The sequence below is a fragment of the Stegodyphus dumicola genome, chromosome 3 (genome assembly GCF_044657685.1).
Source record: "Stegodyphus dumicola isolate Sdum_Otavi_A_Nest chromosome 3, ASM4465768v1".
Classification (NCBI taxonomy): domain Eukaryota; kingdom Metazoa; phylum Arthropoda; class Arachnida; order Araneae; family Eresidae; genus Stegodyphus; species Stegodyphus dumicola.
Window position 1 is genome coordinate 269,965,924 of NC_140770.1, and position 541,844 is coordinate 270,507,767.

Genomic DNA, 541,844 nt, shown 5'->3' on the forward strand with positions numbered 1-541,844 from the left:
TATATTTTATAAAAACTCAGTTGACATTGAGTTTGTTAAATATAGATTTTGAAAGAATTGTTTAATTGAATAAAAAGTTATTTGATGTGCAAATGAAGAATAGTTTGTTGTAGATTTTGAAAGAATTATTAAATTGAATATAAAGTTATTTGATGTAAGCAAATGAAGAATCGTTATTGTTAGTGTCATTATATGGTTTCAGAGCATTTAAAAAAAAAAAATATGCAGCAAAATTAAATATTTGTTACATTTGTTTTGCTTTCACATTTTTATTCTAATTCAACTTATTCTCGTTGATTGCATTAGGAGACTTATGCACAGTTTTATTATTATAAACTCATGTAATAATTCTTAACTCAGATGAAAACACTAGCTTTTTTTTCTGTTGCATTTTTTATTTCTTTTTATTTTATGTGAAAATGTATGTATATTGTATTTAATAGCTATTCTAAGTTATACTAATTTTTTTCTTTTCTTTTCTCTTTCATGAAGAATGTGGCTCTTGGATGGGTATGTATATTTTTCTTAATGCTCGGATCTTTAAACAATGTGCTTGTTAATAAACTGTATTTTGTTGAAAATATTTATATTTGCAGATTTAAGAAATACCAAATCTATCAACTTTTTTGTTATTTATTGCAAAAATGTAACCATTTTTTATACATTTTATAAGTTAATATTTAGGTAAAGTTTTTCTTCCTTCGGTTTCTGTAATCTTGATTATTTCCTTCGGTCGGTAACAGCCTGCTATTGCCTGAATGATAAGATCACTGAATACTGGTAATTTAGAAGATCCTAAGAAAATCCTTTATGGAGCCATCTGTTAAAATGAATGAGTCCTCATGAGTTCGTTTTTGTCTTATTGGAGTCACACTATTTGTAGTTTTTTTATTATAATAAAAACTTTTCTAAATATAAATATGTATTAAATATGAATTATATATTAAATCTAAATATAAATTATGGGTGTAACATGTAAAATGTTACATTTCATAATTTTTACAAAATTGATTTCTTTAAATTAAAAAAAATGGCAAAGAATCAATCTTTGCATGATTTAAAACCTTTTTGGACCTGAACTTTGAGTACATTGAAGACTGATGGTTTCAAACATAAGGCCGGGTAACTTTTTTTTTTTTTTTTTTGTGGACACAGATCTACAAATTTCTGAAGATTCATTTGCAACACTTATCATCTTCAAACACCATAAGAAGAAAAGGTGGTTATTTATGCTTTAGTTTCTCAGTAGGGAACTTGTGGTTATTTTAATAATATAATGGCTAACATATGAAAAACAAGGTATTAAATGAAGAATTGCCGTCTGTCACATGTGTTTTGAAAATTATTTGATAAATAATCTGTTTAAATAAATGATAAAATTTAATTTAAAGTTTATTAAGACTTTAAAACGTATTCAAAATGTTGTATTTAAATGTAATAAAAACTTAAAGTCTTCTCTGTGGTATTTTCTCTCATTCTTAAATAATAATTTAAAAGTATGCTAATGAGGGTTTTAAGAAAGTTTATACAGAGTGTTCATAAAAGGTCATTGTAGAATGAATTTTTTAAATATTAATCTTAAATATGTATTGTTATAAACAAAGATTCTAGAAAATTTTATAAAAGCAGTTGCAACTATGAGAAATGAGAGTGTTCTGCAAGTGCAAAATCTTTTTAGTTTTGATTAAGTAAGATCCAGTTAATAGTATACTAATCAATATTCATATGTATTTAATAAGTTAAATACAAAAAGTTCCATATCATTATGTGCAAAGTTCTTAGAAATATTGAGTAAAATCTGTGTCTTTGATCAAATTTAAAATGAAACTGTAAAAGAAACATTGCTTGCTGTATAAATTAATGGTATCTCTTTAAATTACTATTAATTCTGTAGCTGGCCGCTTGAAGTTGTTAATTATTGACATTTATGAATTTTGTATTTAGGATAGGGAATTTTTAACTAATTCAAGCTTAATAGAGCATTTTACTGTTTGGATGTTTTCCTTTACAGAGGTCGTATGAAAAATTTTTATTGAATCCTCATGGATGCAATTTTGAAATTGTTTTTATCTTACATATTTTGAGAATCTGGAATTGAAAGTACAAATATGGGATCAGTATTAAAGGAAATAAATCTAAAGCTGTTGTTTCAGTTATCCTGCGTAATAAATTAACTTTTAGTATACTGCATTAGACATAAAATGATGTAAAAATGACAAAAAATTAAATAATTTCCTGACAAAGTTCTGTATTTAGTGAGAAGTTCTTTAATGATATTTGCAATACATGATAGCATTATAATTCAATGAAATCCTTGCTTTGCAGATTTTTTTTTAAAATTTAAGTGCTGTTTTTATTGATTTGATTCATATTTCCAGATCATCAATGTTAGAAGGTACTGGCTCATTAGAAGCACAATTAGAAGCTACTAAGGTTTGTGCTTTTATACATATAATTTTATTATTTTTTTAGGATTAATGCATTCTTATGTTGTGAATTGTTGATGTTTTATATATTTACAAATTTAATATAATTTTGATGGTGTGGGTGAATAAATAGTTACATAATATGAGGGAAGTTATTCTGATAAGATGCATAATGAACAAATAGTAGCAGTAAATTGGTTTTTAGCATTTTATGACTCCTTTGTTGTAATAATTTTTTAATAAGAGTTTTTATAAGAGAAAAATGCATAATGGACACAAATTTACATGAAGTCACAGTAGCGTTGTTCCATATTTCTTTAATATTTGAGGTAATATGGCCCAGTACTTACGTGACTGAAAGCTTGAATTTTGGTTTAAAAAATATGGGCATTAAAAATTCATATGTCATTTAGTACCAGTTTCAAGGCCATAAAACACCATGGGGGTGGGTGAGTTAGACCAACATTTCCATGAATTGGCATTTGGTTTGTTGCTATAATATTCACATAAAGTAGTGTTTTATATGTATAGAGTTGTTTCAGAAATTTGAAAACTTTCAAAGGCATGTTTCATAAGACATGTAGCTATTAAAGATGACCAGGGGGTAATTAATAGTTCAGAACTTGGTTATACCTCCTTCATCATTCTTTTGTGCAGTTGACATTCACTTCAAAACAACTTATGAGGAAGAAGTGTTTTTTCAAACCTTTTGCATAATATATGCTATCTGATAGCTAATTTATTGTAGTTTTCACCTCGTCATTTTTTCCCTCGACTTTTTTGTCATGTGAAAGTTAACCTAACAGCAAGCTTTTGTTGGAGAAATAGCAGTCATCACATTATTTTACCGCAAAATTTAAGTACCTATGCCATAAGATGTATTTAATTAATTAAGTACCGTAATTTCCGGAAGAAACGCCGCGGCGTTTACATGTTTAAAACTTAAATTTTCAGCGGGTGCGGCATTTCTACCCATGCGGCGTTTAGGTGCCCTAAAAATAAAATATTTCCTATGATGGTCATTATACATTGTTTGGATGGCCTTGTCATTGTGCATAGACTGGTGCTGTTCCCACACAAAAGACCACTCAGTTGCTTTTTGCGAACGTTATTTTGTTTACATTCTTTCCCTTGAACGGACCTACATGCCTTATTCACCCTAAACGAGATCTTAGAACAATAACATTCTTCCCCCTTTCAAATCAACATTCTCATCAGTTTAAATAGTCTCTCTCTCCTCTGCCATTCCATGAATCTTCCAGGACCCATCCTCTCCCCACCCCTGCCTTTTCTGCAATTTTTTTCAAAGGCGGACACGACTCCACCTGCCTCGCAATAATGTACTCTGACGTATTTCCCCTTCAGCATGAATGGATTTTTCTTGGCATTCTGCCAAATACAGATCCCATCAGTTTGGGTACAAGTACTTGTTGGATAGTTTTTAATTAGGGAGCGGAAAATTTTTGAAAATGTCTCTAAACGGCACAGAAGCTATACATTTCTTACCTTTAATTTATTTTTGAGTTATGATTTCATTTCATGCATTTTTCTTAACTGGTATGTCATATATCAGGACTTAGGTTGAGTTTTTGCATCTATACGGCCCACGATGATGTCACGCGCAATTTAATCTATTGCGGCGCTTACGCTGATGCAGCGTTTCTGTGTAATTTTAAGTTTTTTCCCGCCATTTTTCTCGAGTGTGGCGTTTACGCGGCCTTTCTTCCGGAAATTACGGTACCTATGCCTGTGTATATGAAGTATAGATAGTGAACATGCTGTTCACAGATTTGGCTGTCAGAATGTTAAAGAAGATAATAAAATAGAATATTCCTGAATGAAATAGTTGCCCAAAAGGCCACTTTTAGCTCTGCATGTGTGATTTATGCACTGTCAGTCACTTTTTATTTTCCATCAGCTATTTCTTCCTCTTAATAGGATTTTTATTGTGTTTTTAGTTAAGCAAACTTAATAATAAAAGAAAATATGGATTTATAATTTTTATTTGTTATAGAGGAAAGCTGCAGAAGTTAGAGCGAAAAGAACAGAACTTAAGCAAATTGAAGACCTTGGGGCTTTATTAGAGGAACATCTTATCCTTGATAATCGATATACAGAACACAGCACTGTTGGCTTAGCGCAACAGTGGGATCAGCTGGACCAACTGGGTATGAGAATGCAGCATAATCTAGAGCAACAAATACAAGCAAGGTAAGTTAAATGGTCTAAGCACAATCTTAACTTCTTGTGTAGGTTTTTGCCTGAATTTTAATTATATTTTTGTTTAGAGATATAATATTAATCATAATTTTATCCTCGAAATCTTGATGCAACATGGTGCTCTATGCATCCTTTAATGTGATCACGTTTGTCCATGGCTATTTTGATAATATTAACCGATGAGGGAAAAAAATTTTTTCAGAATAGCAATGGAATTTAACTAATTTAATTTAAACATGAACTATTCATAATATCTTTAATGCAGAAGTTCTTTTGTGAATTATTTATAATGCTTCTGCAAGTTATTTTAATAATGCTGTACCCCTGAACTTCATAGTTGGAGGGTGTCTGTTATTCATCAGAAAAGAACATGCTAATGTTAAATTTAAAATTAGGCAAAAAAAGCAACCTTAGTTTGTGTAGATATTTTCAGGAAAGTCCCCTGCCCCCAAGGAGCATGGGAGAAAGAAAAATTCTGCAGAATTGTTTTTGATGTAATCTATGCCAATCTAAGATTGCTCTTTTTGCCTAATTTCAAAGGTTTACTAGAATCGAAATTTTAACCTCATTTGGTGATTTATTCTATAATTTTATAATAATATGTAATAAATAATATAATTTTATAATATTAACTAATCATGATAAGCAATGTCTTTCTATGTTTTCATCACCAAAATGGGGAGGATTTCGGCAATTTGGTAGCAATATCCAAAAAATAACATTCACCATTGATCATGTTAAGCAGCATCTACTCTAACTATAAATGAATATTTTATGTTTATATTTATTTGGGGAGGGGGAAGGAAATTGCTGCTTAAATAAAAATATCTTCCAGAATATCACTAGTATGTGGAATTTGATAAGCTATTTTAATAAAAAGTATCTCCTGACATGGGTCAAGAAGACATGAAAATTCCTGATATTAGAATTTATGATGTATGTGTGTGCGAATGAAAAAAAAAATCCTTTATTGATCTCGAATAAATATTCCTTATAATACTGAGTATTGTGTAATTTAATGAAAATATGGGAAAACGTATTCATTTTAGAAATTTGATGCTGTCTTATTGTCGTAATTTTATTGCTTATTGATAGAAATTTGAAAATGTAGCAGTATAATTATGCACTTATTCCTTGCACCAATAGTTTGAAAAATGGATAGTAATGAAAATTTTGCAAATAACCATATTTAGAGGCTTGTGTTATATGCCATTGGTGAATGGAAAAAAAAAAAAAAAACATTTTTAGATGGTTTAAAAATGGGGGGAGGCAAATAAAAGAAAGAGAAAATTCAACTTATGTTTGAAAATATGTGGTGAAAGTAAAATTGATGCAAAAGATCAATTGAAATTATGAGAAGATTGGAAAGGATTCAGAATTAAATTTTCGAAGTACAAAATATTATTGTATACCTATCTCAAGGTATTTGGCATTGTGTGTAACAAAAATATGCAGCTATGTTTATAATTATAGAGTTAATTTTGTAAAAAGGGTAGAAATTGCTTATTTGTACAGAAAACTAGATTTTTCGTAAAAAATTATAAAGCTAATACTGTATAAGCTAAGCTAAAATTATCTAATGTCAACAGTGTGTTACAGTGTGTTATCAGTGTCAACAGTCTGTTACACAGGGTAGATAATTGTTTCCAACAAACAGCACTTTCATATTAAAATTTTTCATAAACTTAAAAATGTAACTTAATTTCTAATGTGTTCTTTTTTTTTTTCCCCCTTTTTAGAAACCAGAGTGGTGTTTCTGAAGATGCCTTGAAAGAGTTTAGCATGATGTTTAAGTATGTGGTTTTCCCCTTCTGCTTATATGTAATAATTCAGAACTGCTTCTCCTTTGAAAAAATAAGAAAATTGCATTCATGCATAAATGCATCCATGTATAATTTTTTTTTTATGAAAGTTTTATATGATTCTTGTGTATAGTTTCATTTTGAAGTGATACTACCTTGCAAACAACTCTGCACCGCTTATGGCTGTCCTGTCTAAAATGCTTATGTTGTACTTTTAAAATCAGTGTACATGAAAATTATCATATTTAAATATGATTGAATAAATTCCTTGTGTACAAAAATGATCTGATGTGACTTATAATAGAATAAAATTATATTATGAAATTGCTACATCTCTAAGTTTGTGGTTTACGTATCCATCTAACTATGTAGACTTCAAGCTGCAGCGCATCAGAATATCCGTTCTTGGCCCTGAAGTATTAAAAGTACTGGATTCCTCCTATGCAATTAAAATATTACATATATATGTAAATTCTAGATGCATTTAAGATTTGACCTTTCAGTTTTAAGTGAATTTTAATGTCTTAAGTGCATATTTAATTGAAGGTCTCAAATGAATCAGATGAATAAAACATCTATTCAAAACATATTAATCGACTTTTATAAAACTTTAACTCATTTTCCCCTGATGAGTTCTGAATTAGGGTTTCAGGAAAAGGATATTGAGCTATATATATATATATATATATATATATATATATATATATTAATTATATTATATATATATGTATGTATTTTTTTTCTTTTCACATTTTTATTTTTTGGGTTTATTCTACTGATGAATTTTTATTTTACTTTTGATTTGCTGAGATACAATGTTAAACCTCTTATCCACGGTTGCAATTATTAATATTGTTGGGGAATTGCATTGTTTTGATTTCAGTTTAATTTTAACTTTAGATGCTTTAAGTTTATATATATATATATGCCTCTATGTGTTTGAAACTGATGATATGTGTGCAATTCTAGACACTTTGATAAGGAGAAGTCTGGACGCCTCAATCACTTCCAATTCAAAAGTTGTCTACGAGCTTTGGGTTATGATTTGCCTATGGTAGAAGAAGGTCAGCCTGATCCCGAATTCGAAGCAATCCTAAATGTAGTCGATCCAAATCGTGACGGATACGTATCTCTGCAAGAGTACATGGCTTTTATGATATCACGAGAAACAGAAAATGTTCGTTCCAGCGAAGAGGTTGAAAATGCTTTCAGAGCAATAACATCCGGTGAAAGACCTTATGTTACGGCCGAAGAGCTTTATGCTGTAAGTCCCTTCAGAGTTACTATATTAATTATTTTAATTGTTAATTTTAATTTATTATTTTATTATTTAATACTAAATTTTAGAAATATTAAATTATAAATTTATGTAAATTCTTTGTTAAACTTTTTAAAAGTTAGTGAAAATATATAATTTTTTAAAATTTTGATATTTATCTTCAGTTAATATAGTATTGCTGAAATTCAACTTAAAAACTATCTTATTATTTTAAGAAAATTTAAATGATTTCGGCTATGAATTTTGAAGAAAAGTGATTATAAGAGTGAAATAAGAAAAATTAATGTTTAATTTCCTTTTTCAGAATCTTACGAAAGAAATGGCAGATTATTGCTTATCTAGGATGAAACCTTACGAAGATAAAAGTGGCCGAACGATTCCTGGCGCTTATGACTACATAGACTTTACTCGTACACTATTTCAGAATTAGCCTTCTTGTCAGATCTGCTTTATTTCTGGCTTATTTTACTATTACTTTAGAGGAGAAATTCCAAGTTTTTTACATCCATCTATGGTTTCATCTTTTGAATATTGTCTTTGCCACCTAGAAGTTTTAAATATTTTTTCTTAGATTCAGTATTCAAACATTAGATTTTATTGGTCTCATATTAATTTATATTCATATATAATGCACAAAAAACTTCTATGCTTCATGAAGGGAATGAAGAAAACATTGTCCTGAAATATTTTGTAAATGCTAAAAATTAAAATCTTAAACAAATCTTGGCTTTTTGAAGTAGTTATTTTATAATTCTGACAGGTTTAATTGATTATAAGATGCTCTAGTAACTTTGAAATAGATTTTGTAAAAGTGATGTATTTTAAGAATTATTTTATATATGTATAAAACATGAAATTAATTAAGAAAAAACTATATTAAATGTTATAAACTGTATGATATTAAGTATGTTTGGTGTCGAGTACATTTTCTGTTCACATCGGTTGGAATATTTTATGTTAAAAAGAATAACTATATTGTTCAGATGTCCTAAATTGCAAATATGCTATTAATGGGATGCATTTGTTGCTACATGACAGTTATAAGCAGTTATTTAAATACATTCAAATTCATACTTGCAAGAATTTAATGAATATATAATGCAATTCAGTATTTTATTATATTCTTTTTAATAGGTTTCACCCTGTATCCGCAATTTTTTTTGTTGAACATTTCCGTAAATATAATTTGTTTTGCCATCTTCTAAACCCATTATTGAATATTTTAATTTTGAAGAATCTTGCAGAGCCTTTACTTTTTTTTTAAAAAAAAGCCCAGAAGCATTATTTATTTCGTTTTGGCATTTTGCGTTATTTTGCTATAGCCCAGAAGGACTATTAATTTCATTTTGGCATTTTGCGTTATTTCTCTAATAGATGTCGCTTTTCAAATTGTTGCCACCAAATATTAGAGCCCTTTATTATATTTAAAGAAATTAAATGAAACCCAAATTTGGAATGGGATTTGTTTTATTATCTATTTCATGTTTTGTAAAACTTAACGAATTTTTTATTAACAGACTCAGCAATTTCAAAAGAAGCAATGGCGATACTGTACAGAGAAAAACATTTTTATCTCTAGCATGCGAGACTTTGTATCGGAAATTCTAAAGCTGTGCTCATTTAAAAATTATTTTGCGATATTGCTGTTGAATTGAATTTTATGGTTTAAGTTATTTATGGAACACAATATTTATTAAATAAAGGTAACACATAAAATTGTGCGTAATGTAAAATTTGAAGGCTTTCTTCCCCCCCCCCAAAAAAAATTTGTTCTGAAGGAATATATATACAGTCAAAAGTCGTTAATCCGGACCTCAAAGCTACAAACTTTCTGCACATGCATCAATGCATAATGCGTTCATGCATGCACGTTAAATGTATAACGGACTGTATAAGCTAAGCTAAAATTATCTAATTATCTATTTCACTTATTGTTGCAGATTGTGATGTTCCTTAATCTTCGAATTCAATCCGGCTTATTATTTTTTGCAGACTGTTAGAGCAATTTCATAAAAGTTAGCTTGAACTTTTGATTATGTTAAGTAGAATTTCCGATGCTGGATACTGCCTAAGGATCTACAAAGCGAAAGCATGTTTCGATGTCCATCAAACAAAAAGTGAAATTGCTGCAAAAAATGGATAAAGGCATATCCTTTGTTTCTCTAACCATTCCAAAATCTGTTTATTAATTTCACGCTGCTCTGCGGGGGAGGGAAACGTCGCAGCGCGCAATGAACTGGAAGTTGATCTGTCAGCACTATCCTTATCTTCAGGGCAGATGTTTTCTTTTATTCGGCTTATAGTTCATTACTAAATGTAGTATTTCATCTTGATGTACTCTGTCTTTGATGTGATTTAAATCAAATTCGTTATAAATATCACGAATACACATCAAATAGTTTTCTGGTTGCAATTTTCTAATTTCGACTATGTGAAATGTATGCTTTTTGCATGTGCGCGTTAAAAGAAATGTTTAATAAAGGAAACAAATAAATATTAAGTTCTTTTTTTTTGTAAATTTTGATACCCTTTAGATCATAATTGTTCTATATTTCATAAATTACAGTTCATATTTTTAATTTTATAATTTCTGCATGCCATCTTACCAGATTTAAACTGATAATCTATAATCCAGAATCACCGAAGTCCCGACGAGTCCGGATTAAAGACTTTTGACTGTATATGCAGTTGATAATTCTTTTCACACTCTTAGTTTTGGGTTTTCTACTATTTGGCATATGGAATCAGTGGCAGACGTACTAGACTGAAAAAATTTTAAACTGTTGATGGAAAATTTATCTAAAATAATGTATTAAGTCTGTAATATGTGAAAAAATAATTTAAAATAAATCTATAATATCTTACACTGTGTAATTTTGCAGATCAAACAATGCCCTGTTTTTATACGTAAGGCATTAAAAAGTTAAAAAGCGATTCTTGATTTGTATTTAATTTGTATAACTGTTCTCCGTATATATTAAGCCTTTGGAAGAAAGTGTCCGAGCTCTTTTCAGAAAAAAGTAAAAAGTGCAAATGCTTTTCTTCACTTATTGCTGTTTCTGAAATTTCTTTGATAATAGGATAATTCATATAAGGGGTTAGTGTGGGCATTCTCCCTAAATACCTACTTCTCCGTTATTGTAAAAGACTGTTTTTCATATATCCTACAACAAAAAGGAGTTCTGACTATTAGTCAGAAGGTTAATAATAGAGGAAATCATCATATGACATAGCTAATGCAATAAGTGATGGAACTGTAGTTGGTCTTGTAAAATACTTTAATTTGGGATAGTGTCCTATGCAAAGTAAACATTAAGCATTATTTTAAGTTTCCTGTTTGAATTGGAACTGGCATGCATTGGGGGAAAAACACGTCTGTCACACTGTCTTAATAATAAAAAAATAAAATTAATTCTCAAAGGTTTCAGATTTTTTTCCCATTGACAAACACATACACATTTCGAGAGCATTTGGTCTAAAAACATTTAAAAGTAGTCTATCTTTAGAATTTTCCATAGACAGTCTCGTACACTGAAGATAAAAATGTTTTGTTCTGTTCCCTACAGTGTTGCCACTGCTTGTTTTGAAATCGTTAAGTTTTAAAATAAAAAATTCATTAGCCACTGCTCGTTTTGAAATCGTTAAGTTTTAAAATAAAAAATTCATTAGAGTTTTACAATATATAAAGTGGACAATAAAAAAAATTCCATATTTGGGCTTCTAGGTGCCTATGTTCGGGTGGAGGACTGCGGTATTCAAAACTTGATGGCTCAAGGTATTGTAGGTTTTTCACTGTGCTAGAAACATACTTGCCTTCATGCAGATTCTTCATTATTTAGTTTCAATAAATATAACACAGGGCAATAATATTTGGTGGCAACAATTTGAAAAGTTATACATCACATTTAACTGATTCAGCACAAAATGCTGTTTTGAGACTTACAGCCCTTCTAAGCTAATGCCTGTTTGGGCTAATAAAATAATCTTAATAATAAAAAAATAAAATTAATTCTCAAAGGTTTCAGATTTTTTTCCCATTGACAAACACATACACATTTCGAGAGCATTTGGTCTAAAAACATTTAAAAGTAGTCTATCTTTAGAATTTTCCATAGACAGTCTCGTACACTGAAGATAAAAATGTTTTGTTCTGTTCCCTACAGTGTTGCCACTGCTTGTTTTGAAATCGTTAAGTTTTAAAATAAAAAATTCATTAGCCACTGCTCGTTTTGAAATCGTTAAGTTTTAAAATAAAAAATTCATTAGAGTTTTACAATATATAAAGTGGACAATAAAAAAAATTCCATATTTGGGCTTCTAGGTGCCTATGTTCGGGTGGAGGACTGCGGTATTCAAAACTTGATGGCTCAAGGTATTGTAGGTTTTTCACTGTGCTAGAAACATACTTGCCTTCATGCAGATTCTTCATTATTTAGTTTCAATAAATATAACACAGGGCAATAATATTTGGTGGCAACAATTTGAAAAGTTATACATCACATTTAACTGATTCAGCACAAAATGCTGTTTTGAGACTTACAGCCCTTCTAAGCTAATGCCTGTTTGGGCTAAAAATAAAAAAGATTCCATATTAATTATGTAACATAAATCATTACACATTTTTAACTATCTGCAAATGGTCATAAAACTTACCTGTTGAATGTATTAATAAAATGCATTGCAATTTATATCAGCTACAAGAATGAAGTAAGAGATTTAAATTAGAAGTGCATTTAATTTTAAATATGTCAATTTTTATTAATTAGTACTTTATTAAATCTGAAAAATAAAGATTCATGTTTGCTGAATGCGAATACACCAACTACATACAAGTATATATGGCTATAGTTCTCGGTTTTACACAATGGTAATGCTTGCCCAAGCATGTGGATATTCCCTTGATTTAAAAAAATGTTTTTTAGTGCATCAGTTTCTGAGGCATGATTGTATCTGTGGATTTTATTTTATCAGGATGTAATTTTGCGTATTAACTTTGCACCTCCTTTGCAAGTTGGAGTTTTGTTAATATTAGTAAATTTGAAGCTCTTGGACTTTGTACAACAGCAATGTGGACAGTGATGGTTTACAGTTAGCTACTAAAATGGTTTAAAAGTTGATGAAACAAGTTGGAGTTTTGTTAATATTAGTAAATTTGAAGCTCTTGGACTTTGTACTTTTCTCCTGACTTTGTACAACAGCAGTCTTCTCTCATTGATTCATATTTGATCTCCCTAAGCTTTAGTTAACACATTAGGATTTCCTAAATTATTTAATCATTTTGTCATGGCAAACTGAATGATGAATAGCTGAAGATATCATCTCTCACAGAAGATGACTATAAAAAATTTAGTGCTCTATTTCAAGAGAAACGTGTTGAACATTGCATAATCAATGCTAAGTACAGATGGCTTATCAAAACTGTTATTTAAGTTCTAACTAACAAGAACAATACAGTATAAGCTCTTTTTGTGAAAGAATTTTCTGTTCAAAAAATTTAACTTACCAGATGAAAAAAACCTACGCTTCTATGTTATCATTTTTAGTGCAGCTCATGCAATTGAAAATGTGAAGCAAATTGTAATGTGCATAGTTATTTACAGGCTCTAAAACCACATACCTCAAGTCTCAGCTTGCATGGAAAGCAAGGTAGAACTAGCGAAATCATATCTCCTGATAATTCCCTAGAATAAAAAAAACTTCAGTTGAATATTCTACCTACTAGCTGTAAGAGTAAATCCTAATTTCAGATAATAATCAGAATTTCTGGTGTTCTTTTAAATACATAGAACCTATAATGCAAAGATTTGCTGGATAAAATGCCTTTTTCAAAATTGTAAATGAAATTAGTAGTAATTAATGAGCAGTGCTGTTTAACATGTTATCTTTAGCTGAAAACATTCAGTCTAAAATTATCACATCTCTAACTTTTCTTTTTGATTATTGTTTTTTACATTTACATTTTATTTAAACTGTAGGCCCAGTCATCTTTCCCAAATTCATTCAGATATTCGTTCAAAATTAAAATGGCTTTGGAAATCTTTCTCTGTATCCCTTTGTTACATTGTCCGCTTAACTACAGATTCATGTATATTACTATACAGCAAGGATGTCAAACTCGCGGCCCACAACAAATATTTTTGCGGCCCAGCCAATATATCGGCAAATAATAATATGTAATAATAAAATAACATATCGACGAAGAAAAAAATGAAATGTTTACTGCTAAGTAATTAACGATAATTTATTCAGTGTTGTTAGATTACTCACAGCGAGCTGACACACACTACTTAAATTACAAATGCGTGTAAGTAGCTTGCGTTCAGCTACCTTCGGCTTTTGGGGGACACGTGCACTCAGAACTTGTACGCATCCCCCGATAGCCGAACTCATGGTCTCAGTTTTCCAATCATAGTTTTGTACGATATATTAGTGCATGCATGTGCATGCACTTTGCTTTATTATTAATTATTACTTTATTCATATTGTTACGGATTTCATAGTTTTTTATTTATTTAGTTTTTTTTATTTAGAATTGTAATTAGATTTGCTTCATGTTGCCTTAGCAACGCAGACGATTTTTGAAAAGACAGCTGCGTTGGAAGGTTAAAAATAGAACAGTGCGTGCATTTAATACCTAATAAATAAATATCTCATAATTGCTGTTGCCATCCACAAAAATCCAGATATTTATAGATGTTTCCAGTATATTCGAGAAATTAATTATAAAGCTTATAAAAGCCAGGAACAAACAACTCATCTCAGCAGTAGCTGTAGTTCTAGCGAACTGTTTGTTTTCTTAATGCTGTGATTGATTTGTAGTGATTTCGCTGTGAGATAGAATTAGTTTCTCTGTTTTGAATTGATTTTTGCTAAACGTTTGACATTTTGTGATATTGTTAGAATATTTTTGAAGAAATATTTCAGCATTTTGATTTATCTCTTGTGAAAAGAATAAATTTTTGTTAACTTTTTAATGTTAACCGTGTTTATTCCAGCCCTTTGTATTCAGTATGTCTATATCAAAACCAAGTGGTAGTAAAATTAAACGAAAAATTGTATTTTTTGCGGCCCGCCTAAAGTTAAACCTTGTTTGTTTGGCCCAAGTGTACCTATGAGTTTGACATCCCTGCTGTACAGTGAATCTCCTTTCTCGTATTCGATTGCCTGATAATGTTGACTTCACTTTCACTGTAGCAGTGCAGTTTGTAGCACATCAGCTACTTTCTGTTATAGTCTAAAATAGTGGTAAAGTTGTATGGCTTCTTACAGCTATTTTTCACAATGATTAAGCCTCTGCTTTTACCCACTTAACATAATCAGCTTTCTGGTTGGTAGCTATACGAATGAAATACCGAATTTTAAGCTGTTCCACATGAAATCAAACTTCTGTATCACCAGTATTTATGATACAAGTCATCAAGCCAGTTTAAGCCAAAATAAGTAAAACAACAAAAAACACTGAGACATCAAATGTAGTTGATGCTTTCTAAAACCGTGTTCAATACAAAGTAATCTAAAGTAGGAGTAAATTGACTGCAGTATTTTTTGATTAACTTTGCCCCAAGTGTACATATTCAAGTATCAAAAGCATACCGAATTGTGCATGAATCATCATTTTAGTTAATAGTACAATATAAAAGTAGCATCACGGAAAATAACTTATGTTTTAATGAGTTTATTAAGAAAAGTTTTTCACATAAATACATAAAATTTTACAGAACAATGTACAACATATTTTAAGACTAGCACATATTTCACACAAATGCTTGTACTTGAATATTTCTGTAGAAAAATACTTTAATAAACTGCATAGACAAAATATATGTATTAAGTCAATGTCACAAGTATAATTTCATTGTTTAGTATCAAAAATATTTTCTCATTTTGTACTTATAATTTAAAGAAAATTAGTTTAAAATTTTATTTTTATATGATGGTGGAGCATTCTAAAGACAACTAATTACAGTATTTTATATTATAAGTAATGTGAAAATAAGTTATGCAGTGAATACTAAATATTAACATAGTAATGAAGGCTTATTGCGGCTTCAGAAACATTTCAGCTGTGATGTTTGTGCACAGTATATAATGGATGATGGAGTTCCCACTGAAATTCAGCTTTTAATTTTCATGACCAAAATAGATAAATTTCCCTAACCAAAATAGACTTAGTTATTAAATTAAATAACTGAATGCGTTTACTGCAAGATACAGTGCAACAAATAAGAGCATAATAAAAATTTAATCTGACTTATTATCGTAAAGCAAATGAAAGAAATCTATACAGAAAAATATGTATCTAAATCATTATAAAAGGTGGTAATATTTTAAAAAAAATATCAATGACTCTGTAAATGTTCTGGAAAATAAGAAAAATGTTCATTCTGCAAAAGAAATTTACAACAATATATTATTCATAATAAATGACTAGTATGATATATGAAACTAAAGAATTAAAAATTACATTGAACTGAAAAAATATTTGATTAGTATAATGTATTAAGTACATTATTTATTTTTGGAGAGCAATAGCATTTCTAAATAAAGGGATAGCTCACTTTACATGGAGAAGAAACCACAGCTTTCTTTTAAAACTGATTGCTCATTGAAATAGATAAATCTTCTTTCAAAAAACTTCCTTGACTTTTTGAAAAAAGTGTATATTTGTTGAGTGGGAACCCTTTGTGAGCAATTAAATATACAGTAGAATTATTTTCTTTGATAACTTGAGCTTTATACACAATAAAAAAAATTCATTAATACAAGTTCTATTAAAACATTGTAGTATGTCTCAGTGAGGAAATGCTCTTTGACTGCTAATTATTTTGTTTCTGATGAGTTAGCATATTTGTGCATGATAAGAGCATTATAGGAATAAAACTATGAGGTGAGCTTGAAGAAATGATGTTTTTTTTTTATGAATGAAGCAATCACTGTGCAGGTATATTTTGTAACTGTCCAGCTTTCAGACACGAGGCACAGCAGTATTGTCCATAAATCTTGTTGTTGCAATACTTGCTTTTCACAATTAATTCACAGTTGTTAAATTGTGGACTATCTATGCAAGTTGGTGCAGCTGGAACTTCTGTTTTAAAAGAGAAGAGAAAAGAAAAGTTTAAGAAATAAATTTGCTTTAAAATAAAAATACTTTTGATTCAAACGACTAGTATCATATTTAAGAATAAACTTATTTGCATTAGATATAACATATATTTAGAATATTATGAAAAGTATTTGAATATCTGAAGATTCTAATACTTAAATAATTTATGAGCAGTAAAATAAACATATATCAAGTTATCATTGCAGAAACAATTTTGGAATGCTTTAAAATAAAAATACTTTTGATTCAAACGATTAGTATCATATTTAAGAATAAACTTATTTGCATTAGATATAACATATATTTAGAATATTATGAAAAGTATTTGAATATCTGAAGATTCTAATACTTAAATAATTTATGAGCAGTAAAATAAACATATATCAAGTTATCATTGCAGAAACAATTTTGGAAATAATCATTATAATCTTATCAATGAAAACTGTCAGATAAACCCACTGCAAAATAACTTGCTTCATCTTGAAACCACTAGTGTTTATAAAAAAAAGTAGTGGGAGCATATGGGTGAATTATATTATATTGTTAATTTGAATGAATTTTTTTTTAATCAATTAGAGTGTCTGAGCAGTCTGTCAATGTTTCTTTGGCCCATGTTTTACCAGATAAAACCCAATACAGACATTTTAACAATATGTCTAAAATATGAGTCAAATGCTGAAAAGACAAGATTAGATTATCTGGATATAGCAAAGTACATGAGGACTACGTACCTAAGAGAGGGATGCCTTCATGGAGGACAAGACAAGCATAACTCCTATTCCCATTACACATAGTGAAAAACTTTTAAACAAATTATACAACTAGACCACTTGCTTAGGATTGAAACCAGGCCAAACTCTCAGTAGTCTGTTATTTTAACCACTCGATCACTGGTAAAGACATGGAGTAAAGAAGCAGTTCCATTAAATTATATGGATATATTTCAATCTTCTTAATTATCTTTAATCCTCCTTTATTTTAATCCTGGCATAAAACTATGTTATAAATTGATGATATAAGTGTTGATGAACCTTAATTGAAAGTGTTAAGCTCTTGAAATTGAATTTGCCAATTTTTAGCACAAATTTATTACAGCTTTGAAAGATAATTTTCAGTGCTTAGGTAATAAAAGATAGGTATTATAAATAATAAATAGGTACTCATTTCAATACATTTCAAAGTGCAATAATCCAAATTTATGCGACAACCAAAAATTGCAGTATTTAAAATGTCCATTAAAATATATGCATCACATTTATTGTATAGTGATTAGCAAATATCTGATGGTAATTATACTGCAGCATAAAATTTGTTAAAGGATTGTTATTTACTATTTGCACACATTAAAGAATATTGTCATTAAACTCAATTAAAAATTAATTGGCTTCTGCAGTTTTTAATTAAATGGATATGGTGAATAAAATTATTCATGGTTTTGGAGGATTTGCAATAAACAATAGACAATTTTGGCGATACATTATTGGTTAATGTAATGTTGGAAATATTATATTAATCAATTAAATTCTGGTGAAAAATTTTAATTTTAATGAAATTTTAAAGTTATGCAACTTAAATAAGTTTCTAAAGAATTATGTGAGGACATAGCTGCCAATCTTGAAATCTGAAAAACTGGGAGGTTTTCATGCTATGTGGTGATGCCATTCCAAAGGAGCTCCTGACTGACTTAAATTAACTTTATAATGCATGATTCAAGTTATTAAACTATATAATTCTGATGTAAAATATATTAGTATTTGATTAGATATTATGAATTTTATGCTCTTTAGCTAATTTTATTTTGTAATTTTCTTATGCTTTTACACTGAGAAAATCCTGAATGCAGAAGAAAAGTTTTTATTTATTGCAGTACTTTTAAATATGATAAAAATAATAATTAATGTATATAATATTTATCTGGATACATATTAAATTTATGCATGTTTGGAAAAGCAGTTAAAAGTTGTATTCTAACTAAGATAAATTATAAACAAAATTCTAATTACTTTCTGAACATGTGTCATAAGAATATACACTAGTTTATAACTAAGGTAAGCATTATGGAAAGGTTGATTTAGCTCCCAGCAAATTTATGTTTTCATATAGGCTTTTGTTACATGGTTTGGCAGTTCATAAACTTTGGTGGACTGGTTAATGCAAAGTTATATTCCATCTTTTTAAAATGTTTTAATCATAAGGAAGCATTTATTGTATCAATATGGATAAGAATTGGATTAGATTATATAAGACCAACACAAACATATGCAAGTTGCTGGCCAAAACTCATCCAGTTTTGTTCAAGAATGACCAGAAAATGCAATTTTGTGAGGTTCAGTTGTTCCACATTTTTATGAATATAGTGATGCTGTAGGCCATTGGTACCTGACTGGTGATTTGTAAATCCCCAGTGGTTCATGAAAATAATACTGTAATGATGGAATGCAGAGTTAGATGTTTGTTCACAACTAGGAGAGTAGAGTCTCATTAAGAGACACTTGTAAACCTTGTGGTATTTAGTTTGCAATTAGTAGTATGTTATGGTAGCTATGTTTAATGAAGTTCTTCTCATGTAAATAGCTTTTAATAATTATTATGCCTAATTTTACTAAGGATTGATGGTTAAAAATGAGTTGTTTAATTGAGTTCGACAAAATGCTGGATAAGCAATCAATCGTTCATTCTATAATTTCAGCACTTGATTTCGGAACAACACGAGTAATGATACTAAAAGCTGCAGTGAGCTACCATATCGCCTGACTGAAAAAAAATTAGTGAACATAGTGAGAAAAAATTAAAATATGGCAGCAGCGAATGGGTTTTTATTTTACTGGGGAAGCGTCAAAATTTAAATGTTTAATCTGCAAGAGTTCTTGCCGAGGCCTTGAAACAAAACATCAGACACACCAGGATAAACCTGTTGAGTATTTTAAAAGAAAATTAGCAGGTAATAGAAAGTATAGTGTCTCTTCTTTCCTGTCAGCTTTCAAATGATTTCGAGTAAGTTATAGAATTGCAAGGTGTGGGCAAGCACATACAATAGCAGAACACTTAACTGGACCATATGTAAAAGATATTGCTAAGTACAAGCTTGAAAATAAGGCAGCAAAGCAAATTCACCTTGTTTATTTGTAAAACAATACAGTGTCGCATATAATTCATGATTTAGCAAATGATTGAATGTTTGAAGAAAATAAAGTTGAATTGTTTTGCATTTCATCTAGATGAGTCAAGCAGTATAGCAAATGCTGCAGTATTGCTTGCCTGCCGTAGATATATTTTTAAGAACTCCATTCAAGAAGATGCACTATTTGGAACATATACCAGGTGTACAAGAATGAAATGCAGATTTTTTCCCCCTAGAAAACATGTTAAATTCAGATGATAAAAAATGTGTTATTCAAAGTATGCTCCATCGCTTGTTATACATTTTTTCCATCTTTCAGAGAATTTGTGAATATACCATGCCAGTCCCTTTATGCTGCGAACCGTTCATCAAGCCATTTTTTTATATCTTCATATGAACCAAAGTACTACTCAGCAAGTGCATGCCCCATTGATGCAAACAAATGGTAATAGTTAGGTGTGCAGTCTGGTGAGTAGGATACATGGGGTAGAAATTGCCAGCTGAGTGCTTCTAACCTGGTGTGAACCATTTTTACCATATATGGTAGACCGTAGTAGAGCATTGTCATGAAGAGAAATTACTTTTGTATTGCCTCTTTCGGTATTTTGGGCTTTTTTCAAGCAGTGAATGGTTCAAATCGGTCAGTTGTTGGTAACATTTAGTATTAATCATTTCTGCAGGTTTTAACAGCTCATAGTAGACTACGTCCTGATCCCACTGAACATAGAACATCATCCTTTCTAGCAAAGTGATTCGGTCTTGCGATCGTGTGGATGGTGTGCCTGGGTCTACCTATGATTTTTTGCACTTGGGTTTCTCAAAATAAATCAACTTTTCATTCCTTGTGACTACATGCTGCAAAAACGACTTTCTTTTGTACTGAGCAAGCAAAATGTCACGCGTGTTTTTGTGCTTTTCTACTTGCCTGTCGATCAACTGATGTAGTAGATTTTCTGAATCCTTCCAATCTCTTAGCCAATTGGAAACAGCTTGTTGACTAATGCCCAATTGCTCGTAGAGTTGTTTTTGTGTTTGTGAATTAATCTTCATCCAACAATGTTTGCAATTCCACATCTTCATATTTTTTTTGTGTTTTTCTACATTCCTTGTCTGCACTATCGAAGTCATCACTTTTGAAAACACCAAAACCATTGTTCACACATGCCTTGCAATGGAGCATGTTCATCACAAGTTTCTCAAAGTAACCGCAGCAGTTTTCTTCAAATGAAATCAAATTAATACTGTCCGAGAATGCTCTTTGTTCGGAATAAATTTTTGACATATTGAACACAACAACACTATACCCACACTTTTCCAATTTATCACTCTGTGTATCTGACACAACAAAATGGCACAGTGTCAAATCTTTGTAGTGCAAATGGCAATATTGTGCCATTTGTTCTCTGAAATTCACTTACTTGTACACCTGGTACAACTGGAATAGCACTTTTCAATGTGGTAAATGGTTATTATGGACTAAACTCGTCTTATTGTGTGGATGTGTGCACAGTTGGTGCAAAATCGATGAAGGAAAATTTTCCAGTCTTGTCATGCAGGCAAAGAAAATCAAGAAAACTGAATAGAAGCATTGGCTTGTAAGCATATTCCTGCAGAGTTATCTGTTACTTTTAGCGATACTGCAAAAATTATGAATTTTATAAAATCATGTACTACAAACTGCTGTCTGTGCCATGTATTTGGAAGCTTTCACCTTTCTTTGCTATTTCATACAGGAGTTTGATTGCTTTCCCGTGACAAAGATTTAACAAGCTTGTTTGAATTACAGTATGAAGTATTTTTTATTCATCATCCATTCCCATTATCCTCTTGTATATTTGATATTCTTGGGCTGCAAAAGCCTGCATACTTAGCTGACATTTTTTGTAAATTAAATGAAATAAATCTGCCATTACAAGGTGCATGTGCCACTTCCTTAAATTTGGAAAGGTTTCATTAGGGAGAGAAGGAAAAAAGGGGTATATAAGCTCTCTAGCATTTTGAAAAATATGCAAATTACAATTCAATGCCTTACACTATTTACTTAATATATTACATTGAGCTTTTCATAAAATAAAATACCTTTTATTGTAAGGAAAAGTGATGAAGAAGAAGCAGCACCATTACTATGTGTGGCACTACATCGATATTCTCCAGTATCAGATATTTCTGCTTTACTTAAGAATAACGTATTATTGGGCAAAATCCTTTTATTGTCATCTTCCAGTATTGGTATTCCATTATGATACCATGTGACAGAAACACCCAGTGCTGGACCTTGTATTTCACAGTCTATTTGGATAGGTGATCCAACTGTGGGTGCATCAGTGGCAAGGCTCATATGGACAGCAAGAGGTGCTGTAAATGAAAATCGCATTTTCAGAAGATGTTTTGTAGCCAAATATGAATAATAATAGAATGAATAATAATTTTGCAGTAGTTATTTTTTTACATACATATTAAAATATATTACAAAAAGTTTATAATTACAAAAAAATTTTTTTTTGAAAAAAAATTGCTTATTTGAAAAGTTTTGGTTTTAACATTTTTAAAATTCTTTGTTGCATTTATTGGATTATTTGAAATTTATTAATTATGGATTTCAGTTTTAGATCTTTGTGAAAAAACAGTTCTAAATTCTTACTTTAAGTCTTTACAAAAAGCTTATATATATTTAGTTATTCATTAAATTGTTGTGCGAGATGGGAGTTCTGTACTGCAAATGTGAATCTGATGACAGAAAGACTTTTAGATAAGAGCTCATTGTACTATGGTCTTCAGCCCCTAGTATTTTGTCAGAATTTCATAGTAAACCTTCTGGCAGTCATTTTGGTGTAAAAAAGATACTCCATAAATTTTATGATTGTTTCTTCTGTGATAAAGCAGATGTAGAAAAGTGCAAATCCTGTGATGTATGTGGTATTTGAAAAGGTCCACAGTTTATGTACATGAAGACTACAGCATTGATTTGGAAGGATTACTCTGTATATTCTTGGGTCTTTACTTCATACAACTGTAGGCATCAAGTACATCCTAGCTGTCATGGATTTTTTAACTAAAAGGCCAGAAACTTAATGCCATCCCTGATCAAGAAGCTTCAACCATAGCAGAAGAACCATTCTTGATTAATTAATTATACATAAACAAGTGACTAAGAATATGTAATCAGAATCATTTTAGAAAAGTAACTTAAATCTGTTCCAATTTAGAAGATAGTCATTTCAATAAATAATTTCAATATCATCTATTACCTTTTACTTGTATTTATTTTCTCTGCATAGAAAACAAATAGATCAAGGATGAAAACTGATCGAAATGTAAAATAAGTAATATAACAGATATAATGGCTATGCTATGATAATAAAAAGTCTTAATTTTGAAATCAAATGTATGCTAATCTACATTTTTTTTTTAGATGGTGAATGCATGTGTGCATTTCAAGAAAATCACAATAGAAATTTTATCGGCAAACAAAACATAAATTATCAAAATTGTTATTACTGTAATTCTAAAATGCAGCTTTCTGTAAAAATTAATTATAGTCTAATTTTAATTGAATAATTATAAAACCTTGACATTGAAATTAAAAAATGTTCAAAATGATAATTTTTGTTTGTATGTGCTTCCAGAAGAAAAAACGAAATGCAAAACTTAAGAATTTTCTGTAAAGAAAAGTTACAATATGCTGCAAAAAATATAAGTAATACAGAAAAGAACTGTATTGTCACTTGATTTTAAATATCAATACAGAATCAAAGCTACATTTTATTTTGTTCTAAATTTTAATAAATAAATGTTTTAAAAAGATTTAATATTTTTGGTCGCATGTTGAGTTATCTTTTAAAATAATTTTCAGTTTAATTTTTGAATACAGTGAAGGGAAGAACAGGTAAAACATATCGAACTAAATAAGCATGATGAAGTAAATAAATAAATAAATAAATAAATAAAAATAGAAAATTTAAATGATATAATGATATTACCATGATCTGGATACTTTGGTCCATCATATGTAGCTAATGGCTCAGAATCTCTGGCACTGTATTCACTATCTTCATTATGGGGTGCATGTGGAATTGGTTGCAATTCAATAATTAATGTCACTTTATATAAGGCACCAGAACCAATGCCATTGTGTGCATGGCATGAATACTCTCCTCTATCTTCATAAACAACTGATCTTATTATCAAAGAGTAGTTTGCTAATTGTTCATACTGCGAACTAGACAAAGGCAACATTGTTGTCTCACGCCACCATGTAACTGTAGGCTTTGGCCATCCAACAGCATTGCATGGCAATTCTGCTGATTCTCCAATTCGAGCTTCAGTGATATTTTTACCAGGCAGGATGGAAGCAGGTTCTGTACAAGAATAATAATCAAACATGCACAGAATTTGGAACAGAATGCTCATGCAAGAAGAAAGAGGTAAAGTAATAAAAAATTATTCATATTAGAATAAGGCAGTGGTTCCCAAACCCTTTTAGTTCATGACACCTTTGATGAATCACAATTTTGTAACACCCGTAAGTGAAAAAGTGCCTAACAATAACATTTTGCTTCTTGAGTTAGGTAAAAATAAATAAAATGTATATTTAACATAATAAAAATTCACTACGATACAAAGACAGCTATAAATGGATTCAATAAATTATGCGTGTGTGTGAGTATGGCAAAGCCTCGAGGGCTATCTGCCTAAGAGGAGGGATGCCTTCGTGGAGGACTTTCTAAGGGAAACTGGCTCGTATACACGTTACACATGGGGAAAACCACGAAAACGCCCATGCAGCCAGCCCGTTCGCGGGATTCGAACCTCGGACCGAACTATCAGTGTTCAGCGACTAAGTTCAGTGACACCGCTCGGCCACTGGTGGGCCCTCAATAAATTATGATTAATGAGATTGTTCAGTCTGCTGATCACCACACATCTTTTTACTTTTGAAACAGACTGCTCAAATATCCTTTTTAAAACTAATTTTCACTTGATGATTTCTCTTTCTGACAGGCAATGCCCCAAACTCATATTTAAAGACTTTATTTCTTGATCCATTGGTTAAATTAAGGAAATGGCAACAGAAGACAAAACCTCTGCATTTGGATGTAATGTTGTGAAAGCTTCAGCACTATGTCCTAGAGCCATTATAACTTTTAAAGTTTAGGTTTTACTGTTCTAAGTAATGTTTGATTTCTTAAATGAATGGATTTTCAAACCAGTCATTAAAGAGGACTATCGCAATGTATCCGATGCTCTACAGCGTATCATATATAATTAAAATTCTCTTTGTTGGATAAATTATATGGACACAATGAAAATAATGCAAATATGCAAAATTGCATTTTGCAGGTCCACACCACATTCAGCAAAAGTTTAATGTTCTCTGCTACTAGAACTTTCATACATCGTGCACATTATGATTTCTAGTATTATAAAAACCTTAAAGTCCAAACTATTGTCATCGTATTTATGGTTTTATGCAGTTTGACCAATGGTGGACAGTGCATATTCATTATTTTCAGACTAATTAATTGTGCCTAGTGAAAACCAATTTTTTTTAAATACAAAAAGGAACACTTTTTTCTTTAATTCCTTCCTAAAAATATCAGCAACATACTCAAAACATAACACCATTCAATTATATTACAGTCAATGAAAACTAGTTTCATACCACAACCTGTTTAAATACTGAGATTTATTGAGCAGAGAATACTAAGACAATTCAGCAAGGTGCTGAAATAATCTTGACACACAAACAATTAATATAGAATGTCATCTGTTTCAGCAATTAATTACTATTAATTGATAAAATTTTGATATGTAATAATAGTTGAATTATTGGTTAACACCATCTCAGTTAGAAGTCCCATGACTAAATATGGAAATAAAATTACAAAAAATTTATGATGGCTCATGGACCCCTGTGAAGAAAGCTGGAATGCATACTATGGGAACCACTGAAATAAGAAATTTTATCAGGAAAAAAAAAAAGTTAGTTAAAATTATATATATATAAGAATATACATCCATGCTGTTATATGTCTGAAATAGTTAATTTAAAGATCTTTATGATGGTAATTGTTTTAGGTTAACAACATGCACTTGCTGGCAGGCACACAAAAATATTAATTCCATTCTCAAGCTAAAGCACCTTCATCATTGAGCAAAAATATATATTCATTCTGTAATTTATTGGTCCTGAACACCTATATCTATACTGTTTGCATTGACTTTAATAAATTTTTGTTGCACTCATATTCCTCTTAATGTCCTCTCCTTTATAGCCTTGCCCCCTTCATAAAATGAAAGTAAATTTATAAGCTGTGTGCTATATACAGCTATATTGGAAAAGAATAAGAAATAAATTTGGAATACTAAATATAATTTTTGTTATTGCCTATAAAACTGATAAAACTCTGAGTATTGGTTTTATAAAAATTCTATACCTAATAAGTAAGCAAATTAAATAGTTGTATTCACTGGTAATATTGTAAACATAAGATTATGATAACATTTAATTTTTTTGCTGTTTTTCGGCTGTTTTCCTTTATTGGCACTCTTCTGTTATTGGGGGACTGGATTCAGAAATACATGTATGTATGTTAAATGAAATAAGTTCATGTATGCATGTATGTGTATACACATATACATGCATACATTAACACATACATACATATCTGAATCTGGTCTCTAATAACAGAAGTGTAACCTTTTATGTTTAATTTTAATATAGTTCTGGAAGCAAAACTATGTTATTAAGTAAATATTATGCTATAACTTTCATCAAAATGGATCTATTTATCATACAGATGTGCCCAACATTATGGACCTAAAATAGACATAAAATAGTTCTTATTCATTACACATGAAAATTTCTGTCAGCTTTTAATGTATCAGATTTCTGGGTTAGATGTATATTAGAATAAAAGGAATCAAGGTACAAAATAAGAGAGTCACTTTTAAATTATAGTCAACAAAATACTATTTTTTTTCATGACATTTTGAGGAACTTTAAAATTTCAGAGCTAAACCCATAACACTCGGAGGGTTGAAAGAACATTCATGTATAAATCTTTAGAATCCATGCATAATTCCTACAAAGAATTGCTATTTGTTATCAAAATGTGCCATTTCTAAATTTTGACTTGCTGAATGATTACTGATATCAGAATTAAACATGGCAAAATATCATTTTGAGAGATTCCTTTGAAATAATAAAATATTGCAAAAATTGAAGATAAACAATTACAGACAAACTATGTGAATTTGGTTGGGTATAAAATGCAATCCCACTTTTGACAGAGGTTAGAAAGCAATATGTATTTAAGGAAAAAAAAACATACCTGGTTGAGTTGCAGGAACCAAATATTCATCTAAAAGCAAAATGTTACACTTACTACTGATACATAATGAAGATAAGGTTTTAACAAACATTTAAGAAATATGCAAATTTAAAAATTAGATAAGTGAAAATTTCTTACCAAAAATACAAAAAAAAAAAAAAAAAAAGAGGTTTTACAAAAGAGGAAGTGGCCTTTATCACACTTTTATTAATGATATGAACTTTTATTAATGTTACTGGTATTGTTATTTGTTTCCTTATGAATGCAGTTATTTTGACTGTAATCCTACCATGTTATATATTGTTGCTACTTAAAGTTATAAAAAATTACTAAAAATGAAGTGTATATGAAAAACAATTTATATAATCTAAGTTAAAAAGAGGAAAATATTGAGCTAAACATTTTTATTGGCTGATGTGTTGTTTGACTTTCAGATACAATATAAAAAACTATTTAATTTTTAAAAATTATTTTGCACTGTAAATCATGGAAACAAAATTTTGCAAAGCATAAATTTGCTTAGCAAAATAGAAACTAGATATGGAAATCTGAGCTTTTCAGCAGAAGAAAATTCTTCATAAATCAAAATTTCCAACTGACTTCCATAAAACAGCTTGGGAGAGGGGAAAAAATTCAAAGCATTGCTTTTTTCACCAAAATATGAGATTATATTTATAAAAAAGTGGACTCAGAATGAAAAGTATTACATGTTCTATGTAACCATGAATGTTACTCAAGTACCTATTAAGTATGTCATAAATACATCTTTGATGTTATATTAGATTAGAATTTTTTTACTTTACCTTAAAGTAATTAAAAAACAATTCTACTATCAGCCACATGTATATAAGTTCACAAAATTGTGTTGTTTTGGTTACATGTACTTAGATATAAAAATAAACTTTTTTTTTAATTAATGCTTTTCTCTCAAAATTTATACTATTTGTCTTGATCATACTTTGAACATAACTCAAAAATATTTGTAAACATTTATTGGAAATAAAATTCCTTGTTTTCAAAATTAAAAAAAAAAAAAAAAAAAAAAAAAAAAAAAAAGTATTTCTGAAAGCCTCTAGCAAAAATAAGAAACTTTCAAAGAATGGCACTTTTAATTTTATAGGAGCTTGATTTAACAGATTATCTTATTATCAAATTATTTGATAATACAAATTATAAAATGTATAATGAAAAAATTCTTTACTGTTTTGCCAGCACTTTCTTCAGAATTGGTAAAAAAACAACAAGGTTATCTTTACAATTTTTATCTGAAAAACTATTATAACAATAAAATTTTTAAGCTGCATTCAGATTGAATGCGAAAAGTGGAGGGGGGGGAAACCCCCCCCCCATTTTCATATGTCAGTTTGTACCAGGACAGAAACTTTCACTTTAAAAGTTGTCACATGTGCACACTAAATGGCTCTTCATATCTGAAACTTAAGGAAAAATGTGAATTTTTGTGTGGTTATTTTGGCTTTTTATGGTTATATTTTTTAATTAAAATGGACCCAATTTATGGTAGATTAAACCTTAATTTACTTCTTACTTTACATAGGAGAAGCAGAAAGCAGTGGTTTATATTAACACACAAGAGAGGACTGCAAAAGGAAATGCAAATAATGTAATTGAAGAAATGCACTCTAATGACATTGAAATTTCTTTTAATTACTTTTGCATGACATCTCATCAATTCAATGAATTTCTAACTCTCAATGAACCATTTATACAAAAGCAGAACTAATTTTTGCTGGAATATTGCAGAAAAGTATCATTGTATGTATCTAATTTACTTTATGAATTTTGTTGAATGAGAATTAAAAATTCTTAATTGTGGATTTTGTTGTATATATCTAATTGACTTTATGTATGAATTTTATTGAATGATAATTAAAAATTCTTAATTGTGGATTTCGATTTTAGAGAATGAATTTTTCATGGGGTAGAACAGCATAAAATATTTTGCATGATATATCAACTTCCCTTAATATAACTTGGTTTAATTGAAATAATGAAAAATAATAATTTTTTTAAATGTGCATAAGATTTATAAGATAACTAAGCTTAATATCACCCTTGGAAAAAGGAAGCAGCTAACTGTAGTCCAATGAAAACAAAATCATTTCTCCAAACATGTGTATGAGGCACACCAGTGGCTGAGTAGTAAAAGCCACTAAACATTGCTAGTTTGTTTCAGGGCTTGAACCCTGGCAAATGGACAGGCGGCATGGCTATTTTCATGGTTTTCCCCATGTGTAACAAACCAAACAATTTCCTTTAAAAAGCTGTCAATGGGGCATCCCTTCCTCTCTGTGTAGTGCCTAATGGTAGAGCACTTAATAAATAAAAAAATTATATGCATGGCTGCAATGCAAAGATTCAACTTTACAAAATCTATCCTATGTCTTGCAAAAGGAATACCTATACATTCAGAGGAGAGAACTTCAAGAGCATTTACATTCAAACAAAACAAACTAATAAGAATAAAAACTTTTCATTTCCTAAAAAAAGAACCAACTGTAAAGCAAGCTGATCAGATTCATAACTTCCTCTTCCCCTAATTGTAAAATTTTCAAAATTTGCATCATAGCAAAATAGGTGGAGCTGTGTGGTAGTTCTGTCAAAGAATTTGAATAGAATTAGAGAACCCATGTACACTTTTTTTCACGGTCCTGTATTTCGTATGGTACCCTTAGGTATCCTTATTGTACCCTCATTCTCCAAGAGTTCGTTGTCACACCTGTCTCACATAGATTTTGTTTAGAATACAAAGAAAAGTGAAGTTGAGGATAAAAGAAAAATAACGTAAGGGTATTTCACTTTATGGATGGAATGTGTATCCTAATATCCTAAATATGGATAATTTTAATAACAAGTAATTTTTTTGTTAAATCCTGCACAAGTTCTGGGAATAAAAAAGCTTCAACTGAAGGTATCCGATTTTCATACTCTCAGAGATTCTCTATAATAGTATAAAATACTATTAAGTGTATAGGAAACTTGATGGGGCCAAAATGTACATATTTTTATGTGGGGATTCATTTTATGTGATATAAGTAGGGTTCCACTGTATTTGGAAGACTGCAAACAGGTTTACAGATGGTTCACAGAATCAACAGAAATTCTATAATGAAAGGTACAAAGGGCTAGGAACTAGGAAAATGAAGGCAAATATAATTTATTAAATGGATGGTTATTTTATCTATCTTAATACTGTGTCTGCAAATTTTTATGTCTGTATACTATAGTTTCTAAAAGCAACGTATGCTATCTGCTGTAGCTTATGTATAAGGCTTGAAATATGATAATATGCCTGACTACTTAAACTTTTTCCATTGCATTTATTAGGCAATCATAAATTCCTGCAAAATTGTCCTCGATCAGCATATTTTTATACCATTATATTCTTAAGTCATTAAACAGAACAAGAAATAAATGCTACTTTTTATTTCTGCCTCCTTTTGTTAAAAGAGAAAAATTCAATTTGGATTTCTTTTAGATACAGTAAAAAGTGCTAATGTAGGGCTTTCAATAAAATAAAATAAAGTGAAGAGAGGGATATATGTAGCATTAAAATATCAGCCTCAAAGGCAGAGTTTTCAATCCTTTAGATGAAAATTCTGAGGGGAAAAAATGAAGTGCAATATTTCTTTTGCCCAAATATATTCATTTTATAAACAGAATAAAATTCAGGAATTCTTAAATTTTTGTTAATGATAAACTGAATGCTGATGGTGATGTTAGCCATACAGGAGTTTGCCAGCAGCTTAGCAGAAGCAATTCTGCCATCATTATTGCCTTATCAAATATAACGGAAGCATATTAACTTTCAAAATTACAATTACAAGGAATTAAAAGGAAAAATTCAAAATTAATTGGCATTAATACTAAAAAAAAGCTTTAGTGTTCTAGCTGCTCTATATACAGCACTCCTTTAAAAGTAGTATCAATTTGAATTTTACTTAATTTTAAACTAGGCTTTCATCATAAATGAAAAGTAATAAATTGCTTTCAAAAATATGTTTTAAATGTATATTTTTCAATACATATTTATGCTATACCAAAGAAATGAATTGTTTCACAATTATGGTTTTATATCATGTATGTTTTTCAAAATTTCTTAGAAATGTTAAAATGCCCTACTGAGTGAAAGTTAGCTCAATCTTGAAATTTTTCAGATCCTGAATATTTAATATTTTTAATGTTGAAAAATTAAAATAATTGCCTTTATTGAAAATTTTACATAAGAGAAACTATCTGAGATTTCAATGATGTAAAGTGTCTATTTTATATCATGCTAATCTCAGATGATTGGGATTTAGAAGATCCAAAATGAATGCTGAGTACACCATTCATTTTCTGAAATTATTACTAAAAACAGGCCATAAAATACAAACTAATTTTCTACCAAAAATGTATGAAAAGTTAATATATTTTACATATGTTTAGTCAATGGCTGACTGGTTTATGATTAATAGTGGAAGTTATCATGGCAATAAACCAGATCAGAATCCCCAGTAATGCATGAATGTTTATGACAGGTGTGATTACATGAAGTAAGATATATTCAATATAAAAATAAATACTCATATAAAAATATTTTTGAGAGACTGGTAGTAAGATATATCATCCAAAGGTACGAGAACCTTTAGATGCCATATCCTGGGATACCTTGATTAATACTGTGTTGGTGTCCGATAAAGATGTACTGTTACCAACAGTGTCCAAGTTTTTATGATCAATTAAATCACCCATTCTTATGATTTTTAATGAGCTTTTAGAATAAAACAAGCAACAATAATTTGTCAGTTAACAAAGATGTGAAAAAATTACTGAAACATATAACTTATTAATATGGTGGTATAAAATACATGTTGATAAATGTTATAAAAGAAATTAATAACAATCCTAAAACATGCAGTACCATGATGTCTAGTTTTATGAGAAGAAAGGACAGTACAATACGAGATTTTTTACATTACCTGCAGGTGCCATGCATTGAAAAGCACATCCATTATTGCAACATTTATGCTCTCCACGGCAATCTGCATCATCTCTACAACGTGTTTGGCAATCTCTTGGGCCAGAACTCAAACGGCCACCTGATGGACATACTCCAGGTTTCTGCACTGAAATGTTTTAATGATAAATCTTAAAGAGAAGCAGAAAAAGCTTTTATACATACTCTGTCCAATCATTTCTTCAATGAACTCAGAAAACATTTTCACACACACACAAATTTCCTTTTACTTTCATAAAAGCATAGCATTGTTAAGTTTTCTAATCAATAATAATAATAAATTTTTTTATACTTTTAATTGCTGAAATACAACCTAATTTTATATTGGTACTTTTCAGTCAATAGGATATCAGTAGTCATTCTGTTTCACATGTGATAAACTGTTTATTTTACAACATGAATAACCAAACAATGAGTTATTGGGAGTAAAATGGAAAAAATGAAAATAGATCTAATAATTTTCCTTCCGAGATTTTCAGTCTTTTTTTTTTTTTTTTTTATTTCTTTTTTCAGTTGTTTTTTCTTGATGTGCTGATGTTTTTCAAAGAAGAAATCTATACCAGTTATATGATTTAACAACTACCAAATATCTCAAAAAATAATTAAACTCTACCAAGGCAATGTATCACCCATATTGAAAGACTTGGGAAAATTATAAAATGGTACTGTATTTTACTATTACCAAAATACTAAAATAGCAGGGTGATGAAATATCATGCTATGAGAAGAAAGGTCTCTAGACTGGACATGATTTAAAGTCTCTGGATTAATTTTCTAACCATTTGGCTTATTTACTTCAGGCAGGTACATTGATAGAATTCTGTGAACTTCAATTAAGATTCATTCTTTCATCTTTATTTTGGATTTATTAAAATAGCTCTTCTCTTTACAAAGCTGTATATATTGTTATAATTTCTTGTTAGATTTAGAGCCAATATTTATATCTGGTACCAAACAGTGTCTTATGAATGAAAAATATTTTTATGTCATATAATACAGATGTGAACCAGGAAACACAGAAGTGAGAAAAGATGTGTTAATTGTAGATATTTACAAGAATTGTTCAAATGAATGAACACCAACTACAATATATACATCATATCGATGATGAAATGATTGTCGTACACTTTGGAAGATAGATGCCCAGCATATCATGTACTTCTGCAGCAGTGACACTAATTCTGGCTACAAGGTCTTCAGTAGAGTCGAACTGCATCTCACAAATGAGACTTGTCATTGTTATGATGCACATATTGCAGTTGCTGGTCATTCATTTGAATAATTCTTCGAACTATCAAACACTTTTCATGTAAATTGCCATGACTAAAATGACTCTTCACTCTTCTTGTTCTTTATACTCATGTTTTTATGTTCACATTTTGTATTCCATCTCATATTACATTCCTTAGAGTTATAACCATCAATTTTGTTATAAGCTGTAATTGCTTGTAATTGTAATTGTTAAGTCAGTAGGACACTATTAACTATATCTCTACAACGTGTTTCGCAATCTCTTGGGCCAGAACTCAAACGGCCACCTGATGGACATACTCCAGGTTTCTGCACTGAAATGTTTTAATGATAAATCTTAAAGAGAAGCAGAAAAAGCTTTTATACATACTCTACAATTACAAGCAGTGTTATTAAGTGTCCTATTGACACTTAATAACACAAGCAGTGTTATTAAGTGTCAATAGGACACTTAATAACACTGCTTGTAATTGTTTAATAGGATTTTTGCATAAAAAATATTATCATACTTCTCCTGCACACTGGTTCTGTCCTTATTCCTTCTTGTGAAGTACGGGCAATATCAATCGCACAACGGCTTCCTTCCGGGCAGGTTACCACCTGGAGAGATGACAAGGAATTATTAAACATATCTCCTAACTTTTTCAAATCTACTACTACAGCTAATGCCATAAGATGCAGTTGAAAATTTCTTAAAAATACATGTATAGTTATTCATTGTTTTAATTTAGAAGGAAAGACAACTTTATTAATAAATATCTAAATTTTTCTTAAGTTAAAGGAAATTTTTTTGCTTTTCTTCATTTATTTCCTAGTTTTTGTTGTTAAAATGTACTTTGATAAAATTTGAAAAAGATTCATATGGTTCACTTATGGTTGGATTTCCTATCAGATATATTATATCATAAATAATGTCTTGTACCCCCATTAATTAGAAAAAAGTAGTTCTACAACAAATCTAAGCCAAGAATTTCAAATTAATATCACAAAGTTTACTCACACAGGGCATACATTTATTTAATTACACAAACAACCATTTCTCATAATTCATGATATAAGAAGCAATTTCTTTTTGTTAGAATTAACCATGATATGTTCTGTACTAAAGTTGAATACAGCAGTATATAAGAATTTACCTTTCACATTGAGATATTTTATAGCATTTTATGTTACAATTCCCGTTCTGATCTTTCCCACAGCTCAGAAGGCATTAAGAGAAATAATCCACCTCTAACAGCAAATAGCTAGTAAGGATTATTAATTATTTGATCATGGGAACCAGCATCACTCTTATCCCAAACAACAATAATTAACTCAATAATTTGAACACAATAACACTGAAGAAACTTTAAAATACTACAGCTATATTGCAACTGGAAGTAAAATATTAATAATATTCAATTTTACAGCATAGTTCTCCCATCTATGATCTGTTGATGAAATTTTGGAAATCTTTCAGCATAATACTTCTCAATGAAAATTGAAACCTTTTTAAAAGAGAAATACAGTACAAAGTGTGTAATCCGGACTCGTCGGTACTTTGGCAATTCCGGATCAGGTGTTTTTCCGGATTATAGATCAATTTAAATCTGGTAAAATGGCATGCAGAAATTACACAATTAAAAATATGAAACCATAATTCATGAAATAAAGAGCAATTATGATCTAATGGGTATCAAATTTTACACACACACACACACACACAAAAAAAAAAAAAAAAAAAAAAAAAAAAGCTTAATATTTATTTGTTTATTTTATTAAACATTTCTTTCAATTCGCGCATGTGTAAAGCATACATTACACGCATGCATAATGTATGTGCATGCGTAAACTTTGTAGCTTTGAGGTCTCTAGATTATTATAGATCATTTTGGATAATGGACATCCGGATTACAGACTTTGTACTGTAGTATCAAATACAGTAAAAATCAATTAATAGCCCATTTAAATAAAACTCAGCATACTTAAGCAAAGTGATTCAGAACAATAAACTTTTAGTAAAAATAAAAGCTCTTTATAAATGATATATTTCAGTTTCTTTTTTATTTTAATATGACTTGCAATTTGAAAATTCTACAACCTGAAACAGAAAAGCTATTAAAGCTGTTGACATGTCTAAGCATCAGCATTACTGCAGAATAATTTAAAATCAATGCACTGACATGTGCATAAATTTATAAGACTGATATTCATTGTGAATGTATTTAATTAAGTTATATGTGACAGAATTGAATATATAGGGTGTCCTAGAATTGTTTCCCGGATTACAAATATTCATAAGGCATAAAATATGACATATACTTTTAGCTTGAATTGCATGTAATATGTTCAAATTTTTCATGTACAATTTTTCTACAAAAATTTCTATATGTGATTCTTTCGTTGCCCGAAGGATATCCAGGCAATATGCCAATTCCATCCATGTGTTGGTCAACATTACATGAGGGATGGGACTTCAGTAATGCTGCGATGTCATTTACTGGTATTTAGTAAACCTGGCCCTTGACATAACCCTAAAGGAAGAAATCCAGCTGTTTTTATGTCCGGTGATCATCACACCTGATCCATCTTCCTGGAAATGTTGTATCCAAATAGGCATGGACATCTAACCCCCAATGAGGTAATGATCTTGTTGGAAAATTAAGTCTGGAATGTCTTGAATTTGTGGTACAACAAATAACTGCAACATATCAAAATAATTATTGACTGTGATCATCTTTTCACTGAAGAAAAAAAGGTCCTATGATTTTTATTGTGCATAAGACCACACTACATGTTATGCTTAGGGCTGCCTCTGATGGTCCCGTGGGGATTCTCACATCTCCAGATTCTAGCATTGTGTCAGTTGACACCACCATCCAAATGAAATGTGGCCTCATCTGAGAAAAGGACACGTTTCAGATAGTTAACATTTTTCTCAATCTCAGACAGCATGGCAACAGCAAACTCATAATGGATTACAATCCAACAAACAAAGTAACAGTAAATATGTATACCAAAACTTGAATATGTGACATGCAATTCAAGATAAAAAGTATTTGTCTATGTATTATATTTTGTGCCTTATGAATATCTGTAATCAGGGAAAGAATTATGAGACAATGTGTAGAATTACTGACAGAATTGTTAATGCCTTGTATACAGAGTTAATTATATATGACTTATATAGAACATTTTAATAATCTTACAGCATTAAAAACTATTAGCAAGCCTATAGTCATACCTAAGCATTGTTTCTGAATTACAGATTCAAGTAGAAATTCGTTTTGATTTTAGCAGGTTTTCATACTACCTGAGATCAAATCAATGCAAAAAGTTCTATAAACATGAAAAATATTGAATAGATTTTCAGCAGTACCTCACATGGATTAGAACATCTACATGAAGAACATCCATTTACATCAAATGATTCTTCGATACCATATGGGCACTGAATGGAAGCACAATTAGACGGGGCACACTGAACTGTTTCCGTAGTAGCAGGAGTTAGAGGAACAATGTATGGTGTCTGGGCAACTCCAGGTACAGCTAGAACAAGAAATAAATAATCATAGATATGCTTTTAATTTGCATTTCTTGATACTAATGTAACAAACTTCTTATTGTTTCTAAAAAAATTCTACAGCATGCATCATAATTAATTTCTGCTGGCATGGAACTACATGTATCACTTTCAGTGAACTTCTGGAGATGGATTGCAATTGGGGTCATTAACTAGAACAGAAATGTTTTTTTGGATGTACAACTTTTCTTCACCCTTTATTTGCACTTAGGAGCTGAAGAAGGTAGTTCAAAAACTATTGAAACTAATACTGAAAAAAATTTTTAAAAATTTAAGCTGAATGTTGGACTTTGTTTTTTATTGTTATTCAGCGTGATATTTAAACTAAATTAATAAATTATATTTTTTATTCCTTTCATCAAAGGTTTATTATAATTATTTCATCAAAATATTATCATCCTGACAGTAAAAGCTACCTTAAAAAACTACTGACTACATTAAAAGATAAATTAATATATAATATATCAATTAAGTATAATAGAAATATATCAGAAATTAAGTTTGCAAATACCTTTAATTCCACTACAAAACTTCAGACAAATTTCTGAGGTCTTAAACCTATTTTTGTTTCCACTGCAGCCACCATAAACAAATGGAAGGCAATTTTGGCTTACTGCATCATAGAACCATCTTGGAAGGGCTTCATTGCATGGCCCAGGCTCCACAGGTAAACGACACACATCTGCACAAAATACAGACATAATAATTAAGTTTTCATAATTTTCTGAAGAAAGAAATGACAAGTACATTTTTTCTTTTATTGCTATTGAATAAAACTGATTATGGCATGGAATGCATGCTTCAAAACAAACTAAATTTCAAACTATATACTGTAAACTGGTCATATGATGGACATGCCTAATTAATTCATTGGGAATGAAACAAAATTAAGTTCCATTCATAAACTTTCTGACAGCTTTAAAAAAAACTTTAGCATTAGCATTCATTCTTTATTAAACAAATTAAAAAATATGCTTATATAAATTGCATTTACAAGGACATAACACAATAAATAACTGAATTTAGAACTGAAAAATAACATTTAAAATTCAAATAGCTGAATGTATTATCAAATATTTTCAAGTCAGATAAAAATGCGTTCTTAATTATTTTAGTACGAAAGGAAATCAGCAGTTTGTAAGACAATACAGCAGTAACACTTTATTTTGTAAGTCATAAAAATAATAGTCTCAAAATTTAAAACTTTTTCACAGTTATGTTTTAAAAAAATTACATAACGTAAAATGAAGAAACAGCTAAAAATTTAATGCTTATCTCATTATCTAAATCTAAAAGCAGCTCTTCCATTAGATGATAATAAAAAAGAGTAAAAAGAATAAAGCAAAAAATAAATATTTAAATATGAGATAGTTTTAAAAAAAAGTAGAAAATTTTTTGCATAAAAACTGTTCTTTCACTGCATATGAATAACTGAAATGTGAATGTGAGGATATACCTTCATTGGTATTCCTGGGTCGGTCAGGTAACACAATTAGGGGTTCTGAAAGAATTAAAAATTTGAATTAATTGGCAACACCCAGACTATAAAAAATAATCATTAGAAAACATCATTTTATGATAACAATTGAATAGTTTAAATAGTTATTTTCATGTTTATAATCTGTTGACATTATCAGAGAGAGTTACTGAAATGTATCAAAAAGTTACAGCAAATTTTTCTGTATTTCAGGAATACATTCCAAAACTCGTATATAAATAATAGGATGACACATTCTAATGAAACATTATTACAGTTGCTGTACTGTGATTGTGGATGTCATCCATAATCACAATACAGCAAGCATATAGAGCATGATGGTACCATTTGGTGTCTGCATGGAAAAGTAGCAGTTATTGGGATTTGGTAGTCAGATATATAATCCATAAAACTTTATGAAATTCAGAGAAAAATATTGCACCAATATGGTAATAAATTGTATAAGTAGGTCAAGACACTTAATAAGAGGGCTAATACAGATGCCAGATGAACACTTCTTAAATCATTCCTGCACCAAAAATTACCAAGAACGTGATTTTCACAGATATCATTAGTGGAAAATACTAACTATTTTTGGAAGTTCTAGTCAAGGAACTAGATGTTATCACTGGATCCACCCATATCATTAAATAGATGTCCTAATGTGAACAAGATATGCATGCAATAAATGACTAAGATGCTGAGAGCTGAGTACAAAATAATGTATAACAGATTTCAAAGCACTTTAGTTGAAAAAGATTTCTTGGCATTTATCCCTACAGAGGATGAATGTGCACTTTCCTGCTTGACTGCATTGAAGTACAGTAGAAGTCCAGAAATCCGCAAAGGGTTCTGCGGATTTTAGAATAGAAAAGATAAATCATAATATTCAGGCTAAAAGTGCAAAATAAGAAAGGCATATTAGATACATTTAATTAAATTATTATATACATTATTACAATAATTTATTATATGCATTAAATTATTATTACATATATAAATTGATTATATTATATTATTCATTTACATTAGGCTCCTCTATTTTCAAATCAGCTTGAATCTGCTTTCCCTTTTCTCTCATGAGCAGTCCTGAGATTGGTACCCCATCACTCGTACCGCTGCTACGAGATGGCATCGAGGTTTGCTGATTTGGCCTCGTGTAATAATTTCCAGTTTCAGATTCCGGTGTTAGAATCACTGTTGCTGTAAAATTTTAACAGCTTTTCTTTATTTTTCCATATATCATACACGGTCCGTGCCGAAATTCCATATGATTCTGCTATAAACCGAGGAGTAGCATCTGCCTTTCATCTTTTGCAGAATTTCCACTTTTTGTATTACTGTGAATGCAATGTGTTTACGTTTTTTAGCATTGCAAGCAGTAAAATCATGAGTGTGTTTCTTATCTGTCATTGTATTAAAAGTGCTAAAATTTAAAATATTCTTAATTTATCCACAAAATATCCAGATAATAATAATAATAATAATAATAATAATAATAATAATAATAATAATAATAATAATAAAAAACTCGGCAACACTAAACAATCTTGTGAAATAACAAAGCTTAGAAAAAGTACAACAACATGAATGTACTTGAAAGAAGAGTTAAGTGAATCATCTGCTTTTTTACCTCTATGCAGACTGGAGGGGAAAAAACTTTGGTATTCCCGTTATGACTCATTTTATTCAGTAATTATGACGTCATTATCCGGTAAATATTTTTTCTTCGATATTTCGGACTCCATGTTGCGGTTTCCAAAACCTATAAGCTGAATGTTTATATTTTGAGAGGCAAAGCGGATTTCAGGTCGGCGGATTTTCGGTATTTGACTGTAATACATTGCTACTTACTTCTGTCTATACTCCATTGCATGCCTTAAAAATGAAGTTTCCAAAAATTCTGGGATACATATTGCACCCACAATGATTAATCAGATTATGCATCTAAAGAACTGTGTTATCCAGTAATAAAATTATGTTAATTCTATGGTTATATCTATCTGCAAGTGTCATCATTCTAGCTATACAATAAACCTTTTCCAATTTATTACATATATATATGCACATACACACATCACCTGCATTCATTGTTTTTCCAGATTCTTAGGTATGACATTCTATGTTCATCTTATACATTCAAATAAAGAATGAGAGTATTTTATTTGATTATTCCAGCACCAAATCACCAGTTTTTTCCCTATGCGAGTATATGATATTTGATAGATATTAAAAATAAAGATTTTCTTTAATGTTACAATGAGGCTTTTGACGCATATATCATTAAAAAAAATTTCAGCCTGAATCATTTACTTACGGATTGTTAAAAAGATATTCACAAATGTATGATTTTTAAAAAATTTTTTATAAATTAATCAAAATGAAATACTTAGATGTAGTTACAAGATTTGTAAATTACCCTATTCAATAAAAGTGATCGTGTATTATTTTATGAATGAATTAAGTATAATTTATCAAGTACCATATTAATGAATCAGGTATAATTAGAAAGCACTCTTTTCCCATAGTTTGAAGAACAATGTTTGATAATAAACTTTTCTCCCATGTTTAATTAGAAGGTAAAATAAGTTTGTTTTTAGTCTGAGTCAGAAGCATGAATATCATGAATAAGTACTAATTTACAATGCCTATGGTTAAGAAACGACATATATAGAATAAAATGGACAATTTATGCTTCTCTAAGATAAAATTCTTGAAAATAAAAGTTAACATCTAAAATTAAGTGTAATTTACATAAAATCAATAAAGTACCTTTGGAAGTTTTTTTGACGCATAGCTGTTCACATTCAGTTCTTTTTTCAAACCTGTTTTCATTACCATCACATCCTCCATAAACAAATGATTTGCATATATTGTCATTATTATCATAATACCACATTCTATAGTATCCTAAACAAGGACCAGGTTCTTGAGGCAGTGTACATACATCTGAAATTGATGGAACATGTTTATGATACATGACACTTTTTCTCAAAGCAAAAATAAAGAACACAAAGTAAAAAGTTAAGAATTAATAAATGTGTTCAAGGAAATAGCACACAGAATCAGGAGAGAGTAGATAAGTAAAAAATGCGTAATGCTATGCTTTTTTTAATCCCTAGACAAAACCAATTGTATTTTTAGGGGTATTTTTTAAAACAATTTTAGAAATGGTTATTTTAGAATTAGTAAATTTTAAGAGAATTTAACATGATTTAAACTTTTATGTAAAATGTTAAATTTATGCATTTTATTCATTTTTATTCTGAAATAGTACAACCAGATAGAAAACTTATTACAAAATAATGTATAAACAGATTTCAAAGCACTTTTGTTGAGAAAGATTTCTTGGCATTTATCACTACAAAGGATGAATGTGCACTTTCCTGCTTGACTGCATTGAAGTACAGTAGAAGTCCAGAAATCCGCAAAGCGTGGAACCAGAGGTTCTGCGGATTTTAGGATAGAAAAGATAAATCATAATATTCAGGCTAAAAGTGCAAAATAAAGAATATATAATAATATGCCAGAACATATTTCCAGACATGGATATATTTTTTAAAAGAATGTTGCACTTTTTTAGCAATGAACTGGTATAAAAATAACATGTGTTCCTACTTTTTTGATTATAACTTTTGCAGAATCAAAAGTTATAATCAAAAAAGAAGTAGTATCAATTTTATGCATAGTACCAATTTTATGTATAGTATCAGTAGTATCAATTTTATGCAAAAGAAGTAAATCAATTTTATGCATTCAAGTTAAGAAAAAAATACAGATGTACATAATCAGACATCTTGAAAATGTGCTAAATATTTACTTTAAAAACAAAGTTGAAGAATATTTTCAATATTCAGTATACATTACTTATGAAATTTATTTCCTATATGTACAAGAAATATTCTGAAGATATGGGGAGTGGCAATCCCAGATTATGTAAGAATAGCAAAACATGAAGTTCAGCAAATGATTGCTTCACTATATTAGTGAACTTTTTTTTAGCTTTATATGTTTTATACATATCTGACTTTTTTTAACCCATCTGCAATAAGTTATATTGAAAACATTTTCATTCAAAGCACTAATAATAAATAATCAATGTAAAGATTAGAACCTATAAAATATAAAATTTAATATAAAGTACAGTTTTTGCTGGAGTTCAGATCAACTTTAGTAAAGCAAGGTTGTAGTTATTTCTAACACTTGTTATTAAATTATAAGATTATGCATGAAATACTTGATCAGGAGCGGAAAAAAGCTAAGCCCAGAGCAGAATTTAATGCTTCTAACAAAAATTCTATACCATTCACTAGATCGTTAGTGAGGAAAATTTAGGAACATATAACTAATCAAGCCTGAATTTCTGTGAACAATATCTCTTAACTTTCAAAATTTCCAAAACAGAATACGTTAAAAAAATTCTGTTTAATGTATTTGGAACATTCATATATTTTGTCTTCGTCCAGACGGTATAGTGGTTAGGGAAGCCTACTATGGTACCGAGGGACACGGGTTCGAATTTTGGATAAGATATGGATGTTTGTAAATGTATAGAGTTGGTGTGGCATTCAAATTAATGCTACACTACATTTAATTACCTAATTTACTGAAGAGTAACCAATAAATGTTGACTAGATCATTCAAATATAATTAGTATCTTGAAGAATAAATATTGTTACAAAATGTACCGGCATGGTGAGATAGCTTCAAAGCAGTTTTAGGGTTGTCATAAAATGGCAAGGGAATGCAGGGTTGCCACATTTGGCAAGAAATCGCCCATTTGGAGCCAAAATTGGCGATATGCCATGGACGGATGGAGAACCTTATAGAACGAATTCTTACCGGTTTAGCCCAGAATGTTCTTGAACACAAGCCGGAAGTTATAGAAACCCTGCTGGTCTGCAGTCAGTTAGAGAGTCTGTTGAGAGTGCAAGTCAGAGTGCCTCGTCTGGACTGCGAGATAGTTAGTATCGAGTTGGTGTCTCGTCTAGCGAGTCAATCCGAGTCAACAGCCGGGAAGCAAATGCCGAGTGGGTCATTGAGTGCACCAAAAGAGTCTCGTAATGTATCGCAGTTAGTGCATTGTCGAGAGAGTGTGCTGAGCTCTGGGAATCATCGAATGCATCACAAGTTGTAGCCTGGAGAGTCTCGAGAGTACGTGGAGTTCCGAGAACGACCAAGCAGAGTTGGGAGCTGTACTCTGGTGCTTTGCAGTGAAGCTGTCTCCACCATGATAGCCTGATAACCTGAAGGCTATGTCGCTGATCATGTCAACATATTTATAGTAGTTCATCGATGACTGTAAAACGTGTTTTGGAGCTGTCCAGACAATACTGGCCAATAAAGTGTGTTTCGATACTTCATCAAGTAGTATTGTCATTATTCACTCCAAAAAGGATTAAGATAGAAAGGGGGGAAGTTAGCATAAATTTCAAATGAATAATATAATATATTTTTACCTTCAGAAATACGAGGTGCAAGAGTTGTCAGTTTCTCATTTTTGCAGGCTAGGTAACAAGCTTCCTTTGAATTAAAACGATTTGCATTCCCTTGGCAACCACTGAACAGAAATTCAAAGCACTCATCTTGGTCCTTATCAAAGTACCATTGAGTGAAAGAACCGCTACAAGGACCTTTTACCATTGCTAAACTACACACATCTAAGGATATATACATAAATCATATTATACATATAATTCACCAAAATTTTCATATGGGATAATATTTTGTTAAAGAAATATTACTTTTACAGCAAGGGGGAATATTTTTGATAAATTTAGAATAAAAAATGTCACAAATCAACATCAGAATTATAAATCTAAATAATAAACAAGTGGATCATGTCCTGTATGAAACTCACATAATGAGAACCACAACAAATAAAATAAAAGCTTGCCATTTTAATTTTACTTTATCCTACAATCTGCAGATTGCCTGGATTGTAAAACATGGGCACATTAAAATAGTAACAGGTTTAACAGGTTTTGGGACTGAACTATAATTTTTGCAATTTTTTGGTACTACAGAATCTATTTTACATTGCCTGCTTTTAAAAAGCAGTCATGTTTATTTATTTAAATTCATACACTTTGCTTCTGTTTTATCAATTTTATTATCTCTGATATAGTTTGTATTTCAAATCAATTGGCTAAAATACTGATTCTGCTCCCACCACTATCAGCTCAGTTTCTTAGGCAAATTCAAAGCATAAACACTTACAAAAGCTTGTGTTTCTGATACCTGTGATGAGTTGTTCTTAGATATTAGCCACTACAGCTTTAATGCTATAATGCAATTACTACTTGAAAATCTTCTAAAGATATCTACTTTTACGTTTCCAGCTTCTTTTGGATAGGTAATATTATTGCACATAACATATTGCAAGCAAATGCATTTCAACCCTCTGCAGAAAGAAATGAATTTTAGTTAAGTAACTATGGGTATGGTGTGCCACATAAATACAAGAGGCTGTCTACTGGAGGTTGAATAATAAATTCAATCATGTGTTGCCATTTTTAAGGTCAGCAAAATGGAAATATTTTTGGGCTACTATTGAATTTCATTTTGCACACTGTTTTCATTTCAAAAGCATTTTGTAACCTATGTATTTAATGTACAGTAATGGCTACTGGAATGATCAGTGCAACTACTTGAATAAACAGTTATTTAAATTAAATTAATTTCAAGGTCTAAATATGTATGTAGTATCTGGAAGTGCGACACAACCACCAGAGGGCCTCACCGATGCGCCAGCAGTGAGGTGAAAGAGGAGTATGACAGAGACTCTTCTGCTATCCCACGTGAAGGTGGTGAGATGTCTGTCTGCACGTGAAGGTGTAGAATAAGGAACTGTAGTTTTCCACGCGAAGGTGGTAAATTGGACTGTTTAATACATCAGCAAATGCGAGTAGGCACTAATCGGTTATGTGATAAGACTGGTAAAAGCTATACAGAATCCTCTTTGTATCAAATGGCACTTGTATTTAATCTAATTTGTACCTTTTCTGATTATCTTTATTAAATGCTCTGTGGTGTGGAAAACAAAGTTGGGATTGTTATTTAGCATCTTCAACTCCCCTACTACAGAAAATCTGGGGGCCCTGTCCGCGATATTTGGATACTTCAGAGAAGGTACTGTGAAAACTTTGCTTTATTTCTTTCTTGAAGATAGTGATACTTTTGTTTCGATTTTAAAATGAGTTTCCTAAATAATTTAAAGAAAAGTGATTTAATAGTAATTGCGGAACAAATTGGACAGACTGTTCCAGAAAATGCTAAAAAAGCTGACATTAAAAAAATTATTGAAAATTCTGATGTTTTCAAAACGAACGTTGAATTTGTTCGTGGCGTCGTCAAGTCGATCGCAGAGGATCGGACGCCTAAAACAAGTAATGAACACTATCTGTTAGAGATCGAACGTCTTAAATTAGCTCAAATTGAGAAGCAGATTGAATTAGAAAGTTTAAAATCACAATCATTATCAAGTGATGGAAGAAACGTGCAGACTAGCGTTGAAGATATTATTAAAAGCGTCAAAACACTAACTATAGCTGTACCTCAGAAATCGGAAGCTATGCATTTGTTTTTTCAGTCACTTGAGAAAGCTTTTACTACTAAAAGTGTACCAGTGGAGTTAAAATCAGAAGTGTTGATTAATATATTAGGTGATAAATGTAATAATGTTCTAACGTATGTTTCTGAACAAGAAATCGCGGATTATGATAAATTAAAAACTCTAATCTTGAAAGAATTTCAGCCAACACCGCGTGAGTGTTTGAACAATTTTAAAAATGCGCAGAGACATTCATCTGAATCGCATGTTCAGTTCGCGTCTCAACTCAGTGCAACTTTCAATTATTATTGCAAGTTAAGAGAGGTAGATGACTTTAAGAAATTGTGTGATCTTATTGTATCTGATAAGTTGTATGAAACTCTTGATTCTAAAACAAAGGAACATATTAGTGTTCAGGAGGGTCAAAGTTGGTACCCACCTAATCAATTGGGAAGAGGATGTGATTTATTTTATTCATCCAGGGGTAAATCTTTAATTGATACCAGTAACATGTGAATCAAAACTCCAGAAAATAAAACGCTTAATTTTTCCAAAAACAATCTTAGAAAAGCTCAGAGCAATTTCAAGGATTCAGGGAAGTTTGTAAATCAGGGTAGTAGTAAACCAGAACGTATTTGCTATGTTTGTGGGAGTAAAGGGGAATTATTTCATTTTGCTAGAAATAGTCCCAAACGGTTAGGAAAGGAGGAAAGTTTGTCTCCAAAAAAGGTATCTGGGTTAGAGATTGACTCGGATAATGCAGTTAGAAATAAGTTAGAATTTATTGAACTGTTGATTGATGGTAAGAAAGTAAAATGTTTAATAGATTCTGGAAGTGAATTGATAGTTGTAAAGAAATCCCTTTTTCCGAATAAATTATCAAGTGGATGTATAGAACTCAAAAGTTCGTTTGGTCACGTGGTTAATGCGGAAACGGCTAAGTTTATTTTCTCTTTATGCGAAAGCAAAAAACAAAAAGAGATAGAAGCAGCGATGGTTGATGAATTGATAACGGAAAGTATTTTCCCCCCTTTCTGTCTAAAAATGATCTGTTGTGACCAGGTGATGATTACGCAATATGAAAATGATTCCGTCTCTTCGGAAAGGAATTTTTTGTCTTTTATTTCTGCAGCCATTGAGGGAGACAGCGAAACAGATTTATGGCATATTAAAGATGAAGGATTACGCAATACTGTTTCCACTCTTATTAATGAGTATAAACCGTTAGAAAAGCCGCGCTGTACAGACTTAAAAATGAAAGTAATATTAAAAGATGATATTCCAGTTTCTCAGCGTTCAAGGAGAATTCCTTTTGCTGACCAAAAAATTGTTGATAATCAAATAGATGAATGGTTAAAGGATGGGATTATAAAGCCGTCGTGTTCAGAACATGCTTCGCCAATTGTTTTGTGTAGAAAAAAATCGGGCAAGACACGGATTTGTGTTGACTTCAGGCAGTTAAATAAAAAAATAGTTAAGGATTCTTTTCCTATGGCACAAGTAGAAGAGGTTTTAGATCGTTTGGGTGAAGCAAAGGTTTTTTCGACATTAGACTTAAAGAATGGTTTTTTTCATGTTCCAGTTGAGGAAAACTGCACTAAATATTTGGCATTTATTACTCATGCAGGCTTGTACGAATTTCTAAAAGCACCTTTTGGTTTGTGCACGTCCCCTAGTGTATTTCAAAGATTTATTTATAATGTGTTTAGAGATTTAATTCGGGATGACACTGTTGTTACTTACATGGACTATTTTATTATTCCAGCACGAAATGAGAAAGAAGGCTTAGAAAAGTTGAAACGCGTTTTAGAAGTAGCCAAAGAATATGGTTTGGAGATTAATTTTAAGAAATGCCAATTTTTGAAAAGAAAAATAGAATTTCTCGGGTATGTTATTAAGGATGGTACAATTCGCCCCTCTACTGAAAAAAACCAGGGCTGTTCAAAATTTCCCGGAACCCAAAAACCTTAAGCAGATTCAAAGTTTCTTGGGCCTTACTGGGTATTTTAGGAAATTTATTGCCAATTATTCAAAAATAGCGAAACCATTAAGTGATCTTCTTCGTAATGGAGCAGAATTCAAATTTAGGCCTGAACAAAAAGATGCATTTAATAAATTGAAAGAACTTTTATCCACGAGTCCGGTTCTTCATATTTTTAAACAAGGAGCACCATTAGAATTGCATACAGATGCAAGCAGTCATGGTTTCGGCGCTGTATTGCTACAAAAGTCAGATGATGGACAGTTACACCCCATTTACTTCATGAGTAAAAAAACGAGTCTCCAACAAGAGAAGCTATCTAGTTATGAGCTTGAAGTTTTAGCTATAGTAGAAGCTCTAAAGAAAATCAGGAATTACCTTTTAGGATCTAAGGTCAGGATAGTTACGGATTGCGATGCTTTCCAGAAGACTATGTTCAAGAAGGATTTAACTCCTAAAGTGGCGAGATGGGCGTTACTTCTAGAAGAATTTGACTATGAAATTGTTCACAGATCTGGGCAACAAATGAAGCATGTGGATTCCTTAAGTAGAAACGCGGTCATGATGGTTACTTGTTCTCAGGGAGAAATTACAGCCAAAATTGCAGCTGCGCAAAGAAGTGATGAGCGTCTCCAGTTGCTAAAATCCTTAGTCGAGCAAGGACTAAAGAAAGATTTTCTAGTGAAAAATGGAGTATTATACAAGTTTGACAGAGGTCATGAGTTACTTGTGGTACCCGAAGTATTAGAGCTAGAAATCATATGTAGTATCCACAACAAGGGACATTTCGCAGTGTCTAAAACAGAAGATCTGTTAAAAAACGACTTTTATATTCCTAATCTTAGAAAACGAATTGAGCAAGTTATTTCAAATTGTGTAGAATGTATTTTGTGCGACAGAAAACGAGGTAAGAGCGAAGGATTGCTGAATCCCATACCAAAAGGTAGTATCCCTTTGAGCACTTTTCATATCGATTTTATAGGACCATTACCGTCGACAAATAAGAACTATAATCACATCTTAACCGTGGTTGATGCATTCACAAAGTTTGTATGGCTCTATCCAGTAAAGTCTATATCAGCTCAAGAGGCATTGCAGAAGCTGAAACTGCAACAATCAACTTTCGGTAGTCCTTTGAGAATTATAAGTGACAAAGGTACGGCGTTTACCTCTAAAGACTTTGAAGATTACTGTAGTCAAGAGAAGATCCAGCACATATTTACAACTACAGGCGTTCCTAGAGGAAATGGACAAGTTGAAAGGATTCATCTCACTTTGATTCCAGTCCTATCTAAATTATCCATAGATGATCCAACCAAGTGGTACAAATATGTTGGAGATGTACAACGGATCTTAAACAGTACTAAGAGCAGAAGCACAAAGAGTTCTCCATTTGAGCTTCTCACTGGTGTTAAAATGAGAAATCGAGAAGACTTAAAGATTATGGAAATTCTTGAAGAAGAAGAAAGAAATATTTTGATGAAAGATGGAGAAGATACGAGAGAGGAAGCAAGAAAAAACATTCTAAAAATTCAGGAAGAGAATAGAAAAACATACAACAAAAAGAGGAAAGAGGCACAAGTATACAATCTGAACGACTTAGTTGCCATACAAAGAACGCAGTATGGAGGTGGTCTAAAGTTAAGGCCAAAGTTCTTCGGTCCATATCGTGTAACAGCGAGGAAAGGCAAAGATCGTTACCAGGTGGAAAAAGTGGGACACCATGAAGGTCCTGGATGTACCACTACAGCAGCTGATTTCATGAAGCCGTGGACTTCTACTATATAAAACTATGTGTGGTTCTTCCACACTTCTTTCTTTTTGTTTTTTTTTCCCTTTTTTATTTTGTTTTTTTAACATTTATTTTCAGGTGCTGTCTTGATGTTCCAGTGTTGCTGATCCGTGTTTTCGAGGATGAAAAAGCGTCAGGAAGGCCGAACTGTAGTATCTGGAAGTGCGACACAACCACCAGAGGGCCTCACCGATGCGCCAGCAGCGAGGTGAAAGAGGAGTATGACAGAGACTCTTCTGCTATCCCACGTGAAGGTGGTGAGATGTCTGTCTGCACGTGAAGGTGTAGAATAAGGAACTGTAGTTTTCCACGCGAAGGTGGTAAATTGGACTGTTTAATACATCAGCAAATGCGAGTAGGCACTAATCGGTTATGTGATAAGACTGGTAAAAGCTATACAGAATCCTCTTTGTATCAAACGGCACTTGTATTTAATCTAATTTGTACCTTTTCTGATTATCTTTATTAAATGTTCTGTGGTGTGGAAAACAAAGTTGGGATTGTTATTTAGCATCTTCAACTCCCCTACTACATGTATCATAACAATATTTTTCATACCAGTTTAGATTAATTAATTATAAACACATAAGTAGAGTATTTGCCTTGAAAGCAAAACCTTTTCAGAAAGATTTTACAGAGAATACTATCTCGCACTAAGATCCATCGGGAGAGCTATAAATGTTGCAGAACTAACCCATTATACTGAAAAACACTGCCTATAGAGTCTAAAAAATTGCCCCAATAATTCTATAAAATATAATGTGGATACGAGGCAGTTCTTGAAAGGTGCTTCTCATAAGTTTCAAGTGCTTCCCTTTCCTTACCAGGTAGCCCTAATATGCTTTGCAATAATCCAATAAATCCAAATCCCCTACTGAAATATTATATAGCTTCCTCCTGACATGTTTCGTCATAACTAACAAATCAACACCCAAAAGACTCTGTACATAAAAACATTAATAACACTTTTAAGATGATGAATAAACTGAAACAAAACAAGACCTAATTTTTACTAAAAAAATATCAGATTAACATAGGTAAAAGAAAATAAAACAATTTTTAAACAGGTAATCTCATGCAATTACTCATCTTCCCTTTTAAAATTTTTTTAGGCTATATTTTTCACAAAAAACTACCAATACAACTTTATAAAAGAGATTAATTAAAAAAGTCTTTTAATAGTTAAGTACATAAATTTAAAATTCCGTTAACTACATAACATAATTACATATTTGTACTTAGCATTAATTTTTTACTCATTTTTAGCTTTCAAATGCTAAAGTTTCCTTCTTGCTTTTTTATTAAAAAGTTATAAATTAATTTAAAAATACAAAATACAGAGGTAAAAATATTCCTCATCCTTACTTGCAGTTACAAATCATTATGTGGATATGCATTTGCAACTTTTAAAGTCTGAAAAACACATGCCTGCAGTGTTATCGTCATGCGATCATTTGTAGGTGCTTTACTTTTTACCATGATATCTTTTACGATAATGTTTTAAAACTGTGATGTTTTTGTATCGCTTTATTTTCATCAATGATGTTTCAGAACTGTGACATTTTTCCCTTGCTTTCTTTTCTCCCATAATGTTTTGTATGCTGATGTTTGCCTTGCATTATTTTCTCTGAGACATTTTTGTCCGTGATGTTTTCAATTGTGACCTGCTATCTTGAAGCAGTTCTTGTTCCACAAGAAGCTTCTGAGAAGATTCAATGAAATCTGTGATATATTTGGCGTCTTTTACTTTGAGTTTTGTCAAGTGAGTTCACCATTCATTGTACACTTCTAGTCTTGAGGATGTTGCAGCAGGCAGGGTAGAAATAAGGGGACTGTATTGGCTATGGATGACACTGACTTGGTTTGTGATTTCACAATTGCCATCTATACTGAACAGTTGCAATTGGCTAGACTAATTTGGGGGTGTAAAGAGTTTTATCATTTAATAAAATTTAAATATTTTAAATTTAATTTGGGGGTATAAAGAGTTTTTTAGAGAAATCAGATGATACTGAGGGATGGATGAAAGTTGTAGATGTATTATAGGACTTGGACTAAGATTCTGCTGTTGTGATTTTTACTCTTGTTTGTCAAAATGATGTCAGAAATTATGGAAAAGCAAGCAAAACTAGCAGTCACCAGTTACAATAGGTAGCTAAACTCACAATAATTCAGAATGCTAAAAATAGATTTACTATGCAAAGCAAGACCAGAGTTATTACTTTTTTTGTATATCTTATTCTACATACTTTGTGTTTTTGTTATTTGTTTGTACTTTTTGTTTAATATCTTATTCTACATTATGATTATAATTAGTGTAATTATTTAGCAATACTTTAATAAGTCATTATAAGCAGTTTATAATGCTAATTAATGTTGTAACAATATTTAGATTAATGAGTTACATGACTCAATGATATTTTCAGTGTTTATTATTATTAGAAATTAAAATCATTGCAAAATAATTAGAGCATGTGCTGTTTAGTGAAAATTATTTTATGAACAGTGAGATCATGGTACAATAAAATTTGATTATATGAAATTTGAAAATAAATATAATTCTAGAGATATGGGATCCTTATATTGCTACAAGGTGAAATAAACAAATTTTTCTCTTCTGATGCCCTACTGAACAATAAAATTGCCTTTATGCAAATAAATGGTAAAAAATTTTACCTTATTGATATTGTGGATGTTATCTTAAACCTTTTAAATTTTATATCTCCAAATATTTCCACTGTAGATCCAAGATTTTTGCAATAAAACGAAGCAGTCAGTGATTTTTTCCTTGCCTTGAATATCTTTTTAATCAAAAAATTTCATACTCTGTAGTCCCACCATGCACAAAGCATTACTTTTTTGGGATGAACCTCCCTTCTTTATGTTACTAAAGGAAGTTCTCATTTGACTCAACCCATCATCTTTTTCTAGTAACATTACTGTATAGTATCCACTCCTGATCTCCAATAATGAGCCGTTAAAAAAAGCATGCATATTCTGCTGTGTTAAAGTATAGAGTATCCATACACTGTAGCTGCTTACATATCTATTCTTCAAATGATCATATTACTCTACTTTTTGGAATAAGTAGACTGCCTGATAGTCCCTGAACTGTATAACATGGGTTTTCAGAGACAGCTTCTTTTAATAGATCCTCGTTTAGAGGATGGTTGTCCAGAGTGGGCCCTATTTTCAAGGCTTTCCACACTTCTCAAATAACCTTAAAACTCTACCATCAGAAATAATACTTTTTCCATATAGAGCACAAATTTTATGAGTAGTCTGTCATTTTTCCCTTTTTTTCAAAAGTAAAACAGATTAGTAGGATGAAAATGAATTTTTGGCTTCTCCTTTATTAGCACTGCAATGGAAAAAAATATACCACAATGCATGATAGAACTATGCAATGCGAGCAAATAATACACATTAGTTTCAATCAAGGTCCCTCCTTATCGGCAGTAACAAAGTAATTACAAGACTATATTTCAATTCAAAAAAACTACAGAACTTTCCAATAAATAAACTAATAAATACTTAAATGTTTAAATTTACTCTTCTTTTCATAATTCATATATCCCTGAAGTAACCAAATTAAAACTATTGTAATAAACACAGTAAGAAGTACTAGAATATAAAGAGATTATATTACTCAATAATTTGAAAAGAAATTTGTCTGCCTCAACTCAAAAATGCTTTACGTAGATTTCTTCCCCCCCCTTTTTTTTAGGTACAAGACAAATATTATAATTTGACTGTATAATAAATATATAATGACTGTATTATAAAGTAATAAATTAAAATGGATTTTCTTCTTTAAAATGATATTATATCATGTTCAGAAGGCAATGACCACTCAGCATGTTTTATTTTGATGTTACAAAATATTTCATACAAGTAGTAAAAGTAAAGTAGCAAGGTCTATGTTTTGAAGACTAAAATTATTGAAGAAACATATATTTTCCCCTTCTTTAATATACCAAATAATTTCTTTTAAAAATGGCAACAAATTTTTTTAAGAGTAATCAGTTAACCAGTTTTAGAATACTTTCATGAGATAAAATATAACATATATATCATCATTTAATCCTAATACAAATATAAATATATCCCACTTATTTACACAAATTATATTTATATGAAATAAAATGTAATTTATTACTTTATTTATAGTGAACTAAATGTAAGTTTTTTAGCCAAGAAAGTTTACCTTGAGCATGAAAGCAAGATATTTCACATTCTTTACGTGTCTTAAATCTATTTCTGTTGCCTTTGCAGCCTCCATAATAGAACTCTCTACAAACTCCATCATTAGAGTCATAATACCAGTTAACCTCAGTATTAGGACAAGGACCAGGATCTTGACTTAAGAAGCAAAATTCTGTAAAATAACATATAATGTAGAACTGCATTTTAAAACAAAACTTTTAAATAAACATACGTACTTTCAAAACCATAAGTGTGCATGAATTCTGTTGAAGATAAAAAGTAAAAAATATTACTGATTTTCCATATAAATATCTTTCAGATTACTTAGCTAACTGCTCACCATATATTTAGAATAATGCAAATTAAAAAGATGCAAATTAGCTATATACAGCTAATTTGCATTATTTTAATTCCCCGTTAATTTCAAAAGAATGAGCACATTATATTAATTGTCAAACTACATACTAAAATCTTAAATTTATTATGGTATTAAACATTAAAAAGCAATTTATTTTATCAATGATGGCATATGACGATTAGCAGGAAATTACCTCTAGCAATTCATTCCACCATTAATTCTAATGAACTTAAGCTGGAAAAAATTAGTTAATTTCCTTTTTGCAATTTTCATATTTTGTTTTAAAATAAATTATTAGAATTTTCAGTAGTCTAAAACAAACCTTATAGATATATATACACAGTGACAAAGGTTAGCGACTCTGATTACTGCATCAAACGACCCAAGTTCAAATCCCACAGAAGGCACAGATGTTGTAAATGTATAGTGTATTTGTGGTAGGTGACACTCTAAATATATGGTGAGCAGTTATCTCAAGAGCTTGAAGGTATGAAAAGAGAGGTGGGAGAGCCTTGGACTGCTACCCGGGATGCATTTTCTCAAAATTGGGGTGGAACTGGGCAAAATCATGCTATCATCCATATGGTGCTCAGGGTTCTTGACATCGACAGACACAATCTTGTACTCTTTGCCACGATAAAATTCATGGACTTATTCTGATTAGGTCAGACATGTGAGATTAGTCACAATAATCCTATATATTAAAAGTTAGCTTTCAAATTCTCAACTTTCTTAAAAAATGTTTAACTTGAAGAAATAATAATAGTAGACTTCTAGTCAACTTGAAGCAATAATATTACAGTTCATAAAAAATATGCAATAATATACACTTTTGACAATTCAATTTGCTGCACACACAATAAAAAGAGATATAATGCAGAAATGGCAAAAAATAAAATTAACAGTTTGGACAGTTCAAGCTGATAAACAGCATGTAGAATAATATCAAGTATTGACTGCATATATACTGATAAATGCACTCTGCTGCATAATATTTTGCCATCTGAAATGCAAGCTGGAATCTGTGAAATTCTGTTCTTCCAGAATGTCACAGATTCCAGCTTCAACAAAAACTACTCTAGGTGACTTTTAAATTGGTTCATGAAGAAAAGCTAAATAGCACTAAAGAAATTTCAAAGAGATTTACATAGGTGATGGTCAGAGATACAGCTAATAGAACAGCCAAAGAAACAGGTGAGGTTGTTCCAACTAAGCTTTATTGCCAACTACAAGAAGACATTTAGCTTCACACTATATTGCTGGAAAGCAAAGCAGTACAATTTCGCAGAAAACCCTTTTATTTCTCGATTATTTTCCCCACAAAATATCTAGCTGTGAGCAATAACAGTTAGTATTTAGGGTTTTATTAGGTTTTAAAAGGTCAAAACACAGTACACTTATTTATGGTCTTACTAAACACTAAGTAAAATCATCTTTGAATGTAGTCCCATTTAGGGATAGCTAAATGCATATCATCAATACAGCAAGCCTGACATTTTCCTCACTACATTATTGCAAATAATCTATTTTTCATTAATAGACATTCTTCTAAAAAAACAGTTAATTTTTGCTGCATTTTAGAAGCATATCATGGATAGAAACACAATCAAACAAAGATAAACAAGGATGGCAACACAAACCAAACAAGGATTTCATATGCTGTTATATCATTTGTTATGGTTATATGGGATATTGTAAGACTTGTATGACATAAAATATACCGTACAAAGTCCAAAATCGGGACTCATCGGGACTTCGGTGATTCCAGATTTGGGATTTTTCCGGATATTAGATCATCAGTTTAAATATAGCAAAATGGCATGTAGAAATTATAAAATTAAAAATATGAAATCATGATTTATGAAATAAAGAAGTATTTATGATCTAAAGGGTATCAAAATTTACAAAAAAAGCTTAATATTTATTTGTTTACCTTATTAAACATTTCTTTCAATGTAAGTTGTTTAAGTTGCTTTTTTTGTGCTAATACTTTCTCTTTAATTCTGTAGACAGACATAATCTCTTGTTTAGTTACATTGTTGAAGACTTGTAACTGCTGTTTTGAGAATTCCGACTAACTTGTCAATTGAAATTTTCTTGTTTTCAGCTCGTTCACTTTCTTCACTATCGGTAGCTGTATTTTCTGGATCTAGAACCATACTACACATTTTGACATTTATTAATTGACTGATGATTAAGAAGCATTGTCATCACAATGGAAAACTTCTTTTATATCATCTTCATTTATTATTGCTTCTCCAAATTTCTTTACAAAATCCGTTAATTGGAAAATTTTACCTTTGGTATATCCGAAAACCTTTAAAATTAGTGGCTATCATCATCAAATTTAGCTATCCTTCACTATACATAGTTGGCTATGCATCATGAGCTTGCAGACTAATGACAAGTTGGTCCGTTAAATTTTATCTTGCTTCTATTGTGCATCAAGACAATTAAGCCTCAATTGTATTAGTTTAGTTATTTACAGGGTTCGCACACATTTCTGCACATGGAAATTAAGTACTTTTAAGGACCACTAATCGAAAAAATTAAGGACCTGAGCAAATGGGAACTAAAATATTATCTATGCCTGAACTTCACTTTGTAATACCATCCTAAAAATAAAATAGATCCGTAAGTAGGATGCATTATTATTAATCATAACTTAATTAACATAATTATTAATAAGTTTGAGAATGAAATAATGTTGATTTTTTTTAATGTCTTATTTTGTTACATACTTGATCAGTCTAGAGGTTTGGTAAATAGTTAAGTAAATTTTATGTCAATCGGCATAGGTTAAAATGAAAAGTAAAATCATAATCAGATTGATTCAAAACAAAAGACTGGCTGTTGTCACTGCTCCTGCTTGCCTAGAGAAAGACCTGCTGATCAGAACAAACCTGAAAGGCCTGATGTAGACATGGTTGGCAAGTTTTGAAAGTGAGTTTGGCTCTGTCTGATGCAGTTAGTGTCATAGCTTCGTGTAGAGTTCCAGAGGTTGTAACCCAGTTAATATACTTTAAGATTCCAATCAACCACTAAAGCAACAGAGGTGATATGCTGTTTTGTATTATTTTAAGTGTCACTAGATTTTTTTTTAATGTTAAGAATAAGTTTTACTTGATTTTTTACATTTTTGTTGTTTATCTTGTGACCATGTTAAGGGTTAATAAAAAGCAATAATTTGCTTTAATATGCATAGATAATTTTTAAAGGTAAGCAGTTAGTTATAAGTAATTAAATTAGGTATTAGATAACGTTAATCATTATGGATTTACATGGGCACTATTAAATTTTATTTATTTTTTAACAATATTTGGTAAATCTGGTAAAAGTTAAATATTTCAAAATCCCCCATAAAGCAAATTATTGCTATGTCTGAAAGTAACTACGAAGTCAGACAAAGGTTTAAATAAGAATTTATTTAAACTCTTTTTTAAAAAGAATTTAGAACATAAAAGCTTGTTCTTACAGCTTGTGGTGATGTAATTAAACAAAAAGAATCAAATTCAAACTAAAAATATGTATCAAAGACTATACAATTTAATTTCATTTTATTATGGCTCGTATCAGATAAATCATTTAAATTCTCAGTTTTCAATTTCTTTATTAATAAAAAAATTCTTTTCTATAATTGCCTGTCCATATGATAAGATTAGAAGCATTTTTGATATTTTCCATGCTTGTCTCAAGTAGGGAGAAGTCAAGTAGAGAAAATAAAGATAAAAATGTTAAAAAAAAGATTCTAGAAGTAAAACATTCAACTATTATGTTTTCATTGTTCTTCCAGACGTTCTGCAAAAAGTAAGAAATTACGTATTAATACCATAGAGACATTTTTCATTTTGTCACATTTTTCTGGAATCTTCCAGAATCGTGAGTCTATAAATCTTGCCTTTAAATCTTTCTAAACTTTCCAAGCTGCAATGTCCATAGTGCTAACAGAAAAATTACCACTGCCAATTTGGTAACAGCAAAAAGCCAGAAATATTTTGAAAAAAAAAAAAAAAAAAAAAAAAAAAAAAACTAAAGATAAAAGGTGTAAAATTAATTTTATACAGAAAAGTGATGCATATTCTGAGAATTCTGAATATTCTGAGACAATTACATGGGAAAATTCTTACCATGAAAAAATTAAAATAACATTTTTAATTAATTACATAGCTATTTTGCTTTTGCTAAGAACTGTTTCGTAAATTGTGCTTTATGCCTTGCTTATTTTTCAGATTCAAAATATTTTATAAGTGACCAAAATGGAACTTCATAATACAACAGCAAAAAATAAAAATGCTTTATTTTAATCTTATTTCTTAAATATAATTACAATATACAGTACAAAGTTTCTAATCCGGACGTCCATTATACGGAATGGTCTATAATCCGAACCTCAAAGCCACAAACTTACGCATGCATATAATGCATTTATGCATGCGCATTTGATGCGCACTCCCGCTACGCATGCGTGTAAAGCCCGTAAAACGTTTACCCATGTGCACTTTCGAATAGATTTCGAATAGTGAAGAAAGTAACAGAGAACGTTATTGAAAACGAAAAATTTCGATTGACAATTTCGTCGGTATTCTTGACACAGCAATTTCAGGACTTGAACAGTGGAACTTTGTAACTGAACAACAAATTATGTCCGTTTATAGAATTAAAGAGAAAGTATTAGCACAAAAAATGAAGCAACTTAAACAACTCACATTAATAGAAATGTTTACTAAAGTAAACAAATAAATATTAAGCTTTTTTTTTCTGTAAATTTCGATACCCTTTAGATCATAATTGCCCTTTATTTCATAAATTACGGTTTCATATTTTTAAATGTATAATTTCTGCATGCCATTTTACCAGATTTAAATTGATGATCTATAATCCGGAATCGCCAAAGTCCCGACGAGTCCGGATTACGTACTTTGTACCGTATTACCATTATTTTAATGAAATTTATTAATGTTACAATGTTCTAAAAAAATTGTCAAAAAATTCCCAGATCTCAGAATAAAAAATTCTTTATAGAAAATGATCTAAAAATCGCCAAAATGTTGATAAGTCACCAAGTTTAGAGCCATTTAATAAAAGAATTCACATCCCCAAAAGCAAAAAGTTGTTCACGAGCTTTTCATTAGAAAAAATTAAATAATTTCGAAATGCTTATGTGTCACTTCTTGCTCAGGAACTCTATATCAACATTTATATTAGAAATAGTAACAAATTATAACCCACGAAAGCATTCACCCATTCAAAAGATAACCTTGTTTGGCAGCGAACCACCAAGAACATTCCTTCAAATTGCTAATTCACACTCAAAATGGCAGTCGTAAAAACAGACAGAAATTTCAGATGATTAAAATTAAGGACCTTCTGCAGATTTTAGCCAAAATTAAGGACTTTTAAGGACAAAAATCGATTCCAAAAAACTTAGGGACTTCTAAGGACTGTACGAACCCTGTATTCATATTACTTATGTCTATTTCTTGCACATGCTTAACGCTTATCAGAGTTCTGAATAAATAAATTCCCATATATACTTAAACCTTACTGACGGCCGGGGCTAGATATCTTACTGTCTGATGCAGTCTCTGTGGGTTATAAATTTTGCGATTCGATGTGGCCATACGAGCGCTGGTGCTGGTTCTGGGTTTATGTGAATAACAAATCAGTTATTCTTAATTCAAATAGTCCTAAATGTAATCTTTGAGTCTATGAGTATCATCAAAAACTCTATTTTTAGCATATGGAAAGAAATTTTTGGTAAATTTTTCCTCGTCAACATTTTTAGCACATCTGTAATCATCGCCAAGTGTAATGTCAACATAAAAAGTTACCAAACTCCTTTATTATTCAATTACTAGCATAAAAAGTTGTTCCATTACTCAAGTTTATCCACTGACTACATGTTTCATTACTCAAGTTGTCATGTGTTGATAAACATGAGGTGATGAAAGGAAAGTGTAATAAATAATGATTTGTCAGGTTGGCGTCAGATCAACAGCGTATCTGTTACCGGCAAAGTATGAAATCCGGCATTCTATAGAATGCCTAAAACTAGCCGGCAATTTATGAAACTTCATATTTCACACATTTCCTATTTCATTGAAAAACTTGCAAAGTATAAAATACATTTTCGATTCATTTTGAAGAACTGAAATTACTTACCAAAAGTTAACAAATGATGCTAAAAGGCCAAAATGACTACTAAGAAGGAACTACGGGACTACTGGCCCCCGAATTGGTAGGTTGTGATGTTTGTGGAAAACAAAAGCATCAGTACCATGCAGTATTGCATCATGGATGCTGAATTATTTTCCGTATTTCATGAAAACTCATTTGAGTACTGCGCAGGAATGATGTGACAGAATGTCGATAGAGCTTTCAACCAATTAAAAAAATGTTACACATAATGATATTGAACTTTAACAACCACCTTTGTGAGCCTTCTCAGAAAAAAACAAAAAGCTATTAAAAGGGGCACTGATGTGAAACTTATGATTCTTTTTAATTTAACTTCTGTTGTCAGGTAGATCTTACCGATTCCCAGTCTCAGCCAGATAGAAAATACAAATTTATTATGCTGTATCAAGATCACCTCACTAGCTTTTTTTTTTTACATATTTTGAAGAACAGTTTTTTAATAGCACTCTTTCATTAATTTTTCAAAATACCATTTGTGCTTTAGAGGAATGAATGTCTTTTAAATAATAGCCTTATCATAACCTTTTTTTTCATACTTTGCCTAAAGAGCATTTGTCATTCTATATAATGCCTAGGTAAAGTATGTAATAATTCTCTTATTTCATACTTTGCCTAAAATCGTCGCAGGCCGCCATTTCATATTTATGTGGAATGTTTCGGTAACATATATACGTGGAATGTTTCGGTTTAAGATGCCTACCAAAACAGATACGCAGCAACAAAGCCAAATTACTCATTGTACAAATTTATGCTAAAATTATTGTTTCTTCATCAACAAGGTATTTTATTTAGTGTCAAAGTGAAATTAAGAATCGGAACTCTCCAGATGTTTTATTATGCACGGAGGAGGAAATCAAATGCGCAAGCGTAAAGCCTATGAGTAAAACATTGTTGGTGGTTTTGAGGTCTGGATTTTAGACCATTCCGGATAATGGACGTCCAGATTTTGGACTTTGTACTGCAGTTTGGTTTGGTTTATTTAATTATGGCAAACGTAAAGGCTATCTGCCTAAGGGGGATGCCTTTGTGGAGGATTTCTAAGGGAAACTGGCTCATATACATGTTACATATGGGGAAAACCGCAAAAATGTCCATGCGAACAGCCCATTGACCTGGAATTGAACTTAGGTCCCAACTACCAGTGTTTAGCGATTTTACCACTCAGCCACTGGTGGGCTGTTGAAATATTGTGAGGAACATTTTGCTTGCACCTACCATCGAAAACCCGGTGATTACTTTCTCTTACAAATGAAAATTAATCATTATGCTGCAAAATACATAACTAAATAAAAAGATTTAAATGCAATCTAAAATACTGAGATTGCACTTTTTTCCCCAAAATGTTTGTTTCAGATTTCCTGCACTTAGTGATGATGAATGGATTGGTCTGTTATTTGATGTTCTGGAAATGATGTTATTCAGTTTTGTTTCGCAGAAAAACTGTTATGAGATTGGTTTAGAAAATGGTGTAAAAAGTGTTAATGAAAGCTGAAACTCAGTATTTCATGGAAATACAAATTAAAAATGAATGTCATACCATTACTTATGAATGGTTATACTGCTTGTTTACTAGCAATAATGTAAAAAATTCGAAGAAAATGACTGTAAAGACAAATTATTGTCCATTACGGCAATGTTCCAAGGAATTATAGTGAGTAGACAGGGGAGTGTTTTTCCATGTTTCCAACATCAAAGAAATAACTATTTGTCTTACAGCACAGACTTTGCTCCTAGTGACTGTATTTTATTGCCTAATATTAGTGGTGAGCTTTAACAGGCCTACATAAGCCCTTTGCTAACTCTGAGAGACCTTTTTCATTTTGCTTGAAGCTAGAAAGTACTACCACTGAATGTACACATACTTGTAAAATTATTCCTTTAAATTTGTATAAATTTTTAAAGAACTGTTTGAAAAGTCATTTAATTACATTTTGTTTTGGTAGAGCTAGTGTAATAGAATAAAACTGCAAGCTGCAATCAAACTTCTACGAAAATTTCCTAACATTTTAATTTGGCATTGTATAGTTCATCAATTAGCATTAAAAGATTTGAAAAACAGAAATGAATCATTCTGAAACACTTCTTGATAAATAATATGCTTTTTATTACCAATTTCCTAAGAATTAAGAATCAGTGAGACTTAAATGAGATTGGTAAACATCCAGGTGTCAAAATATTAAAAATTAGCCATGTAAGTGTTTGAACCACGATGTCAGTTTATGAATGCTATGAAAAGGAAGTACGCAACTTTGAGTAACAAATATGAGTTTTCGGCAAGTGATGTAGTATGTGATCTGCCCTTAAAGAAAAATTCTTATAGAGGCTGATAGAGCTGTATTAGAAATTTCCATAACTTATAAATAAATAAATAACTAAAAGCAGTTTCTTACAAAAAGTTGTTATAGAAGTTGATGGAATATAAAAATTTCCATACAGTTCTGAAAGAATTTCTATAGTGCTCTATCAGCCTCTATAAAATTTTTTTTGTAATGAACTGCTTTTAGTTATTGATTTTTTAGATGATGCCAATAAAATTGGTTTTATTTCTTTTTTCTGCCATTTTATAACACTTTCAAATATGAAAGTTATTGAATATTTTATTTTATGCAGCTGATGTCAGCGTGAAGAGATGCTGCAATGTTATCATCTGTAATACAAAGGGAATTAATACTTGGCTTAGTTATCATTAGTGAATGGCCTTCTTATAAATGGCTGGACTGATTAGGATATGATCATTAAACCAAAAGAAATTTGTAAATCCTGCAGATGGTCCTAATGCTCACAAATGAACTATGCTGAGAAATTTTGAAGCTAAAGATTCTATGCAATGTGCAGAGTACCATATTGCAGATGCTTCCTCGTTATCTCACAGAAGCACGGTTGAGATTCATTAATAAAAATGATGACTATTATTTTATCATACTGCATGACATTCATAATATATATGGCTGAATGACTCATAAAAACAGTCATTTTAAGGGCCTGTCCTGCTTTTGTTTTGTAAAATTGTAAAGAACTGATTTTTAATGGAGTTAAAAATTCAATAGGTTATTTAATTAATTAACGGAATCCTTGTTATTTATTTTCATATATAAAAATAACATTTTAGTACCACTACCTAAAAAAATACGTCACTAACTAAAATCAATAGATCCAATACTATTTTAATACAAATTTTTTAAGCAGACTCCTAAATATGGAATTTTAAAAGACCTAGCACTGATGATTGATATCCTACAAGTACTATCTTATCTGTTATTTTGTCATTTTTAATGATTTTGAAATTTCTTTTTGTTTAACTTTTAGTGTTTGGAAAAAATAAAACATTTCATTAAAATTTTAGAATTTGAGTATATAGAATAAAATGCAAACCTTTTGTTAAAATTTTCATAGCTCACCACTGCTCACAATCAAAGAACAGCTATATGGAACATTATTTCCTACTCCCACTACTCCAGATGCTGCTATTGTCCTGTGCACTGTAAATCTATCTTTGAACAGGACTACTGCTTTCAGTGATGATTTGAGTGTAAAATGCATCAACTGTAAAAAGGTATATTTAGAGAGTGGGGAGAAAAAGAGAAATGCGCTTATTTTGGGTCTGCTATGCTTTATTTTCACATGTCTAAAAATGTTTTGTACTGCTTATGAATCTTCATAATTAAAGTTTCTACCAAATAATTTGGCAAATCACTTGAGAAGCATTCTGTCTACTACTTCATCATACTTATAAAATAGTTTTCTGCACACATTACATTGCATTCAGTCCTTTAAGGTCTTAAGATAAAACATGTTATAGCAGGTATACAGAGAGATTTTTTCATGATTCTATGACTACAGCTAAAACAGTCAACAACTATTCAACTACAACAGACGATTAATGAGGGTAATACCAGGAAGGATAGCTACAGTTAACCCAAAATTAAACATGATTAAAAAAATAAATAAAGGAAAGAAAGAGGAATAAGCCATATTGTAATCAACAGAAAATACTATTACCAATTTACCTGCATTTAATCAACAGAAAATACTATTAATAATTTACCTGCATTTTTAAGCAGCTTAATTTGGAGAATAAACTCATTTGGCTATGTAAATTAAATCAGCATTAGAAACAAAAATACATAAAAAAATTTTAAGAAAAATGAACTTTTCTTTTAGTGTTATGCTTGTATTTTTTTTTTTTTTTTTTTTTTTTTTTGGAGTCTATGGGAAATGGGAGAGGTACGCTTAATTTATTTTTGCAATTCAATCATTATTTTTAATAAATGATTTAACAATATTTATATATCCCAGTTTATGTACGATTAGATTACATGCTTTTGAACTTAAAACAATGCCTAACTATTATAACACCATCTGATAACACTGCTTCTCACATATTTTCTTGCCCTTTTTACATTTCCTGTAGAAATTTTGCTTCATTTTGATAGTTTGCAAATGCATATTGATACAATGATACAACTACCTTATATTGGAGTACAAAGAAGAGCACATTCTAGTGAACAAATTAATTTCATAAAGAAAACCTGATATTAAAAACGTTCTGCATTTCAATATACCATATAGCAAAGGGCGTGGGGAAAAAAAAAAGAGAGGCACATGACTTGAAACAAAACAGTCACCCAGGGCAGAAAAACCAACTAGAAAATTTGTAGTCTTAGTACGTCAATCAGAAAACACCACCAATGCAGTGATCTTAGATGATACCCTCCGGAGTATTGATCATACTTGTAGCCGCTTGACTTACGAATTAAGTAAAAGTGAGAAAGCACTGAACTGAACCATGAACTTCTAACGCATTCTTTTATATGGTTGCTCTCTCTGCATATACTGTAGGTGGCATATGGATATAAACAGAAAAAAGTTATGTAAATGTAGAAGGCACTTTCCAGAAAGCCTAAAATGTTTTTCCCCAAAACACAAAATGTCGAAAAGGCTTTTTTTTTTTCAAATGCATTTTACAAAAAAGTTAAAAGTAGATAACTAAGATAAGTACAAATTAAATTAGATGTTTACCAGGCATCAGATGTTAAGTAATTATTAATTGTAAACTGAGAAGGGTTATAAGAAATGATATAAACTGCTTTAAATAGCTGCAGAACTCTAAAGCCCCATTCACACACAATGCTCTTTCATGCAGATGGGGATATGAAGCAGTTTCGCCTTCAGGACCGGTTCAGATGCACATCATCTTCCATCCCTCAATTCGTAAGCCATTGCAAGCAATGAATGATGTCACAAACATGAATCAGATTGGCAATAAAATGTTTTATGGTTGTTAAAATTTCAAACTTTGCTTTTTGAAAAAATGAATAAAATGACAAATTAGTATTATTTACATTAATTAAAAATGTTCCAATATTGATTATAAACCTTTTAGAAAATATATTATAATTAATTCATGCATTAAAATTGCTTTGAACCTGTTTTACGAAGATTTTTAAATAAAAGCTTGTAATTTATGCTTATATTAACCAATTGAACAGCACTAAGATTTATTATACATATATATATGTGTGTATTGAAATTGAGTAATAATATTTTAAAGAAATTTGAAATGATTTAATGATGATCTAGGCCATTTATATTCTTTAAAGTGCATTTTCTCAGTTTGCATGTTTTCGATAAATCCTTTTATTTAATGTCCTAAAACTTATATAGATGTGGCCTAAATTATTTAATATTTTTACCGATTTAAAATTATATACTTTATAGAAACAAGGATGGGTTTTGCAAAATACTGAAAAGAAAATTTGTTTGAAGTGAAAATGTGAATAAGATATTTGTTTCAAAGTTTTTACATAAAAATATGTTTTTATTTTTCTTAGAAACTAATTCATTAATTTCAAAATTGATCATTAAAGTTATTAAGAACTCTCTAATAAATACAATAAGAAAATTTGGGAAAAAACATTGAAAAATGTGAGAAGAATGAAATTTTATTTGTTAAACTGTCCTAATTAAAGGAAAATTTTAAATAATTTAAAATAATTTAAAATTTAAATTTGAATTTAATTTGAAAGGTTTTTCAGATTTTAAATTATGTCCAAAGGGGCATTTTTTTTAACGTTACGTGTGTTACCTTTATTTAATAAATACCATGTTCTATGTACTCAAACCATAAAATTAAGTTCAACAGATAAATATAATTTTAAAATGAGCATATCTTTAGAATTTTCGATACAGAGCCTCACGTGCAGGAGATAAAGAAGGTTTTTTGTTCCTTTCCATGAAGTTTAGCCATTGCTTGCTTTGAAACCGTTGAGTTTGTTAATAAAAAAATTCCTGAAAGTTTTACAAAATATGAAATAGTTAATAAAACAAATTCCAAATTTGGGCTTCCAGATGCCTGTACTGGGATGGAAACTCAAGCTATTCAAAATTGGATGCCTCTAGGTACCATTGTTTTATTACAATGCTAGAAACATACATACATTTATGCAGATTCTTCATTATTTATTTAAATATAATACAGGGCAATAATATTTGGTGGCAACATATTGGAAAGTGATTCACCATTTAGTTTTCAACGCAAAATGCCAAAACAAAATAAATAGTCCTTCAAGGCAAATTGTCCCTTGGGCTAAAAATTTTCTTTCAGCTTAAAATTATCTTGTCTTACAAAACTATTTAATAATATTAAAAAAACTAGATGAAAGTTCTTAAATTTAAAAAAAAATCATCCAAAAAGTACTGAGTCCCCTTGTCTTGTTGAAGACGATATGCGTGTCTTTAGTTTTAATTTGAATGGTATTTCTGGAATACCCAGCATCGGATAACCTTGTCTATACTAGTTTACAAATTTCTGTACTTTGTACAGTTCCATCTAATTTTTTTGCACGATATTGCATCCCCAGATATCTATCAGCGCGATTGTTTCGCTGACAGTCCAGCAAGCAGTCAGTTGCACGTCAGCCATGTTGTTTGTTAAAATTAGTGAATGGTGCAATCATGCAGTGCAGTATGGGAAACCTTCCCATTTGCCCTGCTCCAGAGTAAGGTAGGAACATTCAACTAAGTTCTACCTCCAATGAGGTGAGGCAGTTAATGCTTGTTTGCCATGTGAATGGGACACGTTGGAAGAACCGGTTTTCACTACCGGTCAAATCTGCTCTTGTGAATGGGGCTTAAATGTTCATTATTTTTAAGATATCTACAGAATCAAATTTTAATTGTTTATTCTGTGTATTTTATTTGAAGACAAATTTTTATTTTACTTTCTTATGGTATTTGATATATAGATGATTAGCTGACATTGGATTATTAGTACTTTATGCTTGTGATTCAAAATGCAGTTTGCTACACATTGATTCAAAGAAATCTCATAGTGATATTTCTGTACGTTGCTAAAGAGGAAAAATCATTATCTTTAAAATCTTCAAAAGCCATATTTATGTCCACATTATGTAAGTTAAAACTCATAAATATAGAAAAGTTTTGATACAAATATAAAAAATATATATAAATAATTTAGTTACCTACCTGTTCTAAATTCTAATTCAGCTGGTGCATCTGTAGAGGTATCTTTACCACACTGCTTTTGACAGTCATAAAAAGATGCAAAATTATTTTCATTACCATTGCAGCCACCATATATGAATCGATGACATTGGCCACTTTCATAATCAAAATACCATCTCTCTCGGAATTCAAAACAAGGCCCAATCTCTTGTGGAAGTTTGCAAATATCCTTTTCTGATTAAAGAAGCAAAATTACTTTTATGTTTTAATTCAGTTGCTGTTGATTATTAAACTTGAAGCACAAATGAGAAAAATTGGTATATATACAATGAAACTTTATAAAGTAGTACTTACACACATCAATGCAGTTTGCTACATATTGATTCTTTTTTAGGATTCTTTTCTAAGAAAAAGCATGAAGTAAAATCATTCATTAAAACAATTTTAATAATGGGTTTTAGTGAAAGTTCCCCCACTGCAAACAGTTTGCGTTGACGTGTTTAATCATATTTTGAAAAACGATTTTTGGCATTTGAAAGAAAGAGACTTGCTTTAGAACATTGTGTAGTGAAATGTGTAAAAAAATATCGTTATTGTTTAGTACGAGGCATCTGAAATAGAAATATCATGCTACCAGATTAGAACAATCATTTATTTCTAGTTCTGTTGCAAAATGTCAGCTACAGAATGTTACTAAATCATGTGCATGGCTTTAGATACTAATTTTGCATCATATGACCATGTGAAAGTTTGGTACTGAAAGTTCAAAAACAAGGACTATGACATTCATGAAGCAGAGCATTCTGGCCAGCCTACTGATGTTCACAAGGCCCGCCAGCCAGAACATCCAAAGAAGATCAGTATGCAAACACTCAAAAGCTTGCTAAGGAGTTAGATGTTAGTGCCATGCCCATTAGTTGCGCTATGCATCACATAAACTTGACGTAAAAGTTCAATTGTTGGGCGCCACATGGGCCGAGTTAAGGAAATAAGAACAGACGTGTTCGATCCTGCAATAATCTGCTTGAATATCAATGTGAGGAAAAATTTTTGGACCAGATCATCACATGTGATGAAAAGTGGATTTACTTCAACAACACAGGCCAAAAAGGGGGTTGGTTAATGCCTGGTGAGCCCATCGGCAATGTCATAAAGTGCAATTTGGCCAACAAGATCATGCTTTTTATCTCGTGGGATTGCCACAGTATTATCCACAAAGTGCATCTGGGGAAAAGTAAAGCCCTTAACAGTAAGGCGTACAGCGAGATGCTGACCCGTGTTGATGCTGCTATCGAGGAAAAAAGTCAAACTCAGCTCTGGCACAAAAAGGTAATGCTCCATCAGTATAATGCAAGACCACATGTGTCCACATTCACTGGCTGGACTCTGTATGGCCTCGAATGGGATCCTTTGCCACATCCACCATATAGCCCATATAGTCCTTCAGAATACTACCATTTTTCACACTTGCAGCTACATCTTGCTGGTGCTATCCTGCATTCTGCACAGGATGTCCAAAATGAGGCTAATCTGTGTTTGGACTCGCAGCCACCAAGTTTCTGAGCCGAAGGCTTTGAAAAGCTACCAAAATTTTGGCAAAAAATCATAGATTTGGGTGGCGATTATTACCCACACTAAAAGTACTGCTTTCATGTTTTTTTTTAACTTTAATAAGAATGGTTTTGGTGGAAAACTTTCATTACAACCAGACATATTCCAATGCATCATAATCTTCTGCTTTATTCTGCATATGTTGCAAACATTTTGATTGATTTCTTGCACTTTTCTGTGGATTGTTGGTTTTGTGCATCTGACATACATTAGTGAAATGAAGTGTGCAGTCATGCAACAGATCATATACCTTTTTTATTGTATTGTGAATACGGCAAAGCACACTAGGGCTATCTGCCTAAGAGGAGGGATGCCTTTGTGGAGGACTTTCTTAGGGGAACTGGCTTGTATACACGTTACACATGGGGAAAACCACGAAAACGCCCATGCAGCCAACCCGTTCGCAGGATACAACACCTGGTGATGATTATTAATTGATCAGTTATTTAATAGAAAAAATTAAATTCCATTCAATAATGTTTCACCACTTAATTTTACACTAAAAAAAATTAGTACTACTGGAATATGTTTAATGAATGAAACAAATTTTTTCAATCCCAAATTGCCCTTGTTTTTTTTATCTTCAATCACAAAGCACCAAATTGTAGAAAATTATACTCTAAAAATTAAAATTTGGCATGCTATTTGTATCTCAGTACAAATCTCTTTATCACATATATTTAGTTTCTAGTTATGGTTGGTTAGTACAATTACTAGTGCAAAACCAAAAATGATTATTATTGTGCTGAACATAAGTGTTTCTTGTTACGGTGACATAATGATGATATTTACATTATCATTACCTTTTAACTTAAAGTTCTCCAATAAGAACTTTATGATTATTCACTTGCAGTATTAGATACACAATGAAACCTTGCTAAGTTGGCATGTCATGGGTCAAGAAACTTAATGCAAAGAAAACTTTAAAAAAATTGTCTTTTAAAAATTTAAATTTCTAATAAATAAAATTTTAATGTTTTCATATTATTCCTTACATCAACAAATAACCTTTTAAAGATTTTTTAATGCACATATTGAATCAGAACTTATTGCAGTAAGTAAATACATTTTAATTTGTCTCTAGTAAAGACTATTTTTAAATACCTATTAAAAAACCTGGCATAAGAATTTCTATTTTATTGGAAATAGCTCCAGCAGTATTTACGCATTTCAAAGTTATTTCATCTTCAAATTAAGAAAATCAAGAATTGTATTGGACTATTTATTTATAAGTTAGAATGCATAAAGTTTATCATCCGAGCTTCTTTCCTCATTAGAAATATTGCCAAAAGATAATATTATGCTTAAATTTATACTTATTCAGATTTACTGAATGAAGAAAATCACTTGTTATTTATCAGTTACCAACTATTGCTTAGATTGTACATCTTTTTCTAAATTAAAATCAGCCATGTTCTGTTCTTCAAAAATGTAGGATTGAAAAAATTGTATTGACAGGACAATAAACTTATGTTGACTAAGTAGAAAACCACTTTGCAATGTTGAGTTGGAAAGGCATTTTTCCTCCTCAATATCGAAATACATTAATTAGACCACACGTAGTCTTAAGAACAGTCAAGGTTCCAGGTATGATAAGTTATTTTATTGTCAAGATACTGAACTTTTGTGGTATACACTTTTACAACGGATGTTTTTAATTTGTTTCACTAAATGCTTCTAGGGCAACCTTTTTACATCTCACAATAATTTTTAACTTGTGACTTGGTTTTTCAGTTTCAATCTGCTTATTTTAATAGTTATGTTATAAATACAGATAACTTTTGATGTACACTGCACACACACACACACAAAAAAAAAAAAAGGGACAGTTCTATATCTCCTGTTCTATTGGGCCGATTGACGATTCAAATTGTGTTTTTCATGTCTCAAAAGCGCGACTTAGGGTATATAACATAGGTATTTTGATGCAAAATCGGACTTTTTCTGAAATAACATACCATTTTTCTTCTTATTTTGATTTAACAACTCAAATTATGCTTAGATGTTAAATTTTGTAAAATTTGGTGTGAAATTTACGGAGAAATAAAAAAATTTATCTTGGCACAATTTTTTCAGTTTTCACCAAGCATAATTCACTTGGAACTTCTTAATATATGGCAACAAATTTTCCTTTCTTCCCCTTCCATTATGCCGGAGGATAAAAAGGCACCTCGTTCCTACCTTTTTACATTGTGCATGAGCAGAAAAAAGTCACATCATTTCCACTTCCAAATAATTTTAGCGAAGTGTCTAAATCACATTTGATGTTTTATTGCTTTCAACAAACATGCCATATTTCAAAACGCACCAATACATAAATTCACATATATCTTTGGAAATTTTGAGTAAAATACTGTAATTTTTTGCAGGTGTGCTTAGAAATTAGTCTACTTTAAGATGATGGTGAAAATTTTATAGATTATAATCCAAAAAATTTTTGAAAAATTTATAAAAGTCATTTAAAAATACAAATTTTAAAAATAAATCATAAAAAATAGCTGAATTTTGTTTGGAATGAACCTAAATTTTGAAATGTGAATCAAATAAGTTTAATAAAAAAACTGAGATTAATATATATCTACCAAACTCAATTAACACTGAGGAGCTAAAATTCTGAGAGCTAATTTTTTAAAAACTACTTGTGCGATTTTGACAAAACTTGGCAGTTTGGTGTAATTTGAGTCGTAGAATCGAAATATGAAACAAAATTGGTATGTTATTTCAGAAAATGTCCGATTTTATGTCAAAATACCTATATTAGAATGATGCTATATATAAATCAAATAGATATCTAAAGTCATGCTTTTGAGACATAAAAAAACGCAAGTTTTGTCAATCGGCCCAGTAGAATGGGAGATATAGAACTGTCATTTTCTTTTACGCAGTGAACATAAATGAAAATAAGGAGCTTATTTCCTTTAAAAACAAAATCAATGAGTAAATTAAAATGATTTAAAAACATTTTTTTTTTTTTTTTTTTAGCTAGTTGTTTACCTTGAACAACAGAAGCTAAACATGACTTTTCACACTCTCGTCTTGATTCGAACCTGTTTGCATTTCCTTTACATCCGCCATAGTAGAACTGTTCACATCTGGAGCTTTCTTTATTATAGAACCAGTGAATAACAGCACCATCACAAGAACCTTCATCCTTTGGCAAAGAACAGATATCTACTGGTGCTATGAGAAAAAACAAAAGTCTTATGAAAACTCGGTGCTTTCTTTCCACTTTAAGAAATTAATTTCATAAATATGCTTTAAACACATTTTTTATATTAACACAAAATTAAAATATATCACATTACTTCAGATTTAAGCTACACTTTTTATTCAAATTTTTAAAATATAAATCAGGGTGCCACTTAAATTTAAAGGGAATTTTTTTAACAACTTATTTCTAACATTCTCCAACCATCCAATGAATGGATTATGAACAGTTAAGATCTAAAAAAAAATCACAATTATATTATAAGATGTATTTTTCAACCCATGTTATATATTTTTTTAAAACTTTTTATTACTTTTTCAGTTTTAAAATCTTACTGGACTTACATTCAGGTGTGGCTATTTTTAATATTTTCTTTTTTCACTTTTAAAATTATATTACAGCTTAAATTCAAAGTAATACAGTAATTAAAATTTTAATTAATTAAACACCGGCAACTTGGTATTTTGAATTTCAACAAAGAGAAAAAATTCAAATTTCATGGACTGTAATTTTAATATACAGACTTATACTTAATGCTTTATAAATTATATAACAAATTAAATGCTTTTAAAACTCACTGACAGGTTGAAGATTAATGCACTTCTGTTCACAAAGTAATTTGCTGACAAATCTATTGTTATTTCCAAGGCAACCGCCATAGTTAAAAGTTTCACAACTTTTTGAACCAGGATCATAGTACCATGATGGAATTCTTGCTTCACAAGGTCCAACGATTTTGGGCAACAGGCATGCTTCTGTAAATAGAAAAATAAATATTATTAATATAATTATAAATATTTATCAATAATAAATGAGAGTACAGGACTACTGTAAATGATTCATCTGTCAACTGAAGTCTTTTAAATTGTATCTTATTGATCATACATATTCTTGATATTCACACAACAAAAGAGAATATTTAAAATTTTCTAAGCTTCATGTGCAATCTCTCTTACGACATGTCATGCAACAGATATGGGTTTCATTCCACAAATGGCATATTGTGCAATGTGCTTTTCGAAGGCAGTACAATACAGATTCGGTCATCAAAGCATTCTGCAATGGCAGGTTTCGTAGACACTACTGCACATCAAAATTAAACATTTTAAGGACTTTTAAGGACTATTAATGAAAAAAATTAAGGACTTGTCAGCAAATGGGAGCTGAATAAATTCAATTAAACTCAATCAACTTATGTCTGAACTTCACTTTTTTGATAACACTCTAAGAATAAAATAGATCTGTAAGCAGGATGCATTCTTATTAAACATAGTTTAATAAACATAACTATAAAACAAATTCGAGAATAAAATCCCTATAAAATTTATCTAGTAGCATTAAATATTTTACACGTATAATAGTTGGACATATTTGAAAGAAGATTCGGGACATTTTATTTATGTTTTATTAATAGTTAGCTTTATGTTGATTCTTTCTTTTATGTCTCATTTTGCCACGTACTTAGTCTAGAGGTAGCAGGCAAATAGTAGGTAGATTTTACATCAAATGGCATAGGTTAAAATTAGAAACAAAATCATAATCAGCATGATTCTTAACAAAAAATTGCCTGTTGCCAGTAACGCTGCTTACCCAGAGAGAGATCTGTTGATCAGAACAAATCCGAAAGCCTGATGTAGGCATGGTTGGCAAGTTTTGTTAGTTGTGCTCTGTCTGTCTGACACAGTTAGTGTTGTAGCTTCATGTCGAGTTTCTTTGGATTGTAATCCAGTTAATATATTTTAAGGTTCCAATAAGCCACTAATGCATTAGAGGTTGTTATAAAACTAACATGCAGAGCGATGGCTAATTGAATTTTGTACTTTATTAACAAAAAAGGTAAAGAGAACTTGCTTACGTCTTACTGGTTACATGATAAATTTTAGAATGATAAAAATAACAGTGATGTCAGATGCATAAAGCATAATAAAACAATAAAACAATGATGCCACTGGGAAACTGCACATAATATTAATTAAATGCTCAATTCTCAACGGCCTCCTTCAAGCATGAAAATAGTCATTGTACATACAGATTAACCTTTACTTATTTAACTGTTTTTACACCAATCAACTTCTTCTGGAAATGAAACTGAGGTGCTGGAAGTGCCTTCGTCAGAATGTCTGCTCGTTGTTCATTACTTCTGACATAGCCTAATTGAAAACGTCCCTTCGAGAACTCATCTTGCACAAACTTGTACCTTTGGTCAATGTGCTTTGTGCATGCGTGGAACATTGGATTTTTGATGCACTTGATAGTACTCTGATTATCAATTTGTAGGATAGGCAATGAGACATTATTAGCTATCTCAGTGAACAAGCTCTTCAACCATATCAGGTCTTTTGTAGCATCAGCTGCTGCCATGAACTCTGCCTCTGTCGTCGAATTGGATACGACCTTCTGTAGCTTGCTTCGCCACGTAATTGCACCTCCACCATAGAAAGAAATAACACCTGTTCGAGACCTGCGTGTTTCTGCACAGCTGTTGTTATCTGCATCACTAAATAACATCAAACGTCTATCATCTTCATTATTGTACACAATGCCGTGTCCTATGGTATTGCGAAGGTACCTTAATGTTGTCTGTACGATTTCCCAGTCAATCTCTGTAGGATTGTTCAGCTTTCGAAACATCAAACTCACTGCGTAAGCAATATCTGGTCGGGTCCCCATCGCCAAGTACAGCAAACTGCCAACTACTGATCGATATGGAATTTGACTGCTGAGAGGCTTCGCCTCCTTGATCTTGATCATGCCATCATAATTCGGTTGACCATAGTTGACCTGAGACTCGACTTCTTTACTGGGATGTGTGATGTCTTAGCATCTCCATATCATTCTAATTTCTTTCTTGTAAATGCTTCTTGGTGCAGGAAGAGTGAGCCATCTTTCAAACGTTCAACTTGTAAACCAAGGAAACAATTTAACATCGTTACTCGAATGTTAAAATGTTGCTTGAGCTCATCCATAAATGTGAAGAATGCTGCTTTGTCCTGAACAGCAACAATGAACATCAACATAAATCGCCATCAGCATCTTATGTCCATAATCATTTCGTTATGAACAGGCAGTTGTTGGATTTACTTTGTATCATACCATGTTTCTTCAGCACGTCAATAAACTTGGCATTCCAACATCGTCCAGCTTGTTTCAAGCCGTATAAAGGTCGAAGCATCTTGCATACACGCTTACTTCCATCGTTATAGCCTTTGGGTTGATACATGTAGATCTCCTCAGTTAGGTCACCGTAAAGGAATGCCGTCTCCACATCAATTTGATATAATTTGAGATTCTCCTTGGCTGCCATTGCAATTAGAGCTCGAATAGTGTCATAGTGACACACTGGCTAAATGTGTCTTCATAGTCGATATTCACCGTTTGGGTGTACCCTTTTGCTACTAAACGAACCTTGAATCTCTCGATTGAGCCATCGGGGTTTGTTTTCACTCTGTAAACGCAGCGATTGTCGAGGATTTTTACGTCCGTTAGGTGGCTCAACAAGTTGCCATGTTCCATGTTTGGCATGCGAAGCCATTTCTTCGTCCATGGCTCGTTTCCAGTCGGCATATTCAGGAGACTTCATTGCTTTATCATATGTTTTAGGCTCTTTCAACTTTAGAATGCTGTTATACAGTCGTAGTCATTAAATTTGACAGGCCGTTGGATAGTTGAACGGTCTCACAACGTACGTGCGGTCATCTGTGTTGGTTCATCTTCATCAGTGCACAGATCACCAGTCTCCTGTGTATCTGCACCATTGTGTGCATCTTCCAAAATATACTTCATACCGCTTGATAGACCGGTGTTAGAAGCTAATTTTGAAGGTTGGGAAGTAGGGCCGATTTGCTGTTCATTGAACACTACATTGGCACTTTTTATCGTATCATTCCTTGATGGTATGAAAATGCGATACCCATCGTCATCACAATAACCAACTAAATAGCCCTTTATAGCCTTGTCATCTAATTTAGTTCTGTTGACATTTGGTACATGTACAAATGCAGCTGATCCAAAAACTCGAATTCTGTTGATTGCTGGCTTGCATCCGAACCATTCCTCAAACGGAGATTTTCCTGTAGTCTTACTTGGCCCAGTTCGATTGAGAACGTCTATACCATTTTGGCGCAAGTACTGTTTCACGTACTGTATTCCTTGATGACCAAATCGTCGATGCCAAAGTGAAAATGGCAATTTTGTCGTTGTCTTCATTGCGTCTCAGGAAAAGGAGTTGTCATTTCGTTGTCAACTAAGTAGGCTGCAGTAGCAGAACCCCCTTGTGGCTTGAATGGTTTTGCACATAGTTCAAAGAGTCCATTTGATGAACATGGGGCTTTTAAAAGTATATTATGTGGGGTCTCCTAGCGAAAGAAACGAAAAATCATATCGTCTGAATAACCAAAGTTTGAGATTCTTCGCTTCATTGCCTTTAAGGCTGATAACAAATTTTTGCCAATTTCTGGTGCATACAGTACATCAGTCAGCTCAATAGATTTTTGTACGTTTCCAACCACCACACACATGTTAATGTCCCCACAACCATATGCTGGTATTATCTGTTTGTTACCGACTGTGATTTTTGCTTGTTTGCCAAAGTGATGGTACGTCTTGAAATACTTGGCTGAATTTGTAATGTGTGCTGTAGCTCCACCGTCTTTAAGCCACACATTTCGGCCACAATCATCTTCTTGACAAGTAAAAACGCACTGCATTGAGTATTTGCAAAGAAGGTCTCTGTTTTGCTATTCGTCATGGTTGGCATGTCATGGAAAAATGGGCAAAATTTACCAATGTGTATGGGTGTATTACAACGAAAACAGATGCCATTGAAACCTTTCACGCCATCACTGGTCTTACTAAGTCTGTTCATCGTTTTGGTATTATTTGTTGTCAAGGGTTGGGATTGGCTGACCATCTGAGGTTTCTTACCACCCTTCTTCCATTTCTTTCCACTGTGTTTTGAGCTATAATTAGCATTTGCCATAAATGTTATCATGCTTTCATTTCTAAGTTCTTGATTTCTTCTCTGCAGCCGCATGTTGATCTATTCGATCAGTTTTTCAGGTGACTTTTCCGTCTTTGGCATTGAGTCCCAACTGTGATTTGAACTCTATATATTCATCATTGAACTCTATATATTCGTCATCAGGAAGAACAGATAAGATTCACGGTACTAGCAGGTTCTGTGGAAACTTTCCTTCACTGCTCAACTCTTGCTCAAGTTGAAGATCCACCCACAGTGTACATAAACGTGCGAGTGATTGCATTACACTTTCGTCTTTCTCGATCCGAAAAGTGAAAAACTGTTGCAGAAGAGTGTCCAATTTTACGCTTGACACCTTTTCAAAGTTACTTAATAACTCATTCCATATCGCTAGTGCAGAATTACCATGCATATGGATCAAATTTAACACATTCGGTGATACATTTGTGCGAATGACCACAGCAGCTTTCGCATTCGCCTTTGCATACGCTTTTGCGGCTTCGTTGTACTCACATATTGTTTTTTCATTCGTGCTTTCTGCCGGAGCTTTTGGCTCGATAAGGAAATTATCAAAGATGCCCACACAATCGTTGAGCACAAGTAAAGAGCTTATTTCAAATTTCCAATCAGTCCAGTTGGATAAACCTTCCAATTTGGTACACTGAACAAAATTTTTAGCTTCCATATTACGTCGTTATTAACCAGGAAATATGCAGCAAAAATAAAAGGCTATCAGTACACTGTAGCGTCTACCTACGCACTGTTCAGATGGTAGTGTTGAAATCGAAAGCGAAAATCAAAAGAAAATCTGTGATTCAAATACGTCAACATAGCCATCGTTAATTTATTTACGCAGTTAAACGTCGCTAAAACCCATAACCTGTTATAAAATTAACATGCAGAGTGATGGCTAATTGAATTTTGTACTGTATTAACAAAAAAGTAAAGAGAACTTACGTACATAACTTACTGTTTACATGACAAATTTTAAAATGATAAAAATAACAGTGATGCCAGATGCATAAAACATAATAAAACAATAAAACAATGATGCCACTGGGAAACTGCACATACTATTAATTAAATGCTCGATTCTCAACAGATGTGATAAGTTGTTTTGTATTATTTTAAATCTCACTAGATGCAAAAAATAAGTTTTAGATTAATTTTGTGTTGCATCTTGTGACCACAAAAAGGATTAATGAAAGGCAATAACATGTTTTAATAAGCAGAGATAACTTTTAAACATGAGCAGTTAGTTACAAATAATTAAATTAGGAAGTTAAATACTCTTAGTCATAATAGATTTGCATGACCACTATTAAATTTTATTTATTTTTTTAAAAACATTTGTTAAGAAAGCACTATTAAAATCACAATCTAGTAACATTTCACAGTTTAAAATGCGTTAATTTATGACATTGATTCTTAAACAGTTTTAGGCTAATTCCACATTAAAAGCTACAAAACATAACAACACACAACAAAATATTTAAGCATCTTTTTTCCAGACATTTTGGCTTAATTTATATCAATTTTCTTCCCTTTAAACATCTTTTTTAACAATTAGAAATGTGTTTTAATATAGAAGCCAATGTTCCCACTAGCTTCTGCGTGCTTTACCTCCTAACTTGTCAATCTCTTAACAGTGTACCTAACAAGGTTTTATTTGATATGGTCCAAAAATAAATAGTCCAAAACCTCTGATAGACATGAAGCAAATTATCGCTGTATCTGAAAGTAACTACAAAGTCACATAAAGGTTTAAATAAACCTTTTATTTAAAAAAAAAAAAAAAAAAAAAAAAAAGAACATATAGGCACGTTCTTATGCTGACAAAATCAACTACAGCTTTAAATTAAAAATGTGGGCTAGTAGTCAAATACCACACAATTTAATTTTAATCTAAGCTAGCTCAGTAACTCTCTGTCATAAAAAATTCAAATGTTAGCAGCAATAACGCAAAGATAAATAATTACAAATTATCAGTTGGCAGGAACTAAGGCAACATCCAAATGGAGAGCAAAAACACTCTGTCTTACAATCCAAAAACCTCAGTTTAAAAACTATCTGATTTGCATTATGGTGAGGCAAGGGAAAGAGGAACTTATAGTAAAGGCTAAAATTATAAACAACTGGTTAATTTGTATAATAATAACTGTACATATCTTTGCAGAATAATTTTCTTCCTCTTTAAGTACTCAGTTTCTTTCTTCAATACGTTTCCTCTCCCCTTTAGAATTTTTGGAATTAATTAAAGATTTATATTATTCTAAAAAACCAAATGCATTTGGAATGTAAAGAAAAAGCTGAACACTCAGAATAAATATGAAATGCTACATGGTAAGGGCTGGTTTCAGAGGCAATGAGGCAGAATTTTTAGAATTTAGAGACACAAAGAACAACAAAATCTAGAAATGACAAAACTTTTAGAATTTAAGACAAGCATTGGGAGCATAATTTAGGAAAGCACTAGGCAGCATAATTTATGAAAGCACTAGGTGGCAGAATTTGGGATATACAGAGATTGCATCAGGTGGAAAAATGCCTACGTATATGATCCATTGAGACATAAGGCTATACTATTTTAAATTATCAGTTTTCATTTTCTTTATTAATAGAAAATTCTTTTTTATAAATGCCTGCCCATGCAAAAAGATTAGAAACATTTTTGATATTTTCCATACTTGTGTCTAGTGAAAAGTTGAGAAAATAAAGGGAAGGTAAACAAGTTAAGAAAAAGACTTCTAATATCAGAAGTACAACATTCAAACAGTATGTTTCATTGTCTTTCCAAAAATTCTCCAAAACGTAAATCACAAACTTTCTGTAAAATACATCCATTATGTGTTAATACCATGAAGACATTTTTCTGGAATCTAGTGAGTCTATAAATTTGCCTTCAAATCCTTCTAGACTTTCCAAGTTGCAATGTTAAATTAGCCCTACCAATTCTGCAACAGAAAAAAGTCCAGAAATATTTTTAAAAACAAAATCAGTGAAAAAGTGTAAAATTAATTTTATAGAGAAAACTGATGCATATTCTGAAAGTTCTGAATATTCTGAGATAATTACATGGGAAAAATTCTTACCATGTAAAAATTAAAAGGAAGTAATTTTTAATTAATTACATAGCTATTTTGCTTTTGCTATGAACTGTTTTGTAAACTGCGCTTTATAGCATTTATTACCTTGTTTATTTTTCAGATTCAAATTACTGTATAATAAGTCGCCAAAATGCAAGTTATGCCACTTAATAATATGATAGCAAAAAAATAAAAATGGTTTATTTTAATGTTATTCCTTAAGTATAATTTCAGATATTATCATTATTTTAGTTAATTTTATCTGTGTTATAATGTTTAAAAAAAGTCGTCGAAAAATTACCAGATCTCCCAATTAAAAATTTTCTATAGAAAAGGATCTTAAAATTGCCAAAATGTTGATAAGTCACCAAATTTAGAGCCGTTTACTAAAAGAATTAACATTCCCAAAAGCGAAAAGTTGTTTAAGAGCTCTTCATTAGAAAATAATGAAATTATTTTGAAATGCTTATGTTAGACTCTTCGCTCAGAAACTTCAGCGTCCACCCGTTATACTAGAAATAGGAAAAAATTATAATTCATGAACCCATTCAAAAAATAATCATATTTGTCAGTGAATCATCAAAAATATTCCTTCAAAATGACAATTCACATTCAAAATAACAGTCATAAAGACATAATAGAAATTTTAGTTGATTAAGGACCTTCTGCCAATTTTGGCCGAAATTAAGGACTTTTAAAAAACAAATATTGATTCCAAAAAACCTAAGGACTTTTAAGGACTCTTAAGGATCATACAAACCCTAAGTGGTATCAACAGTACAAGAACACTTGTTGCCTGTTAAGAGCAAGAGCTCCAAATACTCAGGCATTTCTAACCAAACAGAGGAGAAATTTAGAGACAGTTTCACACGTAGCCTACAAATTACATTCACTGCAAATACTGTATTTCCCAGCCAATCAAATGCAAAATTTTCAAATAGCAGCTTCATTTGAAACCATACTGTTCGCAGGTATTGCAAATGTTTAGTGACAGGTCATTACATTGTACAGTCATTCAGAATTTTTTTTGAAGGCAAAATTAACGATGTCATTACGGGATTCAAACTTCAGACTGCCTGATTGCTGTATGGATGTGCCTCTAGTAATACCATAAAGACACACAGTAAGGAGGGAGAAAATACCTTACCTTCTTCCTCCTTTAAGGGCTATCTGGAAAGGTGGAGACCCAATTTCTAAATACTGGTGATGAAGAATTATTGTCCAGCATAATTTTTAGTTCCGATGCCACTGTTAAGTCATTAAGAATTTTTTTTAAGCCAGAAATTAATGATGCCTCTGATGGATTTTGCACTCCAGATCACCCAATTGCTAGCCAGATGTGCTTTTAGTTACAATGACATGCAGTAATAATGAAGTAACATGTAATAATATAACATAACATAACATAAATATGTTACAACATTATATGAAATGAATTTTGTAATCACATGCAAAACCCGGCTTCAAACCGGAACTGAACCAGGAAAGAATAAAGAAAAAAAAAAAAAAAAAAAAAACGTTATTTTGGTTGAAACAAAACAAAAAAATATACTTAAACATAAATAAATAAATATATATATTGGTTAATTTTGGTTCGATATATCTTCAGTCATTTTGTTACTGTAACTAACTTATGAATATTTTCTAATTTAACATCAACCGTATAATTATCATCATTACATGTACGTTGCCTCTCGATTTCCTGTTTTGATGTTCACTAGTACTTTTCTATTTCAGTTTCATATGAAACTACTTGTAGAAGACAGATTTAATTCAGTTGAATAAACTAGAAGTACAGATGATTTTTTAAGAAAAATATCAGTCTAAGTTATATTTTTTGCATCTCAGCATGCGATCATCCACGGATGTTTGCATAGACTGTTTAGATAGACAAACCAGCTGCTGAGCAGGAAGTATCCTAGTGAACTAGGAACTAGGAAGTGACTAGGAATGCTTGAGGAACGTATGTTGTGGAGTTCTTATGTGAGTGAAACCATCTGTTAAAACTTTGAATATACTAGTGAATGGAAATTAATTAATTTCTGGCTAATTGTTGTGACAGTCAAAAGTCTTTAATCCAGACTCGTCGGGACTTCGGCAATTCCGGATTATCGGCTTTTCCTGATTATAGATCATCAGTTTAAATCTGGTAAGACTGCATGCAGAAATTATAAAATTAAAAATATGAAACCATAATTTATGAAATAAAGAGCAATTATGATCTAAAGGGTATAAAAATTTACAAAAAAAAAGCTTAATATTTATTTCTTTATTTTATTAAACATTTCTTTCAACACGCGCATGCGTAAAGCATACATTATGCCTAGTCGAAATAAGAAAATTGCAACCAGAAAACTATTCAATGTGCATTCGTGATATTTATAATGACGAGGAATTTGGTTTAAATCATATCAAAGGCGGAGTACATCGAGATGAAATACTACATTTAGTATGGAATTATAAGCTGAATAAAATAAAAACATCTGCCCTGAAAATAAGGATAGTGCTGACAGATCAACTTCCAGTTCATTGCGTGCTGCGCCCCCCCCCAGAGCAGTGTGAAATTGATAAACATATTTATGAATGGTTAGAGAATCAAAGGATATGCCTTTATCCATTTTTTTGCAGCAATTTCACTTTTTGCTTGATGGACATAGAAACATACTTTCGCTTTGAAGATCCTTTGGTAGCTCCAGATTCGGAAATTCTTTTTGACATAATCGAAAGTTCAAGCTTACTTTCATAAAATTGCTCTAACAGTATGCAAAAAATAATAAGCCGGATTCAATTAGAAGATTAAGGAACAACACAATCTGCAACATTAACTGAAATAGATAATTAGATAATTTTAGCTTAGCTTATACCGTCCGTTATACATTAAACGCGCATGCGTAAACGTATTATGTGCATGCGTAGATGCATATGCGCATGCATAAAGGTATTATAACACATAATGCGTGCACTGAAAGTTTGTAGCTTTGAGGTCCGTATTATAGATCATTTCGGATTATGGACGTCCAGATTAAAGACTTTTGACTGTACTAAAAACCGTAATTATTTTGAGTATAGTGGAAATGAGGTATAATACATTAAGACTTAAACTGTCATTTAATTGTTGCAATTAAGTTAACTTAAAAGCAGATTAATAAATTAGATCTTCAACAAACAATTGGCTTAAAATTAGGAGGCAAAAAACAGCCTTAGGTTATGAATAAACATTTATTGATTGTGAGGGCAGTCAGAAACAGGTCCCTGAAAACTAGCTTTATAACAATAGCAGATATTAGTTGGGTTACAAGTAGCTAATATTAGCAGATATTAATGTTATAAGACTTCTAATAATTTTGTAAGCATTGCAAAGATGTCATAATAAAGTTTATGCAACATACATTGCTTTAACTTATACGCAGTTTGAAATTTGAAACATTTAATCGAATGTTTTACATCAGCCCAAAATCTGAATCCTATGCTATGAATATTTTTTACTACTTACTCTTATTTTAAATATTAAGAATAAACAGAAGTTCCTCAAACTGAAAATACACAATTAAGTAATTAAAGTAGCAACTGTATTAAAAATTATGCAGCACTCTGGAATACATTTTGCATTATGATGTTCTCACCTGGACCATCAGGATTTACACAAGCGCTTTCACATTCATCCTGTGATGCAAAAACGTTACCATTGCCATCACATCCTCCATACCAGAATCTTGAACAGCTACCATAAGCTACGTCGAAAAACCATTTAACTGTGAAATTTCTGCAAGGACCAGCTTCTTTGGGGAAACTGCACACTTCTGAAAATATATATAATATTGATTTTTACAGAAAAATAACAAACTGAAAACTTCATTATAAAATTTTAAAAAATCTAAAAAAAAAAAAAAAGTAAGGAAAAAGAGTAGGTAGAAAATTAGTAATAAATAGTTATCTATGTTGAATACTTCTAGACTTCAAGTTAACTTTGACAATTTTTTTAATTCTGCTAATATTTCCAAAAATCCTGTTAATTGTTTACACACTATTAATGCAGGCAAGAATTTTTTTTTTTCAAATTAAATATGCAGAATACAATATTATTAAGGATCTGGAGCTGGATTTTGTAAAATTAAACCTTCAAGACGAAGAAAAAACTTCAGCAAATATTACTGCAAAATAGAAGAAAGTTCCATTTTCAGTGTGACAAAATCAGTTCCAGTAATTTCTTCAAAAGTAGTCAACATCACTTCCCTGCAGTTAGCACTCAAAGTCTACTTCCATTAAAATATAAAAAAAAACTTCAAGCAATTAACTGGCTCACCAGCCACCATGACCTAGAAATTGGTGAAAGCAAGAATCCGAATTTCTTCAATTTGACAATGATCCCCATCATCACACAGTCACAGGAAATTTGAACATGAACACAGTCACAGGAAATTGTCCATGATTTATAATTAAGAAAACTGATGAGCCCTGAAACTAAATTCAGGCCAGTTAACTGAATTAGCAAAAGCTTTTGCCTCAACAGTGCTAAAATAACTTCAATTAATTTATTATTAAAATAGGATATAAACTCAGTCTTCCAAATAATACCTTCTTAAAATGGAAAGAAGTTTTTAACAAAATTAAGCATGGATTTTCAAACTTGAAATTTATAGGCAATTTAAATTAAAATACAATTAATAATAAAATAAAAGAATTTACACAGAAATTTAATATTTTCAATCTTATATGAAAGCAGTTTTTTACAGTCAATTAAAGCAGAACTTGATAAGCCAATTCACCCCCCCCAAAAAAAATAATTACTGAAAAAGAAGTGTCTATTATTAACAAACTTAAATAAATTAATTAAAAACTTAAATTAAAGGCCTTTCTCCGCAAACTTAAAATTTCTATTTTACCTGACCACAACAAATTTGAAAACCTATATGCTCTGCCTAAATTCTACAAGACACTACTAAAATTTAGATTTATTTTAATGGTCCTAAAAATTCTAAGAAGAATGTTGATTATTTATTTGCTGTTAAGTTTAAGAAGATTAGTTCTATTACGCTAATTCAGCTAACAAAGATCACAATTTTTATTGGATCATAAATAAAGTTACTTCCAGTTATTACTGCTCTTAGAAATCTAGAAATGAAAGAAATTAACTGCTGTGATTTTGAAAACTTGTGTACTATTCTTCCATTGAAAGAAATTTACAATAGTCTACTACATATTTGTTTTCTGAAATGTTTATAATTTTAGCAGAAGAAAAGAATGGAAAGATCTCCTTAATTATACACTTTTTCATAACTTTATTAAATTTAATCAGGCTATCTTTCAACAAATAAACAGAATCCCTATGAGCATTTACCATTCTTACTTCTTTCTTAATAGGATCAATATGAGTCAACAAGAAATTGATTATCTAGATCTGCAAGTCATTGACTACAATAAAATTAAACTTTTTGATTAAAGAAAAGATTTTTAAGTTCAGAACTATTAAATTAATTAACTTACCAAGAACTTACTGAGAAAAGTTATTGGTAGCACAGTACTTAATCAAATTACTAGAATAAAAACTTTTGGTACTGAAATAGATTACCTAAAAGGTGAAATAATTTTACTAATGCAAATTCTGTTGGAATATAAAACTCCTAACCAATTGATTAATATTTTTCTTAAAAAAAAAAAAAAAAAAAAAAAAAAAAAAAAAAAGCTGGCATTAACTTTCAAATCTAATCTTAATATACTGACTACCAATAAGTATTTGGACACCTATGCAAATGACGATATCTGCGGTCCTAAGGTACTTCACGGACTCCGCCGGTATATATCGTGTAGGAAACAGCATCGGCTTTAGTCGCATGCAAGATGCCTCGCAGTTCGGAGCTCTCTGATTTCGAGAAAGGTATAATTATCGCATATCACAAATGTGTCCGATCCTTCAGGGACACATCTAGCTATCTGAAGTACCCAAAATCGACAGTGGCCTATGTGATTAAGAAGTGGAAGGTGAGTGGTAATTGTTGGAATGTGCCCCGAGTCGGCAGACCAACAAAACTGGGAGATAGAGACCGACGAGTGCTGTCCAGAGAAATTCGGAAGAACCGCGAGGAGTTTCAACAGGTATCTGGGAGTATTATTTCAATGAATACCATCCATAAGGAAGCACATCTGCTTGGTTTTCATGGTCGTGCTGCTGCCCATAGGCCTTTGATCACAAAGTCCAACCGCACTGCTCGGTTAACGTGGTGCAAAGCACATCGAAATTGAGCCGTAGATCAGTGGAAACGGGTTCTTTGGAGTGACGAATCAAGGTTCACCCTTTACCGTTCGGATGGCAGGGTCTGGGTCTGGCGTCTACCTGGAGGACGTCTCCTGCCAGAATGCATTGTGCCAACAGTCAAGTTCAGCGGAGGTGGAATTATGGTCTGGGGATGTTTCTCCTAGTATGGGCTGAGACCCTTGGTCCCCAGTCATGGTAAGCTCAACTCCGATGCCTACTGCACTATTTTGGATGACAATGTGCTTCCTACGTTGTGGCAGTTTTACAGGTTGGACCCCTGTTACTTTCAGGACAACAATGCCAGTTGTCATGTTTTGACATTAACCAAGGCTTGGTATGGTGCCAATGGAGTTCATCGAATGGACTGGCCTGCCCAGAGTCCAGACCTGAATCCTATCGAGAACCTCTGGGACGAGTTGCATCGCCGAATTCAGGGGTGCACTACCTATGCAAAATCGGTGTAGGAACTTCTATGTTTTCTCCAAGCCGAGTGGAAGAAAATACCACTAGCTGTCATACAAAGACTTGTGGAAAGTATGCCCCGTAGGGCCCACGCTGTAATTACCTCTCGTGGAGGCTCTACCAACTATTGATTTTGAATAAAGTTAGTTTTTCTTTTCTATCACAGGTGTCCAAATACATATTGGTAGTCAGTGTATATTATAATATACTGTAATATGTTATGATAGCATTATCTGAAACAAAGAGGAGGGTAAGGCAGAATGTGTTATTAGACTTGAAAATTTGTATGGTTTTATTTAACATATTATTTTACTGTATATACTTCTGGCAACTATCCTGTTAATAATAAAGCTAATTTCATTTCAGTCTCAAAAGCAGCTACTTTGATTGAAGAATTTGATTGTAATTCTTTCTATTTTCTGTTTCCTTGACTTAAAGCCAGCCAAAGCACTTACACCATTTTGAAATTGCCTGCCTCTTGAGAAACTGAGAACAACGTTTTCATGAATTCCACATTCTCCCATAGAATTATAATTTTCTTGGTCAGCAGCAAATCAGAAGAGCAGAATCTTTACCAAAATTTTTCATCAATTCAGTATCTACCAACAGCATGCCTAGAATTTGCTGCCAAATGAAACCTTCCTTACATCTAGTGTTACAATCCTCAGAATGTTGTTGCAACTATACCTCCTTTTTTAATAGAAAAATAGTTGATTTAACAGACCACTGCAGGAGTAAAATAAATGTAAGTAAAATTTAATTCATGGCCCTTGTAATTTTTTAATGTTATATCAGATATTACAAAACTGTGATATAATTTGTAAATAATTAGATACCTTTTGTTGGTCTGCAGTAAACCATATTTATACACTTTTTTGTTTCAAATGTTTTAACAACTTAGTTTTTATCAGTATTTATTAATATTTTGTCTGGCAGTCCAATTTTGCTCAATTTTCTTTATGTCAGATCGTGTTTGAAAATATATTGATTTAAATCAAACCTAAATATTTTCAGCATGTTTTAATAAGATTTTATTCAAATATATGAAAGAAACAAAATGCAATCACATATCCTAATTATTGATGATTTAATCAAAAAGGATTAATTCCCTTGAAAAGTCAACAGTCTTCAATGGAATCAGCAATAATTAATTTTATTTTACTTTATTTTGTCTTATACTTTTATTATTCAAATAACTTTTTACTTCTTTACTCAGTTTAATTTCCATAGTTTAAACTCATCTTCCTAGGAAATTAACCTTTAATAAATTTAAAAAATAATAGTTTTTACTCTTCATTTCCAAGGGGATAAATCGACATTAAAAATTATACATATGTGTGTGTGTGTGTGAGTGCATATGGACATGTAAATTTCAGGGCCAAATTAAACTTTTTAATAGATGATTCACAAAATCTAATTTACTTACATTATTAATAATGCAGAAAATGAATTATTATTTAAGTACTTAATTATCAACTAACAACTATCCTTTTTTAAAATGGTTAACTAAAATTCAGTGGTTTTAAAAACTGCAGATTTCTATTAAAAAAATAATAATGCTTAATCACTTCACTGCACTGTTTCATCCCATACAAAAGAGTTCTTTGCCATATAATTTTAAATAATTTTTTAAAGGAAATTTTGAATATAAATTGATTTAGCATTCATACCTGTGTTTACTACAGGTTTTGGTAGTGATACTTCTGGGCAGCCTTCATATTTTGGGCCTGTTGCAGGAGTATAGCCATCAGCACAGCATCCATAACGAGTTGTTTCACAGGAACATCCTTGCAAATTGGGACCAGGCGCAGTTGTCTTTCCATCCAAGCAACAGCCAAATCTTGTTGATTCACAAGGACAACCTTCATAATTAGGACCTTTTGCAAAAGTTCTTCCATCTAAACAACAACCATATCGTTGAGCTTCACATGGACAGTCTCTCAGGTCTGATGTTCGAGCTGGTGTATATCCATCTGGACAACATCCATATGGCAGTGTTTCACATGGACATCCAGATAAATCTGCACTAGTAGCTGCTGTCTTACCATCAGGACAACAGCCATATCGTGTTGAATCACACCCACAACCTTCACCCTTGCTATTTATTACAGGAGTTATACCATCTGGACAACATCCATAATACATCAACTGGCAAACGCAGCCTTCAAGATGTGGCCCTGTGGCAGGAGTTACTTTGTCTTGACAGCATCCATAACGGAAATGTTCACATTTACAACCCTGGTAACTGAAAAGTTATATATAGTGGTAAATAACTAAAATATAAATGAAATTTATATATATGTTCCTTATCACTTTAAGGAATTCTGTTACTAGCAATTCTTTAGTATTAAATCCATGTTTAACTTTATGCGTTGCATAGCTTTTAATATCTGCTTATGAAGAACAGTATTTAAACACTATTTTTTGGGGGGGGGAAGTAAGCTCGTATAATTAATTACTTTAGTCCATGTTTTCATAAATGTTCCTTCATTAAAATAATATTTAGATCATTAAAGAAAATAACAAAACAAAATATTTTAACACGTTCACACTGGGGCCAATTTTTATGTTCTTCGGCGTTAGACGGCGCTTGAATTTTTGCTGCGTTTCAACTGGCGGCGCGTGATTATTACCTGTTCAGACCTGTATACGAGTTGTATGTTTGCTAATAGTTATTAATTATATTTGTTATTAAAAAGTTTTTATAATAAATAAATGTTAATTTTTCATTATTTTAATTTTCAGCATCTAACACAATCGAATGCATACCATCGGTGGCACGCGCTACCCGATAAAACAGACTAGTGTGGGCCACTGAATGCCCACGCCGGCGTGAACATGTTAAAGAATAAAGTAATATACAAGAAATGACAAAAAAATCTCGTAAATGGTGAAAAGTGGTCATGGTTTATAAGAGGTTAATTAACATCAAATGAGATAATATTTCAAGCTTCTTTTTCTAGTTAATTGTCAAAATAGTTACAAAAAAAAAATTATTTTATGTTACAATATTAATATCAAAATAATAAAAATAATGTGTAATATGAAGCAACATTTAAATTCATAATTTTTCTTAAATTGCCCATAAGTAATTTTATGATTTACAAACATGAATGGAAAAGCAATGATTTTATAATTGAAGTCAGAAATTTTCTAATGATTTAAATACTTTCCCTTTCATTAAGAATACAAAAAAGAAATACTATAACCTTAAAGTTCTTAAATTAGTCGTGGACAACTAATCTGGAGAGAAAAAAAAAAAAAAAAAAAAAAGTCACTTTAGACATATTTTGAAATTTTCAATAATTTTGAAAGAGTGTAGTATTTAAACAACTAAAGATTTAGCATTTTTAGAAGACTGAAATTTTTTTCAGATGCTGGGCCAATAACAGAAATCAGTAGTAAATTTCTCTCTTTCACTGGAAAGACTTGCGTTTTGAATTAAAAGTTATAACAAGAACAATGCCACTGTGCATACTAAAAGTATTTTAAAATATTATTTACATACACAATTCATATTGCATCAATAAAAATATTTAGATTTTTGCTTTAAAAACAAGTAAAATTCAGGTTTAAATTAGTCTCATTTAAGAGAAGTTTTGTGCATTTTCAGAGATGATCTGAAGTGGACCATTCATTTTTGCAGTGTTCTTTATGTGGTTGCTATCAATAATAATAATTTCAAAAAAGTGAAATCACATATATTCTCAATCATTTCTGCGTTTTTTCATAAAAATCTGGATGCTATATTTGTGAGTATGGTTTAATATGCATAATATATTCCTTACATTTAATAAAAAACCCATTTTATTGACGCGATATAAGAAGGTTTAATACAAATAAATAATATGTCACAAGAATGGGATGTTTAATGTGCATTAAACTGCTATATGTTCATAAAATTGAAAGTGCTTTTATACAAAAGGAAATTTTTACAGTTTCACAGAAATGTTTCTAATATAAATCTAAATATTAACATAGTCCAAACATTAACATATATGAATGTTATTTTAATAGTAATTAAACTATACAATACTTGTAGCATAAAGTATTTAAAATAGAGCAAAATATTTTAAGGAAGCTATTTGATAAATTTTTACACAGGAAAACATGCTTTCTACACTACAAGCTATTAAAATTGATGCACTTACTTGAAACCTTGAGCTGGAGTAATTTCATCTGGACAACATCCATAAGGATATGTCTGACATCCACATCCAAGGAAATTAGGCCCTAAAGCAGCTGTTTTATTATCTGGACAACATCCAAATCTTAACCCAAAACAACATCCTTCAAGATTTGGGCCAAGAGCAACAGTAATCTCATCAGGACAACATCCAAACGTAGTGTTTACACAATCAGGTACAGCAGTAGTAGTTAAAATTTGTGAAGGCTCAGTACTAACAGCAGTGATATTGCAGCCAGCAAAATCTGGACCAATGGCAAATGTCTCATTATCTGGACAACATCCATATTCACTGAAATTACAGCTTGAAATGTTATCACAACCCTCAAAATCAAATCCAGTGGCAACAGTAACATTATCTGGACAGCAACCATATGTTGTATTAATGCATTCAATTAAGATGTCAGAACATCCATCACTATCTGGGCCAGTGGCTATAGTAATATTATCAGGACAGCATCCATAAAGGCTAACAACACAGTCAGTGTCATTTATATGACAACCGTCTTCATTTGGCCCTAGAGCAAATGTCACATTATCAGGACAGCAACCAAAGGCTGAGTTGAAACAGTCTTCAACAATGCATCCTTCATTATCAGGACCTGAAGCTGAAGTGATATTATCTGGACAACACCCAAATGTTGAATTAGTGCAGTCTTCAGAGAAACATCCTTCATTATCAGGGCCTTGAGCAGAAGTCTCATTATCTGGACAGCACCCAAATGTTGAATTAGTGCAGTGTTCAGGGAAACATCCTTCATTTTCAGGTCCTGATGCTGAGGTGATATTATCAGGACAACATCCAAATGTTGAATTACTACAGTCTTCAGGGAAGCATCCTTCATTATCAGGGCCTGAAGCTGAAGTAATATTATCAGGACAACATCCAAACAGTGATTCTGAACAATCTTCTAATTCACAGCCTTCCTCATTAGGACCCAGAGCAGATGTCACATTATCAGGACAGCAACCCCAGGTAGAATTAAAACAATCTTCTAAAGTACAGCCTTCTCCATTAGGACCTAAAGCTAATGTTTTGTTATTAGGACAGCAGCCAAACGTTGAATTAATACATTCTAATTCCATACAACCTTCTCCGTCCTTACTAAGAGCTATAGTGACATTATCAGGACAACATCCATATGTTGAATTGTGACAGTCAAGAATGCAACCTTCTCCATCAAACCCTTTGGCATGTGTAACATTGTCAGGACAGCATCCAAAAACACTGTCTTGACAAAAAAGATCTGAATCACCATCACCACTGCTTTCATCAATGAAGCATCCACCTTTGTATGGCCCTGTTAAGACAAAATTATTATTTAGCAGAATCAGAATATAATTTAAATAAAACATTTAATCACTTCACAATTTTAGAAAGTAGCATAATACCTTTAGACTAATTTTATTTTACTTTAATTGCATGTCAAATGAACTGCAAAAAATATTATGTGTGTGTGTGATTATGGCAAAGCCTCGAGGGCTATTTGCCTAAGGGAAGGGATGCCTTCGTGGAGGACTTTCTAAGGGAAACTGACTCGTATACACATTACACATGGGGGAAAACCACGAAAACGCCCATGCAGCCAGCCCGTTCGCGGTATTCGAACATCGGACCGAACTACCAGTGTTCAGCGACTTTACCGCTCGGCCTCCAAAAAATATTAATTGACATTTTGAATAAAGATTATAATATTATATCTCTCATGAAATGTCATACATTCTATATTTAAAGAGTGTAAAAAATGTATTTGGAGAAAAGAAAATGAGTATTAAACAGATGCATTTAAATAAAAAATAAACAAAAATATGAGAATAATTTCTGTAAAATTACAAAATGTAAATCCCAGTTTAAAAGTGAATATATCAGCTGCACCATAATACTTAACACTCAGATCACAGATTATATGTTCTTTTTTATGTTTGAATGGAATTAAAAGATAATTAAACATTTGCTGTACCAAAAAGACAGAGCTGTCAGAAGTACATCAAAATGCCTAAACCATATTTCAATACACACTAAAGCAATTTTTAAACTGAACTGATTTTTAAAAAATTCTGTTTGAGAAAGAGGGGAGAACTAAATATACTGATCAATTTAACCTATTGCTGATCACCATTCACATATAGCATTAAAACATATTTTTATACAGTCCATTCTCAGTTTACTGGGGTAATAATACTTAACACTGAGATCCCAGATTATATGTTCTTTTTTATGTTTGAATGGAATTAAAAGATAATTAAATATTTGCTGTATCAAAAAGACAGAGCTGTCAGAAGTTATACATCAAAATGCCTAAACTATATTTCAATACATACTAGAACAAGCAATTTTTAAACTGAACTGATTTTTAAAAAAATTCTGTTTGAGAAAGAGGGGAGAACTAAATATACTGATCAATTTAACCTACTGCTGATCACCATTCACATGTATTAAAAAATACCTTTATACAGTTGATTCTCAGTTTACTGGGGTAATAGTGGTAAAGACATCCAATCTTGGTAACACAAAATCATGACTAATTCAAGGGCTGCAAATGCACGAAGTTGTAAAGTGGAATAGTTCACTTTACAATTAATGAAAAAAAATTGTAACAATTTACCTTTATCTTCAAGCAGTTTAATCTAAAGATTACGGCCATTTGCTAACATAAATTAAATCAGTATTGTAAACAAAAACAAGGGCTGTAAATAACAAAAAGAAATCATTAGCAAACTAAAAAACTAAGTTATTAATGATTATGATATCATCGCCATCACCATAGCAACCCTATCAGATTCTGAATGCAGTAATAATAAATGTGGCATATACACTACTGATCATATTTTACAAGAACTGGTTGTTGAGGAGGAAAGTAAAGCTGATATTGAAGAAAGTACAATTCAGTTTAGTGAAGAGAATGTATTAATTGTCGGCAGTAACAAGTTTCTTTTCCTTTTTTTTTTTCATCATTTACCTATCATGTTTTTCAAATCCTACTAACTTACCCAGTAAGTACTCAAATAAGCATCATCAGAATATGGATGATGTGGCCTGATGGCTGATATGGATGATGTGGCCTGAATTTTTGCCGTCTCTCAAATATTGGTGACATAGCAGTCAACATGTTAAGCAGAAAAATACTAGAAATAATTTTCATGTTTAACTCAAAAATATGTTTAATCCAAGAACAATTTTAAAAAATCATCAGAAAGAGAATTGGATTGGAATATTTGAGTTAATGAATATGAAGGGCATATGAAGCATACAAAGGGCTATCTGCTTAAGAGTAGGAATGATGTTATAGAGAACTTTTTTAGGGAAAACCGGCTGGATCTATATTATACATGGGTAGGGACATCATCTTAAGGCATCTGATACATGTGAAGCATGCTTAAAAGCTTGAAATGTGAAAAAGGAATTATTATCTTTTAACTCACTCTTATAGTAAAATCTTCATTAATTACCTAATACAGCTTAGCATTGCATCACAAAAAAAATTAAAACAGAATGAATTATGCACTGTCACATCAACTTTGCTGCTGCCTAAATTCAAGCATCATTAATAAAATACTGTATTTTGCAAAGGGAGCTCCTGTTGTTCCACAACAAAGAGAAACCAAACTCTTTCCCTATTGGTAAGTGGTATACTTATTGCATCAGGTAAGTGGTATACTTATTGCATAAAGTGGTATACTTATTGCATAAAATACTGTATTTTGCAAAGGGAGCTCCTGTTGTTCCACAACAAAGAGAAACCAAACGCTTTCCCTATTGGTAAGTGGTATACTTATTGCATCAGGTGGAAGTGTGCATTCAGGATACATCCCTGCATATGGGAAAAACTATGAAAATTCCTATGCGACCCCTGAGATTTATTTGGAATGGAAACAGTTTCATTTTGCGCAAAGATCATACACGAATAATATTCTGAATTATATAGTTTGCAATAATATCATTGTATTTATGTTGTAATAAATTCATTTGTAATATATATATATATATATATTTGTTTGTGATATAGTTTCATACCAAAATATTGCATTTTGTCATTTATTCACTTTTAAGTGCCATGAGCCATCACATAAATGCAGCATTGCTGAAGTAATTTTACCTATAGTGCCTATCATGCACTGGCAGGAGGTAATAAAACTCGATGCTTAAAAGTTTGTTAATCAATGTGGTACACATAATAGTCTTTTATTACCGTTTTTAAATCATATTTCTTATAATAAGTAAGTTGGCATATGCGTACAATCTATTTCTACAACCTCACATGAAGGCAGCAAAAGTGCTAACATGTTGACTGCCATGTCCGCACCTTTTCAGGTGATGGCAAAAATTCTGATCAGGACGTGTCATCCATATTCAGGTGATGCTTATTTTGAGCATTTACAAAGTAAAACAGGTATTTGAAAAAAAAAAAATACTGTTGAATGGTGACAGGAAGAGATGAAAATGATTGTTGCTGACAGCTAAATTCATTCCACTCACTAAACCGAATTGTGCTTTCTTTGGTATCAATTTCTCTTTCATCCTAAACCTATTCTTGTAAAATGTGATTAGTAGTATCTACACCACATTTATCATCACTGCATTTATCAGAATCCAAATCATAATCTAATGATATAATTCTATTCAGTATTATCTTTCTGAAAAATCTCTGTTATTCCTCGCAGTTACTATAGGTATTTTTGTAATTCTTAATGCATTTTTCCCCACTGCTATGTGATTCACTTCAAAATAACACTTCCATTTTTAGACATTGCAAAAAACTAAGACAATAATTTTAATACACATGCACAAAAAAAAAAAAAAAAAAAAAAAAAAAAAAAAAAAAAAAAGGTTAATCACTACAGAAAAAAATTTTGTAAAACAAGAAATAATTTTCAGATTTTACATGCTTTCTTGGATACTTCATTTTGAGGAAATGTATAAGTATTTATTTTAAAATACAACTCAAAGTAGTAATATTTAAACAACTCTATTCATTTTTAAATGTTGTAGTGCAGTTATAGATTTCTTGAGAGAGAGGTGATAGAACAATTTTGCTAAAGAGAATGGTGATAGATTAACAAAAGCTATGGGATGATAAAACTGCATCAAGTATGAAATGGTTAAAATACTCTTTCCAATGAAAATTAAAAAGATTTTAGAAGATCAATTTGTACTTCTGCGATTTTTAAAAAAAAAAAAAAAGTTTTATTATGCTACTTATGAAAATTCAGTTATTATTATTCTGTAAAATATATATTTACATTTAAAGAAGAAACAATAAAAAAACTGGTGTTAAAGAACTGGAAATGGCTCACTTTCAGATTTAGCAATTCAAGCCCTTTTTATCCAGCATTTTGATTAAGTTGAATTTTTATTAAGCAGGGATTCACTGCATTTAGTTTTCAAAAATATCCATAAAATACTAGCATTTGTCTGTAAATTAATTACCAGCAAATATGTATTCTAATATTTTTCTTTTTGTTATGCTTTATCTGAATTGGAATCTTTTGAAATAAAGCAAAATAGCCTTTTTTCCCATCTAAAAATAATAAAAAGGAAAATATTACTAACCAGTTGCAAATGTGGCACGATCATCACAACAACCAAAAGCACTTGTACTACAATCAGTAGCATTTCCTGTATCATTGCAGCCCTCTTGCATTGGCCCAGAAGCTGCTGTTAAACCATCAGGGCAACAGCCAAATTTTAAATTGTAGCAATCTTCACCTGAAGATTCCAAATCATCTCCTGCATCAGTAGTTAAATCATCACAGCCTTCAAAGTTAGGCCCAGATGCAGCATTGAGACCATCTGCACAACAACCATATGTTGAATTGGTGCAGTTACTTTCTTCTAAAAGACATCCTTCAAGGTTAGGACCAGATGCAGCTGTCAGACCATCTAAACAGCAGCCATAGGTTGAGTTTGTACAGTTACTATCTTCTAAAAGGCATCCTTCAAGGTCAGGGCCAGAGGCAGTTGTTAAACCATCTGAGCAACAACCGTATGTTGAGTTAGAACAATCAGTTTGCTCTTCATCACATCCTAAATAACCAGGGCCCTTAGCAGTTCTTAATTCATCAGGACAACAACCATATTTTGTTGTATTGCATGATGAAGCATTTGGACATCCTTGCCTATAATTTAAAAAATTAATAAAGTCAGGTTTGCCTATATTGTTAGTAATCACAAGTATTCTTAGTATATATTGAGACTTAAAAAAAGGTAGATTACTTGATATTATGTGATTCTCAATACACCATGTTTCAAAAAGAATATACATATTACAAAGTGTTACTTTGTCCAAACTATCGATCACTGTGCCTCGGCTCAGCTATTGTCGAAACAAATACATAGTTTATATTAATAGCCGCTAGATGTCAGTTGTCTTCTGTTTTGCGTGGTAACCGTCAAATGTTTAAAATGGCTACTCTGCAGCAGAAATCATTCAGTTTGCAAAGTGCGATTCCGTGATTACAGTGCAAAGACATTTCAAGTTGAGGTACCAAAGTGATCCTCCCAATGGGTGAAACATTCGCAGATGGGATCGACAGTTTGTAAATACAGGATGTGTATATAAAGGAAAGAGTCCTGGCCACCCTCGTGTTACTGATGAAAATGTTGCATGAATTCAACCTGCTTTCCAACGTAGTCCTTCAAAATCAACTCGTCGTGTCAGTCGGGAGTTACAACTACCTACAACAACAATTTGGCGTGTTTTGAGATATTGGTTGGTTATGAAAGCCGTACAAGTTACATTTGTTACAGGCTCTGCATCCTGATGACAAACGCAAATGTGTGGCATCTTATAATGAGATTACTGATGCTATTGACAATGATAAAAGGCTTTCACACAATGCATCATGTTCAGTGATGAAGTGACTTTTCATGTTAGTGGTCATGTAAACAAACACAATGTTCGAATTTGGGGCCTACAGAATCCACATGCAGCCATTGAATGTGTATGAGATTTGCCCAAAATCAATGTGTTTTGTGCAATATCCTGATCATCTGTTTATGGCCCTTTCTTCGTTGATGGAAACACGGTTAATGGTCTGCAGTATGTTACAAAACTGATTCCGAGTTTGCACGAAGACAACTTCATTTTTCAACAAGACAGGACACCCCTCAGTGGTGTCACCAAGTGCGTGATTATCTGAATGAAAATCTACCGAACTGTTGGGTTGGTCGTTAAGGAGCTGGTGACTTAGCATGTCTCAGATGGCCTCCACGGTCACCGGATTTGACACCCTATGACTTCTTCCTGTGGGGTTTCATTAAAGATAATGTTTATGTACCACCACTCCCACAGAACCTGGAAGTGGTAAAGAAACGGATTCATACTGTCATAACATCAGTGATGACAGACATGCTTGCCCGAGTATGGAAGGAATTTGAGTATCGATGTGATATTGTTCATGTCGCTGATGGAGGACATATTGAACATCTGCAACCTGAGCTTGAGAGGTTCTACATATGTGTGTAAAGTTTCATATTCGTATGTCGTACAGTTTAATAAATATATGCATTCGAAATACGTATATTCTTTTTGAAACATGCCATATTGCAAACAAAATATATGACTGAATAATTTTAAAAATTAATAAATACACTTAAAAAATAGTTATGTGAAAGAACAAAAATCTCTAAACAAGCTTTGTTTGATTTTGAAGAAATGAAATATTTGACTATCAATACAAATTCTTTCGTTTAAATAGCATATTTCATGAGAATTCATTATAAAGTTATATATTTAGAACACTAGTTCTTTACAAAAAACAGAAACTGTACATATAGCACAGGAATTAAGACTACAAATATAATTTTCTTATTGCAAAAATCTGTCTTATAATGTATGACTGAACTGCAAAAAAGATAGATTATAAAGTTAAAAAAAAAAAGTTAACTTTTGTGATTATTGGAAGTTTGATTTAGATCAAAACATTACAAAAGGAATTTAAAATTTGTTATATGTGAGATATAGCTGCACATTACTCTTCATCAGAGCTCAGAACAAATAAAAGGTTTTACTGATAGAAAAGTTCGAACTGATACTGATAGAAAGTTCTTCAGTTTCAAACTTTTCAAAATATTAACAATTTTTTTAAAATTAAACTTAAGTAATCTATTTTTATTTGCTTCAGCCTCATAGATTAATGTGTGGGGTGGTCCAAAAGATTTGATGCCCTATGCTTAGACAAAAATATGTATTTCATATCCTATATTTCGTTTCAGATGATTGTTGTTATGTTTGATAACTTATGTTTACCTTTAGATAAACTAACATACCAGAATGAGCACCATTACTGAAAAAGCACAAAAATGATGCATTTGGAGCAAAATTTATGAAATACAGCTTTGTAATTCTTATGAATGTGTTTTAAATCTTCAGTTGTCTGTAACCTTAAGAGTTGTATTATGACTGAACAGTTTTTTAATATTAAAGGTAAATACTGTATTTGACGGCATATAAGACGCACTTTTTTTCCCTAAATTTGGTCTCAAAAAAGTTACCTGCGTCTTATACGTGAAGGACACAGGTTAACTTTTAATACTGAATGCTATTTTTAGCCCGGATAAAGGTCTAGACACACATAACTTTTTCTACATCTGCCATAATTATTTTGCGCATGCATGAAATATCTGTCGCCATAAAGTGCCAAAGCTCGAAGCTGATGTCGAAGTTCGAACAGGTTCGACGGTCACATTACGTCTATGGAGAGTTTCCTTCTTTACATAGACTTTCTTTGACTCAGCCGACACACGTTTTGGTATCGGTGCTACTCTGTATAAATGTGTCGGTATCGGTGCTTAAAACTATTTGTTTATAAAAAATACCCTGAAAATTATGACTACAGGAAACAAGAGATTAAGCTATACAATCTCTACATATAATAAAACAAAGAGTCTGTGTGTGTCTTTCGTTAGCGCTGCGCATAAGCTAATAGACCCACGGCTACGAAATTTGGTACATAGGTGCATCTAGACAAGAGCCAGTGCACCTCGAAGTGACTTTTTTGAAATTCGAATTCGAATTTTTTTATTTTATGTTTTCTGACGAAATCACGTTATTTTGAGACATAATGGGCTATAGGAAAGCGAGATTTTACCCTACGTACTCCATTTTCACATCGTCATGAAACGTAGGCACTTAGTTATTTTACGAACTTAAAATAAATTCTGTGTTTCAATAAATTGATTAAATACGAATTTATTTAACAAAGTGAGCTTAACACCTTTTCAATGGGATTTTTTCTAAAAATGTTTATGTTTAAAAATGTACAATTTATTTTTCTTTGATTTTTGGACACGTTAAACTTTCATCCTTGCGACTGCTTATACAAAAAGAATTTTGGAAAACAGGGTTCATAGCCACATTTTAATTAAAAAAATAAGCACCTATAAGCACTTTTCAAGCAAATTTTAAGAAAAAAATAAGCACCAGTCTAATTACATTATACACAACTGCACAACCTTAAAAATTAGACTTGTAATTTAAATATGAGAAATGCAGTATTTATTAAGAGAGAATAAGCATTACCTCAACCATAGAAAATTATTACTTTTTTTTAAAAAAAATTTTAAATAACAGATTAATTTACAGAACTAGTTTACAATGAGAGAAAAAAAACTATGCAGAACTAAACTATATTACAAGATTTAATGATGAAATTTCAGTTCAAAATAGAGAAAATAAATAATAATAAGCCACATTTATTGTATTCGCTTGGAACCTAATAATAAATACAATTTATTTTTCCATTCATATTGATATTTAAATAATTTAAGTCTAAATTCTGAACATTTTCTAAATTTTCACTGTATATCAGTTTTCCCTTAACAGATATTGCAAGCAAAGTAATTTAAGTAAAAAAGAGGAACATTTCTGAAATCAGAAGACAGAAATTTGCTTCATGCAGTCATCCTTTAACAGTAAAAGCTTAACTAACCTGCATACTTAGAAATTGGCGAATATTCGAACAGTCGAGCGTAACTTGAAAAAGAGGAGTGGAGGGGGTGACTGTAGCCACTCTTTAGATTTTTCCGCTAAATAAATGCTTTTAACATTTCGATATGTGCATCATATAAAAAATAAACCAATGGAACTGAAAAATATTCTGCTTAGCAAAGACAGTAAAACTCTTTTAAGTGTTCATAAAGAAATCTTGGACAGAACATCACAATTAATTATATCTGCAAAATATCGCAAAAGTTATTGCGCAATACGTGTGCCCTAATTCTTCTCTATGTGATATTACGCAATCGGAATCAACAGCTGCGGGTATTAGGAGAATAAAGAACCAAATAACTAGGGTGTTTTTCATTAGTCTCAATATTTGAGATTTTGCGGAGAAAGGTGAGAACCTCCCAATCTTCGTACTGTGTAATGTATTGGCCAAAAAAATGAAATTATTTTGACTATTCGATTACTTTCCCTTTATTTAAGCCATTCCGAATATTATTCCTTAGAAAGCTAATCTGTGTTAAAACACAACCATTTTGGGAAGTTTACTGTAACTATGTTATTATAAACATTCATACATATGTTCATAATATAAGCATAATGATCATAATAAACACGAATATGAACTGACCAAGCGGAACGAGAATGCAAATTAGAATTGATAAAAATTAAGATCTTGATAGAAATTCAAACATGTGTAGTATTTGGGTGGGAGGAAAAGAATGCCGAATGTACCGGAATTTTCTACTGCTTTCGCAATTCTTTGACCATAAGAACGACGGGCACCTGTCTGTACACTTCGTGCATACTAAAGGTTATGTTAATGCAGAGAAAGGGGGAAAAGCTATTTCCGGAAGTATGATTAACCATCTAACATTCCATATTAGGAAGAAAAGTTGTTTATTTAGTTTCGGCTTTGATACGGGGAAAAATAGCGCGTTCATTAAAAAAAAAGCACTAAAAGCAAAAAATAAGCACTAAAAACAAATAAATAAATAAGGGCTTTAAAGAAAAAGTAAGCACCTATAAGGGCCTTTATATTTTATTTTCAAATATAAGGACTTATAAGCACTTATAAGGACCACTACGAACCCTGGAAAAATTATAATATTTTGTATTTTTAAAAAATTTTTTAAATGAAGCTTCCGAGTACACTTCTCACATCTTTACAAATGTGATTTTGACAACAATTTTTCTTTCTTATTGTTGTTGATAGATTTTTGATGAAATCACATTATTTTTAATAGTTTAATTCTTTTAGAAATATGGGTTTGGCAACAATTTTTATTTAAATGAAAATGTTTTATTTTTTGTTTTATGAGTTTCTTTCATGTTATTTTTTGCTTATTTCACTGTTTGTAAGATATTGAAAAGTTTTCCATGATTCTTTTTCTTCAACGGAAAGTTTTTTTTATTAGGATAATTAATATTTGTATTAAGGGATATAGCTTATTTCATTGTAATTTTTGGTGCTACTTTGGTAGACGGTTGCACGGATTTTGGTAATTTTTCTTTTGGCGAGTAATACGACTTATGGTAAACCCATTACTGGACAAGTTATTTATGGTAACTGATACTTTGTCGTCATTTTATTTTAAAAATAAAGCATTTTATTATGCATAAATTCCGTGTTTTAAATATTATTTATGGCTTCTAAATATTAAAAATCAATTCAATTTAGCATTTTTATTTGAAATAAAAATTTTGATTTTTATAGTATTTTTTATAATTTTATGTTGTGGATGACGTCACCTTACTTAAAATGTAATTGGTTTTATTAATATCTAAAAATTTAATCTAACGTTTTAAGCATCATTTATGGCTGTTAAATATTAAAATACAATTTAATTTTGCATTTGTTTTAAAAATGATTTTATTATGAATGAGTATTTAAATAATTTTAATTCTATGCGTAATGTAATCAGCTCCCTTATTGGTTACTGAATATTTGTGCATTACCGCGCCATTTTAAAATTTTATTATTCATCTCTTCAAATTCCTCAGATTTCAAATGGAATAGATATGTCCATTTTGAAGATGAATGTTGTTATTGGTAATTACCAAGAATTACTGGTATCAGAATAAAAAAATTGCCCTTTGAGACCTTATTTTGGCCAACCTGGCTTTCCTAATCAAAGATTTATTTATAAATTGTTAATAGCATCAGAGGAAATTTATTTTAAATTTTTGGAGAAAACCTCGCGAATTTCTTCTCCAATGAAGTGCGAGAGATGTGGATCACAGATAAAGATCGGTTTTTTTTTTTTTTTTTTTTTTTTTTTTCCTTTTTTTTCTGGTACTTATCAATATACGACAAGTAAAATACTTTAAAAAAATGTAAGTACATAATTTTCTTTTATTTTATAATTGTATACTTCAACTTTTATTAAAAAATTAATACAATGTTTTCAAAAATTCCTGAGATATTTATTGCCACACATGTTTTAATGTTAAATAATTAAATCCTATAAAACTTATTTTAAAGTATTTAAGTAATATTTTAATTCTTTTAAACACTGGTATGATGTTTTTAATTTGATATTCAATTTAAGCAATATTTTAATCCAATTAAATGTTGGCGCAATGTTTTTATGGCGGTGTTTTTATTCTATTATATGAAAGTAATAACTTAACCTTACTTTAGCATTTTATACTCTTAGTAAATGTATTTCTTTACATTTGCCAGCCATCTTAAAAAACAACATTTTCAACAAAAAATTAATTCATCATTTTTAACGATATTTATTTTTCAAAAGTTTCTAATACTTTACTATATGCGTAAAATAAGCGAAAACAGCATTTTTCAAGATGGCTGATGACTATAAAAACCGCGCCAACAATTGCGCCAATGTAAATCACCAAAAATCCGTACAACCGTCTACCAAAGTAGCACCTAATTTTTTTCTCTTAAAAATATAAGATAAAATATCATTACTTATACTTTGCTTTTCAGATTTTTTTTGTATTCTTTTATGTTATTTATTGCTCATTTCACTGTTTTTACGATATTGAAAAGTTTGGAGTAATTTTTTTAGGAAACAAAGTTCTTAACCTCCTTTATACCATTTGAGTTCTTAAGATTTTGCAAAGAGAAGTTGGTTAATTTATTTATTAAAATAATTAATATTTGTATTAAGGGATATTGCTTATTTCATTGTAATTTTGTTATACGTAATAACGTTTTTTTATGAAGTTGTTCTGCAGAGTAAAATTCTATGCAGTTTTTAAATTTAACGTTTGGTGTTCCCTTCAGCCATTTTTCCGGTACATTTAAAAGCCAGACAAAGGCTGGCAGTGAAGCTGCTAGTTCAGTATAAACTAGGAGTGTTAAACTACGCCAAAGTGCATGGAAACAGAGCAGTAGCAAGGCATTTCGGTCCACTGCCTACCGAAAAAATGATACGTACTTGGCGACTGCAGGAAGATCAACTGAAGACTGCTAAAATACAAAAACATAACTTTCGATGCCCAGCTCCATCTTGGCCTGAACTTGAAAATGCCATAAAAATGTGGGTGATAGATAAGAAGAAATCTGGGATAAGTGTTTCAACCAAAATGATAATCAGTGAGGCCAAAGGATTTGCATAAAAACATGGGAATCAGAACTTTTCAGGGTCTGAGGGTTGGTGCTACATGTTCATGAAAAGGCAAGGCTTATCAATGCACACAAAAACAACTATTGCACAAAAAATGTCAGCAGATTATGAAGAAAAAATACTGGAATGTCATACGTTTGTTATAAATGCACGCAAGAAAACTTCTTTAGAGCTTGGTCAAATACGAAATATGGATGAAATTCTACTCACATTTGAGTGTGAGTATTAAAGGACCATCCAACAAGACTGTGAGTATTAAAGGGTCTAAATCAATAACCATAAAAATCACAGGTCATGAAAAACCCGATATACGGTAGTTCTAACATGTTGTGCTGATGGCACAAAACTACCACCATTATTATTAATTTTTTTCATATTCAAAAAAAAAAAAACTTCCAACGGGTGTAATTTTTCATGTTTATCCGAAAGGCTGGATAGACGAAGCTGGAATGAAACTGTGGTTACAGAACGTATGGGCGAGGTGATCTGGTGGACTCTTAAGAAAACCCTCTCTTTTGGTTTTGGATCAGTTTAGCACACATAGAACTGAAACCATAAAGAATAAGCCGAGAGAATTAAAAACCCAGATAGCTGTCATTCCTTGTGGACTGATTAGCCAATTGCAGCCTTTAGATGCATCGGTGAATAAGCCATTTAAGGAAAAAGTGCAAGAATGATGGAACAAGTGGATAGGAGAGCCACATCACGCCCTCATACCCTCAGTGACCCTATTTTCCACACTTGTGAAATAGAGGGCCACCTAAGTGGCCCTCTATTTCACAAGTGTGCGAGTGGGTAAAAAGATCTTGGGAGGACGTAAAGGCTGAAGTAATTGTTAAGTCCTTTAAGAAGTGCGGAATCAGTTATGCTCTTGACGGAACAGACAACGACGCATTATTCGAAGAAGGTGATACTAGCGATGACGGAAACAGTAGTGATGACGATATTCTCATTTTCGATGATGATGATAGTGAAAAGGATTTTTATGGTTTTGAAGTAACCATAAAAATCCTTTGATTAAAGTCTAATTTCATGATAGGCAATGTTTTCCTTGAATCTGTGTTTTTTGTTGTTTCTGCTTTATTTTGTATTATGTTTGATTGCTTGCCGTTCATTCATTTATTCATTATTGAAATTTACATATCATGTTCAAAATAGTTTGCCGTTTGTTAATTTTCTTAATAAAGATATGTTTGGTAAATGCATTCAATGATAGTTTATTTGGCTTTTACGAAATGTGAGAACTAAAAGAAACCACATTTTAAGTTATTGTGGTACCACGCTATCGCGCGGACTATTGAAACTTTTTTCCCTTGTGTGTGGCCTTCTAAATAAGGGTGCATCTTACATGCCGTCAAATACGGTAAAAATAATGTTAAAAAAAAAAATAAAAATAAAAGAGATATGATGAGGCAATGCAGATAATATAAATTGATTATGAGGAGGCAATTTTTACATATGCATCCCAATAGGTTAAATCTGAAATTCATGAAAAAATAATTACTTGAAAGGTCCTAAAGCAAGAGTGAAATTATCTGAACAGCATCCGAATTCTGCTTCTTCACATGAATTATTAGTGCTGCTTATATTCATTCTAGGACATCCTTCATAATTGAAACCTGCAACTGTTATACCATCTGGGCAGCAACCATATTTGGAATCCTTGCAACCTCCAAAGATCATAATTTCATCTGTTATACAAAGAGGGAAGAAATAAGTAAAACCGATCAATTTTAGCAGAAAATTGCTGCACAAAAACCATAAATGTTGTCACTTCAAAATGATGAATGTATATCTAAGCAAGAATTTTTCAGACGTAGTTAAGTTCATTTGGAACATATTGTCAGTAATTTATAAATAATGTAGGAAATTTTTTTTGCTAGATGACAGGCTTAAACCCAGAATTAAATGTCTCCAAAAGAAAGCTCCAGTAAAAGTTTTGTCGTAAAAGAATTAATTAGTATCATCATCTCAAACTAATATTTTTTTCATTAGTAAGCACTTTATGAAGCCCCTTAAAATATAGAATATACATAGAAAAAAATGGGAGACTTCTGATTTGAGGGAGGGGGAGGTTCTTTCTTATTATTATGGACCCTGTTTTGAACCCATTGTCAAGAGTATTGATAAATTACTTGCTTGTGATGAAAACTCTGAGAAAACCACATGTCACTGTATTCTATTCCATTTTTTTGGTATAAATATTAACAATTCATGATCACTCATAATTTTCTCATCATGAGAAGAGTTCTCAGTATTTCATGTGTCAATGTATTTTCCTTTTTAAGACAGAAAGAGCTAAAAATGTTTGGTTTACTAAGAAATAAGAAAGATAAGATCTTTCATCCAGTTAAGGCACAACTTGCCCCTCATTCAAATATGCAAAAATGGCCATTAAGTAAAACTATTTATCAGGAAGTGCAGTGTTAAAAGATGAAAGTGAAGGAAAAGCACATGTTTCGGCAACTGGATACAGTTGCTTCAGAATAATGTTCTTAGGAATGAAGTGGTTAGTTTATTGTTAGGCAGAGGAAGCGACAATGATCAAGCAGTGGGAGGAGCAACTCAACCTTTAGGAAAATAAGACTTTTGACTGGAAAATTTTTATAAAAGAATTGATTCTTTACATATGACAACCAAATAAGCAAAGAGGTGGTCCTGGAAGTTTTTTTGACATAAATGAAACTCTATTTGAACAGCTGAAAATTTTTTTGAGATAAATGAAATTCTATTTGCACAGAAGTGAACAAAGTCTGCAGGATTCTTCCACATTACAGGATATTTTGTTAGACTGAAAAACAAATGAATTCTTTCTTGCTTTGATTCCAAATAAAGAGGCAACTACACTCGTACCAAAATTTATTGACCATATACAAAAAAGAGAGATTGGTGAGATATTCAGACTACGACATGGATTAAGATAGAGGAATTGAAGGGCAGGTTAAAGATATTTTATTGTGAGCCATAAATTTCATTTTGTTAACTGAAAATTTGTTCATACACAAAATGTTTGACACTCAGCTAAGTGGCAGAATAAAAATCAACACTGCACGGTTTGCTGTCATCAGAGTCTTACTTCCCAGAGTTCATATGGCGAAGTGCCCACCAGTGGCCAATAGGTAAAGTTGCCGAACACTCTAGTTTAATCCAGGGATTGAATCCCAGCAAATGTAGCCCATTTGCTGCATGGGTATTTTTGTGGTTTTCCCCTATGTGTAATGTGTATATGAGTCAATTTCCTTTAGAAAGGCCTGCATGATGGCATCATATGAAGGCTATTCTTTTGGTTTTAAAGTATAATTCAACCAAAAGTACCATTAGAAACTAAATAAAAATATACAAAACAAAACACGGAAAGAAATTCACATAGACTGAACTTTTAATGTGAACTTTCAAAATTTCACATATATTTGATAAAACCTGCAGTTATAAATTTAAAGTGAAAAAAATTTTAACTTCTTCATAGTAGTACTATGGTTACCTTATTTCTTTATGAATTATATTTAAATGCCTACAAGTAAATAAAAATAGTTGCCAATTCGTTTTTGTCTATTTCTTTAATACTGTAAGCAAGCTTTTTCATTTTAATTTAGGAGGGAAAATAACACCTTTTTATCATAAACTATAGCTGCATAATTCCAGTTATATTTTTAAATAGATTATGAAATTATCATGAGCATAACATGCAACTTAACACGAGCAGCATCATAAATAGCCACAACTAGTAATTAAAACAGTTATTCAGATTCTTATTAGAAAGTATGTATATCTTTTATTTCAAAAAAGAGATGTACAGAGTTAAGATTACAAGAGCACTTGAAGCAAAAAATATGTGCTGTTGAGTCCACGACAAAGTTCCTATAATTTTAATATATTTTGATAGATAGACAAAGGGAATTTTCTTTAACTGCTATCTTGATTAGTATATCAAAAAGGCAAAATTTAAAATAATTTAAATTTGGAAAGTTCATCAATATTGGGCATACTCTCAAAATACTGCAAACCGAATGAAAATAGATAAGATATAATCAAACTACTTTATTATGCCTTGTATTACAGCCTAGTATAATAAATGCAATATTAAATATTGCAATATACTGTTAACTGAAGAAAATAAAAAAAATAGTAATAGAAAACAGCAGAATATTCTGAAATTGGAGAGGTAGAAAGGCAAAAATTAAATTTCATCTAAATCTTTATTAAAGAAGAGAATAAGTTTTTATAAATATTAATTTTTACAGTATATGCTTTCATACATGCTCATCATACATTATTTAACTGCATGTCAAATGTGTTAAAAAAAAAGAGTGAAAATATGCAAAATTAAATTAGCATTCTGATCTATAAAAGTATTAATTCTTAATTTAATTTATAATACCTTAATGTTATTAATCACCTAATTAATTTTATAATAACTGTATCTAATTACACTCATGTCCATAAATTAAGGATAATCCAGTGTCACGCGGATATCGAACTCTAAAATAAATACAGTCAAAAGTCGTTAATTCGGACACCCATAATTCGGAATGATCTATAATCCGGACCTAAAAACTAAAAACTTTCTGCGCATGCGCCGCGTTGACACATGCGCATAGGTCCTACTTGAGCGCATTTACAAAAGCGCATTTAATCCTACTTGATAAATTACGTGTGTGCGTAAGACCTTTTACGACTGCGCATATGAGTGTGCGCAAGTGCAGAATACGTTTTCACGTGCACGTTTTATGTATAATGGACGTATAAGATAAAATTATCTAATTATCTATTTCAGTTAATGTTGATGATTGTGTTGTTCCTTAATTTTCGAATTGGATCCGGCTTATTATTTTTTGCAGACTGTAAGAGCAATTTTATAAAACTAAGCTTAAACTTTCGATTATATCAAATAGAATTTCCGATATATATTTGTTAATATGTAAAGGATCTAAAGCGAAAGTATGTTTTGAAATCCGAAATCTGTTTATCAATTTCACGCTGCTCGACGGGGGGAACGCCGCAGTGGGCGCGTAATGAATTGGAAGTTGATTTGTCAGCACTATCCTTATCTTCAGAGCAGATGTTTTTATTTTATTTGGCTTATAATTCCTTATAAATTAGTATTTCATCTTGATGTGCTCCGTCTTTGATATGATTTAAAACAAGTTCCTCGTCATTATAATTTGCTTCCGATAGCGAAGAAAGTGACAGAGGTTAGTGAAAACGAAAAAATTTCGATTGACAAATTAGTCGGTGTTCTCGACACAGCAATTATAGGACTTGAACAGCGGAACTTTGTAACTGAACAAGAAATTATGTCTGTTTAATAGAATTAAAGAGAAAGTATTATCACATGAAACGAAGCAAAACTTAAACAACTTACATTGAAAGAAATGTTTAATAAAGTTAAAAAATAAATATTAAGCTTTTTCTTTTTGCAAATTTTGATACCCTTTAGATCATAATTGTTCTTTATTTCATAAATTATGATTTCATATTTTTAATTTTAGAATTTCTGCATGCCATCTTACGAGATTTAAACTGATGATCTATAATCCGGAAAAATCGATAATCCGGAATCGCCGAAGTCCCAACGAGTCCGGATTAACGACTTTTGACTGTATATCACCTGTAAAATCACTACACACATCTTCAAGAATAATATGCAAATTTCAGGAAATAACCAGATGACACTGATGGTACGTCACAATGACGAGAGTGATATATAAGGAATACAGGCAAAGAAGTAAAATTGTTCGCAGGCACTTTATAAGCATTTCAGTGCAATAACCGAATAGTTATGACACAAAGGACGCATTTGGATGATTTTTTATGTGCTAGAATTATCGGCCGTATGGAATATGGGCGTACCCAACTGGAAGTATCAGATGAATTTGGAACTCCAGGCTTTGGCAACGATTCCAAGATGATGATAATGTGAGTAGACGTTACAGCACAGGTCGCCTCAGAGTTACAATGCCGAATGAGACGGTATTTGGCAGTTACTGCCAAAAGAAACAGGCGGAGCACAGCCTCAGACCTGTCTCGTCAGCTCTCTTCAGCCACTGGTACGACAATTTCAGAGCAGACCGTGTACAGACGCTTAGGGCAGATTGGTCTATATGCTCGTAGACCTGTCAGATGCATTCCACTTACTGCAACTCACTGTCGCCTGCGGTTAGCCTGGAGTAGAGAGCATGCATTGTGGACACCGCAACAGTGGGCTTGTGTGATGTTTTCCGACAAGTCCAGGTTTAGCTTGCAGTCTGATTCTCGCCAGACTTTCATATGGAGAGCTCCAGGTACCCGTTACCCCCAAGAAAACATCATTGAACGACACCGTTACAGTGGTGCAGGAGTGCTCGTTTGGGGTAGAATTATTCTGGGTTCCAGAACTGACCTGCATGTTCAAACTGGAACTATGACAAGCCAAATCTATCGGGACGTCATTCTGTAACAACATGTACATTTGTTTCGGGGCGCCATGGGTGCACAATTTGTGTTTATGGATGACAACGCCCGTCCTCACCGTGCAAACATAGTAAGTGAATGCCTTCAATCGGAGGATATCACCCGTATGGACTGGCCAGCATTCTCACCGGACTTGAATCCAGTAGAGCACGTGTGTGACATGCTTGGCCGACGAGTTGCAGCCCGTCAACCTCCTCCTACATGTCTACCGGAACTTCGGAGAGCATTGCTTTTTGAGTGAAGTAATATCCCCCAAGATCAGATCGATAATTTGATACTCAACATGCCTAGGCGTTGTACGGACTGTATTGCATCGTCTGGAAGACATACAATGTATTAACAATCATACCAACCATGTAATATTGGTTTTTTGTAAATAGGTATTTTTTGTAATTTGCTCCAGGGAGAAAAAATCGCTAATTTTTTAATAATATCAAACATATAGCATCTTTTTTTGCTCTTTCCCTCTTGTTTAATAAATAAGCTTTACAAATACGTCAAATTTGTTTTGCTTCTAACTCTTCCTTTGCCTGATTTTGCATTATCCTTAATTTATGGACATGAGTGTACTTCTTAATTTATGATCAGTTTAATAACACTGAAGTCAGTTATGAATTTAGAAGAAAATTATTCATTATTACACTTTAAATTGGCATTGTTTTGAAAAAAGCTTTAGAAGATAAAATTCATTGAAAATATATAGCTATAAATGTTTTACATTTAATTCTGATTTTATATGATCTGCATTTATGAGCATACCTTCATCACATGACGCCATATTGCATGTCTCTTTATCAAAAGGCTCTTCAGCAGGATCACATTGGCTAACATCCACAACAGTATCTTCATGAAAACACAAAATTTTTCTAGTTCTTTCGCCACCTCCACAAGGAACAGAACACTGAAAAACACATCATTCAGACTATGAAAACTAATACCAAAATCTACAATTCAAATATGAATGTTCTTATTTCAGTATGCAGCAGCAGGAGCTCATGGTGGCTTCTTAAATTACTTTTAAGTCTACTAAGTAGCTAAATCTGATTTTAAGAAGTTGTGATTTTGCCCAGTTTACTATTTTGATTAATATCTTTAGTACTAACCCTAATTAGTTGCACATTTAAACCTCATAAAAAATCAAATACCAGGAAACTTATGGTAGAAAAAGAAATCCCATTATTATTTCTATAAACATTCACAGTGAAGTGGTTTCAAATCCTCACAATATCTGTATTTATATGAAGCTAAGTTTCAAAAAGTTTCACACAGAGCACTTACCAGACTGGGAATTGCTGCTCTATGTATACATAGTTTATATTGTATAGTCCCAATTGTTATGCCATGTAGTCATTTTATACATAGTTTAAAAAACTGATATAAGAAAATGATAGCAATTTCATCAATTATTCAAAAATACTTGGTATGCAAGAAATATTAGATACATTTTCATATTTAAGGATAATATTGCAAATAAGACATCATCACTTTTCTTCTGCTCCCAATGCAGTGCTATTACTTTTTAAAGCTAAAGAAAACATTAATAAGAAAAAGAAAATCTGAAATGTTTCAGATTTTAAATTACGTCCAAATGAGCTTTTTTTTTAACATTTTGCGGGTTACCTTTATTTATTAAATATTATGCTCTACATACTCAAACTATAAAATTCAGTTCAACAGCAATATCACAAATTAATTTTAAAATCGGCATATCTTTAGAATTTCCAATACTGGAGATAAAAAAAAAAATTTCGTGCACTGTTGCCATTGCTCACTTTGAAATCATTTAGTTTTTTAATCAAAAATTCGTTGAAGTGTTACAAAATCTGAAACCGATATAAAACAAATTTCAAATTCAGATTAGGGCTTCCACATGCCCATATCTTATGGAAGATTATGTTATTAAAATTTTGATGGCTCTAGGCACAGTCGTTTTATTACAGTGCAAGAAACATACATATATTTATGCAGATTCTTCATTATTTAATTTCTTTAAATACAAGACAGGGTGATAATATATGGTGGCAACAATTTGAAAAGTGAAAAACTTTCAGCCATTTCAAGTTTTCAACGCAAAATGCCAAAACGAAATTAATAGTCCTTTAGGGTAAATTACACTTTTGGACTAATAATTTTTTTTAAATGATCTATAATTAAAAATAATAAAGCATTAAAAATTAGCATACTCTATTCCAGGGCCCAGTAAACCATGTGCCTTTACATGGAGCAGAGCTGCAATTTTGTACTTCATCAAATTTCTTCAATGGATCACAATTTTTATCTTCTATCTTTATAACTGATTCATCCTGCCATACTCCACAAAATACAACTCTACTCTGAACTCCATTTCCACATGTTACAGAGCACTATAAAAATAAAATAACTAATTTTAACCACACATCTTTCAGATGAATAAGTTAAAGAAAATTTTAACTTAATACACACAGAACATCAAATGATTCCCTGTCAAATATTTATGAGTACAACTGAAATCATCCTTGCTCATAAATATCAACACGTAGAAGAATAAAAGATGCAAAATTGTATCAATAATTTGATAAATTCAATTTTTACTTGAAGCTGATTTCAAGTAATAAAAACTTTCCTTTCAAAGCATTGCTAAAGAAAGAATGAATTCTGCCACTTTTTGATAGCAAGCTATACATGATGCTATAATGAATTTAAATCAATAGCAATTGAAGTTAATAAAAATTAATAAGAAATAAAATTTTTTGGTCTATTATATTATTTAAAATTCATACTGCTGATACTAGTATAGTCAACATTTTTAAATAATCTGGCATTATAAAAATAAAAGTTTTAAATTTTATAACATTAAAATTGGCCCTATTACATTATGTAAAATCTATACTGCTGATACTTAAATCAAAAGTTTTAAATAACCTGACATTCTAGAAACTATATTCTCATTTAAGTCTGATATTTTTGATAAGGCCTTTTTGAAGAATAAATCATTAAATCCTCAATATTTAGCATTTTCAAGAAACCTATTTTTCACAAATGCTAGCTACTTTATTTTTTACTAATATAATTGTTTTTAAATTTATAAGTAGTACAAGTCAACTCTCAAACAATAGAATGGTCATTTGAGGACAGGGAATTTTTTAAAATTGTTAAATAATTTTTTTCTCTGTATCAAATTACTCAGGCACAAATAACACTTAGCTTATATACAACAGTGGCTGATTGGATAGGGCAGTTGAACATGGTAGTTTGGCACAAGTTCAAATCCTGGCAAACAAGCTGGCTGCATGCAGTTTTTCACAGTTTTCCCCAAGTATTATGTAAGTTAGTTTCCTTTAGAAAATCCTCCATGATGACATCTTTTCTATTTACATATCTCTGCATACCTCTAGTGTGTTTTGCCATAATTTAATAAATCCAATCTAAAATCCCTAATCTGTAATCTTTAAATTTAAAAAAAAAATTTACCTTGGAGTAATTTGTAATATAAAAATTTTATTTTATGTATTTCATTGAAATGGACTCTCATACACATGAACTTTACATTTTTATTCTGAAGTTTTCAGCATTTCACCACCAATGGCAGAAAAAAATTAAGTAATTAGAGGAAATGTCAAAGATTAAACTTTTAATGACTAACCTAAATATAAATGAACTATTAAATAAAAATATTTCTATTTTATGTCATTATAATTATGTGCTTTCTTCCCATTAAGCTTAATATACATTTAGTAAGCAAAGATACCATTTGTTAGAAGTATTGTTTTTAGGATAGTTCTGTGTCTGTTGCACTGTTATAAATGCTTTCTAGATTAAAATTTTATTGGCTACTTATTTTAAAAAGTAGTTATTTTTTTAATCCCTTAAGAAGACTAGTGGCTTATACAAAGATATAAATGCATGTCTCCTATCCTGAAAGCATTAATTACTGTTAAAAACACATTCATAAATGCCACAGAAAATAATTTTTTTAACATGGTTTTACAATCCCCAAAACTTTTGTGGCTAAGTTTATTTAAATTATCGTAAAACATGTAAGAGTTGGGGGGAACACTACCCAAGGAGAGAGATGGCTTCATGGAGGACATTTAAAAAAAAAATCTGACTCATATTCACATTACATGTGGGGGAAACCAAGAAAACTCCCATACAGTCAAACTGTTCATCAGGATATGAACTAGGGTCAAACAACCAGTGATTATTGGTCTTATTGCTAAAGTGCTGCCAGAAGGAGAATTATCCCCCCCTCTCCCAAGAAGTAGGACAAATAAATAACTTATTACAGCAAAAATATTTCAGAATTATTTGAATGGAGAGAAAAACAAAGAGGACTTTCTAAAAGGACTATGGGAATACCATGAAAATACCCATACAGGAACCCATTCTGCAGCCAGTGGCTGAGATCAGAATGCAAATGCAGTTTTAAACTTTCTGCAGTTTTAAACATTCAGTAACTGATCAGGCCCAAAAAAAATTTTGGAATTAAATATTATTGTTTAAAAAACTAATTATGGTAATTTAATATGCTATTTTAGAAGTTTCATATAACAAAATCTTCACCTCAGTCCATTCAGAAGTATGCCACATGGGCTCACACATTTCTGTTTTGGCACATGGTCGAGTAAGTTCAGGGAGTTTGCTAGCTTCACAAGCATCATCTGGAAATACCACACCATCTTCATTTGCACAATGAGCTTCCCTGGATTCCATTTTTGGGCTACAAGAACCTTCACACTATAATAAGAAATGCTAAATCACATATAAGAAATAATAAAATGTATATGAACTTATAATTTTCACTGAGGTAAAGCAACTAATATTATAAGTATTTCTCATTTGATTTGCATTTTATGTTTAGTAGATTCAGAAAAAAAGAGATACTGTTTGCCTATTATCAGCACCATACTGAAATGCTTCATTCCTCCTCCCCCCAAGAGCTGAGGCATCTTTTTAACCCCTTTGGAATGTTATATTGCTGAAATGGAAATCCTCTGCAGATGGGTGTGTTATATACGCCCCAAATGTCACTAGCAGCCGGGTGATGCATTAGTGCGTTACCACTTGCATTGATCTACCAGATGAGCATATCACATATACACTTTCAAATATACGAGTTCTACAATAACTAAAAAGCCTGACCTCAAAATGTATTTCACAGCTAATGAAATGCTACCAACTAGACTATCACACACTGTCTCCTTTCTGAATCATATATGTTATAATATTTAATGATATATTTTATTACTTTTTATGTATGTTTAGATATAGATTTAGATAAGATTTGTACACACTTAATCAAGATGTGTCAAATATTTTATTTTGTATATAGATTTTAATTACATTTTTTCAGAATGTATTAATATTATGTACTTATGACTATATTACTGTTAGATATCATTATAGGAAGAATCAAAGCAATTCATAAAAAAAATTGATGATATTTTTTAAAGTTAGGCTTAGCGACACAAAATACCCTGTCCTGCAAGATTATACTACTGCAACAGCTCACCATCCCCAAGGTGAGTTGCACTAAGCAGCACGCTGTCACACAAGTGGATGAAACACTGATGTATATATGATATATCCACTGTGAAGGTGTTAAACTAAAGATTCCTTGACATTTAACTTCCTCTACATACTGAAATTTTATGCCGTCTAGAAATAAACTGCTAAATGAGGAGTTAAAAGATTAAGAAGAATGAAATGCAGACCCAAGCATCACTTTCAATTTCATTAATAAACATAGCAATGCTTAATAAATTAAAATTTGGGGTACTTTCCCATTTTGCCAGCACAAATCTCGCCAAGCAGACTTTATTGGCGACACGATACAGTATACATGTAAAAAATGTTAACAGATGTTTGTTCTAAGAATTTTTTATTTTGAAGACATAAACATTTTAATATCATTCAAAATTTTATAAAAAGCAAATAAATAAAGACAATAAATTTGTAAAAAGACATTAATTTAAGAATTAACTATGCTTTCATGGTTCAACATCCTGATTCGCTGGTTCATATCATGTGACCCCAAGTGATCTCATCTCACGTAAACTGCGCTACAAAACTCTAACTCTCTCAGTAATTATCTGCATAAATTTCAAGTTAAATCTTAATTTGAAATAAAAGTTTAAAATGCAAGAATTATTTCAATTCGTATGAATAGTTCACTCAGAAATTATGTAAAACTGCAGTGCTTTACTTCACTAGAGCATTCTCATTAGAATTGATGAATTTAACTCTTGACTTTACTTTTTCCATATTTTTGCCTTTGGGTGAACTGTGTGATTGCATCCTAGTTGACTTAATTACCCCGAATGGCTTTAGGGCATAAAATTGAGCTATCTGGTAAAAATTTTATGTAATTTTATGTAATTTTATCATTAACTCATTTATTATCACATAAAATCTAAAAATGATGCATTTAGGATATTTGTTTTATGTTATTATTCATGCTCTTTAGATAAAATGGTAGATTTTCGTTTTGGCAGCGTGAATGATTTTAGGGTTTAAAGTTGAGCTATCTGGTAAAAATTTTATGTAATTTTATGCCAGTATTGAAAGAAACAATCAATCTGATAAGAAATGGCTTCAACTTCTTTTGAAAATGAGGCGTAAAAGGTTACCAGAGAGGCTATTCTGTTTGGCATCAGTTGTATCACTACTGCCGACTTTATCTCCTGCGCCAGCTAAACAGAAAAGTACCAAGTTTTGAATTTAGTTACAAAGGTCTATTTGAGTTCGGTTTATGAAGCTTAAAATCTTTTAATTCTGTTAAAAAGATTACTTGAATTCCTTATTTATAATTATTTTGTAATAAGGCATTGATATCAAATTCACATAAATAAACAGATGCTGCAGAGCTGCATTATATTAACAGTTTAATAAACTGTTAATATAATGCAGGAATTCAAGTAATCTTTTTAACAGAATTAAAAGATTTTAAGCTTCATAAACCGAACTCGCAGTATAAGTCATAAGATCTATTGAAATATTTAAATTACTCACAGTATTCTTAAAAAGTAGAACATATTGCTTCCTTGGCTTATTCTAATCATTCGACACAGATTTTAGTTCAGCTTAAACTTAAGTTTTCAATTAGCTTAGCTTTACTTCAGCTTAAACTTAAGTTTTCACTTAGCTTAGCTTTAGTTCAACATAAACTTAAGTTTTTTAACTAAAAAATAAATAACTTAGAACATCAATTGGCTCACATTACCCCACTCCAGTCGGAGACTATCCATTCCACTCCTTCACATGGTCCAAGATTACAATTCTGAAAATCAGTCGGCTTCCTGACTAAATCACACAATGATTCTTCCATGACTTCATCATTTTCTTTCGATCTGCATTCGACGGTTCGAGTCTGATTTCCAGAGCCGCACGAACTATCACACTATAAAAATTTAAAATGTTTTTATTTAGTTGCTTGAACCACAGCTAAAAAGTCAGTTTTTAAAGTTAGACATGAAGACATTATTTTACAGGAGAAGACAATTTATTATACTGTTATTATTTTACTGGAGATTTAAAATACATCTTCACATTTGAACATCAGTTCAAATAAATTAAATGAGTAAAGACTCATAAGAAGTTCAGTCCGATGATAACACCATCTGGGGATCTAACCCTTTGTTTGAATGTGTGTTTAATTTAACACATTTCATTGTGTTTACAGTTAATAAACTTATGCATGGCAGATGCATAACGGAAAAGTACACCTTGCACACACACACACACCAAAAAAGGGCACATTTCTATATGTCCCATTCTACTGGACAGATTGTCAAAATTTAACTTGCGTTTTCCATGTCTTGAAAGTGTAACTTAGGATATATATTAGATTTCTATGTAGCATTGCTCTAATCTAGGTATTTTGACACAAAATCGGTCTTTTTCTAAAATAGCATACCAATTTTTTTCCATATTTCAATTTTACGACTCAAATGTCAGTGTCAAGTTTTGTAAAAATTCCACGAGTAGTTTTTAAAAAATTAGCTCTCAGAATTTTAGCTCCTCCAGGCTAATTGAATTTGGTATATATTTATTAGTATCTCATTTTTTATTAAGCTTAGTTGATTCTTATTTTAGCATTTTGAAATTTAAGTGCATTCCAAATAAAATCCGCCAATTTTTTATGATTTATTTTAAAATTTGTATTTTAAAATAAATTTTATAAATTTTTTGAAAAACATTTTTGAATTACAACCTATGATATTTTTACCATCATCTTAAAGTAGATGTACTTCTATGCATACTCGCAAAAAATTAGTTTTTTATTCAAAATTTCCTAAGATACATGCGAATTTACGTACTGGCATGTTTTGAAATTTGGCATATTTGTTATTAGCAATAATAACACCAAATGCGATTTATGTACTTTGTTAAAATTACTTGAAAGTATGGACGATGACCTTTTTTTTCCTGCTTGTGTACAACGAAAAAAAGGAAAAAAAAAATTGGTTGCTATAAATTAAGTAGTTCGCCAAGTGAATTATTCTTGGTGCAAATTGAAAAAAATGTGCCAAGAAAAATTTTTTAATTTCTCTATAAATTTCTCACCAAAATTTAATATCTAGGCATAATTTGAGTTGTAGAATCAAAATATGGAAAAAAATTGGTATGTTATTTCAGAAAAGTCTGATATTGTGTCAAAACACCTATGACAGAACACTGTTATATATAAATCTAATATATATCCTAAGTTGCGTTTTTGAGACATGGACAACACAAGTTAAATTTCGACAATCGGTCCAGGAGAATGGGAGATATAGAACTATCCCTTTTTTTTTTTTTGTGCAAGGTGTACCTTAAAATCATTTAATTACATAACATTTAATTTAAGTTTTTAAAAATTGGCTTAAAACATGTATTACGCATTTATAGCTGTTTAAAATAAGATAAATTTGTACCTCCGACCATTCTCCAATCACCCAGTCAGGACATTCTTTATCTAAATTACAGGCACGCATGAAAATAGGTTTTGACTCTTGACACAGTTCCTCATCTACAATGATAGAATTTCCCTCGATAAGCTGATGACAAACCACAAGACGAAACTGACTACCACCTGCACAAGTTTGGCTGCATTCACTCCAGTCTCCAATTTGCCAACTATAGCATGAAGATGAAAATTTAGTTTATGCATGTTAAGTAAAGTGACCACATTTTCATTCAGACACAGTGGGACAAATGGAATGAAATGAGAATTATAATTTAGTTATGAAAGCAGACCAATAATTCAAAAAATATATTTTATTATCTACTTTTATATATTTATGTATAAATATACAAAAACATATTTATTATCAACTATTGGTAATTATAAAAATATTTGTACAAAGCAATAATTTGAATATTACATTTTAAAATTAATTTAATATTTTATTTTAAAAAATTATGATTTTCTTTCACGGTCATACTTTTTATCCGAGTGAATACTTTGCAATAGATTCGGATCATTTATTAAAATGTCATGAAATTTCTCACATGAAGTAGTCAAATTAGATTTTAAAGTTTTAATGTTCAACTGTGTTTTTTCAATTGTCCATATTTTATTAATACTAGAAAAAACATGTTTTGTTGCTGCATTTGTTCCTGGAAGGGAGAGCGAGTGTTCTACAATTTTCAAAATATTTTCATGAGGAATATTATTTTATTTAAAATGAAGGAATAACTCTGTTCATTTTTTGTCTGTTTCCACATTTGCAGACAATTAACACTTAATTTTTTTCGTCAGTAATATATCTTTTTACCAATAACACCTGATCAAAAAGATCATTTTCACAAATATTATTTTTCGGAAAATGGTTACTAATATATTAAAAAGATTTTTCCACATATTCCCATAAAATCTCCTTTTCTAATGTCACCCAATGAAAGTTTTTAATATTCTCTAATTTAACTCTCCGTTCTTCAAGATATTCCAAGCAGTTATTATAAAAGTTTCTGACTTCTTTCAGAAAATCAGGTCATTTAATGGCACCTTGTAATTCCAACCTAGTGATCCCCTTTTGAATAACTAAAGGAAAGTAATCGTTATCAATTCTTTCTCGCAATTTTGTTTTTAAATTATTTTCATTTGGCACTTCCACAATTGTAATTTTGTCCCCTTCAATAATTTTCACAGCATTTGTGAAATAATGTAGCTTGGTTTGGATGAACTGAAGCTAAATTTGTGATGCGTCATTTTCAAAAAAGAGCTGCAATATTCTTGGACATTTATCTTGTGATAAAAAGCATGATTTTATTGGTTCACATATTTTAAAAATATTTTCTACAGCTGGTAAAAGAGCTAGCCATCATGTTTTGCTGTAACCAATAATTCTTTTACATTCAATTTCTGCGCTTTCGCAAAAATCTTTAAAACTTTCAACACGCACAGTATATATATATAAAAATGCGAATAAATTTTTGCAGTAATATTTTCAACATCCACTGGAAGCAAGTCAGATGCTGTTTGAATAGCATTGTGTAGAATGTGCGCTGCACAACCTACTCGAATAATTTTTTTTGTTCAAACATTTGTCAAGTTTCATAAAAATGTTATTGATGCCTCTTCTAGCTTTTCCACCAAAATTTGCATTAGTGTTATCCTCAGAATAGGCAATAACTTTATTGTTAAAATTATTCTTTTTTAAAATAGTACTTATTGAATCAAAAATTATTTGTGAAGTTTCACCCGGCAATGAAACAAAATCTAATATTCTAATTTTAATTTCTGTTTGTGGATCAAAAAGTCTAGCATCATGATATATGGGTATAAATGTGCATTTAAAAATCTAATTCTTTCTGCAATTGTGAAAACGAATATGGTGAAAAAACATTACAAATAATTGCTTCGGTTTTTGTCCTTGCACATGCAAATTTTTTGTCGTACAATGTTTTGATCATTTGGGACGTACAATCAATTGATCTGAAACTTTGATTGTGATTTATGGTGAAATAGGCCTTCAGCTAATGCTAGCCGTTCCTCCATTAACAATACATATTCCTTGACAAGACGTAACGACAGTGATCGAACACCACCAAGTAAATCTAACTCGCTAAATCGCCTGCATGCATTATATGTTTTTTTTATTTCTTTATATTCACTATAATAATTAATAAATAATAGATAATATATTTTTACAATACATTTAAAATAAGAAATGCAGATGTTTTCTAAAAAGCGGGACATTTTTAAAAATCGGCGGGACGTGGAACAGTCCTCCAAAAAGCTCGGGAGGTGTGATCACTTTAATTTTAAGTGTCCAATAATTTAGCAACACTAAAAAAGACTTCAGGTTATACTTTTAATTCAGCATTAAAGCTTTTAAACTTAAAATTTGCCAAAGGTTATAAAGTTTGAAAATATATCAGATGAATACAGATTTAACAGAGGTATAAAGATTTAACCTCACTATCCAGTTTGTATAAATAAATGATAATTTTGGAAAGACTACAACAAATATGAATTTCATCCACTTTCCTTTTCTGGTGCAATTAATTCAAACATTTAGGACAGTTTTAATCAGTTTTTATTTTGTGTCAAGCAGGAGAAATCTTGTTTTTGATTCTCAACCATAAAGACCAAAATAAAAAAAAACTCTTCTCCAATAAAGTGCTTGTTCCAAAATTACAAATAATTTGCTGAATATAAAAGCCAAAATATAATGGTGACATAAGCTGGCAGGATCATTTATTTGAACATAGCCAACCATACAAGGGCTATGTGCCTAAAAAAAAAAAAAAAAAAAAAAGATATCTTCACAGAGGAAATTTTAAGGCAAACTGAGTAGGACTTTCAAGTCTATTATTAATTTTAATAGCATTTAGAACAGTGACATTTTCTAAATGTCACATATACTATTAGAAGATTAAGTTAACTTTTAAAAAGATTAAATATTATGATCTGTTTTCTTTTTATAATTATCCCAACTTATTGGCTCTTACCTACTTGGCATAGGTATCCAAATGCTGTGCTTTATAACATTTCTAATCTTAAAATAATATTAAAATTGTACAAAAGTTTTGCTTTTGTTATCTGACACATCTCACAACTAGAAAATTAAAGATTAAAAGACATTTGATATTGCATGAACATTAAGTGCTTTTAAAACTTAAACTAGGATAGTATCAAAACACTAAAGTAAGCCCAACTATTCAGTAATCAACTGATAGGAATATTTTTTTTTTAATTTTAAAAACTTTTTAACATAAAATTAAGGTATCCAACTATGTTCGACACTCAGATTTCAAGAACTACTAGAATTAAATCTATTATTGGTGTTATTTAGTAGAATACTACTTAAAATGATAGAAACAGGCAATAAAAATATTATCAAAGTATAACTTTTTGTTTTTTCTTACATTTTGGGTTAAAAATGTATTAAAATTCAGGATCACTAGATATGTTCGTATAAAATTCTTTATCAATATTTACTTTTATCTTTGCTTCTGATATTTATTAAAGTATAAGAACTAAAATCTGAATGATATAAAATGTCTATTAAATATACCTGTTTAAGCACATGTACTTGCTATTTTTTGAGAAATTTCTCTTTTCATTTACAAAATTGTCTGAAAAATTTCAGATATGTACATAAATCGAAACTTTTAGTCCATTTAATTCACAATATTTCATAAATTATTTGTGAAAAGTTTCAATAAATTACTATAGTAATATTTCAAGTTTTTTTGTAACTAACAAATTTGGAAAAAAATCAAGTTTTTCAAATTAAGTTTAATGTAATGCAAACACAAATAAAAGCAAAGAAAATCTTGCCAAGTATGAAACTTAAATTACAAATCTAATATTACTTCAGAGTGCTTAATAAAAATAAGAAATGCTCAAAATCGTCTTTTGAACATCATGAAAATTATTCAAATGAAAAATTCTCCTTTTAATGATATTTACAGTAGTCTATGTGCCTCTAGATATCAGCTTCCAGATTCTTAAAGAGAAATTTTGATTCATGGCATAGAAAATGAAGAGCCATAATCCTGCTTTTAACGACTGAAGGGATAAAATAAAAGTAGTTTTGGGAAGTTTGATACGTTCTGAAATAAAATAATAGAAATGTTTTGAAAAATTTCATCAAAATTGATGATCAGAACATAGTTGGATACCTTAAGCAAATAAGAGAATTGTAACTCCATTTAAAGCACAAACAAGGCTACATTTCAAATCAACAAAAACTATCATCAAACAGTAGCATTAATTTGTAGCGATTTATCACAAATAATGGATAAGCATAATGTAATGCTTTGGTTTTAATGCAAACCAAATTAATTCTCGATGATAACTTAGTTTAATTTGCGTAAAAAAAAAAAGATATAAGTTAACTGCTGTTTATCAGTTTTTCAAGTCCATTTTGAAAAATTTATTAAAATTTGAGACGTGTCTTCAGTGGAACAGCATGCAGTACAGAATTTTAAAATTTAAACTGGATCCTGGCATCAAGGAAAATGCAATTTACTATGTGAAATTGATAAATGTTGGTTGCAAAATGTGAAAAATTATGTTTTTTATATTAGTCAATGATGTGTTTATGTTGATTAAATAAATAAAGAGTCATTTGGTCCTTCAAATTTCTGCCATGCATGTTTGGCAAGATCTCACGGTTGAAAGAATTTCCTAATTAATTTTCACGGTTGAAAGAATTTCCTAATTAAATATGATGTTTTGCAACACTTTGCATAACTTCCATTTTCCATCCACTTTGCATAAATACTAACAATGGTAAATCACAAACAACCGATCGGACGTGCAGTTTTGGAGATACTCGTTCTACGTCTTTAGGACATTACAATCTGCCCTCTGTCAAATTCACTTAGATCAGCAGCCTTTCCCATCACTCGTAAAAGTAAGCGCAGGAATGATTCCTTACCTTTTCCAGCAACAATTAAATACTATTCCCACTTAACCACATGCTCTCCATGTCATCCAGATGAATTCATTGAAAATTGTGGGTATAGTCATAACGTTTTGGCTCAGTAACTTCTAATCAAGAATTGAAATACATTAATTATTCCACAAATTTCAAAAACAATTTATTTATTTATGTTCATTTTCCCTTCAAATAAATGTTCATAATTCAGAATATTAGCAGAGAAATAGGTAAAGCATTTGAAGAACAGAAGGAAAGAACACTGTATTATAGTATTATGTTGTCAGTGAAAGCTGAATACCATTGAAACATGAAAACTGGCAGAGATCTTACCAAAGGTGTGGCAATAATTATTGCGGAATTCTGACACCTCTTTCTTTTTAATAAACAAGCAGTGACCCACTTTGCGAAAAGGCTTTCATTGATTACAACTATTTTGTTAGACTCTCCGATTTTAACGGAAGCTTCATTTAGAATGTTATGTATCCAAACTTCAAACAAAAGAGTATTAGATTAGAGTATCCAAACATAATACCCTAATCTAATATTCTTTTGTCAGACATATTCAGCTAACTATATTTTGCCTATTAATACACAATTTTTTGGTGGTAAGATCTTACAACATTGAAAATAATCTACTGCTTACTACTCTGCAGATCCTAAATTCTAATATTTTTTCTTTTCCAAAATATATGAAAGAGTACAGCTTAAATGTTAATTTTTACCATTGCTCATAAAAATGAAAGGTGGTTTATTGAAAATAAATTGAAATTATGGCAAATCAAAGTGTAGATTTTATGAGTATGTTGTTATATCAGGCTTATCCATAATTGGTGCTAAATCTAATTGCTCGGCTACAGCTTCATGGTTGATGGTGGTATAACATATAAATACCAAAAATTCAACATCAGTTTCATTAAAAAAAAAAAAAAAAAAAAATCTATGCATTTTAAGGGAAAGCAGTAGTCTGGAGCCATGCGGAATGGGACTATACACCACCACCGTTTTGACTTCACCGTCATACCATTTCGCCAACCTGCTATTATGCTGTTGGTCCGATTTGCCATCAAACATATCTTGCCATATCATATTAAGATTATTTACTTTAATTATTTTGTTAACCTACTTAATAGTCGAGACATTTTTCTTCACATACCTATATATTGTATCTTGCCATATTACATTATTAAGCTTATTTAGTTTAATATTTTTTTATACGTATTATATACATCTGACTGTCTTAAAAGGAAAAAGCTTTTGTAATTAAACACAGCTCCTATAATTACTAAAATATTACCAAAAACTGATGATTTCCCCCCCCCAGGTAAAGCGTTTATTTGAAGGGGTTTTCTCAATGGAGGTTTAGCCCATAATTATGAAATGTGATTATTTTTTCCCATTTGATACTGACATAATTTTCTAATTAACTGTGTAGTTTTTTTATATCCCATATTTGTAAACAAATATATATACATATAGTATAAGCAACCTTTATTACATATTTCATTTCTACTTGATTGGCGAAGCTGTCAGTGAAGCGGCGAGGGCCAGATGGCAACAATGATTGTGAAAAGTCCTAGACCCGGAGGCATAGAGTAGCTGTTCTTTAAGCAGTAAAAATATGAATATCTGCTTTGATAAAATACCTATAAAGGCAGCACTTAAACAAAAGACACACCTTTATTCATTTTAGAGGATGTAATTCTTTTCATCAGATCAATCAAAGTGTCATTAATTTTCATATTTCATTCCATTATTTGGATATTATATTCATATACACAAAATCCAAATAGATTACACTGAAAAAATAAAATCCCATTCATTAAGTTTTCACTATTTTGTATTCAACATTAACAAAAATATTTATGTTTACCTTGCTGTACAGGGTTGAGTATTGCAAGAACTGTTAACATCTGGTTTTAGGGCAGGATCACACAATTTATCATCAACTATATCTCTATCACTTTTGCGAATGCACCGAACAGGTCTAACCTGCATCCCTATATTTTTAGAAAGAACACATGAGAAGATATGAGAAAATTTTAACAAAGAAATATAAAATATTAAAACTGGAAGAAAGCATTCATGTAAATGAAATCATAAATTGTTTAAATATATTAACTATGAATTAAAAATACCATATTATTTTGAAAAACTACTCCAGAATTGACACCACAATAGAATTTTAGAATTGGAAAGTTGGAGAAAATAACAAAAAACAGTCATCCTTCGATTTTTGATTCGAGCCGCACACTAATTTTACACCTTAAAAATTCAATAAAATAAGAAGTGTTACATAAATTTGAAATATGGAATTAATTTTATATGCACAATTCTTTTTAATAATAATAAAATAGATTGATTAACAAGCTGCATTTTTTTTTTTTTTTTATTAAGGCAAAGTCTCTGTGTTAATGAGCTGTGTTAAAGGAATGCTTCTGATATAAATTAAGGTAATCAAGCAGCTTTAATGTTCTGTACAACAGAATTTCTAAAAAATAGGGATTAATATTACATGAACCTCAAAGTTTTTGTTCACAGTTTTAACTGTTAAATGAATAAAATGTGCTAAACTCATTGGACTTTAGATGAATATTTCCAGATAATTACCAGATAAGATAAATTAAGAGGATTAAGGTGAAGAAAAATTTACCTTATAAGAGTAAACTTTCTTTTGTTAATTATATCTGATTCTTGAAGAATATATATTCTAAGTGCACAGATCTACACATAAACACATATAAAAATTTTTGGTACATACGTATTAACACAACCATCTTGGTGCAATATGGCAGTTTTTTACATATGAAAAGGAAAAAGCTACTTGTTGGGTGCAAGTTTGTGGTTTTCAAACCCTTTTTTTTAGAAAGATTCCAGAACGATCAGTATTTGTTGTAATTGGTAAATATTATCACAAGATATGAAATAAAAACATACTTTAGCAATTTAAAATACAATTGTGAATTATTAAATAAGGATTACATGATACATTTAAAAATAAAACACATCCTTCAAAATCTTTCATAACTTTTTTGTTATTTTTCTCCTGAAGAACTCAGCCCTCTGTTTTTACTTAAAAAAAATAAGAGAATTGCTAAAATGTGGCTTCGTGCAAACATTGGCTCCCTAGGAAATGCATTTCCTCATTGTTCTCTTTGGAAAATTTTTAGCAAAATTCTGTATTCCTGCAGAAATTTCACCACTGTTTCTCCCACTGCTGGTAAATTCCATAAGCTTGTAGAGTCATTAGGTTATTTCGATGCTGAAGACAGGAAAAGTGAGTAATGCCCTCACTGGTAACTCAAACCTGGACATCTTGATGCTGGAAAGAAGGAGCAAATACATTATATACATCACCTTTTAAAGGGTGACTGGGAATTAGGGGACCCATTCTCCAAATCCTGGTGGTGAGGAATCATTATCTACCACCTTTTTTTAGTTCAGGTGCCATTGTAGAGACATTAGGTTATTTTGATGCTGGAGACATGAAAAATGAGCAATGCTCTTGCTGGGACTCGAACCTGGACCTCTCAAACACGCGCCAAGTGTGTTAACCGTTACACCAAGAAGGCATGCTGGAAAGAGGGAGAGGTAGTGCAATAGGCAGTGCATCAGTCTCATAACCTTATAAGACCATATTTTAAAATTAATCACCAAAAATATCATGATTTGTTTATTAAACCCGTTTGAACTAGAAATGCAGTCAAAAAGAACATGTACGAAAATGGCAGTGCTGATTAACTGAATTTTTATGAGCATGGTTTCCCAGAGTTTGGTACAATCCACAAATTCAGCAGCTACTACTGATGTGGTTGTGTTAATATGTAAGTACCAAATCTTTAGCAAGCAAATGAAAAAAATTACATGTAAACCAATGAAATAAACAAGGATCATTAAAATGTGCATAAATTACATGCAAGTAATAGTTTTATTTTATCATATTATCACAAAATAAATAAAAGTCTGTTGTGAAAAGTTAAAAATTTGGGTATTTTTCCTTTACGTACCAATCAGACATTTTGGCATGTGTCTACAATGGAAAAGTACCCTGTGTGTATGTATGCAGTATGGTAAAGTACCATGTGTGAGCATATGCTATCTATAAACAAATTCTTGTAACTAGAAATGATTTACAATTATAAAACTTACCAAAATGCACAGCAGGTGCATAACAGAGAAGTACCAAAATTTTCCAAGATGTTAGATCAAAAAACATCTGCAGACTACATATGAATATTTTTGTAGTGTAAGAAATTTAAAAAAGTGTGAAAGATAAATTACACTTGCATAAAATTTATGGTAGAACATGCTATGCTACCATATTAAATGTGCAGTGATATATTATTGTTAACAATGCTGGGATTTGAACATATACTTTCCACTATTTCTGCATGAGGTGTTGAACAAAACATTGTAATAAAATATATCTTTCTGTTTCTTTCTTTTTAAAAAAAAAAAAAAAAAAAAAAAAAAAGAACTTGATTAACATAACACTATAAATCTCTCTAATACTATCAAAGATCCAATATAGAAGAATGTTGTTTTCATATAGAATGTTATATCATACAGAATGATATTAGCTAAGCTAACAGTTACACCAAAAAGCAAATCAAAATCATGACATTTTATAAGAAAGATATTTGATAAACACTGTAGAGCCTGTTAATGCAACAATGCTTTCAATAGTTTTAGGAATATGGTTGCAATACTGTATCACATAAAAATTTTTTGTTTATTCATTCATTAGTATATATGCTAGACTACAGCAGTGTGTTGCTGCTTGGTTTTCAGTATGTAAATCTTTGTACCTAAAAATAATTTTTTTTCCCATCATTTCATTCTTTATTTCTGGTGTTAGTAATAAGCATACTATCTACAGTGTTTTACCTAAGAGACAATATTAATATGGGTGTTAAAAGACAGATGATATCCTGCAAGACATACACTTTTCTTTCTGGAAACTTTCCTTGTAAGAATATGTCATATAGCTTACACAAAAAATGTATGAAGTAATTGTTATAAATAAGGCTTTTAGTCAGCTGCAGGCCATCAGAATCACATTTTAGGAAATTAAAAACTGTATATAAATTGTTTACTGTGCACAATATTGCCTCACCAAAGCCTTATCTGATTTAAATGTTAACCATGATCATACTGCTGTTTTATATTTATGTAATAATAAGCCTTAAGAAATAATTATAAAATAATAACCTTAAGAAATCAATGTATGTCATCTCCATCTACATCTCCAACAAGTTTATAAAATTTCAAATGGAAAATGAAAACACTAGGAGCATGCTTTCACTGTAAGTTTTAATATTAATAAATCAAACTTATATAGTTATCCTATGAAAAAAAGTTATAATTTCAAAATTATTCTGCAAAATGCATTTTTAAAGTATATTAAGTAAATTAATCTTTTGTTTTATATTTGTTTTGAAATACCACTAAAATTTACTGAACATATTATTGTATTCAAGCTTCCAAATATTCATAAGCTAATAAACATAAATTTCTTACCACCACCACATGTCTGTGAGCATGCTTCAAAATCAGCAGTTATCCAAACATAAGTGTCTGGATAAATACCTTTAGAGCTGGCAGGAACAGAATATTCATAACTGATACCTAGATATGGCTCTTGATACAGAAGCTGAAATAAATGTTCATCAATATATATTAGAATAGCAGTTCTAACACTAAAACAGATAAAAACAATAAAATAATAATCAATACTAAAACAGATATAATTAACACACACATGCACATATTTATAATTTCCTTAGACAAAAAGCCTGATTTCTTTCATTCAGAGCAACGAATGCACAAATCTCATATTAAATTGCCTCTTATATTAACTCTAACATTTCAAAAGGAATAACACTGAGTCATTCAGGCCCATTGTTATTCATTAGTTCTGCAGATTCTTGAAGGTAAAGCTTTATTAAGTAATAATACATATTTAGAAATTTTACTGAATTATAATATACTCCATTTTTATTTTCATCATTCTCTCTGTTGCTACAAAATTTTTCTCCCCAAAATTTCATAAGATTTACTGGAAAAGAAAATATCTACTAAGTATTGTGTGACAAACTCCAAACACTTTATCAGATGTAATAAAAAATAAAAGGAAAAAGTTTGGACAAGCACAGAACTTTTTAGATGAATAAGTGTGTCATTAATAAATCAAGTACACTTTTTCGACATTTCATGGTATAAAGCATATTTCAGATTCAAATTTCTTTACTAGGGAAAAGGGGGAGGACCATGCTATAAATTCATTGCAAACAATCAGTAAAACATTCAAATTTTTAAACTAATTATCATTACTAAGTCAGAGAAAACTGTTAATGGATGAGTTAAAAATGCAATATAAAAAATAAATAGAAGGACCTCAGAAACTCGTTTTCTTCTAATACTGCTTTCTATTTGCTTGCTTATATTTTCCACTTTCAAAGAAAATCAATTTTCAATTAAAATTCTACGTTTTTAACTTTATACTAGTTGATATAAAAAACCAGATCCAGATGTTACTTGCATTTTGCAATTTTTAATAAGGAAATTATTCTTAAGAACTTACATAATAGTTCCATACTTTAAGCAAATACCTGATTACATATTTCATTAAGCTGAAATCCATTTGGTGTCGTAAGATTTTTTACTTTATCACTTCGCCGAGTACCGCTAAATTCGCACTCAAAGAAAAATATTTTAAATAGCTCATAATCTCATAATTTTCCTTAAAATGAAAATGACTACTACCATACAGGTGAATTGACTTATTTATGAGTTTTGTAGTCTTACACATGTTTCGTATTTCTAAAGCCACAGCATTTGCAATTACAAGAAACAGAAGAGTAATTGCATATTTTAATTGTGTCATGAAATTCATGCGAAAGTCATATTTGGGGAAGGAGAGGAGTTATTTTGGAATTTTCAATGTTTCAATAATAATCTGTTGACTAAATTATGAGTATTTTCATTCACAGAAAAGTAATAGTTCTGAAGCAAATTAAAAATGACCGCCATAAACATACAATACACACGGGATGCCAAACATAAACTTTTCTTATCTTTTGTATTTAAATAATAAATACGAGAAGATAAGAATCGTTTTAAACTTTGATTTATACAAATTAAGACATAAACGATAAAAAATTACTTAATAATTGTCTACACATTAATTAAAAATACAACAATACGTAAGTCTAAAAATTGGCAACTGTAGTGACCAATAGATGACGCTTCAAATCTGTCTGCGACATCAAATAGACCTGAGATGAGAGGTGTTTTACGTTACGGTAATTCTTACTTTAATGAGCTATAAAATACCATAAAGGAATAAAAACTGCAGAATTAAAAAAAATAAATAAATAAAATGAGAAAATACTGTTTTAAATTTTATATTACGATACTGTTTGTGCATTCCAGATATTGATTTTTCTACACAGATGTTGAGTATTACATTTCACACAATAAAGCGTTATTTGACAGTGCTAAAAAAATCTCTGCGATATGTTGTAATGATGCATATTATATGCCAATATATGATTTTAATTTCGAATGTTACAATAATTCTCACTCAGCCTAACAAAGTGTTCTGACTATTTAATGTCAACAGAAAGCCTACGACATATTGCTTATAATATAGTAGCTCACGTTTGTTTCCGGGCGTTTGTGTTTTCCAGTTTTATTTGCAGATTTCATTACTAAAAATTAGAGATATTGAATAACTAAATATAAGCGATTTGATTATTCTTTCATGCAAACTATTGATCATCGTTTTTAAAACGAGTTTCTTTTCGAAAAAGGGATTTGAAACCTTTTGGGTTAAAAAAAAAAAAAAAAAAAGTTAATGCTTTGAAAATAAACTTACATAAATATTCGGACACGTTGTATAAGTTGAGGTTTAATAAAAACAATGAAAATGATGGAATACTTTATTAAACATACTTTATTTAAAATTACACTTTTTATGCGCTTTGGCATAGATGTAATTAATTTTTTGACGTGAGAATGTTCTACTTTGATCTCTAAGAATTGCTTTTAATGAAACTATTTTTTTCTAAGAACTGCTTTTAATACAGGTTTCTAAAAATTGCCATGTTTACTTATTCGCTATCCAAACTCACTTCGCACATGTTCCATAAGATTTAAGTCTGAAGAATCTGTGTGAGTTCTCATAGTTATTTTACAACGCAGTTATATAATAATCACAAGCAATGCATTTTGTCTTGTAATTTTCTTGCAGATGCTATCAGGTTTTCATTAAGAATGTTTATATTGATGCATATTGTTTTCTTTATAAAGTAAATTTCCCATCCCAGAGATAGTCACATATATCCAATCTCTCATGATTCCATCTTCATACTAACAGCAAGTTGTAGGTTTCATTCTTCATTCGGGTCTGGACTCACAGGAAGTCATCCATCGGACCAAAATTTGTTAAATTTTATATTGGCTAAGAATATTATTGCATTATTTGAATTTGATAAATCTTGGTTTATTATCAATTTTGAGAATGCCGGTGTATTTTCACGTTGACCAAGAAATTTCTTCTTGCAAATGTCCTATTGTATCTATGTATCTAATGGCTCTTCAAGCAGTTTTAGGGCTTCCAGGGCTTTTATTGCAAGTTGTTCTGCTAAATTCACTGTAATTTTGAAGGCATTAAATTTTAAGTTTTGTTTGATTTTTTTTAGGCAAGTTCTGGATTAGAATGTGGCTTAGATTTCGGTACATTTTGAACACTTCCATTCAACTTACACCAAAGATAGTTACTACTGAGTTTACTATCGCTTCGTGTTAAGGATTTTGAACATTTTGAATACTTAATCTCCAAAATCGTTAGCAGTTAAGTTTCAAACGTGTCTTATCGTTAATTTGAAGGCTCTTGCCATAATAACTTTAGATATGGAACTGTTAATATATTTTGATAAAAAAATAATAACTTCCGAATGCAATTGATAATTTTTATGATGTATTTTTATTTAAAACACAAATTATAACAAAAAATGGAGGCTTCCGAAATATCTCGAGTGTCTGAACTATTTTATGAGTTGCTAATTAACAATTTTGGAATAAACTATTTGATTTAAAAGAATATTTCTATAATATATGTATTTTGTAATAAATTCTAAAATAGAGAAATAATATACTAGAAAAAAATTCGGAGTCTATGATTCAATATTTAGTACAAGATATATGCGAATAAATTTAAAAAATACTAGTGTGCGAAAACAAATGTAAACCACTATACTTTTTTTTTTAAATTCGAGTAAAATTAGTAACAAGGCGAGTTAATAACACCCTTAAAATTAACATGACCCTAAAAACTAACATTAATATCTCACATACTTTCCATAGACTGAATTTATAACCTTCCGAAGGAAACTACTAAATCGAAAATTGAGATAATAAAATAATAAGCAGAAAATAGAAAATACACTAACGTTTCAAATTATAATCACCAGGTGTGATGTACTTGGAACGCACACACATTTTTAATGAAGCCAGTCCATAGCCTTTAATAATCAATTCCTCTTTTCGGCTAACAGGAAAGTTAGATCCAAAAAAAAAAAAAAAAAAAAAAAAAAAAAAAAGATTTTCTTAACTTATTCTTCAGATTCGAAAACTTAAGAAATTTCATTCTGAATTTTTGGAGCCTTTTCATTGTAAGTTCATTGAGGCCCAAGGCAATTAGTATCATCTTTTTGCTGTACGCCATTTCCAAAGAATTCACCTTTAGAGTACACGAGAACTGGTTGTCAACGTTTCAAACTACAGTTCGCAGGTCGTTGTTAACATCAGTAAGCTGATTGCGCATCTCAGTGTTAATTTTATTTTAGTGACTTTACCACTACACAGTGAGCATTTCGCTACAAACATATCATACTTTAATAAGAGAAATAGAAATGGAAAAATACAGCAAAACACCAAGCAAACAGCTCACCAAGATAAGTAATTGAAAGTATTTATTATTTTCTTAATTTACACCATTATGAAGAGGGAAATTTAAAATGATCATAATATATTTGGTTAAATCAAGGAAGAACGGTAAAGAGTTACTTTTATATACTTTCACTACAGTCTTCATTCGTTATATTTATGAGAGAATCTGTCATCAGTATGCTAGCTTCGTAACGCAGTTAGCAAACAAAAATTTATAATGATAAGGACAGTGAGATGGACTGAGGATGGAGGTGGACACAGCACTTCCTAATCCTATCTTGCAAGCAGATCACAGATGAAAGACACAATTTCTTTTTCTAAATTTCACTCACGTTGTGTTGTAAGAAAGTACTAGCATTTATATTAGGGGAACAGGAAAGTAATGTCGCTTTCTTACATTAAATTCACACGAATACATTTTTAACACGTTTTTATTTTTAATCAATAATAGAATCACCCTCGTTATCAACCTTTCGCCATCTAGTGTGAAGATTTTCAATTCCCGGACCGATATAAATCAATTGGTTTTTGAGTAAAATATCCCAAGGTGGCATTTTAGACATCAATCAAATTTTCAAATTTTTTGGCACAAAGAAAATGTTGTAGAGATCGAAATAAATGGAAATCCGAGTGTACGATATCGGGCGAGTATGGTGGTTGATGCAGCGCCTCCCATCCCAATTCATTAATTTTTTCCAGCGTCTGTCTTGCACAGTGCGATCATGCATTGTCGTGTTGCAGAATGATGTCTTTTCTATTGACAATCGCCGGATATTTTTTGATTAAAGATTGGTTCACTCGATCCAGTTGTTCACAATAAAGATCTGCACTAAGAGTTTGTCCAGGTTTCAGCAATTCAAAATGAACAATTCCGCGAATACTCCACCAAACACACAGAAGCGCCTTTTTGGGATGTAAACCCTTTGTAACCCCTATTAAAAATGCCTTTTCCGTTTTGGATTATTATATAGGACCCATTTTTTCGTCTCCAGTAATCAAATAATTTCGTCTCCAGTAATCTTCATAAGGAAGCTGGCATCTTTCTGAAGGCACACCTTTGTGAGTTTTCTGTGTTGTTGAAAAATGACATAAGTGCATAGAGGTATCAGTACCTATGTGACAGGAACCATTACGGCTTCCTGAACTAAGTTCATTTTTCTTGGGCTCCTGGGTAAAACCCTTTCCCAGTCTAGTGAAGTAGTAGGTGTCCGAACATTGTGTAGCGTAGAGGGAACCGTTATGGAGAGGTCTTACAAAGTTGAAGCTTCGAAGAGTCGTAATATAAAGAACTACTTCCAGAGACTCAGACAAGCATCTGTAGAGCTGATGTGTTACTGTATAGAAGTTAGGAAATGGGTGAATAGAGTCAAATATAAATCTGGGTGACGAGACGAGATTAGGTAGACCCTTCAGATGTATAAATGTCTGCTTTGCTCTGTAGTGAGGGGCAACTGACTGCTTTTACGCTCGCTTGTGACACCAATCTCAGAGAAGGCGCGGCAACACATGTGCAAAGCTGAGATACTCTTGGTCTCCTCTCATGCTCTGAAAACACGCTGAAACTTGATAGCATCGGGAGAAGAATAAAGACGGTTAGAATCTTTCCAGAAAGTTTGCTTTTTTATTCCTCACAAAATTGTTCCAGTGTTTTATGCAAGAGGAAATTTTCGTAGGAGGTGACTTCACGCGAAAATTTCATCTTGGGTGAAATCTGGATGCTCTCTTACAAAGCGGATTCAAAAAACGGTTCTGTGTGGTGCCGTTGAAGGAATACGTTACATGTGATGGATTGGTTGGCTTTGTTCTCTTCGGACAGATTATTTGGGGGGATTCAAACACCTGCTTTGCTTGTTTCTCTATTCTGCTTTAAATGTTCTTGGATGGTCGACCAAGGTTGGTTAAGAGTGTTTGACATGAATTTGCTTCCACTTCTGCCCTTAGCATGTAGTTGTGGACATGCGCAGAAACAACATTACTTTCCGGTCCCCCTATTAGTTTGTTCGTTGGATTTTATAGTTTAGTTTACGAGTATGCTGCAACCCTCCTGGCCGATAATAATCGGCCTCATGGTTAGCACAGCACACCCGACGCAGGCAAACAAAAATACAGTTAAAAGATAAAAACAAAATTTTAAAACACAGATTAACACAGATTGTGTATCTTTAAAAATACACTCACACAATTAAAAATAAGGAAAATCATAACATAATCAGTTATAAAACAAAAAATAGTAAGGCGACACATAACTCACTCACCCAACACATAAACTCGTAAAAAAAGAAAAACTAAAATAATTAAATATTTTTCATAGGAATAGGACACCATAGGAATAGGACATTAAAGTCCTATTTCTATGATAGTCTTGCTTTCATTAACAATTCTCATAATTTCTGTTGCTTAGCTATTCAAGAATTTTCTTTTTTTTTAAATTACATTCTGTTCATTTATTTTTCCACATCTCGTCCTCACACTCTCGGTCAGTTTACATTTTTCCATAAAATGAGCTACATGCCGTACTTCCCACAAGCCAAGCAGAAAACGTGTCATCCTAGCGCAGGGTTGGGTATTATAGTACGAGCACAAATATTACACATAGCAATGGTGCAAAGAAATAAACTTGACTTAGTTATGTTATTCACACGCCTTTTTTTGGATGCCGAGAGACATAACACTGATTTTTTTTTAATTGGCATTTAAAATCCGCTTTGTAAGAGAGCATCCAGATTTCACCCAAGATGAAATTTTCGCGTGAAGTCACCTCCTACGAAAACTTCCTCTTGCATAAAACACTGGAACAATTTTGTGAGGAATAAAAAAGCAAACTTTCTGGAAAGATTCTAACCGTCTTTATTCTTCTCTCGATGCTATCAAGTTTCAGCGTGTGTCAGAGCATGAGAGGAGACCAAGAGTATCTCAGCTTTGCACATGTGTTGCCGCGCCTTCTCTGAGATTGGTGTCACAAGCGAGCGTAAAAGCAGTCAGTTGCCCCTCACTACAGAGCAAAGCAGACATTTATACATCTGAAGGGTCTACCTAATCTCGTCTCGTCACCTAGATTTATATTTGACTCTATTCACGCATTTCCTAACTTCTGTACAGTAACACATCAGCTGTAGAGATGCTTGCCTGAGTCTCTAGAAGTACTTCTTTATATTACGAGTCTTCGAAATTTCAACTTTGTAAGACCTCTCCATAACGGTTCTCTCTACCTAGACAACGTTCGGACATCAACTACTTCACTAGATTGGGATAGGGTTTTACCCAAAAGCCCAAGAAAAATGAACTTAGTACACGAAGCCATAACGGTTCCTATCACATAGGTACTGATACCTTTATGCACTTTGGTCTATGCACTTTGGTATGCACACAGAAAACTCACAAAGGTGTGCCTTCAGAAAGATGCCGACTTCCTTATGAAGATTAGGTATTAATTAAAACAAAAATACTTTTTTTTTTAAAATAAAATAAGCTTTTATTTAAACATCTAAAAATGAACAGAAAGCATGAAAAAAATTGACCCTACAGTTTCATGGGAATAAGAAACTAAATAATTCTCTTTAGAAAATTCCCCTGTAATTTTATGTCATGAATAATAGAAAACATGGACAGCCCTTGGCATATTTGATATATTTATAAAGGTAAGGGCTTACCTTTATAAATATAACAATAACTTTATTATGCTTTTATAAGCACATACATTTTTGACAATCCAATTCGATTGGATTCCATTGTTTGGGAGCCCTTGCTTTTATTACTCGTGACATAAAATTATAGATGAATTTTGTAAACAAAATTATTTAATCTCTTTTTCCTGTGAAATTTATGATAAATTATTTTTCTGCTTTTAGTTCATTAATTATTTTAAGAGTTTTAATTTTTTATATAAGTATTTTTATTGTCCTTGTTTTCATTTTTTTTTTCAACGTTCCATCTCAATAAAAATTATCCAAGTTAAGGAATAATTTTTGACGCTGAATAACTACACTTTTATTTACAATAATTCTGTTTCATCGAATGATAAAAAATAAATAAATAAATAAATAAATAAATAAAAATAAAAATCTGGAAATTTTGCTAGAAATTACGTTAAAATCTCATATAAATGTCATTTAAAAGATTTTTTTTCCGTTGCGTGTGATGGTTCAAACAGTACAGTTCTGAGAATTTTAGTTTGTTCATTCATCAAGTGAAGATAAATGCGAAAAATCGTTTCAGCATAAATTAATTAAATAAATAACTTAATTAAATATTGAAAAAATTTATTTATGACGCTGCACTAACATTAAAATTAACATGCGTGCAAAATTTGAGCTTGGTAGCTTATCGGGGAATAATTTATTGTTAGGAATTTTGTACTTAGGTAATTTTAGTAGAATTATAAGTAAAATTGTATTTTTGTATATAATGTAACAAATTTTAAAAGAAAGCTATGCCATAAAAGTAAGAATACGTGGGGGGTAAGTGCATTTAACATTAAGTAAATGGGTATCTTGGTAATATGGCGAAAAATCGCCAAAAGTCGCAATATGTGACGACCATTTGGCGACATTTTGGTCCGATCCCTGCATCACCGTAATATGTATTGAAATTCAATAACTGTGATTGACCACTATGCTAGCTGTAACCGTAATTCCATGCTCTTCTTGCTTTTCAGTAATTTCGAGAAACAGAAAATACTAGAAATATCTCGTGGCCGGGTGAAAACTATGGAAATCCGTACAGAGAGCATCTGAGTTCAGTTGCTTAGTTATTGTTGTTGAGAGTTGTTTAGATCAACGGGAACTGAGATATGCGAGATAACTTTCTCTTCAGTCGCGCTTTGCATTGCGTTGTGTTTAACGTTCTTAGTAGTTTGAAGTGTAATTATTAGTTATACTGTGTGATACTTGTACGAATATTTCTGTGGAAAATTCCAGAGTTCTGAAGCATTTCCTTTCATAAAAATAAATTTTATTAACCCATTATTGGACTTGCGCATTCAATCTATTACGAACCCGTACGCACGCAACATTATAAATGACTGATAACGCTTCGACCATAGTGATAGCATGAGGGAGTTAAATAAAAGTTATGCATGGCGGCTGGTAAAAAATATTCTAGAAAGTAATCTAATTAACATTTTCTTTATCATTTTTGTTTTAAAAGCGGGTAAGGAGTTTCTTTCACAACCTGGAAGATTTCAAATCTTTATGACAGATTTTTTTGGCTGTTAGAATTTTTATGTTCCATTACAGAAAATTCTGTACTATACAATGAAATTATAAAACGAGATTTTAAAATTAAATGATGGAAAAAAGTATATAAATTTACGAAATGGGAAAAAAGTTTATATGAAGCGGTAGATTCCATTATGATGTAAGTACATCATAACTTTGAAACATATTTCCCCAGAAGCACGGAAGGAAGACGGGAATACCTCCTCTTTTGTTTCAGACTGTAGCATACACTTATTATTGAAAATTGCAGGAAATAATTCTATTATTATATTTTTTAACATTCCTATTTCAAAAGGGTACGAAAATTTTGTTTTATAAGCAGTGAAACGTTTAAAATTTACATTTAACTAGTACATTTTTAGGTATTGAAATTTTAAAATCATAAATGTCAAACCGTCGGGGAAAAAAACCAGCGAATTTCAAAATTTCGCCAATATGTCAGAATTGAAGTTAAATTTTGATGGAAATTTCATTTAAAAGATGCTTTTTTGCTCTATCCGTTAATGCAAACAGTAAATTTGTGAGATTTTAGTTTATTCATTAAATGAAGGTAGGGGCGAAAAATTGGTTAAATATGAAATAAAAAAAAATTCGAAATCGAAATTTGACAAAAATTGCTTCGCCATATCGCATAGGAATCCATAACCTGGAAGTGCGTGTGCAAAATTTGAAATCATTAGTTTATTAGGAAGCACGCTAAATTTTACCAAATACATAGGGTATTTATTTACACATTTTTAGAATGATTTCGGTAGAGAATTAAAAAAATGCAAATGTTTTGGAATAAAAATATCTGGCAGTAGCTTATTATTTGAAATGAGAAATATCGTCTCCTACTAAATTTACTCTTCTTTCAAAATGTCGTATGTATTGTTCGAGATTTGAAGAACTAACCGTTCCCCTTTCTCCTAATAAAATGAAAGTGTTTTACATCTAATACTCCAACGCGTCATGTTTATTTCAAAATCCGTAGAACAGCAAAAAACTACAACGAAGATCAGATGGTTGCCACCCTTACAATAACAAACTATGAAAGAAAGATAACAACTGAGACTTGGTTCTAACATGTATCACATGTAAACAAGCTGTAGATTGAAGGATATATTTTTCGCGTTTTCCAGAAGAAATATTTCTATTTCATAATTCAAAATAGTTGTGAAATAAATGGTATTAAAATTTCTTAGTGCAAAATAAACAACATTATTAACTGGAATTAATCAGTCATTACTTCTGCATGGAATGAAGTCTCCAAACGAATACCCGAAAAAGCTTCGTACTGTTTCTAATGTTTCTAAAGTTAAATCGTTTGTAACAAGAGAAAGTAAGCTGACGCAGAAATAAATTTCTAAGTCTTTAAATACATCTGTAGCAACAATAAATAAGACAATAAACCAATATTTACAACTTAAGAAAGCTAAAAACGTAATGTTCACCAGCTTTTGTCGAGGCTTGTGGCTCAATATAGAACAATTTGTGAAACCTTGTATGAAAACTATTCAGCAGAAGATAACCTGAAAAACATTGTGACCCTTGAATAAGCATAATAAATAGAAATACATTGTGACTCTTGTTGCTACGTTTATTTAAATAACTGCAACAAAAAAGAAGTGTATTAATTACCAAAAACCAAGAGAAAAAAGTGTGCAAACCTGGTTCCGCCAGTGCAAAGAAAGTGTCAATAAGGGGTTGTCGCAGAACTCCCTTACAATCAGATATTAAAAATAAGAAGAATGGAAAAAGTGTTAAAATTAACTGAACGTACTATCAAGCGAAAGTTTTACGTCCAATATTTACAGGAGAAGTTACATTTTTTTTTTTATCCCAGTGGCTTTCAAAGAGTGAAATTTTATCAAGATAAAGCAACTAGTAATATTTCGAAAAATGTCACTGCATTCCTTGAAAAAATGAAGACTGATACAAGTGTTGCATATATACATTTTTCTGCGAAGTTTCTTGATGTTTCCAGTATAAACCGTTATAACTCTGATCTTTTCTAGAGTAGAAATGGAAATTAGTACCCCAGAAATTTTATGAAAAGAATTTTTATCATGAAAATCATGATGCCGACTTTTACAAGTTCAAATAAACAGTTCCAAAATCGCTCTAAAATGTGTAAATACTCTGTGTATTTATACAAAAATGAACTTCTTAAAGTTGTGAGTATTTTCTTGGAAAGGAGCTACTATGTAAGTGGGTTTTTGTTTGCTTTTCCTACTAAAATAGCACTTTTAAGAAAGTTGCTTTTTTAAAAAAATTAAAAGTTGATCTTCATAAGAATATGGGTATCTTTAAAGTTGGCCATTCTTATGAAGGTTTCTATTTTGAGGAACAATGGCCAATTTGCATAAAAGAACGAGAAGTTTTTTGCCGAAACATTCCACTACCTAAGTATTTCATTTTCAGCCGAAACATTTCATTATCTGAGAGTTCCATTTTGAGTCAGAGACATTATTCTAACTGAAAATCTGCTTCGCCGCAGGCGGTTTATTCTTCATGATTGTGTAACTTTAATATTATTCGCACAGATAGTTGGAACGGTAAAGGTTTATATGCATACCAACTTTGGCATATTTGTAATTTCATAAAAACCCAAAGCTTACTTAGTATTTAGATTTATTATTACAACCTTAACTTCTGTTGGCGAAATGGGGCTATTGCGAGTGTGATAATTGCGCTGATAAATTTGTTAACGTGCACATTTATATTATTTGGATTATGAAAATCATTTAGAGTAAATCGAGCTTCGAAAGTATCTACAAAAGCATTTATGATGCCATCGAGATTCATTCTGGCGGTGCTATGAATACTATAAAATTTCTAGTCCTTGTATACAAAATCCCAATGACAAGAGCTATTACGAATCCTTTAAGAATCTAGGATGACGTCAAGAACTTAGTACTGAAATATTTATATTACATACGAATTTCAAAAATACATTTATCGTTTATTTTTCTGTTTGTTAATACAAGAGAAAATAATTTGAAAGTTAATTCTGTGGAAGTTATGGATAGTATAGTAACTAATACACAAAACTTAACTAAGGGTAAAAGATGAGAATCCCTTTCTGAAACTGTACTGAAGCACCCATAATTTAGTTCCATATTGCTCACATTCATACCATTATGTGTATTAATTTAAGTTTATGCAGCAAATCTTTTATGCATGGTTAGTGCGGTTTCCAGTCTGAATCAATGTTTCATTTGGAACTTATCTAACATATGCAACAAAGGATAATAAAGCGGTTAATCTATTTATTATTCATGCAGTAGGATTTTTGATTTTTGAACAGTAAGTTTGATGTATTGGTGATACCAACTAAAGAAATGTGTAGGAGGCAATAGCGCTCAATATGTGAGGCGCCAAAAATTTACACTGGAGAGTAAAAGACACAGAGAGGTCAAAAAGAGACGAAGACTCATGGAAGCCGTTAGTGAAAACAAAATAATTAATGTACACCGAAGAAAAAAGAAACAAAATGAGACAGTTCTATATCTGCCGTTCTTCTGGGCCGATTGACGAAATTCAAATCGCGTTTTTCATGTCTCGAAAGCGCGACATAGAAAATATATTAGATTTGTATATAGCATTGTTCTAATATAGGTATTTGGAATTTGGATACAAAATCGGACTTTTTCTGAAATGCCATCATCCATACTTTCAAATAATTTTAACAAAGTGCGTAAACCACATTTGGTGTTATTATGTCTCCCCCCCCCCCGAAAAAAAAAAGATGCTAAATTTCAAAGCGCCAACATGTAAATTCCTATATATCTTAGAAAATTTTGAATAAAAAACTCTAATTTCTTGCAAGTGTGCCTAGAAATACACCTATTTTAAGATGACGCTAAAAATTTTAAGATGACGTTAAAAATATAATGTGGGGATAATTTCTTTGGCGAAGAGAGAAGACTGAGTGATATCACAATAAAGAAATTTTTAACTTACTACAATGAAAATAGGTTCAGTTGTAGGTCCTCTTGCTCTCAATGTTTCCTGAGCCAAGTAACTTTGAGGTTTCCTTTCGTATATAAATATTGTCCCAGCAAGCCGTATTTCCCTGGAAAATTCAATTCTCCATTTACCGTTTAAATAAAAGTCACCAGCTGCATTTCGAATGGCTGAAATGATACAAAAGAGTTGTAAATGTACGCTTTCGTAGCATAAATAGCATAAAAAGTTTGCACTAAATCAAATTTGAAAAAGGTGTTGTCAAAAATCATTCGTTAAAAAACAGTGATGAGCACAAGATAATTGTGGTAAATGATAATACTTCTTGGATGAAAATTTCAGCCTCTCTTGACATCTCACAAACTTTAACCGTTCGAATTAGTAACTAAGGGCAGGCAAGAAATCTTTGAAATTTTGCAGTGTTTTTCAATGAATCATGTTCCTTAGTGCCTTTCATATACACTTCATATTAGATAAAAGGCAACACTTTGAAAGAGTGAGTAGAAGATAATTAAAATTGGCAGACTGACAGAGAATGCATAAATGACTGTAATTTCAAAAAGATAATTCAATATAATTTTCTTACAACAGGATCAGAGAAAGTAATAACATTTCTTACGGCAATACTAGAAGAAACCCTTCGAGATCAATGAGGTCTTTGAAATCAACGTGATGATAGAATCTTGAGTTATGGATGACCATATGCTTTTAACTACCTTTCACAGTTCATCCTCCGGCTAAAACTGTGGAAGATCAATCAGATGACGGCTAATCATGTCTTACAAATGTTTGGAGTACATATGAAATGTAGAGATTTGGGTGGTCAAGGAATCATCTATGTACCTTGTAGGACTGTCTGTTCATAATTACAACGTGCAGTCACGTTTATCTTGCTGGCAAACAGAACTTTGCAACTGCTGAAGATAAGGTAGTGCAACCACTGCAACACTTTACCAACAAGTACAGATAGAAGCTAGGCCAACACGCTGGTAGTACTGTAGGTGATTGAGATATTGCTGAACGTTAAAGCTTCCGCGTCGATTTTGAGGTACTGGTAGAAGCTAGGCCAGCACTTAGCACAGTAGTACCACAGGAGATTGAGGCATTACTGAACCTAGCTACTGTAATGCTTCTGCATCAAATTTGAGGGAAAACACCCCGGGAACCAGGCAGTACTTCAGCGATAAATTTTCGCCACATATTTTGCCTTTGATGGAAACCAGGGTTGTCGAGAAGTATGGCTTTCAACAACCGCAGGAGATTTGAACCTATCTTCACGTTGCCCGCAGACTCTTATCGGTGACATTCAATTGTTCATCAGGGCCTATCTTGACACATTTTAATCTTTGCTTCAATGGCAGCCTTCATAAAAGGTTACATTGAGCTGTTTTTGACCGATCATCTAAAAATTGATCTTGATGATAAAATAAATCTTGGAAAATTAAAAGCTCTCTGTACATGCTGCGTAATGTCGATTATCGTGTTTATGAGATCACCGTTATATGCTTTCTGGCACATCGATCTAAGCGTGTTGATTTTCGCATAGATGCACCAGTAACCCTGGCCCGATTCTCTTTTCTTCCTTTAAACTATCTTCTCCAAATTCACTGTACGTTGGATATATGTAGGTGTGTTTCAGTTGCGTAACGACCAAAGCCTTACCGAAGTGATACGTTCGTAAGCCTAAAACGAAACCCTTCGTGAAGGAGTTTGATTGATGACACTGATGTTTAGCGTTGTCAGCAAGTAACTTTTTAACAACACGCGTATTTTCTAGTATAATTCCTCGGATGAGTGCTGCATGAAAAGATTAATATTCTTGCGTGTGGAAAGCAATAAGCGAAAAGAAGAGATGGGATGTGTATTTTAACTTTTAAACTGTAATTCGGTATTTAAAAGTTATTGAAAACAGGGGCGTAGCCCTGAATGCCAGGACACTCTGGCGTGGAAGAATTATGTCAAAAAATGCAGCAATTTTAAGAAATTCAGTTGGATAATAATTAAAATTTTTTTAACCAAGAAAAAATTTTGTAACTTTGATGTAAATGTTTTGTTTTCGGTATATGTTAGATTGATTAATAAGAATCTAGCATAAATATTTGCTTCAGTAATAATCCAACAAAATATGTAATATATTTATTATTATAACACTATTTTCATTATTCTGGTAATGTTCTTGAAATTTTTAAAGCGTCCAGTTAAAAACTTAAAGATCTTGTTACAGACATTGGATATCATGCCTTTACAGGTTACAGAATATTATTCTAATTTAAAATTATTAGAAAACCTAGAAGGCCTGTTACAGAAGAATAATTTATATCAGTGTTAACCATCATAAAATTTATTAAAGAAGATCAAAATGCTTAAAAATTAAAAATAAATTAAAAAAATATAAAAATCTGAAAGTTTCAGATTTTACATTACGCCCAAAGTGGCTTTTTTTTTTTTTTTTTAACGTTTTGTGTGTTACCTTTATTTATTAGATATTATGTTCTTCGCATTTAAATCATAAAATTCAGTGTAATATCGCAAAATAATTTTAAAATGAGCCTATCTTTAGAATTTCCGACACGCAGTCTCTCGCGCTGGAGATAATTTTTATTTTCGTACAGTGTTGCCATTGCTCGCTTTCAAATCGTCGAGTTTGTTAATCAAAAATTCGTTAAAGTTTTACAAAATAGGAAATGGATAATAAAACAAATTCCAAATCCCAAATTTGGCTTCCAGATGGCCATATTCGGGTGGAAAAGTACGTTATTCAAAACTGGATGGTTCTAGGTACCGTCGTTTTATCACAGTGCGATAAACATACATGCATATATGCAGATTCTTCATTATTTAATTTCTTTAAATATAATATTTAGGGGCAAGAATTTGAAAAGTGAACCGACATTTCAACGCAAAATGTCAATAAATCCTTGCTTTTCTTGTAATTAATAATTTTTAATTTATTTTTCTTTATTTGAAAAAAAAAAAAATTAAAAAACCGCAATGATTATGAAAAGCGATTTTGAGGTGAATACAAGGTTCTGTGTGAAGTTAAATATCTGATAAATAATAAAATGAAAGCTTAAATAAAGGATTAAACATTTCTAAAAATTAAAGCGCTTTAAATTTGTTCAACTTTTTAATTAAATGTCTATTTTCCCCCCATTATTAAAATATTTAGCCCAAACAAAACTATATAATAGTGAAATCATAAATATATTTCACCTATGCAGTATTTGCCATCTGCATTCAGGATACCAGTGCCAGGGTGTTAATAAGAACATTTATATAAAAAGAATATAAATTCTTTATTACAGTGTGTTAAAAATTAAAATATTGGTTATAATTATTTAAATAAAAAAGCTAAACTTAAATTTAATTAAATACATAAATTAAAGTTTTAAAAACTAAAAAAAGTATGAAACTATAAATTTGATTTAGACATTTTGTTCCTATTGACAGAGATTCAGCTAATTAAAATGGTAAAATTAGTATGATTTAGATAAATTACCCTTCAACGTGTAGGAATCCTTTCAAATTCAAGGCTGGCTATGTCCCTGGTATAGAAGATGAACAAAATTTAGATACAGACGATATGATGTTTTTAGAATTTGCACCATTTTTACTTCCTTGTACAAAGTAAAGAAAGTATTGTAATCACGAAAAATTCCGGGAATCACATTTCAAACGAAAATATCCATTTTGACTTCTATCGACTGCAATTTAAGGATGTTTTTGCGAGACATGTGTACGTAAGGACAGAATAAAGGACTATTTCCTTTAAACGAATTACAAAAGTGATTTAAAATGGATTCAGAAGGGATTTTTTCGTGAAGTCTGTACGTACGTACGTATGTATGTATCTCGCATAACTCAAAAAACGTCGCCTTAGAACACTGGAATTTTGTTTACAGAGCTGGTATAACATGCAGTTGTGTACCTCCGAGTTTGGTTGTAATCGGCTGCACCAAAAGTATATAAATATATATATGCCACTCTGTTACTCGGCTCAGTGACCTCAGTTTTTTTCATTCTTATATGTTGGTAATTTGTGTATTTTTTGCTTTAAAAATGATTGAATTATGTTGTTCACATCATCCGGTTAAGGATTTTATGCCTTTAGTTATGCTTCATGCAATAGTTCTAGAATTATCAACATATTAAAAGTTGTTTAAGTACGGCTAAGCCTAATTTTTTTACCATAGGCACCATATTTGTTTAAATTTGAAACTTAGCAGAATAGTGAATTAAGTCTTTCTGCACCTTCAGTATCTTTTTTCTTTTGGTCCCAAAAGGAAACTTTTAGTTTTGTGCACCGAAAATCTGCCTTCTTGCCTGCTGGCCGAATTCTTTGTTTTTGCGTAGAAACTGTAATTTTAATTGCAAAAATGTTTTTAATTGTTTTAACTATATTTGGTGTTTTATGTTTTTCTATATCTTTCAATTTTTAATGAAGCTATTTTGAGTTTTTATGTATTTTTGCTTTTCCGCGAAGTGAGAATAAAATGAGAAATATGTCTCTAATGAAATTCGAGGAAATAAGTTTAAATGAAATGCAGGAAAAGATGCGTATAATTTAATATTCCGTACAAGGAAGTGATGTGGTCAACACATCAGATTATTTTAAACGGTGTATGTAGTACCCCGCGTATGTTTTTAAAGGTTAGTAAATACGCTATGGGGATCTCTTGAGAGGTATTAAACTATAATATAAAAAAGAATACTTACCTAAGTAATTATTGCTTGGTTTTACTTCCTGAATAAGAATGGAAGTCGCTCCAACTGGTATTAATAATACGTCATTATAGCCTAATAACAAGAAAATACATTGAAAAGACAACATTTAAAATCTTATACAAAAAAAAAAAAAAAAAAAAAAAAAAAAAAAACACGCAGTACTAATCTATGCATGTGTGCCCTAACGGTGGATAATGAAATTTTGGTCTCTAATCTACAACACGCATTTGGTTTAACCATTAAAGTATCTTCTTAGCAACTCGTGGATCCATAGTATCATCCTAAATGGGGAAACTTGATACCTCCAACAGCCAAAGCCAGATGACCATATCTGTGTAGCGCTTCAGATACCCATTAAGAATTAATACATTGGTGGCAACGGAAGTGAGATGATCTGATGGCACGGGAAGTCCGCCTTCTTTTTGTTATTTTGAAATTCTGTGCTGACTACTACCCACCATTACAGCACCCTCACATACACAGTTTCAATACACAAGCACAAGGCCTCTCAGCACGCTCAGTGTATCAGGTTCGCAGACGACCTTCAGTGCAATGAAGTTAGCTTGCATCAAGTGTCGAGTATCATAAAATGTTAACATATTGTTACGAATTTGGTATTAAAAAAGCTAATGTTAGTTCAATTATAAATTAAATGGTTTTATTTCTCGCGCAGTGCAGCGCGTGACGAATATTAAAAGAAAGCTAAGCCGGAAAATTAAAAATATAAGAGCGCGTGCGTTAAATAAATAAATATCTCTTTTTTTTTTTTTTTTATTTCGAGAAAGTACTGGAAAATTCTAGCGCGTGATTTTAAAATGTTATAAAAGGAGGAAAACATCTCAGTTTGTAGAGTTGTTAAAGTAGCGGTTGGCTACTAATTGCCGCCTAGCCATTGACTCGATTTCGATTTCAGTTTGTAGAGTTGCTTAGTTTGTTGTTGTTTAGAAAACTGCTCTTGTTGATTGTAGCGAATTCGCGGATTAGCTTTCTTTAGCTGTTTTGAATTACGTTCTATTGGACATTTGAGTAGCTAAAAGATAACTACTGTGAGATATTGTAATACTGCATCATAATTTGAGAAAATTTAAGCATTCTGTTGTGATAATAATAAATTTTTGTTCATTTTTCATCGGACTTGTGCATTCCTTTCATAACGAACCCGTACGCACGCAACAATATTGTTATGAAATGTCCAGGTGCGGTAAGATGACTTCCCCGCAAAGCAGTTTTGGGGTTGCCATAAAATGGCAAGGGAAGGCAGGGTTGCCAGATTTGGCGAGAAATTGCCCATTTTGCGACAGAATTGGCGATATGCCATGGACGGAGAGAGAACCTTCTGGAACGAATTCTTACTAGTTTATCCCAGAATGTTCTTGAACACAAGCCGAAAGCTATATAAACCCTGCTAGTCCGCAGTCAGTTAGTGAGTGTGCCTCTAGAGTGCGAGATAGTTAGTGTCTCGAGTCGATCGAGTTGACAACCGGGCAGCGAGTGCCGAGTGGGATGTCGAGTTCACCGAAAAAGTCTCTTAGTGCATCGCGGTTAGTGCATCGTCGAGAGAGCGTGTTCAGCTCCGGGAACGACTGGACCGAAGAGTCGGGAGCTGTGCTCTGGTGTTGTCGAGTGCATCGCGAGTTGTAACGTGGAGAGTCTCAAGAGTTCCGAGAACGACCGATCAGAGTCGGGAGCTGTACTCTGGTGCTTTGCAGTGAAGCTGTCTTCACCGTTATTGCCTGACAGTTTGAAGGCTGTGTCGCTGATTGTTCCAGCGTGTTTATAGTAGATCTTCAGATCTTCGACGACTGTAAAAGTGTTTTGGAGCTGTCCTGATTAATATTGGTAAATAATAAAGTGTGTTTTGATACTTTATCAAGTGTCGTCGTTATTCACTCCAAATCTACGAACCCCGTATGAACGCGAAGGAAGAAAATAATGCAACAACTGGTGTCAGAAGAAAAACGTAACAATATATCGGCTTTCCTATTTTGTGGTATCCATTGCTTCGGACAATCTCTTGATGACTGCATTTGGCAAGTAATGTGATGTATAGTCATCAGAAGATGTTGGCCAAGAACGACCTGGAATTGGTATTCGAATAACTGCCAATTTTGTCATTTTATAAGTTCTTATATCGTGTTATAATCTCGTCTCCGAATTTTGATTTAACTTCAAGTTTGTTACTTTAATTCAAGTTGTTACTATAATTTAATCATAGGCCGGTTTACAGTCAGCTTGTCTTTGCACTGTACTAAGCCTAATACTGAGAAGAACATCCCAACGCACAGAACGACATAACGTAGTAGCAATTCAAGAAACCGCAGTTTACAAAATTTTGCCTTTGCGATCACTCATTAACATAAGAAATTAATATTCGAGGTATATAGAGTTAATTATTATTGCCATTAGTAACAGATATATTTAACCAGTGTCACCATATTTAATTACAAAGTATTTCATCGATTTGAAAGTATCGTTTAATTTACGTGCACTTTGGTTAAATTTCGACAAGATGCAAATTAATACTTGCATGAAAATTGTTTTAGTTTACATGCACAGACACATACTTATGTGTGTATGATACAGTATATGTATACTTATGTGTGTATGATACAGTATATGTCCATGCATTCCATGGATAATCTGAGCAAGTTCTGATTGCCGCCTACCTAAGAATTGAATTTTCTCCCTCGGGTTTTAAGAGGACTCAGACTACAAACTACAAAACCCTCTGGTTTCAAGAGATCTCAGAATCATTATACTATTATTCACAGCTCTGTAGTTTCTTCAAAGAACACAAAAATTTCGCGTCGGAGGGTACGAAAGAAGCTTCTGTCTAAGAACTTTTCAATTGGACCTCACTCTAAGATAAGGTAGAAGTGTTCAAATCGAAGAGAATTTCGAGACAGATTGAGCTAATAAGGATGCCTTCGGATTACGTGATCTAGAAATAGTTCTAAGAAACAGATTTTTAGTAGTACAGTCATAAAAATAAATAAAAACTAAAAATTGCATTTACACCAGTTCAGACAGATTTAGTAGAATGGTAAAAAATGACTTACCTACGTCAAAGTCATTGCTGTCGATAATTCCTTTGACAACTTGACAACTGCTACCGTCTCCTCCGCAGACTCTACACTGATCTTCTTTAGTTCTTGACCCCAAGATTTTATCGCATCCAACAGGCTGTACAAATAAAATAATCTTCATTTTAATGAAGAAAATCTAACAAAACAGTCGTTAATACCGACAATTTCGTAGGAAACTGTCTTTCTATTTCTGACTACACTACTTAACTTAATTTTAAAGCTAACTTAGTCGAACTCTAAATAAACATACTTGCACATCAATTGAAGTTATTAAAGTATAATCTTGCTCTTCAGAAATTCAAAATAAACGTTATAAGATATATTCTCCCTCCTTTCTGGTGTAACTGTAGCACACTCGGCGCGCATTCGAGAGGTCCAGGTTCGAGTCCCAGTGAGGGCACTGCACATTTTCACATCTCCTGCTTCCAAAAAATCCTAATGTGGCGCCTACAGTGGCGCCCGAACTAAAAGGTGGTGGATGATGATTCTTCACCACAGGATTTGGCTACTGGGTCCCCCTAATCCCCAGTCGTCATTTAAAAGGGGGAGTATGTAAGGTATTTTCTCTCTCCTTTCTGCATGCAGTCATGGTGTAACGATAGCACACTCGGCACGTTTTCGAGAGGTGCAGGTTCGAGTCCCGGCGAGGGCTTTGCACATTTTTCACATCGTTTCCTTTCAAAATATCCTAATGTCTCTATAACGTTACTGCTATTTGCAGTGTAAAAATACAAGATCTGCACAATTACTTAAAGGCAACCAAGAAACATAATCTTGAGTTACGGCTACTCGATTCTCTGTTTTTATCAGTTAAAGTAACTGATCTTACAACAAATATGCCTCAGGCATATAAGACTGGAAATTGATTCACAGATGCTAAAATTTAAACGTGTGGGAGCACTTCTCTGCACTGAAATCTGAATTAAGCTCATAATAAGTTTATCATACTTTTTTTCCTTTTCTTTTTCTATTTGATAGCTTATTTACATATTTGGAAAAAGAGCAATGAACTGATAAACAAATTACGAAAGCTATCATGTTTGCAGTATAAGAATAACAACAGCAACAAAAATCAAATAAACGCGTAAAGGAGTTAAAAATGATCTCTTTATTCATAGACACGGTAAGAAAAATCAGTTTTGACTGAACTCTGGTCATTCAGTAAAATATATCGACAATCCAACGTTTAGCTATGAAACAAGCCTTACCATGATTAGCTCTATTATTTGCAAATTTTGTCAACATCGATTGAGCTGGAAGAAGTTGGTGACTAAGGAATTTCAAAAACTTTGCAAAATTCATGGCCATGTAGAGCGTTAGAAACGAATGTGTTAATGTTCATGTCTCACGTATGATTTAACTGCTTAGAAGTTTTATGTTAAAAAAATAAAAGTAACATTAAATGAGAGAGAGAGAGAGAGAGGAACAGGGAAAATACGTTTCTCTCCCTCTCTCTCTCTCTTTTTTTTTTTATTTCAAAGATGCGGTAGCCCAGAATGGCTGTTAGTCTCGAAACGGCATTTTGCGTCGAATCACTATAAACAGCTGTATCACTTTTCAAATTGTTGCCACCAAATATTATTGCTAGGTATTATATTTAAAGAAATTAAATAATGATGAATTTGTATGCATGTATGTATATTTATCGCATTGGAAAAAAAAATATACCTAGAGCCATTAAAGTTTGAATAAATCGAATAGTCCTCCACGCGAATATAAGCATCTGCAAGTCAAAATTTAAATTTCGAAATTGTTTTATTATCTCCTAGTAGCTACGAGGCCAACCTTCGTCTGGATTTTAAATGTACCGGAAAAATGCCTGAAGGGAACACCAAACGTTAAATTTAAAAACTGCGCAGAATTTTACTCTGCAAAAATAAAAACAACAACAAATTAAAAAAATGTATTACATATACAATTAATTGTATATGTAATACAAAAATTACAATGAAATGAGCAATCCCCTTCAATGCAAATATTAATTACCTAATACATAAATTAACCAACTTCCCGTTGCCTTCTCTCAACAAAAGTCCAGTATTTCTCATTTGTATTTCAATCGAAATTTATGAAGCAAAATGAAATCTGCACTGAAACAAAATGAAGTAAAAATAAAAGGTAGACTACTTGTTCAACAAATTTCATGTCACTGTGAGGTGTGAGTACATTCTGAACTGAGGAAAAAAGTAAAGGAATACAAAAGCAAACGAAGAGGGAGGTTACTCACAAGGGGATGATTATTCTGAAAAATCTTATCTGTAGGATATGCAACAGAATCAGATGAAGATATATCCAGAGTTTTCCAGAAACTTTGAAAGCTATATTTAATATTAACCTTTATCATTAGATATATATTGTCATACGAGCCTTTTTCGAGTGGAATAGGAATAAATTTTATCATTTTTATAAGTATGCGAAATAAACTGAAAATGCAACAGAAAACTGGATAACCACATAATAAATCTTAAAAAGCTCATAGCTACAGTTAAGGTGGACGAAATTACCACTGTCCTTCATGCACGCTGTTGAGGCGTAAACGGTTGGCTCGTTCAGCTAGCACTGAAAGATCTGTGGGTCGAATTTCGACAACAACCCGATTGAAGTTCCATGTATATCGTCGAAAAGCCTAATTAATCCGAATAGTGGTACAAGAACTAAAATGTGGTAAGTAATATTTAACCACCCCCATGGATTTGGCAGACTAGATATGGCATCTTTCTTCAGCTGCTGTTTAAGCGAAAAAGGATGTGCATAGTACGGTTCTCCCAGTGTACCCTCCCTTAGTGCAAGAAGTTAGCATGTCCTACTAATATTGGAGGATTCATGGTTCGGACGCTTCCAACCAGTATTGACCAGCGAAGGTATAGTTGACTTTTCCTACTTCCATCTCCGAAAAACTAATAGTCTCTAAAAATGACTATATTTAATTAATTTCTTTCACTACTTAAACTAAAGCAGCGCTGTAAAGTTTAAACGTTTAAAAATGCTATAGTCTTCATATGGTTGCTGAACCAGATGAAAATTCATACGGTCCGAATTTAAGGTAGCTCGAATTCACAGATAGTAATTTCTTAACCAAATGAGCATTACTGACAGTTTAAGTTGTTGAATCATTAGGTTATTTTGATGCTAGAGACGTGAAAAATGAGCAATACCCTCGCCGGGACTCGAACCTGGACCTCTCGAATACGCGCCGAGTGTGCTACTGTTGTACCGCGAAGGCATACGTAAAGGAAGGAGAAAGTACCTCATAAAGTATCTAGAGACCAGCATATTTCGCAGCAAAGTGATATATAATTTGGATTTCAAATTTGCTAGCAAATTGTCAGTATACAATATACATTAAGAAAAACAACAGTAATAGTAAACATATTCCCTTTCTTTTTACATTAGTTTAAATTAAGAATTTGATAATTAGAAACAAAGTTATGCTGCCCATGGTTTTATATTTATACACTTAATAAAAGCATGTGTTAATTACTGTAATAATCTTTTTGAAACCCTATTTGTTTTCACATTTTGTCAAAGATATTGTTTAACAATGTCTGCAAATCTATGGTTATTAAAGGCTTACAGACTATAATCCTAAAATGATTAGTTATCAATTAATATAACTCACTATATAAATGTCGAAAAATGCAAGTTTACATCTACTTTTAAAAAGTGTCCATAAGTGAATGGATAACAGCTGAACTCTAAAGTTTAATAAATCAGTAGGACTAAATTATTTACCATGTGCTGTGAAACTAAAAGAAGAAATAAATACTTGTAATCGTTTAATACTTGCATTTATGCATTTTCAAATTATTTTTAGGCCTTCCCGTTTAACCATTTGCGGACGGGAGAGGAATCTCGTCAACATAACTGAGGAGGAATAATATTGCCTCGAACATTTTACCCTAAAATAGTGTTATTCAAACATTCTGGCAGTGAGACCCTACTTGGATCATTGAGGTAACATGGTTACCCAATAGCTGAAATAATCAATAATCTTATAATGTCCCTCGCTACGTTGTCTACGATAAAATGTCGAGGCGAGCACATGCAGAGGATATACATGCAGGGGATTTTATAAAATTTTTATTTTAATTCCAATGTCAAAGACAGTTTACAGACAAACATGGCATGTTTTTCGATACAAGCGCTTCTTTATATGAATTATACAGTGAACGAATATTACATCGGGAGAGATTTCTTTGATTCGGGCTAGAAATCAACTGTGTTTTCTTACCACAATATGAGCTTCATCATTGTACCCCACGCAGTTTTCTCAAGAAATATTGCTTCACATTATGTAAGAATTTAGCAGTTTAAAGATTTCTTCTACTAGTCTTTTGTACTTCATTGCAAAAAAAGGAAGTTTTCAACGAGTAATTTTTTGTATTCAAATTTTGCAAAACAAATTAGTTGTGCACGTTTAGGCAATTAGTGGATTTCTCCAACAGACAGAAGAATTAGAATCCAGGTTAGAATTCTGATTATAAGCCCGCTTTCCACATTAGCTCTCATTGTGTATATTATGCAAAAAATTTTTGTATCAAAGAGTGGTATTTGATATACCTGTTGCCTCTCATTTTCGTCAAACATAATGCCTACTATATCCTGGGATGCTTTAACAATTAACACTTCAGCAGTTGTAAACGGCTTGCCAGTTTCAGTAATTCGATGGTTCACTCGATAAGAAACCTCTAATGCTTTTTTGTTAGCATCGGTAAAAATTATAAAAAGTTTTGCTAACATTTCAAATGCCTTATTTTTTACGAAAAAATTATTTTGTTTTATCTTTGGAGTGTAGATAGATGCGTCTACTGTTTATTTGGTTTCAGTGAATCGCTTGCCAGTTTTGGCAGGCACGAACAGCCTTTGATTCATCATCTTCGATACATATAAAACCATATATTATAAACTAGTTGTCAAACTTATGAACTCGTTATTATTTTATGTCTCGGATCTGTAGAGGCAAATCTATTTTATCGATGTTGGAAGTTAAAGCAGCCGAAATCGAAGCGTACTTCTCGTCATTTTTTCCTTCACTGTCTGTTTTTTGAATCATCCTACCAGTTTTTAGTCACTTATTCATGAAGAAACATAAAATTGTAACTTTAAAAGTAGTCCGTTTAAGTAGTTTACGCCAAATAATAATTAATCTCACAGATATCCAACGTGGACGGTAAGTAGAATCTGGGCTCTCATCACTTCTTTACGTGCATGCCATTTGGAAAGGAATGCGTTGGTACTGTCTGTCTACCAGGAGAACTGTCTCGCAATTGCATATCGCACTAGTTGGTGGTGATTGCTATAACAACAAGGATAGTATACTTCAAATAGAGGTGAGCCAAATGAATGCTTTATAGTCATTTTATTTTAGGCGAATTTTGAACAGGGAAAGTTAATTCATCATTAAGTTTGCCGCGACAGCAAAGTGAAAAACAATTATTTAAGACACTCCTATAAAAAATGGGTTAAGGCTCTTTTCTATGGCAACAGAAAGCTACAGACTATCTGTCAAAAGCTGTTGTTATGATAGACAGATAATACACAACGGCATCAGAGGCATATCAGAAACAAATTAGATTTTAAAATAACGATGTTAACGAAATATTTTCTACCTCTCTGCCATTGTTCTAAAAATAGAGTAAACTCTCTATCATTTAATAAAATTTCCCCTTTACAAAATAATATTTTTCTCAAACATGTTTATCAATTGTTCATCTGTTATTCAGTTGGATTTATTTAGTGTTTTCATCCACTTTGTGACCCCCAATGTAATTTTTTGCACCTTAAATGGGTTCCTAACCCATAGATTGAATACCATTGTTCTAAAGGATGACTGAATCCTATCAATAAATCTAATTTACCAGGAAACTACAAAAAAATCATGGTGTGACGCAATAGAAAAGCAGAACTACCTTGGTAAGTTCATCTCACAAACAACATTTCCTTAGTTTGATGCCTACATCATGATGTTGACACACAGACTTTTTTCTGAAAGATTTTCTGACAGATTTTCTGAAAGCAAAACTGCTTTTCTTTAGACATTCGAGTGGCATAGATTTCAGAACCCATAGACACCAGGACTTGCTGTTTCATTCCCAAAGTCTCCATGGACGTTCTGAGATCGAGACTTCCTTTTTGGTATCTTGTTGCAGAGCGTGGGCAACTTTTAATTTATTTAAACCGCTTCATAATAGAAAATCTGTGGAAAATTATTTAATTTTTGACATTACGTTTTATTAATGTGAATTCTTTCTTGTTTTCTGTGCAACAGTTCGTGTAATTGTTTATTTGTATCACTGCAGTATTCTACTACTGTATAAAGTCATGGCCTATTTTTCTAAATATTTTCAGTTTCATCATAAATATATTTTGTAAAACATTCTAGGAGTAATCTGCAACTTAAGAAAGTACTTCAGCAATAAAACGTTCAAAAAAATTGTTTTACCAAACACTGTCCATCTACACAAACATCCAAGGAACCGTCATTTCGACATCGAGTGCCATCTATCACCTTCCGATCCATCCTGGCATAGAAACTTCCGCCATTAGGCATGCAAGTCAGTTCACACGGCTTTTCAGCTGAAAGCAGAAAAATAACAATCGTTTTGTATGAATAAAAGAAATGAAACTAACATCATTTAAAAATTTGAATATAATTTTTAAATGAAAATAATATTCCGCGATAAAAATGTAAGCATTTAAAATATATATAAGCTATGCATTTTCAGAAATCGTTCCTATAAGACAATTTGCATTTCTATAAGTCATTGCAACGATGCTTATTTAAAAAACTTTAAACTATACCGGGAAATGAAACGTAAATTTCGTAAAACTTAGTTTGAAGTTCTAGTTGCTGTTATTATTACTGATGGCATAACACTAGTAATAAGAAATACCAAATTTTGCATTACTCTCACAATAAAATTACAGTCCTGTTGATAATGAATTGATATGTATCGCCAATAACATGTTACAAATCTGAGATTATTACACAGAGAAGCCCAAAAGAAACATGGCAGAAAGCGGTATACATATTGAAGCACGTTCCTTCTCTATTTAAACGTTTTTAATTGATGATAATGACTTTTTATGCATTTTTTAGACACTTTTTTAGACAATTTTAGCTGCAGCCAAAATTTATAGGACGGAGTTATCAGTTTTCAGCTACCCCAGGCATTAGATTGCTGTTTAGCATGCTCTTTATAAAATTGAAGGTAAGGAAAAATAAATGCCTCGCGGAAAAAAAAAAAAAAAAAAAAAAAAAAAAAGTCTGAAAGCTTTTTCAGATTTTACATGTGCCCAAAAGAGCGTTTTTTTAACGTTCTGTGTGTTACTTTATTTATTAAATATCATGTTCATCGCGCTTAAACCATGTAATTCAATTCAACAGCAATATCGCAAAATAGTTTTAAAATGAGCCTATCTTTAGAATTTCCGATACAGAGACTCGCGCGGAGATAAAAATGTTTTTTTCTGTACAACGTTCCCATAGCTCGCTTTGAAATCCTTGAGTTTGTTAATCAAAAATTCGTTAAAGTTTCACAAAATATGAAATCGATAACAAGACAAATTCCAAGTTTCAAATTTGAGCTACGAATTAGATTGTAAGCTTAGTAAGAGCGTAAAAAACCTCTTTTCTTTTCTTTTTTTTTTTAGTCCAAAGGGATTTGAATCCCGAAGGACTATTAGTTTCGTTTTGGCATTTTGCGTCGGACGGATAAATGTCGGTTCACTTTTCAAACTGTTGCCATAAAATGTTAGAGTCCTGCATTATATTTGAAGAAATTAAATAATGAAAATCTGCGTAAATGTATGTATATTTCTCACATTGTCATAAAATAACGGTACATAGAGTCATCGAATTTTGAATAACGTAATCCTCCAACGAATATGAGCATGTGGAAGACCAAATTTGAAATTTGTTTTATGATCGATTTCCTATTTTTTAAAACTTTGACGAATTTTTGATTAACAAACTCAAGGATTTCAAAGCGAGCAATGGCAACGTTGTGCAGAAAAAACATTTTTATCTCCAGCGCGTGAGTCTCTGTATCGGAAATTCTAAAGATATGCTCGTTTTAAAACTATTTTGCGATATTGCTGTTGCACTGGATTTTATGGTTTAAGTGCGAGGAACATGATATTTAATAAAGAAAGGTAACACACAAAATGTTAAAAAACGCCCCTTTGGACGTAATTTAAAATTTGAAACATTTCAGATTTTTTTTTTTTTTTTTAACGTATATGGGCCATGCCCATATTCGTAGGAGGATTACGTCATTCAAAATTCGATGGCTCTCTGTACCGTTGTTTTATCACAATGCGAAAAATATACATACATTTATGCAGATTTTTGATTATTTAATTTCCTCAAATATAATGCAGGACTCTAACATTTGGTGGCAACAGCTTGAAAAGTGAAACGGACATAGTGAACCAACGCAAAATTGCAAAACGAAAACAATAGTCCTTCAGGGACAAAGCCCGTTTGAAAAAAAAAAAAAAAAAAAAAAAAAAAAAAAAAAAAAAAAATCTGATGTGGAACACCACATAACCTTCTTGTACGACCTATTAAATTATTCACATTTTTTGCTGCATTTCATTTAAACCTATTTCCCCGAATTTCATTAGAAATATATTTCACATTGGATCAATTCTGTTCTCATTTTGCGGCAAGGAAAAACTATCTTAAACCTCAAAACATTAAAAATTGTAAAATACAGAAAAACGTAAACCAGCAAATAGAGCTAAAAATCGTTAAAAATTTTTTACAACTAAAATTAGAGTTGAAATTAGTTAAAATTAGGCAGAAGGAAATTTTTTTCGGAACACAAAAACTTTTGGTCCCACTCGGAAAAAAGACACTGAAGGTGGTGCAGGAACTGACTGAATTCACTATGCTACTTATTTTCAAATGCATTTAGTGGAACTTAAGCAGTTTTTAAATTGATGGTAGATAATTCTACAACTATTGCATACAGGTTCACTAAAAGTATAAAAACCTTAACCAGAACATAAGAACAATATAATTCAATCACTCTTAATGTAAAAAATGCACAATTTACCAACGTATAAGAATAAAGAAACTGATCCGAGTAACAGAGACGAGATATATACATATATTTATATAATTTTGGTGCGGCCGATTGAAAAAAAAAAAAAAAAAAAAAGGTGAACATATACATGTTATAGAAGTCCCACATACAAAATTTCAATGGACTGAGGCTATTTGTTTCTTGAATTATATGAGATACATACATACGTACGTATAGCCGTCACTAAAAAATCTCTTCTGAATCCATTTTAAATTCATTTCACAATCCGTTTTGGGTAAGAGTCCTTTATTCTGTTCGTACGTACAGATGTAACGCAAAAACATCGTTCAAATGGATTCGAGAGCGGTCAAAATGGGTATTTTCGTTGAAATATGATTTTTGGCGATTTTCACTTCCTTTACTTTGTACAAGGAAGTAGAAAGAGTACAGTTTTGACGTAGAAATTGAGGCTAAGGAAAAAACTTTAAAATGTCTTAATTCAAAACTCTCAACCATAATCTGTGCTTGGCATTGAACTACTTTATGTTTATTATTAATGACCCCTCAAGTGGGCTCGCAAACGCTTTTTTACGCCACTCGATGTTTTTCAGGCTAGATAACGATACTAATGCACATAAAATAATTCGTTGCTTATATAAATCTTCATTAGGTTATTCAATGCTGAAAGGCTTTGCTCTATTTACAATTTAAGTATTTTGTTTTGGAAAAAGAATTTTTAATGTTATCTACTACAGGTGCATTCTTTCCACTGTGTGCTTAATTGTGAGTGTATGTTTCCCTAATTGTTTGTCATTAAGATTACTATAAACAAAGATTACATTTTAGATGTAAAAAAAAGTGTTTTTTTAGTTTTATTTTCTTTTTAATTTTTTTCATTTTCGTCTCCGAAATATTTCACTTCTGATTTAAATTTTTTAAAATTCTTTTAACTCCTTTTTGCACCAATTTCTTGTTTTCAGCAAAATATTTTGGTTCATTTACGTAAATAATAAGCTGATATTTTAATACTGTTTACGCTTAAAAGCAAGTTAATGTACAGAAGCCTGACTGATGAAGAAATCTATCAATTATTATTACAATAAGAGAAAACCTAAGAATTGTGAAAATATAATTGAGCCGAAACAAGGTGAAGATGAAATAAAAATTCTAAATGAGCATAGCAGTCAATCTAAACAACAGCCTGAAGAAAGGAATAGTATTACTAAGTGGCGTATACTGAAAATATTAGGTGAATCATAAATTGGCATGATGTATTTGAAAATAACAATGAGTCATTTCCATGTACGTATGCTAATAGATCGTAGAACCGTCCTAGTTCATGACATTTATTTCGTCAACAACTAAGTACCAGTTACACATACAGTACGTAGTTCAGTTTGAAAATGCCGAGAGAACTTGATGATTATACAAAAGAGAAGTAGCATCTGGGGGGAGGGATGGTCGAAAGGACTTCGTGCAATTGATATTCATAAAGAAATGTTTCCTGTTCAGGGAAAGAAGTATTAGTTTAGTAAAGCTTTGCACAACCGGATCGAGAAATATTCTCAAAGCTGCTCCAGAGTTTGTGATGCAAACAAGTGAGTGTGCTGTTCAGACTGAGATAGATTCAGCAGCGCAGAGGGAGGAGGAAGTGGTTTGTGAAATATACTGTGTTATTATAACAATAACATCAAATTATCCTGCTGTTAGAAATAAGCAGAGATATTTTATATTTATTATTTTTCCATTATGCTTTAAAACATTATAATTTTACTTATACTCACTGGCATTCATCCACTACGAAAGTTATGTATGGGAAGTTAAAATGTACAGAGAAAACAACATTACACGCTACGAAAAACAAACGGCCGCTGGGGGGGGGATTTTCGCGGACAGGTGAGGACGGCGAAAGGGTTAAATTTGGTTTTATAATTGCTTCAAATGTGTAAACTAAATTATGCGGTCCAATCGGAATAGTGGTTAGCGACACTGACTGCCGTTCCGAAGGGCCCAGGTTCGAATCCTGGAGGAGACATGGATGTTTGTAAATGTATAGTGTCAGTGTGGCCTGGCGATCCTACAATTATGCGACGAGCCGAAAGTCCCTTCAAGAAGCTGATGGTAGGGGAAGAGGGGGGGGAGACTTTCGGGCCCGCCCCTTCGGGGTTGGGAGCGGTGCCTAGCAAAGTCATACTGTCACCTGTACGGTGCTCAAGACTTTTGCCAAGGACAGGTGCAATCTTGTACTCTTTGCCCGGTTGAATTTCGTGGGTTTGTTCTCATGTTGTTGTCAGACATAAGTTACAACAACAACAACAAAAAAAAAAAAAAAAAAAAAAAAAAAAAAATCAAAATTAGTAACAAGTATTGGAAAAACAAAACTAAACATTTCTGATGGTGTAGTTGATGCGCAACAAACATTTCTGATGGCGCATTTTATTCATTTTGTATTCTTTCGCGTGAACGTTATAACGAAACTTTTGGAATAAAAAAGAAACATATTTTCTGTCTCGTCTTCTGATTGGCAAACATCTATTATTTCTTACTTGATTCAAGAATTCTTCTAGTTCTCCTCTTTGTAATTCTAGAATGAATATATTGACTCGTGCTCAGTGCTTAGGATTTAACGACATTATTAAAAAAAATATTGGACAGTTAAGATACAAATAGTCATCACTTGGCACTTGCAAATAAGTAAAGATTTAAATTAAAAGTAGACAACAAAGTATTAGAAAAACTTGTTTTCGATTTCAACGAACTTTAGTTCATTCAATATATGTATATCCATTTTGTTACACGGCCCTGTGAGTTCAGTTTATTTTTATTTTTATGTGTCGGTAAATTGTGCATTTTTTACTTAAATTGAAATGTTTGAATTATATCATTCTTATCTTCCGATCAAGGTTTTTATGCCTTTAGTTAATATGCATACGATAGCTGTGGAATTATCAACAATTTAAAAGTTGTTTAAGTGCGGGTAAGCCATTTTATTTGATTCAGCAGCCATTCTTTGTTTACATTTGAAACTTAGAAGAATATTGAATCAAGTCAGCTTCTGCACCTTCAGTGTCCTTTTTATCGAGTGGGACCAACAGTAAACTCAGCTTTGTGCACCAAATATCTGCCTTCTTGGCCGCTGACCGAATTGCTTGTTTTTGCGTAGAAACTCTAATTTTAATTGTAAATTTTTAAAAATTGTTTTAACTGTATTTGGTGTTTTATATTTTTCTATATTCTTCAATTTTTGATAAAGATATTTTGAATGGAATTCGTGGAAATAAGTGTAAATGAAATGAGGGAAAAGTGTAATGAAATGAGGAAATAAGTGTAAATGATATGAGGGAAAATTTAATATCCCATACAAGAATGTCACGTGGTGTACACATCAGAATTTTTTAATAAACGGAGTGATAATACAGGAATACATTAAAAATTTATTACCATTATAATAAGGAAGCCAACTGTAGTACTTTCCATTGTATGGAACTGTGTTGAACCTGGCACATTGTTCAGATCTGAATTCTTTTGAACCAGGCGGGCATTCCTAAAAAAAATAAATGAAATAATAAACTTTTGTCATCTAAATACTAATATGCTCATTAGAACACCTGAAAACAAAGTCCTTACTTGAACATTGCATGAGAAATATCTTCTCGTGGCACCTATACAGGAATATCTTCCATCGGCTCTTGAAAGGAGAAAATCAAGATTAAACTATCAGTGTTTGTTACAAAAGAAAAAAAAAAAGGATTAGTAAATATAAAATTGCACTGTGTTCAAAATTTAAATAAAAATTCATATTTGGTAAATTGAGGGGTATCAGCAACCCCTATACCGACAATTTTAAATTAGGCATTTTCGAATGCCCAATTTAACATTGCCATTGAGAATGTACCTTTTCTCAAAATCTGCTTTAGATACACTCCTGAAATTGTTTGTGTAATTAAAGTACACATGTCTGATTATCCTGAAATGAACTTTTAAAACATTTTGAATTTTAGAGTAATTTACAGAATATTTTGTTAGGCATAGTAAAATTTAGCACTTTTCTAACACAAAAAATTTAAAATGTAATGTATGTATAGAGTCTATCGGCATGGGAGCACCCTAAATATGCAGCGAACCGGAAGTTCTGCAGAGAGGTGGTGGTAGAAGAAGAAAGGGGGGAGACCCTCGGACCCGTCACCCGGGGTGCTCTCCATAAAAAGTTTGGGCGGAGGGGAGTATGGTGCTCAAGGCTCTTGCCAACGACATGCGGAATCTTGCACTCCTTGCCACGATGAATTTCGTCGGCTTGTTCTGATGTTACTGTCAGGCAAGTGAGATAAGTTACAACAACATTATATAACAGAGCACCTTTTTCAATTGAAGAAAACCATAAGAAAATATTTTCCAAAAGAAAACAGCTGAGTATGTCTGGATAAAAAAAATCTCTTCAAATACGACTATAAATCAGAACGAAAGGGAATAACTAACTTATTGCCATATCAACAGATTCGATATTATTTAAAATCTAAATTTCCTATCGTACCTTCGTGGTGTAGTGGTTCTGCACTCTGGGCCGGTATTTGGGTAAAGGTCCGTGGTTCGATTCCCGGCGAATTCGTTGCTAATTTTACATCTCTCCGGCTTTTCCAAATAACCTAATGTCTCTATAAGGCATAAGCAACAAAATAATTGAATTAAAAAGAGCAAAATTATACATGAGCAAAGATATGGAGAATTTCAAATAATTGGATGTACTGAAGCAAATCATTAGCGACTCTGACTGCCGTAACGAAGGGCCTGGATTTGAATCCCGGACAAGGCGTGGATGTAAACTGTTCCTTCATAGGAGGCAACGGTGAACCACCTATTAGGCACATCAACAATTAAGTGACAACCTCTTCTGTGACCCTTTTATGGTCTTAGTATGGTCAACATCATACCTATCACCACTGATGTCTTACGTTTGGTTTTTCTATAACATAACCTTGGTCATTCAGAGTGAAATTGTTGATGAAAACCTGACCATTCTTTAAGCACTGTGTAGAGACATTAGGTATTTTTTGAAAGCAAGAGAGATGAAAAATGAGCAATGACATAGCCGGAACTCGAATCTCGGATCGTTCGAATACTCGCCGATAGTGCTGACCATTACACCACGAAGGCATGCTAAGAAGGCGGGAGAAATACACTGACTACCAATAAGTATTTGGACACCTATGATAGAAAAGAAAAACTAACTTTATTCAAAATCAATAGTTGGTAGAGCCTCCACGAGAGGTAATTACAGCGGGGACCCTATGAGCATACTTTCCACAAGTCTTTGTATGACAGCTAGTGGTATTTTCTTTCACTCGACTTGGAGAAGACATAGAAGTTCCTTCACCGATTTTGCACGGGTAGTGCACCACTGGATTCGGAAATGTAACTCATTCCAGAGGTTCTCGATAGGGTTCAAGTCTGGACTCTGGGCAGGCCAGTCCATTCGATGAACTCCATTGGAACCATACCAAGCCTTGGTTAACGTCGAAACATGACAACTGGCATTGTCGTCCTGAAAGTAACAGGGGTCCAACCCGTAAAACTGCCACAACGTAGGAAGCACATTGTCATCCAAAATAGTGCAGTAGACATCGGAGTTGAGCTGACCATGAATGGGGACCAAGGGTCCCAGCCCATACCAGGAGAAACACCCCCAGACCATAATTCCACATTCGCCGAACTTACTTTTGGCACAATGCATTCTGGCAGGAGACATTCTCCAGGTAGACACCAGACCCAGACCCTGCCATCCGAACGGTAAAGGGTGAACCTTGATTCGTGACTCCAAAGAACCCGTTTCCACTGATCTACCGTCCAATTTCGATGTGCTTTGCACCACGTTAACCGAGCAGCGCGGTTGGACTTTGTGGTCAAAGGCTTATGGGCAGCAGCACGACCATGAAAACCAAGCAGATGTGCTTCCTTACGGATGGTATTCTTTGAAACAATACTCCCGGATGCCTGTTGAAACTCCTCACGGATGACGGCCATCGGTTGGGTGCGGTTCTTCGAATTTCTCTGGACAGCACTTGTCGGTCTCTATCTCCCAGTTTCGCTGGTCTACCGACTCGGGGCACATTCCAACAATCACCGCTCACCTTCCACTTCTTAATCACATAGGCCACTGTCGATTTTGGGTACTTCAGATCGCTAGATATTTCCCTTAAGGATCGGCCACATTTGTGATACCCGATAATTATGCCTTTCTCGAAATCAGAGAGCTCCGAACTGCGAGGCATCTTGCATGCGACTAAAGCCGATGCTGTTTCCTACACGATATATACCGGCGGAGTCCGTGACGTACCTTAGGACCACAGATACCGTCACTTGCATAGGTGTCCAAATACTTATTGGTAGTCAGTGTACCTTATAACTGTATGTCAATGTAGAACTAACGTACGAGCAATTTATGTTTTCATTAACTCAAGCTGATCTGTATAAAACCAGTCTCTAATAATTGATATAAAAATAACTTTACCCAGAGGTTCTAAGCCAATCAAGTTATATCATGCAAAAAAGGGGGAAAATAATTAAGAATTGAACTGCTCGATTCCTGTGGAATTGTGGTCTCACTCAGAACAGTAACAACAAGAACTCAGTTACCCAGTTAAACATCTAAAAAGATAAATGATTTTAAGCAGGAAGCTAAGACCAAAGAACAACATTACATACTTCTTTAAGAAGAAATAACGTAATCTGAAAACATAACATATCTGTTCAAGAAGCAGTACAGATCCAAGTTTCAGACAAAGGAATTAATATAGTCAAAACAAGTGTTATAAAAATTTTATTTCATAATAAATTTAAATGAATATGAAATCTCAATTATTAGACCAAAACATTCATTGTCTTAGGTTAAAAATTCTATCTTTGAATTCTTCCAGCTCGTTCAGCGCATAAACAAAATTATTATATTTAACAGAATCATACGTAATCATTTTTACAAGAATATTTGTGCACACAGGAAAGGAAACTTAAAATAGAACTCACCTGATATCCATGCATATCCTATCTTGGTAAGCTATTCCTCCACCACAGGTTCTTGAGCAATCACTACTTTGTGTCCATGGACCCCATGGTCCCGATTCTTGTTGTACAATACCAGACGCGTTCCAATAAGGTTGTTGGGATGGATACTGAGGCAGACTTGCGTAACTCTGCAAAGATATGTAATGTAATGAATCTCTTTAATAGAGTGTTCATAGAAATCAGTGTCTGCACATTCCAAAAATATGTAATGTGTAGAAACCGAAGTTGGTTTTCATGGTCCATGGACAGCTTAGAATGTCAGAAAAAAGAAGCCTATCATTTCGAAGGTATTGTGGGAATTCATATCTCGAAATTTTTTTCTGTGTGCAAACTTATCTCCTCTGCATTATTTATGTGAAGTTATATAACGGGAGAAAGTACAGGAATAAACCAAGAAGTCTGGAAGAGCGAGATGTCAACATAACACTCTTAATTCATGCTCTTCCGCGTCAATTATATGAAAGGAAGCTATAATATATTTCTCCTTCCTTTCAGCATGCCTTCATGGTTTTATGGTAGCACACTCGGGGCGTATTCGAGAGGTCCAGGTTCGAGTCCCGGCGAGGGCATTGCTCATTTTTCATGTCTCCTGTTTAAAAAAATCCTAATGACTCAACAAAGCTTTAAGCTTTAACTTAGAAATTATATTAATCTTTTATTCACATCTATACATCTACTTTCGCATGTTAATCAGAAAGCTTTATAGAGACATGTACTTTTTAACGCAAAGATAAAACTGTAAGTACTGCTGCAAGTTTGTCCACGCTGTTCCAGGCAAAAAAGTATAAGTAGTACATATTTCTTCCTGTCACGATATTCTTGAGCAATTTACTGAGTTCAGCTAGTTTTATTGTCTCTAGGTTTGCTATAATTCCCATATTCTCATGCATACTCTAGAAATAGATACCGCCACAGAAAAAAAAAGTTCTAGGGACTTCAAAATTTTAGCCCAGGGAAAAAAAGTATTTTTATCAATAAACCTGAGTATTTTGTACATTCGAGAAAATGTTCATACAAATTCATCATTACAGTCATGAAGAATCATTGTGCACATTAAATGTGAAGTATTTTTTACTGGAGGGCCAAATCATGTTGTCTAAAACGTGAAGAAAAAGTAATTTCGTGAAGTAACTAGATTTCGAACTTTGGCTTTAATTATACATGTGCTTGTGTATGCAAAAATAAACTGAATAACATAATGAAGAATGACATAAAGGAGCAAAATGCAGTTTCTAAGTTTTACAATAAAGTATCTTATTTGAAATACCGTTAATGAAATGCAAAATAAAATACTAAGCTTACATTTTAATATTTAAATTGGCATAGATTGAATGAAATGTGTAAGTACGAAATCCTGGCCCGTTCAGTAATGTTTTTATACAAAGAGAAGAGAAGAGGAAATGATAGATAATATATTATAAATACTCTATTTATTGCCAATTTGCATTTCTCGTTAGTTATTTATTTATATTTTGCACGATTTCTAAGGTAATGTCTAATATAAATCTAACGAAGTGCTTATAAAGCTGAAAGACGTTTATGACGTTTAGTAAGAAGCAAAGAGAAAAGATATAGGGAGGAAACGTGTAACTTGCAAAAAGTGCTAGAGGTTTAAACCCTGATGATGATGCCGGCAGTTAACTTGAGAACAGACAATACATATGTAACTATGAGGCAATTAAATACATAGCAGCAGTCGAAAATATTTTATGTCACCCTTTAGTATTTCTCATGCAGAAGAATAGAGTTCTCTGCCAAATTTAAGAACCAAAATTTTCATATTTTACGCAGATATGTTTCCTTGCACTATCACACATAGATAATTTCCTTGACTGTTTTGTGAAAACTCTTAGTTTTTGTTTGTTTTCCTTAAAACGAATCTCAAATGAAAGTTGCAATTATTTTTCTCCCTCTGTTAACTTACCACAGTCCTTAAAACTATGAAAAGTCAACTGTGTATTAAGGTTGTGACTAGCTATGACACCGTTGTATATCTTGGACAGAATTGTAACACAGTGTATTTCAGACATTTCGAACTTTAAGCTAATAAGTTCATACCTTACTTTAATGCTGATTCATTTTCAGGGTAAGGTATTAATTCACAGGATCATTAAATTATAAAAGCGTGAATAAAAATATCTTTTTACAGAAGATGCTGAAAATAACATCATGCTCTTCAGTACACATCCGCATAATCAAATTCAGTGATACCTCGATATACGTTCTCTTTAAAATACATTCGGCGTCTGTTAATATGATCTTGTTTATCTACGGTTATTTTGATAACATTAAACTATGAGAAAAAGTATCCTTCCAAATAACGACGAAATAATATAGAAATATCAAGAAACGGATAAATAGGTATTTCCATAGCATTTTAAATTAGCAGTATGCAAAAGTTTGCTTATGAGTTTTCGATAATATCTTTAATACAAAAGTTCATTCATGAACTTGTAAGAATTATATTTATTTAACTAACAGTTAAATTTTGAGTTAAACTTCCTGTCCTATCGCTTCTTAATTTCAACTTACCACTTCCGGCCAGAACGTAGTTTTAGAATCACGTTTGAATGCAAGTGGAGGAAGAGTGGTATTTAACTGCGAAGTTCTACCGTCTTACAGAGAGAACCAGAGATTCTGGCTAGCAACGCGTCCGCTTTTTTACGCTACTCTCTCTTAAGCTAATGTTACGCTCGGCCGTACTTTAGGCCCTTAATAGATTCTCAGTCAATTAGCGATAAGGGGCCAACTCCGTTAGAATTTTGATAGCTTTGGCTATATCTTTTTAGTTAAGATTAGTTAAGTTTTAATTCTTAGTTTCCTAAGTTGAAGCCCGAGTGTCGGCTTTATTGTACACTCCAAGGCGGAGTTTTGTTAAACTTTAGTTAGAATAATAAAGAGTTAGTTTACCCTTCTATCTTGTTGTTTCACAGTACACATCGGTACAGAATCTTTACAAACTGTTCGGAACTGTTATAACGTTTTCGGAAATTATTTGACAGATACTGTATCATTGATATTAATATTTGGAAGGCATCCTTCATTGGAAGAGAACGTGGCAGTGAAAAATTTTAAATTAAAAAAAAAAGGCCCCCTATGTGTCGCAAATGTTTTCAGTGATTTTTTTCTTTTCAAGGCCAAAGAAAAAAAAAAATTCTGCAGCTTTTTTTTTTTTTTTTTTCTGAATAAGACACTTGCGCCTGATCGTCCTCGAAATCGATATAGTTATTTGAAATCTACTTGAAACTAAGATTCCTTTTGCTCTTAATTTTAAAAGTTGACTGAAATTGAAACCAAGCTTTGGCGACTTGACCCTTCACTTGGCGACATTTCTATGTTATTTGCCAATTGTTATAATCTGTTTTGACCTTATTTGACAAAGTTATCTTTTATTTGGCCACTTTATTTTAGCCCAAAAATTTTAGTCTATAATAGTTTCACCATATTAAATGAGTTCTTGATAACAGTAAGCTATGTATTTTCCATGTTTTCGTATACAATCGGGCTGGACTTCAGCAAAGAAATAACAGTATTCGAATGTTAACATTAACCGCTATCACATTAACATCTGTCCGTTGTACTGCCTGTTTGGACGCGAAAAAATTTTGTTTCGGCATAAAATATTTGTATAAAATTACGATACAAGTTCAATAAGTAACGACTGCCCACACTACATTTGCTTACCTCTGTTGAGACAATTTTACGACAGCTCATGTGCGTCAGTATACCTGTTGCTACTATTCAGTGAACAACTCGCGCTATAACTCTGAATTTTTAAGTGATTGTATGTGTTTTCTAGTAATGGTTTTCTAAATTCATTAACCATGAGAGTTAGGAAAGTTAATGAGAAGAGTCAAACTGCGAAGAAAATTGTTAGGATCACCATGGAGTTGAAAAAAGAGGTTGCTGAAACGAATGAAGATAGCCTTATCCGGAATTTGGGAATGACATCTCTTATGTCAAGAAACGAAGACGCTATTAAATCTTTTTCGTTTAATCGTTTTTAAATCGTTTTACTAAATCGTTTTACGTTGCGAAGTGAGGCAGAGAATCGATTACCAAACAGAGATCAGAGATGTCAGAGTATGGTGAAAAATTGCCTTTGATCTGGATAGCAGAGAAACATTTATGTATAGTAGTATATGCAGAACTTCATTTATGTACAGTATATTTCAGTATATACTACTGCATTTGTATTTTAGTACCAGTCAGTACCAGTGCATTTGTTTTTTAGTATTAAGTATAGGTATATTTAGTATTAAGTATATGTTTTTAGTATTAAGCAATGGTGTTTTTTATAAGAAGGAATGAATTACTTCTTCTTTATTTCTTATCGAAAATGTTCATTTGGTATTCGTCCAAGAACCTGGAACGGTTTAATGGCCTATACCGACGTGCTACTGTATTTTTCTCATGTTGTTGTTGTTGTCTTGTCCTTGCCAGAGCCTCAAGGAGGTTGGACTTCTACTTCCACCCCAAATTTGAGAGAATGCACCCCGAGGTCCAAGGGTTTCTCTCCCCAACCACGAATTTATACGAGAGGATTTTTCCGGCTCGCCATATATTTAGAGTTTCTACATGCCGCAAAGACACATATACATTTACAAACATCAATGCCTTTCCGGGATTCAAACCCGGGCCCTTCGGTACCGTAGTAAGCTCTCCTAACCATTATACCCTATATATTTTCCTCATCACTGGTTCAAATGCTGACAGGTGTATTACGCTATTTCTGCTGTTGTTTTGTAGAACTTCCAGCTTGGTCGAGAGGTTAAGATTGCTGAAGCGGATAGTTTGATCCGTTTGAACTTATTTGAACAAGCTGCTGAATATTTGATCATGTGTAACGTGAATAGATAGTTTCATTAGAAAGTCCTCACGAAGGCATCTTTTCTCTTAGGCAAATAGCCTTGGTCAGCTTTGCCGTATTCAAATGATTTAACCTAACCTTCCCATCTCCCGCTCAATGTATTTGGTATCCCGCCATGCATAAGCATTCACTGCGGGTGAAACACGTTTTCTTTAAATATCAATAATCACAGAGAATTCCCATTGTTAGAGAAAATAATATTTACATGAGAGTTCGGGAACTATTGTATCGCATCGTGTTTAATTATTTCTGATCCTTAGAAGTTATGAAATACGTCTCATATTGCCTACAATTTTGTTGTCATACTGCTTATTAAATTACACTGCCAATGCATCAAAAATTATTCACGTAGCAACGAAATATCTCATAGATGAATATGAAAACAATCAAAAATGATTTTTTAAATTGAAAGTTATTAACGTTTTGGACGACCAGTGATAAAACTCTTTGTAAATTTGGAGATTGCAGTAACCAGACATTTCAGCTAATTACGTCTCATGTATACTACGAGTATAAAGAACTATTTCAGTGAAAATGATCTGTAATTTAAACTTACCTGCGCAAATGTGAACCTTGCAGAGAAGCTGTTTAGAACCACTATGAAAATACAAGTTGAAAAACTCAGCCTGGAAAAGAAAATATATGAATAAAATTTTAATCACATGTAACATACTGTCGAATTTTATTCTATTAGTGATTAATCTGAAAACTCTGAGACAAATACATATTATAATGAAATATATTAGAAAAATAGCGGAACAGCTTGTGTGAAAGCTTTTAATGTAAGATATTATTTTTCCTCAGATACAAGTCAAAATTGTAAAACGTTTTATATGTAACATATATATACAATTTCTATAAATATATACTTATGTTCAAAGCGTTCACAGGAAGTTCTTGTAGAGTGAATATTATCATAAGGCAGTTCTCTTTCAAATCTAAAAATTAATTTGTTTACGACGTCTCACGCAGACAATTGTTTTAGTGCTCTGCCCATTCCTGAATGCATTTGGATTGCTTGAATTGTCTGTAAATGTTAACCTTATAAGACCCCTTTTGCCGACATAGAATAGTGGACTGTCTTCGGAATAGCGGATAGATCTTCTTCCCGAAGGAATATAAGAAACATTTAGCAATTGAATAAAGAAAGAAAAGGAAACGGATCTTTACATCAAGGTATCGTTATAACTGCTAAATTATTCCGGCCGATAAGAGATAGGGAATTTAACACGTGCTACCACGTGTAAATTTAAGACGTGTTTACAATTTTGTGAAATTACTCGGTATTTTAATTGTGCTTGTTTAGTGAACTATAGCTTAATTTAAAATTCCTGCTGTTTAAATTTTTTTCGGATGTCTTTTGTTTAAAGACTTTTGATGTTGAACTCGGTAATCAATACTGAGTAACAAATAATTTTACTACTTCAGTTTTGTTCGTACTTCAGATTATAAAACCTACATTTAAAGCAATTAAAATAAATAAATAAATAAATAAATAAAAATAATAAAATAAAATCTGAAAGCTTTCAGATTTTACAAGATTTTACAATACGCCCAAAGGAGTGTTTTCTCAACGTTTTGCGTGCTACCTTTAATTATTAAAGATCATGTTCTAACTTCTATCACTTGAACCATAAAATTCAGTTCAACAGCAACATCGCCTGAGCATATATTTAGAATTTTCGATTTTTTTCCGTATTACTGTACGAAAATACTGTATTTGTACTGTATTTTGTTGCCATTGCTCGCTTTGAAATCGTTATTTTGTTAATCAAACATTTAAAGTTTTACAAAATATGGAATACATAATAAAAAAAATTCCAGATTCGGGTTACAGATACCCGTATTCGGGTTAAAGCGTACGTCATTCAAAATTTGATGGCTATAGATACCGTCGTTTTATCACAATGCGAGAAACATACATACATTTGTGCAGATTATTCATTATTTAATTTTTTAAATATAATACAGGGCTCTAATATTTGGTGGCAAAAATTTGAAATGTGAAAGAATGCAAAATGCCAAAACGAAATTAATAGCCTTTCTGGGCAAATTGTCCCTTTGTACTAGGAAATTGCCCCTTTGGAGATTTTATATTAAGCCGAAAGGAGCGTTTTTTTAACATTTTGTGTGTTCTCTTTTTATTTATTTAATATTATTAAATATCATGTTTTTCGCACTTGAACCATAAAATTCAATTCAACATATAATATCATAAAATAATTTAAAAAGAGCAAATCTTTAGAATTTCGGATATACAGTCTAGCGCGCAGGAGATAATTGTTTTTTTCTTTTCTCCCGTACAGTATTGCCGTTGCTCGCTTTCAAATAGCTGAGTTTCTTAATCAAAACTCATAAATTCTTTACAAAATATGAAACAGATAATAAAACAAATTCCAAATTTGGGCTTCCAGATGTCCATATTGGGGTGGAGGCGCACGTTATTTAAATTTTGATGGCTCTAGGTACTGTCGTTTTATCACAATGAGAGAAGCATATGTACATTTATGCAGATTCTTCATTATTTAATTTCTTTAAATGTAATACCGGGCGATAATATTTGGTGGCAACAATTTGAAAAGTGATTCAGACTTTTAGTGTTTTCGGCGCAAAAAGCCAAAACGAAATTAATAGCCCTTCTGGGCAAATTGTCCCTTTGTCCCTAACAATACGTACAAGGAATTTTAGTTGATGCATTTTATTTAATTCAATGTTCATTTTGGATTGATGTTACCTACTGTAAAATATGTGCATTTTTTATACAGATGAAGAAGGAAAGGTCAGTTCAAAGCAATTGTATAATTCCTCATGTTTTTACTCTCAGCATTGTATATTTTAAACTAAATTTCTTTACCATTCTGTCCTTTTCGGAATCCTTAAAATAATGTTTTTGTTTTAGACAACCCGAATATAAAAATTAATAATTATCAGTTTATACGATTAGCCTATTCATTACCATTTCTTGCGGAAATCTTACTGATATCTCGCAGAACACTTCAGATCCGGCAAATTTCGTTTGGGAAAAATTCTGACTTTTTTTAAGCTGCATGGAAGCAAAACTCAGGATCAACAAAAAGTACATTTGAACATTTTAGAAGATTCCTTAACATTTTGTGATAGATTAAACCTACACTTCAGAACAAAGTATCTAGCAAAATAATACCAAAAAAGCGTATTTAAATATCCAAAATTCTATTTTCGTCTGACCCCGAAAATCTTCCATTTGAGAGGACGGATGTAGAGGAAACGGTGCAACTACTTCCGGCTGGACGTAGAACAACCCACTTCCTCTAATCGTTCGATTGTAGGGCACACTTTCAGATTGCGTCTTTGTTTATACTTCAAAACGTATGTTATGGCAATAGGTTTAAAGAAATAGGATAGAAAACCTGTAACAACGCTTCTGATTTATGTTCGCAAACAAAACACCTCTTGAAAATGCGTTTTTAAATGTCAAAATATTCCAAAGCATTGTATTAAGAGTGCAAAATAATTTTCCTTTTTAATTATAAATTGCTCTCCAGAAGTTAATGATCAAACAGCAGCTAACTAACTAAAAACGATTGTAGGGTCATTAGATTATATAAATGCAGGAACATGAAAAATGTGCAGTACCTTCGCCGCGACTGGAACCCTAGACCTCTCACCGAAAACCAACAACAGAAGCTTTGTAATTAAGCTTTGGCTCAGGCCCTGTATATTCATGAAGGAAACGCGGCTTGCGAAGCTAAATCCGATGAGTGAATTAAGTAGCAGTGAGATGCAGCACAGTAACTGGTTAGCAATCGCAGGCAAACCCAGTGCCTCAAACCCAAGAACTCAGCTCTTATAGTATATACTATTAACTAATATGCATTCAGGTAGAAATTGACGAATATAGCAGTAATAATAAAGCCAAGGTAATAAAATAAATGGGTTCATTAAAGTAAAAAAAACTTATAAATTAAGATAAATTAATCAGAAAATTTAAATATTTTTATCATTCTTAATGTAAGATTAGTTACAAAATTTATCATTTAACATCTCATTCTTGTAACACTTGCCTTTACTGCGTGGAAAAGCTCCACTAGTGGTCGAACAAATTAGGACCGCTGAATGCTGGTAGTTTGATCTGGCTTGGTTTCGATCTCAGGCCATAAAGGCTGGCTGCATGATTGGCTTCGTGGCTTTGCCTATGGGTAACGTGAAAACCAACCAATTCCCTCAAAAGGTTCTCCACGAAGATATCCCTCCTGTTAGGCATATAGACGTATTGGCTTTATCAGGTGCAACCGTTTCAGCTCTTCTAATGCTTTATTGCATTAGATAATGTATGAACTACGCATAAATGCATTATCTGAGAAAATTCACTACTACTTGTTAAAGACAAAAGCTCTAGTTTTTGAATCTTATTTGTGCCATCAAAATTATTATTATTCCGAAAGACGTTAGAAGAGGAAGCTTTAGTTACTGTTATTCGGTTAAGAATGGTGAAACTACTTTGACTTCTAGTACAGACACATATGTGTCTGTACTATACATATGTGTATTGTATATCACTTAATTAGTATTGGCTGATAAAATTTGGTTTTGTCTATTATTGAACAAAAGATTATACTTTTAATTTTGCCATTCTGTAATAGTCATATCACAGTGATTAATTTGAAACTACTTACATTAGAAAGATTAATAGTGAGTATTTTATTATTTTTTAATATAGAAAGTGGGAATAACCAAATTAAAAACGAGACTTCAGGGGCTCAAAGAAATTAAAGTAAGAAAGTTTTCTTATATGTTTGTGAAACAGATACACAGATAAACAGTTAATATGAAAACAGATAAAATAACAAAAATAATAAATAATATTTTTCAGTCACTAAAATGTAAATGATATTTGTCTTTAACTAACACTTTAATATTTTATCGACATTTTATTATTTTTTAACTTGTGCTACGAATACGTTGACTGCAGTATGTAAAAGCTATAAGTATATTAATTATTGAACTCAAATGATTGTCAAAACTTTATATATTGGTTTAGATGGCATTCTAGCATTCATTTTAGGCTGCCGTAATCTTGCCTTTAAATGTAAAATATCACACAGCCGAGATTAAAATGAATGAAAATACTAGTGCCTAACTGTCACGTTAATAAACAAATGCTTAATTGTAAGAGCTTACGTGATGTATTTCAAAGCTACTAAACAATACGCGAGACAAAGAAAAACGTGCTGATTAGTTGAAACAACCCACGTGCCTTCTCAATGAAGTTGACTAACTACACGTTTCCTGTGTCCTTCGCCTCATTACTTATGCATCTTTCTAGCTGTTTGAGGAAAAGACTCGAACTGTTTTCTTAAAAAACTTGCACTTAGAGAAGTCTACAATAACCTAAGGGTCGTAGAGCTGTAGGTAAAATTACCAGCAAATTTACAGGGTAAATGGCACTTTCTTTTTTCTCCTGCAAAAAGGAGATAAGGAAGATTTGATGAAAGTTTTACATTACTTAATTAATCACCCTCCAAAAGAAAGTAAATGGCCTCAAGAAAGCACGCATATAAATATTTTAGAGTTTTTAGAGCTCTGATAAATCGGAATGTCTGGACCACAGCCGGTCTGGATGTTAGAAAAATCCGAATGATTTAGTTATAAATATTTTGCGCTCACTAACTTGCGTGTTTACTGTAACGCAAGTAAAGGAATTTTACTTTTCCATTTATCACATTTTTTTTTTATCAATCGAACTATTGCAATTAAAAATATAAAACATATTTAGCGAATCAAATATGAAATATTTTTTATTTGCCTGAATATATATCTATTTCAACTGACATAAAATAACAGTTACTATTAATTTCTAATGAAACAGATTTTTAAAATAAAACATAGTCTTTGATTCATTTTCTCTGCGTCAAACGTTATTATTTACTTGCGTAAAAAGAAATTAGACTTATAAGGTATTTTCTCCCTCCTTTATTAATGCCTTCAGAGTGTAATTGGAAGCTTACTCAACGCACGTACGGAAGTTCCGAAGTTCGAATCCCGGCGAAGGCACCGCACAAAAGAAAAAAAAAAAGCCTAATGACTCTACAATGTAAATAAAAGTCTTCATAAATTTTAATGAAATATTTAAGTACAGTTAAAAATTTCATGAAAATTTTCGTAGCTGATCATCTCTACCTAGGAAAACTTTTAAATATTTGAAGAGCATTTCTTAGCTAATGCGCTTAAACAAATAAAACAAATTACTTGTCATAAAAAAATCCGTTTCTTCTATCATTTTATTTTAGAGAAAATTATTGCAAAAACAGAACAAAAGGATTGAGTCATATTCCTCTCATTCCTTTTTAATTTTACTTTAGAAAAGTTCTAAGCAAAGAATATCTAAAATTTATGGAGCCATGCTTCACGTGTTAGGTTATGCTACCATGTATTTATCATCATAGTTCTTTGCAGTGTTGTTAAAGCATTGCAGTGCCCTATACCGAGAACATTTAGCTCATAGCTCAGGAGTGATAAACAGCCATGACGATTACTGTCATTAATATCACTAAATTATTTAATTTAAAATGCAAACGGAAATGTTTCCGATGAAAATTAGAATTATGAAATACTGTACAGATATTGTTCCGATGATATTGAAATTAATATCGACTGTTCCAAAATTATAAAACTAAATCTTTACCGCTGAATAACACTGAATCTCAGCTAAAAAAAAAATACGAATAATTGTCACGTACTTTGCTCTGTTCAAATAAATAAGCAATTCATCTCCAAAGAGTTTCAATTTTAAAAAAGCCGATTTTATTTGTGCATACCATTATTTTACTTAAAATGTTTAATATGAAGATGATTATATTTTTAATAAAATTAAAAGAAAAAAAGATATGCACTGCTTGCAATCTCTATGCTAGAATAGAATTTTATCACTACCATTATATTTTTATTTGGTGCAGGTAATCTATAACAAAGGGCAGCTGCAGAATTTAGGGACGGGAACATATTTAAAATATGGGTACGGCGGGGCAGAAGCGTAGAGCGATCATATTGTTACGTTATTTTCTTCCTTCACGTTCGTACGGGGTTTGTAGATTTGGAGTGAATAACGACGACACTTGATGAAGTATCGAAACACACTTTATTGGCCGGTATTAATCAGGACAGCTCCAAAATCCCTTTTACAGTCGTCGAACTGTTTTAAACACGCTGACACGTTCAGCGACACAGCCTTCACACTGTCAGGCAATAACAGTGGAGACAGCTTCACTGCAAAGCACCCGAGCTTCCAACTCTTCGGTTCAGTTGTTCTCGGAACTCCACGTACTCTCGAGACTCTCCACGCGATGCACTCGACGGTACAGAAGAGTATAGCTCTCGACTCAGCACAGTCTAAGACAAAACTCGATGATGCACTAATTCGCGATGCACTAAAAGACTCTCTCGACGACCAACTCGGCGCTAGACTTCGAGACATTCGCTCAGTGACTGACCATCAGCTCGCTAGACGAGGCACACACACTGAGACACACCATCTGACTGCGGGCAAGCAGGGTTTATATAGTTTTCGGCTTGTGTTCGAGAACATTCTGGCCTAAACCGGTAAGAATTCGTTCCAGAAGGTTCTCCATCCGTCCATGGTATATCACCAATTTTGACAAAATGCAATTGGCCTGTCTGCCTAAAGGACTTAAAAGCTTTTGTACAGGACTTTTCAAAAGAAATAGCTAATGTTGAGTTGTGCATTGAAAAAACTATGAAAACTCCAAAGCAGCCAGCTTGATAGTGGGGGATTGAAAACGTACTGAAACTAGAAATGTTTAAACAGCTTGATCAGAGCAAGATCTCAGGCTATGGACAGGATAAGACACGATCATATCAACATCAGACATAAGAATCTGTTAATAGTGAAGATACTGTGGAAAATAGTTGAAAATAAATAGACCACTATCTATCACGAATGGTTAGCTAAATTTAATGCTGGTGTAAAAAAATTCATAATTGTATATTTATACAGCACCAGAAAATGTTTTACACTTGTGCTAGACAGATGCCCTGCTCATTGAGTGAAGAACAGAAACTCCATCGCGCGCGTTATTCCTTCAACGAAACAAAACGAATCCAGCGTTACTGATTGAATTATCGTAAACGACGAATTTTGGATCAGACATTATGATCCAGAATCAAAGAGCAGTTTAGTGAATGGGAAACTGCGATTAACCGCTTCACAAACAAAGTTGAGGCTTCAAATTTGGTGTCTATGGAACAGTACTGCAGCACTGGTTTCTGCAGAAACAAGATATGAATGGAGATCATTATACTTACTCTTTTGCAGATTCATTTAAAAGTAGAAATTTAGGAAGAAAAAAAAAAGAAAACTGAATTTTGTGTTTTTCCTTTTTAGGATATCATTATCTACTTTTGCCAGTATAGGTTATAAAAACATTAAAAATCAGTCAATAGTTTCTGGATCATCCTTCATATAGCCCAGATTTCACAATGGTTAAGAGAATAGAAGTTTAGTAGGGCAAAGAAACGGAAGCTGCTAGAACCGTTCGTCTGTGCCGTCTGTCAGAAAATGTTGGCAATTTGTATTTAAGAGTCTGAGTGAGTGCATATCTGGGAAACAGTACGAAGTCGACTATTTCCAAAAGGAAACCACCCCAAACCTCCTAATGACTTGGACTCCAAACAGTGACGAAGATTCAGAACAGTCCTTATAGGTTAGGTTATTTGAACATGGTGAAGCACACGAGGGCTATTAGTATGCAATAAATATGTGAATTCATATACACTGGTGTCCAAAAGTTAAGCATATTTCGTAAAATGGAGGAGAATGTGAGTAAATATTAATTAAATTGTTCAAAATCACTTGTGAGTAATCATTGTTGGAAGGTGAAACAGTGTACATATGGAAAATATTTAAGTCGACGGCATCATGCTCAAAACCTGTTCGCAGGTCAGAAAGAGCATAAAACCGTTTCATGTGCCTACTGAGCATGTTATGTGCAATTGTTGTGCCGAAGAGGGAGCTAAACCATCAAAAAGGCCGAAAGATGACACAGAGATGCCAACTGAACATGTTTTTGAAAGGAAGTGTTATTGGAATGCTGAAATGTGGACGATCTCAAATTCTCAATGTGCCTCAGCGTGTGATCTCAAGACTGTGGCAGAGGTGTCACAGTACGAGAGATGTTACCCAACGACCAGTAACAAGGTCTACCAAGAGTGACATTCATTCGCGAAAACCAATATTTGGCAATAAGTCAGAGGTACAGCCACAAGGGTACGAATTTCGAGGCAAACGTTTGTAGCAGATTCTATATACTATGCTGGTCTGTATAGCAGAAGATCAGCTGTTTACATTCCTCTCACGCCTGCGTATAAATACGCTAAAACATCAGCACTTTGTTGAGTTAAACTAGAGCTTGCCGGAGTGGACCAATATGATATTCAATGACGAGCCCGTTTTACTCTGAATCCACTCGTCGGATAACGATACGTAGAGAATGTGGAAACTCGTTCACTCAAGAAACATCACAAAAAGACATTATTTTCCATCAAAGGAAATCTTGGTGTGAGCAAGCATAATGCTGGATGGCCACACAGACCTACACGTCTTTGATACAGGGTCTGTTAATGCTAAAAGTTACAGAGACAAAGTTCTTGAGCCTTATGTTTGCCTCTTTTGAGATGCTGTCCGTATTGTAGTCATATTCATGGATGATTCATAGATTTCCTTAAATATTCACTTGAACGTCAATTATGCTCAACTTTTGGACACTAGTGTACTTCCATTTTACTTCATAATTTACGTTTTTTACTATTTGGCTTTCCAAGTAACACCTCAAGAAGCAATGATGTTTCTAACTAATGATAACAGTAATGTAGTAATGTGTTCCCATTGTCAATACACGATTCAAATTGCATTCTGGTGAAGCAAGTATTTGAAAAAAAAATTTCTCTTAAACATTTTTTCTGATGGCTTTAAACAGTCACATTTAGAATATGTGAAGATGGAAAAATTAATGCAATAATTTACATATATAGAAATATGCAGAAAGACAAATATATTGAAACAAAATATATCGAAAGAAGTATATATAGAAAGGAAAGTTAACAGCATAATCCTCCGATAAAACTCAGAGCCTAAATTTTCTCATAATACTCACATTTTTAACAGTTTAAAAAAATTTTGTACCACTATGTCCGGTAAAACCTAAGATTTACCAGACTAGGCTTTTACAGTAACACTACGTTCTGTTTTTTTTAAAAAAAAAACATTGGCAACGAGTCTTGTAAGGAGCATTTTAAAATTTTTTTTAGAATTCCTATTTTATTCAAGTCATTCAAAGAACACTTCGTTTCAAATACACTTCGTTTTGAACTAACTACTAATTTAATCGTTTTTTGCTTTAAAACTATTTTGTCATTTTTTTTCTGGATGTACTGAAGGCAAATGTCCTTCAGGAATTCCTAGAAAAAATGTCACGCTTGATATCTTCCTGATATCGGAACATTAAAGAGGAAAGAGGTTAAGGTTTCAGAATAATCAAAATCCGAAGAGGATGGTGATTCTAGGTTGAGGACATACAAAGATAAAGTACAGGGGAAGTTGTAGAGTTCCGTTAATGACCTAGAAATACACTTGAGTGCTTAAAGCTCCTTAGCCTTACTACTGATTAAAAACTCGAGAATATTTCAACCGATGAGAAGGTTTGGACAGTTTTTCACAGCACTGAGTGCCCGCCGTAAAGACCAAAGTGGGGTGCACTTACCCTAGCGGGTACGCAAAGTGATACTGTGGGGTATGTCAAAGAACGTTCACGATAAAAGCAGGCTCACGTGAGAAGGTATGATCGGGGGAAGCTTAGCATCATAACTGTAGCGACTTTAAAGCAGAATTGGCTATATATCGAATACAATATAATATATATTATATGGGATGCAACTTATTACTTCCGTCTTAAGGGTATGCGATCCAAAATATTTGGAGATCACTAGTAGAGACATACGTGAAAAGAAAAGTAGTTCTCTCTCAGTGTTGTGCAAAACTAATGCGAACGAAAACGCTGGGATGTTAAATTCAATTACTGGTTTTGAGGTTGAAATAAAATAAATTTTCCAATTCATTTTGTAATATGTTTGTTTAGTGCAAGAAAGATTGCTTAATGTATTAAGTGATGTATTAAGTATGTGTAAGTGACATATTAAGTATGTATTAAGTGTGCGTGAGTACACACACTAAATACAAATGAAAGTGTATAATTTTGAATTTATTAAATTACACAGAGCAAAGACAAAATGCATCCGTAACATCCCTTAAAATGGCACATGTTAATCTTAAAATGATGAAGTTCTATTACTGTTAATATAAATGCGATCCTTATCAATATTATTGCGATTTGAAAGAATTATAGAGAAATTGTATTTACAATAAGACATAATTACTTATTGTAAATACAATTTCTCTCTTTTAGATGCTGACACACAGACCGAATGTTTCTTCCAAAATAATTAAATTTGAGAAAAGTAATAGAACTTTAATATTTAGTACTTAATTGCAAGTGATTTTAGTAAGTAAAGGCTTCAATTATTGCTGTTTTATGCAAGCAAAAGATTTAAAGACGTTTATTATGCGGCTTTTAAAAGTTTCTCTAACTTCACGCAAGATAAAATGGTTTGTATGTTCACGATATACATCAGAAAATAAACAATATCTTAATGCGAATTGTCCTCTTAATTACCGGGTGTAAATCCGTGATCAGTTTCCAGTATTTAATGGCCCTATCTAGTAGATCACAAAACAAGTTATAAAACGTACTTAAGCAATGCAAATCAGATAACTACGCAAGTGTTATGCATTCAGTTTTCTTTAATATTGATAATTTTAAATATCGGTATAATGTATGTATCTCGAGAAATAAATTAGTTTAAGTGAATTAATGAAAATATAGATATCAAACTAGGAAATTAAGTTGGGCTGTTACTTTGTAAAAAAAAATTAACTGGAAATGAAACTGGGCTTTCGCTGTTAATATTTAAATTTTCAGTTCCAAAGAAAGAATAATCTGAAACCTTTATTTCCTATTTAAGTAAATAAAAGTCTCCATAATTTTTAATGAAAAATTCAAATACAATTAAAAATTTTATGAAAATTTGCAAAGTTGCATATCTCTAGCGGGAAAGTTTTTTAAAACGAAACATTTGTTATGAAAAAGTTCATTTCTTCTATCATTTCACTTTAGAGAAAATTAACATTGCAAAAAGAGAAAAAAAAATTAGGTTAGATTCATTTTCTTCTTATTTCTTTTGTTTTTTTATTTCACGTTAGAAACGTTCTCAGCAAAGAATATCTAAAATGTATGTAGTCGTACGTTCCGTGTTAGGTTATGCTACCATGTATTTATCATCATAAGTCCTTGCGGTTTGCTATTTTTAAAGCACTGCACTGAGAACCTTCAGGTCAAAGATAGCAAGTGATAAACAGCCATTGTGTTCTCTGGCATTAATATCACTAAGAAGACATTTAATTTTAAATGCAAACAGAAAGTTTACGATAAAAAATTAAAGTTATGAACTATTGCGTAGATATTGTTCCAATTATATTGAAATTAATATTGACTGTTCCCAAAACATAAAACTAAATCTTTACTAATGAGTAACACTCAATCTCAGCTAAAAAAGAATAACTATCATGTATTTTGCCCTATTCAAATAAATACGCAACTCAATTAAAAAAGAACTTCAATTTTAAAAACCCCGATTTTTGTTTGTGCATATCCACATTTCACTTACAATGGTTAAAAAAAATCAAATATTAAAATCTGAAAATTATCTCTTAAATAAAATTAAAAGAAGAAGTATATACAAAGTTCACAGTCTCTATGTTAGGATAGAATTTTATCACTACCATTATATTATTGCGTTTTTCTTTTCTGACACCAGTTGTTACGTTATTTTCTTCCTTCACGTTCTTACGGGGTTTGTGTGGATTTGGAGTGAATAATGACAAGACTTCTTGATGAAGTATCGCAACACACTTTATATAGCCAGTACTAATCAGGACAGCTCCAAAATCACATTACAGTCGTCGAAGAACTACAGTAAACACCCTGACACAATCAGCGGCACAGCCTTCAGATTATCAGGCTATCACGGTGGAGACAGCTTCACTGCAAAACACCAGAGTACAGCTCCCGACTCTGCTCAGTACTCCAAGTACTCCCGAGACTCTCCACGCTACAACTCGCGATGCACTCGACGACACACGGAGCACAGTTCCCGACTCTTAGTCGTTCCCGGAGCTCAACACACTCTCTCGACGATGCACTAACCGCGATACACTACGAGACTCTTTCGGTGCACTCGATGACCCACTCGGCACTAGCTGCCCGGCTGTCAACTCGATCGACTCCGCAGGGATTGACTCGCTAGACGAGATACCAACTCGATACTAACTAACTCTCCGCGTACCAGCAGGGTTTACTGCTGAATCTAACCTAATTTTTAAAGCTTTTGCTTTGTGTTCGAGAACATTCGGGGCTAAACCGGTAAGAATTCGTTCCAGAAGTTTCTCCATCCTTCAATGGCACATCGCCAATTTTGTCGCCAAATGGGCGATTTTTCGCGAAATAGGGTAACCCTGCCTTATCTTGCCATTTTATGAAAACCCTAAAACTGCTTTGCGGGGAAGCCATCCCACCGCGCCTGCACATTTCGTAACACTATTTTATTTTAATGTAGGTAATGTATAACAAGGGCCAGCTGCAGAATTTAAAAGCAGAAACATATTTAGAATATAGGTAGGCACAAGAGGACAGAAACTTGGAGCGATCATACGTATATAAGAAGCATAATTAGGTATTTTTAAATTTTTTCAAATTTTAACAAAGAAAGAGTTGTCACAAAGTGTTGTCAAAAAAAAAGTTGTTATAAAATCTTGCTGAAAAATCCAGATAATTTTTTTAAAAATTATTACATTAACACAGCACTTATAAATGCACTCATATATAACACCGAAGATAAGCAAAAGACCTTATATATCACCGACAGATCCATAATGTGATTTTTAGCTGTAGGAATATTTAATAACCAGTGGCAGCATTGCTTGTAATCTGGCAGTTTTAAGAGGTCAAGTCAGAGAGTCATTAGGTTTATCAGAGAAAGAAACATGAACAACTCCTTCACCGGGCTTCGCAACTGCTAGGCGGACGTGCTTCCAATTACACTATGACGGTACATGGTAAGAATGGATAAAATGCCTTACAAAGTACTTCTACAAAAGTACTTCTTCTTACAAAGTTCGCGATGAAATGACAAAATGTAACACAGATACATACGCATATACATAACAGAAATAACATTTTAAAGGTCATATCTTTATAACAAACCAGTCCATGATCATGAAATTTTGCATGCGTATTTAGATATCCTTGGTGCTTTATTTGCTTTTTTACTTTAGATTCTGATATAAAAATATTTTAAATAAAAAATAAAATACCTTCATCCTGGATGCAAAACTGTAATATGTACTGCACTCAGCGTTGTGGACAATCAAAACTCTACCTTTAGCTGATCTGTTTTTTGCAAATTTAAAAAAAAAAAAAAAAAAAAAAAAAAAAAAATAGCGTATAATTAAAAGGATCTATTTTTAAAATAATGGAATTAAATTTGCTTAAAAAATAATATTTTTTTTTATTTTTGAGATCATCGATTCGACTGTTTTTTAAAGCAAAATTAAAGATATTGTCTAAATTTTTATATAAGAAGCATACGAGTTATTCGCTCTGTAATCACATCGAGTTCATACAATTGGTCAAAATGTCTGGAATTTCTGACCGACAGTGTGAGAAAAATCATGAGCGTAGAATAATTACAGTTTTGAAGATAATTAGAGAACGAAAATTATATTTTTGAGAAATCCTAACTTTAAGATATTACTTTTTTCAAATCTTTAAATGCATAATGTTTTCTTAATGATAACAAAGAAATATAAAAACATACTAATAAGTTTGCAAGTATGCACACTTAAGTATTTAAAGAGTATTGCTTACATAATTGGAATAATTTTAAGTTAAACAATGGGAAGTGAGGAGTTGAAGTTTTCATACAATTTTGAACTTATTACTGTTCTAAAAGTTCTTAATATAGAATAGAAATAATAATAATAATTCCTAATAATTATTATTATTTGAATCATAATAATAATTAATAATAATTCTTAATCTTTAATAGGAGCATAATAATAAACATTTTATACAGATTTATTATTCACACAGGTAGTCAAAATGCCATTAAATTCTAGTCACTCACTTCAGAGAAATCATGCTCGTTAAGTAAGAAAATCACATCCCCCCCCAAATGATGGTCTTTAGCTGTTTACAGGTGTTGGCCACGATTAAGGCCGGATGCGGTAGTCTTTTTTTTTAATGGAGGCACCTAATAGGTGGACCACTGTTGCTTCCTATTATTTTAGGAAGGAATGAACAAATTACATCCATGTCTTCCCCGAGATTGGAACCCGAGCCCTTCAGTACGGCTAACTCACATTTTTATGAAAGGGAAAGTTACCTTGGAGACTTGTAAACACATTACTTAATAATAATAAATATACACTGTATCCACAAAAGTCCTTCCTTGGTCTTTATTTTCACAACTGCTGGTCTCAGATATATACTCAATTATAAATATAGATTCAGAGGAAACTGATATAAGTCAAGGCCATCTTGATGGTCATTTCACTGGACACCCTGTAATCAATAATACTAGTTCCAAATGTACTCCTCCAAAAAATTATGTCGCCCTGCGGATTTATGTACTGGAAAATCATCATGCTGAAACCGCACAGTTAGCAAATCTCTCAGTAAGACATTTTCTTCTAAGAAAACAAAAAAATGGCCCATTTAATATTTTAAATTTAATTTATGTGTTGTAAGGATTATGTTCATTTTATTAACAGTTAAATTTTGAGTTAAACTTCCTTTCCTATCGCTTCTTAATTTCAACTTACCACTTCGGGCCAGAACGTAGTTTTAGAATCACGTCTGAATGCTAATGTGGAAGAGCGGTATATAACCGCGAAGTTCTACTGTCTGAGTTAGAGAGGTACCAGATATTCTGGTTAGCACGCGTCCGCCTTTTTAGGCTACTTTCTCGTAAGCTATTATTACGCTCGGCCGCACTTTAGGCCCTTGATAGCTTCGCAGTCAATTATCCTTAAGGCGCCAACTCCGTTAGAATCTTGATAGCTTCGGCTATATCTCTTTAGTTAAGATTAGTTTAGTTTAATTCTTAGTTTCTTAAGTTGAAGACCGAGTGTCGGCTTTATTGTACAACTCCAAGACGAAGTTTTGTTAACTTTAGTTGGAATAATAAAGTGTTATTTCACCCTTCTTACTTGTTGTTTTCTACATCACGAACTCAAGCGATTATTCGCTTACTAGTTAAGATTCTTCACATTCAACTGTAACTTAGAATTACACGGTGTGAAATCCTACAGTATACTCGTCAATTACCATAAAAAATGAATGGCCTAATAAGCGTTTCGTTCTATAACTCACTAAACAGTTATTAATTATAAAAATTACAAATTAAAGACTTTCACATTAGTAAATCACAAAGGAATGATTGAATCCATTGAATGATTTTTAAAAAATGGATTTATCCTAGTTTATTTTTTAACCGATTCCGCAAGGAGGGGGATAAATCCAATCTTATAGAACTTTAAAATCTATAAAAATCGCAAACCTTAAAATTTTTTTTGTCGTGAAGTCACAATTTTTATATTTTATGATTTAAATTCAATTTTGCGAGTGATGAGAAAAGCTGCTTATCTAAGCGAATTTGATAGAAGGTAGATTGTAATGGCCCCTCCGAAACTGCACGACTGGTAGATTGTTCACGATCTAAAGTTGTTAGTATTTATGCAAAGTGGAAAAATGATGATGAAACCAGCCGTAGACGCCAAAGTGTTTGATGTCCACGCGTCATCAAAGAGAAAGGGCGTTGGAAACTGTCCCGCTTGGTACAGCAAAATAGGCGCTAGACAGTGGCTCAGCTAACAGCTCATTACAATGCAGGTCTAAGTGCAAGTGTTTTATAACACACATCGGACACTGTTGGTTAAGGAATTGCGCAGCAGACGTTCCACTCGTGTGCCTCTGTTGACCAATTGTCAACTAAGCCTACAGTGGGCCTGGGAAATTCGAGACTGGACCATGAATAAGTGGAAGAAAGTAACTTGGTTTGATGAATCACGATTTCTCATCCATTACGTCAAGGTACGCCGTTTTCCAGGCGAACAGCTGCTCCCTCCCTATACAGCAAGTCATACACAGGCTTGTGGTGGCGGTATTATGCTTTAGGGACGTTCTCATGGGTGGATCTGGTACCTTTAGTTGCAACAGAACAGATCATGAAAGCTGCGGATTGTCTGAACATAATTACGGAGCTGTTGCACCGTTACATGGCGTCTGTCTTCCCAAATGAAAATGGAATCTTCCAACAGGACAACGCCCCATGCCACAAGGTTCGAATTGTGTTGGAGTGGTTCAAGGAGCATAAAGATGAATTCCAATTAATGTCCTGGGCGCTTAACTCATCGGATTTTAACCCGATGGAACACATTTGGGATGTTATGAAGTTCTCTTAGACATATGGTACAACCTGTCTCCAGTCATTTACCAAGAGCTTGTGGCATCCATGCCAAAGCGAGTTGCAGCTGTTTTGCAGGCCAAAGTTCACGCAACCCGTTATTGAGTAGGTCGTCGTAATGTTTTAGCCCTTCAGTGTAGATATTTCTAATTTTGTATGCAATATTTTTTACTTCAAGAATTTCCATTTTTGAGAAACCCTTAATTTCATTTCATGGAATTTCAAGGTCCCGTCGAGCACGAATTTGGAAACGCTGCTAAAAGGCAGCGTCTGAATTTCTGTCTGAAGAAATGCTATTGGAAACTTGGACACTTTTTAACTTAAAATTGATATTTTAGCAATAATTTTCGTCACAGGAAAAAAAAGGAAAAGTTTTTATTTATGAGTCATATTAAAATTATTCGATGTAGATTAAGAAATTAATTTTGACAATCTTTTGGGATCTTTTTTGAATACTGCAGATCCTATCTCCTTCCCCTAGTAAACATTCTATAGGAGACTGAGATACAATTTACTGATAATTTTCCTTTGCTGATTAGTACAACTTCTTTGCAAAAGAATTAAAAATTTCTATATTATTATTGAAAGATTTCGCATGACTAAAATTGTTTTAGACTGAAGGCCTATCTTATTAGAATGAGTTCCTAAATTGAAACGATGGGTTAATTGCTATAAGCTATTTACTTGTACAATTTTTATGAAGCATCGAATACACATATTTCTTCACTTTTTTGCTATATTCAACTAAAAGAAACTATTTAGACAATTCCATTAAAAATCTCGAACGAAACATCTTCAAGGGGTTCACTGTTTTCAATTCCCAGATTTCGTATTCAAGCAAAAAATGGAAGTATTACTAATCGATGACTGATTATTTGATTTAGCATTATAAGGCATTTCTCCCGCCTTAGCATGTCTTCACGGTGTAATGGCCAACACGCTCGGCGCGTATTCGAGAGGCTCGAGTCCCGGCGAGGGCATTGCTCATTTTTCATGTTTTCTGCTTCAAAAGAACTTATTGACTCAACTAATTGATGATTGATTATTAATGTTTATTGCAAATTCTAGCAAACGATCTAGAAAATAAAACGACAACTATGCTTGAATAATTCAATTTTTAATTTATTGAATAATTTCACAAGTCCCTACGTGGTCATAATTTAAAATACAATTATATCATAACAAGCTTTTATTTTTTTTAAATTGATTTATCTATTTTTTGCTTTTGCTTCTATCATTTGGCATCACCATTTTTAAGATCTCGTTTCAAATATATGATTTTATGTTCTATACCTTGAATTTCCGAGGACTTAATTCTTAAAGTAATTTTGAAATATTAGTTAATTTTTTCAAAATTTGATATTGAAAAATTCGAGGCTCTAGATTGTGATTTAAAAGCTCCAGCTTTCAATATTTATATATATAAGTTCTTTTTATTACATAACATAAAAATTCGCAAAATGATAAGAGTTCTGAAGGAAATTTATTTTTATTGTCTAAAAACATGTTGTTATATTCACTGGTGTGCCGTAAGATATTAAATCAACTCTATGCTCTTTCTATTAGCACTTCAAGACCATTTATAATTATAGAGGTTTCCTTGTCTTTCTTATTTTAAATTTCCTGCGCATTTTTCAAATAGCATGTTACATTAGGAAAAGATAAAAGGCTTTTAAACCTACAATTGAGTTACATGCTTCGCTAACTACAAACATTGACAATATTTAAAATTATTTTCCTTCTTAGATGCCCTTTATCTTTCCTAACTTTTGCAGCATTACACTTCTTTGTAATGTTGCAAAAGTCAAAACGCAAGCATACAAAATCAAGTAATCTTTTCTGTATGTGTTAGTGGACTCAAAAAATATCAACTGCTGCCACAGCTTGCAAATGACTGTTTTAAAAGGCCAAAATTTTACACTTATCTGTCAGAGTGGAGCATTATTCACGACGTGAAATGGAAGAAGGCAGAATTTACGAAGTGTGGTACCCCAACGAATTCAGAAAGATTAAACAGATCTCCACCATTTCACTTGATGCATCATTCTAAGATAAGGTGGTATGTGTCTCGTTAAGGAAAATGTGCTACGGGTTTGCTTGTTAACTTAACACTGTTCCTGTCCATAATTGATGAGGTTCTACACAGCTATATGGAGGCTAGAAGGGGAAAAAGAAGATGGATTTTCTGTTGCATAAACGAAAAGCAGTTGCCTCTTGACAGTTATGTAGACTTCTACAAGAAAGAATCACTTTAGCTAAGTTTAGAATATGCTTTTTTTTAAAGAAAATTAAGAGTAAAGGAAATATTCTAGGTTTATTGAGGAATTATTAGTTACTTTAATCATTATGTAACTGGCCAGTATGTAAACAGGAACAGAATTTTCCTAATGTCTTCTTAGCAAAAAATGACGTAATTCTATCGTTTATACCTTAGACCCGGAGAGAATCGTATTTATAATGCTGCGACTGTGGCATTCATATCTACAGTAAATGTAGTAATTCAAACACCGATAGTTATGTTTATACGGTTTCTGACTGCTACGCTGTACAGATTGAAAGATATACGCATTAGAATACATTTATACATGCTATAAAATTTTAATTAAAATATTGCGTCTATTTCATTACATGAAACATAAAATCGGGAAGAATTCAACAGTGGGTAGGCTTTAGTTTAAGACATACTTCTCTTTCCTCCAAATGTCGGAACCATTTTTCTAAAATGTCATCTATTTAAACAAAAGAAATAAAAGAAAATAACTGTAAAACAAGTATGCTAGAATTAAAAATAACAGTAATAATTAAAAAGAAAATCTGAAAGCCTTCAGATTTCATATTGCGCCCAAACGGCCGTTTTTTAAAGTTTTGTGTGTACCCTTTATTTTTTAAATATCATGTTTTTCACACTTAAAATACAAAAAATTTAATTCAACAGCAATATCACAAAATATTTAAAACAGCATATCTTTAAATTTCCGATACAGTCTCGTGCGCTGAAGATAAAATGCTTTTTTCCGTACAGTGTTGCCACATTGCTCGCATTGAAATCGTTCAGTTTGTTAATCAAAATTTCATTAAAGTTTTAGAAAATTTTAAATCGATAATAAAACAAATTCGAAATGCAAAATTCTGTCTTCCGTGTGCCCATGTTCGGTTGGAAAACCACGTTATTCACAATTTGATGGCTTTAGGTACCATAGTTGTTTCACAATGCGAGAAACATTCATGCAGATTTTTCATTATTTAGTTTCTTTAAAAGTATAACATGGCGATAATATTTGGGGCAACAGTTTGAAAAGTGAATCGAAGCAAAATGCCGTTTTTAAATTAATTAACTAACTCCCGTTGGGCTAATAAATAATAAATAAAAACAGCTATAACTCTTATCACATATATAGAAAAAGGATAAGAATAGGAATCACTTTAGGATAACTGGAATTGAAGTCATTAACTACAATTAAGTAGCTTTGACAGAGTACAGAAAACTTCAAGAACATCTTGCGATTGATACAAAGTTTCGTTAACCATTAAAACAGCAATTCATTTAATTAAAACAGCAATTAAAACAATTCAATTAAAACAGCAATATATGTTGGAATTTATTCAAGAATGCAATTCGTTATCAATTGCAAAAGCAAATTTTTTCTAGATTTTAATTGCTTAAATTACAACAGTTCCGAGCGAAATGGGCTCAATTTGAGGTATTCTTTTCATCTGTGCTTAATAATGTGTTTTAGATTGTTTGACAGCAAAAGAATAAAATATTTTTAAAACACATTAGAAGTATTCGAAATTCGATTGGCTGATTGATATCCCGTATTATCTAAGGCAATGATCTCAAATTCAAACTGCACCGCGGATCGTTTGCACAATCTGAAAATAGCTGGGCAGGAATTTAAAAAAGAATTTTTTTTAAACAAAATAAAACTTTCTAGTTAAGTTAAAAATATTTTACCGCATATTTTTCAATACATACATAAACTGTTGGGTACGCTTTGTAATTCAAACCTATTGAGATTAAATTTTCAGACTGATATATATTAAATAGTTTTAATATACTAATGAAAAACCATTAATAACTAATTAAAACTAAAGCTAAGAAATTACGAAATGATTAATAAATAAGTTGGCGTGACATTTACCTCACTTGTCTGACAGTAACATCGAAACAAGCCTACGAAATTCATTGTAGCAAGAAATGCAAGATTTCGCATGTCGTTGTCAAGAACCTTGAGCACCATACAGGTGACAGTACGACTGTGAATTTGTCTAGTCCCGCCTCCAATTTTAATGGAGGTGATGGATCTGGGCGATAGATTCAAGGGTCTCCTACTTCTCTTCCCCTGGCACCAACCTCTCGAGAGAACTTTTGGGTCGCCACGTATTTAGAGTGCCCCCATGCCGCACAGACATTATACATTTATAAACATCCACGCCTTCTCCGGAATTAGAAATCGGGCTCTTTCGTACGGCAGTCGGAGTCACTAATAACAATCCCGGTTGAACGGCAATTAAGTAAACTTCCCAAGAGGGAAAATACTTTAGGGAAAAAGTGAGAAAGTTTTTTTTTCTTTAATTTAATTATCGTTTTCAATGACCCATACAGAAAAAGTGTGTATTTGTATGTAACTAATTATAAACCTTTTTACTTCTTAATGCAACTTCCCGTAAAAAACACCTGATGGCGTTTCGAGTTTAATGAAATTTATGACATTGGAGAAAAATTACTATAAAGTATCTTCCTCACGAATTGTAGATACTCATTGGGAATGTGGTTCTTTCCTTAGGTATATTAATTTCTAATTAATGGGAAATCGTTCACAAGTGAATGTACCTTAAAAGAAAAAGCAAATATTCTTACTGCAAAATTTTGTCATGCACGATATTTATTTTAGGACAAGTGAGAATAACAATTAATCAAATCTGTATCATCAGATCTTTGAATAAGGTTTATATCACAGTGCAAATTAATTAGTTCCATTTGTAGGTTCACTGGAGCGTTACTCATGTTCGTTTTTGGTAAATCAACTAATCGGAAGCTACTGTAAGTGATATAGGAGAAAATAAAATTACATGTCAAGAATTAGAAATATTTAAATGTTAATCGGAAGCTACTGTAAGTGATATAGGAGAAAGTAAAATTACATGTCAAGAATTTGAAATATTCAACTGCTACCCTGAAGTTTCCATTTTACAGTTCAATAAAAAATGAGCTTTGTTTTATATATCAGCATCAGAAATCTGGAATTTAACTAAAACCTAAGAAAATTTAGTTTATATTCTTTTGAAACAAAAGATCTGCCTAGAGTTGCTAAGATGTTATCTCTACATAATATTTCCATACCAAATTATATGCAGGACGAAAGGAAGCAAGAATTATATGCAGGAAAGTCCTGCATATAATTATCGCTTCCATTTGGATTTTGATAGGACGCATATTAAAAAAGCCAGCCGCAGAAGACAGGAGAGTGGCAATGATATGTTCTCTAATGGGAAGAGACCAGGCAGATCAACGAAGGTAGGAGGGAGATGTAATTCTAAATCATAATGACTCGGAGACAAGTCATAACCAGACCAATCATAACGACTTAGAGATTTAGATCAGAAATGCCGAGGAGAAAGTTGTCGAAAAGAAGACAGACAAAACTTGTCGAATTAAGCTAGAGGAGCGGCATAAGATTACAGGTTGTGGAGGATAAAGTTTATGTAATAGTCAGGCATTGATAGAATGCATGATGATGGTCAACCACAAAGCTAACTGGCATGCAGTGGAAGTGACATACAATGGAATACGATCTTCAGGTAGTGTTTCAGTTAGAAACGTATCCACTTCTTTAAATGTTTTCAGTGTTTTAGAGTTGCTACTTGAAATGCTCTCCAGAGAAAAATAAAAGCAGAAAAACGGCAGCTTTTTACACAATGCTCGATGGGAATCAAAAAGCGCGAGCTGACGGATTATCAGAGTTCGAGGATTAATGAATTAATGTAGGAGCATGAGGAGGAGCAGCCGAACACAAATGATTGTCTTATAAAGTGAGAAATCGAAAGCATTAATAAAACATGAGCATCAGATCCACAAGCTTAAAAACAAGCACTTGTTAAATTCTCTTTCTTTATAACTTCTTTATTTCAAATATTGCATATGAGTATGCGACTGTATTTCGAGCTAACTTGAGTCAACGAGTTTACATTTTATATATCTCTAATCACATATCTTTAAATTAATTTTAAGGTAAATGAAATGGAATGTGACATCGTGCAAGAAAAATAGTCAGTAAGGGCGTATGGACGAATTCATCAAAAGAAAATATGGATTTCAGTTTCTTTTTCCTCTTACTCATTTCGTTGAAAGACATTATATATAACACCTCAATTTTAAGGTAGGGGAATCTACTCAATGGGCGAAAGTTCTCAATCGATTATCTTTTTTTTCTTTCACGGGAGGTCATGGATACTCTAAGACACCCGTTCCGCAATAGATACTTCCAACGAGGAAAAAAAGGAAAGTATTCTAGACTGAGATTCAAATACATCCTTTGCGAGGCGTTTGCATGATATGTCATCTAATGTTACGCAAATGAGAAATCTGCTCGTTACGCTTGTAAAGTTTTATCATTTTGATAACATGTGTTCTGCTCTATTTTCCCTCTTTAGCGCTTCACCCACTCTTTCCAGAGCGTATAAATGAAAGGCTAAATGTAAAACTACACTGGTGTGCAAAAATTAAGGACGAAGTCGAAAAATTAGCATATCAGCTGAACGAAGAGGCAGAGCGGACAGAAAGACCAATCAGGAGATTAAGTAAGGTGATGTACGGTAGCACATGCGCAGATATGCAGGTAGACGTAATGGGGGAGTGTCTGAGTAGTATAAAGCATGTTGTCGGTGTGAGAGCAGTAGTGGGAACTAGCTGATAGTTGACATTCTGATTGTCCTTAGGGGATTAGATCAATATAGCTTATTAAAGCCCAACTGGGCTAATATAAGCATAAGCAATTAGCATTTAAGCAAAATTTAAGCATTAAAGATCAGTATTTCTGGTAAAGAGATTACACGCCGTATAGCAGTTAAAATCACACCGAGTTGCTGCCTCAGCGAGAAATGGCGAATAATCAATCTGTTAGACGATACCTGGATGCTTTTACCCTACGTCGAATCATTGGGAAGTTGGAGGAAGGCCGCAGTGTGACGAGTGTGGCTGCAGAGTTCGGAATTGCTCACAGCATCGTTTGACGACTTTGGAGACAATTTCAAACTACAGGAACAGCTATCCGGGGATTCAGTAGTGGTCGTCCACGAGGAACCACACCCGCAGGTGACCGGCATATTGCCTTACAGGCCAGAAGAAACAGGCGGCAGACAGCGGGAGAAATCGCTAGACACACGACACAGGCGACTGGACGACCGATATCGCGTTTTACCGTAGCCAGAAGCCTGCACGGTGGTGGTCTCTTTGCGCGACGCCCTGTACGGTGTGTACCTCTAACGGAGAAGGCGTTGTCTGTGGCACCGGGAGCACCGGAATTGGAGAGACAATGAATAGGGACGAGTACTCTTTACAGATGAGAGCAGATTCAGTCCGAGTAGCGATTCTCATCGCATACTCATCTGGAAAGAGCGGGGAAGCCGCAATCATCCCTCGAACATCATTGAAAGGGACAGGTATGGAGGTGGCGGTGTTCTCGTATGGGGAGTCATCATGCTTGGTAGTCGTACAGACCTTCACATCTTCGACGCAGGTTCAGTCAACGGTTCAGTCAACGCCCGTTATTGTAACGAGATTCTTCTTCCATATGTGCGTCTTTTTAGAGGCGCTATGGGTCCGCAGTTCCTTTTCATGGACGACAATGCACCATGTTATCGCACAGTAGCTGCCGAGCAGCTCTTAGTGATGATATTGAACGTATGGATTGGCCGGCACGATCTCCGGATCTCAATCCCATCGAGCATGTATGGGATTTTCTAGGCAGACACTTGGCAGCTCGTACCTTACCACCAGTAACGATTCCGGAGCTTCGATTGGCGCTGCAAGACGAATGGGCAGCAATGCCTCAACAACTCATCGACACCCTCATTCTCAGCATGGGCAGACGCTGTGAAACCTGCCTAGCAGTCAGGGGAGATCATATCCCCTATTAAAGACCGGATATTTTTTCTGGACACCCATCACAGGGATGTTTCGGCCTTCAGTCGCATTACGCTCCATGCTACTTTTTCAATAAAGCTTCTTTTTATCCCTCTGATTTCTCTTTTAGTAAGTGTTGCTTACATTACTCATGTCCTTACGTATTGGGGATCTTACGGTATTAAATGTGTTGATTTGGAAAGCTTTTGTACAAAGTTATATTGAAAAAAACGTCTCGTTCTTAATTTTTGCACACCAGTGTATTTAAGAAGACATGCAGATGACATTTATTGAATGGAATAAAGTTAAGCTTTAAAGTTTGTAGGGATTTATATTTATTTTAAATAACCTATTTAATTTAATTTTACATTCTTCGTATATGCCTTCCTTCCCCTCATTGTCAATGCCAGAATGTTTAAATTTGGTAGCGCGCGTGAAGTAAGGCAAATTCAACATTGAGGAGAAAAAAAAATTAAATATTGAGTTTTAGAAGGGGAGTGAGAGAGTTTTCGGGCAATCACCATCCGCTCTGTAGCATGAGCTTCTATTTCTGCATTTATTGCTGGTTTACGTGGCGTAACAGCTTTTACTTTGCTGCCACTAGTTTTCGACGCGGTTTTAAGTAACAGGAGTTTTCTGAGCCCTGTAGAACATTTTTACTACTTGTCAATATTTTCGAAATTTTAGTTTAGTTCTTGCTATTTCAGTTACCGCCCGAGTGTGGCGCGGTGTCTTAGCGTCATGTCGATGCATTGTGAATTTTAAAGAGTTTAATAAAGAGTACTTTTAACCCTTCCCCAGTGTAGTTCCTACATGTACTTTTTACACACACAGTTGTCACTTAGAAGATAAGCAAGTAGATCTGACAAGTTAAATTAGTAAATCTCAAACTACAATTTTGAAAACTGGGTTTTACTAATTTAAGGTATTTGAAGTAAAGAACTTTCAAACTTTTACCCATCAAGTTTTAAATTAGTAAAGCCCACATTTCATTTATAATTTTTTTTCCGTTCGTTTTACAGTTGTGTGTTTAGTTGTTCACAATTTTTGTTAAGTAATTCTGCAATAAAAATATCTGAAGGCGTCATTTTCATAGTTTTAAGATCTTAAAAGATTAAAATTTCATAAAAAAAACCTGAATATTTTTCAGCAAGAAGACTATATCTAAGACATTTGTAGAATGATATTTCCCGCATTTACATGAGAATCTACTACATTAATATAGGTCTATCTCCCATTTTATTTATAGATGATATAATTGTTAAACCTTAAAATAAACACTGATGCTTGATGCCGAAACTGTAGATTCAGTGAACGTTTGTTTATTGAAGAAACATTCAAGGATCAAAGGATGTAGATATATAACATTATTCAAAAATATCAGTCCTAATGTCTTAATGGAGTAGTATTTCATTAAGTGCTTCAACATTTTCTTGAACAACAACAACAACAACAGAATGAGGTTTTTAGAATGGAGTTAAATGCAAATGAGACGGAGTAGTACTTAGTTGAAGTTCCACTCACTTCGCTAGAGAGATGTAGATTCTCTGAATAACACGTGTTTGCCTATGAGCTACTTCTTTAAGCTGTTACTATGCTCGGCCGTATTAGCTTCGCTAGCTAATTTAATATTAGGACCAACAAGTTAGAAATTGTGTTAGCTTCGTCTAAATCTCTTTAGTTAGTTATTAGATAATTTTTTATTTCTTATATTTTTGACTTTAAGACCAAGTGGAGGCTTTGTTGTACGTTCTGAGAAAGGGACCGTCTGTACACCTTCAGTTTGAGCAATAAAGGTTAGTTAACTGTTCTTGAGTTTTACGTTTCTGTTTCTGGACTTGAGCGATTATTCGCTTAGTAGTTCACTAGGTGCCTCCACACTTAGTTAATAGATTAAAAGGAGGATCATTACATTGTAATTATAAATAGTTTGCGAGTAATGGAGAATAGCGCTTATTTTGCTGAATTACACACCTCAGTGGAGCACGAGGAAGAATAAAAAAAAACTTTAAATAAAGAATGAGGACGCGCATGTGCCTGGCGAGGCACAACAAAAACAATTTCCTTTATCCCCCCCTCTTTCTTTATTAGCTAATGGCAAAGCTGTTTGTATATTTTGAATTATGTCATCCACAAAGCACAATTTTGATTGGTTATTCCTTTTTGATGATAATTTCATTCTTTCAGAAATGTGGTTTTGGCAACAATTTCTCATTCGTTGCTAAACAAAACTTCTTAACTTACTTTATAACATTTGAATTCTTAATATTTTACAACGAAAAGTTGGTTAATTTATTTATTAAGATAATTAATATTTGTAATACATTAAAAAAATTTTTTTTGATAAAGTTGTTCTGCAGAGTAAAATCCTGCGCAGTTTTTAAAATTAAAGTAGGGTGTTCCCTTTAGGCATTTTCCCGGTAAATTTAAAAGCCAGACGCAGGCTGGCCGCGTAGCTACTAGTTATGTATGAATGGAAAGACTGCGCAGTGGGTTTCTCATACACACTTTCATTTTGTGCAATTTGCACTTTACCAGGTTAGCGTACTTTATTTATCTTCCTGTTTGAGAACTTTTGCATAGGTTATCACGGTACTCCTTTGCTTTACCTCTTCAGGTTTCTCTTTTGTGAATTATATTTTATATTTACTATATGATGAACCCTAGTGACATTAATTTAATTTAGATCATTAAGACCTATCCTTCCGACCATATTAGCAAAAGAAACTTGATTATTCGATTATCTGGGTTTCTCATTTGAAAACTGCACTTGAGTATTGGTTTTTTGTGTAAAGGTCGCGCTACAAGAAAAAAAAAAAAAAAAAAAAAAAAAAGACTTTTGCCAGCACGTCTCCGAATTGAACCACAGCAGGATCGTAGCCTATCGGGACTACGGTTTATCTCTCAGACAGTGACTGCTGCAGTTATTCAAGAAGTTACATGTAATCTTAAGAGGTTATATTTAAAGGAGAGAAAATGCTAAATTAATTTGCCAACAGTATCCTGATCGAGAATTAAAAAAAATCCAGTCCGGGAGCTAACAGGATGAGAGAATTAATGGAAGCGGAACTTTAATGATATGTGAAGAAAAGCTACACCAAATGACGAAATTCTAATTCCGAGTAGGCTGATATGAAATAAGACGGAACTATATATCCGCCGAAATGACCTTTAAAATAAGCAAATGCTGCAATCTGCGGCTTTCATTCAACTTTCAAAATTTCACTCAGTTCCGGCTAAACTTTGATTGCTGGTCTTTTAATATCTGACACAAATGACTCTTTGATATCATACTATTTATGTTTTAACTTAACTTTTGATCGATATTCATTAATCAGTTTTGTACGAAAGAATCCAGAGCGTTATACTGCGAGAGTTTAACATCCTTCGGAAACCGATTTTTCATTCAGTTCCATCCATGAACAAGGTTAGCGAGATACAGAAAAAATTATATTACGGGTAATGAGTGTTATTTTATACTATACATTATGCAATACAAATTATATATGCAGAGTACACTTTAACTAACTAAAGAGATTTAGCCGAGAGTGAAGTGATTTAGAGATAGTGAAATTAGTACTTTACATCTTCGGATCGTATATATTCCAAAATGATGTCCAAAATTATCTTCGCGTGCACGAAAACATTTTTTCTCTCAAGGAAACAAAATCGTAAATAATATTTTTTGCTAAAATCTCTTTATTTAAATTATATTTGATATCTAGAAAAACCATGTCCGAGAAAATTCCTTTTCGCTATGCGGTTAGTTAATGTTTCGCTATACTAATTTTCATCTAGTTTTTTTTTAGCTGAAGCTACTAATACTGTTAAAAACATTCTAAGAGAATTTTCGAAACTCGAATCGGAAAAAGCGGAATTGCATTCACTAATTATCTTTAAAATACCTAAACCTGCAACTGTCTGGAATTATTAAACTACTGTTTTTTTTTAGCCCAAACGGACTATTAATTTCTTTTTGGCATTTTGCGTTGATTTAGTTTTCAAACTGTTGCCACCAAATATTATCGCCCTGTGTTATACTGAAAGAAATTAAATAATAAAGAATTTGAAAAAAATTTATGCATGTTTCACGCATTGTGATAAAGCAACGGTAGCTAGAGCCATCCAATTTTAATTAGCGTAATCTTCCACCGAATGTGGGCATCTGAAAGCCCTAATTTAGAATTTGAAATTTGTACCGCTTCTACTGCCGAGCTGAAGAAAGTAAAATTTTATCTCGAAAAATAAGCAAGATAGGCATTCAGTTACATAAGGTCTGAGAACATTTTCTGTTTAGCAGGGAAAGAGGAAGCATTTACTTATTATTCGTATCCGGAAGGGAAAAAAATGAAAAAGGAAAGGAATAATTATACTGAACTCCTTTTATCTCACAGGGAGAGTTCTACGATCTTAGTAACTTTCATTGCAGATGCCGTTCACCATCAGCGACACTGCGAATTGGAACTCCAGTGAAACGCATTTACCTCAAATAAGCGCAGTACTGCAAAATCTCCTTTCCCCATTGCCTCATGATGCTGTAGAGTCATTGGACATTTTTGATATGAAAAATGAGCAATGCTCTCGCCGGGACTCGAAACTAGATAGCTCGAATACGGGCCGAGTGTGCTGAACGTTACACCACGAAGGCATGCAAAAAGGAGTGTAAAGGGCGAATGGGGATTAGGGGATCCAATCACCAAATCCTGGTGATGAAGCATCCACCACCTTTTAGTTTGGGCGCCACTGTAGAGGCATTAGGCTATTTTAAAACAAGAGTACAGGAAAAATGAGCAATGCCCTCGCCGGGACACGAACCTGGACCTCTCGAATACTAGCCGAGTATGCTAACCGTTAAACCACGAAGGCATGCAGAAAGGAGGGAGAAAATACCCCTTTTAAAGGGCGACTGGGGATTAGGGGACCCAATCGTCAAATTCTGGTAGTGAAGAATCATTATCCACCACCTTTTAGTTCTGACGCCACTGTAGAAGCCATTAAGTTATTTTAAACCAGGAGTACATAAAAAATGAGCAATACCCTTGCTGAGACTCGAACCTGGACCATATCGAATACTCGTCGAATGTGCTAGCCATTACACCACGAAGGAATGCTTAAAGGAGAGAGAAAATACCTTATAATGGCATTTGCTGCCAATGAATCGAATGTTTCCGGATCATTTAGCATTACGTTTCTAAATAAACCCATAATGATCATCTTGCTTGTTGAAGATTTTGTCTTCCAAGAGCGTGGTTTCGTTTGTGCAAAAGAATATCATTCGAAAATATTTTCCTCTAATATTTTCCATACAAAATTAGAAACATAACAACTTCTTTCCTTATCATAAACAACAAAATCGTATACAAATATGAGAAGATATGAATGGTTTCTAGTATTACTTAATATCTTTGTCTAATGATTTTGACAGCTCACATAGGTCATTATTTTTTGTTGTTGTACCTTAAACCCTAAACAACATAGCCTAAAACATCTTCCAGTGTCACATTCTTTCTCATTCCCACTGCTTTCAACCCGTTATTCCACATTCCCAAAGGAAGCAAGGTTTAATAAATAGGTTATAATAAATAGGAAAAATAGTTTGCACTGTCATATAGTTTAAAGAGAAACGTTTTAATATATTTACTATTCTACAGCCTAAAAGCAGCTGCAGTGGCGCTCATTCCCTTGTAAAACTCTTACACAATATAAATTATTCTTGCATTTTGCGATTTTTCATGGTGAATGAAGAAGTAAAACTAAAATATCATCCCATTTTGCGAATTCATTTTATAGCCTTTCAGAATGCTGCATCAATGGTGTAATTTGAATTATGATGCATCAATGATATGATTTCTATTTTACATACATGCAAGTTTTGTTGCTTATTCAAATAGAATATTTTAATAAATTAGCTTATAAATGGAAATTTCTCGCCAGTTTCTTTGGCGAGGGTGAAGTACTTCAACAGCAAACAAGACATTTGCTTATTTATGATATTTTATTTATCTCATTATTTATCCGTTGCGTGCATGTTACGGACTATTCATGCATCTTCCCATGCTAAACAGAGTGCGCTGTAAAAGGTTTTATAAAAACTTCGTAAATAAAAAATTTGCTAGTTTGTTTTAAGACAGGATTTCTGATTTCCTGAATTCGTTTTCACAGCTCTGCAAATTTTCTCTATGGAAATATTATTCTTCAAGAAAGAGTACATCTAGAGGTAACGACCTTTTATGAAAGGACTTCAATATAGTTATAATTTTGAACTAATTTTCAACTGCTATAGCTTAGTGTACAAGCACTTGTCGTATTCCACCAAGCATGTTGTCATGGTGTATGTGAACCGAGCTTTGAAAGACTCATAATTCGAATTCCAGCGAGAGTACAATTGATTTTTTTCATGTTTCCTGCTTCAAAAAACTTAGTTTCTACTGTAGCTCCCAAACTAAAATGTGGTGGTCGATATTTGGTCACTACTGGGATTTGTCGACTGGATCACGTACCTCTTCACTGTTGTCCTTGAAGTGGGGAAGAATGTGTATAGAATCATCACATTCTCTCAAGTATGCTGTTGCGGTGTCAGTGGTTAGGACGTCCAGGTAGCAAGTGGAAGGTACTTGGTCCGAATAACAGAGAGGGCACAGTTTATTTATCAAGTTCCGCGGATGATAAAGGAATACTCACCTTCTCAGAATTTTAAAAAGTCTCTACAACTGCGGGTTTAAAGGATGATATACCTTGCTTATTTTCGTTTGTTCAGTATCCCTGTATGTTTGTAATTGTGTGTGTACGATTTGATTTGGATCCATGCAGATAGTAGCATTCATCAGAGTCGATAAAACATAGCTTTTATTCTTTATAAAACAAGTGCTCCTCTTCTAGAAGAATTTTTGCATTTTTTATATATTGCGGTAACAAAAGCAGCGGCAGTGATCTTAAATGAAACCCCAGTGCAGAATGATTTAGTTTTAGTTTAGCTTTAATTTGACTGACTATAACTTAAAATTATTATGCATAACGTCTAATAATAATTTAAAAAAATATTGAATAAAGTCTTATGCATATGTGCGTTATGGGTATTGTGCAAAAATCGCATGATATCGATTAATTTTGAAATGACACAGTTCAAAGTGATTTATTATAGGGTGTTACTATTTTTAGGATAGAGAGAGAGACAATACCCAATTAAAAAGGAGAATTAATGTTAGAATTTTGATTTACATATTTTTATGTTGCTTGTGCAGAGATATTAGGTATTTTCTGAAAGCAACAGATCACCACACCACGAAGGCATGCGAAGAAGGCGGGAGAAATATTTTATAACACAACTGGTAACACAACGGGCCTTATAACACAGCGGGCGGGAGTAACACAACATCAAATGCATTAATTTTAGAAATATAGAGCTTAATGTTTAGCTATATGCAAAAGTACAAAATAATATTTTTATGATGCTTTTAATTGAAACTAAACAAATAAAATAACTTTTAATCTAGAAGACATTCTGTGCTGATTACTTCAGTTCATTTATTGCATTGTTGTATTAGTCTAGTTTTTATCTGTTCAGAATTGCTAATCTTTTTAAATTACCGCGAATTTTTCCGCGGATAAAATTTTCTGTGATTACGCTGTTTATTCGAGTATATCCCTTCATTTTCCTACAAACTTTACCTCTTGAAAACCGGAAAGAAAAATTACGCCATATATACTATTTCTGAAGAGACGGCTTAAATGATAAAGAAAGCGCATTAAAAAGAACACAAGAAGACACACGCTAATTTGATTAATTACGTATTTTAAACGAGTTAACAATGTTCTTATTGTTAAGTCGTTTAAAATACGTAATTAAATTTTAACAATGTTCTTATTACTTACGCAAAATACTACTTCCTCATTTAAGCATATATTTGACAATGTTATAACAAGTCAGAAGTTTCTATATAATATGCTGAAAATACTATGGAAAAAATTATCAGAGGGAGGCAAAATTTTATATGAGTAAACATGCTATTTAATGAAGTTCGCGTCAGTCATTATATCGCCTATTACAAAAAGTGAGAAAAATTACTTTCATCTCATACGTTGTCGGGCTTTACTTTAAATTTTTAACAGTTATTTCTATTTTGGAAAAAGGCCTTTCCTTTACCTTCTAGTTTCATGCCTACGCTTCCTGCCAGGATGAGTTTTCAGGATTACGATTTATACAAATAAGTTAGGAACGGATATTTAAGCTGAAATCTGCGTTATCTCAGTAGGACAGCGTGTTCTGCCTTTCGACCACGTTGTAAGAATTAGTTTAAGCTTGCCATTCTACGGCCGTACCTAATACGTGCCTGCTAGTATACGCTGGTGAGCCTTAATAAGGGCCAACTCCGCGAGTTGATTCTGTGTGGGTGCTTCGGTTGGTTAATTTTATTTAGCATTAGAAAAGTTTTATATTTTCTATTCTGAGTTCAAGCCTAAGTGGAGGCTTCTTGTATGCCAAGAAAAAAAAAAAAAAAAAAAAAAAAGAAAAAAAAGCCTTCTTTTTAATTTATTTTGAGTTGTAATGAAAGGTATTTTAACCCTATTTTGGGCTTGTTACCTACGTTACAAGAACTCAGCGAATAATTGCTATACAGTTCTTCAATATTCTAGCTTACAAAAAGCTCTATTTTAACTAGAGTATTACAACGTTTCTTATATCCCTTACGATAAACATTATTTTTGCATGTTTATATCTTCATTCTTAAATAATGAAAAATCTGTATCTATGTCTATTCCTCTCACTAACTAAACTCTGATATGTACACCACATGACTTCCTTGTACGGAATATTAAATTATACGCATTTTTTCTTGCTTTTTCATTTCTTCATTTAAACTTATTGGAATGAATTAAATCTACTTTGTCGATAGCGCATAAACCACAAGAGAATAAATGCACTCTTTAAAATTCACTCTATTTGCTTACCATAGCGACACTCTGGCGCTAGGTTCACTTAACAGAGTTATATTTCGTTCATATTTTAACTCAGAATGCACAAAGTTTATATCATTCGATGAATTATCTAATCGTAGCCACATAGTCTATTCAAATATTATAATAAATCTAGAACTAGAATATTCTAAAGAAAGTACGAGTATAAAATAAATTAAGCAAACTAAACAAAAAAGAAACAGTTTTTCACAGACGATTCAGTATTTCTCATTCAATTAATTCAGTTCTCACTTCTCGACAAGGCAAAAATACATAAAAACTCAAAATATCTATATTAGAAATTACGAAGAAAATCTTAAACACTTATTTTCTCGGAAAAATTCCAGAAAGGATTAAGCATGATTTAATTCGCAATCATAAATGAAGGCGTTATTTTTGTTGTTGCGAAGCTTAGTCTCTCTAGATTGGCAACAAATCTACTATTCTGCTGTTTCAAATGTAAACAAACATGTCCGCCATGTTATTTAAAAATTAGGCTTAATCGCACTTAAACAACTTTTAAATTGTTGATAATTCTACAAATATTGCTTCTAGATTTATAAGAACAGCATAATTCAATCATTTTTAAAGCAAAAAATGCACAATTTGCAAACATATAAAAGTAAAGAATCTGAGATCACTGAGCCTGGTAACAGAGTGGATATATACATAAATATATTTATAAACGTTTGGGGCGGTCGATTGCAACCAAAATACGACGTGCACATCTACATGTTATAGCAGTCCTATATACAAAATTTCAATATTCTGAGGATACTCGTTTTAGAGTTATGCGAGATACATACGTACGTGTGTGTACGCACAGACACCACGAAAAATTCTCTTCAGAATACATTTTAAAGCTGATTAAAATTTTTTTTCCGAGAAAATGAGTTCTTTATTCTGCCCTTACGTACAGATGTCATGCAAAAACATCGTTAAATTGCATTCGATATCGGTCAAAATGGGTATTTTCGTTGAAATATGCTGCCTGAAACTTTTCGCGATTACAATACTTCCTTTTTACTTCGTACAAGGAAGTAAAAACAGCTGCACCTAGAGAATCGCCAAACATGTGCACCTCGAAGCCAGAATTTTGAATTTGTTCTTTATTTATTTAGTGTCTTGTGTAAATCAATAAACGTTTGATCAAAAACTCAGAGATTGAAAGCAATTTATTACCATTCGAAAAAGCTTAATATTATCTAAGCTTTTCGCTTAATATTAGCTAAGATTTAAGCTTATATTAATTATCTTTCTCAAATTTAATCAGAAAAGTCAGGGATTTAAAAGAAGTGTATTACAAAACACAATATATTATCTTTCGAATTTAATCAACAAATTCAGCGATTTAAAGGAAATGGGTTGCCCCTCCCCGAAATAAAATATTTTTATTTTCCCCGCGCAGTGTGTTGCCATTCAGCAAAGCGTCAGTGTCTGAGTTTTCTTTCAGATTTCTGTCATTTATTAAACTAATAGATTTAAAAGTAATAAACGCAGATGTTTTTTTTTATAATTATTAATTGCTAGCTGGATCTGTGAAATTACATCACCTGGATTCACTAAAATTATTATATATATTTTTCTTTTCTATGAAAATAATTTTAGGTGGCGGGAGCTGCAAGTTTTCCAAAAAAAAATTAAGAACGAGTATAAAATGTGAAATACCTTAATTGAACCAATAAAATGCACAGTGTATATAATTAATTCTTGCACGAAACAGCTAGAGGCAAACATGGATATAAAACAGAGGAGTAATTAGTAAAAATTCCAATTATACGATAACAGAATGTTTAGCTGAAAAATTAAAAAAATGAATATTGTTTTACGTTTACGCCGTTGTAAGCGATTTCATTTTTCAAAAATTTCCTTTGATGCAGCGCAGAGCAGCCAAATCCCTCAGATTCCCACAGCATCGGATGACACCCTGAGTCATCTCCCTCCACTCCCGTACCTTGGGGAAAGCTGCCCACTTGTCGCTGAGTCATGGGGCGGGTGGAGGGGTCACATGCTCGGGAATTTTCGGGGCGCCACCTGCTACGCTTCTCACTTAGTTCCATTACACTTTGGTTAAATACTTTAGCGAGGGAATTAGCAAGCATGGGTTTATTGACTAAAGAGAGTTGGATGTTCCGAAAAGTTCAGATGACCGATAGCGGTCCCCTAGAAAGAGTTTTTTATGTATTTCAAGTGTGCATACATATTTAGGGTATTCCAAATGCATTTTATAAAAGCTTCTCTGAATGGGCAAATGCTATCAGTATTGATACTAGACTGAATAACGTTATCTATGATAAGTAATTGTCTTTTTCTGCTGTTATGTACCTAAGTCTCGCCACCTTGCGCATAACACGCAGGCTGGATCGGGTCTTTGCAGAAGTGATTTCATGAATATATGGATATTAAATATATATCTGAATTCTCTATTTCATGAATGTATGAATAAATAGGAATATAAAAAGTATATTCCGGAAGAAAATTGCATTACATTCATTTTCAACGGCTGGATTTATTGACTGAATTCGAAAAAGAAATATATCGCGTTTTGTTAAGTGGCAACATATTTCTTATATATCCTTGAGTTTTCTGATTAAATTTTCAGCATAAATATTTTACGCTATGGAATGTAGTAACACAACGCTGTTATATCGTTGAGTTTTTGATAGAAACTTCCTTAAATTCGCATAGATTACGAAATAAACGGACAACAAATTAGAAATTCAAAATTCTGGCTTCAAGGTGCATATGTTCGGTTGGAAGATTATGCGAGTTCAAAGTTTGGTAATTTTAGGTGTCGCCGTTTTTCACAATGCGATTAAATTAAAAAAAATTCATATATTGTGTTTCGCTAAGTGGCAACACATTTATTTTATACCGCTGAATTTTCTGATTAAATTTGAAACATAAACATCTTACGCTTTGCAGAGTGTCAACTAAAAGCTTTGAAATTTCTGAATTTCGCATTAAAAGCTTCTTAAATGCACAAAATGTAAAAAAAAATATAAAATTCAGAATTTAGATTTCGACGTGCACATGCTTGACAAAGTTATTATTATTACCTCTCTTGAGTATCTTTTATTATTACATATATTCGAACGATCTATCAAGAGTTAGATTTACTATGATCGTTTTACTTGTTTAAAATTATTCTGAATAACATTATATTATTTGCGAATTCACTAAAATGACATTAATATATGCTTTGACTACTTTATCATTTTGCAATTAAATGTAATGTATAATTTATGATAAGTGTATTAAAGTTTTATAAGCTCTTTATTTAAATTACGGGCAAGTAAGGGATATTTTGTAAAACGAAGTAGTATTGCTACAAGAATATACTTCGGAATACTGAAAGTGATAACATGCTGTGAGATGAAACTATCCATTTACTTATCATGATAGATTAAATAAATTAATTAGTTAAACTCTTAAAATTTCACATTAAAGATTAATATATTAAAAAACTTAATAATATTTACAAATTTTAAAAACATAAAATTTACAAAATTTGTAAAAACTCTTCATATACTTTTATCACTGTAATTCTTAAAAAAATATTAAGCTTAATCGCTATAATTAGCCAATCAATTTAAGAAATAACCCCCTCTCCCTGGATTTAAAATTTAGAACATTAAATCGTACATTTAAAATGAACTGTTATTACCTACTACGCAAATGGTAAGCATGTTACAACAATTTTATTTCAGCATAAATTATTGCCAGGTCGAGACATTTTCACTTATTTAAAAAAAAAAAAAAAAAAAAAAAAAAAAAAAAAAAAAAAAAAACGATTTAATTATTCAAATTGAAGCTGTGGATTTATTTTATTGTATCACTTGTGCACGAGGCTTCCATACCCTATACAGCAAAGCTTTTTATTTTGACAGGACGTAAAAGTTTCCTACTGAGAATAACAAACATATCTTCTAAGCGTTAAATAAATTAAAACAAAAGAGAGAGAAAGGAAAAAAAAAAAAAAAAAAAAAAAAAAAAAAAAGATTTTATATTACACCCAAAAAGGACCTTTTTATTAACGTTTTATGTGCTACCGTTATTTATTAAATATCATGTTCTTCGCAATTAAAGTTTTACAAAATCTGAAATAAAATAATAAAACAAATTCGAAATTCAAAATTCGGGCTTCCAAGTGCCCACATTCGGTTGGAAGACTACATTATTCAAAATTCGATCGCTCTAGGTAATGTTTTTTTCACAACGCGAGAAACATATATACATTCGCGCAGATTCTTCATTATTTAGCTTCTTTAAATATGTGTCGATCAAATTTGGTGGCAACAATTTGAAAAGTGAACCAACGCAGAAAGTGAATCGACGCAAAATGCCGTTTTGAGACTAATAGCACTTTGGATCTAACGCTCCTTTGAGCTAATAAAAACTGCATTCTGAAAATTTCAAAAAAATTTCGAAATTAAAAAAAAATCATTAAAAATAAATAAAAATCATTAAAAATTGCAGTCTAATCTTCGTATCCATTTTAATACCTACGCAGTTTTAAAATAAACAGTTACGACAGACTCATAAATTAAAGAATTAATAATACAGAAATTTAAAAATACAGAACCTAAAATCTCATATTTTAAACAAGCTGTTCAAATTAACGATGCCAGACAGTAGGAAAAAATTTGACATTATTCTCTCCTAAATCAAATCCATGTGGGAGACACTTAATTAAGAAAAAAATGACTTAATTATTGAAGGTATAGAACTGAGAACTTTTCCATCGGAGGGCTCTCGCGAGATTTGCATAAAACTTTTCCTGCAAATGAAGGGTACTGTAACAAAATCTGATACTTAAACTACAAGAGCAATCAATCCACGCTTCCACTTTATGAAAATTAAAAAAACAAGTCGAAAAGACGGCGCGGAGACGACGGAGAGCTTGAATAGTCATTAGAGCTTGAATGGTCAGTAGAGCAGGAGCGCTTGAATGGATAGTATTTCGCATTATAAAAACGCGAAGTACTAAAATTTCCGAAAAAAACAGTCAAAGACGCATACGATAATGAAGAACTAGATATCCTCTACTATCTAGTTAAATTATTATATTCATTTTTCCCGTAAAAGTGCTGACATAATCCATAAATATTTTTTTTTTTTCTTAAGACTGATCTTTCGAGGTACATGTTTCTATTTTTCACTAGCCATCAAACCTAATCATTTAAAATTTTTATAATACTGAGTATTAGAGAGTAAAGATTTAATAACTTTAATAATTTCTAAAAAAAATTTATTTTTAGAAAACTAATGTGATGAAAAACGCAAGCTGAAAGGTTAGTGTAAATTATACGGGGGGAAAAAACATGCTATTACTGAAAAAGGTTAAGGATTAAAATAGTAGTAAAAATATATCATCCTATTTACTAAAAATTAAGCTTCATACTCTAAAACCTTACAGTTTCTGAGAGAAAAATATGCATGAATTTCTTGAATTTATTATGGAGATAGGAGCTTCTGTGTCCGCTTAAGAAAATGTGAGGGTAATGAACTCACCTTAGTTTTCCGTGTGGCATCATTTTCTCCCTTATCTTTTTCTCTTCGGCTGCAAAAGTCTTCAGCTCTCCCCTTGGCTTCTCAGAAATTTTCAGTCAAAACACTCATGGATGTCAATGGATAGAACTCTCTGCTAAAATGCTTCTCTTGGGTCAGTAGTTCTGCCTTTTCTCCCGCAATCGCAGGAGGTGGGTGGCGAGCCAATAGGATCCGAGTCAGAAGGGGCGTGACTGAGCGGCAGCGATATGGGATAAGAAAAATTCCGATATGAGTTTATCCGTGTATAGTTCCTGACTACGCATAACTAGAAATTAACAGAAACTCTACAGCGTGACTCTTTCAGGAAATAAGTCGCTAAGCGAATTAAGAAGGTCAATAAGGATGAAATAAATTCAGAAGTGATAATGTTGCCTTTATAACTACAAAGTATATCAGGGTGATTGTTTTTACAGAACGTGAATTTCGTTTGGGATCTTTCGAAGGGAAATTTTCTATCATTCGAGTGCAGGCTAATTATACGATGTTTAGTGTTTATTAGTCCAAAGGGATCCCTGAGGGACCATTGTTTTCATTTTGCATTGAAACACTTAAAGGGCTGTATCACTTTTCAAACCGTTGCCACCAAATCGTCTTGCATTATATTTGACTAAATTAAATAATGAAAAATCTGCATAAATGTATGTATGTTTCTCACATAGTGATAACATAACGGTATCTGGAGCCATCAAAATTTGAATCACGTAATCCTCCAGGGCATTAGGAAGACCAAATTTAAAAATTTGAAATTTGCTTTATTATCGATTTCATATTTTCTAACGACTTTTTGATTAACAAACTCAAGGATTTCAAAACGAGCACTGGCAACGTTGTAAAAAAAAAAAAAAAAAAAAAAAAAAAAAAATTTATTTCCAGCGCGTGAGACTGAGTATCGGAAATTCAAAAGATAGGCTCAATTTAAAATTATTTTGCGATATTGCTCTTGAACTGAATTTTATGGTTTAAGTGCGAAGATCATGATATTTAATAAATAAAGGTAACACACAAAATGTTAAAAAAACGGTTCTCTGGACGTAATTTAAAATCTGAAACCTTTCAGATTTTATTTTATTTTATTTTTTTACTTTTTTTATTGTTATTAGTAACATCGGACAGTAATGTATAGAACTTCTGAGAATAGCTACATCGGACAGTAATGTATAGAACTTCTGAGAATGGAATGGAATAACGTCGGACAGTAATGTATAGAACTTCTGAGAATGGAATGGAATAACGTCGGAAAGTAATGTATAGAACTTCTGAGAATGAATATATAGAATTTCTGAGATAACTAACTGTCATGCATATGGGATGAAATTCATATCTTGGATGAAACATGGATCATGGGCAATGTTCTCTAGGATGGCAAAATGATAGATAAATTTAGCCACCATTCAGGGAATACCATTATCGGTCAATATTTGGGGACTAGAATCCCTTTTACTAAAAAATAAATAATTAAATGAATAAATAAAATAAAATTGGAAAAAAAAAAAAAAAAAAAAAAAAAAAAAAAAAAAAAAAAACTCACTGTGGAAACAATCTGAGCAGTCTAAAATTTATAAAAGAAATGTTTATTTTTTATACATTGTAAAGTGGTGTAGTCTTAGCTATCCTAAAATGTAAGCGACACTGAAGACTGTTTGGCGAATTATCGTCAAGTCTTTTAACTTACTAAAAAAATCAGGAGAAGGGTGTATAGGAAACTCATATAAAGTTCAACAGTCGGCACCTACTCGTGCTTACAAAAGCCAACCTTTTAAATCAAAAGGTGATGATTTATCAAATGGTAATTAAAACGCTTACATCAAAAGCTAATGACTTATCAAAAGGCTTAAATCAAAAGGTAATGACTTATCAAAAGGCTTAAATCAAAAGGTAACGACTAACTTAAAATTGATGAACTTAAGTATAGCCTGACGGCTTAACAGTTTAAATATCGCGCAAGCTGGCTCTGACTCGAAGTCGATGTACACAAACCTAATGACTAGAGTAACTCAACGCTGCAGAATTCTAATTGCTAGAGAATCAAAGTAAGTAACGCGACTTTCCAGCAGGCAGAACACGTTCTGATTTCACCCTCCGAAACCTTCGTTTAAGTACATCCTTCTTCTACCTTATTTGAAAATCGCGCGTGCTAAAATTTAGTATTCTGGCAAGGAAATGAAATAAGTTTTGATAGGAGAGGTTACTGGTTAGAAAATTAAATGATACACTACAGCATAAACCATTTATTTATTAATGCAGGATTCATACATGAATAACATAGTTACCGTAAAAGTATAATTTTGATTTCAGCCAGAGAACAAAACAAATTTATAGTTGTTTTAAGATAAGTCTGCGCAATGGGTCTGAAAGGGTTTTATCATATTTAAATATATTGGTTTCTCCTTTTATGCCATGACCTGTAATGTGTTTCCCACCTATATCATTGTCGGATCAAAGATCACATTATCAAGGTGAAGTTACGAAACCAGAATTGTTAAGCAAAAACTGGAGTAAAATCGCTTAGTATCACAATGGCACCAGTCATGGTACAGGAAGTACAATCGGTGAGTATGGCTCTTTGGGGCAGAAAGGTATGAAACAGAGCTCGCTAGATCGACAAAAAAGAAGGTTAATATACGATATGATAGCATCTAACAGTCACACAACTCTCACAGCGAAACTTCATAGCGGAAATGAGGCAGTTTATGAGTCCCCCTGGTGGTCTGGGCCAATCTTTCAGCAATGCTGTTTTAATGTCCTGGAAGATTCTGAGAGAAAAAGGCGAGCTGCATTGACCTTTTCAAGAGCGTTCCAAACATGATCTATTGTCTCAGAGATTTGATGGGCTCTTTCGGCCGGTTATTACTTTGAAATTTTGGAACTTTGTGGCTATACTGGCTATCAGCAGAGAAAACTTATCCTGCTCTTGCCAGTTCCTGATGTAGTCCCGTATAGGGGCCTGGGGAAGGTTCTCTCGTGGAGGTGGAAATTTGTTATGAAGAAAGAGAAAAAGAAACTCCTTGTTCCTGTGCTGATACTACTTAGATGATATCCGTCGAGCAGACGCTGGGGGGGGAGGAGCTTCTGTAGTCACGTGATAAGCAGCATCGAATCGGTTGACTTGTGTGGAATAGCCAATTACTTCAGATGAATTATGGAGATGCAATACACAATTTAGATATGCAAAATAAATAATCACTGTACAGTAATTAGTAGCAATAAAATAAAATATATACAGAAAATACAGAGAATACTGAAAAGTTCAGGGGATGATGATAGAGTAAATGCAAAAAGATATGCGCCCGTGCTGCTCGGCCAATCAGCTGCAAGTCCTTAAGATTTCAACTTGTTAATATCCTCACTTTCTAGAAAATAACCCACCGGATTAGCACTATCATAATCAGAAGGTCGTTCTGAAAAGAGTTTTGTTTTCGGTAAAGAAATTCAAGATCACATGTTGCAATAGGAGAAAAAGAAATATCTGAAACGATTCAAATCGTAACGTCGTACTAAAGTGGTGTGTTAAGGTCTTTTATGTTCTGTTCTGTGCCCACATTTTACCAGTTTACCAGTCTGTTCTTGGACGACTCACTGCTGCACAGCTTTTCTTTATAACACAGCTAATTTGTTTTTGTCTTTTTAACTTTATTATTAAACATAATTTTTTTCGCACTTAAGCCACATAAAATTCAACAGCAAAACCACAAAATGTTTGAAAACAGCATACCTTTAGAATACCCGAGAAAATATTGGCATGTATTTTTTATGTTAACTATATTATGGCGATGATATTTAATGACAACACCACTTCATTGCATGCACAAAAGTGATGCAAACACAAAAGTAATACTAACAAATAAGTGAGAATCAAGACAAACAGCACCTCAAAAGCCCGGAAAAAAAAAAACTGAACAGAAACTGCCATTAAACCTTTAAATGAAGGTCCATATAATCTGATCTCTGGAGTTTCTTCACCTTTGGACCCCTCAAAAATAAAAACTGTGATTAAAACTTCACAAATTATCCCGACCCTTTAAAAAAAAAACGCTTATCTCATCTGCTAAGAACTGTGCCAGATTATATGTTCTACTTAAAACTCATAAAACTGTTATTTTATTGCCCAAAATTGAATTAAATTTAGGCAGTGTCTGTTACCCACTAGTTGAATATTTAGTTTCTAGATTTTCAGCTTTGTTGGTTAATAATACTTTGGGATTCCAAACTTTTGTCTAACAGCTAAATGTTTTGGAACCTCGTGAACAGGTACACTTTATTTCTTAAAATAAGAATTTAACAGATGGCTCCTTCTCAGAGTGTACATCAAAGCCTCCACTCGGACTTGAACTCAAAGTAATAACAAGTAAAACTTAACTAAAAGATATAGTCGAAGCTATCAAGAATTTCTAAGTAGTTGGCCCCGAAATACCAAATAAGCTGGCGAAGATATCAAGGGCCTGAAATATGGCTGAGCGTAGTAATAGCTTAGAGAGAGTGTGGCGAGTAAGAGTTTAAACAGAGGCTTGGAATTGGAGATGTTGCTGTTCGTAGCTTTTGCATCTGCGGTGCTTACTGTTTCAGCAGTTGTATTTGGCGGCTGTCGGTGGATGGTGCACTTAGGAATTCATAGCTTTGGGGCTACCTTGGTATGAATTAAATCAGTTGCTTTTTCCGTCTGTTTCAGGAGGTTGTCTAGCTTAGATACGTCATCCTGTGAGGTGCAATGTACTGCAAGTCCACCTTACTTTATCGGTACAATCGGTTGCTTCGTAGTTATCGCAATTGGTGGCATTCCTTTGGAATTTCAGACTGTGAATGATTTGAGCAGCATTGTGAGTTGTTTGCTGCTGCTGGTGCATGAGCGGTGCAGGGCTGTTGTTCGCAGGATGTGACGATTGCTGGAGTTTCATTTGCTTTGCTGCTGGATTGGTTATAGAGCGCTGATAATAGAGAGATTAGCTGTTTCCGGATAGCATTGGGAATTACGCATCTGCAGCTGCAACGTGAGTTTGCGATCCCATGCAGCGAGAGTAGATGTCAGAGGCAGATGTAGGCACTGACATGTGCGAGTTTGATGAATGGAATGCTGCTTACGACATAATGTTGGAGGTGTTTTGGGCGGGGAGGTGAGTGCCTTCAGTGTCGTCACTAGGTATGAGTATATGCGATGTAGTGTGTGGCATAATTATACAGTTGCAAAACAATTGGATACTGACATACAATATAATACAATAAACAAACAAAAGTAAATAAAGTACTAAAATAAAAAGACCTCTTGGTATTTAACACAAAGAAAATTACTAGCACAGAGTCGCAGAAAAGCCATGCTAATTGGATAACAGATTTACCATGCTAGTTTCATAATTATGAATCTAGAACTATAATGTAATTTAAAAAAAATAGAATGATAAGTGAATGCTGTGAAGATTAAAATCAAAGCAACACTTTAAACAGGTAAATTCAGCTAAACACCAACAAGAATCAAAGAAAACAAAAGTACCAAACAAACTGCTAATGTTGGCACTACAGTAGACTGGTAAGAAGTATATAACTTACTGAGTATAAATACATTATAACTTAAGCACCTGCTGAATGGGAATTACCACTGAGGAGTTGGAAATCTACATACAAGGTGGCAGGAGAAATGAAAAAAATAATGACCTTAATTAACTAATTAATTAGTTGTGTTAGTGGGAGTTGAGGAAAAGGAAAGGGTAATGGAATTGATGTGAGAATGGTATGGAGTTAGAGGTAAGGATAAGGGAATGGATGTGTTTATACATTGCAGGAAATTAAAATTATATTAACATATAAAGCATAGTAAATGAAAATAATAATGCAAATATAATGCAGAAGTTTAAAGTTATATTAACCGACGTGCACAAAACTGGATAATCATAATGAATATACAACGCAAAAAATATTAAAAATTACAATTTCTAAAAAGCACAATAATTTAGAATTATAATGATATTATTATTCAGAAAGCATAGTATTTCAGAATTAAAATGATTAAAAAAAGCAGAAAATTAAGATTAAAATATCCGAAAAACACAATACTCAGCTAATATTCTACGCACTATATAATATTACTGAAAAAAAAAAAAAAAAAAAAAAACAGGAAATGTGAGAATCATCATAATTAATAAACTTAATATATACAGGGTGATTATAATTAAAGTTTAAGTTTCAAAACGCTATAAAAAAAGAACCACTCATGAAAATGACGTCAAATTTGAAAGGAATGTTATTGAAGAAGGCGGAAAGCGTATGGCAGAAGAAAAAATTTAGTTTCAAAAGTTAGCAACAGATGGCGCTGCAAGCGGAAGAAGACGTAAATTAAAATATTAGTTAAATTTCAGTGTTATAAAGCCGCCAGGTACCAGGCTGTTCCTCATTTCGTGACTCAGGCATTCGCCATGGGTGTTTCACTGCAGGACCGCGCTCTGCTGGTAAAGCTGTATTACAAGAATGATGATTGTGCAAGAGTAGCTCTGCAAAAATTCAGTACACTGAAGGGTATAAAAGAAGGCGTTGGTCCAATGAGTGTCGTAGGTCTAAAGAAAATGATGCAAAAATTCGAAACGACAGGTACGAAACATCCTGCAATGCTATCCGTACAAAATTGGCCATGTGCAGGAGTTGCTTCCTTCTGACCTGACAGCTAGGGAGACGTTGGAAATTTTCCACGGCCATTCATTATCCACTTTCCATATGACCATATGACCATAAGCCCATTTCCATATGACAGGATACGTGAATACCCAGAATTGTCGAATATGGGCAACAGAAAATCCACTGGCAACGCACCCCGTACCACTTCATCCTGAAAAGGTCACGGTATGGTGTGGCTTTACGGCATTAGTCATCCTACAACCATATTTTTTCGAGCAGGCGGGTGCTTCCGGTCCTGTTACCGCAATCGTCACTGGTCAGAGGTATGCGTCTCTTTTGCGCAACCACGTGATTCCAGCTCTGCAACAGCGTGGATGTGTGAATGAAATCATTTTTATGCAAGATGGCGCTCCTCCGCACATTGCATATCCCGTGAAGCAGCTGCTGATGCGCCATTTCGGAAATGCTCGAATTATCAGCCGTCATTTCCCTACAGCCTGGCCGTCCCGATCGCCTGATCTTACTCCGTGTGATTTCTGGCTGTGGGGATATCTGAAAAATGTTGTGTTCCATGCTCCAATTGCAAATTTAGCGGAATTAAAGGCACGCATTTCGCAAAACATTCTGAACATCACCCCGGAGACACTGCGATCCGTTGTGGAACATGCTGTTTGTCGCTTTCAACTTGTTGCACACAACGGTGGACACCATATTGAACATGTTTTGCGACAGTTCCGAACTTCTTTGATGAATGGTTCTTATGCGGTATGCCGCCGTAAAACTCTTGAAACCAACCGATTTGTCCCTTCCGATGTGATATGTACAGTCATGCAAATAAAATTATTCAACAATTCTAATTTGTCAATGCGTTTTAATGTGTAACTTCCACCTTAGCCGTTGTTTTACGAAACATTTCTCGTTTCTCGTCGTGATTCTGCCGCTTACAGCGCCATCTGTTGCTAACTTTTGAAAATAAATTTTTTCTTCTGCCATACTCGTTCCGCCTTCTTCAATAACATTCCTTTCAAATTTCACATCTATCCAATGGTATGTCGATTGCGGCTGGATGAACAGATGCAGCCGAGGTTGGCACTTCCTTGCTCTGTTATCAGTAGTGATTATTTAGACAATGGAGTATAATCTTTAAAAGAGCATTACTCTGTATCTATTGGACCCCCCACTCTAGAGCCCCACTCTAAAATTAATTGCACCAATTATCTGTTCAGCATTGTATTAAGTACCTATTGTTATTGTATGTTAAAGTAGCACTTACCTAACGTTTGGGTATCCACTAATTACTGTGTACCTAATACACGTGTTTTAATATCTTTGTACATTGGTTAATGTACTTAGGAAACAGTACAAATAATTCAGTAGCAAGACACTGTACCACACAGTACTAATCTAGGGTCTAACTTTTAATTCACTGTACTAATTCCAGCATAACATTGCACACCTAATATTTCAGTATGTACATGTCTTTTGTATCTAATGATAATGCTTCAAAGGATCATAGTGTACTCAACATATGAGTTCACACGGTGAAAGAGAACCAAAAACCCAAACCCACCTAGCCGGCAAAGCCGGCCTTAATGTTAAAAAAGGGTAGAAGGCGATTCCAACAACAAACGAGGACATCCAGCGATCCAGCCGAATCCCATCAAAACTCAATTAAATTAAACGTTTCAAAAATAACAAATCTAAATAAAACCCCGGAAAACCAAAACCCGACACACGGTATGTTCACACGGTATGTATATATGTTACCGTATCATGCTTTTGCATACACCTTGTAACATGGCAATGTATTTCCAGTGTCTAACATTAATTAGCTTTAACGCCACTGTATTAAGTACCAAATTTGTATGTATGTTTATGCATTAGTATATTAGCACAATGAATACGTATGATTATATAGATGAAGGTGGACGTGGCGCTATACCGATTAACCGTATTGGTAGAAGGGTGGTGCCCACGTCCTCCGTCGCATGTCGCATGTATCTATTGGACTCCCCCCGAGGGTTGACTAAGTCGAATGCCTGGGAAGTACTGGTTAGTGTACCTAGGCAGTCTCAACCACGGGGCTATACTAACAGACTTCACAGAAGGCCTGAGGGCTCTCGGGACAGAGTCAGGCTCGGCAGGGACCGTACGGGTACTGCCTTGTCTGCCCTTGCTCTGTGGGGTCGCCACATGGTAGATTGTTAAGATGCGCGGAGTTGGCACTCAATTCCGTATGGCCATTGAAGCTAGGTCGGGAGCCTCTCTGTCGTTTGAGTTGTATCTATTGGACCAAATAACATGAAACCAGCATCAAATTCAAGCGCTCGGTAATGCCTTTTCGCTGATATAAGAAAGGTTCGCTAACTGGAGAAAGGTTTAAAAGGCTAAGAAAGGTTTAAAACTGGAGCTCACTACGGGACGTACGCATTCGCTTCAGTGGGGGAGACAACAAAAAAGAAACCTGAATATGTCCAGTGGTAATGAGTTAGCGTCACCACATTTTAAATCGCGCTCCACTATTAGACATTTCGGAGCAGGGCAAATGAAATATATGTTGTGCCTCGGAAATCTACTATGAATTATGGGTCTTCCAAATTAGCTGGACGTTAACCATATACGCCAGAAATCACTTGCAAGGAGAAGGCGAGGGGCATGCGATAAGTGGTCTTAATGTGTTTATAATGTGGTAACAGTTGACAAACCAGCGTTAGGAAAATAAAGAGTTTATTTCCTTTATTTCAATGTTATTGGGATTTTGACGTAAAATATGCATAACTGAATGAATATTAAGTACTGTCAAAATTCACAAAGACTAATAGAGTTGATCAAGGGCAATTAACCTTTTTATACCCACTGCCTACTTTGTAGGTAGTATAAAATTTCCTAACTTCCCAGCGGTTTCAATGTAACTTAATTTAAAACAGCTGAAAAAGAATTTTTGAAGTTAAGGTTTAGTAAAAAATGTGTAGTTACGTGTATCTATTTATTTATACTTTGCTTGTTTTCATAATGGGTAGAAAATTTATTAAATAATAGCAAAAAACTGCTTAAATTGAAGAAAGATCTCCACTTCCGGAAAAATTAGATATACTTTTCCACATATTTAAATAAAACGTGAGCATTTTTTCATTTAGCCAACGGTTCTCGTATCCACCACTACCAAACTTTTACTCTCTTGCACATATTTGATTTCTAATAGCCTTTTCTTGGCAATATGTTTTTCATTCAGTCACACAACACTCCGGATCAAAATATCTTAACATGGTTTTCCATATTCGATTTGAGTTCCTTTGGAGTTGCATCATCTTTCATATATATAACACTTCGGAAACTGATAAAAATTTCTCTTCATTAAATTATGATAAAAAGATCAAGTATATCGATAAATAATAACAACATATTGTTACGTCTTTCGTAAGTACGGGTTCATGTATTTGGTGTAAATAACGAGATCAGCACTTGATGAAGTATCAAAACACAATTTATTAGCTAGTATTACTCAGGACAGCTCCAAAAACAGGTTTACAGTCATCGAAACGGCAAATACACTAAAACAATCAGCAGCACAGCTTTCAGGCTATCAGGCTACAATGCTGAAGTACAGCTTCACGGCAAAGCACCAAAAGTACAGCTCCCGACTCAGTTCAGTCGTTCTCGGAACTCTATATACTCTCAAGACTCTCCACGCTACAGCTCGCGAAGCTCTAGACGATACACTCGATAGCTTCAACGATGCACACTCTCGATGCACCAACTCGTCATACAGCCGATGATCAACTCGAGACTAGACTAACGATCAACTCGATTGACTAGATACTGACTGACTGACTCACTGACTATTATTTGACTCCGCGTTTTACATAGGGTTTACATAGATTTTGGCTTGCGTTCGAGAACATTCTAGGCCTAACCGGTAAGAATTCGTTCCAGAAGGTTCTCTATCCGTCTATGGCATATCACTGATTTGGTCGCCAAATAGGCGATTTCCGGCCAAATAGGGCAACCTTGCCTTTCCTTGATATTTTCTGGCAACTCTAAACCCGCTACGAGGGGAAGCTATTTTACCGCAACAGGACATTTCGTAACAATATTTGTGCAACTGATAAGAGTTTTATTGCCTCCTTGAAGCTGCAAAACGATTTCATTAAATCTCTTAAAAAGTCTACAAAATAAAAAGCATCATTCTTTTCTGTTTTTAAATCTTGACAAAAGATAGGTTATAACGTTGCGCGCCTCCAACTTGCACGCAACCAAGAGGTGACTGTGAAAATTTGTATAAAAGATAGAGTCTTGTAAAGGGTTTAAGTCCCTTTTTATTCAACGTAATAAATTACAATTGCGTCCTCTTGACGCTTACAGACGGTGCCAACTTGGCAGTCAAATAAAAATAATAACCTGAAAAGAAAGTAAAGACAAGATTCTAACTACGAGGCTCTCTAAAATAACTAACTCACCGCGTTTTACAATACTGCTGCTAATTCAGCAGACTTGAAGCTCACTGGAACGATTACCACTACTTCCCGCCAAGCACATAGGCCGCAACGCGGGGTTCTTCAATTCTCGCTAACTACCTCCGCGCTCGCTAAGTAAGAATATCACTCCGAACTCGTTTCCTTCTATTTAAATCATAATACTTCCGCTGATAATTTGAATCCTTGCGCGTTCTACTCAAATTTACATTTTCTGGCATTGGCAGTTCCAGGGGAAAGTAAGGCTTGACAGGAAAGATAGTTTAAACTTAAAATAAATGTTAGTTAAAATAAATATAAACCCTACATTTGCCGCTGCCAGAATTTGGAAAACTTGGAAGCAGGTCCTACAAACGACCTGTTGTAAGTTTATCTAATTCTGAACTAACTGGCGAGAACCTCGTTTACACACACACACACACACACAAAAAAAAAAAAAAAAAAAAAAAAAAAAAAAAAAAAAATCTTATGTAACAAATTGTATACTAAATTTCTGTGGATACTTATAACTTTCTATTCTTACAGCAACTTTTCCTGGACTTCATCAATCAATCTTGGTCTTTTCCTTCCAGCATCTGGAAGGAATAAGTATCAGTATCTTTCTAAATACATTATAATTTACACTTTCTTGACACAATAAATTTTTGTTTTTAAACGATTCGTTTTTCTTAGTTATTGCTTACTTCACATTCATTCAATTTTTTAAGCATTAATTTAACTTTACCCTGGCTCTCCACCGTGTGTGGTGTCAAACGGGAATATTCTTGTTTTAGTCTTACAACACTTCCCCTAACCACCATGATTTGTTAGAATTCAACGACCAAATAGACACACCTTACTCGACATTCTACAACTCAATGAGCTACTTAATATTCTTAAAAATTCAAATGTAGGTGGAGAACCCTACAAAACACATTCATTCTAACTTCCCCCTCATTCATCTTTAAACATGCAGGCTTTCGCTCTAAAGCATGACTTTACAGTTTAATACTTAAATTTTGACTTCATTGCTTTTAAGCATTCACTTTTAGCATCTACAATTTTATGCTTCTAGACTAAATTCTACTTTTACATAACCTTCAAGGATTTACGTACATTTACAAATTTTTAATACATATGCTTTTTACAATTTACCATAAAATGAATAAGAGAAAATAAATTTTTACTTTACTCATTCTTCGCCAAGCTGGCGGCACTGAAAGTAAAATTCTTATTAATACAAGAATACGAAGTTATTTTTATCTCCGGCCAAATTTTGGCTTTAACATAACAGAATTAGTCTTTCGACCAACAGAAAATGCTTGTTTTTAGCTTTTACACTTAAAGAAAATAATACTTTTGCCTTAGCTAAATAAAGTAAAACAAAACTAAGTCTCAACCGAGACATATTGACTTTCGTCAAAACATAGAACTTCGTACTTATGCATAACATTTCGGAACAAAAGAGAGAAAAAAAAATTTATAGAAGGTTTTAACTTATCTTTGAGTTTTCGATGCTTGAAACTCCGTCATCCGTTTTTGGCAAAATTGATCCCAAGTTAGAGGTTTCATGGATGTCAATCTTCTCCTTATTGATCTCCGAGTGTCGTCCACGTTGCTTTTTCTTTTGCGTCCTCTACATGCTGGCCTCTTGGCGGAGTAATCGTCTGGTTGTTGACCTTTCCGTTTCTCCCTGGGACGGCTGGTCTTGACGTCCTCCGGTCTGGAGTCCTTCTTGAATTTCTTCTGTTCCTCGTATTTTTGTGCCTCCTGTTGGCGTTTCAGTTTCCGGAACGGCGGCCTTGCTGGCACCTGACTCTGTGGCCGTGTGCGCGTTCTCCTTGATGTGTAATTTCTCCTGCTATCCTTTGTAGGTGGTGTTTTTCTCTTTACCACGGTTTCTTTACCCGGTTCATCTGTATTTTTGTTTTTCTTAAACGCCGGAGTTTGAAAATCATTTTTTCTTTTTGATACCGACGTCCGGGTTGTAGAAGTGCTAGGTCTCTCTTCAGTTCTCTGTTTCTTGGGTGGTGGAATAGTTGTTGTAGTCTCTGATTCTTCGTTTAGACTTGAGTCCTGCAAAAAACTTTTAAGGATTTCAAAATCATTTGGATTATAGTATTTTTTCACCTGGTCGGGACTTGCTTTACAGATTTCCCCTCTGTCGTTCTTAAGATATAAGACTACTCATTTGATTTCCTGAATTACATAGGGGCCTTCAAACTTTGGAGCTAGCTTTGCCATAAAATTGTCTGGGGCACTTGATAAAGAAAATTTCCGCTTCAATACTTTATCCCCAACTTTAAAATCTGCTTCACGGCGTTTTCTATCATAATAAAGTTTCTGCCTATTTCTTGCCGTATCCGAGGTTTTAAGCGCCTGATCAATCAACTTTTGCACATCTTGTTGTTTAAACTCCTGCTCTCTTTGTTGCACAAAGAATAATTTATCTAAAGGCGTAATTAACTTTCTGCCTAAAAATAATTCTGCTGGAGTTTTTCCCGTAGTATCATGATGTGCCGTTCTTAAAGCATAAGCTAATTCATTTATGTAGCCATCCCAGCGCTTGTGATGTGTGCTCACGTAACTGCGAATTATTTTTACTATGTTTTTATTAACTCTTTCTGCTATGTTAGCCTGTGGTCTATACGGAACCATTTTGATATGGCGTATGCCAAGTCCATTGCATATGTTTTCAAATATTTGACTAATGAATTGTTTTCCGTTATCGCTAATGACTTTTATCGGTGCACCGTATTTTAAAATGTATCTGTGTAAGAATGCATCTGCGACTGTTTTGGCTGACGCGCGTTTAAGTGGAACAATTTCTATCCATTTTGAAAAATGATCTACTATTACTAAAAGAAAACGATTTTTATTTAACTCGCTCTGGGGGAAGGGACCAAGGAGATCTATACCTAAAATTTCATTCGGAAATGTAGCGCGAATGCTATTTAAGTACCCGGCCGGGCTGTAATTAATATCATTTATTAACTGACATTGATTGCAGGACCTGACATACGCCGTTACTATTTTGTATAATTGCGGGAAATATACCGCCTCGCGTACCCTTTTTATAGTCTTTCTGACCCCGAGGTGGCCCGCTGTTTTTTCTTCGTGCAACTCCTTCAAAATGCTTAATCGAAGCGAGGCTGGGATGACTGGCTTATACTCAAGATTTTCGTTTGTTGTTTTCGTATAGAATAATAAATTATCTATTATTTCATAGTTTTTTGCTCTATTTCTTATCGCATCGATATCTGTATGCTCAAAGCTTTCGGGGTCTTTCAAATAAGCATAGATATTTCCAAATTCAGGATCAGCTTTCAGTTCAGTAATAACCGTATCTCTAGAATCTAAAATTTTTGAAGTCAACACAGCGCATTTAAGTTCATTTCCTTCATCGTCCAGTTTTATACGAGAAAGTGCGTCAGCTACATTGTTTTCCTTACCCGGTTTATATTTTATTGTGATATTATATTCTTGGAGTTTTAAAGCCCATCTTATTAACCTGGGCGTTAGGTTTTTTCCCGAGTAAAGTCTACCAACAGCCGCATGATCCGAAAAGACTGTTACTGGCGATTTGCCGAAATAAACTCGAAATTTGTGTACAGCCATTAATACGGCTAATGTTTCTCTTTCTGTAGCTGTATAATAATTCCTTTGTGTCTGATTCAATGTTTTACTAAAAAATGCCAGCGGATGGTTATTTTGCATAAGAACCGCACCCACCGCATAGTCTGACGCATCTGCTGCAATTTCCAGGTTTTCGTCCCCCTCAGGGAATTTTAAAACAGGGGCATTAATAAGCGCTTCTTTTAATCTTTCAAAAGCTGTGTTAGCTTCCGCTGTCCACGTAAACTTACTCTTTTTTCTTTTGATTACTGAGAGTGGTTCAACAATAGCGAAATCTTTTATGAAAGATCGATAGTAAGAACATAATCCAAGGAAAGACGAAAGTTTCTTGGCGGTGTTGGGCGGTGGGAAATTCTTAATAGCTTTTATTTTTGAATCTTGCGTTTCTATACCCTTTTGCGAAATTTTATAACCGAGATATTTAAGTTCTTTAGTTGCGAACTTGCATTTTGAGGCGTTAATTGTAAGACCGGCCTCTTTTAATAATTTAAAAACTTGTTCGAGGTCATTAATGTGTTGTTCCAACGTACTACTCGTTATAATTATATCATCTAGATAAATTAAAGTTGATTTTCCTAGGACAGGCTTTAGAACAATGTCCATAGCTCTCCGGAATGTTGATGGGGCCCCACACAACCCAAAGGGCATGCGTAAAAATGCATAAGTGCCCGATTTTGTTATAAACGCGGTTTTGTGTATATCTTCGGGTCTCATAGCTATTTGATAGTAGTCAGACGTTAAGTCCAAAGTAAACATATATCTTGTCGATTTGATCTGTCTAATGATCTCGTCTATAACCGGCAAAGGGTAAACTGGAAATTTAGTAATGCTATTTAGTTTTCTGTAATCAATAGCAAACCTCCAAGCCCTTTTATCCGAAGGAGGAAACTCGTTCTTTTTCCTACATAGTACGACTGGACTCGCGTACTCACTATTTATGGGCGTTATTATTTTATTCTTTAACATCTCCTGAATATGTTCTTCGATGATTAGGTCTTTTTGTTTATCATAACGATACGGTTTAGTCCTACAAGGTTTTTCGGCATTTAATTGAATCTTATGAGTCACGATTTGGCAGTTTCCTGGTTTTTCTGAAAACAAATGAGAAAAATTACTCACCACTTGCTGTATTGCTTTACTTTCCTGATCATTCAGATGGCTAAGGTCCACTTCAGGTGTCTCCACAGGTTCCACCACCCTCTGGTCCATCTCAAACACCACGGAACTATCTTGAAAATTTAATTTGGCCCTCGCGGCCCTTAAAAAGTCCATACCTAAAATAAGAGAGTGTTGTAGGTCTTTCACCACAAAAATTAATACTTTGAGATTTTCCTCTTTTACCTGTAAGTTTAATGATAATTTCCCGATGCAGTGACATGTTTTTCCTTGCGCCGCTATAATTTCCGTATTTCTGGTTTTAAATAGTCGTATCCTATAAAAATTCTTTTTGAAGAACTTTTCACTCATAAAATTTCCTTCTGCCCCTGTATCGATGAGGGCTTCTACTGGTACATCGCGAACCAGGACTTGTATAATTGGTAGCTGTGAGTTTTTTACGATGACCGTGTTTAAATGTCTATTTGAGGGTTTTTTTTTTAAACTTCCGGGGTCTGGACCCTCCCTTTCACAGGCCCCTCTAGTCGTTTAAAGCTTTCCTTTCAATCTGTGTCTTCTGGGTACGCGGATGTTTATTTTCAAATTTTCTTTTTGGGCCTTGACCTTCGAGTTTCGATGCGTTAGCTTGATAGTTCTTTCCCCCATATGAGCGATTTCCATTTCTGGTTTCCTCCTTCCTTCGGGTACTTTGAGAATATGTTTCCCCTCTCGCTTTTTCCGCTATTCTGCGATTTTGAAACTTCACCGCCAATTCGAAAAGTACCTGCAACGTGCTTGGGTTTCTAATTTCAAAGTAGTCTTGGACAGCGGGTAACAATCTTGGTAATATTATTTCAATTATCTCCGCATCGGGTTTTTTTCCATACAGCATATCCGTTAGCTTGATTTTTCGTAAAATAAAGTCCGTCAATTGTGCTGTATCCCGTTGGTAGAAACTATATAGCTCGGCTTCCAGCCGTGCGCGATCTTTCACTATGGGGAAGGCCTTTACTAACGATTTTTTGAAATTTTCAAATGTATACGTCGGGCTTCCAAATTCAATTAGTAGAAATTTTCCTATGTTTTTCCACCATAGCGCGGCCTGTCCTCTTAGTGCTGATGTGGCGATGGCAACTTTTTGTCTTTCAGGCACAGGGTAGAGCTGAAAGTGGTTTTCTAGACCTTCTAAAAATACCGCCACCGAATTTTTTCCGTCGAAATGGACGTTTGGCTTGATTGATGCTCTCAAAGTCTGGACCAGGTATCCAAATCCTTCTAACTGAGTTGTCATTTCTTGGTGTTGTCCAGCGGCTTCCATCCAATTTTCGGCCATTTCAGTTCGATAATTGTTCGGGCGCCAATATAACGTTGCGCGCCTCCAACTTGCACGCAACCAAGAGGTGACTGTGAAAATTTGTATAAAAGATAGAGTCTTGTAAAGGGTTTAAGTCCCTTTTTATTCAACGTAATAAATTACAATTGCGTCCTCTTGACGCTTACAGACGGTGCCAACTTGGCAGTCAAATAAAAATAATAACCTGAAAAGAAAGTAAAGACAAGATTCTAACTACGAGGCTCTCTAAAATAACTAACTCACCGCGTTTTACAATACCGCTGCTAATTCAGCAGACTTGAAGCTCACTGGAACGATTACCACTACTTCCCGCCAAGCACATAGGCCGCAACGCGGGGTTCTTCAATTCTCGCTAACTACCTCCGCGCTCGCTAAGTAAGAATATCACTCCGAACTCGTTTCCTTCTATTTAAATCATAATACTTCCGCTGATAATTTGAATCCTTGCGCGTTCTACTCAAATTTACATTTTCTGGCATTGGCAGTTCCAGGGGAAAGTAAGGCTTGACAGGAAAGATAGTTTAAACTTAAAATAAATGTTAGTTAAAATAAATATAAACCTTACAAGGTTTTATTAATACTTTCAAAAACCTGTATGATAACATCTTATGCTGCTATAAAACAAGAAAAGCATGTACATTTGGCAGCCACCGAACTTCTGTATGTAAAAGAAGCCTAACAAATGTTCATTATTGTCTTGAAACAAATGTTGAAACATACTGTTGTGTTCGGAATTGGATTCGATCTTTTTTATAGCTTAGTTATACCTAATAAACCTTAGTTATACCTAATGATAAATTGGGACTAAATGTTTTACAAGTTGCCTTCTATGCATTATATAAAAATGCATGAAATATTTAGCAGTTCATCTAATAAGTAATATATCCTCAATAGCAGCTTGCCATTGTTGGTACTCCATCAGGTACAGTCTGTAATAATATTGTTCAAGGGATATTACCTTTAAAAAAGTGTGATATTACAGAATTAAATATCGATAAGCCTGTAGTATCTATAACAAGATTTATTGCGAATAGCATTCTTTCTTGTAAAGTACTGTTTTCAGCAGAATAACATGCGTATGCTTTCATTAATGCTCTGTAATCTGGAATAGTTGACTCTTCCTGCCGTATAGAAAATGTAGAGTTTTGGAGAATACTTATAAATTTAATTTCAACTTTGACTTTCATTTATTCAACTCATCACTTTACTTTGGCTTACAGTAAAGCAACGAGAGTTACACTTCAAGAAAATGTTTTAAAAGTTTGTGGCATATCCTGGTCGTCTAAATTCTTTTGTAGAGGGTATTATTAAAGTTCCTCCAATTACCATTTCCTCAGTTATATTCGTGCGAAAAAATAAGAGACAAAGGATAAAAGAAAAAGTACGGATGTAAAAAAGGCAAAATTAAACGTACAATTTACAGGTAACATAGAGGTTGTATCACCGAATGTAAAAAAGGCAACCAAAATCAGTATAAAACGGAATTCCGCAGTCACATTACAACGCCTTAGAAATGGCCATACCAAACCTACGCATCAATTCGCAAGCAGAAACGGTGCGTGTAATCCGAGATAGCCAAAGCGGAAAGCATAAGCCGAAGATACCATTTGCATGATGAAATGCAAATGGTATCTGCGGGGACGTTCCTAGCTGAAGCAAGACACTCCGCTGTTGCCAGAGAGGTAAATGGGTAATGTAATGTTATCATTAGGGTGTGAAAAGGTTCCCAAAGTGATCAAAACCTCGTAGATGACATGGATTGAATAACGGAGGATTACTACAACAACCAGACGATCGCTTCGTATTGCTATGTGCATAATGCTGTAGTTCACTAACAGCACGACAGCTGGCATCGCATCTCTCTGCTGCTGCAGGACGGCCCATATCTCGCCAAACTGGGTCACGTTGGCTTCATGAAGGTGGACTGTACACCTGAAAACCTGCGATTTGTGTTACTTTGTTCCATCGCATGTCAGAGAGTACTTGAATTGGGCCGTGAACATCGCCACTGAACACCAGAACAGTGGGACCAGATACTTTTTAGATGAGTTTCGATTTAAGGTAGAGAAAGATTCTTGAAGGGCAATGATATGGCGAGAGCCAAGGACACCCTATCGGGCTCCAGACATCGTCCACAGAGACTATTAGAGAGAACGAGTATGCTTGTATGGCTTGGGATAGCAATGGGATAGAATCCAGGGGACTGGATTTTGAAGAAATTCTACACTTCTCCTGTGCGTACTTTTATTACTTCATTGGGTACCGACGCGATATTTGTGAAAGATAACGCCCGTCCGCATAAAGCTCGAGTGGTGGGGAGTTATTTGGAGAGTGAAACTAATTCACATCTGCCAAGCCTGCTAGATCACCGTATCTGAATCCTATAGAGCAGGTTTAGGGCATGTTGGACGACGCACAGCAGGTCGTAGCTTGCCGCCAACCACAGCAAGCGATCAACGACAATATTGTAAGCTTGCCTCGCCGTTGTCAAGCATGAATTTAAGCTAGAGGATATAATGCTCGTTATTAGGGTCATGTTTCCATTGTACATTATTCCCACGTATTTGGTCTTTCGCCGTGGATGGTCGCAATACATGTGTTTATATATGTCTTTATTGTTTGCAGTGTGGTCTAGTAATGCCTCACCACCTTCTTGGATCAATTTCATGCATGAAAAAATACGAGGGGGCGAATGCTTCAAGTGAAATATTTTCATCTTCAATACAATGTGTTCTTCGTAGTTAGCCAGGGCATCTATTCCAGCGAAACTCTTTTGGGCTAACACTTTCAAAGTTCCAAGAAGGAGAAATTCGTTTCTCGGAAAATTTTCTCGTTATCTCATACATTGTTTTGAAGCGATAATTTCAATTATACCCACTATAGTCACAGAACAACACCTAAGAAAAGTAACAAAGGCGTAGAAATAATATAACACAGATGAATGCTGCTAGCGGGGGAAAAGAAATGGTGAAGTTAGAGGATTAAACTTTCTATTGTACGCCATTTCGAAATTTAAATCGCCCACCAGTGAGCGGTAGGACCAGGCTGACTATTTTCGGTGCAGATGATGTTTAATCTGGAAGCCATTAATAGCAAACTGAAAGGGGCAGATGTCCTTTCCCTTCACTGCATAGAATTTCACTCATTTCTCAAGGTGCTTTATATTACAAATGTTTACGTGGTAATCTTTGATTATCGAACACATTTATAAATTAAAATGAATGATCAGTTTTAATGCGTATTTTAATTTTTTAAGCAATGCATCAATAGTTAGAAAAACCAAGAATATTAGCAAACAAGGGTTAGGAAACAAATTAGTTATAGTTAACTACCATAATGTAAAGGCAAAGAACAGCACTTGCCTACACCCTATAAAGATATGAAAATGAATTGATAAACGATTTTACACATCAAGAGATATAAACATGAAAATGTTGAAAATATCACATAAATCTTGAGAAATGCAATGCGAGTGAGAGACTACACATTTTTACTACATTTATAATGCTGTAAAGTACGCGTTTGAAGACATTTTTAATATTGTTATCTGACATTGCTTAAAGACATTAAGATCACAGAGAAATGAGTATTGGGTACGGATAGGGAAGTAGGAGGTTACTGTTATAATTCTGAAATTGAAACTTGTGACATTCCATTCTGTTAGTTTAAGTTAAAGCAAATGAGTTATGAATTCGTTTCTGTGTCGGTTAAAAATATAACACATTTCACCGATAGATTTATGGTAAAATGTATTAAAACACATAAAAAATAGTTTTAGTATTTTATTCAAACCATACAGAAAAAAAAGTTCATAGACCTTTTTCTGTTATTTCAAAAGTTGCAATAATAATAGCAGCAAACTTCTAACACCATATAAGAATGGCATTATTTTCTGATATTTCGGACTTGTTTAGTTGTCCCTCCAAACTCGGCATTTGTTTTTTGGATTCATAGGTGAATCTGGCGGGCAATTGAAGTCTCTAGCAAATTCGGGTACGTTAGAAATTGCTCCTATCACTCTGAAACAGAAACAGAAATACTATTTTTAATATGAGTTCGCCGAATGTGACCAACATTTTAATCACATTTTACAGTTCATCTTGGGCTTCAACAGTAGTTGGCTGCGTTTTGATGAACATAAAAAAAGCTAAAAAAAAACTGTTCTAGAATAAAAATTTTATATTCATTCAAAAAAACTTCTTGAGGTGAAGAGTTTGATATAATTTCCATAAAAAGTAGATTATTGATTTCAAATACTATCTGGAACTTTAAATTTGTAACTGTCTGGATTATCATTTCCAACAATAACGGATAAGTAAACATCATATTTGTCATACAGTCCTCTTTTAAACCTAATTTAATAGTTACAGTTTTATTGTTTATTGTACATGCCTATCTAAACAGCAGAAAATTTTCTATTCATTTTGACATATTTTACTTCACAATATCTGAAATACTATAATACATAGTTCTGATTTCATTCTTGTTTTCCTTGTTTTTTCATTGTTGTTCATTGTTTCTGTGTTTCACTTTACTTTATTTATAATAAATTAAAAATATGACCTAGATTAAATTTGTTTCGAACAATATTTTTATTAAATTAATTTTTTTTCGAACAATATATTTATTAAATAATATTTTAATAATACTGTATAAGTAGATTTGAAATATATCAAATTCCATAGTTATTTAATGTACTTTGTTTACAATTCGTTTGTTTACATTTAGTTGTATGCTGTCATAATACTGTCATTGATACTTATAGCTTAATAATATAATTTTTGCGTATTATTTATTTTATATATTTGTTTTTGGGCTTTCAAGTGTGGAACACAGCATTTATTTTGTGTTAATTTACTTTTAAGTAATACTGTAATTGCTACATCTAATGACACTTTATCCTGATTTATCCCATAATAATCTAACTGACTTCATATATCACAACTATTATTTTCTGAAGCTAATTATTGCGGCACCTGTGTACTCAATTATACTATATTGTGCATTTTCATATCTTTATCTCTGAGTTGAATCTTATAAAACTGGGATTTAACTTGGATCAAGTTCATCCCGGCAGACTCAAAAATTTATTAATACACTGAAAAACAAAGTATTCGGAGTAGCATCATCAGCTATTGCGGAAGACCTTGTAGAGTCATTAAGTTATTGAGGAAGAAAATACGAAAATTAGCAATGCTTTCCCCGGGTCTCAAATACACTCCGAGTGTGCTACCGTTAACCACGAAGGCATGCTGGAAGGAAGGAGAAAATACCTTATAAACTTCATACAGCTTTTCAAGATTTGTCCTCAGATAATCACCTGACAGTCAAAGCAAAATATCCTTTAAGAGGACCAGGCAATGAATTACTTGTATGGCTTATATTTTGCCCCCAGCAAGCGTATAAGGTATTTCTACCGCCTTTTAGCAAGCTTTCGTGGTGTAGTGGTCTGCACGCTCAGCGCATAATTGAGAGGTCCGCGGTTCGATTCCCGGCGAAGGCGTTTGCTCATTTTTCATCTTGCCTGCTTCCAAAAATTACCTAATGTTTGTACAGTGGCGCCCGAACTAAAAAGGGTGTTGGATGAGGTTCCTCCTCACTCAGGATTTGGCGATTGGCTCCCCTAAAAACCCCAATTGTGCTTTGAAAGGGAGAGTATATAAGATATTTCTCCCGCCTTCCTAGTGTGCCTTCGTGGTGTAGTGGTTCTGCACTATTACAGAGGTCCGTGGTTCGATTCCCGGTGAAGACGTTTGCTAATTTTTCATCTTTACTGCTTCCAAAAAAATACCTAATGTCTCAACAAGCTTCACTATCCTATCCCAAGGAACTATTTTAATAAGTTTCAAAACTAGTTTCTTCCGTCCATATATCACTCTGATCAGGCACAACAATTGCCAAAAGTTAGGGCACTCGAACAAAATCTGCAAACACCCAACAGCTTTCTCTGTTTGATCAGATCCACATTACCATAAGCAGTGTAGTTTAAGAAAAATATGAATCAGATGCATACGCACGCAAGAACACTAAGGAGAACAAGGAACATTGAAACGGCCTCGAGCATATTTGCCCAACTTACTGGAAAGAATTCTTCTGTGAAATTCAAGAGTCTAGGATACAACTAATAAATGAATAATTTTATTCCAGAAGTTTTCATTTATTCAAATAAATCTGGGCAGATCCCAAGCAATAACAATAGCAGCTGGCAGAATGATTATCAAAAAATATTTCTGTACTTTGTCTGTAAGAATATTATTCAATCCAGAATACACTACCTGGATTTAATCCAGAACCCCTGCTGGTATCAATTCAAAACATGTTGGAGAATGTTACATTTTCCGCTTGCTATTAAAATTGCAGAAATGGTTTTACCTTTTAAAAAAGGGAAAAATACAGATATGCCAAACTCTTATAGACCAATATGCCTTTTCCCCTCCCTAAGCAAAGTTTTCGAGCAATTAATTCGTAACAGATTAAGCTATTTTAAATTTAAATCACAACCTTCAATATGAATTCAAGAAGTGCTCCTCAACTGAACAATCCATATCAGATATTCTCGAACATATCCAGTGCAATAAATTATCTAGACTACATTCACTGCTAACTTCAATAGATATAGAGTGTGCGTTTTACTCCATTTGGTGTCACTGATTCAAATAAACTGTCTGAAATAAATCTACTATATTGTACAAAGTTACTTTACAGATAGAGAGATTCAAATCACCACTACATATGAGCTTATGCTTATTCACTATTTATACAAGCAAATTACAAAAGGCTGTCCGCAGAGCTAACGTTTTTGTCCTCTCTTGTGGAATTCAAAGATAAATTCGGCTGTCTTCTTACAAGCCTATGCAGATGATATTTTGATGATAGTTAGCCCAACAACTCGTAGGCAATTAGGAATTAATATAGAAGATTCATTAAATCTTTTCAACAATTGGATTATTCGATATAAAATAGCCAGCAGCAAACCAAAAATTGTATTATTTGGCCATAACCAAAGACTATTCAGACCTGCTGCAGTTTGCTTGAAATAGTCATCTCTTAAAATACTTAACTATCTGTTATACTTAAGTATCTACATAGATTGGAGATTATCATTCTTTCCTCACTTACATCATATATAAAAGACGAATACAACTTCTTGCTAACACACTTTCTAGAACTGTAAGCACAAATTGGGGTACTTCGTCCTCTCTCCTGAATGCTACAAAAATATAGATACTCGTATATGGAATTTAAATATAGTACGAAAAGAAACATAATATTAGGCTAAAAATTAAAAACCAATTTTTTTAAAACCGTCCTGAGTTTAGCTGCATGATTGAAGTAAAATAGACTTCAAGCATCTAAAGTTAATATTAAATTGGAATACAAGCAAGGCAATTCTTCAACAATACTAAAAATTTCAACCATGTATAAGAGGTTTTACACAGTATCTAAACAAATTAAAATTAAAATAAAAATTCATATTAGAACAAACTCGAAAAATAATAATGCGAAAGGGAAAATATACAGATTTAAAAAGTAATCTCCCTTTGCTGAAACTCCAATTCAGAACTCATCAGGTGAAAGTGAGTTAAAGTTTTATAAAAGTGGATTAATATGTTTCGTTCTCCTTGTTCAATTGAGATCTAAAACCAAAAAAAAAATTAAAACAATTAGTTCTGCTGTTGGACACTTTAAAACTTATCGGATACTTTTTCCAAGAAATACAAAATTTCTGCTATTCCAGAGCAGCTCTCTGAATTCTACATTCCTATGCAAGAAATTCATGATCATTACCGATTCTCTCGCAAGTATTGCCACCATACTCAGTACACACACACAAAAAAAGGACAATTCTATATCTTTCGTTCTACTGAGCATTTGACAAAATTTAACTCGCCTTTTTCATTGCCTCGAACTTTCCTCGAAAGCGTGACTTAGGTTGTGTTAGATTTACACATAGCATTGTTCTAACCTAGGCATTTTGATACAAAATCGAATTCTTTCTGAAATGACATACGATTCTTTCCATATTTCAAATTTACGATTTAAATTATGCTAAAGTGCCAAGTTTTGTAAAAAGAGCACGAGTAGTTTTTAAAAATTAGCTCTGAAAAAATTTTAGCTCCTCAATATTAATTAAATTTGGTATGTATTTATTAGATGCTTTTCCGTTAGCCGGATGCAAGCAAAAAATCGCCAAATAATGTACAGCGAAGCGAATGACAAAACAATCAACGAAATAAAAGTCGAAAACGTTCAACTATAAGCAAATATTTATTAATAGCAAGCAAAACAAGTTTAACTATGAACAAATATTAATGAATTGTAAACAAAACAGTTTTACCCCAAAAGAATGCTTATAATTATTGGTTTTTCCAGAATGCGGTGATGTCTTTGAGAATTCGCTCAAATGGATCGCTTACTTCTCGTCTCCATAAAAATTCAGCAAGTTATGACTCCAGATGATGGCGTCCGATGTTTTTTATTTCTCCATTTGTCAGTGGAGTCCCCAAAGTCGTTCGATTTTCTGAATGTTTACTCAAGTGTTGGGATCAACAAAATTGTACCTGTGATTGACTTTGAAATGCTGTAGATCAATTTCTTCTATTTTAGATATGCAGTAGCCCTTCCAGGAATCGGAATAGATGATTGACCGTTCTTCGATGTGATTTACTATCGCAGCTAACGGTACTGGTAAAGAACGGTTTGGAACTTTAACCAGAAAGCATTCGTCCATTTCGCGTCAAACGCCACCAAATATCCACTGTTGGGGAAGAATTCGACCGGCATTGTTCTTTCGTTTTGTAAATAAGCTCTCGTCTATCTGAACTATTTTTTCAGGACCACTGATTATTTTATTTATTTTTTTTTATTTTGCTCACGTTCCGCTAATACTTCTACACAAACTTCTCTTAAGTAGTTGTTCCAATCTACAGCTCTATTATGATTCATATCCAGTTGATTTTCACACAATTTGACTGATGTTATCTCTTCGCTCCAGCCTTAAATAAATCTCAAAGGTGTTAGAAAACTCAGTTTGGACGATTCGAACTACGTACCATTGCGAAGGGTCTTCTTCGTGCAGCAATGTTGAAAGATTGCACAGCCAACGCACTCCGTCAGAAAACGACAATTTCATGTCATGATTCTAAACGCATGTTGCATTCTTTGCCAATATACCTTTCTCTTGAAAAAAAGAGACTGTATCTTCTTCAGTTCTGGGTAAATCCCAAATTTTCATCATTTTTTAAAACAAAAAATTAAGATGGAAGAAAAAATGGAAAACTTGCTTTGTTTTGAATGAATTCAGAGAATAGATCACATAGCCCCAAATGAACATTCCCCTTATAGTTGTAAGGAATTTTGTGGAATTCTACATTATTTGGCGATTTTTCGCTTGCGCCCGGCTAACGGAAAAGTGCTATTTACTAATATTTCTTTTCTAAACTTACTTCACTCCTTCTTCCTAAGAGTTTTTAATTATAACTTATCAAAATTTTGCCGTTATCTTAAAATGCATGTTTTTCTAGTCACATTCACAAAACTTTAGAGTTTCTCATTCAAAATGTGCAAAGATATACGTGAAATTACATCTTAGCGGGTTTCGAAATTTGGCATATTTGTTATGCCAAATTTCAAAACCGCTAAGATAACACCAAATGTGTTTTACGCACATTGTTAAAACTATTTGAAAGAATGAACAAAGCATCTTTTTTTTTCGCTCGTGCACAATGAAAGAAAGGGAAAGGAAATTAGGTTATTATAAGTTAAGAATTTCAGTAAGCAAATTTTTCTTGGCACAAATTTAAAACTTTTGCCAGGACAAATTTTTAAATTTCACGGTAAGTTTCTCCCCACGGTTTTACACAGTTCAATGTTTAGGCATAATTTGAATTGTAGAATCGAAACATGGAAAAAACTTGACATGGCATTTCAGAAAAATTCCGATTTTGTGACAAAATTACCTATGTTAAGACAATGATATATACATAAAACCTAATATCCTAAGTCGCGCTTTCGAGGTATGAAAATGCAAGTTAAATTTCGTCAATCGACCTGTAGAACTGCCCGTTATGGTGTGTGTGTTGTGCAAGATGTCAAATTTTAGATATGACAATGCATAATTTGGACTTGTGCTCCAAATGTAACAAAACAGGTAATGATGTACCTGATCTACTTCCCAAGTCAGCAAGATAAAATGCCATTGTCAGCTCAACGTATATCCCTCTATCTATATCATATTTAAAGAAGCAATAACTCAATCAACTCATTAATCAATAAGAAACAAGAATGAACACATACAGAACCTGAACGACTGACTGATAAGTACTTCCCAAAAATAAAATTTAAAAGCCTCACCAAATTCTAAAAGTATAACATATTTCTTCACCGGACACGGTGCCTTCTTCTCTTACCAAAAAACTATGCTTATGGTTCACTGGCCACATTTGAGCATTATGCATTTACTTGTCAACTTGCCAATCGTTTTCATCTGAAGCATCCATCAAAAGACCGCATTCTTTACTGGAGCGACAATAGCTTCACAAATACCTCAGCTCAATTTTAAACGACATAAATTATTTCAAATTGCTTCTAAAATAGCACAAGGTTAGCTAATTTCCTTTTAATACCCTTTTAATAATTTTCTTCTAATACTAATTAATACAGCAGATTAATACCGAATATGTCTTTTGAAAGTTTTCGAAACAAATACTAAATACTGTACTCATCCGTTTTCATCTTGTTGCGCATTTTATGTGTGCGTCACCATAAAATTTAATGCACACTTATACTGTTATGTATATTTCTACGCAAAATTGTGACTTTAAAAAATTTAAATATTCAATAAATTTAAATATTCAATAAAGGCCCATCTGGCCTTTGTTTGGGGTTACTAGGTAGGGAGAATGGGGATTTTGGCTAAACGTGCAAACAGGTCAGCTGCCATTCTTGTGCAGTTAAAAAAATCTTTTTACGTTTAGAATCATATTAAAACGATTTTCAATAACGGTTCAAATTTTAAGCATATCAGTGTCAAAAATTAAACAGTTTATGAGTAAATTAGTAAGGCGTAAAGATTTTCCAAGAAATTTAACATCATTGAAAAGTAAAAAAAAAAAATTATTATTCACTTGCCTAAATTGTGCCGGACTGTGATAATCCATTTCTAATCGTTGCGCCTCAGCAACTGTCGAGAATTTCATGCATAGATTCTAGAAGAATTTAAGGAAATTATTGTATTCTCCTGATACACATATATTAATATGAATGACTATGACTTGATAAGGTAAATTTGAAAATTTTTTTGTAATCTATTGTCAGCTAAAACATTAATTGTCACTTATCGTCAAAAATACCAAATTAAAAAAACTCTTCAGATAAGATAAATCTGAAAAGACACCTGATCTTTTTCAGATCTTTTTATCCTAGAACATGGGACCTGCTAAAATAATATTCGATCATGGTCTTCAATTTGTGAGTCAAATGTTCTAGAAAATGTACATGGATATTTAAATTAATAATTTTTAGATGGTCTCTTACTAGCCATAGTTCAATTATGCAGAAAAGATATATGCAGGAATATAATTAAACCTAGCCGTCATGGTCTTCAATTTGTGAGTCAAATGTTCTAGAAAATGTACATGGATATTTAAATTAATAATTTTTAGATGGTCTCTTACTAGCCATAGTTCAATTATGCAGAAAAGATATATGCAGGAATATAATTAAACCTAGCCGCAAGCATACAAAACGTTATCATTCGCTTTGAGCTAACTGAGAGAATGAACTCACCCACATACTTTTCAAAAAGTCACATACTTTTCAAGTCGGAGAAAAGGATACAGTAGGATAATGTCTCCAAAACTACTTTTTGATAGGCAGTTGATTTCACCAGTCTATAAATTGTTCGTTGTAGAAAGAAGGGAAGAAAAGTTTAAAACGAAAGAAATTCCGAACTTTAATTATTGGTCAATAAGGTTACTATCTATTCGGATATAGACCGCTCCAAGCAGAAAGTATATCATGATAAGAAACATTATTTTAAGTTCGGTGTAAAATGTTTGAAAGTTAAGGATTCTTCACTTCTAGTATTCTTCCCGAAAGACAAGGCCGAAATATTTTGTCTCAAACAGGAAGCACTGGATATAGTCGAGCGTGTAAAAGCTGTGTTTTTTATTGCAAAGGTTAGATAGTTCCACAATTACGGCAAATGTCGATAAATGAAGACATTTTATGAACAGATTAACATTCATGAATAATAAAGATTTAGATATAGCTCCTGTAAAACTTCGTTCAAACATCGGTCAGAACGTCGTTCCTGTAGACCGTCACTAGTAAACAGCTCAAGGGAGGGAAGGTGAGATAGCGAGTGCACATAATCCCATTGCAGACGCGCCAAGAAAAAAATATTTGTTTGTTGTAAAAAGAAGTCCTAGAAGAGAATAAGCGTTGAAGGGGTACCATAGTACTGTTACAGCGAAAGAAAGGTTTAAGAATGCACGGCCAAGGGAAGCCGTAAGGGATCATTACCTAAACGAAAAGAAAGTACTACTTTCTGCGTCTATATTTCTAGGGAGCCAAGAGTATAAGCTGTGCAGAAAACAGCAGAGGCGCACTAAGGAGATGGAAAATGACACCAGGAGAGAAATGAAACAGCAATAGAAGTAGAGGAAGAAATTAAAGAAATTAAGTCAACCCGAGGACTCAGAAAATCAAGGAAATCTAAGAGGTTAAGCGACCAGTCGCGCTAATTACGGAGCAAGGGTAATTACGGAGCGATAATTACGGAGCAAACTGCTCTCGGAACTGGAGAATCCAAGGATAATTGATAGGAGACAGATGTTCTTCATACATAGCATAGACACACGGATGCGCATACAAGCGTGAAACTAGAGAGCTGGAAATATTAAGCAAATATTAATAAGGTTTACATAATTTTAAAATTATTTACTATATTCATTAAGTCATTTGTTTCTGAATTATCGAAATTCTGGTGAGTGCGACTGCAGTGTTTTATGTTAATTAACCAGTTACCTATTTTATTTATATTATCTCTTTTCTTCGGCTCTCATCAGGATGAAATTAGTTTATGTACTTAAGAACGGAGTTCTTGAGTTCATTAGAGAACTCAAAATTTGAGAAAAAGCTTGTAGACCCTCTTTAATTTTTATTTAATACTTTGTTTTACTTGAGCAATTATTCAGATTTTCCTGCAAGCAACAAAGATTTGGTATTCTGTGACTAAACAGGCTGCATAATTGTCAGGCTGACGAGTAAAAGTAAAAGATTTTTACCTTCTGAGATTTAGTTATTACACTTAGAGTTTAAGATGAAACAGTGAGTCGTCTAACTTTCTTTACATTTACAGGAATTAGTATTTAGAGTAGTATGAATAACATTTTGAAATTAAATTCTACTTGGGAGATAAATTTGCTTAAAACTATCTCGTCGGATATATATGTCGCAGAATATTTTTTAGAGCCTTTAAGTCGAGATAGAGATGGACGATCCGCTACGGAACTGATTCAAAGAACCGATTCACTTTACTAAGTGAATGATCAGCGCTCCAGGGAAAACGGATCAGTAATTCTTTAAGAGTTCACGGAGAGCTCTTGTTGGAAAGCATGCCAAAAATTTGATTCCTCTTATGTAAACACTGACATTGTTTATAAAATACCGTAAAAGTTTTCAACATTTTCTGTGTGTATGTGTTATATATATATATATGTGTGTGTGTGTGTGTGTATGCTTTTGGTTTTCTTGTATTCCATCTAATATTTAAAAAACAAAATATTAAATAAGCCAACGCATATCAGCGAAACTTATCAACTTTATTTGCAAATGAAAGGGTGTTTTTTCCATTTGGGAGTGCAATGATCTTTTTAAAGTATATATTATAGGTGCTCAGTTTCTCCCTCAGATTCCCAGCTGTCATCGCTCCAAGGCTGCAGCTCTAGTCGCCCATCTAGGTCCTTCGGAATGTTGATTATTCGCTCTTTTTTATCGTTCTTTCTCTATCCGCGGATCTGATTCCTGCGGAGTCTTCATTATCCGCTCTTTTCATAGCTCCGCTACTCTTTCATTAACAGTAATTTGGCACCTGCGGAGTCTTGATTATTTGCTCTTTTCGCTCCTTCGGAGCATTTTTACGCTGGGCTTTGTTATGGCAACAAAATATCAATCATAGTAATAAGTCATGTATAGTCTGCTTAGTCTTTAACAAAACTGAGTAATATTTTAATTATTAGCATCTTTAACATTTTCTTATTCTAAAATTTTACTTTTGTTCTACGTAGAAAGGTTTATTAAGAAATCTCAGAAGTACACTTGAAAGAAATCAGTTTAGGCAGTGAGCGGTTTGAAAGAGTTGATTCCAATCAATCCCGCTCCTTATTCAATTCTTTCTGCTTTTCCCTCAACTTTGCACACCGCACTTGAGACACGCCTGTTCTAAGGACATTCATCAAGGTGAATCAATGTTGGTGAGCGGTGAATAGTAAAAAAAGAACTGATTCACTTTAGTAAGTGAACGGTTTCGATCTGATCTTTAAAGGAGGGGTTTTGTCCATCTCCAAACCGGGAAAGTGATTAGCGACGTTGACTGCCATATTAAAGAGTCGGGGTTCGAATTAAAAAAAAAAAGAAGACATAGGTGTTTGTAAATGCATAGTATCTGTACGGCATGAAGGCACTCTAACTATGCGGCGAGCCGAAAGTTCTCTGGTGTGGATTGGTGGTAGGAAGATGATATAAGGGTTGAGTAAAGTTCCTTGATTTTATCCAGTGATCGACATTGTACAGCTTCTTCCACAGTTTCGTTCCAATGGTTATCATTCTCTAACATACTCTGAGCTTCATATGTTTCTGTATAAGTTCGACATTCTAGACTATTAACAATTTTAAGGTCTTTAAAGCTAGTTGGATCTCGAACATGATGCAGTAAAATGCGCAGATAAAAGCATTCAAAATTCGTTACATGGACGGTGTAGGCACGACCAAGAGCGTCCGATGATTTAACCCCTGACCAATTTTCAACAGGCGTTCAACGCGACGTTGCCATCTTTTTTTTGAGTTGTTCCATGTATAATAACGGGGAACTTCGGAATACAATAATCTTTTCGCAAAAGTATCTGTGTGGCAAAGCTGGAAAAAAAAAGCGGTCAGTGTGGTTTTAGGAGAAGATAAAATTCTTTCTTGAAAATTATTCTCATTCAAAAAAACATGCTGTTTATTTTCTAAATGTACGGCAAGATGTGTAACAGTCGGATATTTTTCATAACTGAAAACCAAGGAGCCGCCACGCTGCCTCATTACTACTGACATATAGCCCTGCCTCACAGATTTGTATTTCGTTCAGAGGCAGCAACACAACTTCGTTACGCAGCTTGAAGATCGCCTGGTTGCTCCCTTTATTCATATATTTACAAATATATTTAATCGCACAAAACGAGTTGCAGGTTTTAACATTAATGTGAGCATTAAATAATTTACAAAGAACGGGTGAATATGGCACAACCCAGCTATTATCAAAAGTCTTGACTATCCTACTGTGAGTTTGAATCATAACTCTTCTATCTTCGGGTGCTCTTCGTCTGTATATAGGTCTGTATATATGTCTGTATAACCCTTATCATTGTGCACTGTTTCCTTTAATAGCTCTCGAGGGAACTTTTTCGCACATTTGCCATTTTTCATGCAAGGTGATGCTGGATTGCGAGTTCGACAGGGACCATGGATCATGTTTTTGATTGCGATCTCGTGCAAATTCTTATCTAGTTCTGGATCCGGGATTTCGGCGTTTATAATGTTATCTATTTGGTTGGATCGCAGCTTTTGATTTAACCAAATAAGAATGTGCACATGTGGCAAACCTCGTTTCTGCCATTCAATGACGTACATATGACGTACAATATTTTTTTCCTTTTGTTAGTACATTAAAGATCTTTTGAAATTTTAAAAGGAACACGAGGGCAACTATGTCATGTCGATCAGTGGCTCTTTGTCCGAACATAAGCTCTTCTGTTATTTCTTTCCATGAAGGATTGCAAGTAAAAATTACAACAGGTCAGGCCTACCGTAAGTACGTACGTAAACGAAAGCGTCTTGTTTGTATTCATGAAGATAGCGGGGACTGTTCACAAAAGTGGAGGGAAGAATAACCAACCTGCTTAAGTCGTTGGGGCTAATATTGCCATCTGTGCTAATTGCATCTTGTAGGTGAATGCAATTTTCAACTCGTAGTTGTGTCTGGTTTAAAGAAATGTAACGAAGGCGTTCGCTCTCTACCTTGATATACATATCTACTAAGAATTAATCAAAGACCGCCTCGACCGTGGAAGGAGGTTGAAATCATTCTATCGAAGCATCATGTGATAGGCGTAAAAATCCATGCAGGAAAACTTTTTTATTGGGAACTGGCTGTTTTGTAGTTGGATTAATCTGTGGAATATGAAAACGGTATCCCAATTGCCCTTTACTAAACATTAATGGGTACTGCAAAGCATCGTAAAATTTATGAGTATCTGCTACGCATGTCAATGTATTATCATGTGCTCCTAGCACTATATCTCGTATAGAGCATGGGTCGCCAGTAACCAAGACAGCAACTTCATTAATTATAGGTGCATTATAGCACCTCTCATGTTCGCCACGTGGAGTTTGATCAGTATGAATGACGACTTTATAATCGTCTTAAGGCAAGTTTTCTATTGCAGTTTTAAAAGTATTTATCAAAACGTTGTGGTCATGTAACATTCTTTGAATTTTCAATAAAATATCTCTCTCGACTCCATCAATATACTGACAACGACGGCTTACTTCATTTTCTTCTTGACCTATAAAATAAACTTGAAAAAATTCATGCGGTTCATTATGCGTTGGAAAACGTGAACCAATTCGATGATATACCTGGCCTTGTAGTGTAAAAGTTAGTGAAACACGGACATTCTTATCTCTTTGTCTACTCCAAAAGATGTCATTTGGAAGAAAGAGTTGTACTTTCTGATTGTGCTTAAAAACGCTTTGATTCATCTGTATCATATAAATATAGAGTTTTCAGCCGTTCTTCTGGTTCACCAAGTAAAGAAAACGAAACTTTACCATTGGAACAGCACATTGCTGCCGTTTCATCTTTTCTTTTTAAAGCATCGCAAAACTGGCATTTTTTACTCATCGAATCGATAACAATGATTATGGTAATCAATTGAACAATTAATGGATGATTATGGTAATCAATTGAAGTCCAGAATAATTAAATACGGACCAAATATTATGCATGAAATTTCGCCGGTGTTCGGTTTCCATTTCTGCATGAACGATTCTTCTCGCCTGCAATTGTTCTAGAATATCTCTCGCTCTAATAACTGCCTGTTGTTGAGCTTGTTCTTTCAATCGAATCTGTGTTTGAAGAGGCGTATCAGTAGCTCTCAAAGGAATATGACGTTCAACTTGTTCTTTCAAGCGGATTTGCGTTTCGAGAGGTGTTTCAGCAGCTCAGAAATCAGCTTGGCGTTCAGCTTTTTCTTCTAAGCGAATTTGTGTTTGAAGAGGCGTTTCAGCAGTTCTCAAAGCAGCTTGACTTTCAGCTTGTTCTTCCAAGCGCATCTGTGTTTGAAGGGGCATTTTAGAGGCTCTCAAAGTAGCTTAGCGTTCAAGTTGTTCTGCCAAGAGTAGTTGTGTTTGGAGAGGCGTCTCAGCTGCTCTCATAGAAGCTTGACGGGAAGTTTGGGCCTCTAATCTTTCTTGTCTTTGAGAAGTTGTTTCATCAATTCTCAAAACAGATTGTCGCCTTTCTTATTCTTGTCTTCTTAATTTTGCATGTACGGAAGACTCTTGGAACCGAGCAATTTTAGCTGTCCGCGCCCCAGATGAATTCCTAGACATGTTAGATTTACGTTTGCGAGGCAATTCGAAAACAAAAACAAAACAAAACAAAACAAAAAACTGTAAAAAATTAACTGTAAAAATGGAAATAAAGAAATAGACAAAAAGAGATAACCTTACTCCTAAAATTAAAACAGATGTTGGTTAGGATCGTAGTAAAAAAAACGTACTTATGAATATAAATTTATACCAAAAATTGTCATACAAACGAAAAATAATTATTCGAAAAATATAAACAATAACAGTATTTCACAGAAAAATGCTATTTCAAATAATCATAACCGTTCTTTCTTCAATTGAACACTATAAACATTTCTCTATGGGAAACATTTCTCTATAACACCAGTGCACTCTAACGTGTGACAGGCGTAATACTAAGTATAGTATGACATTCGTAGTTTCCTAAACAATTAACAGATGTTGCTGTAAAAATTGCAGTATTTTATGTTAAACGATGTAAAAAGTACAGCAAAATGAAAATGTAAGTAATTTGTTAAATTTAAGCTATAACCATAAGTGTGTGGTACACACTATGCTCATGTTTTATAGCTTAAAATGATTGTCGTTGTATAAATATTAAATGTTTAAAGTTTCATAACGATAAGTGAAACGATGTAAAAGTTTGTCTGCGCGCGCAGGTGCATGGCTTAAACCACGCAAACATTTTATAGCCTATAACTTTTTCTAATATATCAAAAATATTTATTGAAAATTTCACGGTGATCGGTTAAGTAATTAAGGCGTGATAGCGTAACAAACAAACAAATGTACAAATAAACTCACATTCGGATTTAGAAAATTAGTTAGGATGTCTCGAGTGAAATACTTTTTATGCACTTCACGGAACATCCTTTTAGCACACATTGGGCTCAGAGAAATTCCATTATAAAGTAACATTTCAGTCAGGTATGAGAGAAATCAGACTTACACTAGCTGCACTTATCCAGAATAATTGATTTTGTGTATACTTCAATCCCAGCAGCACTGGCTCCCTTCCATTATCTCTAAGCCATGATTGATAAGCCTGTACGAAAAAAAAAGCAACAAAAGATAATCAAATAACTGTATACTTGAAACCAAAACTGGAAAATTAATTTACTTGTATTTGATCCAAAATAGAGCTTTTGAAGACGCTCAATAAAAAACTACTAGGAATTTTACTATGTTCTTTGCTCATGTTTTTGAAATTTCATTGAAAAAATATGTTGTATATTTGTTTAATTTAAATTTTATGTTTTATACATTTTATGCATGTTTTTTTAAATTATATTAAAATTGCAAGTAATGGAGATTAAATTCAAGGAGAGCAAAGTGTATTAGTATGAACTTGAAAGAATTCAGCCTTGGATTGTGGCTCGATTTAACAGATCTTGAGAGCGGTAAAGCCAACGCTTACGTTTCTTTCAATATTTTGATGAAAAAGTAAAGTAAATGTTCTGCTGCTTTTTTCAAAGTAGGTTTTTGAAATTTATATCTCATTATGTGGAAAATTGTATTTCTAAGTCAGAAAATTGCAAGCAATTAAGTAATTTAATTTAGAATTTCGTTTTCTTCAAATTCATGTGTTTTAATTATTTAGATAAATATTACATAATAATCATACGAAATTAAACATCTTGAGAGATTTAAGTGTGGTTCGGAAAATGAAGGCGAGATTGCTTTTATGTGTTTTGACAGAGCAAAATGAAATATTCTCCAATTTACTTATTAGGAATTATCGCATCTCCCCGTGTATGCTCTTATAGTGTTAGTAGTTAGTACGTGTAGTTAGCAAATTCTATGGCTCAAAACCCTCCGATCGTACAGTTGACATTTTGTGTCTTCTGCTCCGAAAAATCTAATAGACTTTACAGATTATTATATCTAGTGTAATAATTATAATGTTTATCATTATAATTCATTATAATGTTTATCATAATGAAAATAATGCCTGGTTCTCGTTCTTCGTCTTTTCATGTTGTCAGTTCAAGTATGCATTTAAATCGGAAAAAAAAAAAAGTTTTTTTTTTTTTTTTTTTAATTTTATTTTTTTGTGACTTGACTAACCGCTCGCATAACTTCTGCAGGATTAACATTACTTACGACTTCTAAAATGGGAATTGCTGGTTCTATTAGCAAGCTCGACGTGATACTTTGAGTGATTAGCTGAACCTAGGTTAGCCCCACAAAGAAACTTATATGAACATAAATATATAGCTGTGGATATCTGTGCTCTCAATTATCTAGTCCAAAGAAACATAGTGAATAAATAAAAACGTAGTAACGTAACGTAGTAACAGAAAGAACATTGCAAATTTAGTATTTTGTGACTTTAATTAGCTCCCGTAAGATTTCCGTGTGGATATCTTTGTAGAGTAAAATCAGAGATATCCGCAATATCTGTAAATACTAGAGCGCCGTCTGTGAATAAATAAGTGTAACTATGCCAACAATGTTCAAACTTTCCTCAAAGGGAGGTACCTTCAGAGTGTGAAAGTGTATAAAGAATCGACTGGGACGACATCACTGTAACGTTATTGTACCTCTACTGTCTACTGAATTAACACTTTCTAGCCAGTTAGTGCATTGGTTACGTGATAATATCCACGTAACCAATGGTAAACATTGAGTGCCCTCTGCACTTCAGCCTGAACATAACTCACTCCAGCGCAGCTGCAAAGATTCGTTACGGTATGAAACCCTTTTACTCAGTACTTCAATAAGCATCAGTGCAGTTTTCTGAATTCGGGGAAAATTTGGGTACGGCCACTAATTGCCTGTGATAAAAAGAACTCCCACTTAAAATCCTTACTGTAAACACCAAAGCTTACTTTAATTTTGGGATTAAGCAACATTATCTGTTAGAGAAGTCACCACCACGAGCTTCCAGAGCACGGTGCAGATCCTTGGGTCGTTTTATAATAGATATACGCAGGGAAAGTGAATGCTTAAAAATCGGTGTGGAAAGTGGAATTCAGATATTGTGAATTCAGGGGAAATTGTTTGTAATATACAAAATTCCGCCTGATCCTATTCTTAGAATTGCAGTACGACTAATTACAAATGTATATATATATTAAATTGTTGGCTTCAGTTACTAAAAGGTTTAAAAAGAGGGCAAATAAATACATAAATTTACATTTACATCATTTTTGCTTAGCGATAAGATGAAAATTTAAAATTAATTTCTTATTTTTAGCCCAAAGGGCGTTAGGTCAGCAGGGCTATTAATTTCGCTTTGGCATTTTGTGTTGATTCACTTTTCAAACTGTTGTCATTAAATATTATCGCCATGTATTATATTTAAAGCAACTAAAATGAAGAATTTGCATGAATGCATAAATGTCTCTCGCATTGTGAAAATGCAACTGTACCTAGAGCCATCCAGGTTTGAATAACGTAGTTCTCCAACCGAATATAGATACCTAGAAGCCCGAATTTATAATTTTGGATTTTTTTATTGTTTTTTATATTGGATCATATAAAAAGGTCATCCCGCTTTTTTGGTACATGTTTGAACAAACAATTTCTTTATTGAAAATCAATTTTAGTCAAGTACATATTGACCATTATTATCTATGACTTTTTGCCATTTTTTGGGTAGCTTCATGATCTCATCGGTGTAGAACTTCTGTGGTTTTGGCCAAGTGATTTTCAGCGGCACTTCGGTCGGCCAATTCTTTACCAATGAGAGTGTTTTCCAGAGACTGGAACAAATAGTAGTCAAACAGAGCAAGGTTTGGGCTATACGGTGGATGCATCAAAACTTCCCAACCAAGTCCGTCAATTTGATCCAAGTCATCAAAAATGTGTGTGGCCGTGTATTGTCGTGATGGAACACAACTACCTTTCTGTTGGCCAATTCTGGTCACTTTTTCTGGATTGTTTCGTTCAAACGGTCGAGTTGTGCACCGTACAGGGCCGAATTGATGGTTTCGCCAGGTTGCAGCAGCTCATAATGGATAATTTCTTTCTAATCCTACCAAACACCCAATATAACCTTATTTGGTGACAATCCAGGCTTTGAAGTCGTTTGTGGAGGGTCACTGGCCTTTGACCATGATCGCTTGCGTTTGATATTCTCGTATTTCACCCATTTTTCATCGCTTGTGTTAACCAAAATGTCACTTCAAAAATGGTTCGCTTTCTTTGAATTTCAGCAGCATTTCACTGAAGGTAATTCAGTCAATCAAATTTCTTTGCGTTAATTCATGTGGCACCCAAACATAGAGCTATTTTTGTAGCCTGCTCTTTTCAAATGATTCCAAACGGTCATGTTGTTGATGTCTAGTGCCTCCGCTATTTCCTGACAGCTTGCGTGCCGGACTTGCTCCCCCAGTTGCAAAATTTTATCGACTTCTTCAGTGACTGGTCCACCAGAGCGAGGTGCATTTTTGACATCGAAATTTCCGGAACAGAGTCGAGCAAACAACTCCTGGTTCTTCCGTTTACTCACAGCATTCTCACCGTACACTTCATAAACTTTTCAGCATGCTTTTGCAGGCGTATTTACCTTTTTTATAGTAAAAAAGCATCACATGTCATATTTCTTTAGATATTTCACTCAGTTTCAAATTCATATAACTTTTTACACCAGCAACGAATTAAAAAACTATCTTCACAAACAATAGAAGCTGAATATCACCTCTAAAGCACATGTTCGTTTGAGACAAACGGGTGAGTGTTGCCGGATATATAGGCATCAACACCATCCAGGGGCAAAAAAGCGCGGAGACTTTTTATATGGCCCAATATTTCGTAAATTTAACGAATTTTTGATTAAAAAACTCAAAGATTTCAAAGCGAGCAATGGCAACACTGTACGAAAAGAAAAATATCTCCAGCGCGCGGAACTTTGTATCGAAAATTCTAAAGATATGCAGTTTGGCTGTTTTTAAATATTTTGTGATATTGATGTTGAATTGAATTTTAGGTGGTTAAAGTGCGAAGAACATAATATTTAATAAATAAAGGTAACACATAAAACTTTAAAAAAACGTACTTTTGGGCGTAATAAAAAATCTGAAAGTTTCAGACTTTCTTCTCAGTCCAAAAGGGCAATTTGCCCAGAAGGACTATTAATTTTTTTTGCATGTGCCCTTGTTGTTCGGGCACGGTCTATCAGCGGTCGAGCGGTAATATCACGCGACAATATGAACAATATGATGATAAACCGTATGATCCGTAATGATGTGAACGGATGGACTGCATTGAAGGTTTACTGATTTTGCCCATAATTATTGTGTGTACGAGTCAGTTTCCTCAAAGGCATACGTTAACTTAAGTAGATGGTCATCGTATGTGTTAACATGTTCCAAATAATTCAGTCAGTCGTATTTGTATACACGAGGCAAGTTGCTCATTTGCTTCACTCTTGTCCCCGTTGTCTGCAAGGTTTCAAATGGAGTTTATGCCTTCCTTAATGATCTTGCGGGAGTAATTCTCCTCAACATTCTGGCAGTAATTGAAGCAGAGTTCTACAGCTGAAATAAATTTAGTCCTAAAACAATGTAGTCTTAAGTACAAACCATATTATAGTACCAAATACTGTCCTAATATAAATATAAATATGAAATAAAGTTCTACAACTGAAATAAAGTGTGGAAAGGAGAGGGCAACTGATCATCCTAAGATCAATTTAAACAAAAGCGTCTTCCACAAGCTTAAATCAAGAAAATTAACAGCATGATGAACAAATTAGCAAGTGAAGCACTGACTTGTGTCAAGTAACATAAAAGAACATTAAACTGCTGTTATTAAAAGCATCGTTGATCTGCTACAATAGTTCTTAAATGAAATATGGTTTTAGGCTATATTTAGTACGTTATTTTATTTTATTTATTATTAATTGCATTAGAATTGTGTTAGTTATTCAAAGATATTTATATTAGGACAGTATTTGGTACTATAATATGGTTTGTACTTAAGACTACATTGTTTTAGGACTAAATTTAATGTATGTACAAGTAAGAAAGAATCAACTTAATCAATGTAGTACCAACTAGTTCCGTAGCGAGGCAATAAATATTTAATCAAGGCGCCTGGCTGAGTATTCAATGCAGATTTGCTTATAGCAGCAGTTGAGTGGTTGTGCTCATGAAGGTAGTGGACAGACATGTTAACTGGTGGCTAACTGAAGACGGACTTCCGTATGAGAGAACAACTTTTGAAGAGAAGAAAAATAGCTACAAATAACCTAGCAAAACTACAGACACTGCTGAATTTTCTGGTAAATACAAGATGAATATTGTGGATTATAAAATCGCGTAACGAAAAAAAGAGAAAAAAAAGAAACAGGGTAAATTCAAAAGAATTTCAGCTCTTGCTAAAATCTCAATTCATCCGAAAGCATATTTATACTGGCGGAGTAGTTTCGTTTAAATAAGGAGAAAGAGACTAGTAGACCATTATATAAAAGTCTGCTCTGGGCTGTTTAAAATGTATTTACGTAAAGTTTCCAAAATATTGCGAAGTAACGAAAATCCCCAAATATAGAATTGCTATAGATATAAAAATACTACATAAGAATGAAATAATCAACTACAAAAAAGTAAAACAAATTTTTCCACAAAATAAAAATTATACAGTGTGTGAGTATGTCAACATACAAATTGTAGTAAAATAGTGTACATTGTAAATAATAAATACATAAAAAACACATAAGTACAAAATAAGTCAAAGTCGAAGTATTTTAGTATTCGACTATAATACAAAATAAGTCGAAGAAATATACAGCAAAAGCAAAACAAACACAGATATCTAGAAAATGCACAGTATATTCCTTACCAGATAAGCTAGTTCATAACCAATGTTGTCAGCTATATTGTCGTTTTGCGTTTTATTACTATCCACCTGTGAAAAATATGAAAATGTTTTAATATATATTCTAAAGTAACCTCTTTAATAAGTTGAAGAATTAAAGAAACTGATATTGAAAATAAATCGATTTTCTGAATTTCAAGATGTGAGCGTTAAATTTCATTATATGTTTAGACGTAAGCACGCACGGAATCCTGTGATCATAATATAAAATTAGCATGTTATGATGTTATGCTATGGACGTGTTCTCTTCTACTTAAAAAAGCAAAACAAATTTTTTAATTAAAAAATTCCATTCACAAATGTAATACGGCGAAACGTAAATAGATAAAAGTTTTCAATGGAGATCATTAGAGATTTAAACAATTCCTTTAATTTTTTATAAGAATTTATCTTTTACGTTTCTTAAGACTACTTCATTTTCGGGCTTTATTAAAAAACATTTAAATTTGACGATAACAAATTTTAAAATTACCGCTTTTATATATTTTTAGTCAAATAATATACGAAAAAAATGCCTTTACTTTTATTATCTCTGCAGTTTTACTTGTGAGAAACAACCTGCATAATTAATCTTTCATGGATCATGTCGTCAATAGGTCGACATTTTTTTTGTCTGTATTAAAAACTGCTGTTTACTAAAATTCGACTTGAAAAAAATTGCTGTTACATTTCTTAAATGATTTGATGTATGCTGAATTTATTTTATTACAGAAGCTTACTTAAAATGAAAACTAATAAGAGGAAAATAAAGAAGTTGTTTTCAATTTCCTAATCGCGCTTTTAACATTTCTGCTTTCCAAATTCTTTCGTAGGTATTTATATACCTAAACAACCGACCATCCAGTTAAGAAATATTTGCCTACATATTGCTATAACCTTACGGTAAATGGCAACAATTAAAAACTTCTTTTGAAACATCTAACATCTCAACCGTTAGTTTAAAAAGATTCGACAGATTTTTGCATGGATTTAACGTTTCCTCTTATCCAAGAGTAATTGCTTTATGTTATGTTACTTTTATTACTTTTGACACGTAATTCTTCTATGCAGTGCTTTTGTTTTAATTAAATTTGCTTTGTTAAACGTAAAGTTTACATTGCCCTCTGATTATAAACTGGCAGCCCAACAATGGGCCTGAAGCCTCCAAAATTTAAAACTTATTACCGAAAGCCGAGCTCAATTTTTTCTTTGAGCTTTCCTGCGTTAAAAAAAGAAAATCATCACCCTGGTGATATGGAAAATTTTGATTTTTGACGATCTGGAAACCCTGGCAGTGAAGGATTAATCCAATGTCCTTGCGTTTACTGTAAAACAATCATGCAGTAAGAAGGAATTGTATTTTATACAAAGTTCAATTGATTATGATAGTTTAACATAGAGTAAAAGCATGTTTAATTTTGTAAATAAAAAGAAATAATATTTGCGAATCAAAAAGAAATGAATCAACAGAAGAAAATGATTAAAAATATGTCATTAAAAGTCAAAGCTACTGGAACGGATGAACCAAAGAATAAATGTGGAAATTCTCCAGATCCTAAATTCAATGTTATTAGTCTCAGTTATCATTGGTTAGAGAAGAAACCTAAAACTCTATTTGAAAAACCCGCAAAGAAATGGAGAAAAGCATCAAAAGCTTGGAAGAAGAAAAGTAAGACCTTGAAGATGAAGTGGAGGAAACAGTTTAAAAACTGACAAGGCTATATTTCTACAACAGATGATTATTCTAGTGAACTTTTTAATATTCTCATAGAATTAGGAGAAGTTAAGAAAAAAAAATCAATTTTAGAAAAGGAAAATAAATGGCTCAAAAATGTGTTGCATTAAGTGCAGTCGTCTAGCAAAAGTAATAAATATAAACAAAATAGTAATTCCACATTTGCAGTCAAGTTGCCTTCGAACAATTCTGCGATTCAAAAGTTTTAATTTCAAAGTTCCTTTTACAGTAGGGTGAATCTGATACTATGATTTGGAAGGGAGAAAGCTTACTTTTATAATTCGAGAGTCGCTTCAAACCAGGGGCAGATCCAACCCCATATAATGAAATTTTCAAGAATTGTACTGATTCTATGTTAAATGAATCATCTCGATTCAGTGATGTTTCAGGGAATCATCTTTATTCCATGTTAAATGAATCATAACGATTCAGTGAAGTTTGAGTGGAATAACCCCGATTTCATGTTAAATGAATCATTTCGATTCAATGATGGTTTGGAGAATCATCCTGATTCTGTGCAGTTAAATCAATCATTTCAAATTCGTCATCAAAAGATTCCCGGTTTACGCTTCACAGAGATGAATGTGAAATATCTTGCGGATTCTTCGTCGAGACGTCATCAGAGCCTGAGGGGAAGTCTATAACCTAACGGTAAATGGCAACAGACAAAAAAATTTTTTGAAACATCTAACATCTCAACCGTTAGTTTAAAAAGATTCGACAGATTTTTGTATGTACATAACTTTTCCGGTTATCCAAGAGTAATTGCTTAATGTAACTTTTATTACTTTTGACATGCAATTCTTCTATGTAGTGTTTTTATTTTAATTAAATTTGCTTTGTTAAATGTAAAGTTTACATGGCCCTCTGGTTATATTGCTCGTTTTTTATGTGACGAGTAATAAGGATTATGTTAAGTTATCTAACAGTTAAATTTTAAGTTGCTTTTTTATCTCTTCTGAATTTTAACTTGCAGCTTCCGGCCAGAACATATATTTAGAATCCCATTTAAATGCAAATGAGGAGAAGTATTTAACTGTGAAGTTCTACTGACTTCGTTAGAGACCCAGTAATTCTGACTAGCACGCGTTCGCCTTTTCAAGCTACTTTCTCTCTTAAGCTATTACTACGCTCAGCCGTACATTAGGCCCTTGATAGCTTCTCCGTTATTAGCATTTAGCGGCCAATTCTGTTAGAACCCCGATAGCTTCGGCTATATCTTTTAAGATTAGTTTAGTTCTTAGCTTCCCAAATTCAAGCCCGAGGGGAAGCTTTATTGTAACTCCATCTGTTAACCTTTATTTGGAATAATAGAAGGTAATTCAAATCTTCCCACGTTTATTCTTTGTATCACGAACTCAAGCGATTATTCGCTTAGCTTTTCCTCGAAATAAATACACTCATTGCCATAAAAATTTGCGCACTAAGAAATAATTGTGGGATCGTAACGAAACTTGGCATGAAGGTACATGTCGGGTAGATATGCAAGCAGTCTGACTGCGCATTGCTTAATGCCACTAAAGGGCGTTGAACTTCGTTCTTCTTGGAGTATAAAAGAAGTATAAAAACTTGGTAAGCAGAGCTTGTTTGACTGTACTTGATCTTTTGCTAAGGAAACGCTGAGGTAGACATGCCGGCACGCGGCCATTAAAGTTAATATTAGCAGCTGTCAGAGTTCGAGAGTGGAAGAATCATCGGGATGATGGAAGCTGAGTGGTAAGCTCGGCGAGTAGCTCGTCAGGTAGGCCGTTCTGATTTTACAATGAGGAGGTATTTGAACCAGTGGACAGAAGACACGTCGTTTACACGGCGACCAGGCTCAGGACGTTCTCGACAGACCAATCATCGAGAAGACCGTCACATCATACGACACGCACACGTAGAGCCAACTGCCTCATTGGCCGCTATGCAGACACAAGCAGCAGCTTCATTACGGGCCCCTGTGTCTTCCCGAACCATTGCAAGGCGCTTGGTTGAAGGACATCTGGTATCGCGGCGCCCATTACGTGTGCTGCCAATGACACCCACCCACCAACGCCTCCGTTTGGAGCATGGAGTAGGAAGTAAGCATGGAGGTAGTAGTCCTTTCCTACCTCCATGATTTGGAGTGGTGTCGCTCACGCCAGGATTGGACTTTAACGGAATGGAACCAGGTCGTCTTCAGCGACGAAGCTTGATTCAATTTGACCAGTTATGACAATCGTGTTTGTGTGTGGAGGCCCCGTGGCGAACGCCTCAGATTTGTCACCAATCGAGCATATTTGGGATCATTTGGGACGGCACGTTTGACAGCCTACGAGATTGGCCGAACTAGAGGCACGTTTACAGCAACTGGGGAACGAAATGTTCCAGGACACCATATGGAACTTGTATGCCTCAATGCCCGTTCGTGCTAGAGGTGGTCCAACAGAGTACTAAAACTTCCGTTTATGTGTATTTTTTTCTGCAATAAGTTATCCTTTTTTCTTTGATTTTCTAATCACTTACTTATATCAAAGTACTACTTACGTATGTAAAATTTCGTTTCATTCTGACAAATCTTTCTGGGTGCGCAAATTTTTATGGCAATGAGTGTATTTTGATCACCTACATATTAAAACAATGAAAATGCATCATGGAGACCTACAATAAACTCGTTTACCTTGGGAACGAAAGACTGCACAGACGTTTCTCGATTTTTCTTATACGATACATAATTATTAAAGCAGTTTAATTTAGAAACATAATTGTGAAATTATTTAGACAGGCAGATCTGTCTTATGTGTGTCAAATTTGATGTGTCAAATTAATTTTAATATTGAAACGAATTCTAATATGTATAAAAATGGATTTTGAAATGTAATAATGACAAACGATGTGATACGTTTATATTATAGAGAACTGCATTTCATTCAAGTGGATTCGAAATTTTTCCAGCAAGGCGAAAAATGTATTGTGTTGTGGCGATTAAAAAGATCTTGATTTAAAAGCATGCTATTATTTGCTACAAACTCTGCAGATGACTGGAACGCATTTCAGTCTTAAATATTTCTTATTCTAAAGCCGAAGATATTTTAATGATAGATTGCAAAATATATTTAAATTCAGTTCATTTTACCTATTGTCATTAGTCTTGATATAACAGGCATCAGTGACTAATAAATAGATATTCCTATCTTTGTTAATAGTAACTGGGTTCGAATTTTTCTGACTTATAGAGGATATTTTCTTGATTATATCTATCTAGAAAATTCGACTCATGCTAAACTTACAAGAGGCATTAGAGTTTTGAGCATTAGGAGCTCGATTCAGGTCTACAGAGTGAAGAAAAGGATGGCGAATAGGAATTTTTATTATTTTCTCCACATTTAAAATGAGTTAGTTTCTCATGCAAATTCGTCTACTAGAGTATCCTTTCCTTTTGGCGAATTGCTTCAGCATTCATTGTGATAATGCATTCCCCTTCAATACGTTTTCTTCTGTAAATTCACAAAAGATAATTATTTAAAGACTTTAACTAGTTCCTGTAAACAATAAGGTAACCCAGAAAAATGTCTTAAATTTTACCCAGAAAAATGTTTTTAGAAATAACTTACTGGAATGTGCTCTTATTTTATAAGCCATAAAAGTATTTAATATTTAAGGTTTAAAAGAAATGAAGTTTGGTTTCCTTAAGTAATTTACCAGTTATTGATTTTAGTGATGTCTTAGCTCAAAAATTTCTAGGAGGAATATATCAGAGAACAAGATTGCCCAATAGTCTGCTTTTAAAAAGTTAAACATAGCGGCAAACTAACGACACGAGTCATTATTTTAAATTTGATGCCATTTTTATCAGCTTCAAGAATCAAACTGTCATCATAAATGAAAGAAACTACAGTAGGCTAAAATATGAAAAAGAGAAGAAAAATAACTTTACGTTTCATTATAAATGTTAATTCATTTAGAAATAACGATTGTTCTTATCAAAACAAGTGGTATCTAAGATAATGGATGGTAGCATTGCTATTTCAAACACTTCTAACTCATGTAATTAAATTTAAAATCCAACTGGATTTATATTCCTGCTCTTCTTTTGAGATAAATATGTAACGTAATTAGACAAAATAATCTTAGTTACTAAACTGAGTTTTATTCTCTTAATAAGACTTTGCGTGTATTTACGTAACAGTAGAAAAATTGATAGTGATTTTGTACATTCTTAGCTGACAGTTTTAGTATATAATCATATCTGGATGCCACAGATGATTTTAAAATTTTAATAAATTCTATATCTTTCCTAGATTTCTATATCTTCTTATCTATTCTATATCTTTCTTAGATTGGGAAACTAGTATATGTGCGTGTAAGATATAACAAAATACGATGGCTGCTCTGAGAAATAATTGGCAATCTCAAAATTAACTATTCTAAATTCGGTATTCCCCCCTCTAAATTCGTCTCTTCTCCCAGATTCGAGATCTTTCCATGTTACATAACAACCTAAAATTAACCAATCATAGATTAGCTGTACTTATGTATCATACTACGTATAAATACTCTTCACAAGCAACTACGTCATTCCTTTTCCTAGCTTTCGCCATGCAGATATCTCTATGCTGCTATGCCCTCCTTTGTTCTCATTCTAAGATGACGTAACGTGTATATAAAATTATTGTAATTGCTTGTGATCGGAAAGGTATATTGTCTGTAAAGAAATGATTCTGATGTGCCTAAAAACAAAGCTTGGTGATTCATAAAGAATCTAGTTTTGGTTTATGCATCCATCTATCTAACTACGCAGACTTCAAGTTGCAGCGCATCAAAATATCCACCCTCGGCCATGTCTATATCCAGAAGTTAAAAGTACCGGATCCCTCCTACGCAAGTGAAAAACTTCAAGTGTTCTTAAACGGAATGAAAAATCGAAAATAGACATGTGATCTAACTGAATGTTATTAATTAAAACTACAACAGGCGTTTACACGACGATATGACTAACGTCTTTCTGTTTCTCATATTATCTTCTCATGCTGCATGGAAAAGATGTGCTCTGATATACAAATAAGAACGAATATTAAAATATCTGCATAACAAATTTCGGCGAATGCAATGAAAAGAATGTAAAGAATATACAGCGGTTTAATGATACCTGAGTAAAAACAAATCATTCTTGTTGAGTTAGGCTTTGAACTGTCTAAAATTATGCGGTTAAACATTCCCTAATCATAAGCAAAACTTTTTTGAAACGGGATTTTAATGTATACGTTTTAACATGATGTGAAATATTTCTGTACCAGAGCAATGAAAACACATTATGATCTTGATCTGAAAACATGTGTAGCATAAAAGAATTAAATTTTTCTCCAAGAACTCGTGATAAAAATAAGAAAGTATTATTAAACAAAACACCTAAAATGTAAACAGTAGATGAATAAATAATCATTACAGCGAATAATCAAGTTTCAGACTTCTGTGATCGAAAATGAAATATTAGCTGTCTCTCATTACTGTGGATTTTGAATCTTCTTTCTTCGGCAACAGTAAATCGTAATATATTTGGCATTAGTATTACGCAGGTTTGCATTGTTGAGCTTTCTGAAACGCTATATTACATGTATATTCAAATTTTCGTGAATTTGAGAAAGGCTGAATTAGAAGCACAATGACAGATATTAAGCACTGTAATGACAAAATATCAATTCAGACACCTCCAGTAATGTCACTATGTACAGTCAGGCTAATAAACACCTATCGTGCTTAGTGTTGAAAATAGCTGATTTACGAAAGGGGGGCATAAATTGTAAACTAATCAGAAAAAACAAAATCAATTAAAACATGAGCACATACATGTGCGACAGAATCTATCATTAATTTGCAATAGCTCCTTAAGTTTTTCTTTCCAACTTCCTTTGTCCCCTCTTCTATTTGCCCCCCAAAAATAATTATTCTTTTAATAAATCTTTTTCAACCAACGTTAACCAATGTTAGCCGATTTTAATAAACTAAAAAAAAGTACTATAACTTTATTATTCCCATTCTAGTAGCAATATTCCAATTTTCCCCCTCTTACACTCCACAGGCTTCTGTTAACTGTTAAGATTCTGTCCATCTGTTCTTTCATTAATTACTATTCTATGAATATGTGGAAACTATCTGGGTAATTATTGAACAGCTAGCAATGATTCTATTGCTTTACTGTGTAAGGTATTTCTACCGCGTTCTTGGCATGCCTTCGTGGTGTGGTGGTCTGCACACTGGGCGCGTATTCTAGAGGTCCGTGGTTCGATTCCCGGCGAAGGCGGTTGGATATTTTTCATTTTCCTGCTTCCAAAAATACCTAATGTCTCTGCAACTGTATATTAATATATTACGAATTATATTTAAATAAAAATTATCTCCGTTACGGTCCAGCAGTGATCGAGTAGTAAAGTCGCTGAACATTGGTAGTTCAATCTGGATTCAAATAACGGCGAAGGGTTGGCTCTTTCTTGGTGTTCCCCATGTGTAATGTAGATATGATCCAGTTTTCTTTGCAATACACTCCACGAAGGCATCCTTTGTAGGCAGATGGCCCTCGCGTGCGTTGGCGTAATCAAATAAACCAAACCAATTGCTGCTTGTTATTAAAAAGGATAAAAAAAAATCATTGACACCAACCTTCATTATCTACAAATTTTCGGTTATATTGCAAATTTTTCGATCGGACAGAAACTGTGTGTTGCCTTTCCATGTAACAAAATTTCTTTGTTTTTCAACGTAGTATTTGAAAAGATTACATTGAAATGTTTCGATGATGGGGTTGAAACTTTGTACTTTCATTCATGTTCGATGATGGGGTGTTCATGAATTCAAATGTAGTAAATGTCCCACTTTTTAAAGGCTTTTCGCAGTGATGAAAGGAAGAAGGGATTCTTTGATCTTGAAGAGAAAAAAAATTAATTAAAAGGCACTTTAAAAAAATACAGCGTACTAGTGATTCGAAGATAGTACTAGCGTACTAGTAATTCGTCATAGTGTTTGTGCTTACAACCGTCAGGTTTCTAGTGTTACAATCACCCATTAAGAAAAGAATTCAATAATTATCTAGTACTTCCAGTTGAAGTAACGTAATTAGAATTTACTTGCTAACGTGAATTAAATTTCTTTCCAATGAAAAACAAGTTGATGTGACTCGTATGTGCACTGGATTTTAAATTGTATGTCAGATGCTTTAAAATTATATTTCTATAAATTGAATTCGGCGACATTGTAAAGCGGATTTAAAAGGTTTATATAATAATTCAGATCATGACCTTAAAGCAATTTAGTATGTAAGTTTGGAAGGGTCCGTTTAATTGTATGCTCTTGTGTTTGAATTTGTGCTTTATGTGTGCTAAAACTTGTATAGCAGAGGAGAAATTAATTTCTTAATTAGCGTAGCTAAAATATTTGCATAATCATCAAGTAGAAAACTTATGTGTAATTACCATTCTTTTGAATTTGTAATTCTGTTTTTACTTCTTTCTACGAAGTAAAAAGAAAGCATTGAAATCACGAAAAATTTCGGGTATCATAGTTCAACGAAAATATCAGTTTTGACCGCTTTCCAATGCAATTTAATGATTTTATTGCGTGACATCCGCAAGTAAGGGATGAATAAAGGACACTTTTCCCCCCAAAAAAATTAAAAACCTGATTTAAAAAGGAATTCTGAAGAGAATTTTTCGTGGCGTCTGTGCGTACGTATCTCGAATAACTCAAAAACAAGTAGCCTCAGAACGTTGAAATTTTGTATGTAGGACTGCTATAACGTGTAGATATGCACCTCGTATTTTGGTTGCAATCGTCCGCACCAAAAGTATATAAATATATGTATATATATATATATATATCCACTCTGTTACTCGGCTCAGTGAGCTCATTTTCTTTATTCTTATATGTTTGTAAATTGTGCATATTTTGCTTTAAAAATGATTGAATTATGTTGTTCTTATCTTCCGGTTAAGGTTTTATGTCTTTAGTAAATCTGTATGCAAAATTTGTGGAGTTATCAACAATTTAAAATTTGTTTAAGTGCAGCTAAGCCTAATGAATTTTGGCGATGGCGGACATGTTTCTTTATATTTCAAACTTGGCATAGTAGCGGATTTGTTACCAATCTAGAGAAACTAAGCTTCGCAACAACAAAAATAACGCCTTCTTTTATTATTACGAATTAAATCATGCTTAATCCATTCTGGAATTTATTCGAGGAAATAAGTGTTTCAGATTTACTTCGTAATTTTTAATATAGATATTTTAAGTTTTTACGTATTTTTGCCTTGTCAAGAAGCGAGAACTGAATTAATTGAATGAGAAATACTGAATCGTCTGTGAAAAATTGTTTCTTTTTTTGTTTTGTTTGCTTAATTTATTTTATACATCGTTTTAGATTTATTATAATATTTGAATTGAACATGTGGCAATGATTAGATAATTCTTCAAATGATATAAAATTATATGCATTCTGAGTTATAATATGTACGAAATGTAATGCTGTTAAATGAACCTAGTGCTAGAGTGTCGCTATGGTAAACAAATAGAGTGAATTTTAAAGAATGCATTTATTCAATTGTGGTTTATGAGGTATCGGCGATGTAGATTTAATTCAATCCAATAAGTTTAAATGAGATGCAAGAAAAAATGCGTATAATTTAATATTCCGTGCAAGGAAGTCATGTGGTATACACATCAGATTTTTTGAAAATGTTATAAACTAAAATTTGTGCGATTAGAAGTTTATGTAATGATTACTAGAATTTTGAAATAAATTACTTCTTTCTAAAAAAATGTAATTATTAAAAGATTATTATTTGCGTTATTAAACAAGAAACAATATGAATAATGAAATAAAAATTAATAAAATAATGATACAATTTTTAATTTATCTTCAATATTGTTAAAAGTGAATACTAAATTATTAATGATAATCATAAGTTAAGGAATTTATTATTTATAATAATATTGATAATAAGTAATACTCTCAAAAAAAATCTGGAATAGCAACGAAGGCCAACTATGCACCCAGCCTGTTTGGCTAAGTTTCAACCTGTTTCAGTTACCAATATTCAACAGGTTTAACCGATGGCCATTGGTGGGAGGGACACTTGGAGTTAAGATGAATGATTGTCATACCTAAATTATGTATTCGTTAATTCATTATAAAAAGCCTTCATTATTCAAGTATAATATGTATTATAATATATATTCAAGTATAATAATGCGAGGAGTTTGGATATAGAAGCAGAGGTATATTTTAATGGCTAAATAATTGTTCCCATTACCTTCTCATACAACACAGTAAGAGCTACGGTTAATATGACTTACTATACTTTTTATATATTTAATTACTATTATGAAATTTTTAACGTAGGACCAGTTACCTTACACAAGGCATAGAAGCCTTTTCAAATAACTGTTTGAGCCTCTCTTAACTATTAGTAAATTTTAATAATTTAAAGAGAGTATGTGTAAGTTTTATATCGAGACGTTAGTTTTTAAAGAACTGTATAGCCTTCTCTTCGAACACGCTTAAAAAACTGATATGAAAGTGAAATAAAAATGAGAAACATAACGTCATTTTAATATAAATATGCATTTATGATGCTGAAAGGAATATTTTAAATAAGAAAACTAAAATATTAAAAACTTTTAGAAGGAAGAATGAAAGAGAAAGAACAGCATTCTTCTACGCACTCTTTTGAGATGTAATGGTTCATTCATCAAGATAAAACCTGCACGATTCTTAGTCCGAGTTTAAGCAATGTAACAGTTTTCTTTTTATATTTTTATTTTCGAAATACCTAATAGTCTCTGTCTTAACTCCTAATTCAAGCCCATTTAAATGCGTAGAGTAATTGAGATTTTACTGTGTATCAATATAGAAAAATTGTCTGACCCAAATATAGATATTCAAACAAGTATATAGACAGATAGGAATAGAGAAAAGGAACTTCAAACAACAAAGAACTTTAAGCAACAAAAATATTTCTGTTGTAATACTTTTCTTATCTATTGCTGGAAACAAAAAAAGAGAGTAAAAAAGATAGCTTAAATTGATCTTACCTTCATTCCATTACGAATAGTATATTTAGCGTACTGGTCTAAGAAACACTTAGTTTTTATTTTGAACTGATAGTTCGTTTCATTGCTCCAAAAGTTATCCAACATTTCACCAGAAGACTCTCCTGCAATATTATTATTGCTTGTAAAAATTAATGAAGATATGATGTAAGGAACTTTATAAATAATGTCAAGTATGACATTCATGACTTAAACTGTGATTATAGAATGTGACTTAAATGTGACTATAGATTGAAGATTATAACTTATGATAGTTCCAACGCACCTCAACTTGACACACGTTTTCTCAATTAATCAGCAGAGGACGGGAGCAACAATTTTCATTAGAAGCGCATGCAGTGCAAAGGGATTTTTACGTCGATGGCGTATTGAGATTAGCCCATACTTTAATACTAAGGGCTCGAGAATTATAATCTCATTACATTGAATTGATTGAATTTCTATCATGTGAAGGTATGCTTCTGCACAGATGGTGTGCTAATCACCCGGATCTTTTGCAGTGTCCGGGTGGACAAAAGGGTTACTCCTTCAGTAATTTCGACGATGATCAGAGCATCAAGACTTAAAGATTATCATAAAATCCAAATCTAAATTGTTTTTTTATTTTCAAATCAACAATCAAGAAACCAACTACTTACACAGAGAGAACGATGTTACCTGACATTGCTTGCATCTACGATCCATTAGAACTGCTTGGTCCATGGATAACAAGAGAAAAATTCTTAATCCAAAGACTTTGTTTACTGAAGCTTGATTGGAACGATCAGGAACCCGGGAAGATAATTAAGGAATGACAAAATTTCATTGCTTCCATGAAATCTACCAATAATTTACAAGTGCACAGATATGTTTTACATCTTAGGTTTTCTAAGATACATATTTATAAATTTTTGGACGCATCAGAACACCATTTCTATTTACGCGGTAGATAAGACAATAACTTATCTTCACATTTGCTTTGTGGCAAGTCCAGAGTATCCCCTCTAAAACCGTTGACAGTGCTACGCCTGGAACTCTGCGCAGTTGTATTGCTAATACAACTTGTTACAAGTGGGGTGACCTTATTGAAACTAGACATCAATAAAATATGCTTGTGATGTGACTAATCCACACTGTTAATATGGATTTAGAATGCTCATTTACTAAAACGTTTCGCTGCTAACCGAGTGCTAAAGATTCAAGAATTAACGCAGACTTGCCAGTTGAATTATGCTCGTTTCACAGGAAAATCCAGCAGATCTTATTTCTTAAGGATTGAATTTTGACCAGCTGTATGGTGCTGATCTCTGGTGGAAGTCCTCCATTCTTGAGAAAGATTATCATACCTAACAAGAGCATTGAATGCTTAAAAAAAAACGGACAAGATTTCCAGTGAACTGAGAAAAAGAAATGACATTGCTTGTTCATACACTTAACCTTCCAAATCTATTGATTATGTTCTAAATCTCACAAACCATTACCCAAAACTATTACGTATTATTAATTATATCTCCAGGTTATTTTGGAACTCTAGGTGTACAAAACAGGAGGGAACATAGAAAGGAACGGGATGGGTAAGTTAAGAGTTAAATGAGGCTGAATCTTTCTTAGTAAGAGAGGTTCGAAAATGCAATTTTTAGTTAGATTACAATTCCCTCGCACAAGGTAAACCAAGTAATAATAAAAGTCATTTGCCTTCTGCGCATCCTTTTTTTGGATGCAAGTAATGTAACGAGAGTAAGAAGGTCGATTACAAAGGCCAATCTAAAATTTTCGCAAAAACATCAAATAATTCTGCCTCAGAGATTAATATAATTAATCAAATAATTTAAATTAATTATATTAATCGCTGAACATTATCAGCGGAAATATTTACACGTAGGTCCGCAAACATTATTGATTTTCATGAGGCAGAAAGTTTGGCCATTACAAGGCAGAAATGTAACTAGAAGGATTACCCATAAATGTAATCGCGTCTCAAAATAAACCAGTCAGTATCGAACTAATTATGGGTTCATTACCTCCAGAGCGCATAAATCCCAGCGCACCTTTAAATATGTCGGCACCGATTTCTGCGACCCAATATTCATTACGTACAAGGGACAGAGAAAAGGAACTCACCAGAGGATATATGTAGTGCTTTTCATTTGCTTTGTAAACAAAAGCAGTGCATTTCGAACTAACGAGTGACTTTACCACAGACACTTTTACTGCCATCTTAAAGAGATTTATTACTCGACGCGGAAAAGGTTCAGTCGTTTTCTCAGACAAAGAAAAAATCTTCGTTGATGCAAATGCCGAGAGAGTTAATAATTTGACTGCAAAGAGTTAACAATTTGATTATATGTTCTGATGAAAAGTTAGCAGATTATGTAGCTGAAGAAGGAGCCATCTGAAAATTTATTCCTCCTCAGGTACCTAGTTTTGGCGGGCTAAGGAAATCCGGAATTAATTCTGGGAAATATCACTTAAGGCCTGTAGGTAGTTGCAAGGCTAACCTTCGAGGCTTTATTTAAATATAATGACTCAAACAGAGTCGGTTTAGATGGAAACGAACTGTTAGTTTGTCCAACTGATATGGAACCGTTGGCAAATGGAAAGCAGAAAGAAAGAATATTAAAATCGGGATGCTAATACTAGCTAAGGAAGATGAGCTACCTGTAAATAGTTGGGTGTTAGGGCGCATTGCAAGTCTTTTTCCTGGAGTTCACGGTAAGGCTACAGTAATAGAAATTTGGGAAGCAAGTAGCATCATTAAGCGCAAAATAACAAAAAATACAATATTATCCCAGGAGGAAGCGTCTTGAATTAGTTAATAATCTTATCTCATGATTATAGTACTTATGGTATTATGTATAACATTTTGTACTGGAAATTGATTGCTATATTGTATATTATTACTACATATACTAATATATTACATTTCACTACTATATTATTTTGTATTACTGCTATATATACTAGTAGACTATTGCTATATTGTATAAAGCTGTAAATGTAAAATTTTCTATGTTGTTATGAGTATTATTGCACGAAATTATTGAAGCAACCTTTCAATGCCCGGGGGGAGGTATGCTGTATCTTTAAAACAGTTTAGCTCTTATATTACTTCAGTTTTTTCTCTTCTTGGTGCCTTAGGGGGGCGCGTATAATCATTACATCAACCCTGTAACGACCACTCAACTTTTTTGTTTTTGTTATTTCGTTTTGTTGTTCCATGTTTTTTTTATTCCATGGTTGTTGTCGGCTGAGTAAGTTATCTCTTAGAAAGATGGCTCATATATGATTAGAATAGTAAAATCAAATAGTAATAATGCAGTCCACTTTTCGTTATATTATAAAGCTATTTATAATTGTAATTACCACACGCATCGCATGAACGAGGTGCAAGTCTAAGTCGTTAGCACTTATATTACAAGTCACTATATGAAGATCCATGGTTCAAATCGTGGTCAGGAAAATCTTTCGATTTCTATTTTCTTTTCCGTTTACTCACTTGGTGGTCTAACAGCAATTTTAAACTATTTCGTGACTTGCTCGAGCTGTCTTTCGTTTAATCATACGCTATATTCGATAATTATAGTTTGAGTTCTTATGTTGGCTATTCTAATAATTCTTATGTTGGGGTTTCAAACTTGTACAATAATATAGTAGTAAAACATTTAGAAAGTTATACTGGAATGGATTTAACTATTACATAGTTTAAAATAAATTATACTTACCATTGAATCCATGAATAATTTCGTGTCCATAAATGAAACCCAGCGCTCCAAAATTCAGGTAACTGAAAATAATGTACGAAGAAAGGTTAATTTTTTAAAACATTTAAAAAGTTATATAAATGAAATAATCATAAAAAGTAAATGGATATCAGTTGAATGTAAATTCGAATAAGTGTAAGAGATAGATTACTAACTTGGGTTGATCTTTGTTGAACAAGGGATTTTGGAAGAATGCAGCAGTAATTTCTGTTGAAAGAATAATATTGATGAGAAATATACTCTAACAATGGAATTAAAAAGATATTATTTCAGGTTTAGTATTATGAAATACCAGTGATGTAAGAGTTAGAAGTCAGGTCAGTGTCTTTGATCGGGCACTGATGGAATTTCTGATCGGACACAGATGACAGAAAAGGCATCTTTTGTTAATAAGGAATATCGAATTACAAAATATTTATAGCTGTATATACATAGTTAGTTTATAAACAAGGAAAGTCGTGATGAAAGCCATCTTTTCTTCCTGATTATATTGTACGCAAAAACGGTGAATATGAAATTTCCGTCTTTTGGAAAATGAGATGATTTTCAAATTTCGGAAATGGCAAATTAAAAACATTGGATAAAATGCTCCATTAAAGTTTTTAAACTACTAACAGAAGTAGCGCCTCAGTAAGTTTTCCAATAAACATCCCTTAAAGACCGAAATCGTTAAAATATTCTAGTGGTACATCTTAGGCGAAATCTATCAGCTTTGCGGAAGTGATCTTAATAAAATTAAAGAGAGTGATACATCAGCTTTGAAATTTTACACAATATTTAGAATTTTATCATTAGTTTCCACATTCACTTTTTAAAAATATTATACTATTTCGGTGTTCGTGAGTTTGCAGAAAATGCTTATACGATAATACAGTTTGATATTCAAAAGTTGTTAACTGCGCTTCTTCGAAGTAACAGCCATTGAGCAGAGACACGTACTCATTCCATAATATTTTTCCAGGAAGGGCGGGGGCATTGGTAGAATTCGTTTTTTAGTATCTGACACAGAGTTACCTCGCATCGTTTTGGGTTGCTTGAATAATATGAAAGTGTTAACCAGTAAAACAATCTCGATAAAACTTAACAGCGGTCTCCGATGTTAGGAGTTCGAGGGAATAACTTTAACACCTTTCTGGAATGACATGCCAATGTTTTACCATATTTCGATTCTAGGATTCAAATTATGCCTAAATATTAAATTTTATAAAATCTGGTGCGAAATTTACGGAAAACATATATCTTGGTGCACTTTTTTCAGTTTGCACTAAGAATAATTTACTTGGCGATCTTCTTAATATATGGCAACCTATTTTCCTATTCCTTTTTACATTGTGCATGGCGGAAAAAAAGTCACATGGTTCCGACTTTCAAATAATTTTAACAAAGTGCCTAAACCACATTTGATGTTATTATCCCTTTAAACAAATATGCAAAATTGCGAAACGCCCCAATGTATAAATTCAAATATATCTTCGGAAATTTTGAATAAAAACCTCTATTTTTTTGCAGGTGTGCTTAGAAATACATCTACTTTAAGATGATTGTAAAAGTTTTATAGATTATAACACAAAACGTTTTCCGAAAAATTTATAAAATTAATTTAAAAATACAAATTTTGCAAATAAATCATAAAAAAATGGGTGAATTTTATTCGGAAGGAACTTAAGTTTCGAAATTTGAAAGGAAGAGTTAAATAAGTTTAATAAAAAAGAGAGATTAATACCAAATTCGATTAACATTTAGGAGCTAAACTTTTGAGAGCCATAATCATGGCTCTCAAATTAATTTGGCCAATTTTTTAAAATCTATTTCTGCAATTTTTGCAAAACTCGGCAGTTTGGCATAATTTCAGTCGTAGAATCAAAATATGGAAATAAACTGACTTGTTATTTAAGAAAACGTCCGAATTTTGTATCAAAATACCTCTATTAGAATAATGCTATACATAAATCTAATACATATCCCAAGTCGCGCTTTTGAGACATGAAAAGCGCAAGTTGAATTTTGTCAATCGACTCATTAGATAGAACGGGAGATATAAAACCGTAACCTTTTTTTTTTTTTTTTTTTTTCGCAGTGTACATAGGAATAAGAGCAATAGTTTCGAAAATGTTCTAATATTCTGGATAAGCAGTTAAGGAGAAAATTCTTTAAAAGTTAGCAGTAAAGAAACATTAGAAATGGCACCATTAAATATGATCGAGAGACCTTTATAGATGTGAAAATCCATTTCGCTAAATGAAACATTTTTGAAGACATGAGGCTGCATAGAAAAGAAAAATGTGACTATTGACAATAATGATGAGAAACAGAAGATTTATGAATCTTTTTTTTTTTCAAACATATATCTCATACTGTTTGGTGCGAAATTTCAGTCTTTCTTTTTTAATCAATGCATATTAAAAAAGATTAGCTGAGAATACCACAGGCATCCCAGGAGCTCCAATCTTGTATAGAATATAATAATAATTTTTAATCCTAGATTTGCGAATATTTTCAGTAACAGAAAAACGACACAAAAGTGAAATTTATGTAAAAATGGGCATTTTACACATAACTCCGTAAATAATGGAATGCATTCTGGGTTCTAACCATTAGTCGAAATGGAAGAATGTTTTTCAGGGGATGAGATAAAAGTATTTTAACTGCTGACTCAATAAAATGAGACGGAGAAGCCTCTGTTGATTAAAAACACTCTTAAATAGCTGAATTCTTGATTAAAGTTGACTTCGAAACGTAAATATTGAGTTAATATAAAATGAAAGAATAAAAGGAAGCCGACTTTCATTTCTGAGAATGACAGTGTAAGTTGCATGAAGAGGTAAAATAAAGAAGATTTATTGTACACGATAATTCTGAAATTAGACTTGATGTGTGTGACACGGACTTCAGATCAGTTATGATGAATGGAGACTTTATAAATTTAAAATAAAATTTATAAAGTTCACAATTCAGTAAGTCCATCGATCAGATATTTATAAAATCCGTCATACAATAAAAAATCACGATGTCATAATTAAGTCTTTATATATTATGCTCATACAAAAAAGTTCAATATGTCAACTTATAAATTCAATAATTAAATTGTAAAAGAACGAGTAAATATGCTACTTTTATATTCATATTTTTAAAAGTGATGGCAAATATCGCTCCCAGCGCAGAAATGAGATTCATAATTTTACAGATTTTAAAAGCAAGATATCTTTGCTTAGTAGCAAATCTTTTGAAAGCTGTAGAAAATTTAACGTGGTATTGTTTAGCTAAGTGATAATTTACTGTATGATCAACAGATCCAGCGTCCTTCCCCCAAGATACAATAATCTGTGAAGAACGAAAAGGAATGAATTGTATCAAGTTCATAACTAAATTCTGAAGCAGCATTAAGTGGATTCGTAACTGAGAGAGCCCTAACTAAATATAATTTATTACTATTAAAATTACCACTAAGGTAAGCTACAGCTCTATGACACTAATAGTGAAGTTTAATGCGCGTGACATGACGTTTCCTCGAACTTCTGAAAAAACAGGAACATCTTCAATATTTCTTTTACTTTGGTTACATACTATTAACTTTTACCACTCCTAATAACTTTAGTTAACTATTTGAGACGATCAGACTGAAAATATCTGTTGATTAAAAGAATATTCAGTTCATGAAAGTTTATTACAAACAGCAAAGTACAGTCGTTTAAAACTGAAAACTGTGATTTAAAAAGGAATTTTTCACCTCTGTTAGAGACATATTATATTCTTTATACTAGTAAAAAATAAATCAAAAGGACAAAGTTTGAATAGAGAACTTAAATTAAGCAATTGTGGGTGGCCTGTGTATGTTCCATCCTTAGTTCGAAAGGCCTACGGGAAAATACTTGAAAGCTTTGGTTGCCCCTCTAAATTCATCCCCAACCTTTGAGAAGACTCTCGTACCGACAGATCTGTTTTTCAAAAACTCTACAGTAACAAACATTCACTCCTTATTCGCAAATGTCACTCACATCCATCGGCATAGGAATTACTCAGTTTGCATTTATCACAATACTTACCAGGACGTTAAAAACCTGAAATATGTATAACAAATATATTTATATTTTGTACGAAAAATATTTATAACTCTGGAAAATAATAATCACTTTTCTTTTTATAAATATTTATTTTCAGATGACGTCAATGTAATTTTAATTACTGAATTCTTTCCTGGTTGAAAAGTACTCTAGCATCATTATTTGAAATTTAGAAAATTAATTAGAATTTAGAATTCTTGCCCGATAATTATATGATTTTCTCCCTCATTTTCCTTTAATATTTTTTTATTCGAAGATGGCCGTTTTTCGAATCATTAATTTCATCAATTCTAAATTAAGGAAAAGGAAAGGAGTTTACCAATTTTGTTGGTTGTAGGGTCAAAACTAGCCCTCGAGTCGATCATTTTAAAGAACGGTGACGATCTGCAAAAATGATTACATTGTAAATATGTGATAAAATTACTATTTATCCAGTAAACACAAATATGAGATAAAACTACTATTTTTTCAGTAGGCACATCTCTAAAGATAAAATTCACTTTAAATTTATTGAATGAAAATGAAAAGCCGTATTTGAATTGGAAAAATGCAAGAAAAACAATGTTTTGCAAGAATTAATTTTATTTGGTATTATTTGGAAAAGAAGTTTAACTTTTTTTAAATAAGCTAAACATTTTATGCACATGTAATGTAGATTTTCCTTTTATCTTACAATAATTCGAGTTTTACTTTGAATTCTGTGCTTTACTAAATATATATGTTTGGAAACAATAAATGCAAATTAGTAGTAAATGAATGATCGTGAAATGCATGGAAATATTCGTTTCTTAAATGTAATTAATGTAAAATTCCAGCTGATTTATTATATGCATCACTATGGATGGCGTTATTAAGAATAATCACCGTAGGTCACTAGTTTTTAAAAATGCTTAGCTCATTTGTTTTTAACTAAAATATATTATATACCTAAACGTATTCTTAGCTAGGAATTTTCAGCATGTTTGAAATTTGCATTAAGTGGATGGAATATCATTGCTTAGTGGAAGGTTTTGATAATTTACGTAATGAAGCATGCTATTTAATAGTTTTATAAAATATTGAGTATTATGACCAGGTGATAAATGTGATACCAATTCTCTCATCCCATTTTTCAGCGTCGTTGCTTCTCGGTATTATAAACGTTCTTTATATAAAAAGAAATTTAGATTAATGTTTATCCTGAGCTTTACCACTAACTTTAAATACATCATATAGAATAATCCTCGTTATATATACATGATACATTTGTAAAGTACCATGCTTTATTTAATATTAATTGCCCCAAAGCAAATCCAGAGCAATTCTTGTGCTTCTGTTCTTCAACACACATAATAAATATTTAAGAATTCGGTTTTGAATGCTCTTTATCCACATCTTGGGAGCTTTGCAGCTACATTATTATTTTCATATTTTTTTAAAAGAAAGCAAATGTTGAACAACAGAAAGTTTGATGACCTGTAAAGTATTTTCTACCTTCTTACCGCGTGTCATTGGAAAGAACGTTGATCTAAAAACCAGAAAGTCCGGAGTTCTCATACCAGCGAGAGAATTGGACATTTCTTATGTTCCCTGCTTCAACAAACCTAATGATCTTATAGAGTTCTCAGAAATTCTGCATGTGCTGTCATATGCCATCAGCTGCCAGGTATAATTCAAAAAGACACGACAGGCGGATAGTCGTAGAAACTAACTTAACAATATTGTTCGCTTCAATAATACTTTTCTCAAATGCTTCACATTCATTTTGATTTTACTTCAGTTTACAGTTAAAGGTTGTTTTTAGTTCTATATCTGACATGCTGCCATTTCTAATTTTTTTTTTTCATATCAGAAAACGTGTTATGGATTTGATATCATAATTGCAAAGTATGTTATTAAAAGTTTTCTTCCTTCAGGTTTCCTGCCTAAATTAAAAGTTTTCTGCCCAAATTTTTCACTAATTAGTTCCTTAAAAAATGTTTAATGTAATTCGATGTAATTAGATATGCTAATTTAAATATATTGTTTGTAGGAAGTACAATGTACAATGTCCAATGTACAATGAATGTTTGTATGATGTATGTTCGAAGTAATTATGTTATATTAATCTGCGATAATCCAACTTTTGTTAATCGGTTAATTTCTTTGTACTAATTGTATACTGTGTCTTTGTAATTGTATATTCAGTACGTAAGTCTAGAATTGATGTAAAGTTTCCATGTAAATGTCTTGTTAGGCTGGCATCCGATGCGGGTCAACCGAATGCCGAGCGGGTACAGTAGTGCGGCGGAGCAATACCTGTAAAAGTCACTGAGGAAGTTCTGGTGCTCCGTCCACTTTTCCCTGTCCCTGCCTTCAGGCCCGCGCCGTCAATAGGTGCAGGACTGTGCGGCGCACGGCGGCGTCGAGTCAAAAAGGCGCAGGGCAGTCATTAAAACAAGCAGTCCGTTTCTGTGCATTCAAACAGGAAAACTTGAACTTGTTTCTTTTTTTTTGTTAAATGTTTTTAGAGCTAGCGGGAGTTTGTGGTTATAGAAGAACGGTTACAAAATGGCACCCAAAGTGGAGTCGGCCGGGATAGGACTTACAAATCCGGTCCTACAATCTGACTATCACATGCATCCCTGGACGACTGAACTTCATAGTTGAGATTATTGTCAAGTCTGTGCTGTCTTCATTGTAATTCCTACTACTAGTCCTGCAGAATAATGCCAATCATAGTTGGAATAAGATGATCTTCGAAAGATCATTGAAGCTTTTGAGAGTCCAGAGAAAGCAGTAGATTATGCAACTTGGACTTGAAAAGAATACATTAGTAGGAGAGGAGTGTTATACCGATATTCTTCTGATTTGAAATAATTAGCACAACTAGTTATACATCGAAAAAGAAAAGCAGAAACCGTAGCGAACATCATGAGAGATCACTACTGATGGCATGTCACTACGGATTCACCCATAGCTGGTCACTACGGATTTGAAGGGGCATTTTATTGAATAACAAAAAGATACTACGGTTTTGGAAGTGGACTATGTCAAAAGCAGTCTCAAATGCTGTCACTATAAAGCCTCTAATCAAAAGCCATCTGGGCTGCTTCAAACTCCTGCCTATGCTCAACACTTTGAGACCCTGTCAATAGACCTTTTCGGTTCCCTTGCTGAAACGCCATCTTGGTTAAAAATGGATTTTTATTGTTCAAGATTGTACTGCAAAGTGGACAGAACTATTTGCTTATCTATTAGTAACAACATTACTGTTTTTATGCAGCAGAGCTTCCCAACCAGGTCGGTATTGATCCCCTGTAGGTGAATGAAATATTAAACGGTGCAAATGGTGATTAATGGGTTGATTTGGGATCGATAACAGAATATGCATAGGCGATTGATCAGCATAATGAAGAACCCATTGATTGCAGAATAATAATAATAGTGTAAATTTGATAATTAATTGCTTAGTGATGTAAAGCTGTATCATATAGTAAGGAACAAATCACATAAATTAAATATAAAAGGAAAAATGCACAATAACAATTTAGTAGGTATCAAAAGCAGTTTTTTAAATACATAAATTTTTATGCAAAATGCACAATATAAATATGTAAAACGCAGGAGCACAAGAAACACACACACAAAAAAAAAAAAAAAAAAAAAAAAAAAAAAAAAATACGAAGAACGCAAAACTTTCTCAGAAGATATATCGTTATATATAAACTGCTTGCAGAATTTAAAAGAAGATTTTGAGGTTCCCTTCCAAGACATTAAAAATTTGAATGTGCAAATATGGCTCATAAAACCACTGAAATATGGCAGATTTGATACTGATATTATAATACAAAAAGAGTTGATCGCATAAGTCTTATTCAAAACATAAGCTAAGTTTTGGATTTAAAAGTCATCCGAGAGAAATATTTCAAAATTAAAGTTGCTACTGAACGAACGTTATTGGCTTTTCTCTCCTTTAACCTAATGGAAGCAGACTTTAGTCGATGAAAGAAAAAGGTTGGGTATCACATTTCTAGAGTTAAAATAAATAACTCATCCTTGCTTTAAAAATTAATAAAATGGGAACATACGCTTTTAACTATACGTAATATTACATATTCTAAAAACTTCTAATTTTTATTTATTTTGCTTTTCTATTTAACAATACGTTATATCTGAAAGGGAAAAATATTAATAATCAAAATATTACTTAATTTTAAGATGTTCTGGCTTTGATTTCCGTTGAGAGAAAGGTTTGTTAAGTAACCATTTCTTCAATTTCAGAATGTTACAAATAAAATCTTCATCTTTAAACGTTAACTGCAAAAGAAATTAAACAATATATATTTAAAAATACGATTAAATTTAACTAGAAAAATCAGTTGAAAAGTCTACTGATGTATATCGAGGTACTTACATTAGTGTAAAAGTGCGATAAAAAAGAATCATTCAGAATTTCTTTCTCATAACCATAATGTAACTTCCTGGCATTAGCCTAAAAGATATAAATAAAATAATACTCGTATTTTCAAATATATGCTGTGATTATAGTACATACCTAATGTTTAAATATAGTTTATGACTATATATAGAGATACTGAAAAGCAAAATTCAGAATATTCAAGAAGAAAGATTTAAATTGTCAAGCAAAGTTAGAGAGCTAGCAACAGACTATGAGAAGAGATTTTATGATATACAAAAGGAAAAAAAATCGGAATGTTTAGTGCTGACTCATTGTGAATATAATCATTTAATGATTTTGATCGGATCCTGTGATCATTTAATTTTTAATCAACGACAGGATAGCGTATTTTCAAATAACGAAAAACATTACGCTTACACAAATAATAGAAACGTATGTAAGATTTTATTTTAATTCAAAAAATGTGTGATCACTTTCGGGTAACACTCGCCGATTAAATTCTGAAAGGAAAAATGTTTCTTATTGTATTATGTGTTTACAGGAAATTCTTTCTTTTCATATCATTTTTCAGTAAATCTAAGAATCGCCTTGAAAGGACTTCTGTGCATGTTGCATACATTTTAGTTTCCTCCTATTTATTAGATTAAAAACTTGTGAAAGAAATGACCTCGGGTGTTCAAATTTAGTTTAATCGCTTATATTAAGGGATTATATTTCCTGCTGCATAATTGTGTGTGTGTCGATGTAAATATTATCAACAGTTTTTTTTAATTTTTTGATTTGGGTTCTGTTTATAGGTTTTTAGATTTGGGTTCTGTTTTGACGAAATGACAGCTCTCTGCTCACTGTTAATATTGTTTTGAATTATAATAATTATTTATTTCACTATTGACCGCAATCCATCTCTATTAAGATTTATAATTTTCCTTTGTTTTTCTAACTTTTTTTGCAATAGTTCAATATCTATCTTACACCATATTTATGAATATTCTGATATACTTTTGTAAATATTATTTTCATGATCGCCATTATTTGCTGTTGTTGTTGATTATTATAATTTATCTTATATTTTTGGCGACAATATAACAATTCTGCCTGCGTAACCCAGCCATTTGCAAAAGCCATGCAGCGACAAACTCTTCCAAAGAAAATGAGAAACTGTATATTCTTTTGTCTAAATATATTACTAGTTATGAAGTATTAACATTATGCCACGTTTTAGCTATTTCAGAATTTATATAAATCAGGTATTTATTTATTTATTTATGTATTTTTTTCTCTTGCTGTGCTTGTAATTGCAATTTATATTATCAGCTCATAATTTCCAATATTCCAATATTTGCAATATGCCTCAATTATACGGAGTAAACAAAGATGGTATAATAAAGTTTCCAAGAAATTTTTTTAATTTATAAACACAAATTAAATCTTCCCAAACTAGCACAAATATTTATTATACCTTCCATACTAAAAATGACAGTACTGATTCTTCTCCTTTTATTCCTCCGTAATTCAGTAAACTATAGGTTCCCTGATCAGTATTTGTAAAAATATTTCTTTTAATTCTACTACACTACATTGTAATTTCGCCGAAAATTTTTTAAGAACGAATACGTGTTTGATTTTGGCTAAATTTGACAGTTCAAAAGACCGTCAGTCAGTTATCCAACATAATCTATAATTGGATAAAGGCGCAAATTTTATTGCATTCTTGCGTTAATTACGAGTTATAGGAAGTATCTTTCAATCACAACAGCATTTTATAATTATTTTTAAAACTTTTGAATATCATTAATTATAGTGATTATCAATTATCATTTAGTGTAATGTTTGTTTGGAATATCTGTATTATTGTATTATGTTTGATTTTCTCCTCTCGTTGCAGTAACTTATGAACTGAAGTTAAGGTGAGTATCTGTTCAAGCGAACTGATCGATCAAGAAAAGTCCTGCAATGGACGGTGTCAACAATTCAATTATATGACTTAAAAAATGTTAACTGTTATGATCTGCCATCTAAGTAAAATTATCAAACTTCTTTGCAAGCTTCAATATTTTCCGAAAGACTGAAAAATGGCTATCCAATTCCTCATTTCCTGAAAATCGGCCAGTCAGGTTGCATCATGGAGACCAAAACAGCCTCCGCAGCTCACTCAGCAAGCTTCAAAATTTAACATTCTTAAACGTCTTCAGAATTACTTTAGCCAGAACAATTCGCTCATTTCTCCCCAGTTTGTATTTAGAAAAAGCTTCCCACCAACTTGTATGAAAGGTTATATGAAAAAGCAATAAAAACAGATAGTATGATAAAAGAATAAAAGAGGCAGGATACAAACTCATTGTGATATGGAAATGTGATTTTGAAAACAATAAAATAATTTTAAAATAAACAAAAAAAGAATGGAAAAGGGATTTTATAGAAACTTTAAATCATAAAGATGCTTTTCCATGTGGCACATATAAACCTACCAAATTACAGTATGAAATGCAAAATAATGAAAAAGATAGAAATATTCATCTTGTTTCACCCTATCCAACTGTTAATATCTTTGATGATTATCCACTAGAACATACTTATAAAATTTATAATCCTGCGAATTATGATATACTTGCAAATTGGTATAGTTTTATCAAATGTAAAAGTATTAGCACTTAGAAAATTATGTCATCCTACGCTGGTTATCATAAATTTAAAAAAAATCACAAAAATCACGATTACTGAAAAAGTTACATATAGAATTTAATGAAACTTACTCACAATATACAACACATAGTAAGGTATCAAATAACATAAAAAGAAATTACCAGACAAATATGGTAGTGTAGAAATTAGCGCATGTATAAAATGAACAAATCGATGTGTCAGTTTTCTATAGGAAAAGTACCTTCAATATGGAATATGATCACCTCTAGAAGCAATACAGCACATACAGCGATGTGTGATGCTTTCAAATATGTGGTCAGTTCCATAGGAAGCGAGAGCCATTGCTCTTGCAAAGCAGTTGCAAGCGCGACAAGGGTCTGAGGTGGCGGATTGAGAGCAGCTAGACGTCTCCCTAAAGCATCCCAAACGTGCTCGATAGGATTCAAGTCCGGGGATCGAGCTGGCCACTCCATGCGAATAAATGTTTCCTGTTGAAGATATTCATCTACGATGCGAACCCTGTGTGGTCTTACGTTGTCGTCCTGTAACAGGAAAGCATCACATATTGCCCCGGCATATGGGCGCACATAAACATCAAGGATGTCATCTTTAACAATCTAAGCATTCACGGTTACCCTTGGAAAGATACGGAGGTCTGTGCGTCCACCCAAAGAGATGCCACCCCAAACACAGGCACTGCCCCTTCCGTATGCATCTGTTTCACGAATGTTTGACGGATGATAACGGGTTCTAGGTTCTCTCCATATCAAATAACGCCTAGTATCGCTTTCTAGACTACACCTGGACTCACCTTCGTAAAGAGAACCGCCTTCGTAAAGAGAACACCTTCGTAAAGAGAACCGCCCTCCATTGATCAGGCGTCCAGTGGACATGTTGTCGTGCCCACTGAAAACGGTACCTCCTATGGCTTGACGTGAGCGGCACACAAATGGCTGGTCGCCTCGCATGTAGACCACCTTCGTGAAACCTTCTACGCACAGTTGATGTTGACACGAACATTCCGGTGGCTGCAGCAAGGGAGGATCTAAGAAGAGTTGGAGTAGCGGTTTTATTCCTGCGTGCACATAATATGAAATATCGGTCATCGGCGCTCGTCGTAGCAGTTGGCCGTCCTTGGCTGAACCTCCTCAGATGTCGAATCTGTGGTTTGAAATTGCCTCCAAAGTCCATGAACCACAGAAGGAGTCACATTTAGCCATCTGGCCACTTCTGTTTGACGTTGTCCTGCCTCTAGTCTCCCAATGGCTCTCCATCGCAGTTCTGCAGGCAAATAATGCCTGGAGGTAATTGTTACGAATTGGCTATCTCAGATTTCTGATGTCACTGTGAAATATGTGGGCTTGCTCTCAAACATGGACTTTTATGCTCCTCGCAGATGACTGATTCCGAAAGCAGCGCCACTAATTTGCATATCGCAGTTTTACTCAGCTGATCTTACTTGGCAACATGTTCAAATTTTACAAGGTTTAACTTATTTTTGAGGGAGTTATCGCTATTTTTGTAATTTTCCCTTAATTTATGATAACTAGTGTATATTACCTTTTAAAAGAGACAAATTTTTATTTTCATTATGTAAATCACGTTTAAAAATTATTCAATGTAAACATCTTAAAACTACTACCGAAAAGAGAAAGTGTGAATAATGTTATAAATCCTGTGAATTTTATAATTTTATACAGATAACGGAAAGAAAAATTATCAAAACCTTTTTCATGGAGTATGCTTTAGATTCTTCATCCATCCAATCAATTTTTTCTAGAAAATTTAAATATTCATTTTCAACGTAAGTTGTTAACTCTATAGCCTGAAAGAAAAGGTACGAATTTTTACTCAAGCATATTACTAATTACAAAAGAGATTATAGTAAATTATTAAGCTAAACCTTTTACTCATTGTGCAGAAATCTTAGTTGAAAATGTAAGGCTTCTCTTCTTTAGCGGTATATATGTGTATAATTGAAAAGCATGTCCGAGGTAGTATCGGGAAGTCAGGAATTCGAAGCCCAGCGAGGATATCGTTGATTCTTAATGTATACCGACTTAAAAAAAATCAAAAGGTCTTCACAACTGGTGCTAGAACTAAAATATAGTGGACGATAATGCGTTACCTTCAGGATTTGACGACTGGGCCCTAGACTCCGCAGTCGCCCTTCAAGTGAGGCAAGATATAAGGTATATTACCCCCCCCCCCCACGGCGTGCCTTCTCGGTGTAATTGGAAGCACGCATGACGGTACGGGAGTTATAAATATAATTCAGAATTCGTGATGATGGGACTGTAAAATAGAAAAAAATCTGATGGGGACACCACATGACAAAGAAGCACGGCCTATTAAATTATACGCATTTTTGCTGCACTTTATTCAAACTTATTTTCTGGAATTATTCTAATTAATTAAACGATTCCTCAAGGAATGTTGGGAGGCAAGTTGGAAATGACATAAAAAATTGCAAATTTTGAAATTAAATATGCCAGTCAACTTTTGTCGTACCGGAGTCAATTTATATTTTTACTTTTTCATAACGAGAATAAAACATTTCCAAATATAATTACGGGAACCCAGAGATGGCATTTAAAGTTATCCGAAGCACAAATTCAGGACTCTGAAATTCAAAATTCCTTATCTCAATCTTCACTATTTTTTAAACTTGAGAAACATTACTTTCCTTTAGAAGATGTTACTCTTTACTGTGATATGGACACAGATATACCTCGACCGTTCATAGCTGAATCTTTTCGCTCTAAAATATTTCAGAAGATTCACTATCTTTCTCATGCTGGTATTTCAACTTCAACAAAATTAATTACTAAGCACTATTTTTGACCTAATATGAAGAAATTTATTAAAACTGCAGTTCAATCATGTCTACAGTGCCAACATTCTGAAATTCATAGGCATACGAAATCACCGTTGGGTACCTTTTCCTTGCCTGATGCAAGATTTGCACATATCCATATTGATTTCATAGGTCCTCTTCCACCGTCTGAAGGTAACCGTTATTGCATGACAATTATTGACAGGTTTACCAGATGTCCAGAAGTCATACCTACTGCTGACGTGTCAGCTCAGACGACTTCAAAGTGTTAGTGCATAACTGGATAGCAAGATTTGGCTGCCCGGTACAACAACAACTTATCAAGGCCGAAATTTTGAATCTCACTTATTTAAGGATTTAATGAAAATTCTGCTTATCATCCTCAGTCCAATGGACTGATTGAGAGATTTCATAGGCAACTTTAAAGTTCAATAATGGTTCACAAGAACCCAAAATGGACTGAAATTCTGCCTATTATTCTGTTAGGTATTAGATTTGCCAGTAAGAAAGATATAAATGCTACTTGCGCTACGGTACTACACTTAGATTACCGTCAGATATGCTGAATGCTACAAATATTGTATCGCCTACTGAATCTGATGTGTCACAACTTCGATCAGTCATGCATTTAGTTAGACCTATTCCTAACTCTAAGCATATTCAATCACCAATTTATGTACATCCAGCACTTCAAACCTGTTCTCATGTATTTCTGCGTATCGATTCTGTTAAACCACCTCTAACTCCACCTTAAACTGGTCCTCATACCGTGGTTAAACGAATGGATAAAAATTTTATTATTGAGGTAAATAACAAAAAGATTACAGTTAAACTCGATCGTTTAAAACCAGCATATATCTTGTCAGAATGTATAAATTCACTTGTAATTCCTCAGTTTCCACAAGAAGTCTGCGAAAACTCAAAAATTTTTCCAAAACAAGTAGTTACCCGAAGTGGACGTCGTGTTCATTTTCCTAAAAACTAATTACTGTAATATGATTAAAGTTTTCTTTTGTGGTTTGCTGCAAATGTTACAACGTATAGAGATTTGATTAATTTTTTTTGCATACGTATTGCGTTATATAAAATGCTTATTAACTTTTCATTATTTCTGTTTAACTAAGTTATGCATTGTATGGGTATATATTCCAGTCAGAATTGTAAATGCATTATTACTATTCATATATTTGTATTTCTTTTTGTACGTACAATTTTAAAGTATAACTGTTATTTGAATGTGCATATCTTAAATTGTAAATTTACTGGCAACTCCTTTTGTATCGTGACTGTGTCACTGGGGGGATACTCTGTGGCAATCTGACGTTCGATTGCGTACGCAGCCAATCCACGTCATGTGGTTTATGTAAAAACTGCTAGCGCGGCAGTGAACTCACTCACTTCTCTCTTAGCTGCAGCATAGGATGTTTGAATTTTAGTTTAGTGGTTTTTGTTATTCGTTCTGTTATTTCAGTTGTGTTTAAAGTTATGGTATGTGTGAATAAAAGTTATGTTTAAAGAAAAGGAGTCATGACAATTCAAAGATACACACCAAGACATAACCACCACGCCACCATAGTACATTAAATTTGTCACAACTACTGTCTGATAATAAAAATTTAAAATAACTTTTCCCTACTACGAAAATATATAAAGCAAATAATAACTTTAGCATTATATGAAAACAATTCTACACAACAATTATTAATAAAGAACTCTTCAATGCAACTACTAATCAACTGGCAAACAATTCAAAAACATCTATAATGAACAGAATTAAAACGTTTCATAAAAATTCAATATCTTTTTAAATGCAAAGTACAACAGATTTACTAACCTATATGCTAATCCCATAAAATACCATTAAAATTCAGATTCATAGCAAATGGCACTAATAACTACAAGAAAAATGTAGACGATTATTTTTCATTTCAGCTTAACAAAATTTGTAAAATTATATTCAACGCCTGTAACAGTACTCATAAATATTGATGGATCATCCAAAATGACACTCCTGTTATTAATACCATTCATTCTATCGACATGCAAAACATTAACTGCTATGTCTTTGATAACTTATGTACATCATTTCCTTTGGAAGAAATCTATACTAGTCAAACTAAATCTTCCTAAACTCTTTCCTGCTATGCTCACAATTATGAACATTAATAAATAGAAAACCTACCTCAAATGCACTATTTCCCATAACCACATTAAATTTCAAAATCAACTTTTTAAGCAAGTAAGAAGTATCCCAATGGGCGCATATTCGAGTACTTCCGTCCGTAATATCTTTTTATTCATCAAAGAATTTACCTTCTAAAAAATTTATAACAAAACGATTTAAATTACTACGCGCACACTTACAGAGATGACCCTATTACATTTAATAATTTTAATAAGATTGAAAACTCAGAGATTTATCCGAAATGCCTTACTCTTAATAAAGCTAATCACTCACAAAATATCATCGACTATCTTGATCTTCAAATAAACAACAAAAACATTCTACTGTTTGACAAAACGCAAGACTTCAATTTCAGTACTAACAAATTAATAAATTGGATTTCCAACATATCCAAGAAAGTTATTCGTAATACTATTTTAAATCAAACGCAATGTATTAAAATATTTGTACAGATACAATAGATTTACAATGCGAAATTCTGCTTCTTATTAAAATTCTCAAAAATAATCTAGTACCTAATCGTTTTATTAATCATTGTCTTAAAAGAGCAGGCGTTAAATACTCTCTTTGAATCATTTAACTGATAGGGATATGAAAATTTGTTCCTAAACCCAAAAAGGCGGTATAAATTGGATGACTATCAGTTAGAGGATTTGTAAATACTGTAATTAAGGAAATAGTTGTGTATAATGTTATAGGCTATTTCTCCCGCCTTCCTAGCGTGCTTCGTAGTGTAGCGGTTCTGCACGCTGGGCCGGTATTCCAGAGGTCCGCGGTTCTATTCCCGATGAAGGCGTTGCTAATTTTTCATCTTTCCTGCCTCCAAAATACCTAATGTCTCTACAATGTTAAAAAAAAATCGTTGTTTTCTGGCGTTTTCTTATTCCCTTTTCTTTTACTAAAAATATGAGCCTATTTTAATATTCTAAGACTGCTAAATAGCTCGTTAGCGGTGAAAATTGCTTCTTTTTTTCTTCCTCGTTCCGTAAAGAAAATTAGCCAGAAATTGATTAATTTCCTTTCACTAGTCCGTATAAAATCAAAATTTTAACAGACGCATTTAGACTCGCAAAAGAGTTCTAGAACCAATTCCCACCCACATTCCAAAAATAGCTTCTCAAAGGTTACCGACTTTAATAATTCAAACTATCCCCACTGTTGCTCTCTCTCGGATCGCATACCAATCTCCTTCTGAGTAAGAAAACCGACACGAACACTTCACCGTCGTTCCACTAGAACGAACGTAATTAATTCAGTTTCTGGCCTTTTATGTATAATATGTACATTTAAATTTGAACATTTTATTGCACCATATTTTATAAGTACCTTTTATTTTTTCATTTTCTATGTCATTAATTTTGCAAAGATTGGAATGTTTATTATAATTATAACGATTACTTTGAATCATACTTCATAAATATGACGAATATTAAATTCTGTTTATTATGTTTATAAAGATAGCTTTGAATTAATGTGCATGAAAGCGAGGGTGTCGGGGAACACTTTACTCAAGTAAAAGAGAAATTATGTTTTACTAAATCTAGCAAAGAAATTTTTTTACTACTACTCAATTTGGCAATAATATCTCAAGATTTATAAAAAAATTCATTAACTTAACGGAACTGCTACATTCATAATGAATTTTAGATAATATTTATAGTACTTCACTTTAATCTCACTAATTTGATTAAAGCTCAACTTACAAGTTTGGCTTAAACTCAAATTGCCAGTTTGGCAGCATACTTCTTACTTGAGTAAAAGATGAAACACCTTCGCATTTATTAATTATTGTTAATTGAACGGGAGTTGATTTGTCATCCTCGAACCTTTTCTCCTTCAGAAAGAGAAAAGAAGTAACGTACGAACCAGATGGCGTAAAGCGAACTTCTTACAAAGCACGAGCTGGTAATATTGAAATTTTGCCGCCCAGGCGGTATAGTGGTTAGGGATGCCTGACTGCGATATCAAAGAGTCCTAGTTCGAATCCCGGAGAAGGCATGGATGTAAAATTGTGTGTTGCATCGTAGGCGATAATGAAGGCCGCCTATTAGGTGCGTCCACAAGCTGGGGGGAATATAGAAATTTTTAACTTTCCAATTTCTTCTTTCTGCGCCTTGCGGAATATTTTCTGAAGATTCTGGCTCCAAAGATCTTCACAGTATTTTCAGATGCTCAGTTCACAGTGGAAGTACATTTAAAACTAACGCTTTTCCGTAAGTATCAGTACTACATTTGCTCGACGGAGCCTTCCTATATATTGAATGTGAATAAGATTAGGCATTTTTAAGCCAGTTTGTAGAAATTTAGCTATTCTACGAATTTAATGGGCATCAAAAATTTTACTAAGCTGGTTCTTGTCTATTAATATGTAAAATTATTAATATAAATTACTTCTAGTTATTTTAAATTATTCAATTAATATATTTTTTTTAGTTAAATAAAATCTTTAAAATAGTCCGAAATAATGCGCTTGTTAGTTTGTAGCTCTTCAGATTTAAGACTGTCTCTAATCCCTTTCTCAAATATTATGCCAACTTTTATTTCTTTCAGTCATCCCATGAGGCTGTCTTTAGATGACCATTCTGCGTTACTGAAAGTATTGCCGCAATAATTGTAAAGAGTTAATATCACCTGCCCTACTAACGTCCCCTTCTACTACGCTTTGGATCACGAGAGCCTCAACCGTTTTTAAGTTGCATTTACTATTTCAGCAGCGTATTGCCAGATTGCAAGGTGATATAAAGTAAGCACCATTTTGAGTTTCAATAATGCAACAACGATAAAAGTCATTTACCTTGCACATATTTTTTAAAAATGAATAAGATCTATGAGTAAAAATCCTATAAGATATACATTTAGGAATCCTTTTACTTTCATTATTTTTGTCAAAAATTATAATAAAGATCACTGTACCTACTCATCCGTTGAAGTTGAATAAACACAAAACTGATAACTAAACAGCTTTTTTGGAATATTCTATTTTATACTCCTTGATATCTTCTACTAGGGAACTTCTGGTAATTTGTTGCATATTTTTGTTTTGTACAATGTATATTAGCAAATTTTAAAACTTGTAGATTTTCCTCATTATCTTTGTCATTTGAAAAATATTAAGTGCGCTTTGATTTCAGTGGCTAATAAATAAGCTATAGTAACAGACATTAATCTTTTGAATTGTCTGAGAGAAGACGATGTCTAAATTATGTATATTAGATTATAGGAGGTTCAAGACACATACGGCTTTCCTGCTGTCTTCTGGGAAATGCTTTCGTATATAGATGGAATCCAGTATTATTTGGAAATTGCTGTAAGTGAAATCGAAGCATTCCTGACGACGAGGCTCCCAGCTCCAATCAATGAAGTCATTCTTAAATCTTTCTATAATTTTCCATATCAAGTAGTTGGCCAGCTCCCTGGAAAGAGAAGTATCGCTACTAGGTTGATGTCATCATAGTTTACTTCTCTCACACTGACATTTCAAATACTTACCTGGGAACATTTCGAAATTTTCCCCAACAGGGATTATAGAACAAAGCACAAATATTTCAGAAGCTAATAATTAACTAAGGGAATTGACATAACGTTAATACGAATGTTCCAGAACAAAAGCTACTTCATAAAGTTCAATTTATTATTAATTAATGTGCGGTCCATTTCAAATTAGAGCACTTTTCATTTTAAGTGTGAAATACGTTAAATATTGGTGCTCATTTCCATGTACTTAACTTTCTTTAAATATTTCCGAAAGGGAATACAAAAGGAATTTTTACAAATGCTATTTAAAATTTGTAACTGAGTTATTATAAAATGTAAGGGAATAATTATTTCTATTATAATTATCGATGTATTTGCCAACAGGATCCCAACTAATGTTTACAATTCAATGTTAAGGTTATTATATATTTAGATAATATTTATAAAAATTATAAATTTAGACACATTTAATAATTTAGATTTCTTCACAGCAACTTTCACAGGAGTTTATGAAGGAATGAATCCTTCATTTCAAATACATTTACAAATAATTTAATAAATATTTATGTATTTTGTTAAAGGCAGATACATGCTTTTTGCAAGCATATGCATACCCATACATATTTCATATTTTCATTTTCGGCATGTGCAAATCTTTAATTTCTGTGCATGCATTTGGAACATAAAATAAAAATGGTAAATTCTCTATCAAGGATATCAAAAGACGTATACAATTTTAAAGGTACTGTAAGACATTTTTCATTCTTTAAGCATAACATTTTTGCTAAAATTTATTGTAGTTCAACAGCTTAGTATTCAGTAGCGGTTTTGATTAAAACAAATTCATAATCAAAATCGCTGTTGTTAGTTATCGAAAAATAATCAAGATGTGATTTTTCAGTAAGTGTCACTAAACTATACAAATTGCTATTATTCATCACATAATGAATGTTTCTTTTATGCAGAAGTGTCCCGTTTTTCGAATTGTATGGAACTGCCGTGTGTCGAAATACTATCAGAGCTTTGTCAAGAGAGCTTCAAGCTAAATCTAAACAAAAACACTCCATCTAGAGACCGAAGTCTCGAAGCAGTGCTTCACTCATAGTGCGGGGTTGACCCCCTCCTTCCTTTCTTACTTCCATGGGATTCACAGAGATAACAGCATATTGAAAAATTTCCGTGGCATGTTTGTTAGCTGAATTTAGAGTAAATAAGTGTTTTCATACTATCCTATTGTATCTATACTCAAGATGATATCTATGCTCAAGATGAACAGTAATATTCAAATTTAAAAAGATTATTTATTAAAAAAAGCTGCTAGCAAAGCACATAGAGGTTATCTCTTAAAATATATTTGTAAAGACAATAAGCTGTTTTAGCTGCATGATCACCACAAAACAGACCATTTTAGCTTTAAAAAAATAAAATAAAATATACAAATACACATACTTACAAGACGCCCCGTTTTGCCACCGACGGTTCCGGTTTGATGATATAGTCACTGATTCCCTTATACTATTCACATTATATACCAGGGGCTTATTAATAGTATATACAATGGGGCTACGTCTAAAACCATAGCAAGGGGCTGGCCTATCGTAATGAACGACTTTAAGCTTAGAATTTGATGACTTACGGATCCGAACTACGAGGTCGTTCAGCCTGTTTAAGACTGTGTAAGGATCATCCCGAGGTGACTTAGTTTAGGAGAGAGCCCTTTCCGTCGAATCGGAAACCCCACTACATATTGTCATCTTCGTTGAATCAATATTCTGTGGCTCTCGTGTCGAATCGGATCTTTATCTTCTCCCTTTCCAAGCTGACTCCCTCTGCTGCAAAATTATGCATAACTTCAAACCGTGCTTGGAGATCTTGGATGTACTCCTCAGGTGATAAAGGCCCAGCCAGACAAGATAGACAAACAAGAATTCAAAAACAGTCGAAGGTCACGACCGAACAACATCTGGGATGGGGAATAGCCGGTAATCTCGTGGACAGCACTGCGATGGGACAGTAAGAGCAGAGATAAATTCTGGTCCTGTTTGTTTATGGAAACCATCAACGGGATATTATTAAGGATGGCACGATTAAAACTCTCTATCCTGCCGTCTGACTGGGGATTAAAGATGTTATTCGGATTTTGTCGATGCCGAGTATTTTTCAGAGTTCTTTAATTACAGCGGAGGTAAAATTTACTCCTTCATTGGAATTTAACTGAAGAGGCACTCCAAACATAGAAATCCAATACTGTAGCATAACATCTGCAACCTGGCGTCCTCTTGATCAGGAATAGGAACGTTCCAGCTTCCCTCGGCTCTTCTGTCCTTTTCGACCTTCACAAGCATCTCAAGATTGGAACCAGTTTTACGCGTCAGCCCTTGCCCTACTCCAGTTGAAACGCTATATAAACTTTATGAAAAGTCTTTATGGCGTCCAAAGTCTTTATAGCGTCCAAAGTCCATAAAGAATTTTATTTTAGTCCAAAGTGGCCTTCCGTTGTTCTGTACTGCTATAATATAAATTCTTTAAGGATGTCCGGGATCTTCTAAGTATTAGCTGCCATCGGAAAGCCTTTCCATCATCCGATTTGAAATTTCGGTACAAGATGCCGCTTTGAATATGGAGTGTGTACCAGAGACCTCATCCTTGGGTCTGGGTCAGACAATGTTGAATTCGTGACTTGACGCACGACCGAGTTAACCAGCTCACATTTCCCATCGAACCTGAAAGAACACTGGCAGCTTTCTGGACAGGGTCTCCTAGATAGGGCGTCGACGTTTCCATGGGCTGATCCAGTTTCACAATTTCACAATCTCTACTTTTCTTGATATTAATGTTGTCAGTTCTTCTTTAACAACCTGATTTTTTCAGAACAGCTCCAACACCTTTCAAGCTCTGTCCTTTACAGCGAGGAATCCTTTCATAATTACGGCCTTTAAAACAACAAATTTATACATTTATCTGCCGAGGTCATCTAACAAGAGTCTTCCAATTCCTTTGTACCAACTCAACGACTGGCTCTCTAAAACGGACGTTGTTGCGGGGATCTTCTTTTTCTCAGCCTCTGGATACAATGGAAAGTCGTTTTCTAACACTTTCTATTGAGCATGCCTCATATCTCCAAATTTCAATCTTGCAGGCTACTAAACATTGCTGAATCTGCATGTATTATTTACGCTGGGTGAATTTTGTGCTGCCAGATTAATAAATGCACTTCAGAATCTATCAGTACTTGGCCATGTTTCCGGGCGCAAGTTTTAATGGTTCCACAAATGTGGAGTGACTTTTAAATTAAAAATTAAGTAAATTACTTTTTTAAATTAAAGTAAGAGGCAAGGAAAACATATTTTTTTAAGTTAATAAGCGTCAAGCCTATGAATATAATGCTCTCTTATACAGTTTCCTTTGTATGTAATTAAATTGGGTTCTATCCCCTCCCTTCCGTTTAGTGACTTAGAACGGAACACGTAAATGATAATAATGAAATAGCTGTGTATAATATATAAAACTTTTTTCATCTTACCTTTTGCTTATGTTTGTAATGAAACTGGCAACATCACTGATATAATCCATATCAGTAACCAGCACGGTTTCATCTTCATGGATTTCATCATTCATTATAGTTTTGAACAATTTCATCCAGTTAATCTGTGGGGAAGTTAAAGAAAATTATTTTATATCTTTACCTTTTGAACAGGTATTTAAAACATATATAACGAAATATGACCAGCGAAATCAAGTTTAGAGATAACTAAACACTTAAACAATGATATGATTTGAATAATAATGCTATGTTGCTATTAAAACTATATCGTGAAATTTACTTTTATTTGATATTAACCTTACGTAGTAACTGTTACCTTTTACTGACATTGGCAGTGTGGCAATGTCAGTAAAAAGTGGCAGCTTTTCCTCGTCCATTCTATAAAGGAAATTAATTCTTTAATTTGCTATCTGTTATATATGTTATTCACTTCAGTTTAGGAAGGTTTTGTTTATGGATTATGATTTTTACTTTTGTGCAAAGTGTTAAAAGTCTTTCATCCGGAGAAATATATGGATGCTAGTATTTCAGTTCATAAAACATTAAATTATCGCCGTGTGATGATTTCAAAGATAAATATTCTTTCCGTTTCGGATGAAGAAATCATCAATGGTGAAACATGTGACTCTTGGTGATGCAATGAAAGCCTTTACTCCTATTATTATTCAGGAAGCTACAACCTCTACACCTGTAACATTCACAAAGGTAGCAGAATATTCAAAACCAAGGTGGAACTGTGAGTGCTAGGAGATAATAAAAAAGAAAACTCGGGAAAGTCAAGAGAAACCAAAGCAAATGCAAGATAAGTATGACGGCAAAGCCATGGGATGCACTGATATCCTATTTTTCACCAATAACATCGGTCTACGCCAAGTAAGCGAATATGGGAAAGAGTTAGGAAAGCAATGCAGGATATATAAAAATAATTCCTTCTCTCTTTCTGGTGAAAAATATGAGGGCAGCACAGAAAAAATTGTGAATGCTCTTCATGAGACTTTAGCAGCCGTTTTCAGTGATAAATATTATCCGCTAGCATTTCTGTATGTTACGTTATGTTATATAGAACTGAAGGGGCTACCTAATATTTACGGTGTCCGCCGATAACATCGCGGCAAAAACATCGCGGACGAAAACGTCGCGGAGAAAACAACGCAAGGAGAAAACGTCGTGCTACAAAACATCGTGGGAGAAAACATCGCAACGAGAAAACATCGCAGTTCTAAAATATCGTGGTACAAAACATCGTCGTCGAAAATAAAGCGGTTCAAAAACTTCGCAGTTTAAAAACATCGTCGTTGAAAATATCGTGGTAAAAAATAAAGTATCTACAAATGATCGCATGACGATAACATCGCAGACATTCTTTTTTCGGGTTTTAATAATTGGAAATGGATATTCCCATAATGATTTGTGAGCGCAAGATGTAAAGAAGGATAATTTTTACTTTCACATTTTTTAAATAACAAATAAATTTTTGCTGAAAAAGTAAGAAGGAAATTTAAGCATCAATAATTAAATGCAACTTATAGCTTATACTTTTCATGAAAAATTACCAGTAAAAGCATTACAAAAAATTATTTATTAATGGCCTTTGTTAGTTAACTATGTCGGTTTAAAATTCCATTAAGTGCTATAAGTTGCATTAATTTTCTATGCTTAAGTTTCCTTCTTATTTTCTCAGCAAAAATTTATTAGTTAATAAAAAAATATGAAAGTAAAAATTATCCGTCTTTCCATCTTGCGCTCACAAATCATTATGGGAATATCCATTTACAGTTATTAAAGAATGTCTCCGAAAAGCATGTCTGAAAAAAGCATATCTGCGATGTTATCGTCATGCGATGATTTGTAGATACTTTATTTTTTACCACGATATTTTCGACGACGATGTTTTTAAACTGCGAAGTTTTTGAACCGCTTTATTTTCGACGACGATGTTTTGTACCACGATGTTTTAGGACTGCGATGTTTTCTCGTTGCGATGTTTTCTCCCACGATGTTTTGTAGCACGACGTTTTCACCTTGCGTTGTTTTCTCCGCGACGTTTTCGTCCGCGATGTTTTTGCCGCGATGTTTTCGGCTGTAACCAATATTTACCCTAAATAAGTATTAGCCTCACACACTAACTAGAAAACCAACAACATTCCGGAAACATTACTCGAGTCGTGATGAAATTGTGACTCCAGCCAACACTACAAGTTCTGCCACCGCCGGCGGCATCAACGATACTCCTAAATTTCAACGCTAAATTAGCTCAAGTAAAATGCATTACAATACATGATATACATAATTACAAGTGCATGTTCAAGATGTTATCTATCATAGTGGATACATGCAAAGCCTAATTTGTGTCCTCAAAATTTAGTATTGCTTTTTTTATTTATGTGTAATTATTTATTTTAAACATTAAGTTCTAGCCAGAAGTTTCGTTTTTTTTCTTCGAATATGATAGCGGCCTTTAGATGTCACTTTGAGCTTCAGAAACCTTAACTGAAAGCAAAATTTTATGTATTCCTTCCTAGGTAGTTAAACAAATGGAGATATTGAGCTAATATGGATTTTAAATACTGGGTTTTATTCAGTAATTTAGTGACCTAACCAGGTTTAATTTAAAAATTTTCAACCTTGCATTAACTGCCATATAGAATTTCTTAAGAGCTAGTTGTAGAAATATTTTTTCCTTCATTGATTATAGTAATTTTTTCTTCCACCAATGATTCATATCTGAGTTAAGTAAAAATGTAAATAGGAATTACCATATATCGAAAGAATGATTCTAGATTTAATTCAGTAATTTAACATTTAATTTTTATATTAAAGCATAGCGTCGCCAAAAAAAAAATCCACTAAAGAACTCGAAGCTGAGAAAAAAAATCTATATTTCTGAAATTAAATATCTCTGTTAATTTCCGATGTAGGGGAATCAAACATTTTATGTTTCCAAATAATAATAAACCTCTTACTAAACATAAAGTATGAGAGAAAGTATAAAAAGCATGACTTCGTAATTTTTTAAATCATTATTTTCCATTTGAATTAAAATTGCTAAAACATGAATACCGGAATTATTAAAATATTTTTGTAATTGTAAATACATATCTACAGCAAGCGGTTTCGTAAGCAAGGGCTATCTAAAGACTGTCGATGACACGGTGTAAAATTCTGGTTGGCTAATATTTATTTCGCCTGTATGCGTTTTATATTTTTTCACAATCTCAACCATTCTTTTTACTTTTCGCCACATGTCCACTTAGTTTTGCATAGAATTTATTTTTCATAAAATTACGCTTATTGCTTCCTACAGCACTAAATATATGTCAAGGCAGATTCAAATAAATTTTTTAGATGGTAATAAAAGCGAGAATTCCAAAGATCAAAGTTTAACTTTAGTTGATCAAATAGTTTATATTTGTAAATATGCAATAATTTTTTGAAAGACGTTGTGTGTTGTATTATGTTTTAAACCTATATCTAAAGATAGTTAATCTAGTTATATTTAAAGATTATTGATCCTTGGGATAACCGTTTAAAGTAACATCTAAGTATTTTATATCGTAAAATCTTTACCTCTGGTACCTTATCCTTAAGCTCATGGATTGTGCAATATGTATCATTTTCTTCTTTCGGAATTCCCGCAGTGAACTACAAAAAGAAAAAAAAATATGAAATGAAACCACAAAATATTACAATGATGAAGCGAATAGTTTAAATCATCGCTATAATTGATATCGATTCGTTTTATTGGCGAAAAAATGTCATATTTTCTTCAAGGTAACAGTATGAAATGTAATTAAATATACTTGCTGCATTTTATACATAAGGATGAGATTTTCATAAAGTCTGTTTAGAATTGATTACACTTGTTATTTAAACCTATGTAGGTTTAGATAAACTTTATGTAAAAAGTTACATTTTTATGGAGTATTATGTCTTTGTGAATACGTTATGTTCGTTATTATATTTAACATCAAGTTCGTTTAATATTTAAGGGCTTCTGCCCCAAAACCCGTGGCCTTCGGACATTTAAGACTCTCCATATCAATTTCGTTTTTAATTAAGATTTCAAGAAAAACACAACCTTTCTAGTATGCATGTTTTCTCTGCATTAGCTGATTAGGACGGTAAGAAATTTTAGTTAACTGTGTGAGCACTAAAGCTGCATAAAATAGCTAATTATTATGTTTTTGACTGAAGCTTAAATTCTGACAAAACATAACATTATACTTAAATTTCAAATGATACGAAAATTTGAAATGATGTATATTTAGGAACTTATAAACCTGGTTTTTATATTTTTATAAATATTAAGAAAATTACATGCTGTTATAGGATGAAAAGTTAATTATAGTTTTTTAATTACTCTTTTTTAAAACTATAATTTCTCAGCTTGCTCGCATGATTTTTTGAATACTTTATTTAGAATTTCAAGAAATTTTGAACTCTTAGATAAAACAAATGTGTGTAAAAAATGACATATAATTATTAATTTAACATAAAACTTAAAAGTTCTCTTTCATTTTATGGAAAGAAATAGTCAATTTCGGTATCTATATAAAACGATGAACTATTGCTCTTGACACATAAAAATCTTCAGAAGTATAAATAGTTTTAAAATCATAATAAAATTTCAACTTCTTACTGCTCATTGCTTCAATTAATATTACGGTATTTAAGTATTACATATTTACTGTTCAAATATACACCGTGCTCAGATAAAAATAATTTACCTAATTTTATTTTCCCAAATATTGGTGGTAGACACAGTCTCCAATTAGAAAAATGCTTAAATGTAGTAAAAACTCTTATTTAGACATTGTTAAACTTAAATAAGTCAATTTTATAAACATTACGAAATCTAACGTCTTATCCTCTCAGCCGGTCGCTACAGTTACATTTAGAAAAATTTTATACTCGTCATAAAAAGCAAAATACAAAATTTTTGACTCCCGATAATAAAAGCTGACAGAGAACATTAAGACATTAAAGTTGAATTGAGTTGAATATTTTATTGAGGATAGTACACAAACTGAAAAGCGAAATTTGCATTTGTAAGAAACTAAAAACAAAATATTCATTTAAAAAAGGTTCTTGAAGTTAACAGATTATGTTACGAGCATTTCTATATATATTATTATGATCAGTATATATATTGTTATGAAAATGCATATTTTATTCATTAAAAATCTTAGAGAATTCATTTTCTACAAATTAGTGACATCTTAAAATTCGCAAATAGCCAACTTGTAGTATTATTGCACATATAAAAAACAAAATACTTTTACTTCAATGAATTTTTGTATGATTATCAGATTATGATTCTAAAGTAAAAAAACTTAATAAGAATATTAATAACGTATTTTTAAACTTTGAAAGCATATAAAATATTTGTGTAAAAATTTATTTGGGTTATAAAATATTACAAAATTATAGACTAAAGACAATATTAAATCGCAAGAGTATCAATCATTACAACATCATTGAATGATATTTAAAGAGAAAAAAATAAACTTCGAATTATTCAAATTATTTATTTATTTATTTATTCTTACTGCAATTTGAAAATGATGTTAGAAATAGCAAATTTTGAAAAATATCTGAGTCAATTTTGCTGTGCGGAGTCAAATATTTTTATTTTATTTTTCATAAGGAGTATAACATTCTCCTAAATATGCGGTAGGACAGTGGAGAAACCATATAGAGATCAGAGGAACATGTAAAAACTTAGATTTCATAAATTTTCAAAATGATTTCTTTAAATTCAAAAACGTCAAAACAGGAATATTTTCATCATTTAAAATTGTTTTGAAATCGGAAACATAAGTCTACGAAGAACGGTTGCCCCCCCCCCCCAAAATAGCTGCTGAATGAGGACTAGTGCGTTGAATCTACCTAAATATTGTTTCATTCAGTCGTTCTCGTAATTAAATTAAATTTGACTCCATTTAATAATTCGTGAAAAATATTTAAATTAAGCAATTACATTTTCTTTCTTAAGAAAGCCAAAACTTTATTTACATACACACTTAAGAGGAAATCAAAATATTATTCTAATCTTTCTTACTGTTGGAAAAAAAAATGCAGCAAATCACCGTCAGGAAAACAACGGCCGTTGAATACTGTTGACAAATATAAAATCATGCAGCTCTTAGTACACTTTAAAAAAATTAAGATATAACATCATCACTAGAAATTAAACGAGATTCTCGCAAGATCGTGTTGTCGAAGTTTTTGTAATTTTAATTCATGACACAGCTCGTACATAACATATTAGACTGAATTATAAACCAAGTATAATTAATCAGGTAATTCTAGAAAAAGAAAAAACTAAACCTAGTAAGCTAAAAAATATGTTACACAAGAATTCTAAAGTTTTATTTTCATAAACATTTGCCGCAAGGCTTGCCGAGAAAAGAATTCAGACGACCTTTAATCAAGCCGTCTGATCACATGATCATTTTATTTTTAACAACTTGCCCCCTCCATGAACCACAGGGGTTCATCTAACTGGCGTACATAAACAGTATACATTCATACTGCAAAAACACTCGAGTTCCAGATACAAGGCAAACATATACATCATCAGAATAACTGAAAATTTAAATGAAACATTAAGCAATTTAAATATAACATTATCCAAATAAAAAAAACAATATTCACCTTTTCTAAAAAAGAATTATTCAATGGCCCCCTAAGAGAGCATATCATGACTGTGTAAACTTAAGTACATTTTAAATTATTAAATTTGTGCATGGAAGTTACTAGAATTACAAATTTAACAGAATAATTCAAAAAATAATAAACAGCCATAAAACGATATACTCACAATACATATTTGTAAATTAACATAGAAGATAAAACTTTAGTTTTGAAGTTCTAAATTGTACAAAAGTTGTACCAGGAAGTCTAATAACCGATGACTCGGCTTTTATCTTGCAAGCCCTCTTCGAGATACAAAATGTCGGAAGGCAAGCAAAAAATGCATCTACCGTCATATTACTAACTAGTTCCAGATGAACACATCTTGTAACAGCACAGGTTATCAATAGAATATATTGTTTGTTTACACTATCTTTCACAAATAACGGACCAGCATAATCAATCCAAATTGCTGCAAATGGTTGTTCCACTCGGAGAGCTGGCAATGGAGCAAGCATCTGGTCTCCTGGAGAAATTCTGAAAATAACACATTTACCTAGAAGAGATTTTATAACTTGTCTGGCCTTTAGTATCCAATATTTTTCTCTCACTTGCTCCAGCGTATGAGATACGCCGGAATGAAATAATTTATTATGGGATTCCCAAATCAGTAATTGACTTTAGATTTTCACGGTATTATAATAGGGTGTTTTTCATCCGCAGATAAATCAGAATTCTCAACCCTTCCCGTCACTCGCAATACATCTTCATAATCCAAAAATGGGTTTACGCACAACAACTTAGAGTCTTTTGGTAAAGGCTTGCCATTCTTCAAACAATTAATTTCATCAGAGAAAACATCCCTTTGAACAGCTCAAACCCAAAACTGTTCAGCACGATTATATTCTTCAGTAGTAAGAGGACCCATTGTACTCCTAAGAACATCAACAAAACGCAATACCCAAGAAGTCACCTTCAGTGTAGTTTGCGTAAGCAACTAAACTTACTAACATCAATTATTTGTTTGGAAACAACTGTGGAACTAATTATAGCAGAAGATTTATATTCAGCTTCAATCTCCTGGTCTATTCAGTCATATTAAAATCTCTTCGGCTGGGCCCAAGTATTCTCTGGGTACAATATACAGTGTCTCCATGCGGTGGGAACCCAGATTTTGCTATGAGAACTCGCTCCTCTCCTTCTCCTTCCATTTTCATAAACAGTACAAACCTTTTAGCTTTTTATTGTATGGTTGCTCTGCTGGCTCATCTAGTGTACTATCAGATTTCACATTCATACCCTATAAATGTCCTTCGGTATGCAAGATTTAATGAGAGGGAGAGGTATGGCAGAATATTTACCCGAAGTCAGACCAATGGATTATAGAGCTCTCATATAGGATTCCAGTTTATCGTACAGTCTAACAGTGTCTAATTTTCGGTTATAGCCTGTAGCATTTTTTACGATCAACTTTAACAGTTCTCGCGCTTAGAACTCAATAAGGTAATTCATCTCGATAAAAACGAGACTTGAGGCATTCTAGCATTTTATTATAATTTTCACCTGTTGGCGGAAAACTGTTAACAATATCATGAGCTCTCGTGTCTTCAGACATGCATTGTATTAAATACTGAAACTTATTCTCATTTTCCATATTTTCATCTTCATGAATTCTTTAGAACTGGCTCTGAAAGACAAGCCATTCCTTAATTTCACCGGTAAATTTATTTTTACTGTAATACTGTCCATTTTCTCATTGTATTTGGTTAAACTTCCATAATCGGGATGAGCGCCAAACTTGGCGAGAGTTTTTAATTAATATCTTTGCTAATTAAAGTCGTTCGAAGATGAGAACGGTCGAAATGGCTTCCCACGAATTATTGAAATCCAGGTTTCAGAAAATTATGCAACGACTCTCTTCCTGCGGCGTAGATCTCTGTCAAGTGTAAATCCACATACAGTTTAAACTTAGTGAACTTTTACATGCTGTAATTATGGACAAAATGGATCCGCTCGTGAACTGAACTTTATAAACTGCAATAAACCAATATATCTGAAATAACCCATGGACACCTACCTCTTTAGCATTATTATAACAATTCATTTAACATTGTGTTGCCAGTACTAATTATAATTATCTCATTATGTTTATTTGTTTATTAATTATGTTTATCTCCTATTTTTGTTGCACCAAATCAGATGTTCAATTTATCTTGTGAATCTCAAATTGTATTCCTACTATTTTGTAATCTACTTATGCCCTACACCATTATTTTTAATAAATACTGGATGCGGGGCGTACTGTGGAATTGCACGATGTACCATAATAGGCAAACTTTAGACCTTTTGAAAAGCTTCAGTTTATGCAAATTCTTATAAAACTTGCAATTACCCCCCCCTTTTTTTTCCCTCAAAGAGTTAGTATGGGAAGGCATTACCAGTTGACCTATGGTACATCGCTGGTGTCCCCCATACTTTTACCTTTACCTTTACCTATTGAAATCCAGGGGTACTTCTCTCGAAATTCAACTCCTGGTCGTTCCTGAGTAGATAATGCCACAAATAAACAAACGCCACAAATAAACAAACAGACAGGCGCACACATATTTTAATAGTCATGGATTAAGATAAAAGTGTGTTTTTACAGGATTTGAAGGGAATTGCAACTTTATGCTAGGATTTCTCAAAACTATAATTTTCAGGCTTAAGTGTGTGATTTCTCTGAATCGTAGGTCAGAATAATTTCAAGAAATTTTGACTAGTTGTATAAAATGTACGTGAATGTAAAATGAACAACTATTCTGCTTCTCTCATGAAAAGTTTAGAAATTACCTTTAAATTTACCTTAAGAAATAGTAGATTTATGTGTTCCAAAATTAAAATGTATTTTTTTTTATTTTCACTGGCAAGGTATTTAACACGCATAAGAACGTATAAAATGCATAAACAAAAAAGAATACAATAGTGAAAATCATTGACCCATACGCAGTCTCTCTCGCAAACCAATATCGCTCAGTCTCAGATTTTCCGCGAATTGCAGTGCACCGCATAAGATGATTTGTATCCATAATGCCATTGCTGCACAATAGGCAGATTCGGCTTGACAGGATACCAATGCGTCTTGAATATTTCTCAACCACCTCTTTGTAGAATTTGTACACAGTAAGACGGCAGTTAAAGGCAGGAGTATATTTAATAATACGTTTAGCAGTTGAAAACGAAATCTGACTCTTAAGCATTTGGGAGGCATGAGATCCCGTTGTAGCTAATTATTTGGCCTTTTTCATTATCATCCGCACCGCAATGCGCCGGGATCCACTGGACAGTAACATCGATCTCTTTCCTCTTAAGCTCTTGCAGATTATTTCTACATTGCAATTCATCTAAAGATATAGCCACAGCATCAGAAACAATAGCTTGAATAACTGCCTTCAAATCAGGCAGTACTTGCTACCTTATTAGCATCTTAACAAAGTCAAATTTCTAATAAAAAGTTGTTGTAAAGCTACCTTATTAGCAGCTGTCTCACCACCAAAAAGTAGTTTCAACACGTTCGATAGAAATATAAAACGCGAATAATTCACAAAATAATTCCCCCACGGACATTTCGTGAGTCGATTGAACGTGATCCACAGTTTATATTAAAGACAGTCAGATCTCGGGAATCGAGATCTGACTCGCGGGTATAGAGTCTCCACTGTCGTATAGTACAAGATTTCACGACGATTTTATTATTTTTTACTGAACAAAATAAAAATTATTATTTTTTTTATTATACTATTTTATTATTTTTTTAAGTTCTAAGCATGTGTTTATTGCTTCATAATCACAAGAATTAGCCGGCCTCACTAGATCTTGTATCTCACAGCTAATTTACCATTTTCCGCTTTATAATTTTTATAATTTTTGTAATTTTATGTTTTTCATATGTTTTAATTTTGTTTTAACTTGTTCCGTCCATTGGTTTTTTATATGTGTTAACTTTTCACTAATCACATCGATAGGTTTTTACTGTATTTTTTTGCCATTCACATGTTTTCAACGATTGATTTTAACTGTGTTTTATATTCTACATTTTATTTCGCGTGTAGCCTAATTTTTCACCCTTCAATGTCATTTTTTTTTTTTTTTTTTTTAATACTGTGTTGAATTATTTCTTGGAGCCACAGCTCCTGGTAACTTTTTGGCGAGCTCACTACAATTTTTCTTCTTCTTATATATTATATAATTCGATTTTTTTTAAGTAGCTCATATTAATCATGCATTAGTTTCTGAATTTGAAAGAAATCTGATATGGACACCTCATTATTTCTTTGTACGGCCTATTAAATATTATTTAGAACAACAATAAACTGACATGAAATATTGTTAAACATTTACAACAATAAACTGATATTAAATATTTAGTATCAGTTTATTGTTAGATTAACTACGATTATTAATTAAATTATTATTTGTTAGATTGACTTCGTATATAAACTGTTATTATATATGTAGTTAGATTCCTTTATTTGTCGAAAATTAATAATAAGGAGGTGTGTGTATATATATATATATATATATATATAAGTTTGGTTTAATAGTCCTGTAATTCTAAAATATTTATTCCTATTTAAGACAATACAGAATATATTTCTTGTGTGCTTTTGTGTGTTTTTAATTATAATTAATTTCTATTTGTTTGGAGAAACTTCAGCAATTCGTACTCATATAAAATGAAACTATGAATATAAGGATGATAAGGATTATATAAAGTAATCCTGTAAAAGAAACGTAACATCTAAACAGAACCGACAATTAAAAAAGGATTGCCATTAAAATATAGATTAACATTTAATCGAATAACCATCTTACTTACATTAATAAGCCGGATTTCGAAATCGAGAATTTCCGCGAATTGCTTCCACGAAATATGTTTCTTTGAACCAAGCATTCTGGAGTATTTTATCATGGACGGAATGGTCTCGTCATAATCTGGACCTTGGCTCAATAAAATATCTTGGAATTCCCACCGTGGGATTCTGCTTAACTAAAAAAAAAAAAAAAAAAAAAAAAAAAAAATTAAAATTCATGATTTAGTAGTTTAAACATTTTAACTTTCTTTTCGATAACATTAACAAATAATGTTCATATTTGTAGGGCTATCTTATAGAAAGCACCAATTTTTATTGTAAATAACTTTCATATATTGTTGCGTACCTACGGGTTCGTTATGAAATGAATGCACAAATCCGATAAAAAATGAACAAAAATTTATTATTATCACAACAAAAATGCTTAAATTTTCTCAAATTATCATGCAGTATTACAATATCTCACAGTAGTTATCTTTTAACTACTCAAATGTACAATAGAACGTAATTCATAACAGCTAAAGAACGCTAATCCGCGAATTCGCTATAATCAACAACAGCAGTTTTCTAAACAACAACAAACTAAGCAACAACCACAAGCTGAGATGTTTTCCTCCTTTTATAAGATTTTAAAATCACGCGCTAGAATTTTCCAGTACTTTCTCGAAATCTAAAAGAGATATTTATTTATTTAATGCACGCGCTCTTGTATTTTCAATTTTCCGGCTTAGCTTTCTTTTAATATTCGTCACGCGCTGCACTGCGCGAGAAATAAAACCATTTAATTTATAATTAAACTAACATTAGCTTTTTAAATACCAAATTCGTAACACTGCCCCCTTCCCAAGGACTGCACGTCCCGGGCAGTACAATCCCTGGACGGGAAGCTAAATTTACAACTGTGGCATAAACATTACATTACAATATTAAACAACATGAACAATAAATGCAATAACTAACTTAAACAAATCAAATGCTATCAAATACTAAATACAAAACAAATACTAAATACAAATCAAATACTAAATGCAAATCAAATACTAAATACAAATCAAATCAAATACACATTTAAAAACAAAAAGGACCATGGTCTGATACTATTTACAATTATTTACATTACGTACTATGGCCATAGTAATGAGCTAACCTGTCGTAATGAACGACTTTAGGTTTAGAGTTCGAAGACTTACGAATCCGAACCACGACGTCATTCAGCCTGTTTAGAACTGTGTACGGGCCATCCCAAGGTGACTGTAATTTCGGACAAAGTCCTTTCCGTCGAGTCGGATTCCACAACCACACCTTGTCTCCTTCGTGGAATTGATGTTCAGTAGCTTTTGTGTCGTATCGGGTCTTCATCTTCTCCGTCGCTAAGTTGACTCGCTCTCGTGCAAAGTTGTGCATCACTTCAAACCGGGCCTGGAGATCTTGAATATATTCCTCAGACGATGAAGGAGCATCTGGAGGGCGGCCAAACAATAGATCACAAGGCAGACGAAGGTCACGACCGAATAGCATCTGTGATGGAGAATAGCCGGTAGTCTCGTGGACAACACTGCGGTAAGCCAGTAAAAACAGCGATAATTTCTTGTCCCAGTCCTGCTGGTTTCTGGAAACAACTAATGAGAGGTTATTAAGGATGGTTCGATTAAACCTCTCTACCATGCCGTCCGACTGGGGATGTAATGGCGTCGTTTGGGTCTTGTCAATGCCGAGTAGTTTGCATAGTTCTTTGATTACTACCGAGGTAAAATTCCTTCCCTGATCGGAATGTAACTGAAGAGGCACTCCGAACCTGGAAATCCAGTGCTGTATCATTACCTCAGCTACTGTGACAGCCTCTTGATCAGGAATAGGATAAGCTTCAGGCCACTTGGTGAAGTAATCAACGACAACGAGTATGTATTTGTTGCCATCAGCAGTTCGTGGCAGAGGTCCCAGGATGTCAAAGGCGATTCGTTCAAAAGGCGCCCCTACGTTGTAATGTTGCAGCTTGCCTCGGCTGCGTCTCTTAGGTCCTTTCCGACCTGCACAGGCATCGCAAGATCGGCACCACTTTTGCACGTCATCCTTTGCATTATTCCAGTAAAAGCGCTCACGAACTCTCTGTAAGGTCTTCATTATTCCAAAGTGACCTCCCGTAGGGCTGTTATGTAGTTCTTTAAGGACATCAGGAATGCGGGATCTTGGAAGTATCAGCTGCCATCGGAAGGTCTTCCCATCATCCGATTCGAATTTCCGGTATAAGACGCCGTTTCGAATGTGAAGTGAATCCTAGAGTGCCCAATATTGTTTGGTTGTAGGACTACAGATAGAAATGTCCTGCCAGGTAATGTTTTCTGTTTGACGACTCCATTAGATCAATTATGGGTTTAATGTCGCGGTTTTCCAGCTGGTCTTTCCTGACTTCATCATCACTCCACGGTTCTCGATCAGCCGATGTTGATGTTGTAATTTGTCTTGCGACCGGAGTCAGCAGCTCGTATTTCGCTTCCACCCTGGAACAATATTGACAGTTTTCTTGGCAAGGTCTTCTAGACAGGGCGTCGGCGTTTCCGTGTGATGATCCCTTACGATAACAGATAGTGATGTCATATTCTTGGAGTCTCTGTATCCACCTGGCTATTTGACCCTCAGGATTCTTGAAATTTAAAAGCCCGGTCAATGATGCATGATCGGTGCGGAGCAGGAATTTTCTGCCGTATAGATAGTGATGGAACTGTTCTACAGCTTTAACTATGGCGAGCAACTCTTTCCTGGTGACACAATAATTCCTCTCCGGTTTAGACAGGCACTTGCTCCAGTACGCCACTACACGTTCTTGGCCGTCTATTTCTTGGGACAAAACAGCACCGACACTTTCATTGCTCGCGTCGGTGTCGAGAATAAATGGTCGGTCGTGCTGAGGATACGTCAGGATTGAAGCAGATGTTAAAGCCTCCTTTAAGTTGTTAAATGCATCGTCGCATTCTTTTGTCCACAAGAACTTTTGGTTGCTCTCTGTCAGCTTGTGAATGGGTCTTGCGATGGAAGAAAAGTCCTTCACGAATCTCCTATAGTAGGTGCAAAGCCCTAGGAAGCTTCTCAGCTGATGGACATTTTCGGGACGTTTCCAGGATTTAACCGCTGATACCTTTTCAGGATCCGTGCGCACACCTTCTGCAGAGATGACATGTCCCAGGTAAGTCACTTCCTTTCGGAACAATTTGCATTTAGCGGGGCTCAGCTTTAGATTGGCTTCTTTCAGTTTCTGAAGCACCTTTCTAAAATTTTCTAGATGCTCTTCAAAACTCTTTCCGACGATGATGATATCGTCCAGGTATATCAGACAGGCTTCATAGGAAAGTCCTTTCAAAACAGTCTCCATGAGGCGTTCGAATGTTGCCGGCGCATTACACAGTCCAAACGGCATCACCTTGAATTGCCAAAGCCCTTGTCCCGTAGTAAATGCCGTCTTTTCTCGGTCATGAGGGTGTATTTCTACCTGCCAATACCCACTCTTTAAATCAAGCGTTGAGAACCACTTGCTTCCAGAAAGAGTGTCTAGAATGTCGTCAATTCTAGGAAGAGGGTAACTGTCTTTCTTCGTAACCTCATTCAACCGGCGATAGTCAACGCAAAATCTTGTTGAGCCGTCTTTCTTTCTGACGAGAACGATGGGAGATGCCCATGGACTTGTTGAAGGCTCGATGACATCGCCTTCTTCCATATCTTTTAACAGTGTTCGCACCTGTTCCTGTTTAGCAAACGTTGCTTGATCGGGGGATGATCGCCGGTATCTATTCTATGTTGTGTCAAACTAGTTCGACCCACGTCAGAAGACGCGCGGGAAAAAACAACTTGAAGATCTTTAATAACGCGATCGGCAGCATTCTTCTCTTCATCGTTTAATTTCGCATTCTGAAGTAACTCTGATGTAATGCTTCCTGAAGACACGGATTCTTGGATGTTACTCTTTCTATCAACGGTGGTTACTGGAGTACATGTTGCAACCACTTCACCTTTCTTAATAACTCTCGCCTTCACAGTTACATTGGCGACTCTCACCGGGATAACCGTTCTGGATAGGTCGACGAGTGTTGAGGCTACTAGTACTCCTTTTGGGCTATTACAGTTATCGGGATATTCTATGATGCCGTAGCGGAAATTTCTATTTTCGGCTATGGATCCAGGAAGTAAAAACTCGGTTCTTGCGGGAATTGTGATATCATCTTGAGCTATAATTTTGTGGATAGATTTCACTCCATCATTAATTCCGAATAGGGCTATGTCCTCAGATGTAGAACGCAATTCGTTATTTTTGAAGTCCAAGGAAAAATTGTATTCCTTAGAAAGTCCAATCCGAGTATGCAAGAATCAGTGGTCTCTGCTACATATGCCGTGTGATGGTAAGCGGCACTTCCAAACGTGATGTTAACGTTTATTTTTCCATCGATGTCGATCTTCTCACCGGACACAGTCTGGAAGGTAACGCAGGGCGGCGTCCAGATAAGTTTGCTTCCCAGTTGTTGAGCCAAATCTTTTCGGATGATGGTAACGTTGGCTCCTGTATCTATCGTCATATTGCAGGGAACTCCATTAATATGTCCTATTATGAAAAGTCCATTACTGCCGCCTCTCACTGCAGAAATCTGAAGCGCTTTAAACTGGGGCTTTTCATGATCTGGCAACCTCCGCCCCGCGAGATGGCCACTAATTAGTTTCCCTGCTGTTTGTTAGGAGCGGTCTTAGCATCCGTGCCCTGGGGTGTTCTGCAGTTTCGTCAGATGTGTCCTTCAGCACCGCAGTTCTAGCACTTTACGGTCGGTTTCTTGTCACCAATATTCTGTCTCAAGGCGTTCAGTTGTCTAGTTAAATCGTCTAGACGAGCAGTGACTTGATCCCCTGGCTCCTGGACTTGAGCAGCTCTGACTGGGTGGCGGTCTCGATGAGTGGCTTGCTGGGCTGCCTCGAATTTCATGGCGTACACTAAAGCGCTTTTCAAATCTTTAACATCCGCCATTCGCAGTGCTTTCTGTATTTCAGGGTCCCGGATGCCATCGACGAAATATTGTAGCGACAGGATTTCCCTCGTTTCTCTCGGGCACGCCGTAAAGGCGAGGTGGGACAGCCTTTCAACATCCGTGGCCAGTTCCTGGAGTGATTCGGTGGGCTTCTGTTGACGGGATTTTAATTGAAGCCTGCTGTAGTCTTTTAAACATTTCTCGCCAAAGCGCAGCTCCAATGCGCCGGATAGAGCTTCGAAGTCTTTGGTTTTCAGGAAGCGTCTGCAGGATATCCGCTGCGTCTGCTCTCAGCGAAGCGGCAAGATGACAGGCCTTAGTTTGGGAATCCCATCCATTCGCATCAGCCACTATAGAGAATTGTGTTTTATACACTTGCCAGGAGGTCTTCCCATCATAAGTAGATAACTTCAGAGAGGGACGAGCAGGCATGGGTAAAAATTTAAAACCATCACTATTGTTCCCTGCCGTCGCTACGAATTTCTTTAAAATATCCACTTCTTTGGCTACTGCAGAAACCCTATCATCAATTTGTTGTTCGATTTGGTGTTGGACGGCACAAACTCTTCCTTCTATATGTTCTTTTACAGAAGAAACTCTTTCTTCTATTTCTTCTTTCACCGAAGAAACTCTTTCTTCAATTTGATCTTTTACAGAAGAAACTTTTTCTTCAATTTGTCCAACTTTATTTTCAACTGTGTCAATTCTGCCTTCCATAGCTTCAAATTTATTTTCTATTATGCAGGTAATTTCTCTTTTCATTTCTTCTTGACCAGCTTGAACGGCTTTCATTTCGTCCTTAACGGATTCCTGGTCCAATTTCATTTCTTCCTTAACGGATTCCTGGCCCAATTTCATTTCTTCTTTAACGGATTCCTGGCCCAATTTCATTTCTTCTTTAAATGAGGCAAAGGCAGATATTAAATGCCTTAATTGCTCTTCCATCGCTCTTGTTATTGGCATTCAAATCCCACTTCTGACACCAAAAATTGTTGCGTACGTACGGGTTCGTTATGAAATGAATGCACAAATCCGATGAAAAATGAACAAAAATTTATTATTATCACAACAAAAATGCTTAAATTTTCTCAAATTATCATGCAGTATTACAATATCTCACAGTAGTTATCTTTTAACTACTCAAATGTACAATAGAACGTAATTCATAACAGCTAAAGAACGCTAATCCGCGAATTCGCTATAATCAACAACAGCAGTTTTCTAAACAACAACAAACTAAGCAACAACCACAAACTGAGATGTTTTCCTCCTTTTATATGATTTTAAAATCACGCGCTAGAATTTTCCAGTACTTTCTCGAAATCAAAAAGAGATATTTATTTATTTAATGCACGCGCTCTTGTATTTTCAATTTTCCGGCTTAGCTTTCTTTTAATATTCGTCACGCGCTGCACTGCGCGAGAAATAAAACCATTTAATTTATAATTAAACTAACATTAGCTTTTTAAATACCAAATTCGTAACAATATGTAAAGCCGTTTTGCATGCAAGACAGTTTTTATTCAAAGTAATGTAATAGATTTCATGTTTGTTAGATTATTATTGTTTTTTCTTTTTACCTTCGGAAATACTGAAAACAAGAATATTTTAACAAGACGTTTCTTTCTCGTTTGAATAAAAATCCTTAAATCCGCAGTTATCCCACGAAGGACGCAATATCTCATCCAATGGATTGAGCATAGCATTACTGTATGCGGCACACATGTGATTTAACCACGAATTGCAGTCAATGTCTTTTCCTTTAAATATTTGAGTAAGAAATTCTTAAGAGATTTGTTTAAAATCTACAAAGATTTTATTTTAATTGCAATTATATGTGCTACTTGTAGAAAAACTATTTTAACAATAATGAATGCGACTTTTATTTTTTATTTTTAAAATTAATTTAAAAGTATTTTGATAAAAAACATTTATATCGATTACATTCATATGTGATTTACCACTTTTCATACTTTTCAGTTATTTTTGGCCCACCAGCGGCCGAGCGGTAAAGACGCTGAACACTGGTAGTTCGGTCCGAGGTTCGAATCCCGCGAACGGGCTGGCTGCATGGGCGTTTTCGTGGTTTTCCCCATGTGTAACGTGTATACGAGCCAGTTTCCCTTAGAAAGTCCTCCACGAAAGGCATCCCTCCCCTCAGGCAGATAGCCCTAGTGTGCTTTGCCATAATTAAATACACACACACACACAGTTATTTTTGTCACTGGTCTAATTTTAATTTGGAATAACTTTATATTATAATCATTAAAATCATACATTGTAAATCTGAGGAAATCATTTGTAATTTTTTTCAAGTCTATCAATCACTGTCTATTCAGAGACTATTTGTCTGAAATCTTTATCCAGCTTTAAAAATATTGTGTGTTTACCTAGTTTCTTCGACTCTGTAAAAGTGGACTTTTTTTTTTTCTTTCTGATTTGGGGTATACCTTTACAATAACTTTCAATGTGCTTCTCAGACTTTTTTTTCCAGATGCTAAATGGGACTCAACTATAAATGAGAATTGTTCAGTTAATTGATTTTAAGTCACTGAAGTACTTATTGATACCCAGATATTCAAAAACTATGAATATGCTTCTTTACATTGATATTGACATTGAAATAAAATCGCTAATACTTATCTACTTGGTATGGATATTAAAACTTAGGAAAAATGACATCTCTTAATTTTAACCAGTTTATTTTTGAAACCTTTATCCTCTATGATTTTGTTTTCATATGTAATGTTAACTGAGGTAGGTTAGGCTAACTTTCTTTAGAACCAGTCTTCTTGACTGTTTCTATATTGTTACATATTTTTAGTATTAGGCTGAATCATGATTGACCTCTTGAGAAGGAAATGTAGCTTGATGCACAGTTGCAGCAGTTTTATATACATTTTCTGCGGTAAATATTTTCTTAAGTCAAGATTCAAGTTATCTTGTTCATATTACCTATTTATTTACGGTATAATTTAAGGAGATCCCTGGTGTTTACCTATGGCACTCAAGAATATTATTCTCTGTTAAAAAGGAGAAGAAAAATAACATGCGTTCCTGCGAAGTTTGATGTACTTGTGCAATTGACTCAACATACTTAAATATGTACCTATTTAGCATGTAGGATTTTATGTTAATAAACCAGTCATTATAATTTGAAACTTTGCTATGACTTTCCGTAGTCCTCACCAGAATGCAGATTATTATTTAACCTGAGGGTTTGAATGCTTTAAAGTGAACGTTTTTCGCAGCCTTGCATTGTAGTTATGTATTATCCCCAGCTATTCCAAAATTTACTCGGTCTAAGCCATTTTGCTAGCCAAGTTAAATGCGCGCCTCTAATTACTTCATCCAGTATAAATAGATTATTTTGAGAGTAGTCTCAGACTACGTTATTTTAATTTAACTTCATCTTAAGTCATTTTAAATACCGCCTAATAGCAGGGTTATATATTTTGCAGCACAAGTGATGTCTTCTATTAATTTAAGAAGTTTAATAAAAAGGTTATTTTAATTTGTATAACTTTGCTTTCTTAATTCAGACTGAAGCGATAAATCTGTCATTACAGTAGAACCTGATTTAGCATTGATTTAAGCTTCTATACATAGCATTACCCTGCTAGTAATATATAAAATTTGTGAGTAGGTGCTTTTTCTATAAGAAATTGGCTCCAAATATAACAAAGCAAATTTTATTTAATTATTTTTAATCTTACTAATCTTCTGAATATGCCTAATTATGTCTTATCTTTTATGTCGAAGCATTTCAAAGCATCTCTAAAAATAGGCATATTTAAAGTTTACAGTTACCTTTTTCTCTAGTAAAAATATAAATTTAGAATGAAATCTTCGGCATGTGTACACGAAAGGCGCTATTTCTAATCCATACACTTACCTTTATGATTTGAAACGAATTGTTTCTAGGATCCACAACGACAGATAAGGTCACAAAGAAATAAAGATTGGCTTTTAATTGACTTATTCTACCGACAGCATCAATCCAGTCGAAGGAGCTAGAATTCCATTTTTCCCCTTTGATTATTGGCCAACCACCGAGATCCTTCAGAACTTTCTTTAGCAATTTTACACCTGCTCTGGGGATGTTTTCTATCAACAGAAAATATTCAATGTGTAAAAACCGAAGCAAATGCTCTTTTTTTCGATATAATTTTATTACTAAACAGTAAATAAATTTTTCCTTCAGAACTCACGAGCTCTGCAGTTAACAATGTTCTGCCATTTCCCTGCCTTGAATAGTTCGTATTACCTAAACTCCTTTTTTAAAGTCGTATGAACTCTAAATTAAAATTTCAGAGGGCAAAAATTTACATTTTAAACAATGATTTAGACAGAACACATTTCAATTTCAAACATAAATTATCATATTTCGTTTCAGAAGTCTTCTGATGCCAATGGGCGGGTTTCTAACTTAAAGCTTAAATGCTTGGCCGAACGGAGAGACTGAAATCTTTATATTTAAAGGCAAAGAATTTTTCGTTTGATACCTATAACGATGTCCAGTTCGTATTTGAGATACTTGGAGTTAGGAAAATGAAACGAAACAAAAAACAAATTTATCGTAGATTGCCTGGCCACACGTTTAGCGGTTAAGCTCTAGAGGACGTTATACTCGATGTTTTAAATATCCCTGAAGTTCCGTTAAGCCACCCAAGTAAGTATTCGTTAAAACATATAGTTGCGTACATATATTCATAAACATAAAGTAAAAGGTTAATAAAAGTCGACACAGGATAACTATTTAGTACGGTGAATACTCCAATGAACTCCCAACAATTTTACTTATGATTTCGAAGTATAGTCGAAAGCTACAACTCTTAATTACTTCCGATGTCCGTCATGGCTGTAGTTAAGGCATATAGATGAAGGCAACAAAATTAAATTTCGACAAATCACCAGTCTATTTTCATATCCAAATATCCAAATTACTTGAGCAGACACTTATTCAATCATAATTAAATATGATAAGCAAATATAAAGCGCTCATTGGCTTTTAACAGGAAATGATGAAGGCAGTTAAGTAAAGGTAAAGTGACGCGATGTTGACAGAGCAGCAGTTAGGGAAGGGAAGAATAACGCAATTAACTCGCCAGGTATTTGAACTAAATCTAATGTATAAGTAGAGCTAGTCTGTGATTAGTTAATATTAGTTTTAGTTGCCTTTTCTAGTAACGTTACATAGAAAGATCTCGAATTTGAGAGAACAGATGAATTTTAAAAATCAGCAAATCTAGAATATTAATTCTGAGGTCTCCAATTATTTTTTAAAGCAGCTATCGTATTTTGTTATTATACTTCGAAATCATAACATTTATATATATATATATATGTAAGATATAAAAAAAATAAGATAGCTGTTTTAAGAATAACTAGCGACATCAAAATTAACATTCTAATTTTGGTGCTCTCTTCCTAAATTATAAATATATAAAAATATATATAAAATATTACATGTATTTATATACTTTTGGGACGAGGCCGATTGCAACCAAAATAGGTGGTGCACAACTACATATTATAGCAGTCCTGTATGCAAAATTTTAACGTTTAATGTTCTAAGGCCACTCGTTTTTGAGTTATGCGAAATAGATACATACTTAAGTACGTACGTAGAGACGTCAAGGAAAACATTTCTTTTGAGTAAGTTTGATAACTTTTCTCGAGAATAAGATTCCTTTATTCTGTCCTTACGTACAGATGTCACCCAAAAATATCTTTAAATTGCATTCTATATCGGTCAAAATGGATATTCGCGTTGAAATATGATACCCGGAATTTTTCCAGTATCATATTTTTTTTTTCGTTTCCTATAAGGAAGTAAAAAGGGCTCAAAGTGTTGACTGGTTACCAAGAAAGAGATGTAAAATAGTGCTGAACTGAACAAGACTACGATGTGTAATAAATACAATTATTGAAAATTTAAATTAAGTTGGAATTTCTGGATATTTAAAGAGGTGCATTCCTACATAACCAGACTGATGAAGGTAAAAAAGTACATAGCCAAAAGCACAACAAAGACGCACTTCTACAAAATATTATACATTATCTAAAGTTATGACGGAAGAATTAAGAAACTATACTTAGGTGACAGAAGGAAATCATCTGGATATACACAAGAAGAAATGCCGCAATAGAGTATGAGGCAAGCGCTGTTCGAAACAGACTCTAGAACTTTGTCCTAAAGGACATGATTCGCTGAGAATTGCCAATTTTAATTTCTCAATAGAGGGTGAAATAATCTTTGTTTAGGCTCAAATTCATGTTAACTAGATAGTTTCATTTGAAGTAAATGAGATTAAAATCTGGTGGTTGCTAGTAATGACATAAAATATATAAAGATAAAAACTGGGGAAGATTTGCATCCTGGTTAAATTACTTCTACCGTGAAACACCCAAATAATATTACGATCTTTGGTTTTATGTGATCAAAGGCTGTGGGCAGAATTTTTGAGGTACCCAGATATTCATAAATGCATTGTTGAGCCTAAAATGAACGCTTATGCGGCAGGTTTTTACCAAGATAATAAAACATTTGCATTTCGAAAACGATTCAGTTCCACGCCATGTTGTTGTGTACAAAATGTGGTCATATTCCAGTCATATAAACATTTACATTTAAAAAACGATTCAGTTCCACGCCATGTTGTTGTGTACAAAAGGGGGTCATATTCCAGTGCCAGAATGGACTGGGCATATTCAGATATTACTTTGTTGAAGAATCTATGGACATACCCAATTTTCCAAAATACTGGAATTGGAAATACCAAAAAGAATTAACAGAAATTTTTAAAAAATTTGAAAGCTTTCAGATTTTACACTACTCCCAAAGGGGCAGTTTTTTTTTCATTTACGCATACATAGAAGTTTCGAGAACAATTGGACTACGCTCCTTTGGGCTAAAAATATTCAGCATATCTTTAGAATTTCCGATAGACAGTTTAGTGCGTTAGAAATAAAAATATTTTATTCCGCACAGAGCCGCTGCCACTGCTTGCTTTGAAAACTTTGAGTTTCTTAATAAAAAATTCGTTGAATTTTAAAAAAACACAAAACAGATAATAAAACAAATTCAAAATTCAAGATTCTGGCTTCCGGGTGCTCATATTGTTGTGAAGAATTAAGTTATTTAAAATTTGATGGCTGTAGGCGCTCTTTTTCATAATGCGGGAAACAAGAAGTAGAAACTTAGGAAAAGTTAGGAGAGGACTGACTTCAGAGTTTGCTTATAAGTAAAAAGCTCGTATTCTTGTTGCACATTAGGACAAACTTAGAAGGTCAAGTACATCCGGACAAACGCCTCTGAAACCAGACTTTTGGCTGACTTTGAGATAGGAATCCGAACTAAAATAAGAATCTTTAGATCTTTCGTTAGCTTCGAAAGAGCGGCTTAGCTCAATTTATTAAAAAATCTGATGTGACCACCATACATGACTTCCTTGTAAGCCTATTATTATACACAATTTGTTGCTGTACTGCTATTAAACTTATTTCCTCGAATTATTCTAAATTTAATTACCCTCAAGCAAATTGAAAAGCAATGAAAAATTGTAAATTTTGAACTTAAATATCCCGGTCAATTTTTATCGTACGGGAGTCAAACTTGTTACAATTTTAAATTTTCAAAAGGAGTATAAAATTTTCCCAAATATCAATATAGGAACCGGGAGATTGCTTGAAAAGTTAGATTTTATTATTTGTAAAAAATAATGTTTCTTTAATTTGAAATTGCCAAAACTTGAATATTTTTGTCTTTTAAAATACTTCCGAATTGAAAGTATTATTACGACCAATGAATACGAAAATAAATGCCGGAAAAGGACTTTTACTGTTCATATTGCCGATTACAATAAAAAAAGCAACTGCTTAACTAGATGTTATAACAGTCTCATACAGAAAATTTCAACGTTCTATAGCTAACCTTTTATGAGTTGTGCGAGATACGTAGTACATGCGTATGTACAAACGTTACGAGGAAACCCATTTTAAATCCATTTTACAATCCGTTTGGGAATTAAGTGTCTTTTATTCTGTCTATAAGTACAGACATTAGGAAAAAATTAGCCAAAATGGATTCGAGAACGGTCATAATATACATTGCCACTGAAGTCTTCGCGATTAAAATACTTCTTTTACTTCGTACAAGGGCGTAAAAATAACGAAATGACAAAAGTTTAAAAAAGTAATATATATTTCAAATATCATATTATTTTTGTAAAAATATCTAATTACGTATTTTTTATACTTCTGTTGAAATGATTTATAACTTAATTATAACTTAACACTAAGAAAATATTTCCATCGTATTTCACGCATAAAAACTGATGAGAACTTACTTTGATTCATGCAGGTGTCGTAAAATACTTTCATCTGCCGAACGAATTCACGTTGGTCTCCGTTTAATTTCTTTTCAAAGATAACTGGAAATTAAAACAAATAATGCTCATTTAAATGCAATTGCATTTATTTTCGTCTTCTTAATGGAAACTCTCAAAATGATCAATAGAAATTATTAAATGTATTAAAAGGGAACGTTTTAAAAAATTGTCTTAGAAAAGCAATCCTGCAGATAAGAGGAACGAGAAATATGTACCGGTATAATCTCTTTTTTTTACACCCCTTAAAAGTATACTAGGGTAGCAAGCCTTGTCTAACAAAATTGACTATTAGACGACCAGTTGAAATTATATTAACATTCTAAAGTGAAATTTAAGCATAATTCTAAGAAGCTTGGGGTTATGCAACAATTATTACTTTCAACGTTGAAAGACCTCAAGCGCATTGTTCGGCTGCTAACCAGCTGCAAATTAGTTAATTCTACGAAAAAAAAAAAAGATTTGATTTGGATTTATCAGCACACTGAGTATCTGCCTAAGTAAATGCTTTCGGAGAGTAGATTTTTAAGGCAAACTGGCATTACTGATAAAGGAAACCATGAAAACGTGCGAACAACTAGCCCGTTTGAGGGGTTTTGTCGAGTTCAGCTAGTAGTGTTTCCACAGTTTTTTCTTTTGACTATTGGTAAACTTCTTAGTAAATTACTTAAATGACAGAAACAAACTACAAGCTAATTGTATATTAAAATTCAATTTACATAAATTATAATTGAATATATGCAGACATTTTTTGCTGAATACCAAGCTTCCTTTCAATCTCGACATTTTTCTTTCTATTTGGTAAAAGTAAATTATTTTCAGCTTATATTTTTTAATCCAATGTCCAAGCGCCTTTTTGTTTAAACAAACTTGTATTATTTGAATGATGAAAATGTAAATTACATTTATTTTCATAAAAGTTATCTATTTATAGCTCACTTTTCATAAACATGATATATTTCCTGCATTTACGAAGATTTCTGCAGTTGGTAAAGGGCAACGAAAAGCATATTGTTGGAGGGTGGTAACATAAATACAATATAAAGCATGGAAAGAAATGAAGATAACAATGCAAAAATAAAATTATATAGCCAGGAAGAGAAAAAATGAAAAGGTTTTTTTTCATCGAAACCTTTAAAAAAACAAAGTTCATAATACTTAGTTGAATAATGTTCCTAAATAAATTTCCTATATTTAATAAATTCAGGTTCCAATATGATCAATGCAATTTAGCTCCAAGACTTAAAGTGCAACTTTCAAAAGGCTATAAAAAGTATTTTCATCTCACATTGGACAAATTTTGAGGGAGAATCAACTAGAGTCAAGGGGTTCGTAGAGAAAAAGAAAATATGAAAGAAGATGTTCCCTAGAAAGAGTTATAGCAGGAAAATTTCGCAATTAAACGATAACATCCTTATAGTTTCCAACTATGCTGTCTTCCTCGTGCAATTTCTTTGTACAAGTAGACTAATAGCAAATTAAGTTTTCATCGATTTGTTTTAAAATTGTGTTTATTTATTTATTTATAGTTTATTATTATTTAACGATTTCCATCGGTTTGGAGTTACAGTACTGTTGTAAAATTTCAGAATGAAATCATCTGTGGTTCAGGACCGAATTAATCCATTTTACATTAATTCCTCTGAAGAAAACGGTTTCGGTTTACTAACATTTCGATTAAAGAACGATCTTTAGGACGAAATGAATTTATGAATTTAGGTTTCAATGTAAAATAATAAAAATCAGAAAGTAGTCTACCCTTTTTACACACACATACATACAAAAAAAAAAAAAAAAAAAAAGATACAGAGAGAGAGAGAAAGACATGAGTAATTGAGTCGTCTCTTTTTCTAACACTATAGTGTGTTAAGTCGTCTTTCAAAGTTATTTCGAATTATTTACACAGCATTCTTCATTTACGAACGATTTCTCATTGGATACATGCATGTACACTGCGAAAAAAACAATGGGACGGTTCTATATCTCCCGTTCTACTGGGCCGATTAACAAAATTTAAATTCAGTTTTTCATGTCTTGAAAGAGCAACTTAGGATATATATTAGATTTACATATAGAATTGTTCTAACATAGGTATTTTGACATAAAATCGGACTTTTTCTGAAATAACATACCAATTTTTTCCATATTTCGATTCTATGACTCAAATTATGCCCAGATATTAAATTTTGTAAAATGTGGTGCGAAATTTACGGAGAAATTCAAAAATTTATCTTGGCGAGATTTTTTCAGCCTTGCGCCAAGAGTAATTCACTTGGAAAACTTCTTAACATGTAGCAACCCATTTTCCTTTCCCTTCCATTATGCCGGAGCGGAAAAAAAGGCACCTCGTTCTCACCTTTTTGCATGAGAGGAGAAAAAGTCACTTAGCTTCAACTTCCAAATAATTTTATCAAAGTGTCTAAACCTCACTTTCAACAAATATGCTAAATTTCAAAATGGGCCAATATATTCACTTATATCTTCGGGAATTTTGAATAAAAATTGTAATGTTTTGCAGGTATGCTTAGAAATACGTCTACTTTAAGATCAGGGTAAAATTTTATAGATTATAATTAAAAAAATGTTTTGCAAAATTTATAAAACTTATTTAAAAATACAAATTTTAAAAACAAACCATGAAAAATGGGTAAATTTTATTTGGAATGAACCTAAATTTCTAAATGTGGAAGAAAGAATCAAATAAGTTTAATAAAAAAGATAGATTAATAAATATAAACCAAACTCAATTAGCATTGAGGAACTAAAATTTTGAGAGGTAAGTTTTTAAAAACTACTCGTGCGACTTTTACAAAACTTGGTAGTTTGGCATAACTTGAGTCGTAGAATCGAAATATAGAAAAAAAATGGTATGTTATTTCAGAAAAGGTCCGATTTTGTATCAAAATACCTAGATTAGAAAAATGCTATATATAAATCTAATACATATCCTAAGTGGAGCTTTCGAGACATGAAAAACGCAAGTTGAATTTCGTCAATCGGCCTAGTAGAACGGTAGATATCGAACTGTCCTTTTTTTTTTTTCGCAGTGTACAGTTGATGTGTCAAATGAAATTAGTTTTGAAATGAGATCTCCCGCATAAAATTCAAGTGCTGATTTGTTAGGAAAAAGAATCCCTCCAAAAATGTCTTGCTAAAAGTGAATGCTATACCTAGTATGCATAAACATATGCGGCAAGCTTACCTATATTCACAATTAATCCGTTTAGTTTTAATCCTTAAATAAAGCTCATCCCTTTAAAGGGAAAAAGAAGTTATAATTCTCAATTTTCGCAAACGGTTGAAATGATGCACATTTTGATAAATCGCTTTTTTTACCAAGGTTATCGATCTCCGTTACAATGAACTTATTCTATAGAAACTGAGGTACATTTTCTCACCTCTCATTTTTTTTCTGCTTACATAACCCAATTCTTGTAGAGACATAAAATCATTGACATATCTTTTCATCCAACCACCACAAGCGAATTGATAGAAATCATCGCAAGGTTTCACAGTTTCATCTATATTGGATAGGATGTTGGCAGCTGCAAAGGAAAAGAAAATACATTATTGCGTAAGGATAATTTCAGTCTTTAATTGTTATTTAAAATTTTAAAATTTTGATTTCGACAACAGAGAAATGTACAGTCTTTGAGAAACACACATAATTTTTAAACAAGAAACATAATACTATGATGTAAAACTTTATACCATAGAAATTTATTCAATAAAATTTCATCAGACCTGATCATATATATAATTGAACTTAAGTTGTCACACTTTGCTTTATATTTGATTAACATTGTTTAATATTTTTGTATTTGTTCTGCGACGCTAACACATCGTCTGTGAAAATCGTCTGCGAGACTATCTGCGCAGTGGCAATGTGTTACCATAGTTACCAGTTTTTTCTTTACCGTTGTTATTGTTAAAAATACATAGAAAAACGGTTCTAAATATTTGAAGTTCTTTTTAATTGTTTATTCGGACTACATCTAATATATAAAATTCTCGTGCCACAGTGTTTGTAACAATACTCCTCCGAAACGACTTGACCGATTTTTATGAAATTTTATATGTATATTCGGTAGGTCTGAGAATCGGTCGTAATTTATTTTTCAAACCCCTAAGTGATAAGGGTGGTCCACCCCTCAATTTTTTATTTATTTTTTTATGATGTGGCATTAAAAAATACATATAACCTAAATTTTCACACTTCTACCACCAAACCTATTTCTTAATAGCGATATTAATAATTTAATAATTTTTAACCCTGGTAGGTAACTGATCAATTATCACTTGATCAGTTATCCCCACCAGGCGTCTACCGGTATCACTTCTCACCCAGTAAACGGCCGGAGTAAGAATGAGACCGAAGCCGCTCTCCTGTCTCGCTCACACAATAAACCTTCTCTCACCCCCTACACAGTTTTCGGCCATTATATTCTTTAATCATATTAATTTTAATTATATTCATTTTAATGAATTTATTATAATTAAGTTTTCATTTTAATTATATTCTCAAGTAAATTTAATATTAATTTGCAGGGCTATAATTATTTATTCCTTAGTTCTCACGTTTAGTTAATTAAGTGATTTCATATAACCTCAAAAGTACTCAACACGTGACAAAGAGAAATATTGCGAAAACTAAAATATAGTATATATCAAAGAAAAAATACATTATTACTATTCTGTTTTTCATCATTAAGTAATTCAGTTTGTTCTATTTATATGTGTTTTGTACAGTGAACAATGCCAACAAGATGCAAAGGGACTAATTTGAGCCGTCAAACAAGTAGAGCTGCAGACATGCGAAAAAGAAGAGCCCAAAGAACAGAAGAACAAATCCAGCAAGATAATACTGATGTGCGTGTGAGCATGGCATAATTGCGTCAAGCAAAATCAGAAGATGTACGAGCTGAACGAAAGGGACAAAGAGGAGATTAGAACAAAGACAAGGACGCCGTTTCATAGTTAACAGACGCAGAGCAAATGACCAAGAACGCCAAAAGGTACATAGAGCATTTACATCTGTTTCATCCTGCGACTAGCATTCCAGTATGACCCCAATATTCAATATTAAGCTCATTCAAAAGTGGTAATTGGCGCTATGGACAAGGAATGCCCGCATTGTAATGTTTTTAAATTTAAAAATGAGCCAGCCGGGATGTGTTGCACGTCAGGAAAGGTGCAACTGCCTGAAATTGATACACCACCTGAACCATTGAACGGTTTACTTATCGGCACGGATCCAGATTCTAACCTGTTCTTGAAGTCAATTCGAATATTCAATTCATCTTTCCAAATGACATTGTTCGGAGCAACAGAAATAGTTTAAAATAATGTTGCAAATGGTCAACAATTCAATTCAATATTCAAAATCAAAGAGCAAATTTATCACAAAGTGGGTTCATTGCTGCCAATGGCAAACGAACCACATAAATTTTTACAAATCTACTTTATGGGCGTAGAGGATTCCGGAAGCGCACTTTCCAATCGCGTGGATGCACGTTGTGGCTACAATAACCTCAATTCACATTTTGCCAGACGCATCGTCGGCGAGCTGGACGCTCTATTGAATGAGCACAATGAATTGTTGAAAATATTCAAATCACGCATGCACAAATTACAAAGTGATAATCAGCTATTGTCATCAATCCTGATAAAACACCAGCTGGAAAGCACATTCCGAGATTAAATGCACCTGTTGTTGATGACGTTGCTGGAATCATGGTTGGCGATCGTACAGCTACACGAGAAATCGTGATTCGCAGAAGAAATAATAATCTCCAGTACATTGCTGATACACACCGTTCATATGACGCTCTTCAACATCCGCTAATGTTCTGGAAGGGACAAGACGGATATTGCATAAATATTAAACAACGAGATCCCGTAACAGGTACTTCATTCATTATGAACTTAATCATTACTCATTTAACAAGAAACTTAATTTATTAATCTTAATTAATTTGAATTAATATTTATGAATATATTATTACAGGAGCCGAACCAAACAAGAACGTTAGCTCGAAGGATTATTATGCGTATAGGTTGATGATAAGACGCGGTCAAGACAACGTTATTCTACGATATCGTGAGCTTTGTGAAAAATTCATGGTCGATATGTACATCAAGATAGAGAGCGAACGACTACGATACTTGCGATATATCAACAAAAACTGCGTGCGGAAGAATACATTCACCTGCGAGACGCTATTGTCAACAACGCCGACGCCGCCTAAATTGGTAACTCTGTCACTCTACCATCATCGTACATAGGGAGTCCACGTCATATGCAAGAATATATACAGGATGCTCTGACTTTCGTGCGCGAATATAGACGACTGCGTTTATTTATCACGTTCACGTGTAATCCAAAATGGCCGGAGATTACATCTTTGCTATTTCATGGCCAATATGCAATACATTGTCATGACATTACAGCACGTGTGTTCAGACAAAAATTAAAGTCTTTAATAAGTTTCATTACAAAATTACATGTATTCGGTCCCACACGTTGCTGTAAGTATTCGGTTGAATGGCAAAAGTGAGGATTACCTCATGCACACATTTTGGTTTGGTTAATCGACAAAATCCGTCCTGATGAATTTTTTTTCCAATGGCAGATTGTGAACAATTACATATGTAACCTCGTCCATTAATCTATACAAGGCCGGATGTGGTGGTCTCTTTATTATGGAGGCACCTAATAGATCAACGCTTGATTAAAATCATCGCCACTGTGGATCATGTTGAAAAAGTGCAACTGAAAGTAAATATGCGCCTTTAAATGCTTCAAGATCCATCCGCTGAAACATTCCCAAAACAACTGTTAGATATCGCGGATGGAAAAGTTACTATAGATGAAACTGGATGCATAAAATTACCGACCGATTTCTGCACAATCATTAATTCGCAAGATGTTCTCATTGCCCAGATATTTCCCGATGTACGCACACAATACATTAATCATGGGTGGCTGGCAGAAAGAGCAATTTTAGCAGCAAAAAATGTGGACGTCAACGATTTGAATCTCAAAATACAACAGTTATTGCCAGGGGACTTGGTGTCATACAAATCTATTGATACAGTTTGCGATGCCAACGAAGCTGTGAATTATCCAACAGAGTTTTTGAACTCATTGGATTTGCCAGGCATGCCACCGCATAATTTACAACTGAAGTTTGCTTCGTAATTTAAACCCACAACGGCTGCGCAACGGCACGCGATTAGTCATTAAAAATTAATGAGAAACATTGTCGAAGCCAGCATTCTAAATGGAAAGTTCCGAGGCGAAAATATATTACTACCACGAATCCCTATTATACCCACAGATGTGCCAATTCAATTTAAACTTCTTCAATTTCCTATTAGATTGGCATTTGCAATGACTATTAATAAGTCTCAAGGCCAAACGATGGCTGTTTGTGGTTTAGATTTGAGCACACCATGTTTTTCACACGGGCATGCTCTCGAGTGGGCAAACCATTCAGTTTGTTTGTGTTAGCTAAAGATGGGCTAACAAAAAATATTGTACACTCTATTGCATTAAGGGCTTAATATTGTTTTTTAGTGATATTGTCATACTTCGTGATATATATAATTTTAAAGAATAAATTACAATAAATTAAAAAAATAAATGTTTGGTGTTTTGTTATTTTTATATTCCATCATCGTTCACAGCGCTCCATGCCTCTTTCACTCATATACCACATCCTCACACACTTACAATGAGTTCACACACTTACAATGATTAAAAAATTCATTAAAATGAAAATTCATTATTGCGTAAGAATAATTTCAGTCTTTACTGTTAATTGTTATTTAAAATTTTAAAATTTCGGTGAATCTGAAATTTTGATTTCAACAACAGAGAAATGCACAGTCTTCGAGAAATATACACAATTTTTAAACAATAAACATAATGCTGTGATGGGAAACTTGATATTATAGAAATATATTCAATGAAATTTCATCACATCTGATCATATATCATTAAGCTGTAACATTTTGATGCACATTTAATTAACATTATATAACTAATACTTATTAATATTAAATGACTTTAAGGTAAATAAATTAAAGTTCATGATAAAATAGCATTGTAATTTTTAAATATGTTTGCTAGTTACTTTCCGAGTGTTACCTGTTATTTTTGTCACTGAATTGACTATTTAAAACAGTTCAGTAGTGTTTATGGCAAACACGAATTTTCATAAATGAAGTGTTATTTTTAACATGATTTGCATGCGATTCAGTGAGTTCATCTTGAACAAAACTCAGCAGAAATAAAGATACGTCTAAATTTCATCATGTTAAAAAGAATTAATTTTATTAAATGAATTTCAACTCTTTTAATGGTATTATATGCATTACTGACCAAACGCTATAAACGTTTACTTTAAAGTAAGTACTCTGATTTATTTCTCACATTACAATTTATCACCTTTAAAAAAAGTTCTCTAGAATCCTCATAGTTTTTTTTTTTTTTTCGTAAAATTACACCATATATGTTTTTAACTTCTTTCTTCTTTGGAATATTTTTGCTACATTACTCTTTTAAATGTTTATATTTCTCGCATTTTGAGCACCAGACGCTTTATGTACCGTGTCCAATGAATTTGTGATGTCTTCTTCTTTTATTGCAGAATTCTTAATCGTCTTTTATTTATTGATGATCATATATTTTATTTACCGTTTCATCTCTACTGAAAAACTGCATTTTGTTGAGATTGCAAACACTGGTTGCACAAGCAAATCCTCAGTAGTGCTGATACATTTGGAAAAATGTCTTCCAAATTCTTATTTGGGCACATTCTATAATACTGTTATAAAATTGTTCGTAAGTTTTAAAATTTTATGCCTGGTATAAGTGAATTGAACAGCACTAAGTTATAATCAAGTCAGTTGCTTTTATTCTATCGTTCTAAAAACCACTTGATCGAAATTCTTCCTTTCCACATAGAGTTATATTTATAAGATTTAGTACATTGTCTTCCTAAGTATAGGACTGTCTTCCTAAGTATAAGCTTGTCATTGTCTACCTAAGTTTTCCTACTGAAGTACTTTATTAAGATGAATAAAATATTGTACCAAATCACAATGTATATAAAGCGAATTTAAATGCTATGATTCAGTTTTCATCTGCCATGTAGTTTCACAGAGTGGTCTTGTAGAGTCATTGGGTTCTTTTTTGAAGAAGCAGGAGACGTAAAAAATGTGCAATGCCCTCGTAGAGACTCGAACCTGGACCTCTCGAATACACGTCGAGTGCCCTACCGATATACCACAAAGGCATGCAGATAAGAGGGAGAAAATACCTTATACACTCCCTCTTTTAAAGGGCGACTGGGTATTAGGGTACTTAATCGCCAAAATCATCATCCACCACCTTTTAGTTCGGGTGCCACTGTAGAGTCCTGAGGATGTTTTTGAAGCAAAAGACGTGATAAATGTGCAATGCCCTCGCCGCGACTCGAACCTGAACCTTTCAAATACGCTCCTAGTATTCTATCCGTTACACCACGAAGGCATGCTGGAAGGAGGGAGAAAATATAGTTTTAAGAGTACTTGAGAAGTCAGAAAATATCAGCGCAGAAATTAAATGAATTGAACTAAACATTCTTTACTTCTCACCAAAAGTACTTTGTGCAATTTCTGAAGATATAACTGCAGTTACTAATAGCAAAATTCCTGCTATGAACAGAACAAGATACGTGTTCAAAAGGCATTCCTAAGTCCGATAATACACAGGGCAATACTGATGAGACTTTTACAATATGTGTATTATCTCCAATCTCGTACAATTAAAAAAAATATGTAGAGACATTAGATTATTTTTGAAGCAGGAGGTACATGAAAAATGAGCAATGCCCTCGCCGGGACTCGAACCACAGACCTCTCGAATACGCGCCGAGTGTGCTGCCCATTACACCATGAAGACATACTAAGAAGGCGGAAGAAATACCTTATAAATAAATAAAATAAAATAAAAAAATAACAAAAATCTTAAATAAGGGCTGAATTAGAACACACATTTACAACTTTTAGAAACACATGTTTTTTTTGTGATTTAAATCTGGTATGAAACCTAGAACTATTGAACAATATTTATTTCGAATGCTTGTTTCAGAACATTATGCTATTTTCACAACGGAGATAATTTAATTAGAACTCATTGTAATTATTTTATTTTGAATGTTGTTTCAAATATACTAATCCTTTTCTGAGTTTCATAATTTCTTAAACATGCTCATACAACAAGCGTCGTATTTGACCACTAATTCAACTTGTCCTAAAACGGTGCCAGCCAATAGAGTTTTTAGTTCATTTTAATCGCCCCACAAAAGAAGATTTTTTTTTTAATGTTGAAAACAGTATGTTAACCGAATGGGAGGAAAATCTTTATATAGGTAGGCAACATATGTTTTTTCTTTCACTTCAATTTGATCTTGTGTTACTTGATCCATTAATTTTGAGCCTTGGATCCTTCGAATTCTTTCTCTGTGCATGTATGATTTATATTATTGCGAGACAGTATGCTATTAGAGACAAACTCTGAAAATCTGCTATTATGCTCATGTCTCACAAGATAGTCACAGTTAGAATTGAACAGGTAGTCACAAAGGTAATCCTTAGTGCTCTATTTCGTATGTATGAAGATAAACAAACAAAAAAAAAAAAAAAAAAAAAAAAAAAAAAAAAAAAAAAAAGTGTTTCAATGATAAACACTGAAGCACCTTATTTTTTTTCTTTCTCACCAATTAAATACCTATGAGATATTCTTAATTAATTCTTTATGATTGTGCAATCTCTAAGATCACGGACCTCTTGAATCATTTATGCAGTGAAAATAATTAGAATTTTCCTATTTTTATTCTGCTTCCTGGAATTGGAAATAAGTATATTCTTATTTTTGTCACCTACCACTAAATACGAAGTTGCTTCTAAAATTTAATCTGTTTTCTCCTTCTTTCAACTTTCACTTAAAAAACTATTTTAGTATTGAATTTACAAGTAACTGCATTTACAAAGTTCTACAACATTTCTTCTATTTCATCCTTCTTTTAAAATAAAATATTTTTGCCATATTCAGTTTGTGAAAGTTTCATCACTGCAGTTTTCACTTTTTCCCCGTATCGTTACATTAGTTACTCACACTCATTCGGTTGTCTTGCGTTTTCTATAAATGTTTACTTAATTTCCTTTCCTGACATGATAGTTTCTTTATTAAATCCATATTATACTTCCTCTTTACGTCTAATGATATAATAACACTATATATACAGAAAAAGACAGTACGCAGTCTACGTCGACGAGCAATTCACGATCGACCCGGTCTTGTATAATTTTTTCCCCTGCTGTCGAAAAATCTCTAGTACTTTCTACTTCTAATCAAATTATTACTGGACACTGGTGCTTCCCAGAGTACCTGAAAAGATTTAATTTCCAAAATAATAATCTTTGTAGTTTTTGTAGTGCTAAAGGCAATGCAGGAGATTTCGTCGAATACTGCGTATTATTGCGACATGTTAGGGAAAACAAGATACATAAAGGAATTTATTGCCGCAGTAAAGAGTTTAGATTTGCAAAGGGTTTGATGAACAAATGGCAATAGAACAATTATTCGTACTATTTTTGATCTCATGTCTTTAATTGCATTTTTGTTTCAATCTGTGTTGCGTGTGCTGCGTTAACCACGAGACTAATTATTATCGGCCAGGAGGGTTGCAGCACATTCGTATAATACATTACATTACATTGCCTTCCACTTCTCGAAATTACTGGAAAGCATATGAGCGCCAGATACAATTACATTTACATATAGAGATCAATTACATTTATTGAATCACACTACGAATTACATTTGTATAGGGACCAGACCAAAATGTCACCAAATGGTCTCCAAGTTTTGCGACTTTTAAAACAGACTATATAATCTATCTAACAACAGATTAACTAAAATTCCGAATGTTTAGTTTCGTCATTAAAGAAGAATACATAAAAAATTAGATACAAAAACTAAATTGAATTTTGAAAACACATTTTATAGCTTCCTCTTTATTATTTCAGATATGAATTCCGATATGCCAGAATATTTAAATCTAGTGTAATATAAACACTTTTGAAGACATTTAATTGCCTGTTTGAAGTAGGTCAGAATATATCTACGCGAGCTTTTTTCCGTGTGGGCATATTTCTAAGTGAGCATTTTTCCATGTGAGCTTTTTTCTGTGTGGGCTTTTTTCCTGTGAGAATTTATACCTGTGAGCATTATTCCTGTGGTCGTTTTTCCTGTGGGCATTTTTCCAGTCACCGAAAATCATAACAATGTGCAATTTGAAAAAGAAATAAAAAAGGTCGACAAATAACAAATCTAGCTACATTTTTTTTTTCTTTTTTTTTTGTCCCAATTCAATACTATTTCAGAAATAAATGTTTCTGTCCGCAGGAAGAAGGACGACTTTTCTTTTGTATATTTTATGAGAACTACAAATAAGGCAAACTAAATGTCACCTGCTTCGATGCATGCCGGTGTCTTACAGGTTTCAGATGCGTTAAGCTGCGACAATAGATCGGTGTCCTCTGGCAGGTCAATAGCTAGATTTGAATCTGAAAGAAAACAACATTTCACTTGTTATTAAGTTATACAGTTCAAGAAATCTACATATAGATATAGTAGCAATAATAGGTAGGTATAATATGAATAACATATTGATATATATCATTAAATAAACTAGAATTAGGTTAGAAAAGGTATTTTGCAATGTTAGCAGCTATTTACTTGCCTTGCAAATTTAAGTTCTACAAGTTTAAATTCATGCTCAAATTAGTTTAGGTTAGATTTATTTTTTATTTCTTTGGCTTTTGCCATTTGCCATTAACTGCAATATGCAAACCTTTTTCTTTCTTTTACAATTTCTATTCCCAAGTTTCTTAATATTTTTACAATTCAACTTATTTCAGTTTTGAAAACTTCTTCCTACTTCCAACAAAACTACACTAATTTCTCTGTTCTTTTGCTCTTTTCGAAAGCAAAAGATTTGCTCATGGTTGTGCTGCTTTCTAAATTTGAAGCGTTTTTCATGGTTAGGTTCACAGTTGAGCTGATATAAAGACTTTTTTATTCGTGCCTTTTCAACTAAAAATTGTTTTTCTGTTCTGTTGCTACGTTTTCTCTCTGAGTTTCATTATCAATGGTTTTTTAGGCTCTAATCTCACTGCATGTTTTGCAAGAATCCTTTTCACATTTGTTCTTCCCTCCCCCGAATATGTAATACAATTTAAATCTGTTTCAAAGCTTGCTTTTCTGAATTTTTTTCAAAATTTATGCTATGAATTTAGTTATGTGTGTTTCTTTTATGAATTATATATTTCCTCATTATGTCCCGCTGATTTTTATTACTTAGTTCTACAGATGATAATTACTTTCTTCATAAAAAAAACAACAAAAAACCAGTTGCATTTTTGTTTAAAAGCTCGCGTTTCAAAAATTGTAATTTTTTAAAGTATTAAAAATTAATTATTTTAATTTGCCTAATTTTTGTTTTTGCAGCTTAATTTTTTCAGGCATGTTGGGCTTCGAACATTATATACCGTGTTTGCTAATGATATAATTTATATTTTTAGTTTAGTTGTCCGTCTATTGGCTCTGAAAAAAGCTTTTCTTTTGTATTTCTCAGAATACTAACCCCATGAAGGAAATGTATCTGGAGATATAGATCCTTCCCAATATTCACTATTTCATTATTTTTACAATTACAGATATTTTTTACAACATTTGTGCCAAATCTTTATCTCCTTTAACCAAACTGAGGGAGACCCTATAAAATCTTAAATATATAACTAAAAGCTGAGTAAAAGACAATAAATAATAAAAGAGACTTTGTAAAATTTAATACGTAAATATTTATTAATTCCTGAAGCCTTATACCTTATAGCCGCACTGTAAGTCAAAATACTACAGTGCAGCTATAAGGTATAAGGCTGTAAGGTATTCAGTGCAGCTCCCACTTTCTTGCCGAGCCTTCGTAGTGTAGTGGTCAGCACGCTGGGCGCGTACTTCAGAGGTCCGTGGTTCGATTCCCGGCAAAGGTATTTGCTCATTTTTTATCTTGCCTGCTTCGAAAAAGTACCTAATGTCTCTGCAGTGGCGGCCGAACTAAAAGAGTGTTGGATGATGATTCTCCTCAGCCAGGATTTGGCGATTGGGTTCCTTAAAAACCCCAGTTGTTCTTTAAAAGGGGGAGTATATAATGTATTTCTCCCGCCTTTCTAGCGTGCCTTCGTGGTGGGGTGGTCTGCACGTTGGGCCGGTATTCTAGAGGTCCGCGGTTTGATTCCCGGCGAAGACCTTGTTCATTTTTCATCTTTCCTGCTTCAAAGAGATACCTAGTGTCTCTACAGTGTCGCCCGAACTGAAAGGGTGTTGGGTGATGATTCTCCTCACCCAGGATTTGGCGACTGGGTCCCCTAAAAATGACAGTTGCCCTTTAAAACGGGGAGTATGTAAGGTATTTCTTCCATCTTCTTAGCAAGTCTTCGTGGTGCAGTGGTCTGCACGTTCAGAGCGTAATTGAGAGGTTCGCTGTTCGATTCCCGGCGAAGGCGTTGCATACTTTTCAATCTTGCCTACTTCCAGAAAAGCCTAATGTCTCTACACAGCGTCAAAATTAAAAGTAACACTTCAAAGTAAAAGAAGAAGCAACACCAAGTAATAAAAAGCAAAATAAAGTGTTACATTTCTCATAACAACTTCAGGATTGGATATTTGGTGAGCTCTTCATGGTACTCATTAGCAAATAGAATTATCCAATATGAATGAAGATTCTCATATACCTATATATCTAGACTTTGATCTTAACCCAAAAGCGAGAAGCAATCTCTCTATAGATATATTTTCACACACCACAATGTATATCGTATGAATTTGATATATAGCAACTGAGGAAAAAAATTTTACCAATACACTATTTCAGTAGTGAATATGAGTTTGAATCCAATGTTTATGTTTTAAAATATTGTCACTGAATCAATGTTGCTTTGCAGCCCATATTCGGTTATGGGTTTTGAACTTATTTTGCTCTATGATATAATATTACTAGTTTAATGTATAGAGAGATATAGATATATATAGGTGAGCGTGCGTTATAGCATGAAAACGTGACAAATTTTATGACGAACACTGTGCATTTTTATTCAGAGAAAACAGTCTCGTCAGAGTCAGTTTTCATTGTAATCTATCACGTGTCTCCAGAACCAATTTGAAATAAGCTTCTAGAAATTAAAAATATTATTCCATATTATTTATTAGCCTAAAATGGCAACTGACCCAGGCGGCAACTATTAATTTCGTTTTGGCATTTGGCGTTGATTCACTCTAAACAGCGAATCACTTTTCAAATTGTTGTTACCAAATATTATCGCCCTGTATTATATTTAAAGAAATTAAATAACGAAGAATCTGCATAAATGTATGTATATTTCTCGCATTGTGAGAAAACAACGGTACACGGAGCTATCGAATTTTGAATGACGTAATCCTCCACCGAGTTTGGGCATCTTGAAGCCCTAATTTGGAATTTGATTTATTATGTGTTTCATACTGTGTCAGACATTAAAGAATTTTTGATTAACAAACTCAACGATTTCAAAGCGAGCAAAAAATAAACACCTTTATCTACTGTCGAAACTGTGCATCGGAAATTCTAAAAATATGCTCATTTTAAAATTATTTTGCGATACTGCTGTTGAATTGAATTTTATGATTTTAAGTGCAAATAACATGATATTCAATACCCAAATGTATCACACAAAACGTTAAAAAATGCCTCTGTGGGCGTAACGTAAAACCTGAGAGCTTTCAGATTTTTGTACATATTATTGTCTTCTTTTATTATTATTTGTTTCATAATTATTGGAGACATTCCTAATTTTCATAAGCGACTGGGAAAATCTTTTATTTACGACCTTAAATGTCCTTTATTTCTTATAATTCTTGATTAAAAAACTACTGATCTTTACCTTTTTATAATAGCTCACTAGACAAATTTGTGGTGTCAACATCTGTTATTAATGATGCTGTGAATCTTTAGCTATGGGACTGAAGGAAATTTAGAAAATTGTTCATGTGATTAAAATGGCAGAACAAGTTACTTTACCTTATAAGTGATTTTGCTACATTTTCACAAGCAGAACATGCAAAGTCATCCATACTTAAGTAAGTGAAATTTTCTATTTATAACTGAAAGAGATGTGCGAGATAGTTTTAAAAACCTTTTACTTCCGTTTCCTTCCAGAATCCTAAAAATCATGGTGGCACAAAAAAAAAAAAAAAAAAAAAAAAAAAAATCTTAAATTATGTTTTCAGTGCAACGCCATACTTCTGAATGCTAAAGTGGTTCATGTGAAATAAGAATCTTTGAGCAAATTAGATAGCAAAGTAAATGCAGACAAGCAGGAACCCAAACTACATTTAAGGTCTTAAATAAAATGATCCAGTGAAGTATTAAGAAGGCAATTAAAATGTCTTTCATATAACGACTAATAAAAAAAGAGAATTTTCACCTTCTTTGACGTGCAAGGGTGCCAGACAGAAGTCGGAGACAGATGAGACATTGGAAGGTAACAGTCGGAGATTTTTGGAGGCTGGCACATAAAAATTTGTACTGGAATCTGAAAAACAAAATTCATACATTAATAATAAAAGATTTGTTTGGCCGTAAACTCAATACACCGTAAAACTGTTCTAAACGATATTTTCATGGTTGATGATCATTTTGTAAAGGTGGTCAGTTGAAAGTAGATCAATAATGGAAATTTCTAATTTTCTTATCCAGTTTTGATTTTCAAAACGCTACCTATTTTATATGTTCATCTTTAAGAGGTGAACGCAATGAGAGGTTTTATTGTATATTTATATATAAAATGAATTTATAATAATGCAAGTTTATATTGTACGGTTTATCCTAAGCTTAGTTAATTTTTAGTTAAAGCCGTTTTCTTGTCACTTCTAATTTCAGCTTACAAATTTCCTGCCAGAATGTGTTTTCAGAATTGCGGTTTAATGCAAATGAAGAAAGAACGATATTTAAAGTCGAAGTTACACTGACTTCGTTAGAGAGCCAGAGATTCTGACCAGCGCGCGTTCGCCTTTTGGCTATACTCTCTGTAAGTTATTACTACGTTTGGCCGTATTTCAGGTCTTCGCCATTTAGTTAGCGTTAAGAGGCCAACTCCTGTAGAATTTTGATAGCTTCGGCTATATTTTTTCAGCTTAGTTAGGACCTACTGTGAACTTTATTTTGATCAATAAAGGGTAATCAACCCTCTTGGGCTTCTGTCTCCTGAACTAAAGCGATGATTCGCTTACCAGTTCTTAAGGTTTCGCACATTTAGCTGTAAATTCTAGGTTGGAACATTACAATATAGTATATAAAAGACTATTTTATCACGTACAACCATAAACGCTTTCTATAAATAAGACTATAGCTTTGAATTCATATGTTTAATATTAAGAAATTACGAATGCGAAATACACTCCTGTGCAAAATTAAGATAATTTTGGCATATTATCTCGAATTTCTGGAAAACTAACAGACAGATTTTGATGAAATTTGGAATTAATGTACATCTATGACAAAAATCGAAATGTATCATTCAAAAGTCATTTTAAGTACGAATGACTATCAGAAAAGCTCATAGTGTAGGGATATAAACACAATTCGCGTTATGATATCCAACGGAAAATGAATCTAATATGTGTTATGGTCCCACAAGAAATTAGACGCTTAGTAGCTGGAGAACAGTTGTCGATCGTAAGCCTAGCGAACTGCTTCGTGTGATGCAGCGCGGCGCCGAGTAGCATATTATTCCCGACTCTCTCATGTTACAGTTATTTTTACAGTAATTCCTGCAAACGTTCAAGCTATTAGGGCATCCATTTCGCTACTATCACCACAAAATGCCGCTGAGGTGGCTGATCGAATTTTGGAAGTTTATCCATTCCAGGAATCCGCAGTTTCGAATGCTTCCAATGTTCATATTACTAATAATACGGAATCTCGAGAGGAGTTGAAGAGAATCTCTAAAGGAGTTGAAATAACTCCTTGAAGAAGTAAATTCCTTAAGAAGGCCGAAAAGTCATTCTCGTAAACGATATATTTAACGGGCTCCTCATCGAAGTCCTTCAGCCGCAGCTGCTTCGGACATTTTCTGGTATCATCAGCATTTCAAATCGAAAGCAAAAGTGTACACCGCTATGTTCTTTCTAGGGAAATGATGTGGTAGTACGGGCTGATGTAGTGACTACGTAAGTGATGACTAGCGTCCTGTTAGCGATTATCGCTCCTTAAACGTCCGGGCTCTAAAAAATCGGTACCCTATTCCCAATAGATTTTACGAGTGAACTACACTAAAATATTTTCTTACATAGAGTTAGTAAAAGCTTTTCATCAGCTTTTTATTGCACCAGAAGATATCCATAAAACAGCCATTTATACCCCTTCCGGACTCTTCGAAAATAATCGAATGCAATTTGGTATATGCAATGCTTCCAGTACGTTTCAATGATTCATTGATGAGGTTACTAGTGGTTTAGATGGTGTTTATGCCTTCACTGATGACATATTGACTGCATCCAAAATCATGAGGAGCATATTCATCATTTACGAGCGCTGTTTGAACGTCTTAATGATTATGGTCTTTCACTGCAACCATGTAAATCTTCATTAGATTTTCTAGGTTTTTGAGTTTCCGAAAAAGGACTTTCACCTTACCTGATTGAGTTGAAGCAATACAAAATTTTCCTACACCAAATACGATTGAGCTTCGCAGATTTCTCGGTATGTGCAATTTTTACCTTAGTTTTATTCTCAAGGCTGCTGACATTTTAGCCCCCGCTGAAGCAACCTTACTTAAGTACCAGTTTCCTGGTGCTAAATTGAGTCTGTGGACCGAAGCATTAGATGTAGCAATTGTCAGCTTTCTTATGCAATTTTCAAATAACAATTGGGAACCAATAGCATTCTTGTCCGTGAAACTTAGTAAAAGGTGAGCGAAATTGGTCAACATACGATCGTGAGCTCTTAGCTATTTATTAAAAACTAAAACTCAGTGGCGTAACAGCCCTAATGGACCAAAGCTTGCAGTGCCCAAAATCTGCTTTCTTGACCGTTGGCCCCGGGGTGCGTAAGAATATGCCCTGAACAAGTGGTCAGCTTGTCGCAGGACCCCCACTATTTATTCCCCAAGCGAACTTGGTACTCATTTTATCGACCCAAGTGATGGAAATCAAGGGATGAAAGGCTGAGTCAACCTTTCCCAGCCCGGGAATCGAACCCCGGACCTGTGTTGCTGCAGCACGATGCGCTAGATTACCCATTTATAGCTATTATTAGCTATTTATACATCAATAAAAAATTTCAACACATGCTTCAAGGTAATTTTTTTTCTATCTACACAGATCAGAAACCATTGATATACGCTTTACAACAAAAGCCTGATAAATGTTTACCTCGTCAAATCAGACATTTGGATTATATATATCAAATTTCGATGGATATTCGGTATGTAAATGGTAAACAAAACATCTTTGCTGACACATTATCTAGGATAGAGATCAATGATATCTGGTCACCGCCTGCTATTTATTATAAAAAAACGTGCTGAACAGCAACTTCAAGATGCTGAAGTGCAACAATTTCTTCAGTCAAATTCATCACTGTAGTTAGAAAAACATTATTTTCCACTTGAAGATATGTAACTAATTTGTGACAAATCAAATCAACATCCCCGTCCTTTTGTTCCTAAATCTTTTAGACAGGCAATTTTAAAAAATTTGCATTATCTTTCGCATCCCGGTATTTTAGCTTTCCAAAAGATTCGTTTGGTCTGGTATGAGAAAAGACATTAAAATAAAAGTTCGAAGTTGCGCCGTATGTCAGCGATCTAAGGTTTTTAAACATACTAAAGATCCGATTAGCGCATTTGCTCTATCTGACGCGTGTTTTTTCGAATACACCTGGACTTTATTGGACCTCTACCACTCTCGGACATCAGTCAATATTGCCTGAACTTACAAATATGCTAGGCAGCTACAGAATTCATTCAACATTCAACTTCGTATTACCCTCAAAGCAGAGGAATGATAGAAAGATTACACCGACATCTCATAAGTGCTCCTACAGCTCATGAACATACTAAAATGGACATAAATCCTACCATTGGTGTTATTAGGATTACACACAGTCATTAAAAATGATCTAAATGCAACAAGCTCTCAATTTGTATACGGCACTTCTTTACGATTACCATTCGATGTTATTTCTACAAATTCTCTCACACACCCTATTGCTACCACTTATGTTTCTAATTTAAATGCAATGATTAGGAAACTTAATCCCAGTGTTTCTACTGGTCATGACAATATCAGAACTTATGTCAATCTGTCATTAGAAACATGCACACACGTATTCTTACGAATCGACAAAATTCGCCCTCCACTCAAACCTCCATATTCTGCACACCTTCTAGATTAGGGCTTCCGGATGTCCATATTCGGATGAATGATTACGTTATAAAAAATTTGGTGGCTCTAGGTACGGTTGTTTTATCACAATGCGAGAAACAAACATACATTTATGCAGATTTTTCATTATTTAATATCTTTAAATCTAATGCAGGGCTCTAACTTTTGATGGCAACAATTTGAAAAGTGATGCACCGTTTTCGAACCATTCGACGCAAAATGCCAAAAAGAAATTAATAGCCCTTCTGGGATAACAACCTTTGGCCTAATAAAGTTAACTGAAATAAATCCCAGACTGTCGTGGAACTATAAGCAAAAATTTATCTACTCACAAACTCCTACTCTCCACGTTACGGATTATTAATTTTGAGATGGTGCGAAAACATGAAAAAACTTCACCGAGATTGAAGAAGAAATTCTCGAACCATTTTTTTAGTTAGTTCATATTGCTTTAAGAATTATAATTAATTGTAAGTTACATAAGGCCTTTACCCAAGCAGTATGGGCTTTAGAAAAATTTAACAATTTGTTGTACGCAGATACGTAAGTTAATTCAACAATAACAGTTTCTTTATTACTCTCCTAATGACATTCGTTTTGATAAGTATTACTGCGGCCTTTTAAAGAACATTCTTAAATGCATAGAGGTTCGGTCCCTCTAAGAGCAACTTCCCTCTTAAGACTAATAGTTGTCCAGTTTTAAATTTTCCGTGTAAAGGCATCTATTTCTTAATATAGAACTGAGATTATTCATTCTGATGTCTTGAAATTTTCTCTAACTTCCTAATCCTCAACTTAATAGTATTTAAATTAAATTTTTACTTACTTGATTTCAAGAAATATTATATCGCATTTTATTTCATGTTTTTCGTCTGCTAAATTACCAGTAAATATTTCAAACAGAGAAATTAGAAACAAAATTCAGAATATCAATGTACGTTTAGAATAAATAAAGAGAGTTGAAATTCGCATAGCTGTCTAGAGATTAATTTAAATCCCCAGTTTTAGTATTAAAAATATAAGCATTCAATCTATTGCTTTATGTCATAGCTATCTAGGAAGCTTATATTATGCTAGTGGTGCATCAGTGGGCAGATACAGAAACTGTAATTCAATACCTTGAAGAGTGTGATAACGAAAGGCTTCAGCTACAAGTTCTTTAAAATTAACCTCATTTTATTTTCAGTAGTTATCTGTTATTAACAGATAGTTTTTACTTACCTGTTAGCAGCAATAGCCGGCAAAGGACATTCGTTATAAAGTCCATTATAACCTCTTTTTCTTCTAAAAAGCAAAAGCTTTCGATTCTATTAAAAGTAGCAAAAATAGCAATATCGCGATCTAACAGATTAAAGAACCGAAATTTTGATCATACGAGAGCAGGCATATTTCTTGCTACAAAAACTACACGGAACAATCTTCATACAAATGTTGCGTATCTCATTAGGCACAAAACACATTCAGCAGGTACCAACTGGACTACAAACAAAAGCATACAATTAGAATGAATTACTCCCCAGCAGGTGGCAGTAGAGAAACGAAATGACAGTTTTCTCTTTTTTTTTTTTTTTTGCATGCTATTGTAAATTCAATAAAATACTGCGTTTGATCCGCTACTTTTTGCATATGTGTCAGCTTTGATCAAAATGTGTCAGGTTGTGGTAACACATTGCGGGTTTAGAACAATGTTCAATTCATTAGTGTGAAAAGTCACTGAAGGCTTAGAAACTATTCAGATGAGCATATTCAGAAACTTACAGGTGTTTTTACTTTTGTATGCCTCCTGTTAAAAAGATTAGAGTATTGTGAAGACGAAACTTAATTGATAGTTTTCGAAAATTTAACACCCTGAAGAGAAAGAAGACTTATGAAAGAAATACGTATGAAAAACAATATAAGGTACAAAAATAAACTGATCAAAACGACAGCCTTGTACAACTTGTCGAATGTGTAGAAATTAGTATTTTGTGTAGCCGTCATGACTTGCAATACCTCCTACGACACGCCTCCTCAGGGAAGAGAAGGGGTTTTGGATTTTATGCTCAGGATATGCGAGTCCATGTGTTTCCACGCATTCGTTAATGTGGCATAGTGAAATATAGTATAGTCTCGTGATCATAACTGGAGACGTCTTTATTGTTATCATTATTATTATGGTTGATAAGATTGATATGAACTAAGCTTTTTTCCCCAAAATAGTATAATCATATAATTTTAGATCTACATTACTCTTCTACTAGCAACTATTTTGAGTGCAGCTGCTTCAGTATCATCTATATCTTTTTTATAATAGTATTCATTTCCAATTTACATGCAATATCGTTATTATTATTTGCAGTTCTTGGCACAGCTTCAGTATAGCCCACCCAGAATTTTAACCAAAAAATATCGCCAAAAGCGGCGATAAATGATATGATGTGGTAACCCATACTATTCACCAAACGCAATGTAAACAAGAAGATGGAATTACGGTTACAGCTAATATAGTAGTCAGTTACATTTATTCAAGTTCAATACAAATTACCGAGATATCCATTTACTCATAGTTAAATGAACGTGCCAATGTATTCTTACTTTTCCGGCATAGCTTCTCTTAAAATTTATCTCGCGCTGCAATGCACGAGGAAATACAACATTTTTTAATTAGAATTGTACTAAAATTAAATATCTAGACAAAATTCGTAACACTGTTTTCGGCGATTGTTTAACGCTCAGATATTGTGGAAAATACTGTTTTAGAGATCAGATTTTTGCATTTAGTTATGGATTGCTCTAAACCTGCTGTTAATGATGTTCTAATTAAGTATCGAGAGATTTTAAAGTAAAATTTAAGGTGGGAGTTTTCAAATAAGCGTAAAAGTTTGGGAAAGCCAGGCATTTCAAACAGATATTTTATGCATGAATTAACAAGAGATTATGAACGTTTTAGAGGATTTTTTGATGGATTGTGGATTATTGAAGGATAAAACTTGTAAAAAATGTAAGATACCATGCAAAGGTATCTTACATTTAGGAAAGCAAACCAAAGGGGAGATTTTTCGGCATTGTTTTTAAAATTACATCCTTTTAATCTTAATCATTATCATTAATCATTCATTAATATTTCTTTCTTTTAAAATCGTGTATAATAGTCGTAAATTTATTTCTATTTTCCACGATTTCTGGTGAAATCAAGATGGCCGCCATTTTTGAAACACGGAGTTCGTCGAAAATCTGGATGGCAACCATTTTTCAAAACAACGTATTTCATGTGCTTTGGCGCCAAAACAAATTCGCCAAACTTTAAAGGTGGGCTATACTGAAGCTGCTCCCACTTCTTTTTTAAGTTGCAATTTAAACAAACGAAATTCTAAGATCTGCAAATCGGTAAGCTTTATTAGAGGAAACGAAACTATAACTCAAAATTCTCAATAAGTTGCATTCATGAGCTGTGGGCTCAACAATGTTCCCCACCCTAATAATGCTTCTGTTATAGATTGACTGCTCTGATATACCAGCATTGTTACATCTGATCTCCATCTCAGTTCTTTCAACAATGAATGCTATTCCACGGCCTTTTCCAAGAAGCTTGTAAAACGGTATTTACCAACAGAAGAAGGTATTTTCCAAAAGGTGGGCTGAAGAAACCGCAAACGCAACTTTAGTCTGAAATAACGAATGAAAGTACTGGAGCCAAGCAAGACCGGTAAGGTCGTCAGCGTGAACCAGCATGATGATGCGCTTTACCACTGTGTTAGTAATCTTCTTAGGAAGAATTAAGCTTCTCTGTTTTCTCTTTATCCGCTACTGTTACAATTCCGAACAGTGTGCAATAATCGTAAAATACCAAGCTTTCCTTATTGGTCCGGCCCACCAGCGGCCGAGCGGTAAAGTCGCTGAGCACTGGTAGTTCGGTCCGAGGTTCGAATCTCGCGAACGGGCTGGCTGCACGGGCGTTTTCGTGGTTTTCCCCATGTGTAACGTGTATACGAGCCAGTTTCCCTTAGAAAGTCCTCCACGAAGGCATCCCTCCCCTTAGGCAGATAGCCTTAGTGTGCTTTGCCATAATTAAATACACCTCACACACCTTATTGGTCCCTCCCTTAACAGGCATAGAAACGTCTTTTTCTACTTCTTCTCTTTAAAATGCATTGTACTTCTGATGCGAAAGGACGACAACGAAACTTTTGGAATATTTATTTCATTATTACTAATATTTGTATGTGCATGTAAATTTTCTATCATACATAATAAAACTGGACAAAATTACCCCTTCCATATTCTCTTGAAGTTATTAACCGCCCAGAGAATACTAGTTGTATACTCTTGTTCTTTTTGAGAACATAAAATGTAGAAACTGCTGATGACAAAATAAGGAATTCTCGCTATGTCTTTGAAAAAAGATGACTACCGCAGAAGATTATAACGTCCTTTTTATTTTAACTAAAATGAATATAACATGCGCTTATTCAGTGCTCACAATTTAACCACCACCTGCGGTTAAGTAACTTAACACCAAATAGTATATATAATCAGAATCAATTAAATTTTAACTACACGACTAGCTCCTACTTCACTCTAAATCCGCTTTATCGGCTGTACGCAGCGAAGCAGAGTCTAGAATATCTAGTCTAGAAATAAAGTAAGTTGCTAGCACTTTAGTCAATGGGTCCAGGAGGGCAAGCTAGGATTGATGAAAGGGTACTTGGGTGGGTTAAGTTAACCTATGAAAATAAAATGCATCTGGCGAAGATATCTATCTTCGTAGTGAAAAGTTCGAAAATAGTACATTTGGTTACAAAATTGAGTATTATAAATTAAGTATCTCTTATAAAAGATATAGACTAACCCAGTGGGCGAGGCGGGCGTCACCTACATGTCCGCAGGAAAGAGTAGGGACGATCTGATTTTCTTTAACCCAAACCTATGGCGTTTGTATCACATAACTGTTTATATAATTATTAAATGTGATACGTTGTAGTGATGAGATTATGAAAGTCACAGTTTTTTTCGAGTAAGATTTAATATATCTCATTAAAGCACTTTTTACTGCATTTCGCGCATATTTTTCACGCGTAATTCTTGTACAAATATCTTTACTTTGGTAAAACGGTAAAAACTCTAAGCACAAAATTTATTAACTTAATTTAGCGTAAAAATAAAGTAAAATTAAATAAGATCATGTACGTGATACGTACGTGATGCTTTGAAATAATTAAGGTAAAATTAAACAAGATCTGATATATTTTTTTAAAAATTTAATAAACATTTCCAGGCAGAGATTTTCAAAACTGTAATAACATTACAAAACGATCATTTATGTGATTATATCATCATTAAATTATTAACATTAAAGTGGATTATTTATATTAGTAATTTATAAAATTCAGAGCATAAAATTTTCTGAGTGTAATGAAGGGGAAAAAAAAAGATAAAATAAAATCTAGAAGCACTCAGATTTTATATTACGCCCAAAAAGAAGCTTTTTTTAACGTTTTGTGTGTTACCTATATTTATTGAATATCATGTTCATCGCCCGTAAAATTTGAAAACAGCATATCTTTAGAATTTCCGCACTGGAGATAAAAATATTATTTTCCGTACAGTGTTACCATTGCTTGCTTTGAACTCGTTGAGTTTGTTAATCAAAAATTCGTTAAAGTTTTACAAAATATGAAATAGATTAAAACAAATACGAAATTCGACCGTCCAGATCGCCGAGTTCGATTACATTATTCAAAATTTGATGGCTCTAGATACCATAGTTTTTGTCTCAATGCGAGAAACATACATGTATTCATGCAGATTCTTCCTTATTTAATTTCTCTAAATATAATACAGGGCGATAGTATTTGGTAACAACAATTTGCAAGGAGACATGGACATTTATAGTGAAACAGCGCAAAATGCCGCTTCGAGCTAATAAATTAAACTAACAGTAAATAAAAAATCTTATGCAGAACTAAAAATAAATTAAAAAAGTAATCACTATAAAATACAAGCAAAATTAATTATTACGGTTAAATACAATTTTAATATTAGAATTAAATGTATAAAAATTAAGGAGTCAAAACTGTTTATCACTATTATGTATTATGAAATATGATTGAAATAAAGTTCCATTACAGAAATTGTGCTACATTACTCATCTATAATTTTAATAAAGCAGCACAATTTAGAATTTTAAACAAAACTTTCAAAAATTCGTTTTTAAATATTGTTACGAATTCGTTTTTAAATTATTCGTTTTTAAATATTGTTACGATCATTTATGTGATTATATCATCATTAAATTATTAATATTAAAGTGGATTATTTATATTAGTAATTTATAAAATTCAGAGCATAAAATTTTCTGAGTGTAATGAAGGGAAAAAAAAAAGATAAAATAAAATCTAGAAGCACTCAGATTTTATATTACGCCCAAAAAGAAGCTTTTTTTAACGTTTTGTGTGTTACCTATATTTATTGAATATCATGTTCATAGCCCGTAAAATTTGAAAATGTTAAGCTAATGTTAGTTCAATTATAAATTAATTGGTTTTATTTCCCGCGCAGTGCAGCGGCGCATGACGAATATTAAAAGAAGAAAGCTAAGCCGGAAAATTAAAAATACAAGAGCGCGTGCATTAAATAAATAAATATCTCTTTTTGATTTCGAGAAAGGACTGGAAAATTCTAGCGCGTGATTTTAAAATCTTATAAAAGGAGGAAAACATCTCAGTTTGTAGGAGTTGCTTAGTTTGTTGTTGTTTAGAAAACTGCTCTGATTGTAGCGAATTCGCGGATTAGCGTTCTTTAGCTGTTTTGAATTACGTTCTATTGGATATTTGAGTAGTTAAAAGATAACTACTCTGAGATACTGTAATATTGCATGATAATTTGAGAAAATTTAAGCATTTTTGTTGTGATAATAATAAATTTTTGTTCATTTTTCATTGGACTTGTGCATTCATTTCATAACGAACCCGTACGCACGCAACAATTTTTGGTGTCAGAAGTGGGATTTTGAATGCCAATTACAAGAGCGATGGAAGAACAATTCAGGCAAATGATGACTGCATTTGCTGCTTTCCAAGAAAAGATGGAAGGGGCCGTCAACTCCGTTAAGGAGGAAATGAAATTGGGCCAGGAATCCGTTAAGGACGAAATGAAAGCCGTTCGAGCTGGTCAAGAAGAAATGAAAAGAGAAATTACCTGCACAATAGAAAATAAATTTGAAGCTATAGAAGGCAGAATTGACACAGTTGAAAATAAAGTTGGACAAATTGAAGAAAAAGTTTTTTCCGTAAAAGATCAAATTGAAAAAAGAGTTTCTTCGGTGAAAGAAGAAATAGAAGAAAAAGTTTCTGCTGTAAAAGAACATATAGAAGGGAGATTTTCTGCTGTGGAGGAACGAATTGAAGGAAGAGTTTGTGCCGTCCAACACCAAATCGAACAAAAAATTGATGATAGGGTTTCTGCAGTAGCCAAAGAAGTGGATATTTTAAAGAAATTCGTAGCGACGGCAGGGAGCAATAGTGATAGTTTTAAATTTTTACCCATGCCTGCTCGTCCCTCTCTGAAGTTATCCACTTATGATGGGAAGACCTCCTGGCAAGTGTATAAAACACAATTTTCTATAGTGGCGGATGCGAATGGATGGGATTCCCAAACTAAGGCCTGTCATCTCGCCGCTTCGCTGAGAGCAGACGCAGCGGATATCCTGCAGACGCTTCCTGAAAACCAAAGACTTGACTTCGAAGCTCTATCCGGCGCATTGGTGCTGCGCTTTGGAGAGAAGTGTTTAAAAGACTACAGCAGGCTTCAACTAAAATCCCGTCAGCAGAAGCCCACCGAAACACTTCAGGAGCTCGCCACGGATGTTGAAAGGCTGTCCCAGCTCGCCTTTACGGAGTGCCCGAGAGAAAAGAGGGAAATTCTGTCGCTGCAATATTTCATCGATGGCATCCGGGACCCTGAAATACATTAAGCACTGCGAATGGCGGATGTTAAAGATTTGAAAAGCGCTCTGTTGTACGCCATGAAGTTCGAGGCAGCCCAGGAAGCAACTAATAGAGATCGCTACCCAGTTAGAGCTGTGCGAGTCCATGAGCCAGTGGATCAACTGATGGCTCGTTTAGATGATTTAGCCAGACAAGTGGACGCTTTGATACGGAGTAGGAGCGAGAAGAAAGTGGCTCTAAGGTGTTGGAGATGTGGTAGTGAAGGTCACCTAAAACGGAATTGCAGAACACCCCAGGGTACGGAATATAAAGCAGATGATTTTACCAGACAAGTCAGTGGCTTGAGACGGAACAGAAGTGAAAAAAAAGTAGTTCTAAAGTGCTGGAACTGCGGAGTTGAAGGCCACATACGAAGAAACTGCAGAACACCCCGAGGTACGGAAAATAAGACCATTCCCAGCAACGAAGCAGTAAACAAATTAGTGACCATATCGAGGAACGGAGGTTGCCAGATAATGAAAATCCTTGTTTTAAAGCGCTTAAAATTTATACAGTGAGTGGCAACAGTAACGGACTGTCCATTAAAGGGAATATCGATGAAGTTCCTTGCAATATGATCATTGACACAGGAGCTAATGTTACCATCATTAGGAAAGATTTCGCTGAACAGTTTAAAGATAAACTTATTTGGACGCCATCCTGTGTTACCCTTCAGACTGCGCCTGGTGACAAGATCGACATAACTGGGAAGTTAAACGTGAACATCACGTTTGGAAGTGCCGCCTACCATCACACGGCATATGTGGCGGATATTACAGATCCATGCATACTCGGATTGGACTTTTTAAGGAAATACAATTTTTCCTTAGACTTGAAAAACAACAAACTGCTTTCAGCATCTGATGGCATGACTATCCATCCTCAAAAGGGATCCTCGCCTGGAAATGCCGACGTCTTGTCCGAAAGATCCAGCTCGGGAAGCTGCCGAAATCATACTAGGGTCGAAAAGAAACGCAAGACTACCAGCTCTTCTCCAGCCCAGATGCTCTTCGGTCGAGACCTTCGTCTGCCTTGTGACCGCCTGTTTGATCGCCGTACGGATGCGCCTTCATCGCCTGAGGAACACATCCAAGATGTCCAGGCCCGTTTTGAAGTGATGCACCGTTCCTTACGAAAGCGAGTGAACTTGGTCACGGAGAAAGTGAAGACCAGATACGACACAAGAGCTACTGAACATCAATTCCACGAAGGAGAAAAGGTGTGGTTGTGGAATCCGACTCGACGGAAAGGACTTTGTCCGAAATTACAGTCACCTTGGGATGGTCCATATACAGTGCTGAACACAAATGACGTCGTGGTTCGGATCCGTGAGTCTTCAACTCTTACGACAGGTTAGCACATTACTATGGCCATAGTACGTAATGTAAATAATTGTAACTAGTATAAGACCATGGTCCATTTTGTTTTTAAATGCGTATTTGATTTGATTTGTATTTAGTATTTGATTTGCATTTAGTATTTGATTTGCATTTAGTATTTGATTTGTATTTGAGAGCATTTGATTTCTTTTATTTATTGCATTTATTGTTCATGTTGTTTATTATTGTAATGTAATGCTTATTAATGCATTTATGCCACAAATGTAAGTTTGGCTTCCTGTCCAGGGATTTTACTGCCCGGGACGTGCAGTCCTTGGGAAGGGGGCAGTGTTACGAATTTGGTATTTAAAAAGCTAATGTTAGTTCAATTATAAATTCATTGGTTTTATTTACCGCGCAGTGCAGCGCATTACGAATATTAAAAGAAGAAAGCTAAGCCGGAAAATTAAAAATACAAGAGCGCGTGCATTAAATAAATAAATATCTCTTTTTGATTTCGAGAAAGGACTGGAAAATTCTAGCGCGTGATTTTAAAATCTTATAAAAGGAGGAAAACATCTCAGTTTGTAGGAGTTGCTTAGTTTGTTGTTGTTTAGAAAACTGCTCTGATTGTAGCGAATTCGCGGATTAGCGTTCTTTAGCTGTTTTGAATTACGTTCTATTGGATATTTGAGTAGTTAAAAGATAACTACTCTGAGATACTGTAATACTGCATGATAATTTGAGAAAATTTAAGCATTTTTGTTGTGATAATAATAAATTTTTGTTCATTTTTCATTGGACTTGTGCATTCATTTCATAACGAACCCGTACGCACGCAACAATATTTTAGCATTTTTTACTTATTTACACCAATAAAAAGCATAAAAATTGCAAGAGAAAATTGCTTGTTTGAAATTTTCTGTTAGTTCAGATTTAAGATTTTATTTTCTAAAAGAAGTAGTTACAAATTTCCTTACAGTTTAGGAAAAGCTAAAAAAATATCCAGCCCTGAAACATGCAATAACTTTATAATTATATGCTTGATAAATATGCTAAATTTTTAAAAATCAATTTCAGTTTCAAAAATAAATATATGGAGAAATTCTAATTTATGAAATGAGGCGCTACAACCAGCTTTTTCTTGACAATTATACACGCTGCAATAGCCAACCACTGTTAAATTTCTGCAAGTCGTCCCTACTCCTCCAGATGTGATCAAGGACAGCCGGGAACGCGTCAGACGAGGGAGAAAACCCATTTGGGTTAGTCTATTTCTTATAAGGTTTCTGGAGATATAGAAATAAGTATTATAAATTCTTTATATTGTAAGTTATAATTAATGCAGTAAGTGTTACCAGTCATTAAAACGGTAAACAACGTCGCAGTCTCTCATATTTGTATTTCATACAGCTTCAGTATTTTCAAAGATTTTTAAGCTTTAGAATTTATACAAATAAAAAGAGATTTTTATTTTTAAATTTATTGCGGCAATTATATCAGAATGTTGAAAATTATTGCGTGTCTTTTAAATAAAACAGTATATACTCCAATTTGTGTTAAATGTATTAATATGAGGGCTTAATACATTTCAAAACTTAGCCCCCCCCTTTGATGATCTTCTTGATGCTGGATTACATTCCGGATAGCTACTAGAAAAATACTAATCTCTTCTTTTCTGAACGATTCATAACGTAAAATAAATCATACGCATAGTTTTGCTTTTTCTTGGTTTTATATTGACATAATATTATTTACATTTTTAGTTTAAAAGGACAATTATTTAAAGAACAATATCCGATTACAGCCGATTCAAAAACTACCAAAAAATCGAGTTCAAGTTCTAAAACAAAATGCTAGTTCTACGGTTTTCGTCTGGTTTCTCTCTGTTGCCAATACGCTCGAATTAATAACTATTTCCCTCATCTTTTTTTTCTTTTTCTTTTACCGGAGTAGTTGCCAACAAATTTAAATTCATATTATCGAAAATTTTAATTTTTCATTTTTACAAATTACCTTGTTGCTACGTAACGACACAATCCCTTAGGTACTAGTAAGTAGACAATCTTCATTATTTTCTAAAAAATTTAAGAAAAGTACTTTGATTGCAGATCAACATCATACACAGCTTTCCATATCACTGTTTCTTAAATTCTTAAATCACGTCGCATTCTATAGTCATACTAAAATTCTATACATTCTACAAATAAAAAAAATCTAATTTCTCATAATGAAAGAAAATAAACACTACAAATTTGGAACACTAAGCAATGCTTCACTCAGACATATTATCAATGAACTCATATTATCAAGCGCAATTGCAATAGCAAATACTACGTATTAAAATAAACAAGTAAAACTTATTTTATAGGGTCAAAGTTTACAGTTTTGCTACTATTGAGTAGATCGTCGGATTATCGATATTTTTCGGAAAGCATTATCAACATATCAAAACCAAACAATTAAAAATACAATAAAAAAGATGTCTAAAGTATAACTTGCTATTAAAACAACAATGCAAATTTAAAATGCACAAACGATACATTAAACGCATATAAAATACGTTACATTAATGCTCGGTATAACATACAGCCTCGCTTTGGCCATGTGCAAAACAATTTGTATTCGGTCGAAAAACTTTAAAGAATTGCAAAAACTTGGTGTCGTTATACATCCATCTATTTTCACTCAAAACAAAAACAAAAACAAAAAAAAAAAAAAAAAAAAAAAAGAATTGCACAAACTCGGCATTGCGCACTGCCTTGACTTTGTACATGTACATGTCGATCTATTTTTACTTAGAAAACATTAGAGAATTGCACAACTCGCCATTGAGCGCTACATTGGCTCTTCCCATGTGCACATCGAACTATTATCACTTTAAAAAAAAAAAAAAAAAAAAAAAAAAAAAAAAAAAAACCAGAGAACTGCACAAACTCGGCTTTGCGCACTGCATCGGATTTCCCCATGTACACATCGATCTATTTTTCACTTGAAAAAACATCAGAGAGTTGCACAAACTCGGCATTGCGCACTGCATTGGCTTTGCCCATGTATATATCGATCTATTCACTTAAAAAACATCAGAGAATTGCACAACCTCAGCTTTTCCAATCTTCTAGGATTGAGCCAAAAAGAAATACAAGATATTAAAACTAAGCAACTTTAAAACGAAGCATACAAGAAAAATGTTTCACTTACCCTTTCCAGGAAAAATGTAGTCTTTTTGAGGGGTTTTATATATGTATATAGATATACATTGAAGTGACAAAAGTCATGAGATACCTCCTAATATTTTGTCGGTCCTCCTTTTGCCCGGCGAAGTGCAGCAACTCGAGGTGGCATGGACTCAACAACTTGTTGGAAGAATCCTGCAACCATGCTGCCTCTATAGACGTCCATAATTGTGAAAGTGTTGACGGTGCAGGGTTTTGGGCACGAACTGACCTCTCGATGATGTCCCATAAATGTTCAATGGGATTTATGTCGGGCGATCTAGGTGGCCAGATCATTCGCTGGAATTGTACAGAATGTTCTTCTAGCTAATCGCGAGCAATTGTGGCTCGGTGACATGGTGCATTGTCATCCATAAAAATCCCATCGTTGTTTGAGTACGTGAAGTCCATGAATGGCTGTAAGTGATCTCCAAGTAGCTGAAGGTATCCATTTCCAATCAATGATCGGTTCAGTTGCACCAGAGGACCGAGTCCATGCCATGTAAAAACAACCCAGACCATTATGAAACCACCACCAGCTTGAACAGTGCCTTGTTGACAACTTGGGTCCATGGCTTCGTGGGCTCTGCCCCACATTCGAACCCTACCATCAGCTCTTACCATCTGAAATCGTGACTCATCTGACCAAGCCACGGTTTCCCATTCGTTTAGGGACCAACCGATATGCTCACGAGCCCACGAGAGTCGCTGCAGGCGATATCGTGCTGTCAGTAAAGGCACTCGAGTCGGTCTTCTGCTGGCATAGCCCAAGGAAGACAAATTTCGCCGCCCTGTCCTATCGGACACGTCCCATATTGATTTCTGCGGTTATTTGACGCAGTGTTGCTTGTCTGTGAACATTGACAACTCTATGCAGACGTCGCTGGTCTCGGTCGTTAAGTGCAGGTGGTCGTCCACTGCGCTGTCCATGGTGGGATGCTATGTCTGAAATTAGATACTCTCGGCACGCTCTTGACACTGGGGATCTCGGAATGTTGAATTCCCTAACGATAGCCGAAATGGAATGACCCATGCGTCTAGCTTCAACTACCATTCCGCGCTCAAAGTCTGTTAATTCTCGTCGTGCGGCCATAATCACGTCAAAGCCTCTTCACATGAATAACTTGAACACAAATGAAAGGCCTTGCCAAAGCACTTCGCATTTATACATTTTCTACGCGATACTACTGCCATCTGTATATTTGCATATTGCTATCCCATGACTTTTGTCACTTCAGTGTATATATATTGAATTTATCTCAGGGGAAAACCCTTTTGGACCCCCACCCCTCTTCTTTAAATAAATTTACTAACGTTTTATACGCCGTTTCCGTAATATATGCAGAAAAATGGCATAAACCCACAGGAGAAAAAACACTCGATTAAGAACCACCACATAAGAACATTCAAACCGCAACAGAATTAACTGCTCAAATTAACAAATACAAATAAATAAATAAATAAATAAAACTTTCTGATTTTAAATTACACCCAAAGGGCCGTTTTTTTAACGTTTTGCGTGTTACCTTTCTTTATCAAATATCATGTTCTTCGCCCTGAAACCATAAAATTCAGTTCAACAGCAATATCGCAAAATAATTTTAAAATGAACATAGCTTTAAATTTCCGATATACAGTTTTGCGCTCTGCAGATGAAAAAAATTTTTTTCCCCTTTGTACTGTGTTGCCGTTGCTCGCTTTGAAATCTTTGAGTTTGTTAATCCAAAATTCGTTAAAGTTTTACAAAATATGAAACAGGTAATAAGGAAAAAAAAATTCCAAATTCCAAGTTTGGGCTTCCAGATGCCCATATGAGGTTGGAAACGTACGCTATTCAAAATTTGATGGTTCTAGGTACCGTTGTTTTATCACAATGCAAGAAACATTTATGCAGATTTTTCATTATTTAATTTCTTTAAATATAACACAGGACGATAACATTTAGTGGGAACAGAATAACAACACAGCTTCAAAATATCGGGTTAGCCGTGTTGGTGCGTTTATTGCCCATTGAAAAATAATCGCCAAGCAGTGGTTTAAACCGCATTTCAACCCAAATTTATTAAATACTATGAGCCCTCCTGCAAAATGAAAGTGAAGCACACACCTTTTGACAATCTTTATCATCGTTCGAATCCCACTTCCGAGATGTGAAAGATTGTCAAAAAGTGTGTGTTTCTCTTTCATTCTGCAGGATGGCTAATGATATTAAATAAATTTGTTTATTACTACTTTAAATAAATACATACTTACATATAATTAAGATAAAATAACACGCCGAAGAAATATTAATTTAGAAGTCAAACAACAAAAATCAGCGTAATATTTGCAAATTTTCATAGGACTAGTTTCGAATGTTTTACCGAACCATCATCCTTAGCTGCCAAAGTGGAAATGAACGAAATAAGATATAGTGATTAGATAAGATAAGGTAAGAATGGCTGGCGTTAAGCTGCTGGCGCCATCTATTGATAAAACGAGAACTAAAACAGACTTTTCTTAAATGCTGAAAGCAAAGATGGATTGGAATTAGGGTCTTTAACTGCAACAGAAAGATTTTTTTGAATGTAAAATAGTTCACCAACGAAAACAGTTTTATTGAGTGATTTTGACTGCAGAAAAATTGAAAGTAAATTTCAATTTTTCTGCAGCCAAAATTCAACTTGCGTTTTTCATGTCTCGAACGCGCGAGTTAGGATATGTATTAAATTTATATATAGCATTTTTCTAATATAAATATTTTGACACAAAATCGGACTTTTTCTGAAACAACATGCCAATTTTTCGATATTTCGATTCTACGACGCAAATGCCAAACTGCCAAGATTTATAAAAATCTCACGAGCAGTATTTTAAAAATTAGCTCTCGAAATTTCAGCTCCTCTATGTTAATTGAATTTGGTATATATTTATTGATATCTCTTTTTTTATTAAACTTGTTTGGCTCTTCCTTTCATATTTCGAAATTTAATTTCATTCCAAATAAATTCACCCAAATTTTATGTTTTATTTTTTAAATTTGTATTCTTAAATAAATTTAAAATATTTTCAAAACAAAGATAGAATTATAACCTATAAAATGTTTAAACCTCATCTTAAAAGGTTTACCAGCATCTAAGCATACCGGCAGAAAATTAAAGTTTGTTATTCAAAATTTCATAAGATATACGTGGATTTACATATTGGCGAGTTTTGAAATTTGGCATATTTGTTATAAGAGATAATAACGCCAAATGTGGTGTACGCACTTTGGTAAAATTATTAGAAAGTATGAACGATGACCTTTTTTTCAGCTCGTGTACAGTGAGAAAAAGAAAAGGAAAATAGAAATTAAAAATTTCGCCAAGTAAATTACACTTGATGCAATCTGTAAAAAATGTACCAAAATAAATTTCTGAATTTACCTGTAAATTTCACACCAAATTAAAGAAAAATTTAATATCTGGGCATAACTCGAGTCGTCGTAGAATCGAAATATGGAAAAAAAAAATGTCATGTCATTTAAAAAAGTCCCGATTTTGTATCAAAACACCTATATTAGAACAATAGTATATATAAATCTTATATATATCCTAAGTAGCGGTTTCAAGACATGAAAAACGCAATGTGAATTTCGTTAATCGGCTCAGTAAATTAGGAAACATTGAAATCTCCCATTTTTTTTTTAAATTTTATTTATTTATTTATTTATTTATTTTTTTGTGTTTGTGTGTGTGTTTGTGTGCAGTGTACCTTCTATTTGTTACTCAAGTAATCCATGCCATCCTAGCTTCCATGAATTTTTTAATTATAAATAAAACAGGCTTCTTATAAAGCTATAAAAACGTGACTGGAAAATCTCTAATATATTGCCTATTGTCTGCGATTAAAATAAAAATCTGATCATTCTCTTTTATTTATTATTTCGAAGAAAACTACGTTTTTTACAGGTGCCATACACAACTTCTATTTCAAATCATTCTAATTTCCTAATTTAATTATTCTCTTGCTGAGTCTGTGATGTATATTTAAATTAACTACAACTGTAACTGTAACTAAAAATAACTTTAACTTAGCATTGATGCACGTGTTACTGTGCTAGCTGAATGTCATGTGAACTGTTTAAAAATGTAATAATAAAAGTTGAGTTATACTCATTAGTTGAGTCTTCTTTTAAAGTACAGAAGTAAGTAAATTCAACAAACTACACAAGAAGACACAAAAAGTTACATGGTGTCAGGAGCAAAATGGATTTCAGACCACCTGCTCCGCTAACATTCTCCGTCGGAAATGTTAAAGAAAAGTGGAAAAAATGGAAGCAAGAGTTAGAAACTATTTACTTGCAACGGAAAAAGATGCCAAGCCAGATAAGACTAAAATTGCTATCCTTTTGAATTTACTCGGTACTGAAGGACTCGAAATTTATAACACGTTTCGATTTGAATCACCTGAGAATAAGGAGAAATACGAAGAGGTCTTGAAGTCTTTTGAAGATTATTGTTCACCACGGCAGAATGTCGTATATGAACGTTACAAATTCTTTTCGTGTAGCCAGCAAGAAGGACAAACAATTGAATGTTATGTCACTCAGTTAAAGACTTTAGCGTCAACTTGTGAGTTTGCTGAACAAGAAAATGGATTGATTCGCGACCGTATTGTATTAGGCATTCGGGATAGGAGTCTGACCGAACGTTTGCTTCGAGAATCTAACCTAGGATTAGAAAAAGCTGTAGAAATAGTCCGTGCCGCTGAAACAAGTAAAGAGCAACTCCGGAACATGAAAGATGATCCAGCGACTGTGAACAGCGTGAAGAAATATAGAAAACAGCAGCATCAATCAAAACAGTCAGTGCCGCCGAAATTATCGTCTCAGCAGAAGCAATCAGCACTAGAATATGACTGCAAGAAGTGCGGAAGAAGGCACAAATATCGGGACTGTCCAGCTTTCGGAAAAACGTGTGCGAAATGCAAAGTAAAGAACCATTTTGCCGCGAGGTGTCCCAAGAACATTTATGAAGTTGGAATACCAAATAATGAACTTAGTATATATAATGAACATAGTGTATTTGTTGACTCTGTAATGATGAATCCACCAGTAAACGGGCATATTGAATTTAAAATAAGTGCAAAATCAATTAAAGATCTAACAAATTCTATTGATGAAGTAAATAAGGATATTCACAGGGTAAGTGAAACATGGGTGAAAAGTATTACAATGTATGTAAATAATAAGTATTTCAAGGTTGATTTTAAGTTAGATACTGGTGCAGAAGTAAATATTTTGCCTTTGTATGTTTTAAATAATGTTAAACTTAAGCCTAAACTTAATGAAACTGATTTGTTCTTAACTGCATATGGTAATTTTAAGTTAAAACCAGAAGGTACTCTTATAATTAATTGTTCAACTGAAAGGCTTAAGAATGTACCTTTACAATTTTATGTTCTTGATGTAAGATCTAAGCCTATATTAGGGTTAACAGCTTGTTCTGCATTAAAGCTAATTGAAAGGATTGATTCTTTAAAGTGCAATATCATTAATAAAAATGATTTACTTGCTCAGTATCAAGATGTATTTACAGGCACAGGGCAATTTCCTGACGAACCATATCATATAACCCTTAAAGATGATGCAATACCAGTAATACACCCCCCCCCCCAAGACGTGTTCCTCAGGCTTTACAGCCTAAATTAAAAGATACTTTAGATAAACTCGAAAGAGAAGGGATAGTATCGAAAGTAAATAAACCAACTGATTGGGTTCAAAGTTTGGTTATAGTTGAAAAACCTAATGGGAGTCTGAGATTATGCTTGGATCCTAGAGATCTAAATAAAGTAATTAAAAGGGAGCACTATCAAATTCCTTCTCCAGATGATATAATTAGTAGGTTAGAAGGTAAAAAAGTATTTTCAGTTGTAGATTTAAAAGATGGATTTTGGCATGAACCACTAGATGAAGCTAGTTCTGAACTATGTACATTTAATACGCCTTATGGAAGATATAAATTTAATAAAATGCTATTTGGAATATCCTTCGCCCCAGAAATATTTCAGAAAAGAAACCAAAAATTATTTGGTGATATTGAGGGTGTGGAAGTTTATTTTGATGATATCATAATTGTAGGATCTGATGAGGTTACTCATGATATAATTTTCTCTAAGGTTCTTGAAAGAGCTAGGTCTCTAAATATAAAATTTAATCCTGATAAATTACAATATAGGGTACCGGAAGTCAAATATGTAGGCCAAATTATTTCTGAGTCAGGTGTAAAAGCCGATCCTAGCCATATTAAAGCAATTATTGATATGCCAACACCAAAATCAAAAACTGAAGTAAGGAGGTTGTTAGGAATGTTAAATTTTCTGTCAAAATTTATACCTAATGTATCTAAAGTTACTGCTCCTTTAAGAGAAATCATTCAAGAAAAGGTAGAATTTAATTGGGGAGAAACTCAGAAAGAGTCATTTAACAACATCAAACAACTGCTAACCAAAGCTCCAATTTTAAAAGTTTTCAGTGGTAATGAAGATATAATTATACAGTGTGATAGTTCGAAGGATGGCCTAGGATCGTGTCTAATTCAAAAGGGTAAGCCTGTATCATTTGTGTCTCGCAGCTTGACTAACAGTGAAAAAAACTATGCACAGATCGAAAAAGAGCTATTGGCCATAGTATTTTCTTTTGAAAAGTACCACAATTTTGTTTATGGACGGAAAGTCACAGTACAAAGTGATCATAAACCGTTAATGGCAATTGTTAAGAAACCATTGCATAAAATTTCGTCTAGAATGCAAAGGATGATCTTAAAGTTACCAAAGTATGATTTTGAGATAAATTATGTTCCAGGTAATCAAATGCTTTTTGCTGACACTTTGTCACGAGCATATCCTGTGAATGAAACTATTAGTGATGATCCTGAAATGCTAAATGTTCTTCACATTATTTCAAAATATTTGCCTATGAGTGAAAGAAGAGTGGTGCAATTTAGGAAAGAAACTGAATCAGATCCAGATTTGCAAATAGTTATGAAATATATTAAAGAGGGTTGACCTAAATGTTACAAAAAAGTAGATAGTAGTGTAAAAACATACTTTAAAGTTAAAAATGATCTTTATATTAATGACGACTTGTTATTTATTAATGAAAAATTAGTTGTACCTTATGGTTTGAGAAAAGATATGTTGCAATTAATTCATGAAGCGCACTTTGGAATTGAGAAATGTAAAAGTAGAGCCCGTGAAATTTTTTACTGGCCAGGTATGAGAAATGACATTGAGCAGCTTGTTTCCAAATGTGAAATATGTGAAAAATTCAGAAATAGAAATCAAAAAGAACCTCTGATGCAACATGAAATTCCAACTAAACCATTCGAAAAAATTGCCCTTGATATCTTGCAATTTGGTAATCAAAATTACTTAGTAGTTATCGATTATTACTCTAAATGGATTGAGGATTTTAGCATAAAAGATAAGACAGCAAATGAAATTATGATAAAGTGCCTTTTTGCCAGGTATGGTATTGCAAATGAAGTCATTTGCGACAATAATCACTGTAATAGCTACTTATTTAAGAAATTTGCTGAAGATTGGGATTTCGAACTTAAATTTAGTAGCCCCAGATATCCTCAAAGCAATGGGTTGGCTGAAAAAGCTGTAGGAATAGTGAAAAATATCATGAGGAAAGTGCAAGATATAAGTGTAGGCTTAATGGAATATCGAAATACTCCAATTAGTGGAATAAATTTGTCTCCTGCACAACTGTTACTTAATAGAAGATTAAGGACAAAATTACCTATCAGTAATAAATTGTTAAATACTAAGATAAACAAACCTTATTCTAAATTTCGTGCACTTCAAGCTAGGCAAAAATATTATTATGATAGAACCGCACAGAAACTACCTGAGTTAAAACCTGGAGATAGTATAACCTTGTTCAACTTTAGAACTGGGCAATGGGATAAAGGTGAAATAATTTCAAAACATAAAGCTCCTAGATCCTATATTGTAAGAAATTCAAATGGGGAAATTTTGCGAAGAAACAGACGCCACATAAAATTTTCAAAATCACAAAGTTAATAATGATTATGATGATATAGTATTAGATAAAGAGGAAAATTCAAATGGAAGCCCTGAGAATGTTTCTGTGCCTGTTAATATAGGAAATCAACAGAATAATCTATCCAATTGTACAATAACATGAAGTGGACGGTTGATTAGACAACCTTCAAGATATAGAGACTTTGTCATGGAATAAAATAATGTAACGTATTGCATATATCATTTTTATGTAACTTTTTTTGTTATTGTATGTCATATTGTAAATATACTTGTATTGATATTATTTGGTATTTTTAGTCCAAAGGAGCTTTGTCCCTGAAGGACTATTGTTTTCGTTTTGCGATTTTGCGTCGGACTCCTATAAACGTCGGTTCACTTTTCAAACTGTTGCCACAAAATGTTAGAGTCCTGCATTATATTTGAAGAAATTAAATAATGAAAAATCTGCATAAATCATTGTCTATTTCTCGCATTGTGATAAAACAATGGTACATAGAGCCATCGAATTTTGAATGACGAACTCCTACTGCGAATATGGGCATCTGAAATCCCAAATTTGGAATTTGTTTTATTATAGATTTTATATTTTGTAAAACTTTAACGAATTTTTGATTTACAAACTCAATGCTTTAAAAGCGAGAAATGGCAACGTTATATAGAAAAAAAAAAAGAAAAAAAAAAACTTTTATCTCCAGCTCGCGAGGCTGTGTATATCGGAAATTCTAAAGATATGCTTAATTTAACATTATTTTGCGATATTGCTCTTGAACTGAATTTTATGGTTTAAGTGCAAAGAACATGATATTTAATAAATAAAGGTAACACACAAAATGTTAAAAAAACGCCCCTTTGGACGTAATTTAAAATCTGAAAAATTTCAGATTTTTTTTTAATTTTTATTATTGTTTATAAACTGGAGGAAGGGATGTGATGTATATTTAAATTAACTACAACTGTAACTGTAACTAAAAATAACTTTAACTTAGCATTGATGCACGTGTTACTGTGCTAGCTGAATGTCATGTGAACTGTTTAAAAATGTAATAATAAAAGTTGAGTTATACTCATTAGTTGAGTCTTCTTTTAAAGTACAGAAGTAAGTAAATTCAACAAACTACACAAGAAGACACAAGAAGTTACAGAGTCTTGGTTACAAATTTAATGCTGAGTAATTTTTTTTCCCCAGTCATAAACAACACATCTTTCATTTCTTTTCCAGTTTCACATCCGCAAAATAAACTCGACTATATCAACTTAATCCACTGAAGAACCTTGATCACTCATATGGAATTGAATTTTCTATATGAATCAGGCAGGAAACATGTAAACGGTTACTTGATAGCAATATATGGTATATGTATGTAATTACAAAACAATTTTTTTGGAAAACAAAATATAAACATGCCTTGTGTTTTTGCGCATTAAGCTGCAGACACTTAATGGTACTGACACTATATATCAGAAGCGTAGCTAGGGTTTTCAGCACCCGGGGACAATTGAAAATTTTGCTCCCCTTTCTGTGCACCAAGAATGGAAAACATTTTATTCTAAAATTTCATAACATCAAGTTTGCACCCCCTGGATGCTGCGCCCGGGAACAGCTGTCCCTCTATGCTTCACCCTAGTTATGCCCCTGATCATATATATATATATATTGTTTGTATTAAATGTTTCAGTATTCATTATGTATAAGGCTGGAATCTAAAGTTTATGCTTTATTTACATTTAACTTGAAGGAAAAATTCAGGAAGTTTTTACCTCATTCGTCTTTGCGGCATCACATCGGTTATTTAAATCACATATTTATGTTTCAAATAACCATTTAAATAGAAACATGTTGAGAGCAGGAATGGCTTTTCTTAATTTTTAGTACACAACAAATATTTTAAATCTCCTTTTCCCCAACAGATGGCAGCGCCATCCGGAACTTAATTACTTTCGTTAACGCAAAGTCATTCTGGGATTTTAGAGGATCTTCTGTGTTTTGGACACTGCTTTGATACCAGCATACAATCTAGCTTCTTTAATGGCAAAAGCAATAATTAAAATTATGTATTTGTAATTGAATTGCGATCTAAGGCACTGACATCTTTTCTTCCTTAGACAAGAAACTCGTTTGTTTGATTATAAATATATTTGGGAACGTATACAACCGCCGTTACCACAACCCTATTGTTTATCTTGTGGAAATTTGATTACTAAATTTTATAATGAGGAGTTAAAGCTACAAGAATCAACGTAGTATTAATAAATTTGTAAAACTTCTTTCTAAGGTAAACTGTAGAAATGCAAATGACGAAAGGGAAAGAAACGACGAAAGGCGATAAGAATGAGAATGAAAAGGTACTGGCGCCATCCACTCATTAAAAGTGAAAACAGCTTTGACCTGGAATCATTAACTATAGAATTGAAAGATTTTTATGAAGACGTCTAGAGAAAATCTAACTCTCTAGATCACTTTTACTTCCTTGTACGAAGTAAAAAGGAAGTATTGTAATCGCGAAAAGTTTCAGGCAGCATATTTCAACGAAAATATCCATTTTGACCGCTATCGAATGCAATTTAACGATGTTTTTGCGTGATATCTGTACGTAAGGACAGAATAAAATACTCTTTTCCTTCAAAAAAATTATAAAACTGCTTTAAAATTAATTCTGAAGAGAATTTTTCGTGGCGTCTGTACGAACGTATGTACGTACGTTCGTGCGTACGTACGTATCTCGCATAACTAAAAAACGAGTAGCCTCAGAACGTTGAAATTTTGTATATAGGGCTGCTATAACATGTAGATGTGCACCTCGTATTTTGGTTGCGATCGGCCGCACCAAACGTATATAAATATATTTATATATATATCCACTCTATTACCCGACTCAGTGATCTCAGTTTCTTTACTCTTATATGTTTGTAAATTGTACATTTTTTTTTAAATGATTGATTTATATTGTTTTTATCTTCCGGTTAAGGATTTGGTAGAATCCTAGTAAACGGTGCAGCCTTGGCGCGACTTTGAAAATTATCGCCAACACCAAAAATGATCCAAAAAAGTCTATATAGTATATACTATACACACATAGTATATGTATACTATATACATAGTATATACTATGTTTAACTACATATTTTCTTTGAATGACCCGTTAACTACTCATCCTATATGTCCCGTTTTTACTGCTCATCATAAAGTCGCCAAAAGTAGCCAAATCCCGTGTGCACCGGATACTAGGATTAAACCAAGGATTTTATGCCTTTAATAAATCTGTGTGCAATATTTTTAGAATTATCAGCAATTTTCAAGTTGTTTAATTGCCGCTAAGCCTGTTTTAATGGCGGCCATTGATGTTTACATTTGAAACAGGAGACTAGTGGATTTGTTGCCAATCTAGAGAAACTTAGCTTCCCAACAACAAAGATAACGCATTCATTTATTATTGCCAATTAAATCATGCTTAATTCTTTCTGGAATTTTTTCGAGGAAATATGCGTTTGAAATTTACTTTGTAATTTTTAATATAGATATTTTGAGTTTTTATGTATTTTTGCCTTCTTGCGAAGTAAGAACTGAATTAATTAAGTGAGAAATACTCAATCGTCTGTGAAAAACTGTTTCTTGTTTTATTTGCTTAATTTCTTTTATACATAGTTCTAGCTTTATTATAGTATTTGAATAGAATATGTGACAACGATTAGATAATTCTTTAAATGATATACATTTTGTGTATTCTGAGTTATAATATGAACGAAATATAATACTGTTAAGTAAACCTAGCGCCAGAGTGTCGCTATGGTAAACAAAGTGAATTTTAAAGAATGCATTTATTCTATTGTGGTTTATGCGCTGTCGACGAAGTAGGTTTAATTCAATCTAATAAGTTTAAATAAAATGCAAGAAAAAATGCGTATAATTTAATATTCCGTACAAGGAAGTCATGTGGTGTATACATGAGATTTTTTTCGTCTTATCTTATCACTGGCTTCTCATCGTCATTTGCTCCTCTTCAGTTGAAGAGGAAGGTTCTACATTTAAAAGCTTCGAAAATAGTGCTGCAAATTTATGAATATTTCGCTGATTCTTGTTGCTTTTTACCCAATCATTATTCAGCGTGTTATATTAACTCAAACATGCTAAAACTGGTTTACAATTTGATGCTGAAAAGCTGAGATATAAATGTTATGTAGGGATCTCGGTAAAAATTTACAATTGGCTGCCCTCTTTTTTTTTTTTTTTTTTTTTTTTTTTTTTGGCGCCAGAAGGGCACAATATCAAGGTGGTCGCTACACAAAACCAAAATAAGAAGTCAAAGAATTGCACAAACTCGGTGTCCAAACTCATCGATCTATTTTAACTTTAAAAAAACATTAGAGCACTGCCTTTACTTTGCCCGTGTACATATCGATCTACTTTCAATTAAAAAAAAACAGTAAGCTAAAACCAAGTTATAGCTGTGTTAACAAACAAATGGGGTTTAATCACCAAAATTGAATAAAATTTGTCGCTTATCGAAGGGGCACACAATTCTACAGTAGAGTCTAGATCTCATGTAATATCAAAGATGTGGTAGCTATATGACTGTTAGTGAAAAGGTTTTTACTTTATTCTACATACACTGGAGGACAAATTCTAAGGGCGGACAAAAATATCACCCACAGCAACTACAAAATGAAACGATGCAATATGTGTACAGTTAGAATAAGGGAGAGATTAAGTCAGAAGAGGTGTGTGTACTTACATTTTCATTTGTTCGCCAGTTATGCACGATTGCCCTGATAAAAGATTTAAAGGATTTGACGCATGTGGGCAGCGTTTTTACTTTTGGATGTTTCAAAACCTTCTGCATTTTCCTGAACAATAAACATCCTTTATTATAATGTCCAAAAGCTAATATTTTATCCTCCAACCCGCTTAATGTTACGCTACATTGCAATACGAGATCCGTCCGTTGCCATTATCCAGCAGTGTAGAGACATCAGGGCCATAACTAAGACTTGGGGGCCCAGTCAATACGTACTAATGGGGCTCTCCTTTTTGAAATTGTAAGGTCTCGTTTATATCTTTGACCAGTTATTTTATGTTAATTCGCTTACCTGTCCTCATCATTTTAATTTTCTTATCATAATGTAAATTTCTAGCTCGCGAGATATTCAAATGAAGCAGAAGAGCGATAGTGTTTAAAGGAAGGTTGTAGAGGGTAGAATCAGAGAACGTGTTCTGCCTGCTGAAGATCACGTTCTGCTTGCTGAGGACGTTATTAATTTTGATTCTCCTGTGAGTAGTATTCTGGGGCACTGCGTTATTCTAGCCATTGGGCTTGTCTGACCTACTTTAAATCAGAGCTAACTTGCGCGTTACTTAAATTGTGTAGCCAATAGGCTAACTTAGTGATAGTAAGTAATTAGTAATAGTTAAGCCAAATTCTGTATCTATGATTTAAGCCATAAATCTTGGCTATAACTTGTAAGCAGGAGTAGTGTCTTCAGTTAATTTTTATTTTGAGTCATAAAAGGGTCCTTTACTCTTTTCCTCGTCTCTGTGGTACTTAGTGATAATTTACATCTAATCTTTAAGACGTTTCGTGAATTTTATCTTACTAAAGTACACGAAACGTTATAGTTTTTCTCTCAAATTTAACCACATTTTTTTCTAGTTATGGTTGATCATTTTCCGAATAATTAAAGCAGCTTTATGCAGTAAATATAATGCAATACAAATAAACAAAAATACAAGCTTTATACAATAAATATAATCGAAGAAAATATATTTCGATGTATGTGACTTCGATGATGTGTGTTTGATTTCTCTTTAATCCCGTTAGATCAAAACGAGTATGATATCCGAAGCCATTAGACATCATACAGAGGTTAATATGACAATAAAATTTTAATAGGCAATATAATTTTAATAAAATATTTACTAGCGAGTTACCCGGATTATACTTTACTTTTACACTAGGAGTATGAGAATCTTTGTGTTCTAACTGTTATGAAAATAAACTCATTAATTATTTTAATGAGATAAATTTTTTGTGCTCGATTATTCTCAGTTGTAAGCAAAGCTAAACTTACCAGCTTTTACTGTCCTAAGCTGCTTCAGAAATAGATTTTTATTATTTTTAATTTTGATCGTTTAGGCTTAGCTACAGTCACATATTAAACACAGGATGCATGCACATACTGTAGGTATATCAGAAAAGCTGGATGAACGTAAACTGTGATTAATTGCCAACACTTCTCTTATTTGTATTATATTATATCACATCTCAACACTTCTATTTGACACTCTAAATAATTTCAAGCTCCTCTTTAAATGACACCTCACTAAAGATAACTGAGATAGAAATGTTAATGATACATGTTCTGGAAATATTAACACAAAATCAACTGCTTTACTGTAGATTCTTTATGATTTGGTTTCATTAGAAATTCGGGTTGAAATGCTCTGTAAACATCAGATATATTCTTCATACCTTGAAAATGATGACGAATTTGCGTGGGTAAAATTATCTATCATAGTACAACAGATATTTTTAAAAAACGATTTTCGATCTTTTAATCACTCATCTTCACATAATTCATTAAAATGCTTTTTCACATTCCTACTGAGGCAAAACTCTTAAATTATTCTCCAATATTCAAAGATCTCTGATGGGAAAGAAACCAGATCACTATATCCTCTTTGCATTTCGAAGTTGTAAAACAAGACTTTGTCCAATAATCCGTATGCTGATAATAGATGTAGGTTTCAGATTGCAAAATATTAGAAAAAATGGATAGGAGAATTTATTATTTACCCATTTATATTTAAATTATATGCTTCTTTTTATTTATTTCTGTATATTTTATTAGTAAAAAAGGGGTTTTGTCCATGAAAGACAATTGTTTTCGTTTTGCGATTTTGCGTCGAATCACTCTGCATTGTCCGTTTCACTTTTCAAACTGCTGCCACCAAATATTATCGCCCTGTATTATATTTGGAGAAATTAAATAATGAAGAATCTGCATAATTGTATCTGTGTTTTTCGCGTTGTGATAAAACAACGGTAGTTAGAGCCATCCAGTTTTGCATGACGTAATCCTACTACGAATATGGGTATCTGGGAGTCCAAGTTTGAAATTTGGTATTTGTTTTATTATCGATTTCATAGTAAAGCTTTAACGAATTGGCAAACTCAAGGATTTCAAAGCGAGCAATGGCAATGTTGTACAGAAAAACATTTTTATCTCCAGCGCGTGAGACTGTATATCGGAAATTCTAAAAATGTGCTCAAATTAAAATTATTTTGCGATATTGCTGTTGAACTGAATTTTATGGCTTAAGTGCGAAAAACATGATATTTAATAAAGGTAATACACAATGTTAAAAAAGCTCCCCTTTGGACATAATTTATAAGACTCTTGATTCCATAAACTACACCATTATTGCGGTAGAAAGATGAAATGTTAAAAATGCTACACAGGAAGTCAGTATGCAAACTGATTGAATATCTTTGTAACAATAGTCGGGTAGCTGAAAGAAGCTAGATATGGAGGGATATTTGCAAAGGAAACTTGAATAGAGATCCATTCAACTTTACTTTGTAGAGTCCACAAAACGAAATGTTCGTGTTTTCAGAATGACTGAATAAATATCGAATCATTTTATTTTTGGATTTATTTTTGTAAAACATTGACTTTAGTTGCATTTTCTCCATAGCAGTCAATGAAACTATCACTTTCTAACAACAACAAAATTTGACCCATTACTTTAACAGTTTAGAAATACAGATATAGTTTTGTAGATGTAATTGACATGATGTATGTATTCCGTTTAAAAAATAAAATAAAAATATGAACTATTAGCACTATTTTTTATTCATTTCTACGTTACAAAGTTAAGGAGAATTATGTTTCGAAAACATTCTTTTTTCATTTACTTATTTAGATGGTTTTCAAATACAAGACAAGTCCTCACCGAAGTCCATACAAATACTTGTATTTTTCTTTCATAAATTTGTAGTGTCCAGGTGGATTAAATTCTATCTGTATACTGGAGTAGTAGGAAACTACACAGAAGAATGGTTCAAACCGTTTATTAACTCTTTAAAATTTACACTGCGTCAACTCGACGCTAACAAACTTCGTCTTTACTTGGGCGGTAACCGAAAAGCAGGTAATTGAAAATCAAAAGTTGAAATGCTTAACAAGAGCGAAACTAACCTACAGGGCTCAGCGAAATACCGAACTTCCTTCTAAAACTAGTGGCAGCAGGTAAATGCATTTAAGCCATTCCAATCAGCAATTGCACCTACGACAGAGATGGCTGCTCAAGCCCAACTCTCTAACTTCCCTTCTAAAACCTCGGTATTTAAACTTTCCTCTTCAAGGTAGAATTTGCATTTTTGCACGTGAGCTACCAAATTTAACTATTCTGGCACTGACAATAAAGGGAATGAAGGCTTATAGGAAAGTCTGAACTAAAATTTAAATTATTAGTTAAAATAAATATAAATCCCTATAAATTAATTATTCATTAGCTACTTGAAGGATGTTTTTCTACTTACTGTAACTTAGTAACTTTTACTGTAAATTAGTAAAGATTACAAACCAGGTTCTGCTTTCTTTTCGGGCCTTTTTTCAAGCTCTGCAGGTAAGCAACGTACTTCAGTGCATTATGGATATTCGGATTTCCAATTATAAGCTGGTCTTTTTAAATTTAAGAGCCAAGACTGATGTTTTAATATTGCTATTACCAATGTTTCATTAACAAAATACTTCTTCTAGTAAGGTTTCTCATTCAGTTTCCGAGTGTTTCTTTTTAGTAAATAAGAAAACACTTAATCATTAATTTTCTAATGCTGCCAGTTATAGATACATGTCCAAGTCCTCTATGCTTTCTCTTTCTGCTTTTATTTTTTTAGTCCAAAGGGGTTTTGTCCCCGAAGAACTACTGTTTTCGTTTTGCGATTTTGCATTGAATCACTATAAATGTCCGTTTCACTTTTCAAACTGTTGCCACCAAATGTTAGAGTCCTGCATTATATTTGGAGAAATTAACTAATGAAATATCTGCATAAAGGTATGTATATTTCTCGCATTGTGATAAAACAACGGTACCTAGAGCCATCGAATTTTGAATGACGTAATTCTCCTACGAATATGGGCATGTGGAAGACCAAATTTGAAATTTGGAATTTGTTTTATTATCGATTTCATATTTCGTAAAACTTTAACGAATTTTTGATTAGCAAAATCAAGGATTTCAAAGCGAGCAATGACAACACTCTAGGGGAAAAATCCTTTTTATCTTCAGCGCGCGGAACTGTGTATTGGAAATTCTAAAGATACGCTCATTATAAAATTATTTTGCAACATTGCTATAGAACTGAATTTTATGGTTTAAGTGCAAAGAACATGATATTTAATAACTAAAGATAAAACACAAAACGTTGAAAAAATACCCATTTGGACGTAATTTAAAATCTGAAACCCTTCAGATTATTTTAATATACTATTTTCACTCAAATTACTCATAATGCACTTTTTTCCATTTTCCTCTCTTTGTCTTTCTGAATCATATTAACTAAGATTCTGATATTCTTGTTTTCGTGTTAGCGCTGTAAATAATAGTTAAATTAAGAATAAATAACAACGCAAATAGGTATCAATTCATAACATAAGTAGGCATAAATTCATTCATCTCATAATATCTTAAAAAACTAACATCAAAACAATTTACAGAATGCAAATCATAAGATCACAATAACAAGGCTTATGGTATCCTACGGATTGTATTATTGGAATCTTATACTAATTTACAATTTTAATATTACACTTATAATACACCAACTTCCTTTTTCCAGAGTAAAAGTTTTAAAACTTAAGATTCTGTTTAGAATTACTTTAGAAATCGTTGCTTAAAACAAAGCCCTGCTAAAATGCCCCATAGAAACCAGTAAAACGTTTTATGGGTTTCTATTGACTTTTACTGGTTTCTGTTGGTCTATGTTTTTTTTTTTTTACTGGTTTCAAAATGTCCCATAGAAACCAGTAAAACTTTCTACTGGTACCTGTAATATCACCCTTTTCTTCGTCCTCCGCCTCATAGAGAAATAACTCCACCTTCTTGTATTTTGAACATTTATTGCACAAACATAAAACTAATACTAAAATTACAATCTCATAGCTGAAATACACACACACACACATATATATATTGAGTAATACAAGTTAATTTCAATTTTATTGATGGCTCCCACGAGCCTTCCCTATGACATCTCTGTCGGTCTCCCTCTTGGAAACTAAACTTTCGGCGCCTTCAGATTGAGAGCCAGCGCCCTCTATACATCTTGCTGGTTGGCGTCACCCATGCATCAGAATACCTATAGAATTTTTGTTGGTTTCTACTTACTGGTTTCTATTGATCCCTGTGGGTTTTTCTTACTGGTATCAATTGACACCCATACAATCAACATCAATGTCATTGGATTTCTTATTGGTATCAATATAATAAATCTTCTGTTGGTTTATATAGGTTTATGCTAATTTTATATGTGACTTTAATAGACTTCTTGTAAACAATAAAATTAATAGAATGAAAATATGATCTCCTTAAGACCATCAGAGTAGCCTGGACACGCAGATGGTCGTTTTAGAGAGGGTTTTTACTAAATATTCTTATTTATTTGATCTTTAAAAAACTTTTGTCAGAAACAATAAAAGTAATCATATACAATACATACAACGAGGTCTCTCTAAGGCGACCAGCCGCAAATAAAGATGCATCTTTGTAAGTGGTCGCCTTAGAGAGGTGATGCTCAACACCAATATATACTCATGCTCTCAGAAATACGTTTGTCTTTTAGAGGTGGTCGTTTTAAGGAGGTTGCCTCGCCTAAATGAATCTCTCTAAGGCGACCAGCCACACTTGTAGAATTTTTTTTGTGAAAGGTCGTCTTACAGAGGGAATGTTCAATACCAAAATATACATATGTTTTCAGAAATGCTGGTCTCCTTCAAAGGCCGTCAGTTACGGAGGTTGTTTTTGCCAGAAGTTGGTTCTCTGAATACACATACACGCACTTACATTTCTCATATTACAAATAAACACCGGTATCAACCATCATCTCTTTAACGCGACCACGTTCATTCACAATCGCAAAACTATTTTTCTCCGTGTTAACGCTAACTTGAGGAAAAAATTATCCTCCCTCCCCCGCTACTTCCATGAAACGAGGTTTTTCAAACAAGCAATATGGCGCCGTTCTGTTAATGTTGTAAAGCTATGTTTGTGTTATGATCGTGGTCGATAGTAGGCTGTAGTAATGCAATAAATAATTTACTATGATTTACTATATTGCAAATTTTAATATGTTTTACTATTTAGATATTAATAGTAAATAATAAAATACCAGCAGTGACTGTGAATATGAAAGCAAATACCACTAAAGCCATGCACGTGTAATCGTGTCTAATGTTTGAGAGAACTTGGCTGATAGCTGACTAGTTGTGAAATGAAGTTTGTGTGCGTGAAATTGATTTTCCATCTTTACTTTCATCCTGAAAAGCAGTGCGCTTAAAGACTGAAAAGTGATAATTTCAGACTTGATAATTTGGTTGAGTGTGTTTAGATCAGATGCAGAAATATAGTTTTTGCATTCTACTGAAACTGTATTTTGGAAAATTTTTTTTTTTTGATTACAATTTAGAAATACTTTTTAAAGCTTGTTCATGTAGATCCTTTATCATTTAAATATTATGTGCTAATAAATTTGAGCATACCTTACTTAAAAATTATCTTGCATGATTCAATTTCCAATTTTTCGACTAATGTGATATGGCCGAGCAAAAAAGAATGCTTTTTATGTTTTAAAAATGTACTAATTATATTTCGCGAGCAAAAAAGGTAAGTTTTATTAATGAAGTAAACATTGAAATGTTTAACGTGTTTATTACTTTTTGAATGGGGTAGACAAGACATACAAGCTTAAGGAATCTTTTTTCCACTACTAAAATTATGTGAAAATTTAGATGATCATAGTAGCTTACATTGTTTTTTTCTTTAGAAGTATGAGACTAGAACCACATTTTTACATTAAATATTTTGTGCTATTTTGTTAAAACACATGTAATCATTTTTATGCATACTTTAATTTTCATTATTATTAGTTTGATGAAGAAAATTGCAAATGTGTTTTTCATAAATTGCTTTCGAAATAAAAATAGATTTGTGAATAAGATTTATGTAATGTCAAATATATTAGTCTTGGGAGTATAAAAAGTGAATTATTTATTTGAAAAAAATTACATCAAGTGAAACCTCATATAGTGGTTATTTTCTTAGATGACAGTGATACATTTATCAGAAACATAATTAAATAGCAGTACTTAAAATCATTCATAGTTTTGTTAGGCTACAGAAAACTGGAATTATCTGGAATTGTGGAGTTGATTGTTTTAGAAAAAGTAGTAGGGGTTAGTAGGGGTCTGTAGGGGTCAGTACGCTGGGCGCGTAGGGGTCCGTGGTTCGATTTCCGGCGAGGTCGTTGCTCATTTGTCATCTCTCCGGCTTCGAAATAACCCAATGTCTCTACAAGGTATTGCATGGCTTCTGAAATCCACTTCATCGCGGGCTGCAGAAGCCAATATGACATTTGAACGACGCAAACAAAAGCTAATTCATGCTCAGGAATTGAAATTCCCGGAGAGAACTTGGAACTCGCTGCAGATGCTTCCGACTATGCAGTTGGCGTCGTTCTGTCGCAAAACCTCAAACAGTGACGTACTTTAGCAAGACGCTAAACTCAACACAAGCAATTTATACGGCCACAGAAATGAATAAGAAATACTAGCAGTTGAAAAGTTTCGAGTATATTTTGAAAAGATGGCAATAACAGTGTACTCAGATCATTCTGCTGTCGGTCGGTTATATTCGAGCAAGAACCTATGCCCAAGACTCATCATGTCGGCATTTAAACTGCCAGAGTACAACTTAGGCATAGGACCTTTACTTCATGCAAGATCATTATTGTCATTTTTAAGTTGATTATTAAGTCATTTTTAAGTTGATATTATATCTTTAAATTGGATTTTCTCAAATTGGTAATTTTCAAGTTTGCGCGCAGTGTTGTTACCAAACCATAGATGTTATGCCATAAAAATTTAACTGTGTATGCTACAGTTGTTACTCTGCATGCTAAAAGCAAAAAAATTACATATGTCAATATATATGCATATATTTACCTTGAAAAAATGATAAAAAATTACACATTTTAAAATTTTTTTCTTAATTTTTCAAATTTAAAATTAATTTTATAATATACGAGTATTTTGGTTTTACATTAGAGGTGAATGTATTTTGAATACATTTTTACCAAAAATTGTTTTCTATATGCAATATTTTCAAATTTATGATGCTCGCAACATTTGATGATTTTTATTTACATGTCTCTTATGTACATTTTTAAATTTTTAATTTACAAATTATTTATTTATTTACAATTTTCATTTCATATACAGTCTAATAAGGCATATCTATTTAAGGTATAAAGTAAAAAAAAAGTATAACCTTTTAATCATATAATATGAGTTTTTGTGTTTTGAGTTTGACGATTTTTATGATCATTTCGACGAGCTCAAAGATCCTGTGCCCTCAATTATTAAGCATACACCGTTGGAAGAAAATTTTGGGGCTGATGCGTGATCCAGAATAAAACTAGATGAATAGGGGAGCACAATTAAATGTGCTGTATTGACATCAAAGATAATTTACTCACAAGGTACATTTGTTGCTTAATTGAAGCAGACACCGAGCTTAAAAAAATTTATGCTTATAACCCTGATAATTTTGAGCATACAGATATGAAGTAGTTAAAAATAGAAAGAAGCGCTATGAATTCATCTATAAATTATTGTTCTATACCAAAACAACTAACAAAAACCATGAGTTAATACCAGTTATTCCAGCTAGTTTAAGACTAAGTATTTTGCAGGAATTGCATGATTCGGCTCTTTCAGATAATCTTGGCATAAGAAAGACAGTAGAAAGAATCCACGAGACCATATACTTTCCGCAGTTGCAGAAATTTGTGAGTGCATATGTCAGATCATGCCATGGGGCAGCTATTTAATAATATTAATTATACCCCGGCCACGTGCTTAAATAGCACTAAGACCACCTTCCCTAATGAATTGATCGGAATCGAATTACTGGGTCCATACTAACGCAGTCAAATGAATAAAAATAGATACTTGTTTCATATCGTGGACCATTTTTCGAAGTGAAGAAACTTCGAAAGAGCTTCTGCAAAAATTGTTTGCGATTCGTTGTTAAATAAATGTATATTAAAACATAGGGTAATAAATGTAATTATGTAATTTCAGATAATGGGAAGCAATTCGTAAGCCAAATGCTCAAAAACTTGTGCGCAGGGCTTGGCATACGGCAAGATGGTCCCGTATCATACAGAGTATGATATAGAATCCCGATGTATGACAAGTAAATCACAATATAGTCAAAAGTTTTCGTAGTTATATGAAAAATTACTATAGTCACTCGTTGAGATAACTGTGTCAATGAACTAGCTTTTGCGGTCAGAACTGCAAAACTGCTAAACCGCTAAACTGCCTTCTGATGTGTTTCTCATAAGAAAATTGTTAACTGTTTTGGACAAGATATACTTCTTACAACTGACAGAGAGGTGGAATTTGAAATGAAAGATTAGTAACGAAGCGATAAAAGGCTCGGATATGCAAGGAGAAAGCAGATATTTTGTTATGATAGAAAAAGTAGACAAGTGAAGTATACGGTCAAGATATAGTTCTCAAATTAAAGCACGCATCGTGTGCTCAAGAAGGGAAAATATCTAAATTTGTACCGAAATTTGAAGCTCCAATTTATGATTGAGAGAGTTCGACAAACAACTCTCTATCTTAGGGACAAAATATGGCAAACGTGGAGCAAGTCAAGCCATATTTTGATCGTAAAGATTTATCTATGCAACTTCAACTGCAGAGCAGAGAAAAAAAACGGCAGATGTGAATTAGGGAAAGAGGAAACAATCTGGAATGCTCGGCGAGAAAGCAGAAAAGTAGCTTTGAGGCAGAGATGCAAAAAATTTTCAAGCGCCAGCTCCAAGGCTCATCGACGTTTCTGCCCGCAGAAGTTTAAAGCACAAGCATCCAGCTGAGGTGACATCTCCGCAACAGGCAAAGCCATAGAAACTAAGAAAATCCGTCTCAGAAGAATGTTCAAGAGGAATACGAGGAAGAGACGGCGACAAGAGTTCTACAGGCCAGGAAGAGCGGGCCGGAATTCCAGTTCCCGAACTTCAAAGGAAGGTTGAGATATTCACCAATAGAGACACAAAAAGGAATGATTAGCAACCAGATTCAGAAGATCGTCCCTAAAGCAGACTCAGAATTCAGAAATTGAGGAGATATCTCATATGGGACAAATTCATCGCCAAGTGAATGTCAGACTTCGAAAGCGGAAAAAGACAAGTGGAATTTTTTTCTAATTCGAAAGTCAGTTTGATTTTATATTAGGTGCAGAAGTTGCTATGTAATTTTAGTTTTACCTAAAGCGAGATCATCATTGTTAAATTTTGTTTACAAGTAAGCAGCTTTGAAATTGTGGTAATTTACAAGTAAGAAATTTGAAATCTACTCTTATATGCGGCCTATGATCACCAAACGTGGCGATATGTGTTCTGCGCTGGTATTTGGCGCGATGGCGTGTTGTATGGCAACCCTTTTGACGTTGAAAACTCTTTTGCTGAAGTGGTTTAATTGCTCGTTGGTTCGCGTCGTGCGTGTTTTGAAATGGCCTATGTTGCAATGAGAGACGTGGTTGCAAGAGGGTTTGGGAGATTACTTTTAGTGACTGTGCATGACAGAGGTAAGGAACCGCTGATGCAGTGTATTAAAGAGTGGATTGAGCCTTGTACAACTAGTATTTTTTCGGATGTCTGGAAATCTTACAAGGATTTAGGAAAAGAAGGTTTTGAACATTTATTTGTGAACCATAGTATGAATTTTCTGAATAGTGTCTCTGGCTATCATATAAATAGGATAGTGATTACTGTTGTTATGTTAATTTATTAAAGCGAGGTGTGCGTAGTTCGGAGATTCATTCGTTCCCTAGATTGTACAATTCGTAGATTTTTTTAAAGTTTAAACAGGATGCTGTGTACATGGTATTCTTTGAAATTTATTGCTGTTATGTTAATTTATTAAAGCGAGGTGTGCGCAGTTCGTAAATTCGTTCGTTCCCTAGATTGTGTAATTCGTAGGTGTTTTTTTAAGTTAAAACTTATCGCTGTGTACATGGATTCTTGTCAAATATTTTTGGTTAGAAACTTTACATTTTTGCTATCTAAATTTTTGTTTTTGTTTCGGATTTTTAGCTTAAATTGTGTGTTCAAAACGTGGTTTTCGCATGTGCGAAAACCGCGTTTTTGGAGACATTTTAGGCTTAAAGTTCGAAATGTAGACAAAAAATTTAGATAGTAATATGGCAGCGTCGAGTTTCTCGCCAAAAATGTTTGGCGAGAAACTGCAAACAAAAAACAAAAAACAAACAACACGGCGACAAAATTCTCGCCACGCCGCATTTCGCGACCTCAGGGCTCATTGAAAAGTAGTTCCGAAATTGTTTTCGCAAGTATTCGAGATATTTTTAATTTATTGGAAATGCTGATTTTAGTCTAAAGACTCAAAATTTGAGAATGAAAATGAGAATTGTTGGCAAAATTTTGTAAAAGAATGTTAAAGTAATTACGTACGGTTGATGTAAAGTGCAACTTAACATTTAAAAGTTCTTAGCGTATTGTGCTGTAAATATGCATTTTCAAAATTGGAAGTTTTTTTTTTAAGGTAAAATGTCTAAAGTTAAAGGATGAATGAGAAATTTTTAAAAGTTTAGCTAAATTTCTCAGAGGAATGTAAATAATTTAAAGTAAGCTAGAAGTATATTTGAAGTTCTAAGTTAGGCTCTCCAGATTACACTAAGCTTTTAATTTATCTACGGTTGTTAGCACACCAAGCATAGACTGAGCTTAAGGTGTTATCGAGGCCTGGTATGTCTAAAATTTTAAAACTTAGGAAGATGTTCAGGAGGTAGTATGTTTGAAATTCTACATTCAGAATCTGGTTGGAAACATTTTACAGAATATTTCCTGGAGAGCGTTGGGAGAATTAAATTTAATATTAGAATAAACGAATTTGGATGAAAGTTGAAGCTAAAGTTATCAAAGTCAAATGACTTTGATAATAAATGACTTTGACAAATAAAGTTATGAGACGTCCACTGATTCGTTTTCGAAAAATGTGATTTAATTAAGAATCACTGTGAACGATGTTGAGCAGAAATACTAATGTATTTTCATTTCAGATGATTGGAAGGAGAGCAGCTGTTTCTAGAAATTATATTGTTGTTCCCACCAGAAGACTTTATTGTATAGTACATTAAATATTAGTTTGGATTTGATGAATGTAAAAGTTGGCTTCTTAAACTTGAAATTTAAAATCTCAACAAGACCATTCAGGGTATCTGTTTTCGGTTACTTAAATTCTGGATAGATTATAAGGAATGCTATATTAGTTTTAAATAACTAACCTGTTTTTGTTCAGTTACGTGTCCTTTCTGTCTTCTCTCATTTCCATTTCCTGTCAAAATGATATTTCAGTTTCTTGTGATATGCAAATTAGGGTAGAGAGATACTATTTAAGCTGGAGTCTGAGTTACTTCAGACAGAACCTGTTCTACCACGTTGCTTCTCTGATTTGAGTTTGCTGTTTTACAGCCTTGCATTGCCGGTTTGTCTACGTCGGTAGGACTAAGAACAAACTCGCGGTAATTATCTCTGTGCAGCTTCGGCTGATTATTTAGCTTTAATTTAATATTTTTTTTTTTGAGTTGTAGCCAAATTTTCAGTTGTATGCAGCAGGAGTGTCGTCTGTAAATTACTTCTTGAATGTAATAAAAGGGTCTTTTCATGTCTTGCGATTGATGCAGTTTGAAATTAGCGAATAGTCGCTTCACAGTTAAAGTAAAGAAAAGTAAAGTTAACTTATCTAGAATCTTAAACAATTTGTTCCCCAACTTGAGGACGGTTTTATAAATTACAATTTTATTCTAAAATTCGATAATGTCGAAATAACTTTAACAACTGATTTTTTTTTAATTCACAAATTTTTCGCTTGATTTGTGTGATCTTCTAATCTTGGCACATAGTCATAAAGTTAACGAATAACATATCGCCTAATTTATCTGTAAACCTACTCTTGCACGCATCGACAAACCTAACAAGTTGCACTTTGTTTGATTCCTCCATCTGTATTACATCAACCCCAGAGTGTTAAACGAGTTTTAGAGTATCAATAGAATCAGGTTTTCATTGACTGCACAATACCCGCTCATGTCTAAACAGCTTTCGTACCAGAAACAAGAGGAAGCTTTTTTTCTCTGTGTTGTATATTTCAAATGTGTTCTATTTAGACGTCAGAGTGTGATGTGCCGTGCCTCTGGCACATATAGTACATCTCTTGAATTTATTTATTTCACCTGATGAGCTCCGAAAGCCAGCGGGCCATAGTTAAGCTTTTACTGTCAGAAACACATCTGACAGAAAATGTCAATTTATAACTGATTTGATAAATGTATACGTAAAGCACATACAATGCAGCAATACAAAACTCCATAAGTGCCATTTTCTTTCCTGTTATCAACTCCTACTTACTGTTTTCGTAGCATTAAATACTTTAGCTCTCATGTTCTTGACTCATATTCACTAACCATATGATATTGTAGCAATATACTAAAAATATATTATCTGTATTGAAGCAGTACATCCTTTTCAGAGTTCTGACAGTAAAAGGAAGGTGCTATTGATAATAAATTAAAAATATACGGTGTAATAGTCTTTGATTCTTTGAGATTTCAGAGAATCTTATTTACCATTCTACTTGTTCTTTGATAAAAATTTAAGAAAGTTAAATTATTTATTTCGCATGTGAAACTCAATTTTATAACCACTGCAACCACTACGTTTTTACATGAAGCCACTGGTATTTCTGTAAGATTCAAATGAAACGATTAAAACAGACTTCTGCACCAATGAGTCTGGTTCTGTACAAATGGCCAAACATTAGTTTAAATTTGTAGTTTCCATGGCTAAAATTATCTCAGATGGTGACAGTTTTTGCTTATGCTTAACAACCGAAATAGAAATAAACAAGACGCCTACATCTCTGCCATGCGGTTCATTAATTTCAATATGACTTCTATCTCTGCTGATTTACTTTTCTCCGCTTATTTGTAGCAGAAATATAGTGCAGTATAGAAATCGGCAGAGAGATGAATTTGAAAACTGAAGAAATAGCAGTTGTCACTAAACATTACTAAGCTAAACACTTGCGGGAATACCAGAGATATACTGTGACACAAAGGTAGAAAACGTGCTTAATAATGATAAACTATCAATCGGAGTGGTGTCGTCTTCCGTGAAGATGGAAATTGTGGGAAAAGTTAGAACTCCGGAAATGTAGCAAAATGATTTGTTCTGGAATGCTGGATTTCTGACCATACCACCAAATAAAATATGCAGAAGAATAGGAAATGCTTCAGAACTGAAACTGCGAGTTTAAAAATCCTAAGAACACGAAAGATGAAACAGTAGATCCCAATCAATGGTGATAGCACAGCTTTTAAACATTCCTCTTCTTTAAAATGTCTTCTTCAGTTCATGCGGGGAGGCCAATATTCGAGCGGTCGAGGTCACTGCGCATTTTTTACATCTCCTGCTTTAAAATAACCTAATGACTCAACAATATGTATAATTCATCAGCATAAAAAATGATAAAACTGCAAATACTTAACTAAATGAAAGAGTGAATTATAAATATCATGATGTACAGGGATGCTTTCTTTGAGGATACCTCCATATTAGCTAGTGGACAAACGTCAGATAAACGACTCTTGTTTCGATTTATCTGAATTTCATCAACGAGCTACACTATAGGAATTTTATTTTATTTTGCTAATAGTTAGTTTTTAAACAGACTGTCATGTACGTTCTCGTTTTCCTACCTACGTTTTCCAGGTTTATGCTTTATGCAAATAGGATACAAACCTGCTGAGGCCTGATTTACTTCAGTAGGAAAGCGTGTTCTGTATTTCCGCCACGTTGTTGCTATTAGTTAAAGTTTTCTAATCTACGGTCGTATTTAATATGTGCCTGCTAGTATACGCCGGTTATCGTTAATTAAAAGATCAACTCTTCCAGTTTGATTCTGATCAGCTTCGGCTGATTAAATTTATATAGCGTTAGTTTAGTTTTATATTTTCTCTTTTGAGTTAAAGTGTAAGTAGAGGCTTCTTGTACGCCCAAGAGGGACCATTTGTAAATTCATTTTGAGTTACAATAAAAGGGTATTTTAACCCTTCTCCGGACTTGCTACTTACGCCCAAGAACTCAGCGAATAGTCGCTGTACAGTTCTTCAGAATTCTAGCTTTTACAGAACTCTATTTAAGCTAAGATATTACAAGTTAACATAGTGCATTTCATTTCTTTGATCTTATCTAACTTACTGTCTAAAAGTAAGACGCTTCCGTACGTTCTATACAAACAGATTTCACTCTCTATTAAGAGCTATAAAAGAACAGAGCGTATCATCTGAACATGTCTTGAATATTTACGGCCAAGTTTGAGCTTCGAGTGTCTTGAATATTTTTCGAGAGATTTCAGTTCAGTAAACACGTATAAAGTGTTTTTAAAGGGAACGCTGAAAACGCTTAAAGATATCTTTAAGAAATTAAGGGTTAGAAACATCGGCTAATGAGAATTAAAACTGGAATAAAACTTCTAAGCATAGCTAGCGTTAATATTAACAAGGAGCGATTGCAAGAAACGTTCTCCTAAAGATTTAAAATCATTATTCTAACTACACCCAAAATTAATTTGCATTCTGGTGAGGGATTCGGAAAAACGTCGCAGTAAAGTCTTAAGTCCTAATAACGCGTTAATTAACGTAAGATAGTTGTTAATGTAAGATAGTTATTAACGTAAGATACTTACGTTAGTTAACGTAAAATTTCATTTTTTACATTCAATTTGCTAAAAATAGATTTTCAATTCTTATGAAAGGGGTTTTGTACAGTGAGATTTTATGCAAGGATATTTTGTGTGATATAAAATCTATAAAATTTCTTAGTATTCTTTGGGAACACTGGTACAAGGTTTTTTACACACATTCATATAAAAGTACATAGGAAATTCTAAGTAAGTTTCTGATAATAAAAATACGAATACACGATCGTATGACCTAATCTATCGAAATGTGCATAGCCAATAATTATCTTTTGATCTTGAAGATATAATAAAACACCAAAATAAGAACAATTTTAAGGAATTATGTTATTTTTACATATCTCAGTAGATGCGCTGTCTTATGCATTATTAAAATTATATACAAGACTTCAGAATATGAATGCTATGTTCGAATCTGGCGAATCTCGAAAAAGATTCGAAATTTCACATTTTTGTTCCTTTTTCTTTATTGGAGTCTTTCAAGTAAAAAAGAGACAAAATCAGTGGCATATGGATCACAGGTTTTTAAAATGAGTAAATTGTTGTTTTTATTAATTTTCTAAAGAGACTTCAGTTTTTCTTAAAATAATCATCTTCCACATCCAAAACGATTCCAGAAAACATTTTCTACGTTTTAATTGTTGCTTAAATACCTTTTCTTTCCTTTTTTCCAAATTATGTTGAGGGAATAAACTTCAAAATGTGTTTTCATTTACGTATCTTAAAAATATAAGTGCATTTTCAAAATTATGCTCTTAAATAGGATTTTAATTCAATACTGGTTTGAAACTTTTGATATCAAGAAAAAGCTGTTTTTATTCTTTTAACTTATTTATTTTTACACTAAGGTTTCGAAAGATTAGAGATTCAAAAGATGTGAAAAACAACGAATATTTTAGGATTCCAATTCGGATTCCAGAAAATTTAAAACTCTTTCTAGCGCTTCTTCAGAATCTGATAAATCAGACTATACCTTTTTCATATTTCTATGAAAGAAGCCTTACAATATTGTGTCGCAACGCGCAGAGGAGCAAATAATTAAGCATAGTGATAATTTTCTTAAGCAATGCTCCACAATCGTAAAAGTATTAATTTGTGTCCTTGTAGGAATTGAAATAGAAGTCAAAACCTTTTATGGTCCTTGTCATTCATATTCAATGAATTTTTCTCTTTATCCTAGTAAAATGAAAACGGAAATTAGAAATCAATGACTTAATGATGTAATTAATCATAATTAAAGCAATGACTTTAATGATGTGATTAATTATAATTACAGCAATGACTTTAATGATATGATTTAACAGTGGTATCTGATGTTCATTGCTATGAACTTTACGCAGCATTTTATAAACCTGACAAAAAATTTCGTCTTTGTATATTCCAAGTTATATAATTTTAAGCAATTAGTATTTATTTTAGTAAAAATTAATATATTCCATGCTGTGTTAAACGTCTCCTTCTGACAAATGCCATCAGTTGGTACTTACTTGGGTTTCTTTCCAGAATTTATGCTTCTTCTCTTTGGTGTTAATTTCGCATGACGTCGCTGGAGTTGGATGCCAGTTAACGTCTTATACAGAAGAATATTACCCATTAAGACGACCGTATCTTGACGAAAATACATCTTATAACCCACTACAGCGTTCACCTGATTATGAATCATCTAATGTAGATTATTTGTGGCAGCATATCTATAGGACACTGTCGACTACAATATCCCTCTTGAGGAAGTCTTTCAGCCGATCCAAAGAAGAAACGTTTATCAAGATGGGATTTTTGACCGTAACGTCTCGTTTCCAGAAAACTTCCGATTTCTCCCATTAAAAGACAAAAATGAACACGAAGATGAATATAATAGACATAGAGGCTAGTTCTATTGTAGATATGGTACAATTTTGTTGTGTGAGGAACTCTTAATTTTCTCAGATGGCATAATGTACAATAAGTATTTTCCGATACCATTCATAAACTGTGTTCACGTATATGTTAACTTATAAGCAAGAGTCATTATTGTTAGTTGAAAGTTTTGTATTAATACATGTTGCTTCGGCAATATAGTGTTTCTTTTGTGAATCGGAAAACATTTTATTGTATGCTGATATTTGAAATTATTATGTTCATCAAAATGTGACAATTTGGAGCCATTTTACAGTATTCCAGTTCAAAGTCACCATGCCTAAAATGATTGACTAGGATAAAATATTATGTGTATAAAATGATTCTAGATAAACACGATGTTGCTTAAATAAATCATGTTTTTTAACATTATTAAAATTATATTTAACTGACGAGGTAAATAAATATTTCTGCTATAACTTTATTGATTTGCTTTTTATTCTTATACAGATTACAAGAATGTATACTCAAGGTACATAAAAATTTCGTGGTCTGCAGTAACGGCATCGTTTACTTGGGAAACGTAATAACGAAACAATTATGACCATTTATTTATGGGTGATTTAGCATTTTGCGTCTTCAGACGCATAGCTGAGTTGCAGGTTTTATAATTAGTAGTTTGCAGGTTTTATAATACCTATAAAAACTTGAAACATATAAAAACTAAATATTTGCAATAAAAAGATTCTGATTGATGTTAAACGGTTCAAATAAATAATATCTATAAAAACTTGAAACATATAAAAACTAAATTGCAAACCTATTGCAATTGCAAGTTGTCTGCAATTGTCAAAACCTAAATCGAATTTCTGTGATGATTTATAGGCACAAAATAAGATGTAACAATCACGTAGGAAAACTATTCCGAATTCAAGTCGTTAATTGCTATGATTCATGTGTTGAATAGGATATTGTATGAATTATAACTAATGCTAATTTTGCTCTAACACGTTGGTACTTTGAAAGAAATGGAATTGCAATATATGGATGAGCGATTATTATCCTGTGAACCTGATAAAATGTTACATTAAGCTATAGATAGCGTAACTCTTCACAATACAAAGGATGAGCTGTTGATGTATTTAATATGAGGGAATACAATGTTTTTATGAATTAAGGAAGTCATCCGGGACACTTAAACTAATGGGCAACTATGATACAATGAGCATGATACACTGCAGTTACAATGACACGATGCACTGTGTGTTATCCATAAAAATGACGCGATACACTGTACATTACGTAATGTAGTAATAGAGTGGCACATAAATGTAGCACCTTACTTTTTCAGTACACAAGCTACTCTTTTTATAAATACAAGTTTGATTATTACATGCATGTAATTTAAATTAACAAAGCCTTGTATACGAATATATACAGACACAACATACAACCTTCACAGACAAATATAACATATTTCTAATTAATAGATACATGTTTTTAAGCAAATAAAGCCTGTGCAAATGGCAGTGCGAGCAATGAGTAACTGTAACTGTTTCTTACGTATGTAACTGATTACGATTAAAGACATTTGAATATATTTTTTTATTGCCTATCAATGTCTGCCCCTTTAGACATCTGAGAGGGAAATAAATACAATGCTTATTTTAGCAGGAAGTGTTCAACATGTCCTCAGCCATAGTATGTGACACAGCTCAAATGAACTATAACACCCGTGACAACTGAATGCTGTATATCGGTAGTGATAGGACAGGGCATATGAGGAATGACATTTTTCAGTTATGGCAACGTGGAAATTACTGATTGGTACTTTCGGAGTATATAACTTTCTCACCACAAATAGACATTTTAGTCTGCTCAACAGAACAAGTAAAAACTTTCCTTGAAACTTTACTTGAATTTTTTTTTATTCAGAAGAGTTTTCCAGATTGAAAAATATAAACTATGAAGTTCGTGGAGAAACAGTTACTGGTGAGTTTTCATACCACTATTTATTGTTCTTAAGAATATCCTTGTTTAGGTAATAATGTTTATCGCAAACTTAACTTTATGATTTATATTTTTCTTTTGATCTTTTCGATAAGGATAGCACATTGTAAATACCACAATTCTTTAAAAGCACTCCGGATTTGGAGATCTGAAGCTTTGCTCTCTTTCCCCCAATTCAAATTTTTCGTATCCTAGTCAAAAATCAATTGGCATTTTAACCTAAACTTTGATTAGTTTTAGTAACAGTGGTAGAATTCTCTTACAATTAATTCGTTTTTTGAAATTTTGTGGCTATGGATAAACAGTATTATCTCATGTATCTTATATCTTCAAAAAGTATTGGAATAAACAATTTTTTAAAAATTTTACAGAGAAATTAGTGTCCATATTTAGCGTTCAACTGTGCTTATTTCTGAAACATCCCCTCTTTCACTCGCTTTGAATTAAAATGATACTGGAAAAATAGGACCAATCCAACGTATTACATAAATATATTTTAAGAATTTTAATTACATACTTTTTTCAAGAAATTTCTTTATCTTTTTAATAAATGCAGGTGAATTTTTAAAATTTTTATTCTTATAAAATTTTACAAACGTATATTGCGGGAACTTCAATTACTGTAAATGGATGTTCCTCACTGAATATAAAATATTCTCCCAGCGGGATGATCAGGGATTTGACCTAATGCTGTTCTAAGAATTCCATCTCCTAATATAAATCTTTTAACATCTTTTTAAAATAAAGATAGTTTATTTACTTCATTTGAATATAAATCAAGATTCTTATTTCTAGCAGTAGTCATGGTTCTATATTGTTCATTTTTAGTAACAGTTTTTAAAGTCTTCAAAAGTTATTCTATTTTCAAGTGCACATTTAACTCCTTTGCATTTTAAAATTATTTCGTCTTTAATTTTATTTGCATACATTTTTTAATCTTAATCCTGCAGATTCTATAAAGAATTTAACGTTGCCTTCGTCTTTCATTTTACCTAATACGTTTTTTAATTTTAAAGTTATATTATATCCATTTTCCTTAGAATAACCTGATGTGTCAAAATAATCAATCATATCCTCATTATCATCATCAAAATTCATCTGTTGCAATGTCATATGTTAAACTATGTGTATCCATATAAAGTAATGTAAGGTCTTTTTATTTTGCTTTCATCACCTTATAATGAAAAATCATACTTTAAATGTTGAAATAAATCTAAATTAAACATTCCTATATAAATCGGTTTTAGTTTTTCAGTTTTACTCGTATGAAAAGTTACTAGATTTTTCGCGAAATATTCTCTTTACATTAAAATTGGTTGCTAAAAACATGTAAAATTATGTTTGTAAGTTTGTATAGTATTGTATTTGTGAAATGTATTGGTAATGTGTACTATTCTGAAGTTTATGTTCTGCTGTAAAGCATTTTGGGTATCTGAAATTATTTAATCATGTTTTACGTAAATGTTGTCTGCTATTGCTCCTAACGTTTCCAAAGCGGAAATGTTATCTGCTAGTGCTCTTAATGTTTTCCAAGCTGATTAATATCAAATTTTTGAAAAAAAAAGTGTTTAAAGTTTTAACAGCCTAAAGAAAATTCTGTTGTGTTCTTAATTAAATTGTTGAGATGTGTGTGTGTGTGTGTGATTATGGCAAAGCCTCGAGGGCTATCTGCCTAACAGGAGGGATGCCTTCGTGGAGGACTTTCTAAGGGAAACTGGCTCGTATACACGTTACACATGGGGAAAACCATTGTTGAGATGAGAACACATGAAAAAAGAAACAGCAAATTGAAGCCATTATCCCAGGCATAATGCAGCAGACCATAATGTTTACACATTTGCTTGTGATTTATTTAGCTTTAATTTTTAATGATTACCTTGAACGAAATGTAGATAATACATATGTTGGGTAGCAAACAGCAATGTACATTATTAATTAGTTTAGAAAACGTTAAGACTTTGCAAGTGTTCCCGGAAATAAATATTTGAAAAAAAATCCATTTAATTTTATTCAAATATCATATTTATCAAATTAAATGTTTTTGTAAAACTATTCAAACATTTTCATTCACACTTCTTTTCCCTTGAGAGTCATTTGTATTCTTCGGAATGTAGACAATAATTTAATTTAAACTCCTCGCAGCAATATTTTATTAAACAAGTTTATAATTTAAACGCTTTAAAAATTCAAATAATTTTAATTCTATATGAATTTTAGCGCCATGTTTTGAAAAAGAATGGAATTGTAAAATGCGGATAGGACATTTTTTTTGAAGCAGTATATGATTAAGGGGAGTTGGTACCCCAAAATCGATAAAATTACCGATATTTAAATTTTTTGCTAAAAACTTACCTTAATACCCTTACTATACTGAAGAAAAATTTTGAAATGATCTGAGGATAATAAATGGAATAAAAAGGATTTAAAAAGTTTTTTGCTTCAGTAACTTATCAAAAATGAGTGTAAAAGTAGAAGAATGTAATTAAATACTGACAGCAGCTATCAGAAAACTATTTATATGTATAAACTGATTTATTTAAATACAAAGTGAAGTTGGCAAAAATTTTTTCCCCTTTAAACTGGCAATATATATATATATATATAATTTAATGACATTTGAGATTTAACTGGCGATATATATAATTTAATGACCATTGAGATAGTTTACATTCTTTTAACTGCGTTTCAGTTTGCATTTTTTCAATAAATCCTTTTACTTGAAGTCCTAAAATTTATACACATATGAACTAAATTATTTAATATTTTTACTGCTTTTTTAAAATTCTATACTGATTAGTAACAAGGATGGATTTTGCAAAATAGTGAAAAGGAAAATTATTGGAAGTGAAAATGTGATTGAGATCATATTTTTTCAAAGTTGTTATATAAAAATCTGCTTTTTATTTTTTTCTCAGAAACTAATTCATTAATTTCAAAATCGATCCTTAAAATTATTCATAACAGACTAATAAATACAATAAAAAAATTTGGGGCAAAAACATTGAAAATTGTAGGATGAGAAAGACATTTTAATTTTTAAAAAATATACTGCCAAACAATTTTTTTGTCAGCTTAAAACTTACAGAAAGTACTTAATAATATTGGTAAAAAGTAGGTGAATGTTCTTAAATAAAAAAAAATAATTCAAAAGGTACCGAATATCCTTAAGGGAACGGATTCAGGAAAGCAATAAATGCAAAAAATTTTAACACCATTCTTTGGGATTTAAGTATGCAGAAAATAATAACAGTTACCATTATGCAAGGCATGGCTTCTAAATATTATACATACTTTTGATTTTGGAAAATAATCTGAAATTTATTATTTTATCGAAAAACAAATTGAAAATATTTGGGGGATATGAAACATTTGAATGTATATTAATAATTCCTAGAAACCATAAATACTTTGGGGAAGTAGAGAGCTGGATAGCATTAGTTTGCTTATATAACATCAGAAATGAGAGATTCCAAATCTTAAATTCAGATTTGAAACAACGATTCTACTCTCTCGTAGGCATTCCTGTCTTTCTGGTCAGAATGCGTAGGCTAACTTTGACTAACACTGATTTTTGTCTAATAAACAGTGTCATCTTTAACAAAATATTCAAATTAAAATTCAGCTATCTAAACTATTTTCACCAAATAGTAGACTCCACTTTCCGCGTCTTCTACCAAATTTTGCTGTCTGTATTAAGTTCAACTTAAAAAGCAATGATGTCTTCGCAAATGCATTACAAAGTCTATGGCGTTTTAGAAACATAAAAGTTTTAAAAGGACTTTTGAAGCCTTGTGAAACTAAACAGAGATCAGAAGAAGGGTGTATAAGACACTTTTATTCAAGCATAAGATTAACAAATGACCCAACGTGGGTTACAGGAAGCAATACTTCTGGATTAACAGAAATACGTTAACTAATAATAATTTCAAGGTGTGTAAGTTAACCTAACAGCTCACGGAATGCTTTAACGCGCAGGAAGAGCTCTGGTATATGGCACCCAGCGAGACAAGCCTAAAGGCGAGAACGCTGCTAATGCAAGTCGCTAATATTCACAGCACAACGTGGCCTGGAATAGGCAGACAGGCTCTAAAACTAACTTCCGAAACTCTTGCAAATAGCACTCCATTCTACCTTAATCTGAATAAACTTATCGCTATCTCATTTACATTCTAGCATGAAAAGCGTGGGTGAAAAGACAAGTAAAAGGAAAGGCTTTTCAACTTGAACTATTAGTTTAAAATAAATAGATAAACCTCAAAATACATTCAAATTTTAAAACTTTTTATTGTTTATTGAAGAATAGATTTATAGAATTGTTCTCTTTTCTAAGAAGCCTTTAATCCTTGTATTAATACAAGAGTTGGTTTATTTTCCTTCTGAGATAAATCAATCAGGTGAACCCTTTTGATTTTTACCTCAAAAACCCTTTTGATATTGGCCATCCTTTTGATTTTTACCTCAAAAACAACTCGTTGCATTGAGTCATGTGTAAATTTGTAGTATTTCAGATCAGCTAAAATATTTTTGCAGATTGAAGTCGGCATGCGTGAAAATCTTTACCTGCTTTATAGATGACTAGCAGCTACGCTGCCAGCCTTCGTCTGGCTTTTAAATGTACCGTAAAAATGCCTGAAAGGAACACCAAACGTTAAATTTAAAAAGCTGCGCAGAATTTTACTCTGCAGAAAACTTCCGAAAAAAAACTCCCACAAATAAAAAAAATATATTGCATATAAAAAAAATTAACCAACTTTCCGTTGAAGAAAACAAACCATGCAAAACTTTTCAATATCTTACAAACAGTGAAATAAGCAAAAAATAACGTGAAAGAAACTCAAAAAACAGAATATTCCGCGCAGAATTTTACTCTGCAGAACAACTGTATAAAAAAAACAAATCAATAAAAATGTATTATATATATAAAAAAATGGCAATGAAATATGCCAATCTCTTAAAAACAGTGACATAAGAAATACGATGAAAAATTGTTGCCAAACCCATATTTCTAAAAAAATCAAACTATTCAAAATGATACGATTTCATCAAAAATCTATCAACAAAAATAAGAAAGAAAATTTTTTGCCAAAATCACATTTTTAAAGATGTGAGATGTGTACTCGGAAGCTTCATTTAAAAAATTTTTTTAAAATACAAAATATTATCATTTTTCCAAAATTCTTTTTGCAAAAGCAGTCGCAAGGATGAAAGTTTAACGCGTCCAAAAATCAAAGAAAAATAAACAGTACATTTTAAAAAATAAAATAAAAAAAAATCTCGTTGAAAAGGTGTTAAGCTCCCTTTGTTAAATAAATTCGTATTGAAACGATTTATTGAAACACGGAATTTATTTTAAGTTCGTAAAATAGCTAAGTGCCTACGTTTCATGACAATGTGAAAATGGTGTGTGTAGAGTAAAATCTCGCTTTCCTATAAGCCCATTATGTCTCAAAATGACGCGATTTCGTCACAAAACATGAAATATAAAATTCGAATTCGAATTTCTGAAAAATCGCATCGAGGTGCACTGGCTCTTGTCTAGATGCACCTATGTAATAAATTTCGTAGCCGTGGTTTATTAGTTTACGCGCAGCGCGAACGAAAGACACACACACAGACAGACAGGCTCTTTCTTTTGTTATATGTAGAGATTCTAATAAATATTTCATCTAAATTACTTCAAATGTTACTTTATAAAAAAAATTACGAAAGCAAAGTTATACGCTTTGAGAATTTTTTTGTTTAGATCAAATTCTGAAGCGTATATACACATACACGCACAAATAAAAGTCTGAAAAGCTTCAGATTTTAAATTACGTACAAAAGGGGCGTTTTTTTAACGTTTCGTGTGTTACCTTTATTTATTAAATATCATGTTCTTTACACTTAAACCATAAAATTCGGTTCAAGAGCAATATTGCAAAATAGTTTTAAATTGAGCATATCTTCAGAATTTCCGATACGCCGTCTCACGTACTGGAGATAAAAATGTTTTTTTCTGTACAACGTTTCCATTGCTCGCTTTGAAATCCTTGAGTTTGTTAATCAAAAATTCATTAAAGATTTACAAAATATGAAATTAATAATGAAACAAATTGCAAATTGCAAATTTGGGCTTCCATATGCCCATATTCGCAGTAGAATTACATCATTCAAAATTCGATGGGTCTATGTACTGATGTTTTATCACAGTGCGAGAAAACACATATATTTATGCAGATTAATTACTTAATTTCTTCAAATGTAATGCAGGACTCTAACATTTGGTGGCAACAGTTTGAAAAGTGAAACGGACATTTATTGTGAACCAACGCAAAATCGCAAAACGAAAACAGTAGTCCTTCAGGGACGAAGTCCCTTCGGAATAAAAAAAAAAAAAAAAAAAAAGAAAAAGAAACTTGAAAAGGAAGATAACAAAAGGAGAAAAAAAAAAAAAAAAAAAAAAAAAAAAACTTAAAGGTTTTTAGATTTTAAATGACGTCCAAAGGGGCGATTATTTAACATTTTGAATGTTACCTTTATTTATTAAACATCATGTTCTTTGCACTTAAACCATAAAAGTCGGTTCAATAGCAATGTAGCAAAATAATTTTAAAATGAGTGTATCTTTAGAATTTCCCATACACAGTTCCGCGCGCTGGAGATAGAAAGGTTTTTTCTCCCACTGTAGAGTGTTGGCATTGCTCGCTTTGAAATCCTTGAATTTGTTATTTAATAATTCGTTAAATGTTTACAAAATATGAAATCAATAATAAAACAAATTCCGAATTTCAAATTTGGTCTTCCACATGCCTCTATTCGTAGGAGGATTACGTCATTCAAAATTCAATGGCTCTATGTACCGTTTTTTCTTAATCACAATGCGAGAAATATGCATATATTTATGCAGATTTTTCACTATTTAATTTCTTCAAATATAATGCAGGACTCTAACATTTGGTGGCTACAGTTTAAAAAGTGAAATGGACACTTACAATGATTCAACGCAAAATCGCAAAGCGAAAGCAATAGTCCTTCAGGGACAAAGCCCCTTTGGACTAATAACAGCTATATTCTATGCCAAAATTGCAAAGAAAAATAAAAAATATTGAATATTCAATACTTACGGTAAATATTAATAAACAACAACAAAAAAGTTACAGATTTTGAATTACGTCGAAAGGAGCGATTTGTGTTACCTTTATTTATTAAATATCCCTTTCTTTGCACTTAAACCATAATAATTATTTCAATAGCAATGTCGCAAATAATTCTAAAATGAGACTATCTTTAGAATTTCCAATACACAGTTCCGCGCTCTGGAGATAATTTTTTTTCCTCGTAGAGTATTGCCTTTGCTTGCTTTGAAATTTTAAGTTTGTTAATCAAAAATTCGTTAAAGGTTTACAAAATATGAAATCGATAATAAAACAAATTCCAAATTTCAAATTTGGTCTTTCACATGCCCATATTCGTAGGAGGATTACATCATTCAAAATTCGATGGCTCTATGTACCGTTTTTTCTTAATCACTATGCGGAAAATATGCATACATTTATGCAGATGTTTCATTATTTAATTTCTTCAAATATAATGCAGGACTCTAACATTTGGTGGCAACAGTTTGAAAAGTGAAACAGATATTTATAGTGATTCAACGCGAAATCGCAAAACGAAAGCAATAGTCCTTGAGGGACAAAGCCCCTTTGGACTAATAACAGCTATATTCTATCCCAAAATTGAAAAGAAAAATAAAAAATATGGAATATTCAATACTGACGGTAAATATTAATAAACAGCAGCAATAACAACAACAAAAATTACAAAAAATTCTGAAAATTTCAGATTTTGAATTACCGTATATACCCGCGTATAAGTCGATACCGCGTATATGTCGACCCCTCCACTTCGATATAAAAAATTCGTAGAAAATAAGAAACCCGCGTATAAGTCGACCCCCCCCCCACTTCCGAAATCGATCGAGAAACTTCGAAAATTTTTTTTTAAGTACTACATTTATTCAAAATCATCTGAGAAAAAAAGTAAATATACAATAGAAAATACCTTGGTAAATAAACAAAATCAAAATCCTTCAACGTCTGATGCATAGTCAGATTCGCCAAACATTTCATAGAACTCTTCTGTCGTCATTGGCTCGTCATCCTACATATTTTCAGTCTAGAACTCTGTATTGTTACAATTACTACTAGAGCCTTCGTCGTCATTTTCACTTTCAAAAACAGTATCATCTTCCGTGCCGTCTACTTCGTTGCTAATACAACATTTTTAAATGATTTTAAACTTACTCTAGTTAAAGTATGAAACTCTGTGATTAGTTCGTCACATAATTTAAGTCATGAAATTACATCAAGTAAGTGACTTATTTGATAATTCGTCCAATTTGAGTGCGGGAAGAAAACAACTGCATTATATAAAGAAATTTTTGAACTTCCGATTCTTTTAATTTTTTATGGGCCCGCGTATAAGTCGACCCCCCCCCCCCACTTTGAAGTCTTTTTTTTTTTGTCCAAAATATCTCGACTTATACGCCAGTATATATGGTACGTTGAAAGTTCAGTTCAATAGCAATGACGCAAAATAATTTTAAAATGAGACTCTCTTTAGAATTTTCGATACACAGTTCCGCGCTCTGGAGATAATTTTTTTTTCTTTGTAGAGGATTGCCATTGTTGGCTTTGAAATTCTTAAGTTTGTTAATCAAAAATTCGTTAAAGGTTTACAAAATATGGAATCGATAATAAAACAAATTCCAAATTTCAAATTTGGTCTTTCACATGCCCATATTCGTAGGAGGATTACATCATTCAAAATTCGAAAGCTCTATGTACCGATGTTTTATCACAATGCGAGAAATATGCATACATTTATGCAGATTTTTCATTATTCAATTTCTCCAAATACAATTCAGGACTCGTATTATTTGGTGGCAACAGTTTGAAAAGTAAAACGGATATTTATAGTGAACCAACGCAAAATCGCAAAACGAAAATAATAGTCATTCAGGGACGAAGCCTCTTTGGACTAAAAATATAATTGAAATGTATTGCTTCCAGTAAATCATGTTGGAAAATTACATAATTTAAAAAGACGCAAATTGGCAACAAACTGAAATTATGCAAAAATGTTTGGTAATTTGAGGTTTATATTTCATAGTATTACACGTGCATGTGGCCTTGCAATGTGTTTTAAAATAGCTAGTTGCAGACTCGAGTTTCTGATTTAAAAAATGGGTGAGACAAGGTAGTTTTATTGTACGAGGCATTTTAACAAAAATAAACCGTTCTTACATTATATTCAGGTGCTTAGAAAATACTATCATTATGAGAATTATTTTTAATAGCCAAATTAGTCAAACCAAACAGAAGTCTTATTTTCATATAAATGAAACCACCAGGCTTTAAAAATTTAAACACCTTATACAAATATTTCTAAGGTGAGTATATTGCCAAACATACTGCGTTGTTGAACTCAAATGTCGAAAGCAAACACTCGCTTTAAAAATGTAGTGATTTGTATGTATTTTTGGTATTATTACGTTAGCTCTTGTTACGTTAGATTCACATTTTGTATTTAATGAAATCCAAACTTTTATGCAATTCCTAAATAGATGTTTATGCCATTTGTTTCAATGAAAGATTAGGTTTTAAGTCATATAAATTCAATAATTTTTTAAACCAGACCATTTTTGCATAATATAAACAGATTTTTCTCTTTCCCCGCCCAAATTGTTATTTAATGGAAGCCAATTCAAACCAATTACTATTTTCTTGGTTAGATGAAACGGAATTGTTTTAGTTTGAAAAGTCTACCTTACATGAATCTTTTCCTTAATAATATCCATGTAATATCTGCATATACTTTTTATCTGAATAACAGGGAGAACAACTGCATTAGCTGGCTTATGCTTTTAAAAATTAAATGTTTTGCTGGAATAGTCCAGTAATCTGTTTGTTTTCTAAGTGAACGTTACCGTGAGCAAGAAACTGAAACAAACCTTTATTTATCAAGTGTTCTTTATACGATTAGGTCAGTTAGGTCATTTCTCTTAATCAGCGTGATTTTGATGACGCTTGTCTCATGGAACGAAGGAGCCGTCCTGACAAAACGTGAGAGTGGTATTGTCGAAAATTCTCTCTCAGAAACTTCCAGCATTACTCCAATTTCAACAACACAAAATTTTTATTTGACAATTGGAGAGTACACTTCTTTACAAAGTTGTGGGGATCAGCTGGAAAACAGGTTTTCAGCGGTCTGCGATGGAGTGTACTACACACCGGACAATCAGAAAAGGAAACGCTTTATAGGTAAGCCATACTTTTTTTTTTTACATTTGAAATTTCCTAACACGACTAGAAATATCTCTTTCCAAAAAAAAAAAAAAAAAAGTATATACTGTAGGTTCTAGCGTATTTCTTTATCGTAACAGAATGGATGTATACATATTTTAAAACAAAGCAAGTGGGTAACAGGATTCCAGATAAGCATTAACTGTGGAAATAACGCCTCACAAGAAATAGGAGAGATGAGTTTCTACTGCACGTCGAAGCGTAAGAAACCTTATCTAATTTATCTTAGATAAACCATAATGTCATCTATAAGGTTTCAGCATTAAGTCTTCACCTACATACCAACATATCTGCGAATTCAATACTACCAATACTTCAAAGATTTAGACTCCTCAACAAATCAGAATAAAAAATGCATTTTCTTTCTCATTTTGAAACAAATTTCTTACAGATCAAAAAATGAGGAACAAATTAAAAAAAAATGTCGTATTAAATATGCTATTTTGAATTACGAATTCTAAGTTACATACGTACAATGTTTGTTTCAAATATTCAGGAGAGTTTTACATAAAATACAATCTCAAATACAAAACATAATTATTTAAAATAGCTCGCTAATCTGCGCTTCAAATTGCCGTCTGAGAACTTTAGATATCGAGAGACAAAGAAGTTAGAAATAACGAATGAAAAAGAAATCTGAATTGCGAAATCACTAGAAGACTGAGTAATGTCGCGAGCTAAGGCGTTCTCTTAAGAAAGCGGCTGCGCCTGAGTTGAGAACTACTGGTCAGTACATGCTAAGTAATTGCTATCATATAAGTGTTGGTCAGCTATATGTTTGCCAAATGTTATTTATTTTAAGTGTTGTACAAATACATCTTAATGAAAAAATATAAGGAATTGCCTTTCGAAGATGCATATTTGATTGTACATTGTTACCTCGGTAGACATCCGCTTTGAAATACAACCAGGTTTGTATACTTCCCGTCTGCACGCGAACATTTTTATTTGGTATACGATATTTGCTTGGAATATTGCTCGAGTTAGATGAGCGCCGACTAACGCACTACACTTGTGAGTGTTTTTAAGTATAAAGGTTTTGTAAATTCATTAACGATGAACTGAAAGAAAAAGAAAATGTAATGTAAAGAGTCAAGCAAAAAAGAAAATTATTAGGATCACTATGGAGGTTAAAAAAGGGAGATTGTTGAGAAGTATGAAGATGGCATGCGTATCCGGATCTCCTCCACTGCATACCATATGCCAAGTACGATTATGTCTACGACTGTGAAAATCAAATAAGTTGGCTAAAATTGCGAATAGGGTGAAATCGCTAACCATACAGAAACAAAGATGTTAGCGTATGTTGGAAAATTCCTCGTGTTGCGGATAGCAGAAAGGTTTCATGCACAGTATTACTTGCAGTGTTTCATTTACGTACTATATGTATTGCACCCACTGTATATATATTTTAGATTTAAACAGTGTTACAGTAATAATAAAATGATTTTTTATATTAACAGATTAATTATTTTCCCTTTATTTCTTATTGGGAAAGTTTTGTGTACGTCCTAGGATCTGGAACGGGTTACTGACGTATACTGAGGTACCATTTTATTACTTATTACTGACATGTTATTTAAATCGAAGGAAAATAATAAAAGCCTATAAACAAATTCCCAGCAAATTTAATTTTGTAGTACCAGGAAAATAATAAGTTTCAAGACAAGGAATCAATTAATTAGAATTTTGCATATTTGCGAAATGCAGGAAATCTGCTGCATTGTTTTCTACAATTGAAGCCAGTGAAATCTACTGCAAAATTGCTCTCACTAAACAACATTTGAACTACGGTTCTTCTAAAGCAAACACGCTTCTTAAGCACTTTTGGCAATCTTTACATTATTAATTAATAATAAATAAATTATTATTAATTATTGTAATAAAGACCTAAAAGAAGAAAACATTGTTCTTTTAGAATATTTAAATAAAGAAAAATATTTAAAAAATCTGAAAGGGTTCAGATTTTAACCATTGCCCAAAAGGATTCGTTAATATTTTTGATGTTTTCGCTGAGTTCGCAATCTATCCATCTCTTGCTACATTCACTCCTTTTTGCTAACACATTTTTGAATCTCTTTACTTTTATTGCTAAGCATCATCGCACTTACGCCATATGCACCACAACAGTAAAATTACAAAAATTTCGGAAGTAGCATATCAGCATATGTTTAGTATATCCGATACAGTGTTACAGTGTTGCCACACACTTTTCTATATTTTTTTTCAGTTTTTCCCTCAGTGCATTATATCAATGTTCAGTTTTCTTTCTAAAACGGCTTTACAAAATTTTTGTCTTTTTATTATTAACCTTTGTGTGTTTACTTTATTTATTAAACATCATTTACACTCCATAAAATTCAATTCAACAGCAAAATCCCAAAATAGTTAAAAAAGCGTATCTTTAGAATTTTCAATACAGTTTCACGCGCTGAAGAAAAAAATGTTTTATTCCGTACAGTGTTGCCACTTCTCGCTTTGAAATTTAAGTTTCTTCATAAAAAAATTCATTAAAATTTTACAAACTATGAACTATAAAATGTAAAATTCAAAATTCAGGTTTCCAAGTGCGCAAGAAGGACCAAGTTATTCAAAATCTGATGAATATACCGTCGTTTTTTCAACATGCATACATATATGGAGATTCTTCATTATTTAATTTGTTTAAATATAGCACAGGGCGATAATATTTGGAGACAACAATTTGAAAAGTGTTTCCCCTTTTACAGTAGCAACGTAGTCTAGTTTTAATCGAGATCATTCATATACTACTAGAATAACAGCTTGCTCATTAAATACTTTTAGCTTTTGAAATATTTGTCAACAATAAAGAAGAACCGATTATTGAATAAACATTGTGATGAACTTGTGAGGGAAGAATCGGATAACAAGTATTCCTCAATTTCAACAGTTTAATAACATATATGTGGACCATGCGCAGATAGATACACAATGAAGTGCCATTGAATAGGGATAGACATGGCTATGCAAATTTTATAGAGATGTGTGGCATCTGTGCTCACGTGAGGAAGTTGTGGTAAATGCACATACAGCTAGTAATTACGGTTGTTGTTAATCAGTCGTTTCAATAACCAGTATGAGTAAACCTTCTGATTTAGACAGATTCTATGTCGGATAGATAGCAGACACTCAATACATGAGCGATTCAATATCCAAAATCCTCAGCAGGCTAAGATTTTCAAGGTCGACAGTGTCAAGAGTATACCGAGAATACACGGATGGTGGGAAAAAGAACTAGTGATCAGGCAAATTGCAAAGGACAATTAACCTAGAACAAGTGTGGGATGAGACGGCTCAGCTGTATTGTACATAGTCAGCGAAGCCAAACATTAGCTCAAATTACCAGCCAGCTGAATCAGGGCGACAGTCGTACAGTGGGTAAAGGATCGTGCAACGCTCGCTTCACCACATGGGCTTCGGAAGCCGTAGCCCACGAGAGTACCTTTGCTGAATGCATGTCATCGAGCTGCACTTCTTGCCTGGGCAAGAGAATACAGAGAATAGACTCTAGTGGACTTAAAATGAGTAGCAAGGAGTGATAAGTCACGATTCCGACTAATTAATACCGATGGAAGGTTGAGAATATGGCATCAGACTCAAGAAGCCATGAACCCTGTACCCTGTACGGAAGACCATGAAGCCATGAACCCTGTACGGCAGATTGGAACTGTACAAGGCCATGGTGGCTTAATCATGGTCTGGGATGTTTTCTCTTGGCAGTGTTTGGGATCTTTGGTACTTGTACCAACCTCCCTCAATATGATTCGGTACGTAGAATTGCTGGGCGATCATCTCCATCCGTTTATGTTGTCCTGTTATTAACACAGAAATGGAGTATCCCCGCAAGATGACTGCACCTCTCACAGGTCCCGCTTGGCTACTGCCTGGTTGGATGAGGGTTCCTCTAACTTCTCTGTCATAAATTCACTACTTAAAAGCCCTGCCTTAAATTCTACTGAGCACGTTTCGGACGTTTTGGAGAAAGGTTTGAAGCCTCATTACACAACACTAGCGACTCTTCCTAAATTATAGACAGCTCTATCCGATGTTTGGCAAGCCATTCCCGCTGAATGCATCCAGAAATACTGAATCTACGCTTCGTCGTTTGGCAGCCATTATAAAGTCCAGAGGAGGCTCAACTCATTATTGACTTGCTATCCCTAATTCAATGGCACTTCAGTGTACATTAGAGTACTTTTGCGACTTTCTGAAATACGGAATTTGAAGATCTCTTTTCTCCCTTTACGAAGCACTAACTTTTCAGAACGAATTTCGCAGTGAAAAATTCTGTTTCCATTTCTAAAATAGCCTATAATCTCAAACATCCATATGTTATCTGGAATTCAAGCACGAATTTCTAATAAAATATGGATTACTTTGAGGTCCGAATGGTTGACTTAGTGTTATAACATTTACTTATTACTAATAAGAAATAGTGATTCGGGGTTAATTTCCGTCAATTAGTTACGTGCTTTAAAATTGTTTTCTGAAGCTTACCTTCCTCTAATCTGGAGTTAAAAGGAATTATGGTTAATATGTCTCATAATTTCATTCATAAAACTAAATTCTGATTTCTTTTCGTTAAACAGATCCAGTACTGGCATGGCTCTCCGGTGAAAGTCGCGCAGTTGATGAACACAAAATTCGTAGAAGAGGGGCCGTCAATGACTGCTGTTACAGACCCTGCACGAATGCGTATATTAAACATTATTATCGTGGACCGGCTCCAACACAACGACCTTTGTAAAATATCCTTTCGGTTAGTAAGTGCAATCGTTAATTTTGTGCAATTAACGTTTTCTTAAACTATAGCGTATTTCTCTCAATTATTCTAGCTTTGTTTTAAACTTTGCAAAACCGATGTGCTTTAGACGGGATCATGAAAGCGAAAAATGATAGTTGAATGGTACTTTTTATTGTATCGACATGTGTCCATAAAATTCCATTAAAATATATCCATCAGTTTTGGAAATAATATGAAATTTCTATTATGTCTGAAGATGTAATATCTATTTGCAAGTAAAAAATTAAAAATTTCCAGAATAAAGAAACTTTCTGTTACACTTTTAACTCATATATTATTTGGTACATTTTGTTGTTTCAAATATTATCAAATATTTTTGTAGATGATGTAAAATCTACAAAGATGTAATATCTATTTGCAAGTAAAAAATTAAAAATTTCCAGAATAAAGAAACTTTCTGTTACACTTTTAACTCATATATTATTTGGTACATTTTGTTGTTTCAAATATTATCAAATATTTTTTAATTACTTTACCAGAGTTGGAATATTGAAGATAAAATTATATTATTCAAATAAAGAATGTAATTCAGTATTCATTGACTCTATTTAATTGATTAGAAACGTCTCTATTATTAAAATTAGGAACAACACTGAATTGGGTTAACTAGGTTTATATGTTTTGCCTTGCTTTTTTCTTATGAATACAACTTAATTTTGGATTTACTTCTTCAGAAAATATAGTTTTACGATTTAAGTTTACAGAAGTTAGCATGATCACTTGGAAAATTATATGTTTTACTTTCTCTCCCCAACAGTCGGTTAAGGGTTTTGTTTTCACAAAAGATTTTTCAACAACATTTTAAGGTAAAGGCAGCTTAGAAAATTCTGAAGTAATTTAAATTGCTATAAGCATTGTCTCTAGAGTAGACCTACCATATATTTTGCTGAAAATCTCCGTAAAAAGCACTTAAAAGTATTTGGACTTAGCACAAATTAATCAGTAACAATATTTGCATTTGAATAATAGAATAAAATGTGGAGAATTTCGATTTATGGAAGTGCATATTTCCATACTCAATCTTACTGAATAACTTTATAATAAATGTGTGCAGTAGAGTTCCCAATTTTCAGACCGGGAAGATGCAAGCAGCAATGCAAGGGTACTGAAAGGCTGCGTAAATAGCAAGAATTTTTATTAGCTACTGAGACAACAGAAGGAATGTGTATTTTTTTCTGCTGCATCTTTCAGCTACTTGTTTAGTATTGTAAACATTGCCTACAGCATATAAAACATGGCAAAGTAATTTCTAGTCATATATTTCAAAATACGGTTGCCCAGAATGCTGCGCATATATTAGCTGTATAACATCACTTCCTATATATGCAAATATATTACGTATGTTAGATTATCAGGTTCAATGTTCCGCCTTACTTTCTTTGGGAACATGCAAGGACCTGACTCGGAACAGGGAGCTTACTAAAGCTATGTTCAATAAATGTGGGATGTAGACAGGATACACAGGAAGGGTATACAAAACCCTTTATTTTTCACTCTTTACAATAATTTCCGTATTTCGGAATACAGAGACCAACTACTTGTGGTCTGAACGTAAGAATATAAAAATATAACTAAACTCTAACTTAAATTTGGAATAATAAACGTGGAAGATTGGCCTTATATTAACAGGAAGCCGTATATAGTACAAAGAACTGTTAACACTACAATACGTTTAAAATTATCACGAGGATTAAACCTCTGGCCTGGAAGGAAACTAGCAACTGAGTAAAACTTCTAAGGCAAGCGGCCTGCTTCGACTAACTCATTCCTCTCTCTCGCTTGGCAAAAAGCCACAACTTAAGTACTTGACGTTCGCCAGACAAATTTTGCATAAATAAGTTAACGCTTTTAATTCTGGCCGGAAGTAGAAAATAAGAAGTGATAGTAAAGATTTAAAATAAAATAAACGTTAGTAAAACTTAAAATCCTTACATACTTCCCGCCAGAGTTAATTAGTTTGAAACTGAGGTCTAAAACGACCTTGTTGAAAACTTTTAGCTCTAGAATCTAACGCGAGGCCAATCTTTTACAAACATTTCTCACTAGAAACTAGAAATTTAAAAAAAAAAATGTTTTTACAATAGCAGCTCCATGGACACCTAATTTTTCATCTGTACTGCATCTAAACAGGAGCTTTTATTCAAATCTGGTTCCTTCCAGAGATCTGGAAGGAAAACTAGTTTAATGAAATGTTACACAATGAAATGGCAAGTAACATGCATATTTATATTTCTCTTAACATTCTTATTTCATTCATGACTATTTTAATTATCTCTCCCCGTGCTCTCTGACATGTGTTGTAAAAGAACACCAAACACGAATGTGTTTATGTATACGTGTTCAACACTGCCTCCTACAATCAAAACACTAACGTGTTAAAATTCAACATGACAAGACCTCTTAACACACCCTATCTTCAACTCTAAACCCTGAGGTACTATTCTGAAAGTGGCTAACTCTGAAGTGTAGCGTCAGAGAGCCTAACTACATTCATTTAACCTTTAACACATATTCACCATAATTTGGTCTTTTTTCAGTCACACGAATAAGTTTAAAATTTTTGGCATTACTTTCACTTTTACCATATCACAGTATTTCTTAACATTTAAAATAACAGTTCACATTGTATATAAGAACATATTAACATGCCGTTAATTTTACGCATTTTAAAACATACATTAGTAGTACATTGTTAACTTCTAGTCTTTTCAAAGCAAGTGCCAATTCTTCTACATTGAAATACTACATTTCAAAAAGTCTTTCAGACTAAAACTTCTTTCTTGCCAGAATGTTTTAAATAAAATTTATACAATAACTTTTACAATATTTAAGTCTTTACATATTCCTATTATACATCAACTTTAGTTTTACGCTCGAGTAATTGAAAAACATAATACCAAAATCGGTAACAACTCATTTCTCGCCTTTTTGGCGATAAAGGTAGACCTCGCATGAGGTAAAACTTCTTGAAATCTGCCACTTGCAGTAAGAATGAAAGATTAACTTAAGTTTGCAAAGTAACATAAAATTTTACTTATCTTTGTGATATTCGGACATTCTTTTCTGAGCCCAGTCCTGGAAGGTAGCGCAGATTCTCGTTTGATTTATCCTCCTTCTTGTGCGGGCTCGCCCTTCAGAGCCTATTTCTAGAAGCTTTCTTTTTTTCTCCAGTTCGGTCACCCTTGAATACCTTCTTTTTCGCCTCTGCCTGTGGTCTTGGCCGTTTATAATAAATGTGTGCAGGTATTGGCGGTATAAGCTGGTATTGGCGGAACCGGGACACTTCTTTCGCGTTCCTGCTTGGACCTCGTTGCTGGCCGTTCAAATTTTCCTTGTAACTTTTCCTCCGCCGCTGGTGGCCCTTCCGCAGTTCGGCGACATTTGCTGCGGAGAGTCCTGTCCGATGAGTCGATCTTCCGTTTGGGAGCCAGGTTATAGTTGCCGTTATTTTTCCTGGCTTTCTTTGGATTCGTCGTACTTCTCCCTTCTTCATTCTGGGGGTGTTCGTGAGCTCTCTTTTCTGGACGGTGGAACGGCTTCTTTTTCTTGTTAACTTCAATTTTCCAGCGGGGAAACTTTCTTTTCAATTGCTCCTACCTCTTAATGGCTTGTCCTTGTGCTTGACGTTGTTCCACCTCTGGAGCTTGTGCCTGCGGTGTCTGCCGTGCCGGATCCTGCAAAAGATCTGAAAAGATTTGCATTTTATTACGATCGAAGTAGGGCTTGATTTGATCAATGTTTGCGGAACAGGTTTCACCATTTCTGGCTTTTAACACTACTACAGCGTGAGTTATTTTTTCTATGACATATGGTCCTTCAAATCGTGGAAAAAATTTGGCAGTTTTATCTTCTGGTGCTGAAGAAAGTGAATGCTTAATTTTTAACACTTCATCCCCTACTTTATAAGTTACTCCCCGTCGTTTCATGTCATAATAAAGCTTCTGTTTTCTCTGTGCTACTTCAGTATTCTTTTTTGCTTCTTTAATTTTTCTATATCACCCATTTTAAATTCTGGGGCTCTTTGTTGCACATAAAATAATTTATCTAACGGCGTTATAATCTTTCTGCCTAAAAATAACTCAGCAGGAGTTTTGCCCGTTGTATCATGTTTTGCGGTCCTAAGGGCGAAAGCAAACTCATTGACATAGTTATCCCAGCTTTTATGAAAATTTTTAACATAACTACGGATAATTTTCACTATATTTCTATTGACCCGTTCCGCTATATTTGATTGCGGCCGATACGGGACCATTTTTAAATGACGTATGCCCAGTTTTTGGCACATGTCTTCAAATATATTACTTACAAATTGAGGACCATTATCCGATATAACTTTTAGGGGCGCCCCGTATTTTAAAATATATTTATTTAAAATAGAATCGGTAACCAATTTCGCGGAGGCTCGTTTTAAGGGAACAATTTCGGTCCATTTACTAAAATGATCAACCATAACAAGGAGATAGCGACTTTTATTTAACTGACTTTTTGGGAAAGGGCCCAATAAATCGATGCCAATTATTTCATTTGGAAATTCGGATTTAATACTATTTAGAAACCCGGCCGGGCGGAAATTAATATAATTAACTGCTTGACATGTTGGGCAGGACTGGTCATACGCCCTTGTTAACTTTTGCAGTTCAGGAAAGTAGACTGCCTCGCGTACGCGTTGGATAGTTTTTCGAATACCAGCATGAGAAGCTAAAGGGCTGTCATGGAGCTCTTGCAGGATATTTAATCTGCAAGAGCTGCTATTTTAGCTGGGATAACAGGTCGAAATTCGTTGTTGGAATTCGTAGTTTTTGTATAAAATAATAGACCATCTATTAGTTCGTAATGGGCCGCCCTATTTCTTATCGCCACAATATCTTGGTGGCTAAAATTTTCAGGATCCTTCAAATACTCATAAATGCTTCCAAACTCAGGATCCTTACCCAGTTCGGTTATTACAGTTTCTCGGGAATTTATTGTACATGCTGTAAGCATTGCCATCTTTACGGTATTGCCTTGTTCGTCTATTTTAATCCTTGATAGGGCATCTGCTACGATATTTTCCTTTCCGGGGATATGCTTGATTACCAGATTATATTCTTGTAGCTTGAGTGCCCATCTTATTAACCTTGGGGATAAGTTTTTCCCTGAGTACAATCTAGTTACCGCCGCATGATCAGTACAGAGTACACTGTTATTGGTGCCTTTCCAAAATAGACTCGGAACTTTTGCACTGCTAACAGAACTGCAAGTGCCTCTCTCTTCGTCGCGGAATAGTTTCTTTGTGTTTGATTTAAAGTTCGGCTAAAAAATGCCACGGGCTGCTGATTTTGTGAAAGTACCGCTCCTACCGCATAATCCGAAGCATCCGCTGAAATTTCTAAATTCTCATCCTTTTCAGGAAATTTCAACACAGGGGCTTGCGTTAATGCTTGCTTTAATTTTTCAAACGCACTATTGGCTTCGGCCGTCCACGAGAATCTTGCCTTTTTCCTTTTTAATTTTAACAATGGTTCAGCAATAGCTGCAAAATCTTTTATAAAGGACCTATAACATGAACAAAGTCCTAGAAAAGAAGAGAGCTTCTTCGCCGTGTTTGGAGCCGGATACTTTTGTACAGCAATTATTTTTGATTCGTCTGTCTCGATTCCTTTCTGAGATATTTTGTAACCTAAATATTTTAATTCAGGGGCTGCAAATTTGCACTTTTCGACATTAACTTTTAGACCGGCCTCATTTAATAAAGAAAACACCTGTCTTAAATCCTGTGCATGTTGGTCGAGATTATCACTAGTAATAATGATATCGTCTAAATAGATAAATGTGGACTTTCCAAGAACAGGCCTTAACACAATGTCCATACATCGCTGAAATGTTGCCGGTGCCCTTGAAAGGCCAAACGGCATACGCAGAAATGCATAAGTGCCAGACTTGGTTATAAAAGCAGTCTTAGGCACGTCCTCAGGCCTCACCCCTATTTGAAAATAACCAGTCGTTAAGTCTAAAGTCGTCATATATCTGGTCGATGTTATGTTCCTTAGAATTTCTTCAATAATAGGTAACGGATATACCGGATATTTAATTATGGAGTTTAATTTACGGTAGTCAATCGCGAATCTCCACCTTTTTGGATGTGTCAAAGGATAGTCATTATTTTTCTTACATAAAACCACCGGGCTAGCATAACTACTTGAGATGGGCGTTATGATCTTTTTACGTAGCATATCGGTGATATGCCATTCTATAATTTTTTTCCTTATTCTTATCATACCGGTATGCTTTGTGGCGAACTGGCATTGAATCTCCGGTGTCAATACTATGGTTAGTAACCTGAGTAAATCCTGGAATATCACTAAATAACGAAGTAAATTCACTTACCACTTGTCATATTCTTCGTTGCTCTTCATTAGGCAGGTGGTCAGGGTTTAACATCGGCAGTTCAGCCTTTTCTTCTCGAACTGGTTTTATCGTCAGCTTAAGGGACGCTTCATTAAAATCCAGCGTTGCTTGTGCCTCTGAAAGAAAATCTATTCCTAAGATAATATGTGCTTGCAGATTCTTTACTATGAAAAACATAACCTTTACTTGTTCGTCCTTGATACGGATGTATAGCGGTAATTTACCTATGCACTTACATCTTTGTCCTTGCGCCGCTAACACTGTCGTATTATCTGAATTATATATGCGATATTTACGAAAATACTTCCTAAAAAAATCTTCTGCCACACAGGAACACTGCGCGCCTGTATCCAGTAGTGCGGTGGCTGGGATATTATTCACCAACACTTCAATCTTCGGAAGAGTCAAATTTTTCACCATTACTGTATTTAACTTGTAGGAAGAGGGGTTTTCTTGGCCTTCGGATTTCCGCACCCTCCCGTCAGCAGAAATCCGTTTTAGTTTAAATCTTTTTTTGTTTCCATGCTTTCCTTCTTTTTCCACTGGCCTTGAGACTTTTTTCCTGGGTTGCTATTGAACTGTCGACGTTCGCCGGCTGTTTTTGAATGCTCGGGTTTCCTTGCCCACTGATTCGCTTTGCTTCCGTAGCCGTGTGCTTGACTTTGCTGTGGTCTTGGCACACCAGATTGGTTTCGTTGTTGATATTGGCGTCTTGTTTCAATGTCCGCCGTTCTCCTACTTTCAAACTGGATTGCTAGCTCAAATAACTTTTCCAGTGTAGTCGGATTCCTTAATTCAATAAAGTCTTGCACTTGGGGAAGTAACCTCGGCAAAATCACTTGAATTATCTCAGGATCCGGACGGTTTCCATACAAGAGTTTGAAGACGTGAATTTTTCTTAAAATAAAGCTTGAGAGATTTTCGATTCTTTGCTGATATATACTGAAAAGTTCCGTTTCTAATATCGCACGATCCCTTACGACAGGGAAGGCTTTTACTAGGGCAGTCTTGAAATTTTCGTAAGTATAGGTGGGACTTCCTGCTTGACCCAAGAGACTTCTGCCTATACATTTGAACCAATTAAGCGCTTGGCCCCTCAAAGCGCTGGTAGCTAAGGTAACTTTTTGAAATTCGTGCAAGGGGTAGAGCATGATGTGGTCATCCAATTTTTCCAAAAAACTGTTTACCGGTGAATTTCCATTAAATGTTGCTTCTGTTTCATCGAAGCGCGCATGGTCTGGACGATGTAACCAAATCCTTCCAGGGCGGCAGCTGGCATTTCTGGATTCTGAGCCGCTTCTGCAGGCAACACAGGTTCTTCTTGAAACTCGGCCATGGTTATTCTCCTTCGTTGGGCGCCACTATCAGGTTCAATGTTCCGTCTTACTTTCTTTGGGAACATGCAAGGACCTGACTCGGAACAGAGAGCTTACTAAAGCTATGTTCAATAAATGTGGGAAGTAGACAGGATACACAGGAAGGGTATAACAAACCCTTTATTTTTCACTCTTTACAATAATTTCCGTACTTCGGAATACAGAGACCAACTACTTGTGGTCTGAACGTAAGAATATAAAAATATAACTAAACTCTAACTTAAATTTGGAATAATAAACGTGGAAGATTGGCCTTATATTAACAGGAAGCCGTATGTAATACAGAGAACTGTTAACACTACAATACGTTTAAAATTATCACGAGGATTAAACCTCTGGCCTGGAAGGCAACTAGCAACTGAGTAAAACTTCTAAGGTAAGCGGCCTGCTTCGACTAACTCCTTCCTCTCTCTCGCTTGGCAAAAAGCCACAACTTAAGTACTTGGCGTTCGCCAGACTAATTTTGCATAAATAAGTTAACGCTTTTAATTCTGGCCGGAAGTAGAAAATAAGAAGTGATAGTAAAGATTTAAAATAAAATAAACGTTAGTAAAACTTAAGATCCTTACAAGATCACTGCCCAAAATAAAAAATTCACACATAACAGCTTTATAGAACCTTACTATTTTCTACTAAAATTACGAAAAATGACACAAAGCGATGCCACAGACAGGCGGCGAATATATAATGCATTTCCAGTTGGATTTACTATTTTCGAATTTTAATGTAATAACATGAAATATTTGAATTTGTATTGTTTTTCTAAAAATTAAACATAACTATTTCTTTTTAACTTTTAACTATATTTTACAGTAATTTGCAATTTTATTTTACTAGGAAATATGGAAGTTTAAGGATACAATCACAGAGAAGAATTCAAGAATGTTAAATAAATTAATAAATATATTAATAAATATATTAATGAATATGGAAGTTTAAGGATACAATCACAGAAAAGAATTCAAGAATGTTAAATAAATTAATAAATATATTCTGCATAGTTTGTGTCTATTTTACTTTTCGATTTTTATAATCGTCGCACTTTGTCCATCTACAAAACACAACTGAAGCAAAGCTATGTAAAAGTTACTTATTCAATTCGTTTAAATAAGAGCTTTAATCTCTCGTTAGCTTATCAAATTACTTTTCGTTGAACAAATGATGGTTCAGTAGAAAACTAAGTTCTTTCATTAATTAGAAGTGTAAATTATTTCCTCCCACAAAAACACAGTTTACAACGTTTAAACGACTATATTTCAGAAAATGCATTCTATATATATTTCAGTAAAAATAAATTAAAAAAAAACTCATTTTTTTTTACGTAGGTTTCTAACACTAAATGCAATCTCGTTTACATTTTTGTTTCATTAAAATGAAACAAAGAAATTAATGTTTAATTACGAAAACATTAAAGATTTATTAGAATCCTTATGAGAAATAATCTCCGTTTACATAATTGCCCTTATTTATGCTGGGAAAATGTTAAAACTTGTGAATAAATTAACACCAAACTTAAATTTGCTTGGCCTAGGAGAAAAGCAAGCGATTTGGATAGTAAAAATTCAAAAATATAAGAATTTCTGATGTTTATAACTCGACTATTTATTACCTCCTAGATTTTTTGGCTTATAGTTGGCATTGACCTTAGAGATGTTTTAATTCTTTAAATACCACGAGGAAATATTTTAAATTTTTTAATATCCTTCTTTGCATAACTAATATTAAACGTCCTACGAAGATATTTCGTTACATTTCGAGGACGAAAAATCTTCAGTAATAATTGTAATTATTTGTAATCGTTTAATTTTTCATAAATTGAAATCTAAATTTTTATATAATAATAGTAAATAAGCTTAAATTATTAACAATAATTTGAAATCAATTTTCTTCTTCGGTTGACCATTTGTTCAAAATTGAAGAGTATTAACAAATTAATTATACATTTCAGTTTGGAAATCAATAAAAAGTTGGTAAGTATTAATTAGGAAACTGCATAACATATTGAATTTAAGAGTATAGCAGTAGCGTTATTCATAACAAACACAACATAAATATAGCTTAGCTTAATTTAGTAAGGCAAAGCACACCAATGCTATTTGCGTATGGACAGAAAAGTTTACATGGAAAACGTTTAAGGATACACTGATTTGTATTCACGTTACACATGGGCCAGCCCGTTCGTCGGGACGTGAACCCGGGTTGAATTACTAGTATTCAGCTGTCTTATCACTCTGCCGTTAGTGAGCAAAAGAAGATTTTTAATTTCATACCAAAACCAATTATTATTCTTTCAGAAAATGTTTCCGAATAATTTTAATAGCAAAATTCATGTTTGAATCTAAGCACAATTTTTTAAAGATTTTCCGTTTGAAATGAATCAAGTTATATTTTGCAAAGACTGCACAAATGTAAATTAACATAACTACAGTTACAATAACTGGAAGAAATCCCTTCATTTAAATTATACTTCTCTTTCCTCTCTCTCGCTTGGCAAAAAGCCACAACTTAAGTACTTGGCGTTCGCCAGACAAATTTTGCATAAATAAGTTAACGCTTTTAATTCTGGCCGGAAGTAGAAAATAAGAAGTGATAGTAAAGATTTAAAATAAAATAAACGTTAGTAAAACTTAAGATCCTTACAAGATCACTGCCCAAAATAAAAAATTCACACATAACAGCTTTATAGAACCTTACTATTTTCTACTAAAATTACGAAAAATGACACAAAGCGATGCCACAGACAGGCGGCGAATATATAATGCATTTCCAGTTGGATTTACTATTTTCGAATTTTAATGTAATAACATGAAATATTTGAATTTGTATTGTTTTTCTAAAAATTAAACATAACTATTTCTTTTTAACTTTTAACTATATTAATGTTAATGAAAACAATTATGAAACTAAATAACTTTTAATAATGAAACTAAATAACTTTTAATTATGAAACTAAATAACTTTTAATAATAATAGATTTTGAAACTAATAAACTTCACTTTCTCGAGTAAGGATTTAGTTTTAAAACTTGTTTTAGATTCAAGGAATCTTTATTAGCAGTAAATTATTATAAACTAATGTAGTGAAAACACGATTTTCATCACTTTGTTGGAAATGCAAATGGAAACACAAAGCTATTTATATAGCAAAGCATTCGAGAGATAGCTGTCTCCTGAAAGGTGATTCATGGACTACTTTAATGAGAAATTAAGACTCTCGAAGACAGAGACAGTCAAATAGTCAAAATGTTACAAAATGAAAAAAAAATGAGAATTTCCTAAGCAATCCACATTTTCGGTAATTATTCTGAATTCAAATTCCAAGGTTCATAATAAACATAATTTATTTAATTTCTAGTCAATAATAATTACAGAACTCCCTTGTTCTCATTTTACGAAATAAGATTTGAAAGAAGCCGTATGCACAATTTTGAAGACATATAAAGTACGTCTTAAACATTTAAGTACTATTACTGCGGAAATCGCAAAGAATGTTTTACTAAGGATCTTTATAGCAAATTCTTTTAATACTTCACTTTCTCGAGTAAGGATTTAAATATTGAAAATGATACATGGTTGTATAATCACGTTTCTGAAACCCTACCTTTTCGTCCTTCGAATGAGATAAATGGGGAACATTCATTGAATAATATTCAATCCAACACTTAACACACATTTCCTTTTCTCTCTGCTTTATTGTATTCCAAGAGGAACATGTGCTACTAAGCGAAGAATACTTGGAATTAATTTGTTTTATAAGATTCAAACTACAAGTCAAATGATAATTAAAGCTATTACAATAACAACAAAAACACAAGTGAGCACTACATCCTTAGAATTTATGCTCTCGTTGCCAATTTTAAAAAGACAATGTTTAACCTTTTTTAAAAGTAAACATGTAACGATCTCAAGCACTCCACGACGCTGAAATGTTTCAGAATTCAAAACAAACATATAAAAAACAATTCCAAAGGAGTATTACAAACATATGCAATAATATCATTAGAGTTCATAAATAATTATTATAAACTAAAGATTACATGAAAAACATTTGCTCGTTGGAAAGGCAATATACAGATATTTGAAACACATCTTTTATATACACTCATGTCTATAAATTAAGGATAATTTGGAGTCACGCGGAAATTCAACTCTAAAATAAATATATCACCTGTAAAATCACTACACACATCTTCAAGCATCATATGCAAATTTCAGGAAGTAACCAGATGACACCGATGATACGTCACAATGACGAGAGTGTAAGAGTGTTGGTTGTGCATTAGCACTGAAGGCGTAATGAATATGTTTCCTCAAGCACAGAATTAAAGAATCATAAGTCAAAAGATTAACTACGAAATCTTTATTTTATAAAATAGGATAATTTTGCTTAACATAAGCATAACAAAAAGTAATAATGTTCAAGGACATTAAAATTGAAGTATTCAAAAGAATAACTTACATAGAATCCTCATCAGTACTAAATATCATCAGGCTTACCTATATTAGGCAATAAGAAAAATAAACAGGAATATACTTTGCCATCGTACCTGAAAGAGAAGAAAGTACTACTGGATTAGACCTTTGGTCAGATACAAGTAGCTAGGGTGAAAATCAAATATACTGCATTGAACACGAGCTTTACTTTCTCTCGCCAATATATACCTTGGCGCACGTTCATTTCGTATGCCTTTCGAGTTTCATTATGCAAAATACCTAAATTTATGCTAACAAAGAGCGTTATATATAAGGAATACAGGCAATGAAGTAAAATTGTTCGCAGGCGCTTTATAAGCATTTCAGTGCAATAACCGAATAGTTACGACACAAAGAACGTATTTAGATGATTTTTTACGTTGTAGAATTATGGGCCGCCTGGAATGTGGGCGTACACATCTGGAAGTATCAGACGATTTTGGAATCGCCCAGAGTGTCATCTCCAGGCTTTGGCAACGATTCCAAGATGATGGTAATGGGAGTAGACGTTACAGCACAGGTCGCCCCAGAGTTACAACGCCGAATGAGGGCCGGTATTTGGCAGTTACTGCCAAAAGAAACAGGCGGAGCACATCCTCAGACCTGTCTCGTCAGCTCTCTTCAACGACTGGTACGACAATTTCAAGGTAGACCGTGTACAGACGCTTAGGGCAGATTGGTCTATATGCTCGTAGACAGGTCAGATGCGTTGCACTTACTGCAACTTACTGTCGCCTGCAGTTAGCCTGCAGTAGAGAGCATGCATTGTGGACACCGCAACAGTGGGCTTGTGTGATGTTTTCCGACGAGTCCAGGTTTAGCTTGCAGTCTGATTCTCGCCGGACTTTCATTTAGAGAGCTCCAGGTACCCGTTACCACCAAGAAAACATCTCTTGAACGACACCGTTACCGGTGGTGCAGGAGTGCTCGTTTGGGGTGGAATTGTTCTGGGTTCCAGAACTGACCTGCATGTTCAAATTGGAACCATGACAAGCCAAATTTATCGGGACGTAATTCTGGAACAACATGTACGTTTGTTTCGGGGCGTCACGGGCGCATAATTTGTGTTTATGGATGACAACGCCCGTCCTCACCGTGCGAACATCGTAAGCGAATGCCTTCAATCGGAGGATATCACCCGTATGGACTGGCCAGCATTCTCACTGGACTTGAATCCAGTAGAGCACGTGTGCGACGTGCTTGGCCGGCGAGTTGCAGCCCATCAACCTCCTCCTACATGTCTACCGGAACTTCGGAGAGCATTGCCTTTTGAGTGGTGTAATATCCCCCAAGATCAGTTCGATAATTTGATACTCAGCAAGCCTAGGCGTTGTACGGACTGTATTGCATCGTTTTTGAGACATTCAATGTATTAACAATCATACCAACCATGTAATATTGGTTTTTTGTAATTTGCTCCAGGGAGAAACATCGCTAATTCTTTTAATAATATCAAACATATAGCATCATTTTTTGCTCTTTACCATTTGTTTAATAAATAATATTTACAAATAAGTCAAATTTGTTTTGCTTCTAACTCTCCCTTTGTCTGATTTTGCATTATCCTTAATTTATGGACATGAGTGTATTTTAAAAGGTTTGAGCTTTATGATAAGTACCACTCATGCAGTGTACTTGGAGATCATCGTCATTTTTTTGAAGAGTATGCTCTCACTGGAGATATACAAGGAGCAGACAAAATGAACATTGAATTACAGTAGTGTGGCAGAGAAAATGATTGCACACAAAACTACGGCTGGTATAGGGTAAGATAGGGACTATTAGCCATAATGTTAGTTTGCTTTTGGGTGTATTTTCGTGTTTTCAGTGGTTTCTTTTAATTTAGTTTATAACGCACTCTTGTTTTCTCTGTTTTCCTTTATCATTGTTTGAAAAACGAAAAACTTTTTTTTTTCTTTTTTTTTCTTTGGCTTTCGTCTTTTCTAGCTAGCTCTGGCGTAGCTTATTAAGGTACCATATGAAGACGTAAATTCTGCCAGGAGGTCGGGCTGCTGTTTGGAGGTCTTTTTTAGTTACTTTATAAAATTTCAGTAAGCAGATAGAAATTGGCCGACACTAGAATTTCAGCATTGGTCGTTCGGCCCGCCGCATTAACTATGCAGTTTTGATGGAGGTCAGAAGGTAGTTCAAGAGTATCCCACACTTCTTCTTCTGCCACGTAACTCTCGAGAGAACATTTTGCTCACTATATATTTGAAGTGCCCCTTCCCGCACGGGTACTGTACGCTTATAAACATCCATGCCTTCTATAGGATTCGATCCCTGCAACCATCGGTGCTACAGTCAACGACTCTAACGACTCAACTCCGGGCAACAATTTCATTAAGCAAGAGAAAGAAACTTTAAAGTATATTACTTTCCGTAAAGTCCCGTGAGATATGACAGAAAGAGAATAAGCAATGAAGTAAAGATGGGAAGATGCTAGGAAATACCTTGCTTCTTTAGCATTAGAAACTATTCGAATTAAATTTAAAATTTACGATAGTTAATATTCCCCCTCCCATTTAAAATGTTTACCAAAGCTTTCTGTAAAATTGTAAAAATTTAAAACTTATCACGTGACATCAAATCGCAAATGTACTGCAACGTGCCAGTTCAGTCTTGCTTACATAAGTTAACCTTAATATTTACATTTGGATTTATTACGTATTCTAGAAACAGATGCTTAAATAAGGCTACTGAATGCGAGTACCTTATAAGTATATAAAATATCCAGGAATGCTAAATTAGTACTTAGTGCTTATCCTTTCTACAGCGCTAAATACTCTGCGGAAGATGGGTTGTAATGATTTTATCATTCCAGGATGATAGATGGTAATGATTAGAGGAAGTTGATTAGACATATTATTGGGCCATGGTATGGTGCATGGATAAGGCACGCATATTTGTGTCTATAATGCCTATGTTGAACATGGGATTACTGATCCGTTAATCCGGAAGCCTTCTTCAGAAGTTTATAGGAGGAGAACTTTGATGATACTTAGATTCGATCTTCCGGAGTGCTTTGCGTCAAACCCAAGCTAGAAGTTAGACAGATTGCCTTTGAAAGCTTTGCCTAAGTTCAGAAATCTGGTCCAATTACTACAGTTCCTCAACTGAATTTTCTATATGAATTAGGTACGAAACATATAAATAACTTGACGGAAAAAAATGTGTGTGCATTATTAAAGTGTTTTCAGTATTCATCGTGTGTTCTAAAGTTTATTGTAACCAAGACTATAAAGATTTTAATTTGTTTTTGTAATTACTTATAGTTTTTGTTAATGTTTTTTAACTCTAAGACCTAATTCTTTAAAAAATTTTTATTTAAGTTTTTGCCTCATTCGTGTTTGTGACATCACATCGGCTATTCAAAGCACATTTTTATGTTATAAATAGCCATTTGAATAGAAACGTGTTGAGAACAGCAATGGCTTTGTTAATTTGACAAATGTTTTAAATACCCTATTCCTTACCTTTCGGAAATTTTATTACTTAATTTTATTCCGCAGAGTTAAAGCAACAAGAATCAGCGTAACTGTAATGAATTCGCGGAACTCCTTTCTGAGGTCAACTGTAGAAGTGCAAATGACGCAAGAGAAGCCAGTGATAAGGCTAAAAGACTGAGAAGAAAGTCAATGTACTGACGCCGTATACTTATGAAAAAATGAAAACACCTATGAACTGTGATCGTTAACTAGATTTGAAAGAGATTTTTATGAATGTGAAACGCATCTACAAAATCTAATTCGCTATATGATTTTTCCCCTTTATTTTATCTTAGCACTAGCTTCTTTCGTTATTTGCGCTTCTTCAGCTGAAGAAGAAGTTTCTACATTTAAACTTTCGAAAATAGTCCTGTAAATTTATGAATATTACGCTGATTCTAGTTTCTTCTACAATCATTATTCGGAGTGTTATTTTAACTCAAAAATGCTAAATTTTGCTCCTATATAAGCTATGAATGTTGTGAAAAAATCTCATGTAATATCATAGAAGTGGTAGGTTGTATGGTTATTAGTGAAAAGTTTTTACTTAGTTCTTATATACGCTGGAGGACACTTACTAAGGACGGACAAAAATATCATCCATAACAACTGCAAAATAAAAGGATCTTTTACACTCTTTTCTCTATCTCTGTGGAACTTTACAAAACATAGTGATAATTCACTTCTGGTCTTTAAGACGGTTCGTGCATTTTATGCTAACAAAGTACACAAAACGTTATAGTTTTTCGCTCAAATTTAACCAAATTTATTTTTAGTTATAATTGATCCTTTCCAAGTAATAAAAGCAGCTTTATGCAGTAAATATAATGCAATACAAGTAACAAAAATACAAGCTTTATGCAATAAATATAATCGAAAAAATATTTCGATATATGTGTCGTTGATATGTGTTTGATTCCTGTTTAATCCCGTTAAATGAAAACAAGTGTGATATCTGAAGCTATTAGACATCATACAGAGATTAATATGAAACATAGGTAATATAATTTTAATAAAATATTTACTAGCGAGTTATTCAGATTATATTTCATTTTTACACTAGGAGTATGAGAATCTCTGTGTTCCATCTATTATGAAAATAAACTCATTAATTATTTTAATAAGATTATTTTTTGTGCTCGATTATTCTCAGTTGTAAACAAGGCTAAACTTACCAGCCTTTACTGACCTAAGCTGCTTCGCGAATAGGTTTTTATAATTTTTAATTTTGAGAATGATCGTTTAGGCTTAGATACAGTCAGGCATTAAACACAGGATACATCATCAGGGAAGCTGGATGAAAGTTGAACTGCAATTAATTGTCAACATTTCTCTTAATCTATTTTACACTGCATGTTTTTTCAAGCTCCTCTTTAAATGACACCTTAACTAAAGATAACTGGGATGAAAATGATAATGGCGCATCTTTTTCTGGAAATATTCCCACAAAATCAACTCTTTCGTCGTAAATATTTTTATGATTTGCTTTCATTAGCAATTCGGGTTGAACTGCTCGGTAAACATCAAAAGCATTCTTCGTAACTTAAAAACGATGACGAATCTGCGAGCGTTAAGTATCTATCATGGGTACAATACAGATATTTTAAAACAAAATTCTCGACCTTTTAATCACTCATCTTCGTATGATTCATTCTAATGCTTTTTTATATTTTTGATCTCACTCAGGCAAAACCCTTTAATTATTCTCTAAGTCCCAAAGTTCTCTGACGGCACAGAAACCAGATCACTAAATTTTCTTTGTATTTTTAGAAGTTGTTAAGCAAGACATTGTCCGGTAATGCTTACGCTGATAAGAGATGTACGGCTTCAGATTGCAAAGGCCTTTATGAAATGTTTAGGAGAATTCATTATTTACCCATAGTATGTAAAGTAATTGTGTTTCAATGTAACAATAGTTGGATAGGTGAAGGAAGATGCATATGGAAGGAATTTTCAAGGAAATCTTGAATAGAGATTCATTCAGTTTTATATTGTAGAATTCAGGAAACAGAATGTTTGCGCTGTCAGCATGACTGAATAAGTATCCAGTCATTTTATTTTTGGATTTATTTCTGTAAAACATTGACTTTACTTGCATTATTTGAAAAACAGTCAATGCAACTATCAGTTTCTAACAACAACGAAATTTGACCCATTACTTTAACAGGTTAGAAAGACAGATATAGTTTTGTAGACGTAGGTGTCATAATGTATGTTTTTCGTTTAAAAAATAAAGTACAAATATGAATTATTAGCATTATTTTTCCTTCATTTCTATGTTACGAAGCTAAGGAGAATTATATTCCGAAAACGTTCTTTTTCATTTCCGTATTTAGATAATTTCCAAATGTAAGACAAGTCCTCACCGAAGTCTGTACAAGTAGAAATCTTGCATTTGCTTTAATAAATGATTTACTCATTAAGTTATTCGAAGGATAATTTTTTACATTTTGTGTAGTAAAAAAAAAAAAAAAAAAAAAAAAAAAAAAGGTTTATCAGCACGAATCGCATATTCAAGAAATTACTGATAAATTTTGATCTTCTAGAAAGTGTTTTCAGATGTTACAGTTTGGTTGCGTTCTTTTTTTGATCTATATTCAAATATAGATGTTAGTTGTATTCCATATCGAAACGAACCCTATTATATACTTAAGTCTTAAATGTAAAATTTCTGTAAGATTTTCTTAATACTAGCAAGCGTGTATACAAGTCTGTTTCCTTACAAAGTCTTCCACGAAAGCATCCCTCTGCTTACGCAAATAATCCTCGTGTGCTTTACCGTAAACTAATAAATCAAATCAAACTAATACTAGCAAGATAACTGTGGGTCAATGCAAAGGATTTGCTATACATTGGCGTTTAATGAGTATTGAATCAACAGCTTCTGAAACGAAAATAATATACTATATTACGCTGCATAATCGCCAAAGTCAAGTTTTTGGTGATATTCATATATTTTCGTGCTATTGGAATTCAAAGTGGGAAGCATGTTTCTTATTTTAGAAGTACGACAGCAAAAGTGAAATTTGAAATCTTACTTAGTTGTATTTTCAAGGTTTTAGAAGTTGGCAAAACACTCCAAGAGTGTTTTTTAATCGTGTTCCCGTTTACTTTCTTCTTTTTTTATATCTGGCGTTTACCATACTTCTGCCGATAAATATTTGTTTTCCGCAAACGTAAACATCCGATTGCTGATAAAAGTAAACATCTTGTTTTTGACTTTCATACAACGCTCAGATGAAAACGATAAGTTGCGAGTTTGTAAACTAATTTTTGTTTGGATATTGTTAGTAAAGAGAGGTCTAAAAGCATGAAGCGGATTTTCTTCATTGTTTTAACCGTAGAAGTACTAATAAAAGGTAAGCTCGCAAACATATTAGAATTTTAATTTTAATATTTGTATTACTCGGACTATAACAGCTTGCTTTATTTATTCCAAAGAGAACGACGAAATAGCTTTCTGATGTAACGCACTTATAACTCTGAAAGTTGAAATTCAATTTTTTTCTACCTCTCTCTTCTCTTTATTTTCTGTTTCTATCCCACTTCTTTTTCTTTTTTTTCGAAGGGGCGACGTGATGCTGTTTTTTTTTCTTTTTTTTCTGCACATTGGCAAAATGACCTTTAGTAAACAGAACTACCTTTAGTAGGTATGAAGCGAAACTTTGCTTACTGCCTCCTGCCTTGCTTAACATTTTGACTACGAATTAAAAACATCGCCCCTTTTTCTATCCAAGTGAACAAAGTATGTCATAAATAAAGTAAAATTTAGCATTTTTTGCAATTTTTTATGTTTTTTATATTTTGCAATTTTTTCTTGAAGGAAAGAGATGTACAAAGTAATTATTATTATCAATTTAAATAGAAATTATTTATGAACGCAATTAATAAAAATTCGTACCAAATTTTATATACCATGCAAGGCAAATAACGTGTCAAGCGTACTTTATAATGTATGAGAATTTGATTAAACCTCCATGGAAAAATATGTTAAAGCAATCTAAGGGAATGAATGAGTCAGTGGATGATATTCGAATTAAACGTTCTAGTTCGTATTCACGTCAGACATGAGAAAATCATCAAAGCGCGCGTGCAGAGATCCCATTCGAACCCCAATGGAATTACCTCTATTCAGCAATCTTGGTGACTCGGCTGAAGGGAGCTCACAAACAATGCATATAATCTAAAGTGATTGTAAAAATAAGCATTGAGGAAAAAACCCCGAGTAAATAGAAATCTTTTTCATGACGGAAAACTAGTAAAAGATCAACAAATGTCATTGTGGCAAATATGCTTTTCCTCACTGCAGTTTTAAGAGAGAAAATGGTTTTACTCTCAGAAAATTGTGGATGAAAGTGGTTGCGGTAAAGAGATGATATTCAATACCAGTGTTTATTTGTATTCTTAGAAATGTTGATATATGGGTATAAAAGTATGTGCATTTGTGTGCGTATTCAGAGAATCAATTCGTAAAACCGCTCTAAAAGATCACCGCATCTAAAAGAAACCAGTATTTCTGACATCACCGCCTCTAAAAGAAAATAGTATTTTTAACAACATAATTCATGACAATAGTATACGTTGATGCTGAACATCCCTCTAGCAACTACCCGAAAAGAAAATTTTGGATGTGTGTTTGGTCCATAGATGATTGGTCCATAGTTCATAGATATTTACACCAGTGTCCATAAATTTCTATGGTCACCTCAGAGAGACTCATTTCGTGGAGGCAATACATTTCGTGGAGGCCTATTTAGTAAAGATGACCACCTCCAAAATATAAAAGCATTTCTAAATTCGTATAAGCCCATATAAACCCATAGAAGATTTATTTTTGCCTCTTTCGAATATTATTGGTATCAATATCTATTGAAACCAGTAAAAGTCGATATAAACCAATAAAAATCAGTAGAAAATTCTGATATTGATGTTGGTTGTATGGGTGCCAGTTGAAACCAGTAAGAAATACCCACAGAGATCAATAGAAACCAGTAAAAGTCAGTAGAATCCAACAGGTATAGGTACCAGTAGAACGTTTTACTGGTTTCTATGAGGCATTTTGATACCGTTAAGAAAAACTAGTAAAAACCAATAGAAACCAGTAAATATCAGAAAAAACATGGGTTCCATAGAACTCTATGGGTACCCATAAAAACGTTTCCTGGTTTGGGCATTTTTTTACAGGGTGGCGATTGTGCAATAGAAACAGCTGGGTACTTGGATATATACTATATGAGAATAATGAGTAACGAACAGAAGATCGACTTATTATGCATCAAATCACTAGAGCAGCAGTTTCAATACAGTTTTTTTAATCTGTCTCTCTGGTATTGAAAATCAAAAGTTTGTTGTTTTGTGTGGCTGATACGGAAGGCTTTTGATATCACACTTAATGCTTTATGATTTAAAATGGGAGAAACTTTTATTGCACAATCTTTCTCAAACAATACAAACAACTTCAAAATTACTTGAAATCTACATGGAATTTTATAATAAAATACTTTTCTTTCGAAAATTTCATAGTAACGGACTAGTTTTGCTTCCTTCTTCGACGATTCTTCGAAAGGGGTAGTGAAACGTCTTCATCAGATTTCCTTCATAAATCGTAAAGAATATTAAAGTAGATATTTAGTAAAAATGATGAGGCTTAAAACAGACATTCATAAAAGGTAGGATACTGATGTATTATAATAACCTTTCTATTTCAGGTGAAGTTCTTGGTACACGTTGTGGCAGGACCAGGAGCTCGCAAGTCAGACCCATCCCGATTCAAGAATCATTAGGTATTTTAGTGTATTTTCATTAAACATTAAGACATTATTCATTTTAGTGTAAGGTTTTAATTCAGCAGACACGTAGCACTTCAGTAAAAATCATTGGAGAATTAATAACTTAGGTTTTAAAATTTTGGTTTAGCCTCTCAACGGGATAGCTGTTAGTGACTCTGATTACCGCGCCGAAGGATCCGAATTCGAATTCCAGAGAAAGCATGGATCTTGGAAATGTATTGTGTCTTTGCGGCAAGGGGGCACTATAAATATGTGGCAAGCTTTCATGTGATTTGTTTGTTGGCGAAGATGTCAGAACTGCTGTTCCTTCTAATTGCCTTTGGGAACATTAGTAATCCTGAATGGGCACAGGGAGCTTACTCAAACTGTACTCGCGTGGGTGGAAGAGATACAAAACAAATGCGAAGGGTTGACTTTACTCTTTATTTTTCACAGCGTACAGCCGCTTCCGCATTTCGGGATACAGAGACCAGCACTTATGGTCTAAAACGTAGAAAATGAGAAATAAACAACTTATAAGGCATTTCTCCCGCCTTCTTAGCATGCCTTCGTAGTGTAGTGGTCAACACGCTCGGCGCGTATTCCAGAGCCCTGTGGTTTGAGTTCCGGCGAAGGCGCTGCTCATTTTTCATCTCTCCTGCTTATTGGCCTTTTAACGCTATGTATGTAATGAGCGAAATGCAAAAAACTACAATACCTCTTCAAATATCAGCGAGAACTAAGTTCTGGCCATAAAAGCTGACATAAATTGACTGAAAAGACAGTAAGAAGGTAAAGTAGTAAGAAGTCTCTCTCTCTTCCTTGACTAAAAGTCACAACTTAAATACCTACACAGTTTGCAACCTCGTTAGCATAAACAAATCTACTCGCGCTTATTCTGGCTGGAAATGGAAAATAAGAGAGGATAGCAAAGTTTTAAAATAAAATAAACGTTAGTAAAACTTAAAATACTTAGAAAGAGAGGTGGGAAACCCTCAAAAAAACTTGGCTCTTAATTTTGGGGTGGAACATTGCAAAATCATACTATCTCCTATATAATGCTCAAGGCTCTGTCAGCGACAACTGCAGTCTTGTACAGTCAATAATCGAACTCAATCTAGTATAGACAAATGTAATAACAATAATGTATCAGTTCTGTGTTCCCATATTCTGTGTCTCAGGTCCGTGGTATTAATGAAGTATTCACGTTTATTTATTTATTTTTTTTTTTACTTAAAAATATTCTGCCTCTTTAACCAATTCCTTTTTTTTTTCTGTGAGTGTGTTTGTGTAAGTATACGTAGTACGTTGTATCATGCCTTCAGATACAACATGAATGTTTTCATTTCGCGTTCTATGCCGTAAATGAAGACTATCAATGCTCTTAATGTTATCAGAATACAATGCAAAATCATCTTCCATTATAAATTTAAATTTAGCGACAGTTTACATTCAAATTAAAAAAATGCTTTTGTTATTACCAGGTAGATTCTCTGAAAGCAATGCAGTATCACTTGTCAAATATAGTACTACGTAGTTTATTGATTTTTTTCTGAGTTTCAGATAATCTTTGCTATAATTAAGACACAATAACACGCCGAATAAATACTAATTCAGAAGTCAAACAACAAAAATTTTGTTGTTTGACTTCTGAATTAGAATCTTTGCTATGTTTTATCATACAGCACATCAATGCAATATATTAAGCAATTTTGTTTCTACGCACAACTTATTTCATGTTTAAAATTACATACATTGGGAAGAAATCGAACACAGGCACCACATCGGATGGCGTAAAATCAATAAATGTGATTAACAACTGTATCTGTAATATATATAGTCCACATAGAAGATTGCTGAACACTGAAAGTTGGTCGAAATTCCAAATACTGGCGGAATTACTGGATGCATAGATGTCTTCCTGATTTTCCCCCATATGCAACAAGAAGAGCCAGTTCTTCTTAGAAAGGCATTCATAAAGTCATCTTTTCTCCTTAGTGGCCCAGCAGGTAAGATCCGGAGACGAATTAGAATTTCGATCCGAGAACAGACTGCCTACAAGCACATTTTCTTAGATTTCTCCTTTCCGTAATTTGAGCAAGAGCTAGTTTCCCCTCAGGAAATCCTCAACGAAAGCATCCCTAGGCACAAAAACATCCTTATCAGGTAGTATACTTTAAGATACTTCCCATAATGTAGTAAATCCAAATCTATTTAGGTAGACAATTAATATCTTCGCCTACTTGTATTAAAATCCTTTTCTGCATGTACAATTTTAACCATATCTTATAAGCAAAATATTAGTTTTTCCTATTTCTTGCATATTGTCGCGTAGATGAGGGGATCCTACAAATGAACAGGCAAGTATTCAAGTCTAAACTCAAGACTTTTTATTAACTCGAACTGAATGAAAAGCTACTTATATACAACTGGTGAACATGCCAAACTCGGAATGTTCTGGAAGAATAAGAAGGAAATTTGCATAAATAAGATAACATTAACAAGAAGGAAATTTACATGAAAACCAATTATCAGGCATTTTGCCGTTGATGGGTTTCGAACCCGGGACCTTCGGGGTCCTGCGTCTTCTCCGCTAAGCTATGAGGAACTCGGTCGAAAAGAGCAATTTTCGCTACATTTACCCCTTTTTAGGAAGAAGCAGCGTCCCGCTGCTTTTGGCTTCTTGTAACAGGTCTCCTGGAAATATTGGGCTTTCTTTTTCATCGTTTAGTTGTACATTTGGATCAAGATAGAGCTTCAATCTCAATATGTGAATGATATCTTTTGAATTCCGCTGTTTCTTATTTTGTTCCGTACGTCACGTCAGAGAGCTGTCGTGTTATTCGATACGGTCTAAAGTAACGTCTTAGGAGCTTTTCGGATAAGCCAACCTTTCTGGAGTGAAGACCCAGACAAAGTCTCCGATGTTGTAGATGCTGACAGGTCAATGTCTCTCGTCGTATCGGCGCTTTTCTGTGGTTTGCGTTTTAAGAATATGGAGTTTTGAAAGCTGTCTAGCTTCTTCAGCTCTAGTAATCAGATGTTGCGCATAACTATCTTCGGGATCTTCGATACTGTATGGGAAAATTACGTCGAGAGGAGTCTGGATATCTGCCATAAATGAGAAAGAATGGGCTGAATCCCGTTGTGTCTTGTTTGGCTGAATTATAGGCATAGGGTACAAGTGGTAGAATAGTATCCCAATTTTTCTCTTCAACGTCTACGTACATGGACAATATGTCTGCCAATGTCTTATTGAATCTTTCAGCTAAGCCATTAGTCTGATGGTAACTAATTGTTCTCGACGAACTCAATTGATACCGAAAGGGATGAATGTAGGCTCTTTAATGACCATAAAAGACAACGCTATTTGCTCCCTAAATGGTCAGGCTCCAGAAGGTTTCAAGGGACATAGGTCCAGGAAAAGGTTATCTCAAGAAAACTTAAAAGAAATTTCTGCTACAATATTATGAGATGTATATGTTACCGTAAAAGACCGAAATTGGAGAATGTCAATATTCACCAAATGCGTAAGTGAAAGATCGAATATTGCATTACATTCTTGCACATTCGGACCCTCACCGGTGTATGTCGACAATCACAGATATCACTCTGGTGTAGGTCGAAAAGAGAGGAGTATATGTACACGCTGTCATTGCAAAAGGAAGTGTTCCACAAATAAATGCAGTCTTAAAAGCAGGACCTCTTGTGAAATTCAAACATACACGCTCACAAACATACATAAATTCTCTGGAATTAGTACCCGGAGCCATCGGTATGGTATTCAGCATCATTGAGCATTAAACGACTGGGCGGCATAACGTAATTTACCAAAAGTTACAAGTTGAAGCAAGGTGGCATATACTATGCACTCATGTAGGCATATTAAGCATCACCAGACCTTGCTAACTGCTACCTTTCCACTTCGGATGGAATTCCGAAGGAGAATATACCGGGGAGGGTCGTTCAAGGGTCTACCACTCTTCCTTCCCTACACCAACCTTTCAAGAGGATTGCTTATTACCGTGTGCACTTTGAGTGCCCCCTTACCGCACGATGGAGATCACATAATAGCTTATAATGCTATTATGAGATGTAGAGGTTTATAATGTTATTTATAACATTAATATTACAAAAATGCATGCCTTTTCCATCCACGTGGTGGCTTATGATGTGAAGATAATATGAGCTTAAAATTTTCTATGCTTTCTCTAAGACCCGATCTCGGACCCTTCGCTACGGTAGTCAGCATTCCTAACCACTATCCCGTTTGAGTAGCCTTATATGTACCAGCAGCATAAAAACACATTATCAGTACATAACCAAATGTTTGGACTTTATACCTTAAAATGCACAATTGGTCGAGATACCAATATATTAGAACGAGATACCAATACCTTAAAATGCATATGCGCTCACTGCGTATTAAATAGAACTGAGCCTGACTAAGAGATAGATTCTGATATAAAGATGCAAATTTCGATCGTTCAAACAAATTACATTCTGGTAGAGGTTCATAAGAAAATAACAAATACGTTTGGCAACCATTACAATTGCTACAACAGGAAGGAACGCAAATAGCAGAATATTGTTTATTGCACGTTTAACAGTATAATTATAGGAAAGTATGATTAAATTTACAAGTGGTTGGGGTTTCTCAACTTCCAGAATTCAGTACACAAATCTGCCACTTCTGGCAGCAACCACATCTAAAATCGCCTAATCCACGTCTATAATTTAGTACAATTTACTGAGTCTCATATTATACAAACTGAAGTTACCACTTTGGTAAAATACATAATTAATTATCGTAAGTATCTACGCCTATCCTGAAAACAAAACTTTTTTTATGCAATTTAATTACAGTTCATGCTGGTATACACTTCTACATGAATTTAATACGCAATTTTTAATACTATTCTTATTTGGTTTTCGTCTCAGTAATCGGCGCTAACCAAAACTTGTATAGTATGTTTATATCTTGATGTACACTTTAGTGGAATATCTAGGATTACAAACTTATTTACATTTAAAAAATCCTTTTCCAGTTTGTCACCGTTATTATGAAGCCCCCTTGGCGACGATTACTACTTCCAACTACCATAATCCCATTAGAGATGAAAAAAGATGTTTTTTTCGAATTAAAGCTCCTCCAGGGCGAAGAATTAAAGTGACTTTTAATCAATTTAATTTACCAAGAGATGACACCACAGGAACATGCCTCAGTTACATAGAAGTAAGTTATTTTTAAATTTATTAGTGCAATAATTCCGTATATAAGTTACTAAAAATGGAGAATTAAAAACAAAGAACAAGATTTCTTTTATGAAAGAGAAAACAAAATAGAAAATTGGCTCTTAATCTATTTTTCGCCATACAATCCTTTCATCACAGTTAGGTCATTTTCCTCCCTTATACAAAACTGGAAAATACATATACATTTATTTAGATTTAGTTTATATTTTAATGTATTTTTATAAGTTAAACTACATGTAAGTGTAATATATGTTGATAAATACTGAAACTTGAATGAAAGTAGTTCTTGTATTTCATAAACTAAAGCTAAATTCTTAAGACTTGAATAAAAGACTGACCGAATTCTCTTCTGAAACTATGAACTCCCATTGTTTGAGAAAACTTGCAATGGGAGATATGATATATGTTGTATTTTTCGTTAAGTAATTTCCATAATATGTTTCTTCCAAAGCTTTTAAAAATGCGTTTGCTCTCTTAACACCAAAATCAGACCGTATTGTTTTCCACAATCAGTTTCAAAAGCGCAATTTGTTAGAAATGTAACCTCACCGTATTATTTCCTAATCGAAATTCTGCTTACTGTTTCGAATTTTGTACATATGGAAATAATTTTAGTGTTAATTATATATGAAATTGTAGTTACTTTTGTAACATGGAAATCTAAAGAAGAGAAGCTCTCCCGGAAAAGTAACAATACAGAAGCCAGTTTATTTAACACTGAGTAAATGGCTATCTCGCTAAATTGGTGAGGTATCGCCAAGATGGCGATAGTTTTGGCGACTAATTTTTGTTGCCGAATTTAACGAGAGATCGCTAGAAGTCACCAAACTTGGCAATTATCTGGCAACTTTTTGGTCTGATCCTCGAATAACTGTAATGGGTACTGTAAAGAAGCGGTGTAACACCAGAGTGCCTGTGTAAAAGAACCCTACACCTTGTCGAACAGGTAAGCATTTAAATGGGTTTTCTAACTGAATAATTATAATTAATCTAGATATGTAGCTGTAACCGTATCTGGCCCTTGTATGTCCTTCAATAATTCAAGAAGTGGAAGGTACTAGAAATCCCTTCGGCGACCGGAAGATATCTATTTAAAAGACTGGGTAGAGCATCAGTTTCTGAGTAGTTGGTTAGTTCAGAGATGAATTCGGAGTATTGGGATATCTGTGAGAGTTTGGCCTTTTAGACGCGCTTTGCATTCCTTTGTGTTTAACATTCTTAGTAGTTTGAAGTGTAACTACTAATTATATTGTGTGATACTCTGAAGAGCTGTACGAGTATTTTTGTAGAAAGTTCCATTATGTCATGTTTTTCTTTTGGTAAAATAAATTTTATCAAGATATCATGAATTCTGTGTGCATTCATTTCTATTACGAACCAGCATGCACGCAACAATATTGTTATTATACAATCTGTTGTACTACAATCAGAGATAGAATTCTCGATATGATGCTGCTTGAAGTCACAGATAGCCAATAATGGAAATTTTATTCTCACATGTAATAACAAATTGCCTGTTTATCAAAAACCGCATTATTCTTTAAACTAGAAAGGTCTTATATTGGAAGTCTACAAACGAGAGCCGAGCAACATCAGGTGATTCTCACTTTCCGGTGTACTGGGCTGGTAAACATTGACAACCAAAAGCTACCTGTTGGTTTTGTTGAAGATGGTTATTTTAGGTTACGTTAGATTATTTTAATATTGTAAAGCACATCAATTTTATCTGCGTAAGGGAAAGGTGAGGGAATGTTTACAGAAATTCGCTCGGAACCGCAAAAACAACCATGCAGCCAGCTCGTTCTTCTGGTTCGTACCCGGGGTAAACTTCTGGCATTCTGAAATCTTAATTACTTAGCCACTTGTAAAGCTTCTGTTCAAGATGGTCACTTCCTGTCTGAATAATTTACATTTAGCGGGATTCAACTTTAGAAACTTTTCATTTTCTGAAGCGCTTTTCTAAGATTTTCTAGATGTTCTTCAAAACTCTTCCCGACGATAATTATGTCATTAGTAGGAACGCTTCGTGGGAAAGACCTTTCAAAACAAACTCCATGAAGTGCTCGAATGTTGCTAGCGCATTACATAGTCAAAACGGCATCACCTTGAACTGCCAAAGTTTTTTTTCCGGTAGTAAATGTAGTCTTTTCTTGGTCATCAGGATGCATTTCTACTTGTCAATACACACTCTTTAAACCAAGTGTCGAAAACTACTTGCCTCCTGAGAGAGTGCCCAGAATGTCGTCAATTCTAGAAAGAGAGTAGCTGCCCTGTATTCTAACCTCATCCAGCCGGCGGTAATCAACGTAATATCTGGTTTAACCGTCTTTTTTTCTAAATAGAACAATGGGCGATGCCCATGGACTTGCTGAAGGCTCGATCACATCGCTTTCTTCCACGTCCTTTAGAAATTTTCCAACCTCTTCCTGTTTAGCAATCAGTAGACGTCTTGGACGTTGCTTTATTGAGGAATAATCGACTTTATCGATTCTAAGCTGTGCCCAACTGGTTCGAACCACGTCAGAAGACGAGCGGTAGTAAATATCGTGAAGGTCTTGAATGACACGTTCTGCAGCCTTCCTCTCTTCATCGTTTAATTGTGCATTATGTAATAACTCCCACGTAATGGTTTCTGAAGACATAGATTCTGGGGTGTTACTGTTTCATTTAAAGCTGGTTACTGGAGTACATGCTGCAACCACTTCACCTTTCTTAATAACAAACTAAATTCTGCCTTGTTAGATACATTGGCAACTCTCACCGGAATAACGGTCCGCAATAGGTCGACGAGTGCTAAGGTTACTACTTCATCTTTCAGGTTATTATAAGTTTTTGGGATATTCTGTGACGCCGTAGCGGAAATTTCCGCTTTCGGCTATGGAGCCTTGTTCCTTCTGTCTCTCTGTTCGTTGAGTTTCATCAATTTCTGGCCACTCCTTCTTGGTGCTGCATTTTCAATGTTGGGTAGTGTATATTAATAAAACGTTACCAACACGCTGCTCGTAAAATAGTACTGCTATTGTTATATATGCTAAAAATCAGTTTCCTTTAAACTATGTCAGGCCGCTCACTTGCCTACGCATACGGAAGGATAAGTTAAGAGAATCACATACTGAAAGAATACAAAATAAGAGATAATTTTAAAATATTAAAACAAAAAACTGTCATATTAAGGGATATATTTCCAATAAATAAATTAAAAAAACATTAAAGATAATTCATCAAATGAGTCTTAATAATATTAACGCAAATGGAATATTCCATTAGTTACCAAAGTAAAGCAAGCAAAAGTTTACGAAGTAAATATTTGCTTACATTGCTACAAAATATACAAGGAGGCCTAAAAGTAAATTTTCCTTCTAACAAAGCCTTTAACTATCGTGTAATGTTATTAAAGCTACTATCATGAAGTTAGATTTTAAATAATTTAGGTAGTAATTAAACATGAAATGCTTTGATGAGCTATATTTTTATAGAAGAATGAACTATTTTGGGAGATAGCGTGCTGCTGTCTAAACACGTCATGTTTCTTTATCCTCAATATTCGATATTCAAACCAATGATTCCTCAAAAGTGTAGTATTTTGTTAGAGCAACGAAATGTTAGGCTTTATGTTACATTTGCTTTTTGTTTCAGGTGACTAATGTTTTTCGTAGACGTCATAAGGATATTAAACCTGCTCCTCAGTTATGTGGCAGCTCACTTCCTCCTGCAATACATTCCATTGGTAATATTCTTCAGGTAAAATTTTTCAGTCAAGGACTTGCAGCTGGTCAAGGTTTCTCTTTAACTTATTCAACAGAAGAGAAGGGAAGTAAGTGTTCCTTCTGCATTCTTTTGGAAAAAAAGAAAGCACTCTATAAATAATCCAATTATTTCAAAATATTATATGCAAATTTCCTGATATATGAAAATGATTAAAGTTTCAAGGTTAGTAAAGTCTAACTTCAGTCATAGCACACGTTTATACTCCAGAATTATCATTTTATAAAACAGGTAGTAATTTCATACGGTTTCTCATTGTCGACGTTAAAGATTGCAGAAAGATGCATGACGCGGGTTTAGTTATATCAAGCAATAGAACCTCACCTACACCGTACGACACAGCTGCGCAAAGATTCTCGCAATGATAGTTGATGAAAGGTAGTTATCGGTGGCTCTGGAACACAAAAGTGCACGAATGCGAGGCAAGATCGGGTGATTTTGCAACAGCCTCGAACTGTTCCAAAGGCATCATTTTTCGCTATTCAACGTGTTATAGCCTCGTCCATACCACCACTGGCAACTTCCACAATCTTACAGTGCTTGGTTGAGGCAGCTGAGCCAAGCACTCAAAGCGGCTTTTAAGGCGTTGCATTATGACCCTTAAAGCCGTTGCGCCAACAGCAGGCTTTAAGATGTCTACCTTTTACCTCACAACATATACATAGTTGTCTGGTGCCATAGCCGGTAATTTGGCTTTCAACCGATTGGCTTCACATAGTGTTCAGCTATGTATCCCGCTTCAGTCTTGGAGAAGGTAATCATTGGATCCGCGAGTAGAGGAACAACAGGCCAGAGGTACCACTCACCTTTTGCTTTAGATTACCCCTGGGGTTATGGTGTGGTGAGCTGTCTCCTACTGCAACAAGCCGACACCTGTCGTCTTACATACTACTATAGCAGCTCAACGATATGCTTATGATATCCTGAGGCCGTTTACGTTGTCCTCCTGCAACCATTTTCCAGCAGGATAGCGCTACAGCCCATACGGCTGAGGTCTCTCTTGTGCTCTATTTAGCTGAAGATACACTTTCTTACCCAGAAAGGTCAGCAGTCCTATCGCAAATCGAACATGTATGGGAGAAGGTAGGCTGCCAGATAAGGATACTATAAAATGTCGCAGATCTGGAGCAACAAATTGAGTAATGCCTGACACAATGCATCGCAGTATGAGATTAGGAATTTTTATCACTCTTTACCTCAAAACATTTACAAGCATGCACCGCTGTCAGGAAGGTTCAATGATTTGAGTAGAATTTTTAATCATTTCATTACTGGTGTATGGGCTTTAGGCTTATTTATTGCAATAAAAACAGTCACTTTACTCATGTCGCTTAGTTCCCCCTCTTAATGTATATTAAACAATAACTTTGTATTTGAATTGTATATTTTATTATTTATTTGAAACTGCTTTACTTGTGTCATTGCAGTTTGCGGAGGAAATCTGCTTTTGCCCAGTGGAAGTATTTCTACTCCAATGTTTACCAGAATGAGGGATTCTTATGTGGATTGCAAATGGTCTGTGTTTGGAGATCGTCTGGATAACATCACGGTTGTGTTCAAATTGCATGTGCTAGATGTCCCAGGTCTCAGGGCCAAATATTGTTCTCAAGGTGGAATGTACGTTAAACCAGGAAGGGGCAGTGGTAAATTCTTGTTCACTGTTAAAGATTATTAATTCAGTGAGAGTTTTATTAGTTGCCTCTTGAACAATATATTTTTTTGAAATAATTTCCTCACTGAGACCAACTAATACAGTTTGATATGACAGTCTGTTCTTGGTTCAGAATTATTTTCAATGCAAAGAAAATATATTGAAAAGATTACAACCGTTTACACCTTTATCGAGAAACAGACAGAAAGATAAGCCATTAAATATAACATAATTAATTAATTGCCATGCAAAGCATTTTTTAAAATTATAGTAATATGAATATTATTTACTTTTTATATAACTTTGAATCTGCAGTGTTCTTTTAATTGACTCCGAGCTTAGCAAATCTTTTGGGGCAATTGAAATTTCTCTCCTCTTTTAAGTATCTTCAGAAATGCAAAAGTTCTAAAAAGGTTGCTTTAGCCTTTTTTTCGCTTTAAATATTTCCCGAAGATTTAATAAAGGCACACATCACAATATCATATAATAATTATAATAATATCACATAATATGATTAATAAAGGCACACATGCCATAAAAAATGTTACACTAACAAAAATACGTAGTTAGCAGAATCCTGTTGCACTATCAAAAAAATTAGCGGAATTGTTTGTTATGAAGCGCGGAGCCTGCAAACTCCGTGATTCTCACTAATTACTTCGTAATGAAAAGTTTGGCTCTAAATGCCAATTGTTCGAAGTTAATAACTAGGTAAGATTGCATCTGGTAAAGATTTTATCTGGGAAAGTAAAATCCTTTGATAGATTTTTACAGGAACTGGTAGCAGGCTTATAGAATGTTATTTGTTGGGTTTTGTATAGTGTTTATCAGGTTTTGAAATTAGTATGGCTTTTTCACTTTTTCATTTCTTCGGGAAATAAGAATTAAACAGTCATTCATTTAATTTGAAAACTACATTAGAAGGTAATTTCTTGATTGCTGTGTTTTTTACTCAATCTTTTACGCGTGCTTTGCGCGGTTTCAGTCTTTTAATTATTTGCGTAACTTCAGCTGATTTAAATATAGTTTTAGCGAAAGGTGCATTTAGCCAGTCTCGTACACATAATAACATAGAAAGTCTGTATCAACTGGGCATTCATTCGGTATAAACTGTCCTTCTAAATGAGAAGCAAAAATATCAACTTTATCTTTATTAGATAAAGCCACTTTGCCGTTGTGGAAAAGAGGGCGATTTCAAACATAATGTGACTTAAGGTTCGTAAGTAATGGCCAAAACGAACCGTCATAAATGCTAAGTTGAGAGATGTTTTTCACTCCACATCTCTTCCTTGCGAGTTTTCGCCTCTTTTTTTTAGTGTCCCAGTTGAGGCGATTTATGGCCATTTTGGCGGCGGAATCCCAGGTAAGACGGCAAACGTTTCTAAGATGCTTTCGTTGCCTCATCATTTGTCGGATTTGTCTGGGAAGTCAGAGAAGCACTTCGTTCTTGTTAGCAGTTTCACTTGCTTTTCAACAGCTGTTTGAATTTGCGCAGCGATTGAAGAACAGAATCAATGCCATGAACATTGTTTAAGTCACTAAGATTGATAGCAGAGTTTTTCATAATGTTTTCGCAGAGCTTCCAAACTGTAAATTTTCTAGTAGTGGGTCTAGTAGTAAGTCTAGTCTTCTAGTAGTAAGTCGTCTTTTAAAACACCAAGGGTTCCAATGATCGGAGATGGTCTGACGATAGTTCACGAACCACCTCAAGTGTAATAGTTACCGTAATTGTAGAGATAGCTATGTCTAAAATATCCCAGAGTGTTATACCCTATTTGGTTGATAGGTGTACTCTGAGGTGTATAAATTAGAACATACGGATTTAAAATGTATTCTTGAAGATTTTTCCCATTTGAATTGCTACGGCGACAGCTCCAAGAAATACTTTTACCATCTAATCATCTGCGAGTATTGTAAGCACATCCGGGGGTAAGATTAAGTCCAGCAGATTTTCAGATAGGTGATTTAACGGCGGATTATATTACAGAAGGCACTGAAGTATAAGTCTTTATATACCAGTAGGGGAATACACAATCATTGCTTGCTTTGACAAGGCAATACTGTAAATTTTGTTTGACATAAATAGCAACACCACCCCCGCGATTTCTGTTCGATCACAGCGACAGATATGGTAATTTTTAATGTTAAGGCGATGGCACTTTTGTGCGTCCGATTCAGTAATGAGCGCTATGTCGTTGTCACGGTCATATCAAAATTCCTGCAGTTCGTGCTTTCTATTGTGGAGACCATTCGAGTTCCACACTACGAAACGCATTAGATTTGCAGTTTCTGATAATTTATCCATGATCGGGTTTTGTAGTATTCTGAGATGTAGTTTTATATCTTGAGTGAGATGTTTGAATAAAATGAACTAATGAATGATTAAAAGGAGCCCAGACTCCTTGATTATGAAAACAAAACTTTTGAGTTCAGTGAGGATGTTTTTGGCCTCATTAATCGCTTCTGGTGCGAGACCGCTTGCAAGTGCTCGTGCGTATGATTAATTGGTGATCACTCTGACCATATAAGATTTAACGTGTGTGTGGGAACTTGGGCTTAGGGAACGTTTCGCGCCCAAGATACTTCACCGTGTGTCCCACCTGTTGGCGGTTGGCGCACTTTGGAGGGGTACTTCTATTTTTATCACATTTGTACGACTCTGTGAGTCACCGCATTGAACACATTTGGGATTATGGTTGGAGTGCGTTTATGTATGGTGAAACTCCTGACAGCGGAAACACAATAGAGGCTCAGCACATGCACGGTAACGTCCCATTTCATACCAAATATGAATCCTTCTTGAAATAGTTCCTCGATGTTTTATTTCCTCTTTAATATCACTAAAAGGATTGGAAGATTTACCACTTCAGGGCCACTGCGTCTTAACCGATTTACCCGCGTGACACTATATATCCTTTACCGACGAGTTCATCAGTAATTTCGTCAATTTGTGTGTAAATAAAGTAAACAAACTAAGTAAGTAAACAAACTCTTGATTACTGATTTAATGCTCTTGCTTTTCTGGAACTCGAAGCAGTGGTATGGAACTCCTACATCGAGCACTTTCATAATTTGTCTCTACCATGTAGGTGTTTCAGATTGTAAAGCCACCCTGGGTTAACTGTCCATAATAATAATAACGTTCAGCTTGCAGATTATATCCAGCTAGTAGAGCTTCGACTTAAGTGAAGGTCAGTCTTTTATCTTTTATGGTGGTAGTTTTCGTCCCAAGATTTTTTTAATTGGTTCCAGATGGCAACCGTATAGTTGGAGTGATGTCTATAGCGTCTGATTTTGAGGTAGCAGCAGCCGGATCAGCAGTAGGCGAATCAGAAGGCTAGGGAGGCAAAGGGGGAGGAGCGAACTTACGAACAAGCTTTCGAATGTGTTTCGCAGCGTCTTCTTTCGGACCGTTATACGAATCTGAACTTTGGTCCAGAGCTTTGTATTTTCTAAGGTCTTCATAGGGAACATGCAGGACCTTTTCAGGCGTCTGACATTCAGTTCAGCAGTTAGAAGTTGAGGAAAGTCTTCATTGTAGCTTTCATTGCAAGTCGCAGCAGTAGCAGTACCAGAAGAACTAACTTACTTTTGCAGTAGCTCCTGGTCAATGAATCTTTTTAATCGTCTTAAAAAAGCCAGGTCGCGAGCATCTTTGTCAGGAAGTTTGTTGTAAACCTTGGCTTGTAGCTCGAGGTTTGTGATTTCCGTAGGAATATAGTTGATCACACTCTCCATTATAGAACAAGAGGCAGTAGCAACAAACACGAAAATAAGCACAGCATCTTGTAGGGTACATTTTGCCGAAGCTCAGTCATCAAACGGCAAAGTTAGGAACTAAAACAAAGCTAGGGAAAAATTCGCCTTCACGCTGAGATTAAGATACAGAGCTAAGAAAAAATGCATTGTCTATGACCTAGTGAAGTGACCAATCTTTAGCTTAAATACTCGTTTCTACCTCATTTGCATAAATAGTAACCCTGGAAACTTATTCTGGCAGGGAAACATAGACTAGAAATGATAATGTATAGGAAAGGCTATTAGAAAATAAGGTAAGGTACTTTTTGCGAAATCAGGAAATTAAAATGTGTAAAAAAATATTATAGAAAAAATTCCAAGTAGTTACATTTAAAATATCATTAATGAATTCAAATTAATCATTTAAAATCTATGAAATCGACGGAATTAATCTAACTTAATCAAATCTTTAAACAATTAATTTATTTAAATTAATAGACCAAAATCTTAAATTTTTATAATTTAAATTCTTATCGAAAGAAAGAGAAATTTCAAAAATAAAATTGAGATCAATGAAAGTCATTCAATTCGACAAATAGTAATTAAAACCACTCGAGGGAAATTGAATTTACTGCAATTCTAATTTTGAGCTAACCTTTCTCATACTTTACTGCTAATTCGAAAAAACTCCTCTATACTCTTGAGGTTAGGTAATTCGACAAAATTTTGAACCCGACGCAGCAATCTGAATGTTTTTGAATGGATTAGCTCAGTATCTGGTTTCGACTCGGTAACGTAATTATCTTAATTTCCTTCTGTTAACTCATTGCTCATAACTTCATGCATATTGTTAAGATTCAAGCTTTCTCTTACGGGTGATTTTTCAATTTAGTTCTTCTCTCTCTTTCACAAGACGAAATGTCCTCGCTTTTCGTCTCGCAAATGAATGTTCCTCGCTTTTAAAATACCAAATTTATACATATCCCATCAAAACTTACATAATACTTTCATAGAAATAAATCGACGCTTGTCCTCCCTAAGAACAGACATATACAGCTAGCTTTTGCTACTCCGAAACATGATAATATTTAAAAAATATTACTTTCTGTAGTCTCAATGAAACTCAGCACAGAAGTTTTGCCATCAATGAGGATGACCGGATTCAACGTCGTGTGCACTACTAAAACTGCCAGAACTCTAATTATATCCTGTCGAAGTTCCATGGAATTATATCCATGGTTCTTGGCTGTAATCAAGCTGGAGATGGTACAAACGTCAGCAACAGCGTAACAGATTAATTCACTATTAAACAATTCCTAATTTAAAATTTCCGTACGATAGACAGCTTATTATATCGGCTCTGAAATAGAACTCTAAGCAACATAAATAAGCGCTAAAACTATATTAAAAATGCTTCCCCTTGTTATACAACTAAAATTAACGAAACGTAACCAACTACCGTATATACCCGCGTATAAGTCGAGATATTTTGGACAAAAAAAAAAGACTTCAAAGTGGGGGGTCGACTTATACGCGGGGCCATAAAAAATTAAAAGAATCGGAAGTTCAAAAATTTCTTTATATAATGCAGTTGTTTTCTTCCCGCACTCAAATTGGACGACTTATCAAATAAGTCACTTACTTGAAGTAATTTCAAGACTTAAATTTATGTGACGAACTAATTACAGAGTTTCATACTTTAACTAGAGTAAGCTTCGATTAAACCAAAGAAGTTTCGGCTCCCGAACACTAAAAAGCCCGATATTGCATTAATTGCTCACTGGGTTAAAAATGCTTGGAACGAAATACCCTCTGAAATGATTATAAAATCATTTAAAAAATGTTGTATTAGCAACGAACTAGACGGCACGGAAGATGATGCTGTTTTTGAAAGTGAAAATGACGACGTAGGCTCTGGTAGTGATTGTAACAATACAGAGTTCGAGACTGAAAATATGTATGATGAAGAGCCAATGACGACAGAAGAGTTCTATGAAATGTTTGGCGAATCTGACCATGAATCGGACGTTGAAGGATTTTGATTTTGTTTATTTACCAAGATATTTTTTATCGTATATTTACTTTTTTTTCTCATATGATTTTGAATAAATGTAGTACTTAAATTTTTTTTCTAAGTTTCTCGATTGATTTCGGAAGTGGGGGGTCGACTTATGCGCGAGTTTCTTATTTTCTACGAATTTTTTATCTCGAAGTGGGGGGGGGGGGTCGACTTATAAGCGGTATCGAATTATACGCGGGTATATACGGTATACGTGTGGGTTCTTGGAATTCACAAAGTTTAACCATGTAAAATTTAAAAAAAATACATTTCATACCTATCAATTCATCCCCAAATTATTTATGATTTCTGAAAATATACAGAAGCGATTTCCAGAAAACATTCGCCGAAAACGGCGCAATTAATGTATGTGAGTTAACAAGACAACCGGATTTCCTGAAGCATTGCCAAAATGTCTCTCTCTAAATTACGTTTTTGATTGTTATTTAAAGCATATGTAATGTACATCTTGCACAAAATAAAATGGGACAAATATAAGTGAATTTACATATTCGCGCGATTTGAAATCTGGCATCTTCATTATAAGCAATAATAACGCTAAATGTGGTTTACGCACTTAGTTAAAATTGTTTGAAATTATGAATGATGACCTTTATCGCGCGTGTATCTGTATCTGTATCTGTATCAATCTTGCTTTTTAAGCAAGAAGAAAGAAGATGAGGACTTTGGCGAACGCCGTTTCCTCCAATCCGTGAGGGTTAATATTGAAATTAACAACGTTTTTACAACTTTTTATTAAACATTTACAAACATCCATGCCTTCTCCGGGATTCGAACCCGGACCCTTCGGTACGGGAGTCAGCAACGCTAACCACTATACCGGTTGGGCGGCTATCCCGCGTGTGCAATGAAGAAAAGGAAAGGAAATAAGTTGCCATAAATTACGAAGTTTGCCAATTGAATTATTCTTGGCTCAAACTGAAAAAATGCGCCAAGATTAACTTTAAAATTTCTCCATAAATTCCTCACTAAAAATTACAAAATTTGATATCTAGGCATAATTAGAATCGAAATATGGAAAACAGTTGGTATGCTATCTCAGAAAAAAAGTCCGATTTTGTGTCAAAATACCGACGTTCGAACAATGCTGTATATAAATCTAATATATATCCTAAGTCGAGACATGGAAAACACAAGTTAAATTTCGACAACTGTAGTAGAACGGGAGATTAAAGTTTCATTTATTTTGTACAAGGTGTACATACTGATTTAATTTATGTTGTAATTTTTTGATTTATGATTACTTCACTACATTTGTGCATTTTTCAGTTCAGAAACAGGCTTTTAATTTTACTTCTTTCCTTACACCAAACTCCTGTTGAAGATCACCAAAAAGACGCACAATCCATTTGTCCTTATATTTTGCACTTTTCGATTGTGGTAATTTTTGTACGAACTATAGCAGTTTTTCTATGGATTATGGTAATTTTGTACAAATATTGGTTTTTGTACAAAATTTGTTTGTCCGTTGATTTTGGAACAAGTCTCATTCACTATCATTAGAAATTATTTTTATAATTACCGCGTGATCAAAAAGTCAGTATAAATTTGAAAACTTAATAAATCACGGAATAATGTAGATAGAGAGGTAAAAATTGACACACATACTTAGAATGACATGGGGTTTTATTAGAAAAGCAATAATCTGATCAGAAAAGCAATAATAAATTAAGAAAAAGCAAAGATGATGTTCTTTACAGGAAATGCTCAATATGTTAACCATCATTCCTCAACAATAGCTGTAGTCGAGGAATAATGTTGTGAACAGCACTGTAAAGCATGTCCGGAGTTATCGTGAGGCATTGGCGTAGGATGTTGTCTTTCAGCATCCATAGAGATGTCGGTCGATCACGATACACTTGCGACTTCAGGTAACCTCAAAGCCAATAATCGCACGGACTGAGGTCTGGGGACTTGGGAGGCCAAGCATGACGAAAGTGGCGGCTGAGCACACGATCATCACCAAACGACGCACGCAAGAGATCTTTCACGCGTCTAGCAATATGGGGTGGAGCGCCATCCTGCATAAAAATCGTAAAATTTTTTTAACTTTTTTTGGTTCTAATAAAACTCCATGTCATTCTAAGTATGTGTGTCAATTTTTACCTCTCTATCTACATTATTCCGTGATTTATTAAGTTTTCAAATTTATACTGACTTTTTGATCACCCGGTATTTTGTATTTGCAAACATTTTTTTATCAATTCATTATTTCTATAGTGAGTATAGTTTTAAATTTACTTTGTGTTTTGAATTTAATAAATATCTTACATTTATACGTTTTTTTGTTAGTAATGTTAAGAGATTCAAATGTGTGTTCTCTTAGAAAGTCCTGCTCGAAGGCATCCTTCCGCTCCGTGTAGTGCCTTAGGGCGGAACACGTAAATAATAATAATAAATCCTATGTATCTATATATTTATTATTATTATCACGAAAATAATAAGAATAATAAATACAGAGGCTGTTCACACATTTTTTAGACGATGTATATTGTATTCACAAAACTAAATTACATAAAATTCTTGTGTTTTAAATGTTCTATTTGACATCCCGTATTCTTAACTATCTTTCGACACCGCTGCCTTTTGAAGTGGCAGAAGAGGTATTCTATCCCATTCCTCCCGAACATCCTGTTAGGGTTTTGGGACAACGTATGGATAATGCAGTTTTTAAAAGTCCGAAAGCATGAAAATCCATAGGTGACACATCGGGAGATTTAGTAGGGATATCGGTGAAGGGTATGGCCTTGATAACAATTCTTTGTTTCATTTCATTTAGGAAATTTACAGTGGATTTTGATGTGTGACTGCTAGCTTTGTCCTGATGGAGTCTCACAGATTGATGGCACTGTGAGTAAAGCGATGGTATTTCATTCAGAAAATTTGGCGATAAAATATGTTCCTGATAGTATTTGGAGTTAATCTTGACATTGTTTTGCACTCTCTTTATTTTTAACTTGCCATTATAAGAAAAACCAGCAACAATCATGAATCCCTTAGAAAAACTTTTTTCGATTCTTTGAACCATGTACTTAATTTTTTTTCTCCCTTTGTATGTTAATAAATGGCTCTTTTTTGTTACAACCATTTAAATACACCCATGCTTCATCTATTTTGACAATTGTTTTCCATTTTTCTTTGGATAAGTGTTTCTCATATAGAATTCTGCAGCGTGTCCTGCGTTGAGCGATATGCTTTGGATGAAGATGATGCATATTGCGTTTTTTCGCTTTCTTAAGATTTAAATCAACGTTTATCATTTTGTTTACAGTAGACACCGAGCATTTTAATGATTTTGCAACTGTTCTTTGACTAGGGGGATTTTCTTTTAACATTAAACAACGTACCTTTGCAATAGTTGAAGATGTCTGTTTTTTCCTTGGATACTTGTTTGGAATTTTTGTCCCACTTGAGGCTCCAATTTGACATTTTTTTCCTTTCTTGTTGATGATATTACCTATCGAAGCTTTAGATATCACAAAACCATGACTCTCACATAGTTTTTGGATAACGGAGTATGCATATTTCTCTTCGGAAAGAGCGTAAATGTAGCTTTCGAACCACTGCTTTGTTAAATTCGCCATTTTGAATAAAAACAAAATGTTCAAGCCACAGACGATAATTTTGACTTTTAAAAACATAGTACAATTGCAATTACTTCTTTTGCAGCAAACGAAGTTTTATTACTGCTTTCCAAAATCGTCTAAAAAATGTGCGAACAGCCTCTGTATATAGATTCGCTATATTATAAGCCTAAAAGCTGAAAAAATATCTTTTCTTATTAACGGGATGCAACACCATTCCCTTCCACCTTCAGCACTTCGACTATGAATCTCGTGTTTCATATGGGTGATCCCCGTCTGTTAGGATAATTTATCTTTATAGATGAAACTACTGAAAACTTAGTTTCATTTCAAACTGGAACTTTATAAATATAAAAAAGATTCATTTGAAAAATGAGTTTAAAATTGCATAAATTAAATGTTTTGTGTTATAGTGTTTAATTTATTTTTTTTTTCAATAGGTTCTAAGTTTTATCGTGAATTTGAAATCTACTGTGGCAACTACACGTCACCAGTAATATTCACCTCACCTTTTCCTTCCACTAATATTCTTCTCTCTGGTTTCTTAGATAAACCTTTTCGTGGTATTCATGGAACCTATTACGTCAACAGTAAGTATATTTATCCTTACATAATTATTGGTTATTTCGTTAACATTTTTTTTATGTTAGAAATGTCTTCAGCAAAATTTACAAATTACCCACTTCTTTATAAAAGATTACCACTGTACCAATACTGATAGAAGCCTGCACTAGTAATTGAAATCTTATAAGTCAACAGCAATCAATGGCCTTCACGGTTACTAGTGACCAGGGGTTTCATAATTAAAGTTGACATTCCTTTCATGTCGAAAGCACCTTTCACTTTCATTTAATTTTAACAGTTTATCTACTGCATTGTCCTACACTGTTGATTAAAAAATCATATCTTCAAAGCTTCTTGACAATTACTGGTGAAAATTGATTTTTTCATTGCAAACAATACTTAGTTAATACAATAGTTACAATGAATTCAGTTTCTCTTATTTTTAACAATATGTTTAAATTCGCTACATGTTCCATATCGGTGACTTCATCAGTTGATAGTCAGAAGCCATAATTCACTGCTAAACAATGCGGAGGTCCCCAGTGAACAACAAGTTCGATAGGCAGTGATGTTCTTCAGTTTAGTTGTATTCTTACAATCTATTCCAACTTACTTCACTGCCTCCATTCTTAACAAACTATTTATTGCCTCCAGCGACCATCAGTGTGCAGACTTCCAATAACAGACAACCTTCGGTGTTTTATTTTCATTTAAATTTAAATTACGTGTCTAATTTTTCTGTTGTTCCCTATACTGGTGATCCATTCGTTAATGGAATGATGCGGGTAACATCCTCTACGTTATTCATCCTCTATGTTATAGTCAATACCTTTTACGATTGTTGCCTACTAGTTGTAATTCACCAGCTACCAAGAAACATCTCGGTACCATTGCGCTTCCATATAATTTTCATTTAAATTTCTACTGATTCATTTAAACTAAATTTACTTCACGGCCTCACATCTGTTATCACCCTCAGCTTACAGATCACCAGTGACATTGATTGGTACTCGTGAAAACAACCTTCACGGCATCGCTATGCTTCAATTTAATTTTTAATTTAAATTTATTTTTATATTTTCAATATTCGGCTCTACATTTGCTGATATTCTCAAATACCCGCAGTTAGTTATTTATAGCTGGTCTTTTCAGAGTTATTAAAGTTATTACTACACTGAATATGCGTTACACTGAATAAGGGGAATGGAACATTAAGAGGAATTTCTGTACGATATTTCATAAATCAAAATCAAAATCAGTTGTTTGTTCCTGCAACCAAAAATGTTGGCATTCTTATCTAAATTGAAGTTTCAGTTCTTATTTGCTGTTAACTAAAAGAATTCTTCTAAGTTTGGAAATACTTCTGAGTTTGCTCGAGAACACGGGTTCAAAGCCAATAGTGTACATCCATTTTTTAAATATTATGAAATCCAGTACCAGAGCTTCCAATGTTGGCAATTCCAAGTGCATCTTTGCCAACGTTTATCGTTTTGTTCCAGCAGTTAACGAATGGTAAATGTCAATCGACTCCCTCCCGATTCCAAATTCTTTTTATGCATTTGAAGCTTTACCTCAAACGTAGAAATTATATTTTTTATTTTTATTTAATTTACATCGCTTGTTGAAGCTTAAGCGTCACATTTTACAGGCAACAAGTCTTTCTTCATTCAATTCAATAAAGAAATTCTCTTGAATAAGCTATACCTGCTTTTGAATTTGTAAAGTTCCTCGATTTTATTCTACTAATTTAAATGCCGAGGAACCTAGTGAACTGTTAAGGGAATTATCACTTAGTTCAAATCACAGAAGTCGGAAACTCAAGAAAGGTTAATTACCCTTTATTTCTCTCAAAAGAAGACTATTCTGTTAGATTATTTTACTCTGTTAAAATAAGTGTCGAGAAACCTAGTGAGCTGCTAAGCGAATAATCGCTTGGTTCAAAGAACAGAGTACGTAAACTTAAAAAGGGTTAATTACCCTTTATTCACTCCAAATAAGATTAACAGTCGGCCCCTTTCTTCGGGCTTACAACAAACATAGTTTTAAGAAATAAGAACTAATTATATTTAACTAAGAGATTTAGCCAGAGCTAACCCAGTTCTAACGTAGATAGCCCTTAGTTTTAAACTAGCAGGCAAACTATCAAAAGGCCCGCAATATACGGTCGAGCGTAACAGCAGTTAGAGAGACTTAGCCCAAAGGCAAGCAAACTCTACCCAGGATTCCTAGCTCTCTCTCTCTCGAAGTAAGTTGAACTTTCCTTTAATACTTTTTCTGACTCATTTGCCTTCAACGTGATTCTAAAAACTCATAACTCATAAACTCATTCTGGTAGGAGGTTGTAGTTTGAAAGGAGGCAAGATAGGAAGCAGAATTAAATTAAGATAACTGTTATAAAATTAAAATATACCTTACAAATTAGCTCTTAAAGCTGCATCTTCATCTTCCAAAAAGTATAGTACTAAGCTCAAAATTTAAAAAAAAAGTAACTGAAATAAGAATCGATTTCTCTCGAACAGCAATGGACGTCTGTGCGGCAGATGACCGAAAGGTCCTTCTTTCAATACAGAGCAATCCAAATAATTTGTCATTCAAAAATTTACCTCTGGTTCCATTCACTGCTCTGATAACGAAATATAGTGATCAATGTAAGTATTTACTCAGAGATTTTGCCACTTAAAATTGCCAGTGATCATTTCAGGGTATGAACAACCCCAGATTTCAATATGTTATAAAACCATTTTGGCATCCATTACTGGAGAGCCATGAAGAGCAGATGGCAGCACTGTTTTCAAGTCAGTTTCGTCCTATTATAAGCATAATCTTTCATAACGTACTTTAATGAAAATTGCGGAAATAATAATTCTTGACAGATATTTTGATCCCTTATGAAACGTACATAATCGAGAAGTAAGACTTCATTCCCTCTTAAATTGACTCGTCAAGTTGTACTGAAAAATAAGGTAGATCTTAAACTTTAAATAGAGAGCTTTCAGCATTGTCAGACACTTCATCGATTTTTCTTTTGAGTGTAATTAATCAAAAGATATTTCTTTACGATTTCAGTTGTGATGTATGACAGTTCATAATACTTCATTTATAGCTTTTAAGATCAGTTCTTCAGCAATGGTAGGCGGGTGATCTGATAATAAAATAAAGCAGTATTATAAGAAGCATGCAACACATCATCATCTGGACTGAATGTTATTGGAAAAGCTTCGCAAATATGATTTATGTTACAAACATCTCTTCTGGTACCTAAAACTAATGCGAATTCTCTGTTCTTTTTGCTTCAATAAGCTTTGAACAAATGCTTTTGCAATCTGTAAGGCCTCATAGCTTCAGTTAATAAAATATTTTGCTCTGCTAGACTAAAGGTCGGCAAACGTTTTCGGAAAAGACCAGATAATAGCAATTTTTGGCTCAGCAGGCTAACAATAATAAACAAAAAACACACAAAAAAACCTGTTTTAAAGCGTTTTAGAAAGAAGTATTTATACACATATTGCTGACACTTACATAAGATCATATAAAATACTTCCATTTATCCTTTAACATAATGTAGAAAGGTTAAATTTTATACTAATGAGATGAATATAATTTTTTTTTTCGAGATATTATTTCATCATACTGTAGTTAAGCCCCTCCTATCATTAAACGTGCTGCTGTTGGCTACATGTTAATAATGAATGATCTGTACTATGACCTCACACACATTTTTTCAAAAATGTTCTTTCACATTAGTAAACGCTCTCAAATGCAGATATGTGGTGGCCATAATTAAACTGACAGTGCTCACAGTGTTCTGTAGCGCGATCTATTTGCGAGAATGACGCCACATTTTGTAGGAAGATTAAACAGGACGGGAGGACGAAGGATTCCGGGAAAAAACAAAGTAGTTCCAAAAGTCACTGCTGGGGGAATATTTGGCGCTGTGTTAACAAATGCAAATCAATACGGAAATAACCTTTTATTTTGCATTCAAATGAGGTTCAATGTAGCTGCTGTTGTTGTGGACCACATATTGCATTCTGTGCACAGTATGCACAACAGCAGAAAGTAACATGTGAGCAGGAATCTCCCGTACAGTCCGTGATATGTTATCCTTCAATGCAGCCAGGTCCTGGACCACTTCTTGATAGACCTTAGACTTTAGGTAACCCCATAGCCAGAAGTCTCATGGGGTAAGATCAGGCGACCGAGGTGGCCATGCAGATGGAAAGTAGCGGCTAATGACTCTTTCTGTTGTGAATTTCTGTCGTAGCATCTGTTGCACCTGTACAGCAACGTGTGGAGGGGCTCCATCTTGCATGAAAATGATTTCCCCCAGGCATTGTCTTTTATCGCTTTTTAAAATTGCTTTTTTAAACGTGTTGCCATATTGCACTTGAACTAAATTAGAAAATGTGCATAATAAAAGGTAATTTTATTCCGTATTGATTTGCATTTGTTAGCACTCTATTTTCTATTACACAGCGCCAAATAATCCCCCAGCGGTGACTTTTAGAACTAATTTGTTTTTTCGTGGAATCCTTCGTCCCCCGTCTTGTTTAATCTTCCTACAAAATGCGGCGTCATTCTCGCAAATAGATCGCGCTACAGAACACTGTGAGCACTGTCAGTTTAATTATGGCCACCCATTACATATGATTTTAATTGAACGTATGCATCTTCCGAAAGACATTTATAGAATTGTGTCAGATCAATTTCTTTAAACATTATAGCATCAGTTTTCAGATTAATTACTACCGACTGAAGGTGTGACGGAAGCTTCTCGATTGAACAATAAAATGGATTTTGAACAATGGATTTGAAACATGTATAAATAAAAGGGATTTGAAACATGTATAAATCTTTTGCATCTGCTTCGAGTTAATGCATCCCTCGCAAACAATTTGGGGAATGGGGATTTTGCTAGACAGAATATTTTAAAAATATAAACACAGTGTTTATTAATTTCAAATTATATTCGTCAAGATATCCCACAATGTCTGCAGCAAATGCGAATTTTCATAACCATTCATTGTTTGCTAAAGTAGTTTGGGAAATTTTCCTCATTCAGAAAAATTTCCATTATTTGTCTGATTTAAAAATATCTCAATAAAATGTTTCCATTGTTGACTCATCCATGTACAATAAGACAGAGAAAATTAGAATATTCGGCATTCGATGTCTAAAACAAATCACGAAATTGAAGACTGCTAAGTTCACGAGAACCAATAAAATTATCTGCTATCACAAGTGGTTCAATAACACCATGACATACTGAGATGTTTCCTATAAATGGTCTGCTCATGAATAATACAGTGCATTACTAGACGTTTTAAACATTTAGCTTCTTCATAAGCCTTAAACACTTATCCAACTTATCAGTTTCCTGTTCCACACACAATTTTACTACTATCAGTGGTGACATATTTTAACTGATTTCGCAGCAAATTTTATTGTATTAACGATTTCTCAACTTGAAGATACGTTTACCTGTGGTTGTTCCATGTAAAGTATTCCTAGAATCTACTTTTTCAATCGCATCAAACTCAGTATTGACCCTTCGAATAAATACCAGCAATTGCGCAGAATCAACTAATGTCTGTTGACTCATCAACAGCCAAGGAAAGCAACTTGAAATTTTTTGTCTTCTCTTTTAATTGACCTTTGGAGTAGTTTCCAATGTCCTCAGCTCTTCTAATAGTTATTCTTGTGGAGTGATTCACAGATTGAAACAAATCTAGTTACTTAGGCTTGCTGAAAATGCGTAGACCGGTGGAGGCGTTCTATTTCAGTTCGATCCTCAAGGGGCTAAGTTGCTTACTGCACAAAATTTTATCATAAAATAGACCGAATTTCAAACACTTCTGAGCAAACCACCATAAAACAGCAGTTGAAATGTTTTCCGCTTGCAACTTTCTGTGAATGTCATTTAACTTTCCTTTTGAATAATTCTATTGGCTAAACGCAGACCTCGTTCGCATCTTCATTGGAAATATTGTTCACCGGAATATTTTTCGTTCTCAGATTTATGTAGCCAGCACAGTCGTGTGGACGCACCTTTAGACTACTCTAACGACCACTAGTAGCCGCTAGAGAGGTGGTGCACTCAATCTGGGAAATACTGCTCTAGTTATAACACCATTACTCCATAGTCGTGATTTATGGGTTGAATCTGTCATTAACTTATGGATTGAAACTTCAGTTTGTGATTTCTCAGTGACCAGCACACTTGAAACGTACTTATATGATCCGATTGAATTTTAATTTAAATATTAATCTCAGCTTAATAATCCACTCATATCGCTCATTTATGGGTTAACACTAAGTGACCTTCAAATTCTAGATCACCGGCAATCATGAGAGGCATCGGTGGCTAGGAAACGTGACGGGGATTATGTGGCTGTATGCAATCTTAATTTAAATATCTATCAAAATTTACTGAGTTGTCTCACACCAGTGATCTGTTGGTTGTATAAGGTATTTCTCCCGCCTTCTTGGCATGCCTTCGTGATGTGGTGGTCTGCACGCTGGACGGGTATTCCAGAGGTCCGCGGTTCGATTCCCGGTGATGGCCTTGCAAATTTTTCATCTTTCCTGCTTCCTAAATTACCTAATGTCTCTACAGTTGAAAGCTGCTGATCTGTTGATCTGAAATAAATTTCAGTCTCTAGGAACCGATGATCAGCAGCTTCGAAAGATAACTTAAACTACGATTAGAATTTAATTTTAAAATGTATCTAAATGCATTGTATTACTATACGCAAATAACTTATTGGTTAATTCTCAACAACCATCTAATTTGGAGGGATATTTTTGCAAAAGGTTTATATTATCCGAATGGAGCAGGAAGAGAAAAAAAGGGCGAGTATGATAAAATAAACTATCGAAGCAAAGTTTTATCAACATCATTCCTACTGTAGTAGCTTTTGTGCATTCGTTTATCCGTTTTCTTAATGCTTATCCGTTATAAATGACGACGCATGAGAGCAATTTAAATTTTTTTTCTCAATGTAGTGTCTTATGTTGAGTTACAGATATTTAAAGGGGAAGGTACGATAGTACAGTCCAGAAATTGCATTTATATGTGAATGAGAATCTTGTTGCTTCTAATAAGTTTACGAAACGTTGTTTCTTCAACCTTTCAGAAAATGAGTTTATTAACAAGGTTTTTGCAAATATAAAATATAATGTTTTATACATTTCCTACAAAGTAAAATGACTAATTAGAAAAATAAATAGAAAATAAAGTGTTAATAATAAGACAATAAAGTGTCTATAATTTTACGAGCATTATTTGGAGAAATATTAATAATCAAGATTTTATTAAGATCATATACAAAGTTAACAAAGTGCTTGGTCTTTACAGAACCATCAAATGCAAAACAAGGAACTTTTGTTTCTTAGTTAGGCCCTAAATCTAATTGAAATCTAATAGAAATCACTAAAAAATAAACATTATAAAATGATCTAAGCCTGGAAACCTGTTGTGATATAACCTTCGTAAACCAAATTTAAAGAAGCCTTTATATTTGAGTTACTTATATACTGTAAGTATGTCTTTGAGTACTTTACTTTTAGGGTCTCTTAATCAAATTAAACGTCAGATTTTTTTTATTTATAGAAACCACATATCGACCACATTTCCTTCAAACTCTTTGCCGTCTATTTAAAAGCTCTGCGACTGAGGACAAATGCTTCAAAATGTACAGTAATTATTCTACGTTTCATTAACAGTTGCATTTAAACATTGTTCTATCTTCCCTTTGATTCATATCTAGAAAGTTATGCAAATGAAAAGCATGCACAAGGTATAAGGATAAGGACCAGAAATGTTGACTGCAGTTCGTACTAATGTACAAGAACTTTATGTTGCTAGTGTTTACTCGCGCAAATGCTGTTAAGTGCGTTTAGAAAGGAGTCAGTTTTACTCAGACGCTCTTCAAGTCCTAATGACATTTTAAGCTATAGGTGCCACCTTTATAGTTGATTACATAAGGCCAAAAGCCGTGCACCTTGCTTTAGAAGATTTGCTTTTGCTATTGTTCATTGAGATATTAATTTGAGTCATCAATTCATATTTTTCGTATTTTCCTTTTAGCTGTGAACAACAAATGAAAGTGAAGTAAATGCCTTGGAGCCTTGGATGTTAATCTATGTACATCGGGGAAAAAAAAAGGGACAGTTCTATATCTCCCGTTCTAATGGGCCGATTGACGAAATTCAAATTGCGTTTTCCATGGCTCGAAAGTGCCACTTAGGATATTTATTAGATTAATACATAGCTTTGTTCTAATATAGGTATTATGACACAAAATAGGACTTTTGTTTAAATAACATACCATATCTTTTCCATACTTAGATTCTACGGCTCAAATTATGCCTAAATATTAAATTTTGTCAAATTTGGTGCGAAATTTACGGAGAAATTCGAAGATTTAACTTGCTGTAATTTTTTTTCAGTTTGAGCCAAAAATAATTTGCTTGGCCAACTTCTTAATAAATGGCAACCTATTTTCCTTTCCCTTTTATTGTGCAAGAGCGGAACGTCACATCGTTCCTACCTTTTTACATTGCGGATGAGCGGAAAAAAAGACACATCGTTCCTACTTCCAAATAATTTAAAAAAAGTACGTAAACCACATTTTCGTTATTATCGCTTTCAACAAATATGCCAAAATTTAAAACGCGCCAATATATAAATTCACATATATCTTCGGAAATTTTGAATAAAAAGCTCTTATTTTTTTGCAGGTATGCTTAGAAATACATCTCCTTTAAGATGATTGTAAAACGTTTATAGGTTATAATTCAAAAATGTTTTCGAAAAATTTATAAAAATTATTTAAGAAATACAAATTTTAAAAATAAATCATAAAAAGGAGTGAATTTTATTTGGAATGAACCTAAATTTCGAACTGTGTAGAAAGGAATCAAATAAGTTTCATAAAAAAAGATATTTTAATAAATACATACCAACTTGAACTAACACTGAGGAGCTAAAATTTTTGAGCAGCTAATATTTTATAGCTGCTCGTGCGATTTTTACAAAACTTGGGAGTTTGGCATAATTTGAGTCGTAGAACATAGAAAGAAATTCGCAGAAAGAGTCCAATTTTGTATCAAAATACCTATGTTTGATTAATGCTGTATATAAATATATCCTAAGTCGCGCTTTCGAGATATGAAAAACGCAATTTGAATTTCGTCAATCGGCCCAATAAAACGGGAGATATAGAACTGTGCCATTTTTTTTTCGCAGTGTAAGTTTTATTTTCAATCAGACACGACACGATTACGCGAATTTACTTTTAAGAAAAGATAAATACTACAATTACAATAATGTCTAAAATAAATGAATGTTATAGCAACCTGTCTCGAATTTACTGTTACACAAAAGTATATCCGAAGTCTGCTTAAATACTTGGAGAATATTTAATCGATGAATTTCGACCTAGATTGCGGTGGCATAATCAACGCACCCAGTGATGTAAACATTACTTCACCCGGGTATCCAAACGGTTATCCACCTAATACTGACTGTCACTGGATCATACAGGCAGACTATGGAGAACTAATAACGGTAAGTTTCATTTCGCATTTATCCAGACATTACCCATTCAAAGCATAAGATTTTAATTTGTGTAATTTATTTTTAAAGATGGAAGACTCATAATATATATTTGAAACATTGTTTACTTAATAATGCAAACAGAACGAATAAGTCTTTTGGAGCATTCGTGAATAATGACTAATGCCCTCGCCAGAATTTACCTTCTGATAGCTAGTCAGATGTGTTTAGAAGGGAGAAAATACCTTACAAATCTTTAAAATCCATTGTGATCATGTTCGTCGGAACCCAACCTATCATATTAAGGAACTGAATCGCGGAATATTGAAATCATATTTATGATGTTTCAAATATTTAAACAGCTATATTTATCTCTTTATAAGAGACATCCTTTGCCATTTATATGTGTTTTCTAATCCTAGGTTGTAGGGTTAAAAAAATTTCGGGTTCAGCCTTTCAAAATCTTTCGCATCAGCAGAATTATACTTACTAGAATTTATGTTATGTTATAGGGTATTTCTTCTTAGCATGCTTTCGTGGTGTAGTGATAAGCATGCTCGGCGCGTATTCGAGAGGTCCGTGGTTCGAGTTCCTGCGAGAGCATTGCTCATTTCTTCACTTTCCTGCTTCCGAACTCCTCCACAGTAGCGCCTGATCTATAAAATGTGGTGGATAATGATTCCCCACAACCAATATTTGGCGATTGGGTCCCCTAATTTCCAGTCGCCCTTTAAAAGGGGGAGTATATAAGGTATTTCTCCCTCCTTAGAGTGCATTCGTGGTGTAGTGGTCAGCACGCTCGGTGCGTATTCGAGAAGTATGTGGTTCGAGTCCCGGTGAAGGCAATGCTCCTTTTCATGACTCTTCCTTCAAAAATATTTAATGTCTCTACAGTGGCCCCCGAACTAAAAGGTGGTGGATGATGATTCTCCACCCCCAGGATTTCGCGATTGAGTCCCCCAATTCCCAGTTGCCGTTTAAAAGGGGGAGTATATAAGGTATTTTTCCCGCCTTCTTAGCATGCCTTCGTGGTGTAGTTGTCAGCACGCTCGACGCGTATTCGAAAGGTCTGTGGTTCGAGTCCGGCGAAGGTATTGCTCATTTTTCTTCTCTCCTGCTTTCAAAAAATTCCTAATGCCTCTATAGTGTGATAACCTGAGATAACAAGGCTCTACATCAGAGGTTGAAAACCTTTATCCACAAAACCGTAGCGATCATTCGGTGTGTACCTTAGCACCGCTGTGATTAACTGTGATGGCAATGAATAACCTTTTTGTTTAATTTTTGGCAACATTTGAGCTATCAAGAGTATAAAACCATCAAAACTGAAAGAGCATCTTGAATCTGAACATCCTTCGTACATCAGTAAATGAGAAGAATATTTCGAATGACTTTAAATCTTCAAATAAAAAAAATAAAAAAATGCTATTTTTATAAATTTATGACCGTTAGCAAAAAATATTTACTCGCGTTATACAAAGATTCGTAAATTACTGCTAAAAATAAAAAGCCACATACCTTTGGAGAAAATCTTGTATTACCTGCTGTTATTGAAATGGTAAAAAATACTTTACGTAAGTAATTTTGGTAATGAAATTAAAAAATTCCTTTGCCAAACGATACTGTCGCTAATCAAATTTTTGAAGTTAATACGAGCAGTTAACTCGCAGTAACAAGTTAAAGAAGGCCCAAAAATTACAATTCAATTGGACAGAACAACTGCTATTTCAAAAATAGTTCGGTTGCTAATATATTTTAGTAGATGTAATGAAAATTGATAAAGAATTGTTGTTTTATTGTCCTTTGGGAGAATACAAAAGATGGCAACATGTACAAAATTGAAAAATGTTTTAAAACTGAGGGTTTAGAATGGATAAATTGCATTGGAGTATGCAGAGATAGTGCAAAAGCGATGAAGGGCGAAAATATTGGTTTTAAATCGTGTAAATGAAAGCTGCTGGAATATTTACTCACTGCGTGAACTATCGAAATGCTGCTCTAGCAAAATCATTAACAACGGCATTGAACGATGTGCATCAGGATGCTGCTAAAAATATAAACTTTAGCAAAAGCCGTGTCCTTAACAGCTGTTTATTTTCGAATCTCTGAAAATATATGGATTAGTATTTTTTGAAAAAAATTTTATTATACAGAGAGTTAATATTATGGTTTGAATAGACACAATTTTTGGCTCTGAATGGCAACGCAAAAATCAGTAGAAACTCATTGATATAGAGAAAGCTAAGTGGTGACATTGTGAACTTTGGAGCTTGCTTTCGATTTGTTTTGATGCAGCTTGAATGCTGTTGATAGATGTTAATTAGATTCTAGATTAGATTAACCTGCTTTGGTATTCTTATAAAGTTCCTTTTAAACTAGACTGAATGTTGATTTAAATAGAAACGTCACTGAATGCATTTTAATGTTGAAATTTAGGTCCGGCACTAAAATCATTGCGGAGCTTTGTTAGATTCCCCACGCCATTGTAAAAACAGCAAAGTTTAAGATGACTATTTTTATTAACAAAAATAAATTATTATATTTTTTAAAGAAAAAACTGATCTTGCTTCCCTTTTTCAAAATGACTTGTGGCCATTGAAACTGTGCTGTTGTCGTATATTTTTCAGAAACTGAAAGATCTCAACTTGTCTGTTATAGGAAAAAATACCAATGTATTTACTTCGAATGATAAAATTGAAAATTTTATTAAAACAAAATTAACATTTCGAAGATTGGATAGAGAAATAATTGCTTCTAAATGTTTTCGATTGTCGGCAATTTTACGATTGAGTAATATACTTGTAAATATTTCATTGCAAAATTTGTTATAATTCACTTCAAAACTTTAACAAAATGGTTTTGATAATAATTTAGCTGTAGATTTCATTTCACAAAGTTATTTTGGATTCAAAAACCATTTTTGTTGACATAATACGAATAACAGCTGCTATACAAAGCCGAAGAAGAATATGTTGAGTTATTGAGTAATTCAAACTTAAAACTTAAATTTCCAGAAAAATCTTTGACTGAATCCTTGATGAGAGATAGAAATAAATTTTTCACACTTTCTGAATTAGAATTTCTTCGACCATTTAGCAACAAATACTTAATCTGAAACATTCTTTTTTACATTTAACTATTATTAAATCCAAATATCGTTCCGAACATAAAAATATTGAAGAAGCTTTACAATCAGCAGGTAAAATAACGCGCAAGATTTATATTGCTATACAGCAAAAAAATCAACATATTCGTCTCATTAAAAAAGTAACTTTCATTCATTAATTTTTGTATACTACTTAAAAGAAATCCTAAAACTGCTAACTTTTCGTATGTACACCTTGCGCGCACACACACACAAAAAGGGGCAGTTCTATATCTTCCGTTCTACTAGGCCGATAGTCGAAATTTAACTTGCGTTTCCCATGCCTCGAAGGCCCATTAAGATATATATTAGATTTATATTCAGCATTATTCTAACATAGGTATTTTGGCACAAAGTCGGACTTTTTCTGAACTAACATGCCAGTTCTTTTTCATATTTCCATATACGACTCAAATTACGCCTGGATATTAAATTTTGCAATTTTTCGTGAAAAATTCAAAAGTTTTTCTTGGCGTATTTTTTTAAGTTTGCTCTAAGAATAATTTACTTGGCAACCTTCTTAATTTACAGCAACCTATTTTCCTTTCCTTTTCTTCATTGTACACGAGCGGAAAAAAGGTCAACGTTCATACTTTTAAACAATATTAACAAAGTGCGTAAACGACATCTTGCGTTATTATCGTTTATAATGAATATGCTAAATTTCAAAACGCGCCAATATGTAAATTCCCTTAGGAAATTTTGAAATAAAAACTCTAATTTTTTGCAGGTATGCTTAAAAATACATCTCCTTTAAGATGACGGTAAAAATTTTACAGATTGTAACACAAAATGTTTTTCGAAAAATTTATAAAAATTATTTAAAAAATACAAATTTTAAAAATAAATTATAAAAAATGGGCGAATTTCATTTGCAATGTACCAAAATTTCGAAATGCGAAAGGAAGAACAAAATAAGTTTAAAAAAAGAGAGATGCTACCAAATTCAATTAACACTGAGGAGCTGAAATTTTGAGAGCTAAATTTTTAAAAACTACTCGAGCAATTTTTACAAAACATGTCGCTTAGGCCTAATTTCAGTCGTAGAAGGGAAATATGGAAAAAACTGCTATGTTATTTCAAAGAAAGTTCGATTTTGTGTCAAAATACCTATGTTAGGACAATGCTGTATGTAAATCTAATATATATCCTAAGTCGCGCTTTCGAGGCATGGAAAATGCAATTTCGAGAATCGGTCCAGTAGAACGGGATAAATACAACTGTCCCATCTCTTTGTGTGTGTGTGCAAGGTGCACCTTGTTTACCAAACAAATAAATTGTTTGTGGTTTTTTATTTTTTATTTTATATTTAATATCTATGGTTTCGGCAAATTCTCATTGCTTCATAGCGGTCACAAATGAAATAGGTCCAAAGAGCGCTAAAAATACAAATCTAACTTATTTATTTTTAACTATATTAATTAAATAAAAATATAATATTAAAACTTTATTGAAACTACCCTTCAGCTAACGACAGTGGATCTTCACCTGGAGAATGATTGCGAGGGGGACTACGTCTCGATTTCCAGTGCCTATGATTTTCATATGCTGGGCAAGTTCTGTGGCGATCATAGACCATATCCAGTTACATCGAGGCACCACGTTCTGTCTGTAAAATTTCATTCTGACGAGTCGGGAACTGCCCCCGGCTTTTGGATGACAACATCGAAGATTCAAAAAGGTTAGTTTCAGAAACAATTTACTTCAATTATTCATAACCTGAAGAAATTTTATTTTCATAAAGCATGTGATATCACTGCAGTCAAAATTTACGCCTTAGCTAAAATGAGCGAAATATTCTGTCAACAAAAGTAAGTTTTATCTTATCAAAAAATGAGCTACCAGTTCACAAATATTTTCAGAAATAAGCCTAAATTTCAGAAATAATGTGTTAAGAAGGTCAGAAATTTAAACTAAGAATATTTATATTTTGAATTTGAAATATAATGGTTGTGTACACCACATGACTTTCTTGAATGGAATATTAAATTATACGCATTTTTTGTGCATTTTATTTAAACTTATTTCGTCAAATTTCATTAGAGATATAGTTCTCATTCAATTAATTCAGGTTTCATTTCGCCGCAAAAACACATAAAACCTCAAATTACCTTTATTAAAAATCGCAAAATATCTTATTAAAAATTCAAAATGTAGAAAAATACAAAACACCAAATACATATAAACACATATAACAAAATACAGTTAGAAACAATTTTTACATAAAAAAAAAATTACGTAAAAATTTTTTTACAATTCAAATTAAGAGTTTCTATGCAAAAACAAGCAATTCGACCAACGCTTAAGAAGGCAGATTTTTTGGTGCACAAAACTGAATGTTTAATTTTGTTCCCACTTGGCAAAAACACACTGAAACGTGCAGAAACTGACTTAATTCAGTATTCTGCTAAGTTTTAAGTGTAACAAATATGGATGCTGTGGTAAAAACTCTGATGTGTACACCACATGACTTCCTTGTACGGAATATTAAATTATACGCAATTTTACCGCATTTAATTGAAACATATTGAATTAACAGTTAACGAATTTTGAATTAAATCTACTTTGTCGATAGCGCATAAACCACAAAACAATGAATGTACTCCTTAAATTTCACTATATTTAAGGATATATTATATCCTTGTACAAAGTAAAAAGGAAGTATTGTAATCGCGAAAAATTTCAGGCATCATATTTCAACGAAAATATCCATTTTCACCTCTATCGAATGCAATTTAACGATGTTTTTGCGTGACATCTGTACGTAAGGACAGAGTAAAGGACACATTCAGAATGAAGGGTGGATATTTTCGTTGAAATATGATACCCAAAATTTTTCGCCACGAAAACGTATGAACGTATGAACGTACGTCCGTACGTACGTATCTCGCATAACTCAAAAACGAGTAGCCTCAGAAGTTTGAAATTTTGTATATAGGACTGCTATAACATGTAGATGGGCACCTCGTATTTTGGTTGCAATCGGTCGCTCCAAACGTATATAAATATATTTATATATATATCCACTATGTTACTCGGCTCAGTGATCTCAGTTTCTTTACTCTTATATGCTTGTAAATTGAACATTTTTTGCTTTAAAAATGACTGAATTATGTTGTTCTTATCTTCCGGTAAAGGTTTTTATGCCTTTAGTAAATTTGTATGCAATATTTTTAGAATTATCAACAATTTTAAAGTTTCTTAAGTGCCGCTAAGCCTAATAATTTTTTTGATGGCGGCCATTGCTTGTTTACATTTGAAACAGCAGATTAGTGGATTTTTTGCCAATCTAGAGAAACGTAGCTTCGCAACAACAAAGATAAGGCCTTCATTTATTATTGCGAATTAAATCATGCTTAATCCTTTCTGGAATTTTTTCGAGGAAATAATTGTTTAAGATTTATTTTTAATAATTTAATTTTTAATAATTAGTAATTTAATTTTTAATAATTAGTCATTTTTAACACAGATATTTTGAGTTTTTATGTATTTTTGCCTTGTCGCGAAGCGAGAACTGAATTAATTGAATGAGAAATACTCAATCGTCTGTGAAAAAATGTTTCTTTTTTGTTTTGTTTGCTTAATTTCTTTTACACATCGTTCTAGCTTTATTATAGTATTTAAATAGAACATTTGGCAACGATCTTTTCTATAAATTTTGTGCGTTATGAGTTATAATATGAAAGAAATATAATACTGTTAAGAGAACCTAGCGCCAGAATGTCGCTATGGTAAACAAATAGAGTGAAGTTTAAAAAATGCGTTTATTCTCTTTTGCTTTATATGCTGTCGACTAAGTAGATTTAATACAATCCAATAAATTTAAACGAAAAGCAAGAAAAAATGAGTATAATTTAATATTCCATGCAAGGAAGTCATGTGGTGTACACATCAGATTTTTATAATAAGTAATCCAAGTGTGGTAGCTGATGTAAATTGTTAGATCAGAGATTGTACCTTGAATTTTGTAGTTAAATACTTTTACACTACATGCATTGACCAGACTAATGAAATTTGATTTGAAGAATCGTTTTCTTATACATAAGCTATTGCTTATTTTAGGTTGTGGAGGCTTGATTAGTATGATAAATGGAAATATCTCATCGCCTAACTATCCGGATCACTACGGAAATAATGAAGAGTGTATTTGGATCATCGAATACTCGCCTGGAAATATTGTGAAGCTGGAATTCATGGATCACTTTGACATCGAAATGAGCACCGTTTGCGACAAAGATTTTTTGCTGGTGAGTACGCAACCTGAAAAATCATACGTTGACAGAAAAGAGACTTCTCTAATGTAATTTTAATTATTAAATTTTAAAAAATCACCCAGTTTTGATCGTTATTCACCTGGAAATGATGTTAATCTGAAAATTAATTTATTTCCAGTTGGCTATTTTCTGTCATCGTTAAAAACCTAGATCTCTTAAATGCAACATCGATAGTCTTTCACCAGCAAATCGTGAGATAGTCCTGGGATTGGAGAATTACACATTATACACTTGTTTAAAAAGGGCCTATGTTTAATTTATAATACTGTTTTTTAATTAATTAACGGATAGATAGAATAATACAAGTAATGCGTTATACAATGTAATCTAAAAATGATTTAAATAGGTTTGTATTGTATAGTAACATAAAATCTGAAATCTGTATTAAAAGATGAATCGATTAAAATGATAACTTTAGTAGAATTATGTGTTAGAAAATAATTAATATCATTATTGATGATGTGCAGCAGCAATCGATGCTACACTGCTTTAAAAAAAAAAAAAAAAAAAAAAAAAAAAAAAAAAAGACAGTTCCTACATTTTCCGTTCTATTCGCTTCGCGACTTAGGATATATATTAGATTTATATATAGCATTGTTCTAATATAGGTATTTTGACACAAAATCGAACTTTTTCTAAAATAACATACAAACATCGAAATATGGAAAAAAAATGTTTTTTCCATATTTCGATTCTACGCCTCAAATTATGCCGAACTGACAAGTTTTGTAAAAATCCCTCGAGTAATTTTTAAAAAATTAGCTCTCAAAATGTGCACCAGCAATCGATGCTATACACTGCTCAAAAAAAAAAAAAAAAAAAAAGGGGGGGGGGAACAGTTCCTATATCTCCTGTTCTACTGGATGGATTGTCGAAATTTAACTTGCGTGTTCTATATCTCGAAAGCGATATTCAGGATATATATTAGATTTATATATAGCATTGTTCTAACATGGGTATAATTTGACACAAAATAGGACTTTTTCTGAAATAACATACCCATTTTTTTCCATATTTCGATTCTACTACTCAAATTATGCCTATCTGACAAGTTTTGTAAAAATAGCACGAGTAGCTTTTGAAAAAAGTAGCTTTCAAAATTTTAGCTCCTAAATGTTAATTGAATTTGACATATATTTATTGATATATCTTACTTTATTAAATTTTATAATAATTTTTTTAATTTTTTATAATAATTTTAAAATAATTCTGCCTCCCCCTCCCAGCTGCTTAGATCGTGCATGCAGCTCTATGAAATTTGAATTTGAGACCACTGCTCTAAGAAACGAACTTTTTTTTTCTTTAGCCTTGAGTATACAGAGTGTCACAAAAGGTCAATGTCCAAACGGCACATATGGTTGTGTCAGGTCATGAGGAACAGAATCACACAGGAAAAACGGGTCAGAAACACGATCGTGATCGTCACGCGAATTGTGTAAAAAACTCTTTTTTACGACAAAATGTATCAAATACAAATAAAAAATATTATAACAAGTGCTCAAAATTGGCCCTTTCAGCTGCGATGCATACTTTATATTGGTGTCGCATGGATTCACGAACTCGTTCGAATTCCCGAACACGTGCCGTCGCTTCAACGATACGTGTTATTATGTCCATGTCCAATGCAACGGATGTTTCGTACACAAGACACTTAAGGTATCCCCAGACGTAAAAATCCACGGGGGGGGGGGGTAAGCCCGAGGATCACGGTGGCCGTGGTACAGAGCCGCCTCTGCCAATTCAGCGATCTGGATACTTCAAGTCGACGAACTGGCGTACATTCCTGTGTAAATGTGAGGGAGCCCCATCATGCTGGAACCACATGTTGAGGCGTACTGTTGCGGGAGCAACCACTAACAAGATGGACTGACAGCGGATTACGGCCGCGTTTCCGACCGCTGTTCCTATGTAATTTTGATTCCTCATTTCCTAACACAACCATATGAGCCGTTCGGACATGACATTTTGTGACACCTTGTATACAGGAATCTACTTGATCTCTGCCGGCTATTGATTATTACCAGACTTTCTGGAGTTGTTAAAATATTATAACTTGCCTTTCGTTTCAGAAGGTTATATATTTTTATACAGTACCAGAGTTTTTAATGAAATTTATGCTTAACAGAATACGTTTAATTTGTAATTTTTGTAATATTTATTGTAGATCGAAGACTATGATGATAATAACGAAAGCTGGGTATTCAAAGAACGAAAATGTGGATTAACGATACCTGAACCAATTGTCAGCAAAGGGAGGAAGATAAAAATAACTTTCCATTCTAATCCTCAGATAACTGGTGATGGCTTCTTTATTCAGTACTCATTAGGTGAAGATAATTTAGTAATTTGTTTTTACTTCAGCTTTTATTTCCTCCTTTTATTCCAGACATTTTGATATTACACCACTATCGCAACCTAGGTGGTATTGGACATATGTGTTTCCAACATTTCAATCGTTACCACTTATCCGATTAACGAGACTTTTTCATCTGAGCAAATGCATTTGATTAGAATCATACGTTAATTTATGTTTGCTTATATAACAGTCTTTTGCACTTGCATGCGATTATGAAAATGGATTATAGGTCTTGTTTCTGTAACGATCAACCGTTAATGCGTGAGTCAGTCATGACGTCATCTGTCATGGCCAGTGCCAATTAAGCACCTTGTTCATAGTTTAATCGAGATAAAGACTATTTTTAAGAGCTTCGTACTTAACGAACGAGATAAATGTATGCTTAAGCTAATTATGAGATAAGATTTTAGCTTAAGGGATTTGCTGTATTGTACTTGTTTATTTACCTTTGTTAATAACTTCCTAAAGCATTAAGATAGCCAAACACTTAAGTCCATTGAAGAAGACTATTAATTGCGTGCATATTTATTTATTGCGTAACACCACTGGCGCTTATATCACATGTTATCTATCAATTTTAAAAATAAATTCTTCTTCATTTATTTACTGCAATGCAATGCCTAGACCAAGGGTTCCCAACCCTATGCCCATGGCGCCCGCTGATCGTTTAACGTGTGCCCGCCGCTGTGCGATCATAATAAAATTGTTTTAGTTTTCAAAAATGTTCTACGTGAAAGGTTTCTCAATTTTAATGAAATAGAAATCGCGTACAACACAGATACCAGCACAAAGCGAAATGTGATCGATCTCTTTTTTTATGTGTATGTATAAATATACTATAAATTCACACTGGAAAGTAAATGGTGCCCGCCATCCAGAGGATATTCTAAAATGTGCTCTTTAGGGACAAAAAGTGTAGAGAAGCCTGGCCTAGACAGTTCTCCCACTTAATAAAGAATTCTTCAGCCTTCAAGCAGATAACCTTTCTATGCTTTCATTAACATTTTTATCGGAGCAGGAAATATGAAAAATGTGCAGTGCCCTCGTCCTCCCCGTGATTCGAGCTCTTGATCTTCCGACTGCTTACCAGACGCATTTCCAATTTGCACCGAGTTACTTCTAGTTACGAAGGTGTGAGATAAGGAGGGAGGAAATACCTTTCATTCTCCCCAATTTGAAGGATATACGTTAATAGAACGCAACGGGAGAGGATGGGACCCAATCACCAAACCGAGCTGGTGACGAAATTATCGTCCGCCACTTTTTTAAAATTTGAAATTTGGGTGCCATTTGTAGTCATTACCTTTATCGAAGCACGAAATATAAAATATGTGAAATGGGATCGCTGGCATTCGAACCCTGGATCACCCAATTGTTAGTCGAACGTGCTTCAAAGATTGTACTTAGGAAGGTCGAGGAAATAACTTGGTGGTCAATCTCGAAAGCTAATTTCGCCGAGCTTCTGGGATGAGTTGAGTTGAGAGCACAATTTGGACGCCCGTGCGGCTTACTAAGACTATTCGGTATTTTAAAACTTAACGTAGGTTTTTCTTGATTAATTAAAAATTAAGATTACAGCGGAAGTTATCAGCCCAACTCATCAGTATTTCAGATATTAAAACATCTGTTAACATAAATTTAAATTTCTAGAACTTATGCATTTTTATTTGGAACACAAAAACAAACTTAACCTTTCTTTAAGCTTTACAGAAAACGATGTCGACTAAAAATAACAGTTACGCGACCTTGTATAAATTCAATTACAGAAATAAATTAAATTGTTCCTCAACCTCAATATAAAAAAATCCAAGGTGGCCCACCTGGGTTTGTAGAACTGGTACTCTGGAACCTGTACACATTTTATTTCCCAAATTAAAATTTTTATGGACACTGATGGTCCCGACACTTTAAAGCACTTCTCACAATACACATCCCTTTCGCCCACACACAGATGGTCCACACTTTTAAACATAATTCTGTAGATCTTTGGACATAGACTTCCCCACAGAAAGCGAGATGAGCTGAAATTCAGAGCCTGTCAGTTATCTTCTTTTCACTAAAACATTTACGGACACTGGCAGTCCCGCAACATTTAACAATAATGAAGACCTGTTCCCCAAAACTTGAGATGAGCTGAATTTCCCAGTCTGACGGTTCTTTTCTCTTCACTAAAGTATTTGCGGAGACTGGCAGTCCCGTAAAATTTTAAAATGCTGGAGATCTTCCGACACTGACTGTCCAGCAAAACTTGAGACGAGCTGTATTTCGGAGCCTGACCGTCTTTTCCGTTATCCGGTCTGACGCCCGCGCTGCCACCAATGAATTTTAGCTGTAAAGTCCCCGAACTTCCGGAATAGAAATAATTAAAACATGTTGTACTTTTTAGATTTATTTAAAACTATAACACAGACTTTCTTGGTTAATTCAAAAAGAAACATTTCAGCATTATTACAGAAGGGGAAGGACAACAGCTTTCCCGACAAGCGATGCATCGTACTCTCCTTTTTTTCACAGTATCACGCAATATAACTGGAATTTTCGTTTGGCTGGCGTCAGTCCGCGGGACCGACAGTATTAAAGTTAAAAAATAAATATAGTCTCAATGAAATGTGATCAAATTTAGTTTTAATGAAATGTATTGAACCATTCTAAACAAAAATACGGCTTAGCTCGCTGCCGGCTGAACGGAAAGGACAGCAAATTCGGCGCGGCGCTCAACGTGTTAAGAGAAATTTACTTTGGAAAAGTAAAAATACAGGAGCACGTATTCTTACAACGTATACAGCATTTAATAAATAAATTGCACGTATACGGCATTTAATAAATAAATATCTCATTAATTTATATTCAAATTGAATAATTGTAATTGAGTGCTCTGTAAGCTGTAAACGTACTTCTACTATATCGTTTTCCAGAAATCTCCAAAAGCAGAAATTACTAGAATCTCACGCGAACGATTGAAAGCTTTAAAACGCCTGTGAGAAACATCTTATCTCAGTTGTTGTTGTTGTTTAGTTAGCTGCTGTTAATTATTGTTGATCCGATTAGCTTTCTCTGTTCTGTGGATTGCGTTCTATTTAACGTTTTAGTAGTTTAAAATATAGCTACTGATTATATTGCGTGATATTGTGATATTATTCGAATATCTCTGAGGAAAGATCCAGCATTCTGTTATATTTCTTTTGATAAGAATAAATTTTATTAACCTTTTATTCGACTTGTGCATTCAATTTATTACGAATTCGTAACACGCAATAGTATAAACTACACTCATGTCCATAAATTAAGGATAATTCGGAGTCACGCGGAAATGGAACTCTAAAATAAATATATCACCTGTAAAATCACTACACGCATCTTCAAGAATCATATGCAAATTTCAGGAAGTAACCATATGACACCGATGGTACGTCACAATGACGAGAGTGTAAGGAATACAGGCAAAGAAGTAAAATTGTTCGCAGGCGTTTTATAAGCATTTCAGTGCAACAACCGAATAGTTATGACACAAAGGACGTATTTGGATGATTTTTTACGTGGTAGAATTATCGGCCGTCTGTAATTTGGGCGTACCCAACTGGAAGTATCTGACGAACTTGGAATTGCCCAGAGTGTCGTCTCCAGGCTTTGGCAACGATTCCAAGAGGGTAATGTGAGTAGGCGTTACAGCACAGGTCGCTCCGAGTTTCAACGCCGAATGAGGACCGGTATTTGGCAGTTACTGCCAAAAAAAAAAAAAAAACAAGCGGAGCACAGCCTGAGACCTGTCTCGTCAGCTCTCTTCAGCCACTGGTACGACAATTTCAAGGCAGACCGTGTACAGACGCTTAGGGCAGATTGGTCTATATGCTCGTAGACCTGTCAGATGCGTTCCACTTACTGCAACTCACTGTCGCCTGCGGTTAACCTGGAGTAGAGAGCATGCATTGTGGACACCGCAACGGTGGGCTTGTGCGAGGTTTTCCGACGAGTCCAGGTTTAGCTTGCAGTCTGATTCTCGCCGGACTTTCATTTAGAGAGCTCCAGGTACCCGTTACCACTAAGAAAACATCTCTTGAACGACACCGTTACTGTGGTGCAGGGGTGCTCGTTTGGGGTGGAATTGTTCTGGGTTCCAGAACTGACCTTCATGTTCAAATTGGAACCATGACAAGCATAATATATCTGGACGGCATTCTGGAACAACATGTACGTTTGTTTCGGGGCGCCATGGGCGCACAATTTGTGTTTATGGATGACAACGCCCGTCCTCATCGTGCAAACATCGTAAGCGAATGCCTTCAATCGGAGGGTATAATCCGTATGGACTGGCCAGCATTCTCACCGGACTTGAATCCAGTAGAGCACGTGTGGGACATACATGGCCGACGAGTTGCAGCCCGTCAACCTCCTCCTACATGTCTACCGGAACTTCGGAGAGCATTGCTTTTTGAGTGGTATAATATCCCCCAAGATCAGATCGATAATTTGATACTCAGCATGCCTAGGCATTGTACGGACTGTATTGCATCATCTGGGAGACATACAATGTATTAACAATCATACCAATCATGTAATATTGTTTTTTTGTAAATAGGGTTTTTTTTGTATTTTGCTCCAGGGAGAAAAATCGCTAATTTTTTTTAATAATATCAAACATATAGCATCTTTTTTTTGCTCTTTACCTTTTGTTTAATAAATAAGCTTTACAAATAAGTCAAATTTGTTTTGCTTCTAACTCTTCCTTTGCGTGATTTTGCATTATCCATCTTTAATTTGTGGACATGCGTGTAGATAAGGCAATGCAAAGTCGTTTCAGTAAAGGAGTTTATGGTTATTGCATGTTTCTCCGCTATAATTTGAAATCAAAAATAATAAAAATAAAGTGTTAATATCAACATATCAAGAAAATATTTTATGTTCAATATAACAGAAGAAATTTTAGTTCGTAACTCCAACGACTTTCAAAGAATGAAATTAGACAAATGTTTAAACACCAGTCTACTTTGAAAGTTACGGCTGCTTTCTTTGAAAACATTAAGTTTCAAATAAGAACTGCATGTATTACTGCAAAATTCAGTGACTTTAAATACTAATTACTATGCCTTTGGCTTGTTTGAAAAGAACCCTTCCTGAGAGTAATCATGGATCAGGAGGGCGGACTCTTGGAAAAACTGAAAGAAGAAAGGAAAGCAATATCTATGGAAATTTTACGAATAGCCTTCATCTCCTGAAAAGCACGGTATCGAATTATAATAACAAAAACAAATTAAATATTTAAATAATAATTCTTTACATTCTAAGCATTAATTATAAAGCCCCAGAATCGCTCTAAAATGATTTAACGCTCTTTGTGTATGCTCGCAGGCTGAAAAGAGAATATCAAAATGTTGGAATAAAGAAACATTTCCATGCTTACAAATAGTTACAGCATGATTTAAATACTCTATTTCTTTTCATATTTCATAGAAATTATTCTAACATATATAATGAGTAACAGCATTTTGTTGACTAATTCAGAAGTCAAACAACAAAAATCAGCGTTAAATTACAAAATTTTCACAGGACTAGTTTCGATGGTTTTACCGAACCATCATCTTCAGCTGCAAAACCGCAAATGAACAAGATAGGAAATAATGTTTAGATAAGATAAGAAAGCCTGGACAAGAATAAGCAAGTGGCGCCATCTGTTGGCGAAACCAGAACTAAAACATAATTTCTCTAAAAGCCGAAGGCAAATTTGGATTGGAATTAGGATCGTTAACTAGAACAGAAAGATTTTTATGAATGTGAAATGCCTCTAGAAAATCCAGTTCTCCAATGGAAGATGTTTTTTGAATAATTTTGGCAGCAGAAAAATTGAAAGTGTGATTTTCGGACCAACAATGTTGAGCAACAGAAGACTTCTGTGTTTCCTTTTTTCTAACATATGCCTCATGTTCTTTGACGCGAAATTTTAAGGCTCTCTTAGTTTGGCCAATGTAAATTAAACCGCACTGGCAAGGAATCCTATAAATACCCCAGGAATTCATATCCGGAATGGGGTCCTTGAGTATAGAAGTTGGAATTTTATTGATGGGAGAAAAAACAACCCGAAAGTTAAATTTCTGCAAAATATGTGCAACTTTATAGCTAATTGATGGAAAGAAGGGAATGACAACAGAATTTTTATAATCTCCTAAAATAAGAGTGTGGCTTTTAGTGTGTTGAGATGAGAATTTTTTAACTGCTTGATTAATAATGTTGGGTGAAAAGCCCATGTCAATAGCTATTGCTTTTAAATAATTTAGTTCTTCGTCAAGGGCTAGTTTGAAGGAGCAAACTTGAAGAGCACGGAAAACATAGGAATAAAATGAAGCTAACTTTTGTTTAGTCGGATGATATGATTTAAAGTGTGGTGGAAGGCAAACCGATGAAGGTTTACGGTAAACTGTAGTACTGAAGTTGGATGTGTTACGTGTGACCAGAATGTCGAGAAACGGAAGAGAATTGCAAGTCTCAAGTTCAAAAGTGAACTGAATAGCAGGATCAATAGAATTCATTGTTGAAAGAACTCTATTTAAATCATCTTTATTACCTTCAAACAGGGTAAAGAGTACAGGTACGTAGACGATACTTTTACCCTGTTTGAAGGTAATAAAGATGATTTAAATAGAGTTCTTTCAACAATGAATTTTTTTTATCCTGCTATTCAGTTCACTTTTGAACTTGAGACTTGCAATTCTCTTCCGTTTCTCGACATTCTGGTCACACGTAACACATCCAACTTCAGTACTACAGTTTACCGTAAACCTTCATCGGTTTGCCTTCCACCACACTTTAAATCATGTCATCCGACTAAACAAAAGTTAGCTTCATTTTATTCCTATGTTTTCCGTGCTCTTCAAGTTTGCTCCTCCAAACTAGCCCTTGACGAAGAACTAAATTATTTAAAAGCAATAGCTATTGACAGGGGCTTTTCACCCAACATTATTAATCAAGCAGTTAAAAAATTCTCATCTCAACACACTAAAAGCCACACTCTTATTTTAGGAGATTATAAAAATTCTGTTGTCATTCCCTTCTTTCCATCAATTAGCTATAAAGTTGCACATATTTTGCAGAAATTTAACTTTCGGGTTGTTTACTCTCCCATCAATAAAATTCCAACTTCTATACTCAAGGACCCCATTCCGGATATGAATTCCTGGGGTATTTATAGGATTCCTTGCCAGTGCGGTTTAATTTACATTGGCCAAACTAAGAGAGCCTTAAAATTTCGCGTCAAAGAACATGAGGCATATGTTAGAAAAAAGGAAACACAGAAGTCTTCTGTTGCTCAACATTGTTGGTCCGATAATCACACTTTCAATTTTTCTGCTGCCAAAATTATTCAAAAAACATCTTCCATTGGAGAACTGGATTTTCTAGAGGCATTTCACATTCATAAAAATCTTTCTGTTCTAGTTAACGATCCTAATTCCAATCCAAATTTGCCTTCGGCTTTTAGAGAAATTATGTTTTAGTTCTGGTTTCGCCAACAGATGGCGCCACTTGCTTATTCTTGTCCAGACTTTCTTATCTTATCTTATCTAAACATTATTTCCTATCTTGTTCATTTGCGGTTTTGCAGCTGAAGATGATGTTTCGGTAAAACCATCGAAACTAGTCCTGTGAAAATTTTGTAAATTAACGCTGATTTTTGTTGTTTGACTTCTGAATTAGTATTTATTCGGCGTGTTATTGTGTCTTAATTTTGTTGACTGTCTAGTATTGCGCCTCGCACTATCATTAAGGAGCCAATTCCTGTACATGTATACCTTTCGAGAAATATTACTCTTGATTATGAAATAAAGCTAAGAAAGAAATAAGTAAAAAAAAACATGAATCAAAGTTTGGTTCATACTACCCAAACGATAGAGATTAAAACTACTCACTACTACAGATAAAAACCTGGGTCATTCATTAGAATGAGAAAGATACCACAATAAACTTTCAGCTTCAGTTTAATTCTGCTTTATTGTTTGGATTTCTTACAGTTTTTCTGAAAACATTTTTAGTTTACCCTCTCACTTTTACATGAAATTAAATACTCAGTGTCCTCCTTGAAAACCTCTTCTATATGTGTTTTACAAAAGCGAGAAGAAAATAAAACACTGATGATAATATTGAATTATTTGTATATTAATGAAATTAACAATAAATACAGAGTCATTTTACTTAAATTATATAAAGGATTCGAATACGAACTAAGGTAGTATCAAAATAAGTTTAATGAAGGAAAAGAATGAGCATCTGCCAGTTTATAAGTATCATAATTATTTCAACGCAAAACTCAAACCAAATTTCTTGAGTTTTCGGATACGTCAAGAATCCAGTTTGTGTCAAAATTATAGAAACAATTAACGTATATTTTAATTATTATTTTAAATAAAAGGTTCCTTTATTTTGGATATTAAAATTAGAAAAAATATTTTTTATATATTTATTATCAATTATTTTATTATATATATATATATATATTATTTATTATTATTCCTATTATTACATATTATATATTTATATTAAAGTTACGTTCATTTTCTTTAGGCTGTGGAGGTAACTTTACAAAGAGCAGAGGCCAGATATTTTCTCCTTTTTATCCTTACATCTACAAAAACATCAACTGCACTTATACTATTGGAAAAGCTGGCCAGTACATAGAAATACAGTTTGATGATTATCTTAGTTCCCACTTTGATCAAAAAGGTAAAGAACTAATTGCTCATTCCTCTTTTATCTGTTTTCATGTATAGAATGACTCTACCTCTTTTTTAATTACATAACTGATTTCGAGCGCAAATTTATTACTGCTGTTTCTCATGCTGCAATCTGTAACTTCAAATGTAGTATTCTAATAGCATAATTAAAAATGTTAAATGATTCTATCTCAATACCCAAACACAATAATTGCACAGTCATTAGTATTAACGTAGACATCTTGCTTGCTGAAATTTGTAGTCACGTTTTAAGAATAAAAATCAAACTTTTTAACACCAGGAAGTAAAACCTATACAATTTGGGAGATGTGATGTATCGGCATCAGTGTTTAATACGCATTATTTATGCATCATGAACTATTTTGCATTCAGTATTGAGAGCTCCAAGCGGCAGAGCAGTAGTATTGCTGAGCACTGGTGATTCCTCTTGGATTCAAATACTGGAAAATGAATGGCCTGCATGGAAGTTTTTATCGTTTTCTCAATGTATAACTCAAAATCTAGTTTACTTCAAAAGCAATATATTTTGAATTATAAGCTATGATGTACTAAGTAATAAGAAATCTGATGACCGGATGAAGTCAGTTACGGCGCTCCGAGGGTTAAAATATCCTCCACGAAAATCCCTTTTAGGTCGATAATGTTAGCGTGCTTTGCCGCAATCTAGATAAATAACTCTCATTCAGAGCTGCCGAGAGTGCAAAGAAATTACTTGCATAAATATTTTAGGTGACCAGCGTACTGGTAAAATAAATGAAGACACCCGGAAAATTTTCCTTGTGAAGATAAAATACAAACTCGTTTCTTGACAATAAAAGCATTGTTCGCATTATCTCAGACAGGGGACATTTCATTGCATATCACATATTGCCTAGTAGGTATATCATCTTACAGTCTCTAAAATTAGCATTGAGTAATTCTCTTATATACAGGGTGATTCAAAATTACTTTTACAAATTAAGAGGGGGTGATAGCACTCATCAAGATGACAATAATTACGATTGAACATAGAGTCGCATTCCACTCTCAGAGGCAGAAAAGAATAATATTAGAATTGCAATCTATATTTACAACAGTGTTTGAAGATCGAATGAACGAGACAAGATGTTGTACAACCAGTTTAGTGACAAACTCACTGAGAGTGCACAAAACGGATAAAACCAAAAACTTGGCGTTCGAGTGTTAATTAGAGCTGAGACTTTGATGGCTAATACTCAAATGCACATCTTTGGTTGGCAAGGTCTCAACCTCGCAAATGATTGCAACAAGTTAATTACCTAAATTATTAGGGGTAAATTATCTATTAAGAGATAAAACTACCTTGATACGAACTATCAAGTTAGCCATCTTCTATCCTGTCTTCCTGTACTTACTCTGCTGTGCTCATTCTACTTGAAGCGCCCTTCGCCCTTCTATGGGACACGAAGTTCTGATAGCCGCAACGCAGCATGAACTTTTCATGCTAATCTCGGCATACAGAAGACTTTGGAGTTAGTTGATAATATTCATCCCTTGATTATATAATTAGCTTGTTGCAGTCGTTTGCGAGGTTGAGACCTTGCCAGCCAAAGATGTGTATTTGAGTGTTTGTCATCAAAGTCTGAGCTCGAGTTAACACTCGGACGACAAGTTTTCGGTTTCATCCGTTTTGTGCACTCTTTGTGAGTTTGTCACTAAACTGATTGTGCAACATTTGGTCTCGTTCATTCGCTCTTCAAACACTGTTGTAAGTACAGATTGGAATTTTAATATTCTTCTTTTCTGCCTCTGAGAGTGGAATGCGACCCTATGTTTTATGGTAATTATTGCTCATCTGGATGAGTACTATCAGCCCCCCTCTTAATTTGTAAAAGTGATTTTGAATCACCCTGTATAATTTAAAACTGATAAAGTCCTTTAATAAAAATATTTCGAGGGAAAATTATTTTGTTTGCTGTTATTTATTTACTGATTTAATATAGGAATTACTAACTATTTTTAGTAAATGTGAATTAGTTTAGTAATGTGAAAGCACGTCTGCTTATTTGGAAATATACGAGCAAGAAGTAGCTGAATCCAACAAACGAGCCAAATACTGTGGTGACAACCTACCACAAGAAAGTCACACTTTACTTGCACCCATTACGATAATATTCAAAAACACTGCAGAAAAATCTCATGGATTTATATTAGGATACGAAGTTATAGGTGAGTATAAAAGTACTTACTTCCATTTCAAGAATCCCAGTGAAATTGTGAGCTTTAAATGGGAATAAGACAGACAATCCTGTATAGAACTATAAGAACAAGATCACAATTTTACATTCCTAGCATATTTTTCTGTTTCTCACTCGTATGTCTAAATATCTACCCTACATCTGAGAAAATATTGTCAACCTAATAATCGAGTTGGATTAGTTTATATCGCGTTTCTAAAGTGGAAAGCAAAAACTTTAAAATTTCCAATGAATGCAGTATATTCCAAGCCCAACTGATGCTAATTAGTGAATCAATTAAGTGATCAATTAATCAAGTTACTTGCACTAATTTTCTTTCATTCTCATATTCTCTTACGGGTATCTTCTCCTGTAATAAATTGTCATCTCTCATGCGATTCTTAGAAATCTTATTAATAAAAGTGTCATTCTCTCTCATATACGATTTGCACAAAAGAAATTGGACAGTTCTATATCTCAAGTTCTACTGGGACGATTGATGGAATTTAGCTTGCGTTTTTCATGTCTCAAAAGTGTGACTGAATATATATATATATATAAATATAGCGTTGTTCTAACATAGGTATTTTGACACAAAATCGGATTTTTTCTGGATCGGATATATTCATGTGTACATGCATATATGTTCGCATGTACGTACGCGTGTGTTTACACCTATGTAATGTATAATAATACCCAGATACTCGCATACACACATGTATTCATACATACTTTTCTGAATCCGGCCCCAATAAGAGAAGAGTACTGAATTTTTCCATATTTCGATTCTACGACTCAAATTGATACCAAACGTTAAATTTTATAAAATTTAACGAGAAACATACAGGCAAATTCAAAATTCATCTTGGTGCACTTTATTCTAATTTATGGTAACCTACTTTCCTTTCCTTTTAATTATGCAGGAGTGGAAAAAAAGGTGCATCGTTCATTTTTTAAATGATTTTCTTTATATTATATTTTTTAATCATAGCTATTATTTTTAGATCCGTAAACCACATTTGGCTTTATTATTACTTGAAACAAAGGTACTAAATTTCGAAACACCCCAATACGTAAATTCCCATCTATTTTAGGAAATTTTGAATAAAAATCTCTTTCTTTTGTTTTGCAGGTATACTAAGAAATGCATATAATTTAAGATAATGATCAAAATGTTATACGTCTTAATTCAAAAATATTTTTCGAAAATTTATAAAAATCACAAAAAAAATACAAATTTAAAAAATAAATCGGAAAATATCTGCCAGTTTTATTTGGCCTGAACCTAAATTTTGAATTGCAAAAGAAAGAATCAAGTATGTTTAATTAAAAAAATATTAACAGGTAATATAAAAAAAAAATGTTTTCAAATTCATTTCCTACTTAGGTCAACAAAGAAAAACTTTTCTTAAGTTATTTTTTATTAACATTTGAAAACAATTTGAAAATTAAAAGAAGTTTCTTTAGTTACTTTTTTTACTAACATTTGAAAACAAAGAAACGCCATCTGTAGTCAAACGCCCCAAAATGCCAAAATGAAATTAATAGCCGTTCTGGGCTAATACGCTTTGGGCTAAAACATAAACAAATAATTTTCATAGATTTTACTCGTTATTAGAATGTAAATGATTTTCGACAGGTTAGGTCACAATTATGTAAAAATGAAACTCCTTGCTGGAGAATAACACATATTTATTAGCATTATTTGAAGTTTAATTACAAAATAAAAGAATCATACTCACGTATAACTTCGTGTGAAATAGTTATCCTTAATTCATCAGCTTGAGAGCAATCCTAGCAACTCGATCATGGTCTGCAATGTCGCTCATAATGTAGGGTGAAAGATGAATCATTCGCATGATGGAAGCAGAACCTCTCTGTGTGTGAGTGTTCAATAATTTTGAACATATGTGTGTAGTACTACTTTCGTTTCATCATCGACGGAACCACTGGGTTAGGTGCTCTTCAGCCTGTTGGATCCCGTCGATGGAATTAAAAATAAATACATGAATAAATATAAATAAAGAGCTTAGTACTGTAAGTAAGTTCTTGGCTTCCCCGCCCCGTGAACTAGCACACTACGGGTCTGCTCTCCCTTTGGGCACTTCATTGAGGTTCAACCTCCACTATTACCCTTCCAGGGGAGCACCACACCACCTGGATAAGACACCAGGCAGCACCGGTCGTCAATTGCTCCTGCCAGTCGCATGGGCGAGCCCGTCGCAGTGGGCCAAGCACCCAGCAAACCGGGGTAAACAAGCCCCCAGGCTACGGTTCCACACCGCTCAGAACATGCCAGACCCCGAGGGCGGCCAGTCAGTGACCTTTCCGAGGGCTTTCAGAACCACCAAGTTCATAAATTTTATACCCCCGTGGCCGAGACTGCCCAGGTACAGATCCTAGCCAATAGCTTCGCAGAATTCTCTACGTCGACCCCCCGGGGAGGGGAGAACGTGTACTGTGTCCTCCGGGGTTTGGCCACGAAACGAGGAACATTAAAATAAGGACCAGAACATGGAAAGAAGGTGCATGGTGGGGATTGCTGAGGCTAAGGGGAACACTTTTCACTATTATCATACATGTTAGGCACAAGTTATATTAAGGATGTGCTATAATAATCAGGTACAGATGTAAAGATGATCAAATACATTGCAAATTGTAGAATACATTAAATGAGTTCTGGATTAATCATAATATTGAATATAATTTAAAATAAACATAAGGCATTAAGTAAAGTAATTAAAAACAGCAAAGCAAACAACAACAACAACAAAAAAAAAAAAAAAAAAAAAAAAAAAAAAAAAAAAAAAGACATTGAGTAAACTAATATAGGTACGGAGCAGGCTGTTGACGGCAAGGTGTCCAAGGAAAGAAGTCTCTCCAGGCTGTCAGCAATGCTTTTAGCAATGATCTTGCAGTCTCTAATGCGGTTGAGAGCATATTTATTCTTAATTGTGCTCTTGAACCATGCCGGCATATTGATTGCAATTTGTCTTTTTAAATGTGAATTCCCTGTGTACGAGCAGTCAAACAGATAGTGATATGGGTCATCAGTACTACCACAAGTACTTTGGTCACTATCTCTTAGGCGAAATCTGTGAAGATAGGACATATATGGGCCATGGCCTGCCAGATACTGTGTGAGTGCGAAGAGCGGCTATTTAAATTGTGGTTAACTTTTGGTTGGAAATCATACAGTCTTCTGCCTGTGGTGCTTGTCTCCCAGTGTATTACTACTAGACATTATATACAGGGTGTCTCAGTACCATGTTTTAGAACTTCTAAGAGGAGTAGTGTGAACGCACTCGGAATCATATAGCAATGCAGGGTCTGAAATGCTTTTGCGACGCAGTAGATGGCATTGTTCTAGAGTTTCGAGTGTTCTTGCAAGGAAATCACACAAGGACATTTCGTACAAGGCTTAAGAGTTAGTAGGATGAATTAATACGAATGGATACGAACGCGGATTTAGCCAACATGCATATGGGGCTGCATATTGTAGTGGGCCAGCTGCGCAGCGCATGTACGCAAAAACGATATCCTATGAAGCGTATACCCAGTCATACCCAGTCATAACTTCTTTGCAAGCCTACACCGGAGATTCACTGAAACAGGTTCCTTTCCAAAAAGGTGCCATGGATCGGGAATACTCTTGCAGTAAGGTCGTTATGTACAGGTACTGAATAACGGCCCTGTCAACTACCTTTTTCTCTGATATCCCATTCATTTTCGACCTGAGCTGACAAAAGAAAACATCAATTTTGTAAAATTTTACTACGTATGTCAGGATATTTAACCTAACGTCCTCAAAAATTCTGATTCCCTAGAAAGACACATGTTCTCTTTGAGGTTCAAAACTTTTCAACCTTTTACCTACTTTATTGCTGTATTTATTATCATACACAAAATGTTTTGAAACTACTACTAATTTCTTGAACAACTACCATTGACTTCCGCGAATCAAAGAATCAATTAAGGTAGTTATAAGATTATATTTTAATAAAACTTTACGCTATCTGAATTTTTATAGATTCTTCTATAAAGGAAATTTGAACTAATTTGTTTTTGATTGCTTTACTAAATATCCTTTTGGAAAAACAAAACACAAACTTGTGCAAATATCTGGAAGAAATCGCTATTTATCATTCCTGCCAGGCTATGATAAATAGCGATTTCTGTGAAATACCTTCTTCTTATGTAGCCTACAGTAGTTGATAATAAAAAATGTGATGCGCACACCACATGGCTTCCTTGTACGGAATACTAAATTATACGCATTTTTTCTCGCATTTCACTTAAACTTATTGGAGTGAATTAAATCTACTTCTCCGATAGCGCATAAAAAACAGTAGAATAAATGCTACCTTTAAAATTCACTATATTTGTTTACCATAGGGACGCTCTGGAGCTAGGCTCATTTAACAGCTTTACATCTCATTCATTTTATAACACAGAATGCATACAAATTATACTTTCTGAAGAATTATCTAATCGTTGCCATATATTCTATCCAAGTACTATAATAAATATACGATGTATAAAAGAAATTAAACAAGAAACAAAAAGAATAAGTTTTTCACAGGCGATTCAGTATTTCTCATTCAATTTATTGAGTTCTTAATTTGTGACGAGGCAAAAATACATAAAAGCTCAAAATATCTATATTAAAAATAACGAAGTAAATCTTAAACACTTATTTCCTCGAATAAATTCCAGAAGGGATTAAGCATGATTTAAATCGCAATAATAAAAAAAGGCGCTATCTTTGTTGTTCCGAAGCTTAGTTTCTCTAGATTGCCAACAAATCCACTATTAAGTTTCAAATATAAACAAATATGGCTGCTAAGGTAAAATAATTAGGCTTAGACGCACTTAAACAGCTCTTAAATTGTTGATAATTCTATAAATATTGCATGCAGATTTACTAAAGGTATAAAAACCTCAACCGGAAGATAAGGACAACATTTCAATCATTTTCAAAGCAAAAAATGCACAATTTACAAACATATCAGAGTATATTAAAAAAAACTGAGCTTAATGAGTCATATATATATATATAAATTTATGTACTTTTGGTGCGGCCGATTGCAACCAAAAGGGAGGTGCACATCTACATGTTATAGTAGTCATATATAGAAAAAGTTTAACGTAATTGCGTACAGACGTCACGAAAAAATCTCTTTTCAATACATTTTAAATGAATTTTATAATTCGTTTGAGGAAAGAGAGTCCTTTATGCTGCTCTTATGTAGAAATGTCACACAAAAACATCGTTAAATTGCATTCGATAGCGGTCAAAATCGATATTTCCTTTGAAATATGGTACCGGGAATTTTTCGTGATTACAATACTTCTTTTACTTCGTACAAGGAAGTAATTATGCACTAAGATTTGTTACCAGGTTTCGCAAAAATAGCTGCTACATTTGTTGTTTCGTTATGAATTATTATTTTCACTTTTCTCTAACATTATTTTCTTCTTTTTAACAGATCCGAATGAGGAGATGTCATAGTTTCATTGTTATCCTGATAATAGAGAAGATGCACCTCATTCAAGTTGCTCATTGTATCTGTGAAAAATACAATAATTTTTAAATATAACATCATAAAATTAGTTGTAATTTTCTTTGATATATGCTGCATGCCACTGTATGTTCTACTGTGAAGGCAGATCTGGTATTTACGTTTCATTCGGCAGGCATGTTAATTATTATCAGCGCATTACTTGGCGTTCTATGATAAACACATTTTTTTTTTCAAAACAGTAGCAACTGTGGTAATGTTTTTAACTTATATATTCTATAGACGTTTTTTTTGGCGTTCTGGTATGTGAAGTGTCAGTGTTTGTAGATGGTTTAAAATCAATCAATATCTGGAATAAAATGTTTCTAGAGTTTCTGATATTTTTTTCAACCTCTGTAATTTTGTTTTACAACCAGAGAAATAAATCAATATTCTTTACTAAAATAAAAAAAACAGATATAAAACTGTGCAAAGTAATTCTGCTCTTAATGTATGACGTTACAATTTTCTTTTATTATTACAATTGTCCCATCAGAAAATTATAAAACTCATAATCATGAATAAGTCTCATTTACCTGGCAGGTCATTTCTTCAACACCGGCGTTGTTTTCAAGTCGGTGATGAGTCATTACGATCCATATGGATTACGATCAGTATTTATGATCCATACTGATACCAACATTTATTAGATTTTATTTTACACGAACAAATTTGATCATTTCAGCGACGAATTACAATACTCTCAAAATAATCACAGTTATCGGTTATAATAAAAAAAAAAAAAAAAAAGTTTGCTTCTCAGCGGTAAAAGCTCTGGTCCAGATGAACTTTTAAGGCAACTGCCTCTGACTTCAAGGCAAAAAAAAAAAAAAAAAAAAAAAAAAAATCTGAAATGTTACAGATTTTAAATTACGTCCAAAGGGGCGTTTTTTTAACGTTTTGAGTGTTACCTTTATTTATTAAATATCATGTTTGCACTTAAACCATAAAATTCAGTTCAAGAGCAATATCGCAAAATAATGTTAAATTAAGCATATCTTTAGAATTTCCGATGTACACAGTCTCGCGAGCTGGAGATAAAAGTATTTTTTTTCTATATAACGTTGCCATTTCTCGTTTTTAAAGCATTGAGTTTGTAAATCAAAAATTCGTTAAAGTTTTACAAAATATAAAATCTATAATAAAACAAATTCCAAATTTGGGATTTCAGATGCCCATATTCGCAGTAGGATTTCGTCATTCAAAATTCGATGGCTCTATGTACCATTGTTTTATCACAATGCGAGAAATAGACAATCATTTATGCAGATTTTTCATTATTTAATTTCTTCAAATATAATGCAGGACTCTAACATTTTGTGGCAACAGTTTGAAAAGTGAACCGACGTTTATGAGTCCGACGCAAAATCGCAAAACGAAAACAATAGTCCTTCAGGGACAAAGCCCCTTTGGAATAAAAAGGAATCTAAAATGGTTTCAGATTTTAAATTTATGTCCAAAGCAGCGTTTTTTTTAAAATTTTGTGTGTTATCTTATTAAAAATCATATTCTTCGCACTTAAACCATAAAATTTATTTCAAGAGCAATATCGCAAAATAATTTTAAAATTAGCATATCCTTAGAATTTCCGGTACACAGAATCACGCGCTGGAGTTAATTATGTTTTTTCTGTACAACGTTGCCATTGCTCGCTTTGAAATTCTTGAGTTTGTTAGTCAAAAATTCGTTAGAGTTTTACAAAGTTAAGTTTTACAAAGTTTACAAAGCGAGTTCATATATTTGCTAATAAAACAAATTTCAAATTTGGGCTTCCACATGCCCATATTCGCAGGAGGTTTACGTCATTCAAAACTGGATGGCTCTGAGTACCGTTGTTTTATCATAATGCGAGAAACATACACACACTTATGCAGATTCTTCATTATTTAATTTCTTCAAATATAATACAGGGCGATAATATTGGGTGGCAACAATTTGAAAAGTGAAATGGACATTCAGAATGATTCGACGCAAAACCGCAAAACGAAAACAATAGTCCTTCAGGAACAAAGCCCCTTTGGACTAAAAAGAAAACATATAAAAGCTTTCAGATTTTTATATTACGTCGAAAGGAGCCTTTTTTTTTTTTTTTTTTTTTTAACATTTTGTGTGTTTCCTTCATTTCGCGAAAATATTGCGAATATAGCGAAATAATATGGCGAATATATAAAAATATCCCGAAAGTCTCATAATCTTATTAAAATTGCAATAACTTATTATTATTCCAGGCTCCCATTTTCCGTCTAGTACGAGATTTCGATCTTTTCTGCTCAGCTCACTAAGGCCGAGGCAGTAAAACCGCTGAACATTGGTATTTAGGTCTGGGCTTCGAATCCCTGCAAACGTGCTGGCTGCATGGGCATTTTCGTGGTTTTTTCCAAAAGAAACGTGTATACGAGTCAGTTTCCCTTAGACAGACCTTCGCGAAGGTGTTTCTTTCCTTGGCAGAGAGCACTCGAGTTCTTTGCAATAATCAAATAAGCCCAATCGTTATAGCACACCCCGCTTCGAACATTTTTTTTTTTTGTTGAAAATGTATGTGCCAGAGTTGGTCCCTGTTAAATGAAATCCGTTGTTTTTCTTTTCTTTTCTTTATATTTTATAACAAAATTTGTGTTTACAGAATCTGAATCGTCAATAAAATATTAATAATGAGTTATTCTATTTCGTTTTTTGTTTATTGAAAAAAAAAAACTAATTTAAGTGACAAATTTCCAAAATTAAAAAAATATATATATATATGTGATGTACCAGTTTTTGTCAGGAATAAATAGATTGTTGAAGAATTATCAATGTACTCGTAGCTTAAATAATCAGACGATAAGTTTTAAAAAACAGGATCCATTTATTATATTTCAGGAGAAAATAGCAGTTACAAAACCAGATATCCGGAGTAAATAAAAAGAATTACTAATCACTTTTTGTATGAAGTTTACTGCATCGTGACATTAAAGAAAAAGCCCCGATATTCCTTTTGCGAGTCTTTTTATAGCCTCTGGAAAGGCGGAGCTTCCATGAAATGACGTCAGCCTCGTCAGCCAATCCAGTTCGCTTGAAATATTTCCAGAATATTCTAAAACTGTACGTGTAGAAAAGGCGGGAAAAACAACTTGACTACGGGGCTGTGGATTTAATTCCACGTACTTTCAAATAAGAGAACGTCGCCATTAAAAATGAAAAGAACATACAGTTAGAATTTTAATTCTATTCTTGACTATGGAATTTTATTATTACATATATATATATATATATCACAGTTGAAATGAGCTGCTGTCGAAAGCGCATTTTCTTGCTGGAAACTTCAAACTGGCGCATATATTTCTTTCGAAGAGAAAATTGTTTGGCATGTCTTATCTTATAACTGAAAAGATCGATAAAGTTTACAATTGCGAAATAAAGTTATTAATTTGATTGAAATTCGTCGATTATTTATATTTTGACGTATATTTTGAGGTAAGAGTCAAAACATCAGATATGTGATGAATTTAAAATAAGGACATATTTAATAAGGGTTTTATCCGAGGTACTTCTAGTAAAACGTGTTAAAAATTTTATTCTACGAAAAATTAATGTACGTTCAGTTTAGTACAGTGGATAAAAAAGGATTGGCAATTGCCTGGAATTGATCATATTAGCTAGCAAAAGAAATGCTTGACAATTTTAGCAGGACATAATGATAAACAATAAAATAATAAAACACGAATCTAACGAAACTTTCATTTTAATATACTTTTTACGCAAAATGTTCAACAAAAACGTAAATTTGCATCTGAAAAATGTACTGGCAAAGTTCAAACTGCTAATTTTGTTATACTGAGGTCAAGTGCTTAAACTTTCTCTTAGTATAAAGTCTGCAGTGCTACTTCAAAACTTTTAAAACGTTATTTTGTTAATACCGTGGTCGAAGGAGTTGAATGGTTATTTTTAAAAACGTAATTACTAAGCTCGGAATTGAGGATTTAACTTATCGTGCTATAGGAATACAACTGAACATAAATTTATTTACTGTTAGAAGTGTTATAAAAGTATTCAATGAGACAATATTAATGAAAAATAAGATTATAGAAAAGTGGAAGTTCTCGAATATTTTCTGAAAAAAAAAAAAAAAAAAAAAAAAAAAAAGGACATTATCAAAGAGGTTAGATAACCCCAGATAGCCAAAGAGAAAACGGTTAATTAGTATAGCACCCCGTCCACCACTATCTATAGCACTCCTTCAAAATACATAATGCCACCTGAAAGGTGTTCAACGTACACGACAAGACATACAAAATAATATGTTACAGAGTTATAGATTAATATTCAAGATACATTACTGATGCAAATATGACAGATGCAGAACTGATAAAAGGCTGATATAATACTGATACTGACATTTAACACTGATTAATACTGCTACAGGATTGAGTCATTGATATAACACTTAATATTATTACTGATTAAATGGGAATGATTTTGCACAAGTCGGTAAATAAATCCACGAAATAATATGTTACAGAGACTCAAAATATTGCGAATTAAAATATCACAGATCAATGTTCTACTTATTATATTACTTGTACTATTGTACTATCTATAGCACCTTTACTTGCACTATCTATAGCACCCCTTAAAAATACATAATGCCACCTGAAAGTAATCAACATGCACGACAAGACATACAAAATAACATGTTAGAGTTACAGATTAATATTCAAGATGCATTACTGGTAATATACTGATGCAAATATGACAGATGCAGAACTGATAAAAGGCTGATATAATACTGGTACTGACAGTAATACTGATTAATACTGCTACAGTACTGATTCAATGATTCAATAGGAGGATGACGCTAAGGATATAGCAACCCTCCCCCCGTGATTACTTACTCTATAACTTTCCTCGCCAGTTAAAGAATCCTTCTCAATCGCCTGACATAAATCCAGTTGAAAATTTATGGCACAAATTGGGTCCAGAAGGTAAGGAAACATAAAATTTCGTGTAAAGATGTACTTGAACTTACAGTAATGGTACAAAATTCCCAATAGTACAACCAAGACCTCGATTTTCTCTATGAGAAATACATTACAAGCTGTTATAAATGTGCAAAAGGTATGAATACAAAATATTAAATTTTGTTCCCACATTTTGCTGCATGATCTTGCCAATACTTTTTTTGACAGGCAAATTTTTTTTTTTTTTTTTTTTTAAATGTTTTGTGTAAAAGGCATATTATAACAAAAGTTTCATTAGGATTTGTGTGTTTATTACCTCCTGTGTTCGTTATGTCCTCCTAAAATTGTCAAGCATTTTCTTTGTTAGCTAATATGATCAATTATTATTACTTTTTTTACACACTGTATTTAAATTTGTCAGTGTTACACACAACTTCATTGATGTTACTTCAGTTCTTCAGTGTAATTGTGTGTTATATCGAGATTTAGTTGTAACTGATATAAACTTTTTATATCGTTCATTAATATTACATTTATTAAACACTGTTTTTCAGTTGTTTCTAATCTGTGAGACTCCTATTAGTGACTGTCTAAGACCGCTGATTTCTGTTAGTTCGACTCACATTCGATCCCTGGCGAACACACCAACTTCGGGGTTGATTTCGTAGTTTACTCCTGCGAACGTCAATACGAGTTTTATTTAGAAAACCCTCTGTCTGTTTTATTGGGAATAATTAATCATTTGCAAAAATATTTTTTTCTAAATTTATACCGCCATAATCATATGTTTTGTGCGGTACTTAACGGAAAATCCCGTCGACCATTTTTGCCTATTAAAGAAAAGACGCTAAACTACGCGATTTTTACCAAAAATGGAAAAGTCTTCTTCAAACACGCTGGGTTTTGTGTAACCTTGATTACATGTGTTAGTTATTATTCTTGAGTAAAGACTCCATTTTGTCCCTCTATCACGCATCTTCGAAAAAAAAAAAAAAAAAAGATTAAAATTTGGGACCTGTTTACTACAGAAGAGCATACTGTTGAACATGTCCAAAGTTAATGTAACTCACATGTGTTAAACATGTTATTTTACGTGTTGAAATAAGAATAGAACGTTTTTTTCTTGTATTTATTAAATGGGTTATTTTGGTTTGGTGGCGTATCTTGTTCTCGACGGTTTTTTTTGCAAGTACCGTTTGTGGCTAATCTTTGGAATATGGTAACAAATAGTTTGGCGACATTTTGGTAAGGCGATAAAGGTTACTAGCTAGGACTTTAGCAGTGTACATGGATAAAGTCAAGAGTGTGCGCAATGCCATTTTTTTTGTGCAATTCTGGGATGTTTTTTTAAGTGAAAATAGGTCGACGTGTACATGGATGATACCGTGTATGAGCAATTCTTAAAAACGCGGCAAGCTGTTTGCGATTCTGCACTTTCTCCCAATTTCGCACCATATCTTCGTCATGATTAAGCACTTTTGTTCCATACAATTTCTAGCATAAGCATAATTTGGCTAGCAGATTGTTGGAAAAAAATGTTGAGTAAAAGAAAAAAAAAAAAAAAAAAAACTACATCTTTACTACGTGAAAATAAAATGGCGTCCAAACAAAAACTAGCAGGTTGCTGTAGCAGGGTTGGTCACCAAATTTTCGCCAAAAAATCGCCAAGTTCCCATAATCCAAAGATTAACCGTAAGATCAATTTCTTTTATGTCTGGTCATGTTTCACTTAGCTTTAACCGTAAAATTACGATCTACTTTTAATTTTGTTCTGTATATATATATATATATATATATATATATATATTTTGAAATATAACAGGGAAGAAAATCCTCATTCACACAAATAGGTTGTGCAAAAAGGGAATAAAAATTTAATTGCTTTATTTGAAATGCCTATAAATTCTTTTTTTCGGTTCAGATTAAAGTTAAGAAGTGTCTTATTTTTGAAATCTTCAGTTAGAGTTAAATCACAGAAAATTTCTATCAATTGTCTTTTTCCTTCACGAGACTTTTGAATTTAATAGCGAAAAATATTTTATTTCTTTGCGTACCACCTATTTTTATCTTGCGTACCGCCCACCAGCGGCCGAGCGGTAAAGACGCTGAACACTGGTAGTTCGGTCCGAGGTTCGAATCCCGCGAACGGGCTGGCTGCATGGGCGTTTTCGTGGTTTTCCCCATGTGTAACGTGTATACGAGCCAGTTTGCCTTAGAAAGTCCTCCACGAAAGGCATCCCTTCCCTTAGGCAGATAGCCCTAGTGTGCTTTGCCATAATTAAATACACCACACATATCTTGCGTACCACCGGTTGGAATCGCTGCGCTAGTCTATTCTTTGGAAAATTGTTTTGGTATTGAATAAGAAAGTTCAGCTTTATTTGATTAGAGCTCACCAGCGGCCGAGCGGTAAAATCGCTGAACATTGGTAGTTCGGTCCGAGGTTCGAATCCCGCGAACGGGCTAGCTGCATGGGCGTTTTCGTGGTTTTCCACATGTGTAACGTGTATACGAGCCAGTTTCCCTTAGAAAGTCCTCCCCTTAGGCAGATAGCCCTAGTGTGCTTTGCCATAATTAAATACACCTTTGTTCGATTAGGAGTAAGATCTCGTCGCACAGGCACTCACGTGTATACAACGTTCCACGGAGGAGAAACAGAATACCTAGGCATTTTATAGAATGCCTAAAACTGGCCAGCGATGTATGAAGCGATTAAACATTTCACACATTGACTAGGCATTCTATAACAACTTGCTTAGAACTGAAGATATTCCTGACCACAAAATTTTTGTCTGGTGAGTTGCAGTTGCTCAGTCCAATGGTAGTGATCATGAATTCGTCAAATGTATTTATAAAACAAAGCGCCGAAATATGAAATGTCCCTGTATGAGAAAAGTAATGAAATAAATTCACAATGTCATTAACTACGTGAAAAAATAGCTTAATTTCTTATTTTTTATACATTTCCTTTTCTTTATTAAGAAAGACTTAAATTTTGTTTCCTACGATTTAACTTCACTCCTTCATTATTTTTTCAAAATAACATTTATATTTAAGGAATGCATGTCTTTTAAAAAAAAAAAATAAATAAAAACTGAAAGCTTTAAAATTTTATTTATTATTTATTTATTTATTTATTTATTTTTTATCTGAAAGCTTTTAGGTAATCTAAAAGGGGAGTTTTTTTTTCAGGAGGGATTCAAAACTGAACTTAAAACGTGATACTGACATTCAAAGTCATTCGACGCAAAATACCGTTAGACATTGTAACGTCTTTGTGTTGCTACGCTACCAACATAATATCAACAAGAAATGTAAAGAAACCACTAGCATAAAATATCCGTGCTGTTGAAGATACACGCCATGTTTAGAATTTACAATACACAGTTTTGCGCGCAGAAGATGAAAAAGTTTTCTTTTCGTACAATGTTGCCATTGCTCGCTTTGAAATCCGTTGAGTTTGTGAATCAAAAATTCGTCAAAGGTTTACAAAATATGAAATAAATAACAAAAGTTCAAATTTAGGCTTCCAAATGCCCATAATCGAGTAGAGGACTATATGTTATTGAAAATTGGATGTCTCTAGGTACCGTTGTTTTCTTACAGTGTCAGAAACATATGTGCATTCATGCAGATTCTTTATTATTTAATTTCTTTAAATATAATTTAAAGGCAGGCTGTAATATTTGGTGGTAACAATTTGAAAAGTGCTTAAGATTTTTATAGTTAACCAACGCAAAATGTCAGAACGAAATTAATAGGCTTTCTGGACTAATTCGCTTCGGGCTAATAATAGCCTTATCATGACCTTTTTCTCATATTTTACCTAAAGAGAATATATCATCCTACAGTATGCCGAGCTCAGTGCTTAGATAAAGTATAATTCCCATATTTCCAACTTTTCCTAAAAACGCCAGGCATTCTATAAAAAGAATGCTTGTGTTTCATACTTTGCCCCTAACATTTATGGGGCTTATGAACTAGCCATTGATATAGCCTTTTATTTCCGGATCGCGCACAATGAAAGGGAAAGGAAAATAGGGTTACTATAATGTATGAATTTCGCCAAGAATTACAAAAAAGTTCGCCAAGATAAATTTTAGAATTTCTCATTAAGTTGCTCACCAAAACTTTATAAAATTCAATATTTAGGCATAATTTGAGCTGTGGAATCGAAATATTGAAAATAATCTGTACGTCATATCAGAAAATATCCAATTTTGTGTCAGAATACTTGTTTGGTACATACGTTAGAACAATTGCAATGCATTAATCTAATATAATCCTAAGTTGCGCTTTCGAGACATGAAAAACGGAAGTTAAATTTCATCAATCGGCCGAGTAGAACGAGAAGTATAGAACTGTTCCCCCCTTTTTTTGTTTTATTTGTTTTTTGTGCATGGTGTACCACTATACAGAGAGTGTTCATATTATTCTTCTAACGATTTTTCAAAGATTTATATATAAAGGAACCTTAGAATTTTATTTTCTAATATGTTCAGTCTGATAGCCTTTTTGTTGAACTGTCATATTATATCTTGATTTCCAAGATAAAAGTCCTTTCTTTTTTTTTAAACATCGAGGTTGATTTTATTCCACTTCTCCTTCACAATCTTACAGAGTTCATCCAATGTTTTGGAATGGTGCTTATAAACAGCATGTTTTAAATATCCAGATAGACACTAATCCATAAGAGACGTATCAGGGGACATGGGCGGGATGCAGTTAAAGGAAATAGCTTCAATTCCTGTTTCTTTTCTCATTTTTTCAAAAAATAGAGCAGCAGATTTAGAGGTATGGCTTGGAGCCTTATCCTGAAAACAGGAACTTAAAACAGTGAAGATTGTTTGCATAAAGGGATTGGTTTTGTTTATTGAGATATGGAAATGCACACGAGGGCCATCTGCCTAAGATAAGGGATGCCTTCGTGGAGAACTTTCGAAGAATACTGGCTCCCTCGACACTTTCTAAGGATACACGTTACACACGGGGAAAACCATTAAAAAGCACATGCATCCTGCCCGTTCGCCTGGAGTCGAATCCAGGTAGGAACTACAAATGTTCAGCAAATTTACCGCTCGGCCGCTGGTGCGCGGATAAAGAGATTGAATTTTTTCTTTAAAAATAAGCGTTAAAATTTATTTCTGATAGAAATCCCCATTTCTATCAGAAATAATTTTTTCTACTTTTCGTATTTTAAGCTTTTCATTATAAGAGAATCTAGTAATAACCATGAAATTTTTAGAATTTCTTTTTGTTTTCTCTGAACCAACATATTAAGACTTTTTCAATAGTAAATCTTTTTTTACTTCCTTGTACGAAGTAAGAAGGAAGTATTGTAATCGCGAAAAGTTTCAAGCAGCATATTTCAACGAAATATCCCATTTTGAACTCTTTCAAATGCAATTTAACGATGTATTTCCGTGATATCTGTATGTAAGGACAGAATAACACACTCTTTTCCTCCAAAAAAAAAAATTATAAAACTGCTTTAAAATAAATTCTGAAGAGAATTTTTTGTGGCGTCTGTACGAACGTATGTACGTACGTCCGTACATACGTATCTCGCATAACTCAAAAACGAGTAGCCTCAGAACGTTGATGGTGTGGTGTATTTAATTATGGCAAAGCACACTAGGGCTATCTGCCTAAGGGGAGGGATGCCTTCGTGGAGGACTTTCTAAGGGAAACTGGCTCGTATACCATCAGAACGTTGGAGTTTTGTACATAGGAGTGCTATAACATGTAGATGTGCACCTCGTACTTTGGTTGCAATCGGCCGCACTAAACGTATATAAATATATTTATATATATATCCACTCTGCTACCCGGCTTAGTGATCTCAGTTTCTTTACTCTTATATGTTTGTAAATTGTACATTTTTTGCTTTAAAAATGATTGAATAATGTTGTTCTTATCTTCAGGTTAAGGTTTTTATGCCTTTAGTAAATATATATGCAATAGTTTTAGAATTAACAACAATTTTAAAATTGTTAAGTGCCGCTAAGCCTAATTTGATGGCGGCCATTACTCTTGTTTACCTTTAAAACATCTGAGTAGCGGATTTGTTGCCAATCTAGAGAAACTTAGCTTTGCAACAACAAAGATAACGCCTTCATTTATTATTTAAACCCTGCTTAATCCTTTCTGGAATTTTTTCGAGGAAATAAGCGTTTAAGATTTACTTCGTAATTTTTAATACAGATATTTTAAGTTTTTATGTATTTTTGCCTTGTCGCGAAGTGAAAACTGAATTAATTGAATGAGAAATACTCAATCGTCTGTGAAAAACTGTTTCTTTGTTTTGTTTGCTTAATTTCTTTTATACATCGTTCTGGCTTTGTTATAGTATTTGAATAAAACATGTGGCAACGATTAGACAATTCTTTAAATGACATACATTTTGTGCATTCTGAGTTATAATATGAACGAAATATAATACTGTTAAGTAAACCTAGTGCCAGAGTGTCGCTATGGTAAACAAAGTGAATTTTAAAGAATGCATTTATTCTATTGTGGTTTATGCGCTGTCAGCGAAGTAGGTTTAATTCAATCTAATAAGTTTAAATGAAATGCAAGAAAAAATGCGTATAATTTAATATTCCGTACAAGGAAGTCATGTGGTGTAGACATCAGATTTGTTTTCTCTTGCAATCAGGCAAGTATATCCAAGTCTCATTTATTGAAACTATATATTTCCATTTATATATATTTCTATCTGCAAAATAATTTTCATACAGCAATATGCACATATTTCTACGTCGAGAAACATTTCATCGTTAGATGATTAACATCATGTTTTTTTTTTTGTTTTGATTGGCTTAAAACATATTTTATAATTTTGTTCACAGTTCCTACAGGAATATTTAAAAGACTTTGCAATAGCTCTTTGGGGGCTGGTTTTTCCTTTAAAACATGAGATGTGACTAGAGATTTAATAAGAGCGGTACGTACTTGTTGGGCGTGCATTTTTTTTGCCTTTGTACCTGTCAGATGTAATCTTTGATGTTTCTTTGCTTCAATATTAATTATGCCACTTATTGTACGCGTAGAAATACTAAAACTATGTTTTTACATCTTTTTTAATAATTGAATAGAGTATTTCTCTTCAGACAGCGCAAAAGTACAACCTTCGATCCATTGTTCATTTTTCAGCGACATTTAAAGAAAAGAATATTTTTAATGTTGCGCACAATAATTAAAACATTTTCCAGATGGATGCCAGTCACGTTTGTATTATAAAATTAATATTCAAATTCATGGACACAATCAAAATCGTTACAAAAATTTGTAAAAACTTTCTGTATTATAAGTCGGACTGTTTTTCTGAAGAATTTGATATAAATAGTTACGTAGATAAACTTTAATTTATACAGGCTTATTTGAATCTCTTGTTTGGTCCATATGCTTTTATTTCATATCTGAGAAACGCATCACGAAGTATTTGATTGTATTTATATTCTTGTAAAATACTTAGTTGAAGACATCCTTAATGTTGTTAACTGATGTTACTTAAAGACTTTAGAATCCGAGCAAAATGTGTGCCAGTATTTATTGGTATGTCGGCTTTTAGAATCTGAAATATTTGCGTCTTACGTCGACTCAGTCTAAAGCAAATGCTTTGTAAATTTGTTTTTGTACTGTTTGCGAAGGTAACACTAATCATTGTTAGATTTAAATTATAAATTATTAAAAATCAAGAAAAAGTTTCAGCGGTTTATTTAATCAAAAACTAATGCATAAAATAATAACCATAAAAATGCTTATAGATTTTTCTATTATTTAAACCATTTTATATGTAATACCCGAGTTCTGGTGCATGAATAGCAACAGTAAACTAATTAGTATCGGGATCGACGAAATTAAACTTATTATATTCCTTGTTTCTGAAGAAACTATATGGGACATGTTTCATCATTAGGTATGTACCAAATTTTTAAATCCATGGTAAATACAAGAATAATAAAAGCAGAAATCTTTAGAAATTTTATTCTCGTTGCCAATCTTGAGCCGCATTCTTTTACTTTTTTAATATGTAAATATTGGCGAATTCATGTGAATCAATCTCTTGGTGAAATTAGCAGAAAATGTGGCGAGGACTCCTGTCCCCCGATAGCAGAACAGTACCTATTTCTGAAATACGAATTTGGTCAGTTATATCAAAAAACTCGGCACTTTTCTCTTGGATTCATAGCTGAATTTGGAGGGCAGTTGAAGTCTTTTGAAAACTCTGGAATGTTGGACATTGATCCTATCACTCTGAAACAGAAAAAAAAAAAATACTGTTTTTAATGTGCTATTGCAGAACATAACAAATGTTTTAGTAATGCTTCACAATTTGTTTTTATATTTAGAATCAGATACTATCAATTCTAAATAAGCGCTGAAATTTAAACATATGCATCTTAGAAATGTAACAATTTACAGGTGAAATAGCTCCCCAAGGAAATAGATAATATTGAAAAGTTAAAATTTCAAATTTCACTTGCCTGAACTGTGGTAGACTGTCCACACTTTCATTTACATAATTTATCTCAGAATCTAGTGACATTTTTGCGCAGAACACCTAGAAGAATTTAATGCAGTTATTGAGTCCTGTTAAAATATGCAAATTTCTTCTGATGATACAAATAGCACTAATATGAAAAGGTAAATATAAAGAATGTTTGGTCATAAAATATACTAAACTAAAAAACTTAGTACACTGTAAGACAAATCGGTTAATCTTTGGATTATGGTAACTTGGGGACTTTTTGGCGAAACTTGCGCGACCAACCCTGCTACAGCAACCTGCTAGTTTTGTCTTGGACGCCATTTTGTTTTTACGAAGTAAAGGCATGTTTTTTTTTTTACTCAATATTTTTTACAACAATCTGCTAGCCGAATTGCACTTATACTAGAACTTTTATGGAACAAAAGTGCTTAATCATGACGAAGATTAGGTGCGAAATCGGAAGAAAGTGCAGAATCGCAAACTGCTTGCCGCGTTTGCACATACACGGTATCCATGTACACGTCGACCTATTTTCACTTAAAAAAACATCCCAGAATTGCACAAAAATGGCATTGCGCACACTCTTGACTTTATCCGTGTACACTGCTAAAGTCCTAGTTGTAACCTTTATCGCCTTACCAAAATGTCGCCAAACTACCTGTTACCATATTCCAAAGATTAGCCGACAATTCTGCATATTTCAGAAACAGTGCCTGTTTGATCAGAGTTCAATATTTTTACAATTTATTTCTTCGTCTATGAAATCAATGTCTTAAATTTCCATGTCGATTTAGCTCTTTTATATGCTGCTTGCTTTAAATAAACTATTGAGTTATTTTTAAATTTTAAACTGCATTTCAGAACAGGTTACTCTTGATTAACCGGAGTATTACAAGAAATGACATACATGATGAACATAAAATCACGATTAATACTAGAACAGTTAAAAATTGCAGAAAAGAAGCATCATCTGCTATAATTAGTAGAAATACTACTAACAAATCCCTGTATTCTCAAGCAGTTAAACGTGGGTGATTAATTTAATTTAATAGCCGCAACTACATCAGTATTTAACGTTTCTCTCAACCGCATACTCTTGCCCTCTTATACATATTTCCCGTTGTAAATGGTGTTTGTTTCTATTTCCATCACTATTCTATTGTATTTCGATTAGAATCATTTTGAAACAGAATATTGATGTATAGTAAGTTATTTAATTTTCAGACGGAACATTTCATTGTTAGCAAAATCTACTAGAATATTCAATATATTCTGGATTATTTATATCATTTGGTAAGTATAAATAATCTCTCAATCTCATTGACATCATCTGCTGTCATTACTGTTAGCCGACACAATATTCTTTCTTATTTTGTATTTTCCGATGAGGTCATTTTTTTTTTATGCTGATACTTTGTGAAAAGAATTTCCCATCATTCTGCAATAAACAATCTCAACTTTTTAGAGAGGCAGGAATAATTCTTACCAAGCTAATCGGCGCCCGGATCATCGGAGGTTGACTATATTTAGTGTGCGCAGGAGATTGCATGATTTTTAGATTACACATGAAACCTGTGGGTGAATGCATTTTCATTTTATTCGTATTCTATTACCCGCGAATAGAAAGCTCTTAAGAAGTATCTTTAAATAACGTTGATTTTTGAAACTTTAAAATACAAAACAGTTTAGAAAATACAAAACAGAGGTGATATTTTGTAGATGGTGATCTAAAATTAATGAAGTTAAAAAAATTCGTATTGCTATGAATTTGCGACGTATATTAATCACTTAACAGCGAAATTGCCCGTGTCCCCCTTGCAATCATCGGCAAGTCACCCGAACGCCTGCGCCCAATTTCTACCTACTGCTTTCCCTCATCACGTTAGCGCATGGCTCATTGGTTTCGGTAGTAGTTAAATGACATGCCAACCGTGCGACTAAAGAAGCTTCGTTATTTGAATGCACCTTCTCCCTCTTTTGTTTAGCTTCAACACATAGCTACTGAGGCTAGCATTTGCAGGCCTGTTAGAAAAGAGACTGCACATAGTGGGTGAAACCACACAAAGGTCCCGGAGAGAGAAGTAATCACTTTACTTAAGTAGGTTATTGTTAACACTGTAGCATTTTCCTTGGCAGGGCGGAAAATATCCATTTCAAAGGAAATTCGCATATACGGGCGTTTCAGATGTTTCAGGGAAACAGATTTTAGCCTCTATCGATGAGAAATATTTAAAACAACCAATAGAGGAACGCGTAATTATGGTGGTGATTGCAAGAATTTTGCTACATACTTTTTAATTGTAACTATAACAATGTTATTCATTGCTAATTCTTAAAGCGTACATTAGGTTTTCAGCTATCAGTGTCGAAGTTCAGCACCAACTTTGCTGATTCTGGCTGAGAAGTAACTATTCTGAGAGAAAAGCGAATATTAAATGTGTAATATTTATGCAAGATGGTAAATCACCACATGATGTCCCCCCATACTCTCAGCTTTGGCAGTGAAAGAAGTGCATCAGCTTTCAGTATGAACGGTCAAAGAGATCATCAGATAAAAAATATTGTACATTTTTATTATTGGGCTACATTCATACACGCGCCTACTACAACCTCCTGACAGTATCAAAAGAAGCTACGCTTCAAGGGAGGGCAATGCTTCTTGCAGCAGAGCTGTTTCTGCTGATTGCATATCTCAGCTGGTTTTCAGGTAAGTACTGAATAAGGATCGCTACCACACACAGCATTTATTATGAGGTAATTTTGGTCATTTACTTACTAGCGAATAAACTTTTACTAAAAATTTCCATAACAAAATCTTGGGACTGTTCTGTTATCGGGACGGGAGTCGTCGCCAAATGTTTTACTAAACTTGCCAGGAGTTTAGTTCATATGAAATCGCCAATGTTTACTTCCAAAGTCGTTACAATGTTAACGTTTTAAAGAAAAGTAAAAGAATGCCTTTCCAGAATTGGCAACGAGAATGCAAATTTCCTTGGAGTTTTCTTTAACTTGTCCGTATCATATTTTATTTGTCATAATTTAAATAGTTTGTTGATTATTTTTATCTTCGAAGTTTTTGCTAGATCACCAGCTTCTGGAGATATTATTCTGAATCCGGTCTCGATAACAGAATAGTATCATTCTGAGAAAACAGCCGGGGTTTCACACGTTACTCAGCTTAAAGCTTTCTTACATATTAAAAATCTCGGTGAAAAATGCCTTAAAAAATTCTAATTTAGGGTGATCCTATGTTACGTTAGTCCATTTAAATGTAATTTTGTTGGCTGTACATAATAACGTTACCTTTGCATATAAAGAATTTAATGACGGACCTAAAAAAAAAAAAAAAACGCTGATTGAAAATTTTAATCTGATAAAGCTAATGACATATCGTAACACAGTTTCAGTCACGTAATACACAAAGATATTTATTACTCTGTTTAATGTATTTTCTATTTAAACGTTTAAGAATTTATATTAACCAGTTAACTTATTACATTCACAGTGCTTAAACTTCTCTTTTGATCGGCTCCTTCTAGGTGCTAAATATTACTTAATATATTGTCGCGCAGATTTCTTGAGTTCGAAAGAGCCTTGCCAACTATCTTTGATCGTCAGTTTTATAATGGAAACTACCGCTGATCGTCAGTTTTACAATGGAAACTATCGCTGATCATCAATTTACCCTGGCAACTGTCACTGATCATCAATTTGCAATGGCAACTATCCCTCATCCTCAATTTGCAATGGGAACTATTGCTGATCTTCAATTTCCAATGGCAACTATCGCTGATTGTCAATTTATAATAGCAACTATCGTTGATTGTCAGTTTACAATAACAACTATATTTGATCGTCAATTTACTATGGGAACTATCGCTGATCATCAATTTACAATGACAACTATTACCAAAAGGATAACAGGCTACATTTTTCCACCGACAGAACAGCTGCCCGACTTGGGGAAGATACCAACCTGTTTAAACCTTGCAAATTTCATTAACATGGTCAGAGATATATCTCCTGGGAGCAGTCTTTGTAGGAAAGGATAACGAAAGTAAATGGAAGGTGTGCAGTCAGTCCGTCTAAAAGCATGATATTTTGACTTTTCAGCTGTTAAGTTGAACATGGTAAGAAGCCCATGCTTGTACTGTTCTTTTGGTTTCAAATGGAATTATTTTGGTTAATAAAGAAATCAGACTTACACTAGCTGCACTTATCCAGAATAACTGATTTTGTGTGTATTTCAATCCGGGCAGCATTGGCTCCCTTCCGTTATCTTTAACCCAAGATTGATAAGCCTGTAGGAAAAGAAGCAAGAAAATGTTAAATAAATATTTACTTGAAATCGAAACTAAAAATTAATTTGGATGTGATTGATCCAAACAAAGTTTCTAAATACGATTAAAATGCAAACTGCAAGATATTTTGCTACATTGTTTAGTTACTTTTATTGCAATTACATTGCAAAAGTATAAGCTATCCGTTTATTTCATTTAAATTTATACATTCTGTACGATTTTTTAAACTATATTTTAAAATTCAAGAAAAGAAGATTAAATTCGGATAAAGGATATGTTACAATGTTTTCTTCCATAAAGCGAGCAAAGATTATAGCCTCCGAATATACCTGAAAAGGATTATGAAATCCATGTAAAAGCTTACTGTAAATCCTTCACCTAAGACACTACCTCTATAAAAGTGAAAACAGCTCTATAATAATTCATATTCATCCATAATCAAGAACTCACTGAAATGCTTCCAATACTATTAATAACTATTATGCTATCAACAACTATGAGGTGTGTTTGATTACGGAAAAGCACACGAGAGCTCTCTGCTTAAGGGAAGAGATGCTTTCTAGGGAAAACTGGCTCGTATACACGTTACACATGAGGAAAATCACGAAAAAGCCCATGCAGCCATTCCATTCACCGAGACTCAAACCCAGAACTGAACTACCAGTAATCAGCAACTTTACCGCTCGGTCACTGGTCGTTCTATTAACAACCATGATCTGTAAGCAGTGATAGTTCGCAAACCGTCGGGTTTAGAAATGCCAGAAACAGGTATCCCGACACCTGCAAAGGTATTTCTCTCGCTAGATACGTGACGATGCGAGGCAAAGTCATCTAACCGTTTATCAGAATAAAGATGTCTTAGCCTGTTGTCAACTTTCAACTGGCTGTGCCGTCGAGCCTTAGGTGCTATTTCTATTTCGTTGCAGTCCAGGAAGGAAGTTGCGTTCATAATAATAACTCGTATTACATATTATGCAATCACAGATTTTAAAATATACCTTTTTTCTGTCTATCACTTAATTCGAAGACAGTCATCATGTAATACAATAGCAACTATCACGGTATTCATTCTGTGGGTATTTTGCCATTTTATATACCCCCTATCATCACATTTCGCAGACTTGACCCTCTATAATTAATTTATTAGTTCTTGCATGTAATTTGGGAATCTTGCTGTTTAGAAACGGCTCGCCAAAGGTCAAGTGGTCAAACCAGTGAACTGATATGGATTGAAATTCCGCCAATGCGGCGTTGGCTGCATCTGAGGTTTTGTGAGTTTTTTTTAAATATTTTTAAAAAAGGATTTTCTAAACCTAGGTAGGTAACCCTCGTGTAACTTACCTTATTCCAATAAACCAATCAGTCGTGTTTTGTGTAGTTGAGGTAAATACTTAATTTTCCTCGTTCTTGTCCAGCTTCACAAATACTGTTTCATTTTTATGGTCGTAAGCGTTCGAAAGCAGGAATGGTGATTCAGATTTTGCATGGTAGCCCTTCTACAGATCTCTTAATAAGTAGGCCAAGTAAAGAAAAAGGTTTCAGATTTATTCTAACCCTATGCTTCAAAAACAAACACAAAGAATCTGAAAGCTTTCAAATTTTATATTATGCCCAAAGGGGCTTTTTTTAACATTTTTGCGTTACCTTTATTTATTAAATATTATGTTCTTCACACTTGAATCACAAATTTCAGTTCATCAGAAATAGCGCAAAAGAAGTTAAAAAGAGCATATCTTTAGTCTCGCAGGCTGGAGATAATTTTTTTTCCGTACAGTTTTGCCATTGCTCGCTTTGAAATCGTTGATTCTGTTAATAAAAAATTCGTTACATTTTTACAAAATATCAAATAGATGATTAAACAAATGCCGAATTCCAAATTTGGGCTTCCAGATGCCCATAGCCGAGTGGAGGACTACGTGATTCAAAATTTGACGTTTATAAGTAATGCGAAAAACATATATACATTCACGCAGATTCTTCATTATTTAATTTCTTTAAATGTAATGCAGGGTTCTAATATTGGGTGGCAACAATTTGAAAAGTGAAACACCGTTTATAGGTAACCAACGCAAAATTTCAAAACAAAATTAATTCCCCTTGCCTCTTTGCACTAAAAAAGGAAAAAAAAAAAAAAAAAACCAGCTAAAATATATTAATAGAACCACAGATGTTGCTGAATTTTCTGCCGAGCACATTCGTAAGAATTCCGATAAAACATTAAGTATTATAAATAATAAATAAATAAGAAATGCACAATCAGAAAAGAAGTAAACAAAATGTGCAGCAAATGAAAAGCAAGCACAGCCCTTTAGAAAAATTTAAAGGAAGTTACTCACCAGATAAGCTAGTTCATAACCAAGGTTGTCAGCTTTATCGTGGGAATGCGTTTTATTAACATTCATCTGTGAAAGACGACGTTGTTTAAATATATATTTAAAAAGCAGTTTCCTTAATATGCAGAAGAAAAATGACAGTTGTTATTAAAAACATAACCAGTTTCTAAAAATTAACATGTGAGCACCAAATACTTAAATGCAAGAAAGTACGGAATCCTGGAACCATAACATCAATCTAGCAGATTCTGTTGTTGATTTGATGGTAATGCTCTTTGTTTGTTAATAAGTAAAGCAAAATTTTGGTTTAAAAAAATTTCATGCGGAAATTCAATACGTCAATAATTAAATAGCTGAATATTTATAAAGATGTTTAGTGATTTTTAAAAAAAGCCATTTTTTAGCCGATGCTTAATGATTTCCGTTAATTTTCCTAATAAGAATTTTTCATTTTATGTTTAACTCTTTCATGCCTGACTTGGAACCGTTTAAATTTAACAATAATAAATTTAAAGGTACCGCTTGTATGTTAATTTCCGACAAAAATTCTTCTCGAACCTTTCTACGCATTTAAAGAGAACGTTCGTAAGAAAGATTAAAAAAAAAGTTGTAATGCAGAATTCTGATTCAGACTGATTACTTTTGTCTATTTTGAAATCTCGCCGGACTGATTTTCCATATCCTGTTTTCTAAAATATTGGAAAAAAAGCAATTAGAAAACTAATATATTTTATTTTATTATCTGCGAGGTTTTACATCTGAAAACCACCTTCCCTTTAAGTCACATCGTCAATATACCCATCTTTTAATAGGACTTTAATAGCACGGTTAATAGGACCCATCTTTAATAGGACGGTTTACTAAAATCTGCCTTTAAAATGAAAACTCTTCCTATACTTCTCGAATGACACAAAATATTGTTCAATTTTTTTTATCCATAGAAGTTTTTTGCCAAAAAGTAAAGCACTGAAAATAACTGCACTTTTAAAGAAGATCTATGGCTCCAATACCGGTTAGTTATACACTCCATATTTCATGCTCCCTACTTCAGGAAATTTAAACGTACTTGAAGTGGTGCCCAAACTAAAATGTAGTGAACGGTATATCTTCATTATTTAAATCTTATATTGTTTCTCGTTCATCTTCTCAACTAATCTTTACTGGTAGTTCGGTCCGAGGTTCGAATCCCGCGAACGGGCTAGCTGCATGGGTGTTTTCGTGGTTTTCCCCATGTGTAACGTGTATACGAGCCAGTTTCCCTTAGAAAGTCCTCCACGAAGGCATCCCTCCCCTTAGGCAGATAGCCCTAGTGTGCTTTGCCATAATTAAATACACACAACTAATCTTTAAGTAGGGTTGGTTGGTTTTGGTTTATTTAATTATGGCAAAGCACACTAGGGCTATCTGCGCAAGGGGAGGGATGCCTTAGTGGAGGACTTGTATACACGTTACACATGGGGAAAACCACGAAAACGCCCATGCAGCCAGCTCGTTTGCGGAATTCGAACCTCGGACCGAACTACCAGTGTTCAGCGACTTTACCGCTCTGCCCCTGGTGGGCCTTTTTAAGTACGGAAGGGGAAGTGAAAGGAAAAATAGCATTTTTCTGTGCACTTTATTTTAATTTAAATGAGTAACGCATCAAGATAAAACAGAACGATCCATGGTTAGAACTTAGGCAGGGAAAGAGGCTTTAAAGTTTAAGCTTTAGAAATACCTAATAGTTTCTGCATTAACGCCTTATTAATCCCATGTAATGTCGGTTTATAAAGATTTCATCGTATATCAGTATAAGAGGACTGGTTGATACAAATATAGATTTTCAAACAGTCAATGATACAAGCAGGAATAGAAAGAGAGAATGAAAGAGCACAGACATATATCTATTGTAATATATTTCTTATCCTTTGCTCGAGATATAGGAAATAGAGAAAAAAAGATGGCCTTGATTTATCTTACCTTCTTTCCATTACGAGTAGTATAATTAGCGTATTGCTCCAAGAAACACCCGGTTTTAGTTTCGAAATGTTTGTTCGTTTCGTTGCTCCAGCGGTTGTCCACTTCTTCGCCATAATAGTCTACTATTCGACCTGCAATTTTACTATCGTTTGTAAAAATGGTTGAATTTATGGTGAAATGAAATTCATAAATAATGTCAAACATAACATTCCTGACCTAAAATATAATTTTTGATGCGTGAAATTACTTGTTAAGAAACATATACTTAACTTTGAATAACTCAAGAATGTAAGCGTAAATATAAATTTTCATTGCGAGTTCGAAGCATTAACATAATAAGGATGAATGAATTGAGTACAGTATAGTAAAGACATGAAAATATTTTTAGTTAAATGAATAAACTAAAGGAGTTTTTGTCAGAAAACACTTATAAATGTTTCGGCAAAAATGCTATTTAAAGTTTCTATGAAAATTATACAAGGACATATCATTCTGATTAAATGTTACTACAAAAAATAGCATATATAATGCAATTTCTAATAGAACAATAAACATGCAGCATTTCTGAACGAATTCTTCAAAGATGCTGTCAGATTTATAAAAATAGCCCACATCAGGTTCCCCTCATATTATGATAGAGGTAATGAAATGAAGTTTAGAAGGAGTTCAGAAATATGGTTTTCTAAACATTGAAAATGCTTGCAAGAATATGAAAAACAAAAAGTTAATTGAAAGTTAACACCGTTGGAATCTCAATGTAATCTTTTGTGCTTGCTTGAATTGTTCACTAGCTACGTCGCAAAATCAACCAACTTTTAGCCTTCCTCTCACCCCCCGAAAAAAATCAAATCCTCCTGCACCAAGAATTCCGATGGAAGGCTTCGATTTCATCAGAGATGCTACTACGCGAGCATCAAAGAAACCGTCCACCACGTTCGATGGTAGGAGTTTGGTGTCGACCATTTCGAAATATTTGGAAACGCACCTTTCGTTATATCCTGTTAGAGAGTTGCAAAAGGTCGTTATAGAAATCATTGCGCTTCGGGGACTGGCCCTGAGTTTGTACAAAGGCATCACAAAAAGTTTAAGCGATGTTTTTGCAGAATTGAAGCCGAAAGAGGTCCTAGTTTTGATGAAACAAGGCGCTACAAAGTAGGCAGAACGTTTCATCCACTACTGACAATCTCCAAAATAAATTTCAAAAGAGGAAAGCGGTGGAAGATAAGAAAACTATTTAAACTATGTAAAGGCTCTGTGGAACTCGGAGGGCATTAACCCCAGAGAGGACAAAATGTCTTTCACATCTGAGTGAACACTGCTAATTAAAAATATTCCTTCCCGATGATTCAAATGTTGTTAAACGGCAAAACTTCAGATGCATTATTGGACACGAGGGCGCAAAGTAATTCTTTGGCGGAAAAGATTTCGGGAAAAAGTGTTAGGGGTTACAGATTGTTTAATGAGGCAGAAATGAACATGATAGTGGCCCAAAATAAGACATTACGACTGAGTCCAGAGAATGACTTTAAATGTGCAGATGAGTAATGAGTACCAAAAGACGTTTCGTGTGTGTGTAATAAGAAATTTAAGCAGATGTGATACTGGAGATGGACATTTTAAAAATCTTTTGGCGCGAAAAACAACGTTCAGAAAGATATGCTGCAGCTTGGTATGAACACTTTAGAGGGAAAAAATGCAGCCGTCGGACTTGAAGGTAAAGGATTTGAAGCCGGAAGAAAAAACAAAGTTGGAAAGAAATTTCTTGGACTTATTTTGATACCTCATGTTGGATTCATGTGATCAATCACTCGAAACAAGAAATACCCCCATGTAGAGCAAAATACAATCGCTACAGTTAAGTCAAACAGGAAATCATAGAAAGTCACATTGTATGAAATACCGAAAAAAAGTAATCCCTATATGTAATTCCCATGCTATCCCTATAGTACTATGCCAGGAGAAAAAATAGTCTACCCACAGATTTAAAACCTTAGCATCAAAACTGAATCTATAAGTACACGATGACGTCTTTCCGCCGAATACGTATGAAATCGAAGATCTTGCCAAAAACAGCGAAAACGAAATCAGGGGTTTATGCCCAACCTGGAATTTTATTTAGCCTATGCAAAGCCCCGCAACATTTCAAAGAGCTATGGATACAAGTCTGACCTGCCTTTTGAAAATCAACATTTATCCATTTAGATGACAATAAGAGTCCAAACTGCACGATTATGACTATATTCGGTATTTATACGAAGTTTTTATCCTTATAAGGGAAGCATTATTAAAAGTGAATACTTCGAACGTAAATTCGCAGCCAAAGAGTTTCGATACCTGGGCTGAAAGGTATCTGGTAGGGAAATCAAATCGGAAGATTCCAACACTGCAGCTATCAATATATATATATATATATATATATATCCACCACCTATCACGGCGAAGAATTTTGGCTTCATTTTGGGCTTGTGTTCTTGTCATAAAATTTTCAATAAACAATTTGATCACACAGATGTCATCATAATAAATTTAAAAAAGGAAAAATGCTTGATTCTTTTCGTTGGTAGAAACGGACACACTTTTGAAAAGCATAAAACGGCTTCTGATTTGAAATTTCCTAAAGCGGACGATAAATTATTCGAAATTGCCGCAGATGCATGCCGCAGAACACGCCACAGATGCCGTGTTTTACAAAGCGACAAACGGTAGCACGTTGAGTCCAATTCGAAGAAATTATAACGTTACCGAGGGAGCAATATTAGCAGTCCTGCTGGGCATGGAAAGCTTTTGAATAGGTTTTGGGAAAGAACCGTATACCGTAGAAAAAGTGGACTTTTAAATTACAAGAACACAATTTAATAACTAAACAAACTTCAGATAAATAATATGTTGTAGAAAATGCCCTATCGCGGATTAAACTAGATGACGAACGAAGAAAAGTGAATATTAACATTTACAATTTTAGATTCACGAAAAGTAGTTAAGAAAAGCTAAAGGTTTAATTTTAAGATGAATAATGAAGTTCTAAGCATGTTCTTTTTTGTGCACCAGACGGAAAGGCGGGAAAATTTTATAACAATTTCCAATTCTCCTTCATAGTTGACAGTATCAGGGAAACAGTAGTGTTTTTTATGCATGAATTATGTTAAGCTATGATAAAAGTTTAGTACGTTTTGATGATATGAACTGTGAATTTAAAGTAAATGCTAACAAATGATAATGAATTGATTTTAAAGCCAAAGCTATCATAGTGTAAATGAGGTTATTTTAAAAGTTAGGCTCTCTAGTCAACACTGAAATTAAATTAAATTTAAGCTTAGGACATTAAGTATATATTTTTGAAACAGGGCGTCTTTGAGGTCTAACGTGTCTATGCTATGACCCATGCAGGAATTCGATTTGTAAGTAGTTACTGAAAAACTTCACAATTTCATATTCTAGGTCACTCATTACAAATGCTAGAGGCTGGGGTAAGTGTAGAGAAAAAGCGCAAATCGTTAAACATTATGCGGATTTATGAAAAGGAAACCTGAAAAGTTATAAACTCAAGTGTTTCTACGGCTAAACTACTTTTCCTTCAAAATTCCTGAAAGACGATGTGACGTAATGCATGATGGTATGAAATTGTATAGAAAAACCCAAGTTTTGTACAACGTAAATTTAAATTTAATTGAGTTACTGTAAAAGTTGGCTCATATTATTTGATCTTAAAATTTAAAATCTTAGCCAAGATTGTAAAAGACCTTGGTTTGCGATCATTAAAAAATTTTGTTTTCGACTTTTGGAATTCTCTCGCTAGATGATATTTTAAACTTACATCTTAGTAAAATAATTGAGCCAGCTTATGAATGTCATTAAATGTGTATACTTAGACTCGCTTGTGAATGTCTGTTATTTCAATTTGAATAGCCAGGAGTTGTGGTTTGTCTGTAGCACAAGTTGCGCCTTTTACGTTCAGTTCAGATTAAAGAAAAAGGTTATTTAAAATCTTTTCCTGTATCTGTTAGTTTTCAAGATGTACCGGTAACTCGCTAACATGTCTAGTAGGTAGTCATAACATTAATTTCCAGTAGTAGTAGGCTCTGCAGGATATAACATTAATTTCCAGGTCAATAACAACCTTACAATATTATCGCTGATGACAGTCCAAAAAATATTTTATTGATGATTTCGCGTATTATTATTTTTGAAGCGTTTCCTATACCATTAAAACACTTGGATTTCATTCGGACATAGTAGTAGGAGGCTGTGTAAAATTTGCACCACTGTTGGCGAAAGGCTCAGGTTTATAAGAATATATTGTATCTGCAGCTACAGAAAAATTCTAGGATTCTAGCCATAATTTTCATTATTATTAAAAAATTATTATTTTTTTCTCAGTGTTCCTGTTTTAGCATTTTTCTGTGTTTAGTGTTCCTATTTTTTTGCTGATCGTTGTTCCTTCAACATAGTACACTGGGAGGAAGGGGCGCCCAGATCTGTCTAGCTCGAGGTTGTAGCCTTACATGGTTAATCGTCCCAACCCGTAGGATGATCCGAGGAGGCATAATCCATTGTGTCCCCAAGTTTACCGGGGGATAATTCAGTTTCACAAAGTCTGGGTTTTGTAACTCTTAGAAAAACACTGTGGACCGCAATGAATCGACTGAAAAAACTTATAAGGCATGTTAGATATCGACCGTCCCCAAGTCTTGAGCAAGGGGAACCAAAACCTCAAACCTTCTAAATCTAAGCATGTAGCATCCCTACAACCAAGGAGCAGACAAGAGACAGTACCAATATGGTCTTTGCCGAGCCTGAACCAAAGAACGTCTACGTGTAATACATATTCTTTACCTGAACCTACCACGGAATAAACGATGGTTCTAGTTACGGTGAAGGCTGTTAATGTTTCCACAGAAGTCGAGTCTGTGAAGATATTGACCCATCTAGAACTCTGGGATTGCCTCCAGTCGACCCCCGGGGAAGTGAATTCCTTACACACAGTAAACGGTTGCGTAACTCTCCTTGCCTCTGTAGATAGGACTCAGGGGATTCCAGAATTTTCCCCTTCTCTCCTTTTTGGACAAAGGCAGTGCTTGGTTTCGAATACTCATCTAATTTCAGAGCAAAAGAAAATGAAAACCTGGATCATCCTTTTGAGCGGAAGGATGTCGACACGAACTCTCTTGATGAACATGTTGATGCTATGTGACGGCACTGGGTTCGTCACTTCGCCTACTGACCAGAGCTTCGCGATAGCTTAAATATTTAAATCTTAGATTCAGAGAAAACAGTTTTCAAGTGTTTCTTTTACTTGAAAACTGTAGCTGAGGATACTTTTAAAATGAATTTGCATTTAGAAAGTGTTTGTAACGGGAAAATATTTCTAAATTGGGTTTCTGTGCCGTTGCTAACTGCGCTAATACGTATCATAATACAAAAGAAACAAACATGGTATTTTTCTGTGCAGAAACATTCACTTGACGAAATAATGCCTGCGTAAGTGGTGCAGACGGTAAAGCGAATATTGTCAACCCAAAGCCTATTACAGTAAGTAGCAATTATTTTATTGAATCGGATGGGAAAAGTAGGTTAATAGAATTATCGACAAAAGTCTTTGAAGTCAACTGCTATCTGAGTTCTCAATCTACCTGACTTCGTTATTTATCAGAGTACACCAAGGCAGCAAACCCAACAGAACAGAAAAAAATTACAAAGTGCATTTGACGGAATTAAGAATTTAGCCCTTAAGAGCCCTTGATTAAGAATTTAAAAAACAATTACCCTGTTTTCTATCCAAGTGCACAGATATGTCATAAATAAGGTAAATTTAGTATTTGGGATTTTGATAACAAAAGGTTTTCAAGCTAAAGGCGGAACACATGCATCCCAGCCATAGTTAATGGTGGGATACATATGTCCCCCCACGAAGCGATCGACTTAATATAAACACTCCTATTATTCCGGAAAACGTTACTATGTGAAATTGATTTTACATCATATAGTACAGGGTGAAGCATTCTTTGCATAACCCAGCATTACACTTTGGACAACTCATGTCTGTTCTTTTCTCTATGTTTATTTGTGTGCAACGAGAATAGCGGTGTCTTGATTTTCCAACTATTGGAAGATGTTCACCAACATTCAAGACATTTTAAGTACACTTTTACCCAGTAGTAATTTTTAAACTTTTACTGAGACATATATGTCACGTTAGTAGTAAATAGATTAAGTCTCAGAAAGGCCTGTTTGGATTTTCAGAATGATAATATAATAATAATAATGGCCATGAGGAACTGAGTCAAAGTAATCTTACTGAGCAATGTTGTAATTGTTTCAGTCTCCAAAAAGATATGAATAATTTAATGATAAAATTATCAGCTGTTAAAGATGAAGTTAGTTTTTACAGGCTGCGAGAAAGAAGTACTATTTAAAAACGATTTTGCAGTAATAAAAGAAGAAAACTTAAACCTTAAACGAATAGACAGTTGTTGTTAGAAAAATTTAAAAAGTTGAGGAAAGAAATTTAAAAACAAATTATCAAGAATGGAAAAACTGCTAATGGAACAAAAGTGAATTAAATTTGTCTCCGAATGGAATTTCAAAAAGCATCATAACCAGATCATGATCAGTAAAATCATAGGATGATTCCCTTAGAAAAGTCCTCCACGAAAGTTGAAGGTTATTCTTGAAAATGGTCACGAAATAATTAGAAGAGATAAATTAGCATTAGAATACATACTTTTAAAACATAAGAAAGCACTAGTATACATAAAAAATATATAAATAAAAGCTTGGGCGCTGCATAATTATGCTGATGATCGTTAATAACCTTTTCGTAATACTCATTGCAAAAGCTTATAAAAATCAGGTGAACTCATTTCCAGAGGTACAAATGCAACTTGTGACATTATTTGCAATATTTGAACTCAAAGAGAATTTTTCATAAAAGATGGAAAGTTATGAACTTTTTTCTGTTGATGGATTATTAGTTGCTTAAATTTCAAAAACTTATCATGGAAAAATGAACCATATTTAATATATATTCGACTCCAATCATTAGTTGAAGCTTATGAACTAATGAGCCTATTAACTAATGCTTAGGCATATCATAGTTTAATTTAGTGCACCATAGCTACATTACTAATAGACATATAAATGCATATAATACTGCAATTTCATGAGATAAAATCTCTTGCTCATATTGTTTACTAAACAATTCTTCAAAGACTTTTTATTTTGAAGCAAATACTGACTTATCTCACTTATCTGACAGTGATATCAACACAAGCCCACGAAATTCATCCTGGCAAGGAGTGTAAGATCGCACCTGTCGTTGGCAGCAGCCTTGAGCACCATACAGGTGAGAGTACAACTTTTGCTCAGTTGCTGCTCGGACGGTATAGTGGTTAGGGTAGCCTGACTGCGATACCAAAGTGCCGGTTCGGATCCCGGAGAAACATGGATGTAAAATATTCTATCCATTCATAGGATGGTAGCGGTGACCGCCTATTAGGTGCCTCTGCAATAAAATGGGACCACTTCTGCCCTTAGTATTGGCCAATGCCGTTATAGACGAGTGAAAAAAATTGGAAATCTGAAAAAAAAAAAGCTTTTACTTAGTTAACCTTGCCCAGTCCGAGGATCGAGCCCTGGACCTGTGGTGCTGCTGCCAGACGAGCTAGCCACTGGTCCATTGAAGCGAATACTTTGAAATAAGAAACTCGCAAAGCTAATGATTAGCAAGCAAACCAAGCTACCTCTTATTACGATTTCAGCCATGAAAAGCTGAACAACTAGCCATTTAGCCGTGTTTAATTTTTCCTATTCCAAGAAGTATTTCTGCATTCTCTCAACTCAGTAAGTGGGAAAATTGTTGTGCGTGTATTGTTATGTGTCTGTACGAAATAACTGCCCAATAAAACCCATTTCGTCCCGTCATCGGCAAGGATAGACTTCTCATAACTTTTCTACAACTGTGTTTGTGCTGCAGATTATCAATATAGTTTGTGTTGCCCTTTAAATTTTATCGCCTTATTAGCATTGCTATACGCTTTGACATTCTGGTAAATATTTTGAAGAATTTTTAACCTCGGCAGCAAACTTATTTGTTTGTAAGCGTTTCCAGCTCCAGCTACTGTAAAGGTAGGAAATTTCTAATTTCTCAGTCCCTGGTTGCAACTAATTTTTCCCATTTTGTTTTGCTGCATGCCGAATTGTATACTTTTTAAGTATGACATGGTTATATCTTGTAATTTCGATGTGTAATACTTCTCTGTGTAAATAATTCTGAGTATCAACTGTGTATTGCTATTAGATGATACCTTGTAACTGTTTTATATTAAATTTTTAAATTTTATTAGTATTATTATTACTATTATTATTTATTTAATTTTCTTCTGTTATTTTATGTGGCAATTGCATTAGCTATTCTACTTAACAGCTATGCATTTAAATTTATTTATAGTTTCTTCATTTTGTATGCAGTTTTCTTACTATTATTATGTTATTATATTATTATGTTATTATTATGTAAGGTACTGCATCCTAAATTAGCGATTCAGACCTTCAGTATTGGAGTAAATTAGTTCATGATTTTTTGATGCACTGTAAACACACAGTACTTACTTTTTGTTTACCCAGTTCCCCAGTGCAAACTCGGTATTCATGCAATACTTTCATTATCGGTGTTTTCATTGTAAATCTCATCAAGTGCTGTGGTACTAGTGCGTTGCTTGACTCTGCTCTCGCAGTATTTTCCTATTTATATTACTACGTTTGACAGTTCACAGGGTGGAAACACCATAATCCTGCCAAGAGGTTAGGTGGTATTGCCTCACATTGTAAGATATTGTAGCCGTTGGGGCTCAGGACTTAATTGCATAATCTGTATGATTATTGAATCATTTCAGGTATTCAAATTACTTTACAGCAGAACATACACTTTACAGATTTTATAAAAATGTAGAAACGTATGGTTATATTGCGCGACATCCAGATGCAGTAGTAGCGCAGAGAATTAAACTTAGGTATAAATGGTAGTTATAACAATTACTGAATGCATATTAAATTCTTATCCTAGGTGCTGTTCCTATTGAACCCTCCCCTCCAAAAAAATTGAAAATAATAATTATATAATGAAGCATAGGTCAGCTCCGAGTTTTGCAAGCTCGTCGATAATCTGGGTGATCCTTGCCACCAGATGACGTTGTTTTACCATAAACCTGCAGAAGGCTTGTTATTGGAGATTTTAAGGTGGTGCTCTCTGGTAAGTGGACAGTCGCAAGATAAAGATTTAGGGTACCAGTTTATTCATATACAGAGATCGGTATTGCTCATGCGTGTCTATTAAAATATTCGAGAAAGGGACCATGTGCTTTAATAAGAGAAATATAAGAGAAAAGCTGCATATGGCCTATTATTCGTGACTTTCGTAAGCGAAGATATCAGCCTGCGGACGTGTTCTGCGTAGCTTTATCATAAAATTTAGCATTTATTCTGTTCAGAAAATAAGTTCCACTTTCCTGTCAGCATGCATATTTTTGTTTCTAACGAAGTGTGGAGCTCCGCTGATTATCCTAAGAATCTTGTTTTGAATTTTTTGTAGGGAATACTAGATATCACTTTCGCTGCCGCTTGCCCAGGTTTTGTGTATGCTGAGGCTAGGTAGTATTTAATATGCTAATGAAGGTCAGATTCCATTACATTGGACCGGCACAAGATCCTTGTGGGCTTCCTCTGGCCTGTTTGCGTTGTATACCATTGTTATGCAGGACAGTTTGCTTGCGATTCGAGAGTTGACTGGTTAAGGCTTGATGCATGTTTGCTGGGCATCTTGCTTGTTTCAATACATATATAATAGCTGGCACCAGAAAGTTTTACCCTAGTATTCATGATATACTATCAGTGTCTATACAGTCTTACAGTCTATACAGTTTTTACCCTAGTATTCATAAAATACTATCAGTGTATGTGATTTCATCGCACATCTCATTATGCAAGTTCAGAATTATGAAAATGTACGCATTGTACTCCTGTATTTTCTTACAGTACTGTAGTGGAAAATCAGTATTTTTGAAAAACTATTAGTGTATATGAATTCATCGTACATCATGTCATCCACGTATGTATTGTGTTCTCTGAGTATGTTCTTACAGTGCTACGTCTAATTTTTCCTAAAGGTACAGTTTGTAAATTTTTTTATCTTATTCGAGCAGCATATTTTCAAGGTATTTATATTTCCTTATATATAACATAAACATTTTTATAAAAACCTAGCAGTTTTTGTAGTCCAGTAGCTAAGAATTTTATAAAACAAATTCATAATCAAAATCACTGTTGCAAGTTATCGAAAGATAATGAAGATCTTATTTGTGCAAAAATGTCACTACTAATTGCTTTAACCATCGAACAATAAATCTTTCTTTTATCCGAAAGTGTTCCTGCTTTTCGATATTTGCGGAACTGTTGTGTGTGGAAGTACCACTAAATCGGTCAACATGATCTGGATGTAAACAAAACCCTTCCCTTTGGCTACTATAGCTCGGCAGGCTGAACCTACTGTAGTAAGAGGAGGGGGTCTCCTATCATTCTTACCTAAATACTTTCCCTAGTTACTCTTTAAACGGGGCACGTTATAAAGAATTATTACTTTTCTCGAAGCACTCCTTTGTTGTGTAAGTTGCCAATATACATGACTAGCTAAATGGTGGAAGATCCGTGGCTTGAATTCACACGTGAAATGGTTCATTTTTTGTCTTCTTTTTCGAAACACCTTAAAGTCTGTAATTTAAGAGAGCCTTAATTCGCATGCTTTTCACGAAGCGAAATACGCCAGATAGAAATAAAGGAGGGGACAAAATTTAACGAGTCGTCTTTTATTTTACAACTTTTGTTTGTATATAATTATGAGTCAAAGCACACGGCGGAAAATTATATTGAAGTTACCTATTTTGAACTAACAGGTCGTTGCTTCTCTCTATTGTAAATATTCTTTATTACATAAAAACAAATTTGGATTACTCTTTATCAAGCGATTTTGCTTTAAATTTTAAATTCATCATATAGCATAATACCCATCTTGCACATAACGCTTGGGTAACAGTCACTTATTATAAGTCCCATCGTAGACAAAACGCATGTGTAACAGTCACGTGATATAGCGTGCACATAAAGCTTGCTAACAGTCACTTTTCCCATCCTGCACATAACGCTTGGGAAACAGTCAGTTATTATAAGCCCCATCCTGCACATAACGCTTGTGTAACAGTCACTTGTTACAGCCAGCACATAACGCTTGTTAACAGTCACTTGTCTTCCCTGCTAAAAATGACCCGTAGAAACCCATAATTTTTTTTGACGGGGAATTGGCCCCCGTAAAAATCCACAGACGGAAACCTGTAGGCAAAATCCCCGAAAAAACCCAGAAACCCGTATAACTGTACGGGTACCGATACGCCAAATCCCCGTAAAAACCTATAAACAGAAACTCGTACAACTGTACAGATACGAGTAGGCCAAATCTCCGTTAAAACCTGTAAAAATCTGTAGAACTGAAGGCACCATAAACGAAATCCCAGTAATAACTCACAGTCAGAAATCAGAACTTTATGCGTATCCATAGGCCAAATGTCCATAAAAAAATGGGTATGCCATAGCTCTATTTCTCATAAAAACAAGCAGACAAAACCCCGTACACCTATATATGTACCAATAGGCCAAATCCTTGTAAAAACAAGTATACAAAAATCTACAGACCAATAAAGGTACCTGTTGTCAAAATCGCTGCACGAAACATTAGACAAAAACCCATAAACAAAACCAATAGAATTATACCGTAGCGGAGTATTGATACACAGAATCGCACAAACAATGGGTATCCATATACAGAATCTGTATAAAAAACAATACATAAATATAGAACTGTAGATCAAATTTCCATAAAAACTAGTAATTAAAAACATAAACCAGCAGAAGTGCATAATTAGCACTGATGAAATGTACAGAACTAAATGGTGGAGAAAGCATGTAGAATAACTTTAAATAAAGTACAATGTGAATAAAATTCATAAAATTAAAATATATATATATATCTAGAAGCCTACAAACTCCTGCCATTCTCAATGCATGTCAGTATTTACAAACATATTACAAAATATTTGTATAACTCTTTACAAAATTTTAAACTCCCTTTATATAATTTTGAAAATAATAGAAAGATAATAATCAAAGTCGTAATTCACGACCATCGAATGATATATGTAGTACATATATGTAAGAAAAATAAAGAATATACAAAAGATTAAATTAGCAGCGTAAAATTAATTTTCCTTCTCTATTCTAAAAATAGTAATCTCTCTGCACTGCATCATTTCGAGATTAATCTGTGTCATATGCCTCTTATATAATTCTGATGTTGTAAATGAAACTAAAACAGCCAATAGTAATTTTACAGCAGCATTAATTATCAAATAAAAATGCATTGAGAACCAAAACTAACTCGGTCGGAATTAAGATTTCACCCTCAACATAACGCACTTGCTTTCTACGCTTTGGCCTAGCTGGACTGCAGTCTGTCTGCTTCTTCTTTCTTACTACAAATTTATCAAAAATGTAAACTTTCGGAATAGGCATAAATAATGTGCCAACATGTTTGTGGCTGCAATACATTTGCTGAAATAAAAGTTGAATTAAATCTACCTCGACTGCCAAATTTCTTATTTATTGTGGATTGGAGTTTCAACATTTATGTATATATTACTGATTTGATTATAAATATATACATATAGTATTGTATCTCATTGCATATATTTGTATTTCAGTTCTTTAATTGAGAAATTAAATAATGGCATTTAATCACATCAGTTTGTCTAATAATTTGACACCTAATGAGAAATGTATACAAACTAGACAAAACCCTAATTTTTAGGAAGAGAATCACTATGACAAGTAAAAATATTAAATAAACAAGCAAGCAAAAAGAATAAGCCCACATAGCACAAAAACATCCTTGGGATATCCCAAGGATGTTGCTCGCGGGATATGCGCACATCCCGCAATATCCCACGAACCTCCTAAACACCTCCTCCCGAGTGCTTAATGTCACATCCCGGGATATCCTCAGGACATCCTAACCAAGTCCCATCGACAACGTGCGGGATGTTATTAGGATATGAACTCCTACTTACTACATCCTCAGGACATCCCACAAACCTCCTAAGCACATCCCATTATATCCTAAAAACATCCTATCTACGTCCCACCGACAGCGTATGGGATGTTATCAGGATTTGAAACACTAGTTACAATATCCCTTTAACCTCTTAAATACATACTCTCAACTGTTTAGTGTCACTTCCCAGTATATATACAGAGGAAAATTCCAGTGAAAGTATGTGAAGGTGTGATGATCTAAAACCTACTTTTTTTACACAGATAGTCTCAAATCCTTCTCCTATGGTTACTATGGAAAAATCAGAAATGTTGAAAATATTTATACAACTTATTTTGTTTTTAAATCTGAATTTGTGAATACATTAAAACTGAGCAAGGAAATTAAAATGAATTATTAATACAAAATATTAAAACTGAAAATTTTGCTTTTATTTTTAAGATATTAAAAATCTTTTGATCATTTTTAAACATCCAATAAGCCCCCAAATTGAATTATTCATAATTAACTTATTTTACAAAATCAGTCTCTAATTTCAGTTAATTTGTATTAAAAATTGAATAATAAAATTACCCATTTAATAATCTTTACATAAATGAATCATCTTTCTTTAAAACATGTAAGGAATTTATAGTGTTTTGATGACACTGTTGGGAAATTGTTAAAAGGAATAAATTGTATTTTTAAAAGTAAATCAATTCCTAGCCTCAGAATAAATAAATATGTTTTCGTAACATGAGAATGCTGCAGGCTTTTTTATATATTTAATATTTAGTTGTAAAAATTTGACATTATGTTAACAATTCTTTATATCATTCAAAAGGTAACTCAAGAAGCTCTTCTAAAATTCTATCTTTCTGCTCACACAATTAAAAAAAAAATCTGAAAGGCCTCAGATTTTAGCAGTCACTCAAAGAGGCTAAAAGTTTATGAATGCATAGATTATCAATACAGATGGGGCAGTGGAAATAGCAAAACATTTTATAAGATACTGACACCAGAAAGTTATATATCTTCTATATATTTGAAAAATGAAGAAATATATCATGTAATTATGTAGAAATATTAAAATGTTTTCAATTAGATATATCATGAATTAAATGCATTTTAAATCAATCAGATTAAAAATTAAAAAAAGCATTGTTAAGAACTGTGTGTAATGCTTTTAAATAGCTTGGCTTGTTAGTCAATAATATATTAGATTTTAAAGATAAATATGTTAAATTTTGCCAAATGGCGAGACTTGAATGAAAAGCGAAACAAGTTTACGACTGACGATATGAAGTCACATTTCAAAACTAATAGCCCTTTTAGATTAAAAAAAAAAGTTCTGAAAATAATTTGCAATGGTTTATTGGTATTATTTTAAGCAAAATTCAGTAAAATGAAATTTACCCGTTGAAATCAGCACCAAATTAAACTTTGTAAAATTCTAGCGCATGTTAAAGGTTGTCTCATCCAGAATTTTATTACTAACCATTCATTTCAGAGCAAAATAAAACAGTAATTGCCATTTATATGACAATCAATATCAAAAATTTAAATCTGCATTTTACGCAACATAGAAAAACTTCAAAAGATCTACTGTTTACCATGCAATTAAGGCATTTTATTCTGCAATCAACTCTACCAATTATTAATTCCATTAAGTATATTAAGTTTACTCTTTCTGCTCAATATATGCTATGTAAAATTTTCCATAAATTTATTAATTCATTTTATTTTGAGGTGAGCTTTTATTCAACTCTCAATGTCAACGAGAATGTTTAGTTCATTTTTTATTCGGTCTCAAAAGAGAAATCAAAATACGTGGATTTATGTATGTGTATTTATGAATCAAAATACATGAGAAATCACAGTGAGAAAAGCACTGCTACCTTAAATTGTGATTATATATAACAAATGCAGTGAATTATAGTTAAAATATTTATATTTCTGAACTATTTCATATATAACATTTTCAGTTTCGCATATGTGGCAATTTAAGAACTTTTTTACGTATACCAATTTTTTTAAATATCTGCAAATATTTGTATCTTCAAGGAAAGCTTATTCTTTCACCTTTAGTATATAAGTAATGGTAATTTACCAGATAAAATTACTTAATGGGGAATACAGAAAAATATCTAACCACTTAAATTTGTGACTTCATCTGCAGAGAGACTAAAAAAGCAGTTCAGCTAAATCTGCTATAATAAATATTTATAATAATGCTAAATTATGCAATATCTATTAATATGACAAATTTTTGTAAAGCTATTTATTTGGATGAAAAATAAACACATTCAGAAATTTATGGCACTATATTATGATTAACAGAGGAAAAACACTTTTCAAAATTCAAAATAGTTTTTATTAATCCAATTTATCACATTTTATTTGAATTCATGAAAAACAATCTTATATCCATGTATTCTTATGTATATAAGAACTCTTGATAAATTGGATCTCTGTCATTGCCTTTCACAGCACCTAAAATAAAAAAACACTTACAATTACTATATGTGAATATAATTCATAATTAAATTTAAACAAATGACTATTACAATGCAAATTAAAGGAAGCATTTAAAATATTTTAATTTAACATTTAATACCTATAAACAGAGTAGCAATTATTTGATTTTTCGATTATAGTAAAATAAACATGAGGGATGCCTTTTAAAATTTTTCATGTCAGAAAATAAACTCAAACCACCAGCTGAACATATGAGCAGTTTTATCAATCAGCCACTGGTAGGTAACCTGGATACTGAATCAACATATAAAGTTGCCAAGATAAAGAGAGAAACAAAATTATGATAATCACATCTTACCTATTCATAAAACTATTTTAAATTTAATGTGTAGGCAAGTCCAAAAAGAGTGAGAATGAATTTATTTTGCAACACAAAGTAAAGTCTTGCAGGAGCAAAAAAAACTTGTCTCATGAGATTGGCAAGTAAAAAATAATTAACTGCATCTGGTAACATTTATCTGACAACACATAAGTAATTGTTAGCTATGTGCAGAAAATAAAATCTGATCAGGGGCGTAGCTAGAGGGGGGAAGGAGGGGCATCTGTCCCCGGGAGCAGAATCCAAGGGGCGCCAAACTGATGTTAGAACATTATTTTAGAATTAAATGTTTTCCATCCTTGGCAAGCAGTAGGGGAAAATCTTCTTCGAAATCTTCAGTTGTCCCTGAGCACTGAAAACCCTAGCTATGACTCTGAATCTGATCATGTTAATGCAATTTTAAACTTTTGAATTTAACCGCAGAAATTTACCAAAGAAGTACTTGTAACAGTAGTAAATGAAGATGTGGCTAATCTTTACTGTATGGTACACCTTAGTTTCTGTCTGAAAAAAAATCGCAAAGTGGTTGTTTGTGAAATGTGGAAGCCCATTGTGTCAAATAAGTTTTTCGGCAACCCTAATGTTGATAATGTTGGCGAAAGTAGCCTTTAGGAAAAAAAAAAAAACTTTTTTTTTGTCAATAAAAAGGAGTTATTTCAAATATTGCCAACGTGTTGTGATAAATTTAGTTTTGAGCTACTTTTTTTAATAGTAAACCTTTTGTACGGTCCCAGGTTTTTGGTTCTTACCATTCTTTTCAATTGCTGTGTTTGGTTGTACGGAAGTGGTATGGTCTTGTATTTTGAACATGCTATTTATTATTTTGGTGTGGGTACCATCGTTTGAGTATGTCTGAGGTGACTAAGAGACGAAAAATTGAATTGAATTGCTTACCTGGAGGATGGTGGTGGGAAGCCTAAACATATGCATGTGAAAAAAAAGGTACGTGAAAAAAATGACGTTTCATTTATTTTTTTGTCTCTGTGTGTTAATTTTTGTTAGAAGATTTGTTGTTTAATGTTTTTATGTTAGGAAATATGTATTTTTGGTAACTTATTCCTCTCTGTTAGTGTATTTTTGGTTGTCTGTATGTTAAGACAGTGGTGAATTTTTTCTGGTAACTATGATATTTTTAACTTTCTGATTTTCTTAAAGTGAAAATAGATCAATGTGTACATGGACAAGTTAAGGCAGTGCACAATGCCCAGTTTGTGCAGTTCGTTTTAATAGGTCGATGTGTACATGGACACAGAGTTTGTGTATGTCTTTGACTTCTTATTTTGGTTTTGTGTAGCGGCCACCTTGAAATTGGTGCCGATCCTCTCAGGTGACAATCTTGATATAAAAAAAAAAAAAAGAAACGATTCGCCAAGGGTTACAGTAGAGTAAATTTTTACCAACGATGTTGTACCATAATCACCATTTCAGTGGTTTAAACACTAGTGGAGCAGTATGCAGAGATGAAGATTTGAGTTTTGTTTACACAGCATGATGGTTTAGGCACTCCAGCCATTACAGTGAACAAAATTATAATAAACATAGCCACAATAATTGCCTATAAATATTGATGTATAACACTGCATTAACTAATATATTTCTTATGCTAGTATATACAGAATCCTTAATCGAAGGGGAAAATCAGAAGACTGTGCATGCATTTTCCTTTAACTGAAACATGGATTTGACCATACAAATCTCAGTCTTACGGGACATGCCACACTATGCAGATAGACAGTAAAAAGTGCTTGCGTTGTTTTTATTTGTTAGAGGTATGAAATAAATATACTTCTAGATTTTAATTTTTTCTTTTCTTGTTTTACATTTGGATTACCTATCAAAAAGTAAGGAATTTTGATATTATTACAATATCGGAGTTAAAATAACAATTATTGGACATGTTAAAGTAATGAAAATTTTAAATTAGGTTAAAAAGTAACCCTTAATGTGGCATATTTTTGAATTAAACTCTATCAACATTAAAAACAACAAAACGTCCCTCTTTATTAAGGACTTTAATTAACTAATTTTAAATACGGAGCTATGAATGAATTTTTTCCCTTGCATGTTATAATAACTGAAACAAAATTACTCTGATACAGTCAAAATTCCTAAATGCAAGTACATAAAATTTACTTTAGCAATGTAAAGAGATGAGACACACTGAACACATGAATAAATTTCTATCAAAGAATAATTTATTAAATTTGGCCCGTTCCATAGTAAACTTTAACCATTAGATTACATTATTACACCATGTTATCAGTTTGAAAAGCAAGTCATATGCCAGATCTTGGATGTAAAAGAAATGCACAAAATAATATACAGATTATTGAAAAATGATGTATACCAATGTTTATAGATATGATTAAATGTAACAGAAAATTTACTGTCACAACCACATTTTTAAGTGAAATGTATTATTTTAACATTTTACAATATTTAAGGTATGGCATTAAATGCAACATTATGTGCCTGGACATAAGTTAGTAAATTAAAAAAAAAATAATAATCAAAGAATGAATGTCATGAAAATTTTCAAAAACAAGCAGAATTTAATTTAGAAGACCTTTAAACACTTATGATAAATAAATTTGAGAATTCTTCACCCGAAATTAAATTATAATTAACTAAAACCAGTTTGACTGACCTTCTACAAAATCCTTCAGCTGCAATTTTTTCTAGCTTGAAAACCAAATTCTTCTCCACATGGTAATAACATCTTAACCAGTTGAAATTCCTGCAGAAAGTTTGATAACACAGTAATAGAATTAATAGAATAGAAAAATTAACACAAAAGTATAGAACATCATTTAAACTTAATATTATTACAAATTTTGGTGCTTTCTGACTATCTGCAAAGCTGTGAAAATTGGCAAAATGGTTAGTTTACGGTTCATATCTACTGCTCTGTTCACAAGTAGTAATTCAAATAAGCACTTTATAAGAAACAAGAAATTTTAGGATGCACACACACAAAAATATATATATTGGGTCAATATTCACATATTTTTTCATCCAATGGAATACTATTCAGAAATAAAGATTAAATATAAAACATGTAAATACATGTGTGTGGTATGCATATTCATAGTTTGCTATTATTGTGTGCATACTCTTGCTGTTTTAGCATAAGTTGAAGCTGTGAGGGCAGATGATAAGAAAGTATCAGAATTTTTCATGTATAAGAAAAGATTGCCCTGAAAATAGTATCTCAATTGTTTAGCACTGACATTTACATAGCGCATTAGAAATATATAGTAATATATGTATAATAAAAAGATAATTGCATATTATTAATTCATTTTTTTTAAATGCCAAACTTTAACAATTCTTTCACATATAATTAAAGAGAATTCTTTCACATGAACATCTAAAATCCATTCTTAACTAAAGAATAAATAATAAAACCATGTAAATTTCTTATCAAGCCCATCATTTCCGAAATGTCTACTTCTGAAAGTTCCCAGCATTTCTCAGTATATTATCAAATTTCTAAACTAAGCATCAATGATCGTCATGTTTGCTAATGTGGCCAATATCTTTCACACTCCTTTGTTACCACAAGTAACAAGTAGGCTTCAATAAATCTTTAACTGTTACATGCTACTTTTGTCTAAAATTTGTACAAATAATAAAATTAAATGAGCTCTTTATAATATACTCAAAGAAATAATTTTGTATGAAAATTTGTATGTTATATATTGGCCTGATTAATGATTCAGGAAATAATTCGGGTTTTCAAAGTGCTTCCAATAATTCAAATTTCAGCTTGTGTCAAAATAAAATCTATAACACAAAGATTTCCTTATGAACAATGCATTTTAACATTATTCAATCACTGGCAATCACACAGTACTGATTGCTTCAATAAACATTACTGTAACTGTGTTATTTAAAAAACTGTAATGTTTTAATTATTTCCTTAATTAAAACATTACAGTCTTTTCCTCCTTCTAACACCAAAAGAAAACCCAGATAAGAAATATAAAAATATCAGTAAAAATAAATTATATTATTGAATGACACTTTACATTAATTACACTTATGCATATATTATTTTATTATAAATTATTTCAAAATCAAAGAAGAGAAGGAGGAGAAACTTTAATATTGACATTTCTAAAATGATATAAACATTAATCATTTAGCACAATTTGTTATTTCAGGCAAAAAGAATTCACTTTTCTGGATAGCATTTATATTTCCATCTCACTTTCAATGAAACATTAAGAGAAATGCATATAATTTAAACACCAGTTTATTTTATTTATCAGACAGATTATGTCAACTCGAAAAAAACCTATCAGTAAAATTCGGTAGTAATAATTCTGAATGTTAGGCAACTTGCAAGATTCAACAAAAATTATCAATACTTTTACTATAATGACAATACTACAGTAACATGAACATAAAATTAAACTGCATATAACTATAAAATAAGCCAGCATATAATAATGGTGCATTGGTTTCTAAAACAATGGGCTTGATGAAAAAATACATGTATTATGGTAGCTATTCATATTCTTCAGCTTTCCTAATATTCTCATGTTCACTTTACATAACTAAAGTATCTAAAATACAATAAAAATGCAAACAATATTTATGAGAAAATGATAAAAGCATTCATAAGCATTTGATTGAATGACCATATTTTGTCTTCCTGCAAGTCGAATCTTAAAATGATATGCAGTTTGAAAAATGCTTAATCCTTTTATAAAATATTCAAAAAAGATTAAAAAAAGGTACTGTTCTGTTATCAGGACCGGGTTCAGAAATGTATTTATGCTTGTATATTTGTATGTTTGTGTGTCTACATGTACACATCTATGCACATACTTACGAACACAGGTTCATACATTTCCGATTCTGGTCCCAATAACAGAACAGTACCCCAAAAAAAACTTGAATTACAAACTAGATTAAGATAATGTTTCAACCATACATATTTTGGACAAAACAATGCAAACTCTTATTTTTATACAATTGTTCAAACTATTTAACATAAATTTATTGCTGCAATAAAATAATAAGCAATCTGATCACACATATTATTTTGAAACTGAATGCATAAACTAGACTAAAAAAAATTCAGTCATAAACATTTGGATAGCAGGGCAAATTAGATATTTGAAAAGACAGCCAGCCATTGAGATACACGTAATTCACGACAGAATGGTAACAATTCATAAAGCTGTGAAACATTTAACTGTCAAAATGACATAAATTCGAAAAGCAAAAAAAGTAAACATACAAGTATTGCAACTGAACTTACCTTTCATGCAACAAAAAATATCCATACAAGTTAACCTCATGGCGCAGCCATTTTGGATTTCGTTTCAAATCAGACAGATGTTTACGGATTTGCGGAAGAATACGAGGAACTAGTAGTTTGCCGGATACAATGTGCAATGAAGCGAAAGAATATAGTTCTGTAGAACTTCCTACATTATTCCGTAATAAACAGTACTATTTCCTAATTTTTTCTTTATCTAATTAACTAATTAATAGGGAAATAGTTAAATAACGCCGAATTCATTTTTAATGAAATGTAAAATTTTGCATGTATGGGACGACCACCTTCCATCCAATGTTTCTGAGAATATAAACAAAATTTGGAATCTGAGAGTATCAGTAAATAAATATATAGAATATCGCCTCTCAAACGACCACTTCTGAAAGTGACCAATAGTTCTGAGATTATAAATAAATATTGATATTAAGCATTATTTCTATAAGACGACCATCTCTATATAAGACCAAAGTTTCTAGAATCTTGGATAGTCATCAGAGATGTATCTTTACTGCGAAATTATCGCACGACTGTAATTCAATATCAATAACAGATCGCGCGATTGAAAAACATTTTCTGTCCTGTAATTAGAGGAAAAAAATTTTCCTTATGAGGTATTTCTCCCGCTTTCCTAGCGTGCCTTCGTGGTGTAATAGTTCTGCACGCTAGGCCGGTATTTCAGAGGTCCGTGATTCGATTCACGGAGAAGGCGGTTGCTAATTTTTCATCTCTACGGCTTCCCCAAAAAAATCCTAATGTCTCTACAGTGGCGCCCGAACTAAAAAGGTGTTGGATGAGGTATATCCACACCCAGGATTTAGTGATTGGATCCCCTTAAAAAAAAGTCGGCCTTTAAAAAGAGAAGTAATATAAGGTATTTCTCCCGATTTCCTAGCGTGTCTTCGGCCCACCAGCGGCCGAGCGGTAAAGTCGCTGAACCCTGGTAGTGCGATCCGAGGTTCGAATCCTGCGAACGGGCTGGCTGCATGGGTGTTTTCGTGGTTTTCTCCGAGCCACTTTCCCTTAGAAAGTCTTCCACGAAGTCATCCCTCCCCTTAAGCAGATAGCCCTAGTGTGCTTTGCCATAATTAAATACACCACCACCACACCTAGCGGGTCTTCGTGGTGTAGTGGTTCTGCACACTGGGCCGGTATTCCAGAGGTCCGTCCTTCGATTCCTGGCGAAGGCAGTTGCTAATTTTTCATGTTTCCTGCTTCCAAAAAAATACCTAATGTCTCTATACCCAAATTTAAAAAAAAAATCGTTTCCGTAATTAAATATATATATATCTAATTTTACCTATATTTGTAGTAGGGTTTGTAATCTGTAAGTAATTATACATGTAAATTATACATTTTTTATAAAAAAAATATGTTATTTAGAATTTTGCAAATATTCTAGAAAATGCTCATCCATTGAAAAAAATCTTTTCCATAACTAAATAAATTTTTAAAAACGTCAGAAAAAATAGCAGTTAAATTAATAACAAAATAACAAGAATAAATCATCAATCATATCAATATTTTTAATGTACAGCATTTAGAAACAACTTAGTAAAATACATATGAAAAATAAAATAATACACAAGTTTCAGATGTGCAATGTCAAAAAATTAAAACTGGTAAATTTGAGAACAAATATCCTCAAAATGTTTGACAACGAAAGTCCTCCGGACAATGCAGAATGAATGTCCTTAGGATGTGAAATTGGTGAACTCCTCAGGACATCTGAGAATCAACATCTTCAGGACATCCTGTCATATCCCGGGACATAGCGACTTAAATAAGACATCCTCAGGATGTTAAATTACGATCTCCTCAGGACATCTGAGAATCAACCTCCTTAGGACATCCTAAGTATGTCCCGGGATATTGCGACTTAAATAGGACATCCTGAGGATGTTTTGTGCTATGGGGGAGGGACTTGGAAATTAGAAACTTAGCAAGTATGCTAAATTTGAACTCTTTGTTATCTCCTTACAACTCGCTTACAATTGATAGCATCACCCTGCAGCTTATTATAACAGGCATACACATAGATGCTTTACGTGGAAGAAAGGATGAATACTAGAATATAATGTAGTGAAGAAATAATAATACCCAAACACTGTGTCAACCACCTGTTTACAATATTTTGAATCAGGGTTTCTTAAACTTTTTTCAGTCGTGACCCCTTTTTATCACTGAGATTCTTTCGCGACGCCCAGGACCCCATAATATTTAGGAAAATTTTGTGGGACCCCATAAGCATTGCGCAAATCTGGCACATGCGTGTGTGAAACTGTCAATTTTTTCCCTTGTAATATACTACTGCAGTTTTAGGTTTACTGTAATATACTACTGCAGTTCGTCTGTTTCTTATTTAAAATTTTCACATTGTTCTATGTCTTAAAAATTAAAGACATAGAACAATGTGAAAATTTTAAATAAGTAACAGACGAAATGACAACGTCACGTGCAAAGCAGGTAAAATGAACGTTTCTATTATAAAATGTGTCGAAACCAGTTTCCTTTTTTTCTCTGTCTGTATTGTTTTATCTTTATCTAATTTCAGATACATTGTGTAAAAATATTTGGTAATTGTAAAATTATTATAATAAGTTATAGAAATATCAAAACTGCTAAATTTTGGGTGACCTCCTGCTACAGGTCCCGAGACCCACAGTTTAAGAAACACTGCTTTGAATATTACCTGCATCTCTCAGAATATAAAGGAAACATCAATATAAAAATATAATAAAATTAATAATACTCAAAATACAATAAATTATATTCTAACAAAACGAACTTAAAAAAATTTTCAACTCTCAACAAATACCGATTCTCAACCCACAGTTCGGGAATTAAGGAAATATCTTATAGTGTATAATATTTTATTCTGTATCTCACTTTTAATGCTGTATAATCTTCACAGACTTTATATAAGTAAAACGTAACAGGTATTTATACTATATATAGTTCTCGATGTAAAAAAGATTAATTATTAACTTTCGTACTGAAAAAATTCCATCTCTGTGAATAAATAAGTATGAATATAACTCATATACATATAATTATAAGTATCTATTTATTAAATACTAGTGTAATGAAACTTACCATTTACCTATATATATATATATATATATATATTAATAATTTATTATTACAAAAGGTTTTTCATATATCATCTCCAAGGAACATAAATCAGAGCGATTAATTATTGGAATAAATTTGAGTCAATGTTTTATGTATAAGTTATTTAGATTTCTATTGCAGAAAAAATACTTTAAAAACTGTAATGAAATATTATTTTGAACCGTAAAAATTCTAAATAGTGAAATTAAAAAGTAAAATTTAGAGTGCTGAAAAGGTAGCTATTGTTATTGACAGTACATTATGTAATATAAAAATATCACTTCGTGCTGAGTATTTCCTGTATTTACACTGCCAAATGAAATTTATATAATGCTATATTTAGCAATATAAATAAATCTTCTACACAGACTTATGTACACATTTAAAATTACCGTCATTGCAATTAAGTGGATATTAGCACATACAGTCGCATTTGTTTACACACATGTTTATTTACGTTAATATCTAAACAAACGAATGAATTTAGTGCAGAAAATTGTAACTACCATTTCCGCAGTATAATTAATGAATGAAAATATAATGTTTAAATATTACTCTAACTATATTTGAAAGCAATGCTAAAAAGTGCCCTTACAAGACTCACGATTTGAAAAGCTTTGATTTAATGGTCTTGTAAAAACTTTCAGTTAGTTCTACAAAATTCATACCCACGTAAAAATTACTACACCTAAATCAATTGATTATACAGTGAAACTTTCCTAAAGTAATTAACTCTATAATTCCAGATAATGCCAGTTTTTTGTAGCCTTGCAAAACTGTCAGTGATTTTAAGTACTGTTATTTAATTATGTTCGTCACATATGTGTCACTGTCAGAGGTTGTCATTTATACTCAGTCTGTTACACAGTCTCGCTCGCTGGAGATAATAATGCTTTTTCCCGTATAGTGTTGTCATTGCTCGCTTTGAAATCGTTGAGTTTAATAATAAAAAATTCGTTAAAGGTTTACAATATTTGAAATAGATAACAAAACAAATTGGTCATTTAAAATTCGGGCTTCTAAGGCCCGGGTTCGGTTGGAGGACTACGTTATTTATAATTCGATGTTTCTAGGTACCGTTGTTTTTTCGCAATGCAAGATACATTCATGCAGATTCTTAATTATTTAGTTTCAATAAATATAATACATGGGTATAATATTTTGTGGCAACAGTTTGAAAAGTGAATGAATTAAAAAGTAAAACGACGCAAGTGCCGTTTTGAGACTAACAGCCCTTTGGGTCTGACGCCCCTTTTGAGGTAAAAGTGCATTAGTATTAATAGGTAAAATATTACATTTCTTCTGTATCAGCTAACTTCGGAAAGAAGTTTTCGTTAAGCCATTCCAAAAGCACGGTTTTTCTCCATTTCTCTCTGCTTAGATTATTATTGAAGAAACTTTCATTATTATACGTCACCTGCAAAAGAAATTAATATATATATAAAATTAACATTAAATTGTAGAGGTAAATCGACTGGAAAATTTATTGCTATAAATCGATGTACTCACATTACTGTACATATCCGATAAATTTGTTTCATTTAAAAGTATCTTCGGGTAACCAATTCGCAACTTCGTGTCATTAACCTAAAAGATATAAATGAACTAGCAGTCTTAATTTGAAATATATCTTATGAATAGCAGAAAAATATAATTTGCAACTGAAGAAGATGTTCTAAAATTTTTAGACGACTTTTCTTTGCTATTAATAAAATTCGTCTTCTTGGACTTTTTTTTTAATTGCAACTATATTTCTAAAAGTGTAAATTACCATGTACTACTTGACAGTTTTGGTTCCATCCAAAATGGCGCTTATAAAGAAGCGATGGGCGGACGGTTATGTTTGTGCTCTTTCCGAAGAAAATTATTCTTATCTCGTTATTAAAAAATGCTGTGAAAGCCATGATGTTTTGGTATGCAAAGCAACGATACATAATATCGTCAAAAAGAAAGGGAAAAGAACACTTTAAAGTTTGGCTCCTAGAAGAAAAATTGTATAAAATACATATGCAAGAGGAGAAATGGAATGTTGGAAATGTAAGAAATTAAGAAGGTATTTTCCCCTCCTTTCGACATGCCTTCGTTATGTAACTCCGCGCGTATTCGACAGGTCCAGATTCGAGTCGCGAAGAGGGCATTGCTCATTTTTAATGTCGCCTGCTTTAAAATAACATAATGACTCTATAACTTTAATGTTAAAAGAAAATTCGAGAAGTCAAAGGGCAGTTGCAGTATTGCATAATTATTAAATGAGCCCTGTCAACTCTAAACAAAGTGATTAATGCTGATTTGAATCTTAAAAAGGAGGAGAAACGCAATGTGGATCGTTTTTCTCCCCAATATATAGCTCAAGCCAGAACGCGCTGCAGATTTGGGAAACAATTATTCGGACGAAAATGAAAAAATGTCACAATAGATGAATCTTGGCTGTATTTAAACGAGCGCAACAAAAGAGAAATCTATTGATTATCATCAAAGGGAAGGAAAACCTCTTAGAACATGGTTCAAAGACTCTAAAGAAAGTTTTTCAAAGGGATATATGATTGTTGCTGGTTTTTGATATAGCGAGAAATATGAAGAGTGCAGAAACTAGTATTAAGGTCAACTCCACATATTATCAGGAATATATTTCATATCCAATATTCGAATGTGAAATACCTTGTCTTTACTCACAGTGCTATCCATTGCATCAAGATAAAGCACGCAGGCACACTTCAAAATCTACAGTTAATTTCCTAGAAAAAATGAAAAGAAAAACTGGTCTCTAGAAAGCTGTTCAAGAGGAATAGTACCTCTTTGGAAACTGTAAAGGCTTTATTTTAGAAATTACGGTTTAGGAAGATAGCGAAGATTAAGGGTTATCAAATGGAACATTTAAAACACAAAATTATTAGCTAAAATGTTTGTGTAAATACAATGAAAATCCATTTCAAAGAAATCTTCCAGATTTTTTTTAGGGTATAAAAAGAATCGTTTGAAAAGAAATTTCTACGTTATGTTTTTGACTATACGCTAATCTCCTTATTCTATATTAGTTTTAAATTTTTACCTTGAAATCTTGCCTAAAATCAAACGGCGAACCCTAGGTGTGCCCCGACCGGGCTCACCGATAATCGAGGACAACTGAGAGTCTGTATTCTTTGTTTCTCCGCATCTCGTCGGTCAGTTCATTGACAAGAATTCTCGTTTCAGCACTCTTTTCGAAGCTCTATTCAATCAGTGTGCCCGGGTGTTAAAACGATAACTGCTATCTTCACAAAATTTTACTTGTGTACTCCTCTAGGCCTAATTAGACTGCCTACCTTTTTTTTTTTTTTTTTTCTATCAAAACTCCGATTTTAAAAGGTAGTGTGCTAGAAGTATTTAGCTTTAGTTTATGAATGTAAAACCTATTTTTATTCGAGTTTTGGTGTTCATTATAATGTTCCGTAATTTTGGTTATTTAATTTATACGAGTAAAATACGTTGAAAAATCATTTAAATCTAGACAAATATACGTATATTTATTTTCCGAGTTTTGGAAAGGAGGGGAGGGAATGAACGTCTAGTAGAGGTGAAAGGGGTGAAAGGGATTAAAAAATATGAGAACTCCCCGTCTGTATTATATTATCAGAAGTTAATAGGTTTTAGACTTGGCTTGTGCTTAGAGCCAGTGGATATCTAGTACAATTGCGTCTAAGCTCTGTTGACATTATTTTGGATTACAATTTTCATGCATTGAATTGTTCAATACAAGTCATCGTTGTTAAGGTGAAATTTACAATTTGGATTCGTTTTTTGTCGTTTATTGCAATAATAAAATATTTTTATAATGCTTACACCATTACATACTAAATAACATTTCATGAATATTTTATTTTATTGATTGCCATCATTTCCTTTTGTTGTTTATAACCAAAGATTATCTTCTGGAACATGGCCATTTGCCTCTTTTTCTCGTGTTCTGTCTTCTAATTGCAATTGTTCTTTATGTTCCAAATAAGTGTTTTATGCTTTAGTTAAACTACATGCAATAGTTTTAGAATAATTAACAATTTAAATGTGGATTAAATCATATGGGGCACAAGCTTCAGTGTCGTTTTGATAAGTGTTGCCGAAAATTAACTGTCAGTACTATGCACTGAAAATCTTGTTTTCCCTCCCGCTGGCTTGCAAAAATATACAAAAGTATATAAAGTCTAATTTTAATTGTCAAAAAACATTAACTCTTTTTAACTGCAATAGGTGTTTTAGGCTTTTCCGCATTTTACAATTTTGAATGAAGATTGAGTTTTTGTGTATTTTTGCCTTGCCGCGAAGTGAGGACTGAATTGATTGAATTAGGAAGATAGCTCTGATGAAGTTCGTGGTAATAAATTTAAATGAAGAGCAGGAAAAAATGTGCATAATATAATAGGCCGTACGAGGAAGTCGCGGTGTGCACACCAGATTTTTTTTATTTAGGATGCGTAGTGTTAACTTAGACACTAAATAAAAAATAATCATAATAAATATCTTCATCTTCTAATAAAATCATCTTCAACTTAAGATGATTTTATTACCTTTAGTTTTCATCAGTAACGTATCTGTTAGGAAGATATCTGGTTATAATATATGAGACACATATGTCGCCTTTTTTTCTTTTGTCAATCTGATATCCTATATGAGCGCTCTGAACATCTGTCCTCTATTTAAAGACTTCAGACTATAAAGATAAAGAATGTTATAACGGTACTAATTGCCATACTTTGTTACTAGTTATTCTTTCATTCTATATTAGCATTTTAATCATTAAATTTTCTAAGATTGTTCAGTCCATTAGGTACAAGTATTTTTATATCAGAGCCATTTAAATGACCAAATGACACAGAAAAATTATAAATATGTTTATCATTCTAAAGAAATCCCATATTAAGTATTTTAATCATTCTATGCTTTGCTATACATTGTTTATCAGACCTGTTTGATCATTTTGTTTTAAAGAAGAAATGTTCTCGAAATTAACTTTCACAATCCGACATACTAAGCTTTTTAAGTTTTACTCATTAGGCTTACCCCAAAAAATCAGAAAGATAAAAAGGAAAAGAAAACTTTAATTGAAAAATTTTGAAAACAGTTTCGCTGTCTGATGCAATAGATGTATATGTGAGAATCACTGAATTAATGCGTGCAGTTATTGAACCGAATGAAGTACTTTAATTAAAGCTAATTCTAAACAACGTATTTTACTTATTTTTTTTTCTTATGTTTAAGAATGATTTCGGTTGCTTTTCAGATAGCCACTGTCATTTCACGTTTGGGTGGAGTTACAGAACAAAAAGGATTTTTAGCGTCGGGTCTAAGAAAAAACATCCTAATTGAAATTTTTAAGGGAATTTTATTTTTATCTAGAACATCTTAACTTGGTTGGGTTTAGAAGAGTAAATAACAATTACATCTTCCAAAATGTGAAGTTTATGGGAAATACAATTCTGGACATTGGATTATGCCGCTCATCCTCCGGTATAATGGTTAGCGTGGCTGACTACCTACCGAAGGTACTCGGTTTCGAATCCAGTTCGAATTCTCCGGTTTCGAATCCCGGAGAGGGCATGCATGTTTGTAGTCAGTGCGGCATGGGGGGCACTCCAAATATGCGGCGAGCTAAAGTCCTCTCTTATAGTTTAGTGGATGGGGAAAGTGGTGGCAGACCCTCGGGCCCGTCTTCCCCGGGGTGCTCTCCATCGAAATTGGAGGCGGGACTGAGCTAAATCCCACTGTCACCAGGAAGGTGTTCAAGGCTGTTGCCAAAGACAGGGATAAACTTGCACCCCTTGCCACGAGGAATTTCGTGATTTTGGGCTGACTGTAGATTAGTTAAGTGAACATTATCAACAACGACATTAGATTACTGCCCGACATTTACACTATCTGAAAACGGGAAAAAATGCAGTTGAATAAGCAACTGAAATATAATAAAATAAATAATAAGTAATGAAATATATATATACAAGATTTTAAATTGAAGCAAATAAACTTTGAGAAGATCACGAATAGAACAATCTAATCAAAAGCAGAGAACAGCATTTGATAATCAAGCAAATTGTTAGTTTCGTGATGCAGAGAAAAACGGCATCTCATTAGGAAGTGGTGGAAAAAAAAAAAAAATCTCGCTATAGTGAAGCCGAGTTACAAGAGTCATTCAAGCCGAGCATAAAAGATTAATTTACTCGAACAATATGGGAATTAACTCTGCAAAGGTCCACTAGCAGCCGAGCGGTAAAGTCCCTAAAGGCTGGTATTTCGCTTTTCTTCAAGTTCAGAAAAGTGTGCTGGCTGCATGGGAGTTTTAGCAGTGTGTAAACGTTGCTACTATCTAGTTTCGCTAAGTCTTCGAGAAAAGTATCCCTCCTGTTAGGCAGAAAGCCCTTGTATACTTTGCTGTGGTCAAGCATTTGTGAGCTGGAAAATGGATTATCTGCTTTTCTAGCTACGCATGGACTCAATGCATTTGTCACTTACTATGCCACTATGTAGAGATGTATTAAATTGAAACAACAGATATTTCGGATTTCTATTGAGTAATATGTTTTAAGTTGATGCTTCACATTCCGCAAATTGTGTAATAAAAACCGACTTTGCTTGAGAAATGAGATTTTGAAAAGATTAAAATTTTTTCTTACCATATTATATATCTCATCATTGAAATTGTAAAATCCAATACTTCAGCGAATTTAAACATGTGATTCCAACAATTCCTGCACTTGAAAAATAGGGGTTGTAAGGATTATGTTAATTTTATTGACAGTTAAATTTTAAGTTCCTTTTCTATCAAATTCTTAACTTCAACTTACTACTTCCGGCCAGGACGCAGTTTTGGAATCACTCTGAGTACTTAATGAGGAGGAGCGGTATTTAAATCGCAAAGCTTTACTTGCTGAGTTAGAGAGAATCAGAGTTTCTGATTTGCCCACGCCCCTGCCTTTTTGGCTACTCTTTCTCAAAGCTGTTATTACGCTGGGCCGTACTCAGGCCCTTGATAAGCTTCTTAGTCAAATAGAGTTCAGGGGCCAACTCGATTAGAATCTTGATAGCTTCGGCTATATCTCTTTAGTTAATCTTAGTTTTAGTTTATTTCTTAGTCTCTTAAGTTCAAGCCCAAGTGTCGGCTTTTATTGTACACTCCAAGACGGAGTTTTGTTAAATTGTTATTGGAATAATAAAAGGTTAGTTACCCTTCCATCTTGGTGTTTCTTGTCACACGAACTTAAGCGATTATTCGCTAAATAGTTCTTAAGATTATTCGCTAACTAGTTCTTAAGGTTACTCGCTTTTGACTACAAATACACAGTGGCAACCCTCACAGGGTGAGCAGGAAAAACCCTTCTTTTTTTCTTTTTTTAAATTTTTCGATTGCTACATCACAAAAAAGTTGCCTATCGTCTAGCTACTACTAAAAAAAAAAAAAAAAAAAAAAAAAAAAAAAAGTAATATTTCGTTAACTTCTTATAATTTTACTTTTTGATTTTTAGTAAAAAAACGGTGAAAATATGTTGTTACGAATTTTATACATATTCCGATATATTGAGTGAAATTATATGCAAAATTTTTGTATTTCTTTTGTGTAATGTAACATGAAAATCTAAAGAAGCGAAGCTTGCCGGAAGAGTAAGAATAACAGGGGCAAGTGTATTTAACATTGAGTAAATGGTTGTCCAGCTAATTTGGAGAGATATCGGCAACAGTTTTGACGTCTAATTTAACAATATGGCGACATTGTGGTCCGATCCCTACGGCACCGCAATAGATATTGTAATTGAATGACTGTAATTCATTTCATTTTGTAACTGTAATAGAGCCCAGCCCTCATATGCCTTCAAGTAATTTCGGGAGGTAGAAAGTACTAGAAACATCTCAGCGGGCGGTTGAAAACTGCATGAGGCCGGAGAAAGCATCTGCGTTTAGTTGTTTTGTTGTGAGTTATTCGTTCACAGAGACTTCGGACTAAAAATTTCATTGTGTTAGTTTGAGAAATATTATCGTAATACCACAAAATGTGGCATACACAAAATACACTGCTGGCCACCCAAATTGCAACACCGAGAAACACAAGAGATATCACAACAAAATTTATTTAGTAGATAACATGTTGACCAAATATCAAATCATTAAATTTTTAGACTTCTATGAAGTGTGGTTCCTTCCAGCATCAGTAGCCAGAGTAGCCGCCATTGTTGGATATCACCGCTGCCACGATCGGCATTCATTCAAAGAGTCTTTGAATGTGTTCTTGGGGTACATCAGATCAAGCAGCTTCCATACGTTGCCAAAGTTGATCTTTTGTGGCAGCTTGGGATGTAATCTGGATCAATCGTTCAGAAACCCTGGACCACATGTTTTCTATCGGCGAAAGATCCAGAGAGCGAGCCGACCAGAGAAGCAATTCAATCTGGCGATTGACGAAGAACCCTTGAACAATGCGTGCTACGTGTGGTCGGGCATTATGCTGTTGAAATATGGCTGTGGGCAAGCCCTGAATGTAAGGAAGGACAACTGGCTCCAACACCTCGGAGATGTAGCGCTGGCTTTAAACATACCGGCAATGTGTCTTAGAGGAGTGCGAAAGTGATATCCAATACCACCCCATACCATAATATCCGCTGCAGGATCAGTGTGGCGGTGCATAACGCAGCTGTTCAGCATCCTTTCTCCATGGTGTCTCCAGACTTAAATCCGACCATCGTGCTGTTGCAGACAGAAGCGTGACTCGTCAGTAAAGACATTTTCATTCCATTCTGTCATCCACATCCTTCTTTCATTGCACCATTGGCGGCGGAGACATCTGTAGTTCTACGTCAAGGGTAAACGAAGCAATGGACGCCTTGCGGACAGACCACTCTGCTGTAAACGGCGTCAAGTGGAGCGCGGAGACACTGGATGATGCGTTACAGACTGAATGTGCTGTGCTATGGAAATATGGCTAAGTCACTGGAAATATGGCTAAGGCCTGAAGGTAAGGAAGGACAACTGGCTCCAACACCTCGGAGATGTAGTGCTGGCGGTTTAAAGTACCGGCAATGCGTATTAGAGGAGTGCGAGAGTGATATCCAATACCGCCCCATACCATAATACTCAGTGCAGAACAAGTGGGGCGGTGCATATCGCAGCTATTCAGCAGCTTCTCTACACGGTGTTTCCAGACTCGAATTCGAGCATCGTGGAGTTGCAGACAGAAGGGTGACTCTTCAGTAAAGACAACTTCATTCTATTCTGCCGTCCACATCCTTCTTTCATTGCACCATTGGCGGCGGAGACGTCTGTTGTTCTGCGTCAAGGGTAGACGAAGCAATGAACGTCTTGCGGACAGACCACTCTGCTGTAAACGGCGTCAAGTGGAGCGCGCAGACACTGGATGATGCGTTACAGACTGAATGTGCTGTGCTATGTTTCGTGATGTAACTGAGCGATCCGTCTCTGTCATGCGCACAATGTTCCTGTCATCACGTGAAGTGTTGCACTGAGGTGGATGCGATCGAACACGTCGGTCCGTCGTACCCTTCTGCATCCAAGGGTCCCATATCCTCATTACTGTTGTCTGGTTTCGTCCAACACGACTACCGATTTCCCTGAAAGATAATCCACACTCTCGGTAGGCCACGATCTTTGCTCTGTCGAACTCGGATACTTGATGAACCGATGATCGCTATTTATGAGGCATAATTGATAGTTAAAAAAAAATCACAATTGCCGAACTTGAAATCGTCGAAACCTACAAGCCTTATAGCGCTTTGAAAGGGCACCATAAGCGCGCGTGATGTGCGTCTGTGCTGAAATTCTAATCATTTGCATATGCTAATGCATGTTGTAAATTTCGTGTTATTTGTATCCTTCTTTCACGGTGTTGCATTTACGGTGGCCAGCAGTGAAGGAATGCATATATTTCCTTATCTACAAAATACGTTCTTAAGAAGAATGAATTATTTGTTTTCCGATTAAAAATATTATTATAGAAGGATGGCAATATGAAATTACAATTCTAAAAATCAATCACATTTTAAGAAATATATTATTAATATTATTATTATCATTATTACCTTATTAACCCAAACTGCGTTAGCCCAGAAGAGGGCTATTAACTTCTTTTTGGCATTATTTGTCGAAAACCTTAAATGACCGTTTCACTTTTCAAATTGTTGCCACCAAATATTGCCACCACCTTGTGTTATTTAAAGAAATTAAAGAATGAAGAATCTGCATAAATGTACGTATGTTTTTCGCATTGTGATAAAACAACGGTATTTAAAGCCATGGAATTTTTAATAACGTAATCCTCAACCGAATATGGGCATCTGGAAGCCCTAAATTGGAATTTGGAATTTATTTTATTAACGAGTTCATATTTTGCAACACTTTAACGAATTTTTGATTAACAGACTCGAGATTTCAAAGCGAGCAGTGGCAACACCGTACGGAAAAAAGAAACAATTTTGTATGCAGCGCGCGAGACTGTGAGTGAGAAATTCTAAAGGTATGCTCATTTTAAAATTATTTTGCGATATTGCTGTTGATTTTAATTTTGTGGTTTAAGTGCAACGATTTAGTGTGGCTTAAGTGCAGGTATTTAATAAATAAAGGTAACAAACAAAATGTTAAAAAATATCCTCTTTGGGTGTAATATAAAATCTGAAACCTTTCAGATTACTTTTTTATTATTTATATATTTTATGAACAAACGTATCAACGTGGTTTATTGTTTCTAAATTTCTAAATTTAATTTACTGGAAATTAGTCTTTGGAGTAATGAAAAGAAGGGAAATTTGCGTTATTACATTACAAATGCGTAAAATAACAACTCATGACAGCTTAGCATTTAGAGTTGAGGAAAGATTACTTTGGAACTTCATAATTCCTTATCAGAAGCATTTGTACAAAAAACATTATGTTATGAAATTTGTGATTTTTATATAAGATAATGAGTAGAAAAAATATTAAGACCCTTTTCACAGAGTATCTGCTCGATTCTTCATCGATCCAATCAGTTTCATATATCATATTTATGTACTCCTTTTCGATGTATTTAATTATCATCAGAGCCTGAAAGAAAAGGTAAGAAATTTTACTCAAATACGCTGATTACAAAAGGGTTAATAAAACTCTTAAGGTTAATTACTCTTCAGATTTTATCCAGTTTGTAAAAATGTCGATTAAAATGTCTTAAATATGCAAACCAATCTGAACAATATAAATCACCTTCAAATTTTAAACTCTTACTTATTTTCCAATTTACGATTTATGGAAATATAAATTTAAAACGATAATATATCACTTGAAGCAGGTGATGTTGGTGGTGGTGGTGGTGATGATGATAATGACCATGATGATTGTTACAAAAAACAGAAGGAATTAATATAGTAGACTCTAATTACAAATAATTCCTGCCCGGATTATTATTTTTAATTATAGCAAATTATATTTACATTAAATTTAAACCACAGGAAATAATTGATAAAAATCATAATACTAGCTTGGGCAGCAAGTGTGTTGAGGTAAGAGAAAAGTCGCTGGAAAAGAAAGATCTTTTTACTAGGCAGGTGCATGTATTGTTTAGTAATAAAATAACTCGGTGGTTTCAATACACCTCATCTATATTCGAGTAAAAATAAACATTCCTATTTGAGAAGCAAGCAAATGTCATTGTGAAGAGAAGTGGTTTCAAGGCGCGACCACCGAGACAATGCTCTAGTGGCGCAGTGGTCGCGCCCTGAAACTGCAAAGTAAATGTCATACATATAGAGGATTTTTTATATATGCAGTTTAATTATTGCTATTTTTTATTATTTATGATAGAAATCATGATGTGCGATGAATAGCTTTTGAAATTTAAGGTTGTTTATATTGATAAAAGGAAGATATTTTGTCTCATTGAAAACGAATTTTAAAAGGCATCCTATTTGAAGGCCTAAACCATGTATGATTCTGCAATCATTTTGTGTTATTTAGAGGTAAAAGATCAGCAATCAATTGATTTTCACTCAAAAATTTCGGAGAGAAAAGGAGAAAAAATTCGAAAATTGGTGGTTTCAGGGACCAACAAAAAAGTGGGTATACATTTATTTATATGCTTTTGGTGCGGGCGATTGCAGCCAATGCAACGGGGTTGCAACGGGAGGTGCACAACTACATGTTATAGCATTTCTATTCAAATTTTCAGCGATCTAAATCTACTTATTTTTTTAATATGCGAGATATATATATATACCTAGGTACGTTTGTACAGACGTCACGAAAGCATCTCTTCTGAATTCATTTTAAATCCTTTTTGCAATACGTTTTTGGGGAAAAGAACCCTTTATTCAGTTCTTGCCTATATATGTCACACAAGAACATCGTTAAATTGTATTCGAGATCAATCAAAATGGATATTTTCGATAAAATATGATACCCGAAAATTTTCGCTATTTCAATACCTCCTTTACTTTTTAAAAGGAAAGAATCCAGTACTGGCTTGTTGTGGGTCCCACATCTGGTTCTGACTAACTGCTTTTATTTCCTTTGTTTTGCGTTACGTTATTTTATATTGAGCTTTTAAGTTATTTTATGAGCTATAATTGGTGTTTGTGTTACAGAGATTCTTTCCCTGCGTTATTTCATTCTGGGTTGATAAGCGACCAACATATACACTATGTAATTGGCAATGCGTGAAAATTAGGTATTGTATAATACGGCCATGAAACCTATGAATGTCTAGTTTTATGGCCTAGTGTCTAGTTAGAGTTTTTGACAAACTCTAATATAAATGTATCACTTGGATATGTTATATATATAGGGTGTCTTTGAACTGTGGATTAAATTCGGTGGAAAAATATTTTTTTTTTGCTTTATTTTATGCATTAAGTTTTGTTTCAGAATAGAAACAATGAGAAATGAACAGCTGTTGCTACGTCCCACTTTAAATGTGCCGTAATAACAGCTGATTATGATACAACAGGTCAGTAATATAAAAGTGTTCAAAATGAATTTCATTGCACATTTGGAAAGTTTAGGTTTGGTTTACTCAGTTATGACACAACACTCGAGTGCTATCTGCCTAAAAAGAGGAATGTTTTCGTGTGAATGTCTCGTGCTAAAAAATCTGCCTTTCATACACGTTACACGTGGAGAAAATGGCGAAAACACCCAGAATTCGAAGCCGGACTGAACAACCAGCGTTCAGCGCCTTTACTGTTTGACCGCTGGTGGCACACAGATTTAGAAAGTTGATCCAACAAGGAAAAATATTCGGCACTTGTTAATCAATTCATGAGAACACACAGCATGATAGATGAAAAACGTTCACGCAGATTAGTAAAGTTTGCGGATATTACTGCGTATGTGTGAGGCCTGTCATATTTTACTTGAATATACAGCTGTTGCGCAAATGATATGAACGCATTTTGTAAATAAAAAGCGTAAAATGGCAAACATCTGCTTGAAGTCACATAGCGTCGTAATTGTTTATAATGCTTTGAGTAGAAAGCTGCTAAATCAGTAGAAAGTTTCTAAATCAGGAGAAAGAAAATGTATAACTGAAATTGTTGGACAAGTGAATTATGCGCAAGCTTACAGAGGAAGCTGAACAACAGCTGCTTGCGAGTGCTTCTAAGGGACTGCATTGTGCCGACTGTAAAATTTGGTGGTGACGGCATGATGGCGTGGGGGTGTTTTCTGTGCTTTGTAAGGGTTTCCTTAACTCCTGTAGGTGGAAACATGAACTCTGAGATGTATGTGCACATGCTGGACAGCGCTGCTATTCCAGCTCTATGGTAATATTTCGAGGAAGGCCCATTTTCCTTCCAGCAGGATAACTGTTCCATTCACTTATCGAGACTTGTGCAGTCACCGTTTCAAGAAATGGTTGCTCAAAATCTGATCTGGCTTTTTTAGAATTCCGATCTAAATCCCACAGAACACATTTGGAACGAACTAGAATGCAGATTACGTAGCCAGGCAAATCGACCCTCCTCACTTCCAGCACTCACTTCAATTGTGATGGACGTTTGGAAGTCAATTCCTGTGAACACCTATCAGAAAATGTTGGAAAGTCTCCCCAGACGCGTCAAGGATATCCTCGATGCAAAAGGGGGATCAATATCATATTAATGTATGCCTCAGGGCTCTCCGAGTCCGTACCACTTGGCTGTTCGGATACCTTTGGTCAGATAAGTGTATTTTGTAATTTGTCGTTTAGTTTATCAACCAGTTATTTTATGTTAATTCGCTTTCCTGTGCTCCTCATTTCCATTTTCTGCCAGAATATAGATTTCTATCTCACGGGATATTTAAAATGAAGTACAAAAGATGCAGCATTTAAAGGAAAGTTTTAGAGGGAAGAATTAGAATGGGTTCTGCCTGCTGAAGGTAGAACTCGCTCGGAGTCTTTTGCGATTAATATTCTGCGAGATTCTCTCGCGAGTAATAATTCTAAATTATATTTTGTGTCGTTTTGTATGTTTAAGATGTAAGTGAGTTCTTGAACAAAATAAAAAAAATGGATAAATCAAACGCAATGCGATAAAAAATATAAAGAATTACAATTGGCTGACTCAACAGCAAAGTGCTACACAAGTATTAAAAGCAATTTGCTAAATAAATATTAATTAAATTTCGAAGCAAAGGAAAAGCTAAACTGCTAAAATAGTTACAAATCAAAAGTAAGTACAGTAAAATAAAAGCTAAAATTTTCCAAGTTAAAATTATAACGGAACGAATTTATTCACAATAAATTAATTAAAAATTACTTAAGTAAAAATTTTAAACAATAATAAATGCAGAAAAATTTCAAATTTGGTAATAAAAACCATAAAATAGATGCCTAAGCCTAAATGTTTGTTCTTGAAATGTACTTGCAATGTTCTTGAAACTCAAAAAAAAAAAAAAAAAAAAAAAAAAAAGATAAAATTGAATTAATCAATTCAAATAAATTAATTTGAATGGAATTATAGCGGAATTAAAAGAACTAGAGAACAAAAGAAATTAAAATCTGACTGAAGCAAAGTTTCATGCTTACTTTTGAATTTTTAATTGTTTTAGTTTTACTATAAAGTTTTCGAATTTTTAGGCACCTAAACTTTTTACTTTATCATTCATTCATATTTTAATTTTTTTTCCCTTTTCATGTTTTTGGCTATCAGTATTCAATTTTCTTATTGTCTTTCGTTTTCAAACATTTTTTGCATTCTTTTTGAGTAAATTTCATTTTAATTTATTAATTTCCTTTCAAATTTTGCTTTGAAATATTTTACTTTTAGGTTAATATGTTTCTTTTGGTCTACAAAATTTTTAGAAATTCTGCCTTTTCTTTGATTACGAAATTTTCTTGCCCCAATGCTTTCAGTTACCCAATGCTTTTTTTTCCAGGTTTCTTATTCGAGTATTCTAATAATGTTTATAGTGTGTTTATGTTTCAATTTATTTTAGGTTCACATCGGAACAGATTATATCATGATGATTAATTAAATTATAAACAATTAAAAATGTTTTTCCTTTGTTGCTCTTTTAAAGTGCTTTATTTTTATTACCCAAAGGGCATTAGTCCAGAAAGGATATTAATTTCATTTTGGCATTTTGCGTCGAAAAATTTAAACGTCCGTTTCTCTTTTGAAATTGTTGCCACCAACTATTATCGCCCTGTGTTATATTTAAAGAAACAAAAAATAATTTGTTTCTCGCATTGCGATAAAAGAACGGTACCTAAAGCCATCAGGTTTTGAATAAAGTAATCCTCCACCGAATATGGGCATCTGGAAGCTCTATTTGGGAATTTGGAATTTGTTTTAATATGTATTTCATATTTTGAAACACTTTACTTATCGAGAGTTTGATTAACAAAATCGACGATTTCGAAGGGGACAACGGAAAATGTGTGGGTGAAATTTATCTCCAGTGCGCGAGACTGTGTATCTGAAATTATAAATATATTCTCATTTTTAAATTATTTTGAGATATTGCTATATATTGATTGAGATATTGATAAATTGAATTTTATGGTTTAAGGGCGAAGATTATGATATTTAATAAATAAAAGTAACATGCAAAACGTTAAAAAAATGCCCCTGTAGGCGTATTGTAAAATCTGAAAGATTTTGAGATTTTTTTTAATACTTTTTTCAAGATTTCATAATCATGTAGATATAATTCAGTAACGGGGCTGCGTAGAAAATTCTTCGGCTGCTTATTACAAATTAACAAGGACTTTTCAAAAGTTTTATATGTTTTACGTTAATAATTGTGATATGAGTATTTATTGTTAGAAAGTTGTGCCATTTCATGGCTTAATTTTGAATTAATTACTTTCTTTTGGTTATTATTTTTATATTAAATTGAGTTTAAAGAATATGTTAAATAACGTTTTCCATTTCTTTGACAACTGTAACAGCGATGTATTCTTAGATCCCAAGTAACGATTAAGTAACGGAATAAAGATTAACATTTTTCACATTATAGAACTTTATAAAAACTAAATAATATCTATGTATAAAAGTACTGTGAGGCATACAGCTAGGCTTCCTGTTAATTATATGCAGAATAAAGCGAATAAGCAAATAATAACTTCTTAATCGAGATAATGATAAATAATTACAATTTCTCATTTGTTTTTCACATATCATAATAAGGATCTCTATATCCTTTCCTGACCTCTGTCGTTAAGTGCCATTTGATTTCAGTTACTAAAAAGCATACTGTAAAATGACAAGCATCTACCTTTTGAATTGGTTAAACGACGCACATTAAAAGTTAATGTGTAAATTAAAAATATTATGTTATAGTAGGTCAAAGATACATACAGCTTTCCTGGTGTTCTCTGGAACGTATTGTGTTTGGTAGATGGAATCAAGGAGTAGTGAGAATTTTTCATAAGTATAATCGAAGCATTTTTCTCGACGAGGCGTCCAGTCCAGACCCAACATCGGAAAAGCTTTTCCAACAAGTTTCCATATCAGATAGTTGGCCAGCACCCTGGAAAGAAGAATACGCTACTAAACTGCAGAAGTTATCGCTTTGTCCTTACATTGATATTTCATATCCTATATAAGGTATTTTCTCCCTCCTTTCCGCAGGTCAGAGAGGTCTAGGTTTCGAGTCCTAGTGAGGGCACTGCACA

At 33.2% G+C, this 541,844-nt stretch overlaps 6 protein-coding genes across 12 annotated transcripts in view; 3 read left to right on the plus strand and 3 right to left on the minus strand.

The window, feature by feature from the left end:
- Positions 1–8,448, plus strand: part of alpha-Spec (alpha spectrin) — a 93,033-nt gene extending 84,585 nt beyond the window's left edge. For both annotated transcript variants that reach the window (XM_085814136.1, XM_085814137.1), the window contains 6 exons: positions 493–510; positions 2,379–2,433; positions 4,441–4,637; positions 6,386–6,439; positions 7,418–7,712; positions 8,032–8,448. In XM_085814136.1, the coding sequence (XP_085670262.1) occupies positions 493–510; positions 2,379–2,433; positions 4,441–4,637; positions 6,386–6,439; positions 7,418–7,712; positions 8,032–8,157 (745 nt within the window). In that variant the 3' untranslated portion in view covers positions 8,158–8,448. The remainder of the gene's footprint in view (positions 1–492; positions 511–2,378; positions 2,434–4,440; positions 4,638–6,385; positions 6,440–7,417; positions 7,713–8,031) is intronic.
- Positions 8,449–15,377: 6,929 nt separating this feature from the next.
- LOC118192400 (papilin-like) lies at positions 15,378–214,032 on the minus strand. Of its 5 annotated transcripts, XM_035363363.2 has the most exons (36): positions 213,883–214,031; positions 174,214–174,283; positions 168,749–168,915; positions 165,359–165,419; positions 165,173–165,275; positions 159,142–159,275; positions 152,673–152,796; positions 149,605–149,685; positions 144,886–145,058; positions 131,291–131,423; positions 127,644–127,770; positions 120,812–121,013; positions 119,119–119,295; positions 116,460–116,633; positions 114,101–114,280; positions 112,677–112,818; positions 106,972–107,158; positions 97,479–98,044; positions 91,893–93,228; positions 89,412–89,986; positions 84,650–84,826; positions 73,541–73,717; positions 72,749–72,934; positions 68,165–68,377; positions 54,125–54,295; positions 44,052–44,252; positions 41,365–41,541; positions 38,572–38,616; positions 37,627–37,797; positions 36,912–37,081; positions 34,063–34,153; positions 32,265–32,411; positions 27,286–27,315; positions 23,932–24,309; positions 22,031–22,306; positions 15,378–16,812 (listed from the first exon to the last, which is right to left on the minus strand). In XM_035363363.2, the coding sequence occupies exons 1-36, from the start codon at positions 213,903–213,905 to the stop codon at positions 16,658–16,660; spliced, it is 7,500 nt and encodes a 2,499-aa protein (XP_035219254.1). In that variant the 5' UTR covers positions 213,906–214,031; the 3' UTR covers positions 15,378–16,657. The 5 variants fall into 5 exon arrangements, with proteins under 5 accessions (XP_035219254.1, XP_035219260.1, XP_085670261.1 ...); XM_035363369.2 differs by lacking the exon at positions 23,932–24,309; XM_035363384.2 differs by lacking the exons at positions 15,378–16,812; positions 22,031–22,306; positions 23,932–24,309; positions 27,286–27,315; positions 32,265–32,411 and adding an exon at positions 33,749–33,867 and having other exon boundaries at positions 213,883–214,032.
- Positions 214,033–234,821: 20,789 nt separating this feature from the next.
- Positions 234,822–354,665, minus strand: LOC118188863 (neprilysin-2-like). Of its 2 annotated transcripts, none has more exons than XM_085812404.1 (21): positions 354,539–354,665; positions 335,827–335,934; positions 331,777–331,872; positions 322,653–322,799; positions 319,216–319,299; positions 314,760–314,971; positions 305,867–306,037; positions 297,940–298,014; positions 294,352–294,476; positions 290,593–290,767; positions 284,060–284,158; positions 279,685–279,762; positions 279,478–279,587; positions 275,629–275,693; positions 271,404–271,455; positions 271,210–271,271; positions 267,491–267,612; positions 255,697–255,762; positions 249,860–249,955; positions 242,185–242,261; positions 234,822–235,073 (listed from the first exon to the last, which is right to left on the minus strand). In XM_085812404.1, the coding sequence occupies exons 4-21, from the start codon at positions 322,720–322,722 to the stop codon at positions 234,965–234,967; spliced, it is 1,848 nt and encodes a 615-aa protein (XP_085668530.1). In that variant the 5' UTR covers positions 322,723–322,799; positions 331,777–331,872; positions 335,827–335,934; positions 354,539–354,665; the 3' UTR covers positions 234,822–234,964. The 2 variants fall into 2 exon arrangements, with proteins under 2 accessions (XP_085668530.1, XP_085668529.1); XM_085812403.1 differs by lacking the exon at positions 354,539–354,665 and adding an exon at positions 341,009–341,277.
- A 40,475-nt stretch (positions 354,666–395,140) lies between these two features.
- On the plus strand, positions 395,141–409,134 carry LOC118204099 (bombyxin A-1 homolog). Its single transcript, XM_085812405.1, has 3 exons — positions 395,141–395,529; positions 400,182–400,351; positions 408,997–409,134. Exons 1-2 carry the CDS (start codon positions 395,289–395,291, stop codon positions 400,337–400,339), a joined length of 399 nt encoding a protein of 132 aa, XP_085668531.1. The 5' UTR covers positions 395,141–395,288; the 3' UTR covers positions 400,340–400,351; positions 408,997–409,134.
- A 10,295-nt stretch (positions 409,135–419,429) lies between these two features.
- On the plus strand, positions 419,430–478,670 carry LOC118204101 (cubilin-like). Its single transcript, XM_085812502.1, has 12 exons — positions 419,430–419,478; positions 421,828–421,902; positions 426,936–427,123; positions 430,780–430,957; positions 432,336–432,551; positions 442,402–442,551; positions 451,972–452,096; positions 456,697–456,910; positions 459,292–459,476; positions 461,668–461,830; positions 470,407–470,565; positions 478,261–478,670. Exons 1-12 carry the CDS (start codon positions 419,430–419,432, stop codon positions 478,281–478,283), a joined length of 1,725 nt encoding a protein of 574 aa, XP_085668628.1. The 3' UTR covers positions 478,284–478,670.
- Positions 478,671–490,784: 12,114 nt separating this feature from the next.
- Positions 490,785–500,485, minus strand: LOC118180454 (neprilysin-2-like). Its single transcript, XM_035349549.2, has 5 exons — positions 500,357–500,485; positions 498,401–498,466; positions 495,969–496,064; positions 491,759–491,835; positions 490,785–491,528 (listed from the first exon to the last, which is right to left on the minus strand). The coding sequence occupies exons 2-5, from the start codon at positions 498,464–498,466 to the stop codon at positions 491,429–491,431; spliced, it is 339 nt and encodes a 112-aa protein (XP_035205440.2). The 5' UTR covers positions 500,357–500,485; the 3' UTR covers positions 490,785–491,428.
- Between the last annotated feature and the right edge of the window lie 41,359 nt (positions 500,486–541,844).

Excerpts from the sequence above, each read along its gene's own strand:
- LOC118192400 (XM_035363363.2), bottom strand. The coding sequence starts at position 213,905 with ATGATGCCACACGGAAAACTAAG. Across the intron at positions 37,798-38,571 it reads ACCCAGGAATACCAATGAAG|ATGTGTGTCGTTTACCTGTG; the intron begins GTATATCCTCAC and ends TATTTTGTGCAG. Across the intron at positions 16,813-22,030 it reads ACTTTTCCTTACAATAAAAG|AAGTTCCAGCTGCACCAACT; the intron begins GTATTTTATTTT and ends CTTTTAAAACAG.
- LOC118188863 (XM_085812403.1), bottom strand. The coding sequence starts at position 341,054 with ATGGACTTTATAACGAATGTCCTTTGCCGGCTATTGCTGCTAACAG. Across the intron at positions 284,159-290,592 it reads CAGAAGACAGCAGGAAAGCC|GCTATAGAGTTAACAACTTA; the intron begins GTATGTGTCTTG and ends CTTTTCTTTCAG. Across the intron at positions 271,272-271,403 it reads TTCAACAAAGATCAACCCAA|TTACCTGAATTTTGGAGCGC; the intron begins GTTAGTAATCTA and ends CATTATTTTCAG.
- LOC118204099 (XM_085812405.1), top strand. The coding sequence starts at position 395,289 with ATGACGCTTGTCTCATGGAACGAAGGAGCCGTCCTGACAAAACGTGAG. Across the intron at positions 395,530-400,181 it reads GAAAAGGAAACGCTTTATAG|ATCCAGTACTGGCATGGCTC; the intron begins GTAAGCCATACT and ends TTCGTTAAACAG.
- LOC118204101 (XM_085812502.1), top strand. The coding sequence starts at position 419,430 with ATGAAGCGGATTTTCTTCATTGTTTTAACCGTAGAAGTACTAATAAAA. Across the intron at positions 430,958-432,335 it reads TTCAACAGAAGAGAAGGGAA|TTTGCGGAGGAAATCTGCTT; the intron begins GTAAGTGTTCCT and ends GTGTCATTGCAG. Across the intron at positions 442,552-451,971 it reads TGGAACCTATTACGTCAACA|ATTGCGGTGGCATAATCAAC; the intron begins GTAAGTATATTT and ends ATTTCGACCTAG.
- LOC118180454 (XM_035349549.2), bottom strand. The coding sequence starts at position 498,466 with ATGAATGTTAATAAAACGCATTCCCACGATAAAGCTGACAACCTTGGT. Across the intron at positions 496,065-498,400 it reads GTTATGAACTAGCTTATCTG|GCTTATCAATCTTGGGTTAA; the intron begins GTGAGTAACTTC and ends CTTTTCCTACAG. Across the intron at positions 491,836-495,968 it reads TCTGGATAAGTGCAGCTAGT|GTGTTCTGCGCAAAAATGTC; the intron begins GTAAGTCTGATT and ends AAATTCTTCTAG.